Source organism: Zosterops lateralis (genome assembly GCF_965231275.1).
Source record: "Zosterops lateralis genome assembly, chromosome: 15".
NCBI classification, from domain to species: domain Eukaryota; kingdom Metazoa; phylum Chordata; class Aves; order Passeriformes; family Zosteropidae; genus Zosterops; species Zosterops lateralis.
This window is the reverse complement of record NC_139775.1, coordinates 3,170,509-3,747,224: the sequence shown is the minus strand read 5'-3', so window position 1 is coordinate 3,747,224 and position 576,716 is coordinate 3,170,509. Positions and strand designations below refer to the sequence as shown.

General features: G+C 45.0%; 7 protein-coding genes and 1 pseudogene across 14 annotated transcripts; 5 read left to right on the top strand and 3 right to left on the bottom strand.

Moving 5' to 3' along the window:
* The first annotated feature begins 109,451 nt into the window (after nucleotides 1–109,451).
* Nucleotides 109,452–112,462, top strand: ELFN1 (extracellular leucine rich repeat and fibronectin type III domain containing 1). Its single transcript, XM_083872839.1, has one exon. The coding sequence runs from the start codon at nucleotides 109,458–109,460 to the stop codon at nucleotides 111,846–111,848; it is 2,391 nt and encodes a 796-aa protein (XP_083728965.1). The 5' UTR covers nucleotides 109,452–109,457; the 3' UTR covers nucleotides 111,849–112,462.
* Nucleotides 112,463–128,833: 16,371 nt separating this feature from the next.
* On the bottom strand, nucleotides 128,834–475,404 carry MAD1L1 (mitotic arrest deficient 1 like 1). Its single transcript, XM_083872211.1, has 18 exons — nucleotides 475,350–475,404; nucleotides 474,118–474,271; nucleotides 472,757–472,897; nucleotides 470,851–471,030; nucleotides 469,589–469,713; nucleotides 468,815–468,896; nucleotides 467,556–467,686; nucleotides 466,295–466,409; nucleotides 465,704–465,765; nucleotides 439,325–439,411; nucleotides 373,242–373,386; nucleotides 333,508–333,648; nucleotides 308,083–308,139; nucleotides 290,779–290,867; nucleotides 281,749–281,839; nucleotides 250,035–250,242; nucleotides 217,730–217,920; nucleotides 128,834–129,814 (listed from the first exon to the last, which is right to left on the bottom strand). The coding sequence occupies exons 2-18, from the start codon at nucleotides 474,265–474,267 to the stop codon at nucleotides 129,656–129,658; spliced, it is 2,154 nt and encodes a 717-aa protein (XP_083728337.1). The 5' UTR covers nucleotides 474,268–474,271; nucleotides 475,350–475,404; the 3' UTR covers nucleotides 128,834–129,655.
* Nucleotides 475,405–476,728: 1,324 nt separating this feature from the next.
* MRM2 (mitochondrial rRNA methyltransferase 2) lies at nucleotides 476,729–479,060 on the bottom strand. 2 transcript variants are annotated; one of them, XM_083872529.1, is made up of 3 exons: nucleotides 478,997–479,060; nucleotides 478,090–478,373; nucleotides 476,729–477,389 (listed from the first exon to the last, which is right to left on the bottom strand). In XM_083872529.1, the coding sequence occupies exons 1-3, from the start codon at nucleotides 479,032–479,034 to the stop codon at nucleotides 476,965–476,967; spliced, it is 747 nt and encodes a 248-aa protein (XP_083728655.1). In that variant the 5' UTR covers nucleotides 479,035–479,060; the 3' UTR covers nucleotides 476,729–476,964. The 2 variants fall into 2 exon arrangements, with proteins under 2 accessions (XP_083728655.1, XP_083728656.1); XM_083872530.1 differs by having other exon boundaries at nucleotides 478,096–478,373.
* A 4-nt stretch (nucleotides 479,061–479,064) lies between these two features.
* NUDT1 (nudix hydrolase 1) lies at nucleotides 479,065–483,832 on the top strand. Of its 5 annotated transcripts, XM_083872534.1 has the most exons (5): nucleotides 479,084–479,206; nucleotides 479,269–479,352; nucleotides 479,991–480,147; nucleotides 482,963–483,108; nucleotides 483,320–483,832. In XM_083872534.1, the coding sequence occupies exons 3-5, from the start codon at nucleotides 479,996–479,998 to the stop codon at nucleotides 483,490–483,492; spliced, it is 471 nt and encodes a 156-aa protein (XP_083728660.1). In that variant the 5' UTR covers nucleotides 479,084–479,206; nucleotides 479,269–479,352; nucleotides 479,991–479,995; the 3' UTR covers nucleotides 483,493–483,832. The 5 variants fall into 5 exon arrangements, with proteins under 5 accessions (XP_083728661.1, XP_083728659.1, XP_083728660.1 ...); XM_083872535.1 differs by lacking the exon at nucleotides 479,269–479,352 and having other exon boundaries at nucleotides 479,065–479,145; nucleotides 483,320–483,830; XM_083872533.1 differs by lacking the exon at nucleotides 479,269–479,352 and having other exon boundaries at nucleotides 479,078–479,186; nucleotides 483,320–483,826.
* Nucleotides 483,833–486,135: 2,303 nt separating this feature from the next.
* Nucleotides 486,136–505,296, bottom strand: SNX8 (sorting nexin 8). Of its 2 annotated transcripts, XM_083872527.1 has the most exons (12): nucleotides 505,226–505,277; nucleotides 504,177–504,250; nucleotides 497,345–497,535; nucleotides 496,779–496,896; nucleotides 494,212–494,333; nucleotides 493,761–493,841; nucleotides 492,668–492,828; nucleotides 492,132–492,264; nucleotides 490,951–491,019; nucleotides 490,022–490,171; nucleotides 489,491–489,640; nucleotides 486,136–488,771 (listed from the first exon to the last, which is right to left on the bottom strand). In XM_083872527.1, the coding sequence occupies exons 2-12, from the start codon at nucleotides 504,208–504,210 to the stop codon at nucleotides 488,658–488,660; spliced, it is 1,323 nt and encodes a 440-aa protein (XP_083728653.1). In that variant the 5' UTR covers nucleotides 504,211–504,250; nucleotides 505,226–505,277; the 3' UTR covers nucleotides 486,136–488,657. The 2 variants fall into 2 exon arrangements, with proteins under 2 accessions (XP_083728653.1, XP_083728654.1); XM_083872528.1 differs by lacking the exon at nucleotides 504,177–504,250 and having other exon boundaries at nucleotides 505,226–505,296.
* Nucleotides 505,297–510,339: 5,043 nt separating this feature from the next.
* Nucleotides 510,340–524,677, top strand: EIF3B (eukaryotic translation initiation factor 3 subunit B; the record flags this gene model as incomplete). Its single annotated transcript, XM_083872879.1, has 19 exons — nucleotides 510,340–510,808; nucleotides 513,935–514,127; nucleotides 515,149–515,268; nucleotides 515,361–515,418; nucleotides 516,037–516,165; nucleotides 517,208–517,365; nucleotides 517,959–518,090; nucleotides 518,189–518,255; nucleotides 518,356–518,402; nucleotides 519,162–519,372; nucleotides 519,930–520,002; nucleotides 520,462–520,584; nucleotides 520,760–520,838; nucleotides 521,682–521,820; nucleotides 522,012–522,137; nucleotides 522,603–522,680; nucleotides 523,317–523,425; nucleotides 524,104–524,221; nucleotides 524,438–524,677. 18 exons carry the CDS (start codon nucleotides 510,340–510,342, stop codon nucleotides 524,205–524,207), a joined length of 2,415 nt encoding a protein of 804 aa, XP_083729005.1. The 3' UTR covers nucleotides 524,208–524,221; nucleotides 524,438–524,677.
* An 11,732-nt stretch (nucleotides 524,678–536,409) lies between these two features.
* On the top strand, nucleotides 536,410–542,317 carry LOC310915419 (kinesin-like protein KIF19; annotated as a pseudogene). The gene is made up of 6 exons: nucleotides 536,410–536,543; nucleotides 537,576–537,759; nucleotides 538,412–538,674; nucleotides 538,845–538,964; nucleotides 539,642–539,784; nucleotides 542,245–542,317. The product of its transcript is annotated as a kinesin-like protein KIF19 (transcript).
* Nucleotides 542,318–544,661: 2,344 nt separating this feature from the next.
* Nucleotides 544,662–551,854, top strand: CHST12 (carbohydrate sulfotransferase 12). Its single transcript, XM_083872378.1, has 2 exons — nucleotides 544,662–544,773; nucleotides 550,009–551,854. Exon 2 carries the CDS (start codon nucleotides 550,104–550,106, stop codon nucleotides 551,352–551,354), a length of 1,251 nt encoding a protein of 416 aa, XP_083728504.1. The 5' UTR covers nucleotides 544,662–544,773; nucleotides 550,009–550,103; the 3' UTR covers nucleotides 551,355–551,854.
* Nucleotides 551,855–576,716: the final 24,862 nt, after the last annotated feature.

The following is a 576,716-nucleotide window of genomic DNA, read 5'->3' as shown; positions in this document are numbered from 1 at the left end:
TGCCTGTGCGTTGCAGCCTTCCAGATAACGCATTGCTTTGCATAATTTATTCCAGCCAGCACAGCAATAATTTTCATAGCCTGTGATCTTCAAGTATACGATTATCAATCTGCAACCCGGCTCCATGTGACCCAGTCATTGGATTATCCCCAGATAAAGGAGATGGAGGACATTTGGTGCTCCATCACTTCTGGCCAAATGGTTGTATGGGATAAGATCAAGCCTTGTGTTGTTAGGTCCCACCATGCTGGAGCAGTGGATCTTCTCAGGTATTCATCACTGTCAGCTATTTTGAGAGAGGATGGTCTTTGCCAATGATGCTATTCAATTTCCTGATTGTTCAGCTCATATCAGTTTAGCTTGAAAGATAATAAGATAGAAACCAGAGACTTCCCAGTCAATAAAAGGAAACCTCAGAGGCTTTTTCAGTCTTGCATCTGTCATACTTTGTTGATATTTTAGCTGCCGAGCATTTGACAGCTGGTTGTAAAACTCTTATTTCCTCCTTTGAGAGAATTAAATGAAGAACATTTAATTTATTCCATGGAGGCTTCCCCAAGTGACCCATGGAACAGGTCTCTTTCTGGCAGCTGGACCAAATCTGGAGGGATTTGGAGCTTTCTTCACCCATGCAAGGAAAAAACTGTTTTCATTACCTTTTCCCTTCCTTTTTTATCATCAAACCAGTTCTGTGTTTTCCAGCATTGGTCCTATTTCTCATGAGTACCACAAACCATCACTGGCATCTGTGGTGTCAACCTGGCCCTGCCAGTGGCAACCAGCATCTCCTGGGTGGAGATCTTGATGCAGGATTGCACTGGGGTCCAACCTCCAGGCACTGGTGCAACTGGGAATGACAACTAGGAGCATTTCTCCTGCAACAGGCACAGGGTGCTCCTGCATCAGCATGGGCAGGCACACAGGTAGGCACCCAGCATCATCACTAGGACATCCCAGCCCCTTCAGCAGGTCAGCACTTTAATGGGCTCATGGTTAATGTCACTAATCAGTATCAGGGGAAAGCTCCCTCAACTGTGCCAAGGGCAGGCAGCTGCTCAAAGCAGCACAATAATTATGTATAGCCCAAGTAATTATTTTTGTCACATCTTCCTGGCAGGAGAAGACCATTTGTGGGCTGGGTTTAGCTACCTTCCACAACACGCCTGTGTCTTATTTATCCAGAACAATACGCTCAGTGTGATTTTTCTGCCGTCTTTTTCCTTTTAACGTCGTTTCCAGCCCACACTGCTTTTAATTTGGTGAGGTAAATTGAGACTGGGAGGGGAAGCTGCAGAAAACCTCCAAACTCCCATTCTCTGAGCAAAACATTCCCCTGGGATCTGACGGCACTGCTGAATAGCGGGTCCTTCCCTTCCCAAGGGGCTTGTGAGTCTCAGTGGAGACAAATGCTATTTTGGATGGCTGTAGTCACTGCACGGCCGGGGCTTGTTGTGGGATCTGCTCACAGCTTTGGAGCCTTCCCAGCAGCTCCTTCCTTACCTGGGGCCCTCTGAGTCAGCAGCCCCAGCTGCCCTATTTTGAATGTCATGTCAATAAAAAGGACATTACCGGAGCATTGCCTTTAGAGTCGTGGTGCTGGGTTGGTGTGGATGGAGGAGAATTGCTCCCCACACTCTTATTTCAAGGATGCACTCAGCCTGCTTGGGCCCAGCTAAAGAAGGTGATGGATCTGAAGGTCTCAGCTCCTGGAATCCTGGGGAAAGGAGATGCACCACATGACTCATTCTGGGCCCATTTCCATTCCCCTCCTGAAATCGCTCATGTTCTCCTGGATCTCCAGTCAGCCTTAAAATAGGAGAAGAAACTGAGAAGGTGTCATTAATCCCACATTTGGTGGATTGAATAGCTGGATTCCCACCTGAATTTCTAATTTGTCCACTGCTTTCAGCCATCTTAATATTTTTTGCCTTTCACAGCCAAAGAGTTTAAATGTCCACAGCTGAACCATAAACAGTCCTGTCTTGTAGCTTCACCTACACATCTCAGCTATTCTCTCCTTTCTTCTCATCTCGGTTTGGCCCAAAATACAAATGACCCTTAAACAGCCTTAAATAGTGCAGGTGACCATGCACAGAAACCAGTAGCCAGACTCCATGTAGTCAGACATGGTACTGCCTTTTCCCCTTGTCATGGGCATCTTGAAAATGCAGCTTGAAGGTCCTGATGAGGTTTTCCTGTCTGGATTTTGCATTCCTCACTGTCAGAGTTACACAGTTTTGAAAGGCAAATTCTGTTTTGCATGGGGACAAACTCCAAGTCTGCTTAATACATGAGTGCTCACTCGGAGGTGTCCTTTCATTTACTGCTTTCACCATCAGCAATCTGTAGAAGTTTAGGGTGCCTTAGGGAATTCCTGGCTTTAGCATCTTTTCCTTGGTAACAGTGCAGCTGCTCCTGGTGCAAATGGGCTTCTCCTGGCCCCCTCCCCACCACAGTGCAGCACCACCCATCCTCTCTTTCTTGGGTTTCTCCCTCCTCCTTCCTCTTCCTCTGGGTGTGCTTGCAAAGTGTTTGCTATAACTATTGAAATGGATATAGTGGCAATTTTGGGAGAAGATGCTGTTTAAAGCTCTTTAATTTAAAGGATGCTAATTCACTCCACTCCATCCTCGGGTGAGTTATCCAGCTACGTGCAAGCCTCCTTTTCTCCAGGTGTCAAATAGGAGGATGATTTTCTTCAGTCTATATTTAGAGACTTTGCTGAGCCCATGGCCCACAGGGCATCCCACAAGGACAGCTGGGGGAGCAGGGAGCTTGCAGAAGGCAGAGATGCTTTGGGACACCATCCCCATGGAGCTGGGATGCTGCTGGGATGCTGTAGCCCGTGCTGGGGCTCCCTGGGGCCAGCCCCTTCTGAAACTCTGCTTTGTCTCTCCTGCTTGGGACCACAGAAAGGGGGGAGCCTGAGGCAGGGTATGTTTGGCAGCCAGGGATCAAGGGTGAAGGCAGTTGCTGGGAATAATAATAAGAAACTTGGCTACAGATCTCCATCCCAGGTCAGGCGCTCCAAGGGCTGTGATTAACCCATGTGAAAAATTGGCTGGAGACCTTCCTGCAAACCAGGTTCTGCCTCCAAGGCAAGCTGGATAAATAGCTCTTCAAGCCAAGGGGGCAGGTCTAGAGAGAAACCACAGGGCAATTCCCTGTGTTTAAAAGGTCCCTGCAGTTACCGTCCCAAATGATTCCTGTCCTGGGCCCGTGTGTGCTCCATTGTCTCCCAGGCTGATCCACGTGTCCCCACACAAGTGCTCTGCAATCTCCCCCCGTGTGATATTGCAGGATATTTCACTGCATTAGCAAGTGGAACATGTTTTTACTGCCCACTGTCTCTCCATGCAATATTTCACTGTCTCCCTGGCTATTATCCTGGCGGCACAAAGTCCCATTGAAATTCATGGTGCAAGTCGCCCATTTGTTTCCTTTGAGCTTTGCAGGGTTGTTCTATGCAGCTTTATGCATATCATTTTTTGCTATGCAAAGTGAGGGTAATGACTTTACCTGCTCTCTTTCAAAGCACTGAACAAAGCCTGTCCCCATGCCATAGACTGATTTTGGAATATTTGTTCTAGGGTTTGAGAGGGATGAATCAGAGCTCTTAGGGAATGTGCAATCTGATGCTCTGTAAATAAAAAGAAAGTCATGCTGCATCTACATGTCTCCAAGGCAGGCGTGTGCTCCCTGTCAACCTTTCTTGCTGGAATCAGCTTCAGGGATGGCTTTGGCAAAACTGAATAGCTTCATTTTAATGACAGCCCTGGAATAGCATCACTTGGTTTGGCCAATGCCACTGACAAGCCTTGAGCTGGCTCTGCCTTTTGAGGAACAGATGATTCCCCTCATATATGACAAGGTGAGATTCCTCAAGCAAAGGGTCACTGGAGATATCCTCATGGACATCCAGGAGTGTGGGAGAACCAAATGCACATCAACAAAGGAAAGCTTTTACTGTGAAGATCCTCAGACTTCGGCTGACTTTCCTCGCTGACTTTCCTCCACCACCACCCCAAAGGAGACTCAACCTTGGGTACCCACGGCACAGCTTTGATGTCTTGAATGAAGCCTCCAAATCAGTGACCACTTGTAAAAATGGGGTTCACCAGGTCTGTGCTTGGATCTGTCCAGGGCCAGGAGGGCGGAGACAAGACTTCCCTCTCCACACAGTGGTGTTTGGACATGGCTAAGCATGCAGGGTGGATGTTGGACATTGCCCTGGCATACATGGTTTGAAGTGTTTGTTTTGCTGGGCCATGACCCAAATTGCAACTTGAAGATTTGGTGACAGACTCCCTGGTTTGAAAGCACCCCCAAGTTGAGAGTTATTCTCTGAGTGAGCACTCACGTATTAAGCAGACTTGGAGGTTGTTCCCATGCAAAGCAGAATGTGCCTTTCAAAGCTGTGTAACTCCACAGGAGATACAACAGTGAGGAGTACAAAATCCAGATACAGAAACCTCATCATGACCTTGTGAGTGGCACCTAAGAAATGCACTGGACAATTTCTCATTTTCTTCATGGACAATGTGTGTATGACAGAGAAAAAAACCCAACAAACCAAACCAAGAAAACAAAACCCAACAACAACAACAACAACAACAACAACAACAACAAAAAAAAAAAAAAAAAAAAAAAGACAAAATATCTTTAAAGAATTTGCTCATTTTGAATTATTTACTCTGTCTACTTTCTTGGAGTCCCCAAGAGGAAGATACTGTGCAATCTGCATTACAGTAGCATGTCAAGGTATCCAGAAGGTCTGAAAGAAACCATCAACAGTGGAACAAGTCCCCTGGGGCCTTGGTGAAGGACATCCAACCGTGCTGCACTGAATCCAGAGTTGCAGATGTAGGCTCCACAGGGATGCAAGGGAGACAGTGATCAGCATCAACAAGGATGAAGAGGACCAAATGAAACCCATTTTCAGACTTAGTGGTCAATAGAAGCAGCACACAGGATAGGGAAGTGTCTCTGCTTTGGGAGGGGGGTGAGAAGAAATGTCTCCATGGGAACTGCACTGTCCTCATGGACATCCCCTGAGCTGCCAGGCCCAGCAAGTAAAGGTAGAACTAGAGACCAAGCCAGTCCTGGATGTCCCCACCAGCTCCAGGTGGTGAGCAGAGCAAGTCCTGATGCACAATCACTCTGCACCTGGGCTGTGGGCTGGCAGGAGTCCCCTGTTCCTACTGCTGTCACCTCTCACTGACTTTCATTGACTTCTTGAGAGTTTCAAAGTCAAAACTGAGAGAGAAACTCAGGACAAATGGGGACCTATAAAAACACATCCAAGCTGCCAAGTCTACAGCAGATGTGATTTGCAATGGATGAGGTATTAATGCCCTGAAAAATTGGAGTAATGATGTGCAGTAATATTTGTCATCACCAAGGCTGACTATGTTAAACAAAAATGTTTTGAAATGCAGCTTCTGCCTGGGCCTGGTAACTTTCCCAGATGTAAATATTGCAGTTGTTTTCCAAACACTCTCTAAATACCATAAGGCCTTAGTCCACTTACAGCACTAACAGCCCATAAAATGTCATTTTTTGTTTTCTAATTAATCTGATGATTTTTAGATAGAATTTGACAACAACAGTGAAAAAGCATTCCAGGCTGACAAAAATTATCCCTTGGATGTCAAGTCACCCACAGCCAAGCTGGTGCATCGCTGGGAACTGCAGAGCAGCATCCCCTCACCCTACTGGATAGTGACTCATGGTTGGGCAGATCTACTCACCCTCCAAGCCAGGGGACACCAGCCAGTCTTGTAGGGATGCAAAGGGGGAGATCACACCCTTCCTGCAAGCATCATCCTCCCTTTTTTCTGGTAAGAGATCCTCATTGTGGTGCATTTTTCAGATGTCCGTGGCAGAGGCCTTGTGGAGGTCCCAGGTGGAGTGAGGGTGGTTGGGTTTTCACCCTCTGTGTAAGGTGGGTCGTTGCTGTTAAGGGTCTCACTGTGGGGCTTTGGGTGCTTGGGATTTTTAAGACAGTTGAAGGCACTGCTTTTGGGGGGAGATGAACAGTATAACCAAGCAAAGTACACCAGACCTCCATCCCTTGCCCACATGGGGTCCCATGCAGGTGTGGTGAGGACTTCTGTCTCTCCCCCAGGCTCTGCACAGGGGCAGTCACACGGCTGTCACATCACCACCTTTCCCTCCAGACCCCCTACAAGGACACCAGGTGGTCACACTCACTGTGACACAAGGAGAATCCAGAGTCAAGCCCTGCTGCTGTGGGCACTGCAGGGGAACAACTCAGTCCCTGCCCTGCGCAAGGACAGAAGAGATATCTCCTACCCAAGGTCACACTTTGTTTCCTTATCTTACTCAACACCTCCCCGTTCTGCATGGGCAAATGGAGCAGTGCCCAGCCAACGCTCTGTCCCTTGGCCAGCATTTCTTTCCAGGTGATTCTCAAAAAGGCAGCAGAAGAGCTCTCACTCCCATACCCCCTCCACATCCTTGTGGGAAGCAGCCAGTGTTTCATTAACCACCTCTCCCTCTTGTACCTCTTGTTAAACTGGGTTAGGACTGCTTGAGCCTGCTGTGTTAGACATCTTCTGCTGGTGGAGGGGAAGGACTCACAGAAGCTCTCCTGACCCCAGACACCTTTCTCACAGCACTCCTCCCGCCATCTCGCATAAATAGATCAGTCATCCCAGCACGGCTACGTCTTCTTTTACTCCTTCCTGTCTTTAATAATATTATCAATGTCTGGTTTAGATTTTTACTAAATATAGGGACCAGAGTCTGGACTGGCGTCACTTCCTCCCAGAAGAACTGGAACAGCTTGCTCAGAAGTACTTACTCCTTTTATTAATTTATCTTGGTTTGCAAAGTTGTTTGATTGCCACAAAGTCTTTCCACCCCCTGTTGACCTGGCAGCTGGAAGAAATGATGCTGCTTAAAGCCTGTCCTTGATCCATGGGTAAGGCTTGAGGTTTTTGGGGCTGCCTCTCCCAAAGCAGCCCTGAGGAGCAGGGACAATGTGTACCAGCAGGCAGCAAATTTGCAGAGAGCCTTTGGCAAACCTTCCCTCTCCTCACTGCTGATCTCCACGGGTGAAGATCTCCAATGGAGTGCCAGTGACATCCCTGTCCCCTCTGGGTGATTCTTCCTCCAGCTGCCAGGTGTCAGTTGCATCTCCAGGGCTGGCATGAACCCTCAGTGTTTGTGGCTGGCCCAGGGTTTTTGTGGCACAGATGTGGGGGCTGAACCCTAGAACACCCTGCTCCTGGCACCAGGAGGGACCTGGCAGTGTCTGTTCCTTCTCCAGCAAAGGCAGAGGAGGGGTGGGACCTCTTATCTGTCATCTCCCCAGGAAGACATTTGACCCCAGGGCCACCCTCATGGTGGCCTCTGCTATTTCATGTCATTGCCTATGGATTTATTAGTCCAAAGCAATTCCAATGGGAATTCTTTGCCTTTAGGGCATCCCACGGGACATGGGAGAATGGGATATCCCTGCTCCAGGGAGGAAGGGTCTTCCATGCTTCAAGGGCATGAGCACAGATGGTGATGATGAAGGGGAATGAAAGAACCTCAGATCAACCTCCTTACCCAGAGACCAAGATCCTGGGGACTGGGTCACAGCTGTGGAGGAGAGGATGCTGGATCCATTCTCCATGCCCAACTTCTCCATCATGCAGGGTATCTCCTGCATTCCCACGGGCACTTTTCCTGGGATGTGTGTCTAATGCAGCTGAGTGCTGTGCCAGGTTTCCAGCTGCCACTTGGAGAGGGGCCATTGCTTGCCTGTTCCCAGGCTGTCTCCCAGCTCTATTACTCCACGCTTCAGGTTTTTTGGCTGTGGTGGTGTTGGTGTTGTTGCTATTAAATTGAAAGGAGTAAAATGTCTCTCCTGCACCCATCCTTTTCTCTCTCCCCTGCCACCTTCTTGCAGAGCTGCAAAAGAAAATCACTGGCTTGGAGGTGATTTTGGAGATGGTTTGAAACATCTCGAACCATAAAAAAAAAAAAAAAAAAAAAAAAAAAAAAAAAAAATACACGGGCCAGTCCTTACCTCAAATGACAGTGCCTGGGGAGAGAGAAGAGCACTTCTGTTCCAAGGGCCGGCTCGGTGCCAGCCACACTTTAATCATTCTGATTAAAGGTGTGTTGTGTTGCTAAAACAGCATTAAAAAACCTGCCCAAAATGGGGAGGCAGGATGGCAGTCTCCGGGACAGGTGAAGGGAGGTCTGAGGCAGGAGGATGCCTGGGGAGGGCTGAGCACAGGGGCTGGGGGCCCCTGGGAGCTGTGGGTGGGGGTTGTGGTCCAGCCCCATCACTGTCATGGCTAGTCCCAGTCCCTGTGCTCCCAGCATCACCTGGCACTGCCCAGCTGGGGCCAGTTTGGCCCACAGAGGTTCAGATTTGGTGTGAGAGGTGGAGTGGCTGTCATGCACACACGGGGACACACAGAGATGTTCACACAGGCTCACAGAGACACAGCCCCGTGTGTGGAAATACAGACACACAGACACACAGACACACAGACACACCCCGGACTCTGCACCCTCCCACTGCACAGATACCCCCCCAACATTCAGACACACAGCCCAACACCAGCATCCCTGCACCCCCTCAGGGTGTCACCACACACACACACACAAACACAGCGGCACACCCACGCACAAAGGCAGATGTCCCCGACACGGACACTCACACCTTCACGAGCCCTGCACACTCACAGCCCCACTCTGCCAAGGTGTCACACACGCAGGCAGTGTCACACACATGCCAGTGTCACAAACACAGTGTGGTGTACACACGGTGTCACACACCCGGTGTCACAGTGTCACACACCCCGTGTCACACTCAGTGTCACCCACACACATCCCCCCGGTGCCGGCTCCACTCTGCCGGCCAAGCCCTTTATCGCTCCGGGCCGTCACCGTGCCCCGGAGAGCTCAACCGAGCCGTGCCGTGCCGAGCCGTGCCGTGCCGTACCGAGCCGAACCGGCCGTGCCGAGCCGTGCCGGACCGTGCTAGGCCGTACCGAGCCGAGCCGTGCCCCCTCGCCCCCTCCACCCGGCCCGCGGCGAGCAGAACCGCGCCGTGCCCATCCCATCCCAGCCGAGCCGAGCCGTGCCGTGCCGTGCCGGCGGAGCCCCCCGGGCCTGGCAGCGCTGCCCGGCGCCGCCTGCACGGGCAGGGCTCTCCGCCTGACGCAGTGAGGAGCTGCAGCCCTTCTCTTCTCGGAGGCCGGGCTCCAGCGCTGGGATTTGCTCGGCTCCGGCTGCGTTTCCCTGCCCGCCTCCTGCCCCCGGCCCGCCCGCTCGGAAGGGCGCGGGGAGCCGCAGCCGCGGGCGCGTCCGCCGCCCATCACCGCGCTCCGGGGCCGGGCGCGCCGCCGAGCGCCGGGAGCCGCCTCCGGAGCAGGTAGGTGCGCCCGCATCCCCCGCCGCAGCCTGCCCGGGTCCCCCCCGCCGCCCCCGAGCCCGAGCGGAGCCCCCCGCCCCGCTCCGCGCCCGGTGTCGCCCCGCGGCGGCGCCCCGCGCTGCCCGCCGGCCCCGCGCGGCCCCCGCCGGCCGTTCCGTGTCGCCAAACTTTTGGCGGCTGCAGCCCAGGCTGGAGCTCCGGCGGGAGGGGACCGCGGGGCCGGCGGCCGGGGGAGCGGGGCGCCCTCCCCTCCGCGGGCGGGGAGTCCCCAGCCTCGGCCGGGGCTGCTCCCGCTGTCCTCGCCCCCCGTGCGAGCGGGAGATCGGGGTCGGAGCGGCTCCCCACGGCCGGGCCGGGGCCACGGAGCCGAGAACCCCTCCGGCCGCTCGGGCCGTGTTCCCTCCCCCGCCCGTGGGGGATCCCCACTCCGGGGTCTCCCTCCGCCGGCGGGTGCGCCCCAGCCGAGCATCCCCCGCGGGAGCCCCTGCAACTGTTGCCTGCGGGGAGCTCCGGCGCTCCGGGGGAAGGGCCGGGGCCGCGGGCAGAAGCATCGCCCCGGGGGCAGGGGTCTTCCGTCCGGGTCGCCACCGCGCCGCTCGGAGCGCTCGGACAGGGGGGACCTCACCCCGAATAACCCTGGAGGCTGCGAGCCCTGGGGTGGGAGCTGTGGCAGAGCCGCTCTCCGGCTCCGCTCCCCCCGCCCCCCCAATCCCTTCTGCATTCCCACGCCGGCAGTTGGGACCTGCCTCCCCCCACACGCTCCTTCAGCGGCTATTTCTGTCCTCGCCAAACGCGCCGCACATAGAGCTTTAATTAAAGAAAATTAGTGGAGGAGGGCGGGGGGGGTGTCCGTGCTCTGGGGAGGGGGACGGTCCCCGGGACCTCGGCGGGCGCCGTCGGTGATGCTCGGGGGAGGCGGGGGACAGGTGCCCGCCTGAGAGTTTCAGCCGCTCTCGCTTGCTTGGTTTGTTTTTTGGTTTTGTTTTGCTTTTTTTTTTTTTTTTAGAAAAGGGCGGCGGTGGGGGGGTGGTACGGACACACGACGACGCGGGAACGTGTTCCTTCCCGGAGGGTGTGTTGCAGTTTTAATTATAATGACAGATGTTGCCGTAAAGTTCCGCCTCGGTTCCCGAACACAGGCAGAGCGCGGAGCGCCGCCAGACTCGCCCGTCGGACCGGGCCACTCGCACTCGCCCGTCGGCGCGGCGGAGTTGCCAAAGAATTTTCTTGGTTGCGTTTGAAATGAGGCTCGGCCGGGTCGGGGGGTCCTCGGGGCGGTGCGTGGAAGCCGGGGATGCCAGGGAGGTGGGGGCAGCCCCCGCTCAAAGCAGCCCAAAGCCCCGGCCGTTCCCAGTCCTGTCCCGCTCCATGTGGAGGCGACTACTCGTCCCGTGGCCGCGGGACCCGACGGGCAGCCCCGCCCGGTGCCGGGAGATGCCGGGTGCTCCCCCCGCAGCCCTTTCCTCCCCCAGCTCTCCCCGGACAGACTCCTCCGCTCATCCCTGCCTTTCCGGCTCGGGCAGCCGGGGCCCGGCGGTGCTGCCCACGTCTGGGCTGTGATTTGCAGCCCCGGGAAAGCCCCGCGGAGGGAGGGGACGGGGGGACTGCCATCATCACCGGGCTCCCCCGGGCCACAGCCGCCGCTCCCGCCTCCCGGGCCGGGGATTCGCCTCCTCCCGCCCGCTTCGCGCCTTCCGCCGCCGCTTCGCGCTGGATTAAATATTTAGAAGTTTGCAGCGGTGAATAAAGCGATCGTTAATAGAAATTGATGGCACCGATGGAAAGGGGGTGGCACCGGCGGCAGGGACGGCGCGGCTCAGCGGGAGCGGGCGGGGCGCTCCTGGGAGGCTTTTTAAGGGCTTTCGCCCCAAGTGAAGGGTTTATCGCTCCGAGTGCTGTGGCAGCGCCAGAGCCCTGGAGCTGCTCTTCACATTTCCGACGATGTCTTTAAAAAAAATATGTTTTTATCCGCCCTGGCTGCCTGGAAAGAATAACCCGGTGCCTTGGCGGAGCCGAGGCAATCCGCTCGAATATAACACCTAAAATCCCCCGGCAGCACCTCCCGCCGTGCTGCCTGACACCGTGCGGGGCTCACACTCCCCCAGACCCCCCGGCTGTGCCGGGGCAGCGGGGGGCAGTGGCCGGAGCTGTCGGTAGGGACGGGAGCGTGTCCCCAGCCCCCCGAAGTGCAGCTCTGGGCAGTGGGGGGACCCCAGTCCTGGGAAAGCTGGAGCACAGATGAAGTTTGCCCGATGACCTGGAGGAGCGAGCGGCCCCCGGGGTGGGGAAGGTGGGGTGGGAAGGCCTCGGGACTGGCCGGGGAGCCCTGGCCCCTCACGCCGCCCCGCTCCGAGCTTGAGTCAGCGCTTCTGCCAGCGGCGGGGATGGGGCAGCGCCCGGCGGGGCGGGATGCGGTCCTGGCGCGGTGCGGAGGCAGCGGGAGAGGGGGAGGAAAGACGAGCAGGAATAGGATGGAGAGGCGAGCAGAGAGGGAAAAAAAGGGGCGAGGGTTGCCCGGGGAGCGGCCGGAGGTGCGGGCCCACCCGTGCCCTGTCCGCAGAGCCGCCGCTCGGTGGGAGCCAGCGGCGATGGGCAGCGCCTTGGCGAGGGGATGGGGAGAGCGGAGAGCCCTGGGGCCGAGCCGACCCCCCTGCTGTGGGTGCCAGGGACGGTCTGTAGCCCCGGGGCGGGTCGGGGCCGTGCCCACGCCCCTCGCCCCGCGCTGGGGCCGCTCCCCCGGGCCGGCGCTGCCCACGCGGGTCCCGGCCCGGCCGCCGCTCCGGGCTGGGCCAGCGCCGCTCTGTGACAACAGAAAGTGGCTGGAAAGGGGCGAGGCGTCACACGCTCTGCCTCCGGGAGGCAGGGAAAGGCTGAGGGACCGATGGGAAGGCATGAATGAATGAATCTCCATAAAGAGCCCCAAGCAGCAGGGAGAGGGAGAGAGGAGGAGGAAGGAGAGGAGGAGGAAGAGCCGGAGCAGGGCAGGCAGCAGCAGACGTGAGGCCGGCAGGTAAGGAAGGAGGTGCCGTGCCCGGGATGGCAGGTTGGGGGGCACAGCCCAAGGGGGACCGGAGCTACCGGGACCCTGCACGGCTTTGGAGGATTTTTTTAGGAAGCATGTTTTCTTCCCGACTCCTTGCAAAATGTGGAGTCCCTAAACTTCCCAGGACTGCTTTCCTCCCCCGGTGCTGCTGCCCCAAGCTCCGCCGGGTTTGAAGGGTTCCGGGCTGAGCCCGGCGGGGACCGGAGGCTGCACCTGCTCCGCACCGGGGCAGCCCCGAGCCGGGCCAGCCTGCCCGGGGCAGCGCCACTCGGCCGGCCGTCTGGAGTTACAGGGGGGATCCAGCTTCTGCCGCGGCCCCTTGGCTTTCGGGGCTCAGTGGGGAGCTCCTCTCCTCCCGCTCTCCAGCCCTCTTCGGCGCTCCGTGCCCGCCGTGGTTACATAAGGCACAGGAGCCCGTAGCCAGCGCTGACGCGGGCCGGATCATCGGGATCGCACTGGGGGATGCCCAGGGCTGAGCTCAGCCTTGTCCGGCTGCTCCCCATCCTCGGTCGCCCCTGCCCCGCTGAGCCACCCGCTGCTTGTCCCTGCTTGCTGCGGGCACTGTACGGCACAGGTACCCCCGCACACACGGACACCCTGCCCTGCCCCTGCCCTCGGCTCTCCCGCAGAGCTGCCCGCACCAACAGCTGCCGCTGGAACGCGCGTAGCCCTTGGAGCGCACAGCCGCACGCCCATCCCGTCCCGGGGAGCAGCAGCCTGGCCCCCAGACGGGCCCACGCCGAGACCGTGGACACTGGAAGTGTTTGCACACAAACACAGCGCTGCAGGCAGCACACGGGTCACTCTCGCACACACGTGGGCTGGTGCTGGCCAGGGGCTGGTGCTGGTCAGTGGCTGGTGCTGGCCAGGGGCTGGTGCCGGTCAGGGGCTGGTGCTGACCAGGGGCTGGTGCTGGCCGGGGGCTGGTGATGGCCAGGGGCTGGGGCTGGTGCTGGCCAGGGGCTGGTGCTGGCCAGGGAGTGGTGATGGCCAGGGACTGCTGCTGGCCAGGGGCTGGGGCTGGTGCTGGCCAGGGGCTGGTGATGGCCAGGGACTGCTGCTGACCAGGGACTGGTGATGGCCAGGGGCTGGTGATGGCCAGGGACTGGTGCTGGCCGGGGGCTGGTGCTCGCCACTGGCGGCACGGGGTGCTGGATGCTCTGCTCGTGCCGGACGGGGCCGGCTCTCAGCCCGGGCGGGCTCTGGGAGCTCTGCTGGGGACGCTGCAGGCCTGGCAGGGCAGTCCTGGCTGGCTGCGGTGGGCAGCTCTGCGGCTGCCCGCAGGTTCCCCCTCCCTGGCCGAGGTGCTCCGAGCAGGGATCAATAATGCCTTTCTGATTGGCTTCAGTTCCCCATTCAAAGTAGTCACTGCATTAGGACTTGATTTTTCTCCCCTTTGACTCCTGGCCAGATTAGATTGTGAATTTGGCTGATTTCAAGCTACTGGGGGAGGGAAGAATCATACAGCGAGCGAGAGAGAACTGAAATATCCTACAGGATCCCCTGGAGGGGAGAGAAATCAGGTCTAGATAAGAGCTTGTTCTCCCTGTCTGGCTAATGCTTCCCTGTTTGATGATCAGAAAACACAAGATCTAACCTCTCAGCAGGATGCTTAACTCTGAAAGGTCAGCCTTTTGGCTTGTTCTAGGTGCAAGGTTTGTTACTGAGAGCCGAGGATTATGTATTCCAGTTCTCCCGTCGTATGCCAAACACAGGAGTGCTCGATGCATGCAAACAGAAGGACGTGGTCAGTGCTTCTGAGGTTTATGAGCTGAGCTCTGGATGTAATGCTGAGGTTGGAGGAACTGTGATGGGGACAGGACACAAGGTCCATGCCCTGGAGAGCCCAGAGATACCCTATCTGTTTGTCAAGTCTCAGCCCCATCCTTGGGCAATTTTTTCCAATACTTATTTCTCCCTGTATGTGCCAGGGGTAAGTGAGTGGGTTATGTCAGTGAAGCCCTGTGTTCCAGAGGGACATGAAAAGCAGCACCAGGAGCATCCCAGCCATGCTGCTCAGGGTGCTCTTCCCTGCTGGCTGCTCCAGGGCCAGGATGTCATGCTGAGAAAAGCTACAGCAGCACAGCATCGCCTGCAGCATCCTAGCTGCCAGCACTTGCTGTGAATTGGTGTTAGCTCCAGGTGAAGCAAAAGCCTGGGCTTATGTGGTTTTTCAGCAAAGGGCACTGGGAAGTCTGGCGGAGAGGAGGGACTTGTGGAGGAGCTGCTGCAGGGCAGTGAGGAGCCTGAGGAGGAGAGGATGTGGAGCTGGGGGCTTGCTGCAGGTAAGCTGTGCTGTTCTGGGTGGTGGGGAGGCAGCTGTGGAGTCACCAACAAGGCTGTGAGGTGCAGGGCTGAGGAGATGGGAAGCTGCTGTAAAGGGGGTTTGAGCAAGGAGCGCACCCTGGAGCAGTGTTTGGCATGATTTTTTGGAGCTGCTGAATTTTCTCGGTGTTGCAAACCCAGGGCTTGGGGAGGGTTGGAGGGAGCCTGATGTCAGGACAGCACTGAGGTGGAGTATCTGGGGGTGGGGAGATGGAGATCTGATGGCCAGCAGTGAACTGGGCCCAGAGGAGGCTGGTGGGGAGGAGAGGAGCTGTGTGGAGCTCAGTGGGACAGCTGTGGAGTCATACACTGCCCAAACTGTGGGTGAGGAGGGAGGCAGAGCTGTGAAAGCAGTAGGTCTATGAGGACCTTGGGGTGAAGGGACTGGAGATCCCGAGCCTTGGTCCCATGTCTGTTAAACCCCCAGCAGAACAGTGCCAGAGGCTCACTGGGGAAAAAGAGGACAAAGAGCATGAAATGATTTGTGTGGTGTTATTTGACTGCTGGAGTGGGGAGTGTATGTACACAGCACAAGGGTTAGCTCAGTTCCTGAGACATTCCTGTAACAGGAGCAAATAATAATAAATATCAAAGAAAGGAGTTGTGAGAGGTAGCTCCAGGTGAGGGGGGCCTGGAGCCTCCATGCACCCTGAGGAGCTGAGGCAGGAGGGTCTGGGGGAGGTGGCACTGAGGGTGCAGGGGGTTTATGAGCCTGGGTAAGGAAGCTGTGGGGACACAGCAGGAAGCTGGGGACATGGAGATGGGAGTTGGTGTGGTTATGGCAGCAGTCCCTGAGAAAGCTGCTTGTGTTTAAAAAAGGCACCTCAACAAACAAACCCATAATGCCTATCAGTCAGAGCAGGCTTAAATCTGTTGTTTAGGCTTGGCCTCTGCCTGGTCTGGTCCCTGAGCAATGTGTGGTTCAAGGTATGGTTAAGGATGGCCCAGTGGCTGTAGAACCACTGCTCACGAGGAAAGCCCTCTGCTAATGGAAGTGTGGACAGCTCCCTCAGGGAGCAGAGCATCTCACATCTGTGTCCTGAGAGCTCCTTGTCCTCTCTGGGGACTGATGAGGGAGAAGTGGGGTCCCAGAGCTGTGATCTCCACCTGCTGGGTGGGGTCCTGCCCCATTTGGGCACCAAACCATCAGGAGTTTTTTTCTAACTCACACATCGTATGTGCTCAGGGCTCTCAGAAAAGCCAAATGACCGCAACTCTGCTGGCTTCCCCTACTCCTCTCTCCTTTGTGCTTAGAGGAAACCAGTAGGAAAATCTCCAGAATCTGGGGTTTTTTTCTTTCCTATTCCAGCATTTCTTTATGAGCTGGACAAGGGCAATCTCTGAAGCTCATTCGTATTTTTAAATCTGCAGGAATAAGTGTATGGAAATGTATGTGTTCTACTGTATCAGCTCCTATCAGCTTTTAACTTTATTACAGTAAGTGCAGAGTTTTCGTGGGCCAAACTCATTCATTGGATTTAATGGAGTTAAACTGCAGGCAGATTTGGCTACTTGTTTGTGTATATCTTTATGAAATGGACAGGCAGAGATCATAAAATTTTATACTCTCTATGGCATCTTTCAGGGAAAAGTCTTCCAATATGTTTTATAAACAGCATGCATATTTTGCTACAGTGTATGCTCATATCTAACACAAGGCACTTTAGTGCTGCTTCTTTTTTCCCTTTCCCAGAGCTAGATGTATGTGGCTTGGATTTGCCTGCATTATTTTCTCCTGCTGCTTTCCTTAAAAGTGTCTTTAGCAGTTTTAAACAATTTAACTGGATTTCTTTCTTTCTTTTTGATGTATTTGTATCTCTTCTAAAAATGGTAGTAAGAGCCCTCACCGTTGCAGTGAAGGGCTCAAAATGAGGGGAGAATAATGTTTGTAAAGCCTCTTGCTAAATACCCAAAGCACTCCTAAACCATCCCAGCTGCAAATGCACGATCTCAGGACCTTTCACAGGTACAAACATCTGCTGTGATACCTTTGAGGGGCTGACTTTCCTTCCTCCTTTTTCCTGAGATACTGTTTTCTTCTATTTTCACGATGTGATGATATCAGTTTCTTGACCTATTCTGGGCTGGGTTTAGATCCTGCTTGTGCAGGGCCTTTCCCAATGTAACATGGAGCAAACCGACACTTGAAGCTATAGAAAAAAAGTATTTCTAGGAGATGGATTTAATTTCTAATGAGGTATTTGATGTTTTTCCAGGCTCTAAACAAATTAGACCCAGATCTGTGGCTGCAGGGCATTGGGAGGGGAAGTGGTTGATGAGCTGAGCTAATTAATTACACTTACTTATGACTTATCAAATGGTCATCACCACCCCATATGGAGCACTTGAGTGTGTGGAATTGAGGGGAGAGGATATTGATATGTGGGATCAGTGTAAAGCACTGGTCAATGGCAAGGTCATAAATAAATCTGGAGATTCTGGTGACATTAAAATAAATTGCGGGTAGTGAGGTAGGAGAGAGACTTGATGTCAAAGGAACTCTGTAATGTATTTATATTCCCACTCAGGATTTGCTGGGGTTTCTAAATAATGCATTAATTCAATTACACAGTCTTAATTAGTGTTTTCTCAAATTGGAGCAACATCATTAATTTACTGCGTCATATTTTTATTTTGCTAGTGTGGTGAGTTTCATTTTTGACTCTTTCCCCTCTCTGCTTTGTGAGACTCGTAACACTCAGCTGTGATGCTCATGCCACAAGCTGCAGCTTCTTTGGGAATACCAGTTTTCTGTATTATGTTTTTTTTCATTTTTTTTTTTATGCTGACAGGCTGCACAGCACTGACCTGACCCCATAATAGGAGGAAAAGGGAGAAAAAGAGCCCAGATCTGAAGCTACTCCTTTTGAATGCTGAGCAGCATCTGTTCTCTGTAGAGCAGGGCGATCTGCAGCATGCTGGGGCAGGATTAGGCCCTTTGGGCTCCCCCAAATGGGGTTATTTCAATTTTTTTTCTCTCTGGAAACTCATGGTACGTGTAGGGACTGGTGCTCCTTGTCCCTCTGGGGCAAGTGTGACGCAGGGGAGTGACACACGGGGCTGCTCCTCCTGGCACTTGGCTCTGCACAGGGGTGGGAAGGCACAGGGAGCTGTGTGTCACCCCATGGGGCTTGTCTGCTGCTTCTGCATGAGAAAGATTGAGGGACAGCACCTGTGCCCTTCACTGCTCTGTCCACAGGGAAGATGTGTTCCCCAGAGCTGCTCTCGGGCATTTGTTCTTTGGCAGCTCCTGGAAAGCAGAGCTGGGTCAGTGGCACATGTGGCTGCTGGTGCCAGGGCTCTGGTCCTCGCCACAAGCCAGGCTTGGGGTTAGCACTTACTTGAAACAAATGTGTTACCTGGTTTATTCAAGTTATAGGATGGTAACTGATCAGGGAGACCAACGCACTCCAAGATTACTCCCTCCAAGCAACGCCTTCCAGACCAACACTTGTCCCAACTTTGCAGACAGCAGTTTGGGCTTTTCTACCCCCCGCCCCATTTCTTCCTTTTGATTTTTGTTCCTGGCTTTGCTGCTGTTCCCCACCCTCTGCCCACGCTCTGCTGTCGCTCGGAGGCGAGCGGTGCAGCCTCCAAAGCCCCATTCATCACCGCCTGCTCGCCAGGCACCGGCAGCCGCCGCCGCTCCATTGATTGACTGCGGCACGGAGTGAATTTAAAATCATTACGCTCCCGAGACAGCTTTTAAATATGAGGAAAATCAAGTCTGTTAAGGAGCCTTGTGGAAAGGGTGTGGAATTCCAGCCAGGGAATTCCATGTGGCACCGGGTGCTGTTTGGATCCAGAGGTGACTCCACTTCTCTGGATCCCTGTGCGAGCCTGGGCCGCTCCACGCTGGTGTGATGAGAGTGGGCAGGCAGCTGCTGGTGGAGAATTAAGTAGAAATATTTCACTGTAGAAAACACTATTGTGTAAAGCCATCCATCTGCTGCCTGTCTAATGCTTTGCATGAATTAATGAGCTCATTGATTAGGAGAACCTTGCAGCAGCCGGGTGAGGGAAATGATTCTTGTCCTCATGTTACAGGTGGGGGGAACTCAGAGGAGCACAGGTTAAGATAAAGGTTTCCGAGTTGGGTTTTTGCCATTAGTGAAGGCTAGAGTTGAGACATTTGTCTGTCATGTTTTACCGATTGGTCAGTCCGATTTTTTTGATGTGTTTTGCCTTCAAGAGCAGTTGTGAGAGCTTGCTGTGGCTGCCACTCAGCCCTGGAGAGTCTCTCTCAGGATCTGATCTTCCAGAGTGTTTGTGGCAAAACAGCAAAGCCTGCTGCAGCTCTTGGCTGTGGTGTTTGCAACCAACAGTCCCTTTTCTTTCTACTAAGAAAGCCAAACTCTCACCATTTCTTACAATCTTGGCTGTTTAACACACCTTCCTCTCGTTCCACAGCCTTTACCAGTCAAGGCTCAAGGCTTTCTGTAAGTATCCCCCAGTTCCTCACGGTATCTCTCCTGGCCACCTGCAGCTGGCAGAGGCAGGTTACTGATGGCTGATCATGGAGCATCCCTCTCCTCCACGCTACAATGAGTGCAGCTTTTCAGGAATGGTGCATTGAGCAAATGTCACTCCACAGCCCCAAAAATCTATCAAAGGAAATGACAGTGGCTGTGAGCATTAATCATCCTAGATCATCAAAATAAAGTTGTTGCAATGGAGTATTGTCAAAGGATAAATGTCTTCACTTCAGCTCAGTGCTGGTTCCTGTGGTGCTGGTGGTTCACCAAGCAGGGAGTTGTGTGGCCCAGGGGGTCATCTTGTGATTTTATTAATTAACCCTTTCCTCTCCAGGCTAAACAGTTGGTAAGTCTGGTTACCAGAAAAAAGCCTGGGACACTTGAGAAGTTGAAGTAGGGTTTTTTTTCATCATTGTGCTGAAAATTTTGTGCCTGGCCTGGAGTAAAAAGCAGAGGTGTGTGGAGCAGCACTATAGGAGCACTTCCTACTCACCCTTCTGAGCTCTCACTGTTGTCCCCCCCCTAAAAAAAGGGTAGATTTGTTAAAGCAATGCAAAAAAGGCAATGATTAGAAGAAGATATGGGACATCTGCTTTGCAGTGAAAAAATACCTGTTTCAGCTTCACTCCTGCCGAAGGATGGGGCTGGAAAGCAAAGCCTGTAACTTCGTGGTGGTCTGCTCAGGCTGAAGCAGGTACAAAGGCTGATGTGGGCAGATGTCAGGAGTGTGACAGACACGGCGTCCATCGGGAGCAGTGGGATGAGGGGTGGGACTGCTGGTGGCGCCGAGCTGATTGACTCCTGGGGCTGGGGGGAGGCACTGCAGTGATGACACTCAGCCGCCGTCTCCTGGGGAAGGTGGGGCTGAACAATGAATTGCAAAGTCTGGTGTGCGGCCCACGGGGGATAGAGAGCTGCTGGAAATCTCTTTGTGTTTAAAATCTGGGTGTTCAAGCCAGTCTCTTGTGTTTTCTGGCACCATTGAACTTCTACACTGCCTGGGTTTGAGCCTTTGTCCGTGGGGGCTGCAGGGAGCTGGCCCGTGCTGGGAACAGGCTGTGCTTTGCCAGCTGTGCAGCACAGCAGGACACTGAGGGGGGAATGGAGTGGGGCTCTGCCTCTGCCCAGCCCTGCTGAGCAGGCAGGTGGGGCTGGAAGTGAGGGGTGCACATGGGGTGGATGGGCATTCATACCTCTCTGAGCCCCTCTGGTGTTGCTCACCTGCCCTGGCTCCTTTTTTACATTATCCGTGGAAATGCTGAGGCCTGGCCTCAGGAATAATGCAACTGCTTCTGGAGAACATCTGCCACAGAGGAGTAAGGGGAAAACTCCAATAAATCAACATGTTTCACTGTCCAGTTCACAAAGGAGCAGAAATCGGGCTATGGAGTTTGTGTAATTGCTTCATGTATAAAGAAAAAAAGGGAAATAAATCTGTGGGATGAAGTTCTTAAAGCTTTATTAGAAAATATAGTCATTTAGGTTGGAAAATGCCCTAAAAAACAAGGTCCAGCCATAATGCTTGCAAGCAAAGTGAACATCATGGCTCCATCCAAGTTCAGAGAAGTTTGTCTCATTGTTTACTGTGTGGGTCAGTTCATTAATCTTGAGCTTCACTAATGGGCTTGATGATCTTGGAGATATTTTTCAATAGAAATGATTCTATGATTCTCCAGCTGTGTTGCAGTAAAGTCCTCTTCTATACTGAAATACTTTCCATTTGTGAACTAGCTTGTAGATTCTCTAATACCACATTGGTTTTAAGAAAAAGCCCCAAAATTTCTTCATGCCTTTTCCCCCCTCTCTGTCAATAAAGAATGGATGATTCAGGTTATGATTTTTTTTGTCCATTCCAGGCCCAGTCTTAACAAAACAGCCGTGAAACAGCATCAGCTTGTATAGCCCCTAGGACAGCACACTCTCTTTTGCACTGGAACTCTTATTTGTGGGGGTAAACAGAATAACACACTTCGTTTTAATGAGGCTGGCTTGAGATTTAAGTGCGTGTCACTTATTGATCTTGCTTTTTCTGCCTATTTATTTTGAAAAGCTGTTGTCTTTATTTTCAGCAGGTGAAATCTGAAGTGTTATTGCAAATGCTGGCTTACTTCTGTGATTTAGATTGTGAGCAGCTCCTCAGAGCCAGGGCTTGTGGGGTCCTTGGAGGTGCTGAGTTACAGGTAACCTGTTCCACACACAGCAGGTAAAGAGCCAGGCATGGGGACCACATGGGAAATAACCTGCTGAGCTGGTCAGCTTTTCTGTGACCATCTGAGAGCCCTTATCTGTCCTCAGGATGATATCCAGAGAGCTGGCAGCTGCATTCAGGGGGTAAAGCTGGAAGTGAAATGACATGCCCAGGGTTATCTGGGGTGGCAGTACCAGAGCCTTGCTGGGACCAGGTCCTTTGACACCTGCTTCTGCACCACCCACAAGACTTCCTTGCTTTCTTTGTCCTTAGTCTTGCAGTGCAAGGAAATTTTCGTTTAATTTTAAATGTTCTCCTAAATCTTGGTGACGGCAGATTGACGTAAGCGTGTGCTGGATCAGGGCCTGTTCTTTATGCATATGGATGCGGACACAGCTGTAAGCATTCTCCATCTCGAGGCTTCTGCAGGGAAGGGAGGGATCTTCCCTCCCTGCCCATGGGTGTGTCCCCTCTCCCCTTGCAGCAGGGGCAGCAGAGCTGGGTGCCCTGGCCTCCAGCGTGAGGACACGGGGGTGAATTTGGGTGGAATTGCTGGTTGCTTGGTTCAGTCGTTGTCCATCAGGATTCCTGGTGAAGCCTGTGTGTGTCCCAGCCTCCTGGTACACTTGGGAGCTGGGCATGGCAGTGAGGGGAAAGCCTCTGTGTTGTGGTTACATCCTCCTTGGACCACACAAGCTGGGAAGTTCCTTCAAGCCTGATGCTCTCGAAGGTTTTGGGTGTTGTCGGCACATCAGCAGCAGCATTACATGTTGGCTGTGTCTTGTCTGCCAGCTTGCCCAGGATTCTGCTTTTGCTGGTGTTACCAGCAGCCAAAATGTGGCTGCTGCCTTGGGGTGGGAGCAGCAGCTCCTGGAAAGGGTAGCACAAACAGGCTGGGTCAGATGGCAAGACAGGTTCTGTTCATCCCAGCTGGTCAAACAGGCTGCAAAGTCCAGGCTCTGCATCTCTCTTCATGTGTGACATCTCCTCACTCATGCCACAGCCTGTGTGCTTGCTCAAGAGAGCACAAACTGCTTCCTCATCCCTCTGCAATATCTGCAACCTCCAAGGGGTCTCCATCCATTTACCAGCATGGATTGTGCCCATGAAGCTCCTCAATCAACCTGGATGCAGCCTGATGAAACTGCAGGGGGAGAATATTAGAAGAAAAAAAAGGTGGTGGAGAGAGCAAATCAGCCCAAGTCTGTTTATGGTGATTCCATCTTATTTAAAAAGGAGAGCAAAGTATAAACCATTTAAATATTTCATCTGCAGAAGAGCCCTGAATGAGTTTGTACTGCATGTGCATGTGTGATGAATGAGTGGGGATGGCAGCAGGAGCAGCAGTGAGCAGCAGCCTTGCTCAGGCCCATCTGCGTGTGGGGAAAGTGGTTCTGTTGGTTAAAGTGTTTTATTTAAAAAGAGAATTCGTATTTTATTCTTTTGTTGGTGAAAGTTATCGCTGTCTTAACAGGTTGGGTCTGACTATCTGAAGAGAAGGGCCTTATCCTGCTCCTTGGTGCTTTCTGCCTGCTGGGTGCCTGGTGACTCTGGAGGATGCTCAAAATAGCCCCAAATCAGAGCTGTGCCTGCCCAACCTTGTGGAGAGTCACGAGGTCACTGGTGTAACTGGGAGGAGAATTTGTCCTTCTAGCTTTAAAAATAGCTGTATTTTCTTTAATGGCATTTTCCTTGGGGCAGCCAGGAGCTTGCAGGAGTGCACAGCCCAGTTGAGGTGCTGCTGAGCAGGAAGGGGTGCCAGGATGCCCCAGTTAATCCCATTGCTAAACCACATTTGTCTCTAAAAATGAACCGAACCAAGCTGGATTTCTTCTTCTTTACAAGATTTTTTAATTTCCCTGGCTTCCTAGAGCCAGGTTGATGCTGTCTCCTCCATGGAAAATGCTCTCTGGTATAACTAAATAGAATTCTGTAATCTCCAGCAGCTGAAGTGTTTCGTTAGGGTCTAAGGGTGGGGTTTTTTTTATCCCAACTCTGTCTGCCCTTACCAAATTTCGGGGTTTCTAGAGATGAGCGATTTGGGGCTTATCTCTGGGAAGTGCTGTGAATGCCAGACCCATGCTTACACAAGGAGAGAAATGCATGAATTTTTCCACATCAGTAGGAGCTGGAGATTTTGCTAAAGGTGTCTCCAGCTGCAAGGAGCGAGATACGGCTCTGCTGGAGAGCTCTGAAGAGGCAGAACTGAGCAGAAAATTTAAATGTGGATTTAATGCCTCAGAAAGCCATCTGTAAGGGAAGGTGCAAGTGCTGGCCTGCTCTTGGCCCTGCAACAGGTCACTCGGGCTGGCTGATTGTGAGGCTGCTGAAGCACAGGCATGGTGTTTAATCTGACTTGGGAGATGGTCATTAGGGAGCCCTGGGCTGTGGCACAGTGATGTCCCTGCAAGTGCTCTCCATGCACTGCTTGCACAGTGTCTGGCTGGATCAGCTGCTTGTGTTCCCATTTTTAAATGGAAAAGCTGCACTGAAGGTTGTCAAGGCCTGGGATGCAGATGGACAGACTGACCACAGGCAGGGCAGGGTGGCTGGGTGCAGTTGCCTTCCAAATTCCTCAGCCTGTGAGTGCTGAAGGAAAAGGAAAAGCAGTAAGTAAAATCTGTTTGTTGCCCTGTTAGACGGTGAGGCATTGGCTGAACCGCTTAGATGATACTACACAGCACTTTTGCAGTTACAGGGTGACTTGGTTAAACCCCAGCTCTGTATGGACAGGGGGCTGAGAACTACACTCCTCCTGCTGCTGACTCTGTTTTGGCACGGAGGCTGTGCTGGGTATCCTGGTGTCCAGGGCAGGTCTGTGCCTCAGAGAGCTCTGCAGAGCAAACCCACGCTGGGAGGTGGCATCACCTCTGCCCTGCTCAGTCTCTCAGTGCTGAAAACCATCTGTGCTCACCCCACCACAGCAGTGGTCATGGTCAAACATCTGCTGTGCCCCAGGGGTTTGTCGGTCCCTGCAGCCCCTGGGCCCTCAGCCTTGCTCCTGCTGGCTGCTCCCCTGGGCATCTCATCAGCCTTGTCCCTGGTCGTGCCCCCTCCTCACACCCCACCCTGGGGTTTTGTTGCCCAGCACATAGCTGATGTCAATTTGTAAAACAATACTTCAGCATTACCCAGTGAAAACACAGACGGCATTGTACAGCTGGGAGCAACATTGATTGAAGTGATATTTAATCCAAGGAAAATACATGATACATAGTCTAGGATTCCTCGCTTATCCATCATATAATGCAGTTCATGGGGATTAAATATCCCTCCTGTAAAGTTGGTTGAGATCAGTGTTGTTATTTGTTTTGCAAATGATCCTGACAGTGATGCTGAGAGCTATTGATTACCAATGGTTCTTTAAAAATTACTATTATACTGCAAATTACAAACCTTGGGGGTATCCAGTTATATGATAATGGAAAGGCATTGGTGTGTAATGACATATGCATCATAACAAATTTGCTCTGGCTGCATAATGGAGATTGAAAGGGACATGATTTATGACCAACAGGATTAGCTGCCTGCCATGATACATCTAAGGTAACATGACAACTGTCTAGTTGTTTGTTGTGGCAAGAAGTTCTGATGATTAGAACAGTTCAGAAATAAATGAAAGGGGGAAAAAAGAGCAAAATCTTCTCTACCTTTTCATTTAGAATATATAAACCACTCTTCTAATTAATAAATAGCAAAAATCCCTCTGTCTCTTTCCCAGGAGCATCCACCAAGCACTGCACAGGTGCAAACCAAGGCTGCCAGTCCTAGTGGAACTCCTGGGTTTGCCTGGAAAGCTTCAGAGCTTCTGGCCGTGGCTGTGATGGAAGTGCAAACAAGAGCCCTGAATCTGCTGGGAATTTCAATGCATGTGTGCCCTTGAAGCCAGTGGAGGACACTCGTGTTGAGTTGTGTGCTCTCATTCCTGATGATGAATGCCTGATAACACAACTGCTTGTCTTCCAGGCTCTCCTGGTGTTTCCCAGCTCCGTAGCTGAGGACTGAATATTTGATATGTTGGAGTGGAGCCTGAGCGCTGCTTCAGCCTGTGGTGGCTTTTAGCTGTGTCATAGGAGCCTTGCCTCCTTTGGGGGCAGAGCTGGGTGCTGTGACCTTGCCCTGCCATCCTGGGAAGGCACAGAGGGCTGGTAGGAGGATTTTGCATTCAGGAATGTGTGTGGTGTAAAGGTTAACTCCTGCGGCCGTCCTGTGCTCTGGGCATGCTGCAAGTACCAAATGGTATCAATGCAAACAAACCTTTTCCTTGTCACCCAGCTGATCCACAGTGGAGCCCACAGACAGCAGTGCCTGGGTCTGGGCTTCTGTGTTAACATGCTCAGCTGGGCAGGGTGAAATGCATGTCCAGGAGCCAGTGCCAGCAGAACCACTTGTAAAACAAAAGGGAGGGAAAACCAGTTTCCCTTCTTCACCAGCATCTTTTGTCCTGAAGTTGTGTATTGCACTGAGAGTCACCAGGCTGCCAGTGTGAAGAAACACCCAAATACCCATGGACAGGAGTCCACCTCCACAGACACTGATTTACTTTTGCCCTGTGCTCATTTATTCTGTGGTGCTGCAATAGCAGGGACTCTTGCCCAGTGATTTCTTTAAAGAATTTTAGCACTTGCTAGCATGGCACTTCAGATAGGGGAAGAAAGAGGTGTGTGCCTGTTTAGGTGTTATTCTGTAACTGATGATCCAGCTCCAGCCTCCCATGAATCCCACTAGCTCACTTGGAAGTAGAATGGAGGAAGTTTGAAATAATAAATGGTAACTTGGAGCCCACATGCACTAGTGCTTGGTGGGAGGTGAGTGTATCCCTGAGCATGAGCAGCACTATACTGTTACCCACCTTATCCAGAGGAATTATTCCCCCTGCCTCAAGTGTAAGCAGTGTCCTGGGATGAGGCTGCCAGGCTTCCTCGAGAGTGAGGAGAAGCAAGGGCTCCTTGGGACCACACCATAGAAGCAGTTTGTGATACAAAAATCAGTGCAGAGTAAAATTCTCCTCCTTGTAGAAGTGCTGGCTCTTGACTTGCAGTAAAACATTTATTGTGCTGTTTTCTCAGCCCAAGTCCTCTGCAGGTCACCAGGTGCTGTACCCTGTCTCATGGCCTGTTCCTGTGTGTGCTGTGCTTCAGGGGTAAGCAACAGCTGCAGAGATGCTCTTTGTTATCAGGGAAGGGGCATGTTCAGAGGGGGCTTTGTTTTTCCAATACAAGTGAAATCCCAGCATTTTGTCAGTACTTCAGATATGAGAGTTTCTGCTTGTGGAGACAGAGATATTTCCAGAGGAGCTGCAGTTTCAAGATTGTGGAGGAGGGTGAACCAGGAGGAGAGGTCACAAGGTGGGGCTCAGAAATGCTGGCACAAGGGACCTCTGGGACTCTGCAGCTCAGTTTCTTTTTTGAAGCAGGACTTTTGCCAGTGGTGATTCAGGGTGGAGCTGACTTTGTCTAGACAAGTCTTAGAACTCCTCCCAGGGTGGATATAGGTGGTGGGTTGACTGCTCAAATCCCTGCCTTCCAGGGGGAGCAGAGCAGAGATATTTGGGGCTACAGGTCATGGATTTCATCCTGTGACTGTGCAGACCCCGTGTGAGATCTTTTGGCACTTCAGAAAGACAGAGGAGGACCTGAGCTGGAGAAGTTGTAGAGGGCGGAGGAAAAGGCTGGTTTTGGCTGTTTGTTCATCTTCTTTATCACTCCCAGCTGAAGCTGGGTCAGGGTACAGAACTGGACAGGAGGTGCCCTTAGCCAGAGTATGCCTGACCTCTGCACAGATATGCACAGACATGAATATGCTTGGGAATTATGTTTTTCCCACCATTACCTTTGTAGATGACCTGACCTGATGTCTCTGATCCAGGCCCTCCCAGGTGAGAAAGCTCTCTTGCAGGAACTCTTTGACTAGCAAACATTTCACAGTGGCTCAGGGGAGGCTGGAGTGGGAGGAAGAGAGCCCTTGTTCCTCTCAGCTGCTCTGGGTTGGGTGGAGCTAAAAGTAGCAGGTATGAATGCACCTGTCATTACCTTAATGCTTTGTGTCACAGCTGGAGTGGGACATTGCCACATGTATGGATTCTGGAAAGTCTTTTGATCCAGCATTGTATCACATTTTATGACAAAAATCAATGTAAAACGGTCATGGTTGGAGCTGTGTCCTTCAGCCCAGTAACTGGCTGCACAAATCAGTGTGCACAGCAGCAAAGCAATGCATAATTCAGGAGGGATCTCTGAGTGACACAGGGGACAGAGGGGCCACAGAGCTGTCGCTGCACTGTGTGAATCAAGCTGGTTTGGGTGCAGGTGGGGAGTCCCCCCTGTCCCCAGAACCCTCTGGGCAGAACCTGCTGTCCTTAGACCAGCATCACCAGGGTTGTGTTGTGTGAGACACACATTGGGGCAGGATTTGCCTCTCCTAGGAAGAGTTCATCTGGAAAATGTGGGTATACAAGCATTTCAAGGATACCCCACCCTGGACCATTGCCTGTCCTCATGTATGTGTCAGGCAGCCCCTTCCTGCTCTGACAGCACCTCCCTTGCTGGGACAGAGTGGGGCAAAGGGGGCCTCAGAGATGATGTAGTCGTGGTTTAGGGAATTTTGTGAGGAATTTGATCACAGCTTAGAAAAACTTCCTACCTCTCCTCTGTGCTAGTGATAACCTTCCATTTATTTCTCTCTTCTGCCATTGTAATGGAAGTCCAAGTGCTATGCAACTGCAGAGATCCTGACACTGGAGCAGCCAGCATGCACCATTTCTCTGGGAAAAAGGATCCATCCAAATGGTTCCTTTATGTCATGCTCTAATTTTGCCGCTGTTGGTTTATTTTTGTTTTTTGGCTCCTTTTATTCACGGTATTCTTAAAACTTCCCTTTCAGGGCTTAACAGCTTAACCATTTCAAAATCATGCCAAGCGGAAATGTGGCATACGATTTTCTCACTAAACATTGTGCTGATCACTCAAATGTATTCTGGATTTGTGGAAAAGCTGTGAAAAACTGGGATGAGAGTGAGAATTAGCGCTCAAATGAAGAGCCAGGTCTTTGCATAATTGGGAAAGGTCTGTGGAAGCAAACAGAGTGCTCTTTGTCACCTTCTTGCTCTGCAGCATCCCACACTGGCATGGCTCACAGTGGGGTTGGTGGGCAGGCAGGTGGTGAAGCACTGATTTCAGTCCTGAGGCTACTACAGTCTTTAAACTTGGGTCTTAGTCCGGGGTGTTGGCCCCTGATATTTGAATTATGCCCTGGGCTCTGCTACCAGATTCCTCTCTGGGTTTCAGCAGCTCCTTCAGTCTCTTGGGCCTCCCTCTCTTCTTCACAGGAAAGGGATTATAGTGCCAAAAATAGCCTATTTTCCTAGGTGGGCCTCTTTGTGACTCTCTTCTGTGAAATACGTCTTTCTCCCTGTTTCTCCAAGTGAAATACAAAGGAGATGTGATTCACCACCAGTGCTGATGTGCCAAGGCAGCAGGAAAGCTTCTGGTGTGCAAAGGATGCTTTGTACCTGCACATGTGCCCTTGTGACACACAGATTCCTTGCTGGGGCTGGTGGCTTCCTGCTCTGCTTGTCCTCCTGAGGAGCTGGAGGATTCAGGGCAGAAATAGCCCTGCTCCTGGTGCTGATGGAGCACCTCTGATGGGACCAAATGCCACTTTTGGGAGGTGGGGTGGGTGTTATGTGACCATAAAGGACAGTCCTGTCCCATGAGAACTGATTTGGGATGAGTCTGTTGTGACTTTTTTTGGCTCTTGCTCCTGCAAGGAGCTGCATATTCCCAAGGAGGAGGAGGGCAAGGAACACATTTGGGAATGCAGACTTTCTCATGGAACTAAAATGGGTTATCAGCATCTAATGACTGCTGCAACTGCTGCTGAGCAAACCTGGGCTCCTGGGATGATCATGGAGGTGCAGACTGGCACAAGAGAAGTCAGATTAGTGTTGCAGAGCTGGGAGGCTTGTTTTACTCCTGCCTTTCAAAGACGAGGATAGCAGAGTTATTTTTTTGCTATTTTTGCCTTTTTATGGTTACTCACATTAGAAGATCTTTGAGGGTCCTCACTACTTGCAGAAAATGCCTGTGGGACCTTGAGCTGCAGAGCTGGGCTGCAGATCACAGCTTACAGATGCTCTGAGCTGGAATTTGCTCTTTCATTACAGCTCTCAATCTTGTGAGGTGAAGTGAGAGGCAGCTGATGATTATTAGTAGCTTTTAAATTAATATTGCTCTTTAGAACATTTAATCTTTCATTAACAGTGAATACAATACACGCTGGGGTGCATGTAGCCCAAGAAATGGCCAGGTTCCTGCAGGGCTACAGCTCGGGCAGCTGTGAGTTCTGTGAGCCAGAGATTCTCCAAATCAGCAGAGGATATGGGGAAGGGCTCAGTTTGATTTCCAGAAGTCTCATCTGTGTAAATCCTAGACAGGGGACAGGCAAAACCCTGTGCCCTGCCAGTGCCATTTGTCTTTGAAGCAGTTCCACATCCCAGCTTGCGTCCAAGACCAAGAGCTGAACATGGCCCCTGATTTATTTATAATATCCCTGGGAGAAGGGGGGGCATGTGGAGGTCTCTGGACTGCAAGCAGAGGTGAAGAGCATGGCCTAGGCACAAACCACACTGAGGGTGCAGGTTGTGGACATGAAGTGAGAAGGCTGAGTGAGCCAGCCTGCTGTTTGAAAAACCTCGGGATGAAGGAGAAGGGAGCAGAGGGATTCCTCAATTTGTCTCCTTGCCTCTCCCAAGTAAACCCTTTCTGGCTGATGAGGTTGGCATGTGCCGAGCATTTGGCTCGGTGCTTCAGCGGATGGTCTCCAGTTGGGGTGATCACTCAGAGCTGGGAGAGGGGAAGCATTAGGGAGCCCAGGGGGCAAAATGTCTTGCCATGATCTTCAAAGAACAGGAAGGAAGAGCATTTTTTTCGGTTATTGTTCATATTACAGGAATTTCCCACTCTCTTTTCAGTTAATGACCACTGGGGCAAGAGACTTTCCTAGCTCATAGGGGAGCAAATCTGAATAAACCAGCAACAGTCATGTTGTTGGAGAGTGGCTCCACTCGAGTTGTTTTTCCCCTGTTTGGATAAATAAGACAGTAAGAAGAGCTGCTGAGATATTTGGCAGAGAAGTGAATCCCCCAGGAGATCGGGGCAATGTTGTTTATTTGTGGGAGCTGCCTGTGCATGAGGGGTCAGTCCTGCAGCTCTGTAGAGAGAAGGGAAACAAACGTTCTCTGTTCCAGCACTGAATTCATTGTAAGGAGGTATGCCAGAGATCATTAGTGCCACAGCCACCATGATCTTTTGCTCAGATTAGTTTTCTCTTTTTAAGGAAAAAAAAAATAAAATAATGGCAGGTTCCCGTTAGATCAGATATGGACAAAGTAATAGCGGTATCAGAGAGATTGAGGTCTGCAAGATTAAAATGTGAAAGGGAGGAGAAATGATAGCTTTGGCCCTGCTTGCTGTTACAGCAGCCGTGTGAATAAATGACTCTATGCAGATAAGCAGGGCAAAAATAAAAGGGATGCTTAGGACGAGATGGCAAAAAAAAAAAAGGAACTAATCAGCAGATTCAACCACTGTAATAATGCAGTAAACATGGAAAATTGCATTATATTAACTCCTCTGCTTCCCCTTGTGTACATTAGCCACAAAGTCATGGATAGGTGATTCCCTGTGAAGGTGCAGTGCTGCAGAATCCAGAGCTCCCTGCTCCTGGGGGAAGGTGTGAGTGATGCTAAAGGGGAAAGTTGACTTTTGAACTGCCTGAGGAAGCAGTGGCTCAAGAGGAGCTGTGGAAAAGCTGGCAGCTCACCGAGTTAAAAATCTGCTCCCAGGAAAAGGACGGCTGGTGTGCTTGTCCTCAGTGCTCAGGCAGCAGTAGGGTTCGTGCTGAACCACAGCTTAATTGCAGTCCTGGGATGTTCCCCTGATGCGGGAGAAATTGGTCTGCTGCAGCTTTTATGTGTGTATATATATATATATATATATATATATATATATATATATTTCTTTTTTAACTAGTGAACTGATTTCCATTTTGTTCAATTTCTCACAAAGAATGACAAGTAGCCACTGCAGCTTTTCCCTGAGTTCAAGCAAAACCAGCATGTAACATTATTTGCAAATTAGCTTCATCCCTCTGGCTCCCAGTTAAAGCAGGAACTGCTTGGTCCAGAGTTGCTCCCAAAATATCCATTTAAACCATGTAATGATTCTGACTCTCTCATGCATAGTAGATGAAAGACGATCCGCGATTTATTTTTAAAGCTTTGAACCCCAAACATGGTCAATCATAGAAAAAAAGATTAAAAAAGGAGGAAGTCATGATAATGCAAAGCTGTGAGAAAAGCAGCCCTACACTTCACAGTAAAATCCGTTTTCTTTGCACTTTTTTATTAACAGCTTCAACTATGATCAGTGCATAAATCTACCTGCAACACAGGATGTTGGAAAATTACCGAGAGACAGCAACGTCCTCCCTGCTGCTTGGTGAGAAAAGAAGGATGCACCTTCAGGTATGGGCTGGAAAATTGTTTCATCCTCTGTTCTCTATTTGTGTTGCACTAAGCTTGCTCATTGCATTGATTAGAGGGGGGAAATAAGGTGTTTGCAAGAGGGAAACTTCAGAAGGGAATTCTCTAAACTTGTCTCAAGCCACAGATAAGTGTCTGCCTGGGACCTGCTCTGCACCCAAGCTCTTTGGGCTGTACTGGGGGTTAATGGTGGTGTTTTTTCCTGTGTTTGCTGTTGTTCTTTCCCTGCTCCTGTGGAGGCTTTTGCTCCTGCTCCTCTTGGTGAGCACCAGATCAGCTCCTCTCTGGGTGCTCCTGCAGTCTCCCAGGAGGAGCAGCTCTGCTCTGGGTGCTCCCACAGCATCGGGAAGCAGAGCACGGGCCCTGCCATTCTCTGTTCCCAGTTCAGGGAGGATCAGCTCCCCTCTGGGTGCTCCTGCAGCGTTGGGAAGCTGATCACATTCCCTGACATTCCCTGCTCCCGGATCACGTCCGGAACCGCGCATACAAAATCACCACTTGCCCAGCACTTGGAGGGGATCACATGAAGAGCTGAGCAGGATGAAGCTGCGTTGGCTGCTGCTGCTGAGCAGCCTTTTTAGAGCAGGAGCAGAGCTAAGCACTCCTCCTGGGTTTTCTTAATCCAGCCTCAATCCATGCACTTCAAACAGGAGCCTTGTTTTAGGGCTGTGCTGAGCACTCGAGTCTCCCGGCAAGCTGCTCTCGTGCCTGGAAGGGGCAGCCAGAAGCCAAAAAGCCGGTTTTACTCTCTTATGAAGAGGATGGAAATTGCTCCCCCTGAGCAGGGGAGTATAGAGGGGAGTCGTGGTTACCAGGACAAGAAAAGGGAGGGTTGGTGACTTCCTGAACGTGGATTTTTCTGACAGTTGTCTGATGCTTTGGGCTCAACATGGACAAGCCACTGTCCCTGAAATCCAGCATAGCAACTGGATTATAGCTGTCACATCCATCTCCCTAGGGAGAAAAAAGGGGTTTCCAGCCACAGAGGCCAGTTTAAAACATGCCAGCCTTCTCCAGCATGCTTTCCTAAGTATATGTTTTGTAGCAAACAAGAACCTAAGGGCTACTTAAATCTTGGCAACTGGTCAGTACTGTCATGTTGCAGGTTGGGGCTTTTCATTTATCTGAGTGGGTTGGTTGCTTGTTTTACCACCTGTGCAAGTGGTTTGAGGAAATAATGGGCATTAGCTCATCTGTCATCTCAGTGTTTATAGATGCCTGTCCAGTGTAAGCCGTTGCTTCTAGTAAAGCTCTTTCTCTTAATCATGTCCATCACTCCTGTTTGCATTTCTCTTATTGCCACGTTTGCCCCCTGCAGTGACCACTGGGGACTTGAAGTGGACAAATTGCTGTTGCTGCCTTTCACCTGGGGCCTCTTGGAAGGTGGCAGTATTGTGAGCATTGGAGTCCCCAGCATGTGACAGGGGCTGCAAAGGAAGCCCGTGGTGGGACCTGATGTCCTGACATTTCTGTTGGAGTGTGTCTGTGCTGGTGCGTACATGGGGTGGAGAGAGATGTGCTGGGGTCAGAAAGGAGCTGCAGATTTCGAGACTTGAGTAGGTCTTTGTTTCACTGATGTGTTTCATGGATGTGTTGGCCAGCACCAAGGCTTCCTCATCTGTGGGAAATACTGGCAGTCTTAAAGTGGCAGCTTAGGTTGAATTGTGACTGCTGAGGGCTCTTGGAATGGTGCTGGGTCCTGTCTGGATCTGCATTAGTTAAACAGGTAGTTCTGTATGTATTTTCCAAAAAGGAGGATAGGTGTTAGAAGGGAGGTGGGAGAGAGCTGCTCTCCTGGTGCAGGGTGACCATTGTGCTGAGCTTTCAGCTGGATTTCCAGCTTTCTTCCACTTCTGCCTTGGCTGTGGTGCTCTGTCAGTACTTTGCACCACACTGATCTCTCCCCAGTTTTTCCTTTAGCCTCCCCTGCATACACACGATGCACTAAGGCCTAACACCAGGTGCCAGGAGACACCATGAAGGTGGGGTTTGCTCCCTGCAATCCTCTGTTCCCATCATGCATTTCTTGGGAGAACTCTGGCATCCTGTCAGGCCGTGGGCAAGATGTTTTCCACCCCTTCCCACATCCATGCATGCCTTCCTCCCTGCAGGGAAACCCACGTTGGCACAGGACAATGTTGGATGACGCTGCACATTCAATATAAGGATGCTCCTCTAAAGCAGGATGGAGGCTGAGAGTAACGCCTTTTAATGTTCCTTCTCATAATTATCCTCTTAATTACTCAATGAAATGCCCAATAAAACAAATCACTATAATTTCTATTTTATTCCCTGCCTTTTGCGGGTTATTTAAGAGCTCAGGATACATTAAGGAGGCTCTTTGTCACAAGGGAATGCTTTCCAATACATGATACTTGCAAAATGGTTTTATGTCCCTATCCTGTGTGTTTCATCCTCATTTTCCATGCCAGTTTGCTAATTATCAGAGGCACTGGTGGCTGGGAAGCACTGCCTCCCTTGCTGCCCATCTCTGCTGCGATGAAGTCACAGCTCTGAGTTTGTGACATCCCCATGGCAACAGCCTGTGATGTCACTAGCGGGGATTACAACTTTGCAAAGCATCCAGGCACAGCCAGCCGGGCTGGAACTCTTGGGCTCTCACATGTCTTTAAATAGCAAGGAACTAAAATGCAGGGAAGTCTTTAAGAAGGCTTTAGATTTCCCTTTTTTTTTTACCCTGAAGGAGGGGAGGCTGTTGACTGCAGGGCTGCCATCAGCAGTCCCATCCTCTTGTCCTGCAGGAAGCCCAGCTCCCTCATGCAAAATTGGGGTTTGCTTGGGGGGGCTGAGCACTTCAGTGACCCTGGTGCAGGATTCTGTCAAGGGTTGATGTGTTGGGCATCTCTCCAATGTCATTGGGGGCTGCAGGTGTCCCCAGCCCCATGCAACCCCTTTTTGCTCTGTGCTTCTTGCTGATAAAGTGAGCATAAAGCAAACCTGGGCACCATTGATCCCCACAGCCTCCCCCTGCCCATGCTTCACTCCATCTAAACTGCTGGCTCCACTGGTTTTCTTCCGTGCTTTTTGTCTAATACTCAAAATATTTGCATAATAAGACATTGTTTGTGCACAGGCAGTGAGAGAGGAAGATTCATGTGTGTGTGTCTCTAGCAACAAGAAAATCATGTAATAACCACACTTTGTTTTGCACCTGGGGAGGAAATACAGCTCCTGTGTCTGGACCACGAACTGTGCAGGGTGTTTAAACACACAGCCCCAAAACTTACGCAGGGCATCCACCTGACTGATATTTATGTACCCTATTTAATCAGCAGAAGCAAATCAAGCAGATGGAAGAGTCAATCTCTTTATTTTAGTTTTTCTAAGGTAGGAATAAAACTGATATTTCAAAGGCCAGCATGCCTCAGCTGAGCGGTGGTGGGGAAAAGCCGGTGCCGCAGAACATACTGTCCTGTCTCCTGCTTCCTCAGATCATAACTTCTAAGCTGGATTCAATAGGAATAAATGTTCAGTAGTTCCGGTGGTGGCCTTTGGAAATGGAGCTAATGGAACAAGACAAAAAAATAGTTACAACATTTTGACAAGCGCCTGGATGTTTAATGCTATGCACGGCAGCAGCCCAACTGTGGGGAGGTGGTGGGTGCACCTGCAGGGAGCTGTGCCCCTCGTTAGCACGACAACGAGTCCTCCCACAGACACAGGAAATTAAGCAAATGCTGTCTGAGCTGTGTGGTAGTAAACAGGCCAAGGGCAGCCGTGGCTTTGGCAGCCCAGCACCGTGCAGCAGGTGAAGGGCTTGGTGGCCTCATGCTGGGGATCCCCAGAGGGAAAGGAGGGTGGCCAGTTCTTGGAGAAAACCGGTGGAGGAGAATGCATAACATTACCCTGAGCTGAGACAGGGGAGATGAAGAGGCTGCAGTGATTAAATTGGATCTGCTGCAATCCTTCCAAAGCAGGCTTAGGAATTAAGAGCCATCAATGTCACATTGAGGGTCACTCGCTGCAGGACATCTCCGGCCGGTGCCCGGCCTCCCCCCTGTGCCTCTGTTTAGCCCCATCTGAGCCTGAGGAAACTCATCCTTTGTTTCAGAGCCCAGCTGGACATTCCTCTCTGCTGCAGAACAGTGAATATCAGTGAGGAGGGCCTCTAAGAAGCCAGTTTGTCTGGAGAAGAAGGATTAGATTGTGTGTGTCCAGATTTGCTTTGAATTCAGGTGTCATCAGGGATTTAATGAACTGGGGAAGGTGGTGGGGTCAGAAGGCCTTGAACGGGCTGGGCTAACATTGTCTTTGTGCAGAGATCTGCTGGCTGGTCCCCTGGCAGCAGCAGTGATGGAGACCAAGCTCAGGAGGTGTCAGCTGGTGTCCCCTGTGCATCAGGGACAGCGTGGTTTGCTCACTGAGACGATTCTTACCCATGCTCGTGGGACTCAACTGAAGCCACTGTGCTGTGCTGCAGGCTGATCATGCCTGCCTGCTCCTGGGGCTGGATCCAGCTCACCACAGTCTCATCCAGAGGAGTCAAAGCCTCGAACAATGCTCCAGCAGCACAGCTGTGCCGTGGCAGCCTGCATACACCAGCAGCACCTCAGTCTCAGATAATACCCCCCCAATGCCAGCACTGGAATATTGGTGAGACCAGCCAGAGCCAGGATGGAGCCCACCCATGAAACTGGCAGGCATTCCTTGCCTGGGAGTGAGCTTCCAGCATGGCTCAGATGCTTTGGTCATGCTGACCTGTGCTAGACCAGATGCCCAGTTCATCTGCTGCCACCGGTGCCACATTTACACACCATCAGTTCTGTGAAGCAGGGCCACTTCTCCCAGCCACATCCAGGCACTGAGCAGAGCCCCAGAGGGACTGTCCTGAGTGACAAACCTCTGTCTGATCTGGGACTCCCACTGAAGGGGTTTTTTAATGCCCCTCCTCCGCCTTTCTCCTTATTTTCCACAGCTGGAGCGACGGGTCACAGCAGGGAGATTTTCACACATCATTAGAGCCAAGTGTCCAATTCCACACAGCCGTCAACTCCAATCAGAGCGATTTAAAAGGCAGCACTTCCTTTAATCATCCGGGGACGCTCAGATCTGTTAGTGTGAACCGAGTGCTCCCAGAAGCACGGGAGAAGCAGGGGGATGGAGCAATGGGGAAATGATGCTGGGATGGGACTTGTGGTACTCAAAAGCAGCGGCTCCTCACATGTAGCTCAGCCCCAGGGCAGAGCTGGAGGGTGAGGTCCATCCTCCCTGTCTGTCTCTTCTTGTTTTCCACCATGGGTGATTGAGGTGGCCATGGGTCTGTGTGTGCATGAGCAGGGCCCATGGAAGGGCTGCAGTCTGCACCTGAGACCTGAGCCAGGGGTGATGTTCCGAAGCAGGAGAGAGCCTCAGCACCAGCATTTCTGACTCACGAGGTGGAAGCATCCTGCTGTGTGAGGCCCTGGGCACTGGAGATGTCCTGGAGACCTGTGGGCACTGTGACAACCTGTGGCTCCACAAATTCCCACCGAGTAACCCGAAATCTCATAGCTGTGCTTCACCTCTCGCTGTCCCAGCCAGCATCCTTGCCCCTGGGCCACTGTAAAAATGTGTGCTGGGCTCTGGGAAATGGTGCAGCTCCATGTCTGTGCCAGCAGCAGGAGACACACAGGCACAAAGTCCCTCCTTTCCAAGCAGCACCTGGAGCGCACAGAGCAGTGCGTGCGCAGCCCTGCCAGGGGCACGCTGCATTTCCCTGTGTGCAGCCACACGACCTTCTCTTGGCCTTCTCACAGTGCTGCCACAGCCCCCATGCAATGCAGATTGCACGTGGATATGGGAAGGACAAACACATGAGAAACATCACAGAATTACCAACACACCTGACTGCAGGAAGATGAATGTCCTTCCCAAACGCTCTGGCATGCGCAGAGTCACTTTCCACAGTGTCCCTGTCTCAGAGATTTCAGTGCTCATGATTTGTCCAAGGGCAACTTTGCAAAATGTCAACGTTTTAATCAAAATTCCCTGTGACAGGCTTCAAATTTTAATTAAAGGAACTTGGGGGTGTATGTTTGTTTGTTTGTTTGTTTGTTTCCATGCAATTAGTGTGTTTTTTGTTTGTTTTTTTTTTCCTAAGAAAGCAAATGTTTTTCCAAGGAAAAAATGACAGCCCCTGTTTTTTGCTACTCTGCCATGTCTTTCTGGCTAACCTGCTTTCTAAAACAACCTATGAGCCTCTCCAGCAGGAAGCTCAGCAACCTGGTGGTCCTGTGTCACAGGTTCCTCTGAGAGAGTAGCACTGCCAGGACTGCCCAAGGCAGCATGTCCACACCACTGGCCAGATCCACACGTGCCAGGACACCTACAGCCCTGAAAACACAACCAACCTGATGCTGTAGATAAAATCAGCAACTTGCAGACAGAGTTCTGCCTTAAAATCCCCAAGACCAGCAGCAAACACAGGCAAAGAGAAATTTTGCCGTTAGCCTCTGAAAATCCGAGAATTTCTGCTAAAGAAGCAATCAGGTTGGTGTTTGTTCTGCCATTGCTGCTGCAAATTGATTGGATTGATAAAAATGAGGGCAGTGGTGTAAGAAGGAGTTAGAGCAGCCTTCTGGACTTTGATTTGATCTCTGCCTTTCATGGTCTTCCCTTTTGTACTTGCTCATCACTTTTAAAGGCAACTCTTTGATGAGAGGTGGCAAAATCTCACTTAGGCAGAGCTTTTTTGGCAACAAACATTTGACTCTTGGAGCTGCCCTCATCTGTTGGGTAAACATGAAATGATCATCTTTGACTGGAACTGATCCTCTAGAGCCATGTCATTCCACTGGGGAGAGGTATTTTCACCGATTTTCAATGTGGATTATTTTTGTAACTGACTGTAATAGTTTCTTTGGCGGTATTAGGGCTTATTATGTCAGGATTTATTTCGGCGTGAGGTGATTCGACATGCTGTAGTCCTGTAATTTCCCTTTGCCTGCTGAAATCCAGGGGCCCATCTCCTGCTCCCACCACAGACACACTGGGGGCAGCTCTTTGCAGCTGGACCTGTCTCCCAAGGTCAGCTTTCCCCCAGTTGCTTCGTAAATGCTGAAGGAGCAACTTTAAGAGAACAAATTCCCCTGTGAAGGACAGGTAAAAACTCACCTAGATGAAACATCTATATAGAAAAGCCTCCTAGAAAGAGGAGGAGAGGGCAGCAGGGAAGGGATTGCAGCTTTAGAGGAACAGTGCAGGCACTGGGAGCTCCCTGGCATTAGCAGAGGGGTTAGCAGCAGAAAACACAATTGAGGATTAAATGTGGATTATGCTGCAGCGATCCTGAAACATCGGCAGTGCTGAGGCAACTAACAAAGGACTTTATTTCCTTAGGAGAAGAACTGCTGGGCCCAAAGTAGTTGTAGATAAAACTCTTCAGGAGCTGCTCGTGATGAAATGGTGAGGCAGGGAGCCAAGGCAGCATGTGTTGGTAGCTGGTACCTCCTGGAGAATATGGCAGTGCAAACTGGTGGATCTGCTCCTCAAAGCCCTATGTAATACGGGACTTTGGACATCACTTCACCATCATACACTGCCCAGGCTCCACCAAGCATCAGAAGAAAAGGTTCACGTAAACTCCTTCAGTGCTGTTCAGTAGAAATGAATGAGTAAGACTGGCTGCCATTCTCCTTCTGTCAGCATCATTAAAATCATTCAGGACCTTGGGTTTATGGTGCACCTCTCTTGCTGGGGTTGGGAAAGGACTGGGCTCTGTATTTTTGGTCTCCCCTCAGCCAAAACAAAGGCTTATGTGTAGGAACTCTGGGCTGTGCAGTCAACCAGGCTTGAGGCTTCCTTGGTTTGGTGATCCCAGCTGAACCATCAGCTCGGTGGAACTCTGAGATGTAGAGATGGATGACTAGGGTGGATGGACTAGATCATGTTGAGGTGGCAGAGGTCAGGAAATTGGGACTTCACTTGCCTGCAAACCCTGCCATGCTCAGCAAATGACATTGGTCAACACTGACCTCCTCAAGCTGGAGTTTGGATCATGCTGTGCTTGGGCAAAAGGAGGCACTTTCAGCCTGCTGAGCAAACCCCTCAGGCTCCATAAGCTGAGGCCCAGCAGGGCTGTGTGCAGGAAGGGGGATGACCCTCTGCTCCATAACACAATGAGCATCTGCAGCAACAGGGCATTTGTAGGTTCCCTGGCATGACCTCGGGGCGGGGAGGAGCAGGGGGCTGTCCGTCTGTCCATCCTCTCCCACCACAGGAGCCACAGCCACAGCTGTTAGCCACAGCTCCTTTTGGCAGCCCCATTCCCTGCTCCAGCAAATGCTGGGCTAATGGGGAGGCGGCCGCAAGAGGAACACTCTGTTCAGCAGCTGCACATTCCATTAATTTAATGAGGATTTTTTTTTTCTTTTCTCTTTTTTTTTTTTTTTTTTTTTACGAGGCAGATGGCAAAATAGCTATTTTCTGTTGTCTAATAAATACCATCAGCAAGGCAGAAAATGTGCAATCTCGCCAAGTCCTCTCCGATTCCTCGCCCTCCTGTTCCGATGCGTTTCCCCGTTCTCTGCTGGCAGCTGGTGGGGCTGGGAGGTGGGATGGGAGGGAGAGGTGGGACACCAAAGGCAAGTCCAAAATTGCTGGTGGGACCTGCACGTTGAGACAGCAGCTTCCCCTGATTGGGCAGAGCCTCGGTGTCCTGCTGGGAGAGCTGTGCTCTGGCAGCCTCCGCCGATCCAATTCTCACTTCATCTGATTGCAGTAATAACAACTCACACAAATTTCCTGCCTCAACCTGAAATCTTCCAGCTCTGCAATGCAAATAATATAATGTGTGATGAGGAGCCCAGTGACGGGGATAATAATAATAATAGTGATGAAGCCTTTATTCAATGAATGAGTGAATCAAGAAAGCAAAAATAAATGGTATTCAGGGCTTGGAAATCAATAGGAAGAGAAATCAGGAGGAAATGCAGGGAGACTTGCATCTCTGGGGGAGCACTGTCCTTAGGAATGCGTGAAGGAGAGAGGAGCAAAGCCCTCTGAGCTGGGCACTCCTTGTCTGCCCGTGTTGCTCCCGGGCTCGCTCCTCTCCTGTGGTTATATTTCCTCTGCTGAGCTCACTGCTGTGCCTGGTCCCAGCCTCCTTTGATCTCCTTGGCCCCCTTGATTTACAGCTCTCCTGGGCTCTCTGAATATGTCTAGGCAGCTGGCAGGCTACAGACCTGACCTGGGGTTGGGTAATAACTTGTCTTTTGTCCCATGCCCAGGAGGTTGGCCATAAAAAAGCTCCAGACATCAATTTTCCTCTCCACCGGGGTGGAATTGCAAAATGATGAGTTGGTCTTTGCCCTCATTTATCTCCTTTTTCCTTCCTCCTCCTCTTTTTATCTTTCTCTATTCTTCCAACACTACTGCTCATTGCTCTCTTCTTCATCCCCTTTCCACTATCTCCTCCATCATTTACCAGCCTCCCTCCCCTCTGCACATCACTGCTTCTCCTCTCTCCCCCTTTTGCCCTCTTCTGCCTCATTTTTTTCCGTGTGTTTCCTTCGCATCTCAAAACTTTCATGATTTTTCTTGCTGTGCATAGCAGTTTGATATCTATACTGGTAATAGCCTGCTAATACAGTAATTCCACAAGAGACCCTTTAAAAACCCAAAGCCTTGGCAGGTAGTAAAACTCACCTTTTAACTTGGCTTCCTCTTTATCAGGGATTCATTTCAGACAGGATTTCTGTGTGCACAGCTCTGCCACTCTCTGTTAGTAAAAAAAAAAAAGAAAAAAAAAGGATTAATTCCTGCAACAGGTGAATATGTTTCACAGCTCTGGTGAGCAGGATATATTCTCCACTTCCTGCAGGTACATGGTGGATTTAATCATCTAACATGGTGCTTCTCTTTGTCCAGTGGATGTTTAAACTGTGCCTTACCTGTGCAGAGACCTCCTGGGGAATGCACCAGTGGGGGTTCCCATGAAACCTTTGCAGTATCCAAGGGATTTTCCCACTTTCTGGAGAGATGCCATGTAGCAAATTCCCAGCTGACATCCTGCTGTCTCAGATGACACTGGCAAGGGTTGAGGTTGCTGAATGCTCTGTCCCAGCACCAGCAGTGCCAAGCCATGCCCTGAACTCACCTGTTGAAGTCTCCCATGGCTCCTGCCTGTCTCTCCAAGCAGTCCTTGCTCAGGTGAGGGACTGGCACAGCTCCAGCCTGGCAATGCCCCTTCCCCGACCTCTGAGAACAGATTCTTCCATAAGCCTAAAGAAAAAAGAAAAGCTTCTCCTACCCTTTCTTCTCTTGCCTCTTTTGATGGTGTCTGCAGCTTTGTATTGTATTTAAATTTATGCAAATATGTTAGTGGATAAAATATGCAGAAGACAAACCTGGGAAATTTAATCTGACTTGCAAATGTGCTAGGAAGAGGCACTTGGTGAATTGAAACCAGACTTTTACTCCTTTTGCCCCAACACCTCCAGCAGGACTTGTCCTAGGACAGTAGTGTCCTAACATCCTCTCCATCTCCACTGCTATATGGGCTTGGGAGTAATGAAGAAACCAGGGTGTTCTCCTGTATTGTAAATATTGCAGCAGGACTGACCTCTCTTGGGCTCCCCAGTGTCATCCAGTTTCCCTGCTGGTCCCTAAGTGTGGGTGGAAAGGGCAGCATTTGGTTTCTCTGCATAGTGGCTGAGGTGGTGGTGTCTTGGTGGGAACATTAAGAGTGATGGGAACAGGCAGTTAGCAGCCCTTGGAGCTGGCAGCAGGCAGTGAGAACTGCCTGCCAGTTCCTGCTTTGGGACTGCCAGCCCTCTCCCAGGGTGGAGAGCCCAAATTTCATCATCTCCAGTGGGTTCCTGAGCAATGGGGCAGGAGATGGCACTGAGCAGGGAGATGTGACTTGCAAATCTTCCTGTCAGGATGTTTTCTGGACAGCACAAATCTGGAATAATTCCCCTGACCAGGCTGCCAGCTTTATACACAGGAGATGAGGTAGGAGATAATACAGCATGTCTTGTGCCAGATATTCAAGAATTTCTAAGTACATTGCAAACAGGGAGCTACAGAGCAGCATTGCTCTTTCCATTTCACAGGCAGGAAGGCCCTTGAAAATGGTGAAGTTTCCTGCCAAGTCACCCCAGGGACCATAATCTCTGTTTTATATTTACAAAACTTTGGAACAGTGGCTCTCTGTGCTTCCCTGACAAGACAGGAGAAAGTATTCATCTTTTCTAAGATAAAAGAACCTGATCTAACAGAGGTTCTGCTCTGGACTAGTCAAACATGGTATTTTTCAATAGCAAAAGCTGCCTAGCTCCAAGCAAAATGGGATTTTCAGCAAGCAAGGTGACCAGAGTTTGGAGAGAGGGCCTGCAGGTAGAAAGACAGATGCCAACAAACTGTGGCGAGTCATATTTCCTTGATAACAGAGCTGTGAGATGCCCCTCATGCATTGCTGAGCAGAGCAGTGGTTGCCATCAGGTCCTCCTTCCTCATCTTACTCATCACCAAAACAGTTGTGAGGGGCCCAGGAAGCCTGTTTAGAGTCACAAGTGCCTGGGTGGAGCTGACCCAAGGAAGTCTGTGGCTTACTTGATATTTTTTTGATGTGAACTGCTGGTTCCCTTCACCAGCACTGTCAGACCAACATTTCAGGGCATCCAAAGACTCCACATCCTGCCAGACAGCAGGACCCAGGTTGGAAAGGCAGCATTAAATAACTACAGCTGCTTGGACAGAGGTGATAGAGCCAAACTCCTCCCAAGAGCAGAGGCAGCCTCACAGGGGCAGAGGGCACACGGGCAGCTTGGGAGGCTCAGGCTGGGCACTTGGAAGGAGATGTGCACTAAGAGTGTGGCACAGCCCACAACAGATGGCCAGAAAAGGCCATGAGATCTCCATCCTCGGAGGTCTCCAGGACTCAGCCACATCAAGCCGTGGCTGGTCCAGCATTGAAGGTAATTTTGGAGATAACTCAGGAGGGAGCTCACTCCTGCATCCAAAGGACAGCAGACTGTCACCTGCCCTTCTCCTCAGGGAGATGCCTGGAAGAGACTTGCCACCCCAAACTGTTGTGTACTTGTGTGCTGAGAGAAGAGCCAGGCTTGAAATGTCACCTCATTAGAGCTGATAGGTGAGATTTGTTACAGAAAAGGAGAGCTATCAGTCTTCTGGCTCCCGAGGGGATGAGCTCTTCAGCCAGAATGACTGGGGGATTGTAATGGAGTTAAATGAGTTAACTGAGTTAACTCCACCAGGAAGCTCAGATGTTGGCATTTAGCTGAAGAGAAGAAAACATCTAGATTTCTTTGTGGAGAAAACCCCAAGAAAACAGCATTTTCTCAATGCAGAAGGAGGGAGCTCCTGCCACGTTGGATTCCTGCCTGGAGGCTGCATGTTTGGGGCAGTGAGTGTGGTCAGTTGAGGTTACAGCAGGTGCATCAGCCTTTTCCTTTTGTGGAGAGTGGTCCAGTTGTCCAAGGTACTCTGGGTCTGCCCAGGAGAGCTAATGAGTTTCCATGGAGCCAGGACTGGCATGCAGCTATCAGTCTTCCCCTTCTCTCACCCAGGTGTGAAACCCTTCTCCCCAGTCAGCCTCCGTCATCTTGGCTGCAGTGGGAAGCTGATGGAGAGAAATCCTTTCCTGGGGGCAGATTCAGGTGCAGGGGAGATTTCAGCAAACAGCTCTGAAGTTCTGTGTTAAACAGCCTCACCCAAAGGGGGTGGTTTTGCTGCAGATGCTGCTGCAGAGGTGCCCACCTGAGCCCCGACCCAGCCCTGGCCTGGCAGCTGCTCTGCTCTGAGGGTCCCCTTTCCAGGGGCTTTGCCTCATTAACTTCCTGATAAGTTGAGAGTTCAGTGCTGAGTCTTAAGAAATTGGCAATAACGCCAAGCCTTCATACAAGGGTAAAAATAGCCCTAATAATTTAGGCAATTAGTTAATTAGCCTCATTTACTTGAAAGCACAGAGTGGCGTGGGAAGATTTTTCTGCTGGGTTTGTTATGCTTTTCTCATTCACTTTGTTTGCTTTTCCCTTGCCATTTTCTCTGCTCCCTGACATAGATACAGGGACCCAAAGCATTCCAAAGCAGTAGAATGCCAGCAGGAGAGTGAATGCCAGCCAGTAAAGGATGCAGGGCAGTGCTGCAGGGAAGCAGGACTGGTTTTGGTACCCAGGCTTTATGGGGAAGTGACAGCTTTGTGATAGGGCCTAGTGGTCATGGTGGTCTTTTCCAGCCTCAGTGATCCTTGGATTTTTTCCGTGCTGTTCCTTCCTCATCCCACCTCTGACCTTTCATTGCAGGTAGAGGCTGTGGCACATTCAGGGTGTCTCACAGCTCTTTGTCAAATCCCTGAGGGGCAATACCCCACTGTTCATAGCATTGCTTGTTTGTTCCCAACTAGAGAATTCCTGTCTAGTCCTTAGACTAGAACTGACTGACAGGTGAAAGGAGGCAAGATAAAACACTTATGTGAATTTATCAGGCATTTACTGGGGGGAAGTGGAGTGCTGGAGTAGCACAAAGGCTCAAGGCTATGTTGGTCTTTACTATGCTGGCAGAGCAGCCTTCTGCTGTTGTACCTGTCAGCCCCAGGGCTGCTGCACCCCTTGGTCCTCACTGCTCCCACCCAGCCCCTCTGGAGCAGTTGTGGCCTCCAGTTCCAGCTGCTCAAAGCCTTCAGTCCCCTTGCATGGCTGCACAAACTCACCTGATTTTGGAGAGCTGCTGGTCAGGTCCCCTCTTGTCCTCCTCTGACTCACACGAGTCCCATTCATTACTGACCTGGGGACCTGAATGAATCCTGTCTTCCTGAATTATTTCTGAAGACATTAGATCTTCTCAAATTGTTCATCTTCCCCAGAAATGACAGCTTGCAGGCACCTGGGAATAAATGGTGCCTTGGAACAATTTCATTGTTTCTATTCCAGGCAACAGGAATTCCTCAGATCTCAACATCAGTCCCCAAACCCCGGTGTGTTAGCATAACCTCCAGACAGCTACGAGTTTCTTGACCCAGAAAAAGGATAGGATTTATTATGAACCCTGGGAGACCAGTGTCCTTGCAGCTTGTGTACCCTAATGGTGTGCAGCATATTGTATGCTCCTCTGGCTGGAATTTTCTTGTCGAAACAGCTCTCTGTCAGCAATGCCACTTCCACAAAATAGGCTTATGTGTGTGAAATCAAATCAATGTTGATTAATTTTCAGTTTGGAAAAGAGGGGGGGGAAAAAGCCCCGTTAAAAATGTCAAGATGCCTTCTCCTTTCATTCTTGCAAGAAGAGCTTCAATTCTTTATCTCTTAATGACCTTTTGTTTAAAGCCTTTGTGCTCTGTAAGAAGTATTCCAAAAAGGACGAAGCAAAATGAAGTGTTAAATATCTTTTGAAGGAAAATGTGTCCGTTTCCATGAGCTCTTTTTTGTAATTATTATTGAAAGGGAGGCAGGAATCACACTTTTTTTCTCTCTGATTTTTTGCCATTTTGTCCTAAACGAAGTATAGTTCCCAAGGCTCCCTGCCCTGCCCTGGCTGACAGGTGCCCCCTGTGCTGCACACTGTGTCACCACAAACAAATGTTTTAGCAGAGGCAGTAGTGATAGGACCAGGGGTGATGGTTTTAAACTAACAGAGGGTCAATTTGGATTAGATAAAGGGAAATTTTTTAGAATGAGTGTGGTGAAACACTGGCACAGGTTGCCCAGAGAAGCTGTGGCTGCCCCATTGTTGGAAGTGTTCAAAGCTGGGTTGGATGGGGCATAGAGCAAACTGGGATAGTGGAAGGTGTCCCTGCCCACGACAGGGAGTTTGAACTAGGTGAAATTTAAAGGTTCTTTCCGACCCAAACTCTTCTATGATTTTATAATTCTGTGATTTTTTTGCACAGGCAGTTGTGACAAAGCTTTTATATAGAGCTGGTCCACATTGTTTCACCTACAATAAGGGTTTTTGTTTAGGCTTTTTTTTTTTTTTTTTAAATCCTGGGAAGAAGTTTTTTTGACCTACATAAAAAAGTTTGCTTAAAGCTCTTGCATCCTTCAAAATCACTCATGAAGCTTAAAATTTTTTTTTCAAGTTATTTGAAACTCATGTAGAAAATTTCATTCTGGTTCTGTTAGTTTTCCTTTCCTCATCTCCCTTTTTTTTAAACTCCCAAGTAAAAAGCAGAATAGTGGGGGAGAAAGGAGTCATTAAAGAAAACTGAACATTTCTACTTGAAAGAACAAGAGTTGAACTGGAAAATGTTCTTTCAACTTAAAGAAAAAAAATCAGGAAAAAGTTTTTTTCTGAAGGGTAAATATAAACGTTTCCAGTGAAAATGTTCTGAGGGAAGAAGGGTTATTTTGGAGCATTTCTCTTCCCCAGCCCCATGGGATGCCCTTACTTGTACACTTAAAAATCTGAGCTGCACAGATCAGAGGCAGTGAATGCCTGGGCTCCTCCTTGGGACTGTGACTTTTCTGCTGTTACTTGGGGGGGACAAACTGCCTGGGTGGGGGGGTCAGAGTGAGCAGGGGTTTGCTCCCAGACTAAGGGACAGATTTAACCTCTGGAGCTGGGATTTCACCCTTGAACAGGGCACGAGCACTCACTCTTATGGTTGATGAACCCTCCACTCTTCACTGATGCTGAGAGGGGCAGTTTCAAAGTCATGGAGCCTTTTATTCCATCTGCATCTCTTCCTGTTGCACAGAGCTGAGCTCTCCGTGTGTGCATCACTTTCCTCTTTCCTGGCACCACATCCCTCTCAGCCTCCCGACACATATGTCTCTTGCTGGAATTTTTTTCTCCCAGCCTCCAGCACTCAAGCAGCCGAGCAGCATTTGTGTGTCTCCAACAAGTAGCCACTGAGCCTGAGAAATGCATTAGCTGCCTGACCTGGTTCCATCCAGGTGTGAAAAGATGCAGTGGCTTTGGCTTCACTCCACCTTTTCTGACCATGTGAGGAGAGGCAGAAGGCTTCTCCTCTCTCCACCAGTTTGCATCATTCAAGTCTATTAAAAAAAAAAATCACCAAACCCAGAAATACAGGATAGGAGTGGTGAGTGGATAGACAGAGCCAATCATGGGGAAAGCTGGGCAGATTAAAAGGCATTTAGTGGGTTTTCTGTACTAGAAATGAAAGAAAAACCCTTCAATTAACTGTCTGCTCGAGGAGCTGAGCAGAAAGGGTTGAAAGCTGAGATGCTTTTGCAGGAGCAAAGGGAAATTGCCAGCCAGGAGATGGTCTGTGGGCTCTGAGTCAGGCATCATCATCAGAGGGGTGTTCAGCAAGGTGGGGAGCCTCCCTCCATCCAGCTTTTGTGCCTTGCTCTGCTTTCTTCCACAGCTCTCCTTCTTGGCAGTGTTTCTGCAATCCTCACTTCATGCTCAGAGCATTGGAGCTTCATCTCTTCAAGTGCTGGTGCTCATGTCCAGAGCACTCAGCTTGTCCCTGTGCTCAGGGAGGGTGATGTGGGTGCCGAGCACAGGATTTCAGCTCATGGTCCTCATCCTCCTCACCCAAGGGCCTCCTGCCCCATGTCTGTGTGCTCCCTGTGTCAGCACATCCAGCCCCTCCCTGGCCAGTGCTTTGGGTCACTTGTCACCATTTTGTAAAGCAAACAGGTCACCTGGGAAGGGAAGCAGCAGCTGTTCTGCTTCCTGGGATTTCAGGCATCTGCTCCTTGCACACACACACAGACACACACACACAGGCTGCCTTTACCTAACAAACAATTATTTAACAAAGTATGCAAATAGTATAATTACTGTTATTTGTTTAGCTGTTATAAGTGTTTGAAATGTAAATGTCAACTTTGGGGTTTTTTTTGCAGGCTACGTGTATGTTGTTGGCTTTCTCTCTCTCTTGTGTGTGCTCTCCCTGGATTGCAATTTGATGAATTTCTCCTTGTCCTAGAAAAAAAAAGCTAATGTGATTTCTGTGCGATTACAGCCGAAGACGCCGAAGTGGGGATTACTCACAGTAACTCCTCTTACTTAGCAGATCTGAGTGGGAGGCAGGATTCATTACACCGAGCAGAGAAACAAAGAGGAAATGTCTTTCAGCCGACTGCCTGAGTCTGCCGAGGCAGCATCCTCACCAGAGACAGGGCTTCCCTCCCTGGAAGGCAGAGGTTCAGGCAGGGCAGTGACAGAGATGTCAGGATTTTGGCAACAGGCTCACAGGAACCTGTTCTGGCCTGCCACAGCTCCTCCATGCACAGGATGAGCAGCAAGTCTGAACTCTGCTTTTCTAAGCAATGTTTTTCCTTCTGGAGGACACTGGAGAAATAGAAATGACATTACAACCACCAGCATCGCTCAAAGTGGAGCCCTGGTACTCAGTACAGGGACATTTTCCAAGGGTGTGTTCCACCATCACCATCCTGGCTGGCATTCAGGACAAGAGGAGCTCTGGGGAGGTGGTCATCAGTAGCTCACAGCCTGTAGTTCAGGCAATCAATCCAAGGCTTGTTCCCATTGCCTCAGAGTCAGTCTGCACTGTTGCTCCTGACTGGTTTTGTAGTCCAGTCTCAGCAGCTGGTCCATGCTGGGAAGGCTGAGCAGTGCCTCTGGAGCTGCAGCACCTCTCTGATATTTCACAGCATCCCATACCTGCTGGGCAGAACCTAGCTTTGGCTTTAGAGCATTCTCAGATGCACAGATCCAAGATGAATCCAGTTGGATTCATCAGCTGGCAGCAAGCCTGGCACCAGCTTTTCCTTCATTTGGCTCACAAGCCAGCCCAGGAGATTGGAGTGAAAGTGGAGAGGCTGAAGTGCTGCAATGTCCCACCCTCCATCCTCTCGGTGACCCCTGTTCATGCAGAGTGCTGGGATGAGGAGCTCATGGTTTTTATGGGAACCCCAGGGCTGTGAGAGGGTTAAGAGGTTTTCACCTCCAGCATGAACCAGAGAGACTGGAAAGAACGAGGCAGTAAACACAGTGAACAGCTCAGCTCCTGGAGGAGCAGGGAGAGCTTTATGCCCAGCTCAGCACCAAGGGGTGAGCCCCAGGACATGGTGCACAGCCAGTGCTCTCCTTGCTCGTGGCAGAAGATCAGGATTTCTCCACATGTAGATGCTTCCACTGAACCAGCTGTGTCTGTGCCCAGCAGGGATCCAAGTCTGCTGGGATCAGTGGCTGAGGGTGTGTTGGGACATCAGCCTGCACAGGGTGCTGGTGGAGCACAAGCTGGACTCTGTGGCATGGCAAGAAGATACTGAACCAGGCTTTGCTGCTGCTTCAGGCTTCCCCCTGCTCCCTGGCAGGGCTTGAGTTGCTGGCACAGGAGCACTTTGGCGTCCTGGCAAAGTGCTGGGAGTTGGTGCATGGCTCTGACACGTTCATCTCCTAACTGGGGCTGGCCCTGCTCTCTGCACCAGCTTGTTAGTGCCCTGCAGCCTGTGCAGGTGCCTTCAGCCATCAGCAAGGCTGCTGGCCCCTGGGCACTCCCACCACAGTCGTGCCATGAGGTGGAACCAGCAAAGCCGCTTGGTTTTTAGTTGCAAAGACAGGAATCCAGTGACCTTTGGCAGATTTCATAGCCCAGCAGGCTCGTGTAATTGAAGCTGGTGATGATTTGTCATGGCTCTAAGCTTTCCCTATCTATTTCATTCCTCGCACCCTCAGTCTCTCTTGTTTCCTCTTTCTCTTTCCTTCTTTGTGATCTCATTATCTTCATGCCTTTCTCTTTTTCTCTCTTCAGCCGTAGCATTTCCCAGCATGGAGAGGTACCTCAGGATCTATTCGTCTTCGAGGGATTTAGCTTTTGCCTGTCACAGTATTTTCTCCACTTCACATCCATTATCCAAGAAAACCTCTTTCTATCCATAACCAGGAGACCTGCACCTGCCAGAAAAATCCAGTCCATTCCATCATAAATAATGCATTGCTGTGGTCAGTACCCCCAAGCAGCCATGAGCTCCAAATCCCAACTTTCCTCCCCCTGTCAGGTGAAGGTTGAAGTGACGTTATCACTTTTATTGAAATTCCCTGGTAGAAGGCAGGTTCAATGCTATTAACATATTTCAATTCAAACCATTCTTATTTTAATTAGCCTTAAGTAATTAGTTCTAATTCATTGCCATTTTTTTTGCTCTGCATATTTTGGGTTATTTACTTCCCTTGCTAAGTAACAATTTGATGTAATTATGTGCTACTCATTCTTTCTATTTACATATGCTCACTCACTCAGATTTCCTCGTTGAAATTTCAACAGATCCTTTGAATTCTCTCTTGAATTGTTTTCTGAGTTGTCAGCGGTGTGGAAATTGTGGGGTGGAGAGAGAATTGATCCTATTCTTTGGACATCCCTGGTGGCAAAGGCATGTGAGCACCTGGGCTGGCAACAGGTTTCTCTTGGAAGGGAAGGTCCATCCATTGCCAGGCTTTGTTCCTGGGAGTCTGGATTCCCATATGAAAGGAGTTTGGGGACTGTATCCAACTCTCTCTGTCTTTCTCTTGGGTTGCTTTAGCCCAGGTGCCAAAGGCACCAGTCAGTGTTGCCGCTTCCTTTCATTCTTTTTGTGCAGCCAAAGAAGCTTTGGCTTTCCAGAATGGAAATGCCCTGGCTTTCCAAAAGTGCAATGCCTCTGTTGCTCAAAAATCCTGCGCCCTTTCAAGTCCTGTATTTTTTTAGACATTTTGAGGACTTTGAGCGATTTGTCACATTTACATATGTCAGTTATTTATCTGGAATGTAGCTTTATCTCAGCAACAATTTTTCTAATTTCTCTGAAGGACCATATTGTTGTCTTCTTCTTTCCTCAAGCGTTGCCCTTTTCTTAGCACCTTCTCCATAGCTGAGATTCTCAGAGGGTTGTGGTTCATCCATCTGAGTCTGTTTGCTCTTCAACTGCTCTGAACCCATCCTTTTCATTGCCTCAAATCTTGATTCTGAGCAGTCTTAACATCTGCCTTCCTGCAGATCCTGCAGAAACGTGGATTTCATGCTCACATGGAGTGTGTTTATACCTGCATGTATATGCCTCACAACTTTTAAGTGCATTATCCAACTCCAGCCGAATTTGATAGAGGGTAGCAGTCTCAAAAATAGCAAGTTCCCTCAAGGTTTGAGCAGACAGGCAGAGGTAGAAGAGAGATGCCCTACTTCTACTGAGGAAAAAGCTGCCATGTTGTGCTGAGCCTTTATTTGATGCCGGTGAATCCATTTGGGAGAGAGCACAAATCTCAGCACCCCACCCACAGGAAGGATTTCAATCAGCACATGCCTCTTCTCGGTGCCCAAGTCAATCAAGCTCAAAGAAAGCAGGATATCATAATTCTGGTGCTCATGGAACTACTTGGGAGTTGTTTTTTTTTTTTTCAAGTAGCTTTTTCACTTAAAATCTTATCAGCCGTTTGAATCCATGTTCCATTAGCAAATCTTACTTGCTTCATGAATATGCACGTTCACAATGTGTAGCATTGGCTTAACTGCTCCCATTGAAGTTGGTAATAAAACTCCTGCTGACTTCAAAGAGAATAGAGTCAGGCCGATGCTGAGTGCTTTTGGAAAATCCCACCCCTTGTTGTTATTTTATTCTTAACACATCCACTCAGGAGCTGTGGGATGAGACTAAATACTCCAGAATGAGTAAAGAGGGGAAAAAAAAAATCAGAAAAACAAAAGATCAAAGAGCCAAAACTGAAAATCCACATTCTGAGGTAAATATTTAAGGACCTGTCTTTCAAGAAGAAGTGAGAGCAGTTCTGCTTTTGTTTGGTGGAGGGTCACAAACTGCAGCCTTGAGGCAGGAGAGGCACTTCACGCCTCAGGCTGAGGCCATGGGTGGAAGTTCAGATCTCAGTGACACAAAGTGTGGCACAAGTGTGGTTTTGTGACACAAACCTCCAAACTGTGTCAAGGCTGCACATGACCATGAATTGGAGTAGAATTGATTCCTCAAATTCTGTCCTTACGCTTCAGTTTTCCACGTCCAGGAGGGTCCAGAGAGGTTCTGGTCGCCTCTGCTGGCACCAGGACAAGGCAGAAACCCAAAACATCCCACGGGTTATCAACACCTGCAAGTGAGCAGATCCATCTTAAACAATGTATTCCTCTGCTCCTCTCTTGCTGGGAGATATGCAGGGAAAAGGTGTTGCAGAGCTTTACAGCTCTTCACTTTTTTCCCAGATGAACTGAGTTCTCAGGTCTTTGTTTTCCTGATACTTTATGCCACAGCTCCCAAAGTGCCATGGGAAGGGGAAGGTTCCCTACTACCACCCAATTTAGTGGAGCATTATGCATCCAGCTGACTTCAAGAAGATGTAAACATACTTAAAATTGTCATGCACAAGTGATTTCCACTGGGCAGAACTCCCTTGGCATCAACACATTCTTACCTGTTTTGCTGAATCAGAGCACGTTCTTCTTGCAGGGACTTTGTGTTTTAGTGTGGGCTATTTTGGTATTTTCTTCTCCTAAGATTATTTCCACTGGAAAAAACACAGTATTTTTCATTCCAGCAGTATTTTTGGTAACAGTTACTATTTCCTGACAATATGTCTGTATTTTAGGACAAAACCAAATTACATGTTGGAAGTGCCTTTCCTCACTGCAGTTTCTCCAGCACTACTCACAAGCCAGTTACATCAGGAGCATAATCTGGAAGAGGCACAATAGAGGCTATATTAAGTTTTATACAGACTTGCCATCAAATTACATGCAATAGCTACTTGATCATGTTCTATCAATCCATTTTTGCCTGGCCATTTGGAAAGCAATTGCTTTTATCTTGATGGCTTATTTTTTAATTCAGACCTTGCAAGGATTTTACCAAGAGATTTTGTCTAATGCCTGCAGAATTCTCCTGGCCACATGGTTTAGTACAATATGACTGTTAGTGCACAATTACATGATAAGGGGTATTGGCAAAAAGAAACCCTCTCACTGTAGTTCATTTTCATAGTTTTTCTGAATTTTTTTTGTCTTTTACTATCTGTTCCTTGACGTCAATAAAAATTTTGACAGCTGTTAGAACTTAATGCTGTAAAACAGGCTAGAAACTGTGACAAATATTATTTTTTTGCTCTCCTGCCTGTCACTGTGCTCCAGAACACTGTGAATTTACCATCAAACTTCTGCAGAGTTAGAACCTCTCTTTTAAACTTGGTAATAATAGGTAAAATCCTACTCCCTGGCTGCACCATATAATCATTATTACTTTCAAATACAAAGTGCTTTGTGTAATCTTCAAGGCTGTGTTCCTAGCACTGTGCTTTAGGAGAAAATAGGAGCATCATAATTATGAAAAATTGCATTTTGTTGCATCTTTTGCCAATTCCCCGAGATCAAAAGGGTTAATTTCCCCATGCTCTATGCCTTGTACAAACTTTGTATCAGTACAATTAACTCTGGTGGGCCAGAACAGGGCTGCAGATTTATACTGCAGATTTTTCTTGTTGGTTGGTTCCTTTAGCTTGGTCGTGGAAAGACCTGGAGGGTTTGAAAGAGTCTCCAGTTTGGATTAGATACAAATTACTCCTAATTTATTTCCCAAATATCTGTTGTTCTTCTGGTTAGTACTTTAATTTGAAGCTTAATATGAGTTTTCTCTAAAGAGTTTCGAGGTTGATTTTTGACTCAGTAAGTTTAATTATTAAAAAAAGGCCTATATAGCTGTGGTTGCACTTATTTTTGAAGTGCCAAAGAAATCTTGGATAATTGCAGAAGTTACCCTGAGAATGAGAGGAAGTGATGAAGGAAGAAGTTCATACAAAGGCTGCCTGGTTGGAACCTGTGTGTACTTTGTTCTACATTGCAGTCTCATCTTGAAACTTATGTAAAAAAGCGCCGCATGGGATGAAACTTTTTAGGTGTATTAAACCCATCCCATAATGTTTATTTTTGTACATGGACAGGAGATTACAGCTTTTCCATTGAACTTCCAAAGTCGTCATCAAAAGGGATCGTTATTTTGTGAGCACTTTGTAGTCTGGTGTCTGTCCTACACTAGTTAATTCATGTAAATCTAAAGAAGTGGTTGCAGGCAGGATGGCATCAGAAATATGGAAATAGAGCATCTGGGTAGAAAGGGTAGGTTTTTGCAATGTTTCCACTGAAATTATTTTTTCCTGCCAAGTGAACAGATGCAGTGAAAACAGACAGTCTTATCGGCAGCCTTTCTTTTTGGGGAGAATAAATGAGTGAATGATCTATCAAAATATTTTTTTTTCATTTGATTAAACAGACCCTATTTATAGCATTTCTAAATATAAACCAAACTGAATTGAAAAAGAAGAGGGTTCACAAAGAATGGCCACTCTACAAAGTCAGGTGGTGTTCCTGTACCCAAAAGTATTTTTAAATTCCTGTTTCTTCAGCTAAGCTGAGTGAATGCAGTTCACTGCACTCCAAGGGTGTTTAGCAGACTCAGAGTCCTGATGCTCATATCTTGGTCTGATGCTGTGGGCTGCAGATATGTTTGCTTATAAATTTCCTTTCGTTTCACATTAGAATAACAACAACATACCTAAGGGTTTCAAGTCTGCCTTTTTCTTATGTTACAGTACAGGTTCTGCAATAAATAGCTGGAAAGGCTGAAACTTTAACAATGAGATAATAGAAAAATTTGTACCTTGCAGGAAAATACAAGATTTTGACACTTGGTTGCATTCTGAATAGAATATTAGGTTATTATTAAAATCTACTTCAGGTTAATTTTAATGTCATTTAGATATGAATGTTTAAAGATTTTTCTTATGTGATAAAAATAGAAATGAAAAATTCTCCTGAAGTCTTGCAAATGAAATGTTTGATTTATCAAAACATTCCTAATTCTTTTAAAATGTGATTTTGCCAGAACTAATTCATGTCATGACAAATTTCAGGTTTGTTGAAATGCATCTTTCTGCTGGGAAACTGAACTAACACCTGACCAGGGCTGCCTGGCTCTAGAGCTGCTGGTCACATTTAACTCCTTTGCCAGAAATTACATGGTTATTAACCCTTTGGCCATTGGTATGATACTGTAACGTTGGGCTTTTTTGTTTTTGCCTTTTTCCAAACTGAGCTACATCTTCTTATAAAAATAATTTTGCATTTGTTCTGAAAAATTTCCATATTTTTGTACTTTATATAAACTCCCTTGTAATGAGGCAAGGCAAACCCTTTTATCTCCCTGCCCCTTTCATGGAAGTCTCCTTTGGCCACTCTTATTTGTGATTTTGCCTTTTCCCTTGATTATGTGTGGAGATTTCTGTTAGATTCTTTAGCATTCTGTCCTGCTTTTGGGTTACAGTGTTCATCTTTGTTGTCTCTGTGTTTCTTTATCAAGGGAGGCAGCTTTTTCATAAATGTATTTTCTTTACACTTCTAGCAATCCAAAAATTGTTCTGAAATAAGAGTTTTTGCTGCTTAATGTAAAATTTCATCATGAGCAATCCTGAGTCATTTAATTTCATATCTTAAAATATCTTTCCTAAGATGGTCAAACTGACATTTGTGTTCTCTGTCAACATAGTATTGAGACTAATACTGTGTGTTCCCTTCTTTCCAGTGAACAATCTGAACCCAAAGGATATCATTATTTGAGTGTTTTTGCTCAGATATTTAAATGCTGGTATGTAAGATGATTATTGACTTTCCGCTTAAATGATGTAGTCTTCTGAGAAAATCAATTTTCCTTATATATTCACCAGCTGTATTTAAGGACTAACATTTGGCTAGCACTTTTCACAATTTAAAATAGAAAAATCTCTCATGCGGTGGCTTTCCTTAAGAGATCTCCAACACTTCCCTGTCACATTAATCTCTTTTTAAATAGAGGAAAATTGAGGCAGAGATGTAGAAATCTGTCCCAGGAAACTCAGTGGTAGAAGCAGAAAGGAAAAGAGAAAGAAAGTCAAAAAGGAGAAACCAAGCATTGGTATCTGTTCTGCTGGACTGTGATATTGTTAGGTGAATCTGTTCAATTCACAGGAGGGCAATTTATATCACTTAGGCTCTAAGAATCCTGTGTGTTCCATGTTCCTGGATAGACAGATGGATGCTCCCTTCACATGTCTGTGTTACTTTTGGTATCACACTGTGAACTGAAGGTCTTGCTCTGCCTTGTCTTGAACACGTTCCCATGAGTTGGCACGTTCCATGCCAATAGCCTGTTAAATATGGATGATCCGTCTCGATTTTCCAGATGAGTCGGGTAAAAATACTGGGAATTTTTTTCGACAGGTGTAAGCCAATTGGTGTGGAGAACTGAAGTCTCCAAGGCATTTCCCTGGCCCCCAAGGAACCCTTTGGCTTCCAGCCATGGGCTTTTTGTCATCAGCTGCATCCTGTTCCTGGCAGTAGCACACCCCAGGAAAGAGCACAAATCTCTCTCCTGGTGAATTACTGCTCACAACTCTTTGCCTCATTAATTTATCCCCACTCTTTCTCCACATTTGTTGGCTTTGGAGAAGGGTCCTGACATACTTTTTGCCATTAGTGTGCCCTACTCAGAACCAGTTGCAAACATTCCCTTTGGAAAGCTTTAAATGGATGGCAGCCTGGCCTTCCTCTGGTGGCTTCTCCTGCCATTTAGTTCCCTATTTCACTGTCTCATGTTGATCTTTGACATGGCAATGTCTAGTTTTCCTGTAAAGTTCCCAAATCCTGGGTTTTACACAAGTAACTGTCCCATGTTATATAGCAGGGGTGGAATCTGGAGAGGTTTTTGTCAAGATGGCTCTAAGAGGTGGCTTAGATGGCTCTAAGATCTAAAACCTGAGTTGGCACTAAGAACTTGGTCTTCTGAGAGGACTACAACTGGCTCCCCCTGAAGTCATGGAAGTAATATCTCATTTATTTATGGAAGACTTATAGCAAGATGTTTCCTAGAACACAGTAGGAATCTTTTTGAGTGTGGGTTATTACCATTGACTGTGGACTATGGGAAAAGAGAGACATGAAAGCTTCTGTCTGCAAAATAGCTCTTAAGGATGTAATCAAACCCTTAAAATTACAAGACATGGCTGTTCAAGACTGGGAAGATGGGTGGAAGAATATAGGTGGTGTCTCAGAAATAAATTGGTGGTTTGTAGAAGTTTGGAATTGCTAATCTCAGAAAAACCCAAGCTCTGTAAAAGGCTTGGTCTTTTAGGAAGGCTGCACTCAGTTGAGAGATCAGTCCCTGCTTTCCTCCTAGGACTTCAAAATTACAACTTTCAGGTCACACTTAGAAAGCAATTGGATGTAATCTGTACCTTTTGCATGACATAAAAGAACTAGATGAGATAATCAGGCACCAGCGTGTCCTCCGGTCTTTTTTAAATACTGAGATCACTCCAGGGTGTGCTTATGATGATTTCCCCTCCTCCATCTCCTGTCTGCTGAGGGAACTGCTTCTCTTGTGTCTGTTCCCTCTAGGTGTTGGCCAAGTGCTCCCAACCCACCACCATTACTGGCACAACTTGAGTTGTCTTCTCTGGTGGAGCACTCCCTGTTTCAGCACTGGAAAGGTGAAGTGTCTCAGCCAAGTTCATCATCCAGACTCCACAGCCAGTGGAGAAAGTTGAACACCTCCAGAGAGTAATTCATCCCGTCCAAAAATAGATGTTTAAGACAGGAAGAATGAATCACTCTCTGGGGGTTGGTGCACGTCTCTCTGTTCACTGATGATAAAAGAAGTCTAGACAATTACCTTAACCTAGACATCCAGCTGTAAGACACCTTCAGCTGCGTGAGATCGAGCTGTGCTTTCACGTCCCTAAGGACCCATTTCCACCCCCCTTTTCAAATGGGAAGTAGTTTTCTGATTTCACAGCAGCTTTCAAGCTGAAGTCACTGACAATCAGAATCTCAGTGAGCCACATATGGCAGTTTTACCATAACTGAATAGCTTTTTAATGAAAGGGTTTTTTACCCTCAGTCCCATCTGGGAGTTATCCATGAGAAGTTGATGGTGTTTTGAGGAAAATTTCTTTATTTTACTTGCTGAACCATTGCCACCATTAAATATTGCTGCATAATTTCCTCCCAAGGAGTCTGTTGTGCGGAGATAATATTCAAAATGTGGTCCCCATTGATTACTTTGATTGAACACATGCCACACATGATGTTCTCCATGAGCAGGAGTACAGCTCTTCAGATGGTGCTTGCAGACAGTCTCATTTGTGAGTTCATTTCTTGTGGTCTGAAATTCATCTCTCATCTTCTCTCTTGCCTTTCTATGAGTTCATTTGTTAAAGTATTTGGGGAAAGGCAGACAGGGAAAGGCAATGGATGACTGCAGAAGGCAACAGAACACCAAAATCATAAGGAGCATCCACAGAGCCCTGGAGAAGGAAACCTCAGTGGAGGCAGCTGAGAGGAGGGAAAGTCTCCAGCACTGGACAACCACAGAGCTGGAGTTGCCAGTTCCCAGTCCACCTCTGCAGTTCTTCACTGCCCACCTTGCCCCATGGAGGTGACCAGTGCAGGAGCAAAGCTGGCAGAGCATTCCAGGGTTCTTGGATATTGGCTGCTCCCCTTTCCAGCCCAGCACTTAGAACAAAGCCACCTTTAGATGTTGTTCCCATGAAGAGACCAGGGAGCAGGGGCCAGCACAGCCCAGCTCCAGCCCTACATGGTTGTCCTTGCTGCCAGGACAGTGGTTCCTGTTCCCATTGATTGCAGAGCAGATAGGTGAGGATGATGATGATGATGTCCCCAAGGGGACAAAGGGTTCCCTGGTAGATGTGGGCAGATGTGTTACTCCATGGGCAGGGTGAACTCATGGAGAGGAGACTTCAGGGTGCCAGTCTGTGATCCTAAGGCTTCCATTCCAGACAGGTTGAAAGGTTTAGAATGGAAGATTTAGGATCACCACACAGCTTTGGCGTCTCTGGAGAGAAGAACATCTCAGCATGCCTTGAAATACATGAAGATTTAATTACTTTGATTTTCACTTATAGATTATTTTTTGCCCTTGTTTTAAAAGTTCAATTCAACATGGAAGTGCAGTCTTCAAGGAAAATATTTGGAAAACATATTGACCAATATAGTTAATGGAGAACATTCCTTTTTTCAAGATGTCTTTTGTCTCTCTCTTTTGGAAGATGGCAGGGAGTTTGGATGAAGCCTGAAATGTTTGGAGGTTTTATGTTTGTTTGTTTTGTTTTGTTTGTTTATTTGTTTTGGTTTGGCTTTTTGTTGTTTGCATGTGTATGTGAATTTTCTAGTTGCCAGAAGAAATAATTTGCCCAGTGATGTTACAGGTGCCTCTTTGCTTCCCCTGCCAAGACATCTGCCCACTGCTGCCTGCAGGAGCCCTCAGCAGAGTCCAAGACGAAGGAACGGATGTGTTTCTCTCAGGGAGCTCCCTGCTTCATCCCTCGCTGTGTCAGAGCTGAACACTTCCTGCCAAGATTCAGGCAAAATATCCCAGAAAAAAGGTTGAGATATTCACCGAGCTCAAACTATTGTACAAGAAGTACCCTGGAGCAAAACCAAAGCTGCGAGACACCATCACACCGAGTCGCTTCCCCCACCCCGGCAGGCACCACGCCGTACCAGACAAACTCCTCCAGATAGGATCCAGGCAGGGATGTTTGCTTAACACAGCAGCTCTTTGAAAAGGCAAATAAATGGACAGTGAAGCTACACAGACGTGTCACTGTGCAGCGATTTCCGTTTAGCATTTACGTTTAGTGCCAGGAAACCCTGACTCATGAATATGAAATCAGAAGGAAAGGAAGAAAGCAGTTGTTCATTATTAGAGCTTCGAATTGGGCATGTGGTGGGAATGAGCATTAAAAAACATGCAGGTTAAAGAGAGAGGGGCTGGCTCTGATGGTCCAGGAGGCTTGGAGAGCCTGGCTCTTCAACCAGGGGATGGGCTTTTGTGGGGGCCTCTCTGCTCTCAGGATTTGCCCACAAGAAGTTGCTGCTAGAGAAGAGCCCTGGAGTTCAGGGTTACCATGATGAGGCTCTTGCTCATCTTGAAGTGGCAGAAAGCAGGTCCTGAATATTCTTGGAAATCCTCCAAATTTACCTTGAGGTAATGGTGAGGAAAGATGGGGAAGAAGAGATGCTTAATTACCAGAAATAAGAAAAATAACTGAGAGGAACATCCAAGAAAACCGATCAACCTCAGACAGAAATCCGAGGTCCCTAAAGGAAGCTCACCTTTAATTGAGACTCAGTGGTGTAAAAATGAAGGAACCACAGCCCTGATGCTTCTGCAGGTGGGATGCCTGTCTCTTCCCCTCAGCTGCACTCTAGAGCTGAGAAAAGTCTCTGTGAGCCTGGGTGAACCTGGCTCCCTTCATCACAAGCTATCTTCCTTCCAGCCATGAGCATGGGACACCATCCTTTCTTTCTGCACATATTTCACCTCGAGAGAGCTGAGCTTGTTCTGCCAAGGAGGGATGTGGGTCAGAATCATAGAATATCCTGAGTTGGAAGGGGTCTAGAAGGGTCATTGGGCCCAGCTCCTGGCCCTGCACAAAACAGCCAACCCTAAGAATCACACCAGGCACCTGAGAGTTGTCCAAACTTTTCTTGAACTCTGGTAGGCTTGGTGCTGCAACCACTTCCCTGGGGAGCCTGTTCCAGTTCTGAAACACCCTCTGGGTAAAGAACCTTCCCCTAATGTCTCTAAGAAGAGTGATGCTATTGCAGCAAATATTTTTGATGGTACTAGGAAGGAAGAAGCAAATAAATACATTGCTGCAGGGTGACAAGGGCTTGTTTTCCAAAGCAGCTCCTTGCATCAAACCCTGGGAGCAGCTCAAGGCAGCAAGGAAGTGTGTCATCCCCTCCAGTGCCTTCATCTGAAGCCGCCCAGCTGTGCTGTATAAGTACCCCTCTGTTTCCTTGCATTTTGGTAATTCCAGTGCTCTTAAAATACGACAAGAGCTAATCTGTCAGTGTGGGGCACAGCAGCTCCCAGTTAACAGCAAAGCATTTGGCTGATACCCCTGGCCTGGAGGATGCAAGGTGCCAGGCAGGAGGGTGGACAATGGGCTGGGTGGGCAAGTGCCCATGGGACCGGACAGATCTGCCAGGGTGCTCCTCACCCAAGTGTCTCCGTGCCACCTCTGCCCTCAGTGACAGCACTGGATGGTGGTTGTTTTGCAGAGCCAGGCTCTGCCCCAGGGCCAGGCCATGGGAAGCTGCTGGCAGGGCTCTGCTCCACCCCATGCAGCTCTGACAGCTTCAGAGAGTCGTTAGCAAGCAAGGCGCGCTTGATGTGAATAATTAAAATACCTGCTGTGCTTTTAAATAGTTCAGAGCCAGCCTTGGAGCTGCATGTGTGAGCGATGGCTGCTGTCTTTGGAGGAGGCCAGAGGAAAGAGGAGGGCTGATATCCAGTGGAAAATTCAGGGCTTGATGCTGCATCTGGCAGGAGGAGGGATGATGCTGGCAGCTTCCAGAGGGATGCAGGCAGTCCCTACTCCTGAGGGAGACTGGAGGCTGACACAGCTCTCCTTGCTGATGAACAGACATCACGGCACAGAACTCTCCAAAGTCTCCTCTCTGCCAAAAATTTGAGCAGCAGTGGAGCTCAGCACCCACCCTTCCAGCTGCCCCAGGGCTCTCCTGCTGGTTCAGCTCTCCAAACCTGTGGGATAAGGATGTGGAGCAGGGGAACAAGGACAGCCCCACAGCCTTGGGGCTCCATCAACACTTGATGAGTGTGTTGAGTGTGGGGCCCCTCAACTGAGCACACACAGGTGGGGTCTGGAGAGGATGCACTGTCTTCTGCAAAGATTTCCCCAAGATATCAATTAGAGACTAAAATCAAAACAGTTTCTGCATGAACAACTAACAAAGAGTTCCCTGCAGTCTCTCAGCAGCCAGACTCCCTCTGTTCCTACCCCCAGCTGCCTCAGAGTTTGTTTCAGAATAGCTCTGATGGGCCCCGTGCCCCAGCACGGAGGAGCTTCATGGAACAGGAGGAGATATCAAACAATGTGGCTGTGTCAGTGCTACTGGAGCATGGAGCTGTAAATCATCTCTTCTTGTGAAAAAAAATGGGTTTCTGGGCAGGGGATGGAGGGAAAGAATGACATTCCCCATGAGTTAGTTTCAGATTGAATTAAACTGTTGTTTGACCACAGATATATATCTTTTATATATTTATATATATATTGCTGTGAAGAGCCTGGACAATTCCAATTTGGGGTCACTGTGCTGTGATTTTTATTTTTTTTTTAGTTCAGCCAATGAACCAAAAAAATGGGTTATTTTCACAGCTTTGCCATGGTTACCTCCAGGGCAGGCAAAAGCAAAGTTTTTAGAAGAGACAGGGAAAAAAAGTCTGTTTGGGGGCTGACATGGTGAGGAGAGAGAGAGAGAGAGCTGTGTGTACACTTTGCAACAGTGTATGAACATCATCCTGATGTTTGGTCCATTCCCTGGTCCCACGTGGGGAGTGGCAGCTGCCACCTGCACCCCTTTCCTGTGGCCCTTTGCCCATGGAAGGCCAGGGCTCTTGAGCTGAAGATCAACAAATTAGTCTTCTTCTCCCCCACTGTAGAACATTATCCATCTAAATATTTCCTTTAATTTCGAGCCATGTAGAGTTTGAAAAGCCCTTCAAGTTCACTTGGGCTGATGAATTGGTAATTGAGTGTACCTGGATGTTGGTGCCGGCTCTGCCTCTCTCTGCATTTGTATCAGTCCTTGTTTGTTTTCTCCAGCTGTAAATCACTCAGAACTTGGAGAGGCTTTTATCAAATCCTGCTAGGAGCCAGTCATTTTCCCTTTCACAAACACATTGCTAATGCCACGTGGAACCCACTGGCTTTGCTGTTCACTTAAAGACAATGAGGATGGTATTAAATGGGAGGAAAAAATCCTTAGCAATGAGGGAGAAGGAGGAGGAAAAAAATTGCTCCTGTCTCTCTGGAGTTTGCTCCTTTGGTATAATATCTGTCCCATTGATCTCCTAATCTGCTCTGCTTTGAGAGGCTGATTTACTGCCCCACACTCCCTTATCCCCCTGGATGTTACAGCACATGTTGTTCTCAGCTGCTTCAGCCACCAGCAGGTTGGCTGCCAGCCTTGGTCCCACCTCACCAGTGCTTCCACCTCCTGGGCTGCTCACCTGTGCCCCTTTCTCCACAGTCCTGGCCAGCAATGGGCATGGAGAGTTAAGCAGGTGATTCTAAGAGTTTAACGGAGTCAAGGTAATCATCTTAAGGTCTCCAGGTTCTCCAGTGTGTCCTTGGTGTTGACCTCTCCAGTGGCTTTGACAATACCTGGCCCTCTCCATCAGTTACAGAGGGACCACAGCTGGCTCCCTTCCCACTTTGCCCATATCCCTGGCTCAGTCCAGTCAGTGTGCTCCAGCACTGACTGATTTGACAAAAAGGAATTTCAAACAAGAGAGGTAACAGTCCTGATTCACATTTCTTGGAGCTGCTCTGATCCCTCACCCAACAGAAGAAGTGGAGAAACAGCACCACTGGCATAACCCATCAGTGTCTGGCATAACCCATCCACTCAGCCTGTGCTTAAATGTAGATTTTTCAATGAACTGGTACGTTGCTATTTGCTCAGTGGAAAAAACCAGCAAGTTATATCCATTGACAAAGAAATGTGAGGACTTTGCAATCTGTGTGTGAATGTTTTCGTGAGCATAAAATGAGGTGAAGTTTGCCAAACGATTATTCATTAGGAATTGTTCATTCAGCTCTAATTGCTTGGGTCTAACTGTTCTTAGAAGGGCTGTGTGACATCTTCGTAATATGCAGTTAAGGTCAGAAAAGTGTTGGTAGAAATTACTTCATATTAAGTCAAGATTTTCTTTGGGCGTAATGGGGCTGTTCCTGCTTAGCTTAGAAAGAGCAGTAAATGCTGCCTGGTTTCTTGTTGGGCCTGTGCAGTCCAGTTAGCTAATGGAGGGTGAGTGGTGCCTTATTGACTCCCACTTTCTCTGTGGAAGGAGTAATTAAATTCACCTGCAGAATCCCCATCTTCTCATGCATGGCAGCGTGCAACTTCCCTGCATCTCAGCTAACTAGATTAGAGATTACTCATGCTGATGAGAAAGCACCAGCTAGAAAGGGTCTGGCTTGGCTTTCAGATCCCAGCTGTTATTTGCAGGACTTATGCTTAGGAAAAGCATTGCTTTTTTTGTTTGTTTGTTTGTTTGTTTGTTTGTTTTGTTGTTTTTTTGTTGGTGTTTTTTTTTTTGGTTTTGGTTTTGGTTTTGGTTTTGGTTTGGTTATGTTTTGTTTTGTTTTGCTTCTAACCTGACAGACTTTGTCTGGAAGCCCAGAGGAACAAGCACCAGGGAGCCCCACTGTCTGTCTTCCAGCAGCATTTTCTGAAATGGAGCAACACTTTAAAGTCTCACCAGCTCAGCCTTTCACTTCACAGAATATGTGCCTGTCTCTAAAATACCAGGTTATTTTTCCTTACCTCCATAATATTCCCATCCAACGTTCACTCTCCTGGAAATCACCAATCCAACGTCCACCTACCTGCACTCAAACACCTGTCTTGTGCTACTGCCCTTCTCCTTCCAATTTAGAGATTATATTTCATTACTGACCTCCAACTACCTATTGCCTCCCCGTGACACTTCACCCTTGTCTGCCTGATTGATTAGTCTATTATGCTCTGCAGTCTTCCTGATGACTTACAGATTGCCCGGTATCTGTCACAGGCTTCCTTTTGTTCTCTAATATTCTTGGAGTTTTGGAACACCCTCGGGCTGCCATTCTCTCTCCATATTCCCTGGCCACCACCTGCCTCTCTTATGAATGTCTAGTTTGGAAAAAGGGGAAGAAATCTTTTGCAAAATAAACCCCTACCTGCTGGGAGTTCACAGATATGCTGGTAAAACACACTTCTAAGACACTGTCGTTTTCAATGAGGCTCTTTATTTCCTCTGTACCATTTGGAGGTATAAAAATGTCACTAGATCAGGCTGTGATCAGTGATGTGGCTTGGAAGGCAGCTTTCCCCAGCAAATTTCCTCACCTGCATCAGTCAATGAAGCAGTGACAGAGAGGGAGCAATGTTGTGTTTAAAGATGTGTGTGGGTAGGAGGGCTCTGTGTCTGCTGGGGGACAGGTCTGGGACGTGTCCCAGATCCATCCGTCTCCCTGTGCTTGTCAGAGGTTGTCCAGCTCTCTGATATTGTTCCAGGCTTGTCCCAGCTCTGTCCATCACTCTGACATTTAATTAACTGCCCCATTCTCCTGGATCTTGCATTGGATTTGTGTTGTTCTTTCTGAAATACCTCTTAGGTCATGTCTGAATATTACTAACGGGAGGAGTAACAAAATGGTTGTCACTAATATTGCTATTATTGTTACTGTGTAGATGATAATAAAACAAGACATTGAATATCACAAAGATGAGTACTGTTACACTCAGTCTCACTTCTTCTTGCTGTACTGGTTGTTTGGCATCACAGGTGAGCAGGAACTGACAGCAGTGGGAACCAGAGAGAGCCCTGGCCAGCCAGGCATCCAAAAGTCATAGAAAAACAATGAAGGTGTGGGAACTGACCACTGAGAGCAATAAAATCACACTTAAGATTTAAAAAGACATTTATGGGAACAATTCAGGTGTAACAAGGATTGTTAAACTTATTAAAACCTGCACATGCTGGGTGGCTGGTGCTGGTGGTGGCAGTGGCTCCTCACTCCTCCAGCAGCTCTGCATTGATGTTCTGTACCATCTGCCCTGGGCATGCCCAGAGCAATCCATCTTCCTTGCATCTTTTTCCATCCTTGTCTGGCATTTGTCCCATTCTTTTTACTTCAGTCCCAGGTCCCCTTTCAGCATTCCTCACAGTCCCAAATCCACTGGCAAGTGGATTTCTTTTCCCTTTTAGTTACTCTGTTGAGCAGCTGCTCTCATTTGGACCTCCCTGTGGTCTTCTTTCCCTTCACCTCTGCTCCCTGTGTCTCTGTGTTTGATCTATGGCTTAAGCAGCTGTTCTGTCCCTGGGATGGCTTGGTATTAATCAAGCCATCAATCAGTCTTTTATCCCCTTTGTTGAAACTCCCTCTTATGCTTTCTCTTTTATCCTTGCAGTTTAAATACTGGCCTTGGTGACCACCCCGTGCGATCCCAAATGCCGTGTCCAGTGTGCCTCCCAGCCCCTGAGGACAACAACTAGGAGACCTTCAGGACTGTGCCTGGAGCCAGCAGTGACACACAGGCCCAGAGGTGAGGGGTGGCCTTGGTGGCATCTGTGGAGTGAGAGGAGTGTCTCTGGTGTGAGACAGCTGCCTGTGGGAGAGCCAGCAGGGATGGAGCAAGGCTCTCTGGAGAGGGCTGCAGTGCTGGGAAGTCCTCCCCAGGAGTGGATGCTGGAGGGGAGGCTCCTGACATTGATTCCCAGTAGGGAAGAGTGTGATGCAGACATGGACAGCCAGCCAGGGTTGTGTTTCTCACACTGCTGATCACGGGGTGGTTCCTTGTGGGACTCTTCTCTGAGTGCTGACCTTCCTGGGGAATCCCTGAGTGGCTGAGCTGAGGCTGCTGCACTCCTGAAAGCGTGGCAGCAGTGCGAGCTTTCATGGTTGCATATTTAATTTTTATTTTTTTAAAGATGGTATTCACATTCTTCTTTTGAGATTTAGGGAATAAAGAAAAAGCACATTATTTCTCTGCTGCAGATGAGAAGTGCAGTGCATGCCTCCATCCCATCTTCTACAAAATTCTGTTTTACAAAGCAGAAGAATAACACTGGATTAATGTTGGAGCTGTAGCTCAGTTTTCTAAGACCAGATTTTGCCCCATGTTCCCTCTTCAAATGACTAGCTGTGCTGGGCACTTTGAAATTTTCTCTCTCTTCCTCATCTCCACCTTGACATTATGAAAAAGGTTTTCATCAATCCATTGTAAGAAGGAGATAACTTTTGTATAAAAGTGCATGGTTGACAGGGTTGAGTTTTTTGGGTAGTGTGTAATTTTTTTTTTACACTGTTATTATTTAAAATATGCTTTCTAAGAGGACAAAGGGGAATAGCTTAATGGAAACAAATTTCTGTAGCAAAATGTGCAGCTGGATAAAAAAGATTATTTCTGTTATTGCTTGGTTAGACAGGTGAATTTTGAATTTGAGTACAAAAGGTGCTAAAAAGTGTGCCTTAACTTCTCTTCAGTGTGCTGTTGAGATTGAAAAGAATAATTTTTGGAGAAAAACTTTTCTCTGAGCCTCTATTTCCAGCATTGTGAAATCTTTAGCGGCAGCCTTCTCCCACAGCTATTATCATGTTTTCACCTTTTCTTCTTCCACATCATTTGTCCTTTTTTGAAGAAAACGTAGTGCTGGTGAAAGACAGGCCGGTCTGTGGGCTGGCACTGATCTGGAGGGGAGGGACAGCAGAGCTGGAGGGGCATGGGCATCTCTGGAAGCCAGACCAGACCAGGGATGCAGTCCCAGGGAAAGATGAACAGCCTGGCCTGGGGGAAATAATTTTGAAAGCATCTACAAGCCTACAGCCCTTAAGACCACCTTTCCAAAGTGACTTTTAACCAATTAGGAACCTAAGCATCAATGAAGATAAGCAGAGCTTGGGTGCTCAGGTCCCTTGGGGCAGACACAAATATCTCAGCAATGCAGACAGATAGACAGTTTGCCTGGTCCAGATGGATCCAGAGCCAGAGCCAGGCAATGAATTACAAATATAAGTGCCAAAACAGAAGGCTTGGGACACAAAGGATAGAAGACAGTTGTGTTATTTGAGCTGATAAGCTCTGCATCTCGTCTGGAAGATGCCGGCATCAAAGGCTCCTGCAGGGATTTCACAGTGGAGTGTTACACCATCCAGCACTGAGTTACCTAAGATGTAAAATGGGCCATGCAGAGAAAGCTTCATGCCTGCCACAAAGGAGCAGAATAAGAGTTTGTTTTGAGAACTATTAGGCTGAATAATTTGCAATTGATCTCCATGGACACTGTGAGATATTGCTCCCAACAGAGCAATGATTGCCATTAGTGCCTCAGCTCCCTGCCTTCTTCCTCCTTTTTCTCCCCAGCCTTTGCAAGGGCTGGGTCAAATGCTACCCAGGCAGAATGAACAATATTTCCTCCTTTTTTGGTAATCATTGTCCTTTCTATTCATTCCTCAGAAGCCTTTTCACAAGCAAGAGGTATTTTCAAGGGTTGTAAGCATTCATCTCAATGTACATTTTTATGCCTATTCTCCTTGGAAGAGATGGAGAACTAATTTACTTTATTAGACCAAATGAAAGGAGCTTATGGAGGTAGCCTTGTGCAGAAGGTCAGGGAGCTAGAGAGGGGAGACCTCTTGAGACTGCTATGGAATTTCTTGCAGGAGCTGAAAAGTAGCTTTTGCTGTTTAGATTGATGCTGTTCTCTCTTGCATTGTGCTGGCTCAGTTTCCAGCACTGAGTGCTGAGATCTGCATGGTCCCATCACTGGTCAAAGGCTTAGGAGCAGTAACAACTGTAAGTACCTTGGATTGGCAAGCCTGGAGGTAGCCAGGCTCACAGCACTGGGTTGCTCTGCCAGGGAGGAGGTGCCCAGGGGGTTCTGGTGAAGGTTCCCACCATGGGGAGCCCCAGCCAGCCCATCCCAGGCGACACCCGACTGTGCAAACCCTTCTCCAAGCAGCTTCATGCAGTGAGCAGATGTCTAAAACCCGTCTCCTGGGCAATTCACTTCATTCATCAATTAAATTGTTTGCTGTGAACGGTTTGGCCCCATCCAGCTCCAGGATTTCAGCCTTGTAATTTTGCTGGCAGAGGACAGCGGTGCCATGTCCGTGAAATCTGCCTGCCAACTGCTTCCCCTGCTAAGCATTTTCTAGGCTAACGATCCCGAAAACCTTGCCAGCAGCCCCAGCTCTGTCCCTTTCAGGGCAAGCCACTCATTTAAACGTGAGCACATCTAAATGACTCCATCTGCTAAGTGACGTTGGTAAAGAAAAGATTATAGCAGGAGTTAGTGCTGTGTCCTGGGGTTGTAACCCTGTTATAAAATGGGCTGGGAGAACAAGGGGACTGTGAGGAGCTGAGGCTCAAAACCACCTGGGTGACTGTCAGCTTGATTTATTTTCTTGCTCATTAGATAAATTAGAAAACTGGCAAAAGGAATCATCTCCTGCTTTCAGCTGCTTGATAACCTGCCATGTGGCACGAGATGCCAGCTGCAGGGAGATGCAACTCCTTCCCCACCCTGGCCCCTCTCCCCAGGGACACAGGATGGGACTTGGGTCTGCTGGTGCCACACATCTCGATCATCCTGCCACCCTAAACCACCTCACTGACCCATCTGGTTGATTGCTGGCAACCACTAGTTTCACTTTTCTCTAATACCGTTGACTTTTGAATAGCAGCTATTTTCTAGGTGAAAACAGCAGCACCAAATATTGTTTTTGGACATTGGATTTGACCTCAGAACTGCTTGTTACCCTCATTTCACAAATCAGACAAGCTAAAGCAGAATAATCTGGTTTGGGCTGTATCATCAAGCAGGACCTGCTGCCCTTCTGAGATGTTGTTCAACACTTGGATCTTGTGGTTTGTGACCAGTCTGCCTTCACAGCTGTACCCCTAGCTTATGAACCAGACTAATTTTTGTCTGTCAGAAGGATGAAGCTTAATGGTCAGACTTGATTTAAATCCCTGGGTAAAATTCACTGTCTAGGAGGTCAGGCTCCATTTACAGCACCTTCTAACCTAAAAACTCACTGCAATATTCAGCCTACATAACCAAATGTTAAATTTGGATCATTTAAGCCATCCTCAGTACCTTTAGCTGTGTCTGATGCACTCCTATAGTGTGAAATGAGGCCACTGTTATACACATTGTATTTACACACGAGGAAAAGCTTCCAGACAGGATGAGCTATTAAGAGACTGCAATGCATTTCTCAGCCAGCGTGGAGGAATCCCCACTGCAAACAGATGCTGAAACCGGGGTAGAACCAGGGCAGGACCTCCTGGGAAGGAAACCTGGGGGTTCCCAGCACTGCTGTGCCAGTGCAAGGAGGTGGAGGGGCAATACCTGCCCTGTGAATGATGGTTGGAGCAGATTTCCTCTGCTGTCCGTGGGACTTGTGCAGTGCCTGCGCAGGATCCTTGTGGCCCTGTCCCTGGCAAGGATGGGGACACACGTGTCCCCTGGCTCAGCCCCCGCCAGGTGTGTGCCCATGTGTACAAACGCTGCCGGGAGGCTCGGGCCGGACAGACGCCGCTAATTCCTTCCTGTCATATGCAAGGAATCGGCTTATGACCCGGAGCTCCGATTACTCTTATCTTAGCCTGCATGATGCTAGCCACATCCTGAAATTACCCGGATTTTTTCAAAATCCAGGGGATGGTTTGAGCTCACCCAACCGACATAAGCAAACTCCAGCCCTGCTTTCTACCCCAGCAGGTTTGATGGGCTGTGAGTCAATGCAGAAGTTGGGACATGTGGTTTGAACTTCCAAATGCACCTGATAGGAAATGCGTGGGTGTGATGTCCAATCCACCTGAAATACCTGATGGAGTCCCCCGTGGAGCAACACCAACAGCCCCTTCCCAGCCTCTGCGCAGAGCTGATTGCTCAGGCAGACTCACCTGCTGGGATCCTGGCAGATAACATGCCTCTGCAGTGGTCAGCCAGGGAGAGATGCTGTCAAGCAAAACATGAAGTGAAATGTTTGGCTGTCAGGATTAAGCTGCCAGTCCCACCTGTCTGCTGTGGGACATGTGGCACTGCACCCTCTGCCTGCCACTGCTCCCCATTCCCATCACTGCCTGCCAAGCCCACCCCACTTGGAAATTAGAGTGAGGAAATCAAAGCCCTTCTCCACCCACTCCTGCTGTGCCTCTCAGCCACTGACATTAACACTGAACTGGCTGATATTAGCTTTGAATGGATTTTAATAACCCCCTTGTGAGCCTGAATTACCCACACAGCGTGAGGGCCACTGAGAGTTTGGAGATCTGGTGATGAGCAGGGCACTGGGGCCAGACCAGCTCCCCAGGCTGTGGACACGGGGCCAGACCCACTCCAGGAGCTGCAGTGGCTTCTGCAGCTGCTGGTGTGCAGCCCTGGCTGTTGCCTGGCCCTGGAGAGCTGCTGCTCTGGCACCTGCTGCCCACGAATGTCCTGCCACCAGCAGCTGTGCAAGGGGCTGATGAGCTTCCCAGCACTGGGGATGCTGGTCCAGATGTCTAGTACCATGGGATGTTCTCCCCTCTGGGGTAAGGTATGGCTGGTAAGGTATTCTCAAGGCTGGTGAGAACTCCCAGTGCCATCAGTGAGAGCATCCCCAGCTCCTACCAGTGCATGACATAAAATAGCAGCCTTGGTTTAGCCACCTCTGTGCATGGGATGCTAAATGAGATCATTGGCCCAGCTGGGAGTCTGGACTAGTGTATGAAAATCTAGCAAGAAGATTAAAAGGTGTCCCCAGGCAGAAGAGGGTATTTATCCCTCTCTTTGTGGCTGAGATGCACATGGTGTGGGAGTCACAGGGACAGTGACCTCCCCTGAGCACCTGCACGTGGGCAGCACCATGTCCCCACACGGACTCATCTTGGGGACAATTCACTGACCAGAAAAGCTCCTCCTGAGATACAGGTGGACACATCCAATATCCTCTCCTGCACCAGGAAAGGGCTTCGTGCCCTGCATCTTCACTGTCAGCCCTGCAGCTCCTCTGCAAAGGGAAAACCCCTAATTTTTCTCTTCTTTTAGAAGAGGGAAAGCTAAAAGAGATGGTCGGGTGGTTCTCACTTCTTCTGCAATATGCAGGGCCTGGAAACATGCTCTGAAGTTACTTTTCCTCAGTTAAAGCTTACAAGATCTGAGCAAGTCATGGCCAGTCACAAAGGCACATCACCATTTGGGTGGAGAGTGATGACTTCCAGCTGCCATTGAAATCCACAGGTGTTTCCAGTATAGAAACAGGAACATCTACAGGGGTAAGGACAGGAGATCCCAACTGGGGTGGGCCAGCAGCTTCTCCAAGTCAGGCTCTACTGGGGCTGTGAAATCATCAGCACTTCAAAGAACTGAGTACTGATAACAGCCCCTGCAAAAACGTCCATGATAATGATTGAGTTATATTTAAGAGGCTCCTTCATACTAAGTAAATGCAAACAGTTTACTAAGAAAATATTTCCCACTAAGGTCTTTTCTACATAAAATGCTAACAGATTGAGATTATGACTCTAATGATTATTTTTATTGCTGGTTTTACATTTAAATGGCATATATTTCCCCCTACTGTTCTCTCTCTTTGGGTTAAATCAATAAAACCTATTAAGAAGATTCTTCTTCCTCTAAGATTCCTCCCTCTCTTCTTTCTGTCTCATCTCCACTGGTGCCCTTTTTATCCACCCACCACCAGAGATTTTTCAGAGCTGCCTCCACAATATTGGTGCCAAGGATTTGAACATCCCCTTTGACAGAGTGGAGTGAATCCGGTCTTTGCTGAGATGAGGGACTGCACAAGAAATTCCAGTGCTGTTCCTTTTCCTCATCTTGGGCTGTATTGCAAGGAGATGAAGTTGGAGCCTCTTCCCACCCCCTTTTAACATAGAAACGATACCTGTCTGTATTCCTGTACCTCCCCAGCTCTGGATGCTCTTGTGCTCCTTCAAACAGTGGCTGTGGCTCACCAAGGAGGTGCAGGATTTCTGTTTGGAGAGGAATTATCCTGGTATATACGCAGCGAAAACCATTAAGAAGCTGACCTTTAAATTGGGCTTCTTCCTGCTCATGTAAGGAGGAGGTGGGTTGAGTGCCCAAATCTTATTCATTTTAATGACAAATCCCTCACACAGAGGCTTTGAAATGCTCAGCATTAATGCAATTCGCCTCCCTCTGCTGCAGCTTGGCTTTGCTGTGCAGGGGATGTCTCTGCTTCCCTCTCACAGTGACAGACCCTATAGATTTGCTCTGTAACTACTGTGCCCAGGTACTATTGTGTATGGATTTGTCAGCTTAAGGCGATGCTAACACAGGGATCTCCATGCTCCTTAATCAGTATCACTGACCTTTCTTTCCTCCATTACTCTCAGCATCACTTTTTTCTTCCTCTAGCTTAATTTGCATAGGTCTCATGTTATCCATGTTTTTGCTTTGTCCCTGTTATCCCATTACCCTGGATAATCAAAGTTGGCTGTAATGGAAACAGCAGAAACAATTTGCTTACCCTTCTATTACAAGATATTCCCTCTACTAAGTCTGAGAATACCTGCAGTTCTGTGGTAATGCTAATTAACTGTGCATGCATATGGAAAGTAAAGCAAACGGCACCAGGATCCTTTGGGATGGTGGGGATTTAAGAAAGATGAGATATTATGCTCCTCTTTTTCTGTGCTTCACTGTCCCTACCCTCAGTGGAAATTGCTTTGTACTTATAGAATAAAATGTAATGCATGGTGGAAGAGTCACTGACTCTGCAGAGAGATGGAGTTAGAAGGAGCAGAGTTCTCTCTGCTAGTAGATCCACTATGGAAACAGTGATCCTCCCTGATGTCTTGCTTCTTGTCTATTCCCTGAGTGGGGTCTTTTCCCCATGCAGGCCCCCCTGCCTTGGAGCCCAGTGCTGATTTCTTGGGGCCACAGCTTTCCCCCAGAGCAGAGCTCCAGCAAAATATGGATGGAAAACCTCCTGCCCAGCCTCAAGGACTGTCTGTAAATGAATGCCCGTGGCAGTGCAGGGTACCTGCTGTTGGAAGTGCTGTTGTGCCCATCAGGATGCTCAGGTATCCTTCACTCATCTTGGGTGGCTGAGGCAGGAGCAGCTTCAGAGCAGGTGAAAGGCCTGGGGAGAATAGGAAAGATGGCAATGAAAAAAGAAAGAGAGACTGTCCCAGGCATCCCTGTTCATTTTGCACTGCACAGTGCCTCAGGTTCTGCCCAGCCATAAAGGCACGTGGGGCAATCTCCCACATCAGTGTGCAGCATCCTCTGAAAGTCTCACATGAGGCTCTCCTGCGTGTCAGCTAAACCAGGAGTGACTGACACAGCCAGGCATGCGTGGAGGACTGCTGAGCTCTCCATGCAGGAGAAACCCCACTCAAGTCCACCCACCAGCTTCTTGCTGATTTCCCTGGCTCCTCTGCCAGCAGCATGGACAGACCACCTCACTGCAGCCCCGTGGAGCATCTCAGACTGGCCCTGACACACCAGACCCCTGGGTATGGACCCTGTGCTCCAGGAGGGTGGATAGACAGCCCCTGCACTACTCCTGCCCCTGAAATTGTGAGGGAGATGTTATTTGTGCTCTGATAACCACAGAACTTTTGATGCAATACTCATGTTTGGGATTTTACCACATCTCTCATCCTCCAGGTCTGTCAAGGAGCTTTACACAGCCGTGACTCAGAGAGAGGCATCAGTGGAGAGAGTCTGTGGATACAGCCAGCAGCTGTCATGTGGAGGGCATTAATAATGTATAGGCAGGTATACATGCATGACCTAGGAGCTCAGGACCCTCCCTGCCTGAATGGTACCAGCTCCTTTAAAAGATCCCTGCACCATGCCCTGGCTCTGGGCGTGCCAGAGGGCTGGGGTTACACAGGCATCACACACATCTCTCTGAGGTAAATGGGCAATAAAAGGGCTGATAGGGGCAAGGGCTTGGTGCTGCATGTCTCTCCAGTTCTGCTTGAGCAATGTAATAACTCCTTCTCTGTCACTGAGATCTTCACTGCTTGCTGCTCACCATCATCCTGTGGGCAGTTTTGGGACTGTGGGTGCAACAGTGCCTTGCTCTGCTCACAAACCTGGTCATGTTTAAGATGTTTTGACACTGCCCCCATGGTATTCATCATTTAAAGCAACCCAGGTGCAGGCTGTTGGTACAAAGGGCTTTTGGGATGCTTGGGTGAGGCCAAAGGGATTTTCAGGAGCAGTCAGGGCTCAACCAGCTGCACACCAAGAGCCTGAACAGAGCCATACTCTGCCTTGCAGGTGCATTATCCCAGCAGAGAGCTCAGTTCTGAAACACTTGAACTTCAGCAGACGTGAGGAGACTCAGATTTGAGTGCTGGCTGAGGTCAGCCCCAAAATCCAGCCCAGCCATCTGAGACATTCTGGTTCTGATCAGGCAGCACAAGCTCTAAGTGTAAGAATGAGTTTAAAAATGAAAATGTGCCTTTGACTTGTAGGAAGGAATGCTTGGGAATGGAGATGGAACCATGTATCACTATGATCAACTGGGAATTTCTTGTTGATTTTACATAGCTGAGTCAAAGGTAAACTTCCTATTAACTTCCCTGAGTGAGTCTATAAGGATTTGACCCTTAAAATGAAAGATTTGCAGTTACCAACTCCAGCACAGCTGTGCTGGTGGAGTTCAAGAGGCACACAGAAACAGCCAGCAGCTCTCCACAGCAATTGCACTCAGCACTGTTCTGTCTCCTCAACTCCTGACATCATTTGGGGAAAAAAAAAGGCAAAGTTTGAATTCAGGGGTTTTGTTTCTCTGCAGTTCAAAGGATACAAGAGCCTGAGTTTTTAATTGGCACTGAGTTTTCCCAGCTGGTACACAGGGCAGTCCTGAGACTGACACCCAGCCAGGCAGGAGGAGCAGCAGCTGAGGGGAAGAGGCTCTTTGAAGTCCTGGTTGCTTGCCACCCATCTGCAGGGACTCAGAACTCTCCTCTAGATCTGGGGGCAGAGGAGCATTGCTTCATTTCTGATCATTAATGCATTGGTCTCTTCTCTGTTTTCTTTCCACTGATCTTCTCTGTGCACAGTCCAGGGAGAGCCACATGTTGAGTGGTTTGTGCTGGAGATCACTGTGCAGAGATAATGAAGCTGTTTGCTTACTCTCTGTGTTTCCTCACAGTGTGGTTCAGCCTGTGTCTGTGCAGATGCCCTGCATGAGTGGGCTGCATGTCCCTGCAGAGAGAAGCAGGAGTATCTCAGACTGTGCATACCCTCACCTTAGCCCCAACACCTCAGCCAAGTGGAATTCAGAGTCTGTGGAATGCAGGAACTGCTGGGATGGAGGGGGTGGAATTCAGCCAGGAATGGAGGGGTTGGCTTTGTTAGGGAAGCCCGGGTGTGCCAGGTCTCAGTGAGAGTCACAAGCCCTCTGACAAGGGTCACAGGGTGTCTGTGGCACATGGAGCACAGATTTACTTCAAGCACAGCTGGTGGGGAGCAGAGTGACCTGCTTCAACAGGCACTGTTATCTTCCACCCCAATGGGACTGAAAGTCTCTCGTTGACTGAGATCTAACCAAAGCATCTTCCAGGCTTTTTTCTCCTCTGTCCAGGAGCAGGAAGGCTCTGTGGCTTCTACAGGCTCTCTGAGCAGTGCAGGTCCCATTGATGATTTCCTTAATGCTTAGAATGGGGCCCCACCTGCTTTTCTCTGCAGGTTCAGCAGCACTTCCACCTTTCTGGTTGCCCGCTTTTCTTGACCTCACCTCTCCTTAGCAAGCTGACTCATGGCTTTGCATCCTGCAGACTTCCTCACCTCTCTGTCTTTTCTGCTCATTTGTGATTTGACCTCAGGAAAGCACCATTACAAGTGCCCTCTGCTCTGTGCTCATTGTGCTCCATGTCCATACCTGCTTTGCCCCAGGTGCTTTTATCATTTCCACCAGCACAGTCTCAGTAAATCCTGTGCAAGACAAAAAACCTCAGCAAAGAATTGTCACTCCACCTGGCCCACGCCAAGCTGGAGCTGTCAGTCCCAAAAGCTCAGTGGGGTGGATATACTTATTGCTAGAAAGCTTTATATTTATCATGGCCTTTCTGACATTACAGTAAATGCATTTCAGAGCCCAAGAAGTATAAAAATAAACTGCAAGAAAATCAAGACAGCTAATTAGCCAAAGGTTACTGCTGGGCTCTGTGACTGTCAGCCCTTTTGAAGTTCTCCTTTACACAGGCAGATGTGTGTGCAATGCTGCTGCTCCTTTGAATAAATGTCTTGGTTTCCAGAGTGGCTTCATATCTGGATGTGACTGAACACATGTGAGGCCTGTCACAGTGAGCCTGGGCAGGATAATCAGAATCCTTTAACCCTGCACTTCTCCAGTATTGAAGAGCACCTTATCTTGTGGAGTGACTAATCAGTGCTTGCTGCCTCCCAGCCCCTCGTGAGCAGGGGTGAGCTGGGAGGTGTGGAGGGGCTAGAGAGCTGCCTGGCTGCTCTGACAAACCTCTGTCCTGGAGATGCTCCTTCCCTTCTGTGTCCCTGCCCTCTGCACTGTGCTCACAGGCTGCTGAGGCTTGCACTGCTCATCCAGGGTTTGGATGGTGCCACTGGGGTGCAGCTCTGTGGAGATGAGGAGCCTGGGAAGTGCTGGAGCACATCCCCAGCATGTCATGGTCTCACCCCACATGTCCATCATTCCTCAGTATCTAATCTTTTCCTGAGGATGAGCATCTTGTATGGAGCTGCAGGTACACCAGAAGGGACAAGAGGAAGGGGAGTGGGGTCCTGGCTGAGCTGAGAGCTGAGGGAGAGATGTGATTGCCACACCAGAGGAGAGGGGCTGAGCTGGTCATGATGGTGGCCCTGGTGGACCTGGATACTGGGTCCAGAGGCATGTTTTGCTCATATTTGGGCAGGAGAGCCTTGCAGGAGTGATGGAGTTTGAGCCATATCCCTTGAGCCCAGCCATCCCCTGGCCACAAGCTGTGTGAGCTTTTTCTCCCTGTGCTCTGAACTGCTCCCCGCAGGGATCAGTGAGAGTTTGGGCACAGTGACCACAGGAACCACCAGCATCAATCTGTGCTGTCCTCTCACTTCTCTCAGGTTTTCCCTTGTGCTGCTTTCTTTGGGCTCCATTTCCCCTAGGAAAATCCTTTTTGCAGCTCCCTCTTCCCTCTCTGCCAGTTTCTCCTGTCTCCTCCTGCTGCCTGGCTGCTGCTCGTGTGAGTGTCATGTGTTTGCTCAGCATCGCTCCTCCTGGAACGTTCATTTGCTGCTCATTTCCTCACAGACTTTACACCACGAGTTGGGGCTTTATGTGCATGTGTGTGTGTGATTCAATTAAACAAAACACAATAAAATCAGGGAAAACAGAGGGAGACACAGACAGATAGCAATTCCCTGCTCTCTGAGGGCCAAGCTTGTCTGCCTGTGAGCTCGGCCCCAGCATGGCTTTCTGATGTTGCCACATGGATTTGCTTGTAGCAGCTCTCTGGAGCTCATGCTTGGGGTTTCCATTCCTCTGCCGGGACCCTGGGACAGCAGCTGCTTCTTCTCTGCTGTCAGAAGTTGGGGCTGCTTTGTCACACGAGGTGAACCTGTAAGGAGCTGAGTGTTAATTTTAAATAAGCCCTGAAATGCTGGGGCATCTCCAAACACTCAGCCTCCTCCATCCTTCCTTTCCCTCTCCACAGCTCAGTCCCAGCAGCCCCTCAAGATCCTCCCCAGCAACTTCCCTACTCCCTATCCTGCTCAGCCCCTCTGGGGTGGCACATTCCCCCTGTGCTGGGATCAAGCTTTCTCTCATATCTCACCTTTCCCTTGCAGTGCAACCTGAAAAGCAGCAGCTGTGCTGTGCAGGGCTGTGCCTGGCTGCTGAGCTTCCCTTCCACTGCTCTGTGCCCCTCTCCGTCATGCCCTTCCCTCTCTCACCTCCTTCCTGCCTGGTTTCCTTTCCCCTTTTCCCCTCTAATCCATTCATACTGTGAACGTATGCTTTCTTAGCATCCTTTGCTCCCAGGCTTTTCTCCCCTGGCAGGTTTCTCGCCTCTCCACGTGCACGGGGGTGTCTGTGTCTCCTGCAGAGCCTGTTCCTGCTCACCCAGCCCTGGCTGGCTCCCGGGCTCTGCAAATTAATTCAGTGAATCCAGCTTCTTCCCCCGGCTGCGCCGCTGGGCTGCAAATCTGACACCTAAAGTGGGTCAGTGCGAGTGGAAGGAGGTGGTCCCGGGAAGGGCAGGGAAGAGAGCAGGCGTCACATTACAGGGCGGGTGGGAGAGGAGCAGGAGCTCTTAAAATGTGAAGATTTCAGGAGTTGTTTTTTTGAAATGCACATAAAATGTGATTAATGAAATCCTGGCACTCAACGCCCTCCCCTTAGGAAAAACCACTGACAGCAGAAGGGACCTCCCTTCTCCTGATAGCGCCCCCCACCACACAGAGCCCTCCTGGGGATGTGAAAGGTCCCACTGTGCCCCTGGGTTTAACACCCCTCTGAAGTGCTGGGAGGGGCCTTGTGCTGAAAGGTAAAGATCCATGATCAATGGATCAATGGATCGATGGATAAAGGAGGTAATCCATGATCAATGCATTAGGGCTTGTGCTTGTAGAACAGAGTAATTGCATCTTGCCAAACACCCACCAGCCACTCTCAGGGTGGGCTCCAGGAGCACTGCAGAGAGATTCTCCATGCTTGGAGCCTCTGCCCTCTGTCCCTTCCATGTCACCTCAGAGCTCTTTTCACAACAGAGGGCTCCTTCTAGCCCCAAAGGGTGATCCTTATCTCTGTTTGATCCATAGCTTCATAGAACAGCAGGAAGAGGTGCTATCCCTTCCTCTGTGTCGTGGCAGTGGTGGTGGCTGTGAGGTGGCACTGTCCCTGACTCCTGTCCCTGGTGACTGCCAGCCCAGCAGAGGCAGGATGGATGTAATGGCACATCTCACTTCAGTTTTGGCTCCTGGCTTCCACAGCCTGAGACTGTCCCATCACTTGGACTGTGTGCACCTTCTTGCTGAGCAAAGTCAAAGGATGGGGCCAATGTTCCTGGTGGGCAAGAGGAGGGAAGGAGCTGCCTTGTGGAGCAGAGAACCAAGTTCTCTCCACCTTCCTCCTGTGTTTGACCAACACCTCCACATGGGGACCCATGGTTCCCAAGCTATTGTCCTCATGGACCACACGTGTCCACAGCACAGGAATAATTTTTAGCTGACAGCAGTACTGCAGCATTTCCTGTGCATGCAGCCAATGCACCTGGAGCCTTTCCCAGATGTCTCTCCTCATTAATGCCCCCTTAGCAATTTTCTGAGGACCAGCATCCATCTCCAGCATTAAAAACAGTTCCTTCCTCTTTGATTTATGGATATTAATCCATGCCAGCAGGCAAGAGGCATGACATGTCTACATAATATATTCATTACTAAATTGTTCCTTTCCTTTCTCCTCCGCCTTCCAAGGCTCCACCTTGCTTATTTCTCTGTAACATTTGAACCTGCATGCTGCACTCAGAGACAACTTCCAACATGGAGCAGTTGGCATTACTTGTTGGATCAGCCTTACAAGTCTGTGCTTCCTCACCAGTGGCCACAGTCAGGCTCCAGCAGAGAGAAAACCCACTGAGCCCCGTCTCCCAGGGCATGGCTGCTCCAGAGCTCTGCTCAGGGTAGCTGCTGCTGTGGGCAGGGCTGTGGAAGGCTCTCAGTCCCACATTACTTGTGCTGATCATTACACAGGACAGGCCAACTGCATGAGCCTGCTGGCAGCTGTGCCTGAAACAGTGCCCAGGCAGGGCTCCAGCCAGGCTGAGCTTCTTCTGCAGTCATTCAGACGCTGGCTCCAGATCAGTGGTGGCTCATGCTGTCCAGCCCTCTGATTCAGGGACCAAAACCCAGATGAAAGAGTGTGACCTCCACCAGCTCCACCTGCTCGAGCCCTGCTCCTGGCTCTGGATTGGCAGCCACCTCTGCATCTCGTTCATGACTTCTGTGGTGCCTTGCTGTTCCCAAAGGACAGGACAGATCAGATTTAGCAGCCAGCTTCTAGTGATCTCACTCTACTATGGCCTGGGAAGAGAGGAAAGGAAGCTCTCAGGACCTTGGCATGAGGCTGCTTTAATTTTCCTTTCCCGTGTCTGTGCTGTATGAGAACTCAGCATGCTCTGCACCCTCAGGACAGCCCTGGGGCAGCAATGCCCTTCATCCCACTGAGATGCTCCCTGCTCCCCATGGCAGCTTCTGCAGGCCCATCTCCCTGCCCTGGTGTTCTGGTAAAGAAGTGGAGGACAGGCAAATTTGGGGATCCCATTCCTGCACTTCCCTCAGTGCATTTATTCCCTGTGTCCTGACCTTGCTATCAGCAGTGTGACAGCTGTGATGGGAAAGTGAGGTAGTTATCTCTGTTACCCCCCTTGATAATCCAAATCCAAGAAGTCCCTGCATCTCATACACTTGCCCTGGACCATTCCTTCACCTCCCAGCAGTGCCTTCACAGGAACAGCTGCCCACTGTGTGCTGGTGGGCTCTGTGCACACCATGTCCTCTAATAACAGTTGTGCTTTTCTCTGTTCCTTAAAGGAATGGAAAGACAGGCTTGCCTGAATGGCTGTCCCCCTTGGAACACAGCCTGTCCCATGCCTGCCCCTCATCTCCACTCAGGTTTCTCTACCCACATTTCTCCAGGCCTCCTGCCTCCCTTCAATAAAACAGCAGTTAGAGGAAAAGACTGCAGCTAAAAAAAATCCACTGATGGCATCTCTCTTTGCAGCCTGGCATAGCTGAGCCTGCTCCAAATCCCCTTCCTCTCTCTTGCCCACAGCTGAAAGGATTGCCCCCACTTTGCACTGCCCACACGTTCCTGCTGTGGCTCTGTCACCACTCCCAGGGACCTCTGTCAGGGGAAGCAGCAAGACATTAGCAACTTAGGGAGCTCAAGTGCAGCTTAAAAAATACTTGTGTTCTTTTAGTAAATATGAATTTGTCCCAGTGGTAATAAGGCTGGTTTTGTTCAGCAGGCTCTTAGCAGTGATTATTGCTGTTTTTCAATTTAAAAACCAGACGGTCTATTTATAATGTATAGTGTGTGGACTGAGATTTTCTTTTTCTTCTCTTTAACCCAGTCTTAAAATGTGCTGTCATTTCCACTACTACAATCCAAGGAAGCAGAGGGGTATCTGTCACCTGCAGACCCCATGGGTGGAATGATAAGTAAAACATAATTCACAGAGCAAGGCACCAGCGATGCTGGTGAAAGGTGCCAGGAGGGAAAGGTCTGTGATGTGTTTTTGGTGGGGTTGGAAGGGCTCTGGACACAGGTGCTGAGTATTTGGGCTATCCATGGCCACACTGCTGTCCATCTTCTTCTCTCTTGCCCAGAGCAGGGGGTGATCAGTGCTCATATCAGCACCACCCACAGCACAGAGACAGGGAAAAGCCAAGCTCCAGTCTTGGCCTGGCACTGGCTCCAAGCTGGCAAAGACCCCTGAAAAGTAGGCAATGCCCATGGGTGCTGGGGTGATACTGGGAAGGATGGTGTTCCCAGGGGTGCATTAAGGGATCCAGCAGAGCACTGGGCTGACAACCTCCTGCAGGCATTATATGAACACCTCTATGTGCTTTGGGCATTGGCCCAGCATTGGGCTGGCATGGCCTTTCCAGGCTCACAGCTCTCCAGCCCTGTGTGCTGCTCAGCTGCAGGGCTGGCTTGGATTTGCCAGTGCCAGACATGAGGAGACATTGGGCACTGAGCACAGAGATGCTCTAGGGCAGTTTTGTTGTGGCAGTGTTGAAGGCTCTTTTGGATGCTCCCATGCAGGATATGGGGGCTGCTTTGGCTCCTCTGTGCCTTGCTCTCTGTGCACAGTCCAGCATCACTGAACAGCAGGAAATTTCACACGTGCATGTCAAGGACTGAGTCCTTCATAGCCAACTGCAGCTCACCTGTTGACCCAAGAAGCTTCCTGAGGCAGACTTTGCTGCAGGCCAGGTTACCTTGTGTTTGCAGCCAAGCTCGAGGCCACAGCCCTGCTGCCTCTGCCATGCTGAGGCTGCTGTTTGTTGCCTTTCTTACTGCAGCTTATCTGACAGTGTTCCTCTCTCCATTTCCCCACACAGCCCCTTTTACTGCCACCGTTTAGTTATTTTCTTAATTAAATATAGATTATGGCTCTGGGAATATGGGATTATTACTTATTCATAAGCTACTTAGATTTTAAAGTGTGTGCAGAGTAGGGCTTATCACATGTCTGTGTCTGCATCATTACCATGGCAGGAGCCAAGGTGAGCTCCTGTGGCTGCCAGGGCTTCACCCAAACCTTGCCCCTCTTCTCTCCTCATGACCTCTGCACCCAGAGGAGCTCTGCTATCTCTTCCTTGCTATCCTTTTTCCGCTCGAGGCTTGCCAGCCTTTTCCCAAGGAAACCATTTCCCCTGCCCTCTCCCAAGCTGTTCCAGCCCCTCCATTACGCCTCTGCCTTGCCCCCTCCCCAGGGCTGTTGGCAGCTCTCTCCCGATGCTTTCCCAGCCTTCCCGCTGTGCCAGCAGCTGTTTCACCTGCCCTCCACAGGAGAATGAGGACTTAGCAGGAAGCAGCTCTGCAGGAGGTGCTTTTCTGCAAAGTTTTCTAGGAAATTCCTCCCAGTATGTGGGTAATTGTTGGCTGAACTGCAGCCATCCTGAGGGGCAGGAGGAGGCAGAGGAAGGGGCTGTTGACAAGCTGGTGGGAGAAGCAGAGGGAGGAGAGTGTGGTGGGAAGGTGGATGCTGTTGTATACCCATAATGTTTGTCCAAAGCCTTGTGCTCCTGCAGTGTGCCCAAGCAGAAGGGTTGGGAGCTGCTCCTTCCCCCCCAGGACAAGCAGCAGCTTCCCAAGACTCTTTCTCTGCCTTAAAGAGTGGAGGACTCCAACCTCTGAGTAATAATAATAATAATAATAATAATTATTATTATTATTGCAACAATAAAACCATCTGACCTGGTTTTTGCACACCAGGGTGGACTTCTGTCTCCACCTTACTCCAGTTTTTCTGTCCCCAAATAGTGCCATTAATGCCTGGTGCTGCAGGGCTTCTCCCAGTCTGCTGGCAAGCCCTCAGGTGGGAACAGGGCAGCTCATCACTCTCTGACCTGAAAGGAAAGAGAGACCATTAAACCCCAGTGCTCATCTCCCCTCCATCCTCCTGCTCCAGGGCTGTCCCCAGGGCTGCAGCAGTGCCCAGCATCTCTCAGCAGGTATCCCTGCTCTCACCCTTGGGGACCCATTAGCATTTCCATCTTGTTCCTTCTGTCTCCTCCTCTTGCTTCTGCTCCTTGCCTGGCTGAGATGGCAGCGTGGGGCTGTGTCTGTATGAGCCAGTCTGTCACTTCCACCTGCCACTGTCTCCATGCCTCCCATGTGCTTCCTTCTGACTGTTTTCAGGACTAATGCAAAGCTCTGGCTTGATAGCCCTGAGGTCTAAAGACCTTTTGTCAACAGAGCAGATATAAGACAAGCTGCTGCCAGATTCCTCAGAGCAAAATGATCTTGATAAATTGGAGAAATGGCCTGAAAATCAATACACTGAAATTCAATAAAGTCGAGTGCAAAGTGTTGCACTTAGGAAGGCAATATCAAAATCACAGATATAAGATCTGGAAGGGGGGAAGGACTGGTAAGCCAGCAGGAGAGTGGCTCAAGCAATGGAGTAGCCCTCAAACTGAGCAGCAGACAATAACCTGGTGCTTGAGAAAGGGAGAGCAAAGGCACATCTTGGCCATAGATGTATTAATAGTTTCAGATAGAAGGCAGCGAAGTAATATATTTGGCTCTATTTAGTGCTAGTGATGCATCAGCTGGAGACATATATCTCCAGGCTTTGGCATCACAACTCTAAGAAAGATTCAGACAAATTGAGTGAGTTCACAGAGTTTTGAAAACATGCCCCAGGGAAGATGGACTGAGAGAAGTTGGTTTGTGCTCCAGGACTGAGACAACTGGAGGTAGGATGTGTAACATTCATCAGTGCGGGAAAAAGCAGTTATAAAAATGATGCTGATCAATTGGTCAAGGGTTGGACAAGCTGTAATAGTCTTAAACTGCAGCCAAGAGGTCTTGGGTTAGATGCTCAGGAAAAGCTTCCTAAGGACAAGATTGGCTGAGAGCCTGTGCAGGCTGTAAAGGGGGTGTGTGGGAGTCCTGTCCCCAGGAGAGCTTCAACAACCAACTGAGGAAGCATCTGCATGGAGGTCACCTCCATGGCAGGGATGAAGTTTCATCCCAAGCAGGATTAGCCATGTCCTTGGGATTACCAGGTTGAGACAAGCAATTTGCTTTCTCTTGCCTCATGTCCTCCTAGCAGCCCTACCAGGGGCACCTAGATATATCTACAAACACATTCCGTTTATCCACTTCTCAGTTTGCCTTATGCCACAAACTGGAAGAGCCAATAAAAGAAACCAGAGACTGAGATGGTCAAGCCAAATGTCACTAATGATGCTTTGCTGTCTGGACCAACCCCACTGATTTGGTGTTGAGTAATTTGGTGGCTTGCTGCCACCCTCCTCCAAATCAATCCCTCTCAGTTGCATTTTCTGATCATAATTAATGTTTGCTGTGTAATTACATTGATTTTTTTTTTTAATGTGCTCTGAGAGATGAGGGGAATTCTTAGCCTGAACACAAGAGGGAGGAGGGGACATGATGCTGAGGCTGAAGGGGAGAGCAGCGGGGGCTGCTCCCAGGATGTGACAGGGGGAATCTGCTCAAAAAGCCCGTGTTACACGGGGGTGTTGCCAAGCTGCAGTGACAAGGGGCAGGACACGGAAATGTTTGTGCTGCTGCTCCTTTATTCCCTGCCCAAACCGCTCAGCTGGCCCCTGCTTTCTACCTGCCAGCCCTGGTTGTCTGCTGCCCTGGCAGCCCTGTTGCCATTACCGAGCTCAGCAGGGAACAGGGCTTTATTTATTTACCAAGTCACAGTGGGAAGTGGGATTTCAGGGCAGCCTGAGCTTCCCAGAGCTGTGAGTAGTGGATAAAACCTCCTCCAGCTTTGTACAGGGAGGCTCCTGCAAGGAAGAAAGCTCAGGCTGTGCACAGCCAGAGCTGCGTCCCTGCTGCTCCTCACTCAGTCATGCTACCAAGCAGCTTTGTCATGAGCATGTAGAAATGTAAGAGGCACCTGTAAGCCTTCCAGGCTGCTCTGTGCTTCCTGAACAGACAAACTGTTACAGCCAGCACCTGCACAGCAAGCCCTGGGAGATGCTGCAAGGAGGCAGCTTTCAGTAGGCAGCACTCAAGGCTGTCAGAATCGTGAGGATTTGGGTGGCAACACCACCAGTGAGCTTCAGGATCTTTTTACTTGTGATAAAAACTATCTGGGCGGTGTTGGGCTTCCAGACCTAACCCTGAAGAAGAATAATTCTGGGCTTTCAGCCATCTGGGGGTGTCTGCTGCCTTCTGGGTTCCCTGTCCACAGCTGGCAAGGCTGGGCTGAAGGAGCCTTGTGCCACAGCACGGGTGATGGCATTTCCCAGCCTCATCTGGGGTGCTGCAAATGTGCAAATGTTTGTCAGAGCAGGAATGAGCAGGGCAGGCCCCCACAGCAGCTGTGTAAATGGCAGAAGGGCAGTTTGTGTTCCTGCTGCCAACAGCCCCCTTGGGCTCAGCAAATCCCAGAGCAGTGGTCACTGCTGGGGCACACACTGCTGCTGTAAAGGGCCGCTGCAAGAGGAGGACCAGCCTTGCCTGTGCCCCCCTCAGGGAACAGGCAGCTCCTGGGCTAGAGCTGGGGGCAATCACAAGGTGGATGCCCAGCAAGAACTGTGGTGAAAACACTGCCCAAAATGCTGATGGAAAGGCCAAATCCCCTCTGCCACCTCCTCTTACCCTAACACCAGACTGGGTTGGCAGCCCAGCTCTCCATCTGAGTGCCAGCAGCATTTGTGCAGGTGAACCATTGCAAACACCACCTGGTGAGTGGTGACTTTGCAATGATTCACCTGAACAAATGCTTTCCCCTTTTAAAAGGGACATATTTTATATTTTTTCCTCAGCACCTTGTTTTCCATCACATGTTAATTATGTGCCCTCCAAAGATCATTCTTGCCTGAGCGGTTCACAGGAGGCCACACAGCACTGATTCAGCATTGCCCAGATGAGAATGCTGTGACAATCACTGCTGAAAATCAGCCTTGTCACACACAGGTGTTATGAAGCAGCCACAGATGTTACACAATTTTTTCAATTAAAGCCCCATAAATTAAAAAAAAATAATGAGGCAGGCGCTGTGCTCAGCAGAGACAAAGGAACAAGCTGTCAGTGGCATTGTGCTGGGCACACTCACCACTCTGGGCAAAGAATGCTTAGCTGGTGACACAGTGCAGTGGCCAAACACCTGTGGGGACTTTGTGTTACAGAGGTGGTGTGAGGAACATTTGATTTCTCCGCTGGCAAAGGCTGTCCAGCCCTGCTGCTCCTCCCTCATCCTGGCTGGAGTTGTGGAGAGGCAGGACCAGTCCCGTAGTTGCAGTCATTGGTGACCACTCATAGCTTTGAGTGGATATGGCAGGAATTGGGAATTAGCCCTTTAAGTAGGCTGAGAGCCCGTTGGTACAACAAAAGTTTTCTCTTTGGGGTTTGAGAGTGGTGGTGAATGGAGGTGGCTCTCCCTTTTGTGTTGTGTGCGTGCCCTAAATGCAATTATTTGGCTCCTACCATGTCTGATATTATTGTTCTTGCTATCTTTGGTACTTTTATGGCCCCATCACCATAGTAACTGAGCATCTCAAAACCCTGTGAGGAGGGAATAATATTATTCCCCTTGTAGAGCTGAAGGAAGAGAACAACAGCAAGGCTCAGAACTGGAGGCACAGGAGGACTTGAGGCCATCCATGGCTGGGGACTTTGGTGTCATACTCCTGCTTTACTCCTTAAAACTTCCAGTTTAAAGCAGTCACACTAAGTTTTCCTAGTCACCTTCAGGGCCACATTTCCATCCCACTTCTCTTCCTCCTTCCTTGAGCTAGTCCAATATTAACCAATATTAACTTCTCACCTGGAGCTCCCTCCTGCTGTCCCCTTGCCCTGTGCACCACCAGCTGTGGGCACTGCCCGAGACAGGGGAAGTGTTGGTTTGCTCTGCTGAGGACCTTTCCTTTGCACAGACTTTTTCAATGCATTTCAGGCCAACCCCTGCTCAAACCCATCTTTAAATATTGAATGAAAACCAGAGTAATGTGAGAGCCAGACATGTCAGATTTTCTTCATTTCTGACCTATCCCAGAGTAATTCCCGCCCTGGGGGTTTAGCTGTTTCTCTTGAGAGATGACAGAGAGTCAGAAAGAAGGATTTGAAACCAAGTTCTCAGCAGCACAAACTAAAGATTCAACAGGTAAGGCCAGGCCAATGTGGTGACCAAAAGATTGATGTGGATTTCCACCTACCTGCCTGTGGCTGTTCTCCCCTTCCCTGGGCACTTTCTCCCAGTGTGATGAGACTGCTCCCTCCCTGCCTTCCTCTGCCACCAGTTCATGGCTTGTGGTGCTGCCATCACACTCCCCAACATGTCCTCTCTTTACTGCCTCCCCTGCCTCAGGTTGTTCTTGAATAAAACAATCTTCAATTATTTCTCTCCTTTTTTCCCCCCCTTTTGTGCAATATATCATTTTTTAATTAAAAAAATGCCTTGTGGAAGTGAAACAGGCTATTAAATGTTTTGGTCCATAATTAACATCAAACCCTTGACTTAAAATCTTTATGGGTTGAGTGATCTTCATTAGCTGTTGCACGGATAACACTGCACAACTCTTGGTGGCCCAGGGGCTTCAATCACCCGTGTTCCCCTTCAAAGGGAAAAACCCAGGAACTCCTTACCAGGGACTCTGTTCCACTCTCAGCATTGTGACCCAGCCCCTGCTTCCAGCAATTCCCTGGGGGCAGGATATCAAAAGTGGCAGTGGCAGTCCCAGTCCTTTGCCCAGGGGAAGGCAGGATGTGATCCTGGCTCCTGGAGGGAAGTTATCTCCCTGCACAAATCACTGCCTGGCAAATCCGGCAGCGGAGGTGCAGATAACACCGCGCTCACTCCCCGGGCTTGTCACGGCGGTGGCAAACCCCATCGTGGTGACAGGCAGCTCAGAGGGAGCAGACAGGAGTGGGCATGAGTTACTGGGGACTTGCAGCACGTTTCTCACCTTCCTTCCCAGCTCCCAGGGGAAAGGGTGTCAGCTGGCAGGCTGCCCTGGGGCTTTGTGCTCCTGTCGCAGCTTGGAGACAAACAGTCACCAGGAGGGGACAGCAGGGTCCTGTGTCCCTGACAGCAGGGACATTTCAGCTTGTGCTGGAGGTGTCTCCGAATCTCTGTCCAGGGCAGGCTGCTCCCACCTCTAGCCCAGGGGTTGGGTGCTCAGCTTCAGCAGGCCATTGATGCACATCCCGGGCACACGCTCACTACCTTCTCCAAAGGACTTGGGGGTTGAGTTTTGAATCCCCTGGTGATTCTCAGCATTTGCTGTAATAAATTAATAGCATTTTGTAGCCTGGATCACCATCAAGCATTGGCTCTCAGCAGAAGTGACACATCTGTTGGGGCTGCTGGCAAATTTCAAGCATATTTCTACCCACGCTCTAAAGGTGGAAATAACATTGGAGTTGAAGAACTGGTCTTTGATCCTGCCGGATTTTATGGATGACCAGCTCTTGTTTGAGCTGATGAATGCAGCTGCCAGCTTGCCAATTTATGGTATTATTCTTTCTGGGCACCTCCACTGGCACATTCGTTATGGCCATTGGACACAAAGTGACAACTTCCATATTCTTGGCTTTCTGAATGGAGCTGGAGTTAGGAGATACTGGTGTTCTCATTAGGTCTCTGCTGTGTACTTAGCTATTAGCCTGCTCTTGCTAAGTAGCTCTGGACTGTCTTTCAGGCTTTGCTTGTACACGGAATGAGCTGTCAATTCAAAAACCCTTGGCTGTATTTCATAGCCTGGCTGTCACTCAGGCACCTCATAACAGTGAGGACATCAGAAGCAAGCACTCTCCAAGGTATGAGAAGATGGTCAACTTTAAGCACTTTTATATTTTTCTCTTGAGCCTAAAATGAGTTTTTCCTTGAAGGAATCTTGGTTCACCTGGGACGGGATCCAATTGCAGTCCCCAGTGCTTCACTGGCATGGCAGCTTGGCCATCCTCTGTAATCCATCTTCTCTTTCCAGCTCTTGAATGAGGAGAACCTGAGAAAAAGGCCAGGCTGTGGAGGGGACATCATCTCCCAAGCAAGACCTGCTTGGGACAACACTGCCCCACCAACATCAACAAGCAAGGTGTGCTGCCATTGTGTCCAGAAGTCAGACTGTGCCACAGGCACAAGTAAGGATTAACAACGTGGGAAAAGGAAGGCAGAAGCAGGCTTGGCTCCATGGGCTATGTTAAAATGACTCCAAGTCCCAGTTTGCCTCTGTTGTAGTGTGGAAAAGAACTGACACCATGTTCCCCATGCAGGGTTTGCCTATACCAGAGCATCCTGGGGGGATCTTGAGAGGTATTTTAATAATATAAGTATTGGTTGCATCCCCAGTCCCCTCCTTGAGACTGATGCTGGGTAGTGAGGCTGAAAATTAATTGCTTACGGGGTTTTAATTTTTTAAATTATTTCTTCCTTCTTCTTCTTTTTATTTGATTCTCATCTCAACTATATTAAACTTTAAATCAATAGAATATGGGATATACAACAGGGATTCTGTCAGATCTCTCCTGCTCTCCTCCACTTCAGTCCCAGGCCTGTGGGTCAGCAACAACAATTTCTGCACACAGCCAAGAGCCTGTGGAGAAAACAAAGCTGGGAAGAGTCCATTTTCTGCTGCTTTGTTTCCAATCCTGCCCAGGAATGGAATAAACTCAAACGGGCACTGTTTCAATCAAGTTAGCTTCTGCTGAGTCAGCTCCATTTTAAAACTTGGCCTTTCCAAAAACCTGCAACTCTGAGGAACCCTGGCCAAGATTCTATGGGTAAATATAAAATGAATTAGGAGGCAGGTTTTTAAAATAAAGGATTGCTTTTGGAAGCCAGGGGTGATAATAATTCCTCAGGAGAACACAGAATCTCTTAATCAGTAGCCCCAAGGTGCATGCTCAGCAGCACAGTGGAGGTGCTACTGGGTGGATGTGGATGGAGCTGCTCTTGGACACCGTGGTGGATCCCCTGTCCTGGCCACTGGCACAGTGGGGGCACAGCTGGGTTGGAAGGGGCCCTGGTTTTGTATTCTTTTTTATCTCTCTGGTAGCAACAATCTTGTGAGCTGGCTGAAAAACATCTCCAGGCAAGTCTGTGCACTCGGAACTGGTGATTCAACCCCACCCCGCTGTCTGGAGGAGAGAGATTGGTTTCATTGTTGTTTTCAGTGAGGACATTATCAAACAGGTTTCATTTGGATGGTGTCATTTCAGCTTGACTGTGCGGCAGGGCTGGGCTGCTCTGCTTCGTTTGTGTCACAATCGAGTGACTGAAAGAGATGAGAGGGGGAAGAGGAAAATCAATTTTGAAGTATTTCTTTACTGCAAGAAAAATAACCCAAAACGTTGACTTGTGCCCCCAGTCTGCTACCAGATCAAGTTTTGCTATCTTGAATCTTCTCACAAGCCAAAATGTCTGGGATTTGTCCAGGCAGCTGAAGGGATTGCTGCAGGATGATCTCACTTTGGACAATGCAGGAGCTCCAGGCTCATGCTGAAGGCACCACAGGGGCATGGAGGGGGTACAGCCCTGCCCCAGCACAGCCCCCTCTCCCCATGGATGTTTGCCAGTCTGTCTCCAAACAGCATTTTGTGTTTGTAGTGACAGAGCCCCTCCACCTCCCAGGTAACCACTGCCTTGCTCCTCGAGCCTTTTTTGTCCCCAAGTCTAACCTGATTTCTCTTGCTGTAATTTAAGCTGATTATTTCTTGTCCTGTCCACCGTGGTCATAAAGAACAGATTATTCTCTTCCCCTTAGAAGCAGCCTTCTAAGCACTTGAAAACTGTTATCACATCTCTTCTTCCATCATCTCTTTTAGGCAAAATAACCCAGTTCTTTCAATCTTTCTTTGTAGGTCATGTCTCACAGACCTCTGATCATCCTGTTTGCTCTGTGCTGCCTACAGCAGCGCCACCTCCTTTCTGATATGAGCTGCCAATACCAGAATCTACTCCAGGGTAGATCTCAGCAGCCCTGGACAGATGAGAAAGATGATTTTGTGATACTCCTGGGCCACTCTGCAGCTCGTATATCCCAGGGCTCTGTCTGCCTCTTGATGCGACACAGATACTTTGTGTTCAGCTTGTGACCCACGATAATTCCTGGACCTTTTTCTGGGGAGTTATTGCTTGTGGGCTTGGTGTTTCCCATGAGGGTTTGAGGTGAATGACAAAAGGGAGGAATGAAGTGTCTCGAATGAATGTTGTGTTCTCTTGTGTTTGTCAGTCTCTTGCAGGTGCTGATTTTGGTGTGTTCATGCATTCAAAGCACACTTTTGGTCAGGCTTTGACTAGGCTGTGTGTTACCTGGGTTAGATGTAACTCTGTCCATGCTGAAGAAGCTTTATTGATGATCTTTTCAGTTGCTGACTTTCATTACCTCATCATTTCTAGTGTTTTATCTCTTTTGTGCATGTCCTTTTACTGTCTAAGACACGCTTGTGTTTAGCACTGGTTAATCAGCATTTTATGCAAAAAATATGAGATTTTCAATTTTCTGTAGCCAACAGAGCATTGAAAATCCTGTCTCCATCCCTCAGGAGCTGTTTTTAGAGTGAGCTGAGCCTTTTTCCATGGCTTGACTTTTTTTCCTTGGGAACTGGAGGTTTCTGTTCAGAAGGACTGCATAGTGGGAAGCTGAAGGCTGGTCCCTGGGGCTCAAACCTAAAGGGACTCAGTGCAAGGACTCCAGACGATCCCAGGAGAAGCACTTCCACCACCCAGCCACGGAGTCAGTCTCTGATGAATATTTAAATCGTTTATACCATGTGAAAAAGCCCCAGAGGTGGGGCAGCAGTGATGCTGCTGCTCAGTGAGGCGAGGGGGGAAGGAAGGGATGGAACCCCCCGTGCTGCAGGTGAGCCTGGGCCAGAGCCAAGCTGCCAGCAGAGCTGCCTGGTGGCCTGTCCTCCTCCCCGGGGGCTGTCCCAGCAGGCAGCAGCTTTGTTCTCCCGCAGGCGGCAGCGCTGGAAATCCCAGTCATGCGAAAGGTCCCGAGGGGAGGGAAATGCAGGTCACTGCTGGGACAGCCCGGGGAGCCGTGCCAAGGTACTTGGGTTATGATAGTAATTAATGTGGACACTGCTGGAAATGGCAGAGCTGGTGCTTCAAGTAAGTGCACAGAGGCAGGAAATGAACCCCATCGTTTTTTTAAGGTGTCAGCTGTTTCATGGGGCAGCTGCAGAGACTGGAACGACTGGACCTCGTTCTTTAGGCAGGTCCTGCCCACAGCTGGCAGCTGGATGCAAACACACTCCTCCCTTATGCCATGGGGTGGGCCTGCCTTGCTGCCTGCAGGGACATGGCCCTGGGGAGCTGGAGGTGGTCCCAGTTCAGTGAGTGTGTTAGCAAGACTGTGGGGTGACAGTGGATATTCAAGCATTCAACCAAAAGGAGTGTTTGCAGGGTGTTGATTTAGATGAGGGTCTCTCTGTTGCTGTCTGCAGCTATTCAGTCCATGCTTCCAATGGGTCCCAATTCAGCAAAGCATGTTTGACTGCAGGTGAGGGCATTTCCACACCAGACCCCTCTCTTGCAGTGGAGGAACCCCTTTTTGTCCAGGACCTGAGTGGTATTTCTAGCATTTGGGAAACCACCCTGTTCCCACTGAAAACCAGGTGTCTCTTGTCCCCAGTTCCCTCAGAATCAGCGCAGAGATTGTCGCAGAGTGGGTGTTTTATGGACTGGCTGCTCTCTCCCTTCACAGTTCTAATTAAGTTGTATATTTTGGAAGTAAAAATGTCCGTTTTGATGATATTGGTCAGGAAAGCTCTCCAGCATCTCCAAGTACAGAGCAGGGGAGAGGCAAGTGATCCAAGGCAGGCTGTAATGAGCTATCAGAGGCAAGCCCAAGGTCAGTGGGGGCAAAAGGGCCATTGTCACTCTGGCTCGTGATGCTCAGCTGGTTCCCTGCACACTCCCATCCCCATCACTGCAGCTGAGGATTTGGGTCTGCACTCCCTAAACACACTGTGGTGTGGAGAGACAGTCCCTGCCACTTGGGCAACAGGCTTTAAATCCACACAGTGCAGAGGAGAGATGCTCATCTCCCTTTAGGGAGGAGACAGACACATGCCAAGACCAATGCCCTTCTACCCACAGGGAGAAGAGTATCGGGTTGCTCTGGAAGAACTGGAAGCACTGCAGGAGAGGCAGTGCTGGAGAGGCACGGGCTAGGCAGCAGGCAGAGATCTGGGGCACTGATGAGAGGAAATCTAGGGCATCAAAGAGCAGAGATCGGGATAATCAAGGAGAAGAGATGTAGGGCATGGAGGAGCAGAGATGTAGGTAATGAAGGAGCAGAGATCTGGGGCATCAAAGAACAGAGATGTGGATAATCAAGGAGCTGTGATCTAGGGCAGGGAGGAGACAGGGTGTAGGTAATCAAGGAGTAACAACCTAAAGCATCAAGTGGGGTTGCTGTAGGACATGGAGGAGGGGGGATCTGAGGCACTGAGGAGGGCTGTGCAGGAAGGTAGAGACAGGGCTAATGTCCAGCCCTGACCAGCATTTCATAGCCCAGGGTAGAGGGGAACGAAGTTCCCCAATAAACACTGTGTAGCATAGAAATCTCCCAGGAGATTGCTCAGGACAGCTGAGCCTGGCAGCCCCAGGATGCTTCAAGGAGGAGCCCTGGAGTTTCTTCAGTCAGTGGGAGGGAGCCTGCCCCTCCCCATCAGCAGGCAGCAGCAAACATGATCTGTCTGAAAAACAGAGCCATGTTAACAGTTATTGATCTATAACTTTTAACCAATTTCTTTTTTACAGTATTGGATTGCGTGCTAATATTAGCTTTTTATGGTTGGCACTAGGCAAACTCCACTCCATCAGCGAAAAACAGCTCCTGTGGGCCAATCTGCACCTCCCATTGAGCTGAATGATAGAGGACTGGAACAATATTTTTTGACAGATCAGTTCCTGTTCAGGGTAGCGGTGGCCATTATGCAAATTGAGCTATAAGAAGTTTAAAAGTCTGGAACCATTATATTTCTTTATTTCATTAACATCAATGCAAGCAGGCGAGTTAATACAACAGAGTGATCCCATTCCAGGACTTCCACAAAATGGTCCCCCCATCATTTAACAGGACTGGTGATTTCCCCTACAGCTGCTCCCAGCAGCTGTACTGGGGCACAGAGGCGTTTTTTGCATCATGCAGCTGGAGAGGGGTGGGTGACAAATGCCTGTGAGCAGATTAGTGCACAGGAATCCTCTGCCTGAGCTGGCAGATGGCAGGGAGGGCCCTGCTCCGGGCAGCAGGCAGACATCCAGGAGGATGGGGGACAAGTAGAGGATCCATTACAAGGGCCTGATTTCCCACTGGTCCTTGGGATTTGCTTCCCCACCTCGGAGCACCTGCACAAAATCTCCTGTGTGGTTTCTCCACCCCTCATTCTCTGCATGGGCCATGAGAAGCTGCTTGGGCAGAGCTGCCCTGGAGTCACAGAGTGCACAGGGGCATCAGCACTTAGGATTCAGGTTTACAGGGCAAGGCAGCATGAGAGCACAGTGTTAAGCCCATTTCCTGCAGCTCTGGTGCTGGACACACATTTTCCTCATCAGCAATATGAGGAGCTAAGCATTGCTATAATAGAGGCATGATGCTATAAAGAGCAGAGATTTGTGCTCCAGCACATGCCCTGACACACAGGTGGTGACCACCCTCCTCCTCTTCCATCATATCAGCATCATATCAGCCAGCCACCTGCACACTCACACTTACTTATTTGCATAAATCTGGAAAATAGAGATCACGGCGTGCCACACTAATGGATCCCAGCACTACAATAGCTCCATTATAAGTGGCAATGTCTTGGAGAATTACTTCTAAAGACTCTACCTTTTAGTGTTGAAACTTTTAATTGATTTTAAAATACACAATCAATCACAGTTAATCAAGGAATCATGAAGAAGCTATCGTACCCAAATACACAAAGACAGCATATAAACTACAATTAATGACCACTTAAACAAAGGGGGGAATGAAAATAGGGTTATTTATTAGTGTTTATAGACAGTAATGGATAAAGTAATGAAGCAGTACCACACTGGTGTGTTAGAAGCCAAAGTTGGTGATACTTAACACCAAGTGGTCATAAGTGACTTCTCAGTGAATGGGTCAGTGGCACAATTTAGAGCAATCTTTTCCAAGGAAGGAGATGCCTTTTCCCCCTCCTCTGAACACTACCATGGCCCTGCAGCTGCTGGTGGAGGTCATCCATCTTGAAGGAAGGATGTAAAAACATAATTCCTGGGTTCTCACCACAAACCCTATCCCTGTCCTAGGGCCAATCAAACTTGTCAGGTCCAGCTTTGCTCTATGGCAGAGGGACTTGTAGCCCCCCAACAAAAACACCTCTGGGCTGCCTTCAGCCAAATGCTCATCTATCACCTGCCAGGGAGTGGGCTGGCCTTAGTGTTAGGTGGAGTGGTTAAAAACCCAGCTGAGTGCCCTGTCCCATCCTCGGAGAGCCAATTCTTTGTGTCTCAGCATGGCAAGCAGCCTGATGGGCCAGAGAAGGGTGAGCAAAGAAAGGGCTGGGGGTTATTTAAGCCTGAGCCAAGGACAGTGAGCTTGGGCAGGGCAAAGGAGGTAAATTCCATGGAGGCATCTTGAGGCCCCTGAGCTCTGTCCTTGTCCACAGCTCCAGGTGGTCTGTCCAGGATTTAGTACAAAAGACTATTTTGTCTAAGCTGGCTTTATTCCCACCCACGTAGCAGGAGCCTTGCAAGCCCAGAGCCAGGCACTGCTGAGGCACACACTGACACAATCCCACCTGGGCTGCCTGCACACCCAGTTTGCTCTTTGCTGTGCTGGATTAAGACCTTTCTGAGCCTCCAAGTAATGCCTGCAGTCCCCAGGGACAGTCACAGGCAAAGGGGTAATGCATTCACAGGGAGCAGTGGCAAACCCCATAATACAGCCCTTGCCTTCCTGCTGTGCAGTTTTCAGCTTTGCAACCACAGCTATTTAGTTCTCTAAATTAATAAGCAGCACCCAGATCCCCACTCCTCCCTGCCTGGCACATGGTGCAGTGGGGAGGCAGTGATGAAACAGCTCCTGGTAAGGAGAAGGGGACAGTCCAGAGGAAAGTTTGTCCTGTTGCACCATTCCCTGGAAGGCCAGTGCCACCTAACTCCAAAAGACACCACCAGCACAATCCACCTGCTGGTGTCCCTGTAAAAAGGTGGGGACTGTCCCCCCTTCCCTCCTGAGGCAGGGGTGTGGGGATATTCTTGTGCTCAGATCTTTCTGCAGTGAGATGGAGATTCTTGATCAAGGCCCACTTTTAGCACTAGACTTAAACTGCTATTAGTCATCTCAGATCTCTGGAAAGGAGCTGACAGCAGGTCAGCCCCCATAACCACATCTTCCCTGGGGCTTTGGTGGGGGCTGAGGATGCTGCAGCCCCTCTCTTCCAGCCCTGCTTGCCAGCAGCCTCCCTTCCCACAGTGCTTGTGCTCGCTCGCATGGATCAATGTCTTCCTCTCCTCCACCGTCTCTTTTATTGCCTTGCAAGTTGGCCCCAGGATGTTTTATCACACCACAGCACATAATACAAATGAAAAACAAAGGGGAAAAGTTTGAATCATTTTTTTAATATATTCATCCCTGTGCCGGGGAACAATGATCCATCTGATTAAATCCGCATGCTAGAGTTTATTAAACCAGGTTGGCCTCTCGCTTTCTCTCTCCTTTAGGCAGGGACAGGCTCATTAAAATGAACATGCTCTGCTCTCTCCCCAGTGCAATCCTGCTTCACACAGTCCCTGTGCTGCTGCTATCTCGGAGACATCACCAGGAGCTGATGAATAGGGCTCTGCAGCTCAGTTTTCCCTGGCAGCAGCACAGAGCCCAGCCATGGCAAAGGGCAGGAGATGCCTTTAGCCTCACAGCTGATGGGAACAACACATATCCAAGGAAAGGGCCCTTAAAATTGGAGGGAGGTGGGGGGGTAGGATCTGGCCATCTCACTCCAGCCCTTCCCCAGCACCCGATAGGTCATTTACCTCCTCCTGGGCTGTTTCCCATCTGTAAAATGGGTTTCACGGGCACTGCTTCCCCATTAGGATAATTAATGGCTATAAAGCACTTTGGATCCTGCACTAAGAATAAACCCATCAGCAACGACAAGGTGACAAGTGGACATCTAAGACACTCTCTCCCTGGGACCAGGTCCCTGTGCAGGCTCCTAAGTCTGCCAGCAGCTGCTGTCCGTGCAGCTCCAACTCCCCTTGGGCTACCTCAGGAGGGTCCCCAGCCCACCCAGGCACCCTCAGCTGGAGGCATTTCCAGCAGGCTGGAATTTGCTGCAGCTCCTCTTCTTCCTCGGGAGCCCTTCAGAGGCAACCTAAGTCTGATCCACCCTGGCAATAACAGTGGCTTAGGCCCTGTAATCCCTCCTTTACTTGACTTTGGGTTATTTTGAGCAGGAGATTAAAGGAGATTATCTGCATCACCTGAGATGCTGCACTTTCTGTCTCTACCCCCTTTCCTCCATCCCCAGGGGCTCACCCAGGCCCAGGCAAATAAACCCCTCCCTCCTTCTCATATCCTCTGCCACACTCTTGTCTCCAGACAGCTGTCTGTCCACAGGGTGCTGCCATGTGGTGGTCCTTCATCAGCCTTGCTTCCTAGATCCAGCTCTCACCTGGCTGCCCATGTGTCCTGCCTCCTGAGCCAAGTCCAGAGATGTTCCCCAGGAGGGGAACACAAAGGAGGCCATCCCAGCACACTGTAGCACTAATTGGGATTAGTTCTGTAGGCTTCTTGAGGAGAAGGTGGTAGCAGAGAGGATAAAGAAAGTCCTCCTTTGGGCACTAGGAGTTTGGCAGGCTGTGTTGGGTTAAACAGCAGACATTTACTGCCACAGCCAGAGGATGGAGAAGGATTGCCTGTTTGGGACATTCCACACTATTAAAACTAAAACTAAAAATAAATCCAAATAACACAGGAAAAGCACTTAAAAATGTCTGTTTCATGCCCAAGGAGAAATCCCCATCACCTGGCAGCATCCAGCCATGGGCAGGGAGCTCCCTTCCATGTTCTGGGGATCACTGCTGCTCTCCAGCTCACTTCAGCTTGGATTTAGCAAAGCACTTGGTGCTGGTTCGAATTCCTCCTGAACCCTTGCTGAAACCAGCAGCTTTATTAAATAAAGGTCTAAACAGGCAGAGCTACGAGCAGCCACCAGAAATGTTAACTTACCTTCCTTTGTGACTGAGAGATGCTCAAACATCCCAGTGGGGAGGAGCAGGTAGCCAGAAGCAATTGTTCCCCTGGGAAGCAAAGTCCCAACGAGGCATGGCACCAGCCTGTGTGACCTGTGCACATACTCACAGCGAGCTTACACCTTCACAGGCTGTTTTTCCTCATTTCAGACTACACCAGCCTGGAATCCATCTGCCACCCTGGAAATTAATAGCAATCATTAAACAAAAAAGAGCTGGCAAAAAGAAGCCTGAGGTGAAAAGCAGCTATTTCTGCCAGAAAAAAAATTAAAACTATTTAGACATACAGAAAGTCATTTATTACTGTGAAGTCCTCCCTCCACCTGGGGTTTAAATCTCATTACAGTTTGTCCAAAACAGATGTTACCCTTTTAGCAGTAGATTATTAACAATAAACTCCAATCCTCCAAAGAGGGTAGGTGTTTTGGGTTCACTTGCTTTTTCAGCTTGGGTAACCTCCGCAGGAGATGTTTATGAAAAGGATGGGCAATCCAAACATTGGCAAAGCTCCCTGCTTCTGTTGTCTTGGGCTCCAAAGTTTCTTCCCACTCTCCATATCTTCTGGACAAGCAGTGAAACAGAGGCCCAGAGAGTGGCCACAGAGCTGGCTGAGGAGCAGACAGGATGCTGAGGAAGGGCTTTGTGTGCTGCAAGCCCACAGCAGCACACCAATAGTTCCTACTGCTGCTTTTCCACCATCAGTTTGGCTCTGACCATGTGCCCAGACAAAAACCAGTTTCTTCTGGAGTCTAGCATGTGCACAACCCATTTTTTACAAGTTTCTCTGCATCTGGCCATGCACTTTTAGGTAGAGGGCTGTTTGGTTGAGCTTTAGGCATGCTGGCACCAAAAAGGAAAGCCAGTGGTCCCTCATACCTGTAGCTGAGTATCCTCTATGGGCAAAGATGGGCTTTGCTCATTCCCACCAGTGCATGGGCAACTCCAGTGGGAAATCAGGTAGTCTTGAGACTACATTGTCTGGCACCATGTTTAACCAGCCAAGCCCACAGTGGATCTCCATTTCTTTGTTCTCTTCAGATTTAGCATAATAAAGATACCTGCTCAGGAATCTAGGAGCCTTTTAATCATGCTGTAAACATAATCAAATGAGACATTAATATCAGCTCCAAGCACATATGGCCATCTGGCTGCCCAGCCATCTCCCTGACCGTCTCAGGTAGCAGGAAGTACATTCCCAGTGTTCTCCAGAGACGTTGCTAAATAGATGTTCTCACAGTGCCTCTCAGCATGCCTGGGAAGGCACTGAGAACCAGCTATTTTGGGACTGTTGATGGTGGAGCCAGTACCAGCATCTCAGGGCTGCCTCAGAAAACACTTTTTGCTATCAGTACAATTTTTCCTGCACCCTGAGGGAAGCATCAAGAGCTCTCCTGGGCCATGTAGGTCTGTGAGAACTTACTGCTGGGAGAGAATCTTTCCCTCAGCACAGCACATCTCAGGCGTTCAGGCTTTACAGGTTGTACCCAATCCCTTCATGGAGCCCTGAGGGCCCCAAGGGGAGCCCTAAGAAAGCAGTGTACTCACCTCCCTACAGGTGCAGGCTGTTCTTGGGATGAATCTGTTGCGCATCCTTTCATGTTGTGTCAAAGGCATGATGGAGTAACTGCAGGGGCTGTGCTGGTGGGAAGAAAAGGCTGTAATTCGTGGCTGAAATTAGGCTAATAAAGAGCAGCTGAAGTGAATAAATGCACACAACCATCTTGTAGACTCTACCCTATGCCAGAGGGTACAGTCACTGCTGTCTCACATCCCTGTGCCACCTCGTGCTAATCTGCACCAGCCCTTCGTCCTCTCACTTCAATCCCAGACCCAGCTGGAGCACAGACCTGCAACATCCAGGCCACCACCACCACCACCAGGCTGAGACCACTCACCCATCTCCCAAATATCCAAATGAATGGATATTTGTTTGTAGCCTGGGTATCTGACCCATGAGAAGTGTCCTTTAAAAAAAAACACAGGTGAGTGTGTATTTCCACTGCTGAAACGACACACCCACAGCCTGATAAACTGTTTTTCTGTAGAAACACAGCATCTGTTTGAGTTAAGAGGGCAGGGTTGGAAATGTTGATGAGGACCTGAGCTGACCTAGGGAAGGGTCTCCTCCAAGAGTGGGCAAAGGTGAGCTGCTCCAGCAGAGGCACCTGCAGGAGCAGGGCTGTGATGGGTGAGCTGTACGAGGAAGGTGGTCACGCTTGGTTTCCTCTGCAATGCTGTTATCCTGAATAAACATTAGATTGGTTTTGGAGGGCTGCCCAGATGATCATTAACCTTCTCCTGGCCCATGACAAGAAGCCAGCCTGCAGCACTGAGCTAAAATTAGGCTTGTAGGGCACTGGGGCTTGCCAGATATAGCAAGATCTGGGCAGAAACCCCCTTCAGAAAGTGGATATCCAGGGGGTCCAACCTTAAGCTGGGCAGAAACCTCCAGAGAACAAGAGCTACATTATTAAAATCACAAGATAACCTGGATTGGAAGAGACATCTGCAAGTCTCCAATCAGAAAAGCAGGACCAGATTCCAAAGCAAGTCAGTGAGAGGTTAGCAGAGGTATTTGTTTACAGCACAGACATAACAATTCCTGTGTGCATGACACATGCTGATGAAAAGGTGAATTCTGGTCTGCTTACTCAGAGATCACAGATGGTTACCATGAAGTCCTTCATGAGCTGTGTGTTCTCTTGTCCATCTCTCAACACTCAGCATTACAGCCTACCTAGAAACTGTGATGTTGCACTGGCCAGAGACCCCTTCACAGAGGAAGGGTAGGACAGAAGGGGAAGTGTTTTTCTGCAAATACAACCATTTAAAAAAAAAAAATCAGAGCAAAAAAGACACTTGCACCTCTAAAAATAATTTCTAACAACTCACCATTTAACAGATCCATCACTAGATTTTCCCCTGTGTAAAACTGGTTTTTCCCCTCTGGGAGGCAAAGGGTTATGAAGGCTTTCTGCAAAAATAAATTAATGAATGGAAGCAGTAAAGCCCTATTCCAAACAGCAGCAAAGATCTGAGCGAGGATGACAATGCAGGGGAGACAAATCTCAGCTCAGATTGTCACTGCTGAGGAACACCAGCAGCTCCACTTCCCAGTGTGGGGTGGGCTCCCTCCATTGCATCGGTGCTGGAAAAACATCCTTTGATCTTCAGCACTATTTACAGGGGAAAGCAGGACTCTTGCTTCCACACCAGACCTCTGCTTTTCCCCAGCCTGCCATCAGCATAACCATCCCATAATGAAGCTGTGATTCAGAGTGATTATTTCTAAGGAAAAATCCCATCCAGAAAGTATTAGAGAAGCTTTCTCCCATGGAAACACACCTTTCTTATTGCTGGAGTTGTACCTGAATCAGAGCTCTTACTTCTCTACATCCCCTAAAACCTTTTTTCCTCTTCACCTTTCCCTAACTCTGTCCTTCTCATCACATTTCTCATCTCCTTGAGGGTTGAACTGCACTGTCAGGGGCTGGAGCTGATGTTCCACTGCCTCTCATGCCGACGTTTTGGAAGGCTGGTTTAATGCACAGGTACCCCAGCTGGGCTTAAGAGGTTGCTCACTAAGAAGATCATTTATGCATTTACTTAAACTCAGCAGAGGCTTCTGCTCAGCAGCCCACAGCAGCATGAGATAGGGTTGTCATCTCAACAGACCCTGGAAACCAAGCAGCATGAGATAGATGTAAATGACTTCAGACTACAGCTGAGTAACAGCAGAATAGTCTTATTTTCTGAAATCCCAACAGTTTGTCTTAAAAATATTGTCATTTAAAACCGGAATTTATCTTGCCATAGAAAGAAGGGTTCTAAAAACGTTTGTGCAAACAGGTCTGTTGTGACCATTCCCAGGCTGCAGCTCTGGCTTCATCCTGGCTTTTGGAGGCACAGTGGCTTTGAACTAGGGCTCCCCTCAGACACTACAGCACTCAAGTTTACTGCTCAATTAAATGGGATTGAATATCAGCTTCCAGTAAAGATAATAACTTTTTCAAGGTTAAAATAGGAATAAGCCAAGGAGAGATTGTCCCCAGCTCCATACAGAGCCCATGAGTGTTGGTAATATTTGTAATATTGATTGGCATACTGGTAATATTACTGTCCCTATATAGAGACCAAGTGTGCCATTTCTCTTTGTTTCTCCCAGTGTCTCCCAGAAAAGTTATCTCTTTGCCATCCCTCTCCCACCTGGATACTTGTCATACAGTCTGTGACCTCCCAGAGTCCCAGTAACAGCTATCCTGGATGCAATGCTGGGCACTTCTCTCTCAGCCTCCCCTTCACCTCTGCTTCATTCCTTCTTAATCTCTCCTCAAACCTCTGTGTAAAATATATCTCTTCTCTCTTGCCTGTTTTTCTTAAATAATAAATAATAGCAGGAGAGAGAGTAGAATTGACTGGAGAACTCTATTATCTAACACTGTGAGGCGTTTGGGAGTAAAGTTGGGATGCACAAAATGCCTCCTAAACCCTGTCAGTGAAGGATATTAGGACCAGGATGTCTGGATATAAAATGAACTTGAATTTTACAGACCTGAGCATCTTTATTATCCAGAGAGGTTGTGATTCTGACCAACATCACCCAGCAGGAGTCATGGAGCAAAGACCAGGAGTATGAATGAGGGAAAAACCCACCTGACATGTACAGGATGGATATTAGCTATTTACAGGTGATTTCATCACTGCTAAGGTTTTATCTGCCATCCTGGAGCTGCCCCTCCAGATTATCTTACACATAATGGAGAACCAAGGTTTACTTTAAAATCTGGTTCCTGTTAGCCAAATTTTCCCTCTCCTCCTGTTTGAGTGACCAAACACTCACATTTGTAACATACCACTCCCATTTTCCTCTGGCTCTCTTTGTAGTGGGGATAATTTTTTTTTATAAATCAGCCAAAGTGGCTGTGAAAGGGGGTCTAAGAGAAGCTGGAGATGGAGCAGCTAGGGAAAAGGAAGTTATGGAGATGCAGAAATGCCAAGGAGAGGAGCACTGCTGTGTGTGTACACACGCACACCCATGCGTAATCTTGCCTTCCCTCAGTAAATGTAATCCACAGTTTGAAATAACTCATTCAGTAGAATAACAAAATTAGGAACTGAGTGCCAGCTCCCTTCCCAGCCCCCATGGCTCCTTTGTTTGCTTCCTTGCAGCTGCTGCTCTGGTTTAATTTTCCAAGATGCCATTAGTTGGGAAATGGAAGCAAAAACTTCCCAGCCAGCTTGCACTGGTTTTGGAAGCTCCAGCTTTGCCTTTTCTCTTTCCACTTGCTATGGGTTTTCAGCAAGGATAAAGGATGGTGCTGCTCATCCAGTGCAGGCTGCAGCCTTGAAATTCCAGCCATCCCTCTTTGCTGCTGGGTTGTTGACAGGGACCAGGGCTGGAGAAGTAGAGATGGGTAGGAGGGGAGCATATCCCAGTCAGGGCTGAGGATTAACAGGGAGAAGCATGGATCTGGGCTTCAGCAGGGATACTGGACATCAGAGGCAACGTGGAGGAGGAGCAAGGAGTGAGGGAGTTGTCATTGCCCCTTTGCTGGCCTGTTAGCCACAAAAACCCAACATCATCTCAGCTGGTCAAACCATTCTGCCTCCTGAGAGCAGAAGGAAAGGGAATTACAGCAGTGTCTGCAGGGCCCAGGTAACTGTGCAGAAATGGTTATTTCCTGGGTGGCTACCATGACCTTGTTGTGGATGTGGCCTGCTGCCATTGTTACTGTGGTGCCACACTTCAAGATATCTCTGACTGAGATTAAACTCATCATTCCAAAATATTTCTATTGTTATTCCACACTGTCTTCATTCCTACCTTTTGCTTGAGTCTCCAACAGCAGAAGAGACCTCCAAATCGCCACTTTCCTGGTTGTTTTTCATGTGAGAGTTTTGCTGGTTTATTCCCAGGTTTTCTCAGCTCTATGGGGGTTCAGAGGACTGGAAAAAGCAATGTGCAATTGTGTTACAAGGAGAATAAACTCAGGACAACTGGGCAAAGATGAATCAGGCAGGCAGGAGAGTTAAACCACTAGATCCTTGCAGGATGCTCAGCGCTGGTGTTGCTTTGGCACACACCCATACCCACCAGGGCTGGGATGGAGGCTCTCAGAAGCCAACAAGATGAACAATTATGTCTTTTGTGCACAGAAACAAGACCCACTTCTCCACTCACCAGTCATGTCCCAAGAATCTAATAAAAAGGGAGATTAGCCCCTCTTTCCTCTCTCACATCTCCTTAATGCTGTCATTTTATTCACACTTTGTAAAGCAAATAAACCAGCAAATTGGTTGCTTTAATGAGCTGAAATTAAACTCGGGCTGCTGATAAAATGCCATTTCTCCTTTCTGTTGTTAGGAAGGACTTGGCTGATAGACAATGTAAGGGAAAGAAGAGAAAACATACAGTGGGAGCCTTACTGAATGTGTTTGAGTAATTTACTGCTGCTCTTCTTCATCCCCAACACCTCCAGTTAAATAGGGGAAGCACAAGGGTGCTATAGGGGAAGGCTGTAGGGGATCAGCCTGGCAAGATCTGTGGGGAGTCTGTCTCTGCTCTTTGCTCATGGATGGTCCCACTCCACTAATTCCCTCTGCCCACAGCCTTTCCCCAGGGATGAATGACAAGAATATTTCTCTGTGAGGAAAAGGCTGATTTGGCTCTGCAGAGCCTTCCCAAACACAGGCTTGCCCAGACAGGGTGGCTGGGTCACAGTGGCAGATAGAGGAGACAGAATAAATGCTTGCTGAAGAGAACATGCCAAGTGCATCCCTTCCTGCTGCCTGTGCTCAGTTTGGGCTTCCCTTGCCTGCAGGAATCCACAAGTCCATGGAAGAAGACAAGGAGATGCTGGGAGTGCCACCCTGAAGGGACAACTGGGGCAAGCCATTGCTTATGGCTCTGCAGGCCAGGAATACCCTCATCCCACACCCTTAGGGGCAGTACCCATCCCCACAGGATGCAGGAGGAGCTGCACACCAGGCTGCTCCCTGTGACAGAGGAGAGCTGACACACCTAGAGGGGAAGTCTCCACCTGCAACACAATGTGTGTGCTGGGATTTTTTACCCCAACAAGGAGAGCTCAGGGCACTTTGCTTCAGTTTTCCACCACCCTATGAAGTTCTATCATTATCTCACGGTACCAGAGAGGAGGCTGGAGTGCAGAGAGGTTAATTGAGTTGTCTAACACCAGAGGGATGCAGCAGCAGACGTGTGGCAGTCTGGCACTGCAGCCCGTGTCTCACTGTGGGGGTGGCAAGGAGGGACACTCACCTGCAATCTCCCAGGGAGCACAGTCCCCTCTTCCCTTCCTCGCTGGCTCCAAGGGCTCAGCTGTGTTAAAATGGACTCCCAGGTACTGGCAGAGCATCCCAGGGCAGTGACAGCACACGGAGGACAAGGTGGCTGGAAAGTCTCACGTGCAGAGAGCTGATGTGAGAGAAGGTGTTGTTATTGATGTAATGGAAACCTAACTGTCACCAGGGAACAGACTCATTGTTCACCATCCAACCAAATAAACTGTTTTACTGCTTATTATTACTGGCCTGCTTACCAAGGTACAAATTGAATGGTAAACAGGGATCTCTGCAGTGAAATATTGTCTCCTTTCCTGGCTGGAGAGGAACCTGGTTTCTCTGGGACAAGGGTCAGAGTGGCATCTGCCTCTAAACAATCAGCCCCACATGATTTTCAGATATGTAGTACCAAGAACAGTCCAGCCTGGGCACAGTGAAATGGTTTAGAAAACTGTTTCTGGGTTTATACAATTTATCAGACTTAATGCAAGACAGTTTGGGTGTAAGTTGTGACCCTATCTCCTTCCCAACTTCCCAAGAAAGCTCCAGATCTTACCAGCTATGTTTCCAAGGAGTATTGGTGGTGCCTTCCCTGCCTTCTGCAGTCTGCCCTTGGACAAGGGAGACAAACAGTGTTCCCATTCTCTAAAAAATGTTTAAAAAAGGATTTTTCTAGATAGGCCATGATGATTTCTGTCCACTTATGGGCAGCTCCTTCTCTGTCACAACGTCTCACTGCATCCATCCTACCAGCCCAGAGTTCCATTTGGCAGTAGAGGTATCCATCCACAGGTGATGTTTTCAATATCTTGTGGAAAAGCATGATCCAGGAGATGTTAGTGCTCATGCATTTCCCACCTCTCCACTTTTTCTTTCTTGTTTCCCTAAAAAATCAGAAAAAGAAAAGTTGTCCATGGAAATATATGCTTAGTCAAAAATTCAGGGGGGGGGGGGGAAATGGAAAATGTGAGCCAGAAATGAGTTTCTTTGTGGGGAGTGAGGCTGCTGGCAGCCCCACAAGTTTGTGTCTAGTGAAGACTTTTCCTAGTCTTCAAACAACTGTTTCTGGCTGGGGAGGGAAGATCTTGTCCCATCCTCTGCAAATGCTCTTGTTATGCCACTGAATGTTTGCTGGTTTTCCACACCTCTGCATCATTTCACCTGGGAGGGAGAGAGAGGCCTTGGTGAAAGGCATCAAACCTCCAGCAGGGACAAGGACACTGGGTGGTTCACAATCCCACCAGTGGGTTTTGCGAAGAGTGCCCTGAAATGACTGCTCAGGTTCCCAAAAACAGGATAAATGTTTGATACTGGGCTGTATCCCAAATGCCACATGGCAGTGCAAGCAGAGAGACACGGTGTCCTCGACCAGCACCCCTTGTGTTGGCACTGCTGCTGCGCACACCAGCACACGAGACAGTCAGGATTCCCCTCAGCAAAACGCTGCAGCATCAAATCTACATCAGAGCGAGTTGTCTAGACTTCATCTGCTCTCAGCGGAGAGGAACAGACACTTCTGGGGCATCACTCCTCTCCTCCTCAGGTAGACACCTAAATAGGTCAGACAAATGGCGCACTGGGTGTGTGTTGGTCTCTCAACCGCCAAATAAGTGATGCTGGACAAGGGCTCAGAGAGTGACCTAAGTGCTCAGTGACCATCTCCCCTTGTGCTCCCAAATAGTGCTGGTGGCAGCCAAATCAACCAAAAGCTCCTTGAAAGGTGGTTGCCAGAATGAGAAGGCGAGTGCCTAACTAAGAGGGGAGTTGGATGGATATCCAACACCTCTGACTGCTGACTGTCTTTCCTTTGTGCTTAGTTTGTGCTTGTCTTTTGTTTTGAGCAGGTGAGCCAAGGGATCGAGCGGGGACAGCCAAACACATGGAGGCACGGGGAGATGGGGACCAGCACCACCATGTGCAGCAAAAAGAGAACGAGGAGAAGTACTATAAAAAATGAAAGGAAAGCTTGTCTCTAAGCCTGAACAACTCCTCTGCACAGGCGCTTAACTTCATGACTCCCTCCTTGAGATGCCAGGGGCCTGGTGATGTGGGGCCAGCCTCAGCCACCAAGACCTTGGTAGCAGCCCTTGGCTGCTGGCTGCCGAGTACCGTGGGCACCGAGATCCGCTTTCTCCACGGACGCTTCCCTCCCATCTCCGAGCCATGAGGAGAAGGGAGAGGCAAGCAAAGCTGCCGAAGGAGCACTAGCTCACACCTTCCCAGCCCCTGTCCTGTTCCCCGCTTCCAGCAGACCAGGAACCCCTTCTCTGTGCCGCCCTTCCAGATGGCAGGTCGCCGGTGGGCCGCGACGTCAGCCCTCTGCATGTGCGTGGCGGCCGTGTCTCTCCTGCACGCTGGTGGGGTGCGGGCAGACTGCTGGCTCATCGAGGGGGACAAGGGCTTCGTCTGGTTGGCCATCTGCAGCCAAAACCAGCCCCCCTATGAGTCCATCCCCCAGCAGATCAACAGCACCATCGTGGACTTGCGGCTGAACGACAACAAGATCAAGAGCGTGCAGTACGCCTCGCTCAGCCGCTTCGGCAACCTGACATACCTCAACCTGACGAAGAACGAGATCTCCTACATCGAGGACGGTGCCTTTTCAGGACAGTTCAACCTCCAAGTGCTGCAGCTGGGTTACAACCGACTGAGGAACCTCACCGAGGGCATCCTCCGGGGCCTGGGGAAGCTGGAGTACCTCTATCTCCAGGCCAACCTCATTGAGACCGTCACCCCCAATGCCTTCTGGGAGTGCCCCAATATAGTGAACATTGACCTGTCCATGAACAGGATCCAGAGACTGGACAGCAACACTTTTCGGGGCCTAAACAAGCTCTCTGTCTGTGAACTCTACAGTAACCCCTTCTACTGCTCCTGCGAGCTGCTCGGCTTCCTGCAATGGCTGGAGGCTTTTACCAACATGACACGCACCTACGACCGGATGCAGTGCGACTCCCCGCCCGACTACATGGGCTACTACTTGTTAGGCCAAGGCCGGACTGGCTACCGCAATGCTCTGAGCATGCTCTCTTCCCTTTGCACTGGTGGCTCCTACACTGTGATCCCTCGTTTTATCCCTCCCAGGTACCAGGTGACCACGGTGCCCTCCGAAAGCCCCTGCTCCGAGGAGGAGTGCTCCTCCGGTGACGGCACGACACCGCAGTTCTCCCTGTTCACGCCCATCGGTGAGACAGAGGTGCGCCCCAACATCCAGGTGAAGCACCTCAACCACAACTCGGCCGTCCTCACCGTGCAGATCCCCTACCCCTTCAGCAAGATGTACATCCTCTCCCAGTTCGAAAACGGCTTCTCCTCCATGATCACCAAGCTCAGGAAGAAGGAGGAGAACATCACCGTGAGCAACCTAGTAGCACAAAGAGATTACACCTACTGTGTAGTCTCTGTTCACCAGTACTCCAAGTACAACCACACCTGTGTCACCATCACCCCCACCAGACCCAACCGCAAGGAGCCAGTGCCCACCCCTTCCACTGCCACCCATTACATCATGACAATCCTGGGTTGTCTCTTTGGCATGGTGATTGTCCTGGGTGTGGTGTATTACTGCCTCCGGAAGAGGCGCCAGCAGGAGGAGAAGCACAAAAAGGCTGCCGGCAGCATGAAGAAGACCATCATCGAGCTGAAGTATGGGCCAGAAATGGAGACCACCAGCATCACCCAGCTGTCCCAGGGACAGATCCTGGGTGGGGAGACAGTGACCCGCATCCCCTACCTACCTTCTGCTGGTGAGGTCGAGCAATACAAGCTGATTGAGAGCAGTGAGACCCCCAAGGCCACCAAGGGCAACTACATGGAGGTGAGGACGGGTGAGCAGCCTGAGAGGCGAGACTGTGAGCTGTCCCTGCCACCAGACACCCAGGGCTCTGTGGCTGAGATCTCCACCATTGCCAAGGAGGTGGACAAGGTGAACCAGATCATCAACAACTGCATCGATGCCTTGAAATCTGAGTCCACCTCCTTCCAAGGGGTGAAGTCGGGGGCGGTCTCCACGGTAGAGCCTCAGCTGGTGCTCTTATCAGAGCAGATCCCCAGCAAGCATGGATTCCTTTCCCCCGTCTACAAGGAAAGCTACAACCACCCTCTCCAGCGACACCACAGCATGGAGGCGGCCCCCAAACGCTCCAGCACCTCTTCCAGCGGCTCCATACGGAGCCCCAGGTCCTACCGCTCCGAGGGATCGGGCCACAAATCCGAAGCCAAATACATTGAGAAGACATCCCCCACCACTGACACCATCCTCACTGTGACACCGGCCGCGGCCATCCTGCGGGCAGAGGCGGAGAAGATCCGCCAGTACAGCGAACACCGGCACTCCTACCCCAGCTCGCACCCAGGGGAGCAGCACGACAGCATGGGCGGGAGGAAACCCTCCATCCTGGAGCCTCTGACCCGTCCTCGCCCCAGAGACCTGGCCTACTCCCAGCTCTCTCCTCAGTACCACAACCTGAGCTACACCTCCAGCCCGGAGTACACCTGCAAACCGTCGCACAGCATCTGGGAGCGCTTCAAACTGAACCGCAAGCGGCACAAAGACGAGGAGGAGTACATGGCAGCCGGCCACGCCCTACGGAAAAAGGTCCAGTTTGCCAAAGACGAGGATCTCCATGACATCTTAGACTACTGGAAGGGTGTCTCTGCCCAGCAAAAGTCCTGAGTCCTCACACACAACTCGTGACTTAACACACTAACTGGACCAAAAAGAAATCCGCAGCAGCTATTTTTATTCAGACTGTCTTTGAAACAAAATAAAAAAATTTAAAAAAAAGAAAAAAAAAAAGAGAGAGAATCAATTTAAAAAAATAAAAGAGAGAACAAATAATGAAAAAAAATCTATAAATATTCTATATAATATATAAAGTGAGATATTAAAATGTCCTCACATTGGTGAGACATGCACCAAATTTGAACACAAACTTTGCAAAGCAAATGAACTGTGGAGTGGGAAAAAAAAAAAGTTTTGTTTCATTTTGATTTTTTTAAAAAATATAAGAAAAAAGAAAAAATTGAATATAAAATGAAAATGAAAGAGCGGGCAGAGAGGTCTGGCGTTTTCCAATATTGCATTGCATGAGTCCCTATTCCGTGATTTTGTGGATTCTTTGTGAACAGTTTGTGTTCTTCCTTCCTTCCCTTCCAAAATCAACAGCGACAAAAACAGCAACAAAAACCAAAAAGAGACCAGAAGGAGCTCCATCTTTTGGGCTGTTTTTGCAAACGGAGTCTTCCAGTTTAGACTTTTACCCGGTTGAAGGCCCGTTCACATTTTCACTCACTAAGAGGTTTTACCACACATTGCATTGTAAACCGAAGTCGTTAATTGTACAGAGAAAATTTCTATATTTGCAATGTTTGCTGTATAATGAGAAAGAGAGAGGAGAAAAAAACAATACTACATCTACTAAAAAAAATATATCTATATATATCTATATTCACCTGTTTGTACCAGGTTTTAATCATGGATTTTAGAGAAAGAGATGGAGTTTTATTTGAAGGACTTTTTTGTTGATTGGCTGGTTGATGGGATATCTTTTGGAGGGGGGAATGTTTGGATTTCTAAGTGTTTTGTTTCGATTTCTTCCACCAATTGTCTGTATCCAAGTTCTCATCACATCCAAGTGCATTGAAGAAAAAAGGCTCATACCCAGGAAAATAGAATCCCTCACCTTATTCCAGGTGGGAGACCATCACCACCAGGAACTGGGAAGGGGATGAGAAGTGAAGGGCTCTTGGCTGAGCAGGTGCCACCATGCAGTGGGATTTCTGCTGCAAATAAAACAATATTGGTCTCTGCCCCTAAACAGCTGTGTCTGGGCAGTGGTAGCCCTTGGCACCAGCCACTGAGGGGTGGGTTATCCCCCCACTTTCCAGGCGGGGAGCCAGTGATAAGTTAGAGCACAAATCCTCTTGCTGCTCTGCTGAGAAGGAAAGAATGGGGGGTGATTTTGCTTTTGAGGTAAAAGACACACAGCTTTTACAGCTTGCCCTTACTGAGACCCCCTGGGGAGCCCCTGACCAGCCCTTGGCACTCAGAGACTGGAAGGGAAAGTGAAGGTTCTGTGTCCATGGGTCCACCCAGGCAGCCATGTCCCCCCATAACCATTGCTGCCCAACACTGTTCCAAGACTCCACAGCTTTTTGCCCCATCTCTGAAATACTCACATGAGGTGAGAACGGAGGTGTGGAGGCCATGAAGGCACTCCCAGGCCACACTGGTGGCCAAAGGAGACTATTTTGTCCTGATCAGCTCCAGCTGAGTCACAAGCCCCTGTGTCTCACCCACCCCAGGACCAACCCAAAGTGAGGGCTTTGTGAGGGTCTGGGAGCTGCCCTGCTCCCAGGTGAGTGTGTGGGAATGCAGGGAGCCAGCACACTGAGGTGAGGTGCTAAGCTCCCCAAATGCAGCCCTGTGAGGCCCTGCTGCTTTGCCAGAGTTTTTTCCCTTGCATCCTGCTCACAAGTCACTTTGGATGGACATCCTGAGTCCTGATGGATGAGCACTAGGGCCCAGGAGCAAACCATATCCCATCCTGTTATTTCAATATTTCAAAGCGATTTTGACAGGTATTCTTGCGAAAGGTTATGTTTGTTCAGAAAGGAGCTGAGCCAGGAAGACACAGAGCAGGCTGGGAAGTGCACAAGTTCATTCCCCGTGGTTATTTGTGTAGACAACAAACCATTAGCAGAGATTCATAATAAAAGGCAGGTAATTTCTCCAGGAATGCATTCGGTCTGCCTGAGAAAAGGCACATTCCTCCACCTCCTCCAGGTGCCCCAGATCCTGCCCACAGCACACAGCTTTCCCAGGGCTGTGTATTGCTCACCAAGCAGTGAATAGGACCTGAAGGGGGGAGTTGAGGGTCACCCCTCTCTTGTTTAGTGCCATCATGGCAGGTCCCTCCCTAGATTTCAGCTCTAGCCCCTGGACCAAAGCAAACCCTTCAGCTGAAACAGCCTTTCCTCGCAAACCCTGAGTGCCTCCTCATTGTGTTGGAAGGGACCTTAAAAATCATCTAGGATTATAAAATAAAAGGCATCATTATTTAATTCCAGCTCCCCAGCCATGGGTGAGGATGCCACCCACTAAAACATGTTGCTCAAGTTCCCATCCAAGAGAAATAAGACTTGGTCAGCAAGGATGGATGATGGAAACAGTAGTGGGGCCTCCTGACACTGTTTCATGATCTCACAGGATTCCTTAGCAAGATGCTGGAGTGGTCCAAAGTGATGGCAGCTCATGAGTTAATTTGGGCTCAGATGCTCCAGGGTTGATAGTCACTGATAGACACCCAAAGAACTTCCTCAGCTGATCTCTGCCTTGAGACCATTCCCACACCAGTTTGGAAATGGCATCAGGACCATCCATGGAACTGGGAGCAATGGCCCAGCCAGTGCAGTGTGGATCCTCCTTGCTGTGGAGGAGCAGCCAGCTCAGCTCTTTATCTGGGGCCACTCATTTTGCTCCTCTGCCTCTGTTTCCTCTTCTGCAAATGCTTCCTTGTGGCACTGAGGGCACAGGCTGGCTGGGGAGGCTCAATTAATTAATTGGCTGTCTGTGAAGCCCATTTAGCTCCTAGAATAAAAGCTGCTATCGAAATGCAAAGCTGTTAGTGGCGTAAAACAGCAGGGGCAGATGAAATCAAAGCCTGATTCTGTTTTCACACCAGGATTTCACTGGTCATAAACCAACAGAGACTGACACAGGAATGTGATATGGCAGTGCTGGCCTTTCTAAATTAAACACTTCCCACATGCAAGCTGTCTGCAACTGGAAAGAAGGAGAATTAGAAAAAGTCTAGGCCCCTCTATCTCCAAGATATCTCCATGGCATCACCCAGTACCCTATTGTTGGTGGGGCCTCACCACAGGTCTCCAGATGGCTCCTGGGCTGCTGAGCACCTTCCAGCTCCTTGCCCTCCCTCCAAAACAAGGTGCAGTCCTGGCAGCCATGGTCCACATCCCTTGGCAGGAGATGCCATAAAGTTAGCTGTGAAAAAAGCCAGACAAGAAAAGGGAAGATGTCCCATTGTCCCCAAGGCCACCACTCCATGGATGAGCTCCAGGGCTGGCTCTGCACAGGGCCTGGAGAGCTCTGTCCACAGCACCTTCCATCCCTCCAAGGCAGCTGCTTTACAGACCCCTCTGAGGATGGAGTGGGGATTTTATCACCTGTGACCTGCTGGGTGTTTTTGTTCTTTGTTTTGTCTCCTGTTCAACCACCAAAGCTCTCAAGCTGCTTCTGCAACGAGAAGTGATACCTTGTCCAGCCAGGCTGCTCCTGCTGCCCCAAACTCATCCAAAGGAAGAGAGCTCCCCATCAAACTGAAAGGAGAGGCCACAGGAAAGGCATGTGGGAGTGAAGAGGAGGGGAGGCTATGGGGAAAAAAAACCCCACAGTTCCCTGCAGTAGTCATAGCCCTGGGGCCCTGTGGAAATGCATTCTGTTGATGCCCTTTCTGTGTCCACAAAACTGCTGCTGTCTCAACAACCTGTCTCCAAGGGCAAAACCACAGCAGCACTAAAAATCCTTCCTCTGATCCCTCCCCAAACACCCCAGCAAGGACAGCTTCTAGTTGGAGAGTAAATCCAAGCCCACGTTACCCATGGCTCAATCCTCACTCTGGCCCAGAGTCAGCAAAGGACCCTGCCATGTGTTACAAAGCCTGTGTGGCATCTAGAGCCTGGATATTATTTAAAAACCTGTAAATTAGGACAGAAACATCCCTTTATATAGACATGCACCATTTAAGCCCAGGATTCCTGAGGGCACCTGCCAGCCCTGTTGTGCACACCGGGGGTGTCCATCTGTTCCAAAGCATGGCCCGTGGGAAGGGCCACGTTCACAGACAGGAATGTGGAGCAGCACAGGGGGGCAGTGCCTGCCCAGCTGCCTCCCTGGTGCAGCAAAGCACTTAGAGGGGAGCTGGGGGCTGCCTCCTTCAGAGCTGGTGGGTATTGGAGGTGTGAACTGCCACCTTCCCTGCCCAGCATTTGAGCCTCCTGATGGCTTCAGCTGAGTCTGCCATGGAACCAGGTGCAGCTCCCATGGGAAGGGTCTGGGAGGGTACACGGGGGCCCTGAGAAGGGGAGGTACTCCCATGGACCAACCTGACCAGACAACAGCCAGACTTCTGCTCAAATCAGGCTGGTGTCCTGCAGTGCTTCCTGGGTGCTGGCACCTTTCCTGGGACTGCCAGAGAGTTGTCCCTCTCCCAACCCCTTTAGTGCTTATGGATCAGCCCATGCATCAACACCTGGGAGATGTCCAGGGCTGCTGGAGGGCCAGAGCCAGAGCAGAGCCCTGAGCTCCAGCATGTTCCCTCACCCCAGCAACTTCAGCCAAGTGCTCCCCTCTGCCCATTTTTGAGGTCGGTCCTTCCCTGAACCAGAGTCTTGGCGAACCCAGAGCTCCGTTTCCCGAGAGCCCCAAACTCCTCCCGGTGTTGGAAGCGGCTCTGCGGACCCCGGGAACCACCACACAGCCCTGGCTGCCTGACGGGCTGTGGAGCGATAAATCACCCTGCCTGCAGGAGAAGGGGGTCAGCAGGGGTGGAGGACAGTGCGGTGGAGGCGGCTCCATCACAAACCCTCTGGGGGAGGCGGGTCCAGGAGGCAGCGGGGGATGCGCTGCGGCGGCTGGACCGGCCCCAGGAGCGCGGATCGATGGGGTGATAGAAGCCAGCACTGCGATGGGCTATTTTTAGCACAGCCAGCAGAGCAGGAATTTGGGAGCCCAAGTCAGAATTTATTTGCATCTGTGAGTGCTCGTCAGGGGGAGGGCCAACAACAAGACCCAGCGCGGGTGCAGGAGCGCCCTGATGCCAGTTTTGGGACCTGTTCACCTTGGCTTCAGCTCCTCTTCGGTGCCCATCGTGTCCCTGTCCTCTGCAGTGCCCTTCAGGGACAGTGTCACCCCCCCTTGGGGACAGTGTCACCCCCCCTTGGGGACAGCGTCATCCTCCCCGCCCCTTCCCAAAGTTTGGAGCTGTGAGCATGTGGATGCACATGGGCACAGAGCAGAGGAGAGGGGAGAGGATGGATTTCAGGTGATAAAGGGTTTATTTGGGAAAAGCGCTGATCCTGCCTTAAATGCCCTGGGCCTGTGGACAGGTCTCACAGTGTAGCTGCAACACGGCCGTGGCCAGGCAGGTGTGGACCTCAGAGGTGTCCCAGCCTCTCCTCCAGCTCCTCTCTCCCTTTTTCCTCACCAGAGGCTTTCCACCATGGGCCCTGGGTCAATTTTTCTGGGTAGGTGTTCTGAGATTAAATTGCTCTCCAGAGAGAGGAATATAGCACATTTAATTTCCTTCACCTCCAGCCCCCGGTGCAGCAGTGCCCAAGGCACTGAGGGTGGTGAAGGTGCTGGTGGGCATGGCCAGTGCTGCTGGAGAAACCAACCCAACTCCTTGGCTTGGAGCAATGACTTTGGTTTCACCTGGATTTCCTTAGGCTCCAAGTTTTCTTACCTCCTGTGTGTCACAGCTTCTGTTTTACCCCTCTCAGCCAGCTCACCAGCACCACCAGAAGGGTGGTAGAGATTATACAAATGCTGCCTTGAGAGTTTTGCTCAGTCCCACCTTCTCCCTGCCCAGAATTTAAGGGAGGGAAACCATCTGATCCAGAGTGCAGCCAGTTTTCTGGACTCAGTTTCCTTTGTGAAAGGGATGAGAAGACACAGAAGTACCAGGGATGTGGATTTTCATCACGTGGGGAGTAGCCCAGCAGGACAGTTTTTAGTTTATTTTTGCTGCCCTTTCTTTTGGTTCAAATTGGATGTGAGCATGCCTGTATCCATCCCTCTGCAACCTCCCTGTCCCTGCAGAGTAACCAGAGGAGCCTGCCAAGTCTCCAGGTTTGTGTGTGTGCCTTTTCAATAATTCAGTGGGAATGTTAATCACAGGGTTGTGCTGTTGTTCCTGTACGAGCTGGATCGCTTCTCACATCCCACCTACATCTGTTTTTTCACACTCAGCTCAGCTGTCTGGCAATAGCCATTTGCTGCTCACCTTTACTTGCCTTGCCATTAAAGAGCTCATTAATGTACTCCATCCTTGCTCTCTTTGGGATGAGAAGATTTCCATTTCTGTCTTTTATCAGCTTTCACACGGCTTACATCCTGTCCTCCCTTCACCATGCAATGCCCTTTCCTAATGAGCTCTTCTCTCCTGGTCCGTCTCATCCATTAAGATCTGTGAGTGTTGTCCCCTGCATTGTCTTGCTCATCTCCTGGGCTCTGCTCTGGGGCTGTCATACTCCTCAGTGTTTTCAGCTGTGAAAGGAAGCAATCAGCCCCACACACAACATCCACCTCACTTGCTTTCCTAGCAGCTCTCCAGTCTGGCTCATCCCACCACAGCATCCAGCCTTGACAGACTCCTCCATCCTTGCAGAAGCCCCTGGCCAGCTTGACCTGATCTGCAGAAATGTGATGGAATGCCTGTTTGTGTGTGGTGCTTGCAGCTTCTCTCTGCTGGGAGCCTCTTAAATCTGTTCCTCTCTCTCATAAAAGCATTGCTTTTATGCAGCAGAGCTCTCCTTGGGCATCTCCTGCCTTGCAATCAAGAGCTCCCAGCCCATCCAGACACAGGAGGCCTCTCTGGGTATTGCAAAAGCTCCTCTGTGGTCTCACAAGTAAACACTGGCACTCTTCATGTGATGCAGCTAAATTAATTAATCTTGTTCCACCACATTTGGAGCCAAGACACAAAGGTTTCCATTCCCTGAAGGTTTAAGCCTAAAGTCTGCCTGTCCCAAAAGTGCCCTCCTGTCCCACCTGGGATTTGTGTTTCAGTAAGATTTGGAAGAGTGGCAGCAGAGCAGAACACTGGGAGGAGCTCCAAGGGGCTGGCAGAGCACAACCCCCTGGAAAAGTGGCCATGAGCACAAACAATCTGCCACCATCCAGCGGAAACATCCCTGATGTGTCCAGCTCAGCTTAGGCTGACAAAGAGCTTGTGTACACAGCTGTGCTTTGGGTTTTTATCCCCAGCCATCTCAGGTGCTGCAATTTATTACCTCTCCATACAAACCTTATCTCAATTATATCCTCAGATCATTCTGGCTGTAACAACACTCCCACCCACCTCAGGGGTTGCACACACACATCTCTGCCTGGGAAATCCCAGGCAGAAGCACAGCAGTCCCAGGAATGACAAACCCTTCACGAGCTGACAGCTGACAAGCCCCAAGCTGCTCTACAGCTTCCTCCAGCCTTGCAGGGTGATCACAGCTCCTAAAAGACAGATGCAAACACCAGGGTATGATATGCCAGGAGGCTGGCAGCAGATGCTGAGGAGGGCAGGTGGCTGGTGTGGCCACTCCAAAAGTATTTCCCTGGCAGAGCTCGTAGCCAGGGAGGACAGTGAGATGAGGGGTGGGCTGGCTTCTGGTCTCCCACCATCTCACACTTGGCTCCTGAAGACCAGATGTGGCCCAGCACAGTTGTCAGGAGTAGAGAAGCAGAGATGGGGATGCTGGAGCAGAGGTGAGGGCTACAGAAACAACCTGAGATGGTGAAACACTTTTGGGCACTTTTGTGAGGCTCTTCTGGCTGAGGTGACTGAGAAGCCCCTGCCCCAGGGTGGCTCTGCAGAACAGCACACCCAGAAGAGCCCATCTATGGCTGTGAAGGAATGATCCATCTATCACTGCTCTGAAGCTGCCAGGAGATGGATTCACCCACTGGAGTGAAATCTGAGCCAGTCCCACTGTTCTGCAAAGCCACAGAAGTACATGGGTGGGGATCCCAGATCTGGTGGGGGAGATCAGCATTGGAAGCACAGCACAAAGCCCTCACAAAGAAGAAGAATAAACCCAAACATCACAAGATGCCAGCAAGTGGGAGGAGACAGCTTATCCAGGGAGCTAATTTAGCTGGAAGGAAAGGGAAAGGATGCAAGATGTTCCCCTATTAAGAAAGAAAAACAGCATGCAAGAGCAAGGAACCAGAGGTTGCAGTGCCCAACAGAAAGTGATGTGGATGCATTCGAGTTTAAGAAGCCAAAGCAGAGCTGGGGCAGATTCTGGAACCAGAACAAAGTTTCTACCCAAGCTTGAGAGGCAAAGGTTAGGATGAGACTTGCAGAGACCTGGAAACCACTGAGGTGGGTGAATTGTAAGTGGCACCGTGTTTAATCTGGGCAGAATGCATGAAACCAGATAATGTAATTGAAAGGGTTATTTAAACTGAGTATTCAGAGGGAAAAATAAAGCATAGGAGGGAAAATAATAATACTTAGCACTTGTAATGTGCTTAGCATCTTCAAAAACTGGTCAGCCATTAACTGATTGCTCCTCTGCTCAGTCCAAAGGCTAATAAAAAGGGATGGTTCATTTAGTTATTTCACAGCTGAGCTTCTCGATAAGGCATGAGGAAGTGATTGCTGCTCTCCAGCATGTTGGTAAATAAACAGTTGGAAGTAGGAAAATACAAAATCCTCTCAGCCCTTGGTCACAGCTTCATGCTCAGCTCCCTCCTTCCTCACCTTGAGTTTGTCCAGACCAGACCTGTGACATGGAGTTTGTCTGGAGGGCTGGCAGGGGAGCGTGCCAGGGATGGGTGCCAGGCTTCCAACAGTTCCAGCTCTTGGTGTCTCCTGCCCAGGAACTGCCCCTGTGCTCGTGTCCACATGAGCAGGGATATGTAATCTGCAGGGCCCTTGTCTGTGGGTGGGTGAGATTGGGGCTCAGAGAGTCCCCACCTGTGAAGCCTGGTGGCCTTGGCAAGCACAGAGGCTGAGGGAACCAGGCAGCCTTTTGGAGGAGGAAAGCATTTTATATTTGTTTTACTTAAAAAGCAAACTGTTCCTTTTGTGTTCGATGAGCAAGCGATTTCATAAACTCGGCAGGGGAAACATGACACACTTGGTGATTTCCAGCCTCTGTTCTTGGCAGCAGCACTGGAGGAGCAGAGAAGTGCCCAAGCAGCTGCCCCACACACACTCCCCCAGCTGTCTGGGGGTGGCCAGGGGTCTGGAGGCTGCTCCTGGTCAGGCCTAAAGGGAAGCAGCCAAGAAGAGGAAGTGCTTGTCAGGATGAAGCCATTCAGCTTGACTCCCGTTCAGTCCCAGGATGGGTGAACAACAAACCAGATGCTGGTACCAGGCAGGTCAGGTACTGCCAAAGGCTCCACATTGTGCCCCAGGTACAGTCGCTCACTCAAAACAAGCAGCCACTAGTTTTGCCACCCACTTTGTGATGGTTTCTGGCATTATCACTACAACACTGGTCTCATCACATCAGGGAAATGGAGCTGCACAGATGCTCAGCTGCCCCCATACAAGTGCCCTGGTTTTGGTGCAGTTATGCTCCAGACCCTGCTTTGCAGGGTCTCTCAGAGACCCTGCTCCAGGTGTCCCAGGCCTATGCCAGAGGGATGTCTCCATAGGGTCCCACTGGACTGTGCAAGGTCTCCAGCTCACTCTGGGCTGCTGGGACAGCAACCAGGAGAAGCAATGGTTCACCCATGACCTGCCCAATCCCAGTCCCAGCAGCAGAGAAAAACTCCTAGAAGATGATAGGGAGCTATTTTTCCACCTCGCTGTTGGGTGATCCAAGAGGGGTCCTGCTTCACAGAGATGCACAAGAATTCAACTCTGAAATCATTTCTTGGGAAAAAAATACATCCCTCAGGATATAGGGCTGAACTTGGCTTTTCTGGGACACGTCCAGCAGCAGAAGGGCCATCATCATAAGCCTTTGGTGGAGACAGGGGTTGAGGGCTCTTACATTCCTCTGCCTTTTTGCCCCATGCACTGCCTCCTGCTCCCTTGGCTGTGGTTCTGGGTTTTGTGCTTTCTTTCTTTCTTTAGGTTTTTTCCTCTTAAATGAAACATTCCCCAACTCTGCTGTGAGCACAGCTCTGTGGATCCCGTGCTGAGAGGATGAGCCAGGTGGGAGCAGGAGGGAGGTGAGTAGGGACACCTCACCCCAGAGTTATCCCTAAGTGCCTCTGCCCTGAGGCAGATTTAGCCTGAGGGAGGCATTTGGGTCAGGACCTCAATGATTTACAGTGCAGGACGTGTCCTTCTCATCATCTGGGGGACCCAGGGAAAGCACTGAGAGACAGCAGCAGCCTTGATGGGTTGTTTAAACACCTTTCTGACGGGAGGGAGTTTGGGATGCGCTGAAGACGCCTTGTTGACTCCTGTGAAACGCTCACGTAGAGCCGGGCAGCAGCAACACGGTCTGTGCAGCCTCCCCTGCCTGCTCCCGGCATAACGAGGCCCGATGGGTGTGTGTAAACAAAGCAAGCCTCTCCCTCGCTGGACCTCATGCATCATTTATAGGCAGCTTTTCCGTGGCACAAGGAACATTTACATATGCCAGCATTAATTCCGAACGCCACTTCAAAGCCATCTCTGTCTAATGAACCCCGCGCGCCGCGCACGGCAAATTCCACCCCAAAAATAATTAGCAACACACGCCACCAAAGCGTTACAAGGGGAACGCAGCACACCACCTGCTGAAGCAAAATGAATGCCTGATTTATTTATTTTTTTTGCCACTTTTTTAGCAATATTCAGGCACTGACTCAAAGCTGTGCTCTGTTCTTTGTAGGGAAGCGTAACGTTCCCACTCTGCTTTCCATTCTTAGAAGAGATTGATTTGGGAGGGTTATATAGAACCATAGAAAGGTTTGGGTTTAAGAAACCTCAAATATCATCTAGTTCCAACCCCCCCACCATGGACATGGGCAGGGCTTATGTTTTCCTTACATTGCAACTGGACAGAGCTGTGCAAGACCCTGCTGATTTCTCCACAGCAGGGGTGCCAGGTGGGAGTTAGGGTGCAGGCAGCTCTATGGCCCTTTCTCTGAAGCTGCACAAGTCCCAGAGTTTTGGGATGCTGTCACCAGCTGGCCAGTCACAGGCTGCTGCTGGGAGCAGGACAGGACTCACTGAATCTCCCCCTGGTCAGACATTCCCACAGAGCCTTTAACCCCTGAGTGGGATCAGTCTCACTGAGAAAAAAGGAAATGAGATCAGGAGTCGAAGGTTTTGGTGCCCCTACCAGCTGTGGTGCTCCCAACCTGTACTGGCTGCAGGCAGCCTTGCTGTGAACAGCTCAGGGGACAGAGCTGGCTGCACTGAAATTATTTCTTTAATCTCTGTCAGAGCTGCTTATCCCAGCTCACAACAGGAGGAGCAGCATGTTTAGCTCAAAGCCTGATGTGGTGGCATTGCCATGGGAGACCCAGGTCACAAACCACCATGGCAGAGAGATGGAGACCAAACCTGGAGGTGGCTGTGGGCACAGGGGGACCGGCTGTGCCAGGATGGTGCTGGGATCCTATATTCTGTCCTCCTGGAGTGGAAGGAAAGTGCTTTGCAGGGCACAGCTCTCAGCCTGTGTGTCTCTCCAGCATCAAACCATGGAATTCAAATTGTCAGTCTCTGCCTTGTTAGGATTCAAGGGGTTAAACTGTTCTTCCTATGCAAATTAAGCTTAATTAATCCTTTTCATCAGTTGCAAATATACCTTCTGAACCCTATTAAAAACATGAATATGCAAATTCAGACCTTTTTTAATACTCATTTTCAAGGACTTGGAGTCAGGCTTGATTATTCGATTCCCGTTAACAGCCTGTAAAACCTGGTGCAAAATTTAATTTCCATTTTAAGTTACAAAAAAAAAAAAAAAGAATCTGTTGGTAATTAAGCTAATTACAGTGTTACACTAAAGAGGAGACAAACAAGGAGGACAAGATCATTCATTACATTTAACACTGCTTATAGGACCTGAGGACTGTCCTGAGATAACTGTGAAGCCAGGAAACAGCAGTGATATAAACAGGCTGTGTGTGAGGAGGCTGTAGCTATTGGGGGCCTGGTGCTTTCCTTACCTGGGGAACAAACCTGCTTCAGTCCCATGAGCCATTCTCCTCTTTCTGTTTAGGACAGGAGCAAGGAAGAGGAGGTGCAGCGAGGCTGGAGGTGTCCTGTCCATGTCGTGGCACTGACACTGTGGGGCCTCTGCCTGGATCAGGAACATGCTTGAGGTTGGACTTTCAAAGCAACCTTATCTGCCAGAGCTGAGCATCCTGTGCAGGTGAGATTTCCATCTTGCCCGAGCACTTTCTCTGTGTGCAGAGTGCAGAGGGGAGGTTTGCTGACAACTCCCCTTGCACTGGCAAAGCCATCAGGGAAGAGACATGACAAGACTCTGCAGAGATATCTACAAACTGCTGCTCCACAGCCACACTGGGGAGCAAATGATGACCAGGATGTGGGCTCCTGTTTCTCATGCCCTTGGCCAGCCCATGTTGGGAGATGCCAACCAAACCAGCTCAGCCCACACCACCCAAACCTCCCTTGTGGTCACCCATCAGAGCTGGGCAGTCAGTGCTGGTAGCTCTCAGCTTGCGCATCAACCATCCTGTGCCTCCAGGCTCTGCCTGCACGTAATTTTAAAAAAAAGCAATGCTATTAAACTCTTAATTATATTTTAACACCACAATGATCTCTTAAAATCAATCCTCAGAAAACCCAGCATCTATTCTGCACTTGGTGCTTTCTAGTCAGTTTGTGAAGTTAATTTGTGCCTTCCCAGAGCTGTAACCCTCACCTCAGGACAGCAGCACAGCCTGGTGGGCCCGGGTGGGGACTCCCACGGCTGGGGTGGCCACACATCACACAGGGGGTCAGGGCTAGTGCCAGGATACCAGTGCAGGACACTCCAACACTGAACCACAATGCTGGGATTACCTACAGACACCCAAAGACATCTGACACCGGCCAGGGCATCCGTGCTGTCTGGGGAGCTTTTCTCTCTCCTCTTAGCGCAGCCACCAGGAAGGGCAGCTCTGCTCCCCGTGGATTGGTTCATTCCTCGCCATTGCCTCCTCTCCAGGGCTGTTCCTTCCCCTGGCAGGACTCAGGCAAGAGGAGCTGTCACTTCAGAGCTGCCACTCTTGGGCTCTGCCTCCAACAGCGGCATCAGAGCAGGAGCGCATCATGTACATCATCACACCCAGGGGCTGCAGTGTGACTCCAACACTGAGCTGGGGAAAGGCTCAGGGACATGGAGGAGCCAGGGGAACCCAAAACGAGCTGAGGAAAGGCTGGAATAGCCCAAAATTGAGCTGAAGAAAGGCTCAGGCACGGAGGAGCCAGGAGAGCCGTGCTGTGGACAAGGGTGAAGGAGGGACAGTTTGATTCCCCATCACCCTGTTGTGTAAAAGGCTGTGCACGGTCAGTGGGGAGTGGGAGGCATGTCCAGAATGCAGGACCCAAGTGACATCCATGGTCTCATTTCTTTTAGGAAGGCCACTCTCTGAAGTGGCCCAGTAGTTACGGAGCAGCCCAGCAGATGAACCAGTCACTCCCAGCAATGTGAAGTATCTGCCATCATACAGCACAAATGTCACTCAGAAGTTGCTCCTTCAGGGGAAAGGTTCATCTGCCAAACTGCAGAGCCCCTCATCTGCCTGGAGAGCATTTCCCACCACACTAATAGCAGAAGTTTCTGACCACACCAGTGAAGTGTGATAAGAGAGATGATAAGGGAAATTCTCTCACCCTCTAGGCAAGCCCTTCGACCTGCCTGGTGCATCTTGTCAACTGTATCATATTTTGGGGAGAGTCAAGGATGCAGAATTACCTTCTCAGTCCCTGCAGGCAATCAACTTGCTCCCCGAACCATGAGATATGATTGCCCTTATTACTTTGGCTTGCATAGCAGTGAGCCTTGTTAATGGTCATAAAATTATCCAGCCCTTATTTAAATCCTACAGCCGTCTGTGTTTCAATGACCTCCCGATGGTCTCTGGCTTTGCTCCAGGCTGAAGAAGCATTAGAAGGACCAGGGAGGAAAAAGAGACAGTGGGAGGATTAAAGTAAAAAACCCAGAACCACAACAAGCAACAGTCAACAAAGAGAATTCAAAGTGAAAGAGGGAATATTAAAGAGAGCTCAATCAATCAGCTGGAGAGTTCAAAAAACATAACCTGTCATGAAGAAAAGGAAGCAGCTTCAGGTAAAATTAGCAACACTAATAAACTCATCAGCACTGGAGCCTGGGCCAGGAAACAGCATAGGGAAGATGAAGGGGTTGGTAGAGGCTTGATCCCATGTTGGGGAAGCAGAAGAAAACTGACACAACCTAAGGGAATGTGCTTTGGTGGAGGAATGTGGTTTGGGTGGAGACCAAAGACATGGGCTGCTTCTGAGACCTCCAGCAGCAAGAAGCTGCCTTTGTGCTCCTTAAATTACATGGCATTATTCTCTTTTTCTTCTATTTTTCTTGTTTTGTTCGCTGTACTTGCTCTGAGGGAAAACACGCACAGAAGGAAGACACCGTGGGTGGAAAAACAGGAGGGGCCACTGGGATGGCCTGTCCAGGGCTGGGCTTTGGCCAGTGATCTTTCTGGAGCAAAATTCTCCTCTTCCTTTTGGATAAAAGACTGTTCTCCTGTCTTTTCAAATAACATCTGTCAACCCCCAGAGTACCAAAAGATTTTACAATAATAATCCCCCAGAAGAGAAACAGGAACTGGAAAACCCCCAAGCAGCCAAGAATTGTTTTAATGTAACCAAGCTCCAACACAGATTCCCATCAATTTTGCAGCAAACCTGAGTCATGAAATTAAAAGTAGCATCAGCATATTTCCTATTAGTTATGGTTCCTTTTTCAGAACAGATCATACATTCCTACCCTATTTTTCTAGACACTTGTGTCAATGCGATATCATCAGATGCCGTTCAGTCTTTCCTCTTAGCCTGAAAAAAGCTTTCCTGTTGGGAAGGATGGGATTTTAATATTTAAAAAAGACTTCGTGAAAAAGCTTTGCTGATTTTTTATTTATTTATTTATTTATTTAATATCCCTCCCCTGATCAGAGTGGGTGCATTTTGTAGCTTTTAAATATCATGCAAGTTTTAGCAACGCTGCTATTAAATCTGAATCTGCTGTCACAGCAGGCAGCAGGAATGTGATTCACACCAGCACAGAGCCTGTTCCATCCTCCCCTGCTCCTGTCCTTAGCTACAGTCACCTGGCATCACACACCACCATTGTTTTCCCAACACCTCTCAACAGCTAAAAGCTGACAGAACCAATCCTGCCCTGGCTGTGCCCTCTCCCACCTGCAGCAGCAGAGCTCTACAGGATCTGATATCAGCTCAGTGATGACTGAGGAAGGCTCTTGCCTGTCACCCCTGGGGTTTATTTTGACATGTCTGCCCATCAGCCCAACTCACACTACTCTCAGCTGCCTCTGAGCCCACTGCTGGGTTAGGAAATGAAAAGGGTGCTGCACTGTTTGTTTGGAGTGAGCAGAGGGGAGCAGTGGAAAGCCAACAGCAAGGCTGGTACTGCAGCTGTTCAGAAATGGAGGTGGCTTCTCCTTCCATCCATGCCCCATTTCTTTCATCCATCCCCTGCTCTGCTCCTGCCCTTCACTCTTCTAGGTTCCCACCTCCATCATGAAGTCCCAGTTTTATGTGAGCCCTGTGAGCTCACCGTGCAGCAGCATAATGCCACGAGCAGGGCAGGGATCCTGCTGGCCAAAGCAGGAGAGTCACCCAGCAGCTCCCCAAGCCACGGACAGATGCTGCACCACACCAGCACGTCCAGCCAAACACCCAATCCTCACCACAAACCTCTTCCCAGCCATGCTGCTGTATTAAACTTAGTTGAACAAATCAGTCTTGCTGGGAGAACAGGGAGCAGAGCAGTAATTCACGTCTCCTCCCCACTGGAGGCATCTCGGAAGCCTACTGTGTGTTCTCTCCCAACTTATTATCCCTTCCCTCTCGGGAGGCAACTTTCCAACAGGCAGAACGTGCTTTTCCCTTGTCGCTCTCCAGCATCGCTTCTCGCCTCACCTGTGTTTTGCTAAGATAGAGGGTTTATTGTAAACTTATTAATTACTTCATTTCTCCTGCAAGGAGGCAGAGGAAGAATTTTCCGCGGCAGCCGGGATCCGCTATTGTGTCGGTGGCGGAGCTGAGTGCGGCTGACGTCATGATTCATTTTCCCCATGACTGGGGAAGGCGACTCTCTGTGCCACGCCGTGCATATGAATCAGGCAGCCTTCCCCTGGCACAGCGTGCCCAGCAATTCATCTTCCACTGGGACTTCTTCAAGCAGAAGAGAAAATGACAAACTTTTGCTATTGAGCTTCCCTGCGGAGAGGGGAGTTGGGGAGATGGGGGCTGCAGCCTCCCTAGATCTCATGCTGGTCCCTCCAGCTCTGATCAAGAGCAGGTGGGGGTCAACAGCAGATGTTTTCCATGCCTGTAGATGCATCAACAGGTCTCTAAGTGACTCCAGCAAGCCTGGCCTACCGTGCAGTCACTGCAAGTATCTCAGCTAATTTTCTAGCCTGCTCACTGCTATCTTTTCTCCAAGCCTAGGGAGTGTGTTCCTGCTGAAATCAGAGGGAAATCAATATACAGAGAAGTCTAAAGCAAACTGATTTGGTTCAAGGCAGCAGGGGTTGAGAGTAGGTGATCTCTAAGGTCCCTTCCAACCCAAACCATTGATGATTCTATAACTCTATGAATGAGACTTGCTGAGAAAAACAGAGATAATGATGTCCTCCCTTTCAAAGCACATCAGACCACTGATGTGCTCATCCTCTACAAGTGGGAGAGCACAGCGAGGCACAGAGTGCATCCCAAATAAGAGTCATACACCCAGTTTGGGAAAGTGACACTTTATTGTTATGACAGAAGAGCTACATCCATTATAACACAAAATGTTATAACACCAGCAGTGAACACAGCCCAGAATGCTCCTTTTCACTTTCTACAGTCCTGAGATAACCAAGAGCCATAAAGTCTTGGTGAGGAACCAAAAGCACAGCAGTGACTGAGCCACAGAGGTGTCAGCACAGGTACAGGGGATTCAAATGGCCATTTATGCTTGTGCTTGTCTGCTGAATGATGGCAGACTCAGGTCACTGATATCTTAAAAATAGTTTCAGCCTTGCTGAGTGATGGGATGTTTGCAAGAGCAAGAGACTTTCCTTGGGTCTCTGTCCTCAGGGACCCAGCCCTTGGCTCCCATTAGAAGAGGACAACCATGCAGCAGGAAGTACCTGTCTCATGCAGTTTGTCTCTTCATTAGGGCCCAGATTTAGGGAATCCTTTTGGGAAAAGCTGTAAATGGTGATGCTGGGGCTCCTCAAACCAGCAGTTCCCACTGTATTCCCAGACAGATCCTGAGAATCTGGATAGTGATGAACATATGGCCCAGTTCAAAGGCAGAGATTGGATCCTTAGCACAGGAGAGCCCTGGGATGGAGCTAGACTTGCCCTCCCACAGGAGGAAAATTACACTTTTCAGAAGAATTGGTGGGATTTGTGACTCAGCATGAAAAAAGGGGGAAGAAGGAGTTCCCTGCAAAACAGAAGCAACCCAATACCACAAATTAAGGGTGGTGGACATGAGAATTTTTCCTCACTACCTCAAGTGTCTGCCCAGGGGGGCAAGCCCTGGCTGGCAGGTGTCAGTGGGACACTAAGCAATGGTCTGGCGGCTGAAGAGGTCGAGGGTGAGGGCGCTGAGGAACGCTGGGATGCTGTCCTGGCGCAGCAGGTGCAGCTCGATCAGCTCCCGGATGGTGCGCGAGAACTCTGTTTCCAGAAGCTGCATTTTTCCACCCGAGGAGCTGGAGGCCTAATGGGGAAGAAGAACAAGCCCATTAATACCAGAGGGTTTCAATTCAGCTCCCGTGACACAGCAGCAGTGTCACCCTGAAGCCTCCTTTGGCACGGATCTGCCTGTCACCAAGGACGGGCCATCTGTTTGGCACATGGCATTCCTGAGTCCTGCATCCCCATGTCCCCATGCAGGAGCTCTGTGAGCCTTCCCTGGTGACAAATGTGGTGTTGGTGATGGTCTTTCCAGAGCATTCTGGAAAGAGCCTGCATTGCCAGCACAGAACAGGGATGGTCACCAACACTACCCAGGGTGGCAGGAGCTCTACACAGGGGTTTTCTCTCCATGAAAACACTTATTCCTGAAGTCACACCACTTCTGTAGGAGGGAGCAGACCTGTTCCTAATTAACATAACTCCTTCCCAATGAGTACTTATCCACCCTGCATCCCTAAAGTGTTTAAATCAGCCTGGCAGCACACACACAGCCAAAACCTCCAGAGGAATTATTCCACAGATGCTCTCAAGAAAATAAGGAAACTCAACATGTGGGAAGACATTACAAATCTCCTGTAACATATAAAACAAGAGAAAAAAAAGCTAAATGCAAGAGAAATATGGAATGCTTGAAGCCTCTCCTGCCCCTGGAGGCACAAAAGCGGCTTGTTTATTAATAAACAGCGAAAACATCACAGTGCAAATGCTAATTTTTTTCCCCTGCCATTTTCCTCTTAAAAATACTCCCATTTCTAATTGCTTTGCAGCTCTGCTTCCTGTTGGAGCTGAGGTGGGACAGCATGGGTGGTGCCAGGCATGGCTGGCAGCCCCCTCCTCAATCCGAGGATGCCAAGGTCCAAAGTGGAGGATTGCCCTGTGAGGGGAAAACATGGCTTTACCTGCTGAGAGCCCCAGGGAACCTGCTTCCTTCAGATTTCCTGTTCTCAGGAGCCTGGACACATTTGATTATGAGCTTTCCATGTTTGAGTCACTTTGGATTGTGAGGAGTGCAAGGCACAGAGGATGCCCCTGTCATCCCCAAGCCAGGCAGGGAATCAAAACAAGGTTTCCATGTGGAAAAGTGAATTAGCTTTTATTCAGGACTTTGTTTTGGCTGGGTTGTTTTCCAGCAAACCCCATGCTTTGATCTGCTGCTTACTGGAGCTACCTGATGCCTCCTGAGCACGTCAGGTAGCCCTGGACCAGATCAAAGAGGGAAGCAGATGAAGGAGCCAGTTGGAGGCATCAGGAAGGATGTAAATTCCCAGCCCACGTAAAGCCAGAGGTGTCAGAGCAGAGCAGCAAGCACAGGAGCTGGGTGCTGTGGCAGCAGCACAGGTTTTATTTTCCAAATCCCCCCTGGATTCAGCTTATGAGCAGTGCCAGGTTTGGAGGAAGGTCCGAGTATTATGAATGCATCACTTGTGTCTCCAACTCTCTCAGTGCTGAGTTGGATTCATCTGAAATGGGAATTCAAGCTCCATATGAAATACACAGCCTCCCTCGCAGATTTAAAACACTCTTTGGGCACAGAATTAATTTTCTAAGAATTTACAAGCAAATCCATTAATTGGTTTACTAGTTTAATTAATTAAAGTAAATTCCTTATAAAATTTAGCATCCAGTGCCAGACTATTTGTTTGTGTTTTATGACCTCAGAAACAGAGCAACATAAATGTTTTAAATTTCCTCTACTCTGAGCTCACTGGTGTCATGGGTGAAGGCTACATTTGAATATCTTCTATTTTTTTATGAGATTAATGGTAGTTTCTCTCCACTATTCTTCATAAACAAAGTTTCCTCCAGCAGCAGAGGCAGAAGAATAATGTTCAGAGAAAGTTATGTGGACAAATGCATGCTTCTGAGAAGATTGCTATTTCCCATTGAGTTTTCTCAGCTGTCAAGGGAGGCACCATCCTCCCTCTCACCCCCATGGCCTCTGTCTCCCCAGGAACTCAAAAAAATCAAAGAAAACCCCCAAATGCTTCCAAACCCCAGACATCTCACCCAGGTTTCTTATGATTGCTTCTGTAGCAGGCACAAGGCAAGAAGGCAGCCACTTGGAAAAAAAACAATTCTTCCTCTGCCGGGAGATGTTTACATGTGAACTTAGAGGATGGATGCACTTGCAGTGCAGCTCATTCAATCTCACACTGCTTTAAAAAAAATGGAGAAACTTTTTTTTTTTTTCTTTTTCCCTAGGAGTGTTTTAAAATTGCTATCATTGTTACTTTTCTTATTATTTGTTTTTATTGCTTTATTTCTTCACCCATCTGTTCATAATGTAGTATAGACTGGTATATATAGATAGATTTGCTGCTTTGGGTTCAACAGCGGGAGTACCTCTGCAGCCTGTGCTTTACAAATAAAGTGATTATATGAAATAATAGCAATATGTTCCCATTAGTTCACAGGATTTCTTTTCAAAAGCCAGCCTGCACCCTGCCTGGTGCACTTGCTGGCAGAGAGGGAAGAGCCCGAGGCAGGAACAGGAGAGAGCAGAGGATCAGAGCAAGGCAGGGGGAGGCACAGGGGTGTGCAGGAACTGAGGGGGAGGACATGGGGGGGATGCTCTGCTGAGTGAACGCTGCAGGGTCTGGTGTTCCACACCATTCTGGATCAATGCAGAGCATGAATGTGGTTCCAGCTCTAAAAATGTATTTCTGAAAAAAAGCAATATTAAAATAAGAAATTTCCAGCAGGTCAAAGCTGCAAGGGCACGAGTCCTCCTCTTCACTGTTCATAGCAAGGATTCCCTCCATCCACTTTTAATCAACTTTTTTTTTTTTTTTTTTTTTTTTAAAAAATAAAAAAGTCTCAACCCTCAAAGGCAAACTCCTGGACACAACTCCTGCTGACAAGAACTTGCAGATGCCAGCACAGGTCAGCTGTTCACAGCACACTCCATGTAATGCAATCACCACTCACTCTGCTGATGCATTCCCTAAAATTCTAAGTTTAGATGAAACCAAAAGCCACCCCAGCCCATCAAGGAATAAAATGCAAAGCTAAGAGGAGCATAAACAAGTGTCACTGATCCATGGGGACAGTCCATGAGTGGGAATGGGGTGAGAGAGACCAGAGCATGTTCAAATCCAGCTCTAACTGCTCTGTGCCCAACACTACTGGCATCACTGCTATAGTATGTTGTTGCTCTTAAAGAGAAGGGTAAAAAAAAGAAAGAAAAAAGAAAGGAAAAAGAAAGAAAAAAAAAATCAACATTTAGAGTCAAACTGAATACACAGGATCAAAGGAAAAGCTGGATCTGTGAGTATCCCCAACTACTCCAGAGTCAATGCAGGAAGACACTTTGGGGACCCCCATCATGCTTCACTCTCCCTTTCCCCTCTGTGCTGGCCCACACAAGTGCAGTGCTTACTAGAAAAGCAAATATTCCCTCCTAAACCTCCATTTCCCTGAGCACAGAGCAGCAGCTAATCACTATGAGAACACCATCTCTCAGGTACTCTGTACATAGCCCCATATTGGTTTCTTCTAATTCATGGGAAAAGTCTGTCTGGCTCACTAAACTACCAAGATTCAGGTCTCTGTTATGTTTTATTCAGATCTCAAATACTTGCAAAAGGAAAGATTTCAGCTTTCGCTAAGCTCTGTTGCCAGTTTAGTCTGATTTAGGGACTATGGGGACCTTTTCTAGAAAAGCAAAGGAAATCACTCTTTGCCCAGTGTTACTGCACACCCAGCTCTGTTGGGGTGGATGGGATGTGACTCTGCTTGTAGGTCTGAAGGGTGGCAACCTGTTTATCACCTCACAGGCTGTGCCACCCCACAGCAACCAGATCAGGGGGCAGACCTCTCTATATATGTTGTAAACCACAACATCACTGGTCTATTTAGCACAGAATAACACAAATTTGGAGTGGCTGCTCCGAGAAAGGAGCTGTTAGCACAACTGTTTCTTCAGGGGAATCAAGATCAGCAGCCACCTGCCAGAAGGAAACATCATAAATCTTCCTCTTAATCCTGGAAACTAGTAAATGATTCAAGGCTTTATAGTTCAGATATACATGTAAAAATCTCTCCCATAACCATCAACATGGTAGAGAAGTGGGTTTTTCTCTCCATCTCAGTAAGGAGCAGACAGTACAGATGATGTGGAGGAGCAACAGGCACTCCCAAATATCCCTGCTGGGGGATGGATCTGCAGCTGGATGGACTGGGCTCATAAAACTGCAACATATGGACTGTAAGAAGCTCTCTTAACTACTGCCCTTTCAATGTAACATGGACAAGACTTCTGTCTGTACTGGTCCTGCTGAGATGGCTCTTTGCACCCATGCTGCTGTTGCACACAAGCCTTCCCCAAAAGCCAAGACCAAGCATTTCCTTCTCTGCTTCTTCCAGCAGCTGAGAGCAACCTATGTGAAAAGTGTGACAGTGTCTCCTTTAGTCACTAACAAGCTACCACTTGGTTCAGAAGTGCACTCTCACCCAGATACATTCAGGTTTTACTTTCTTGTACACCCATTTCCTCTTTTCTTTGACATATTTTAGTAGCTAAAAAAAAATGGCTCCAAAAGTGTCATTGACTATTAACCAGCATGCAGCATGACTTTAATTACAAGAATGCCTCTTGAAAAATATGGGTAGAGTGTAAGACCCAAGGTCATATAGACCTTCAGACCCTCAAGTAAGAATGAAAAGAGTGTGGCTGCACACCTCAAGAGAGAACTGACATGGGGACTTGGTATCATGAAACTACGGAGTAGAAATGCAGAAACAGGGAAGGGAGGGCTTCACATTCTATACAGCTTGAGATTTCAAAATGAAGTGAGAGTTTCCTACCTCTGATTTCCACACTGAGAAAGCACAACTGCCTTTGGGGAGGCAATCCACGCAGGACATGTGTTCCTGCAACTTCAAACACACACCTCCAGTGTCGCAGGTGGAGTTCCTGAATGGGTTTTGGCAAGCTGACAGCAGGGATGGTGGAGCTTTGTGCCAGGCACAGCAGGCAAGACAGCTGTGTCTCAGCTTGGGAACAAAGGAGGTTCAAACACCTCCACAGCGTGCAGAAGGATGAAGTCCAGAGCTTTGGCAGGGCTGCCAGAGCCAGCCCTTGGCGTGGGGACAAACTCCTGCTTTGCAGATGCCACTTGGCCACGCTCTGTGGTAGACGGTGCTTTCCAGGGCTGAGATGTATTACGGGTCAAGAGGAGCGAGTGAATCATTACCTGGTGACATTCACCCAGTGAATGTATCTCAAAGGCCCCATCTCATCTGCTCTGCTCCTTCCATAAATCACTGTCTCTGCTGTGTCCCCATGGACTCTGAGCACACACAGCTCCCATGAGAGCTGAGGGAAGGGGCACCATGGCTTCACACCCAACACTTCACTGCTTCTCCCTGCTCTGTGCAGCTCCACAGGCTGCTCCAGCACTGTGGGTCATGCTGTGGCCTCTGGGTCTGAGTTCTCACTGCCCCTTTCCCTTCTCCTTGTGGTGTTCCCCACCCTCCCCTGAAGAGTGCTGTGCTGTCCACACCAATGTGGGTTGTGCACATCTCCCCACCAGATCCATCTGCCCTTTGGCAATTTGCCTTCATCACATGAATCCCTCAGGCCTCCTCTTCATGTGGGGCAGTCACTCCCTTTTCCCAAAGCCTTCACAGGTCAGCAGAAGCCCTCAGGGCTGGCTGTTCCACCTGATCACCTCCCAAGGTCTCCACAGCTCTGTGGCTGTGTGTGCCTCAGAGCCTTGGGCACACTGCTGGTCCTGAAACCCCCTCAACTCTCTGACACCTTCCCCATGGCACCCACAGCATCCCTCAGTACCCACTAACACACACAAACCCTGCCACAGTTCCAACAAACCTATCTGAAAATTTCCTTTAAGAAGCTGCTGGCTCTGACCTTTAAATGAGAAAATCCTTTTGTTTCTGCCTCTTGCTTCAGATGCCAAGATTTTTCTAAATGTCAAAGGCCGCCTTGTCCACGTGCACATGTTGAGGAGGGAAGCAGTGATGCTGAGTGGGCTGGCACCCTCTCTCTGGGTCTGCACACCTGATAAATCACCACTTCACATCACCCCAGACAGACAGATGCAGGGCAGCCAAAAAACTGGAGTGCCCAGAAAAAAACCTAAGGAAAATGTGTGTGTGTGTGTGTTTGTGTGTGTGCACATGCAGAAGCTGCCTGCTGAAGTTATAACAACCCAAACACGAGGTTTTGAGATTTAATTGCTTCAACTTGGCTCTCTCGGGTGATGATATCATTATCAAAATACCCCAATTTGAGTTATGCCTCACCAATCAATCTCTCCTAAGCATCATGCACTGCTCAAATACCAGGTCCCCAGGTAGCCTCTAAATCACTTTAATTACAGGCCGTTCATTTAAAATTAGGGAAATATTATGGAAAGAAAAAAAAAAAAAGACCACAAAATTGAACCACAAGATGTGCTTATGGCTGGAAATATTTATGAGGTTATTTAGCAAACTGTTTACTGGTTTCCTTCTTTTTTTCATGGTAACTGGCAGGTTCCAGCTGGCCTGACAGGACGCCTGTCTGTGGTGGCTCCCACAGGATGTGCAGCACTTTATCAATCAGGTCATCTCCTTTTCACAAATGACCATTCCTTGTCTGCAGCAAAATTTCTTCCCCCCACTTTAATATCCTCATTGTAACCCAAAGAAGAAGAGCACTTCTTTATAATAATTGTTTCTTGCCAAGACCTCTGACCTCTGTGTCACCAGCTTGGTATATAAAGTGAATTTATGAGGCAGACAGGGATGGATGCCTGTAAAAAGCCTTCCAGGAAATGTAATGAAAAAGCTGCTTTTAGCTGCTGAGCAAAGAAAAGCAAATGCCTGGCAATGCCAAGAAGAAAATTGAATGCTGGGATGGGGAAAGTGAGAAACAGCCCTGTATGCAGTGAGATTTATAGCAAACATTTCCTTTCTCTTTCTTATTATTCAACACTGAGATGAACCACAACCCCAGAATGTCTTTGGAACAAGAGGTCAGCTCATATACTTCCATCTTAATCAGAAACACGGCCCAGGCACTGTGTACATGAGTGGCAGCAGTGATGGGGTCCTGGATGCTGCTCCAGCTCAGCAGCAAAGGAACGTGGAGCGGGGTGTGCTGCACCAGCCTCTCCCCACGGCTCCCTGTTTTGATCTAGGCAAAGCTCTCCTGCATCTCATGTCAGAAATGAAACATAAAAAAGAGCAAGGACATGTGTGAAGGGCTGCACCCCTCTCCACGGGGGAAACCTGCTGGTGTTAATCCTGGGGGACAGTGCTCTGTGCAGCAGAGGGCGAGTCAGTACCTTCTTTCAAAAGGTTTCTCCTACAGGTTAATGCCCTTTAGACTGTCAAATGCGATGCCATAAAAATAAGATCAAAGGCTTTAAAATAAGGGAAGCGTATTTTTTGATTCATACTATTACTATTTTATATCTGAATATTCCTATAGAGCTTTTCATCCTGGAAGACAGGTCTTTGAACTGCTGTGATTTCACCTATCACTGAGGAACAACCCCCGGGGTAAAATGTGACAGCTATTATCAGGGTGCATTAATGTTACTGAACAGTTCAGGACAGACAGAGACAAATATATCCAATTTAAATCATAGGATTGAAGAACTACTGCTCAGTGTGGATTAATACCCATGCATTTTCCAAAAGTGCTTTGAGAGTTTTTAGAGAACAAGTGCTGAAACTAAAATTCCCTGTCTCATCTGTAGGATTCATTCAAGCTCCTGTCATTATGCTGCAAATTGAACATTGTCAAAGAGGGAAGATGGCAATGTAAATGATTCACCCACAGCATTTACTTTTGCATCCACAGATTCTGATGGGATGTCCACACCAGCCACCAAGGAGACTCACCCTGTGGAGATTTGCTGAGGTGATACCTAAAAATGGTTCCACTGAACACATGGCTGGTGAGAGTAAATCACAGTAGACTATTCACATCACAGAGAATGGGAAATCACATGGGATGTCACTCTAATACTGGCAGCCGGCCGTAGTCAGAGCTTGAGTGCATAAAGTATAAGTTTTTAACAGACTTCAGATCTGCTAAATAGTGTTCACCAGCCAAATATGCTTACAAACATCAAGCATTAAGGTGTAGAGATGAAAACAATTTACAGAGCTCACAGAATTTTTTCAACCCCATTCCATATAAAAACCCAAACTACGGCATTAAGCCTTCAAAGCCAAAACCTCCATAAAATCTCAGGATCTTTACAAATCAGAGTCTCTCCTCGATACACAGGGAAGCTGTGCTGATCCCACAGCCATGGCTATCTCTGACCTACAACAAATCCCTTTGGAAAGAGCAGCCAAATGTGTGTTATCCCAACTGCTGTCACACCACGCACGGCGGGGCTGGACCGCTCCAGCCATCTGCGAGGTGACTGTGCTGGACTGGTCAAGCTGCAGAGTGAGTAGCTAACAAGCATTAACAACATCTAGCCCATGTGTTCTGTCTAGTAAAATGCCAACCCATCTGTCTGTAACATCAGCGACTCCGTAGAAGCCATATGCAGGAGAGACATAAATTAGGGAGAGAAAAATCTCCTGTTACTTCCCCTGCAGTGACTCTGCAGTTGTCGCTGGGAATGCAAGGGACTGGGTGTTTTTTAAGTTCTGTTTTTCCAGCCAAATCTCAAGCTCACGTAGCTCTCCAGCTCTGCCATCCAGAGGCAGTTTCTGGTCTGCACCTGACCCTGGTGTACATGGCTTGGGACAAAGTAAAAACCAGCCTCAACTCAAACCATGTTCCAAACTGCTCCCCAAGGAGAGCCAGAAGAAGGCAGAGAAGTTGAGGGAGATACCAGGGGCTGGTGAGTGAGCCCAGCACACAAGAATCCCTCAGTTAGACAGGGAGCTCATTAACCAGCCAAGCTGCTTAGCACATTCCTCTCCATCTCCCTTGCTGGAAGCTCTCCGAGCTGGAAGGAACAGAGGAGCAGTAAACCAAGAACACAGAGTTTCTGGAACATAAGAAGGAAGCACCTATGGGAGAAATGCAAAAAAAAATCATCTGTGTGGGCTGTAATTAAGACTGCCTGTTCCCAAGGCAGGGAAATACTCCACTTGCGAACTGCAGCTGGGGGCATGAGGTCTGTAAGAGAACACAAGCAGCAAAGTTTGCCAAACTCTGCAACAGTGAGAGATGTCTGGAACCACGGAGAATTTTGACAGCAACTTTTGTGCCTGGGAGACAGGCAGCCTATCTCCAAAGCAAACCACTGCTCCCTGAGAGGCAGAGCTTGCTGGAGCCTTCATCCCTCACTGAGTCACACCAGACATACACTGTTCTGCTGCTTGGCTGCCCATGCATCATGGTCCTGCTCAGAAGCCTCTGCTCTCCTGTCTCTGGATTAGAGCAAATCAGCAGGAAAACCCAAGACTCCCCTCTGAAGTGCCTGCACATGACACAGAGTGAAAATAGGTCATACAGACTTCAGGACTCACCAGCTGCCAACTGGAAATGAACCCCTGGGTTTGGGAGCTGGGCATCTCACCTTGCATGAGATGGAGGGAGAGTGCCTGGGGCTGGGAATGGTTAAATGAGCAGAGGACACGTGCCTGGAAGGCACATCTGGAGTGACTGCTACTCTGCCACATTGCAGATGCCATCATGTGTTTAACATATTTATCCTCATCATCTTTGTGGTATCCTTCTGGAAGTCTTGCCATAAGCACGGTGGATGGAAGGCTAGAGAACTGAATAAGATCCTGTGACCAGTAATGGCTCAAGGGGCTGTAAGTGATAAACTTAATGACAAGCAGACAATTAGACCTCAGCTCTGTGGCTGAGGGATGGGACGGTATATGGAGCATGCCCGTTCCCGGCTCATTGAGTTTGCAAGGCTTGTGGGGGAAGGAGTAACAGATGGACCTGATGGCAGATTACAGCTGAAATTCTCACCATGTTTATTCATTACCCTCTTCTAGCTCTTGTTTGTCATAGTCTGGCACCCTGGGCTAAAATGCAGGTTCAAGCCTCATATCAAGGAAATCGGTGACACATATTAGTCCCCAGCACTGCGCAGACCAAAGCCACCACTCATCTAAGAGCAAGAAGAATTGGTCAGTGATTACCCCTTTCTGTGGCACTGTGTGACTTGCTTACAGTTAGGACCTACCAAAGTGGAATTTAAGTGTTGGCTCTGGGAATACCATTAGTTGCCATTGCAACATCAATAACCAAATGTCATGATGTTAGCATGAATTGGGGAAGGTGCTTTTGCTGCTCTGGCTTTTTTGCTGGCTCACATTTTCTTAGTTTTTCTTCATCTGAAATGGCTGTCATCAGCACGACTGTCAGCAGGACCAAAGTAAGCCTGAGTTGACAGTACCCAGCAAGTCAAAGAAGGAAGCTGATTCTGAACGTGCAAAATGATTTTCTTGTGTCCTCAAGAATGAGTTTTAACCCTTAACAGCTCACAACTCCGCTCTGGGGAAGCACATTTCTCAGACTGCATCTATAGCCACAAGTGGAAGTTTATACTGAGAAGGAGATGTTATTATTTTTATCATGGAGCTGATCGATAGCAGTAATTCTATTTGTGGAGTTACTCATCCAGACTTGTAGTCCACAGGCAGGAAACCCTGAAGAACAAGATAGTAGGGAAATAGCCAGTCAATTGGCTTGTGCAGGTTGGGTATATCCAGCTTTCTTGAAATGGGCTTTTAATGGTAAAACACAACGTGAAACAAAGACACACAGGACTCCTCCCTCCTTGAGCAAGTCTGACCTCACCGTAAGAAGAAAGCCCACAGCTCAAGAGACAGGTGAGGAGTGAATAAATAGGAAGATTTCAGTATTCACTGAAACAGTAGGAGAAATTGTACTGTATCCCTTGAGGGAACACTCAGCCCTTGGGGCTACGACGCATTTCCTGAAAGCTCCTGCTGTTGCTGCCTGTGCTGTCATTTGGCACTAACCTCCTGAAGAACGTGGCAAGACAGCACTGCTGGTTCTCATGTCTGGATGAACATGCTGCTCTCCCCGAAGGGAAAAGGAGAGGTTTTGTGTTTAGTGAGTGCACCATGTTCCAGCAACCTCCAAGGAATCTGCCTGGGGCCCCAGGCCTCCCCATCTGACACACATCTGACTGGTTGTCTCTTCCTGCTGGTGTTCCTGCACTGATGTGCTGCCATCCACCCGTCAGCTCCTTTTGCTGCAAGTGCAGGGGGGGAAAGAGATTTATGCAGACACCATGTATGCAATTATGAAAACAGAAGACAAGACACCCGGATATCACACAAACTGATGCATTTTTGCTGGCAGGCTTTTTGCATGATCCGGTAACAGCTGTCATGCTCCAGCTTCTCTCATCTGAGCTCTGCTACCACTTCAGCATCCTTCCACATCCTCTAAGAGGGCTTCCTTCCCTTCCTGGTGCAGCCTGCTGCAGATGCCACAGCAAAGTGGACAATATTGTGGGATGCAAAGGGGAGACAGCATGGCTGCTTTTCATAGCAGCACTAAAGTGAAATGTTCACTTCTTTAGGCAAGATACTGCTCATTAGCAACGACCTCGAGGCATGCAAGCTGCTCAACCAGCAATCTCTCCCACTCCAGAGCTCTTTAAAATTTGCCCTTTTCCTGTGCCAAGTCTTTTGGTGAGCTTCCCTAAAGCCCAGTAGTGACAACACACATTGTCCAGTGCTTTCTGGAGAAAAGTGGTGATGGGGAGCTGCTATGGAGCTTGGACTTCATACCTTGTCCCCTACAAAGCACAGCATTAAGGGAAGGAAAGGACAAGCCTACAAGTTTCCCTGCCAAGTCAGCTCCTGCTGTGAACTCTAAAGCCTGGGAGCCTGTTAGTGCCCACATCCTCCTGGTTTTCAGCACTCCATGCTATGTTTGCTTTTGTAAATAGATTTAACCTTTCTAAAATTAAGAACAGAAAAGAACTTCTCTTGGCAGAACACCAGTTTGAGAAAGATGGAGCAACACAACATTTTCCAAACACTTCAAAACTGCAGACTAAAGATATGTGTTAGTCTCTGCAGTGCATGCTGGTTTTGCTCATTATTCTGAATGTTAATACATTAATAGATCCTCTCCTGATTAACGGCTGCACTAGGCTCTCTTTCTAGGAACACATATGGCTCCTTCTTGCCACAATATTGGAATAGAGAGCCAAAATATTTAAACACTGACACTAATAAAAGATTTTATCACCCCCATCCTGATGTAAATAACTCAGGCTGGAGCCAGCTCTTAGCTCTACATGCCTATCTTTCAAAAAGTCCTTAATCAAATATGAATGAACTGGCTGAGGCCCATTTTAAGTTATTGGGCTGTTTGTGGTTACAATGCTGCAGCAACAAAGCCACTGTGAGATCTCATCCCACAGAATGCTGTGGGTCTGGGTGAAAGGAGCACATACTAGTTGGGGTTTTAGAGCCAGGTGTGTGTGCAGGGGCTGGTTCTGACTGCAAGAAAAAGAAACACATTTTTTCTTTTCCCACACCTGCAAGGTTAAAATATTGTCCTGAATTAAGATGACTTTCAGGGGACTCCAAATGCTTCTTTCCCAGATGTCTACACTCAGCAGCATTTATCCAGCTTGCTGAAGGACAAGGGAATTACCCAGCACACAGAGGGAATGGTAAAAATTCTGGTAGTGTATGTCGGGCTTGTTTGGAGTTGTAGGTCAATTGCCAATACAGAACTGCCTAAAAGATCTGTTCCTCCCTCATTTTTTCCCATGCTATGCCATTAGCTTTCCTCTCTGCCAAATGTCCAGCACTAATCCTACCTGTCTAGTGCCATCAGATGCTAAAATAAACAGCAGTTCCCACTTTGTGCTACTTGCCATGCTGCTGATCAGACTGTCACTGGCTAAGTGACACAACATGATGCCTAAGAAAACCCTGAAATTAAAAAAACCTCTTTCTACATTTCAATGAGTGAGACCTGCAAAGGGAGGGACTTCAGGTTTGTACTCCAGAAAACATTTATCACTACAGAGCTGAAGCATGGTGTGAAAATAAAAGCCTTCCAAACCTGCTTTCACACATTCCCCAGCGAGCCCAGAGGTGTTCCTGCTTTGACCCACCTAACAATGCTCTTGAGAGTTGTTTTCACAAGCAAAAAATACAAACGTAACAGCAAAAGAGTCAAGAAGTATTTCTTCAAATGCCTCAGATCTAGGCTGTGCTCTAAATACATTGTACAAAAGCATTAATATATATTCAGATGTTACAGAAGGCCACAGGAAAAGACCTCAGCAAACACTGAACTGTAATACAGAGCAGGTCCTGGCTAAGGTGTTGGGATTATTTGAGATCACTGACCTTGTCCTGCTCAACCAGACTATTTTACAACTCAATTACATTTATTTCTGTATATATAGATGTACATGAGATACTTAACATTCTTTCTTGTGCAAGAACCAGACAGAAAGCAGAAGCTGCAGATGAGAAAATGAGCAGATGAGCTCCCTTGGAGGTTTCATGGACAAAGATGTTTAAACGAAGTAATTTAAAACCAGAAAGAACCTCACAAACACAGTGCTTCTAAGCATCTCATTTCACTTGCTTGTTTTCATTTGAAAAAAAAACCTCAGAGGGAACCAAACCACTTTAGCTGCTGCTTCCTCATTCCTGATGTCCTCTGGAGAACATCCCCAACCTTTTTCTCCTACCAGTTACACATCAAAATTTCTAGAACGAGTAACTCTACAGCAGTGAGGAGAATTGAAAAACATTATGTAGTCATTGCTTGTCACACCTCTGAAGGGCAGGGAAGCACCAGCATGGCCTGAGACTGACAGACTAGAAGAAATGGGCTTCCTACACCAGCAGGGCAACACAGGCCACACAAAGGACTTGGTGCTCAGCACGGGGTTGAAGGGAACGTGTGAGATGTGGGATTCAATCCTGCAATAATCAATCCCAAACTCAGTGGCACGGTGTGGGGAGGGAATGCCCACAAATAAAGCCAGCAGTGATGCCCAGGCACCTGCAGCATCCCCTGGGCACAATCCCAGCCAGGGCTCAGCCTGCCTCGGGAAGGGCCCTTCAGTGTGCACAGGGCTGCTCCAGCCCAACAACCAACCCATTCATCCCCATGACTGCTCCTTTCAGGACAAGCTGACACATCATTCCCACAACAGAACCCTGCAAATGACTTTATTTAACCAGGAAAACAGATTTGTGTTGTTTCTAAAGACAAATGAATCTAGTTTTGGGTGCAGAGGGCCGAGCTGGCCTCATCTCTGTGCCAGTAAAAGCATTGGGATTGTGGAGGAGACTTAAGAGACTGTGTTTACTTTCAGTCTCCCATGGATCATAACTGAACAGGAAAAAAGGGTCACACAGCACAACAGATCAGGCTGTAACTGTAAAGGAGTTCAACACTTTGGAGGCTCTTTCTCTCAAGCTTTCAATGAATTTTTTTGAATTTAGTGAATGACTTCCCACAGTTTACTGGTCTGCAGTGAGAGTGGGGCCTTTTGGGGAGAAGCAGAAGATTTCATAGAATCACAGAGTAGTTTGGGCTGGAAGGGACCTTGAAGATCATCTAGCTCCAACTCAAGTGGGATGCTGCCCACTAGATCAGGCTGGTGAAGGAAGATGCTTTTCTTTATTATTCTATCACTTTTCAGTCCATACATAGTCCCAAATGTGGCTGAGCTCTGCCCAAAGATGCAAATATTTCTGTGCTGGAGGTTCCTTCCTGTGTGCTCCAGACAAAAGGGGAATGGGGAAAGGAGTCCCCAGAGAAGCAATGAGAAGTGCCCAGGGTCACAAAGCAGGTCAGCAGCAGAGGCAGGAGCCACGGACAGATCCTGCAAGTCCCCACAAAACACCAAGGCTGTGGGGAAATCTCTGCTCTCTCTGGTGCAAAGGCAGAGGCAGACGTAATGACATGGATTTATCCTTAAGATGCTATGCAGGGAGGCACAATTCTTTACTTCCTAGTCCCCTGTTATTTAACCTTAATGCTCCACTGACATTATTTTTTGTATGGAATGTTATATATGTGTCTGTGTACAAATCTGCAATGTATAAATAGCACAGATCAGAGGTGACCTTTTAAGTTTGTGCATGTGGAGATTCAGGCAGCATGAGGGCTAGCTGGGAGGATGAAGTCATTAAGATGTGTTCTCATCTAAAGTTACTTATGAATTATTTGTAAGATATTTTCTCACTTATTTTGTTATAATACCCCCACATACTCACTCACCAACCAGTAAAAATAGCTTACCAGTGAATACATATTTCGGAAGTCTGTTTGCCTATTTTCCCTTTGTGCTGCAGCTGCTGTTGCCATGCTGTCGTTGCTATGTTTTCCTTTTTCTTTCTTTTTTCTTAAGAAGGAAAAAGGAAGAAAAAAAAAAATCTATTCCCTAAACATGCTAGACTCAGTTTATGGAACAAAATACCTGAGGTAGTGCCTAGAGGAATATAACATAATATGGCTGAAAGAGCATCATAGTGTAGAAGAAAGCCTTTTTGACATTAATGTACAGATTCTTCTCTGAAAGAGTTAATGAAACTACAAATATCATTTACATCAGGTAAAAATCACAAAAAAGGAGTATTAATATAGAAAATGGTCAGGGAATGGTAAAACTCCATGCTGGATAGGTTGATAAGAAGGTAGAGGAAAAAATAGATTAAAAAGAGTAGATGTGGCCAAGTTTCATCTGGAAGAGATGACAATGAAGTTGCTCAATAAGCTTCTTAAAACAGTTCCTAAAGCTTGAAACTCAAGTTTGTCTCTGTGGGACAGCCCTGAGAAATACAAATGCTCTTTCCAAAGGCTGCAAGTCCAAGGTGGAAAATTTGGTTCCGGGTTATGGGTCCCAAGCTGTCGCCTTCTGCCTCTGGTCATTGTATGAAGAGCAGGCAGAGCTTGCCAGACTGGGGCTGGGGCTCAGCAATTAAGTTCTGAAAAGACAATCTGGGTTGCCCATCCCTTCTCTGTCTCTCAGCCCCAGAGGAATTTGGACCATTAGTCCATCCTCAGTCCCCTGTCAGTCTCTGTGGAGCAGAATTGGCAACATGATCACAAGAATTGATAGTTTCAACCCAGTGACTGATGATTTAGAGCACAAAAAACCCCTGTGAGATGGCAAAGTGACTTGGGTGACTTAGGAGTGTGGAGAACTGTGAGGGACCACAAGGACCTGTGAAATTTGGGTCACTGGGCAATGCTACAGCAGAAGAAATTCAATACAGACAAGTGCAGTGTAGTGCATGTTGTTCTGCCAATTTAAAGGACTCTTAACATGCTGATGTGTTGGAAATGATGTAACCTCTCAGAAAAATAAAAAGCCAAGTGCCAGCGTGGCCAACTTCTAGACAATTTCTCAGTGTACAGTGTCACTCAAAACATCAAGTAAAATGTTAGAATAAAACGTGTTTGAAAATACAGCTGGGAATACCATGTCATGGCTTTATACAAGTTGAGAACATGTCCTGAGCAGTGAGTCAGCCTTGGTGAGTACACTACAACATGAGGACAAAAAGATAAATTAGGTTTTCCTTGTTTGAGGCACGTGCTGTTTAACCTGCCTTTCTTCTCATCACTGACTTGCATCCTGGGGACACTGAGAGAAACATTAAGGGCTGCAACAATTTACTGCAGAATTAAGACGGGCAACAGTAAACAGAGGATGGGCAGGGTGATGAATGCTGGGTCAGATGCTACACTAGAAAAGAGACTTCCAGTATTCAGGTACTCTTCAGCCATTACCCTCCTTGACTGTGGTGGGTGAGAGTTACAAAGTGCAGCTGGCTTCAAGATGTCCCTTTTCTCTTCAAGGAGTTTGGCTGCATTAGCTGCCATTTTTCTTCATGGAAAAATATGTTTCCACAGGTCAAAAACCCTCCAGTCCTGACCTGTGTGGGGCAGGGGTGCTAATCCTGACTGTCAGCTTAAAGCACAGCTCGATCAAGACCAGTTCTGCCATCCACTGTATATTGATTTTTCCTGCCTTTACCCACGGCCCATCAGCCCCAGACTTTGGGGTCTGACAGAAACCTCTTTCCATGAGGATTGCCACTTCCAGCCAAGCCAAAGATATCACACAGAGCTACGTAGTCCCATGATTAAGAGCTGTGAGTCAGGAGCTTCCAAGTTTATTTCTCGCTTTGGATCCCAGCATGAACTACACAAGTAGCAGCATTTCTCTGCATCTCAATATCCTCACCCTCCACTAAAACTAATAACAACTCCTCCACTGAGCAGGCCTGCTGTGAGAATCAATTGGTATTTGTAAAGGCCTTTGAGAAATGTAAGGCACAGTCTGTATGTGAAAATTATTGATATGATTCATTACCAGGCATTCATACTCTATTTATGCAACTCCCAGTCTATTACTAAATATATTGTCCATTTGAATATTGAAATCACTGCTGCTAGTAATTTCTGCTAATGTTACACTGGTCTTTCAGAGGTAGCTTTTTTGACTTGAATGGGAGAATTGTGGAGGCAGTGAAAAGGGGAACAAATGCCAGAAGAGAAATTTAAAAGAGGACAACAGCTCTGTGCAGATTTCATGGGAAACAATAAAAAATCCATTTAACAAATGACTTTGTGCTAACACACTTTCTTGATTCCTCTTCCTGTTCTCTTTTTTCCTCAGCTGAATTTGTGTGTAAATCTGATCTCCATTAGCCTTTTTCTGCAAGATGAAAATGCGCAAACCTGAGTGCACTGTGTCTCTCCAGACAGACCACTTGCTCCTCACACACTGTCTTGGGTGGTGCCTGAGACCCTTTTCGTGACCAGTCTCCTTTTCAGAAAGTGAAGATGCTCCATGCAAACCATCATCCTACAACCCTCAACCACCAGCTCCAACTTTCCCCTGCCTTTTTACTTTGCCATGCTACTGAAAGCAGCAAAATCTGGGACTACTTGGAGAGTTTCTGAGAAGAGAGAGCATATGTCTATACATTATATATTTATTCACACACTGAGACATGTTCTCACTCCCAAGACACACACGGTATGTTCCGACTTTCTCACTCCAGCATGTTTTGCAAATTTCTTCTCCACCCCCTCTATTCCCTTGTTTCACTTTATCAGTATCTTGTTTAAGGGAAATGCTGCTTACTGTAAACTGGAAACGTTAACATCAGGTCAGCAGATCATTTATTTAGACACAGCTGTGGGACAGGGAGTGATGGGGCACAGCTGTTTTCATGGCTCAGCTCCTTTTCCTTCCAGTTGGAAATTTTGTTTTCTTGCCATGATACTTCTACTCACTCTTGGTGCAGACAAAATGTTGCCAATATCCATGCTGTGGGAACTCAAGGACAATTGATATTTCGTTTCAATCAAATGCAATGATTTTTGTTTGTTTTGTTTTCAAAGCTCAATGTTTTGCAATTAAACATGTCAAGACATGGGGAAAGTTGAGGTGGGAGCTCTTTTGTGAAAGGCAGGAGAGAGAAGCACAGAAGTAGAAACCAGAGCAAACCAGCAGCAAAGCCAATAGAAATCTGCTGCATTATTTCTCCTTCTTCTTAATACATTTTTTACAAGAAGTGAGATCTTTGATTACATTTTTGATTGGGAGAGACAGGCATTGCCCTGCCCAGTGCACAGTTAGAAGGAAAGGAGCCTTTCATGTTCACAGATATCAGACATCAAAACAGCCATTCCCAACTCTTAAAAGGATCAGACAAAACTGCAGCTCAAACTGCGCCAGGGTACTTTGGTGCAGGCAGGTTCCCGGTGGAAGGCATTCTCAGAGCTGTAAGAAATCCTGTGGATGCTGACACTCCTGTTGAGTGTGGGGAGAAATATGGGAAATTTCTTCCAGAGAAGTCCAGGACCATTGTAAGGGCTTTTCAGAACGAGCAGACAGAGAGCCATGACAGCCAGGCTGCAAAGAGAGCTGCCAAAAAGGAGCTCCTGGTTGTAAAGAATGGGCATGTGCCCCATCAGGGGGGGCAGGCAGGACAGCTCAGTGGGGAAAGCAGCCAGCAGAGCACAGCCAAGAGCAGGATTGTGCAGATCAATTACATCTCTCCTTCCTGAAACTCCCAAATATGCTGAGGCCCAGTTGCAGGACAAGAGCACTGACAACCAGCTCCACCATGCAACACAACTGGTCTCTGTCTTCAGAGCTGCAGAGCCCCACTGGCCTCCCTGGTTTAGAGGTCACCTTGATGCCCTGACAACCTACAAGAGCTGAATTGTGTGAACAAGAGATCAGAGCTCTGATCCTGCATGACTCCAGTTGAATACTAACAAAGACTACATGGTGCCCTGGCTTATCCCTCACCACCACTGCAAATGGCCCATCACCTGGCTGTGGGATCTGCAAAAACTCAAAGGCTGAAATGAGACAGGATAGCAAATCAAAACATGGATTCATCCAGAGTTCAGTTCAGCCTGGATTCAAGCACCTTCTCCTGCCACAACTTGCCAGCATGCATTACAGAAGAAAAAACAACAAATCCTTGACATTTTTTCAAGGTCCAAAGCAGGGTTTGTCTGGGTTGGTGGCAAACATAATGCCCATCTTCCCAGAATTTGGTTCAGCTGCACAAACAGATGTCCTGAAAGCATTGGCTGCACCTGAAACTAACTTGGAAGCTAATTCAGACATCTGAACCTTCTCCATGTGTCCCCAGTGCTGAATACTGACCCTCAGCCACTAAATGGACTTGCTGGTGCAGAAGTAGTCCTCCAGCCTGTTTCTAATCCTTCTTTACAGAGAAGAGTCTTTTAAAGCCTTGCAGCATCACCTCACCTCCATCATTTTCTGTGTTCCCTCTAAGTCAGGATATCATATAGAGAGAGCACTGGGACTGCACAGCCACCAACACCAGGACACCATCCAGTCCAGCCTGTCTCTGTCTGTGGCCTCCCTGTGCCATCTCTGACAGCAATGATCCAAATGGCATTAAGCTGACTCCAGGCCCAGACTGATAAACATGTTGCAATGGACAATTCCTTCTACCAAGGCTGCCACAGATTTTTACCCTGTTTTTCCCTTCTAATACAGCAATAATGTCAGACCAAGGGAGTCTGGAGATTCCCACAACTCACCCTCAATGGAGCACTGACACCCAGCCCTACATCTACATTAAGGATGAGCAGAGCCATCAGTCAAACTCTGAGCACTGGGGTAAGGTGAACGTGGATGACAAAGAGCTGCCTCCAGCTCATGACAGACACTGCAGAGGTGCTGCTGGGAAAATCACCCCTATCTTCATTGAAGTGCCATATCTATCTGGGAGATAAATAGCCTTTATTTCCTTCTGTACACACATCTGCTACCGATACACACCAGCAGTGGCTTTGCACATCCCTTCTGCTGCTCGACTTGCAGCTGCTCTGAGGTCACAGGCCTGGGCCTTTTCACTCTGATGCAGGCTTAGCTCATGGGATCCCAGCCTCTCTTGCAGAGGGTGTAATTCACAAGCACACTTCCCAGCTGGATCAGCTCTCAGCAGCTTGTCCACTTAGCACAGAGGCAGGTGAGAACACGCTGTACTCCAGTGCTGCCTCGTATCGGCTTGTCATTAAACAGCAGATACGCTGCTATTGATTTCAGTTAGATTCCTGTTCCCAGCAAACTCTCTAGAAACACTTATCCCAAAGCCTGAAGTGCTCCTGAACACACGCCCTCCTTGTTTGCTACTGTTTATTGATGCACTCAGGATCTCTCAGTGTGGAAGGCAGACTGGAGGAATGCTGCAATCTGACTTCCTCCCCAACATCAGCATTGGGATCAAAGCAGCAGTGGCAGCACAGGCATTCTGTTGCTCTTGTGACTTTTTGCTCTGTGAGACATGTAGACCTTTGATGGTGTTTGAAGCTTTGATTTCACTGGCTGCACTGATTTGATGACACCACCAATTGTTATTTTTTAATCTTTACCGAACAACAGTGAGCTGCTGAAGCTTGAGCACAGCCCCATGCAGTGATTAGCTGCACGGTGGAAGAAAAGCAAGATTCCCCCAACACTGAGGCCTGAATAACAATGAGGTAGATTAATTTTTCCAGGAATGCTTTCCTGCAAAGCAGCCTTCAGAAAAATCCATGGGATATTTGGTCCTGTGGATGATGAGAAGAAACCACGAAATATTTCATCCTGCAACCTGAAGAAACATTCCTGTGTATGATCTCAGAATCAGAGGATGAACTCGAGGTATGGAAACAAACAACATGTGCCATGGACTTGTGCAGGTCTCCTCCCAAGTACAGCTGCCTCCTGTTGATGTCACCCTAGATCCTGCTCACCCACCTGCCATCAGAGCACACTAAAGACAAGACCCCAAGCTCTGTGCACAGCACACCTGTCCAAGCAGGCTGCTCTGTATTCTCGTGCTACAAAGAGAGGAGAGTGAGGAAAAACCAGGAGCAAGTGCACGTGTCTAGATACCCATGATATCTAAAGGGAACCTGTGTTGATGAACAAAAGAGAGAGGCAGGAATGGATGCAGAACCAGGGAGTTAACAGGCACTGGCTGGGCATGTTCAGCTCAAGCAAGCATTATCCCAACCAATTCATATGTAACTACCTTAGCTGAAATGCCACTTAATTTAAAACATCCAGGAAACAAAATGTTCGTCAGGGTCAGGTGAAGCCAGCTTGTTAAGGGCAGGACAATTTTATTTCCTGCTGACTTGCCACCCATACTAATGGCCCCACCACAAGAGCACTGTCAAGGTGAAAGGAGCAGTCCACAATTCCAGACTTGAAACAGCCCGTGATGTGCAACCAGACCATTGGCAGTTCCCTCTTGTGGCTGGTACAGCCAAACAGCCCAGCTCCCAGTCCCAAATGCCCACCTGCTTGCTGGGGCTTCTGTTGAGTTGGAAATGAGAACAGAAACCTTAGAGAAGCACTTCAAAAGGTGAGCCTGTGGTTCCCCATGTGGTGGGCACCAGAGGAAGGGACATCCCTTGACAGCACAATGACACTCTGAATACAGGAGTTTACAAACCACATTGGATGCAAATGGTTAGGAGCCCCTCTGCTCTGGGTTCCTGAGGTCCTGGTGGACCTCACTCAAACACTAAGGAGGCTGCGGGCAATAAAAATCCACTGGTGTCAAGGGATACCTGGGATCTCAGAGCAGCATGAGCCACCAATGGCTGTATGGCCACCTTCTAGTGCTCTCCTTCCCTGCTCACAAATGACCATTTCCATAAAGACTGAGGGATCACAGAAAGGGAAGGTGCCAAATGAAAAACTCCACAGCGTCATCAGGAGACAGGTTCTGGACTGCCACAAGACTGCACCTGGTGAGCAAGCAAAGCCCTGAGGCATTGCCCAACCCGATTAAAATAAAGACATACTCCTCCACATGCTGTGCTGCTTTGTACTCATGCTGTTCCTCAGTTTTTCAGTTTGCAAAATAGAGGAATATTTGCTGTACCTCACAACAGTCCTGGAAGGCTTATTTCATGTTTGTGAAGTGCTTTCAGATCTTAAATTGGAAGGCATGAGAAAGCACAAGTTGTTATTATAATTGCATTATTAAGTGCTGTTAAAAAAAAAATCAGCTTATGTTTCGTAGAATTCAGGTCCTTCTTCAGACTAGCTTTATGTCCCTTGACACATGTATTTGACAATAACCCAAATAGCCTTGATCTTTTATTCCCAGCAGGGTTTTCTTTATACCTTAATGAGGTCTCTTTTTAATCTTTTTTTTCCAAAGGATAAACACCTCATCTCAGTATAACCAAACTCTCTGAGCTGCTGTGTGTGAGCCTGGTTTCCCTCTGCCAGGCTGGATCTGCTTTTCTAACACCAATCCAGAGAGGAGTCCAGACTGGTCAGGAGGAACATGGGTGGGATGTCACATACCCCTCACAAGATGCCATGATACACTTACAGATTTGCATAAGGTATCTCTAATTTTTCTGCCACTTATGATATTCCTGCAATACTCAACTGCTCCTGAGAGCCATGCCAGGTTTAGTCCCAAACACAGCAGTATTTTTAGACCTCTTGTCCACAGTGCCTCATATTCAACCTTATTTCTGTTGTGTAGCAGAAGAGGCTTCCAGGATATATTCCTGACAATATTTCTGTCTTGAGACTCCAGTATTTCACTTCCCTTACCCTTACCATTACCAAATCATTCAGAGATCTACAGCCTTGTTGATATTGACTTTCTTCTCTCCTCAATCCTTCTCTCAGGTTTCCTTTTTTTCCTCTCCTATCATCTGCAAATTGCATCATTTTTATCTTTCGCTATGCTGGAAATCTTATCATGAAAGAGAGACTTTTCTTTTTTCTTTTTTTAATTAGTACTTGGTAATATTACCAAGCTGTGAGTTTATGGCTTTGTAGATCTTATATTTTTGACACTAATTACTCACAAAGGCTTTTAAAGCAGCATTTCAACATAGCAACTGGCAGGACTGTAATTAAGTAAGAAGCAGCAATTTTTTTTTTACATTTCAGAGAAAGTCTCTAGCACTCCTGCCCTGTATCACAGATCAGCCCCTGGTATTGCTCCAATGAACGAGACCAGATGTTGAAAATATATTACTCCCAATGCACACACAGCTCTCCCCACCCTCACCCAAGCCCTTGGCCGATGTATTAATAGTGCTGTCAGCACAGAGCATCCACAGGGATCCACCACTTGCCTATTGCCAATCTGAAGGGCTTGGCTAATTTTAGATTTGTGGTTTCTGCTACTTGTGGGAGAGTGGTTTTTCCCTCTGTTCAAACCTCAAAGACTCATGTTGTGCTGACCACATGACTACCCCTGATTTATTTCCTCCCCACCAGATCCTCACTAGGACCCAGAAGGAACATGGAGGGATGTACTGGTTCCCATACTGATGCTGGATGTGCTGCCTGAAAGGGCAGGGCAGCAAGTGCTCTCATGATGTGTTTGTAAACTAGCTGTTATGGAGATGATCAATTAAAGGCATCTCAGAGGGGAGAGTTTCATTCCACTGGCCTAATTCATTTTCAAATTACTCCAGGATGCTGCCTTTTACTATTACATTATTTGTTCTGAAACTCCAAATTAAGATTTTATAGTGCCATTAATTTTTATGCAGAAATTACCATTAAAATCAATGTTTTCTGCTTGAAAGTTGACAGTTGGAGATGACTGATTGCCCAGCCTGTTTTCTGCTGCTTTACTGCCTTGGAAGTGGATGGGTCCACTTTCTGTGCTGCTAACTCTGAGCAATGCTAACCCTTCTCTGGGCAACCTGTGCCAGGGCCTCCCCACCCTCACTGGGAAGAATTTCTTCCCTATATCCCATCTAACCCTGCCCTCTGTCAGTTTGAAGCCATTCCCCCTTGTCCTATCACCCCATGCCCTTGTAAGTGCCTCTCCTGCTCTCCTGAAATTCCCTGTTAGGGACTGGAAGTCTGCTATAATGTCTCCCTAGAGCCTTCTCTTCTCCAGACATTTTATTTATTTCAAGACATCTTTTGAAATAAATAAAAAATATTTGCCCATCCTGTGGCAGCCAGAGGGAAACAAAAGAATAAAACAGAAGGGAAAAAAGTTTGATTCTCTAAACACGAGGCATATTAAGCAAAACTGAATGTGATATGTAGTGAGTATCTGTGACAAGAGCAAACCGATCCTGCTGTTGGAATATTCATGCAAATAGGAGCAATTTCACTATGATTAAAAAGGCAATTAAGTGAAAAAAACGCCAGCAATTTCAGAAGCAGCCTGTGTGTCAGTGAGGCCTCCACGCAGTGCTGAACTGACATTTTGCTCACTTTCATATTCCATCAACGAGATACTCACTACTACAGCTTGAGAGTACTGATTACCCCAACTGGAGGCAGATGCTCTTAGAAAGACTCCAACAAAGTCTCCACGAGGCCCTTCACAGGCCGTGCACAGAGAGGGGGCTGTGCCAGCATCCTGCCTGTCCCACCCCCGCTCGCTCCAGCTCGGATGAAAGGCACTGGCACAAAGAGCATCCACAGAAAGAACGGCCCCAACCTGAACATTTGCAGCCTGTAACACAAAAGCGTGTTCAGGGAATGGAGCACAGGCAGAATTGGAGCTGCTGCCTTCTCTGCTGTCTGCTGGTGGGATTGAGAGCATTTTCACCACCGCGGTCAGATCCAGAATAGGGAGATACTGATGAAAAATCTTCAGTTACCCACATGATAATTGATGCATAGGATGAGTGCAATAGCAAATAATCCCCCACAAGGCAGAGGGATTTAGAAGTAGCATCTGCTGTTGACACCTGAATGCCCAAACAACTTGCTTTCCCTTCAGAAGAAAGCTGAGACCAGTGCACTGGGCAAAGCACAGAACTGCCCATGTTCAGAGCTCTTCAAATCCCAGAGCACCAAAGATCTCCGTGTGATGACCACGTACCCCAAGCAGCTGTGAACTAAGTGTTCAGTGGGCTGGCTGTCACCGTCCAGAACCAGGCAATCCATCCCCACCAGCACAGCCTGCACACACCAAGAGCCATCACCAAATTCTCCCACAGCAGCTGCTGCTCCATCAGTGCTCCAGCACCCGTACAGGCAGAGCCACTGCAATATGCATGAGGTGGCTTCAGACTTGATCCCTGTGCAAGCTGAGTGTCCTCTGCTTGTCTTTGATGATTAACTGAACACCAGGCTCACCCTCTGCTCAGGACTTTCTGTGGCTGAGGTATTTTGCAGCAAGTCAGAAACTCAAACATATTTCCTGTCCAGCAGATACTGTCTACTCTTGAGAGCAAATTTTATTGGATTTGTAATCCCCTTTTCAGTTTTTTCTCTCCCCTTTTAATATTGTCTTTTAAGCCCTTTACCAGGAGTTCACTTTCTAAAGGCCAGTAAGGAACAATGGACAGAACTTTGGGTTTAAAAAGGAATATGCACAGAATGTTAATGCAAGAGAAATATGCAGCCCTCTGACCCCTTTCAATTAAGGTGTCATCTCCATCACCTTTAGCTGTCCTCAAAACTTGGATGTGCCCTGAAACAAACAAAGAAAAGACCCAAGAAATCAGTGCTATGAGCTGAACTTGAGACATTTAACCATTCATCTCCCCAAATGACATGTAGTGTGACTGCCTTTACTTATACAACCTCTCTAGACCAAAGCCAGTGCCAAGTGCTGATCAAGGGCAAGCAAAAAATGAAACTGGAACTGTTAAACAGAAGACAAAAGGTGCTTAGGCAGGGATATCACCACAGAAAACTGCAGCCACTGGTAGCTGGAGAAGTACTGGCACTTCCAGCTGAAATGTGGCACTGAATGAGGATGATTGACTGGATATACATGAAAGGCAAATCTCAACCATCCAAGGAAATTTGGCATATGCCCACACCTCTCCTCCTCAGACCATGAATCCAAGCTGCAGAGAAGATGGGTAGGGAAAGAAAATGTTCCTTTTAATCCACCAAAGAGTAGACTGAGAGGTCATGTAGACACAGGAGGGTAAGAGCAAAGCCCTCACTTTTCTCCAAAGGAGATGAGGCCCCTGCAGAGAGGAGGATTGCAGATGCCTTTGACAGGTTCTCCAGCCACGTGGGACTTCATGAAAACCAGGAGAGGCAGCAGGGACCAGCAACACATGCCCAAGGCAAAAGGCAAAGGAGCAGACTTGGTGTGGAGGTCTTGGGAAGCATCCCTGTGGTCCCCTACTACACCATGTCCTCTTTGGGTTCAGCTGAACATGACAAGACTTGAGGTTCACTAGAAGCAAAAGAAAAGTCATTTTTAGATGACTAGCAGGTGAAAATACAGGATTACAAGTCCTTTGTACCTCCAGAGTTTGGATGAACCAGTCTTCTCTCCTGTAATCAAGGGTTTTGTGGACCTCTGGGGCTCCTGGTGAAACTTGTCTCCAGCTCTGCAGCTCATTTCAGTGCTGCAAAGCCCTCTGCAAATTGAGAGGTACCTGAGGTTTACCAGGGTGCCTCAGCCCTGCCTTAATTAACAGCAACGACAAAGGGAACAGTATTTCCCTGGCTTGTCAGTCTCTGGAGAAAAGTAACCGAATGAAGTGATGTGTGAAAATCAGTTTTTGTCAAAAAACTAAATGGAAGAAACTCTTTTCTCTTAATTAGCACCACTGGAGCTTGGGCTGGTGAGGTCTTTGTGGCTGCACTGCTGATTGTGGCTCTGTGGCCTGAAGCCTGCCCTGGGTGCAGCAAAATAACCCAGCATGGACAACACGAACTCCATTCATTCACACACATTCTCTTTCCACCTCTCCTTTGATGACCATTCCAGCATGATCTCCTTTACAGGTCAACAAAAGCTCCTTACATTTATTTTTCATGCTGTCCTCCTAATTCCTCATTTTGGCACCATCTCCCTGTACAGAGCAGTGAGCAGGATGCTGTAGCCTCCCTGCATCATTTTGCTTTATGTCTGCAAACATCTGTACATGCAATTAGAGGGCCAACTCCTTTTATGTCCCTAAATGAGTAGTCTTAATCACCGCCATAAGGAATTAAACCCTGGCTGGGCAGCATAACTCAGCAATGCAATCCTGAGCCGGGCTGGCACTACCTGCCTGCAGGATCAGCCCTTGGGAGAAATCTCCCACCCAGGAGCAAGCTCTTCAGGCTTTTCTCCTCCATGGAGGCATTTTCACAAGTCTAATTACAGGGAGGCAGTTGAGACGCCTCCCTGCTGTGCCCAATGCTTTTCAGAGGCTTTCCAGGGTGCTGAGGGACCGAGCTCCAGGCGCTGGTGCTGCCTCACAGAGATGTTGGTTGGGAGCAAATGGCTGCGAGCTGGGGTTTGGCTGTCACTCTGCAGCTTCCTCTGGCACGGCTGAGGGAGTTGTAAAGGGAATTGTGTGATGATATCATAGAAGATGGTATAAGCAATGGATGCCTGCATTCCTCCAGAAACACATCTCTTTTCTCTCCTCTCTTCACCTTTGGCCTCTCCACCAGCCTTTGATGTGTTGCCCACTTTTTTCTCCACCTTTCTCTGTCATTTTCCCATCAGCACAATCACAGAGCAGACGCTCACAACAAGCCCACTTCCCCCCAGTGAAACCATCCATGTTCCACAGATCCCACCAAAAGAAACAGGCCCTCAGAGACTTGCTGGCACCTCCCTCTGCTGAGGAATCATAGAATATCCTGAATGGACCCTCTGGGATCACTGAGTCCAGCTCCTGGCCCTGCACAGAACAACCCTGAGAATTCCACCTGAGAGCAATGTCCAAACTCTTCTTGAACTCTGGCAGCCTTGGGGCAGTGACCATTGCCCTGTGGAGGAGAGCTGGTCCCATGTCCAACCCAGCTCTGGTGCTGCACCATCACTGGCTTTCCAGCACCTCCTCTTCCCACCTGTGCCTGCTTCTGCCTTTCTTCCACCCTTCCCAAAGTGATCTCTTGCTTCCACATCCACTTTCCAAGCAAGATTCCTCCCTGAGCAACCTTTGAAGTCCATAAGGCCAGAAGAAGTTATGGCAATATAGTGCATCTAGACCAACAGTAGGAAGCATTTTGTCCCCTGGAAAGGAGCACAGTTGGTTTGATTTGTGTATGTGCAAAATATTAACTCAATTTTCCACTTCATCGGCCCCGGTGCCTGTGTGAAGCCTCTGCCTGTTCTCAGCACTTGGGTCTCGAGGAGTATTTTGTTCACCTTGCCATTAGATTTTATGGCATGCATTCCAGTGACCATTTTGGATTCCAAAGGAGTGCTCAAAATACACAGAGTCCTGATTTTTCTCCTTTAGATTTATGGTCTGTTCTTCCGCTATATAGCTTTAAGTCATTTTACTTCAAGCAGGAATATTTTAAAAGAGTAATCTGCATGTGCATGTCAGGGAGAAGAATTAATTATTGTTCTAATTAAAAGGGCACTGTTGAAAATAATCCCTCTCTTTTCCTGCTAATTTTGCCCTTTTTCTGTAAGCTTTACATTTCTGTATGTATATGTTTCTCAAGTAGTTTAAAATTAACAGGGCTTATTTTATTTATGCAACAGGATCAACCAGGAGTTGTGCATCAGCAAAATGCACATTAAGCTGATGGCAAAGGCAAACATCAATGATTTTGTGTAGGTCCTAGCTAAGTAGTTGTTGTTATTATTATTGTTGTTACTATTACATAAAATCCTGGATCCTTTAAAGAAGCCTAAAAGGCATTCCCTCTTCCCGAGGCGGCACTTCAGGTTTAAGACTCTGAAATGTGTCAATTAAATTTTGTGACTGCAATGTGCTTTAAGAGGCACGTCCCTGGAGAACCTTCTGCTCCCCGAGCAGCACAGCCTGGCCATCAGGGCTGGATGGATGGACCCAACCGTGGCTCAGTTCCCAGCCTGGGGACACCACTGGCTCGGGGTCCTCCTGTTCTGCCTGTTTTCCTCCCCATGTGGCTGGAGAGGTGGCTGTCATCCTTGACCCCAGCCCGCCCCACGTCACGGGGTCCCCAGGCAGGGCTGCTCAGCCATATGGGAATGTTGGCTCCATGGAGCGCTGCTTCCACTGGGGATGGGGACAGCTGCATGGAGCCACCTGGCCCTGGGAGCTGCCAAGCTCGAGCACAGCTATCAAAGATAATGTCAGCACAGCCTACATGCATCTCCTCCTGTTTTGCCTTAAGGGAGAAAAGGTTTCTTTAAGCACAGCTTTATGGTAGTGATAGACAGGGAGAGATGGGAACTGCACAAACCAGCACACTAGTCCCAGACATAGCCCAGACATTTCCTCCATAAATTAAGGCGGAAAAAAACCAGATTAATCCCTGGGAAGGTGTCATTACACAAAAGTATCTGGCCATCAGAAAGCCATCATAAGGCAGTCATTTGAAACTAGAAAGACTTGGGAACACAAAGTGGGGAACAAGCAGGATTTCACGGCTGGATGTGTGGAGTGATCCACAGAAACCCTGGATTACGTCACAGAATGGGTAAGGTTGGAAAGGACCACGGTGGGTCACCATTTGGTCCAACCTCCCTGCTCAAGCAGGTTCCCTAGAGCACCATACTCTGGACTGTGTAACCAGACAGCTTTCAAATGTCTCCAGAGAAGGAGACTCCACAATGCTCCATACCAACACTGTGGAAAGCCTCAACACACTGAAAGACTTGCCAAGGCTTCCATTTTAAATCATACAAAATCCAAAATGTTCCACCCAATCTGAAAGGAAAACCTGGCCTCCCAATCGATCACTGCAACTCTTCTTCCAGCAACACTTAAAGGAGGAAGAGAGAGAAGAAAAGGAATACTGGACCACTGCATAATTCAGCGTGTTTTGACAGTCACCTTCGGGGCATGTCACACTCGACTGCTCATCATTCTCAAAGATGGATATGAAAGAGGCTGGAGAAAGGGACGCTGGATGACATAATGAAGAGGCAATTAAAGAGCACAGAAAACGAAAAGACAAACCAGCTGCATCCTTCTCTAATTTACAGCACACGGAGCAGGCAGTATGACTGATTCATACATTTCTCATCCTGCGGGAGGAGAGTATGTACGGGTAAGAAATGATGTGCAGTGTGAGGAGCACAAACTATATGGCCTCTGTTGACATGTCACTTTGTGACACCTCTCCTTCTTCCCGGGCAGATGCTTGTGGAAAACCCATTAGGGTTTAGCACTTTCTCCAAGCACTGATGGTTTAATGAGACACCACGACACTTGCTGTAAATGCAGACTCAATTTTTGCACAGAGCTCGCAGCACCAGGGGAATGCCTGCACTAAAGGGTGGAGGGACTTTAGCACAATGACCTCCACATGTAGGTTCAAACTTAAACAAAAGTAATTTAAGCTCAGAACTGGTAAAATACTGCCTGCTGGTAATTTGCAGTAGATCCTCCTCAGGTGACGCCTTGGAAGAACAGAGCTTTCTCTCATTTTCTCTTTTCTAAATGTTCTTCAGGCAACTGTTCCTTATCTTATCCACTATCACCCCCTAGATGCTGACAGTTCACAGTCAAGTATGTCAAATACATCTGTCTTTCCAGGGTATTGTAGCTGTATCCTGACTGGCTTGATCTTCTGTAAAAATGTTAAAAATATCATAAACACACTGTTTTACTTAACAAGGAAACAGAAAACATGGGGAAAGCCAAGGATCGGTGTGAAATAACTTGTACTCGGATATCTTTAGAGTCTTGTCTGCAAAAATACAGATGATGGAGAAAAGAAACCATGCTGGAGAGATCTGGGTGGCTGCCCATAAATCCAGAAGAAAATTAAGTCCCTAAAGCTCTGAAAGTTGCCATTCCTCTCCCTGAAATGAGCAATTGGGTAATCAGCGTTAATACTAAACAGCTTGTTATAAAAAAAAAAAAAAAAAAGAGAGAGATGGTTTGAGAGATGTTGCCTTCCAGCACCAAGAGACAGAAAGAACTAAGAAATGGGACATTTTGCTTGTTCCTGAGCTCACATATGTAGCTATGTTAACAGTGATAATGAAATACCAAAAAATGGGGGTCATGCCAGCACTGCCTGCCCCCTTGCCTGGCAATGTCTCAGCTCTGTACTGGGTGGGGAAGCAAAGGGCTGGGTGACCCATGGCAGCACTGCCTCCTGCCTGATGCCATCTGCTTGCACAGCAAGTCCACCTTGAGCCAGCCTCCCTCCTTCTCTGAGTGTGAAACATCAATATGAGATTGGATATGCCAAAACCTGAGCTTACAAATCCTACTGACATTGGACAATTTTTGTTCCACAGCCATATATACATATATGCTTGCTGTGTCAAGTTTTCCTTGCTAACTTTAGAGACCACCACAAGTAGAGTTTGTTTAGATAAACATGTCACTAAACTGCAGTGCATTAAGTTGAGGATTTTCTGGGCTAAATGCAAGTTCTGTGGCCTCTGGAAAGCAATGCATCTTTTCCCAGCAAGATGAATATTTGTTTCCCGACCACTTGACACTAAAGGGAAGATTTAAAATCAGTCTGAAACAGTAAGATTGTCTATTTTGAGACTTACACAGTCAAAATTATTTTGGGGGGCAAAGCTGGAGGCATAGATGAAGCAGAATACGTTAAGAAGAGCAATTTTTCTTTTTAAAGTGGCATCTGTATGCCATGGCTGGAGCAGTCAGGGTATTGGCATGAGGCCCTGGGGAAAATCATCAGGTAGGGCCACTGTGTCTCTCAACAGACACAACACTCATTCCTACATCCCCATGGATGCTCAGGCATGGTTCAGCTTTCTCTGGCAAAACCAGGTGTTTCAATGTATTTACCCTCAGATGGGTGTGACTCTGTCATGGGGGAAAGCACCATCACACACAGTTCCCACTGCACTTGTGTGGAGTTCACACAACTGGCAAACATGGAGATGGATTCATTCCCTGCCTTTCCAATGGTTTCCTGCTGGAAGTAGTTAAGGGCAGAGACACGGATCCTGGTGAAATACCATTTTGTGCCATTGGATTTATAGGAAACCTGGAACTAAACTAGCCCTTTATCAGCAGATTACAGCCTTTATCAGCAGATTATGGCTTCAGGGCTGGACACTCCTGAGTGTGAAATAAAAATATACTGACTTCTCTGTCTCTTCCTTGCTCCAGTGGCCTTACAGTAGGTGCACTTATCCCACTCAGCCTTCTTGGAGGCCATTAATTTTTGGCTGCATGCACGGGTCTATCAGAGGCCCATTCATAACCAGCCTGCAGAGCACTTGTGACACCACCAGCCACATCCTTGAAAACGAAGGTCAGCAGCATCAGGACCTCTGAGCTCCCTGTGCACCACCATAATATGGCATAACACCGTGCCAGGGGCAAACAGCACTGCTCCACAGGCCCCTGGTCCATCTGCCTGATAGAAGCAAAGGAGAAAATGCTCCCTTCCCTCTCTCCCTCTTGCTCAGGGTCCTGCTCCCTCCCTGCAGCCCTGAGCTCTGGAACAAGCGCATGTGCAGGCCGGTTCCCAGTTTCACATTCACAGGCGCATGTCTGCCGCTCCTGAGGAGCCACAGCTCCTGCAAACGCAGCACTACCTGCCTGGAATTGAAAAGCTGGACATTACCACCCCGTCCAGCTCTGCTGACTTATCATTTTGCTATCACCTGTGCCTCATTATCATGCAGTTTCTCGCCGGGTCTTGGCTTTCCTAATACATTCCCCCGCTTCCTGGCTCTGCACCTCTCTCTCCCCTTCTTATTAAACATGGGTTAGATGCTATCTCTCCTCCCTGCTTGCTCATCCTCATCTTCCCTCTATTGATTATTTCCTGGGAGCTCCTGCCGGCTGCTCCCCCAGCACCACATTTGACCTTCCCCGGGAGGAAACAAAGCCCCAATGTCAGGCGATATGAAACAGCCACTTCAGCTCACTCCCATTTCACAGACAGACAGAAAAAAGATGGAAAACTTGGTCAGAAAAGCTGCAGAGGGAAGAGATCAAAATACAGCATCCGAACTTAACAGCTCCTCCCTTGCTCAGAGCTGCCCGTGCATCACTGAAGCACAGCTCACTCCAAGTGTTTGCCATGCCCCAGCCCACCTCCTTCCCTATTTTATGGAAATGGTGGAGCTCTTTAACTTGCACATTGACTGGCAGAGAGAAATCCTGGCAGCTTAATGGCATCCTGCAAATTCATCATCACTTGAGCTGCCAAGGGCCTTGTAATGACCATCCCACATACTCCTGCAAGGATGAGCTTGGCACTACACACTAATGGTCTCAGGAATCTTTGACTCGCATTAATGTAGCCTCCCCATTTTTAATGCATTCAGAGCAGAGCACAGGAACAAAAAGAAAAAAAAAAATTCACCAAACGCAAAAAAAAGCTTAAGAATCACTTGGGTTTCTGCAAATCAGATGAGCTGGAGGGAAATATCCGGGACGTGGCATCAAAGGAGGGGCAGGAGCACAGCGGGAAGGTAGAGAGCTGACGGCAGCCCAGCTCACTCACACTGCTGAGCTTGTGCAGAGAGCTCTCACACAAAAGGAGGAACTTTAAATACAGATGAAGCGGATGCAGTGACATTGTTGTACGGCCAACCAATTCCACCTCCACCTCAGGGGTCACCTGACAGACAGAGACCTTTCTAGCGGCCTTTTCCAACCCTTCCATTTCTCACTAGCAGGTCTTTTCATACTCTTATCTGGTCTATTAACCCTTAAAGCTTCCCATTGCTCTTCTCCCATTTGTTATGTCCATACACTCCTTTAACTAAATGCTGACCTCTCTGTTTCTTGCTCCACAAACCCTCTTGGTCACATCTACGCTGAGGACAGTCCTTGCTCTTCTCTTCTTTCAGTGATTTCCCCCTTTCTTACACTCAGCCATTATAATTTCTATGTAATTAATTGCTAGGTTTACTTGTCAACTCATCTGTTTTATTTCTTGGCTCTCTTGCTTATACATCTCAAAGGCATCTCTCAACCATTTTCTTAAATGTGGACTCTACTTAGTGCTTTTGGGGTAGTTTGAGCTTAGAAGTGCTCAGAAAATCCCAGCACCCTTCATCTTTTTGCTTCCTAATCACTCTGTGTTCCTCTTCTTCATCAGTACTAAAAACTTCATTATTTGGTTTGAGTTTTTTTCTCCTGGAATAATGAACATCCTAATGGATTAGTCTTAACAGTTAATTAATAACTCCTCTGAGATTCAGCATCCTGTGCACAGGATTGTCTAAGCTCGGTGCAAACAGCTTGGCTGTGAGACACAGACCCCATGGATTGCTCCCTCCTTTAGGCTGAGGAAGGAACCAGACAATCCTATGTTTTAGCTCTTTCCCCTGTCATTCTGCTCTAAATGCCTACAAAATGATGGATGGATAGATGGATGGATGGATGGATGGATGGATGGATGGATGGATGGATGGATGGACGGATGGACGGATGGATGGAAGGAAGGAACCATAAGCATTTACTGGGTTCTGACACTGGGAAAATGCACAGCTGGCACCTTCTAAGGGTACGAGAATCAACAGTACAAAGGCAACATATCAGAAAAGAGCAAAAATTATTAATAAAGACTTCTCTGCCAAGCAGCTTTAAGCCCTATGGGACACATTTTGTCTCTTCCTAATGCATTCCTCTGTCTGTCACTTGCTGGGTAAGACCATCTCATGACCAAGAGCATGAACTGCTCTGTGGATACAGAGCCTGTGAAATCATCTGTGTAAAGTTATTCTGGACACCAGAGAGCTGCTTCACTGACCCAAACTCACAAAGATATCACCCAACATTAACTCAACAGCACGTATTTTCAAGCCCTTAAGCTACAAGTCACTTGGCTCCAGCCTACGCTCTTTGAAGGAGAGAACATCTGTAAGGGAGGAGAGGGCAGAGGGGAACCCTGCAACCTCCAGAAGGTGATTTTATCAAAGGTGGGAATGGAATAGAACTGCAGCTACTACTGTCTCATGGGCTTGTAGAATTTAGAAAGATATCCAGGTGACATCATATGATTTAAAAGTTAATTAAACTGAGTGATATAGTATAAGAGCCCCAGGTGTTTATTTCAAAAGCTGCCTGTTTCTGCAGCACTTAGAAGGAATAAATGGGGCAGGGGGAAATCTAATAAAAAAACCTTCTGTGTGTTGCATTAAGAAGTAATCACACCGTTAAATCATTCTGGTTCTGGAGCACTTCAGATACCTTAAAATCCTGGCAATTCTCTCCAGCTTAGGCCTGTTTCCATCGTTGTGCTGTCCTCCTTCCCAGAGCTGGCACGTTTTTCCTTTTAAGAACCCCAGGAGAGAGCTGCACAACCCAGCAGCCAGGGCCTCGTGCAAGGGCTGTGCCGGCGGCTGCACCTTGGCTGGAAGGCACATCAGATCCCTTCTGAGCACTAATGGACTGCCTGGGCTGGCACCATCCCTCTCATCACTGCTGGGATGGAAGGGAAACAGCCTGGGCACAGCACTGGGCATGTGGTAAATGCTGACAAACCTTAGGAAAATCAGGGGAGTGGCTGGAATGTGAGGTGTGAGTAGGGAGGAGCAGAAGGATCCACAGGAAAAGACCTTTCATAAATTGAATGTTTGGGAGAGACTGCTTTGCTCCCTCAAAGATATTTTATATGGAAAATGTAATTGTAAGAAATTGCCCTGGGAAGACTGAGGTACAATAGCTTCTGTTGCTTCTTGGGAAGTCTTGAGCATGGGCATTTCTCCTTCACAGGCAGAGATCTTTCTCCAAGACCACGCTGATGGAGAATCCTGTTTTGCAGGACATTTGTCCCACATGCCTCATAATCATCTGAAACCAACAGCTGACTCTCTTCCGAGTTCATCACCTTTTCTTCTATGGGGTCAAAAGTCCTTTAAAACTTTTGAACTTCAGACTTCAAGATCTATGAATTCCTGGCCAAGCAGCATCTCTATGAAGTGTTAATCCAAATGACACAGTATTTGAGCAAGAGCAGGGAGATGGAAGTCTCAGGAGTCTGAGGTGAAGTAAAAAGAAAGAAAATAGATTTCAGTATCATTGGTGTCACCAAAGGCCCTGAGTTATCTCAAAGGCATCGTGTCTAGGAAAGTTCCTGTGCATTCTGAGGGAAAGTCCACTTTTCCATAATTCGTCAGGTTAATAAATGGCTCCCTCTTCTCCCTACAGCCTCTCTTGCTACCAGTTCTCATGCAGCATTGCCAGAGCCTCCTTTCACTATTAATACCACTCACTGTGAAATGTAATTACCAGCTCTATCACAAAGCGTCAGGCACATTTATCCACTGTACACCCTCGCTGACTCCAGATCACATCAGTCACTGGTTGGCTTGTTCTGACAATGCTGTCCAAAGGAAAAAGTGTCTGCACAGGCTCCCAGCTAACTTGGGCCGCTTAAGTGGAGCATGAAACTTGTTCTGGGGGCCCAAAGTGGGTTCAATAGGCAAACACAAAAACAAGAAGCAGAAAGAGATACTTAAATTAATACAGACTCATGATTTAAATCCAAAAGAATGAACGATGATAGGCGGAGGGAAGTGTTTGGCTGGAGAAGATGGATTAGGAGGCGCTCTAGAAAGCAATTCAAAATGATAGAGTGAAATTAACGGCTCCCTCCTCTAGGCTGACACAAGCAAAATCCCTCCTTTGCTTTATGCTTCAGCTCTCCTCATTATGTTTTGATTAAAACCGATACAAAAGAGCTCACTTACTGTCCCTTGCTCATGGCTCTCTTCTCCTGCCTCTCTCTTTACACCTCCTTGCATCTGTTCCCACCAAGCACACAGGATACCCAGAATTCACACTGCTCAGCCCTTTCTCATTTGGTGAAGCTGCAACTCTCACAAAGGCCAGGGACTCAGCCAGACGTATCAGCTTTAGCTTTACTTAAAAATCCTATTAGTTAGAAGAGAAAATAACATAAATTCTTACTGATATCCAACTGACTCTTCTAGTAAGTGCTTCTAATTCCGTGGGGCTAGAGGCAGCTTTTCCTGTCCTGTCTGAATATCAAGTATATGCTTTGAAGGTGGTACCTTCACTGCACTCAGTATTCCTGGAACTGTTTAAAAGCACACAGCCTGTGCCAATAACGGGGAACTGATAAAAGGTGAATTTTATTTACTGGTCAAGTGTTACCATGGGGCAATGAATACTGAAAGAGAGCCCGAGAAATGCAACTCAAAGTACTGCTGACAAAATAAAGTAAGAATTATCAGCATACTCGAAGGGGAAAGAAGTGGAACTGAAAGAGGATTAGTTATGTTAACTGCTTATCTGTCCCTGAGTCTCCAGTGTTTAGACTGTGTTGTCCAAAGCCAGCTAATGATCTGCACACCTAGGCAGAGACAGGAAAGACATGTCTGCGAGAAACCAAAGTATTTTAGAGTTTTCTTTGTGAGGAAAAAAAAAAAAAAAAGAAAACAGGAAAGGAGAGCTTGCAAAAACTTTCTGTTTCTAAAAAACCTGAGGATTAAACTGCTGCAGATGAGGAAGGAAATGAGGTAGGCGTCTTTCAATTAAAATAAAGCACAACAGTGTGACCTGCTACGGTGTGTTTGTGCTAGGTGCACATCCCAGCAACACCCCCAGCAAATCTCCGTGCTCCTAGGACCATCGCAGAGCTTCCTGGAGCCTGGCTGAATCCAAGGTGCCTCTTTCCACCTGAATGGGCTCCTCAATTTCAACCAAATGCAACTGGTGGGGGAGAGGAGAAGGAAACAGCTGAACTTCAGACCTTTCCCATGCTCTCACCATTCCGGTGTTGCTTTCAATAATGATGAATTTGTGGATCATCTTCTTCTAATCTCACACAATAATGATGCTTCCTGCTTTGATTCAAGTCCTTTTAAGTGTGATGGTGGCAGATGGTAGGCTATTACACAGCATGGCCACACACCAATGGGAGCAGGAAGGATTATCCACCAAAATAGTGACTCTTCAAAATCAAAAAGGTGAGGGCCCATGGAAGAGCTGTGGTTTTATTTTTACACCCCAAATCAGTTATTTGAATGCATTATGAATGCTGTAAATACACCCAATGGATATAATGAAAATACATTATTAATTGACACTCATTATTAATGAAGTTATAAATTCACAAGTGATGGAGCCATGACGGTGTGAGGGAAAGGTCATGAATAATAACTGGAGATGAATAATATATGCACAGTTAGCTCACAGGATACTATGTTCATATGACTGTAGTGCCTCATGTTTATTTAACTCAGCACTGCATTGACTTTTTATTCTTTGCTACATAATAAGAGAAAGAATTACAGGGACTATAATCTCTATTAATTCAACATAACAGATCACAATGGACAGCTGATACTTCTGCAGGGATGCTCCTGCATCTTAACTATACTAAAATCCTGGAATCCTCCTCTTCTCCATTGTGCTCTTCCTCTATGACATCATGCTTTGCCTCTTTCATCCACTGCTGGCACATGGAGAATGTCACATCTACAAAGTCACAGCAGACCCAGAGATAAACCCCTGACCAGCCCAAGTGGAACGTGAGGGTAACTATCAGTGGAGAAATGCCAAAATCTCTGGGTCACGTCCCAGTGTGACAAACAGCGGAAGGCAAGCCGTGTGCTGTGTGCACATACAGACAAATTTGTTTTGGTTCCATCTGTTAGGACTAATTTGTTAATTATTAAATAGATAATTTATCATCTCTGCCTGCTTGATCGGTGTTTATTACCCACGGTCTGAGGCAGAGAGTGCTGTGTGAATAAAGATGGAATTAATTAATTACGAAAAGTTCAGGCGACTGCAAACTTGCAGTGACTGCTTCCAGTCCCTGTCTACTCCTGAACAGAAAGGAGACTGGGGAATGGAAAAAGCATCAGGAATTCAAGCCTTTGAATGTCAAATTTCCTCCTTTCCTCACAAATTAACCACTGCTGGATGATGGAAAGCAAACTCTATCTCTTAAGACTTCACCTCGGCACTTTCCAACCAAATTCTCTTGAAAATCTCTGGATCAAGCTACTCTGTGAATGAACAAGTGGTTCTCCAGGTCAGCATCACTGGATCATCCCTGTCTCCACACAGAACAGTGTCACTGTCCCCTGGCCACTGCCATCCAGGATGTCTGGTATAAACCACAGCCAAAGCAAAGCAGGTCACCCACCTGGGGCTTGGGGACCCTGCTCTGCCTTTCCTCTCTCAGCTGTTTGATCCACTGGTGCCCATCCTCCTCTCCAGATCCTCCCATACTGTAAAACTCATGGTTTGAGAGGTTCCTTCAGCAGTCACTCCCTCCTCACTGCTTTAGCACTAGAAATCTGCGCTTGTCATTCCTTGAACAGAGTCTCAAGACTGGCAGAAGAACCGAAGCCATACTAAGAGGTCAAAACACGTAGGAAGCAAGAAACTTTCAAGAACATCCTGATACATTGAACCTTGCAACCCTCAGCTCATATGGCAGAATGTAAAAGGAAAGACACACCTAAAATCCACCTACTCTCACTACTGAAAAGTTCATCAAGGTTCAAACAACATTTCATGAGGAATGTCAAGACAGAAAAAAAAATCTTCCAAAATATGCCAGCCTAAGCAACAGGCTACAGGTGAAATAAACACCAACCCACCTAAAGATAAAGGAAAGATCCTGAAATTCAGGGATGCTGAGCTGCAGGAAACAAGAGAGCATAATTCACGTGCTATCAAGTGATGCTACAAACACACAAGTAAGGGATAACTTCCAAGGAGCCCAGCACTCAACTCGCCAGCTATTCAGTCTTCTGAAGGGAGACATCAAGGGAAATCAAAGGCAAGAGATGGTAAGTTATTTGATCAAAGACATTTTAAGGTTAATGGACAGGCCAGAAACAGCAATCATGCCTCCAGTCATGCAGTCAGAAAAATAGATACATCATGTTTGGTTCATGGTAGGAAAAGATCTTCCACATGGAACTCAGTCAGCCAGTTCTTCAGGGATTTTCAGGTGAGTTTTTGGATGACTGTCGCCATGCTATGCCTCTTTCTTGCTGTATATTTGTTCCCTCAGTGCTCATGACCAATTTAACAAGTATTTTGTACCACCTAAAGTTTTCTTGCTAAATAAATTAATTATGACAGAGTAAACAAAAACTTTTTTTAAAATGCATGTTTTGACGTGATTACATCTTTAATTGGCTGGTTTAACATTTGAAATTTGATTTAATTTTAAACTTGATTATCCTCACGGCAGGGTCAGGCTGCCAGAGACACAAATGAGTACTGAAGCCTTTGGCACTCCCAGTCCAGCTCCCAATGGAGCCCACTGTGTACTGCAGCATTCCTCCAGCCCCTTCCCTCTTTCATTATTCTTATTTAAGAAAGGAAAATCAAATTCAGGCCAACAGCACACATACGTTTCCTAGCACTCCATTAGTAATTTTAAAATGAGATGGTGGCTCTGGAGCCCCAATTATTAATCCCAGCTCTGACAGCTCCTTTCCTTAAATGTCTGAATTAAATCTCTACCCCACCCCAACTGTCCTTACCCATAAAACAAGCAAGGATAATGAGAAGCCAGAAAGGTATGCCAGGGAGTGGATAAATTATGTTTGGGAATTACTTGAAGGATGGATGGTATGAGCTGGGACAAAGAAAGCCACTGCACTGTCAGCCCTGTGACAGAACCCACGTGGCATGATGAGTCTGATGAGATGACAACATCCCCAGCCTCTGGAAAAACCAGCCTAAGGAGGGTTTGCATCCTGATCCCTACTGAGACACAGGAAAGCCATTTTCTTTCCAGCAGAAATTACTGACTTGTTAGTTAGTAAATGTTGCCACAGTTTTCTCTTTCCTGCTTCAAAAGAGCCTTTTGCACTATTCTGCTACTTCCCAGTACCAGTATTTGTACTCTCAGGTGCTCTGCTCATCAGCACTATCCCTGATTTCTCATAGGTTCCCAGATTGTAGAGCTCAAAAGAACCGTAAGAATCAGCCAATCTGAAAACTGATGAAAGGCACAAGCTGGTGAATTAAGCAAAGCAGTTCCTGCATCAGGCTCATAATTACCAGCTGACTTAGAACATTTCTTGTACGAGAATATCCCGTCTTCATTTAGACACTTCAAAGTGATGGCAAATCCCCTACGTACTGAGATAAATAGTTCCAATGGCTAATTACCCCTGTTGCAACAAAAGCATTTCCTTATTTCTAATCTTTTCTGGTTTCTACTTCCAGCATTGATCTTGTTATGTTTTTGTCTGATAGATTTAAGAGCTCTTTGCTGGCCACAATCTCCTTCCCATATAGGAACTCAGACTATGATCAAGCTGCTTATTAACCTAGCCTTTGTTAAGTTAATTAGAGGGAAATTCTCCAGCCTCTCACTGGTTTTAGATCTTGAGGTGAGGCAGAAGAAATAGAGACTGCTCACCAAGGATTTCCCCTGGTTTTGGAGAGAACAGGTTGAGATAATATCTTGATAAAATAGAGGCCTATGTACCATGAGCTTTATGCTGTCCATTCCATTTTTAAGTCACCTTTCCTGCCTCCTCTTGTACTGGTATAGGCTGATGCAGGAAGTGATGCTGGAAGCTGATTTCAAGCTGAATTTGCACATTGAAGTCACTGACTCCACCACACCCCACCCTCCTGTTCTGTCTCCACAAAGGAGGCAGAACAGGAGGGAAGCAAAGACTGAGATTCCAGGAGATTCTGCTGGAAGACCCAAAGGAAACACTCTGCTTTTTTGTCAAGAGGTGCTGCTTGCTAAGATGGCCCCTGTTGCCTTTGAAGGCCCTTTACCAGCTTTTCTCTCATCCCAAGGCTGCTTTGCTCTCCCCTGCCTGTGTGGCAAACAACCTACACAGTCATCCCTTCCCCTAATGCCAATGGGAACTCTTGGACTACTCCCCTCTCCTCCCACTTCTCTCACACACGTTGTCTTCTCTTCACTGTCTTCTTTGCCAAACTGCCTCAAAGAGTGCTTTCTCCCTTCCCTTCCTCCTTTTGCTTCACATCTTCTCTGTGGGAGGACTCACAGGGCTGGTGCTCTCCTCTGCATCCATACAATCCTTCTTTTCAAATCCTGCTCTGAACAGGAGCTGTTTTTGTGCTCCCTCAATGAAACTTTTTGGTTCCCAGCACTGGGAGCTTACAGGAGCACAGCTCCTGTGTGAAATACTCCAAACCCAGACACACCCACCACACCCTCTTCTCCTTTCCAGCCCTTTGCAACACTCCTGTCCAACTGCTCAGCCCTGCTCTGCTTCTTGCTGCCCTCCAAGCAGCACTGTAAGCACCAACACTCCAGGGCAAAACTGCTTTGCTACCAGTAGGATCTCCAAACAACATCATCTTTCTGTGACTCACTTGCTGGGAAAGGAAGATGGGAACAGCTGTGCTGTTGCCTCGAGACAGATTCCTCCATCCCCACGCTGCTTCACAGTCACAGAAATATTCCTCCTCAATAAGTATTTCATTCTGACTTATGCTAACCACTGGCTGACTTCATTCATCATTGATTGTCTCCTCTCTGAGAACCAGAGTGCTGCTGCAGATGCATTTTGATTTGCTTTAAATTGAGTGGTGATGGGGGCTTCATTATGCTCGTGTTAGTGCTGAACATCAGTGTGCCAGTGGTGAGGGAGCACAGTGCCATGGAGGAGATCTGGTGGGAGAACAGTGAGCACTGTTGTGGATATCTGGGGGCAAGCAGGGATGGAAATCCACTAATTAATCTAAAACTGGAACTACAAACCAACAGGTTTTGGGTCATTAAACAGCGCTGTACCCCCATGAATGAGATCAAAGTGGAGAGAAGGGGGATCCAGAGAGATCCAGAGAGAAAACAGGAGAGAGACAGCAATTAAACTGAGGGAGTTGTAAGGAGCTCACACTATTCCCATTATCCCACTCTGATTCGTGGGAACAAGGCAGACTTGGGAGAAAAGGTTGGGGCCATCTTGGTGTAAAGAAAAGCAGGGGGAAAATTGAGGAAAAATTGTCAGTAGACAATAAAGGATGAATGCAGAAAACATAATTCCTGCCCTTCATTTTCTCTACTGTCTTTAGCACCTTCTACTGCAAAACAGTACCTCAAGGCAACAGTCAGGAAATTGTGGCATTCAAACACTGCTCAGATCACCTGTGGGGCAGGATCCAAGAGTACTCTCCATGGCTTTCTCTCCCTATGAGCTGTACCAACCCCAACACACTGCTTCCTCCTGATCTACTCAAGTGCCTTAATTAGAAGTTAATCTAGTGAGGTAGGAAGGAACTAATGGTAAGCAGCAAGAATGAAATGAGCCATCTCAGGAGTAGGGTGGTGAGACAGGAGAGCTGGGCTCAGCCATACCATGAGGGGGGTGACATGACCCAGTGTCCCCTAGACAGGGAAGACTCAAGTCCTCTCGTCTAAGAACAAAGATTGGCATGGTGTATCTTGGGCTGCTGGCAGCAGGACACAAAGCTGGGATGGTTTCTGTGTTGTTCATGTATCTGCTCTTTAATGGGAATTAGATAAAGGGATAAAACCCTTCCTGTTGAGAAAAACTACTGCTCAGTATCAATGATTTTCTGTCACTTCTTGCCAGAACTCTGGGTGACGAAGTCTGGCCTGGGGACCTCTGGGTGAAAAAGTCAGGTCTCAATTGACTTGTATTCTGGCAGTGCATGCTGTCTAGTGGTCTTCTGCCCACTGGCAAAAGACAACTTTTCCCATCAGTTGAGGCTGTGATTTATTAGTACAGGGGTTGAAATTCAATAAAATGAGCTCCCCCATCATCACCTCCCAGCAACTGTCTTGCTGCTCTGCTAATTTCACCAAGACAACCTGAGAAGACACCCAAAGCCCAACCCCAGTGAGGCAGAAGGGTCTCAGATACATGTGTCTGTGTCACCACAGGTTGTAACTGGCTGCTGTGGCACTTGGAAAGGTGGTTGAAGACACAGAGACTGTCCCAGGTGCAGAACAAACTTGAAATCTGTGCTGGTGACACAGCCAAGGCTCCACTGTGTCAGAAACTCCTGGATCCAGAGTAAATGCAGGAGGCTATTCCAAGAGTCTGCCAATCTCCCACTGAGGCCTTTAGGCAATAGCAGCATGGGGAAAAGAGAGAAATCAGCTCCTAAGAGTTGGTTTGGATCAGTTGTGAGGGTACCCTGGGCATAAATTTTGATATATTAATGAGTCACAGTGGTCACATAACCAGCCGTTCCATCATTTCTTCCTCTCTAACAGCCCCTTCTGGAGATCTAATCTCAGTAAAATGCTGGAGAAGCCTCTCAAAAGGCCATGTTTTACTGCTGTCAGTCTATCACTGCTTCCTCACGACAAAGGGCCACAGGGGAATAACCTCTTATCTCAGAGATCAAAGTCCTGTGTTAATGACCGGGAGCTGCCACTCATCCAGTGCTCAGACCACCCGAGGAAGCTGCTGCTCTCCCCAGCTCAAAGCCTGGTTTGTTTATAGCAGCAGCATTAATCTGGAGGAAGGCTTTTCAGTACAGGCGACTTTTATTATTTATTTAGTACCCAATATTTATTATTTATTTAGTGCCCAAAACGCAACAGGTCTTTGTGGCAACATGAGAGAGCCCATTCCTTGAAAAGCCTTCAGGCTGATAAAGAGAAAAACCCTAAAAGAAGATGAATGGGGCTAAATGGACGAGAATGGGCTTGAAGAGATAAAGTACTCACATTGCTCCTCACTACTCACTCACAATGCTATTTTGTACAGCTTTCTATAAGCATGGAACACATGCAAGGGGATGGCTCCTTTATTTGGATGCAGAACGGGGAATTGAAGGGAAAAAGGAACAAGTGGCTGTATGGACTCCATAGAGAACAAACAGATGGAGAGATGGGAAGGGATAAGGAACTTGAAGTCTCTTCCAGGCTGTCCTTGAGGCACTTGGCCTTATTAACAATGTCCAATCTTCCTCTGGATCTAAGGCTCCTCATGCAAAGCCCATCCTGCTGCTGCACTTCATGTTGGACTGGTTGACACAAACATTTGCCAGCTCTTATCCACCTTCTGTGGAGCCATGTTATCTTTCTCTTTCCCATATCTCAAAGATAAAATACCAGCTAGAGAACTACTGGTCTGGCACATCCTTCCCCAGAGAGCAATTTTTGGACTCCATGAAAAGAGGGACTTGGTCTGAAGCTCTCAAGACTTTTACATTAATGTGCTGAAAAGAAGAAGTTCCTGAAGTATCTTTCTCTATTTAACATGGGGTGACTGTCTTCAATCTGTAGATAAACAGACAATGTACAAAGATTTAAGGTAAGGAGCAAGAGGAAACATCATTAGGATGTAACGTGGCATGTTAGCAAAGGCTAGAAAATAGAGGTAGGTAAACCTGAAGGTTTTTGACTTGACAATGATCAGAATTATTTTTGCTTTTTTTGCCAAGGAAATCTCATCTTCGCAACGTTAACTTGGTCCTCCCATATATCACTTCCCAGCAGGATTCCCATCACAGATGCATCTTCCAGATGAGAACCCGGGGGGAATGAGATGCTTTTGACATCAGGAGAAGCTGCTCAGTGAAGCTTGCTCTGCCTCTGCTCCAGGTGTGTGCCAGTGCACTGCCTCCCCACAAAGCACAAATTCAGCATGAAGAGAGGCTGCTGTACACGAGCAGGAGCATGAGCTCATCCAGAGAAGGTGTTACTTCTGCTGGCATTAGGAATGGTGCATGGAAAGCCATCTGCTGGGAAGGAGCACGTTCCTGGCTTGGTGAGGATGCTCCCTTCTCTTTGCCACTGCTCTCAGCACTGCTGGGTGGGTTTCAGGCAAGTGCCTGGTACTGGCTGCTGCTCTGCAGGAGCATCAACACCCCATCACTGCCAGTCCCTCTCCCAGTGATGCTTCATTTCTTCAGGTTGCCAAATGTTTACTGACTGTGCTGTCCTTCACCCCGTGTACAGCTGCCTCCCACCCTGCCCTCTCCAGCCTGTTCTGACTCAGGGGACAAGCCCAAGATCAATGATGTAAAGAGATCTGTGACCATGCTGTCACTGCCACCTCTCTGCCTCTCAGCTTGCAGATGGAAAGAGGCGGAGGAGGAAGAATAATGAAATAGAAAAGAGAGGCATTGCTTGCAGAAATTGTATTGCTTCTCTTCCAAACATTAAATACAACAGCCTACAGCACTCCTCTGGGGACCTAATCCAAATCCATGCACACAGACTTGGACATTTCCTGGATAAAAGCTTCCCTGCCTGGGTTCATTTCAACTCTAACAAGTCCATTTCTTAAGAGAGAGACTGAGCTAACAGAAGGCAAGGTTGGATTGGCCTTAATGGATTTGGGAAGAGCTGGGGGATTGCCAGTCCCCCTGGTCCTCTCTACCAGCACAGCACCCTCTGCTCCCACACAACAGCCAGTCTGTGCTTTGAAAGGCCTTCTCCAGCATGAGAGAAGGGAAGCTGCGGCTGGGCATACACCTCTCAACCCTACAGGAGAGGGAGCAGAACCAGCATCGATGGTAGCACTTAATTGAGGACACCACAATGCCAGGCAAAACTGAGCATTTAGCTCTCCGAGAGAGCTGCATGACCTTTCCTGTGTGCCTGGAGATATTTAGCACTGCACAGTTTGGGTGAAGGAGGGTTTGTAAAAAGGGAAAACAACAACAGAAATCCCCGTTGTCTACACTGACAAAAACACACACAGAAGGCAGAAGAGCAGCAGAAGATTTTCATGCCTTGATGGAAAGACTGCATTTAAATAACACAGAGCACCACGTTTCCTCCTGGCTCCACAATGTTGCTTGTTGAAGGAAATCCGTGTGGTTAGCGTTACAGGGAGAACACATCCCTGTGATTTTCACCGAGCTAATGGGAGCCAACACCATTACCTGTAACTTGGAGGACAGCATTCCCACCCATCCCAATATTTACCTAATAAAAGGTCAGCCCATTCTACGGCACCTATTTGCAAAATTAAGAGCCTCTCTCCAGCAGCTAAATGCTTGCTTTAGATTTGGAATTACTGTAATTAAAGTTACATTGTGCTCGGATTGGTGCCAATCACTGGGGAGCTCCAGGCGTGACCCGCCGTTCCTGGCTCCATGCGCCTGGGCGTCCCACTCCATTAGCTCCAGGGAATTAGCTGTCATTAACCAAGAGATGCACACTCCTTCGTGTTGTCAAACCGCAATCAAGCGGGTCACAGGTGAAGAATAAATACTTTCAGAACAAGCCCAATTACACCATTTACATTTCATTACAGAACCTGTTTAATCCACTGATGGGCTCCCAAAGTTCTTCTGCCTAATAAACAGCATTTCAGAGGAATTAATAGGCCCTGCAAAACATGCTAATTACACTCTTTTGCATTGCATTTGCAATATTGATTTAAAAGTTGCCACTTCCCCCTCCTCCACTCTCCTTTCCCAGCCCCAAAGCCTTAACTTTCAGCAAAGTACACTCAAACCAACCTAATTACTTGTGAGTTTGCAAGCTAATGCATCTCTCTTGTCAAAGCTCGGTTCCAGCAAAGGCCAACATACAGGGAGGGGATTTTCATGTCCATAACTTGTGCAAGTTCCTCCAGACAACCACTGGAAACAGCTGCTGAATAGCAATTACAGGCAGAGAGCAGGCATCAGCAGAGACTTTGCCATAGCAACGAGCCTGGCTGGGCCCGCTCCCCAAAGACGCCTCCTCCTCCTCCTCCCAAAGACCAGAGCAGCGGAACAGGTACAATGACAACACAACCACCACAATCTCATTTTGATTTGAAACCCAAGCTCTTTGATGCTCTCTTAGGCACTGAACTGTTTAAAAAACAAAAGGAAAGTTTATTTTCAAATTGCGGGTTTCAGCTAAACCGTTTGGAAGAGAGGAACAAATCAGCCGTGCTGGTGGAACGCGCCGGCTGGTTGTTTATTCACCCTGGCTCTTCTGCCCAGCTCCTGCCATGGGCTTGCAGTTTTCTTCCTCCTCTATGTGCTCACTCTGCCTTCTTCTCCACTTCTCTGAAATCCACTTTCTTTAATCAGTGGGTTTACTTCCCAACCTCTGACTTTTTGCACTAGCTTGGTGGCTGTCACTTACACTTGGGGTTTTATCCCAAGCTTACTGACAGCTAAAAGCTTTTGGAAGAGGAGAAGGGAGAGGGACAGAGTGCTTGTGGTGTTTCTCTGCAGCACCTGCAGGTTGGAGCCAGCAAAAAAGCACAGTAGCCTGCTGTGTTTGGTTCCTTTCCTAACAAAGCAAGAAAGGAAAGCCAAAGGAAGGTCTATCAGAAGATGGTGAGATACAGAGCAGCCATTCTACCATAAGGGCTGACACCTACTCCTGCTCCTCAGAAACTGTCACCCATAGTAGCTTTGAAAGGGAAGGGATATAGTAGCAGATACTGCAAAAATGGACATAAGGAACAGTCAGAGTTTAATGAAGACAACACATGCTGCTCAGCCCTACTGTCCCCTCACTAGGAATTTGGCATGTCCCCAGCTGCACTGAGGAACAACACAAAGACAACCCATGTCCAAGGATTTCATCTCCTGGGTATCCAGTCTGTGTGAATGTTCATGCAGGAGCAAGTCCCTGCACGAGTCAGAACCATTTGTGTTTGCCCAGCCATCCATGTAACCCTCTTTGTGAAGTGAGGACCAGGTGCTGCTCAGTGCCCCAGGTGCTGCAGGGAGTGCTGTGTCCTCCCACCGTCTGGCCAAAGCACGGCCCAGGAGCTGCTCCCTGCACAGCAGGAGGAGCCTCCACCCCTGCATGGCCACAGTCCTCTCCTCTAATGAGAACATCTGCCCCACAGAAGGCCATCCAGGCCACGTGGGAAGGCTGGCTGTAATCCTGGACCATTTTATACCATTTATTTATCGCAAGTATGGAATTTCTTTTTGCCTCTCAGAGATTCTGTAGGGATTTACAAACAGGAAATGCTACAAACAATACCTTGGGATCTCTTCCCCCTCACAGGCACCAAACTGGATTAGTTAGTTATTGTCTGGAAAACACTTTGAAGTATCACTTAATGCTACTAATCACACAGCACCTCCTTAACAGCATCTACCAATGTTAGCACAGGCTGGAAAGGAGATATAAATACCAGCCAAGCTTTGTAATTACACTGCAAATACATCAATATTTGTCAAGAACTACTCTTAATCTCATAAAAGTGCCACAAGAAATCAAGACCTATGAGCAGTTCTGTATCTCTTCTGCAGGGCAGACCCCTAGGCAATGCAACATCTCTTGATTGCATGCTGTGCCCATGGCTGCCTCAGACAAGGGGTTTTTTTTTACTGCAAAGCCTTCTGACAAACCTTTACTGCAGGTATTGCACAGCAGGGCTAACCCAGACCAGCCCTGCACAGTTTGCAACAGCAAAGATCACAGGACAAGGAGAGTTTGCAACAGAATGGCTAAGACCATCTCTAATTTAAGCTGACAGAAAAGCAAATTGAGAAAAAGATATAGTCAACTATTTAAAGCTTGGCCCTTCTTAATCATCCACAGAAAGCAAGAGCTCAGTTGCCATTTCATTGCACAGGTAAGATTAAAGACAGGCAGAAGATTTTTACCCCATAGTTACAATGATTAATGTTCCTAAACAGACATATAGTTTGAAAGCACTATTACTGGAGAAAGAAAAGTTGTTGCCTCATATTCTCAACCCACTATTTCCCCTGGGCAGTGAGCCAGCGGCTGAAGAATAAGGAAAGTTTCTATTTTAAGAGTTTTCTTGAATTGCAAGGTTTGGTAATGAACACAACTTGTTACTGTCCCCTTTGCTGAAATCAGGGACAAATGAAAAAGGTGTGGATGAGCACTCTGTCCTCAGTCAGACTTGAAGGAGGGAGACTGGTGACATCTTTCCCTCCACCCCAGCTGCCCTGGTGGCATCAGAGCCAACTTCACTCCCTCACTGTCTGCAAAGTACCAGGAGCTGCCCCACACAAGTTTGTCTGCTGCTGTCAAGAAAGATGCAAGAAAATTATTCATAGAGTCCCAGAATGGTTTGGGTTGGAAGGAACCTTAAAGATCATCTAGTTCCAACCCCCCTGCTATGGGACACTGAATTCAAAGAGCAAGACACAGCAGCTTTGACTTTTTATACAAGATAGGACACTATATAAAGCTACCGATCTCATAATGGTGACATAATACACATTCTACAGGTGATCATGCTGGGAAAAGAGAAGGTATGAGCTTCCATGAAGCCAGTGTTCCTCATTAGTTGCTGCAATACTTCTGAGAACAACTCCTGCCAGATCTGGGATGCAACATGTGTGCTGGCACCTTGCTAGGAGACACAGGAAATAAGTTGGAATAAGTTCCTGCAAACCCAGCTTGTGGTCTGGCTGGGCATGGTGTGCTGCTCTCAGTTCCTATTGTACCTCATCATGCCCCAATGTAATTTAAATAGTTCACTGTGGGAAGTGAGAGGAGAATATATTCCATAGGTTTTGTTTCCTTAGTCTCAGGAACACTGATGTTGTGAGTTGTTGCTCTAAAACCTCTGCAAAGAAAAAGCCCAACATGACCTCCTGCATCCAGGGCTTCCTGCTATTATAAACTCAGCAAAACAGCATGCTGTGTCCTGCCCATGAGGCAGACAGACAACAGACTGTGGTCTAATTAGAAAAGACATCCTTCCCACATTATCCATAAAGCTGCCTCAGCCTACAAGTAAGGACAAATAAATAACTGTCAGGGCTAATAAGCCCAGAATCATAAGAGGAGGGAAAAAACTGAAATTGGACCTACTCAGATCTCAGTTATGTGTTCACAAAAAACGTGTGGTAACAACTGTGAAGACAAACAAAACCAGCTATGGTTGAGCCAGCTCCTCTTCAGCAGACTCAGACATGCTCCACCTCAACAGATTGTGCCAACCCCCCGGCATTTCTCTGAATTTCCAAACTAATAAGAGACACAAACTGCCACAGCTGATTAATTGGAGCACTTGAGCATCACAAGAAGACCTTCTCCATTTCATCATGCTAGGACACAACAGGAGGGAGGACATGAGGAGATATCCAGTGTGGGGAACTGGAGAGAACAGCCCTGAATGATGAAGATTGTGAGGATGGCACAAGCTCTGAGGGGTGGCTATATCAGGAAGCTGTTTAGGACATTCTCAGGATCAAAGATGTCAAAGGGATGGTGTCTAGAAGCTTTGTGTGCATTACCCATTTGGATCACAGCCTGTCATTACACAAGTCCTGAATCTAGAGCCCTTCAATTTTGCATTCCCTCTCCTCACATCTCCACAGGAAGGGACAGACCAACTCCAGGCACTCTTCTGGGAGCTTCCCTGGGAGCCAATTGTGTCATTGTTACCCTACACCTACAATTTTACGAAGCAAGCTTCTCTACTTGTTGCTGTGGTTGAAAAAAATTTAAGAATCTATAGAAAGGATTAACTCCAAGGGACAGTTTCCAACAGAACACATGAAGAATAAGTTGGAGTTACCCAAATTGCTTCAGTTTAGTCTCTCCATTCCTTCCTCAGCCACTGAATGACAGCTCAGGAATCTGTTCCGAATTAATTTTCATCCATCTGTTTCACCTTTATGCTCACAGATCTGAGGCAGGGCACGGGCCCTGGACATCTGCAGGGTGTTGGAGCAGTTCCCACTGGGAGCCTGTCCCTGCCAAGTGACAGAGGAGCATCCACTGGGACGAGGCAGTGCCAGCTCCCAGCTATCAGTGCCACTGTGAGCCAAACGTCACCGCTCGGGTGCAACCATGCTTGACACAAACACTGGTGCTTCCAGTGCTCTCTCCTGTTTGGTGAGGGGAAAACAGGGGCTGGACTGGAGACCAGAAGCCTGCTCAGCGCTTTTCCCACAAGAGCAGTGACAGCAGGAGCCACCATATGGGATGAGACAGGGAGCAACTTTGCCTTGGCCTTGTTGATTGAACAGCACTAATCAGGCTGAACTTGGGGCCCATCTGCTGACCACTGATCACAGGCTACAGAACCAGGACACTGCCCGTGAGCTGGCAGGACTACAGGCATGGACAGTGGGGAGGGAGCAGCATCCACACACTTGCCTGCTCCTCAGTTCTCTCAACTCTGCTCTTTAGCTCTGTCCTGGAGGGATCTGTCCCTGGAAACAGAAAGGCAGTGCCATGTGCTGCTGCTACCTCAGATCACTGATCAGCCTGGAACATCCATCTTTTGAATCAGAGGGCTGCTTCTTCTAAAAGAAACATCTCCATGCTGCAGAGACTTGATCCTCATGAGGTATTTTTCAGCACTTGGAGGCCAACAGACTTCTGCTCTCATGGCTGCAGTGTTTGACAGAAGCAAACACCTCATGAGGCTCTGGAGCCCTGGCTGAGCAGAGGTCAAGGAGAGAGCTCCAGCTGATGGAGCTTCTGCCCTGCCTCAGCTTCTTCTGCCCTTGAGAAAGGTCTGAGCTGGGCCCAGAGCCATTCTGGGGGAGTACAAGGAGGCAGCCCTGGGGCAGTAAGGGGGCACGATCTCAGGAGACACAATCCCTGTTAACATGCACTTCACTTCACCACAAAGGCAAGCTCAGCATGACACCAAGGACTCAAAACCCTCCAGCTTTTGTCCCTTCTGATTTGTGGGTGCATCAAAGCACCAGCGAGAAGTTTGGGAGCCGATAAGGTGGACATCCATAATGGAGAAGGTGCAAGATGCACCAAGGTAGCAGATTACAGCAGAAGCCCTAAGCCAGCCAGACTTGGTGTAAGTGCATCTTGGCCTCCAGGACACATTTGCATCCTTGGCCCATGCTGAGGTGGCTGGTTGGGCTGTCTGTCCATGCCAGATACATTGATTGTTTTCTGCAAACAGCTGATCCGCAGAGGACTGGACTAAACCCAAACTCATTTCACACAGGTCACTGACCAAGAGGGCAGCATGTAATGACTTCTCATCTCTATCTGCACGGACTGGATCTGAACCACTGATCTCTAGCACCATTGAAACTCCCCAGTTTCACCCCATCCCCTGAGTTAAAGGATGTCTCCTTCCTGCCACTACTCCCCTGGCACCTGTCAGAGCCAGCAGACTGTCCCTCTGCAATGCCTAAAGGAAAATTCCCCTTTCATAGGCTCAGTTACAAAGGAAAATCTCAACATCTGCCCATGTGAGTCAGCTATTTCTCTGAATCCCAACAACCTTGGCTGTAGGAGATGGCTGGGAAAGGCAAAACCAGAAAGACAAAAAGGGTTATGTCCTAAATAAAAACAAGTCCAAACACTTGGGGAAAAAAAAAAAAAAAAAAAAAAAAAAAAAAAAAAAAAAAAAGAAAAGGAAAAACCCATTTAGTTTGGTAATGCAATAACAAGCAGAGAAATATGTAGCTTCAAGGCTACATAGCCAGGTCAGAAAACCCTCCAGAGAGAAAGAAGTAGGCCACAAAACTCTGATATTACTTGCTAAATCTGCTGCATTACCCAAAATTTGTGGGGGAGGCCCCTCTGATGGCTGAGCCAGCTGGCAGCTCTCCTTGGACAGGTATTTATTCACATGCTGATGGGCTGTGGAAACAGCTCTGAACTCTCCAACAGAAGATGAGATGTGACCAGGATGCCAAGAGCTGCAGGGGAAGCCTCCACCTTCCCAGAACTCATAGATCACAGTGGGTCTGTGACAGAGGCACCCACTGCTCCAAAAACCAACATCTGGCTGCCACTCCTCCACTAATGTGTGCAACATCTGTAAATCTGGAGAACAGCAACCCCCACTCTGCTCCCTCTTGGATCCACTGTTGTCCATGGTGCAGGATCTTAAAGACCATTTAGTTTCAATCCCCCTGCCATGAGCAGGGACACCTTCCACTATCCCAAGCCCTGTCCAACCTGACCTTGGACACTTTCAGGGATGGAGCAGCCACAGCTTCTCTGGGCACCCTGTGCCAGTCTCTCACCACCCTTACATTAAAGACAAAAATTTACCTCTGCCTGTAAAACCTGCACTTACAAATCTGGTGTAATGAGAGATGGCTTTTGCAGATGATTTTATGAGGTTATTCATCCCTATCCTGCTCAAGGGAAATCATTTCAATATTATGAGCAACAGCACTGCTGAAGAGAACATGCAAAAAACCTGGAAAATGCCTCATTTTATCAACAGAAGCAAGGTCATCCAAACCCAGAGATGACGACATTCAATATTAGCATCTCCAAGCAGGGTTTGAATCTCTTGGTAACTATCCATTCCCCAGAGAAATGTCTTCCAGTAACTTTGATGTGAATTAATTAGGCTTGCACAGCTGGGAAGTGCCATCTGCCCGCCACGACAGTGCTGGAGAGTCCATGGGATGGCAGAGGATGGGCTGTCTCATCCCACAGCACCTGCTGTTCCAGCACCCCTTCCTGCATCCCCCTGTGCTTCACAAGCCCAAGGCAGTCCCAGCATTCAGCAAAAGGAACAAATCAACAGGCACCATGCAAAAACCAAAGCTGACTCCTCTCTGACACATGCAACTTTCTCATTCAAGCCCTGGTTTATTCTCATTTCCAAGAACTCCACATGTTTCTGCTGCTCCAGCCCTAAACAGTTGTGTACAATGTTCTAATGAGGTCCATTCCACTGATATAAAGGGCACATCCACCACGCTGCTCAATTTATTCCTGCTTGGAGCATCCAAGAGCTGCCTCTCAAGGAGTTTGAGAAGATCTATTAAGAGTCCAGCCCCGACTGGTAAACAATGTCCATTTCTAGACTGGCACCATCAATCCAATCAGCAAAGGCATTTAAGGACAGGATGTACAATATTGGAAAATGAAATTACTTTGAAAAGATTCCTTCTTGCTTATTTGCCAGCTAATGACAGAACCAATGCCAAGCACAGCCAATCTGTGCTAGGGTGTTCAGAGAGACAGTCCTTATGCCGAGACATCTTTTTTTGCCTTCTCATCCACCTAAACACATCCCACACATTGGTCTTCCCCCTCACTTGAGCCTGGGAACACCTCCAGAGGCTTCTCCAGCAGTACAGAGGCAGCAAAAATCCCAATGCTGCATGATCAGGTGTCTTGTTTTGTCTCTTTTTATAAAATGTCATGAATTTTGCACTTTTGGAAAAGATGCTATCTTGCCCTTGTAAGTATTTGCTGTTGAGAACCATTTGCAATGTAAAACTTCCCTAAGGAAGGGGAGAAAGGCTGATGCTCTGATGTATTTGATACTATTCCTTATGTCATCCGTGGTGTTTCCCTGCTACTTTTACAGGTATTTTCAACAAAGACTGGATGATATTCAGCATGCAGAAATACAAAAATAAAAAAGAAGAAAGGCAAGACAACTCAGCGAGCTAAACTCAGAGAGTTAAACCTCAGTTTGGGAGATCCAGGCTCAGTTCCTTGCTGTGCCAGACTCCCTACAGGACCCTCCTGCCCATCCTACAAAGAGATTAACAACATGCCTTGACAAAGGTACAGCCCCACAGTCCTCCTGACAGACCTGAGAAAAGCTTCCAGAGGGTTTGTCCCCAGCAAAGTCCAAAGGAGCACCATCAGCCACAGCCTTTGGCTGCTCCAGCTGTGTTCCACAGCATCATCCAATCACACCTTGCACTCTGCCCCATCCCTTCCTCCTGTGAACCTCCATGTAATAACTGAAAAATGTGACAAGCCTAACTTTAATCATGTTTTAACTCGGGTTGGTATCATTAATCTTGCAGCCACTGATGGGTAATTTAATTAGGGTGCATTTGTAATGAATTACAATCATCATTTAGCGCTATTGTTCCTCACACGAGCAGAGGGGAGTCAGAAAACTGGCACAGTTGATCTTCTTAATTACACTCACACACTATGCAAGGCACCACCGGCCCCAGCCTTTCACTGTTGGCTTTACAGATAAAGGAACATCAGCACCAGGGACCCTCCATGGTGAGCCTGGCAAACATCTCCAGGAGTGCTCCCCACCAGCAACTGGTGACTGCCAGGCCTGGGAGATGGAGCCTTGGATGGAGGAGGTGTCAAACCCTAAGCAAGGAGCTCAGGGCTGAATCAGAGAGAAAAGTACACAGGCAGAACAGAAACTGGGCTTCGCTCTCTCTCACCACCTGTGAACATCTGACAGGCGTTCAGGTGTGGCAAGACACAAAAGATGAGTCAATGGATGTACTGTAATTCCAGAAGCATCCCAACTTAAGGACTGGATTTATTAAAATATGCTCACTTGATGGTGTTGTATAGTCACACCAAAGCTGCAGGAAAGTCTGTAGGCACTAACGATGCACTGATGGAAGGAGAATATTTACCCCAGAGCTTTAAATTCACCTCTACATCACAATATAAGAAAATTTCCAGCCAAAACCGCTCATTTCTGCTCAGCTCCTCCACTGCTCCGTGCAGGATGCACAGCAGTGAGTGCATGTATTTATTTCAGACATGACTTCAGTCTGCAAAAGTGGAGCAATCTGTTGCTGTGGCTGAGAGCCAGCCCACTTCCTCCTCGCTATCTCTGTGCAGAACAGACAGACTCCACCATGGACGCCGTGTGGTGCCATCCCCCTTTGGCAGCCAGGCTAACCTGCCTCTGAAAGCTGCTCAACTTTTGTTGCTCTCAGTGAGGCGTTTCATACAAATTTATATTTGTTTTTATATACATATGATGTGTTTTACACAACAGTTATTATGCACAAGACAAAAGGAAAGCAAGCCCTTTGTATCTCCTCCAACAGGGTGGTCAGGATCCCTCTCTTGGTCTTCACTCAGAAGAAATCTGGATTTCCAGACCTCAGAGCAAGCAGGAGGAACAGCTGTTCCCAACATTCCCCAGCTGGGACCCCCCAATTCTGGCACATTCCTGTGGGGAAGCAGAAGCTGGGTCAGATTTTTAAGAGAGAAAAGAAACATCAGACTCTGGGTTCCATGGTCTGGGACAGCATCCTAAGAGAAACATGACTTTGTCTCTCCCCTCCTCAAACTTATTCACTGAGGTTCCACAGAAACTCCATCTGAATTGATTAAAAGTGTCCCGAGGTGCTTTTTTTCTCCAATTAATTTTGGTATCATGAAGGTTATTATTTCAGGTATTAATTATTAATTCAGGTATCATGAAGGACTCCTTCCTAGATGTGTGGAATTTGCCTGGAAACCAAAGAATTCTTGGGCAAGGCAAAACACTGGGCTCTTGCCAAATCTAGTTTTCAAATAAAGGCTTGGGAAGGAGCTTACCAATTTGGACTGGCAAACCATGATTCCATGCCAGCAAAATGAGCAAAGAAAACTATTAAAAACATGTGCAAATCCTTTGTGATAGTATAATATGGGAAGAGAAATAATTTGATGCGGCTCAGGGCAGAGGACAACCAGGCCTCTGTTTTGGTAGTGCTTTTTCCAAGAGTTAGCAAAACTTGGATAAATTCTGGACAGTAATGAACAGAAAATAGGGAACAGTCTGGATTACACAGTAATGCAACTTTTTAATTGGTGGCTTATACTTCTCTGAAACATTGGGCACATTCTTTAAGATGGGCCCAGGAGAGTACTGAAATGCACTAGAGAAACTGAAGAAAGGTTTTTATAAATCCCTTAGAAATTCTGGGGAAACTGTACGAAGGGGCAAAAAACAAGAGGCTCACAAAAGAGGCCTATAAAATACCAAGATTATAGTAAGGGAAGAAAAAGCACTGCTCTTTGTTCTGAAGAGAAGAACAGGAGAGAACTCAGCTGAAAAAAATACAATGTAAGGACTTTAATTTTTATACAACATGTGTTAATTAACCTGGGCAACCATGGTTGTAGGGGAGCAGAAGCACAGAATTTAATGAAAATTGGAACAGACATAAACATCCCACTTTCTAAATGGTATTTCTGCCATTTCCATTTTGCTTTTGAGAATGGGATATGGTCAAGAGGAACTTCCTTTTAATCACGTTATTAACAATGCAGTCACTGAGCAGCATTTAATTATATTTTCCTAAGTCACGAGGAGCTTCTGCGGCACGCTCACAGCTGGGAGCTCAGATGGCAAAACCCTTCTGAGTGACTCTTCCTGGAAAAGGTCCTGCCTGCTCTGCCCCTGCTCTGCTTTAGGGACAGGTGAAGAGCAGGATGGGTGTCCTGTCCCCACTGCCAAGCACAAAGTGGGGATGGAGCACAGCTGGAAATGTGTAGCTGTGCTCCCCATTCAACTTCAGCATCAAACCCTTGCCATCATGTCCCAGCCTGGGACACTGCCAAGCCAGAGACATGCTGCAACTCCACACAAAGTTTCAGGCAGATGCCTTACCTGCTCCCATCCCCTGCCATTAGAAAAGCTGAAAAATACAAGGGGAAAAAAATTCTTTTTATCGTTGGGTTGCTCGCCAAATGCAGAGTCGGCGTTTTCGATCCGTTACCATCAGCATTTCTTTGTCAGTCGCTTTTCTCCACTTGCTTTCACGTAGTGAGTGAAAAGGATAAAATACCTTTTCTAGCAAAATGATTGTGAAGCCACTTCAAATTAGGGGAGGGATGCAGGCACAGGTGCAGCCCTCAGCTGCTGCACTTGAAGATGATGGGGCTACAGGCTGGCAGCGTTGCTCTTGGGCTGCAGAACCTCCCCTGCAGCAGCTCTCAGCCCTACCACTCTCAGCCCTATGAAATCCTGACTTCTGAGAGCTGACATCACTCAATTATTTTCTCTGCTGGAACTGATTTTTTTTTCAGGGATGCACTGGTAAAAAGCACACAGTGCTCATGAGATGTGCTACCCCAAGTGTAATTTTCCGTTTGTAAATAAATTTTGGCCACCACCCAGTCTGGGTGGGATGACTTGGAAGCAGCTGATATTTGAAATCTCAACCATAGCATGAAAATAGTCTTTAATGAACTGTGCATCAGAGGGAAAAAAAGAATTGGCTGCAAAATAACAAATGATAACCATTGGAAAAGAAGGCGAAGCATATGCGGGAGGAAACTCCATTAAAGCAGCAGCCATGCAATTAAAGATGGATGTGGGAAATGTGTGTGTGAGCAGTTCACGGTGCTGCTGTGACCCACAGGCCCATTAGCTCTGGAGCACTGGTAAGCTGATTAGCTCTGGAGAAGGATGATGGCAGAACTCATCAGCTAAGCTTGTTAGCTGCCACAAAAAGTTGGTGTACCTTGGAAGCTTTGCAAAGCAATTAGCTTGGGGTGGGAGGAGGCAGCAGAGCCTGCTACAGGAGATGAATAACCCAAAGCAGTCACTGCGTGGGCACGAGCTCCACATACAGATCGGCTGCCTGGCAGAGCTGGCTGTGGGATCTGCCTCTGCTGGGCTGTGGGGGAAAAGACCCCCATTTTAGGGCTCAGCAGCCTGCAGCCTGCCAGAGCAGTGCCTCAGTCACAGCTCAGGTCTGCAGCCTCCTTGCACAACACAGGACAGCCCCCATGGTTGGGAAGTCCCTCCAAAATCCCTGCCTGCCATGGCTGAGTGCACCCAGATCCTCACCATGGAAGGCTGGGAGGTGGATGCTGCCCTTGTGCCAGCCCAGCCCAGCTGAGTGTCTGCAACTCTCCCCAAAATACCTCTTGACCAAGTTTACTTCAAGTAAAACCGAGGAGCAGAGTAACTCAGCTCAATGAAAAATGACAATTTCCTTCCATCTGCCTTCAGTCTGCACAGTGAAGCCCTGAAGCCATTCAAGAACAATAACTCCTGTCTTATCTGGGAAACAATTTCAAAGAGGTTCAGCTCTAAACACTTCTCCTCCTTCTGTGGTGGGACCCCACTTCAGCCACAGAATAACAAAATCATTTTGGTTGGAAAAGACCTTCAGGATCATTTGGGCCCAACCACTAAGCTAGAAGTGCCAAGTCCACCACTAAACCATGTTCCCCAGGTGCCACATCTGCCTAGTGGGGAATGTGACCTGCACTCCAAACATTTTCATACAACAAGATAACCATTTTATCCCAACTTAAAATGGTTCATACAGCTGCTTCACATCTCCAAAAACTGCACAAATCTACTTCCACTGCACGTCCACAAGCTGAATTAAAAAAAAAGGAGCTTTGGTCTCTCTGCCAGTTCACAATGGCAGCAGTCTTGTACATATCAGCTTCTGTTTGCCTTCTTTTTTATTTTTCTTTTTTCCATAAAAACAAAACAGAGACAAGAATATCAAATATTAAATCCCCAAGGAATTTAAATATTAAAAAGCTTTAATCACAAACACACAGATTATTTAGGCTATATGTGGCTGTAAGAGTGTAGCAAATTCCTATAAGGGTGTGGAAAGTTAATTCTTTAGGGCACAACCATAGAGGGAAAATACGTGTTTTTAACTTAATGCTTTCTAATTTCCAAATGCCTACCTGCAAACATTCATTGTGAATGCATGGAGATGTCTGATGCATTCATTATGTCTGTTTGGTTAATCTGCTTTTACACAAAACTAAAAGAGATTAATAAACTTCTCTAAATGCCCTACCATTGCCAGCATTCTTCCCTTTCTGAAAAGCTTTGCAAGACTTGATTTGATTAAAAACTTTTCTTCAATTTCGATATCCTGAAGTCAAAGTACTAGATGGCAATCTTTGTTTTTGTTTAAAAATAAAGAAACTTTGCAGTTGCAGAGAAAACATGATGCAAGTATAACTGACAGCTCAAAACCAGATGGCAAATAAAATTATCTCAAAGCATATTGTTATTTTTTACCTTGCATTTACAATTTCCAACACTCGTATTTGGCAACACTGCTGTCCCTCATTTTATGTAGGTTAAAATTGAGAAGCAGCCGTCTGCTCACTTCAAAGTCAAGTATTTACCCCCAGGTAGGATCTATTTATGTGCATTTAACCAACTATTTATAGTCATTTGAAAACAGAAGGTTTTCATGAAAAGTGCTGGCATAGCCTTCCCTATAACAGCGTTGATAACATGTTCTCTCTGTTCCCACTGGACCTTCTAACTTGATAACTCCTTTGGTAAAGATGAACTGGAATGTGGGGACCTGTGATATTAAAATTTCTTTGAGCAACCAACCCCTCTGCTTCCCCAGATGCTTTTCTGCTGCTTGTAGCAATAAATCTTCCAGTCATGCAGCAAGGCACCAAGGCACTCATGGCTTTTATTAGATAGGCTTCTAGGGCTTTGGGAAGTATTAATAGTCCATCAGAGGAGGCACTGACACTGATCTCCAGGTAGCCAAGGCAGAACATCTCAGTGTGATGGGGCTGGTGACGAGCACAGGACAAAAGCACAACCAGAATGTCACCCACGGACATCATCCCCCTTCATGCCATGGATTTATTCTCCCTATTGTCCTTTCTAAGAAACACAACAGTCACATGGCGAGATTTCTAAAATGAGATCTATGCCCCAGTCCCTCAGCAAAGCAGCAGCAGGAGCAAGAAAAACAATTTGTTTCCAGAAGCTGATATTCAGCAGCAAACCCCACCTCTCTGCTCTGTTCACTGCTTCACCACAGCAAACAGGGCCCTTCTCACTCCCGAGCCCGACTGCACAAAGATCCATTAGATAAAAAACCATATCTAAATGAGAAATGCAGCAAAAAGAAATTAGTTTAGACAGCTCCTCCTCTCTGATCTGGGCTCCAATAATTATGGCCACGTCATGTGAATTCATGGCTGTGCATCCTCAGCATAGCTCATTTTACCCAAAAACTTCAAGATCCTCTTCCAGAGGCTCCCCTTTCTCCTCACCCACCTTTCCAGTGTCCAACTCACCCATTTCTCTTCACCTTCACAGCTTTCCATTGCATGGCCCTTCCCCAAGGCAGGTGCTCCTTGGCAGCCATGCACACACCTTGCTCTGCCAAGGAAGGTTTGCAGCTTTGGAGCCCAGAGTTTTACCCATGTGTCCTCCCATGCTTTTCTCCATGCTAAAAAAGAGCCTGGAAGAGACTTTTGGGAGCAATCCATGCAGACATGAACACATTCTTCTTGCAAATTTTTCCAGACATCCTCCTGCAGAGAGAGCTCCAGAACTCTGGCAGTGGATCAGGACAGGCAGGTGACACTCTGCCTCTGTCCCTCTTCCCCTCTCTGGCTGCCAGGTTCCTGCTGTGCCCTTCGACCTACCTCTATTCCAAGTAACAAACCAAATGAACCAACAGCCACAAGTGTAAACTTGTGACACTGTGCCAGCCACCACCAGTTCATTTGCTTATGGGCTGCTCCTTCCTTTGATATTCCTCCAGATTTGGCTTTTAGGCTGTGAGCTTTCTGGAGAAAGCATCTATCTCCACTTATCTTTCCTATATGAGGCAGTACTAATGTGGTTAATAATAGCAGCTAACCTTTGGCTGCTAAAGTATTAGCAATGCCACCCATAAAGCTGTGTCATATTTAGTGAGCTGTCAGAGCAGCAGCATCATTAAAAAGCCCAAGCACATAACTAATGTATGTAAAGCACCGCAAGAGATAATCATTTGGTTGGTTGGTGATTTATTCCAAAACTGGTAGAAGTGAAGGGCTTGGCAGTGAGAATTGCTGAAGGGAGGGAAGCAGGGCAGGCTCACACACTGGAACACTCCTACCACCTGGCTTGCAGTAGCAAGTTCTGGTGAAAGCAGTACATGTGTTTTTTGAAACTCAAATGACCCTTCATGGTCTGTGGACTCACTCTCCTAATGATTTCTGCCTGGATTTGCAAGCTCTTTTTTCCCATCTCTTCTAGTTTCACATCAGAGGGATGTCAAGACTTTTGCTGCCTAGTGTTAACTTTGTGTCTGTACATGATGTTCTCACTGCGCTCAGTGGGACTCGCAGGCTTCATAATTAGGGCCAGATTCAAGCAGCAACACTTGCAAAGATTTTCTTCAAACCCAAACTTCCCCACTCCTTCCCAGTGCTGTCCCTCCCACCACAGCTCTGCAGGCTAAAGGAGATAACTGAAGAACAAAGAGACACCTTCCCCTCCTCAGCACAGGGAACCTGGCTGCCTCTCCCTGGGCAGTAGCACCAGGCTGCAGCTCCTGAGCTCTCCTGGTCCTGCATTACCCAGTCTCTTTGTAGCCTCTCTCCCCATGGAGCTGAGACCCTCAGTCCTTCCTGAGGACACCAATTCCCTCTTGCACAGCCACATCAGCCTCTCTGCCCACCCCACCTGAGCCACAGAACCCCAAACCTGAGCCTCACAGGGCCCAGCCAGTTCAGCAGTTCCCATGGTGGGAAGACGAGACCTGTTGACTTCTGTGGTTTCATATAAGTGTGAATTGATGAGCTACTTCAGGAGGCTAATATTAATTCCTGGAATAACGTGCAAGGGCTGCCTGGCTGATTACCCCTCATTCCTGTCTGCTTACAAACAATGATTACAGGCTAATATCAGCACTCTTGGAGGAGCTGCGGAGAGTACCCTTCATCTACTGTAATTATGTTCCAGCTCCCTTGGAGCTGGAGCTCTTATTCACTCCTAGTGTTATCTGTAGTCTAATCTAGTTGGCTGGAATGGAGGTGAAAATTACTCTAAAGAGCTGTAGTAAGCTCTTGCTGTAGCTCCAAAACCAAGCTAAAGAAACCAAATTGTTTTGTGATGGTCAGACAAAGGCACAGGATGAAGGAGAGATGGATCCAGCACATGGCAAAAGCAAATGTTGCTGGCACTGCCAACAGTTGACATTAATACAACTCAATCCTGTTTTTTGCAGAGATGTTCACCCTGCTGTATTTCCTTCAGCCTCTCAGTAGGATGGAGACACAGCAGACATCTCTGCAAGCTCTTTTAAAGGAAAGCCTTTCCCCAGAGGGACCTGGTCATACAGTCTCCTCAAGCTGCTCCTCCACACTTCAGTGAGGCCTCACAAGGTGCTACAAGGCAGTAAGTGTCAAAACATCACCAGCCTTTCAGATGTGATGGGAAGGCTTATCTGCTTCCAGAAGTTTTGTTCTAAATATCAAAAGTCAAAGAGAGTATATGCCTGATTTAATCCTGCAAAGGCTTCCAGGCAACTTCACTTGGCCTAAAAAACAATTCTAGGTAACTGTGCAGGTCAACAACTTCTAAATCCATTTTTTGATCACGTTATTTTCTCTGCTATCTATAGATTAGATATAAGGATGAAATTCTTTCCTGTGAGAGTGGTGGGGTACTGGCACAGGCTGCCCAAAGAAGCTGTGGCTGCCCCAGCCCTGGAAGTGTCTAAGGCCAGGTTGGATGAGGCTTGGAAGAACCTGGTCTAGTGGAAGATGTCCCTGCCCATGGCAGGAGGGTGGAACTGGATGGTCTGTAAGGTCCCTTCCAACCCAAACCATTCTGTGACTCTATGAAATTATATTTAACTGTTTCCCTGCAACATAACTACACTCTAGAACATCAACGTTGCCTGCTGCTCTTGTTAAAAACCCACAAGGTTTTACACCACCTCCTTGTGCAGACACAGCTGAGACCCTCTGCCCAGGCACAGAAAAGACCTCTCCCTCCAAGGCTGTGAACAGGATCCTGTGCTGCCTTCCCTTGCTGTGGGGATGATTCAGGATGATGGTAACATGTACTAGCAACCACAGCAAGGGCTGTCCAGGAACCACAGCCTGCACTGGGGCTGTCAGCACAGGCTGAAATCCTGACCACTGTTTCTTACTCATTGCTGCTACAGGAACCTGTGAGATTGAACATGAAAGAAGCTGCACGTTGCCTTTTAGGTGGACAGGAAGCCACCCCTGTGAACAAAGCAAGGGCATGTGCCCCAGTGATGCCTGAAGCACACAAGGTTTAACTGCAGCAGTCTGGGAAATGAGACATCTCTCCCCCCTGATCTCCCAGAAGGCAACCTGATACCTGGGCTGCCAAAGGTCCTGTGTTCTAATTAAGTGTTAAATCTAGTTGGTTTTGTTTTAGTTTTTTTTTAAATCTAGTAAGATGTTTCTCCGTCCTACGGTGCCGTCACTCTTTGCTGTGCTGTAATTCAGTAAGGAGAACAGTTAATTAAGTTTGAACAACAGTGTCTAATGACTTCTATTTAAAGCTGTTCATAAAAAAAATATTAGAAGCCCTTAGAAACTACCCAACTTTGGAAGCCAACATGGAACCTTAAGAGAATAAAACATTATAAATCTGCCCACTTGCACTTCGAAGGCTTTATCTTCTACCCCAAGCAGAGCAGTGGAGCAAGGCATCCCCTCCTGCCCTAAACTGCTTATTTTAGATTTAAGTCATGATGAGAACACCATGAAAATAACAAAATGTCCCTGGATGCAGGGATCAAAATGAGTGCTGGCAGCATCACTGTTAAGTGCAGTTCCACTTAAATTACTCTCAGATGCTGGAGCAATGCAGCTGCTTTGTGGAAACCTGTGGAACCTGGTGGGGGAAGTAGATGGAGAAGCAAACAGGTCCTGAAGAGACGGGAGATACTGAAGGGACAACCAAGTGAGACAGCCCAGAAAACCAGACAGCAGTCCAAACAAAGCAGCATCATCCAAGATCTCAACAGGAGAAGGCAACCTCACTACAAATGGCTTGGGAAAGGAACTGAGGATAAGAGAGGGGGAACAGAGGATTACCTATTCTGTTTAACCTCTCGAGATCTTAATCCTTATGTTCATCTCTAGAATGCAACAACATGCACAGAGGTTATGCTGAGACACAGGATGGCACAGGAACATTGCCAGCCCCTGCACCAGAGAAACTCCAAGAATAAAACACACAGACATTTAGACACATCACTGGTAGATGATAAACACTGGAATGATCAGAGAAATTAATAAGAAGATTGTTTAAATATTAGCCTAATTTAGCACAAAAGAGAAGATCTAGTGCAGCATTAACCTTAGACTGACCCTTTGAAAACACATCCTGGGAGTTGTGTGCTCACTACACCCACTCACCAAAATATCTCTAATGAATTTCCTCCAGCTTGGTGTGTCAGATCAGGAGGGAACCCCTCGAGGTAACTTCCTTCCTACCCTTGCCCTCTGCTTAATGCTCAGACTGGCAGTTGTTTGGATGGCAAAAGGGAAGCCTTATGTTTCTTATTCCTCTTGGCAGAGATGAAGTGACAAAGACACCTATCCATCACTGCTCTTGGTGAGCATCACTGAGCCATAATGCAAGGACTGCTCCTGATTTATCTTCTATGCAGTCCAAATAAAAACAGACCTTTGGTCTGCCTCTACTCAAACTGCATCTTGCCAACATAATAAATTGAAATATTAAAATGAAGCCTAGTTTCATCCTCCTTTTTGAAGTCAGCAAAGGGACATGCTGAAGGGAGTTCAGTCTTTCCCTGATAGATTCCACAGGTGCCCCATGATGGGGATACAGATTTACCTGCTGGCTCTCAAAGCCATGCTGGTTGTCATTTCTGCATATGGTTCTCCCTGTGACTTGGAAAATTCACAAAATTATCTGCAAGCTCCCATACCACATCTCTTATCCTCGGTGGATCATGAATCACCAAGGCAAGATAATATTTGAGGACTTAAAAGTATTGAAATTGTTAAAAAATAAATTAGCTTTAAAATCAGATGCATATAGCAGCAGGCAAGAAAGGAGCAATATTGTAGCTTGACTCCAGGTTTTCAAAAATGATCCAGAGAATATGAGGCCTTAAAATTTATTTCTGTATCAAATAAAACTAAACAAGAAATAATAAACCCCTAGGCAGAAATTATGCTAATAAATAAATAAAAACATTCCCTTCCTATCTAGGAGAATTCCCTAAAATTCTTTAGAAGGAAAAAAAAAAAAAAAAAAAAAAAAAAAAAAGAAAGAAACCCTGAGGATTAAGTTTAATTATTTGGATTTTCAAAGCCTCTGTGACAAAGTACCACCAAGAAGGCTACAAGAAAACTCTCTGAGCAATGAAGCAAAGGATAAAGTGCTATTACAAATCCAGAAACTAACTGAACTAAATTAAAAAAGGAGGTATAACACACGATCAATATTCAACATAGTGAAAGATTACAGTGGCTGCTCCCTGAGGACCGGTTTTGTCTAACATATTCTTCAGCTATTTGCATAGGAGAGTGAGCTGGGATGTGGAGAGACTGCATATGACACGATTGGTTTGGGGGGCATTGAGCTGACCTTGGCTGCTCTGCCTCTTAGGAGCACTGAAACACTTCATCTTCACTGTGGGTTGTCTTGGGAGACGTTCACTCGCTTTAGTTACAGAAAATATAAAAACACAGCTGTTTAGCAGTTAAGGAGAAACCTGAGAAAGCACAGAATAATGAAGATATTTACTCTTTTCTTGCAAGGTGCCTGGGAAATGATACCCAGAGGAACAGAATGGCAATTTTAAACAGATATAAAAAACCCCCTTTTCTCAAGTCCTGCATTGACCTCTGGAGCTCACTGTCACAGGCTCGCTCGCAGATCAAGAGTTCAGAAAGTCCAAAACTGAATTAGATACATTCAGAGCAATAGTGGTGAAACACATTTACCAAAGCTTATGAAAAACATCCTTTATAAAGACACCACAAGTTTCTTGGGCAGGTTTACAGCACTATGTGTTTTGAAATCTGAAAACAAACTATCTCTCTGTTTGAATGAGGCTGAAAAACCTCCCTCTCCCTTGCAAACTATAAAAATTAACACTTCACTAGGAACTTGCACACCAGAACTAGAACACCTGGACAGACTGGCAGAGCCGTTACTGCTCCCAAGTCACAGATGGGGAAGGGGACAGAGTGAGGCACTCAGTGGCAGTGCTGGATTACAGCCAGGGGATCCCTGGATTTTTTGGCTGTGTGCTTGCCAACAAGGTGCTATCTCTGCTGACCTAACAAGCACAGAGAACCTCACTGGGGAAGGAGAGGAGCTTCCTCAGCTGTTCTCAGCCCTTCTCCCATCCCATCCCACCCCAGATCCGCAGTGCAGAGGAGAACTCCCCAGGGAGCTGCTGCTTCATCAGCACCAACGCTGGGTATGGATGGGATAGCTGTGGACACTGTGTACAAACCCCATTCTCTCAGTTCCCTCAGCTCCCTGCAGGGTGATTTCCATGCAGATCTCTCTGGCAGTGGAGCACTGGCAGGCTCTGGAGGAGCAGCAGAGCTCTCATCCAGTTTGGCCAGCAAATGCCCCCTCTCATTCTCACGGCAGGCTGCATACCCAGGTGCATCACTGAGGCTGAGGCTGCTGTCAGCTGGGAAGGAACTGTGCAGAGCAGGAGGTGAGGAGCTGAGGAAAGCCTGCCCTTCATGGTTTCCTCTTTGGTGTCAAGCCAAGCCTGTGGTCAGCCACCAGCTCCATCCACAATCCAACCCCTTGCTTCCCTCCAGATGACCATATTTGCTTTCCAAATGTTCCTTTGACAGACACACATCTTTCCCCTGAGCTGTGCACTCCAATATCTGCACATATTCACTTATAATTAAAAAAAAAAAAAAATTAAAAAAATTAGAAATTACTTTAAAACCTGTAATGGCTTGAGGAGTCTCTAGAGTGAAAGGGAGGAGGGAAGGGGGAACCTGGGTTAATAAAAGCTGTTAATTAGAGTCAAATTTGCTGCTTAATGTGTCAAGAACTAGTGAGTTACGAGTTAATCAACTGTCTCAGTTCCTTGGGAGAGCAATAAAGCTGAAGCCTGAAAATGGAAGGACAAGGTCAGAGCCTTCAAAGGAGGTGTCTTTAAAATTGCTTAATCCTAACGTCCAAGCTGTGACACACCAGGACTCGCCCTATCCTGAACATCCTGTTCTATCACTAATCATCAGCATTTCAAGCCTTTCACAGCACAGTCATCCTTCCTTTTTACCTTTTTATCTGCTTTACTTGGTACTTTATCATGTGGGACAAAAGGTACAGAAAAGATTGGTAACTCTTCCAACCCTTCATTTTTTGTTTCTGCTGTTCCCTTTCAAAGGATATTGCAAAAGCCCAAAGCAAAAGGCAGAAAAAGAAACATGGAGGAGTTGTAGAACATCCATCAAACCCTGAGTTCAGAATCCAGTGTTCCTTGTGCAAGACCATCAGCATCTCCCTACACCATGCAGTCAAAGGAGTTGGCACAGCAGGAACTGCCTTAGAGAATAAATTAGTAAAAAACATCAGAGAGGAAAGAATGAATAAAGCTTGTCAAGAAATGAAGGGTTCAGAGATGGAGCATTTCCCACATTTTAATGCATCTGGGAGATAGAAGGCAAATGATGGGTGATTTACTTTTGCCATTGAACTATGGAAATATTTAATCTATTTTCACTCCAATTTACTCTTTGCAAGTCTAGCCTAGATGGAGTACATCCTTCTTCCCTGCAACATGCCAGCCATCCCTACTGTGCCACTGTCATTGCTGGGAGAAGAAAAGCTGCAGTCACTGTAGGACCTCTCCCATCACCCAAGAGCTTTTCCAATGAGGGGGGTGCAAAGGGAACTAGGAGATCAATATTTACAGCAGAGGATTCCACCAGACTTACAAACTTCTGCTAAAACAGAAGGCATGAAAAACTTTTTTACTTTTTTTGATTGAAACAGAGTTATGCACCTCCCAGCCAGGCATACACATAAGTCCAATGAAGCTGTTAATTCATGAATATCATTCATGACTGGGCATTGCTCAGTGTGGGCACCACAGTGGATCTCAATTTCCTGCTCTTGCCACCACATCTCCCTTTCTCTTGCCTTCCCTGCACAGCTGCCACTGGAAGTTTTAAAAGAAAAGTGCTTTTCCTGAGAGGTTTCTTCTCCTGCCTTGCAACCTCTGCTTAGTTTAGGGGGCAAATGTGCTATCTAACTGTTGTAGAGACAACATGATTCCCAAATGCTGGGACTTGGCACAGAAAGGGAGAAGAACAGATGTTCATAGATTTCATTGCAAAATATAATTATCCATGATTTTGAGCACTACATACAACATATTCTAGTAAATGTAAAGCAACAGGAAGTGCCCTCTGTGTCCTTGTGGGCATCTTGGGTGCTCCTCCACATCTTACCTGTATTGTCCATACTACAACATCTCAGCACAGCAAGCAGCAGCCTTCTGAAATGTGAGGAGCAGGGAGGATCACTTCACATACAGCTAAATAATCTTTTTAGCACTAATTTTCTTGTTCTCTACAACATCCAGGTCCTGAGGGAAAGCAGAGCCCAAAGCTAGCACTGGATGAAAAGATTAGTTGCTTCTGCATTAAGATGCTTGTAATGATTCAGCAACTTCAAGCTCTTTCTACCAACAAGGAGTCTTTGTGCTTCTTCTATAATCTGATAATTCAAAGTGACAAATAAAAGAATTTGACAGAAGTCATTACCACCTACAAAGCTGTTGTACATTTGCGAGTACAAATGGGTCAATTGTGCCCCAAACTTGCAGCTTTATTCAGCTGGGGGAATAATCCCATCCTTCTCTCCAAAAAGAAATCTACAGTTTTGCCTTTCCCAACAAGCAATTCACCTGAAGCATCAGCAGCAGAGCAAAGGCAGTGTCACACACAGTTCTAGGTATGATGGCTGCTTTCCAAAGAGCAGGTGAAGTGCACTGAGGACATGGTCATTGTGAGAGTGACCAGCTATCTCCCATCTGACACCCCTTTCAGCCTCCTTTAAAAGCAGGCACAATAAACTCCAGGAGCAATCAATCCTCTGCTTTTGTTGAAAACTGTTGCTGCACAGAGCAAAACAAACTACAGAAAATCTCAGCAAACAATTCAGGGTCTGAAATTTTTCTTTTCTAACAATCAGTAGAGAGCCTATGTGTATCTCCTTCCACAGCTGCCTAGTGCAGAGGGAAGTGAAGAGGGTCACAACCTTAATTCTGGACACAAATTGGCTGCTGGTTCTTCACTGCTGAAGCAGGGAGAGGAGGTTATGGTCACAGAGTAATGAGCGAGATTACACTGCAATCAGGGAGCAGAGACAGGAGCTGGAGAGACGTGCTGAAAGCGGGGAAAACATCCCCTAAATTAAATCCCTATTGTTCACCTCATCTCTGCCTTGGTGAATAACCCACAAAACTCTGAGCTCCTGCCAGGAGCCTGTGTGAATAAATCCAGAGCATTTTTCCTACCTGTTGCTAACGTAACTATGAGCTTTACACTTCTTTAACCCATACATATGGGAAGGTAAATTTTCAGCAATCTCGGAGAATATCCTCTTCTTTTCCCTTTTCCCAGTAAAAATCTACACTGCTGTTTTTCAGGATGGAGGGGTGCAGGCTGCACTGCAGAAAAATCACTAGTGCTGTACATGACTCCTCAGCACTCTGTACATCATTAGAGTGAGGTTATTAACAGGATTATGGGGGGGCTGAGGGCAACGAGCTCTCACCCCTCTGGAGGATGATGTGTGAAAGCAAGGAAGGCAAATGCAAATCTGCAGAAGAACCATGCTTCATTCCAGAGGTGAATTAGTGTTTCCTTCCCCTGAGACACTGTGGAGACTCTCACACCTGAAGATAACCCCATGGTAGCAAAACCATTTCCCTGAAGAACAAGAATTCCACAAAGATGGCAAGACTGGAATCATCAGTGGACATCTGACTCAAATTCCACATTGGCACCTGCTGTACAAAAATATGAACACAGACACAGCAACAACTGGCAACTGTAGCTCTCAACATTTTGGGAAACAGAATTTGGGAAATATTGCGTAGGGACTGATGCAATGTGCTTTGAGATCTTCCTTCAGAAGCCTTGGTGTAAGACTGTGGTGGTATCCTGTATCCAGTGTGCTGGGATGCTAAATATAGCCATGCCCACTGAGAACAGCTTCAAGTCCTGTCTTTGAAACTGCTATGGATATCAGCTCTTCCTTCATCTCATTAACACTGCTGTAAAGTGCCTGGCACAAATCTACATCAAATGAATATAATTACAGGGGAAAATACATTGCATTAACTTGTATGTCTGGCCTTCCCTTGCTTTTTCTGTCTTACTGCTGTACACAATTTTGTTTCTATTTTTCTTCACAATTCATCTTCTTTGTCCTTCTTTTCTTTCAGCCTCTCACCTACTCCTTATTTCAAGCCCAAAGTTGATTGCTTTCCTTTTTTTTTTCAAGTTTGATTGATTTATTTTGCACTTACGTAAATTATTTTATACAAGGCATATAAACTGTAGAACTCCCTGCAGAACAACACAAGCACTGCTACCCATGTAGGTAAGGAGGAAAAAAAAGTAAAGTTAACAAAATGCTAAATTAAGTAAGAACCTCTTACATCACACTTTAAAGCCTGCCAAATCTGACTCTTCAGATGTACTGCAACAGCAATTTTCTAAAACACAGGTCCTTTGCAGGTAAAAAATCTTTAGTGTCAGACAGAAAAAGAAATAGAGGTTCTTCCAGCTGCTCCAGCAGGGACTAAGGAATGATGTAACCTTTCAAACAACCAGGCTGCAAGTTGTCAGCAGGTCACTACTGCATGGCCCCAAAACAAGCCATTCTCCTTTGCCTACTATAAAAAAGAAAGAGAAGGAAGATAAGGGGAGGTATTTACTTTTCATATCTCGTCTGAAACACCTGCAGGACTTCAGGCAAGTGATCTCTGCTGAAATTCATTGTATTGCTCAGTCCATCCTTGCTTAATTCATCTCATGAAACTCTTAAATGGTACCCAGGCTTCAGGCTGGCTCTCTACAGAGATGGGAATTACATCCCTAATTACAAGATATGGTACTGCCCTAATAATAACTACTGTGCTCAAGAAGTCCCCACCCAGGGGAATGAGCCTTGACCTCTTTTAACAAAGACTGCAAAACAGTTGATAAGAACATTAAAGCAAGTCCCTGCTCCAGAATCCAGGCGTTTGCTTCCTCCAAACCTCCAGGGCTGGCTGCAGGAATTAGCTTTGAGCACTTCCCTCTAGTGTGAGCTGGTGATGGTTGTCTGTCCCCCAGCTCAAACACAGACTTGGCAACAAGCATGCAGAGGTGTAGAAGAGGAACTAGAAAGGCAGAGCTTTACCTCCACAGTATTCACTTGTTTCACCCCACAATGCCCAAAGCACCAGGACAAGCTCAGCTTGACAGGTCCATCCCAGGCACTGCTGGAGGAATTAATCTGAATTTTCATGCATCTTCAGGATGAACCTTCATAACCCCTGGAGATGATGGGCTCCTCTAAAAAACGTCCAGAAGAGCTGGGCCTTGCTAACCTATCATTACTGCTCCCTGCATTTCTTTACAAACAGCACCTCTTGCCCTAAGAGCTTTCCCACCTCACACTGCAGCAATCTCAAACTGGGGCCAAGTTTTCTTCTACAGCACAGATTTGTAGCATTTAACAGCAAACCTTCAATTACCACAGTGCATGACCATAAAACCTGCTCAACTGGAAATGTTCACTTATTTCTAACCTTGCCTCCAGTTGTCTTCTTTCTTTTGCCCCCGAAGCCATCTCAAACAGTATTCTCCTGGAACCTCTGTGCAGCCTGCCTAGCACAAACCTAAACCATAAGTCACAATGATTTAAATTATATGGAAATATATATCTCTCCTTCAACACCAAACTGGGAATGTGGCTCCTAATGGGACATCACTACACATTACTCATAAGGCCAAGACATGTGGCATTTCCCAGGGAACATGCATATTCTCCTTTTTATGCTGGATGACTTACAAGCAGCCATCAGTCTTTTCCTTTTGGGGCTGTGCCTTCCGTATGCATAATTTGAATCCTTAAAGTGAACCCCTTGTTGTAGATTCCACCTGCCTCAGAGAAGAAAAAAAAAAAAAAAAAAAAAAAAAAAAAAAAAAAAAAAAAAAAAAGTCTTGGAAATATATAGCAACAAGAAACTGGCAGGACAAACTCACACTCCCACTGTGCCAAATTGCAAGTTTAGTAATTCTGTTTTCTTCCCGCTGAGTGGAAGGTGTCATTAGCTGCTGTATTTAGAGCCACAGAAAAGGTTCTTGGAGCAATCCCCAGCCTTCCTCTGAACCAGGTGGCTGCTGACCACAGGAGCTCTCTGCAGCTGGGGACCTTCACCTTCATCTGCCTGCAGTCACCACTTCCATTTGAATGGAAAGGAAATAAACAGGGCAAGCGGCACTGTAGGAAGAGAAGCCCTGAGGCTGTGTTTTCCTCCTCGGGGCTGGAATCCATCCCTGCACCACTACAGCCACTTTAAAGCCCCTGTTCTGCATAAAACACTCCGGGGTGCTTTTAACTCAAGAATAGCTTTCCTTCTGGGAGAGGATTTCTCCTCTAGGCCAGTCCCTGTGGAGCACCCATTGAACCTAATCCTCATTTCTGAAGATTACTACAACAATTCAAAGAGTTGTCCTCTTACTGTGAGAGCCTTGGAAAGGGAGCACAAAGGCTTTGAAAATGCCCTGCAATCATGAAATGTGCTCTTGGGCTGGGGTCTTGTCTGCTGGCAACATTCCTACAAGGCTTTTGGGACCAAGAGGAGGAATGTGCCCATCCACTGCTGAGGAGGAATGACAGAGTGTGGATGTGATGGCTCGATGGGATTTCAGATAAATAAAAATACAAATCCATCACCAGAGGGTGTCTTCATGATGCCTGCAAGGAGGAGGGAGGGGAATTGTGAGGAATTGCCCCTTTGGTGTGGTAACCAAGGCTGGGAGCACCCTGTGGTTCCCAGAGCTGTTTGGGATGGTGGAAGTGAAGACCACCTGCGCTGACAGAGAATTGGGAGAATCTGTGCAAACATTCATTATTTATAAGATAGCTGTCCAGAGGCAAATTGCCTGGAATCCATTAAAGGGAGAAATCCCAGCTCCCTCTGGCAGTTGCCTGACACAGGCCTTTTCCACTGGCAGAAAGGGGAAGGGAAAAAAAATCACTTTCATTTCTAATTAATCTTCTGGTATATAATACTTTTAATTAGAAGGGGGAAAAAAATCCTGTGTGCTCTTTGAGAGAGGAAGGAAGGAGCCAAAAGCGAAGCAGAAAGCTCTGGCATCTTGGCTGTAGTTCAGACCTTGTCTTCTTTAAACCTGAGGAGCAGGTGAGCCCCAGCTCCTTCTCTCCTCATGATGTGACCAGAGCCCCCCAAAGCTTGAGGGGCTGCTCTGGAGATGACGAGTGGGACCCTGTGTATATAGAGTTGGCTGTTTACCCCAGAAAAGAAAATCCAGGTGAAAGAGAAGCAGGAAGGAAAAGTACTGGAAAAATGCCTTGGATAGAAATGAATCAGACTCTGTTGGACACAGCATGGGCAAGACAGGAAAAAGGCCCAGGGAGAAAGAAATACTACACAAAAATTCTCTCTTCAAATTAATAACCCCCAAAAATCATTCCTTCCCTAACCCCAAATTTCCTATCCCTTCTTTTTCCTAATGTCTCTCTTCCCTGCATTCATTATTAATGCCACTGGGGGTACAGATTTGCACTTTGGTTTCTGAAAAATTAATTCAATGATTAAAATTTCAGTCTCTGAGTAATGAAAGCAGCTCAGGCAAGCTGGAGATGCCCCTTTGCAGTCTGAAGGCCTTTGGTGTGCTGCCCACTTACCCCCTGCATGAGAAGGCTCCCTGCAGACCTGGCTCAAGGGGGGAAATATGGTAGGAAAATGTGGTTTTAAGTTGATTAAATTCTGGTTTTGTGGAGAAGCCATTTCAGTTTAATACCCTACCAATTCTGTATTCACTGCAGAGTGTGAACCCCAGGTTCTTCTAAAGCTCAAGTACTCATGGCTATCCACATGACCTCTTGGGTAAGGGAAAATCTCCAAAGAATGTAAATATTAATCAATGCTGTACATCTATCACTCACTGACAGGCTGATTGCAGGCTCAGAGACTTTTGGTGTGGCTAATGCAATTTTCTGTGACACTGTGCTTAAAATGAAAGAACAGCAGAGAAAGGTTCTTGGAGAAAGACATCATCTCAACTCACCAAATATATCTATTTTCTCATCTGTACCCACGCTATCAGCAGAGAGAGCAAGACTCAAGGAACCTGTTAACTGGTGAGGAAAGGGCAGGTGACACAGCACCCACCCTTGGATGGCAATTTCACCTCATTCCAGAATAACAGACTCCCACAGCAAACTCAGTATCAGCTCAAGGAAGGTCCTTTCCCAGCCTGCAGCAGAGCTACCCTTCCCACCAGCTCCATGTCAAAGCAAAAAGTGGGCAAAAGACCTGCATAATTCTCCACCCTCAACTCCCAGCACTGTTATTTTTATTTATTTTAAAATAAATGTGAGAGGGATGTCAGAGCTCTGAGTGGCACAGGGAGCCGAGAAGCTCAGAACCTTCTCCAGACTGAGATTAGAGAAGGACAGGGAAAGGCTGGATTTAATCTTACACATTCCAATTTCATTCCTAAGGTGCTAAAAATAGCAAAATAGAACAAATATACACAAACCCCCCTTGCCTTTTCAATGGCATTTTGCTTCAAGGTTTAGTTGGATTTTTACTCAGCGGAATAAAGACAGCTAAAGTGAACAGAGTCCTTGGGAAGCAACATCTTGGGAATATGGTGGAATCCCAGGGCAGCACTGGCAGGACATTCCCCACCAGCCAAAGCAGCACTGCTTGTGCTGCCATCATGGGGAAAAGAAATGGACAAAGAGGAATAGGAAGCTCTGCCAAAATCCTCCACGGGCAGGAAAATAGCAAAGCTGTGAAGCTGAGATCTAATTTTTTCTGAAGCAACAGGATTAGTGACAGCCCACACTGCACTTCACTGGGGTCATGATAACTGAAGGAACACTCAGCACTGACTCAAAGCCAACTCCTGGATTCAGACGCTGTGTGGCTGCTCCTGAAATATTTTATCAAAGTTTCTAAAACTCTACTGAACTGTGAATTTTGGGGGGAAAACCAAACATCTTTGGTAGGCCCAGAAGAACACATGCTGTGTGTATCACCTGCACAGTGCTACCAGGAACAAAAAGCAACTCACAGACACCTATTTTTCACCACATCTGCTGAAACTTCACCCTGTGAATGTGCAGAGCTCTGACTGCTTGGAAAACTCGCTGCTTCTCTTCCTCAAGATGCAGCTTTGTGGAGATTTCTGAATATATGGGCTTTTATGTGCTGTTCAACTCTTGAAGTTATTCTGAGCTGAGCCCTCAGCACTCAGCCCTGTATCTACAGGGCAGACAGAGCATCAGGACACGCAGGATGAGCTCCCTCACAGGCTTTCATGTGCCAGCCTTCCCACCTCAGGACAGGTTCATTCATCTTGCTCTTAAGAGTCCAGGTGGTTTTACTGAACCTGCAGCTATGAAATTTTCCCTTTTGAAGAGGCTCCTGGGCAGGATCCATCCCAACCCCAGCGTTGACGTGCTGGGGGCACAGCCCCGACTCTGCGCAGAGCGAAGAGGAAATGGAAATGCTGGAACAAGCACTTTGGCACAGCTTCTTGGCTGGGCTAAAGGTTTATTCCTGGGATGCTGCTTTCCTGCAGACTAAGGAAAATTAAATTTAGCACTTTGCAAATAAATAGGTTAGGGCTGAAAGGACACTATTTAGGAATTTACTGCACACAGCAGCCTCAGAGATTATAGATCCATCACCGTCTATTACCTTGCTAGTTACTGCTTCCACTCTGTCTATCTTCCCTACTTACAGAGTGGTCCTTTCATCAGGTCTTTTTCTGTTCCAACTTGAAACTGTCATCACTCTAATGGAATTATATGAAGAAAAACAACTTTAGGCTGCAGTGACTGCCAAAAAGCCAAGGACAGCTCCTGTGCTTCTCCAGGACGGTGCAGTGAGATTCCTGCCTGACAGAGACATGCACAGATGTCTGACACCCTCCTGAGCAGCACAGCAAGAGGCAGCTGTTTACACACATGTCCAAAACCTCTGGGCCTCCCTGAAACTGTCAGCTGGGCCTTTTAAACACCCACACTCAGAGGAGGCTTCATGGGGACCAGCAAACTGACAGCTGATGGCAACCCTTGGTGCAGAGTCATCATAGCTACATGGCATGTGGCAGTCACCAAAGGCACTGACACAATTATAAACCCCACCTTGTGCTGCTCTCCACTCTCTACTTCAGAGAAAAATCATCTGCAGACAGTTCCCTCTCCAGGGTCAGATACGTCCCGGAAATACAAAGTGACAGCCAGCACATGGAACACTCCCCAGAGCCTTCCATTAGGACAGACAAACCCTTCACTTAAACCTTTAAATTTATGACAGCTCCCCAGAACAAGGCTGAGATAGATCTACTGTTATCAGCTACCTGCTTTAGCTGAAACAGATTAGGGACAAATTAAAAATTTGAAGCCACGGTTTGATATATTTCCTCCAAGATACAGGCAGACTGGTTTGTTTTCTTCTGGAAGAGAAAGATGCCATCAAAAGATAATCTTGGGAGTTACCAAAGCTGGAGGTCAACCTCAGCTCTCAAATTCCCTGCTTCCCCCACAATGTGATTTAGCTACAAATCCTTATAAGACAGATTTGACATAAAATACTTTTCAGAATTTCTTCCTCAAAGGACATTCTCAAGCAATTGGCAAAATAGAAAACACATTGGATTTAAAGGCCTGAAACGGCACTAAGTTACCTGTTCATAGCACTAACACTCACATGGGGCAGCAGGAATGGTTTTTGTGTGGAGTTACAATGATTCACGGATTTCCCTGTTTGAAGCAAATGTGAGAACAGAAGTTTTCCGACCATTTTCATGAATGCAAATGAAGACAGCTGATATATTATCAAATCCTTAATATTATCCTTAATATTAAGTTATTAGAGCTGTATCCATGTGAAGCATTAATTCCTTAAGTATAACAGAACATAAAGAGCTGAGCTGTAAGCACTGCTGTTCTGTAGTGTCAGGTAGAAATCCACCAGAATCCCAGCAGTCAGTCCTTGCACAAGGCTCTCCAGGAGGATTTCCAGGGCACTGCTGCATTCTGTCAGTGCTCCATGGACACAGCAACATGAATGGATTGACACTGCACCACTGATGGGACATGTTATGATCTGGAGAGCCTGTGTGGCACACTGTGCTGAAGACTCCCCGATGCTGTAAAGTGCATCAAACTCCCAGGAAATGCCACAAGTGGATACCTGATGTGCTTCCAACCCTGTCCAGCAGTAACTGCCCCCAAAACAGTGGGAGGATGCCTTGAAGCAAAGTAGAAGCTACACTCACATTAGTCATTATTTTTGTTTTTCTACAAGTGGTTTCATAAACAGAAGATCTCTGTTTAGATATGGGTCTTGGGGAAAACCCAAACATGGTACAGACAGGGATCCCATGAAGGAGAGCTGCCTACAAGCTCTTATCTTAAGCTGGCAAGCCAGTTTGAGAGAAAGCACATTAACTGGTTTATGCTGTGCCAACTTCATGGTTAAGAACCATGTAAGAATTGAGCTTTTAGACTGTGAAGTGTGGAAGAAATACAAGGATGATAGAGGAATTTTATGGCTGTGAGATGCTGGCTCCTGTCTCACTCCTGGTGAGTAAGACAGTCCCTTTGGCTGCCAAAGGGGACCTGTGACCCAACACCCCATTCTCTGCTACTCACTGGTCCCTCACTCCATCATTCCCTCTCACCTGCCAAACATGCTGAGAAGACACAACCACCTCATCACCCAAACTGAATTTGGGCTGAAATCTTTAAACTGAAATCCTACATTAAGGCACAACACAAGCATTTATATTCACAACAAATAAAAGCCTTTATATTAGCCCAGACAAACCTTTCAGATGAAGGCAACAGATGTTCCAGGGCCACATCAACGTGGGAATCTTTTGCTGTGTTTGCATACTTGTGAACAATTTTTATACACACAAACACACATCCTCTCCCCTCCCTGAGGGTCAGAAAATCTCCTGCCCCAGTCAAGCATGAGTAGTAGCTATAACTCCCAAAAGAAGAGATAAGTCCTAATTATATTTGTATTTAAACAATGTGCAGCTTATTCAAGATGGAAGAGAGGCAATGACTGCCACCCACTCCCACTGGTGCCTTTGTGCAGGCTGAGCTGTGCTGCCATGACCTGGGGACACTCACAGCACTTTGCTGGATGCTACCAGCTGCACCTCAGAGCTGTTTCCTGGAAATACTTGCTTTTCCTAGAGGTCTTCTCACAAACCTGTTCCTGGAAAATACAGGGAAAAGGTGAAGGAGTGGTACAAAAGCCATCTTGAAGTTCCTTGGCAATGCTCTCACTGCATGCCCTCTGCAACACCAACCACTCCTCACAGCCACCTCAAGAGAGGCTTTGGGGTGTTCATGTGGAATCACAAGTGGAGGAAAGGTCCACAGGGATTGCCAAAGTCCCTGACAGCATTTGTCACACAGGGATGGCACAGAAGATGATACTGTGACAGTCTTGCTCTGCCTTGGAGCAGATCAACACCTGCACAGAGGCCCAGAACCTGCCCAAGGCACAGGAACTGACCTGTCCCCTGCTTGTGTCCAAGGAGAGCAAACAACAGAGACTGTGGAGCAGCCAGGGAAGACAGCTGAGATGCAGGGTGCCCAGAAACTCCAGGCTTTTCCCCTGAAAGAGGATAAAATCCTCCAGCAACTTCTGCTCCTTTTCATGCACAGCTTTGAACAGAACCATATGCAAGTGACCAGCGGGTTGTGGCTTGCTGACACGGCTCTGCATGTTCTGCAAAAATCACAAGAGAGCAGCAGGGACAGTAACAAGCGTGCATCAAAAGCTTCTTTGCAAAACACCCATTTCATGTGTGCTGCAGTGGTGATTGGTATTTCCCCATCGCCCAGGCTCCAAGGCACTGCCTTTTCCTTAAAGAGTGCTGATCACACAAACTCTGAGTAAAACATCTTTTGAAACGACCAGAGACTCAATTAGATAGATAGATAAATAAAATTGAAGATATTTAATGCCAGCTGGAGGTGGTGGGCACCCACAGAAAAGGAAAAGAGAACCAGTGGTGCCCCAAGCCCCCTCAGGATGCACCTTGGATCCAAGAGACCATTTCCTGCATCCATTGCTGTGCAAGAAAAAGCTGTCTGCCCTGGTTACATCTGCAACCCATCCACATGCAGCTTCCCCACCAAAGGACATTTTGAAAAGCTTCTCAAACCCCCGTGAGTCCACGAACTGTAATGTCCTGAACCAGGTGAGAGGGACAGAGACCAGGAACCTGACTGACCTAGAGCAGAGCCACGGGGCGATTTAGTGGCAGAGATGGGAACGGGAATCCAGGAGGGGTTTTGCGCATGTCCCCTCTGCTTTATCCCTTTTTTAACTCTGTCTTCGTCTCACATTGTGCAAACACATTCCCGCCAGCCCACACAGCCCTTTGTAAGCCGTTCAAGCACAGCAGCAGGCGGGCACAGACATCCTCCTCTGCCCAGAACTCCCACAGGGACACCGGGCACAGCCGGCGACCGAACGACTCTTCTTCAGCAAACTGCAATCACACGGGCTCTGGGGACGTGGTGGGGGGCAGAGAGGAGGGAGAGGGTTTTATTAGAGCAGGTAAGGCAAGGCAGGACCTGCTCTGCCTCCTCTGTGCTGTGCAGGGCTGCCCAGCTCTGCCCCATGGCACAGGGATGGAGTCACAGGCTCCTGTTTGGGGCATGGGCACGACCTGCCCCATGTCTACCCCATATCCAACCCCATGTCCCTCCAGGGCCACACATGTTGCCACACCAGCCTGGATGCTCTGCTTAATTAAATTCTTATCAGTGACCTGTGCTCCTTGATGGTGCACCATCACCCCAGAAAGCACAGGCTGTAACTCCTGTTTCATTAAATAGGAGATATTTCAATGAAGGATATTTGGAGGGAGATAAATTGCAAACTTATTACAAAAATAATATTTTTGTTACTTATTGTTATTGCAGAATCATAGAATCCTTTAAGTTGGAAAAGGCCTTTATGCTCATTGAGTCCAGCTGTAAATGCAATGCTGCCAAGGCCACCAGAAGCCCAGGAAAGATGGTGAGGTCCTTCAGCTGGGATGGCTGATGCCTGTCACAGCCTGGATGAGGCTATCAGCATTTCTGACAGTGAGGGGGGATGAAGTCAGGTGAAGAATTTGTGTGGATAACTCAAAAGCTGCCTTTTTTCAGTGCCCTCCTCCTTTGCCAAAGGAAGTGCAGACAGGGAGGCAGAGCTCATGCCAGCACAAGGAGGATGCTGTGGAGAGGGAAACCTGGGAATACCACAGTGGCACTGCCATGTCCCTGGGGAATGAGGGAGCAAAGGGAAGGGAAAGTGAAAAGCAACTTGGTGCTCAACAGCTGCTGATTGCAAACCAAATGGAATTACAGAGAGACAGCCTGAAGCTCAGATGGCATCCAGAGCCCAGCCTCTTCAGGCCTTTGCTCAGAAATTCTGCAGTCGAAAGGAAAACCTTCCATTAGATTTTTCCAGTATACTTGAGATGACTGGCTTCATTAAAAATAAAAAAAAGGAAAAGCCCTAATGTGCACTAGGGAATAGGCAGTTGTTCAGGGAAGCATTTGCAGTAAGAGAGAAACTGTGTAAAGAAGGGGAAAAAAGCATGAAGAAGAGCAATTTGAAGATAGCAGCAAGAATTAAAGTTAGGTCCTAACAAAACCAGTGTTAGGACCTAACTTTATATAACTACAATATCTGAAAGAAAATGACATGTGGGAAGTTTAAACACAGGATTTGATGGTGTAACACCACAGATTGCTCAGCAGCTCCTTTTAGAGGCTGCTGATTAGTGCAAGATGGGATGGGTCCTTGCTGACCCTTGCAGGAATCCCAGCAATCATCCATCCGGCAGGAAGGCACCGTGCTCACACAGCTCAGCTGAAATCAATCCTCCAGCAACCACACGGGCAAACTGAAAACAAAATATGAAGACGAAATAACTTGCAATTAACAAGAATGAGGAGTTAAGAGAGGCCTACAGTCCCTAATCAATCTCTTGCTGCCTGGCCTGCTCCACCGATGAGCCCCATTGTTAGTTTTGATTGTGTGTGCAGGAGTGTGAGGCGGCGGCTGGAAGAATAGCTCTCCATCAAAACTGTGATTTCCTTCTCCCCTCGAGACTCATCAAGGGTGAAGAGGAGGAGAGGGGAGAAGATAGAGATAAAAAGAAACAAACAGCTAGAACAGGCTTCTCCAAGACACTCTGCTAGGTTTGAGGAATAACTGAAACTGCAGGTATGCCAAGAATGTGGATTCAAGAATCACAGCTCCCATCAGTGCTGACAGCTTCAAAATGAAACAAGAGCACTCAGGAGAATAAAAGTAATCCCTGCATTAACCATCCTGCTTATTCTGAGCTGTACATCATTCACCAGCGTGCCCTGGCCAGACTGGTACTCAGACTGTGCTGGAATCTCAGCAGACCAGACTCTCTCTGCATGTTTAACCACACAAGTTTTGCCTCTCCCTTTCAGCCAGCAGTTTGTCAGCATCACTTTGTGTTTGAAAAACAGCCTCCAGGTTCTTTCTTATTCAATCCAGCCTCATTTCCCTCCTGAAGAAAATAGAATTAAACTGTTCTATCTTGTGCAGACTGCTGTCCTATTGTGTTTTACACACCTGGTCAACACAGAAGCAAGAGGACAGCGAGGTACCCAAACCATGGACGCCAAGGCTAAGGAAGACTGGGCAGTTTAAGGTGGCCTGTCCTTCCACCACACCCTTCTTCCATTCAAAGGAAAGAAATATCCCATATCCTTTTCACACCCTTATGCTCAGCCTCTTCACCTACAGTGATCTGCATCAGAACCAAGTGTTCACTTTTCAAGTGGCCCTGAAGTTTGATAGTTACAGATCCCCTTACAGACCTGCAAACTAATTCTATATTTAACTCCTTAAAATACAGCATGTGCACAGCAGCTTTGTATAGCTTTTTCATTTATCAGGTTGTAGAAAAGCTGTTGATTTTACTTTATGACTGCATTACCAATCCAACAGGACACCAGTAAAGGTTTTATTTTGCAGCAAGAAGTGCCAGCCCTGGAGCAGGCCACATTCTCAAGCTGTGTCAAGATGCTTCTGGTTTTGTTTGCTGTCTGGAATCTTGGGTATTTTCTCTCAAGGAATACAGCATATCAACCTGGGGATGCTCTTCAATGAATTACTGCTGGTGTTTGGGTTTTCATTTGATAATTTTGACAGAAAATAACAACACAGGTGAGACCTGGAAGCAGAGAGAATTCTGTGCTCTGCAAGACTAAGCTCTGAGGATATAGAAAATATCTGTCTAAAGACAGTCTTTTGGCCAGGATTATTTATGAGCTCAGACACATAAAACCACTGTGACACTGGAAAGAGTTTGTCTGGTTTAACTTCCTTCCAACCAATTTAGACCCAAATAACTGAGGCACGAATTACCAAGAAATCTGAGCACACCTTTCTAAGGAAGGAGAGGAATCTGACACCAGAAAGATTGCAAACATTGACAATTGCACAGGACCAGATTGATGACCTGTTCAGCTCAGGATCTTTTCAAACTGAAGAGCTCCACATTCATGCTGCAACACTGGAAACAGTTTACCTGAAGCACTGAGAATAATCAAGAACAGATTGCTCCCTCTTCTTCACTCAAATTTTTATTCCCATTTCCAGAGGATGGACTTGAATGTTGCCAAGTACAGAAGCAGCAAAATCATTTGTATACCCAAGCCAAAAAATAAGTAGCATGAAGGGGAATTCTTTTCCTTACCTCTGTAGTAAGGAGTTGCCTTTACATCTCCAAGCAGAGAGCTCTGAATGTCCCTACTTTGAGTAAATGTACATATTTAAAGTAAAACTAGATGCTATTATTTGTCCAAGATATCTTAACTCTAGAAAATGCAGTGGCCTTCTGCTCTCAGTAGTTCCTTGAAGCCATAGGGTCTATCAAATAAAAGAATTTCTACTCTTTTTCTTTTAAATTGATTGACTTCAAATGCTTTGGCAGAGACTGGGTCCTTAGGCACACAGAAAAAAAAAAAGCCTGTGATTTAATTTCTTTCCACTGTTTGTTCATTTGTACAAGTGTCTCCAAATCATCTCCTCTTCAAATTTGACCAGCCTTTCTGTTTACTGAAGGACTTTCTTTGTCTGAAACAATTGTCATTGCCTTTCTAAAGACCTCATTTCCTTACTCCCATTCAGAGCCAGGCAGAGACAAGGATAAACAGCACAATGTACAAGTGGCCAGGCAATGACAGCCTGATTTGCCATCTCCTCATTCTGAGCCAGATAAGCTGATTCAGAGGCTCCCCAGCAATGTTTGTTTGTTTTAACAGGTATCTTTAATGGCTTGTTCCAAAGGGAGGTGAGGCAGTTCGGGTGGGCTGGTGTAGACACACCAGTGAAGCATCACACGGAACACAAAGTCTGTGCCATGGCCGGACACATCTAATGGAGCAGCAACAGGAATGGAATACGAAACTGTCAAGTGCCCCAGGAGCTACAATGCATTACAGCCCACAAAAACATCATCAGAATCTAAACTCCTGGTGAGGAGTCTGTAACAGCCTTTCCACAGCGTTTAATTGAAGCAATAAAAAGGAGCAAACAAACGGGAGCGAGCTGTGAAGCCTGAGATGTGCCTTCCTGCCCACGCACTCACAGAGGGGCTGAAAATCACTGGGACATCCCTCAGGCTGATGAGCTCATCTGTTGCACCGATAGAGATCACCAATAAATACTGGGATGGTTTCATTGGAATTCAGTGCTCATTTATAGATGCAGCCATTGACATTCCCAGCACAGCATTGTGATTAACCCTTTCACTGGGGCTGTAATCCCAATTAATGCAAACTGGCTGGACACATACAGCAGGTAGATAATAAGCTCCACTATAGTAACAGCACAACTTGGCCAGGAAAACCAAGCATATCTTTTATTTTCATTTAGCTTTGAAGGGGTTACATTATAGGAGCTCCTATTGCATCCCTCACTTAAAATTAAATGCCACCAGCAGTGCTACTGAAATATGCTTTTAAAGTTTACAGCTGAACTACAGAGGCTTGTAAAGTGCCAAGGGACTTCTCTGGTTTAATTATATAGACCCTGTTCCATAAACTGCTCGAATAGAATAAATACAAATAGCATCCATGCTTTGTGACCTCTCTGGGTTAATGAAATGCACACAAACACCCACAGTCTGCTACGGCTCAGAAATTCCACAGCATAAACACACAACCCTGCTGGAAGCTGTAGTCAGGATTCAAGCCTTCATACATACATGAGAACCAGCTGCCTGGACTCAGCAAGGAAATAATTTGTTGTTTATATTCTACTACTGTTCAAAGCTGCAGTCAGTGGGAATTGCCTGCGATTTACTGAACAGGGAGAAAGAGTCTGAATTTTTTTTTGTCCATGTTGTAATTAGCAAATCTGCTCCTCTTGTCCAGAGAGGTGGTGAAGTAAGAGAGGCTGAAGAATTCAAAGAATCAATAAATGACCCACTCTTGGCTCTAAGAAATGTAAGATCTCTACCTGGTGACACTCACCTCAATCTTTGGGACATACTTGGGAATAAACACTCAAGTGAAGAAAAGAAAGCAAGAAGAATGTGTAGAGAGAGAAATCTGTACTTCAGTATCCCCTCTCCTGCATATAAATTATTTATACTGCCATTTCACCAAGGAGAGTTTCCTTCTACCAGAGACAAGCCCCTGAGCTGCCAGCGAGTTCTCATTCATGTGGCCAGCATACAATTTTCTCACATTTTTCTTAACTTTCTCCACGCATGCCATCTCTCCTGAGATGCAGAAAAAAATGCAACTTGTACTCTCTAGCCATGGCATCCAACAGACATCTCCAGGAGTCTGCTGGAGTTTCATTCATTGAATATTTAACACTACAGGTGTGAGCACAGATCTCTGGAGGTGTTAGAGCAGCACTGCACTATCTCAACAGAGAACTGTTTTCTGGATTCAACGGCAGCGCCTTAAAACCAACAGAATTATTCTCTTCCCTGGGCACTGAGCTTTCTTTTGTTGCTGCCATGTCACTCAGGTCATCCAGAACCCTAAGGCCAATCAGTATGACTGTTTTGGGGATATTTCCTAGTTTTACTAAAGATCCTAGGTGCTGTCTTATACACACCCTCACTTGCTTTATTTGTTTAATTTTTTTTTCCTGAGGCACTAAAGTCGCAGAACAGGAAAACATTTGTCCTGTTACGTAGAGAAACAATATTGCAGCCATCCCATCCACATGTGGCACAGAGCTGTAGGTCTGCAGAAACAGAACTTTCCCACTTCCTGCTTGCAGAGTTCCTTCTGGTACTGAACACCTCCAAGCCCCCTCATAAAGGGGATTTGTCCTAGGGAGGATCAGTGGGAGGCAGGTAGAATTTTAACTGCTGTTCTGTTTGCCATGGAGAGGAAGAAAGTCCTCCCACTGACCTGCAAACTTGGGTTGTTAGCACTTGAACCAATCTAAAAACAGGATTTAACATCTTGGTGACTTCTAATGTCACATTTCAGCTCTCTAATGCTTTCCCAGCTGGAATAAAACACAGCAGAAAAACAGCCCCTCTATCAAGGCACAGGCTCACAGCCCACCCAGCCAGACCAGTAACAGCACCCGACAGACAGAAGACAGACTGTTATTGCTACTCATCTGTGCCGTTCACATAAATGGCACTTCACACACCCCAGGATGAGTTGCTGCTCAAAAGGGATTCCAATTTACATAAAGACAAGATGATGACACGTAGACAAGCTAGAGGATGGTAAAAACGTAGGGGCATATATCTCATAGTGAAGTAATGATGAGCCTTGATGGTTACATAAGGTTTTATTACTGCGGCATATAACTGATAATATAAAAGGTGAAGTGCCAGGCCAGATGCCTGAGGTATTATGCATATATAGTCTCCTCTCTTTACTCCAGACTTTGATATATAAGTGGAAGACCAGATGTCAACCCTCCTACTTTTTAACAGAGGAAAGGATCTTTACTTCCCTCACGAGGAACACTCTGCCATGTACCAGGGGGCAGTGATTTTTCCAGTCTAATCACCGAGAAAGAGCAAATACACCCTGGCAGACTGAAAACCACGAACCCAAAGGAGCAGGTGCAGCTGGGGGTGCACAGACCTACCTTGAAAAGGAGACAGTCCCCCTGGTGCTCAGCGTAGATGGAGCTGAGCCTGTACTGGTTCTCCGTGGTGATGTCGATCTGGTAGCCCGTGAGGGTGTAACACACCTTGCGGAACTCCTGGATCTTGGTCTGGAAAACTTCCTTCAGGCGTTGGTTTTTCAGTTCTGCACTTTCCACTTGCTTCTTCAGCTCTGAGTTAAGGGAAGAAAACAGGCACTTTCTTATATGTCACCGTCACAGAGCCCCCCTTGTGCTGTACTTACAGTGCTGCCCAAACTGAGTGAATTTAAAAGGTTAATTAAAAAGTGAATTAAGCAGGCAGAGTGAAGGAACAAGCAAGCTGGATGTCTCTCCTCCTGGCCCCAGCAGACTAAAAGATAGTAAACTGGGGAATAAGAAAAACAGACTTGTCTTGGTAGGATGGATTTTTCTTTTGCTCAGCCAGTCTTTCAACAACAAGTCACAAAAATTCAGAGTATAGCATCCATTTCCCCACATGCACACATCTTGTTTTCTACATGGAAACCAAGAGAAGGATGTTCCTCTACACAAAGCATCAAAGTGGAAAAATGGCCCAAAATACACCCCTGTATGGCTGCATGAGGAGGAAGCTGCCTGCAAGGGAAACCTCCTCCAGTGGGGGAGATTTGAGGTAAGTGCTGTGATCTCAAATTGACACACTGCTTAGGAATCCCTCAAGGTTTGGGAAGGGGCTTTTATTGTGATAAAAAGCCTGGAAAGCACCTCTGCCTCTTTGCATTTGCTACTTTAAGTGGACTAGTCCCTATCAGAGAGGTCCTGGGAGACTGCCTGCCACTCACCCTGTGTTTTACTGCTACAAAGGGAGCTGCCAGTACTGTGAATCCTTCAAGAGGATACACAACAATTACCATGAATCTTTCACCCAAGGTGCCTTCTGAGTAATTAAACCTCGATTTATCATCCCATTAATTACAGAGATTGGCTTTACTTTAATATACACTAGAGATGTTTCCTAAGTCAGCCTGTTTTATCAACACTGCAGTCCAGGGTTAGGAAAAATCCTGACTCTTTCTAACAGCAAACAAATAGACTTCCTCAGTCGAAAACCTCTTTGTCATTCTGAGGTTTAAAGCTTTGTGCTGTGATCAGAGACATAATTGCAGCATTTGTAGCCCATATGTCTTCAGCTTAGCTAGTTCAGGTCCAGCAGCAGGACAGCAGGAACTTCAGAGCAAGGTGACTGCTGGAATATGAGGAATGTTTTTGGCTGGGTGTATAGAGCCCATACTAAAACATTATCGCTTCCCAAGTGAGCTGGAAATTTTTTTGCTTGAGTACTTGCTGGAAAGTGTTTCCATTGGCCTCCCGGGCACAGTGCAGGGAGGATGTAGGATGGAAACTGCAAGGCCATGGACTTGCCAGTGACATTCACCTCTGAGCAGCTGCAGGCACACCAGGAGAATGCCAGTCACCTCTCATCTCCTGTACTGCTTTGCTTAGGCACTGTGGGTGGAACAAAAGGATAATTCAATGTGTTAAGTCAAAGTGCCTTAAATGTCACTGAGGATGCCCCTGCTCAGAAGTACTTTGGCCTTAATCCAACTCCGTTTAATCCCCAGGTAAGGACAGGAACTCTTTAATGGTTAAAGAGAACTACATGTCCCTTTACTTCTGAGTGAGAGCATCCACCTAGGGAGAGTTAACACTGGCCAGCTGCTTGCTTCAGCTAATCCAGATCCACCTTCCTGAGCAGCTTCTGCTGCTGATGTACAAGCAATGACTGCCTTTACTCTGGGCATCCCCCAGCTGCATCTTGCTTTATGAAGGGGAGCAAACCAGCCCTGGGGAGCATCACCAGTTGGTTCATTAAAACCCTGCTATACAGGGAACCCCCCAATTGCAGGGGGTTGTAAAGTAAGTACAGAATATCCAAACCACCCTTCATGGCCCAAAGGGTTGTGTCTTACACACAGTCCCTTCTCATGAGCTCAAAAAGGCTCTTTTCTGACCACCCACCTTCCCACTCACAGCAACTCATCAGTGTGTGATTAACTCAACCCTTCTCTGGATTATTACAACCCTTTCCCCATCATCTCAGCTGGGACTGGTCTTTGATTAATCAAGTAATCAGCCTCTGAAATTGGGAGGTTAATGGTTGGCTCTGACCTGGATATTCTCAGTTTTCATTCAGCTCTGCAACTGTTAAGGATAAAATCCTATATATGAAAGTAAAAATTCAGTGACCACACTGCAGTGGTAAATAACATTTCGTCACTGTCAGAGACAGCCCTGCCTTTAATATATTGCCCATGTCCAACAGCAATATTTTTTTCCCTAATAAATGCAGCCTAGCCTTGGAAAAGTAAATCTGCCTCTTCCTACTGCATCTCAGAGGTTGCCTTTCCCAACTTTTATAACCTTGGAGGTGGATGGCACCCTAATTCATTAACTCCTTGAACAGCTTTCGTTATTCATGAAGAGTTAGTGCCTTTCCCACTGTTTTGTCTCTCAGACTTGGTCCTGCCAGTGGCCACCAGGAGCATCCTCACCCCCACTGGCCTGGTTAAACCAGCCTCTGACTCTGCAACAGCAACTAAGTGATGGCAGCTGCTTCCCTCCACTACCCTCAGGGTGAGAAAGGGAAAACTTTGACTACAATCAGTCTTTTATGCAAGAACTCTGGGGCTTTCCAGTGTAACTGAAGTACCAAGGAGCCTTCACCCCCGGCTGCGTGCCCTTGCCGCCTCCCGCTGCTCCTCCTGGCCCTCTTTCCAGAGCCTGCGGCAGTGCTGGTGTCCTGGCTGGAGGAATTCATCTGCATGAGAAACTTCAGCTCGTTAGAGATGCCTTGTGTCAGCCCCTGGCACAAGGTGCTGGACTCGGGAGCTGCTGCTGTCGATGCAGCTGAATGTGCCGGTGCTGGCCAGGGCTGGGATAGAGCCTTGTCATCCCTCTGTGACTCCACCAGCAATTGCCCTACAGGGCTTCCTGAGCTTAGGGACAGAGCAGGAAAACACCCAGGCAGGCACAGGGACACAATAGGAATGCACTGAGTTGCCCCAGTGAAAGTCCATTGAACCCTGACTGTAAAACAGAGATTGCTCTTCCTTTATGCCCAGTTAAGCCGCAGTCCTTGGCTACAGCCCTGCTGGTGCCTCCCTCCCGCAGGGTTTATCCCCTGGGAATAATTCAACCCGGGGCTGCTCCTGGTTTAACTCAGGACAGCACTCAGCACTGTGACTGCTCCCCTGCTTCCCACTCGGGGATGTGCTGACACAGCCAAGAAAGCACACCATGAGCAAGATCCATGGAGGGGTGACTTCAGGGGAAGGTAAAGTGAGACTTGAGAGACGTGAGATGAGATCCCACTGCTGAAACAAAGCCATTTGAGATGTCCATCTTTCATACCTTTCCACCATACTTCTGCAGGAAAGAAGCATCCTGCAGGTTCTGTGTGATACCAGCCAGCCCCAGGCCAAGGTCCCAGACACCTTGGGGTGTCTAAAATGGCAAAGAATGTCTATTTTTAAGGTACCTATGGAGCATCTCTGCACCACGGGTCTGTCCAAGCACAGGCCTGGCACCACAGATTCCCTGCACCCAGGCAGCAGGACAGCAGCATATGCACAGACCTGGGGACAGTAATTAATCTTTCTAATATGTCCCCCATCAAGTGAAGATGTTAAGCTAAAAGGCAGCTCATTGTTTGCTCTGCAGCTGAATTCAAGGATGTGAAAACGCTAATTCTTAAGCCTCACCTAATACCGCTAATTCCCGCCAAATTTCCAGCACAGTCAGGAAAAACTGATTTAAAAGTCATCACCTGCACAGAGTGCGGCTCAGCTGTTCCAGAGCAGGGTTTAAGGCACAGCCACAGAGGCCATGGAACAGAGGGAGATCCTTTTGGGATGGGTCAGGGGCAGTAGCAGGGCAGGGCTCCAGTGACAGCACTGATGTGTCCACCCCTTTTATCCGCCACCCACAGAAAACTGAACATCCTGATCCATTCAGATTTTTCCCAATGTTTGGAGAATTAGGTTTAATTACAGCTTTAAAAGATAGTATTTGAAAACTAGAATCCCTGTATTTAGAGAACCTGTTTGAGTTCCTGTATTTAACCTTGTTCCACTTGTACAACGCAGGTGAGAGAAGTTGCAGAGGCCATGGGTGGAGAAAGTGATACCACAGACACTCTTCATCCCAAAGAAAGGAAGCCAAAGCATCTCCAAGTTTATGAAACAAATAAGAACTGAGAAAATAAGCATACGGTTACACAGGCCATGTCTTGGTTGGGGGTAATGACTGGCCTGACAGAAAAAAAAAAAAAAAAAGGACAGAGAGGACAGGAAAATATACAGAAATATTGTCTCATCTCCTTTGTATTCAGACTAAGAGTATGTATAAAAAGTTGCCTGTCCTGAAGAGTTTGATGTGGAAAAAATATCCTCACTGAAAAAAAAAATCATTAATCTGTTAGAAAATTAATATTGCCAAATGATTAATTCCTCCTAATGATACTGCTTCTTGAAACACCTTGTATTTTCACACACTTACATTGACTTTAATGAATAATTCAAACTATTTTGGATAAATAAATAAAATATGAGTTGGGCTTTTTTGGTCTCATATTGGAAATGTCACTGCTTTTTATTCCATTGCTTTGACACTCCTTACATCTGAAACTGTTCAGAGCAGCCTGGAAATACCACAGCTTTGCCTCTTGCTCCGAGTTCAGCCAGGTCAATCAATAACAATATCAGTCTCTACACCAAAGAAAACCAAATTCACGCTTAGCCTTTTCCCCAGGGAAAGAGGAGGAAACAATGTGACTCTGAGCATGCCGAAAGTGGCATGAAATTAAATGTATCACTAGTCTTTTCCAGGAAAATACGAATTTGTTCTGCCCATCCTCAAAGACGCCACAAGCCATGTAGCTGCATTAATTCAGCTGCAATCCCAGCTCATATATATCTCTCTCCAAAAGGCCTGCAGTCCTTTCTAACTCTCCATTAAAGGTTACTTTCCCTCAGTGACATGTTTGGGGGTCACTCACTCCAACACACAGAGGATAAAGTATTTACACATCAATTCCTGTCCCTGCTGACCCTGCCAGGGTCCCTCATCACAGATGCCACCCAACTGTGCTATGGAGGATGCTGCATTTTCACCAGCCCTGGCTTAAATTTTGTCTCCAGCTTACAGGAGGGATGCCAGAACCACTTCGTCCACACAAGGTTCATAATGGGAAGAGGAAACACTGTTCTCTCAGTTCCAAGCACAATTACCTTTACTCTCCCCCACCTACAGGAGCTGCTGCCATGCAGTGGGCACTCCTTAATCACCCTCCTGTACTCCCAAACTGATACTGAATCACTCCATCCACAGCAGGTCTGTCCTTCCCACCTGACCCCCTGCCCCTGGGACCCCTCCAGTCATTCCCCTGCCCAAACCCCGAGCTGAAATTTTCTTTGCCAACCTCACTTTATGAGGAGCAGTGTCTGAAAAAAGAGTTCTGTGATATTCTGTGAAGGGCACAACATAAAAATAAATTGTATCGTGTTAAATAAAGGCTAATAGGAGAAGAGCTGAACATTTTCTGATGTAGGCAAGTTTACGACCATTGCTTTTGAGAAATAAAATTCGCTTTGCTAGATTTTATAGGCGTGTTTTATGCCCTGGGGGAGTGGGACCACACAGCCCCACACCACCCCTGCTCGACCTTACAGTCTGGCAGCCTCACACTGCTCCCTGCAAAACTTGAAATTTGTGACATTACAGCCATGAATTATAACTTTTCTTGAAGGTAAAAACAGTTTTATATTCAACAGACTGCGCTGGCTGTTCAATTTGAAACCTAAGTGGTATTTATTTGATCAGTCAACATTGGTTTATTTTTAAACCGTGTATGTACCATATGGTTCAATGCACCTCCCAGCCCCCTCCTCCAGCCACCAGCTTGCCCTTCCAGCAGCTCTGGGGAGAGTTTTCAAAGGCAGCACAGCCCAAGGAAAGGTCTCCACCACCATGACCAGCTGCAGCTCTTGCACTGCCCGAGAACTCTCCACTAAAAAAAAAATTTCCCAGATGTTTCTCTTTACTGAGGATGGTTGGCTGAAGGCCCCATTTCAGACAACCCATGTACCTTTACAAAGGTTCCCTTTCTTGGAAAGAAGTGCATAATTAATTATCCTCTGGTAACTTGCAGAAAGTAGCAGAGGACACTGGAAGGGCAAGGTGAGAGCAGCAGGACACTGAGGACCAAAGAGAGGAAGCTGTGGAAAAGCATGAACTCTCTCTTGCAGTACCTACACACACACAGAGAAGATGGGTCAAGATCAAGTAAAGGGTGATTTTCTTTTCTCCCTGTTGCTGAGATTACAACACCAAACTGCAAAACTCACAAGCACACCTGATTTTGGCCAATGAACCATCACTGAGCAAAAGGTTCTCTCAGGGCATCTCAGTCTGGGCACTGCTTGGAGCTTTCTCTGTCCTTCTCCTTGGCAGAGCTGCTTTGGAGTGGGGCAGGCAGAAATCAAGGAGGCTTTTGGAAGCTCAGCTCAGCTCCTCAGCCACCCCTGCAGTTCTCCGTGTTGTGTGAAGAGACCCTGGGTACCACTAAAATCTGTGGCTGTAATGATGTGAGCAGCCTGCTTGCAGCAATACAGAACTCATGGGGATGGCAACACACCCCCCAGACACAGCAGAAATGAACCTCAGGAGAACTATTTATTGCCCAAGATGGATCTCATCAATTAGCATGATATGGCACAAACAGTTTGGAAATTAGGGCGGTCGCACTGGCCATAAATTGTGACCCAAGCAAAAAGACATCTCCCTCCACCTCCAAATAATGATTAAATTCTGCCAGGCACATTTCCCTTCCATATGGCAATTACAGCCCAACAGCACTTCTCAGAACAAAGTGACGCCAGCCAGAGCTGCAGCTTCGGATTAACTTTGGATGCAAAAAATAGCCTCACCTTAAAAACACAAATATACTGTGTCACTTCAGTTTACAGGAAAGTATTTAACTTCTGCTTCTAGAACCAGCCAGCAAATCTCAGGCATAAGTCTTCCAGCCTATATGTTTTCCAGGTAATCTATTGTGGGGTCCAAAAAGAAGTCAGTGGGACTTTTCATGGGCTGCAGCTCAGGGAAGTCAGATAGCAAAAAACAGGGACATAACTTGTATCACTTGTCAGATGGAGAATCACTTCTTCACAAGTTGTTTCCAAGAAAAAGAGTGCTTTGAAACCACTCAAGTATCTAATGAAAAGATTACTCCTAAGAACGATATAATTAACATATATAATATGCACCGTTAATTAGACAGGGTGGTCTGCAAAAGCATCTAATAGATTAATTTATCCCCTGCCTACCACGTCCCCTGCACTCTGCCCATTATTTTGTTTCCATTGGCACATCACTACTGTCAGTTCTACCCCAAAACACTGGATGCATTTAAACCTCTGAAAGAGCACCCAACATCTGCTATTAAACCAAATGAGAAAAACAACTCCAGAAATAGCTATTTGTTCTCTCTCACAGTGAAGACTTTTTGCAGGAGTTTTAGTAATTCACAGCACAGGGTGGACAATATTCAATCATGCATTAGAGAGTGCTTCACAGTTTATTAGCTGATGATGCTCACCGAAGCTGTGAACGGGAGAGATTCCCACCGCTGGCAAGAGATGATTTCAAGCCTTCCCAGGAGCAAAGCCATTCTGCTCTTACTCATGGAACTTTTTATAGTCAAATTCAGATGCTGAGGCTCATGGAAATGCTATTTTGACTCAGTGGTAGTGTCCAAGATTATGTTACTTACAGTTTCTTGTCTCCCTCTGTTCCCTGCACTGCAAAGTCTGTGCTCACAACACAAAAAATCTGTAGCTTTGCAGGCAGACAGTCAAAATACAGAACTAACAAACGCCTCATGAGGTTCCTTCCATGTCTAAAGCCCCTGTCAAATAACTCTGTGGTGTAAGACAGATGCTCAGATGGGGAAGGGCATTATACAGGTACCCTACAGGTCTAATTTGGGATGCACAGACCAAACTCTAAACCCTGCAGACTGTTTGGGAGTATGGCTGTCAGCAAGCCCTTCTGCCCATATAATGACTTCCTCACAGTCATTATAACCCCATTCCCAGCTCCAGAACTCCCTATTTTGTGACACTGTGCCCTGCCCCGAGGCGGGGTGGCTCAGAAAGGTCAGCCAATGGCCCCGGGGGCGCTGAGTACAGCCTGCAGGGCACAGCCAGGAAAATGCACAGCCTTCAGCCAGCTGGGAGGAGAACACAGTGGCACTGCAACAGAGAAAGGCAAGGCTCTGCAGCATGCCACCTCACTTGTGTTTTTAATGGCAAAAGATTGTGGAGTTTGTTTTAGGGCTTTTGTTCCAAAGGAAATTAAGCTCTAAAAAGCCTCCACTCGCTCCTTCTATTCAATCCTTTTTTCCTCCCTTGTTTATCCCCTTAATAGTGTTTTGAAGTGTTGGCTCTGGAAAGTATTGCTCTTGGCTTGAAAGCTCTCTGGATGCCAACTAGTCAAACCTTTCCCAAAGCCTTCTCCCTGCTCTTTGTGCTCCTGCAGCAGGACCCAAAGGCACTCTGCTCAAGAATCACATCAGATGTTTCCTCTGAGCACTCTTCTGAGTGCCCCAGACCTCCTCTCACGGGATAGCAGGTTCTGCCCTGTTTTTATTGGCATATTTTTCATGTTTTACTTCATTGTCTGGTGTCCACTTTATGAAAACAATCCTTTAAAGAGTCCTTTAATCCTTAAAGACGCTGGAGTGGAAGGGAGCACTGGTTCAGCGTGGAGCAGCAGCAGCAGAGCAAGAGGGGGAAAAGGACTTTAGAACAACAGAACCGCAGGATTGTGACACAGATGTAAAGACAAGCAAACTTATTTCCCTGGAGCATGAAAGATGTTTGGAAACAGAGCCATCTCCTGGATAACCAGGCTTTCAATCATGTCATTCCAGCCTCTGGAGCTTTTATTTCCATTGCAGGGGTCTGAGATGGTTGTATGAACAAGGGAGGGTTATTTCCCTTAACCTTGTGCTGGGACTCCTGGCCAAGAGGCAAAGGTTTGGTATCTCCTAGCACAGGTGTCACCAAGGCTGAAGGACACCAAAATCATCTCTGGGCAGGGAGACAGGAAAGGTAACATCTGTCTCAGCCCAAATGCCAAGTCTCCTCTCCTGATCCTGAATTATTCATCACGTGCTAACTTCCAAGCCAGTTCAGTTTTCAATTTTTAAATATTTAATAATTGGGTATTAAATATTCATGCAATTTTATTAGAAATTTTGGAAGATGGGCACTAAGGCTCTAATTGTAAAGTTCATCATTGGCACTGACTGCCTACTCAGGGAGACCTTCTGGCTACCTAGAAAGAGAGAAGGAAGAACAGAAAAGCTAAAACAAGTATTTATGGACCTCTCTGACTCTAGATCACAGGAGAACAGAAACACCTATGGCATTTGTTTTCAAAAATACATCACCTCTTTATGAAAAAACTGAGAAACCTGCACTGGGAACATACTAGTCAGCTGCAGTCTAAAGAGTTTTTAAGACTTTAAGTGCCCCAGAGAAAGACGTCCACCACAGACAGCTGCAGTGGATCTGGCTGGTAAAAGGAGCCTCTGATTACAAGAAAAATATGCAGTAAGTCTTGGTTGAGATGGGAGGCAGATGCAGGGACAGTTAGCTCAATATACCCCCAGAAGAACACAGATTCCTCCCTTTTTCTGATGCCTACTCAGAGGGGACATCAGGAGGCATGGTCTCCCCTGAGCTGGTCTAATAACTTGGATTCATTAATTTTCCATGGCTGTTTCCCTCCATGCAGTTCCTGCAGACCATGTTTTCCTCCTTTTTAGTAGATGACATGTCTTTAACCCTGATTGCTGCTGAGAGCGAGCCCATGTTCCTGTCCCTCTGTATTATGAGCACATATTCCCCACTGGGATGGAAATTGTATGGTTTACACAAAAGATGACACAAAAGGCCTGGAATTATATGCAAATGAATGGATCCATTCCTCACTTCTTACCATCAAAAGTCTGACTTTCTAACAACTGCATGGGGTAATTTCTGCACCAGCTTTCAAACAAAGGGCATCTCTGTGTTATTAACATCTCACTGTGGCGAGCAGTTTGTCACCTTTCACAAGAATTATCTGAAAAGACACCAGCAATTATTCCCAAGGAGATTATTGGGTGGCTATGTCCCAGCAAAGCAGCTGGAAGCTCAAGAGACATAATAAACACCAGGAAAACTACTTTCCCAAGTCAGGAGAACATGGACGAGATTCAAAAGTGCACTAATTGGAAACAAACACAAAACTAGAGGTAAAGTCATGCTTGTTACCTTCAGTTTTGTTCATCCCTATACCAACATTAGGAGCACATCTTCAAAAGAAAACTAAAAGCTCTTGATTACGCCATGAGATAACAGGACAATAACTCTGGAGACTTATCCTGGAAAGAAGCTTGGTATTTATAACAAAACACCCAGAGAAGAAATGACTCCAGCACCAGTTCCAGCTGCAGAAATCCAGCTGATTTCTAGGTCTTGTATATTTGGGGTTTCCAAGAATTTTAAACACCAAGGACTGGACAAATGCAAGACAGCTAAGTGTTCTCTTCCTGGGATTGTTGTTTAACTCCTGGTTATATCTTAAAATACAACCCAAGAATCAGCATTTGCTTGGCTATTGTTCATGAATGAAATGGGTCAAAGAGCAGAAGTCCTGTAGAATTCCAAGGAAGCAATTACTCATGGCTCTTGACAGAAATTACTAAGTAGGGTCCCTGCCTGTGCAAGAAAGACCAAGAGATTCAGTCACACAAATTTCTTCATGGAAATCAGTATTGGAGAAGGTGATATCCTACTGGATGTCCTTTGAGGACAGGCCATTTCCAGTTACCCAGAATCACAGAATAGTTGGGATTGTAAGGAACATTAAAGATCATCCTGTTCCACACAGGGAGGCCACTCACTGATCAGGTTGCTCAGAAGCCCATCCAGCCTGGCCTAGGGGAGTTAGGGGGGAATTAAATCCCATCAAGTGATGCTCCAGCAGCTGCTAATTCCACATTCTGACCAGAAAACATACCCAAGAAACCAGGGATGTAACCCTGGGATCATAACCTTGAGATGTCAAATTTATATTCAAAAACAAAAAAAACCACCACCACCAACAAAAAAAGCAAGTCTGACCTCTGAGATAAAAGTGGAAATCTCTTACCCAGCATAATACTTTTGCTACGGCCGAACCACCTCATTACCTTCGGCTCTGTGAGAAATATCTCTTGTTACTTTGATGGGAATTCTTCTAAACACCAACACCCATAATTAGAGATCTCTCTGGAGCCAGAGAAGCACAAGAAAATCTGAGCAAGGCTCCTGTTTGATGGTGGGAAAGAAGAACACACTATTGCTGCACTTTTGGGTGCATACTGTCGACAACTCGAAGCTCAGACTTCTCATAGAACCTATAAACATATTGAAAAAATTATGAGCTCTGCTTGTTTCAACAAGCTAGCAACATCCATAGAGCACATAATGGTCCAAAATGGAGCACTTTAGTGTGATTCATGTCTTCACTGATGTTTTTAAAAGTCTCTCTGCATTATCTAGGAGATATTGTCCAGAGTCAGGCTTCATGTTGCTGCAACACATCCACACAGGACATTCCACAAGCCCACAAGCAATAATACAGCTGAAGACAGAATAGATCCATGAGGAGATAAGGACACGCAGTGACTTCACAAAGTTAGCTTAAAGGGTAATTCATAATAATAAATTTAAAAAAACCCAACGAAGTAGAGGAAAACTTTTCTGTGGAAAAGGTTTTAAGAATGAGTCAACAACTCTGATATCTAAAAAATTAATTAAAATAATTCAATTATTCTTGGAAGAACAAGAAAACAGAGATGGACAAATGTAGTCAGCCCACAGCCGTCCAGAAGGCTGTATGGACCTACCTGCTCAAGACATCTTCTGTAGTTTCAACAAGGCCAGTTTGAATAAAGAATCAAGCCAAATCATCCAGGAGGATAAAATTAATATAATTTTTAATTCTTATCAGCTGAGGGAGTGTGATGGAAGAATAAACAGTGGTGGTGAGTGATTTTGCACCTGCACATTTGAGTTACCTTAAGCAAGGTGAGGAGGACCATGTGGGAAGAACTCAAATCACAAAAGATACTTGTGGATAGATCTAATAAGATAGAAGCCCTGTCTTTTTTCCTAAGAAAGACATCTTTCATTGGCCTATAAGTCTTTTTCTGGCAGCAGAAAAACCCGACACCCAAATCAAAGATTCTGCAGAAAGTTCAGCATCTTTCTTCAAAGGAAGGCTACTGAAAGAGTCAAGCAAAGAGACTTGATAGTTTGAGAGTTTAAACCAGCTTTTGGCATAGTTTTGACTATGCCAAAATAATAATAAAACACTCTGACAGCAGGGGTTTGGGTGGAGAAAAAGGGTGAGGGAAGTAGAAACATATTCTTAATTAAAATCTCATTTGGCAATTTTTTTTTTTTAATGTGCTTAAAAATTCCACTGAGGTCACCATTCTGGAGAGATGACAAACTCCTGGGATAAAGGCTGGAAAATCCTGGTAGTCGTGTCACATTTAGCAAGTCAAAGATATGTTTGTATAAGGCTGTAGAGGGCTAAATCCATTTTACATGCCGTATGTATTATTAATTTCTGACAGTGGGCTTAGAAAAACCTAATTCTCTGGAATACGAGCTCCCTTTGAGCAGAGGGAAGCCTTTTCAAAACTCATCTTTTATTGACTGAATCATTTTTGAGTCAATCTGTCTGCTTTCGGCAAGACAAGAGTTTTAAATCTTCTCTCTTTTTTTCCTCCTTTTTGAGTCGTGGCAAGTCTATTAAAACCTGCTAATGTATGCAGCAAGGCCTCTGATTTGAAATGTAATGAATTCTTCAGATAGTGGCAGATTAGGGGGAGAAGATGATAGAAACAGCCAGAGCTGCCAAAAAAAGAACTCTCCAGAAAAAGAGGAGGAGAAGGGTGAGTGGGAACGAGAAAGATTAACCCTTTTTATCCAGAAGAAGAAAATACTTAAGCTCCATTAATAGAATCAGTTAAAAAGGCAGAACTGCAAGAGGCAGAGCATCTTCAGGCTTGCCTGCGGCTGAATGAGACAGAGAATAAATGAATCTTTCCTCCTAGAGTGTCTTGTAAGATTAGGTAATTCCCTTAGTGAAAAATGAATAACTTAGAGAAAATTAGCTCCATCCATATAAATAAGCCTTCATATTCCAAACTCGTCACCCAGAGCTTCCCAGGCGAATGCCCTGAAACATTTCTGCTGTTGTGTAACAGATGGTTTCCTCCTCCCCCTTTCCTTGGGTTGCTTCCAACCGCAGTATCTTTCAGGTGATCTTGTTTTAGCACAAAAATGAGCATTTTGGGTGTAAATCATCAATCCTGTTAGTGAAAGGAGGCTTGGCAGTTTTATTGTCTTTGGCATCTTTGAAGTGCTGGACAAACCTTATGGAGTCACACAAATGAAGATTAGCACTGTCTCCATTTTACAGATAGAGGAGCTAAGGGAAAGAAAGTCAAGGATACTACTTAATTCAACAGCACAGATCTGGTGACAGCCCTGAGAACACAGAATCTGCTGAATCACGGCACAGACCTGGAATATCTTCCTGTTTAACAGCAAAATTCATAGCTCAGCCTAGAATTGGATGGCTTTAAAAAATAAAATTAGCTCCATAATAAAGTTCTAATGAAACAAGACCTTAGAGAGAACAGTCTGATGGAGCACAGGTGACCCAGTGGATTACAATGAAAATTAAGCTCAGCAGAACTGATGCAGGTGAGTAAATGTGGGAGATTGAGAAACGGGTTCTGTCTGCCCAATGTCCCTTTGCTAATGACAGGCATTGAAATGTTTTAACAACTGAGAAATCCCAAATAACAGAGGCAAAATCCTTCAATTTAGCATGAAGAAGAGATAGATAAGTCCATGCATGTCCTGAAGGAGAGACTGTCTTTCCCTACAGATGCAAGGCATTCAATCCTCTATGACACAACTCAAACTACCAAAAGGCAAGAAGTTTTAAGAGCAAAGTTAGCTCAAAAGCTGCTGGAGGCAGAGACTGTGGAAACTAAGCATGAACTGGAAAAAACAACAGCACAAAACCTTTGCAGTGGGATACAGGACACAGGTAAAAGTGTTATCTTGGATGCCAGCAAGCCATGGCAGTTAGCTTGGCTTTTCAAATTGCTTCCAGGTACTGCCTGCATTTGCTGGCAGAAACACATTTTCTTCCACTCTGGACACTAACAATGGCTGCTTGCTTGTGCCCACATCTCCTAAACTCCATCAGTCCCTTGATGTGATTATCACCAACTGGGAAACTGCCTTTTCCTACCTGTCTGTTTGCTTCCAAACCTGATGTGAGTGCTGCAGAACTCACAGATGAGAACTTTTACATTTCCACATATTAGTGCTTTTGGGGAGAAGAGGTTGTGCTTGCTTTCATGTACGTAGACACAATCCTGACCTTTATCTGGGTCCCAGCCCTGTGATTCAATAGCTGGCACTCGCTTCCTGAATCAGTAATGAGCTAAAGGTTACGGCAGGAGCACACTGCGCTTTGGATATAACATTTTTCAGAGAAGATAAGAGACTCAGACCTGCAATGTTACAGAAGAGGTAAAACATTTTTCCTGGCAGAGCATTTTTTATTTGAGGCTGAGGGCACAACCCAGGACTGTGGCATCAGTCCTGTACAAATGCCATTGGGTAACCACGTTGTGCCTCCTCCACTTTCAAGTTAAAAAGACACTTCTCACTCTCTGCCATCGGGACGGTCCCTGTGTGGCACTAAGCAGTTGCTGTACTTCACACTAGCCATGGATGCCTGTTGGTGGTGGATGAAGCAATCCTGTGCAGATTTCCTGTTGCTGTGAAGTTTGCAGAGCACTTTGGGAATCCCAAGAGGCCAGCACATTCATTGTAGCAAGCTCCACCACACCACCTGTAGTAGCAGGCTCAAAGAACAGCCTGCTCCAGAATGTCACTGTTTTTCTTTTCTTAACTTCATCTTGAATTCTCCCTGCACAGCCTCTACATCCCTTCTTCCTGCCTTACTTGTTGGGAAGATCCTCTTGGCTTTCAGACATTGCTTGAACTCTTCCATCTCTCTGTCTTCTGAGAACTCTGCACCAAACACTGGCTTAGTGCAGGACTATCCTGTTTGGAATAAGATCAGTCAAAACATCAAGATCTCCCATGCTTAGTCACCAAAGAGATTATTTTGGTACAGAAAAAAAAGCATAGCACTGAGGTAACCTTGACTCTTGGTTTCCAATGATCCACCCCACACCAGGGAGCAAGCGCACAGAGAATCCTGATCTCTTGCACTGCAGCCTCCCACAAGAAGGATTCACTTCAGGTTTAGGTTTAGGTTTTACTGCTGCTGCTGTGGACTCTTCCCACTGAGGTCAGTGACACCAAGTGCCATGGAGACCATGCTGCTGGCATGAGCAGCTCTGCCAAAAGAGGTCAGAGAGTCTTAGAAAAAGTGTATGTTGAGGAAAGGGAAAAAATGTTACACACAAAAGATCTGTGTGCGTGGTATTTGCAAGCAATGAGAAACAGATTTATCCAACTTGGCTAAATCAGTGAATTAGCTCTGTGCTCGAAGAAAAAGTTATCCTGAAAGGCTGTGCTATTCAGTAGCTCACTTTACATCTGAGAAAAGTCTGCAAAAATCCTCCTGCATTATCTCTAGCCTTATAGATTTCTTCTTTTCATCTGAGGCTCAGAGTGGGGATTACCCATTAAGGTGCAGTGGCCAAATCACATTCAATCTATTCTCTGTAAAAAGAAGAAAAAGCTTTGGCCTCTCCTGTCCTCTTCCATCTCATTCACTCCCCTTGTCCACATCCAAAGCATTTACCTCCAACTTTCCATAGGTGAATGCAATAGGTGAATAGGTTCTGAATACCAAAAGAACACAAAGGATACTAAATAACAATTCTCACTTCTCAATCCTACAGGCTGCATCCTGCTCCTCCAGCACCACAGAACAAGGGTTCATTTAAAGCCTTCATGTATTTCTCAACCCAATAACCAGACAGCTGGCAATTTCCAGCCAGCACTGACCAGCTCTGACCTGCAGTTTCCACAGTATCATCCCCCTTGTTGTCATCAGGGGTGTAACAGTGGCAGCAGCACGGGCAGGTTGGTGTCAGACCATCTGGGCTCAGCCACACCAAAACATCTGCAGGGCTTCACATCTGGCCACCCCCACACTTGACCTGGCAGCACCAGCACGAGCAGATGTGTTCAGCAAGGAATGATGTGACCAGGAGATCCAGCCCTGAGCTCTGCCAGCTCTGCCCCTTCCCCTGCTCCTGCAGCCCCAGTGGGACCGTTATCAAGTGAAGTTAAACAAAGGAGTTAATAAGTACAGCTGGAGAGAGGTAATAAAAGCACAAGACAACTAGAAAAATACCTTTGCAAGCAGGTGAGGCATGTAACTACAGACATCTAAAATGCTTTTACCACGTTGAGTTTTTATAGAAATGTGTTTGCTTTTCTTCAACCACAGAAGTCAGAGACTGTAAACATCTGCTTGTTCATGCTGTCTCTCTCCCACAATGTTTTGATTTAGATATTTCCCTGTAATGTCTGCAACTTAAACACATCAGAATTGTGCCAAGGTTTCAGTAACAAACAGTAAAAGGGATGGAAGGTATTAGAAAAGTGAAAAGCTAATAAACCCAAAGCCATTTAAACAAACTGACAAGAGCCCTGGCATCACTCTGAAGCATTCCAAAGCAGAATTTCCTGAGCTGAAATTACCTTGAATGCATCTTTCCAGTAAAACTGAAATTACCTCCCTTTCAGCATGAGACCTATTGAAGTACTTGACCCTTTGGACATTATAATCTTCTTGGCAGCATTATCAACAGTTGCTTGAGAAGCTGGTGAGCTGGAAGCCCAGCATGACTTGTTTGTCATGGTTTAACCCCAGCCAGCCACTCATTCCCTCTCACCATCTACAGGACTCTCACTGAGGTTTATTCTGCTGCTCCATTAATTTTATTTACTTGTATGTGATTCCAAGACAAAAAAAGTCAATTATGGCTTACTAGGAATTATAAAGAACTTGTGCAATTGGGCTTCTGATTTAGTTATCAATCCAAAAAGACATTCTGTACTAAGAAGTAAAAGATAAAACCATAAAGCAAGGTTTGCATGACTTGCAGCTCCTCAGATTAGAAAAAAAAAAAAAAAACAAAAAAAAAACACACCAAAAAACAACAAGCAAACAAAAAAATTATAGAAAACCTAAAGAAATTTTTATTAATGCTTTAGATGATTTAGGAAAAAAGTCACTTAATCATAACATTGTAAACAAGGAAGTTCTACAGCAGTATTTAAAAATATCCAAAATTGTTTCAGGAGCCCCATTGATTTGAATTAGGCAGCTGCATAATCACAGGGGCTGCAATTTTAATGAACATTTCAACAGGAAATGTAGAGCTGATTATATACATCAAAACAGGAAAGATCTGGATGCTGCAGCAACTCTTTTTTTGTTGTTGTTTTGTTTATTACCTCAGTGTGCAGATCCAAACCAACTCCAGAACTAATACAGAACTTACCTGACAGCCCCTCTCTCCCAATGCTTCTGGCTGCAGCTCTGATCTTACTGTCTTGATACGTGTCATTAGGCACAGCATTTCAAAAAATAATTAGTGATTCAATCAGATTTTACACTGGATCAAGTGGCTGGAAACTTCAATGCTGTGCTGCAGTTCTCCCTTAGAATACTTTAGGGCATGTTATATATACTTAATTAGATAATGTTTATACAGTGCTTTGAAGAAATCAGGAACTCTGTAAGGGCTGGGTCACATTTTGAGAAAGGAAAAGAGCAGTGTTGAGACAGCACAGGCAGAGAGGGAGAACAAAGCTCTCAAAAGCTGAACACCACCTTATTTTCAGAAAGGTTTCAGGACATTTGAGAAAAAATATGTCAGCAGCTTCCAACATGCAGGCACTAAAAAAGAAACAGAAGTTGTGAAACAGGGGATGCTGCAGAGGCAGTGCAGTGACAGTGCTGCTGATACCAAAGTGACAACAGTGGCACCAGAGTCACAGGGGCAGCAGCATCTCTCCAGAAGGAAAACTTTGCTTATACCCAATTCCAGGGCATTATTATTACCCTCTTAACAACAATTTACAACATAAGGACTCAGACAGAGTTGCCTTGATAAAACAAAATGCATTCCACTCTTAATTCATAAGAGTGGGAACTAATGGAATAAAAGTATCTGGCTGCTTATTATTTTGAGGTGAGGGAAGCAGGGCTTTTTTGTTAAAGTTAGAGTGCTTTTGGGTTGCATGGTAAAATACTAAAATACACTGCAAAATACAAAAATGTGTCCTCCTAGGAGGAACAGGGCAGCACACGGTCTTTCCCTGAGTGGGCACCCAGAGCAAGCACCAGAGGGGATGCAGAGTACAGAAAGAACCAGGTTCTGCTCTGGATCAGGATGAGGCACCACATAAATCCTTCATCCAAAGCACTATTAAATGAGTTTGGAAAGCAACAAAGCAAGCTGTGGCTAAATCCACTCAGAATGAGCAGGAGATGCTGCATCCAGACATTTGGCTCCCTACAGGGCAAGAGGCACAGAGAGTGCTCCAAAGAGTTTCTAGTGAGCAATGAAAGCAAACAATGTATGCAGGGAGCTTTAAAAATGATTGCAAAGAGAGCCCTGAGCTTCTGTTCTCTGCGTTTTTGGGGTTTTTATTTGCCTATAACTAAATTACATGATTTCTTTGCAAGTCTAATTAAGCAGTTAATTGATGCTGGTGCCCTTTAGCATCTGGCATTTAAGATTAAGTAAATAATGGAGAAAAGTGCATGCAGCACCCAGCAATAATTAAACACAGCAAGGGTTTGTTCCCCCACCCTCCCCCATTCTAACCTGTTACATATAAATCTCCGAGGATAACTGTCTTTAATAGCCTCAAATACACTTACACACCACATAATGGATACTTGACAACAGTATTTTTCCTCCTAGAGATCGTGGATAGTAGGTGTATCTTTGCTCTTAATCAGGAGATTTCATTTTATGCCTTGCAATCAAGGGGAAGGAAAAGCTTCATTGTGACAACTCAGCCCAACTGAAGAGCATGTTATGGATCTTCATGGGAACACACTTTTAAATCCAGGACTGTGACTGTTGTGGCATCATGCTTTAAAGATTTGTGGTTAAATTTTTCCCTTTTTCACATGCTTGGTCCTTCCTGATGGACCATTCAGTGTTACTCATGTATTTCCTGAAGTCTGTGGAAATGCAGGTCATGAAAAAGAAAAACTGAGTTTTCTAAAATAAAGCTCCAGGGAGACCTTAGTGCTGCCTTTTAGTTCTTAAAGGTGGTTTATAAGAAAGACATGGAGAGACCTTTTAGCAGGGTTTCTGCAATAGGTTTTAAACTAAAAGAGGGTTGACTCAGACTAGATATAAGGAAGAAGTTTTTTACAACTGGCAGAGGTTGCTCAAAGAGGTGGTGGCTGGAAGCATTTGAGGTCAGGCTGGACAGGGCTCTGAGCAACCTGACCTACTTGAAGATGACCCTGCTTACTGCAGGGGGTTGGACTAGATGACCTTTAAGGGTCTCTTCCAACCCAAACTAGAATATGATTCCATGATTTTTCTCACGTAGAGTACTGCACTGAGATTTCCACCTGCTCATAAGAGCACAGTTCCCTCAGAAGGCCATATGTGAAGGACTGGACATAAGTTATAACACCTACTCCAAGTCTTAGCCTGCAATAAACTCTGAACCAGTCACAGCAGACTCAGCTTCTGCTGCTCCCCCAACAAGATCACTCAGGAGCATAAGCTCAGTCAATGTCAGCCAGACTGCTTTCCTAATACAGCTTTGATTCAACCTATGAGAGCTTTTCAGTTCTTCCAGAGCTGCTTGATGGAAGGAATTGCTGCCCAAAGATTAGTGCCACAATCTTTTTAGACTCTGCAAGCAAAAAAAGCTTCTGTGGAGACTCCTGCCCACCTCCCATGGGTGCTTAATTAGTATCTCTGGCATACTCAAAGACCTTTGGACAGAGGGTGCTACAGAAGTGGAAAATATTATCATCATTATGGCCTGCTCCCACCAGTGCTGGCATCCAAGGGAGAGCTTGCCCAGCAGATGGTGAAATTGTGAGCACGGCTGGCTTTGGTTATAATTTCCCTCATCACAGACTCTCCTTGTTGGAGCAGCTTCCCTTCTTGATGCCTGAAGAGCAAACCAGAACCTGCAGAACAGGACTGCATCCTGCTGGTCAGTACCACTGACACATTCCAACCAGCCCGCACTCAAATCACTGCAAACTAAATCATCCAAAGGGCTTTCTAATTAAAAAGAGCTTCATGTAGATGGCAGTTCTTTTTCCCACCTGTCACAGTCAGCCCCCCCTGAATTTTGATCATTAAAAGTTAAAAAAAACCCCAAAGCATTAGTCAGCTTTTGTTAAGTGTCAAACATTCCCACTCTAAACAATGAGCAAAACAAGGAGAACTGTTTAATAGCTCTCAGAGCAACTTTATACCTTCCTAAACACTATTTCTGTACCTCTTGCTAATTGCTTATTTGCCCTGGTTGTATGGAAGAGCCTGGCTCACTCCAGCTTTGACAGAGGAGAACAGCAGTGTTCAACATGCTGCAGGAGGTGTGATATGCCTGGTTCTAATTTTTATCCTTATTTATTTCTGTTGGGGTTAGCAGCTGAGGACTCTGAGCTACCTGAGGCATAACTAAGATCCCATTAGCTTTAAATCTGTTCCCAAGTGCTGCAAGCAGCCTCTCCATTTGGCTTAGGACATCACCTTGCAGATGAAACCTTTGCATATGTGGGAACATTCTGCTCAAAAGTTCCCTCTTCACCAAAAAATTTCCTAGAGACTCTGGAATAAAAGCACAGGGTAATGCTCCCCTCCTCTTTCCTGGGGTTTTTTCACTGTAAAACGTGAAGGATCCTGGAGGAGAAAGAAGTGCTTTGAAATGGGAGCGAAGAGTAATCTCTGCTACTCCTTGTAGCACCATGGGAGTCCAAACACGTTCTGCAGGGAGCTTGCAAATGCATCAGCACCCTGCCCACGTAGGGAGGAAGGGACTGATCGTGGAAAGAACCTGACCTGGAGTTCCTCCCCATGGTGGCTGAGGATGGGAACGCCTTTAGCCCACATCTGCTACGCGACTCCAGCATCACCGGCTCTAACTCGGGATTTATTTTTATCGCTCTTCTAAAACGAGACAGAAACTTCCCCTTGCCTGAATCCTGCCTCATTTCAGGGAAGGCATGGCAGCATGGCAGTCTAAAAGGGGAATCACACGCCGGCGTCATTACCAGCCTATTCAGAAAGGCTTTGCTGAATCTCTCAGATCTGCACGGTCGCTTTGATGCCACCAGCGGAGAGATTTCTGATGACACATCCGCAGTCTCCAGCAAAGGTGCTGCTGCTGCTGCTGCCTCCGGCCCTTCCTTACAGAACCCTCTGATCTATTTAATTTAGGTACTTTTGCTGCACACCTATGAGGGTGTCTGATCATGGCAGAAGGTAACTTTACACCATTGCATACCCTCCCAACAACCCACCGTGCCACAGTCCTCCAACAGGACCCATCGAGACTCTTCTATTCAACAGAGACAGAAACACACTCAGAGAGCCAGAGAGTGAAAAGGCAATTTGCGAATCTCATCTCATCTTCAGCTTTTCATCTGTTTGATTTTCATCCATTGAGCTGGAGCTGGTTGTATTGTAAGGATGAATATGCTGTTCCCTAATGGAAGCTGGATTGACTTGCTCTCTAAGTGGAGATGCCAGACAAGCTGGCACTGAAATGGAGAAAACATGGGAACAATTGCAATAGTGAGGGAAGATGCATCAGTGCTGTGACACACAAACCATACCTGGTAGCTTTAGTTTACTGTAAGGAATGGGCTGGCTGCTCCCAGATGCTCAGAAATCCCTGATGGGCAGAAATGAGTTTCCTGCATTTTAGGACTTGCTATGATTTAACAATGCCTTTGCTTCCCTGGAACAAAACCACACCAGCAGCACAGAGAGCACTGCATCTACTTACTGACCTAATACCTGGGTGTTAGCAAGCCAGGTCGATAGGAGTGAAGATGCTAAGACAGGCTTTTCTCCCTTCCTGCTGACATCCTTATGTCAGCACCACACTCTAAATGATATCACAACTCTACCACATCGTGGTACTGATGTCAGTGCCATGATTAAGACAGCAAAGTAATTACAAGTGTCTGCTTTTGTATGTTGATTGCTTTCCAAATAGATGTTCTCCATTCCAAATAAATCCACTATGGATTAACGTTTCTCCTACTTGTTCACTACCTAGAATGTATTTGATTAGAAAAGCGTGATCAAAACTCTGCTTGACCATTTTTCAGCACTTCACCATTTTTCTTTTCCTCATCAGGGAGAAAAATGTATCCATTAGTTAACCTTTTCAAACACATTCTTTTTGTAGGCTAATTCAAAGAAGGATTATAAAAAAAAATCGTCAGACTCGGCATGTGAATAGCTTTTTGTGAGCACAGGGAACAAGCATTCATATATCAGAACATCAGCATGGGGAGATAAGGGAGCTGTATAGTGAGAGCTTATCTGAATGCAAGATCAGCCCTGTGAAACCAGCATAAACATCAAGGACAGAATCCATATATTGATGTAATTCTTAGTGCTACTAGTGCATTTGTGTGAATTTGCAATTAAATAAAGCTTATTCCTTACAAAGAAAACAAGAAGTTAAGGATACAATTCAAGGTCTATTGAGATCAATGAGAATTTTTTTCATTGCATTTGAATATAGCTCCCTCTCCCTCCTTCCCAACATGCCTACTAGAATATTAAGAAAGAAATTACCTGAAATTCGTTTGTACTACTTTTAAACAGACCAAGAATTGAATCCTCAGTTCTCTTAGTCTGCTTTCTAAACCAGCAAATCCAAAGCTCTCCTTTTATCCACAGCTAACATTTAATGTATTTAAATCCACATTGGTTTTGTACCAAATAAAGTCATTGAAAATACCACAAATAGATGTGGGTGACAAATTAACTGATGTAGGCAACATAACTTTGAATTTCCTGACTTTTAGGCAATTAAAATATCAACTTAATTGTTGGATCCGTGTAGCTTCTCTCATTTTAATATGTAAATCAGTCTCTATTACTCTATAGCTCAAAGAATGTGTGACTCTGCTTACTTGATTAGGCTGGGAATTGCTGGTCCTGCTGTCACTGTGTTTACACTCTAGTGACAACTTTGCACATCAAATTCACATAATGCAATGTCATCAACTTACTCATCAAACATAAACTTCTTAAATACTGCCGCTGCTCTAAAATATTGAACCTTATTTTACTTCATTTACAGCTCCTAAATAATCAGCATAAGTGAAAAGACAAACTGGAAATTCAACTGCACAACAGTATTTCTCAGACAAAACAGCTTCTCACAGACAGGGAGATGAGCCAGAAAAACAGTCCATGCCAAAGGTTGTCCTTTGACTTCCAAATTTTATTGCACATTGCCCCTTTAAAATGTGGTACAAGGAGACAAACTTTATTTCTCAGTCTCCACACATTCACCCCACCTCATCTGGGATTCAGGGTTAAGGAGCCCTGATTTATCCTGTGAAGACAGTCAGGTGTCAGCTCCTGGTCACATATAGTTGACTGCAAATTGATATGAGGACTAGAAAGTAAACCAGCAAACTCAGTCATTTTTTTCCTAATATGACCTGATCACAACAGGAAAACCATCTTGGATAGTATGGAGGGAAAGGGTAATTAAGTTCAGTATTTTCCCATTCCTGTAATCTTTCCTGAATCCAATAAACAAACCCAACCAAGGGGACGCTCACCTTGCACAAGGCTTTTTAAGACTTCCCAGTGTCCTTGACACCCCTTGCAAAGTTCTTCCACTGGATTTCTACCAATCTACTGGCTCAGAGAGGCATCAGGCTTTAATTTCCAGGAGAAACAATGCACTGACAAGATGCAGAGCAGAGATCTGAGGCTCGGCGCTGCCGGAGCGCTCCGCTGCGCTGCCAGGCTGGTTTTTCTGATGTCAGGGAAATCGTGTCGGCCTGAATTTGAGACATCAGCACAAGCCTTTCTTCTCAATCCTGCTGATGAATGAAAGAGCATTTTCAATTGTGTACATCCAGAGGCCTTGTGGCACATCAGGCCTAATCAAAAGCTGCTCCATGATGCAAAGTGCTGTCAGAGGCAGCTCCCAGTACAGCTCTGCAGGAGCCAAAGGGCAGCTGCAGATAACACTGCATTTCCTCCCCTTCAGGGCTGGAGAGATCTAGCAGGAGCATCCCAGCCACCAAGGAGGCCACAACCAAGCTCGACTCAAGTATCCCAGGCAGGAAAACACAAATGACAAAGTTTGCCAACAACAAAGCTCAAGAGGCTTGCCTCTGGTTGACAAAGAAACCATCAGCAGAAGAACCTGAGGGATGTAGAAGAACTGTGGCCACAAAGGGTGTTACTATTTATGTGGCAGTTTCTGTACAGGACAAAATTGGTGGTGTTTTACAAGGATTGTGGGGGTGGGAAGGAGTTAAAACACAGAGAGAAGGATTTTGGATCCTTCTGTAGCTCATTGATTTTTCTCCTTGCAAAGGCTCTGAATGTCCCTGAGTAGAAATGAAGGAGCACAGCTACTTATAGGGGTTACTTCTGGTAGTGAGAACAACTCTCCCACATGCTCACTTTGTATTTCACTCAGCTACTGGTGGACTGGGAACTGGAATCCCAAGTAATCAGGCTTAAAAGTGCTGTTTCTATTACCAGTTTTTTCTTCACAGTCGCATACAGAAGGAGACAGAATACTCCTTGTCAGCCCAGGTTTCTCTACACATTTTCTCTTGATTTATCTGCTCTCTGAAGTCACCTCTAACCTTGCTCTCTGCCCATCTGTAATGGCTTTAGCTACCTCTAACCTTCCCACTTACCTCAGCAAAGGCAGCCCCTTCTCCCCAGATGTACCACAGCTTTACTGTGTCAGGACTGAGTAAGGAAAATGCATTTGCCCAGGGAACCAGCAGCCTTCTCCTCAGCTATATTTTCTTGCAGTGCTACTCATTTCCATTACACCCAGACTCAAGTCAGGATCAATAAGCCCAGAGAATCCCCTTGGGAGCCCCTTCCTCATATTGCTACAGAAGCCATTGCAGACGTTGTCACAGTTGTGTTTAAATTTGGTGCTTCTCATCACATACACATTTTTATTTTCTTTTCCATTTCTTTCTGTCTCACAACTTATTTTGCTATTTTTTCTTTCCAGAAATGGTTTTATTTTTTATGGAACAAAGCTTCTATTTCTACTAAATATTTTGTAATCCATTTCTGCACAGTGCCTGGCAGGAGGGTAGAAGATGCTTTAAAAAAAAGCCCTTGTAGGACTTGCTGGAGCTGTATGGAAGTATTATGTAGGTTCACAGGCTGCCTCTTAGAAAAACAGAAATATTGAGTTCTCCAAGAACTTCACATATGAAATTGGTAGAAAAGGAGGGCAGGAAGAAATCTTGCAGCTTTTTTTGCTCTTTGTGAAGGCTAAGTATAGTCTGGATAGTAACCTTTGACTGACACCAAGTTTTACACATTCGCCAGCTACAACAGAACTACTTTACAGAATTTATTACAAACCTCTGGCTCGCTCCCTGGACAGCAGAGAGAGCCTGAAAGTTCCAGCAATGTCTCAGTGGCACCTCCCACCCCAGTTTCACAAGAAGCTGCAGGCTTCAGGCATCCTTGGGGGTTTGTTGGGTCAGCAACCTTTGGCCCTCTCGCAGCACACAGATTACATCAAGCTCAGGGCAAGTCTCTGGTTGTTCAACAGACTCGTGGCAACTTGCCACAGGCAGGGCACACTGTTTGCAATATCCTCAGTGCTGCAGGACTTCCTATCTGTATTATCTCAAAAAAAAACCCCAAAAAAAACCAAACCCAACGAAAAACCTTGGGAATCTTTCTGGATGATGAATACTATATATGATTAAAGCAGGTGGGGTTTTTTTGGGGTTTTTTTGTTTGTTTGGTTGGTTGGTTGGTTGGTTTAGTTTTTTTTGTGGTTTTTTTTTGTTGTTTTTTTTTTTTTTTTTTTTTTTTTTTTTAAAGATCAGAAAACATTTCTTCCAGCTCTCTTGAGATACTGGACTTTCATTCAAGGCAGGACCTTTATAGGTGCCTGCAGTGACTTCAGCAGTGCAGAATGTTTACCATCAAAGGCACTGTTGCTGAATCAGGACACACAAAAGCTTGAAGGTATCTTCCCCTTATGGCTGCACTGCCCAAATCCATTGACACCATTTAGGGACTCTCCCCTGACCACTGTAACCCTGTCAACATGAAATACAGGAGATCACAACTCTGCTGAAGTTTTTTATGAAAATAGGTATATTTAGCAACAGCACCTGGCTATCTCCAGTGCTGGGCTGAGACAAAGGGATATGGATAATAGGATAATAATGAAGGGAATCAAAGGAAGTTCTATTTAAACTATCAGCTTATTCCCAGTCTTAATATACAATTCAGGTCCCAGATTGATCTAAACATCTTGCAGGAGAGAAAATAGCACCATAAAAACAATAATAACAAGAATTAGCTGAGAGCTGGAGAGATTGCCCCACGGAGGCTGTGGAGTCAGCACAGGAGGGCAGGCAGCTCCCAGTGGGTCAAGACTGCTGCTAATAATTCTCATCCCTTGTGCTGCTTTCTGTATCATTTGTGGTTTGCACACCAATACTATGCAACATCTCTGATGCAGGTAGCAGTAGGGGATGATTTCTTCCCCCATGAAGGATATGTGGCCATCTCTGGAGTGAAAGAGGACAGACCTTCATCAGTGCACAGCAAAGCACCGGAGGCAAAGTCAAGCTCTTTATTAACTTCAGATGAAATTGGGATATGCAGAAAGCAATTTACTGAGATACAGGCAGGGCACAAAGGCTAACATCCTGCTTTTAACTGAAGTCCCTTAACATTTGATGGCAGCAAATGTCCTGGACCTTTGTGACTCTTTAGAACAAAGGGAGTTCCTTCAGTACAAGTGAAGGGGAACCAGCAGGTTAAACATAAGTGACAGAAGGGTCACCTAATGAATCCTTGCTGTGCCTCAGGAAGAGACAGGATGAGACTGAAGGAGACTGCCCTCTGTGCACTCACCTGGCCCAAGCCCATTTAACCAGAGGGATGTGGGAGCCACTGGCATGGAGTGAGAAATGGAGGCTGCAATTCCATATGTGCACCCAGCAGCAGCTGAGGTCAGGGAGGAATCCTCCATCAGGTGGACTCGGGTGTCACTCACAGGTGCAGTCCTCATCATGTGTGCATTCCCTACACAGATGGCAGGAAGCACCAAAGCTTCCAAGCACCAACACCTCAGCCAACTGTGGATGGAGAATGGCAACTTCTAAATTCCATCTGCTCCTTTTTTGTCACCTCCTGTACTCAGAAACACATTCATCAGAAGCACAAGCACACTGGGACAGTGACAAATTTTACCGTCTCTGGTGTGTCACTTCAACAAGATTACATTATTTTAATATTAATTCATTACCCAATTTAAATCCAATTAAATACATTTTACAAGGCCCTGGCATGGCTGTGATACTGGGAACAGCCCCTGCTGAATGCCAGGTGTAGCATCTGTGTTAGGGCCAAACACCTGCCTCAGAGTGAGATTCCCCAGTCCTTCATCAAGGACCCCCTTTTCCCACCTTTTTCCTAGCAAGGGGAAAAGGACACTGAAACCATTGAGATGGATCAATAGCTTTTCTTTTTGGTGGGATTATGTGCAGGAAAATAGTTCCAAAGTTCTCCCTAGATGGTTGAAATCAGAGTTGATTTCTCCATCTTCCTTCCTGATAGGGGTGCCAGCCTCTCTCTCACCAGAAAGAATATTAAAAGCACTTTTCCTCTTTCTCACAGGGAGAAGCTGCATGAAGAAGGGAACACTCCGGTGTAGCTACAGGATAGCAATAAATCATGAGAGCTCATGGAAAATTCGCATTACTGCATTCTTTTAGTCAGGAACCAGCTTCCATGGATCATCCATTCCTACCTTCAGAGACGTTACCTTTAAGATAGGAACACAAATGGAGAAAAGAAGCGCTTGAACCATTCTCTCTCATTTCTACCTATGCTTTGTTACAAGTCATTACTTCTCTCAGCTCCCCATTAGCTGCCATCTACAATTTGCTTGCAACTAAGACCCAAATCCATCTCTAGCAGTGCCAGGAATCAAGAGGTCTAGCAGGACCCCACAGGAAAAAATAATAAAAAAAAAGATCTAAACAAATGGCCTGGAGAGAAATGGGGAAAAAATAGGAAAAGCTATGGAGATGGGAAAAAAAAAAAAGTAGAATATGCAGACTGAAATACAGAAGGGGCAGTGGAGGGAAGGTGTGAAGAGCATGGGAAAGGGAAATGCAGAACTGGAACAGATTTCAGATCTGTGCAGCAATGCCCTGTGCCACCTTTCCAAAGCTGTCACAATCTGCATCCCCATTTCTGAGGCAGGAGGACGTGGAGCCTCTCCCCAGATGGCTGTCTGACCTTGGTGCTCCCAGCTCTTACACAGCCCAGCAGGAGAACACAACACTCACAGAGCTCCAGCCCACACCCTGAGTGTGGTGCCACAGCCCTGCCCCCCTTAACACCCCACCAGCCTGCACTGCCAATCTGCATTTTGGAAAAGGACAGGATGTGGTTATAGCTCTCCATAGGTCCCCATCTGAACAGGGACTATTACAGCATAAATGAGAGGAAAGGGCCACTGAACCACGTGGCAAGTTGCCAGGCTGTGCTGCAGCCTCCAGTGGTTATGCTCAAAGAGATTTAAAGTCCAGCATAACCTTGATTTTTAATAGAGTCACATTTAATGAGCTTTAACGTCCACAGTAATAATTTTCTTATTACCTACGCAGGAGTCGGAAATACGATCAGAAGAAATGTGCTGCACTCCAGTCCAATGAAGGGATTTAACAATGGCAAATACATTATTATCAAAACCATCAACATCATTGTCCTTAATGCCTTTTTTTGGTTGGTATAATTATAATTCTGTGAACCATAAGCATAGCTGTTGCATACCACATAAGCTTGCTGAATGCATCAAGCCTGGCTGGCTGGAGGCCACTCAAAATCCCTCACCTCGCCAAGCAGCCAGTCAGGTTATATGGCAAAACAGGACAATAAAATCTCACATTTACCTCTATCTGTCTAAAGGCAAAATGCAAACTTACATATGACCTCTGTTGTCCTCCCAGCTTTTATCCACACTCTTCCTACTCTGTGCTTGCTCTCTTTTCATTCCATTCTACTCTGACACCAGGGACCTCCCACCTCAAAAGCTCAGAGAACTGAATTTGCCTCTTGCATGTGTCACACAAGTGAGCTGGATAAACAGACAGATGGGGACTGCAGCTGACAGAAAGGGGTAAAAGAAAAACACCAATTCTTGTTATTTTGCACAGAAACAGCTTCACAGAACTCACAGAAATCCGCTCCCTTATCATGCACAACCAACCTCCCTCCCTGGGGTAGCCAATTGGACAGTGACAAACAAAGCAGAGGGAGTTTCTGCACACGCTCCCCACTTCACACCTTGAAAATACACTGAAGCAGAAGGCATGTGGCAGCTGTTCCTGTGGGCAGAGCTAAGAAAACAGCACAAGCTGGATCGTCCATGTCTTATCCAGAGGGAGAGTTTTCCAGCCACACGAATCCATGTTGTTGAGCCTCTGCTGAACAGCTGCTGCATCCACACTGCGGATGCAGGATGGAGTCAATGCAGAAATGGATGCAGCTTGCACAGCACACTTGATCAGCTGTCCCCAAACCCACCAGGAGCTCTCCCTGCTCCAGCAAGGAGGCCAAATCTGGCATTCACCTGGCTAATTTAAAGCCAGCTCAGAATAATCCTTGTGGTCAGCACAGTAACACCCTCAGCATCTCTTCACATCCCAACATTTGCAGTCCCCGTTCTCTGACCATGCTGCTGAATGCTCCCACAGCAGAAATGAGAGTTTAGGTGTGTTTATGGCAATGTGCCCTGTGCATGACAGTGATGTACTCAAGCACATGAAATACAAGAAAAAATGGCCAAGATCTTTCCACATAGCCTGGCTTCCTATACCTTCACCCTGTCCTCAAAAGAGAGACATCCACAGGGCTATGCCATTCTTCAACAGCTTTTTCCCATTTTGTTTACAAGAACCAGATCCAGATGCACTTATAGGCACTCTGAGAATCCAAAGAGCCCTCCTGTGACTTTGGTAAATGACACTGAAGTACTTCCCACCCTTCTAAGTTCTGAACCTGATGCTCTCTTTCATCTGAGATGGTCACCAGAAGTCAGAATGATGTAGCTTGAGACTAGGGTAAAAGGAAAAAAAAAAGCATCACATGTGTGAGGCTGGAAATACCCTGAAACCCAGTGAGCTGTTTGTTTTCCTGTTGGAATCAAAGGCAGAAGAGGAAACAGCTTTAAAAATGCATCCCTTCTGAGCTAACAACAAACCTGGTAACATCCCAGCACAGAGGCACCTCACAAACAGCTAAAACCAGCTGTGTGGAGAGGCAGCAGAATAATAATTCTAACACATCACAGGAGGCACACGTGAGGAGCACATTCCCCCAGAAGAGATGGTCTAATTACTGCAGATGATACCCCAGAGGTTCATTCATCAGTGACAGAGACACGGGCTGACCTCCCCTCTCTGCAGCCCCTGCCCTCCCTGGGCACTGTCAGCCCCCTGGACCTGCAGCATCAGATGTGCCTGTACTGGGGGCATAGGGACAGACAAGGGCACTGAGCAGCAGCATCACTGCAATTTAAACCCCTAAAACCCAGAGCATTTCAAATTCAAATTGCAATGCAAGAACTATCCCCAAGAACTGCTCACTGGGGGTCTGAGCCTGGAAGCTCCTACAGACAATGGTTTTTTTTAATGTTTGCCAAGTGTTTCATGCTTATGCATCTGTTAGAGCATCCACTAACAGGAGTGACAAAACTGTCACTTACTTGTAACATGCAGTGAGCTCTTCACTTTATAAACCACCCCATCTGCACATTTCACCATCATATTTTTAAGGCTGTATAGTACCATAATCCACTCTGAGATGATGGAACAAACACATTTGCAGCAGTAATACAGTGCCATTGTTTGAGTGATGGGAAAACAGACAAGCTGCTTTCTGAGAATTTCAGTTTCATAACAGAGAAAGATGTTTTCTTCTGTGCATTTTCTTTAAAGCAGGGCTCTGTCCTTTTGTGGGTCTGAAGTTTTCAGCACTTGTGACCTTTGGGAAAAGCTCTGCTCTCTCAGTCTCATCTGAGGGAGGTGCCTGACCTCCAGACACTGACCATGTACGTGCAGTTGGAACACACAGCTTTGCTCCACACAGACCTTCAGTTCACTTTCATTTTTTTTATTCTCTAACAAATTGTTTTGAGGCTATGAGAGTTACAGCAGCAACTTCTCCTGGGCCCTTCAGCATAACTTGATTCTGCCTGGTCCCTCGCAGTGTTACAGATGCTGGGTTAGGCTTTGATATCCTTACCTTGATTTTCAGAGTCTGAGAGCCATGTCTGGAGGTGTTGATTTTTGGGGTTACTGTACTAAAAAGTCTCACTCAGGTATGTGAAAGGAAGACAGACTGTACTCGAGTGCCACAGATTCTGTGAAACGTATTTAGCTCAGTGAAAGATGTACTTTGCTTTCATGGAGTATTGAATGTAGCTGTGATTAATGGGGCACATATACACTGATAAACAATATTAATTTGTTTTAAGCTAGGTCTGAAAAGATTCCAACCACTTGCTTCCCTGCAGCTATGAAAGTTATTTCCTGCTGTCTGTACTACCTCAAGGGCTAAACCAGCCCTGAAAGGAAGGAAATATTTCCTTTCACTCTGCCAGCAGCACCAGCCTATGAAGGCTGTTGTATTGGTATTTCATTCATCATGAACAAATGATATGAATTATTATTATTTAGCTTTACCACCCACCCTTTACCACACTGCCACCACACATTCACTCTCTCCTGCACCAACCCAGCTGTTTTCATTTTCCATACAACCACTCCATCAAGCACGCTGTCTGCAATGCCTCCATCTGCTGCTGCACTCAGCTCCTCTGGCAGCACGGATGAATAAATGCATCCCCAAGACCAGAAGCCAGCAGCCTACCTGCAACTTCTTGTGGGGACTGAAAACCCCCAATTCCTTCCAGATTCCCAGAGATGGAGCCGCCTTCTTTGAGCACCCTCACGAGTTCCCTCAGCCTTTCACACTCCTCCTGCAGCTGCTGCTGCTCCTCCTTGCGCTGCTGCTTGGCCAAACTCATCGGGTTCATGCTCAAATGGACAACTTTGGTTCTGCTGGGGTCGTAGTCACCCTGGGTGGCAGAAAAAAAAACAAAACAAAAGCACACTGAGTAACCAATCCAACCTCCAAGTCCACCCAGCCTGTACCACTCAGTGAAAAAAAAAAAAAAAAAAAAAAAAGTTACAGCAGAAAATAAGGTGACATTTATGCAGTGACAAGGTTTTTATTCCAACAGCTGAAGGCAGCCAAACCCTGTGTTGTTTCTCCTTGTCTTGCTACTCCATCTTTAAAAAAACCCTGAAACAAGGCAAAGAAACAACAAACAAACAAAAAATAACCAAACCAGAAAAAAACCCACAGGAACACCCCACTTAACAGAACTTGTTCCCTGGCTGATACTTCCACAGTCAAATTTAACTCCAGAAATGAAATTTTATAGCTGTATTTAAAATCTCTTGATAGCAGGAGATTATAATGAACACCCAAACACACCCTTAAACTACAGCAGGACACGCAGTGCCAGCCTGATTTATTGCTCATATGAGCCAGCAACATCCATGGCATCCAAAGGTGGAGTCATTAGCAAGTTCTATCAGCTTGTCCCAAGCAAGGGAACTGATATTCCATTCTTTTTTTCTCAAAGGAGAATTGTATTTACAGCAGTCTAAATAGTCAGTCAAGCCCTAAGATGGCAAATTAATATTCTTTCAAAGCGAGAGGAAAACACTGATGTTTCATTTGTGATTTCAGAGAGACAATTTTCATATAAACTACAGGAAGCCTCACAACCATAAATGTAGTAAAACATGTGCTAATGCTGGCTGCCACGGCACTCTGCCCAGCTGAAACCCTATAGCAGTGCCTGCATAAAAAGCTATTTTATATGGTAATATTTTTCCTTCAATTAAAATCTCAGGACCTAAAGTGATTTCGTAAACATTAATTAACCCTCAAGAGCAGCATGAGGTAGGTATTATCCCAATTTTATCATTTCATTTCCATTTAAGACGTGATAGAACTTTATGTGGGGTTTTTTTCCATGCAAACCAGAGCAGAGACTGAGAGACTTCATCCTGCATTGCTGGTAAGAGACCCCAGAAGATCCCACTCCCAAACACCTTTTATTGAAAATACTCTCTAGTCAAATACTGTGACTAGACTCATCAGGCAGTGAACTGCAGAAACTCACTGCCCCAGAGCCTGAAAACAGACACAAAACAGCATCAAAAATGGGTTTGACAAATTGAAGGACAACAGCTCTGTAACTGGGCCATGCCAGGGCAGGGTGTGAGAACCTTCCAGCATCTCTGGTTGCTGGAAGAGTGCTGGAGAGCATGGACAGATTTGTGGGCCTTCACAAAATAGCAGTTTCTATCACTGTGGTCAAAGATGCTGTTCTGGGATTTTCTTCCCAGAGGAACAAAAAAGAGGGGTGTGGTGATTCCTCATGAGAAACCAGTTTGAGCACAGCTGTGCATGTGGGTAGGAGAGAGTCACTGTCCCACAGTGCAGTTACAAAGAAAGGAGATACATGTGCATGTCCCAGGCCAAGAAGGGGTGGGAGGAACTCCCAGAGGTCTGCCCTGGTCCAAGAGCTCACTTCAGGGAGCTGGGAAGACCCAGGCATGGAAACCTTGGGTACCCTTCCCAGCTGTTTGCACTCCCCACATTCAGGGTAGATGGTCTCCCAACCCTTGGCCACACACTCAACAGGTGACGCACGTTCTCCTACTGCCCAAGCCTCACTTCAGTGACCTCGGGAACACCTGGGAGGTCAGCACTGCCCTGCAGCCCCACAGCAACAGGGATCTGTGACCCCATTTCCACAGCCAGGCTGAGACAAACCTCCCCTAATTGCTGATCAGGTAACTCAGACCAAAAGAAGAAATAATCCCACCATCAGCCTTGATCAAGAGAAATTCAGTTGAGACCTGAAGGACAGAAGCAGCATCTTGGAGATGTCAAGCAGAAGAAGGAAGACAGCTGCAACACCAGCTCATTAGATATATTTTCCCCAACACACACTGGCATTTACAAACCTGCTTTTGCACTCAGCTTGTTACCTTCTCCTGCTATTTGCACTTCAGGACTCCTCCAGACAGGTCAGGGCACTCCTCACTCTCGTGTTTGTCTTTCAAGGGAAGAGATTCAACTCCAAAGTTTGCAACATGGCTTACTCTGGCTGGCAGGAAGATGCTCCAGTGTCAGCTGTGGAGCCCCAGTTCTCCTTGGGCAGCTGCTGGTGCATCTGACCAGCTGGGGAGGGCTCTGGCCCTGTTTCCCTTGTCAAGGTCAGGCAGAACTCACAGCTCCTCATCCTGGCTGCCAGCACCATTCCAGCTCCAGTGCAGGGATCATCACTGCTGCAGACACAGCAGCAGGATCCCTGTGTGAGGAAAGCCTTGCACACCTGGAAACTGCTGCTACCTCCCTGCTAGGGCTGCTGAAACCCACACTGCACCAATCTGTTTATTCTGTGGGTTATTTACCCTTTTCCATCATCTATCTGGCCTTTCCATAAAGCCCTGCCATGAAGCTGCAGTGCTTTGGCTCTTACAGGTCTTTCAGACCATTTTTCCTCTCCTTTCATAATACACCCCCTTGAAAAATCTTGCTCTAAAACTCATCACCAGGGCTCAGCCTTATTTTCAGGGTTCACCAGCTCTCCTCAGCACATCAGTCTGAAGCTTCACTGAGACAAGAGCATCTCTTAAAAGCCCAGAGAGCGACGAAGGCAGTGGCAGAATCCATCTCATTTAACATTTCTGGGAGATCACTAACATATTTGCTATGCTACTCACATTTTTGGGCTAGGGGCAGTAGCTTTCTCTTTCTTCTACACAGCACACATCAAACCAGTACATTTCTCCCTACAGCTAAAATATTAGTGCAGCTGGTTTATATTACAGCAATGCCTAAAAGAAACCAAGTGAGACAGGGATCCCAGCATGCCAAGTCCTGTACAAACCCCACAGGAAACTACCAATTAAAGCCCAAAAAGCAAACAACAAAGCCTGAAGATGCACTGTGTGAGGGGAGTGCAGGTATGGAAAGATGCAGTCTCTGGTTCCAGGTTCCTCAGCAGCATGGCAGAAAAGAAAACACATCCTCAGAGCTGCTCCTCCTCACCACCAGACCATGCTGCCACCTCACAGTCATACCAAGCAGAGCGTCATTGGAGTCTCCAGGAAATTTACTGGCACTCTCTGGAGTTTCAAATAAATGCAGGAAGCTTTCCACGGAAACGGTGCAGACCAGAGGCAGTGTCTGATGAAAGGGATGGGTCTCATGTGTAGGTAAGATAGAAAGTCAAAACAGCATCACAGCTTGGGACGTTTGGAGTGTTTTTCCCAAATTTCTGAAGGTTGAAGATGACTTTGTGTTGTGAAAATGAGTGGTTTAGGGTTGGCTCTATGAAGACCCATGGCTGGAAAACTGTTCCATATTTTTCTGTCTCAAATAAGAGACAGAAAAGCAGCATTAAAATCTCACTAGCATTTGATAGACATGAAACCCTGATGCTGATAGGAAACCAGGGACTGAAGAAAGCAAACAACATCCTCCTGAAATCCCTTTCGTTCTGGAAAATGTAAATTGCTGTTTTTCTCTGTCAACTGCACTTCCACCTACAATAAATTAGTCTTACTGATTATAATTTTGTTCTTTCAGTTATGCAGCAGAAGCCTGGAGAATTGTTTCAGGCACTGGGAGAGAAGACCTAAAACAGATTTTCCCATTTAGAAAATCATTTCTAATCTTGGGTGACTGAAGAGGAAAACCAAACAGTGGCATTTGAAAGGCAGGCACAGAAGAGACAGCCATGTTCCTTGAACAGGAGCTGGGACTCCCCAAACAGCTGCCCAGGCACAGCTCCAGATGCTGCTTCTGTGCTGAGCAAACACATGCAAGGAGGCATTGCTTAGCAGAGTTAAAAAGCATCTTGTAACAAAGGGTAATGTATCCCTGGTTTCTCCAAGAAGCGTGAAAATCGTGCTGCAGGTTTGGAAACTTGGCCTGAATGTGAGGTTTGACCAAATCCACATAAGCTCATGGTGCCTTTATACGGAAATTTGGGACATTTGGGCTCTGTTGGAAAGCCATCCCACCCCAGCTCATTCAGCAGTAACTTGGTACCTTGTTTTGCTCATCAGCACATCATGGCCACTGTCTCAGAGAGCAGCAATAACACATTACTGCCAGTTTCTCAGCAGCATCCCTTCTTTACCCCTGTCTTCCCCAATACCTTAAAAACCAGAAATTGTAGAGATTCTGAAGAGTAAATGACTTGGACTAGAGAGAACTGCTGGCGTCCATTGATTCTTCTCTTCAGGGATAACACTAAACAAGTAATTCAGATTTGTCAGAAAAATGTAGAGAGAGCTTCAATTTAGGAGGAAGCAATAAATACCTTGATTGATTGCAACCAAACCTAGCTGGCACTTAAAAAAGTGAATTACTCATTCCTGGAAAGTGAGATGTTAACTAGTTGATTTGGTGCTTAAGGCAGCAAACCCATATTTTTTTTTGGCTCTCAGAAGGGCACTGGACATTTTATGGAGATGATTTGTTGATTCCATGTGTTAATACGATCCACAATTTGTGAAATAATGTTATTTTGATGCATTATCCTCAGCCTTACAGACATACACCCCAGGGTATCCACAAGGAAAACTCTCTCATGCACCACCCCATTGCTGCTGTCCCAATTGTGGAGTCACTATGTGTGACAAACGCTGCAGATGCCACACACAAATATTGGCTCAAGGCAGTATGTTCCAAGCACACTCTGGCAGAACTATTTAGTAAGACTCTGGCTATCAATAAACTTTCTGACAAAAGACTATGGAAAAAAAGAATTTGCAACAGGGCCAATTTGTCATCTAGAACTGAGGTACAAGCTCAAGTCAGATGCTGCTGCCTCCCCTTTCACTTCCATCTTCCAGCTTGAAGAAAAACCACCCCAGGGAGATAATTTTGCTGATGCTACGTGTCATTTTTTAAAACTATATTATTGTCAAACAGTCAGCACGTTGGTCTACGTGTTGAAATTACAGCTCAAAAACTTCCTAAGTAATCTGCCCATTAGGGAAGAATCAGTCAAGTGCCAAAGCAATGAATGAAGACAGGACTGCTTTAATCTCTGAAAAACAGAAACTTTTCCTTTAGAAGAGGAGTTGTTTAGAAGAACAATGAAAGCTGCCAGTGACAGCACCTTGAAGAGGGATGAACTTATTTTGGCATCTCTCCTCCTGGTTGTTTGAAAACTGCAGTCCCAATTCAGGGATGTCTTTCTCCAGGAGCTATAAAAGCTTTTCTCTCTACTCCACTCAACTTTCACAGATGCACACGTAAGAATAAAGTACATAAAACCATGTGGACCACTTTACATTTAATGAAACGTTCAGTACTTAACAACTCCATTTAAGGTCTATTCATGTGCTGCAGGTATTTCTGATCAGAAGGTAGAGCTGGTAGCAAAGGGAATAGTCTCCATGGGTGTGAATATGTTTATCTAACATCACTAATGAAATTAAAGAAGTCCATACATCCCAAAAAAAGGCAATGACTGTCAGGATACAGTGTGAACAGGCACTGTGAAGAATTTTCAGCTGGCTCCTTCTGTTTAATGCTTTGGCAAGAAAAATCATCAAAACCCGTGGACGGGGGTGACATGCACTTTAGTACCTCATCTTTTCAGTCTTGGTATCTATCAGCCTTAAAAGATTGTGATTTCTGAGCAGCACAATAAATTCTGGTGGAGCATATGGACAGCTGAGCTTAATCACTGCTGGCTGGCAACACAACAGCTTGTGCTTGGCCCTGCTGAGAAAAGGCTGGTGCTTGGAAACTCTTCAAGGAAAGGACCATTTCCTCCTCACAAGGCTCTTGTGCACGGTGAGAGCCACCCAAACACTGCTGCCTCCTGAGCTGAGGAATTTCTTCCCATGCTGGCTTCTTAAGAGAGAAATCTCCAAGGTTTCTGGACTGGGGACACGTTATTCAGTACTGGAGAACTTAAATAGAAACGATTTAAGGAGCTTAGTAGATTATATCAGCTTTAAATGGGTCAGGAGTTACCTTGGAAGAATAGTTGGAATAAAGACTGCATCTAGCTGTAGGAGACAGATGGGAAAGTTTCTTACGTACAGATATAAAACATAAAGCATCAGTTGGGGGGATGGTGGAAGAGACGTGTTTGAAAAGCATCCAACTGGCCAGGGAATGCTCTTGCTTCCATTTACTATCACTTGCAGGCAAAAGAGTAGCTTAGATTGTAAACACTAACACACAGCAGGTAATTGGGTATATGCAGGTTGTCAATGTCCAAAACTGAACTTCTGAACTCTTGAGCAGAAGACAGTACCTCACTGCTGGCTCAGCCTGGTGGTACACTTTGGTAAATCCTGTACTAAAACAGAGATGGCACATCCTGAATCGCCCAAAGATAGGGCCAAATGTGACAAAATGTTACTCAAGGTTTCTGGCTGGTCTTTCACTGTGTCATGCTCAGATACTGGATTCTCACAAAATCCAGGTTCCTGATGCTAGAAGAGCTGACACTGCTTTTGGGGACCTGCAGGTTTATGCTTGGGATTCAGTTCCTCCTCCTAACCATGGATCCTCCAAGCACGCCTTTCCCAAGGCTTGGGGTTTCTGGAATGATGTCTGGCTTCACTGCAAACATGGTATTTGTGGGTAAACACAGGCATGCAGGCTTTGCACACAAAGCTAATGAATACCCCATTGCTTCCACTGAGTTATGAAAGCAGACAAGTCACATATCATTAGAAGTTGTATTTGAACATGTTTATCTTCAGCTTACAGTTAATGGCTCAGCATTTATGTCAAGAATTGTCTGCTGTTAGTCCTGCATCAATACCCATCGGAAATTTCACTCAAAGATGAGAACAAAAAAACAGCAGGAAGGCAAAATTGGAATTTATCACCTGAAAGGCACATGGAAGGTCCCCAACAACTACAGCTCTTGCTGTAGTAGCTTAATAACTAGAGTATGCCTGGCCATTCAGGTGAGCAGCTTCTCCTGATCTACCTAAATTTTATTTTAACAGCTTAAAAAAAAATAAAATTGGTTACTCAACTCTCGTACAAAAGGCTGTTGGAGACATTTCTGTACCCAGCACAGGCAGCCTCAGAAAGCTTAATCCTACCTCAGGAAATGCCATTTTAATGGAAATTCTGTTTCTTGGTTTTGTTCTTTGTTTCTTTGCTCAGGCTTGTTAAAGTGATTAGAGTAATACCCAAAGTAAACTGCATCCCAAAGAATTCCCTCTGTAGCCAGTGCACAAAGCACAGCACGCTCGCCCGCCCCAGCTCCCTCTGTCACACAAGATAACCACACCAAGGGATCTTTAAAGCCTGTGGAACAGGAGCTGCGTGTAACAAAAATGGATTGCAAAGATGAGACAAAGCAAACTAACAAATAAGCAACAACCACCACCTGCTCCTTGTAGCTTTGCCAGTATGTGCATGCTTCACATCAGAAACAGAAGGTGCTGGATGTTGGGAAAAGGCTCATTTGTTCCCACCAGGTCTCATGCCACTTCCCTACCCTTTTTCTCTCTCCAACATTTTTTTTTGTGCACATCTGCACACACACAACACTGAAACCTGGCAGCAGAAATTCACTTGGGCAACTTTTCCCTCCTTATCTTAGCCAGTTCTTAGTACAACACCTGCTACTTCTTCCACAAAACAGGAAGATCTTTCTCCTTGCCCAGGTGACGTGACCCCTTGTTCATACACCTTGATCCAGGCAACCTTTCCCCTCTGGCCCCCTGAACACTCATGTCAGTCATTTCCAGACCAGTGAAGACACTCTGTGCTGGCCTGAGTTATGCCTCTTCATCCCCAGTAACTCCTCCAGCAGCACAACAGATTCCACATCCTTGCCCTCAGGAGCAATGAGCAATCCCACATCACCTTCCCCACTCCATCAGCAATGCCACCTGGAACAGCTGCTCCTCCCACAAAGGCTTCTACAGGGGTTTTTCTCTTCCTTGCTGAGCAGATCTCCCACACTATCCATACTCATTGATATTCCTCCCTATGGCCTCTTTCACCGCAGCATCTACAGCAAATTAGCAATGAGACAGGGAGGAGGTTGGAGTTAGGCTGTATCACAGACAAAAAAAGCTCTAATCACCCCTAATCACACTGCTCTAACACCAGAGCATATCTCTGGGTACAACATGTAACACATTTTGGACACTGCTACACTGGGAGTAATAAAATAGAATGTCTTAGCAGTGGTGTGGAAGCCCTTCAGGTACAGTTTTAAAAGGAGATCTGTTTTCTATATCTCTTTCAAACGTGTTGTTCCCTGGAGGATGCAAGACTATAATTTGCATTGAGTGAGGCATTCAGATGAGGTCTGGGATGCAAACAAACGTGACAGGAAGGTTAAGAGTCAGGACAGAGAGACATGGAATGGCATGAAGCTGGGATAATCTAAAAGAAAAAATGCATCCAAATGTTCACTCTCCTTTTCAATTGCTGCTCTTCCTTATATTGAAATGGAAGAAAATCATAGTCTGCTCCAGGATGGTTTGTTACCACCTAGAGACTTGAATTCCAGGGTTTCTATACTAGTTTTTTCAAGTCAAGGATTCCTGTCTTTCCTGAGAACAAAGTCTGTAAAAAGTTGCTATTATTTACAGTCTAGCAGCGTGCAGAAGAGACCTGTGCTGGTTCAAAAACCTCTGATAAAGACACTGAAAATAAAAAGCACATAGGTTCTGAAAACAGCCCCAAAGAGCTTATAGTATGAGTTATAAAAATTCCTTTTCAGAGATAAGTCTTAACTTTATATGGTGAGAAATGCTGGCTCTCACAGATCTGAATTTCAAAAAAACATTCTATCAACTTTCCCATACAAATGAAGTAACTTTGGTTGAGAATATTGTTGAGAGGTGTCAGAACAAATCTAAGTTTTCGAGAGAAGTACACACAGTTTACCAATAAGTTTAACTCTTTCTTTGCTGCTCTCCTTTTTATTTTGCAACATGCACATAGAGTTACAGTTCAGTAGACCAGAAAGACAGGAGACACTTGAAGTGAGTTTTTTTTTGTAGTATTCACTCCAATCCAGATATTCAGCCACTCGAAGCTTTCCTTCCTGACAATGCTCTATAAATCTTGCTTTAATGCCTCCATAGTTCTGTGTTTCCTGGTAAAGCTCTGCTTTGGAATGAATTCACATGGGACTTCAAGGAGAGATCCTACAGGAGAGAAATAATACAAACTGGCTGTGCTAGACCAGGACCCTCAGTATCCAGACAGGAAGGGAAGAGTCAGAATGAAATATGGCAACAGAGGTCCCACTTTGAAGACTTTATAAAGCAAAGTGAAACTGCAATGTAATAGGATTTTCCAGTTAATGGATCTCATTAGCAAAAAGCAAAACCTCTACGGGTGTTTTTTTAAGATACTATCTGGTATAAAAAGAATGATGCATAATTAAAAATTATGTAAAAGCCTTCATAGAAGCATCAAAGTTCATCTGAGCATATAAAAGCCTGAAAAATAAGTGACAAGAAGTGCTGTCAATCACATTCTGTATTTGTACAGCAAACATATGGCACAGGCTGAATGCTGAGGTCAACCACAACAGCAATGCTGAATCTCCTAAAGGCTTTAAGTGCACCAGGACATTTTGATCCTGTAATTTAAAGCATATAAAAGTACTATTATATGTCCTTGCACATCGAATTCCAACCTGGTAGGGTACAATGCAATTTTGAGTTAATGAATGAGCACCTTCAGCCTCAGCTGCCCCCCCGAGCTAACCCACCACCATTGCCAGGTTCCTGCCTCAAGCTGGAAGCATTTTCACTCCAAGAGCAAGTCGGGTTCCCTTTCCCATCACACAGAAACCGTGACAGACCAAGTGGTTTGGAGGACTCATTTCTGACAGTCTCCTCGAGCAGCTGGGCAGTGTCTGAGGGGGATTTACAGCAAATGTTTTGCAGGTTAAACAAGCTCCAGTGCAGCCTCTCCCTGTGAGGGGTTATCACCTCCCACACGCCTCCTGTTGTGGCCAAGCCACAGAGAAAAGGAGGAAAAGAAAACATGTCCCTGCAACACAGCCAGGGGAAGAGCAGCCACAGCACAAGTGCCAAGTTTTATTCCTTTGGTCACAGTCACTTCACAGTGATGTGGTGGTTGTCTTGCCCCTGGGGAGAGCTTATCTCACCAACATCACCTCAATGTTCAACCAGATACAAGTGGAAATTCCTTCAGTAACGGATAAGTGGGTACAGGGAAAAGTGAGAAAGCTTCCAACAACTCAGAAAGACATGTACCCATGTACATACCATCCTTTTATCCATGCAGTCACCTGCATTATTCACCATGAGGAGTCACTGAAGGTTCCCTCAGTTGGGTTGAGCAGGCAGATCCCTCATCTGTTTGCTCTGCTCTTTCTCAAGTAAGAGACCTGAGTGTCTAAAACATCCAAATATTGATTCAAATGGTACATTCTCTTCTATCCCTTAGGGCAAATAGACAAATGTTTGGTTCTCCCTTCCTTTTCACCATTTGATCAGGTTAATTTGCTTTTAAATTTAAGTGAGTTGTAGGATCCCTGATGAAAAGAGCTCCTTTTCCCTTCTCTAGGAGCATGAGAAAGGTCTCCTCCATCTCCTTTCTTCTCCCCACCTTGTGATGATTACCTTTTTGTCCCAGGTTTCCTCACCTAACTCCTTGGAGAGCTGGACTCTGCTTTCTTGGTCTCTATGCAGAAGGGCATCACTTTGTCTCCTTTTATTCCTTGAATATTAAAAGTTTCCACAGACTGGGGATTAACAAACATTAGAGATGTCCCAGGCAGTGAGAACAGGGCTGTCATGGAAGAGGTTGCTGTGCATACAAAGAAACCCTGAACTAGAAGAGTCAGCAATGCAAGGAGAATTAAAAAGCACAGTTAAATAACCCTAAATCCTCATGCATATTTATAAACTACATCACATCAAAACTAAATCAATACCCTCACTAGTTACATATGGCCTGAGAAAGCAAGAGCTGGTAACTTGGTTTTGCTTTACCCATTGTGCTGGTGAGGCCCAGAAAGTCTCCACTCAGGAGTAAATTCTTGGGCTGTGAAGGGGGAATTTCAAGCTGCAACATCACTGGGAAGATGAAGCAGAGGGGAGAGAAGGAGCAGCCACCCACAGATGGCACAAGGAATTAACCTGGGCCTTGGCAATGGAGCAAAATTTCAGTTTAAACCCTTCTGTTCCTATGACAAAGAGAAAAACACCTCTGGCAAGAGAACAGGTTTCACAATTTCAGCTGCATCTCTGTAGATGACACAAACTACATCCCCCAACATTTCATACCCCACGTGCTGGGTCAGACTGTTCACATGGGGACTTCCATCAGCACAACCATCTGCTTAAACATCCCTTCTTGGCTTTCCCTAGGGGAAAATACTTCTTGGTTGTCTGCAAAGCTTCAATTACTATTCATGTCTTTTCAAGTAAATGCAGTTTGAACCAAAGATATGGGAAAATGCTTTAAAAAGTCACACTGGGATCACCAACCCATTAGCAAAATGTCTCTGTCAAACATGCTAAACCTGACTTACATCACTTTATTCCCAACAACACATTTTCCTTATTCAGGCTTAGACTGCTGCAAAGCTGAGCCAAACCCAAATTGAAGGTACCTTGAAATATATTTGGTAGACACAAAACTGTCCAAACAACAGTGCGTGACTTTAATGGGCTGACATACAACTGTCCTGCCTCCAGTTTGATTTTATTTCACCAGTTTTATGTCACTGTGCTAATGGACTGGAGAGCAACCAGCACATTTTGCACAGAGATGAGAAGGGGCAATGATTTTAAATTTTATTGCCAGGTTTTTCCAGAATTATGACTGCCAAGTCAATCTCTAAACCGTTAAGACCCTACAAAACCTCCTTCAAAACACAATACTTCCTGCTGTATAAAACTCAGGCTTTGATTTTTATCATCACTTTCCTCATTGCCAACATATATCACAGCATTTTTATGGAAGAAAATGGTGGATGAGGAGAAATTCTACTTTTCTGGTGTTTCTCAGTGAGAACCCAGTTCTCCAGCCTTCGTGTAACAATCCAGGGAGGAGTGGACAGCTCAGCCTTGCACTACAGTTGCCACAACATGCTCCTGCACTGCAGTAGTCACTTCTTTCCCATTAAGTTTTAATTAGACAACACATGCATAACTTGGAAACACAGCCTGGCTGCAGTTGAGAAGGGATCTTTTCAACTTCATTTGAGCAAACCTGAAAGAGAGCCTTCCTGTACTTCTCTAACCACAGATTTTCAGATGGCATCTTTGAGAACACAATCATCCTGACTTTCAGGGGTCAGACTACATTTGCTAGGGAGAATGCAATTTTCCTTCCTTGTAGGAACTACCTGGTCCTTTTCCATATTTCAGTTACTGTTTCGTTTTTAATGCAGTTTTAATGCTTTAAAATTACTGCTTCTTCAGCCAGCTGTACTATTTGGCAGTACACAGGGTCTCCAAGGGAGTAAAGGTATTTATTTAGTTACTTTCATCAGCAGAACCCCAAAATTGTCTTTGGTATGGAATACACTGACAGAAACCAGGGGTTTTCTGCCTGAAACTGAGTAGTAGACAGGCACCTTGGAATTCATCTGACTGAACAAGCAAAAAATGGCCTCAAGAACAATGATAAACATCTCAGTTGCATAAATTTAGACATTTTAATCCTCCAGCAGGTCAACAGCAGAGGGAAAAAAGATCAAGAGGGGTGATAAGGGAAAAGCACATTTGAAGTTAGTGATTTCAGAAAAAAATATTATTTTCTGTAATCACTGTGAAAGGAGTACAAATCTCTGCCATCATCTTGCTTAACAGAGCTCAACAATGCTTACATTTCACTTGAGAGGAAATATCCGTTTTCATTATTTCAGCCCACTCAATCACTCCTCCTCCAACTTCAAACCTTGACTCGGATGCATTCACTTACTGGAGTTTGCAAATTGCTAATCACCCATTGGCAGTATTGATCTGCACGTTTTACTGCAGTCAGAATGAGACAGCACTGGCTGGTGAATAGACTGTGAAGACTGAAAAATGAGATTAACCAGCTCGCTTCATACAGATCGAGTTATCTGCTGCCTTGTTCGCTTTTCATGAAGCTTCCAGAATGCAGCAAACTGAATCTCCTTAACTCACAAGGCAGGGCTGATACATAACTCCATTAGAAGAAAAGATCAGAAAAAGCAAGTAACACAATTTCATGGAAAACAGGTCTTGTCGAACAGACTTGAAGAGATTTCAAGTCTAGTTAACTAAGATAACTGTGTTGACATAACAGAATAGGAATTCTGTAATATATTTGCCTCGGTATCAAAATCACATTTTCTTTTAAAAGCAGCGTGATGCAAAAGCAGAGTGTGGCAGTTTTTAAATGGCCCAAAAGCTGATGAACTAATAGTGACATTTCCCTGTTACTTTCCCAACAAGAATTGCTTCTTTGGCCGATGGTATGCAGCACACATTCTCTAAGATACATAAGGAAATAATAAAACCTTTACTAAAATATGCAGATAACACAAAGGCAGAATTGTAGCAAACAATAAAGCCCACAAAGATAGTTCAGAAATCTGATTGTGCCAGGCACAATCATTCCCTATGAATTCAAATGCACCGTGAGAGATCCCAGTGAGCGGAACACAACACAGCAGGTACTTTCTGGAAGACAGTGCCTGTGAGGAGGCCACAGTTAATAACTAAGGGTTACCTCTAATTTAATGCTGTGAGGAGGAAAAAAAACCAAGGAACAACCAGGATCTTTATGTATCATTGAGTAGGAAGGACTAAAGAAACAATACTGTCCCTGAAGGCAGCACTGATGAGACCCCTACAGTGATAACACACCCAGGTGAGGTGTGCGGGCGTGAGGGTGTTATTGAAAACTAAGGGAAGTGGTGAGAAGATTTCCATGAATGATTCATGGTCTGAAAAAAATACATCTTCCACTGAGAAATTAATGGAAATCAAACTATTTCATTTGCTATGGAGAAGGCAGAAGCAATTTGATCTGGGTTTTCGGTGGAAATATGACACTAAATGGTTCTTTAATGTAGCAAACAAAAGCACAGAGAGAACCTGATAGCTTCACTTCATGGTGAAGCCAATGAAATGGAAATAATATATATTTTTAATAGGGATGGCTAACCAGGGAAACCAATACATTGTCTGTTACTTAGTGTCTTTAAATCAATATTTGATATCTTATTAAAAAGAGTCTACGGAGCAACAGCAAGTCACTGGGCAGATTTCTCTTAAAACTATTTTTTGTGTTATATCAGACTAATGGGTATTCTTTTTGGCCCTAAACCTCCTAATTCAACTCATTCGACTTCCTCCAATTCAAAAAAAAGTGTTATCCAATACTTTTATCCATTCTCTCTCATATCATTAATTCCCCCTCTTACTTTATAAGCCTCCAGACAATTCTGTAACTTCAGCATTTATTCCTCTTAGACATAACAAGAACTTAGATGTTATCACTGACAGTTTAATCTTTTTCAAGGAGAGTTTTAATTTGGAGAGAAATTATATTAGAATCAATGCCCCTAAATATAAAAATACTTTCAAATCTATGTTCATTTCAATATTCCAGAGTGACAGGGCTGCTCAAATCCTCAGGTGATGGAAAATCAGAATGACACTTAAGACCCAGCCACTGAGATTGTGCTTTTTTTTTCTCCCTAAAGGAAATGTCTTACAGTCGTAATGACAACTTGAACATGTGGATGCTGATCCATACAGATGTAATCCAGCTCACTGGAAAATTACAAGGGTTATTTGATGATTAAGAGTGCAAAAATCAGAGAAAGGAAACAGATTTGTCACCTGCTATCTTTCTTGCTCCCTAGGCTTTACATTAGGGAGTCTCCATCCTGATTTAAAGGGTGTAAAGTCAATTTAAGAACTACTTTTCTGGGAGACGATAAAGAGAGAAACAAAGATGGACTGAGACGTGAAAGCTCCGCAAGTCACAAAACACAAACACACCTCAACCTACAACACCCCTGTCCATGTGTACACGTTTGTAAAATAACCATTCTGCAATGTGTTCACCTTCACTAAAGCCAAAGCTTTAACAAACTCACATTTCCACCCAACATCCTGCTGCCAGTCTCCCTCTCATCTCCCCCAGCTGCCCTCTGAAGGCAGCACCTGACATCAAGTCTTGAGCACTTTTGGGGAGGCACCTGAAGGATTGCAGAGTGGAAGGGGAGCAGAAAAGTAAACATCTTGAAAAAGCACAATTTCCCCCTGTAATCCCATATTACTTGTGCTCCAATATGCACAAGTCACAGTAACAACAAAATGACTGTTGCTCTTCATATGCTTCAAGCACAGTTTCAGACAGATAAAAATTTTTGGTTCTGTCCTCAGGAAAGAGCTGGAACATCATGAGCTGCCACATTGGGAAAGCCAGCTTCATCAGCTAGCTGCAGACTGGTCTTCTGCAACAGATAAAACCCAGCCCACTACTCCCAGGCTTTGTTCCCCTCAACTACCTCCTTGCCACTGCCAGCAATTCTAACCCACATTACAAATGCCTGACAGGAGACCAGAACATGGTTGCCTCTCTACACTAATAAGAAAAAAAAAATCATAAATATCTCTAGTTCCTCAATATATGCCTGCCTTCTCTGGATCCATAATAAGCTTGTCCACATTCAGCTTGAAAATACTATTCAATTTTATGAATTCTGCCTGGATCCGTACCAACCGCAAACTCTAATTTGTTTTCTGAATGTTATCTCAACTGTAAGAACTGATCAGCGCCTTCACTTCAGCTCTGCAGCCTGTATATTAAGTTAAACCACACACAAATGTGTTTGCCTCTCTCAAAAGCTGTTAAATGAGATAGTCTCCTATGGAAAAAAAAAAATTGAATACTAGCAGGCAAAGAACAAGGAGTGCGGCTCTGCCAGGTGAAATGGTCAGCAAATTTTGGGTTACCAGGCTGGGCAGTCCATGTAACCTCTGTGAGGATCAGCCAGCTGTGCCCAAAGAAGTCCAGAGCTGCTCCAGGCAAACTTAACTGTGCCAGAATCTGACAATGGACCAAACCTGGTAGATTTGGACAGGTGGAACAGATGCTCAAAGGAAATGTGTTACTGCAAAACCTTTCTCTTTCAGAATTGTTTCCCTTCCTCTGTGATCTCCAAACCACACAGTGCCAACAGGGACTGCTGTGGCCAAGGGCTTGAGCATCTCCTTCACAGCAGAAGTGACCACATTTCAGGGATATTTTCTACAGATTCCATGGAAGCCACTTACTCTCAGTCACACCCACGACAAAACTTAAAGTGGCATCTCCTCCTGCCTGCCAGAGCTGTGCACTGTCAATAACTCAGCCACATCCCCAGCTCTGCTTTGGCACCATCTTCCTCTTGCTGCTGCTGAGCTTTCTTCTCCTGCCTCTCTCCCTCTTGATCATCTACATGGAGATTTTCCTTTTCCAGACATAGGCTTAATTGACCAAATATTTATAAATAACTGAAGAAGAGAGCCTGAGTCCTGAGTTTTTTGCTTACAACAACCTTATTGCTAATTTGAGCTTCTGTCAGGGATGAGTTTTGTGCTACCACAGAGACCAGACAACTTTTCCATTCAAGAGATTAAAAACTCGTTCCCATGTTTCTGACACAGGGTTGGGGTGAAGGACTACTCTTATTGTGGGTAAGTCACTGTGCTGCAATGCCAGTTCTCATCTGGGCAGCTGCTGATAGTTCAAAGCATTATCATCACTGAAAGAGTTACGTGTAAATAGAGTGCAATGGGCACCCTCAAAGTACAAGGTACTTGAAGGCAGAAGATGAATTAAAATCCAGGTTTTTGTACATTACTTTCCACAAGTGAACTCTCAAGTAGTCAGTCTCTAAGCTCTTGAGAAAGAACGGTAGCTGAAAAAACACAGGGACACAGGGGAACAACAGGGGAGTGGAGTAATGAGAGATTTGTCTGTTAGTGCCAACATTTCAAAAGACAAATTTTACTTATTTTCAAACCAGACAAATATTTTCCCTTTCTCTCTCAGGAAACGGGAACATGCAGATTGACAGCAGACCCAAGGTTGCTTAAACCCTGATCTATAACCTGGCTGCCAGGGGATGCTGCAAGGGATTTGTAACCTTCAGCCTTGGCTGGTCTCTCAGACATGCAGCAGCCTTTGAGCAGCTGTGACAGGCATCCCAAACACCGCAGCAGAAAGGGAGCTGCTGTGGGGGAGAGGAGCTGGAGGAAGAGGATGCAGGTGGTTCCCATGCAAAGCACAGGCAAAGACAGCTGAGTAGGCCCCTCCACAGGACCACACTGTTCTCCTCAGCCATGAGCAGATCCCTCCTAGCAAAACCAGCATGAGGTAAGGTAAGATATTCCAGACTCGATTTAAATGGCTCCATCCCTTGCAGTCTCATTGACCAGAACCACCTGAAATCTCCATTTATCACCTCCCTATTTTAAAACTAATCAATACCACTGCAGGACAGCAACTTTCTGTATAAGTAGAAAACAAGATGCCCTGGAGCCCTGGGAAATTCTCCCTGCTCCCCACCAGCTCGATAGCAGCTCTGATCCCGTGTCTGCATCACGCACAGCCGGGGCTGTAACATGGCCTTAAACAATGCAGCAGCAGCAACTACTTTGCTTCCAGCAGCTCAACAAGCCTCGAGCTGTGAGTAGAGAAAGAGCCCCCTCTGCTTGCTTCTCCACAGCAGTGTGTGCACGGGACCAGGGGTTTAATCCAAGGGAAGGGGTAGGTGGGATGTAGGAGCTGTAAGCACCCTTATAAACCTGTGTGTGCACTAGGAGAGTTTTGAAGGGGAGAGGGAATACCTGAGAATAGAAAAAGGTGCAGTCCACAGGCATATGCAGCACCCCAGCTGTAATTTGTGGTGTCCAGGAGGCTAAAAGCTTGTGAGAATGAGAGACTGAGTTGAGCTCTACTCTGTAGGCACAGGCAGCAAAATACCACCAATTACATGGAAGTTTTTAAGTGTTTGTCAAGAAAAGCTGGGAAGGAAGTTAGCTAACCAAGAAAGGTCCCCAAGAGAGAGAAAGAGAGTGGCAAAAGTGCAACAGTAAAAGGAAAAGATGGGAAAGAATTTGTGTGCCCCCTTGACCCTCTTGGTTTTTCTCAAATGCATAATTCCTATGGTTGATGACCTGGTGGTTTGAGTGTCAGAGCCCATCTGAATGCTGTCACCACAACAGCCTATACTGATGTTACTTCCAGAGGAGATACGCCCACTGGGAATAAAGTATCCTGGCACAGAAAGGTTTTTAAATAACTCTGCTCTTCTCTTCATTCTGTACTCTTGCTAGTAACACACGCATTAAAAATAACTGAGGAACCACGCACCCTAATAACACAAACCACAAGTGTTTGCATTAAGTTTTACCGACCTCATATGTAAATCAGCCTGTAAAGCCTGGTAGCCCGTTATATACTATTCAATTACTACAGCAAGCATCCATCCTGTGCCTTTCACAGTGATCTGTAGCCTGGAACAGGTTCATAAACAGCTCAGAAAGGCAGCTGCTGTAGATTTCACTTAACTCCTTATCTATCTGCTTTAAACGGATTAAATGACTATGTCATTAAAATGCTCGAAGTAAGCCTTTGATCATAAACTTCTCATCATTTTGCAGTTATTGAATCTGATCCCTAATGAATCTTATTCTGCCATATTTCTGTCTCTGCTCCCGGCCTTGCTCCCCATTAGTCCTGGTTGCTCAGTCTGCTTTGTATGCCCAAGCACTGCCCCCTCACAGCCCTTGATCGGAGCTGCTGATTGCCCAGCCCAGAGGAAGGATGAAGTGCAGGAATTTCATTTGAGGCAGGGTCAGAAGGAGCGAGAAAATAATCCACAAAATACAAACCACACCAAACACCCTCTCCATATTCACTGCACAGCTGCGTGACTGCAATTGCACCGAGCAGAGAGGGGGGCTCGGGCACTGTGTTCTCCACCATCTTACAGGGGAAAAAAAGATGTTTTATTTACATAGTAGAGGGGTACAAGAAAAAAGAAAAGCGCTACTGAGATCAAGGGATTTTCTGCCACAGCACACCAGCAGGTTTTATCAGCTGCAATGAAGGATGTGCCTGGTCTCAGTATGTGCAGAGGTGGGGGAAAGCTGGTGGTGCCCAGAGTGGCCCAGCACAAACACCAGACACCAGCCCATGTCTAAGCACAGCAAGCAGAAAGCCACTGCACATCCTGGGAAAATGGAGGGAGGCAAAACACCCAATGCCCTGCTCCAGACATGAGGCAGTAGGATTGGTGGTAATCAAAGGAGAACAAATGTTTACTGGTCTGCAATGATTGGTAGAGATGGGGACCACTGAGGTCATTCTGCATTTCAAGTTTTGCTCCAGACTCAATCAGGCTACAAAACCACCTATTAAATGCGGTGCTAAATCTCATTTTTTGCACCAGTTTAGTCTTGGCAAATCCAAGGGCCCACACACAAGGGCTAGCAGGAGGAATCTACAAACATTAAAGATGATAAACAGAGAGGGTTTTCTGACCCTACTATAAAATAGACTTCATAAAATTATTGGGTTTTAATATCAGTATACAATATCTTGAGTCCCTGTATTTTCTCCTTGAGAAGAAGACAACCATGTTCTGAAATTTCAGAGGCTTTTTTCCTAGGGAAGTTCATTTCCATCAGGCACAACAGGAATTCATGTCTAGCTGTCATTCAAAACAATGTAGAACTCCATTGTGAGAGTGGCTTTTATCCTTCAGTATCAGTAGGCGCAAAAGGGAAAAAACACAGGTCTTTCTAGTAGCCACAGGAGAGGAAAGGTACAGTGCAACATTACATGAGCACCAAATGCTTGTTTCAGCTGTGAGCTCCATTAAAGTCACAAGAAAGTGTTAAACTGAATGCTGAAAAACTGCATGTTTGATATGGAAGAGGCCCATTATGCCAACTTGCACAGTCCTTGCCAATGCAACACACTAATGTTAATCATTCCACATTCTAATTATCTTACCATTATAGCAATTTCCCTGATGATCATCCCTTTTTTTTTTTTTTTTTTTTTGCTGTTGTTCAGTGGTTTTCAATGATGCAGGCTGTAAGGCTTGGACCACCTCTTGGCCATCCCAGTGTTTCCAAAGAATACACCAAAGGGTGTGTTATTATCTCCCTCCATCATTCCCTTGGCTTTCCAGGACATACTCCGTACTTTTAAACAAAAGGATGGGAAAGAGGCGGATGCCGCTTTGCTTCTGTCCCCTCACATGCTGTGCACTGAAGCAGATTGGCTGTGGAACCCTCCCAGTTTGCCCCAGTGCTAACCTCTGCTAGCACTGGTCCTCTGGCAGAGTGTGCCAGTGTTGGCTACGATGGGACAGCAGGAACCATCGTCTTTGCTATCGCCCAGCTGGAGTGAGACTGCCTTAGTAATTGCAGCAGAGCAAGAATAGATTTATTTTATTTTCTGCTTTACTCCAGTGAGAGAGAGGCCAGATTTACCCAGTGGCCTCATTCCTACCCCCAGAGCATGAATTACTTGCAGATTTCACAGTGAGTAGATAGAAGCAGGGACACAGACAAATTCCTAGAACCAAGGAAGTGATTGTGACATTTTAATTAGCTTCCCCATGTCTGACAGGCATTCCTGTGTTATGCAGAGAAATCATGGTTTACTTCCTATCTTCACAAAATTTGGGAGCTTTAAAAAAATCCACCAAACACCAAAAACCCCCAACCCAATCCCCTCTCCCTTCATATCCAAGTAATTCAATTACTTGCCAGACAGCACTAAGAATCCATTAGAGAAGAATATATTCTGCATTTGCTGTGGAAATCTCCTGGTGATCTTATCTGTCTCTCAGTTCAAGCTCAAAGCTCAATTGTTTTTTCTGCCAGTACAAGGAGACTTCAAGCAGCACTGAAATCTTTTCAGATGGGGACAGTCATCTCATCTTCATTTCAATTCTACAGGAGTAAGAGAGATTTGTGGATAAACTGAAACAATAAGAGGAATGGCTATGGGGCAATGTATTGGATTCTGAACAGCTTTGAGTTAACTGTTCCAACCAGCAAATTCAACATTATCCTGAGCTGCCTGCCTGAAGAAATAAATACTTCAGAAGCAGCCTTGCCCAGATACAAGTTTCCAAGTTATCATTGAGTAAATTGGTAGAAGGGCATCATCTCTAACTTTCACACATATCTAAAGGACTCACACTATCTTTTTGATCCCCTGGAAGCAGGAAACATCAGTAAAGAGCATTAAGTTGAATGAAATAGCCAAGGAACTAAAATGGGAAGGATGAAAGGGTAGGCTTAGGAGGGATACACTTGCTGAATTGACCGACAGGTCTGCTTTGCAGCATGTCCAGTGGTTTTCTTTCCCTAGGATACTTGAGAGAATGAACCACACAAAAATCTCCAGATACAGACATAGATCTGTCTTCTAAGCAGTGTCAACAGAAGCATCACACTCAGAAGATGTCAGAGATCTTGACAAAGCAGGAAGGTCAAAAGACACTGACATTCAATCCTCAAACTGCTTGGCTGTAGAAGTTACTGCCTGTGTGGCACCATGGCACAGCCACTTGGCAGCACTTTCATGTCATACAATCACTATTCCTTCCCCCCATCACCTCAAGAGGATCCTAAGGAATGTCTCCAGTACTGCACCCTCCTTCATTTCAGCTTCTGTGAGCCAGGAGGGCACAGTCTGACACGCTGGTTGTAGCATGTGCAAGGAAGAAGCCCCAGCCCACACCCACTGTTTGTTCTCCCTCCTGAGCAGGCAGTTCACTCCCTGTCTGGCCACCTTTGCCATCCCTCTGACCACACTCCAGCTGGATTCTGTCAAGGCAATGTAGGTGATATTCCTATTTTACACCCATCTGTATCAAGTCAGGTCTACATTTAAATACATTGACATGCATTCTAATAATCACCTGCAAACACACACACACAGATATACAAAATTAAATTCCCCAGCGTTGTATTTAAATGTTCAAGCAGCTCCACCATGTTAATATTAATCATAAGAGCTCACACATATCTAATCACCCTTTTCCTTGCACACTGAACAGACTGACCCTTGAGCAAGCCCTGACTCCTTGGGAAATAACCTTAAGGTCAGCAGCTCTGGCTGTGATGGATCTAGAGGGAAAGCAGCTCCACAGCTGAGCTCCCTTGCAAACCGCTGTCAACAGCTTTTCACATCCCTCTACTCATAAAAATGAGAACATTTCTGTAATTACTACTGATTGGAACTGTGGTAGCACTGCACAGAGGGAAAGAATGTATCCACTGGAAGACAACCAAAAATACACAAGAGGACCTCTGGAGAGCTCATCCCTTGCTGCACAGCCTTCATGTTACTGGTTTTTCAAGTTTTTCATCTTACTAGAGCCAGAAGCACAATGAACCCCCTTTTCAAAAGCAGTGTCTTTGTTCTGAAAGGTCACAATCTCAACTGAACATCTTCTGTCATGTCCAACATGCACAACAGCTTTCAGGGAATTTTTATTTAGCTTTAAATGTCCTGCCAAAAATGCAAAGAACAGGCAGAGAGCTGCTGCATCATTTAGGGAACGTGGGGTTTAAATGCCGACCAGAGGAAGCAGCAGAGCTCCTGATGGAGCTGAGCCCTGTGTTGGGGTGAGCAGGGCTGTGATGGATCACCTGGGAGCCCTCCCATCTGCATGGAACACAGCTGGGATTTTCCAGAGCTCTCCTCCTGAACACAGAACCCCCTCATGGGACACTGCACACATTTTAAAAAAGATACAAAGGGGATGCTCTTCCCACAACACTTCACTTACCCTGTCACTCTAACTGTCCCTCCTCATTTAAACAGAACAGCCTTTCTACCTAAATTAGGCATCATCTTCCACTCTTACCTGTCTTTCAAACCTAGCTAGGAAAGCTGTCAAAAACAATTATTTTTTTTCTGACTTGTCTGGATCCATGTCTCTTTAAAGTCTTATCAAACAACAGCAAATGGAAATTGAGCCAAATCTGGGCTAGGAAGGGCCTGTATCATGACTTATGTTCAGGGTGTGCTGACAGAAATGCCCTGTTATTGGGGTGTTACTTCTCCCCACTGATCCCCTGGGCACACCATGAGCCTGCACTGCTGGATGAGTGCTCAGTGCCACACATCTGAGTGACAGAGGCATGTCGAGTTTCCTTCCTACTATCCGAAGAAATTCTTCAGAGAAAACCCTTTTTTTTTTAATGTAAATCTCTGCCTCCAAGTGTCACAGAGGTGGTAGGTCAGTCTGATCAAAGGGAAGAGTACTGGGATATGTCTCACATGCTTGAATCCCCCTGGCAGAGGTCACAGAAAAATGTGTTTCTCTGATGCACAATGCCACCCCCACCAGTGCCCCAGCTCAGAGCACCTCCCCATTTCCTCATGTATATTTTAACATCATTATGAACACTGCCCACTCTTGACTGTGACATGAAACAGGCAGATTTTTCCTCTTCCCCTCAACATACACTTAGAGAAAACATTATTAAATTCTGACTTAAATCTTTTCCATAATCTGGGTGACACATCCTGGCCTTTTGTCTCCCAGAGATCATGTCAAGTTTTACATATACTAAGTAGTAAAGGAAAAATATGGCACCATAACCAGAGTAACTTTATCAGAAGAATAAAACTGCTGAAGAACATCACTGAAAACTTGGACTTTACAAAGCCAGACCACAAAGGAAATGGAAAAGACAGGAGCAGCATGAAACTGTGACCTATTACTTTGTTTTAATCAAAAACTCAGAAATAATTGGGTCATCAACCAAAGGTTGAAATGGTAATGAGTAATGAAAAGCTAAAAGCTTATGGTGGAGAAAGCTGCCACTTATGGACATGGTACTCATAAAAGTCTGAGAGAAGGCAAAAGCTTCAGTAAACAAACCTTGCGAAGCGTTATTTGCGTTATAAAGGTCTAAATGACATTTTTGTTTTGTTTCTGTGACATGGAAGCAGAATTCAAAGCAGCAGAAAAATAATAGAAAATGAAGAAAAAACAATTGAAAACTAATTTGTGCCACTGAATGACTACAGAGAAAAACAAGAAAACTATAAAGGGACAGTCACTCTTATCGCTTCCTGAAAACTTTGCTTTTTCTTTGTGTGATAAGTAAGATAAAAGGAGTTTGAAAGTGAAGTCTCATTTTAAAATGGTTGTTTCTGTCTCATCAGTCTTGGCTTTCACCCACAGGGTGATTCTGGGGATCAGTGAAACACACAGAAGCCTTCTGGAGTTGCTACTTACTACTGCTTCACTGGCACACCTTGTAAGTTTTTGGGTGGGAATTTAAATACACGATTGAGAGTTTGAATGCACAGTTGTAGCTGAAATTACCCATTTTTGTACACTGTTTCTCTTTTTACCACACAAGAGCACCAAAACAAGAGTGGTGTCTCTGTCCCCATACTGCCATGAAGGCAGTGCACACACCCCAGATTCAGTGGACTGGTGTCATGCAACCAAGCCTAGAACGACTTTTTAAAACATCACCATTTATTCTGTAACACCTGTTCAGAAAACCAAGGTTTGTTCTGAGCCAGCTTTCCTATACCACAGAAGGACTGGAACAATTTCCTGCTGCTTGCCCCTGCAGAACACAAGTGCTGCAGGAGCAGCCTCCTCATCTGCATTTTATGCTCGGTTTTTCTACTCCAGCACGGATGGCACCTCCTAAAGTTCATGTTTCCTGTGCAGTGGTACAGAGACCTTTTTCCAGCAGGACATTCCCCATGGCCCAGCTCTCCCTGCCTACTCTGAGCTCCCCGTGCTGCTGCTCAAGTGGTGACACAGTGCACTGACCTTTCCTGTTTCAGAGCTGTTCAGGAAATCCAGTGCTCACCCTTCCTCCCCCTCTGCTCGTCTAATGAGCTTTGTGATGCCACACAGCCACTGATATTTTCAAGGGTAGTGGCAGGATAACATTAATGAATTTATTCTGGATTTTCGTGTTAAATGTATTATGCAAATGTTAATCAGTTTCTGAAGAACTTTGAGAAAGGTGCTGCATGAAATAAACAATACGGTGGCAGCTCTGGCAGTAGAATTTATAGAGCTTCAGGTGTTTAATATTCAATGTGCAAATACCTTTAAAAAAATTTTTTTAAAGGGCATGTTGGTAAAACTTTCCTGCACAAATGTGAATCTATGCACTCGTGGTCCCTGATGTTAACAAACATTAGCAAGTCTGTTCTGTGCATGTCCTTGTTCCATTTGACATCCACTTTGCACATCACATTTACTGAGGCCACCAAGGCCATCAAGCAGCTCCTCCTTGAACCACCTAACAACAAACCTACAAGTAACTGACGTGTTTATGCTTCTCCTCTCTGCTCCCCTGGAATGTTTCTAATTTCTGTTAATTCTAATAACAGCAATGTATTCAGAATTAACATGTACAAATATTTGCATAGCCCCAGCTAATTCAGTGTCACATAATCCCCAGGGGCTGGATCACAGCTGGAGGTTCTGCACTCCTTCCATTTTACACCAGTTCTAGGATTTCCTGCAGTGCCTAATCCACGTGGCACAAGGTACACAATGTTTTTTCCCCAATAACACGTATAATCCTTTCAGCACAATTTATGGGCACGTTACAGGGGAAGCTCTTTTCCCCCCCATTCATTTGGGTGCCACTTCAGCACATCCCCTTAGCAGATCCCTGTGAACGCAGGGACACCCACACAGCAAAGCAGCTCACACTTCGTTTCTCTTACCCAGCTGAAGAGATAACTGAAGGTGGTGTAGCAGCACAGGTGTGGCTCAGGCCAACCTCCAGGACATGCTGGGTGACTCCATGGTCACCTCTGCCCCTGGCACGTGACATCCCATCTCCACTGCTGTTGTCATCCCCAGAACCAGACTCGCTCGCCCCTTCTTCAATCAAAGCCAGCTTCCTGTGTGAATATTCTGCCCTGTTTCATGCAAGCACTACACACCTCTGATCTGTCATAAATTAATACCCATGATGTCTGTTTATCACAGTTTTTTCATTGCTGTTTTGGGTAAAACTGTGGAGTGACCCTCCGAGTGGTCTCTGACTATAAACACTTTAGCAGATACACTTCCTCAGGTCAGTGCAGATCTGCTGCTGCCTGTGAAATTTAGAAGATAAGCTTTGCCTGCAAAAGATGAGCTTATTGCTGATCAAATCCAGGAACCTGTGGAACTGATCACAAATCTCTCTGTTCCCCATCCACTCCCACACACTCCCATGAAATGGATGAGTGGGGCAGCACAGTATGATCCCACCTTCTGCAGTCCTGGACCTGCACTTCTCTTCATCTTCTCTTTACTGGGTCTCCTGCTGTATGCTCTCAGTTATTCCATCTCATAATTAAGTCCCTCTGGAGTACACGCAAATTTGTTCCTACACCTTGCCAAAAGCAGTACCTGACTGAAGAGATGCCAAGTGATTTGCCCAGAACCATCTAAAGAAGCTTTCTAGAAAAAATAAATGAAAGGCTGAGCTTAGATAGGTGAGGTTTTCAACAGGGCCCAGCTGTGCCACAGAGCCTAACACAGACCTCAGCAAGCACAGATGAAGAAAAAAGGACAGGAAGTTTGTGAAAAGGGAGAGCATGCAGATAATCCAGGAAGAAGACTTGTGAGCATTTGAGAGGCCAATTAGAGAACTTTGAAAGGTTGACTATGTCCTTTTAAGTTTTATAACAGTGTAAATGATTCATTCATCATTCTTCACTGGTCACAAAATGAACAGTTAGACTGTTAAATGACCTCAGCTTTGCCTTGGGTTCTTAACTCCAAGCTAGTCACTGCCTGGCTGCCAAAGCCCTAACCATAAAATGAGTCATTAATGCATAAAGAGGAGAAACATTCTCTGTCCACCTTCCCCTGGGGTACAGCTCCCAGATGTTTTGTTATTCTCTCAAAATACAGGACTAGAAGAAGGAAAAGGCCAGCCCAACCACAAAAGTTGTACAGATAAGGGGAAAGAGAAACATGTGAATGCTCTGGATGTCTAGCACTTCTGTTATTCATGGACATCTCACTCCTGGAGAACTAAACCCAGCAGGCACTTCCCTCAAGGACACTGTAATAGGTAATTCAGTCCCTTCTATTCTAACAGCAAAGCTTAACATAAATTCCAGCTTCTGTCTGGGGTAATCTTCCTGATGACTGTCCCCACACTATGCAGTTAGTCAGCTCTTTCTGAGCTTTGAAATAATAGGCAAAAAATCAATCATTTCAATATGTATGAATAATATTGCATTTTTGAGAGCGTTGTTGTCTTATTACTGACTAGCAGAGAGGCTAAACACAGCCAGTTACTACTGTGAGCAGGGACATGGCAATCAAAGTTGGACATCCAGAGTTTGTGCCAAGTCATGACCCTTTCCCACAGACAAACTGCCCTTGTTGTGTTTTGTCTACTCCTGAGATCATCTCCCAGTTTTCTATCAGGTTTTCTTGACTGCCAGCATCCACAGGTGATTCTTGTTACTCAGAAAAAAGCCAGAAAATACAGACTCTTTCCCTTTAGCCTTTAAAATACACATGCACACACTCAAAGGGATTAGGCTGCCAGCTTGGCTATGGGACTAGAGGTGATTTTCAAGCCCAAACACATCTCAGTGTAAAAAAAACCCACTCCCTCTACTTGTCTTTTATCTATACAGATCCACTCATCTGAACTCTAACTGGAGTTTCATTCTCACCAACCAGCTGTGAACTAATTACGAGGGCTTTAACTAGTCCTGCTCCCTCTCCAAGCATATGGATCCAATTAAGTCAAACTGCAGCTGATTTTAATCAATCTTCCTTGAAGCAGCCAACCTTGAAGAATCTCTTCTTCAGCTGGAAGAGTAGAGGAGAGCAGGAAAAGCAGGAGAGTAGTATTTGCATAAGGAACACTTCACATCCGCTTGGTTGCCTGTAAACACAGGGCTCCTGGCAGTAAGAAATGCTAATTGAACACTCCTCACAACTCTTTCCTCCCACTTTATCCAAAAAGCACTGATTTGATCAGTCTCTTTTGTTCCTGGAATCAAGCTGCACTTTTCCACCAGCACCTCTGGAAGATGGTCCAGATCATTTCAGATAACTAAACAAACAAAGCCTTTCTTTGAAATCCCAGCCTGCCCACCATGGGCCAGCAGCAGCAGCTCAAGTTTCCTGGAAATGTTTTTTTGCTTCATGGAAAAGAAGAAGGGTAGAGGAGGTGAGATAAAATTGTGTGTTTAAACCCACTCTTTTCATATTATTTGAATCTCTCTCCTGAGCCATAGTTTCAAATGTTTTCCTTAAGATAATATCCTGGGCACCAGGGAGGCAGTCTCAGCCGGGTGTCATTTCTCTACAGCTCTACATCTCCTGTGTTTTTGTAATCTGAGGTTTTCATTAGCAGTAAAGACCTGGCCAGTGAGTGATATCCATGCTAAAGTCTTTATACCAGTGAAGGAAAATCAATGCATCCTGCAGCTAGGTGTCAAGAGGCAAGGGGTTTGGTAGATAGGGTGTGTGGAGGTGGAAAACACCTTCAGGCATAATTCAAGCTGTCCCCACACAAGCACAGAATACAAAAAGATGTCAGATGTGATAGACCCGGCTGTGGAGAGCTATCAGCACCTCAGTTCATTTGCTAATACTGAGCTCAAGGACTGTGAGTCACACACCAAGAGCACCTTTCCAGGTGCTCCTTTGCCCTCTGCCCAGTCCATCAGGGTTCCCATGCTCACAAAGTGGGCTTTTGTGCAGAAATCAGCAAAATTCCTCTGCCAATATTCAGATACAAAAGGATGTGAGAATTTCTCCACAGAAATGGAGATCAGAATTGGAATGGGCTGCCCAGGGAAGTGCTGGATTTGCCATTCCTGGAGGTGTTTAAGGGAAGACTGGACATGGCACTCACTGCCGTGGTCTGGTTGACAGACTTGTTCTGGTGGTGTTGGGTCATAGGCTGGATTCAATGATCTGAGGTCTTCTTCAACCTAAATGATTCCGTGATTTGGAGACAAACACTTCTGAAACTCTACTCCTTTCCACATCTCAATACATTCAAACTGACATTTTTAATTACAAATTATCAGCTGTATCTCCCTAGATTTCATGCACCAACCACAACTTTGTGAACACAACAGATTCAGTTCTGTGTAAAGCACTCAGAGCCTCAATTCTACAACTTGTGTCTTCCAAATTCCCACCTCTAACATCTCCCTTCTACATATCTTTCCTGTAGTAGATACAAGTCCAGGAGTCAGAGGTTTTATTTTACAAGAAGGAACTGCAGATAAAGATTTGTCAGAAATCACCTTCATTCTACCTGGGTTAATGTCAGCCCCTTCTCTTACACCTTTATTTGATTTGAAGCCACGCTTCTCCCATATTTGTGGTTTTAGTCACCTTCCTATTCAGTAAACCTTCCTTGTGACTTCTGTATGTAGTGTTGCTTTTTTCCCCTTCATGATACAGGCTTTATTTTAACCCATCATTTCCCAATGATTTCTTTCAGAGGTGGGAATAAATAACATGTCAAACTAGCAGCACTTCAGTGACCTTATCTGAGTGTATAATGACATTTTCAGCGTATTTGCTCAGCACTGATAGAAGAGGTAAATTTCTAAGCTTATCCTTAACTTAGTGGGTTCTCGCTGTAACAAACCTTCTTTCAATGTGTTTATAAAAAGAGTCATTTTAAGCTTGGCCTGTCAAGGTATTTGATTCACAAGGTGAATAAAAATTGGGAAGGCTGATGTTTTTCCCTCTGAGGAGTTTCTTGGCCATGCAGGTGGGCACACACTGATCAATACTGACACTTTAGCATTCAGCTGACATATTCCTGTACTTGTGCTTTCCTCTCCACTCCTTCTCTTTCAAAAAAACTACTTTAGGCATCTAGTCCTCAAAGACACAAGTAAAGTGAGACTTTAGGGATAGGGAGAGCTACCTCCTGTTAAGTAAGGAGTTAAAGCCATGTCCTCAGCCTTAGCAAGGGAGATGGAAGAGCATCATTACCTGAATTCAGCTCACCAACTTGAAGATTTCTTTACTAGACCTGCTACTCAAGACTTGGCATCTCAAATCACTTGGTTCATCTTAGCAAGAACAAACAAAGCAGATCTGTGCGATAGTTTGAGATACCACAAATAAAATAGGGAATTCCTCTGGTCAGGCCTTCTTGGAAAGCCAGCAACCACTGTAAGACCATGTAGGTAGATTAACCATGACCTGAGCTGTAATCTGCTCTGACACCAAAGCTGCTTGTGTGTTTGTTGGAGACCTAAGCATCCAAACACCAGCCCAAAGCTTTCATCTCCTTCTGATGACTGAAACCCAATTAAAGGAAAGCGAGGTGACAGGTTTCACACTAAACATGGCTCAGCAGAGATGCTCAGCAGCTCTCAGCTCCCTGCTTTATCAAAGCTGTCACTTCCCCTGTCTTCAGGAATGGGTTATAGAAATAATAAAAAAAAATTTTGATTCACATCTAAGAGGTGTCAGGATAAAATCAATGGTCTGGCTGAAATCTGGGTAATTTCAAACTTGCAGGTTTTCTACCATGACACAATTTGCAAAAAAAAAAAAAAAAAAAAAGGGGGGGGAATAGATAAAAATAATAGATAAAATAATAATATTAAATAATAATAAATAATATAAAAATAATAGATAAAAATATAAAAAGAAAGAAAAATTAAAATAATAGAATGCTATGATGACAAATGGTTCAGCACATCAGAGAGAAAAGAAGGAAGAGATAACACTCTTCATAGAAGGGTGGGCTCTGATTGAACCACCAGGCTCAGGTTCTTGTTTGCTCCAGCATCTTTCAAACAGGAAGCACTACAAAAGCTTGAAGCAACTTCCTTGCCCTTCCTCTGCACAGGAAAGCTGTTCCTAGGGTGACAACAAGCAGAGCAGCCAGTCCACTTATCTTGTGTGAGATCTCACAGATCTCTCCAGAGTGAAAAGCTGAACACCTTCTGCTGTAGAGGACAGCACCAGGAAAAGCAAAACACACAGAGTAGCACAGCAAAGAGAACACACCTCCCTGACTCCACACCTTCTGCTCTCCACATCTGTGGATGCTGCCAGCTCATCCTCTCAACAGCACTGATGGTTCCTGGCTTGGAAAACTCCAGGAACTGAGACTTCAATATGAACAAAACTCAAAATTTCCCATCCACTCCAGGCTGTTCAGCCCTGTCTATGCTCCCACTTTGCCAGGAACGAATTTGGGGACAGACAACTTCTAGTGCCAGAGCTACTTAACACGGACCAATTTTTAAGGCTCCAAGAAGAGAAGCCCTAGAGAGAGTCACCCAACAAGACAAGTGAATCTATGTGACATCAAACCTCTCTGATGGCACAGTCAGGAATACAGGTGTGACAGTGCAGTCAGCACAGGCTGCCCAAAGGTGCCTTGCCCAGATGGAGGGGAGGGAAGCTCCGTGCTGGGAGCACTCAGGCACATCTGTTAGAACATCCACGGCACACACCAGGCTCTGCAGCTGCTCTGCACCTCCACACTCCTACCTGCAGAGTGAACTTCTCCAGCTTCATTTCCAGAGATCTGTTCTCCTCTGCCAGCTTGCTGCGTTCAGCTTCCAGCTCCTCGATTTTCAACCTGCAGAAAAAGGGAATATTAATAGACTTTGTGTGTCCCTGCACAGTCCCACCACAAATAATCAAGTAAAGCATGAAACCAGAAATAGTGTCAGATTATTCCTGCATTCAGTACCACAAAACTGCATTACTGAGGGAGCTAAAACATATGGTTGAAAGTGACATGTTTATGTGATGAGAATATAATTTGTAAAAGTATATTAAAAATAGACAATTTGAATATAAAGCAAGTTCAGCTTGGATATCTTCTGAACCACAGACTGAGTCCAGACCATCATGTTTAATAACCACCAGCAGCTAAAACCTCTATGAGGCATCAAATCTCTTTTTGATCTGATTTATACTTTTGGCCTTCACAACACTCCTTGGCAGTAAGTTCCACAATTTAATTATGTACTGTATGAAAAATTAGTTCAGTTTGTTTTATACTTCACATGTGATTATTTCACTGAGTGCCCGTTAGTTCTGCTATGAAAAGCCATGAATAATTGTAGCACACTCCCCTCTCCACACCACAGTACAGGCCTCCTCTATTATTTCCTGAAGAATCTCAGTTTCGTCTTCCTTCACACCAAGGATTTTCCATATTTTTATTGTTCTTCCTTGTTCCATCAAGTTTTATATAGACTTTTTGACATTAAATAAGCTGGAACTACAAAGAGCACTCAGATATATTCAGTGGTACAATGAGGATTTCTTCTTTATTCTCAATTTCCTTTCCAACAGCTTCTAGTATTCTACTTGTATTTCTAACTATGGAGCACCTACCTAATATTTTCAGAAAGCTGTTCACAATAATGTCAGATCTCTTTCTTGAGTGACAACAGCTCATTTAGAGCTCTCTGTTGTGGGAGTAAAAGGAAGGGTGTTTTTTCTATTGTGCATGGGTTTGGCAATTATTGACATGCAACTTCATCTCCCATCTCCAGCAGCATCCTGAGATTTCTTCTGAAATTCTGAATGCTCTGATAAGCTGAGTAATTTCATATTATCTCAAACTCTGCCACCTCACTACTCACAAACTCCTTTTTTGTGTTGGACAAGCTCCCAATTCCCAATCAAAACCATTCTAGGACTAGTGGAAAAAACCCTGGCATTGTGAAAACATTTATTCTTCGATTTGCCATATTTTAACTTTGTGTTACATAAGCAAATTAAGGGGAGAAAAATGCATGAAGTTTTACAAAGTAGAAATATTTTGTACTATCTCTGGCTCAGGAAATTCTGGAGACAAGGCACAGAGAAGCCAGGAGAGCTCCTGGCAAGGTACTCAGATGTTCTGTCCTGTTCACATGGGCACCCACAGTACACTGGGTTCATATATTCTTATCAATCCAACAAAGAATCTCCTTTTTTAACTCCATCCAAGTTTCCTAATAACCTTTGGCTCAAATTTGAAAGGTCAAATACATTAGATCAACTATACCAGCCTTAGACAAATGACTGGTGAATCCTTCAGAGAACTCTATCAAACTTGTTAGGTAGGAGATATATTTATAAAAGATTGGATACAAATTTTTTTCTTGCATTTAATACAGAGTACAAAACCCTGATGCTCCTTTAAGACCCTCCCCTTCCACACGTTAACTTCTTGGGATTAATTGTACAACTAATTCAGAATAACGCTGATTTTTGGATTCAATTTTCTCAGGATATTCTTTAAAAATTAATTATCTTGCTTATAATATTTAAAATTATCTAAATTAAGCTGAAAATCCTTGCATCATACAATAAAGAATACATCCATTTGCCAATATCCAAAATTATGCAACAGCAATTTCAGGTACAAGGAAGAAGTCATCTCTGATTCATTCAGCAACAGTTCCAAACTTTTCCACAGAAGCAGGTTGATCCACATCAGGTTCAGCACAGAAATGTCTCCTTTATAAATATGCGGCTTGGATTGCTTAAATTATTTGTAAGCCTGACCCCTGCTGGCAATTTTCAAATATTATGAAGTCTCATCTTTTTCTGCTCTTGTGGAAGGCTTTGAAATGCCGAGGAACACTTTTAGCACTGTCCAAGCCATTAAAAAATACTATCAATAACTTTCAGAAGAGACACAAAGCTAGTGGAGATGGAGGATGCTGAAGCAGGAGACTGAAAAGGTCAGGAAAAATGGAAATTCAAAGTGGAATTAATGCTTTTAACGGTGCATTTCTAAACAGATTGCAGAACAGGCCATGAGGAGAGCAACACTTCTCTGAGAAACAACAGCAGAACAGCTCCTGAAAGGTCACAGCCAGACACAGGACCTCTCATCAGTACTTTCTCCATCCTTGACACGCTGAATTTTAATTGGGAACAAATTTTTCCCCACCCAGCCTCACAAATAACCTGACACTGCTGTTATCTGCCTGCAAGACTTTTCTCCGTGGGGAGGCTTAAGATCAGGCCTCCCGGTTACCCTCTGAAAACCACTCATAGCAGCGGCCAGAAAACACTTCCCAAAGACCTGAGACGCAGCTGTAATGAGGGTAGATTCAAGCCGTTACATTTTTGTGCTATTTCACCTGCAATTTCAGGATTCAATAATCTGTTTGTGCCCTTTGTGCCTCGCTGCTGAGCAAGCGGTGATTTAAAGCCCGGGGCGCTCCCAGTCAGGCAGCAGATACCACAGAGTCCTGAAACAGTTTGTGGTGGGAGGGACAGAAAAATCATTTATTTCCCCTCTCTGCCATGGGCAGGGACACCTTCCCCTATCCTAGGTTGCTCCAACCCCCATCCAACCTGGCCTTGGACACTGCCAGGGATTCAGGGGCAGCCACAGCTGTTCTGGGCACCCTGTGCCAGGCCCTCCCCACCCTCACAGGGAACAATTTCTTCCCAATATCCCATCAAACCCTGGCCTGTGCCAGTTAAAAGCCACTGCCCTTTGAGCTACCACTCTGTGCCATGGTCAAAAGTCCCTCTTCAATTCTCTTGTCTCCCCTTTAGGGACTGAAAAGCCACATCCTGGAGCCTTCTCCAGAACCACCAACTCTGTGACCAGAAACAGGCACAGGAGTTGAAGGTCATGGCCTCTCCCCCCTGAGCATGGCCTTGGGTTCATTCTCCATGTGGCTGCTCCATCCCAGAGTCCCATCTCTGGGGACATCCTCCTCTCCTGGCACAGTGTAGGGCTGTAGGGCTCCCTGCCCTGCCCTGGGCAAGGTCAGCCCATCGAGTCACAGTCACAGGGCACTCCCTGCTCCTCCTTCAGACACAAACCCCACTGCTTTCTCTGCACTGAGGAACAGGAACACTGCTGTAAGCTTTGTGCCAAGAGGATTTTGAGACTGACTAGTGCTTTTACCATTTATCCCTCTCCTATCTTATTTTTAACACCGTTAAGTGTCCTGGATCTCCAGTGGGAAAGCGTTCAGAACCACTGGCAAACAGTTTGTGCTATTCCAGCTTTGCTTCCCAGCCCCCTGGGGAAGGCTTCCCAATGGCAAAGAGAGAGAAGCAAGGGAAATCCTAGCTATATATAAACACAGCAAAGCATTTGCAGCTGGTGGTTAAAATATGGAAGTCAAATATTGAAAAATATTTACTGGCTTGGCACTTGGATTTTTTTCATTTACGTATCTTTCTCATTAAGTTCATGTATAGGGACAATTGTGGACTGCTTTGGGATGCACTACCACCCACAAAGGCACATTCCTTGTGCCTTTTCTCTCCAGGGACACCTGCACAAGAGAGGTGATGCTATTTTATCACCAGTTTGCAATCCTCCACCTGTAACATACCGGAGTTACCTTCAGGTAGGGAGAACAACCCCAGACAAATCCATGTGTACACCACAAAAAGCAGGGTACAGAAACACCTGGGTACAGCACAATCATCTACCAGCTCAATTTTTGGCCCAGAATGGTCTGGTTTAAAAGGGACCTTAAAGATAATTCAGTTCCAGCCCCCCCACAACCACCATGGGCAGGGACACCTTTCACTAAACCAGATTCCTCCAAGCCCCTTCCAACCTGGCCTTAAAAGCTGGTGTCTATTCTAAAAACAGCCTTGTGCCACAAGGAAGAAAGAAACACCAGTTACTTTCTGAAATATCAAGACCATTGTCAAGTTTTGTGATACAGGAAGAAACCGTTCAAATTAATTTCTGGAGAATTCATGAACTTTTCCATACAGGGGTTTGAAAACATGAAAATATTTAATCTCTGGCAAAGATCTCTTCACCTGTCTAAAAGATTTTCCTGTCTCAGACAGCTCAACCAAGAGTTGAAGGCTCCACAGGCATAAGGTAAATTGATGCCACCTCCACAACCTTTCACAAGATCAAATTTAGTGCAATTCATTGGCAGATTCATTGGCATTTGCTCAGCCTCATGGATTTTCCCTCTTTTATAAACTGAGCTTCATATTGCCTCTACTGCATGTTTCATTATCTCAAATCAGAAGAGGGAATGAGGGAAAAAAAAAACCCACCTACAGCCTCAGGTCTCCTGAAATGACAGTTGTGAGAATCAGGAGACATCCCACTGTGTGTGTTCAGTCTGTCTGAAAACCTCAGATCGTGAGACAAGGCTGCTCCTCCTTCAGAAAGGAAAAAAAGGGGGCAATCTGTTGGATTTTCAACAGCATCCAGGCACTCCAAAAGTCTCTCTGAATCCAGAGCTTTTCAGTGGAATTAACCACTGAAAACTCCCCCCACCATCACCCTTTTATCTTTGTTTTATTGGTTTTTAATGTTCTCAGCTGTGCTCTGTGGTTGCCTGTGGACATCACCAATGAGGACATGTCTCACAGAGGCCCCATCTGTGAGGGGGGCATGGCCATGTGGAAAAGCTATTGCTGAACAGGAAAATACTGAATGGAGCAGAAAATGCATGTGTTGGGAAGATGCTATTAAGGGATCCAGATGGCATTGAGATGGTGTTAGGAGCAGAGCAGACAGAATTCCAGCAAGTGTGACTAATGGGCATTGGCAAGGACATGAATTTCTTTTGAATTACTGTAACTCTACCCAGTCACTAAATCCACAGAAAACATTTAGGATTTACTGGGGTTGCAGTTTGACAGCAGAAAGAAAAAGTTCAGATTTGTTCCAGCTGAAAAGGTCCTTCAGCTGTTGTCACTTAAGTCTTCAGTGAAGTTCTTTTTAAATATATTCCTTTTATTTATAGATTCTTAAGTACCAGTTTCTTCACAGTTACCACCTTCCCTGTAAAAGGTGCTAATGCCCAAATGCTGTACCCTACAGTGCAGGAACTCAATGGGTCAACCACAGTTTCTCTTCATAGGATCTGCAGAATATAACCAAATATTATTTCAGAGGGAGCAGCAAAAAGTGTGAGAAATGACAGCATTAGCACTGCTTTTATTGTCTCTCCAGAAACGATGATGCTGGGAGAGAGTTTCACATTTAAATTTATAAAAGGTCTGACGAAATAGCACTTTGTTCTCAAGAGAAGGAGGAAAAACTGATAAAGTCTTTCAAGTTTCTGGCTGAAAATTTACTTTCCATACTAAAGAAAAATGAGACAAAAGGTATTTTTCTTAAAAGCTCTCGTTCACTTACAAGAGGTGAATACAGATTCAAAGGATTAATGTGGATTTTTTTTTTTCTCCTTTATGTCTCCCCTGCTTTTGTTTTCAGAAGTGAGCTCCTACCAACGGGGTCGATATGGAAATGTCTGGAGGCTCAACAGTCCATTCCTGTTCTGCACACTCCTCTTGCTGCCTTCAGTGGTTCCTCCTATTTTTCCTCCATCAGCTAACAGGAGAGTTGGGCTCAGCCCAGAGGAGCAGACACATCATCCCATAGGTTACAGGATTTCAAAGACAACGATTAACTACAGAAATGGAAATAACTCCCTCATAAACTGTAGCGTTTCTTTCCCCACTTTCCAATTTGGAAGTTTGCATTCTTCTCCCTGCTTTCTCCCAGAATTAGTTTCTGGCAGTGATGTGCAGAAGGAAGCAGTGGAGTTTGTGTTGCTCTCCTTAGCAGATACATAAAATTGAGTAAACTGGTGCTGTTGAGGCCCACAGGAGGAGGATGAGCACAGCAGATCTAAATCCCTTCCCATTCTGATCCCTGTTCTCATCCAACCCCTTCTGTTCTTTAATCACACCCACCCAGTTCATTGCTGATGTATGGAGAGGACACATCCAGCTGAGCCATGAGGAGTGTTTGATGTGGATCACAGCACACTCTTCCCAAGCCCCAGAGGACTGGGAGAATATAGTGATTTATTCTGTGCTCCTTTGAGAAGGAGCCTCTTCTGTGAAGAACTTGGCCCAGTTTCTTGAACAATGCACAGAAAATGCAAAATAAAGTCCAACCCATATCCATTGACTGCTTAAGTCTGGAAACATAAGAAATAAATCTTTACGGAGTCAATTCTAAAACTTCTCCACTCAGATGTGGAATGCCTGAGAGTGCAAGGAGATGCTTGAAGCAGTAATAGAAGCCAACTGTAAGGAAAAAGGAGCAGGGACTGGCTTACAGTGCTCCAGCAAAGAAAGCTCCAGCAGAAAGAGAACACCTTGAACCAAGTCATTTACTGTTAGAGCTGAGCAATGAAAAGGGTGATCAAAATCAAACAAATCCATGCTTTGTGGAACAGCTCTGTAACTAAATAACCAGCATCAGGGCCGGGGACAAGCATTTAAACCAGCCATGACAACAAAAAGTGGTTCAGTAAAAAATTACAGGAAAAAAAAGCCAGTCAGGAATTAGAATGTGGAACTGTGGCTGCTATGCACTCACAGCTTATCACAGGAGCAAGAGAGAAGAAAAACCAAAATATCAACGTGAAACAACTGCAGAAGTGTGGCCTCTGCTGAAACAGCCTTCAGGGTATGGCCCATCACTGGAAAACAGCTCTGCACCATCAACCACTGCACAGGGAATTGGCCTGGGTTTGGGACATACTTTGTGTGAAAGGTTTGACACTATCCAGGGAAGGAGGAGAGAGTGAGATTAATAGTCAAAGAAATTCCTTAAGAACAAAGAGGGGAAAAACATTATCTAGGAGCTTTAGGGCTATGGTTGAGCTGAATCAAACACCACAACCCCATAACAAGCAGATATTTGTGAGCTCCACTCATCCCTGCCTGGGAAATAGATTTTTATTTAGGGCAGAGGCAGACATCTCCATCCCCACTGGCAAGAGCCTGTCGCACTATGGAGTGGTCTGGACTGTGTGGCAATCCAGCTGCTTCCCCTGAAGCTGCTTCCCCCTGAAGCTGCTCAGGCAACAGAGAGCAAATGCTGCTCACAGAAGCTAAACACCAAATAATGAGTCTTGGAGGGGAAAATAGAGAGCCTGAACATCTTCCAGATGAAAGGGTGCTGCAACAACACCAGCCAGGGAGGGAGAGACCAGAGAGACACTGTAGAAAAATTCTGCAAACCTGCAGGGCCCAGAAGACAGCAAACAGGCTGCTGGATTTACTGATACACAGGCACATTATTAATCAGGAGTGACAGGTTTAATGTTGCCAAGGAGGTGCTGAATGCTCCTGCAGCAGTGTAAACCTCAGGTTTCAGAGGGTCCAGTGTGCCTTAGCAAAGGAAAAGCCTGAACAACCTAAAAAAAACCCACAAAAGGCAAAAGTTGATGGAGACAGGTTTATCTCCCTGAAAAAGAGAAGTCATAGCATTCTCTCCTTTAGCAGAACTCAAACACATGATAGAATAAAAAAAGGAGATGTATGCCTTGAGCCTCCAGAACTATTACAGCACCTTGAGGGAACTACAGGAGCAGGTCCCCAAGATTAGGTGTACAGCTCTAAAATGTATTGGAATAGCTTAGCTGAGCATGTGTTATTTTCAAACACCTCCCTCCTGCTATGGAACTGGGCTTTCAAAGCCGTAAAACAAGCTCCAGAGGCAAAGCACAAGAGTAAAGCCATAACATACAGGACAGTAATTTCTGCTTTCTGCAGGATTCTGCTTGCTACAAAACCTTGCTTTCAGTCCTATGAGGTAGTCACACTTTATTGTGATGGAGCTGAAAATATAAAAGAATTAAGAAGTGAAAGTCTAGCCAAAGTCTTACATCAGCTGAGAATAAAATACTCTGCCTGTGAGGACCCGACTCACCCAACTTAAATAAAAGGAACTTTATTAAACATTCAGAAACAGATGAATTTTTCTGTGCTTGGTATTTATTGTGTCACCTGCTTTGCAATGGAAGCTATAAATGCTTTAATAAATACATGGAAAGGTTGTTTAGATTCACTGTAGCTTTTGTAAATGCTCATGTATCCTCTGCTGAAATGCTGTTTTGTAACTTCTCTTTCACTGAATCACCACAGGTACCCCTCTGCCATCTCCAGCAATGCACAAGGGGAAACATCCCCCTTTTATCTCCAGTGCTACACATGCATCAGCAATACAAAAGCTGGATTCTAAACCTCTTCACACACATGCCAACAGATCCTGTATTTACAGTCAAGATTTGGTCAAAATAACAAATAAACAGCAATGCTGTTTCCACAGGAAAGGAAGTCAACAGGGGGAATAGTGATGCAGGAGCCAGGCTTATGAATTAACTGACAGCAAAAGACCCCAAACATCAAAAGAAAAGAGCCTGAAGCCTCTGAAAAGAAAGCAAAGCTTATAAAGTATCTAAACACAGGACAGATCATGGTCTGAGTGTTTCTGCTAATGCTTCATGGGGTTCTCACATCCTTAAAAGCTGGTGAGAAAGTAAAATGTGCACAGAAAAAGAACATCCTACTTCAGGAATACAAGGAAAAATGTGTTCTGATTATCAATCACCCCACTGCCTGAACAGCAGGCAGCCTATGGACACAGGCAGCCTACACTCAAACTTCTTTATGCCCTACAGCACAGTGAGCTCCTGTACCTGCTGCTCCACCAGGAGATGACAATAACCACAGCAGGCAGTGACACTTCCCCAGGCATTTCCCTTCTCATTAGCTCCTCCAAAAAGAGCAGAATCTGCTCATCCCTCCCCTTGCTTTGCCTACCTGAGCGCGTCCACCTCCTCCTTGGTGACAACGGTGCCCTGCTCGGCTGTGCACTGCTGAGACCTCAGCACCTTCATCTCCACCTCCAGCTGCAGGAGACAAAAGGTGTTAGTTGTTCCTGCAGCACTGCTAAGGGCACACATGAACAGCAAAGGGAGGAGGAAATCATGAGGTTCTGCACAGGTCGGACTTTTCATGACACAGATGTGAAGCACAACTTCTCCCGTGTTGAATGTCAAAACCTCACTTAACCCTCTTTCCCCTTGCAATTCCTTCTGCCTTTCCCAACATTTTCTCCACTGTAGATGAGGCACAGAAAGTTGAACGTTACTAGCAAAGCTTCTGCTTCTCTTTCAGATATTTTCCCCCATGGATAATGGGATGCAGAAGACTCTGTGTGGCATTAGGAGCTCGCTGGGACTTGAGGTTTAGTGTTGATAATTCAACCTCACTCAATTCTTCCCCCAGAAGAAATGAACCCCAGAAGAAATGAAGGATTACACTGTCTTGTCCACAACAGCTGAGACACATACATTGAATCCAAAAGACTGGGGAATATTTCCAGCACTTTCCAATATTCTAGGTCTAGCTGCTCAGGTAGCTCTGGCTGAACAAACAAACAAACAAGAATATTTTCTGCCTCTGGCTTTGCTTGGGTAGAAACTCACAAGAAAGTATTTCAAAACTCTACAGACATGAGAACTTCTTACCCAGAATCTACAATTCCCAGGCTCTGTGACTTGTAGCAGTCTGGATCCCTAAATCAGAGATTAAGACAATGCACAGATTGATAAACTCCGTATGTTACTTTTTTCTAAACCTCTGAAAAAATGATTTATTATGAAGTATAAGCAGAGACAAACTACCTAGAGGATACTCAAACTTCTGTTCCAACACCTTCTCTCACCTTAGACCTTCTTCACACACTCATCCTTGAGATTCTGGACTTCCTTTTGTCATCTATCTTTTTACCACCTGTTGACTAATTCCCCTAATAAATCTGTTGAAGGAAACGATATTTCTTTCACCCAGGAGAAATATAATAAGCAATCCAGCCTTAATTATAGATGCAAAACTTATGACCACAGAGAGTTCAACGCTCAGCATTAGGGAAATAATCCATCAATACACCATTCCCTGCAACAGCATAGATTAGACTTGTAGAGCAAAATCACATTGCAATGGCAAACTTCTGCAAGCTTTTTGCAGAAACTCTCCAATTTTACAAGAAAAAGGAGCATCTTGTCACAGTCAGTCATACAGCTCAGACAGAACTGAAGTTCTGACACGCTGCCTCTTCACCCTTCCATGCTTACCAGAAAAGACAGGCAGAGCATGGCAGTGCTGTTGGCAGGAAAGGGCAGAAAATGGATGGTTGGATTTTGCTCCCACCCTTTTCTGACACCAGAGGAACAGAGCAGAAGAGAGCGAGCACAAAAAAATGTTTCAACCTAATTCCCCCTGACACCCCAAAAAAGCCCTGCATTCTCCCCCTGCCTGTCAAAAAAACATCCAGGAATAAAAAATAAGCAAAGGCCCACCTGCATCATCAGGCTGTACAAATGTTAATGCATATTAGCTGCCTGATAAGATTATCACAGCCAGAAATGCTTCCCTCAATTTTCTGATTACTGAGCTTATCTCTCCCAGCTCAGCCCATCACAGATGGCTGGGGATAAAGCAAGCACACCAGATAATTCCAGGAATGTGAATAAAAGGTACCGGGATGAGGAGTAGGCTTCAATTCCAACCTACTTCTAGCAGGAAAACACTCATTATGCCTCCGGTTTCCCGTGTCTGCTGAAGCCTGGAAGTGTTTGCTGTTAGGAGTTTGAGGATGCTTTCTGGGATAAGTGAGAGCAGCATTTGAAGATGGAAGGGCTGGTGAGTTATTTATCCCTGGCTAAGAGGGCTCAGCCTCAAGCCCATGTGCACCCTCTACCTGCTCACCCACACAGATAAATCACGGTCACCTTCTTGGGGGACAAGAGGGACACAGACAGGTGAGGAATTTGGGGTCTCTTGTGGTGGCTGTACAAAGAAGGGAATAAACAGAGTGTGTAACAGGAAAAGGAAATGGGAGAGTCAATGTAAATGAGCTCGAGGGAGCTTGTGAGAAGCATCTCACTTGATCCACAGCAGTGACAAATTAGTGCCAGGTACGCTCAGCAGCAGCAGGGTGAGGATCTGCTGGGTTTCTAAGAATAAGCTGCTGAAGGAGAATGAGGAGGGAAGGGCACATGGGCTGTAAGGGCATTTCATCTCATTCTTATGTCCTCCCAATTTGCAAGCACCAAGACTCCCTGGACTGAAAATTTGATGTGCCTGAGGTGAGAAGGGAGAGGAGGACACTGATATCACTACAGATGAAACTGGCTCAAGGAGTGAGATGTTAACACAGACCTGATTCCCAGAACTAGGATTGAAACTACTGGAGAGTTTAAAGTTCAGGCCAAGACACAATCTTGTGCCACAGGAAATTATTGCCATTCAGAGCTCACTAACTGTTCATGAAATAAGAAAGTAAAACAATTAAGCTATTAAATACTTCATTCAAAATGTGTTGTTTCCAGATTTAATCCCTAGCAACTGATAGGAAAACATTTCTTACTGCCAATTTCATTGAAGATATTAAAATATTCAGATATTAAAAATGCTATTTATTCTTATGTTATTAATGTCTTTTCCAGGACAAAAACAGTTAGTTGAGATGAGATGGAGTGACTCACTCTTGGGACCCAACTCTGCTTTTCTGAAGGCAATACAGTGCAAGCAGCAAGACACAAAACAAGAATGAAAAGAATGGCTAAAAATAAGGAACCTGTTGATAAAGCCCAAGAGGTGAGGAGCTTTCCAAGACCATTCCCTTTGACACAGCCTCAGGACAACTCTGGGAAATGGGTGATGAGCATGAAATAATTCACCACAGCGGTGCTTTGTCCCTTCCTGTCCACTTCTCCTCTCAGTACCTGTGCCAAAGAACAGACTCAAGAAGAGATAAGGAAAGGAAGAGACAACTCCCTACTGCTGCTTTCTCTGCCTAATTCCTATCACATCCCTCTTCCTAAATTAATTTCCAGTCCTGGTCTCTCTTGTTCACCAGATGCCACTTTCAGCAGGCATTTTTATGCTTTTTGAACCAACTCACTATTCCAGGCTAAACTCTTCCAATTTTTATCAATAATTTTATGTGACTGGCTGAGTTAAACTTTTATTGCTTTGAATACATTAAACTAGTAGAAGTCATTACCAAGCAGAGAGAGGAAAAGGGCTGCTCAAATTACAGCTCACTGCTGTATTCCCCCACTCCATACCAAACGACCCAGGTCAGCCTTCATCTTTTAAGTGGCATTAAGAGCAGACAGGGAACATTGTTGTGAAATACAGCAGCATCTCTTGTCCTGGAAGCTGCACAAGAGGGACTTAAGGACCTACATCACCTGCAGGAGATTCAGGCATTACATCACCCAGGATCTGACCCCCAGTGATATTCCCACCTTGCAGAACACTTGAGCAACTCAGAAAGAAACCAAGCTGTTATTTTAATGGTTTTTAAAGTTATCTACGGTTTTTATATAAGGCAGAATAATGAGTAATATCAGAGCCCATGAATGAATAAAACACATGAACAGGTCCTTAATAGTTTGAGGATGTGTTGTTTTCTTCTCAAAATATCCTGGGGCCTCTTGTTCTCAAACTGAAGTGATCCGATTTATCCTGAACTCTCTTTATCTCTTTCAATTCTTAAGCATGAATTCCAGAACAACTTTATTACTCTCAATAAAAAGTGATCAGGACACATACAGGATATAGACTTATTTTAGAATGTTCATTGTCAAAAAAATGCAGGTGCCCCAAAAGATGAAATGCAAATAATTTCTCCAAAATAAGTACTGCCATTGTTATTTACCAAAGGAGAAAGAGAGGAAGGAAGAACATGGATGAATTTTCATCTAGTATTTAATTATATGAAATATCATTCTTCTCTCAGCCTTGCTTTTAAACCTGTCTGGACAAGATTCCAAGAAGGTGGTTCTCCTCCAAGTGTTAATGGCATAGCAAACACCCACAGCAGGGTTAGAAATATGTTCCTCACTGCTTCTGTCTTCTGTGGCAATTATTTAAAGACATATGACATGACAGGAGAAACAAAATTATAAATTCATCTCCTGACAGCTAGAAGAAACAGAACTTCAGAGAGTTGATTTTCTTGGTGTATTTCTGGCATTGTCATTTCTGACCTATGGTCCCCTCCAAGCAAGCACCTCAAATCTCTGCAACGCCATGGGCCTCTTGTTCCTCACACTCAGCTCCAGCAGGTTTCAGCATTAATGGAGAAAAGCTTTCCCAGAGCCTCCCACTGCTGTCCACACTCCATCTTCAGAGTGAGGCTTATCACAGGTCAGTTCAGTCAGCCTTGAAAAGCACATTTACAAACTTCTGAAAATGTTAACACACTGCCCAAATCAACGAGCAAATCTCTGTTCAGGTGACTCATTTTGGGTAATAAAGAACTCAAAATCTACAGTATTTCAACTCACTGCCAATGCAGGATTTGCATGTTGAAAAAGAAAAAGGGGGGCTGGTTTACTCGCCCACATCATGTACACACATTTCACAGAACACATGCTGGAGACATACAGTTATTATTTGAATAATGAGTGCATTTTAGAGAGGGGCTGATACAGCAATCTTACCCTGATGAAGTGTGTCTGCATGTCATTCAGCATTTTTGGAACTGTAAAAAGCAGGAAATGCTGAATCCATTATAAATGTCTAAAGGTTTATTTAACAATGGGCTGATGCAACATCCTTTGAAAGGCCTTCCTCAGCAAAAGAGCTGATTTTGAACGGCAGCAGTAAATGGGAACTGAATTGCATGGAGCCGGCACAGAAAGGTGAACTGAGAGGTTGTGTTGGGCTACAAGCCTCAACACAATTCAAGGAGCTATTTCAGTACATAAATATTTAAAATGTAGGAACACCAAGCAGAGTTGGAAAGGAAGAGTGTATGCTAAAATAGACAAGAACAGAGAAACGGGACCCTGAGCATGACCCCATGCACTGAGGGCTGAAAACAGGCAAACCAGGACCTCGATATGACAGTGGTGCCATTTGTGCTTCTCTCCACTGGATATAGCAGAGGCTAAGGAGCTTCTCTGCCTCTTCCCACAAGGCAGCACAGCAAGCTTGGTGTTGTCTATGAGCTTAGAAATCTGGCATCAAAAATCCAATATACATGAAACATCAGTGAGTTTAACTGGGGTGTCCAGCAATACCACAGTGTAGTAAGACACCATGCTGAGCACTTCAGGGATCATTCTGCTCAGCAAAAGCACTGCCACCTCTTCCATAAGCCCATCCCACTGGCATTCTGAAGGGCTGCTCCCCCAAAATACCTGCAGAGAAGCACACAGAGGGAGAACTAAGCCTCACCACATTTCCTAGTGAACTTTACTCTTCTTCAAAAAGTAGGAGAGTACTTGTAAAACAAAATATTGCCTGCCATTTAGAAACAGGCTAAGCAGCCCAGGATTAGTCGGTACATTTTTCTTGGGAAAATTAATCCTCGATGCCACTGTGAAACAAAAGCAATAAAGGCAAAGAAAATCAGATATTCAACAAAAAGTGGTTTGGAACTAACCATCTCCCACTTGGCTGAAGCAAAAAAATATGTATTTTTTTCTCTTGGAAGATGAAGGCTGGCTGGATCAGAGTCACCGGTCTCTAGGGGTTCCACCATCTGTAACAAACTTGCTGTGCTTTTATCACTGAGAAGTCAGGGCTAGGAGCAACCTCTCAGCAAACACTTTCCTAAAAATGTACTCATGCATATATATTATTGTTGATACACACACACTGGGAAACGGACATATGCTGACTTCTGCTTCTCTCCAATACAGGCTGGATTGTGGCTTTTCTCCTCCCGTCGCAGTAAAAAGAGAGCAATTTTTCAAGTTTATACCAAATGTCATTCTATTTCATTTCCAAATATAATCTCCCAGAGAGAAGGTTCACTTGCCCTATTTCCAATCTCTAAAGTTAATACACAAATTTATATTCCTTTCTCCCACTCGCTCTCCTAAATTAAGAGGTGTAATTACTAGGAACGCTTGCTACAAACGAATGGAGTGCCAAGGGAGAAGGAGCTGTCAGGGCTGGACGTCTGCAGCAGCCACCCTCCCCTCTCCCCCATCCCTGGAGGACCCTGCTTATGAGGCAGTTTCTATCTTTCCCATTAGCAGGGGTAGCTCACACACAGGAGCAGATGACAGCCTCTCCCTTTCCAGGCAGGGCAATCATAAGGGACAAAATTACAAAATTATCTTCACCCTGCCGAGGCCCACTGGTGCTTGCCAGGATGGTTTCTCCCAAACCCACCTTTTGCCCCTCCTCAGCTCTGCTGACCTCTCAGACAGCATCAGGTTCCTTAACAACAGCAGAGAAATGCAGATCTGTGATCTAAAAATTCAGCCCCAGTCTCATCACTCTCCCCCTTCCTCATACCCAGCACCCTCTCCAAAGGAAGATTGATTATTATAATCAGACTTAGCTCTGACACAGCATTTGCATTTTCAAAGCACAGCAAAGTCATTAACTAATTCATCTACCCCAAGGGAGCCTTAACGAGCATTCACCTCTCTCCCTTCTGATTCCCAATCCACAGGCAGCCTGCAGCTCTCCTCCCAACACCTCCCCTCCACATTGTGTGCCACCAGCACAACTTGGGGAAACTCCAGACAGCCTCAGTGAGCCAAACTCAGCTCTGCTGCAAAGGAACAAGAGGACAAATGCACAGACACCCTATTTAAACCAGCCACTCTGTGGTTTCCATACCTAATGACAGTGGGACAGGGTATGGCAGGAAACAGTTTGTTCTGCACAATAAGGCCAATGCCACATGGGTGTCAAAGTGGCCCAAGCCTGAGCTGCCTGCCCAGCATGTGAAGAAGGAATCACAAACGTGAAGAAGGAACCACCATCATACCACACCCCCAAACTTCTCCTGGCACAGCCCATCCAACAAGCTCTTCCCAAAGTCACCTTTGCTTCATGACTTGGCCTCCTGCCCGTCTCAAAGTTTCTTCTCACATCCCAACACCACCAGATACCAACCATCCCCACCCACCCACCTTCCTTGGTGCTGGATTTATTTCATTTTAGTAATCTGGGAAGGGTGCAGGACGTGACTTGGGAAACAAGCACTACGAGACACTTCAGATGGATGGAAGCTGGCTCAGAGCTCAAAATTAACAAACCTGGAAGGCTCATGGGGAAGAAGAGCAAACATCCTGTACAAGAGACACGCCGAGCAAGGGAACTGAAGATGTTAATTTAAACCCATGAGTTTATTCAAGTATAATTACACATTTCAGCCCTCACTCCACGAAAGGAGCAGACAAGGAATCTCTTCCTCTCAGCCTGCCCTGCCCACGCTCGCAGGGACTGCAATGAGACCTCACAGCCACTGCTTGACAGCAAAACACCTTGACAGCCCCACGTCCAAACCCCTCTCTTTGCTCTAACAGCTCATTCTGAAGAAGGATCACCTAATTTCCATGTTCATTCAGCTCAGAGCTCTCGGCTGTTATCAGCCTCGCTCCACCACTTCCACCAGGCGTGTAGATGACTGTTCCCTTTAATTACTACCGAAAGCTCCTCCCAGCCAGGGAGAACAAAACAGCTGGTGTCCACCGAGAGAAGGCAACTCTGGAGTAATTAGCCTTAACTGCCTGACACCTCCTACCCATTACTCCCGGTTAGAACAGCAAAACACAGAGTAAGAGCCTGTTCAGGGAACCCGTCAAGGTGCCAGCCTGGATGTGCCTCATCCCTGGCCAGTGTAGCCACGGTGCTGGCACAATGGAATTGTCTGCTCTTGAGAAGTGCATCACACAGATCACTTCTTTCACACAGGAATAGGCATATTTTGCTAGAATCAAGTCTTCTAGCAGCTGCAATTTACAGGCAAAGCAATGAATAAATCTGCAAAGATGTCATACCTCCTCCGTATAGAGTTTGAATACAGTTTGTTTCCTGAAAATATCGCCTCGAGGAGTTTCCGGAGCATTCAGTCAACAATTCTCATCAAACAGGAGCTTGTAATCCCACCTCTCACTCCCCCATCAGTTTTCCCATTGAAAAATCATCACATAATAAACAGTCAGAGAAGAATCTATGCAGTTCCCAAGCACCCAGGAAGATCAAAGGGGAAAGAGGAATCCAACATCCATTTTCGTTTCTTTGTTTCCTAACATAAGTACTGTGGAATCAATCCTGCTTAATAAAGTAAAGAGAGCAAAGGAGCCTTCACTGAGTGCTTGAACTTAATCTTCTTTCTCTTGCTCACATGGAACAACACACAGCCTGTGCTTTTAGGAACAGCTCCCTCGCTCCTGCTGCAGCTCCAGACCAATTTTGCAGTTCACTACAGCTGGGAGCACTGTTTGCTGGCATATCTTGGCAGGAGCCAGCAGAGCTGCCTGCTAAAGCTGCTCTCTGAACTCCCAGAGTTGGGAAATGTGAGGATGGGGCAAGGGGCCCAGCTATGGGGAAGCAGCTGCTCTCCTGACAGGACCTCCCAGCTGCTTTCAAGGAAGCTGCAGAGCCTTGAAGGAGCCTTGTTCCCCAAATCCTGCCCAAAGAACAGGTCAAGTAGAGCAGGATGAATATTTTCTAGCTAAATGACCCATTCGGAGATTAGCCTGTGACAAAAAGCAGTGGGTTTTTAATGTATAAAAAGTGAGAAATCTCTCTCCTGGTGCCAAAACCCAAAGGCCACAGGGCCCTGCCAGGACTGCTCTGCCCATTTCAGCCTCTCAGGGCAATGCCTGCAGGGCCCTTCAGTTGCCAGCAGCAGTCACAGAGTGAAAGGCAAACAGCAATTCCCTCTCAAATACCATATGTTCAACTCTGGTGCCAAAGCACAAACCTGGCATTTTAACCTTTGGTGAACACGTTCTTGCTGCCACCAACAATAAACTGTGAGGCCCAGCTCAGAGGAAAGGTGTTCTGGGTGTGCAGTGATGACATTAGCACTGAACACAGCATCAACAGGACAGGGCCTGGCACGAGCTCTATTTTATACAGCCAGTCTTTAGAGGTTAATGAAATATTCATAAATAAGTTAAAATTCTCCTGACAAGCCAGATCCTGTAATACAACAGAGTTGTCAGCCTCAATTAAGCAATTCCAAAGAGGCAGGGCTCTGCCATTCATTATTTACCAAGAGGTCATAGGAGAAATTCTGCTCTATGATCTCCTCCTCTCTGTGGATAAATTGGGTTTTCCAACTCCTGCTGGAGGACTCTGCTGCCCTGACAGACCCCAGCCTGCCACAGCTACTACCTACCCCCAGCATCCATCAGCCAAAGGCAAGAAACACTGGGAACGAGCTCTCCTAAGGACACTGAGACACAAAAAGACTGAAAACAAATGATGTAACCAGCAGATTAGGCTGTCAGTCTAAGGACTAAGTCTTGAAACTTCAATTTTTTTTACACCTTATCTCCCTTTTTGTATACACAAAGCCAGCCCCAGGCAAGAAGAGAAGTATCCAGCAACCTTTGATCTGCAGGCACATCCTGTGAACATGCCCTCCCCAGATCCCAGAGCTGGAGACCTTCACATCCCCCTGCATGTTCAGGACAAGCTGTGCTTACAGAATTGTATCTCTTGCATCAGATCTCTCAGGATGATCCTCTTCTGAGGCAGGCACAGCTTCCCAGAGCTGTGAAAGCAGGAGGAGACTGGGCTCCATCCTTCTCACAAGGAAGCTGTAAATCAGTTTTTATTTTGTCCCAGGCTAACACGACTGTTCAACAACCCCAAGCCTTCCTTTCCCTCTCTAGACAAGCACTGGAACTTCATGTTCCTTCTACAGCTTCTCCAACCTGCCTTTTAGAAAGGCAGAATAAAGGAGCAGAAAGACAGATTCCTAGAGATATCCCAGACTTCTCACCTGGTTTTCTCAAAGTGCTGAACATAATGTAGAGCTCCTGCATTCTCCAGGAAATTCTAGTTCAGCTAAATCAAACCAATTGAGTCTGAGGTAGCCCCTAAACTTCTTACAGGCTCTGTAGAGATTAATGAAGCCTGGAAAAGCACCGATTTTTGCATGTCTATTAAATAGGCCTTTTGTGTCTCCAGGCTGTGCCTACTATAATAAAGCCTCTGATAATATCTGTATCCTGTTCTCATTTCACCAAGTAACTCAGTGTAAGTCAGATTTTAGTGACAACAGTGACACTGACAAGGACCACTGCAGCTGCAGCATCTTCTAAACAGGACAACTACTCACTTTTCTCCTCTTCTCAACAACTGAAGAGAAAAAACCCTCCCCATGTCTCCCTCTCCAGTCCTTGTTCCTGTTACCATCATGCCTGAGAGTACAGCTCAGGGTTTAGGGGCACACCTGTGGCATGGAGGCCACCCCAAATGATGGGCTGGGAATGAGGACAAGGCCCCTGAGTCCCATCTGAGCTGGAATTACTCTTCAGGTCTGGGTCAGACAGTTTCCCCCAGTCTGGCAGCACCTGTCCCACAGGGAAGGCCAGCAGGAAGGCAGCTCTCACTTCAGGCAGCCACATTTCTTCCTCCTGACAGCCTGAACCCCATGTCAGCCCTTACTGCCTTGGAAGAGCAAATGAAAACAGTCCTGCTGAAACCAAACGGTGCTGCCGTGTCCCATAAAACTTCCACGTTAATGGATCCAACAGCAGGTTCATTTGTGTAATGGGACTTTTAAACAGACCATTTATTTCTTTTTAATTTGAAGGGAATGTGCTGTTTGATCCCATGTGCCCGGCTAGATTTTTAAAACAGAGATAAACCATGAGAATTGACTCACTGAGTCTCTCCTTCTCACCTAATTAAAACAGCATTGAGATAGTAACGTGCAGAGGTGGGATGTGCAGAGCACCTCTCCAGCCCACAGGCAGTTTTTGTCAGCACTCATCCACCAGCATCCCAAGGCTTCCTCCACACTCCCTGCTTTGCCCACAGTCACCTGCAACAGATGCTTCTGATGGTGCCATGGTTTTGTGTGTTGAAACACGAATTTTCCAAGAGGGAACACGCAGCAGGTGCAACACACCAGCTGAGGCTGTTCATCATTCCCCAGGCTAAGAGAGGGAGAAAAAAATAACCTTGTCTGTGTACCTGAGAGCTCACTATATTCCTAACCCGTGGGGAATAGCAAGGACAAGTTTTAATGTAGTTGTTTACAATGGGCACTGAGAGCTCCCTGCCAGGGAAAGGGAAAGGACAAGTGCAGTCCCATCCCTCTATTCTACACTTCACTCCACCTTCAGACCCAAAACTCCACAGTTAAAACAGGAAGGAGACCCAAAATAGGGTATCAATGACTCCTGCACAATCATCCCCCTCTTCTAACAACTCATAATTCAGAATTTACAGGATCACAATAGTAAGAGAAGAATGATATAAACACTGTGAAGTAAACAAGCAACAAATGGCTCTGCTGAAGTAAAACTAAAACAACCTGATAGAGAAAAAGATGATTCAGACACATTCAAAACAAACAAAATCCAATGAAGACCTTGGGTCTAAAAATACAAATGCACAAACACAATTACTGATAGCACAGAAGCTTTACCACAGAGGAACATAAACTGATCAGAAAGAGGAAGCTACGTGAAAACTGAAAGAACAGCACAGAATTGAAATGTCAGAGTGCAAGTCCCAAACTAGCTGGAATCCCTCCTACAAACTGAGCCTTCCTCAGCCAGAAATCCGAGATGCGGACAGAGTGGGGCAGATAAACTGACCCCAGGATGAGCATCAGCACTGAGTGTGGCACTGGAAATGGCTGATGGCCTGGACACAGCTCAGCTCTTCCACCACACAAGTGGAAGAGGTTCCTGTCTGTACCCCACGATCCTGTGGAAGCACTTGTGCAAAAGCTACTGCTGGAACATCACCTGGAATGATGTGACCACTCTGATTACTCATCTTCAAAGGAGAGACAGAAAGAGGAAGAGATTTAAAGAAAGCTGCATGATTCATGAGGAAACTGAAAAGCCTGTTTTAAGAGAAGGCTGCAAGAGCTTGATTTGTTTAACCTAGACAAATGAAAGGCTGGGAGAGAACAATTGTTCTCTATAAATATGTCATGGCATAAATATGAGGGAGGAAGAACAGTCACTGTAGTTTAAGGAGAATATTAGCACAAGAAAAAAATGGATATTAACTGCACATATATTTTCAGTTGGCACTGGGAAGATTTCAGCTATCAGAGCAGTCTTTCCATGACAGTAATGGTACAAACAACCAAAGCAGTTTCAAGACAAGCTTGATAAATTTATGAACTGAGATATATGCTGCATTTGCCTCAGCTACTGAAGGACTGGACTTTATGATCTAAAAGTCCTCTTCCAGTCTTCTGTTACTATATCATTTCATTCTGGATTAGCTTCTTTTGCTGTCTCTTTATAACCAGGTTCATGCTTTTCAATCTGATTTGAGAAGTGGATATTTCTCTAAGATTGCCTTACTAAAACTATTCACCCTGCTGCTCAGTTGAGTGCCACGATGCTCATCTGTCTTGGCTTTGCTGGCCTCATATAAAGTGTTAGGATAAAATCTGTCCCACGGGAAGGAGATTTGCTGTCACCTGCTAAATCAATTCAGAAATTATGTAATACACTTTTGATAGATGGAGACTTCCTGCTCCAGTCAGTTGTCTCCTGCCCCTCCCAACCTGTTGGTCCTAAAGATGTTCCAGCAAAGCTTCATTTTTATTTATAACTCCTGTGGTTCAGCTCTCTAATCCCACATTTAATTGCCTTCCTATTACAGAAAATACAGAGAATTTACATTTCCACTAATGAACACCACTTTTGTTCTTGTTCTTGGTCTGTTGTATTTCTTGCTTTCTGTTCAGTAACTCTTAAACAAGAATTAAATGAGCTCTAGTGGCCAGTAATCCAGGGCAGGTCTTTCTATACTAAAGTTCATATTTTTTTCCTACTATCACTGGTGTTACCTGTAAATTAAAAAAAATAGGTAATAACCCTTCCATTTTGCCTTCCAGTTAACAGCTAGTTCCCAACTACATCACGCTCAGAGTTCCCTGAGTTTATTTCCTTCATGTTCCTTCTCCTTTCTGTCTCCATTTCTACTCCTGATAACCATCAGTGTAGGCAGTCACTGACATTTAAGTTAATCCTAAACATTATGATTTCATCAGACTGAACATATGATTGGCTCTTTAACTATTGCTGACCTGCTGCTCTTAAATAAAGGTCTCCCCTTCTCTGCAAAGGGTTAACCAACACTTTTCCTCAAGGCAAGGGGCATTGATTATATTAATTTTAAGGTGTCTTTATTGCCTCTGTAAGGACACTCAATTTAAGCCATTCATTTAGTGACGGCTGCATTCTTGGACTTCAAATCTTCTTTACCTCCCACCCTGCTAAGCAATTCTTGTGATTCTTATATCCAGCCTTTTTAATCTGCTGGAGGGTGAAATTTAATTTGTTCCAAAGAGCAGTCTATAGATTTCAGAGCCCACATGGGCCAAGCTGTCTTTTGAAGATGAAAGCCAAAAGATACCCAGAGCACCTCAGGGTAATGAAAACACAGGTGATGCTTTTTTAATACCAAGCCAACTTCCCTCAGGGATTAATGATGGAGAACAAAAAATCTTGACATGAATGCCCCCTGCTACAGCACCAGTCTGGAAGAAAGTGTAAGATCAGAGATCAGAGCTGTTGCTTGGATGGCAAGCTTGAGCCAAACAATCTCCTCGTGTCTATAAAGGGATATGAAAAAGGCAAACGAAAATTACAAAAACGAACATGTCTTCTGTTTCCCTCCCTCAGGGAGGGAAAGAAAAACAATGGAACAAACAAGAAGGCATTTCCCACAAACAATATTTTGGTGTGAGTGAAGCTCTCTCTCAGCTTTAGGCCTGTAGAGCACTAAACTAACATGCCATGAGAAATAAGGTCCTGGGACCACAGATCAGGGAGCTGTGTGAACTCTGAGCAACCTCCTTGCACATCCTGCAAATAAAGACACTGTAGCACCAGCTAATTGTCAGAAGAGCACATATTCATACAAAAAATTGAAAACAACAAACATTTAGCAAATAAAAGACAGAAAACCCCCATGGATCTGTGGGGCAGCTCAGTGACCTGAGCCCTATCAAGAGTGGTGACTCTTATGTGTCTTATGGGCAGACACTGTTCCCTTACAGTATGAACATGCTTAAACTGTGCATAAAGAAAAATAAATAAGTGAAGGGTTACAGGGAGAGGAAAATCAAAGTTTCATTGTTAATTACACAGCACAATGATAAGGGTAATTTTTCTTAAATCAAAAAATAAGTTCTAGGTTCAAGTTCCCTGAAGGATATAAAATATTAGAGGGTTTTTTATGGTTGTAATCACAAACTCATTTCTCCAGCCACTACTGGCCGTGTCTAATTAGGGCAAAGTATGTTAATGATACAGAGGCACAGCCCAGAGATTTCTTCAGTTGCAATATTAATTGCATTTAGGGAAAGAGGCATGAATTGTGCTTATACAAGCTAATTAGTATGGGTTTGCTAATTAATACTGGAAAGTCAAACCGCCTTTGTCTTGTCAACTGCAATTAACTGAAGACATTTAAATTTCTTTTTTTGTTGTTCCTTCAGCAGCACGCTCACTTCTAGTTGACAAGCAACGAATCCCTGCACTGGAGCAGCAAAACCAGCCCCTCCATTCCACTGGCATTCCATTTTCCTCTAGCAGGACCATGTGCCCTGCCTCAGCACAGGGTTCCCCATCACACACACCACCCTTCATCTGCCATTGTCCCTGGGGACACAATTCCCTGAGCTCAGCCTGGGAGGAGAGAGCCCTGAATGTGCAGATGCTGTTGTATTGAGGCCACCATCCCATCAGACTCGTCCCACAAATATTATACTTTTAAATATTGCTGTGTAAAGAATGACTCATTTACCAGGGCACCAGGGATGCCCCCACTGATAGAAAGAAGTCCTTGGTTCTCCTCAGTGAGGTGCCATCAGCCAGAGCCCAACTCTTCATTCCCAGTGCCCCAGGGAGGGTGGCAGAGCCATCAAAGCTCTGCAGGGTGGCAGCAGAGATGTCACCTGCACAGAGGTTTGTCCCAAAGGTCTCATCAGACTTCACAAGAGCACCTGAGAAGTGTTTGTTCCATTTCACTCAGAGCCATAGGCCTGTTTGCAGAAGAGCTGATGGAAAGCAATATCCACATCTGTCAGCACCCAGAGCAGGACAATCCCTTCAGCATTCCTGAACATCTAGCTGAGACAGGAGGCCCACAGGTGAAAGGGATGGAAAGGAAGGTGAGAAGTCACAATCCAAACCAGGCAAATAATTTTGCTGAAGTGGCAAATTTAAAGGAGTCTGAAAATCACGTCACCCAGGTGAGACATTGCTCTGGAGAGGAGGGAGGGGAAACTCACTTAAAGAGCATTTTGCTGGATGGAAGGGAGAGGAGTGGGGCTGGTGGCACATCCCCAGGAGCCCATGGCAGGCAGCTGTGGAACAGCCCCATCCAAAGGGGACAGACCTCAGTCACCATCAACACTGCAGAGGACACAAAGTGACAACTTTCCCTACCAGGGAGATTTGGACTGGGGATGCAGAAGAACCATCCACCAGTGAAAAGAAGGAGCTATACTATCAGGTTTTCCCTCAAAAGGGGAAAAGATGGAAAAAAAAAAATCTCTTTTGCTCGGTGTGAATCAATTTTCCTGTATTTACGGAATAAATTCAAGCTGCTGAATAAAGCCCAAACCTTACAATCTGCAATCCCTGGTCTAAAGCAGCACAGAAAACAGCCTGTTCATGGGAGCTTGATGTAAGAGTTACTGGAAGATCACAAGACTAGCAGTTTTCCACTGAGAAACCCTTGGGAATAGGCACTGAACACTGACTGTTGTTTTATCCTCTGCTGATGGCTGATGCAAAACACCAATTAATGCTTTAACACTGGAAGTTCCAGTTTCTCCAGCCCTCTGCTAGCCCACTTAATACAACAAATTTTTGAAGGCGAACAACTCAAAAACCAGGCTTAATGAGCCTAAAAGAAAAACTTTGAAATGTTTAAAAAAACTCTCAAGAACATCAGAACATTTAAAACATAACAGCGAGTTTTTCCTCTGATACATCCAGCGAGCACAACGCAAAAATTGATTGCTTAGAATTTGAAACTGTTACAAGGCAGCACTTAATGAGATCAGATGGTAAATAGGATTAATTCAGTTTTCTTTGGAAAGTATCAGTTGTGGCCTGTGTCACCACAGAAAGCAGCTGGGCATACAAAAATGTTTGCCCACAACGTGAGACCACCGCAGAACCGGAATCAATTAACGCTCTCGTGATGGAAAATCTGATGCTGAAACAGCAAGAGACACAAATTAAAAAAAAAGATCCTAACAGACGTATGGCAACCCATTAATAGCACAGTAGGGGCATCTCATCCTGCCCTTCAGTGCCCTACTAGAGCTCAGCACAAGTCTAAAAAGACCCGTGTTGGCACTCTAGTTTATGATTAGGATTTTAGAGCAGATGTCTGTTTAGCACCTACTTAATAGCCAGTGCTGCAGGCCTGTTTTTATATTAGTAATAAAATTAATCACATCTACAGAAGGTCTGCATCTTGGATACTGTTCAGGTTTTCCTTGTGACTAGAAAAAGTTGCAAGAATCCCACAGTTCATCCATTAGCAAAAATATCAGTTCACGAAACGGCTTAACACTGACACCTCATTTATTCCCGAGTATAAAAACTCATATCCAAGTCATGAAACTGCACATAAACCTCCCTGCTACCTGGTTTTGTGTCCTTTTATTATTTTTGGTCCTTGAGGGAAGTGCCAATAAAATAGAGGAACCCAGCAGAAAATTAACAGATATTATAAAAAAATAGTTTGTGGTAATTCTCTTGTATCTCATCTGCCTGTCCTTTGAACACTTGAGACTGAATCAAAGGCCCCCAAAGAAAGGAGTTAATTCAGTATGAAATTAAATGCATGCTTCTGATCTAGAACTGCTAAGGAGAAAAGGAATTGCCAAAAAAAAAAAAAGGAAGACAGGCCACCAGATCTCATCCAACACTTTTTCCAGGTGAGGAGTATGGAGACAGGGAGTGCCAAGACTGGCAGCAGCAACACAACTTTTGCAATGTTTATTTGCTATTCATTTCTGAATATCTGGAACTGATCCACTGTTTAAATGAACTGAACTTTGCATATTACTGCTCTGTAAAACAACCAAAGGGAAAAAAAAAGCAGAAATTGAACACTTACCATCTCTGCCCTTTGCTTGTGGTTTCCCACTTCTTCCAGAACCTGATTCAGCTGAGCCTTCAAGACACAGGGAAAAAAAAATAGGAAATTAAGTCTAGGATTAATTTTGGAAGTTTAATAAGACTTTTGTTCCCTTCCCTGACCTTGCCCCCCAAAAAAAAAAAATCACATGTGGCACCATGATTTTCATGGCTCTGAGAAGGAATTACCAGTGTTTGGTCTTATTCTGTCCTGTCAGCACCCCATGCCATGAGACAGTCCTGTCCCAAAGAGCCTGGAGTCTACATGCACAACAAAAACCAGGTTTATTGCAGAGAATGCCACCAGCCCAAATTTCAATCCCATGCTCCAGCCAGAACTGTGCCTCCACTCCATTTCTGTGAAACTGCAGAAAGAGTGGTCTAAAACTCACGCAGTTTTGCCTAGCTCAACTTTGAAGAGGAGGAGGTTTAGCTCCTGAAAGGAGTGTGTGTTTCAAGCTAACTTAATAGAAATTGTTCTGTTGGACTTCTGGAGTCTGGGGTTGGGTTTGAAAGCCTTCCAAAATGCTAAGGTAAAACATCAAGAAAATCTGCCCTGTAACATAGACTTCCTCAATTTCCATGAGAAAAGATCTCAGTGCAGCATTTCTACATTTTTTAAAGGGAAATTTGAAATGTAAAGAATCTCAAACCAGAGTAGAAATACCTTTGGTTATCCTGGCATAATCTGAGGGGAAACAGGAACTTGATTCAGGAAAGGATCTTTTACAGAGTATTGTTTATGAAAAAGAATTTTAATCCAATTGGGTATTGAGGAGATGGTTAAGAGAAGCCACACATAATACATGAGTGCTATTACTTCCCACATCCTTGATTTTCTAACACTACTAGGCTGCAATCAGCCTTTCTCTTAGCAGAAAGCCCAAAAAATAGTCACTGATGACAGCTAAGATAATTTAAACAGTGTAAACAAATAAAAGAAATAAACTCAACTTTCCTACAAACTGATTCGTGTCATTTCAAGCAAATATTCATGAAAAGCCTCCAGAGTCTCTCAACTTCCCACCACATATGAAATGAGTCTTTTGAGTGCCACATCCAACCCAGAGACACAGAGCAAGCAGTTTATTACAATGAAAAGCAAAACATTCTTAGCTTTGGAGGCTAACTGCACTGAACTGCAAGCAAATAAATAAACAAATACAGTCTAAGTGTTCAGCACAACAGAAGTTCCATTTTGCAAACAAACAAGCAAACAGTCCAAAATTTCCCTGGCCCCAGAGCTCAGCGAAAACTGAAAAAGTTTCAGCTTCTTGCTGTGCAGGGCTGGGGATGATGTGACATTATTTAAGGAAGAGACACTGAAACAAGATGAAAAGGGTTTTAATACAAGCCTGGGACCTGGCACAGGAGAATGAGACACACTCATTAAACACTGCAGGAGACACCAGCCCCAACCAAAACTGCAGTGCCTGGACAAGCAAGTGGAGAGGAAAAATAAATGATCACCAAGTTTGATGTGGAAACATCAGGAAACTGTAAATTCACAGACACCTGGGAAAGACTTTTCCCTTCTGCTATTGAAGCAGGTACAATGACAGCAGCAGGCTGGAGCCAGGAGTTGCTTGGGGAAGAATTAGAAAACATGACCTCAGAGAGCTTATTTAGGAGAGGTGTTGGCATAAACTCTGCAAAAAACACCCCAAGACTGACTGAATGTTTTTGCTAACAAACCACCCCAACAGTTCTGTGTATTTATCAGCTTTCTCTATACGAAGGTGACCTTTAGATGGGAACAACAAGCCTATTCTAAACCAGATATAAGAATTACTTAATTAGAAATTACATTAAAAATCATGTATTTTCTTACACTAGCTATCAGTCCTGAATTTGAGGGTCAAGTCTCTGTTCAGCTTCCTCTTCACACAGACTCCTATGGAATCACAGAGTAACCCACACTGAAAGAGTGAGAATTCCCTCAAAGGTCAGTCCCCTGTGGTTTTGGTGGGCACCTGGCACCCAGCCTGGATCAACCCATCACACTGTGCCAAGCTCTGGTCACCCTCACAGTGTAAATACTTTTATTTATAACACCAAAGCAACAGGACTCTAGGAGCCTGTTTAACTAGATGGGCGTATGAGCATTTTAAAGTATAATATCCCCATAAAACTCAGAAGAAAAGGATAGCAAAGACTCCAACACATTTTACTTCAGCCAAAGGCTGGAAAAACCTTTCAGGCAAGAGAGAAATAATACAAAGGGATGGGAAAAATTGAAAATACAAGCAGGAAATATGCCATAATTTATCTTAAATACAATATGGCTTGGGGAAAAATAACCATTTCAAGGTGCTGTGCCAACAGAGACACACAGAGAAACCTGGACAGCAAGTCCAAGCCAGCAGCATAACAACAGCAGATCAATATGATTTGGAGAAGCAATCAGATAAGAACTAAATCACAAAGTAGGTTTTCTTCATTGCATTTATTTCTGGGCAGCTCATCTCAAAGGGAAAGAGTCAGTAACTAGTGGGAATTCAGAGAGCAGCTACAAAACTTACTAGACTGCTGGAAGAAATGATTTATGAAGATTAAAAGATTTTTAAACATATGGTTTGACTGCAACTCTCAGAGAAGAGCAAAAGGGACATATTTAATGCACTGAGAGCTGTTACAAGACAAAGCTGGAAACCAGGAGGCTTCCCCAGCTCACTGATGCTGTTGGATGCACTCACAGCCCAGAGTGGGGACCCTCCCACTCCCTGTTCCTGCCCACCTACTCTGACAGCTGGGGGAGCACCAGAAAAAGCCCAAATTTTCAGCAGGGTCCCCAGTGCCTGCACTTGCCAGGCTGTGATAGAGCTGATCTGGATGCTTTATCACGTCCAGTTTGTAAACACCAGCCCTATCCCAGACTTTTTATTAGCTTAAATCAAATATTGAACCTCCCTCAGCTGTTGGAGGACAGCTGCTGGCAAAGTGATTCACTGCCATATTCCTTCTAGGCCACAAGAAAATACAGAGTAATCACCAGCAGCATGACAGATGCACACATTTTTAATTATGAAGGAGAAATTAGGCTCTGAACTTATCCCCACAACTGGGTTAATCAGAGTGCTGGGGAGGAGCTGCCAGCCCCCAGAGCCAAGGAGCTGCAGAGGGCCCTGGATGGAGCCTGGCAGCCTGCTCAGCCCCTGCTGCCATTCATTCCCCAGGCTGTGGATGGAAAAGACCAGGAAAAAACAGTGTTATTTTGTTTCTTGGAACGTATCTTCTGAGGAATGAGCTGTTGGGTTTCTCAGCACAGCCACACGAAGACAAGGAACACACTGAGTGTTGGACAGGAGCCTTTCAGGGGTGCTGGGAAGGCACGGGGGGTCCAGCAGATGCTGGAGCAGTTTGCCAGTCCCATCTCAAAGCTCTGCTCTGGGAAAACCCATTTAGGCAGGGACAGAACAAGGGGGAATGGCTTCAAACTGGAAAAGAGTAGGTTTAGGTTAGACATTAGGAAAACAATCTTCACTGTGAGGGAGGTGAGGCCCTGGCACAGATTACCCAGAGAAGCTGTGGCTGCCCCAGCCCTGGAAGTGTCCAAGGCCAGGCTGGATGGATCTCTGAGCAACCTCATCCAAGAAAGTATCTCTACCCACAGAAAGATGATTTTTAAGGTTCCTTCCAACCCAAACCTCTCCGTGATTCTCCAAGTGGCTCAGCTCTGTGTTAGGAACTTTTCAATTGATGTATCCCCCTTGGTACCTCAGGAATCTGTAGGACAGACTTCTGTGTTGAATTTTCAGGCTGTGCATAAAAGTTGACTTAAAGCTGCAAGGAAATTCTCTTCACTTAAGACACATGTTAAATTCCCACAGATCACTGAGCTCAGGGGTTAAGGAAGCTGATGTGCAAACAGGTATTATGAATCAGATATACAAATACAGTGCAATTCACCCACTGAAGGTGGCACAACCAGGTAAGGGAAAATCAAGTAGCAAAGCAGGGAAAAAAATCCTCTCAAGTACTCAGTCAATTACTTTAAGCTTTAAAAAAAGGTTTGTCAATTCAAAATATTCATCTTACATGACAACATAGTCTAATCTACTGTCAGTGGATTGTCATCCTCAAAAGAGAGTGGCAGGAAGAGAAGAACCTGTGCTCCAGCCTCACTGGGGATCTGCAGCTTGGGCTGAAAGAGGAGCAGGAACGGTTTCCAAGGAGAGGAACCAACTCAGCTCCAAGCAGACATTTCTGAATTGTTTAACTTGCTTCCCTGCATCAATAATTTGTCTTCTGTACCTTCCAAAAGTCAGCCTTCATTGACAGCACTGGAGGAGGCTGGTCAGGGAGGGTTTAATGAATGAAACCAAGGCAATCTGGTGGTGACAATGCAGCTGTTAAAGTGATTGCATCCAGAGCCCCCCAGTCCCCTCCCGGGCTGGTGGTGAGCTGGCTGCCCTGAACGATGGGCAAGCAGCTCAAATGTGAGCCCCATTCGTAGGGAAAAATTAACTACTCAGTCTCTAATGAACAGTCTTTCTCTACACAACAATACCCTCTGCTCTACAAGCAATTAGCAAATCGAAGCGCTCTCTTTGTGGACCTGCATTAATTTACTCCTCGATGTGGCACATTAAATAGCTCACAGGTACAGCACAGCAGTGGCAACAGCCAGAGCCATAAAATAAAAGCTTGCTTCAAAGAGTTTGGGAAGCAAAATTAGGCGTGCTGCATACAGGGGATAAATCAAAACAACCTTCATTTGGAAACATCATTTTAGTCTTATGCTTTCATCAAAAAACATGATTATCTTAACAGTCATGTTAGTACAGCCCTGGTACTCTACGAGGGAGAGAAACAAGCAGCACATTCACTGCCTCAAATTAGAAAGAGCAATTTTTATTCTTCCTCGTCAGGGGGAAATACCTGAGGACATACACAGCTGCCTGCTCTGGGGTTGTGTTTTCACAGCTAGGAATCCCAAGTGTGAGTCCCCAGAAGGAAGGCCACTTGTTGGAAGGGCAGCATCTCTCCAGGGAAGGGGAGAAGGAAGAGGTTTTCCCCAGCAGAGCTGGAACACAGCTGCAAAAAATGGCATTTTTTTACAGCTCACTGAAGCCAAAGATACCCTTAGAAGTATTTGATATGCAACAGTTGTATGCAAATCCAAGTCAAGTGTGATAATTGGCAAATTTAGGTATAATGTTAATTAATAGCTATTTCAAATTAATTAACTTCTAGATAAATTCTTGCTTCTCCTCTTTGAGAAAGTTAACACACGATTTAAATTTACAAGGATATATCTGCTGCCGATCACAGAAATAGGGAATCCTGTATGTTCTAACATGCCAAATCACTCCAGTTTCCTTGTGCTGCCTGCTCCCCATTCCCTGGGTAATTTCACAGTTACTTATTTCTCTGATCACTCAAAAAAAGACAAAAGCTGGAGCCTCTTGGCTCAAGCTGGATGGTTTGAGTGTGTGGCTGAAGTGTGATGTGACCTCCACCCTGTCCAAGTCAGAACATCTGATCTGCTGCCATAAGCTGGGGAAGAAGGAAGAAAAGACAAAAAGCACAGTATTTTCTTTTCTTATCAGATTCAGGAGACACAAAGCAAAGAAAGTGCATTGAAGCTGCAGCTGAAATACAGAAGGAAACTTGAAAACATGGCAGCACTCCCAGGACAGTTCTGATAAGAAAAGCACTGACTGCAACAATTAGAATTCAATCCAATGTAGAAACATAAGCACCACGCTGATGAGTTACATGGAACAACACAGGAATAGGATGAGAACAATTTGAAGAGAACTTTGCAGTCACTAATTACCTCTCAGCAAAGAATGAGGCTCTGGCTTGTGGGGAAAACAGAAGGAAACTTTGATTTCACAAAAGCCACAGACAGATTACTTCTGGGGGTGGCAGAGACTGAGCAAAGTAACTCATCAGCCACTTGCAGTCAGACTTCACTTTATTTGCATATTGTGATCCTGCATATTAAAATACTGTGAGAACTGAAATTAAATTTTCATTAGTGTTCAATCTGGAATCTCACCCGTGGGATTCAGCTTTGAATAGTTCATGCAAGCATTTCCCTGTTTACTTTACAGTCAGAGATCCATTTATCCCATGCCAGCCAACACTTGTGGCCTTCAACCCATTGCACACCATTATAGCCCAAGGGCAGCAGTGCAGGATTGTTTCTGCACCTCTGAACTCCACTACAGAATTACTCTGAACTAACTGGTCATTTCTAATTTAATGTATTTTGATGCTTTGTAATTGAAATTGCCAATCTTTCACAAAATTGCATCAGTTGAGATCACAGTCAGGAAGACACTTTAGTACCAGCCATTGCTAAATAATTTCCTTGCTGCTTTACAGGGTCCTTTTTTGCTGTTCTCAAGAAAAGTTCTCCTGATTATAAAATCAAATGCACATCCTTTATAAAGTGGGAAAGAACAGCTACAAATAAACTCTGCTGCTGTCTCAAAAGCATCCAGAACACCGTGTTATCTCCCAGGAGCTGCATTGGAGGTAGCAGGGGGCTCAGTCTGATGTGAAAGTGAAGAGGAAAATTCCCCAACAACTTTTGAACGTGTTTCAGAAATTTACATTCAGTGAAACCACACTGGCTCTGACTTGCAGAAAAGCTGCAATAGGCAAAGCAGAGACCATTACTTACTGACATAATTTATGAGGATAGGCTTGCAGCTCAATGAAAAGCATGTGTCTCAGGCCACAGCTTATGTAGTTTTCCATGTAATTTAGTCCTTAATGTTACCCCAAGCAAGGACAGGAAACACAGGAAAGGAGAATGCCTGTGAGCCAGATGTCCCACATCTCCAGGGACTTGTGCTCCTGGGCATCACAGCAAACCACAACACCCAGGGACTGAAGGCTACTGCTTTGTGCAGAGCAGCCAGAGTGTTTTCCACCAAAAAAACAAGAGCTGCCCCTGCTCTGAAAACCAGTTTTGTACTGGATTTGTGCAGGGAAATGCCGCCCCCCAGTGAGAGACAAAAAGCAGCGGGTTACCAAAATCAGGGAGGAATAATGCAGAGCTCTCAGGGCACTAAACAAAAAAATGAAGCTGCAAATTGAAAAATCGCCAAAGTCATTGCTATAATCACTGAAGACACAGGGAAAGCATCTCTCCTAGCAAAGATATGGGCTCCTGTCAACACTCTATCAAGATTTACTGGACAAGGGGATAATGACCACACCTTTTTCTAGCTCTTGAATCTCAAGGACAGACCAATCTCTCTCCTTCTCTTTAAGAGACACAGTCACTTGTAACGTCAAGAACTCTTGACAGTAAGCTTATTATAATGAAATAACCCCAAACTCTGCCTGGTTAGACTATGAGAAAAGGGTGTTAACAAAGTGACTGTGGAACAACTGATATGAGATGAAGACAGGATTCCAAGCAGAAATTGCCCACATCCTTATTCCTGACAAACTACCTGACCTAGCTTAAAGCAAGCTGCACAGTCCTGCAGCAGAAACCTGGCTCTTGTTCCCACTCTGCCGAACAACTGAGACCTGGGGGGAAGCACTAAACTCTGAAACTCTTCTTTTTCTCTCCCCCTGTAACCTAAAGAAAATACTGACTCTGTAAAACCCTTCCAAAACTTTTGAAAAAGGGTAATCTCTGAGCACAAGGTGCCACTGTCGACACAAACCTGAAGGGCCACAGCACTAAAAGGATTAAGCGCCATAATAAGTGCAGAAGTCCAGCAGCAACATGTTCAGAGGTGGCAGAAACCTCATCTCCCTGATCCCCAAGGCAAAGGTGACCTTCACAGCTGCAATAAAATGTAAAACTTGGGAGAAAGAGCTTGAACTTCTCTAAATCTACTCCATCAACACTGTTCACATAATCTCCCAGGCAGAGGCTGTGGGGGAAGGAAGAGAAGCAAACTGGGAGATGGAAAATAGCAGAACCTTCTATCCAGAAAAGGATGAGTCCCTAGAGGTTGGACAGCACTGCGTCAGGCTGAAATAGTTAACAATGAGGCAGGTAGGCAGGAAAATAGTGGGCTCAGGTAACAAAACCATCTTAGTTCTGCAAAAACGTCTCAAAACAAGAACATTCATTTGCTGTTTTAGTCTCTGAGCTGCAGCTGAGGGTGAGGCTGAGGGGCAACACCCCAGAGACTTCTCTCTCCCCTCGTTTTCTCTTGATGTTTTAATTCAGCACCTTGCTAAGAAGGAGCACAGAGACCAAAAGATTAGCACAGCTCTGCTGGGAACAATCTACTTTTGTAATAGGTCTCCTTCCCCCCATCCTAATCAAATGGTGCTGCAGTCCCCTGGGGAGAGAATACAGTGCCAAACAAAAAATGTGAGTTTGCAGCTGCTTCCTCAACAGCAAAGGGCAGCCTGACTGATGAAACTCTGCCAAGCCAATTGCTCCCAGCACGATGCAGTTGGCCAGCACAGCTTCTCCAGGACACACACGAGTGACTGTGGGAGGCTGATGGACTCTCCAAAGGAGTCATTCCCCATCACTGGGACACCCATCAGAGAAGCCTCTGCCACTAAAATTCTCTTTGTGGCCTCAGAAATAGTCCTGCCTCAGAGAAGCAGCTGAGTGTGAAGATGTAGCAGAAGGGCCCTTCTCTTTTGCTGCTCCCCAGCAAAAGCTTTAACCCAAGATAAAATCTACGTATTGAGGGTTAGCTGCAAATCTCTTGCAGGAGTAAACCAGATTATTATTATTATATCAGTGCAACTCAAAACCATTAGAAGAGCACCAGCCCACTGCACAGGGAAATAGCCAATAGGTAAAGAAATACAAAGTATGTGGAGGACACTAAAGAGAATTTCACTGTGCTGTGGTCAAATCTCTAAAGGTGAAATGAAGGGATCCCAGCACCTGATCCTGAAACAGATGAAGCACATCTGGGAATCTGGTAATTCATCACTGTTTAGATGATCTGAAAACAGGTACTGTAAGTAATTCTGGGATCTGGTGAGCATGATGTTTTCCTCAGGTTGTATTAACACTTGGAGTTGTGAAGCAGAGCTAGAGACAAACAGGAGACACGGCAGCTAATGGGAACAGAATCTTTTGCCATTAGATGTAATAAAAGAAGCTGGTTGAAGGAGGGGTGAACAAATGTTTGTGCATTTGTTTAATTTTGTGACAAAATTTTAAGCCCAGCTCATTTATTTACTTTCTTTTTTTCATCCTTTAGTTTATCAGCAGAATGAATTCAGGCTCCAAAGCCTTCTCTTGATGAAAGCAAACATCAGTACTCAACAAATCCAGAAAAAGGAAATCTCAAGCACCTACCAAATTGTCAACTCCTTCCTGTGCATTTTTGCCAGGACAACCTCCCTGGACCTAAGTTCTCCCCATCAAGTTACCTCCAACTAGGTTTGATAGCTGGAGGGAAAGAAACAGCATTTAATTCATGAAATCTGTAAACTGGCCATCAAAAATGTTCACTCTTATCCATTCATCAGAAAAAAATGGTGGAATTACATCTCTACCTAAAAAAGCCCTTCTAATTTCAGCCCGATGAGTCAGCACTGCTGCATCTCATCACTGGGAGTGATTCATTGTCACTGCACTTCTCAAAGTCAAGAATAAGAGTATTCACCCCAATTCACTGTCATCTCAGAGCTCCTCTGGACCCAGGCACTGTGTTTGCACACTGCACTGTTATAATGATTTATGTGAGTGTGTCACTTTTAATTTAAAGGGATAAAGAGTTATTGTCAGTCTACCAACCATAAAGCAACATTTTCTTTCCACTGAGGTGACAGTTGAATACCTGGAAAATGTTCCTGTTTGCCAAGAAAGGAGAGGGCTCTGCAGCCCACAGCCTTAGAGTGTCTGTGCTCCTGAAGGGAGGAGTGGATGGCCAGTGTCCTTGGAGAGGAACACTGGTACTTGGGAGAGTTTAAAAAAAAACAAAAGGCTTACAATAGGGTTAGAATCTGAATAAAAATTCTGACAAAAGCAGTCTGGATGGAAAGGCTCTGCCCCAAGTGAGGGTGAGGAAGAGGATGCGGGGTATGGATGAGAGCCCAGAAGGATGATCTGTGGTCATAGCTGGATGAAACAAAGACTATCATAAGTTAATCAGTGGCACAGCTATAGTTTTCTTATTCAAGTCCCCTAATACCACAGTCACTTTTGATAACCTTTTATCAGCTAAAACAAGGCTGCTGAACAACTCACACTGACCTTACACCCCTGAGTGGGCCAGTGCCTTCCTTCAAGCTGCCCAAGGCTGTTGGCAGCTGGTGATAGCTCAGAAAAGATGTCTTTATTGGTGCTGTGAGCTCTGTCCTTAATGATATCTGTTATTTCCACAAACACACTCCCAACAGGAGCCTTCAGGCATGTGGGAACACCTCCTTGTGCAACTGTTGTGAGCCAGCCAGAAAACAACATTGGGAAGAGAAAATCTGTGTTTAAATCAAACTTTTTTTGTTAACTCAAATCAAGTTTGATTTCTGTTCCAATTCTCAGCACTACTGCATAGGATGTCCCAGCTCTAATAAAGGTCAAGGAGGGGTTTCAGCCAACACTATCCTTGGCTTGGGAAATTATAGCCAGTGTGGTTTTGGCATCCAGCAGAAGAGTGGGGAGAGAGCATAAGCCTCAGAGGGTCTCCAACAAATTTCAAACGCTCTTGGAAGTTGCTAGGTAACAGCATCCACCCCCAGGATGAGACTGTGCAATGTTTGCTCTGACAGAGCAATGCTTGCCTTGCCCTTGCCTCCTCCCTGGGAATGTGTGTGTTGAGGACCTGTCTCCTCTGCTGCCAGAGCATTTCCAGCCTCTAGTCTGGGTGCATAGTTGGGTTTTGCTGAATAAAGCAAACATCCCATTTTAAACATAGCTATTATAATTAGCAGAAGCTCATTGCTCAATTCCTCTTCCAGACAGGAATTTCCAAATGTCAGTGTGCTTAGCACAGCTGATCTGTGCTGGCTGCTCTAAACACAACTGACCTGGGAGGGTCCAGAACACAGAATCAAATCCTATCTGGGCAGTGAGATGGAAAAACAAACAGGATAATTGTCCTTCTTCAGCCTGTACCTTCATTTTCCTGCACCTTCTGCACCAAGGCCAAGGTTAGCAGAGACTCTTTGACACAGAAGGTATATTCATGTTTGAGGCCAAATTCTTTGGGAATTTCATACCTGTTTTCAGCCCTCCAGATGACTCTGCCTCATCCTGCTTGTCCTGCCAGGGTACCGTGGCATGAAATCAAAGGCATTAAGGGTAGAACAAAAAAGGGGGGAAAACCCCAAACTAGTACAGCTAATGCTGCTAAAATCTGTTTGCAGAGGCTCTGGCAAATGCAGAGATCAGTTTCAAACAGTATTTTCTTTCTAAATCTGTTTTGGGAAAGCAAAAAACAACCTTCATCAGAGTAACACCTCAGAGTATCCCATGGAGCCAGCAGAAGTCTGGCTGAGTTTAATTTATTAATTTATTGATTTATTTAATTATTAACTTATTAATGTGGGTCTCGTGCAACATCTCACTTCTGTGATGGGTACAAGTGTCTCACCCACAGCTCCTGCCTCGTTTTTTTGGGATACACCAGTGTAAACCCCAGGAGGGGCTGAAGGAGATTAGCACTGTGCTGCTCAATAAAAGAAGAAAACCAAAGCTCAAAGATCACATGGACTTTGCAAGGCCACATGGACAGTCACAATTTTCAGTTATAATATTTTAACCCATCTAATTTTATACTAATTAGATTAGTACAAAATCTAATCATTTTGTACTACAAACAGATTAGAGGCAGAATTTGCCTGAAGTTTAAGGGAAAAAAAGACTGGAAGGGAAAAAAACGCAGATGTTAACAGCCTCTCTATCCAAAGACATTCCTTACACTGAAAAAGTAAAAAATCCTCCAAGATTCCAAGTGGAAGAAAGAAAAAAAAAAGGTGCAAAATACCCTCAAATAAAATCAAACATCCCTGCACACCATAGTCATGCTCCTGTAACTTCTAAGAAAAGGAACAAAATTCTTTTACTTTTAACTGGGAATTTATTCAAAATAAATAAATCCCAGTGGAATTTAGGCACACTGTAGAGGCTCCAGCAAAAATCATAAATAAAGCAAGCAAACGAAAAAGATCCCTTCTTGGCATGCTCTTGAAAGAAGGATTCACCACATTTCTGATTGACTGCCACTGTGGTTTAAATGAATCAGCTATAAATAGGCAGCAAATGCAAGGCAAGCACTTGAAGGGAACAGCAAGGGTTTTGTTTTTTTTCGTTTTCTCTTGTTATTGCTTAATGGTCTGTTGGAAAGGAGGTGGCTGACGAGGTAGAAGAAATGTGGTAAAAATCTAAAGAAACAGAAAAGAGATGGGATGTGGGAAGGAGGGATAAGGAGACATGAAGACATTCGAATGTATGAAATGTGCAAATACCTTTTTGCCTCTGGTTTTCCAGAGTGAAGGATCAGGGATGGGAACAGGCACACAGACTTGGAGCTGGGGATGCCCTGAAAGTCCCCTCACACACACAACTTGAAGAAGGCTTTTATGTCATCAGTAAGCGCAAAGCCACTGTGGGCCACCTTGGACTAATTTCTAGTCCTTCCTACATATCACATTGAACATATGAAGTGCCACAGTTAAAGAAAAGCATTGGAAGTGTTTCTGCAGCCCTCTTGTGCCAAGAGCCATCCAAAACAGGAGTGGCCTCAAAACTATTAAAGTTAAGCAGCAAAAATGAAAATAGTCATGTCAATGAACACCAGAGCTGGAGGAATCTGAGTCAAACCCAGAGAGGATCCAGTTTCTGAAAAGCATTTTCAGGGAAATTTCTAATAAACTACTTCTTAAATATTGAATAGTCACTTCTCAAAATAGCTGGGGCTTATTTCACAGCTCTTGTTCCAACTGTCTGCTCACTCTCCTTCTCTCTCCCACAGCCAGTCTGACTGCCCACAACATACCCAGTCTCCAGCTTTTGGCACCCTTTTTAATTACTCCTCTTAATCTTATGCTCTTTCTTTCAAGCCTGAAGGAGGCTCTCACACAATCCAAGGAGCAGAAAACCTTCTGGTTTCCTTCCCAAGGAGTCTGACTAGCTTTAAAGACCTTCTTTACTCCTGCAAAGCATTTCCTTGTGACTCCATGGCAGATCTTGCCAGTGAGCAGCCCAGGATCTCCTCAGAGCCTCCTCCTCAGTGGGGATGGAGGCTGATCCCATGTCAGCTCTGCACAGATTTACACCTTTCTCAAAATTAATTGTTTCCTCCTGTAGGAAGGAGGAGAAAGCTACCAAAATGGCCTGAAATCCAAATTTTTAAACTTCAGCAGTTAATAACTTGCTCTACTTAAAAAATAAAAGAAAATTTTGGAAAAGGGTATGCAAGGGGTACAAGCCAAACCCCTGCAGAGACAGGATCAGAGCAAGTAAAAAACATCCTTGCACTGCACAAGCCTGGTACATATTCTGTGTTTGCTAACCCTCAGTTTAATTCTCATTGTAAGATCCTGCAGGAGAGGACAAAGTGCAGGGTTAATAAAGCCAGAGCTGAAGCCCTTTGTTTATCCATAGAACTGAGCAGCAGGAACAAAAGGGAACATTTCCATATGTTGCCCCATCAGTGCTGCTCAGTTTTGGGCTGAAAGAATTAACTCCAGAGGGAGCAGTGCAATTTTCCCTTACACCTGGTCCATTTATTTCCCTTGGCCCCTCTGCTGAGGCTGCCAAAGATGCCAGACAGGATGGTATTTCTGAGATGTGGGTGTTTATCTTCTCTGAATGAACCAAATAGCAACTCATTTCAGGAAAGCAATCCAGCAACTCACAATTGCTTCTTGCTCCAGCAAATGCAGCCTGACAAGGCAAAAGGTGAAAGTGCCTGCTGGCCCCATTAGAAACCTTTGAGTTTCTCTGCTCCTGAATGGCTGCTGAGCAAAACTGCTATAGAAATATGAGAGATCTCCATTTGGCAGGGCAAGGGAAGAAGTCAGGACATATGCCAGGACAATCTCAGTTATTAGCCCCTGCCACAGAGGTGCAAGCTGTGCAGAACTGCTCCTCCAGGGCACAGTGGGATGCTCAGGGCTGGGAGCTCTGCTCCAGAGGCTCCTGGTGGCAAAGCTCTGGCATGGAGCACGACAGAGAGCTCCCTCACATAAATATTTACAAGTAAGAATTGTCAGCACTTGTTTCTTTTAAGCTTCTTTTCGTGCTTCAGTTTTCTTTCTTCTTAACCTAGCAGATAAACAGCTACACAGATTTACCTGTGCCTAAAAGTGCCTGACCCCAGGGCAATGCCAACTCATTTGTCCCAGGCTGATGCATGCCAAAATAGTGACTGACTCTTGGTGCAAGAAGGCTACAAAGGAAGGGTATATAAATGCACATTTGCTGTAGGAGTGATTTGTGCCATGCAGCAGCCTCCAGATATTCATGAAGACTTGAGTGTGACCTTTCCTTTCCTCAGTCCCATTTGCTGGTCAGAAAAAAAAAGCATAATCCAAAGAGCAAGTGGAAGGTAACAGAAAATAATATCCACAATAATTGCAGTAATGTGTACAGTGTCAATGGGCTGTACGAATTGGATACAAGGACTGTGGATCTCGCCTGGCCTAAATAAAAAGGCGCTCATTATCCTGAAAGGAAATGCCACTTATGAACAATAAGGTCACACTGCAGTGGGAAGATAAATGTCATTTCTCTATACAGCTGTGATGGCCTCACCTACTGTCTTCAAAAATGGACCTAAACAGCAAAGCAATAAAAAGCCTGTAGAATTAGCCTGGGACATTATTGTTTTGAGAGCATAAAATCACTCATCTAGAGCTCTTTAGACATGCTTTCCTAGGAACACTTATAGATGTGTACATGAGTAGTTACATTGTGCCTTTTGGGAGTAATAATACCTGAAAATAATTAACTGACACTTTCAAACATGCTTGGATGTGTTTGACACCACAAATGTCGAAAGAATTTGAGCCTCACCATGTATTTTATACAGCTGTACACATTCCCAGGAATTAAATCCATCTGCATAGGTAGTTTTGCACTGATCAGCCCCCCCCAGGCAGCCTCTGCCAAGCACAATGCACAGCTCTAAATAAATACCATCCGTAACGCCAACAACTCCTCTCCTTTCAGCAGCTCTGCGGGCTGCCCTGCTGCAGCTGAGAGACAATTCAGTGCACTCAGATGCTCTTTAGGCACAAGGTACAGAGCAAATTTCTTGGAGAAGCAAGGATAGCATCCATCCCTTGGAGCAGGAGCAGCCTTGGGGACCTCCAGCCCAGGCTCTTTGAAGAAGAGGTGTCTCATTTCTGCAAGTGGGGGGGGCTCCTGCCCCTTCACACCCACAGGTGAATGTTGGTCACTGCTGGTGTGTTCCCACCCAGAGGGACAGGGCTTGTCACTGCATATGTCACTCCTGCTGTCCCCATCACCTTCCTTCATGCAAAAGGTCACAGAACGCTGCAGAAACCAGCACCTGGTTTTGCCCATGGAGTCAAAGAAGCACAAATTTTACCTGAGTATTTGAGATACCAAGGGGCTGACCTATCCTAAGGTTGCATTTTCACTCATAAAATGACTTCTTGTCAAAGGGAATAAATCAGAAAGTGAAGAACTCTGCCTCCATATTTTAATAAAATTGAGAGTACTCAGAATAGAGTTGCCAAAGGTAGGGCTGGCTTAGCAATAATATCTGCCACAAAGATCACTGGTTTATGGTCCCTACCATCAGGTCACTTCCCAACTGCACTGCACAGCCCAGATTTTATGAAAAATTCAGAGTTTGTGGGCTCTCAGGAAATACTTCAATAATTAATACAGATACAGACACTCATCATTTCTTTGTGTATATAAATTATGTACAGTGGTAACCTTTATACAAAGAAGCCTCAAACCCTCTCCCATTACACATGATATTCTACTTAAAATAACCTTTGCAAAGTAATTACTCTGTTCACATTCATGGTTTCTGAATATCTCATTGGGCTTTTATACACCGTTAATACCAAAACATATAATCTTTCAAGCCTCTTGTTGATTTCCTTTAAAAATCAAAAATATTTAGGTTTAGCAACTCTTGCAAGAATCAGCTTTGCAATGAAAATGAATTGTCTCCACAATTTTCTGAAGAGAAGTGAAGTCGATGCCACAAAAACTCACATTTGGGAGTCTGACGTGTGGAACACAGGCACAGGAACACAGAACAGATAAAAATCAATGTCTTAAGCCAGGAATCAGTTGTGTTTTTAATGTGGGCTTGAACAGAACTAGAAATCTGAGTGTACATCTGTCAAAGCTGAAGCCATTAGAGCCATTTAAACAAAATGAAAACATAAATCACATCAATATGTCAAATCGATGTGCCATGCATTTCACAGCCATGATACTGTCACCACAGCTGGATTCATGGCACGTGTGTTCCACAGCACTGCCTGTTTTATTAAACAGCATAAATAAAATTCAAAAGAAAAATGTTACAACTTGCATTACGGGGAGATCGCGGCTTTCTCCACAACTCTGGGCTTTCAGTTTGTTTTGCTGAAAAGCTTTTAGCAACATAAAAGCACATTTGACATTAACACTGATTAAAGCAAATAGATAAATTGCAAAGCCTCTGAGAAAGCAGAACTGTTCCTTACAATTTACCTGGACCACCCCTGGACAGAGGAGATCTATATCAACAGCTTAGTTTTTATTCACAGCATGGTGAGAACTGCTATCAGCTGGGTTTTTCACTTTGCTCCCAGCCTTATCCAAATATTAGTAGGCTGCTCACACTGAAATGAGAAAGAAAAAGAGAAAAATAAAGAGAGAAATCCAGGCCCCTTCCTTTGAATTCTGTTCAAGTTTGACTAGCAATGGTGCTGTGCTCAAATTCACCACCTTACCACAAACCAGGCTGAGGAAATGGAGGTGCTGCAGCCTCTGGCCATGGATGAACAGATGGGAGCAAACACAACTCATAACGTGGAGAGGTACTGAGGGTGAACAATTATGGATGTTCTGAAACAAAACAACTGCAATTGGCACTTGCATTTAGGCCCCATTCGACAAACTGCTCTGCACTAGCTGAACCAGGCTTTTTAGACTAATTAGTTCCCTGAAGAAACACCTCTTCTACTACTTGTAATTAAGGCCAAAATAAAGAATCAATGGGCTTCAAAAAGAAAAGCAAGACAGCAACTACTGTTGTTCTAACTGCCACAATAACCAAAGTATTAAGCACATTAAAGTGGATCTTATAATCCTTGCAAACTGCGAAGAGCAGGAGTGTTGGGATCTACAAGAGCATGGGAATAAGCTCGTGTTGGTGCTGTTTTCTCCAAGTATTTCTTCTGTTTATATGTTATAACTATTTGGTAACAGGATTTCAACAAAACTCTGTAGCTGGACCCTACAGAAATGCAGTGGGCACAGCTGTGCTGAGCCTGTGTGGAGGCCCTTCAGGAAACCCTTGGAATCTTTACAGGATGTTTTTAAACAGAAAATAATATTTAAAATATAACTCACTCTTACAGGTCACCATCGTCATGAATTAAAAGATGACACAAAAACATTTACAACTACATACTTTAAGTCTTAAATGACACAGTGATTATGCAATTATTCTCAAATGAAGCACTACAAATCACAGAATTCAAATCCAGTGATTATGAAAATCAACAAATCTCAACAAGTTCAGAGCATCTCAAGACTCCCAGAAAAGAGCTGATAATCTCATTAATACAGCTCAAAGCTAGGGAACAGGTAAAATTTCAGTGTAAAACATTATCCTGATGTGTAATCTTAGCTTTTACTTTTTTTCAGGAGATATTTATTTCCTTTCTCCCCAAAACTGCTTGGTTTCCATGGGCTGTTAAAGCTTCCATTGATGTGAGAAGGTGCCTAAGTAGCAGTTCTAAGAAACAGGAGCCATTATTGCTCTGAGCCTAATTGATTCACCAGTAGAGTTCAAAACAGATGAGAAGCAATGACCTGAGAGCCCCTCTGGGAAACATAATCCAGACAAGCCCAGCTTCTAGTTTGGAGAAAAACTGGCCAGTCCTGGCCAATTCTCCCTTTCCTAAAGAGTCAGGCACCAAAAGATTTATCTGGTGGTTGAGCTAGATGAGCATGTACCACCTGCTTCAGGAAACTCTGGGCTGGAAGTGCTCTGGAGGTTGTGGCACTGCCTCCCAGGAGATCCCATCGCCTCATTCCAGAAAGGGACCACGTCCCTTGGAGCTGTTAGGAGCCTTTACCCATTCCTGCCCAAGGCAAACCAGATGTGTGGCACAGCAGTGACACGGGCTGTAGCTGCACAAGGCACGTGGACCAGACCAGTGCTATCTCCAATCACCACGTGTCCCAGCTTGGAAAAGATTCACAGAGTTTATATCTCCAAATAAAACACAGAAAGCAGTAGTCCCAATGTCAAATGCTTCTCTAACAATTCTGCAATTGTTTAAAGCAACACTGGAAAATGGTGCAAGTTCTAGAACAATTTGCCCAGCAGCCTCTCTACTGCCTCCCATTCATCCCTCCACACTGCCTGCAGCAGCAAGTGATGGATGAAGACCAACAGAAGAATGTGCTTCTACTCTTTCAAAGCCTTCCCTCTGAAAAGCTGGAAGCTATCTGTTGCTAATCCATTCCCCAAAGACACTTAATTTGCCTTTTTCTATCTTCTGCCTCAGAGGGAAGAGACATGTCATCACTGCTCTGCCCGTGCCCCGATTCAGCCCCTGGTCCCCAGGTGCACCTGGCAGCAGGAGAGGATTTGCACCACATTGCACAGAAGGAGCTCTTTGATTCCACGCCTTTGCTGTGGATGGGGCCACTGCTCCCACTTCAAATGCATTCCTGCTTCTTCCTCCTCCTCCACCTAAAGACATCTAATTGCAGAGCCTGTATCTCTCGGCACAGGCATGCAGGCTCTCCAGTGTAAAGCATTTTAAAGCTCTCAGCATCCCATGAAACGCTCTCCCCTGTTCTATTGTGGTAAATGTGACTCATAAGTGCACCTCAGTTATCGGTTCTTTCCAATACCTCACTAAGAAAGAACCCAATTTTAAATCTTCTGTAGGAATTTAGACACAGTTCATCTGTTTCTCATGTTTCCTATAGCCAGGGACATCTGAAGCTAATCCAAATTCCTTATGTCAAGCCTCTTTTGTGCTTGGTTATTCATAACATCCCCAGAAGAGGCTACGGGAGGATTTGTTCATACCAAGAGCATTTTAAGTGGAGCATTGTTGGTAAGAAGGGAAGATCTTTCTGTTGCTGGCATCTATCAATCTGCCAGGGCTGAAGTGAGTACTTAGAGCCTGAGTACAGGAGCATTTCCACATCCTCTGAGCATCAAACCAGGACAGCAGCACGATGATATCAGCAGTCTCACCTGGGCTGGGTGTGCTTCCTGCAGGCTTGAAGCACTCAGCCAGAGTCCACCCTGAACTCCCTGCACTGCTGACACAAGTGATTGGTCATAATTGTCATTACTGCACATCTCCACATGACAGTGTCAAGATGTGACCCAGCAAGAGAGCAGGGGGCAGAGTGTCACTGCCTGCATCTGCACCAGGAGCGTGACTTTCAGCAGGAGGTGACAGCAATGACAATTGTCTGTCCCTGTCCTTCCTGCACTTGAAGCACACAAGAGCTGCAGAGCTGGAAAAGGCTTTTCTGTCCCCTGCACTTCAATGCACAGCCAAGAGCTGAAAGTGTCCCTGAGGCTGCTGGTGTGTTTGCAGCTGGGGGTATTTTTCTGAGAGCTTGTCTACAAGGCAGCCTTTCACAGGCTGGAGTTGTCTTAGTTAATGATTCACCCTATGCAAGTTGGTGACAGGATATTCTCATTCCTGAGAATGATGGAGGTTGCTTCCACTTAGCTGTGGTCCCTGGAAACTGCTGACTTAAAGCCATTCTTAAACTGTCAGAGCATCCACACACTAAAAATAGCTGTGAAAATCTCCCTGTAGTGAAAACAATGCTGGCTTGTGCAGAATATCTCCAGTGTAAGGAAGTGCCACAGACTGCTTCTCTTGATCAATTACTGCCTTTCAGGACAGATCCAAAATGCAGAATCTCCTCAAAAAAATTAAGAGCAACTGAGTTTTAAAATCAAGTTTGACCAAACAAAGTCTCAGATACGCAGAGACAGGATCTGCTCCAGCATCAATTAATTTTAAGGGCAGGGACTGTCACCTTTAACAAATCATTAAACCTCTTGGTGACTTGACTTCCTCATTTATATGATGATTATTTGCCAGGTGTTCTGCCAAAACACAGCCACTGGCAGGTGTAAAAGGGAGGGGAGGACACTAATGACTCACTGACTCCATAAGGTCACTGAGGTCTGAAGGAAGATGAAACACGTGAAATAACAGAGAACACAAGACACTCCATTCTGCAGGGCTGCCAGAGAACACGGGCCTGACCTGCTCTCCTTTAGCAAAGTAAAACAAATGCAGAGGACCTCAGTGCTTCCTGGGAATTCTTAAAGTCTGCCAAGAGATGCCAAAGCATTTGGGTTCAAAGAGCTGTTTCGACAAGGTGTTTGACGATGAAGTTCAGCCCCGTGACTGCTTCAGCAATCAGTGGGAACTGATGCGTGGAGCATCTCAGCACCATCTCTAGAGAGAGCCTGTTTTCTCCCACGAGCCACAGACAAGATGCTGCAGTGACAGCAGAAGTCTGGGCAAGTGAAACATATGCCATTCTGGAGTGGCAGGAAAGCTCCAGTGATTCCCATTTGCTCCTTATGGACGTCCAAAGTGAGCAGAGTAATCATCTCACTGCATCTTAAAAGTTGTCACTGAGCAAAAAAAAAAGCTTGGATGGCAGCAGAGAGGTAGAGAAAGTAGGCAGGGGAAACCTGAAAATTAAAACAAACTCCTCTGTGCCTGGCACAGATGGGAGGAAACGTCTCTGTAAAGTTCCCACCACCACAGAAGCCCCTTCTGCTGTGTAAAGGAGCAATCTACCTTTGAGGGGGAGAGGAAATGTGGCAAAGGAGCAACATAAACACAAAGTGTGGATCAAAGGGAAGGAAAAAAAAAAAAAAAAAAGTGGAAAAGTGCTGATGGGGGAAACTGAGTGAAAGACAAGGAAGAACTGTTAGCTGCTCAAATTAACGCTTTAATGCATTCACCGTAAAATTTAAGCACTTTAAGCACCGGGGTGGCTGCTGAGTAAACCCCCTTCCAAAGGAGCAGACTGGTGACTTTACACCACAAAATCAGCAAGGTCCAGGTTTTACCATCAGCAGATGCATTGCAGTTATCAGGGGCAGATAATGTGACAATATTTGGTAAGTGAGTTTTGAGGTCAGCAGTAATGCCCGTGATGGAACAAAAACACAGAACATATGGCATCTCATGTGCTGAAACTGTCAGACTCACAATTAACTGATTAGAGTGCATATGGTGCTCACAGACAGGGGAAATCTCTCAATGTAAAAGATGCTGGAGACCATTGAAGGTGTCAGCATGAGTCTTCCTTGCAAATCTCTCTTCATTAAAGTTTCGCATGGAGCCAGGAGTGTTGTAATAAAATCACTATTAATGCAGTTATATTTATGATTATCTCTTTTTGTGTACCTGGATTTAACTTTTCAAACACTAAACTCCACATCAAAGCTTTTTCACAGTAGCTGCTGCATGCACAGAAGCTTTTTGTTTTGTCATATTTAGCTTGAAATTAAGAGTAAACAGAGCTAAGGCGGTAAAAGTTAACCAGGATTGGCTAGAAGACTATTAATATGACCAGTATCAAAACAAAAATTCATTCTGCCATAGAAATACAGTAACATTCCTGTTAAAGCATTTATAACAGGCTGGCCAGAGACAAACTCATTCCCTTTCCAGTTCCAAAACACACTTTTAAAAAGATGGTGAGTGACACTTCATTAACCACGTGAAATGGGCTGACACAGCCTGCTTGCTTTTCCAGCCACCATTTCAGATGACATTTTTCTTTGCAGCTCCCCATGCTTTACATTCAACACTCTGTAAAATGCTTCCTTGAACCCCTCCAGCCACATCATCCCTGTGGAGCAGGAGGTTGGGCTGGGGACAGGCAGTTCTGGGGAGGAGAAAGAACTGCTTGTCCATGTGTTTGCATGTCCATACATTACAGACCCAGCTTCTCTCATCCATCATCAGTGAAGGGGATTTAAAAAGTTCCCCAACAGCTTTTCTTTGCCTTTCAGTCCTCTGCCCCACCAGGCTCTGACACGAGTGGTTCTTCTGCAGCATCACCTCTGAAATGATTTGGGACCAAGGCATCCACTTTCTGGAAGGTGCCAGTAATGCAGGTGATGTCTGATGCAGGCAGTGCAGTGCTCCCAGCAAGGGCTGGGGCACAGTCCCTGTGTGTCCCAACTCCATCCTCCCAGCAGACATCAACCCTCACACAGCCCCCTCCAGAGCTTGCACACTCCTCTCATATTCCCTCTGCTCTTTTAAGCAGCTTCCCACTTCCATATGCACACCCAGCAAAGGACCTACCAGAGACCTCATCTCCTTAATGAGCTAAAAGCTGTTGCCTCACCCCAAAATCTTCCCAGGCCCTCACGGCTTTCTCCTATCTCTAACTGGATTATCTCCATCACTCCATCTTCACCAGAGCTTCCTGACTGCTGCTGAAATGGGTGGGGAAATCTCCCTTTCCAGAGTAAGGAAAAAACCCTGTTAAGAACATCCCTTTTTCCTCCTCTGTTTTGACAGAAGTGGTAACAGATTTGGGCAAGCAAAATAAACAAGAAAAAATAAACTATTAACAGGTTCTCTTCTAGGAAGCACAGAAAGAGATTTTATTAAATTAAGTACTTAGTAGCCAAATTTAAAAAAAAAGAAAAAAGGGGGAAACACTGTGATAAAAAGCCAGAGAGGACAGACATGGCTTGTAGTGCAAATATTAAGATTTATGAACAAAGCTGAAGGGCAGAACCCACAAGATGTAATGCAGGAGGGGAGGCATTTACCTCAGAGTCATCAAGGGTTAAACTTTGTTAAACTCCAGAAGCTCCTGGACCACAGTGATACCCTGAGCCTCCCCAGCAGAGCTGGAGCACACAGGGACTGTGTCCCACTGTCTGCTGGGTGCCAGAGACCCTCTGTGGGCATCCACAGCAGCACATCCCCTGCTAACTGCTGATCTTGATTGTTTTCCACACTGCAACCATGCCAGCCTCCCAAAAAGTGTCAGCCAGGCCTTTTCAGCTCAGATCCATCACTGTTCCTCTCTGCAGTCACCCCTGGATCTGTCTGGAGTGCACTGGTTGCCCTGCTGGCACGTGTGTGATGCTCCCAGGTGAGCACTGCTGGTTCTCCCGTGCCCCTCCCCAGCTCTGTGTGCTGCCCTCCCCAGCCCATCTACACCAGAGGCTCCCAGGATGTCCAACCCTTCTGCCACACTGATTTAAACATGCTCAAGTTTGCTTTTCCTCCCCTCCTCACCCCCCTAGAGAGGCTGTTTCTCCCACATCTCCAACACCTGAGGCTCCAAGGTGCCTCATCCCAGCAGCCTGCTCTGTTTGTGAGCTGAGTCATGCAGGTGTCAACATTTCCAAACCTCGTGGGGAGGCTCAGCAGAGCTGGGAGGGTGCAGAGCATCAAGGCAGGAGTTATTAATAGCTGCCATCGACCATCTCAGCAGCTTTGATCTACTGGCAGCTGATTACAGCTGCTGTTCCTGATGATGAAGCACCAGGGGTCCTGCCTGTACCTCAATTTCCCTTTCCAGTTCTCTGATTTTTACTGGAACAAAACACTTTCCCCCAAAATTTCAAAACAGATGGGATTCAGCAGCCAACACTGCAGTCAGAAAAGCAAACAAAATCAAGCTGAAGTGTAAAATTTTACTTTGGGAGGAAAATATCAGGTCTTTGAATCCTTCTTCTAGCAAAGTCTTTGAAAGGCTTAGAGGTTGACATCACACACAACAAACCTCCAGAGAACACAGCTCCTTTCTGAAATTTTCCATGTACCCCTTAATCCATATCTATGGAAATAAACTTAGAATTTGTTCCTTATAAATAATTAAAGGGGTAGAACCAAATGGTTCCCACACTGTTCCATGCTTTCATCTGAAGAAGAAAAGATAATTTGCTATTGCCTGAAGACAACACAGCACACCTGACACATTCAAGGAAACAATTCAGAAAATCCTCCTGCAACAACCCAGAGCTACTGTTGGGAACAACTAAGGAAGCAGGATAAAATAGCCACCTATCCCTTTATGTCAGCATCATTGAATCCTGCTCTGTCTGCTGGAAAGCAATAAAGTGTTCAAAAGACAAAATAGAGAAACATTCTGAGGCAGATCAATTCAGGAAAATTTCTATTTTATCTGGTGTTACCAGCTAATTTCTCTATCAGCTTGCCCTAAACTTTGCAGAATTTGTTTTCAGAGAAACAGCAAAGAAGTGGATCTATCCCAGGACACTGATCTACACCACATTGTGCTGTTCTAAGGATTTAAAGATCACTGGAGCCAGTACCGCCTGAAACAAGTCCCCATCTCCCAACACAAGGAAAGAGCATTTTTAAAGATGCCAGAAACAACAGAGTTTTGTGCAGAGTGAGACAGTTCACTCTGTGTCATGAGCATGAACCCAAGCAGCAATTTCTACCAGTCTACTCTATTTGAGTTATAGCATCTGAATCTGTATGATGATGGAATTAAACATGAAGAAAAACCTCACATACTTATGACTATTGTAAAGCCTGATGTAATAAAACTGCCAAGCTTTAAGATTACAGATATACTCCAAATATTTCAACTCATGAGCACAAAGCCCATTCCACTAAGCACAACAGAAGAGAGGAATAATTCGGCCAATGTAGGTTAACTTTTAGCTCACTACAGTCACATTGCAGATTCCAAATTTTCATAAAGAGAATTAAGGAGAAAATGAGAATTCCTTTAAGAAATACTTCTATCTTTGGACAGAATGTTTTCTTCCTTAGAGAAAACCTAATGAAAAGAACATTTAATAGTGACCAGTGTTCTGAGGTTTTTCAGGCCCAATGCCAAGAAATGAAGAATTTACAGCAGACACATGCTTTACTTCTTCAACCCTTAAATAAAGCTGTTGTAAACACAAGTTGCTCACACTGTGTACAGTAGAGCTTTGATTACACGTGTGATCAAATGAATCTCTTTGACTACACCACAGAGAAGGCCCCACACCTGCACAACCCCTTCACCATGGAGTGGCTGCCCCTCCAGCCATGCAGTGCAGCACAGCACACTCAGCACACCCCAAGATGATTATTCTTGGCTTCTGCCACCTTCAGCTGCAGAGCAATAACTTGTGGCTCTGACTGATCCCGGAATTTAGGAGCGCGAACACCGCAAATCCGGCTCCTTGCGAGAGCAGATCCCGTCACCAGGCAACTCAGTCTGAGAGGTCTCCACTGCTCCATCCCCGGGGTTAGAGCACAGCCTGGGTTACAGCAGCACAGGATGCAGGTTTGTTACCTCCAGCTCGGTGTTGTGAGCATGCAGCTTCTGCACCATGTCCTCGGCCTCGCGCATGCGGCGGCTCAGCTGCGGCGAGTGCTCGGCCGGGGTCAGCTCGCTGTCGTACGACTCCAGGATCGCCCGCATCCCATCGCGCTCCTGCCGGGAACAACAGAAAACCTTTTAAGGATAGAGCTACTTACTGCACCCCTGCCGGGAACAACAGCAAAACATTCAGGGGTACAGCCCCAGACTGCACATCCTGCTGGGAACAACAGCAAAACCTTTTAGGGATACAGCCCCAGACTGCATCCCTGCCAGGAACAACAGCAAAACATTCAGGGATACAGCCCCAGACTGCATCCCTGCCGGGAACAACAGCAAAACATTCAGGGATACAACCCCTGACTGCATCCCTGCTGGGAACAGCAAAACCTTTTAGGGATAAAGCCCCAGACGACACTCCAAGAGCCTTCTACATCTTTACCCACCATTCTACTCAACTCTGATTGATGGATGGATTACATTCATTGTCTTCATATCAGCATCAAGGCACAGATGAACACACAGTTCTAATAAAATAAATGTTGCTGTTGTGAGAACAGAAAAATTAGACTGTCTTGTGTCTATAAAACCCCACATCCTTTGCAGGAAAGCAATATGCAGGCACTCTAGAAAGCAGATGGCAACTGAAAACAGAGCCTGCCTTCTTCCTGGAGACACTCTTCTAATTCAACATGGCTGAATGAGTTTCCTCAGCAAAATATTTAGTGTTGTACTTGACATTTTTCCTGCCAGAGCCTCAGCAAAGAAAGAACAGAATTGTCACAACAGAAATGAAACAGATTTGACATCGAACAAAGTGGCTGAGAGCAAATATCCTCAAAATGGTATGTGACTTATCACTTGTTAGATGCTGCAACACTATGCTTGTAACAAACATTTTTTCAGAGGTTAATGTCTGGCAGACAGTGTGTGGCTCACTTCTCTATCTACTGGCAATTAGAACCAGGCATTTGCAGAGAAAGACAAACAGAAGGATCCTTCTCTCCTCTCTCTGAGCAGCTTCCCAACTGTAAGGCTCAGGCTAAGAGCTAAACATAAAACTTTTTGTGTGAGCTCCTGGCTGAAATATTTCTAATGCATTCCCAGCTTCAAAAGCACCTAATGCCTCCCTCCAAAGCACTGACGGAGAAGAAGAATGGGGACAAAAGGAAAAATTGAAGAAGCCAGGTCTGTTTAAGGAGGTGACTAGTCACACTGCAATGTGCACACAGGGATTAAGCAGCTGATGAAGAGTTCTATCTTTTGACTGCATGGAAGAACCTTGATGCTTATGAAGCTACAGAACAGGGTCAAAGCAGCACAAGCCCTTGGCATAAACCCAAAGAGCCAAAACTCTGAGGAAACCTGAGCAGTGCTGCCCTCCTTTCACTTCTGGAGTTCGCTACCTCCTCTGCTACAGAAATGCTGGGGCACTCTGGACAAACCAGCTCCTTGCTGGGAACTCTGCCATCACAGACAAAGTAATACCAGGAGCTCACTGGGCTGTACAGCTGTGCAGGTCACATCCAGCCCAGGCCAGTGCAGCACTTCATAAACCCAGCTCAGCTGCACTGAAAGTTTCACTTGGGGAAATCAGGAATTGTTGGGACAGGAAAAAAGATCTTTTCCCCACATCCCTAAATGCAAAAGGCTGTATTTCAGATAGTGAAGGTGACCACTAACCACCCAGCTGAGCCTGGATACAAAGGTTATCTCCTCCTTCCAAATCTAAAGGTCAAAGACTGAACGTGGATAGCAAATGTCCATGTGGGAAGGGAAGGAACATTCAAATTCAAGGTGTGACAACAAGACTGGGGGCACTGCCAGAGATACAGTGTGTTCAGAGCACATCATGGACTGAAAGGTCAGCCAAGATGGGTGGGTTGGTCAGCAGGTAAAAGGACCCCAAGACTGAAGGACAGCCTGGGGCTACAGGAACTGAGTTATTAAAATTATAAACAAAAACAGGTTTTAACACAAATAGTACAGGTAGCTATCACCAGCTCCTAGCCCAGATTTGACTGAAGAGAATTTTTCCAGAGAAACAGTTTTGCCACAGTTTAGAATTGTTCATCAGACAGACATGTGAAAGGAAATACTTCCACACTGCTGAAAAAGAAGAAAACACAAATTCAGCCAAACCTGCCTGGTAATTAACTTATTGAGCAGAGAGGCAGCAGGACAGGATCTCTCCATCCTCCTTTTCCCCCTCCAGTACTCACAGACATCACCCAGTGCATTCTCCATAAGGCAAACTGCTTTTGCTGGGGAGATAAATGCCATTCCCCATTTACAGCCAAATCACTTTCTAGAGCACAGAAGAGACCATAATGACAGCATTTAGTGAAGGTATTGGTTTGAGCTTTGCATGTTGTTGCAATTAGATTTGCAATTACAGCATCCTCACTCCTTCTCTGCACTCTGGAGCTGCTCTGCTGTCCTAATTTTCTCCTAAGCATCTTTCATCCATGTGATAATTTACCACTGCTGTGTTCTCTCCATTGAAGCAGGGGCAAGCCCAAAATCCTTGGTGTTCTTTCAAAAGCAAACAGGACCCCTGGCAACTCCCATCACACTCGGCTTCCAATTAACTGCTGAATATGAGGTCATTTGAGTCATCCCCATCAAGATCCCAGCAGCTCCCTGGGCTGTGAGTTACAAGGAGGACAAACTCCAGCTTTCATGTGAGCATGGGAAAACTGCATGGCAGCATGAGCACAACCCTACAGGCTGTCTCTCCCCTAAAATCAACTCTCCCCTTGCCCTTCAAGCATCTCTCTAAAACGAAGAGTAAACTTCTCAAGAAAATATCACACATGGTAAACATAGCAGAAGCTGTATTGGGGGAAAAAATAACAAAAAAAGTTCTGAAAAGCTGAACTAAAGGGCGACACAATTAAACACTTGATCCTGGAGTTTACTTATCTTCCTTAATTATTTCTAAATATTAATACTGTTAGTGAAATCAATTCTTAGCTTCCAACAAGTGGTCCCCAGCTCCATTTTTTAAATTTCTTCCCATCAAGAGCACTTATTGAAAGCTTTTCCCTCCCTCCTAAAGATCTTGTTAGTTTGGCAGGAAACACAAGTTCTTGTTGAGAAGTCTTCCGTCTAAAAAGATTCTCTAAAATGTAATCCTAATTTAGTAATTGCTGCAGTATTTCCTCATTCTTCACGTCCCATCAAAACCCTCCCCAGGCACTTTCAGATGCCCTTTCTAACCTTATTCTAATAGAGCTGCTTTGCTGCTTCCTATCTGGAGAGTATTCATCAGAATTACTAAAAAGCAGTTCCTCTGGGAATTTCCAAAATTTACCCAGCACAGGGTAAATCTCTGCTAACTCATCATGGCCCTACCCTGGCACAATTCCAGGTGATCTTTACCTTAACCAGTTTTAAATCAACACCCCAACAGAAATGCAGCTCATTCCAAACACGCCCTAAATGCAGAATAATAATTTTGATGTTCATTATAAACCTAGGAAATTGATGCCCTAGAGCAAACCCTGGTGCTGCAGCTTGCAGCTGTGTTTGAGGAGATGTAAGTTTGAAAAAGAGGAAGGATAGTGATTTTTTTGAAAGGTTGAACAGTTTCTCTTCCTTCTGCCAGCACCAGCCCATTCATCAAATAAATATTCCTCCCACTATTGCATAAGTGACTAAGAAGAAAACACATTTTATCATTTTTAACCAGAAACTAGAGCTAATCCCTTGAAAATGTGCTATGGGAAAGAACAGGATGGCACCTCTGCAAAATGCCACCCCTGAGATGAAGCTTCTCCCCAGTCCTCCCACCAGCTGCTCTACTCTCTCTGTGTAAAACCAAAATTTGACCTGTCTGACAAGTAGCTTGAAGCTCAAAGAAAATCCCTCTCTGCAGCATTCACACCCCAGAGTGGTTTAGAAACAGCAGGAATAGAAGTGGGGTCCTCCAGGACTTTTAGGTTAATTTTAGGGAAAAGACTTGAGAAGGGTTCACATAAGCACCATCATCATCGTCGTCATCACTGCAACCCTCCAAGTCACTGCAGCACTGCACATCTCAAGGGCAGCCCACAGACACCTGCAGCCTGAGCAGCATCAGAGCCACTCCAGCCTGGGTGTGGGAAGCAATTGAAGAGTAAAACACAGCCAAAAAACCATAAAAAGGTGTCTGACCTTATATACAAACATATAAGTTCAGGCCCTTCTGCTGCTGCTGGTTTAGCCCCTCTTCAAACACACACACCCCCCATTCAACACAGACTTTCTAATTAGTTGAAGAAAAGAAAAAAAAATCAATAAGAAAGAAATTAAAGTTACAAATCTAACTGAAGTCAGTCACACACCCAGGGAAAATGTGTTCCTGGGGTAAAGTTTATCTAGTGTCATAATTTTATTGAAATCCTATATCTTCCTATTGACTTTTATCGTTTCAAGCTGGATGCCAGAGTTATCATTATTAGAGTCTCAGCGTTGCTTGCAGGCCTGAGGTTTGAGGTGGCTTCTTTTATTTTTTTCCCCTTTATAAACAAGCTGTAATTGTCTGGTTTATTGATCAATAAATCTTTCAACTGCCTCTCCTCACCCCGCTTCTGTTCTGGTGAGTCTCCCGCACGGTTCTCGGCGAGAAAATATGGGGTTGTTGTTTTTTAAAGAACAGATTGCTTTGTCATTAGCAATGAGAGAGCAGGAATTGCGCCGGTCAGTTCCAATAATGGCTTTTTAATGACAGATTCTAGTCACAGTAAAATCTGCTTTATTTCCACACGAGTGAACTCTGACTATTAATCCACAACCCAACGGCACAGCTCGCTCGCTCTCCCTCGCTCGTGCACGGGGTTAGAGCCTGGCAGAGGAGACAGACTCTGTGCAGTGGAATCAGAATGATATTTCCCACTTGGTGCCTTTTTTTGATGGCACAGAAATATTCCAAGGATTACATCAGCTTTTTGTTTAATTAATGATAATTTCTGGGGAATGTTAACAGGCTGCTTCATTATCAGAAATCAGTGGCAGAAATTTCTTCCCCCCTCCTCTTCATCTTCAGACTTCTAAATCCAAATTACTTGTAATAAGGGAAAATTTCAAGACTGAAGAAAGATATGGAGCTGCAACATCAAACAGATGCTATTTGCAATCAGGTATAATTTAGCTAACTATTTCTCATAAAAACACAAATAAAAGAGAGAGGTGACTGTGTAACAGAGGTCTGGGCTTTCTTGCTTGAAACTTATATATAGAAGAAGGGAGATGGTAAGTGAGGCTTGACCAGTTGTTAACATCAGTAAAATTAGTAGTGTAAGTCAGAGGAATATAAGCCAAAATATGGTTAGAAATAACTGAAGAATACTGATTGTGTCAGGACCTACTTACAAAATATATTCTTAGGTTGCTTGATAAAATTAACCATATTAATCTCTGAGTGGGAAGAGAGCAACTGAAAACAGGACAGAAGAACAGACCCAACCTTTTAAGAGAAGGATGGATGAGAAAATACAGATTCTGGCAATCATAAATCACTTCAATATTTTGGTATCTCATAAAATACTTGAAAAAAAAATTAACAATCAAATTGCAAGCAGCCAGAGAAGAATTAGGGACAAGAAACAATCAACTGAGCCTTAATATGAATAATATGAAAACAGTCTAATTTCCTTCTTTGACAGGTAAATTGTTTACCGAATAAAGCCAAATAATAAATGTGATAAATCTTAACTGTAGTGATGTTTTTATCAAAGAGGAGAATTACAATTCACCAGGATCTCTGTAATTTGGAGGAATGAGTTTGTATGAAGGTGATGAAACTCATGGGAACAAAGCACAGAGCCCTGAGTGCTGTGTGGCAGCAGAACCACCGTGAACAGGCTGCAGCACCAGAGGGAATCTGCCCCTTGCCAGAGCTGCCTGTTGGCACCTTCCTTATGGGAAACACCTGCAGGTCCTCCAGGATACAGGAGATACCCTGCACCCCACAGAAAGCATTAAGCAGGGAATGGGAACAGGGATGCTGACAATTATCAGGTTGTGCCCCAGTCTGAGGGTTGCTAAGCCTTATTTTGGAAGTAAAGCTATGCACAGATCCCTCTGCCTTATGGAAAGTGTAGGGGGAAAGCAACAGCAAGACCCAGGAAGCAGCTCTGTCCTGCAGGGACAGCTGGGGCTAAAGCACGTTGGGTCAGGCTTTGCTCTTATGGGAGCCACATCCCTCAGCTCCCTCTTGGAGCACTGTTAATTAGCACAGGAGCTAATGGACTCTCCCAGAAAAAAAACCCCAAGGGCTCTCAGCCAAACAAACCCAGCAAAAGTTAAATTACCAGAAACCTGTCAACCCCTCCTTGCCTCCAGCAGCATCTATGATCACCACATCCCCTTCCTCTTACCACTCTCATCTGCTGTACAAATCATCTTTAAGTCAAAATTTTCTACTCCCAAGCCTACAAACAGCTTCCTTCTCAGCTGCAGCCATTTCCCAACACTTCTCTCCGTGGCTGACCTATTTTCACATTACTTTGCAAATCAGAACTGACTGCAGACACGTATGTATACACACACCATTGACTTTCTACTCAAGACCTCAATTAAAACACCATTTACAAAAAAAAAGCCCGTTAACTTCATAAAAATAAAAACATCCAGCAGATTTCACTAGCCTTGCAGTGACAGGACCATTAGGAAACATTTTTAAAAATATCCTTAATTCTCAAATATGACTGTGTATATATCAACCCTCTGCTTGTGTTTTTGCCCCTCAAGCCAATATAAAGCTACTGCAGGAATCTGAAGATGGATTTAACCTATAAAGGAGCCTTTCAGATGTGCTATGCCCTACAACTAAGGCTTCTCCAAGAAAAATAAAATATTCCTTCTTTTAAAGTCCAAGTACCTCCATCCAGGCCTAACAGGAACAGGTGGAGAGAGGTGAGGAAAGCTGATGTACATAACCACAGGCACCCAGCAAACCAGGAATTCCTGCCTGTCCCATCATCTCTCTGCAAGGGATGGTTCTCATCTGATTTCTAACATTTTTATAACAGAGCCACTTTCTTGCTAGCAAAGTCAGGTTATCATTCAGGCTGACAAGTAACTTTCCTCCCAAGGCTGGAAGTCTGGAGAAAGCAACCACCCAGGGATGCTGTGGTGGGAAGAGGACACAATCAGGCAGAGAGCACGAGAGAGACCATCAAAGACTCATTTTAAGTGCCAGAACAAGGCATTCAGAGACACTCCCAGCTTCTCAACCACTCATTCTTAAATTTTGGAGAAACTCTGCAATCCCATTGCTCTTCTGGCCAACGTTCAGCTGGCAGCATTTAACATACTCCTACAAATACCTGTGTGTATCTCACATGCTCTTGTGTTCAGTAGGTTTTTCTCCTGATTTACAGCCCTCCCTTTCTAGCTCTTGTCCCTCTCCTCCAACACTTCTCTGCAGAGAGCTCAGCTTGCCTTCCACCCTGGCAATGGACCAGAGCAAATAAATCCACTGTGACTCTTTTAATCCGTCTCTGATAAATCTGCTTTACTATCTTGTGGAAAATCGTGCATGGTCCCTGAAAGCCCCATTTTGCTTACAGCACATCCATATGCCAGCTGACAAGCAATCATACAACTGACACTGCAGCAAATTAAATATTATCTGACTAAAATACCCCTGGGGTCCTCTTGCTTCACAGTGAGTTTAACATGTTTAGTTATGTTTCTTAGCCTCCTGCTGCTGTGAAATAATTGTATGATTTTTTATTCTTCGTTCAGCTCCCCTCTACCGGAATGCTCACCGCTGCTGATCTCCAGAGTGAGCCTGCTTTTCTGTCTCAGTGTGTTTGGCATCTCTTCAGGCCAAAAACCGCTCTTTTTCCTATCATTTCTCACTGCTCAGGCAGTGGCAATATTGTTGTGTGAAGCTGTCTTATTCACTTGCCTCAGCAAAGGGTCACTCCCCATCTGAGACAGTATCTGACACCCTGTGCTCAGTTCAGATGTGAAAAACAGTAATTTGTTTTTAAAAAAACAACACCAAAAATACCCAAAAAACCCTCAGCACACCTTCTTCAATCTAGCCACGAGATTACCATCACTGCCAGGGGGAAAACATACAGCTGACAAGGGAATGGATTCATCCTTGCTGGCAATGCAAAACTAATATGTTACTCACCTATTAAAAAAACAAAACAAAACAAAACAAAAACAAAAACAAAAAACAAAAAACAAAAAACAAAAAAAAAAAAAAAAAAAAAAAAAAAAACCCACAAAACAAAACCAAACCAAAGAGAGCTAAAAATAAGAAAAAAAGAAAGTTTTTATGACAGCACGTGAGATTTTTATGCTGCCAGTGTCTACAGTGTATAAAAATTCACCCCTATGTTCATTCCTTATGCTCAGACTTTTTTCCCTCCAGTCTGTCTACTAAGTAACCCAGATACTGGCCTCTAAACCTCTTAACAGCCAGTTTCCTGCACTTTTAACCACTTAAATATCAGTAACTTGGGAGAAAAGTAAACTGAACTGTCCTCAAAGCCAGTGCAAGAATGAAGGAGGAGGAATGGCCCCACCACCTGGTCTCTGCTCCTGGGGTGTTCAGGCTGAGGCAGAACTGAAGCAGGAGGGCAAAGATCTCACATCACATTTTGAGGGGATAAAAAAAAAAATCAGCCATGAGTTCATCCAATCCAACACAGCACATTCCATCGAAGTCAAAAGTAATTCCTTGATCCCCTCATGATGTGTCAACAACTCCAGAAATATGCCAGGCATGGGTTTTTGAAGAAGGCAAAGAAAAAGGGATTTTAGGTGATTCTTCAGAATATGCATCACCTGACTGCTTTATTAGAAGATATTAATAATTTCCCATACTTTACTTAATTCATAAAACATTCCCTCTACTGCCTCCAGGGTATAAAAGATCAGTGATTCCAATAAAAGTTCCACAAATTATACATCAGGTTATTTCCCAGGTCACTCATAGCACATCTGCATTATCTTAAGAAAGGATTCTCAGGGCAGAGGGGACACAGCTCTTGGCCCTTGCAGCCCAGCAGTTTCTCCTTTAGAAAGGACACCAGGGAGAGAAGACTGAACTGAGACTGAAATCTAGCCCAGGGTGCACTGTCCATACTACATAAACCACCTATAAAGCAAAAGAATAGCCAAGTATATTCTTCTTGAAATAATAATAACCACAGAGAGTCAATTCACACCCAAACCATGCTCCCAACAAGAAGATGGGCCAGATTATTTAATCACATCCAGTGATTTATCCAGGGCAAAGCAATGATAAGCCTTTACTTTGAACTAAAATTCCATGCTTTCCTTGCATGAGGTCAAAATACTAATTTTACATCATATATGTTTCAACATCACCTACATGATGAGGGTTCCATGTTTTAACTTGTGCCCTTTGAAAATATGAAAGATCACTTTAACACTTCTGTCTTATAAAAGATGGAAACTGCACCAAGCAACACCTCCTTGGCTGTTTTTAGGCTCAGTTTATTCTCTCACCCAGAGCACAGCTCAGCCAACACCCACAGAATGTGCCTCATTGGCTTAACCAGGAGTCACCCCCAGAGTTTGCTCTGGGGCAGTAAGTGAGCACCATGAAGCTGGGCTGATATTTAACCTTGTGTCCTGCACTTTTGAAAGAGTTTTCTGCATTTGAAAAGGAAAATGTGCCACCTCAGTGCTCGGGAGTGCAGCTCCTGCACAGAGGTTTGCCTTGTGCTGGCTCTCGAATCCCATATAAACCTCAGGGCAGGCTGGCACATAACCCACCCCTCTTTGCCTGGAGTCCTGCTCCTCTTGAGACTCTGACATGGTGAAGAATAAAACTGGATATTTAACAAACAGCTACAAAGACCACTTCAGGCAGGTACTTTACCAAAATTCCAGTTGCACCTTCACCTTGGGCTTCCCAGCTCCAAAAAAATGACATTGAATAAAAACATTTGAAAAATAACCCCTCATTGGCAACTCCTCTGGATACTTTTATTGGCCATATAAATATCCAGCCTTTCTGAACACTGAGAAACTCCTGACTTTGCCAGTTTTCTGGTGGAAATTAATCCCATTACTTTTTCTCACTGCTTGAAAATGTATTTTCTTTTATCTGGTTTTAATTTGCCACCTTTCAGCTCCATTGAACATCTTTGTTGTTGCCTTGCACAGACAGGGAAAACAACTCCCAAACAACTCCTCTAAACCATTCATTCATTCATTAGATTCTGTGCTTTCAAATTGTCAACTCTTCTTCAACTGCTTTTTAAGGTCAACGAGTCCAATCATCAGTTTTGCAGCATAACTGCTTCCCCAGCCTTTCACACTCTCATCACCCATGTCTGACTGCTGCTCTCATTCTGCAGCATCTTTGCCTGAACTGGGTTGATGAGGAATAAGTGAAGAGAAACAGTGAAGACACAAAGTCCTGGGTGCCTTCCCCATCTCTCTGTGAGTAACAGGTACATCCTCACCCACTCCTGGCATGCTCAGAGCAACAGAACAAGACGTTCCCCTAAAAGTTGCTGACAAAAAACCAGCAGGTTTTCCTCAGTAACACCCCCTCAACCACAGAGAGCACCAGAGAAGAGGATGTACCTCTACACCTGAATCTCCAGTTCTTGTGCTAACAGCCCACATGTACAAATTTCCTCAAGTTTAAGCATTTCAGAGCTGAAATTTTTAGTTTAAAAGAGCCTACTAGTTAGTAAAGCTAATTTTAACACTGGCTGCCACTCAGTGAACACCTTCCCTTTAGTATCACTAGACACTGCAAAATTAATTCACAGACAAAATGACATTGCTTTCTTTTCTCTCTCTCCACTGTCTCTGCAATATTAAGTCAACAAAATCTTTCCTCAAAACTGCACTGACATCAAGAATGTTATGCTCACACCATTAGACAAAATGTGAAGCACTGAAGTTGTGGTTCATTAAAAACGAGTAGGAAAATCAGTTTACTGGAAGAAAAACCTTATTTAGGAAAGATATTCATTATACACATCTGAAAAACAATTATGATTAAATGTATGAGAAAGAAACATTCATCATCCTTTTTAATTAATATTTGACCACAATATTTGCATTTTCAACAAAACCACATTTCAGTGAAGAACAGAAACACGATATCAAAAAAATCTTCTAACTCCTCCTGCAAACTAAACTCTTTGGTTTGTTTTTATAGTAACAAACTGCCACATTTTGGAGAATGAAACAGACCATCAGCTTTTCTACTTCTGGGCACAACTTCAAAGTGTACAGAATATGGTACAATCACAGAAATAATTGGCAAACAAAAGACAGAGGGGGAAAAAGTCCCTCCCTGCCATGTAACACCATGGAAAAAGCTGGTCAATAGTGAACAGTTAATGATGATTATCCTACTTCCATACTGCAGCACATTCACACAGAACTTTCTGAACAATTTTAAGGGATTTAAGTTGAATTTTCACCTTTGCTGTGTTCCACCTACCAGAAAACAATCCAAAGGACACATAACCCACCACAGGCAGAATGAAAGAGTTTTGAGTTTGCAATCAAGTCTTCAAGAAAACAAAAAAGTGAGAAGAGACCCTCCTGCACTGCAATATTTAAGCCCACAACAGTTGTTGCTAAATTTGTCCCATCTCTGGAAAAAAGTCCATTGTGATGTGTCAGGAAATACTATCAGAACAATTTTTCTTATTGTGAAGTAAGTTAAAAGTTTAAAATAAAGTCACGTATCTGTTTTTATATTTGGTTCTTCTGCTTCCATTTGGAAAATACCATTATATTATTTAATAAAGTGCCTTTCAATAAACCTGGCACACTCCTGACTTTGTACAATCTTTCTCAAATACACCTTTATCTTACCAGCCAGTGCTGTAGGAGATGATGCCATTTTCAATGGAGTCTATTATCAGCACGAGGCAGACTCAGACTTGCACAACAGTTGAGGTTTGAAAGCTGCTCAAGATATTGTCCTCCTCAGCCTTCCCAGCTCTCCTGGTTTCCCCTTCTTTCCAGGAGCATATCCCATGGAATTCTTCCAGGAAGGTTCATGAACAGATCACACTCCCCTTTCCAGAAGACCAGGGCTGTGATCCTGCCATTGGCCTTGTTTTCCTCTCTCAGGAGCCATTTTCAATTATTTAACAGCATCCTTAACATCCACCTCAGGCTGTTTAAAAACCCTCCACAATCAACATAAAATCACTTGAATCCACAAGCACAAAGGGTTGGTTTGGTGATGAAGGGAAGGCAAAAAGTAACAGGAGCAAATCACACAGAGGGAACTTCTGACCACCTGACAATCCCTCTCTCTCCACTTGTTCCAAAAAGCTGCTCCTATTTCACTTGCAACTATTACTTTTTAGACTTGTCTTTATTATTTCACCTCCAATAACAACATTTGTGATCTTTACCATGTTCAAAGACAGCAGGACAACTGCATTGTTTTTGTCAGTGCAGTCCCAGAGATGCTGCCCATGGTCATTAATTCTCTTCAGCTTGTTGAGGTAAGGAAGCACCCAAAAAGCAGCAAGTGATAAGTTTCTGCCTGTCTCCCTGTGCACATCAAGGATTCTCAATGCACACACAAACAAAATCAACAGGGTTATGCAGAAGAATCTTTGTGCCAAATACCTGCCTCAAGTCCATGGAAGAAGTGGTACAAATTTTACAGCAGATGTCGAATCTTCTCAACTTTTTTCTCTGAATCAAATTAGTCACTAATGAAACAGTTTATGATTAATACTCACTTAAGTCAAGGAGAAAATGAGGGGAAAAGTTATCAGTTCAGAACACGAGCAAATCACACCAGCTCCAGATATACATAATGAAAGGAGTATACACGAAGAAAATACTGCTGCTGCAGCTTTACAAGTCTTCAACTTCTGAACAGGCTGTTCAAACAGTGTGATCATCACTTAAGATCCTCTAGTGGCATTTTTGTGACACGAGGAAGCAGGTACAAGCAGCTGATGTACCTGTGCAGTACAGATGTACCTTCTGATGATGGATCTCCTGATGGGCTCAGCACCTGAAGCCTCACAAAGGTTTGTACCTCACTGAGCACCTCCACAGAGGGAATTATTGATCCCATCCACCCCGGGCTGCTTGACAAGACCAGGCTGGCTCTCAGGCTGTGCCACTTGGATTCCCCTCAGCCCAGGGAGCAGGACACTGAGGTCAGGGAGGGAGGAGAGGGCAAAGCACACTCCATCCATCCTGTCTATGCTCAGAGCTGCTGGGGCAGTGCCTTGGAAGCACAAACAGAACACAAAATACCTGCCAGAAATGATCTCTATGCCTGTGAGCACAATTCTTGGCAAAAATTTATCACTTCTTCCTCCAGAGCAGTCTAGTATATATTTGAAGATATGCTTCTCTGCAGTATTCACCAGTGTAATTCTTCACTTTTTCCTCTTGCTTTTTTACCATTTCAGTAGATGGTTAATAAATATCAATTCCTCTCCAACAACTGAGAAGAACCATTCTAGCATATCTCTCAGTTATCCAGAGCTGACTGGAAGGAGAGCCAGGAATAAATGAGATGGGGAGAAAGGACAAGAAATCACTTTGTAATTGAAAACTCAGGACTAGCCAACAGGCAAAATGCAGAATACTCTCAGAGCCACGCTAAAAATCAAAGCAGAGAAGAAATGTCTGTGGTCTTTGATTAATATTCTGTATTTGCACATCCAACAGGTTATCCCATATACCTAATTTTAACACAAATCTCTAAAAGCTTTGAATTTAAAAACAAATGTGGTACTAATCGAAAACACTTCCTCACCAAGGCTGTGGCACAGCTTGTACAAAGACCTGTTCCTCCAGAGGGCACAGAATGGAAACTGTAATTGTTTTTACGTTTTGGATGTGTGAGAAAGGAAGGAAAAAATACTGTCAGTTCAATGTGTACGAAGAAGGATGACATGAAAAGAATAAATAGGTTGAAAACTAGAGAGCTCTGAAGTTTTCACCTCAAAAGAAAAAACAACTTTACACAAAATTTTAAGAACTTCTGAGGAACACAAGCAAATGAAGGAATTAATCTCCAGCTGAAGTCTGGGTGCTTCTAAAAGAAGGTACCTATTCAATCATCTTTTTCTTAATCAACAGTTTAATACTATAAACAGCAAAGCAGCAGCATGACAAATGAAGTTTTCAGGGAGAGATTCTCCCTGCCTCCTCCCGTGGCACCAAAAGGCAAACAGCTGCTCACTCTGCCTCACACACCCCGTCCTCACACTGGCACACTAATGGCTTTTCTGACAAGGCAAACTCTAATATTAGACACTGCTCTTATTAGCTCAGATCAGAGGGTGCTGTTAAACCCTGCAGGTACCACACTCTGCCAAGGTTGCTCTTTATTTCACAAATCATGTGTAATTGCCTCTTTAATATCACCCACTGAATTGAGCTGAACACAATCATTCTCCTCTAAATTCAACATTCATGCACTTCAAACATATATATTTCATTCTTAAAGAATACTTTCTTACAATAAAAATACTTCAAAAGCTTAGAATTGAAGTCATTACACAATTTACCCCACTGACACCAACAGCAAAGAGACACACTCCTCCCATGCTCCAAACAGCAATTGCTTTTTCCCTTGCCATGTGAAGAAACAGGGGGTCTCTGAAGTGGTTTTAAGCCCTGGTGTTTCGATGAGCACTGTGTGATGGATATGGCTGTTATTTGCAGCGCCATAGGAGTGTGTTAGAAATAAGCCAGCGTTATTTATAAGCAGCGTGTTGTTCCACACACCAGAGCAGCCCCAGAGGCACAGCATCCCACGGCAGGCTGGCTGTGAGGAAAGGCTGCATGGAAGGTTTGCACAGGCTCAGGCACAGGAAGAAAGGCTGGATAGAAGGTTTGCACAGGCTGGGGCACACGGATGAGCTCTGCCAGGAGCCTGGCAAGAACCTGCAGGTGCCTGGGAGGGCATCGTACAGTGAGACCCTCACAGGGGCAGGAAAGAGATGGGAAACAAGTAAGGAGCTGGGCTGAATTCTGCACTCAGCATTAAGGAAATGTCTGTGGTGTCTGCTGTGGTGTCTGAGAGCAGAGCATTTTGAACAGACCCAGAGATGACAGCCTGTCTGTGCTGGGGGTGGTTTAACACCAGCATGAGGCGCTTGCTCAGTGTGGACTGAAAGGGGAGGGCAGTTACTCATCACTAATACTTACTTACACACCACTCTCCCACAAGCTTGCTAACAGTCTGGCATGCTAATGGATAGTATGGAATTTTTTTTTTCCTCCCCTCTTCTCATCTTCAGTCTTACCTGCTATGTTGGAACCAATTTAATTACTGCTAAATCATCTCCAACAACGCACGCCAAGCCTGGCCCTGTATTTCTTCAAGAGGTGTGATTTTATCCCTTAGTTTCTCCTGCTTTTTCACTTATTTGCTTTTTAAACAGAAGAGATTACTGTCAAGATGTGTGAGTTTCATATTTCCCTGCCATTTACAGATGACATTAGCCTCTTCCTTGTTCATTCCTATTGAAACAATGCTGTCTCCTGGCACATCAACTTTAAAAAGCAAATGCAATTGAAGTTATCACCATGCAGCTCACAAAGAGAGATACCTGCATGATATAATTGATTCCTCTTCTGATCTCGCTGGTTAACAAAAATAATTGAATTTGGTACCCTTTTTAACACACTCACATATTCTTTTACAGCTCCGAGTTGAACATCCTTCCTGCTTTTGTCCTTGGTCTCATTTTCAAAAACTTTTATCTTTAGTTCACCAATCTAGCACAAGCAAGAGACTCTCCAGTCTGGGGAAAACTGGAGCACAGACAATTAAGGCAGGAGAGAAGCAGGAGGAAAAATGCAGTATAATATATGCAAATGCAGATGCCTTATGAGGACACTGTTATAAGTAACTTGTTCATGAAACTCTTCCACTTAGCAGTGCACAATGCAGGGCTACCTTTAGGTTTTTATGCTGCCCTTTTTAGCAGTTAATCCTAAAGCAGCCTCTTAGGGGAGTTCAGCATCTCCATCTCCTAAGGCGGAGAAACTCGTGCCCCCAAGATGAAGAGGTTGTGGTCATTCAGTTTAGAACTGGGCTAAAACACAGACCTCTGAGGTCTCTCTGGGGATCTTCTCAGTGATCAGGTCATTCTTACCAAAACAAAACACAAAATGTGCACCAGCTCTGTGTAAGAAAGGGTCACTGGCCCTGGGCAGCCACTTCTGAGGTGCTGCCTCTCCTGAAGTCACATGGAGAAGGGCAAAAGCAGAAGGAAGCAGTAAAAAGAAGTAGCGATAGTAACAAGTATGAACATTCCCAAAGCATTCCCATTGCATGTGCTCCAAATTCTTGACATTCAAAAGTCAGGAAAGACATCAGGAGTTTTAATTCCTTTCTGTTTTTGCAGAAGAAATGATCAGAACCTACCAGAATCAACCAAAATGTGGCTTTGAATTCTAGGAGTAAAAGGGGAGATCCAAAGGTTCTGCTTTGTCCCACTACAAGGAGATCATCTCATCATCTCCATCCCTCTGGGGATGAAAATTAACAGTTCTACCTGTAGCCACTGACACTTCATCCTATCCCTCATGTGAGCAAAGGAACTCAGAAGAAAAGCTTCTCATTTTCTTCCCAAGTCAGCTTTCTGCTGATGGAGCTTCAGAAACATTTTCAAACTAGTTTTGAGCAAAGGACCAGAGCATTTAGATTGGGAAGGGGAAAAGCTCAAGTTTTAGGTCACAAACCCCACTATGACTTCCAGCAGCACAAAGCCAAAAGCTCCCCTTTATCTCCATTTCACACTCAGGTGAGGAGAGAAGCCACTCCTGATGCCAGAGCCACCAAAAGCCCCAAAAGTCCTTCAGCAAAACCAGTTATCCATTCACAGGATAACTCAGTGAGCTGAATTAATATGCAGCAACAGAACCATGTAAGGATCAAATAAAATTAATTCTGTCTAATAACAAATTAATTGTCCATGCCAACCTCTAATGTCTCCATCATCAAATGAATTTCCATGTTATTTACCCACCAAAACTTCCCATGGGGAAGGAGAAAGACAGCTGCTTAGATTAAACAGTGAAACAGAAGAGCCTCCTAGACAAAGAATCTTTTCATTTTCTAAATGATTGCTCTACTCCAAAACGTCTTCAGAGAAATAATGTTATTTTTTTTATTCTTTTCACAAAACCAAGATGCAAACTGCCTGATTTGATGCTGCTATTTCATTGTCTCAGAACTGCATGCACCAGCTTCTAGTGGCAAGGAGAGAGAGGCTCATGCAGAAATAATGTTCCCATTACAAGAAAAATAAATTGTCAATAGACCTAAGGAAGTTATTTTTCTCATTTTATATGATTTGAGGCATGGATCACTGTAGCCCTCACCTTTTATTTATCGACAACAGGAACATCTTTAAAAGGCAACAAACAAAACCCACTTTATGGGTAAAACTAGGCTATAAATTCCTCCAAAAGACCAAAAATGTGACATATGCTGTTAGATTCCCCACTGCTCTTATTTTACAATCTAATTTTAATGCCTCTAAAATGTCAAAAATTTTCTAGTTTGACCACACCACAGAGTACCCCTCAAAATCATCATCTAATGAACAGGTTTTTCTGGGAAATAACAGCAAGCTTTCCCTAACAGCAATATCAATGTTCCACCCACTTAAACAATCCACTGTGATGCCTGAGGACTGCCCAAGCTTAGGAAACCAGCTCTTAACAAAAAGCTGATCCATTTAATCCTGGAGAAGTCCTGGGAAGAGAGAGGCAAAAGAGGAGATTACGGATTTGGAGTAACTTGAGTTTTTGACCTGATCAGTTCAACAATTCACTATTTTTGATCAGATAACCAGTGGCAAAAAACACAAAAGACCTTTTAGACAGCAGCTGAAGTGCTTTTGTCACCCAACACAATTCTTATTTGGATGAGGGTCTAAAAGGTTATTACTCACAGGATTGTCATAGGAAAACCACCCAGTAACATTTTTGTTATTGTATATTTATATTGTACTGGGAAATCTTTGCTAGAAGCCAACAGTAGGACTGTGATCAGACTTAAAAGAGTTCCCAAGACCACAGAGTGGCCCTACCAAAATTCTGCCCTGACTGTCCATGCAGCCACAGAGGAAAGCAAAAATCTGAACACAGCAAAACTACAGGGCACGACCTGCAAGAAATCTTTCAAAAGCGAGCACGGTCTATCAAACTCATGTAATTTATCCCAGCTGCAATGGTTTTTCTACACAGAGAAGATTAGGAGCAACAGAGTCACTCTTCCAAAGCAGAAACAAAACAACTTCTAGTTAAGAAACGAAGCAGATGGCCTGTGTAGATTAAAGAGAAGGTACAGAGCAATGCACGAGCAAACCGCTGTGCCCAAATCCCACAGTAATTACCGTGGCGGCGGCAGCTCACTAATGATGCTGTGCCTCTGAACTGGGACAAATTAACACAAAGACACACATGCTGGTGACTTGCAGCCCAAGGGAAGGTGAATATTGTGAAGACTCAGAGGTTTAAGGCAATCACGACAGATTAAATGCTGCAAGGTAGAGGCAGGTGACATGCAGTCCCGAGAGGAAAGGGACACAGGAAAGAATGTGTTCCTCTTCTGTCCCAAAAAACAAAATGAAAATGAAAACTGATGTTCTACACACATCCATTGTACAGACTCTTTCTCATCCCACTTGTTTTGCAGCATCTTTACCACTACTCCATTTCCCTCAAACTCCTGTAAAGGCTGGAGAGCAGACTCCCTGTCACTGGGATCGATCCTCAGGCACGATAAACCACCACTCCCTGGCCCAGGGGTTGTGCTGGTTCAAGTGTGAGCATCCATGAAGCAAAACTGTTTGAAACTACATCCCCCTGCATTGACTTCTCACTCCCAAACATCGTGAGCTGCCAGAGAGCTCCAGAGCATCTGCAGTGGATGCCTAATGAACACTACATTTTCCCCACTGAGAGGAATGGCAGCTAACATCCCATTCCAATAAGTTCAGGCTGTTTAGCCTGTGGTAGCAGCTCATTTGCTTGGACCTCTGGGAATAGAGGTGCAGTTTCCAGTGTGGCTTTTTTGGGTATTATTGATGCTGACTTTTCTGGGCTTCAAGATGTGGCAGGCAGTAAGAGTCTGCCTGGTCTGGGCCAGCAGAGAGCAATTCAATATTATTTTGTACTTCGGATGATTTTAGGCTAATGAAGGTCCTATTCTTTTTTATAACTCCCCATGCAAATGTTAATTTTTAATAAACTTTGCCCAAGTAGGATTTAAAGCTTATCTCACAAGACATATTTAGAGCAGTGCCATGGTGAAGTAATTCTGGGGAAAAAAAAATATGTACAGCTGAAAATAGGATATTTCTGCATGCTTGCTTCAAAGGCTACCAAGAGTTTTTTTGCAGAGACTTGTCATCAGACTAGTCATTGTGCAGGACTGGAATTATTAATTAACAACCCAAACCTGTGCATCTCACATGCTACAGAAGAACATCATCATCACCATGAGCTCTGTGCTGCACACCAGTGACAAAGACACCCCCAGTGACATCCCTGGAAGTGCTCAAGGCCAGGTTGGATGGGGCATTGAGCACCCTGGTCTAGTGGAAGGTGTCCCTGCCCACGGAAGGGAGTTTTATGGAGTTTGAAGGTTTCTTCCAACCCAAACCATTCTGTGGTTCTGTGCTGTGGGAAGGCTGGTGGCAATGGAGAGGGTGGGAAGAGCAGGCAGATTTTGTTTAAACTCCCCAGGGCTGGAAAGGTTGAGCTGATGTTGACAGCAGCATGTAGACTGAGCAAGAGGCTTGAGTGTCACCAGACTCCTCTGCTGATAGGATGGAGCTGCCCAGATGGAAACCTTGCTTAGCACAAGGCAGGCTGGCAAACCAGCAGGAAAGAGGAACACTGTGCTTGGCTGGCATCTGACTGAAGAGGGTTTTAAAAAAGGTGCTGTTGCCGAGGGACAACAAACAGCTCGTTACATATCCGTGCTTAAGACCCTGTAATCAATTCAAAATAATTAAGTTTAATCATATGAATGGCAGAAGAACCTCTATTGCACAGTTTTCAAAACCTGTTAAACGTTCTCTCTTCAAATCTCTAATCCCCACGGCCTTGTTTCTGTCCATCAGAAGTTAATTACGGGAGAGAGTTTCCGAATGCGTTAAGAGCTATCACATACCCGGGGTCATTTGCACCGAAGACAGGGAAATGCATTAATGGAAATATGCTGTGAGCATCTGAGCTCCTCTGCAGCGTTCACAGACTCAAGGACACAACTTGTGGCCTCTCTTTTCCATCATCAGAACCATTCAAAAAGCTGAAGCTCAAAAACCACAGCATTAACAAGCCAGACTTCTTTAGTTCTTTCATTTGCTAATTTTTATTTATGTGTATACAAGACTAAGTACTGTGCAGCATTTCCTCCCCCACAAGACTACTCTTGTCAGCACCTGCATTCAGCCAGTCCATTGAAGTTTCCAAGAGGGAAGAAAAATAATTCTGGGGAGCTCTCTCAACCATCAGAATTTACCTTGTATTTCACAGCTTTCTTGGGACATCTCATTGAGAAATTCAACCTTTGACTTTGGGAAATGAATTCTTTCCTACGCATAGGTCATCAACAGATGGCAGCATATAGAAAAGATGCTGCTTCTGAAATATTCATGTTGTTTGCTGCTCTAAGTTGCTACTTTACTTTGGATCTTCAGGGATGACACCCAAAAATTGAAGCCAAAATCTAATCTTGGTTTTAGGATCCTGGCTGTGCTCTATTTAAGCTCCAGAAATCAAAATAACATAAAATTTTGATTAAAAAAAAAGCCACTGCACTGACATCAAATTCTTTCCTCATTATTTGAAACTCTTTTCATCTATATCTTTAAAATTACCTTCTGATCCCAATACTCACATCCAACACCAAGAATCACAAAGTCTGAAGGTGAGGATGGAGAATGAAGGGCCTGTGACCCACAAATCAGACACACATGGGCAGTGGAATTTTAGTTCCCAAAAAAGATTCATGTTCTCTTCCCAGCAACAAGGAAAGGTTGCATTGAGCTAAATACCTTAGAAATCCATATATTTACAGGTCCCAGAAAAGGGACATGGCATAAAGTAGCAAAATCCACATGTAATACCTGAAAAAGACTTTTTTCCTCTCAATTCTTTTCTAGTAAAACACAAAAATGTGGGGGGAAAAAAAGAAAAAAGAAAATTTCAGCCTTAATTCTCACCACAGAAAATATTCATATTCTCAGTGCATGGAACCTATTAAACAAATGCCCTTTATGGCTGAAGTTCCCCTGCATGATGTGGCTCCACTGTAGTCTCAAAACAGACTAACTATTCTGACTGAATAGATCATTTCTTAGACAGCAAAAGAAGTGTAGATCTCTTTCTAAAACAATGTAACAGAAATAAAAACTTCTTTTGAGCATGTGACAAGATAAAATTGAAGATTCCACTTCACTTGATATACAAAATAGAAATCTCCCTCACACAAAGTATAACATAGATGAATAGCAAAAAAAAAGTGCACACATGTATCACTGATAGGAAAAGCTTGACAGTAGTTCTCTCTTTTTCTTAAATGTTTTTGTAATTGCCCAAAACCAATATGGAACACATCTAAATCAGGAGTCATATGGAACACATATAAATCAGGAGTCTTACCATTTGTGTAACAGAGATGAGTATCACAAATTAAAATATTATGTTTTAACCACTGGTTGTCATTTCCATTTGTGAGAACTCCTGCAAACAATGTTGTGTTGGCCCTGCCAGGGACAGGCAGCCCAGTAAGGGACAAGGCTCCATGTGTGCCCCGCCTTCAGTAAATTCTGGGTGCTCACTGTCTGTTCTGAGCACCCATCTCAAATCCTCCCAACCACACCGCAGAGATGCTGAAACAACACTGGTCTCCTCTGGTATGGGGAGTCAAGAACAAGTTATTCTCTGAATTACTCTGACCTGCACAGGCCTGGGTAAACAAGCCTTTAGCAGCATCTCCCCAGACACCAGGGACAGCTTTTCCCTGGTGGAGTTCATATGACATTCACAGAGCCAACAACAGGGAGAAATTCAGCCTGAGGCTGACAGCAGTTTTTCATCTTGGTCAGCCCACCAGCCTGGCTAAAGAGAGGATTTGGGATATCAAATACGAGAGAAAACCTCAAACACCCAAATCCCAGAGTATCTCTGGCCTGACATCCCTTTCAGGGCATCTTTTAAGGAAGCTGTGTTACCAAGGCAGGAGCAAGCAGGGGATCAGTCGTGACTTTTCAGTGTGGGTGACCTCCCCCTGCCTGCCCCCAAATCAGTCTCCAAAAAAGGGGGTTTTTTTCCCTTTCCCTCATCTTTTAACTCTTTCACAAAATGTCACACAGATTTTCAAGGCCAAAGAACAGCCAGCTGACATCTGACAGTAAGACCATCATGTTTTCCACTAGGAAAACCACAAAAGGATAAAATGAAGAGAAAGGCTAATGCCAGAGAGCTGTTTCACAAAGGTCACACAGAACACAGGGACTCCAGCCTGTGGTAAGGGGCACTTTGGGTTTGCTGAGCCACTCACTTTGTATGTCACCTGCACATTGGGGAACAAAGAACGACAGAAAACAAATCTGTCTTTAACTGCCTTTTGTCCTTAGAAACTTAATTACCTTCAGCACCCTCAAACTATCTGGACTACCCTCAGCAGCTGACAAAACTCTTTACCTGTGCTCAACAATACAGATGGTTTTGATAGTTTTGTTTAAAAATGCAGACAGTGAGGTTTCTCATTTTCCTAAAGCATTAAACTCCCTCTTGAAGTGTAACCTGAGATCAATTACATTTCATCTGTTATGCAGCAGTTTTAATAAAGTGTTAAAATGAAAAATATTGAAAAATTACAGGAGAAAATAATCCTCTGAAATAATGTGAAAATGGAATGGGGAAATAATAATGCAGCTGGAGCTGAAAACTATTACATCCACTCTCAATTTGCCTCCATGCTGAGCATCTCCTCTGCTTAATCTTTCTAAGAGGAGAAAACAGTATATCCCAGTCCCCACCAAAGTCTCTGCTCTCAAATTTGTAGTCCTAGTAAAACTACTCACTACTTCTGCAGGGAAGAACTTTCCTCTTTAGAACAAGCCAGAAAAAAAAAACCACCCCAAACCGTTAAATCTGCCTGTTTATAAAACTTCTTATGTAAAGATACTATAGTGAATGAAGTATTAAATTATGCAGTGTGAGATGTAATGGAGTGAATTATATTCAGTAAGATCACACATTACTGAAAATATGAAGAAGCTCTGCTGCTGGCTTTCAGTTGTCAAGCTACACATACATACATATTTTATATATATATATATTTTTTTTTTTTTCTTATCTCATTATTTTCTACTGTTTCCATGTGTGATAACATGCCCAATGCTGACACTTGTCCTGTTCTCCCTGGAAGACCCTACATTAGCATGTAAATAGCTGGCAGACACGAGGAAATGAAAGCAAGGAATAGCTCTTTAATTAACTTTAATCCTCTGAAAATCCATACAGCAATCTGTTCTGACAGTTTTCTACACAAGATCTTCTTAGGAGGTCCCTAAGTGCTGCCTGAGGATCACTGCCAGGCTGGAAGGAGGAGAAAGAACGAACAAACCAGTTTTGGAGACAATATTTAGGCATTTTTTCTGCTATTAAATGATGACTGGTGACTGCCATCTGGCATTATCAGAGCTGTCATTAGCCTGACTCTGGATGGGGAACAAAGGGATGCCATAAGCAAGGCTCAGCACACATCCCACCCGTCTGACAGCAGGCAGGGAGCAGCCTCCTGCAGCTCCTCACAGCACAGCCCAGCCCTCTGGGGCACCTTCTCTCAGCCCACACTCAACACAACACCCTCAAGGGTTGAAGGGCAAAGGAGTTTTCTTGTTGGAAGACTTGATGGCAGTACCCAGCCCTTCAATCCTGAATGGCAAAAAGGCTGGCAAGGCTGTAAAGGAGTGAGCTGAAATCGTTCCTCAGTGGCTTGCAGCTTCCAAATGTGACAAGTGTTATTCATAATCCTCTATTATAAGGAAATTTTGAACAAATTTTGGTGTGTGGGGGAGGGAAAAAAAAATCTAAGGCTAAATGGAAGGAGATGCAGTGGCACAGCTTTTGGCAACAGGAGATTGCCAAAGAACTCCCACCTGCAGGTTAGATTTAGCTTTAAAGTGGTCTATTAGTCCCATTCCTATAAATCCATATTCTGCCAGTTGAACCATGCTAAGTAAAAAGACTGCATGTCACCACAATTCCCCTCTCAATATTATTAATGCTGTAATATCATGAGCAGACATCTCACTTAATTCATCACATCAGATTCCAGGGCTAAAACTTACAGAAAAGATCCAGCATGGCAACTTCAAAAACTTGGTGACTGATAATGCTCAGAAGAATGTATCCTTTTATGAATATGTGAGCATGAATTTCAATAAAATGACCTTTAACATGACAGATTCCAGCTGAAAAAAAAGGAAATCTCTACTGACACATAAATTACTTCAGATGAAGGTGCTCCTTCTAAGATTTACCTTACAGAGACTAGTCCTTATATACACTGATCAGTAATCCTCTTTAAACTATGCCCTACTTCCTGCAGCTCTGAGATGTTCTAATCTGATCTAAATCTTCCACACTACAGAAATACCATAAAAAGTGCCCTTAACAGCTGTGAAGACAAATAAAAGGTGAAATTGGAATAAGTTCATAAAAACATCATAATCACATCCAGGGCTAGTTAGAAGATTTCTCTTTGGCCATCTGGCAACAGTACCTGGCACAGATAATGCCTAAACTGTGGCCCTTCAGCTTATCTGGCAGATGATTGCCTCCGTTTAAATAAATATGCAGCCACCAACCAGATTGTTTCATCAAATGAAATAATAAAATTAAATAACTCAAATAAATAAAATTTAATTATAAATTTTAAAGGGGCAAGAAAGAGGGGGGAAAATCCACAAAGTAATACCTCAAATGAGCTATAACAGATTTGAAATCTCCATCTGATCCTAGAGAACAGGACCACCCAGCTCCATGTACTGCCCACAGCTGCACGTTTCAGAGGCTGATTCATCTTGCAGACAGACAGGAGTGACAGCAGCTGTGATCCAGTCACACTTTTCTGGGAATACAGTGGCTTCTTTACTCACTGCAACACTGTTAAACCTCACAGGATATTCAGACACTTGTACGGGGAGAAGAGAATGAGCAGCTCAGAAATTGCTTCTTGCAATACGTGAACTTGCAAGAGTATCTCATATCTTTAGGAAAATTTTGAAATAAAATAGAGGGTTTTTTTAACATCACCAGTTTCATAAAGATGAAAACAAATACAAATATCAAAACACCGAGAGATGAAAACAAATAGAAATATCAAAACACTGATGAAAGCATCGTGCTTGCATGATGCAAGAAAAGGTCATGTAAATGTAAAACATAATGGAGAACATCAAGTCTATAAAAGCCACGGCAGTAATGTTAATTTGTATTTTAAAGGCAAACAAATTTCAACACCATGAAAACATAAAGCCCCAAACAAAGCGGAAATGGGCAGCTCCACATACAGGACAATCCCTTGAGTCTACCAGAGGCACAAGTGGCTGGAGCTGCACTCTCTGACCCAGCAAAGATCCAGGCTCCAAAAAGAATCATCACAGCTCCTCTGCTCCATTTTATCCAGAGACCTGTGATAAAGGCAGCTAAATGCTTCAAGAAATTAAACTGCACTAAGAAGATATAATAATAATCTCAAAGCTGGATATTCACTCAAGACCAAAAAATAACAACGGTGTTAACAGACAAAAGGAATAAAATGATTTATCATTAAAAATGGCTATCCTGCTGGAGATACCAGACTGCAGACATCCTCCTCTGTTTTGAAAGCAGAGATAAGGTTGTTCTGGGAAATTAGAGTCATTGGCAAGGAAGTTTCACCTGAACATTAGGCAAATTAGTTAAGAAGGTTCAGAATTCAAAGCATCTCTTTGAGTTGAGTGTAACAAGATAAAACAGAGATAGATAAGCACGAGCTTTTGTGAAAGTAATTTAAACTGAACCAGTTGACAATTCTTTGAGAGAACTCACAGGAGAATGAACCAGTGAACACAGGGTTTGAAAGTCTGTTTAAATGACTGAGCATCCCTGGGTTTTAATCATTATGTGAGAGCCAAATTCCTGCTGGTGTGAGCTGGCTGGTGGAGGAGCACACCTCCCCTCCCTGCCATGGAAAACAATTAGCAGGAGGCTGCACTGAGGATTAGAGCCAGAAGTTTCCTTCGGGATCGCTATTAGCGTGGTGGAACAGGGGCAAGCAGCAAGATGTGAGCTGACAACATAAAATATTAATGTCAGCAGAGTCTAGAGACAAGGGTGAGGCATTCTGGAGCACCTAAAAATATCAATAATGACAGATGAGCTTAGGCTGATAAACAGACTGAGCAAAATCATACATGAATGCAACTTAATGCAGAGGGGAAGGAAAAAACTTTAGATTTCACATAGTGTGCACACAAGCAGCTTTTACACCACAACCTCCTGGGGATTTGATTTTGACACCCTTGGAAGAGATGACACCCCCAAGGACATGGCAGCCAGACAGAGCCTGCAGAGAGGAGGGAAAGGACTTCAGCCACAACCTCCACAAACAAAACCACTTCAGCAACACAGCTCCAGGAAAAAATCGGATCCTTGTACTAACACAGGTTCACCACAATGATACCAGGCGCTTCCAGGATATGACAAGACTCAAAAAGCAGTAGAAAATCAGTGAAATGTTGATACTAACACAGCACAGCAGGCAGTGCCAGGGAATGCACACACACGTGCTGCAGCAGAGCATTTGCCACCTGAAGGAAGGTCACTGTCACATAGGTAGGGCACAGTCTGTGCTGGGGAACTTCATAAAAAACCAAACATTCTCAGAAGGAGATGCAATAAAGATTTCACAGCTCTTCCACTGCACCCCTGTTTGAGTTGGGCTCAGGCCTTCAGCTGTTTCACCCAAGAATCTCTGCTCCTCTTGCTCTCTAACTGAGATAACAGTGCTTCCCCACCTCACAGGAATGACAGAAGGAAAAAAGCAGCTGTAGACCTTGAGTACTGCTTAAATGTGAGTGGCAGTGTCATTCAGGTTCCCAAAATAGACAGCATTTAACCTTGATTAGCTGCTAAGAGCTCTCATAAGTCTACCAAGCATTGATATTTATAACACATTTAACTCCAGACCAAGTCCCAGGAAAAAAAGAGAAAGGACAGGCAATGTATCAAGAAGGTTTTCCCCCCACCTCTCAGAGTTTCTTATCAGTACTTCTTGGGGGAAAAAATTGCCGGGAAAAAGAATTCATTGGTCTGCATGAATAAACCCTGTAAGTCCCCAAGCTGCCCCTGGGGAGAGCAGCAATTGTGCTCCTTCCATCTGAACAATGCGGCAAAATGAGAAGATACCATTTTTCTGAAGTTGTGTTTGCATGAAGAATGCGAACTCTGTAATTTGCATTTAATGTTATTAGCCATCCTTTTAGCGTATTGAAAGTTAATTACAAATGAAAACTTTTGATGCAGATCGTTAGGCGCCCATTCATCCGCGTGGAGACAGAGCCACGATCCCAGCTCAGAGCAGCAGCTGAGGAGGAACAGCTTGGAGGTCCTGGCAGCTGAAGAACATCCAAAACACAGGGAATTCTCCATAAAGCCAAAGTATGACCCCCTGCCCACCAGTCAGGCTTGGCAGGAAGTTCTCTATCTGTTTTTATAACTAATTCAACTGGATACTTTTACTTGGATGTTCTGGCTGCAGTCAAGACATCCAGTTCCTCCAGTGGAGCAGTTTGGCACTAAAACTAAGCCTGTGTAACTACTGGCTGATGAGGAGCAACAATTCCACATCCCTGCTCCTTCTTTAAGGAAAACTAGGCAGGAAAAAAACTACCTGTGCAGAGGGCAAAGTAGTGAGAACATAAATACTGACAAAAGAGCAGCCCAACTCAGCCTAGCCAGGTGAAGTTTAACAAGAACTCACAAAGTCACAGCATTTTGGTAGGAGACATTTAGATGAGTCAGATTGAGCTGGTGGCTTGGAGGGATCAAAAAATTCCTTATGTTAGGGAGTGAACCCCAATAGAGGGCACAGCTCTATGCAGAAAATGCACCAATAGCTGCAGCAGAAGGAGCTTCAGAACCTCAGAGCTCACAAATCCATGTGCAGGCAGAGAGGAAAGCAAGGCAGGGAAGGTGTGCACATTTCATGACTTCTGCATTTCTGATTTCTTTGTGTTACCTGAAGAAAAGCATCAGATCCAGAACAACTGTTTCACACCCTTCAGCTTGCACATGCCCCTAGAGAGTTAAATCACAAACCTGGCTATTATTTACATCTTCTCAGTACCCCATTTAGGATGTTTTCAAGGAATTCAGCAGGGCTTTTTCCTTCTCTTTTATGCAAGTAAAAAGCCAATATTGGAAGGCAAGGGCTACAAACATAGCCTGAGGTTAACACCACACATGACAAATTCATGTGCATAGATATTACATAAGAAACATTGCCTCACACAGAAGGAGGGGGTGGGTTAAATAGCTTTCTGGGGCTTTTTTTTACAACTCTTCAGTGGAAAAGATTTCATTTAAAGCTTTTAAAGTGTGATGACCATGCTCCATTCTGAAGCAGTCACTGAGCTGCCCGTGACCTGCGCCTCTGTCACAATTCCAGCACAGGGATGAGCAGAATGAGACACTCAGCATGTCCTGCTGCACCCCATGTACAAAGATGAAATGGCCACTAAGGTACTTCCCTGCATAGAATTGTTTAGAGGCACATGAAAGCTCCTTGGGGAAGGCTTTCAGCAGAGCTATGCCTGGATGGGACACTGAGGCAGAGTAGAAATATGCAGCTGTTACTGTTCCCCAGTGTTCAGGGAGAACAAGGGATGGCTCTGAGAAAACTAACATCTCTGTAGGTTTAAATTGGGAGGGAAAGCAGAAAACAAACAGATTATTTGCTTGGCATTTTGCTAGAAGCAAACAGAAGAGCTGAGATTTATTTAAAGGACTGGTGAAGTGAACCAGAGATGGGAAAGAAAATTATTCCAGGGTGAGTTCTCCAGGCACTGAGGTGGCAAAGGATACCCCCAGCCCAGCCCCAGGGTGGGGGCTTTGGTCCATGCAGGCTGAGCCCCTTTAACATCATGTGCAGAATGAACAAGAGGGGAAAAGGATAATGAACAGAAATATGCAGTGAAAACAGAGAGTGGGAGAGATGTCACTGGAGTAAGCACTGCCTCTTGCTCATGTTCACTTCATGCAAAAGGTCAAGAATTCTCTTGTATGGTGATTTTCATTTTTAAAAAACAACCCCGAATGGTTCACAAGCACTTTTTTCCCCCAGCACCAAACCCTTACATACACTATCTTAATAAACATCTCCACGTTGGAGAGGGATAAAAGGCATTTTGTTTTGATTTCATTATATCTCCTGAAATTGCTTTTTTCTTTCTGCGTTTTTTTTTCTTGTCATTCAGTTGTGGTGGCCCTCACTGAGGGATAATGCAATAACACTTCTGACAAGGTCAGCTTTCCAATAACTTTGCAAATGGCATTTCCCAATGACAAAACAAGCACAGCTTCTCCTCTCTTTGTAATTAATATAATAGAAATGTCAACCTGAAAAGTTGGTCTCCAAAGGTAGTATGTTATCAACAGAAAATTAATTTATTAAAGCCAGAAAGTGTTTCCTTATCTGCAAAGCTGAAAATACTATTTACAGAGCAGAATTCCTGTTACAAGCATAAAACATAAAACTTCTGCAGCTTATATATGTGTCTGAAAAAAACAGCAACTGAGGAGAGGAGTTAAATTGCTTAAATTTCTAATTCAGACACTAGATCATTTTGGGAGCTGCACATTCCTTTTGTAAATGCCCTGTAGAATCACACAGCTCTATGCTGTGTGCACCTCCTGGAAGAAACATTACCCCACATCTATGTTTATCTTCAATTTAATCACAAGCTCAATGCACAGAATGAGCCTTCCCAGCTCCTCTCCCATCCACGTAGCAATAACAAACTGTTGGTCTTGGACCTGTAACCCATCTAGCACCTAAGGCAGGGAAAAATGGGTGTAGGAGCAGGGACTCTTCCAGCTTCTTCCACTGGAAAGACCTTCCACTTGATGTTGGACTTTCTTCCACTGGAAAGGAAGTCCAACATCATCTTGATGTGTGAAAAGCATATCCTCTATTCCTGTCTCATGCTCACACTTCATCTGTTGATCTCTTTTGAAATTCCTGACTTCCAAAAGGCAGTGATCTTTCTAGGGAAATCCTGAAGCTCTGCATTCATGCAGACAGAACACAAAGCCTCAGCTTCCCCACTGTCCCAAACTGGTTCCACCTGAACAGGCCAGTTTACAGTTAATGATTCTTCATCTGCCCCACACAACACTAAAAAAATCTAGCAGCTGTTCTGTCTAGTGAGAAACTTGTAAAATAATAATCTCATGACACCAATCAAAATTAATTAACTGAAACTGCACCAACTCTTCAAATTTTCTATAGCTTCTATTAAACAGTTGACTCTATCTGAAATACCACCTAAACAAATGTGCTCATACAAGAGGGAACAGTACATTTCTCCTCAATGCAACAAATCATGGGTCAGAGACCATTTCCAAGATGCTTTGTAAAACCTCATTTGACTTCTAATATATTCATCAATTTAAGCAATGCTTGACCTGAGATGTTGTGAACACCCATTGAACAAAACAGTCAGTACTGCATGATACTGTGCCAGGAGCAATCCAAAACTCCTCAGTTCTCCAGACAGTCCTTCAGTTTTATAAAGATTTTGGGTCTTCATTTGAAAGGACGCTCTGACTGGTGTCTGAGTAGTGCAGCTGTTCTTACCAGAGGCTCCCATCACAAGTTGAAATAAGCTACTGTGCAATTACTTAATTATCTCTCTCTCCTATCCTTAAAAAAAAAAAAAATCCACTGCAATTCAACTTGAAGCAAGCCCAGTTAATCCAGTTTTATGGCTGAGAATTAAAACAGAGAGAAGTCAGAGATTCAAAGCTGCAGCTCCTGTGGCAATACCACCACTCTAAGAGGCAGTGAGATTAATGCCTTCAAACCATAAGTATGTGAGGAACAAAGAATTGCAAAAAAAACCCCCAAAAACCCTTTTTGTGCAGCTTAGCCTTGCTGGTATTCCAGAGCCTGCTGTTCAGAAATCCTAAGCCCCTTCTCTATCCCTGGATGCTGCCCAAGCCCCTGCCCAGCAGTCAGGTTTGTTCTGCCCGACTTCTCCCAACAATCACTCCCTCCTTCCACCCATCCATCTTCCCCCTGCTTCCCTGCCAGAGCTGCTCAACCATCCTTCATAATTCAGAGCTGAGGAGCCAAGGAATAAATGTTACAGCACACGCATCAAGGGAACTATAACTTTGAATTACCTGACCTGGGTGAGTTTAAATTCTCAGCCATAACATTGGATTAACCTAATTTCTTTTTATTGAATATTTTACCTTTAGAAGTCCTACAGCCCTTTCTCTCAGAGAAATATGAGAACTGAAGGTCATATAAATTCTTTTATGGGTGTATTTCTAATTTTCATAATCTAACCTCTTAGCAGTGAGCATTAATATCTAGTGGGGGCAGAACAAAGCAGAATCCAGTCAGTATTCTGGGAAAAAAAAAGATCACATTTCTATTGTTCTTCACAAATACCTCATAAAATAACATATAACTTTTAACTTTGCTGCATAGCCTGAATTGTTATAAAATTTTTAAAAACCCTCTAAACTTGCTGCTTAAATAGAAGTTATGCCAGAGATAACATCAATAAGAATACAGAGGCTGTCCTTGTGCCTCCGCCTCAAAAACATCAGATATAAAGATAATAACAAACTCCGTATTTTTATCATTGCAAGGTTTACTAGATACAAAATAAGGCAAGAGAAAGAATTACACAGAACTGATTCCCAGAAAACTGCTAAGATATTTTTTTATGAGCTCTTTTATGCTTCTAAAAGGGAAAGGGAAGCAAGGCCCGGGAGCCAATTCATCTTCTGCCTCCAGGCTGGCCATTTGAACTCACCCTCACCATGCCCATGTGCAGAGCCCTCGGGTGATAAAGCTCAACTCTAACAAAGCCCATCACCTTCTTGCCTCCCCGGGACAAATTCCTCCAGGTACCACACGGGTACACAAAGTACAATACCCAAAGTCAGGCACATTTATCCATTAGCTGTGAGGAATTGGGACAACAGATCAAGAGCAAAAGGTCTCACTGCAGAGGAGGCAGTGGAAAGCAAGAAGGGCAGGCTCAATCCCAAACATGTGCAGTGCCCACATCTCAGAGCCAGAGACACCTCTGACAAATCAGGCTGACAAGGCAAACTAAGGTGCTCTTGGGCTTTGAAAAGTCGTTTTGGAGCAGGATAAGGAAGTGAGAACTCAACAGCTCTGCTGCTTTCTTCACGGAGTCAAAAGTGAGTAGTAAACTTATGACCAAGTCAGGCAAAGGAAGGAACAATGGCAAAAAAAGGAAATGAAGTGAAAGAAAAGCAGGCACTGCTCTGGAGCCCACACCAGTGAAAAAAACATTCTTCTGACTTTCCCAAATTTAAAAATCTCACTTGAGAAAGTGTAACATTTTCTTGTTTAATTTAAAGATACTTCCTCCTCCCAAATGATCTTTGTGCACTGCTTCAACACTGCTGCAGCCAGGCCCTTCTACAAACACATCGATCTCAGCGTTCCTTATTCATTCTTTAGAGAGACATTCTGCAATTGTATCAGTAAGGGATATTAGCAGGCCTCGTGAAACAACCTGTGTTTCAAAGGAAAACGGCTTGTACTCATTTTATTCTGGAAGACAATTGCCATTTGCTTAATATAGCCATGATATTTTACTGAGGTAATTATACTCTTAGCTATCAGTAACAATTAAACTCTTAGATTGAGGTTGCTTAATAAAGGTCTCAAAATAAATAACACATTCCAAACACAGTATTTTAAAATGTCAAGCATGCAAATAGGATCTTGTAATGAATATAACGAAGCATCAAGTATAAATCAGCACAGAGTTAGTTTGTCACTGTACAAGTGTCTGCAGAAATTGCTGTTGGAGTATTGTGGGATTGTGCTCAGGAAGCCACAGAAAGGGCAGTGCTGCAGACGAATCCATTTCAATAAATACTATGGCTGGTTCATGGCAAGGCCAGGGTGAAGCCATCAGCACTGCTCTGCTTCTCCAGGGGCAGGGCTGAGTGACTTGGGGAACAGTTGAGGCTGATAAAATCTGTATTTGTTCTTTTGTATTCCCTGTAGCAACTTCCTTGAAAACCCGAGTGAGACCATTCCATTAAAAGCTAAATAAAACTCAGAAGCAGACAAATTAGAGGGTACAGACAGAGGGAAAAAGAAAAAAATCACTCTCAGACTCTGAGATCTAGAGATACTTGAAATCAGGTCAACAGATCCTGTCAGGCTGTTAGGTATGGAAGGTGAGAGCGTGGTTTAAAAGGTCCTCACAGTGCAGACTGCAGGATGATTAAGAAAGGGAAAAGAGACCAGTGATACACATGAAAAAAATAAAAATTAAACAGGAAACGTGTTGTCAGGACACACATTTGTGGAGTTATCTTGCAGGGCATCTATTGCAGGCAAAGAGTGGTACAGCAAGTTACCTCCATCACTGCTACATTTGGAGACAGCTGCCTGAGCTCCAGGAGGTGGTTAAATGGATCAGGACTAAAACATGACACAGCAAATAACTGCAAGAAGTTACTCAAAAAAAACCCCAACCCCCCCCCCCCCCCCCCCCCCCCCGCCAAAAGTCGCAACAAATTTGGATTATACAGGGGAAAAAACCCCAAACAAACCAACCAACCAAAAAACTGTGTTAAAATAACTCATCACAGAACTCCATTTCCCTGGAGCAGTTTCCACCTCATAGACAGAAGGCAGTCAGAGGCCAACAAAAGCAAAGTGTGATATTTCCTTAATTCCAATAAACAATGTTTATGCATGCAGTCATCAAACTCCCAGATCCTGCTTTCTCCTCACAAAACTCAGCACCCTTTATCCAGTACCCCAGACACTCCTGTGGAAATCACAAACATGGAGCCCAGTAACCACCCTGCATCACACTGAACTCAGGAGAGTTTTAACACCAGTTCACAGGGCAGTGAATTATTCATAAGAGCACCTACCTCATCTCTGACCCACTGGTCTTCATTCTTTAAAAAAGACACCTTACAAGAAGGGTCTGGGAATTAAAATTGATGATGGTACTGGGTATTAAAAATTAAAATTCAGCAGTGACCTGTTCCAAACCCCTGCACTCCACAGACAGCAATCTTCTTTGCCTCTTTCCCACACCTCTTAATGATCTTTTATCTCCTTCTGCTATTATCCTCCTTCACCTCCAACTACCAACCACCTTTTCTCTGAAATTATTTAACTGATTAATATAATCAAATTGAAATTAGAGAGACCTCTGCTCAATCTAGAAGGCTGCTCAGTTTCCCTCAAGCACAGAGTGTCTTGTCTCTCTCTTCTCAAGGAGGCAGGATGGTCTAAGGAAGCACTCACAAAACCTGCCATGCTTAAATGCTGAAGAGGGAGATGTGGAATCACCTTAAAATGTATTTATTTGCCAGTCACAAAAAGGTAACTTCCCTGAGATTATAAAAGCCTACAAAGTGATCAGAGGGAAAGGTTTGGCCAGGGTCAGGCTGACAGCAGTTAACAACCACGAGTGGAGCAGCAGCAGCACAGCTTAAATGACATCCACAGAACCATGACATGGATTGAAGGGAGGAAGGAAGGAGAGTCACAACAGGCAGAGAAAGCACTGGATACTGCTCACAGCCCTGAGGAGCAGCTCAGACCTGCCCCAAGGCTGACTGTGTGCCTGGATGCAGAGCACAGCTCAGGTGTGATGCCCAAAAGCTCTGTCACAAGGATCTGCTTGCCAAAGTGCCTCTTTTCAGCGCTGCTGAGTGCAAGACTGACTGCTGGAGTTACAGCTAATTTTTCACATATCCAGGAAAGGGGTTAATTCACCTTCTTTGCTGCACATCCAGAACTTTAAGATCCTTCCTTATGCTTTAAAATCATCTACCTACCTCCTCAGAAAAAACATCATGCAGGACCCAATATGACAGAGAAGCTATCAGCATTATTTTAAATCTTTACTGATTACAAAACAAAGCAGATGGCAAATCAAGTCATGAACTCTGCATCTGCCATGCTTAATGAACAGTTTAATTACCTAGTCCCATTTCTGATGCATTTTTGCCATTCTCAGCTCTGGGAGTCACTAATACACTTCACACTGACTGATATCTCCAGGAACATGTGGGATCAGCAGTCAGCTGGAGTTGGTTAATCAATACTTGTTTCATCTCTAACTTTTATGGTGATGGCCTAAATTATGTCTCAATAGAAACAGATTTCTTATCATATCACATCACACGATCTGGTTGGGAGCCCAGGACACAAAAGGGGATTTTTCAGTCTCTTCCCTGGGCAGCAGAGTACCCAAAGGCAGACAAGTGCACAGACAGGAAACAAACACAGTGAAACAACAACATCCAACACAAGCAGATTAGTTCAGTCGTTGTGTTATGCCTTATAGGAGAGCAAGGGCTGCAATTATGGCACTGTGCATTCATAAAGCCTACAATTTCAGGAACAAATTGGACTCCTTTGGAATAAGTTACAAAAAGTAACTGAAATTAGGCTTCCCATTTTGAGTTTTGAGCTTCCTGCAAAGGATCATGTCCTAGCTGCAAAAAGCAGGGCATTTTGCCTCAGGTGAAACCTGCAGTGGGATGGGCTGATCCCACACACTCTACAGGTACTTGCAGGAATTGCTCCTGGGCACACACTGCTTTCAGGAGTCACTGAACTCAACACGGGCAGGGGATGAGGCTGGCAGGTCTGAACCCTGGCAACAGCTGAGTAAGAAACACAGTAAGGGCTGATCACAACCACGTAAAATCACTGGAGGAGAGGAGGAGATGATAGCCAGCCTTTGGCCCTCCACATCAGAGGGCTTTGGGAGTTTTTTAGTGTGCCTTTATTGCTGTTCTCCAGCAACATTTCTGCTGCACAAGGCCCACTTGTGCCCTCTGGAAGCTGCCCTGAAATAAATAAGTCAGAACTGGCTTTCCATGAAATAGTGACTCAATCAGCTGCTTACACTCAAATAAGGATTTTCAGAATGGGTTTTTCATTTTGGGAGGTCTCTATGTCATATAAAATTTCCTAAGATATTCTAAATTTAGCCATTCCATACAGAATTGACTGTTTTCAACAAGCCCACTTCATAAAGAAAGACCAGGAGTTGTGTGCAAAGCTCTCATCAAAAGAGAAACACTCAAAAGCTTAAGGACAACACAAAAGTCAAATACTAAACTGTGTGAGTAAACATGGCATTCAAAGCAAATACAGCAGTAAATCAAACAGGCAAAAGGGCAGAGGTGGACTATGTTTCCCCAGCATTTCAGGCATCTCCCAGTACTGCTGAATCACAGCTACCTCAGGTACTAAAGTAAAGATGAGTTTCCCAAAACTCTGAGCTAAGGGAAAGCAAAGAGCATGACAGACAGCAAACCCAGCCAGGCAGATCTCTGAGAGAGTGAATCCATCCCTTCAAACATCAATTTCTGTTTCATCACCTTAAGTGAAGGGAGTGACACTCCAGGAGAAACCTGCCAGCCATCAATGTCTGAAAGCCTCAGTGGTGTCCTAATCTATTCTTATGTTTCATGGAAAACATGTAAATCAGAAAGCTTCACTCCTGCCCTGATTTACAAGGACATATGGAACAAATGATCAACCAATACGTTCTAAAGAGCAGTTTGTGTGCAGGAACAATCAGGATGCAGCTCCTACACCAGCCCAGACTCAGCAGTGGAATGGATGGGCTGGACCACTGCAGTAACATCCAGAGACTGGAGAATGCTGTTTCAAGTCTGCCAGGGAAGAGAGATTTCATGCACTGGAGTATCCCAGACTGACAACTGTGTCACTTCCAAGCAGTAAACCAATGGGAAAGGCCCAAGTAAGATCAAGAAAGCCCAAAAGAAGCAAATGAGGTGAGGAAGGAAGCAATGGACAGAGAGGTGAAATGCACTGAAATGGAAACATGAGAGCAACCAAGACAGAGACTGTGACAAGCAGCAACTGAGCACGACTGACAAGTGAGACAGGCAGTCTGTAAGAGTCACAAAATATTGCTTCAGTCTGGTAGGGAAAAAACCCAGTAGCCACAGAAGTGTGAAGGAATCAGACTGGCAAAGCAAGTACCCCCTGAGGAGAGTTCATTTACTACTGAAATATTTGGTACTGCTGTTACCAAACAAAAAAAACCAGCTTGCTGTTTTCTATTCATATTTTAAAACATATTCTAGGAATGAGACTTCCAGGTTCTAACCTGAGCCCAAAGAAAGGCAAACTGTTACAGCATTAAACGTGCACTGCTGAACACTTCTGATGCCTTTCAGGCCTTGTTTGCTCAGGGCACAGGAACTGATTCCCTGCCCTAGCAGACTCAAACATACACAAATGCAGAAGTCATACTACCAAAAGCAATAGCATTTCAATCATATATATAATACTCTCCTCCAAATTAGATTTTCACAGTCCTATTTAACAAGACAAAGATTGAATAGAGAGAACTCATCTTTTCCATTCTCAAATTACATAAAAGCACGCTACAGTACTGATGCCACTAATTAGATAATTAAATACCATTCTAGGTGATATGCTTTCAATGTAAAATAATTCTTTCTGACAGGAAATGTATTTGCTCAATCTCATTTTAAATCACAATATCATACTTTTTTTTAATTAAATTGAATTCTTTCTTCTGATTTTGCATGAGAAGAGCAACCAGCAGGAGAAACAGTGCTGAGGATAGATTGTCCAAGTATCATAATACATGTACTTCTTCACAAAGGACCCCAGCATTCTCTGCATGGAATATAAATTTTCAGAGAACAGCAAAGTCTTTATTCCTTCAAAACAGGTCAGTTGATGAATCACTGAGCACACTGAAAACTCCCCTGTCAAAACACAAGTTTATTTGCCATGGTCTGATGAAGAAGACTTCCAACTTTTCCTGTGCTCCTCTTCAGGGGGAGCACAGCAAACAAAGCAAAGGTTTGTCTTTCCATATAAATGAGGGTACAATCCATCACAGGACAAAGTAGTGTTGTGGTTTTGCCCCATACTTAAAGAATAGTGATGATATTTTTGTGTCCTATGACAAAAAGTGTTTCTGCTGAGCACTGGAAGTAAGTTAACAAAGGGAATATTTTAGAAACCATCTGAGAAACTTCCTTCATGGCTGAGCAGTCCAGCACAATGTCAGACAGCTGAAAAGGTTATAAAGACAGGATTTTATTGGCCTCAGTATGCACCTGTGTCTTATGCAGCCACAGCAGTCCCAAACTAGAACACTACAGAGAGCTGCTGCTGCTGGGGGCAGGAGAAGGGCTGGGAGTTGCCTCTTCTGTTTCCATGGAGAGTTTGGTCCATCCACCCTGTCTCAGTGTGAGGCTGAAAGAGCCACTGTCCTTTTTTTCTTTGCACTACTGTGATTCTCCATGGCATCAAACTCTGCAGTCAGAAGATCTGATGGAATATCCTCTTGTAAAGTGGCTGCTTCATGCTTCAAGAGCCCTGCTTACTGCACCATACATCACAGCTTCTTTGGCTCAACAATGACATGGGAATTACACCAAATTGGGTGCAGCACAATTAAAATCGATCAAAACGCTTTAGTTGACACTGAAAATCAAAGCCTAAAGCTCAGGCACCACAGCAGCTCCTTCCCCTCCTGCCTCCCCACGTGGTGATGTGCCTGGCTCCCTCTCATGAGCTCTGACTACTGGAGTCTGACCTTCTGCACACACATAAGCTCATTTACGTGAGCAGCTTTATAACACCAGGGAGATTGCTCAGATGAGGGAAGTTTTGCAAGGAGTATTCTTGGAAAGTGAAGTAACTCTCATTCTGGCTACAGCAAATTATTATTCCCTTTGTGGAAAGAGAGCTCTCAGAATTTAATATAAAATTTTCAATGCTCTGCAGACTTCAGAATTATTGTATAGAATTTCATCATGAGAGCACACCTGATATAGGATGATGCAGACCCCTTTGATATATTCTATAGAAAGAATCTTAAAACGTATTTTCAATTTACTGGTCTAGTGCTTGCCATTACATTTGAACAGACTTCCAGCGTAAGAGGAAGGCAAATCTCTTACTCTCGGTAAATTGTTTTTCCACAGGAACAGTTGACAAGGTGCTGCCACTTCGTTCTCTTTAGGAAAGGAGGCAATGCAGCCAAAGCCATTATAAATTCCCTTCAGTGGCTCAAAACATTCCAGCAACAACATGATTCAATTCTCTGCCCTCACAGCAATGCCAAGGCTCAGACAAAGTCATGTATCCCCAGCACAGTATGAGCCCAGCTGGGGGGAACACGAGCACAGTTTTAGGAGGCACTTTAGGAGGTACTTTAGGAGGTACTTCCATCCCAATGAAGCCCCAAAGACAGGTTTCATGGCTCCCATAGCACCCTTTATGCAAAGACCCCAGAACAGTTTCGTAGCACCAGTTACAGAGGTGAACAAAGAAGAAATAGGAAGGACTGCACCTGGCAGAAAGAAATAAGGACATGGGCTTTTCCAAACGTGGTCTGGGAACTCACCTTGGTGAGGAGCATCACACGTTTCTGCAGCCGCCTGACCAGCGCTTCCTGGTGCTCCCGTTTCTTCTTCTCATCCAACAGCTGGCTCTGCACACCCAGGATTTCCTCCTGGAGCTGCTGCCGGGCCTTCTCCAGCATCCGGGCACTAAGACAGATAAGACAGACCTGTGAGATCCTGAGAGCTGCCTCTCCATCATCATAGAGATCAGGGAAGCCCCAGAGGAGAAGCATGACCACGACCGTGTCACTCTCATCTTACAGCTGCACCACTGGAAACTGGGTGGCTGCAGTCTCATTATCAGCTGTTGTCAGAAAGAGATATGAGAGAAGAACCACCCCAGGGACAGCCCTCTTGTGCAGCACAAGACAATTACTGGAACCTCACACGTATGAAGCATTGAAGTAATGCACATCTGTTTCAAAATCAATCTGTCTTTGAGAATGTGCCTTGTTTTCAACAAACAACACACGATCTTGGGTTCTACTGGATCTTTTCATTTTTTTTCTAACAAAGTAGAAGAAAAAGTAGTTTGATATTATCTGCTTTGGCTGAGAGATAGCACTCAGCAAGTAATTACAGCCACTACCTGCACATTGCTCTTGCCAGCAACCTATGTTGGAAGAGAAATGTCTTCTGAGGGCAGGTGATTAGCACTTGTTTTGAGATGTGGACATGATTCTCAATTAAGCCAGAACAGCCTGAGCCCTCTTGTTCTCAGTTCTCCATGCAGCACACTGTGGTGATGCACAATTATCCATGGGCTCCTGGAGAGGCTCTCCATGTGTGCCCTTCAGCCCCACAGTGCTGCTGGGACACTGAGGGGCAGCTGCTCCAAGGCTCACACCAAACAGCTCATCACACATCAACTGCTGGCAAAGCACTTGATCAATAACAAAATAAAAGTGGAATCACTCCTGTGATCGAGTTCACAATTTAAATATGATGAGCTTATCCAAGACTGCACTAAGTATTTAATGAGTGAGCAGGACATGAAATAAAAGTATTGCACACAGGAAAAAGACCCTCAAGCAAGCAAGAAAGATCAAACTCAACATCTCCAGCTTCGTCAGGAACAGAAGCACTTTGTTTCTCTAATGCTAGAAACAACACTGGAAAATTTATGAGTGCTTCTGAGGGGCCTTATTCATCATTATATTTGAAAGAAAATAAATTAAAATGCTTTTAAATAAAACAGCACTATTGCAAAGGTACTGTTTAGATAGATCCAAAAGGGAATACTTAAAGAACACTTCCAGCATAAATCAAGTACAACCTGCGCTGCCAGGTCACCAAATTGTATTTCTTGGGAAATGTATGTAGGAATTCACAAGAATTCCAAAGCAGCTTTCTCCCTACCTCAAAATCCTTATCTTTGAAAGAAGTATTTGTTTTAAAGCACTGGATGAATTAGAAACCTGTTTGAAGCTCCAGTTCAATTTGGAACCATTCACAGACCAATTTAATAATTGGGAACTGTGAAATAGTCTCTTCATTGCTGTATTCAGGTGGGAAGGCTCATCAAGAGGGTTTCACATCTGCATTTGAAACTGGATAATTGCATTACCAGGGCACCATCACTTCCTTGGACCTGTTTTAATTAATCAGTTAAGAAGGGCACCTGTGCCAAGAGTAACATCTCTGGTGATGGAACCTGCCTGTGGCTCAGCCTATCAAGTTTGCAGCAGGTCAGTCCTCAAAACAGGGCAGAAAGGATGGGTAATTCCTGGCAACCTCAATTTCTGCCTTAAGATTTATTACAGCTTGTTCAACAATATTCCTTTTTATGCATAGGGTAAATATAAGTGCAAAACCCTCATTAACTCTGATATATGTGTTATAATAATTAAAATCACACTACAGAAACCTTACTGCAAATACCTTTTTCTTTATCAAAGAACCTTTGTCCTAATTAGAGTCAGAACAAAAGAAAAATATGCAAACATAACATTAATTACCCTGAAACAGCGAAAATCTCACATTTGATTATTACAAAACATTTTGATAAGGCAATGGAGCAATCTTTTTTTTTAATCTCCCAATATCGTGACTTATTTCTATAAATGTTGAGTGGACCGACAAATGATGATTGATTTGACATTCACCAAGAAAAATGAGATATGTGCAAGGTTTCCTTCCCAAAATAATGAAAAATATTTGAGATTCACGTCTCATGGAGAGCACAGACATTCAGCCACACACAAAACTCTCAAGCTAGGCTGGAAAAGAACTGTTTTAAAACATGAGAGAAGTTGAGCAAAGAGAGACAAATGGGCAATTTCCTTAGCCACTGCATGGAAATAACATCTTCATCTGTTTATATTTCAGCCTCAATACAAATGTGATGTTAATGTACCTAAAATTCAAATGCCAGAGATGTCTCTGAAAGCTAGGACAATCCTCAAAATCCCTGAAATGGCACCATAGGTTTCCTTGCTATGGGAGGCGTGAAATTCAACTTCCTCACAACTCTCCACACCATGCCAAAGTACATTATTGAGATCCTTTCTTCCTCTCTTTGGGCAGATTGATAATTCTTCCAGAAACTGCACCAAATACAATATGAGCTGCTTCTATAAGGAAAAATCCAAAAGGAAAGTTCTATTTCTTATTGACACAAGACAGGATTTGCAAGTAGGTGCTCAGAAGCAAAAGCCTTTAAAGCCAGACTTGTGCACTCTTCTTCCACCCTGATGACACCTATGGCTTTTCAGAAGTAATTGCTCACTCAATATGAGCATTAAAAACTAAAATAAAAGAGGCACAAAGTTCTCCATTCAACATAAACTTGGGGAAGTGGCATTTTAAAAAATCTTTGCAAGTTCAAAGTAAACCTTTTAAGCCTTAAAGAGAAAAAGTCATTTCTGTTTATCAGCCTATTAATGTTCCTTGTTCCACATCTCAGTGAATGAGATGCCAACATCTTTCTGTTCTGAGCTGTTTGAGACTCTTCATATTTTGCTCTTCCCTTCTGTAATCCACTTTAATGCAATCTTAATGATAAAACTTCATTTTCCAGAATATTCTTTGAAAGACTGAGAACAATGAGGGCACGCAGTGAATACTGAAGCCATAAGATACATTTTAATAATCTCCTTCAAAAATGACAAAAGCAGCCCGACAGCTTCCCCCCACCCCCCCAGTGATCCATAAAACATTATTTTAATCATTCCATCCTTTCAGTAGCCAAGTTACCACCTCAGAGTTACTAACAAATAAGAAAAAAAACTAACAGGGAAAGGAAACAGGATGCCAGAAGCAGTCTGTGTATGAACCTGGGAGGAAAACAAGGGGTCCACAGCGACAATTAGAGGAGCAGCACTGTCTGGGTCATGTTGTAGCTCAGGAAAGGATGAGACACGTGTACCTACCAGGGCCAGCTGTCAGGAGGGAGAGCACATCAAAGACAAGAGCAGAGTGTGATGGGAAAGGAACAGGGAGGGAGCACAGGGGGAGAACACGGTGACAGCACCGTGGCACACGAGGAGCTGAGAGGAGAAACGCGCCGCAGCCATCAACATCTTCGTGTCAGAGTCCCCAAAAAAAAAAGGGTTAATGCAGAAGCTAATGAGGCAAAAAGGAGCAGGGGAAATTGTTTTGTAGCAAGACATTTGGATGAAGGAACACCCGTTCCTGGAACTTGACAACTCGCAGGCATCTCAATGAATCCACACGTACACGCATAAACCACGCTGCAAACTGATAAACAGAGGGCTGAACAAAAATGTTATTTTTCATTCCAGTTCCTCCCCCACAGGTTTTCTGAGCAAACACGAAGGCATAAGCAAAAACAGGGTAACTCCAGCATGTCTTTTATTTTCCAGTGGATAGCAGCAGGACATCCCTGCCTGTGCTCTCCCCCAAGGATTCTTCCAACCTCCAGTTTCTGACACAGACAACTTCCCCCCCTCACCCTCTGCCAAACCTGCCTCAGCACCATCCAGGATGGGAATTAAAAAAGAAAAACAAAAGGGAGAAGATGAAAACAGATTTATCTGACTTAAATAGGGACAGGACACAGGAAAGAAAAGGTGAGGCTGGGCAAAACAGAAAAATATCCATTGGATGTTAAAAAGGGAAAAATCTGATCCATTACAAAATGCTGCTGAAAAGACTGATTGGAGCTCTGAGAACACAGCTACAGATGGAGCTGCCCAAACTAGTTTAGTACTTAAGGCAGGTAAACTAGAAAAAACACCATCAAGGAGAAGACTTCAGTGCTACAAGTATTTCAGCTCAAAATTCAGAGGTTTGGGTGCTAACTTTTACTACAATAAGATTGACATCACTTTCTGCTTCCTCTTCTTCACAGACAGAATTGTCACCCTCCCCTGCCCTCAAATCCTTCCCTACCACTGGGACTGTGGGGGCTGTGGGGACCAACAGGTCTGTGTTATCTATTAGCTCACTGCATTCAGAAAGAGAAATGATACAAAATATGAACATCTTTAGTAGAAGTTATCACAGAGGCTGTATTTTATTTAAAGCTTTAAGTGTGCCTCACAGAGAGCCATGTGAAATACTGCTACACAAAATACTACATGAAATGGTCTACAGAGAGTTGGTGGGAAAACACACTTTCTTCTTGTTATTTATCTCTCCCAAGTCTTCAGCAAATATCTGCAAACTTTCTCTTGGTTCACACCTTGTATTTTCTCAAAGATCTTTTGTATAATTCACCAGCATCAGGCTTCCATAAATCACAAATCATTCAAAGGTAAACAGATCATATATCATCTTGCCGCTAGTCATACAAGGAAGATTCAAATCATATTGAATTTATAATGAGGGAAGAACATAAAGAGAATTATTTTGCTAGTGCGGCCAGATGAAATGAGTAAGAAGCAGACAGACATTTGGAGCTTTATTGGTACACTGGCAATGCTTTATCTGTGAGACAGTATTTAATTTTACTCCCTAACCAACAGCGTAACTATCAGGCTCGGAAACGCAGTTCCATCAAAGTGAGCAGTTAGAGAAAAGAAATAACACACATTTTCTGCCCCAGCCCCAGGACAATGGCCATAATTGACTGGCAGGAGTTACGATACACTAAAATAAATTCACATCAGGCACCCTGTGCTTCCTTCCATTACAGGGTCAACACACTACAGCACTCGGGGCTGTGCTGACAGCAGTGACCCAAAGGAGCCCAGCCCAGGAACATTGCCAAAATGCACAGGCCAAAATGCAGACTCCACCTGAACACATACTTAATCAGCCACTCGAGGTGAGAATCACTGTCACAGTTCTAAACATGCCTTCCACATCACCATCAAGAGGAGAATGAAAGCAGTGTCTTAACAAATGAGGAATGTCTATGGTTTGTTTTTGTTTTATGTGGAAACATCAGTAGTTTCAACATCTATCACTGAATTATGGGACAAAAAATATTTCAAGGGGGAGATAACTACAAGCATAAATGTCCTTTTTCTAAGCTTCTAAACCTGAAGTGTTCATGAGGCCAAAGCTTCTCCTAAAGGCATTTATTTGGCAAATAAAACATTTACTGGTATTTAAAAACCACTGAGCCCACACTGCTGGCTGTGCACTTACTACACTTGAAAATGCTGCTGCCTTCAGTGCAACTGGCTGCAGGAGAAATTATTCTGATATCTGAATACACAAAGTGATTAATATTAGCTTATGCAGGCAGATCTTTAAGGGCTTTTGGTATGTGCAGATGCTCATGGCTCTCGTTCTGAATCAACAACAGGTCAGACATCAGTTACACCCTGAGCAAACAGATTCCCTTTGCAGGGTTGGAGAGAAGCAAATACTAAATGCTCTTTAAAAAAATGCAAGTAATTAAAAAGCAGGAATTAAAACCAAGAGTCCTCTGTGATGATTAACACAGCATATAGCCAGTACAGCATGTGTCATCTCCCCCTGCATCAGCAGTTGCATGTGGCATTTGGCAATTATGGAGGATGGACTATTTTAAAAGGGCATTCACTGAAAAGGATTTTCCACTCCCACTCTAAGATAAGAACAAGTTTAAGGTGTCTTTCCTACACTGCAGAGAACAGAATACCCACAGATGCCCCTGAGTACAGACTGACCCACCACACCAAGCCAAGATGTTCACAAACTGTTCAAAACACTTTACAGGGAGTTGGGAAGGGAGAATCTCCACTCTCATTATTTCATCAGGAGTTGTGTTCATTTGGTCCCCTTTGCAGCTCCTAATTTTGGCTCTCCTAACAACCCTGGCTAGTAAGGAAGGTCAGCCTGTGGCTGATGCTGTCAGTAAGGGAACATGTGGAGCTTCAGCACCAGAAGATGCCAAATGTCTCACCCCTCACCCAGATTTCAGCATCCAGCACAAGGGAATAAAATACCGGAGAAAGGGAACTGCCAAAGGAGAGAGGAAAACAAACAAGCCCCCAAAGAACAACCCCAAGGAAGAATTTTGAAAGGAAACCTTTTCTCCAGACAGGATCCAAGCACCCTCTCTGCAGCTGGCTTAATTTAAATCATCTAATTCAAATTCTAAATGCTTCAGAGTGTTATTACACTTTTTTCTTTGAAAACAAAAATGACAACAACTGAAACAAAACTCTGAATGAGAAAACCCAAAGACTGAAATAATTACTAATCAAAACAGAGGCCTGTACATGGGCTGGTGAAGTCACTGGCCAGCTCTACCCAGTAATTTCTCTTCGTGCCGGCTCTGATGAGTTTTATATTTCTAACATTTCATCAATTTGAATCACTAAATTCAATTTGCATTCACAGATAAACAGAGAAGGAATAATAAATACTCTCATCTGACCTTGAAGTGTGACAGAGAAAATTGCCCTCGATGATTTCATTTCAGACTGAACCAGAATGAATAATGCAGTTGGCCCCACCAGCTACCAATCTATAATCACACTTCTGGGCTGGAGGAACTCATGGCTGTGCCTAAATATGATGAAGAAAGTCAAAACTTCTCACTCTTTTTCATACTAGTATTTTCTGCTGCTCCCTCACTACAAGGATTAAGTCCCTACCTCTGTCCTCCTCCACCACTCAGCCCCAAATACACACCCCAAGGATTTCAGTTTGTTGAACAGTCACAAGTGAAGGCATTGCACACTTTCCTCAACCCAATCCAGTGTTATCTCTTTTATAAAGTGCACATAATAACTCTTCTCTCTCCCACTAAGCTGTCAGGTCACTGGGACAACTCTCTGGCACAGCCACACCACACAGGCAACTGGTAACATGAACACCACCAGCGACTAAGAATATTTCCAATTTCTGTTATACATTCCAACCAACACTTATCAAGAGTGTGGGAAAGTCTTCTGGGAATAGCATGAGAGCTGAGGAGCTCTAAAGAATAAAGAACTGATAAAGAGGAGTGAAAAAAGAGGAAAATTTGCTTGAAGTGGTGAAAGAAATGAGTAGGAGAATGGTCGCGCTGAACCAACTTGTCAGCAAACAAATCTGCTGAAATTCTAGGCTCTTGACAGTTAGATAATGGCTTATCTTAATAAAATAAGAAGGGTCAGAGTGTTTAGATGAGAAAAACAAAACATTAAACCCTCCACTGCAATATAGCAAGTGAGTCCTCACAGACTGGTGACTCATTACAGCTTTGTGAAGGTTCTGCGGATCTGTTTCAAATTACCTTTTCCAATGAGACCTCATTTCCAGTGTGCATTACAGTACTCCACAGTGAAATGAGGATTGAAATGAGGATTGTATATTACTGCTCAGTCACTTTTTAAAAAAATTTTAATATCTGAACCTAAGATTACCTGAACAAATTTACAGAAACACAATTGTCTAAGGTATTTTTTTGCAGAACAATTCAGTGATGGACCCTCACCATAACTCTGACTAAAATCCAAAGCTGTGGCTCAGCATTTCAGCATCAGGCTTTTGTCAGTGAAAACCCCTCCAGGTTATGATGAAAACTTCTCTCAGTTTTCACTAGGGACTCAGAAGACAATTCGTGGTGTTACTTGTTGACAACAAATAAACCCAAACAATTAAGTGCTACCCCCTCAGCATTTACCCATGGGACACCGACAGAGGAAAAAGCAAAGGAATTACTGCAAAGTCACTCAGCTATCTGTGACAAGCACTCTGCCAGACTGCTGCTCTTGGCTTTTCTTTCTCACAAGCACCAATTTAACTCCATCTCATATCTGCCTCCCACCTGCTTTGACTCAGCTCATGTCAAAGCAGTCTACCAGGACCCAAGCCATATTAAGCACAGCGCTGAAACAGACCTGCTAATCCTTAAATCCTCAATATTGATGCATTTTAAGTCTGCAAAGATCTTAATATCTCCATGACCAAATAACCTGACCTGTATTCATGGATTTTCCAAGTGCCCCCACGTCTTTGGGCACAAACAACATGCCATGGTGGTGTAGGATCCTTTCTACCATGCTCTAACAGCAAGTCAGGATTCACTGCTAAACTGCATCTGTTTTCTGCAGGATCTCTGTCTCATTTGCTTCAGAATTTGGAAGATTAATGAAGCACAGAAATTGCTTGAAGAGAATGGTCTCACATTAAGGCAATTGAAAGTCTCCCAAAAAAATCTGGTTCCAGTTCTTGCCTCTGCCAGAGCTCCTGGTGATACCACGACCTTTTCTAAGCAGTCCTTGGTGCTAAGTCACTGGGCAGCCCTTGGTGCTGAGCTCCAGTGCTGGGCACTGACACTGCTGCTGAAATCAATAGCAGCTACTCAGGCCATATGAAGCCTTGGGTCAGTGTTTTGAAAGAACACGTTCTAAATATTCCATATTGGCATTTCCAAAAATAAGGCTACACTTTCTCCTCAATTTACATCTGATATAACAGAACTAGCATAAGAAATAACTAATAAATTATTAAAAATCTCTTTAGAAAAGCATTAATAGCTGCTCATTAAGTCAACATAGTCCACCATCTCTGCCAAGTGAAACAAGAATGCCGCATGCTATAGGAAAACAGACTAAGGAGGTGTCCCATGACTTGAATTTGGGATTTTCTACTCCCTGAGAGCTTCACCTTGTAACCCTGATCTTGGCTTTCGAGTACCTACTTTCCTCAAGGGGAAAATAGTACTTAAAATATTTTAAAAAACCCCAAAACCCAAAACATAAAAGCAAAACCATATTGCTAAGAACAAGAATGAGGCAAAACAGCAGTGTTAGCTGAAGCTTCCCCAAAAACATTCACTGTGGGGTAAGCTTCATCCCAATTACATTATTTTACATTCTCACACACATCCATTTTGGGCATGTACATAAGCACAGGCAGACCCACAAAGCAGAGAAGAGCTGGTCTCCAGCCATCTGGTGTCACATAATGAGACTAAAGAAACTGGGATCTTTCCAAGCTTGACTGTCACACCAGGAATATCTGCCACTCCTCCTGCAGTGGCTGTGCAGCCTCTCTCTTTGCAAACCCAGGGAATATGTAGAGCTGCTGTGTCTGGGCAGCTGAGCAGAGGCAAAAGCTTCCTCAGACCCCATTCCCAAGCTGTAGTTTTTTCCCCATGAAGAGGTTATGCCCAAATCATGACTTACAATGATGTCCTGCTAACCCCATTCCTAAAACATCCTGTGGATGCTTGTTTTCCCCATTCCACTGAGAAATCCAGAGCACTATTTCAATCTTCTACTGGACCGTTGACATTATTAAGATTTACATGCAGGGCACAGAGACCTATCTTCCTCTAATTTTAATCCCCCAAATTAGGTCAAAGAACCCATAAACCAAGACAAGGGAAGGGGAATAAAGCTGTCACCATGGAAGAACTGCCAGAAACAACTGCATTTATAGCCTTGTTACATCAATTCTTCTGTATCAATATTTTTAAGTGTTTAATAAAATGATACTACATTCAAGGCAATCTTTTTGTCATGAATACTTATAGAGAAACCAGTTAGGTGGACATGTAAATATCCTTTATAGAGCAGTTTCAGGTTTCAAAATCACTACATCCACACACAAATCAGATCCTTTTTTTTGTGGTGAAGCTGTGACAAGGAAATGAATTTAAAAATGTGGGAACCAAGTAGTTTTGTCTCTGCATCACTCATAAAAGAAATGCTCTGTTCAATGTAATTTGATATCAGCCAGTTGGCACCACAAATCCTGCATCAACCAGCTCCATGTTGGAGGGGCAGGATGAGAGTCCAGCATGGATTCAACAGGTGTAGGGAAAAGTTTGTGTCTTCAGCACAGTGGCACCTCAATTCATGCAGAGCATGACATCTAATGGTCTCGAATACCACAGAATCATGGGATGGTTTGGGTTGGAAGGGACCTTAAAGATCATATCATTCCAACCTTCCTGCCATCAGCAGGGACACTCTCCACTAGCCCAGGCTGTCAGAACCCTGTCCAGCCTGGCTTGAACACTTCCAGGGACAGGGTAACCACGCACAGATACTTGGCAAGGCTGATTTATCTGCCACTTTCAAGAACTGTTCTTACCATGACACTTTATTTAAAGCAAAGTGTGACAAGACAATGCCACTAAAGCATTTATTTCTGCAAACTCCTTTAGGAAGGAAAGAAGAAAACCTTCAATAGGAATTTAGGTGGGCCAGCAAAACAAATTGACAAGACAAAGTTGCCAAGACCAAGGCAGTAACTGGGAGACACAGCTGGCTCTCTCTGGAGATGCCCACCAGCACTATTAGAGCTGGTCCCCCCCAGCCCAGGTCCCCCACGCTCAATAGAGGCACTTTGGCTGCCAATTGATGGGCTGTGCTCAGCACATCCTTCGATTGCCACCTGTCTTCCCTCATCATCTCCCCTGCTGCCTCCATTGTACCTGATTAATGCAGCCCATTCCTCCTGGTTATTTCCTTATCGATCCACCATCCCCTGCAAGGGAAAAGGCGTCAATGCAGTTAAGGGCAGGCACCTGCTTGGAGACTTCAGCCTTCTCTGCTTTCTGAGAGAGAGTTTTGTTCCCACTAGATAATAAGAATTCTCTGGTTAAAGGAGCTTTTTGGTATTGGCAATGTCATAAAATGTTCCTTGTGTCCTACTTCAGTGGAGCTGACAAACTCTCCAGTCGCTGTCACCGGACTAATGAGAAAAGAAGCACTTCTAAAGAGCTCTGGGTACTTTTGCATTGTAAAGGGAAAAGGAGAAAGTAAGATATTTCAATGATGTTCCTTCCAAAGCCCCATAAAGAGGAAAGAAAAAAGGGAATGTTTCTGCACAATCACTGTATCAAGCAAGCAGCTCACTTATTAATCTCTCCTTCCTCCAGTATTCACTGGCTCGGGGGCTTGAAAAGTTGACACTTGACTTGAAAAATGCCAACTCTAAGCAGTTTATTTCCTCTTGAACTTTAAGAGCTGACTGAGACAGAAATGACCTTTAAAAAGGCAGGGTTAGTTCTTGTATGAATTGATAGAAGGACTCTTTGCTTACACAGCACAGCAAGGTACTGAGCAAATCTCCTATACAAACTCCCCTCTCCCACCAGGGGCAAGAACAACACCATGTTCCACCAGCCACAGGATCCACGGAGCTGGAGGATGTGGGACCTAGTGACCCAGCTTGTCTACAACAAGAGGGGAAGAGCCTCATAGAACCATAAATCAATGACCTTATACATGCCCAGGACAGGAACTACACCAATATTGATACCCTGGAGACAATCCATCTTCCATCATAAGGAAGCAGAGCAGGCACAACCAAAATTAAACAGAGCCACCACCATTTAGCTTGCACCTAAATCCCACCACCAGCCCTGACCACAGACCAGCCACAGAGTCCTGCTGCCAGTGGGATACACAGCAAGATACCAGGGCTGCTATTTTGGGACATCTCCCTGGTGGTTGTGAGTTTGCCTGCATCAATCTCTACTGAAGCTGCTGAAAAAGAAACCAATCACTATGTGGCTCATTAATGGTCTTCGATGAGAGGCAGCTGGAAAACGCAAATCAATACCCAACAATAACGACTAATAATACTTGCTGCTACACCAGTAGCCAGACATGTAACTGGGCAGAATACTCTTGTCTGAGGTCCACCACACAATTAATACCACCAGATGTCCAAAGAAAGGCAATTGAAGGATTTTGTGGCAGCAGAGGACAGCCTAGGAGTTTTGATAAAGGTTATTCACAAAGCAAATATCTGGGATGTTAACAGGGATGGGAATACACTGGGGACAAATAAGTTTAGTCTGCCTGTGTGCAAATAACAACACTTACTGGTACAGTATTTGAAGATACAAAGTGCCCAGCTGATGGACATGACACCTGCACATTAAACTAAGATATCCAACTGATAAGTTGTTTATCCAGATAGCGTAAGAGTATTCACCCGTTTCTCACTCTGTAAGAAAGGCAGATGTAGCCATTTTGGTAACAGGAAAACATTAATGCATAAGCTGAGCAACCTTTTCACTGCCAGGCAGAGAAACTCCTCAGAGGCAGGGTTGAAATTCTGGCTCTTTTTTTTTTTTTTTTTTCTAATTTATTTTATTTCTAGCCCTAATTTTCAGCTGTTAAGCCATGCTGACTGCAAGCAGTAAAGGACTGATGGAGTTCAGAAATCTCCAGTCAAGTATGAAGTATTACTTTGCCATCAGCAGCAATGAAATGCTTCCAATCTACCATCAGCCCACTTAGGCAGAAGGAAACGTAAAGACAACCCCATGGCTATTCTGTGCAGGATTTTCTTTTTCTCTGGAAGGGAAATACACATCAAACTCAGCAAAGCAGACAGAAGAAGTCAAGCCTTAGAGAGTCTAGGTTAACTTATTAATAATGAATCATTTTTGTCATTATTCCTAAGGTTTAGTGAGGGGAGAGGAGAGGGAGGGGGGTGTTTTGCTCTCCAGTGCAGCTGGAGGCATGACAGGGAACCACAGCCTCAGTGGGATATTGAGTGGAAACTCTCAGATCAGAGCTTAGCATCTCCCTGCTGGTAGATTTAGAAAATTCCTGCACCTGAAATATATCTACAGTTATATGTGCAGTGTATAAATATATATATATACACAGAGAGAGAGAGAGACATAAGAACACAGTACTTATCAATGCATATTAAATAATATCTGTACTGTTTTATCCTCTGTAGCACTGCAAGAGTTGCAAGCACTTCATATTTTTAAATGCTGTCTGATTTCTCTGATGGGGCTTTTCCTGTGTGTATAATCACAGGAGGTCTTGAAGAAACCTGTTTACTTCTGCAATCCATTAGAGAGACTCCCACTTCCAAAGTTACAGCACAATCACTTCTTTTAACAGTCAATTTAACAGTGTTTAGCCTCCAACTGTTGCTCTCACACGCAGAATGCTACTTTTGGGGCTCTAACTCCTCTGTATAAAAAGGCTTCTTAACATCTTTAGGGCAATATGAAAATATAGATTTATACTGTAAGGTGTATAACTGCTGCAAAACAGATTTGCTCAACTGTAATACACATCAAACAACATTAAAAACCAGTAAGGAACTGCCATCTGATTTACATGAGATGTACTTTGAGACTTGTAACTTTTGCCTGAAGGTTTTAATTAAAGCAATTCATGTCCCAGGGCACTTTTCTCGTAGTAAAGTGTCTTCCCCATTCAGCTGCTTCAAGGACTCTGCTCTCTGTGCTTTGGCACCATCTAATCACTCCCATGGGAGCAAACGGAAACACGAATGCAGATCAGAAAAACAGCTTTAAATGAAGCAAGAAAGATGAAGAACTAAATGTAAAAGAAGAAACAATTTTGTACCCTTTATTCAAGAGCCTGTTAGATCTCTGGAATGACAACAAAGGGGGCAGAAGGCGTTGGTCTGAGTAAAATCTAAGACTCCTGAGTTCTGTCACTGCTTGCTGAAACACTCCCAGAACACTTGTGTTCCCAGATCTAACTTCCTGCAGTGATCATCTTCAGTTAGGGAATTTCTCTGTCCAAGACACTCTTTTGAAAGAAGAAAGCAGTGATCAAGAATCCATGTCTGGCAGCTCTTTCCTTTGTCATTTAATTCACTCTGAGACAGGAGAATTTACAAGTCACAGAGCTGCTCTGGTTACTCCAGGTATTTCAGCAGAAATGCACCCAGTGGCCCAGAAGAAAGGGTGCATTTTCCCCAGATTTCATTCAACAGTACAGAAAACAAAGTTTATTGAAGGATGAAGAAACATCAAGAGACAAGACACAATAAATTAGTTTACTACCAGGTTGTATAAACCAGCTTTTAGCAGCAAAAGGCAAAGCAAAGCAAGGTTTTTGCTGAAAATGAGGAATCCATTGTTACCATAAGGACTTTGACTCAAATACTGCAATAACACACCACTAATACTCATTAGTCTAGGTGGATTCATTAACAAAAAGCAATGTCAAAACTATTTTGCAGTTGTTAAAAAATTCTAGTCAATTTTGCACAAATAGCTTAAGCAAAACCTTCTCACCAAATTCATCAATACAGCAAGAGGGGAAAAAAAGTCTTTTCCTAAAAACTTTAAAGTGGACCTCAAGCAGAAAACTGATAATTTTATTGGAAATTCACAAGAAGCTTGTAAGAATACAGAAAATATCTCTTTCCCTCAACAGCAAGAGTGTCACCCTTGAATGCCAGCAGAGTTCCTTGTGGGCTGACTGATTTGGTGATGCTTTGCACAGAGCAGCTGTACCAGCAACAGCTGATGTTCCAAACCAAAGAATATTTGCAGAGGCTCCTTTGTATGCAGGTGTCAGCCAGGAACAGCCAGCAAGTGCTTCCCAGGCTTTCTAAATTGCTACAGATACACTAGGTTGTATAAAAAAGATAACTAGCACAGCAAATCTATATGGCCTTCATTCTTTATTCTTTTAATCAATGAAAAAAAAAAAAAAAAACAACCAATAAAATAGAAATAATAATTAAAAACACCCAAGCAAGTAAGCCAGACAAGAAAAAACAACAGGAGAGTACAGCTAAGACACACACAGAATCACCAGGATTTTACAGAAGTTATTTTGTGCATGTACACTGGCTGAACCGACAGGCTGCTAACCTGGGAGAGGATTTTCTTTGATGTTGTGGCTGTTCAAAGTTATTCTCAAATTGAATAAAAGCAGTAAATAGCAAACCTTGAAACCTGTTAAAGTACCCAAATACTCTGTAGTGTAGAGGATCATGCTTTAATGGCATGCATGCCCAAATGAGTAAATATTTTCTGGTCTTTAGCTAATTTTATTATATTCTTAGTATCTGAAAATGAGTATATATTGACAAGTCTACTTGGAATCACTTAAATCAATTGAACAGTAAATCAATTTTAGTTGAATTCATTAATCTATTTAGAGAAAACGGATTCCATAGCTCCAACTATTAGATACTGATAGCATTTATACATTTAACAACCTGAGAATGATGTGAAAATCCATAAGCCTGTAATTACTCATGACAAACTTCATCCAGGAGTATTTTAAAACTCTAATCTAGCTGATCTCATCGGTATTTTTCTGATCCTTCTCTAGCTCTAGACAACAATAACCAATTCATTCCAAGGCTGTTCATGCTCTCATTTTCAGGACCTTGGTGTTCCGATATTTGTGCTTCTATTAAGGCAGGACAGTCTAGGGAAATGACTATTTTAATAGTTTTATAAAAAATGTACAGAGACATTTCTATCGATTAAAGAATCCTTGTAAGAAGAATTAATGTTTGTATTTTAGCAGTAGTGTTTACAGAATAAAACCAGTTTCACGAGTTCATCTTTCTTTTTTTTAATTGGATTTGTGAAATAGTTCATCCATTTGTGGTGCAGTACATGGGATAAAAGCATTGGGACTAAAGAGAATGCAGGCACAATCCAACATTTACATTGCACTGAACTTTCAAACCAGCACTGTTAACTGTAGCAGAGAGAACATTTACAAAGATTATGTGGGCAAGTGGATATTTCTAAACCAGAGGAGAAACTTATATTTGATTTTCTAACACCACCATCCACAGAACAAAGGCTGAGCAAAAAGATCTTGTCTGTCAAGTCCTCAGAGTGTGTTTTTTAAGGTTGAATTAAAGTATTAAACTGAAATATAAGACTGCATATGAAATTAAAACATATCCTTTCCCAAGGTAACCACAAGACAAGCAGAATTCCAGTGAAACTGTCAGAGAGAAGCAATAACAGCCATGACTGAATGCACAGAGTAATGCCTGGCTTTCAGATACAATGAAAGAATAATGTCTTGTGGCATACCAGTAATTCAGGAAACGTTTGTACAATACCAAAGTATGGAATTTTCCTTTGGTTATGAGGCACCTCACCCCTCTGAGCCTGCTTCAGCACATGGACCTACTACCAGCTTATTTTGGTACCCAGTGTTTATTTACTCCAGAGCTGTAACAGAAGATACAACTGCTTTAACCTAAGGCACAGAAAAGAAATAACTTCAGTTTTGCTCACAGCTGAGGACTAAATTTATCCAGGTCCACAGCACAGATTTTAAATGAGGGGCAGGGTTGCAGCCTGCATGGCCTAGATTGGCACATTGCTGGATTTTAATTTTCATATTGGTGGGGCTTTTTTTCTAATTCCTTTTAATTCCCTAAGAAAACTGCTGGCAATTTGGTTTCAACAAGCAAATATAAGCTTCCTATGAGGTCTTACACCAGGCTGTTAAGTAGAAAATCCTGCATTTAGCAGTTGGCAGGTTTGAGCTGGTGCAGAGCAGGGCAGTGACACCAGCAGAGACACTGGGTTTACTCTATGAAAAATACCAAAAGGCAGAGTACCAATATTTGAATATTCAAACAACTTTCAGTACTTATTCCCCTTTTTCTTCAAGCTTCTATAGAAACATCATAAGCAATCGTGTTCAATAACATCGAATTTATTTATATTAAGCTAATTGCAGTGCCTGTCTCCACTGACATCCCAAGACAAATCTTAGAGGCAGGAGAGAGCCCTGAAGAGGGGAAAAACTAATCCATACAGATGCCTCAACAATCTTTGCTTGCCTTCATGAGATTCCCTGCTGAATCCTGAAAACCTAGATCAATTTGACATCAACTAATTGTGGTTTTTCTTACCATCTTTCCAAGTGAGGGCCAGAGAGAAATCTTAGGCACCACAAGTTATCAGTACTGTGTGCAAGAGTTCTGCCTCCAAAAGGTAAAATCTGGATTGCTGAGAAGATTACAGGTGTCAGCCTTACAGTTTCATTAGAAGAAATTAGTGTGGTTTTACACAAGATTTAACCAGCATTGATTTTTAAAAAAACCATCAGATATTGAGTGTCATCAAATACGAGGTTCTGCTGGTAGCCTTGCATTTAAAAAAAATCAATCTGAAAACCCAGTGCTCCCAAAAACAGGCAAAACCACCTAATATCACATTTAATAGCATAGTAGCAGATCTAAATGCAAGTGCAAGGAAAATGAGCCTGCAAATAAATATGAGACTATAATAGCTGTAAATGTCTTGCCTTTAGGAACATCTAATTTACTGTTTTAAAGGTAGGCTCTCAGTCTCCTGTTTGCTTTCCTCTGTGTCCCATCAGCTGTGACTGCATTAACACAAAGCTTAGTCTGCTCTTAAGGAACAGCTGAGCAGATGAGTTTTTATTCTAATTTTCAAGCAAAGGTTGTATCTCAAACAGGGTTTTTCCACTCTTTTTGTGTTGTGTACAGGAGACGTGTTGGGGTGGGTTTCCTTTCCTCAGAACAATCCAGATGAAGATCCAGCCCAAACTGGTTTGCAGGAGACACTGACATTTCTCATCCAGGCACATTTCTTCTTGAAGTGTTTTAAAATCCATTAAATTCAGAGCTCATATGCTTGGGAGGGTCCCCTGGCACACACACGTGGTCTGTGCAGTTTTACACTGCCTGCAGACACGGCTCAGAAACAAGAGTGAAAATTTCCCATTCGCTTCATGCTTTTGCTGTGGATAGTAGTGCTAATTAACCAGAGAGATGTAAATCCATTTCATAATGGATAATTTCAGTGGAAACTTCCAGCTGTCCTAAAACTGGTTTGTGCCTGGAATTGTGACTAGAACCTGGCATTTTCTCTCCATTCTGAATGCTCCCCAAATGTATTCATTCCCTAACCCCTGTGCAGTGAGGAGTTTGATTGGTGAGAAAAACTACTACAAAAATTGTAGTAGCCATCCCATCTGCTGACCTGTCCAACTTAGAAATACACCCATAACCAGAAGGCTGTTGACTGAGTAGCTTAAACATTGAATGTTAGTTTAATTATACATTTTACTCTCTAATCTCAAGTCTGCATGTGTAACATATGCACATAAAGTCATATTTTAAAGTATTACATCTATGGCTAACAGTGCAGCTTAGGAAAGAGGAAATTGAAGTTTTCAATCAACTGCAAGCTTGCAGTAACACTCAGTTAAACAAAACCACTCCACACACGGAGCCCCACTGACAGCGTTCAGCCTCATCCATTTGTGAGCAAACACCAAAGACAACATTATTTGTGTCTACACACAAAGAAATAATCTTTGTTTTGCTTCCACATTAAGCCTGAAAAGCAAAGGCAGGCACTGCAGTGTGCTGACTAGAGAAGACATCTCCAAAACTGCCTCTGAATCCCAGAAATTAAGGGAATTAGATGGTGACCCTTTGAATCCAATCCAGGACATTGCTCAGACGTGGGGAAAATAGTGTAAAAGAGGAAATGTACTTTGTGTGACATCACAGCCCACCAGACCTCTCCTGGCCTGGCTGGTGGTTGGGCTGTTCCCATCATTTTGGGTTATCTCTGCCTGTGCTCTGTGGCAGTTTCTCCCTGCCAGTGCCTTTCCTGGACAAGAAACCCAGCAGGATTCAGATTTTGTAGCACAATTTTTAGGGATTCATTTCAAAGCTCTGTGGCTCCTGACCAAGGAGCTTTACCTGAGCTGGCAAGAACAGAGCTAATCCCCTGTATTTCTGTATCAATCCAGGAAACTGAAAAAGGAGCTTTTTGGGGAAAAAAGGTGTGAAGTGATGTTCTCCCATGAGCAACCTGCTCTCAGCTGTCAGCAGCCACAGCCACAACATGCAGCTTGCAGGGCACATAACTCTGCATGGAAGGACCAGGACAGTAAGAACAAGATCCACGACCCTCAGTTAGTTCTATCCTAATGATTTACTCATACAACTTGATGGTTCCCTCCCTTTTTTCTTATTTTATTTTCCCTCAAATTGCTTTTCTCTACATGAAAAAAATTATGAAGTAATTGAAAATGAAGGTAAAAAACCTCCAAATTTGACAGGTTCTTGCCATGTTGTAAGAAACAGACCAGATCCAATATTCTAACTTTCCAAATGAACACAGAACCAAGTTTGAATTAAAACTTTATAATATACAGATTCAGGAGTTCTCTTTTTGACATTTCCCATGGTCAGACAGTGCAGTGTAGCCCCCCCTAAAATGAGACAAAAAGCCATTCTATGCTGAAATGCTAAGAGCCCTTCATATTCACAAATTCCTCATCTCATTTTTCAAGGAGAATCTCTTGCAGAAACATTACAAAACCATTTTCTTCCCCTTTCATCTTTGTGAAACAGCACATTATTTCCATGCAGGGAGCTGAGGTGCAAGGGCATTAAAATCCAAACAGAGTCATTATGGTGACTGAGCAACTAGGAGTCATTTCTAACTAAACCCAGCTGCAAATCTCTTGCTTCAGACCATGACACCTTGGAAGCTCCATGGACTGAACAAAGGCAGAAGAATTTCATCCTCTACCCAAATAAAGTAATAAAGGACATAATCCCATTGCAAGGAAAATGAGGCTGAAATGGCAGACTTTGATATCGAGAGAACAGAAATGCTGGGCCAAGCTAAATTACCTCTATAGTTTTTATACCACGTATGACAGCTGCTAGCAATGCTCATTCAAATGGGAAAAAGGTCTTTGATACTCTATTTCCGGTAATATATTTTTGACACACAGACAGTAATTATAAGAATAAGTAGATGCATAAGGACAATTAAGAAATTTAAGCCTCCAGCATCTATTACACAATTTCATTCTGAGCAGTGAAAACTCAGTACCAAAACTCCCAATATTCCAAAATACGGTGAATTCTTCTATAGTATTTGAAGGCAGACATACAGACATTTCCCTGCAGACTGAGCTGAAAATTTCCTCAGTGACTGTTACCATACTGAATCTAGGGGTTCATGTTCTTCTGAAAAACGAAGTGTGTTAAGGAATTAATCTCCCTGCAGTACTAAATGGGCTCTGGACACCTTGAAGCCCAGGTAAAAGCTTGGTTTCCCTAAAAAATACCACAAATATATGCAACTGTTTCCTGTTCAAATGTCCTAAATCCCAAATACCAGCAGAGGTGACTTGCTTTAAAAAAAAATCATTTTTAAAATGCAATCTATGAGAAGCCACTTCAGAACACACTGAGCTGTGGGCTGCCACAGTCAAGTCTCAGCGACCTGTTGAAGCTCCAGGAGATAAGCAATTAACACCAAAGTTACACCGTGGAAACAAAGAAATTTATTCTTTAAAAACGAAGAAACAAACAAAAAAAATTCAAAGGGAAAATCACTTTGGAAAACTAAAGTGTTGAACAACAGTGCCAGCAGTTTAGTCCATTTTAGGAAGACCTATTTTTATTTTGATCAAACAATCCAGTGGATCATGGAATCATGGAACAGTTTGGGTTGGAAGGGACCTTAAAGCTCATCCAGTGCCACCTCCTGCCATGGCAGGGACACCTTCCACTGTCCCAGGCTGCTCCGAGCCCTGTCCAGCCTGGCCTTGGGCACTGCCAGGGATCCAGGGGCAGCCACAGCTTCTCTGGGCACCCTGTGCCAGGGCCTCAGCCCCTCAAAGGGAGGAATTCCTTCCCAATAACCAGTCAAGACCTGCTGTCCTTCAGTTCAAAGCCATCCTGCCCTGTCCTACCACTGCATGTCCTTGTCCAAAGGAGAGAACACGCTTTCACCACAGTCACCATGGGAGGGAGGCTTCTGCCAACTGGTCACCTGCAACCTCAGGAAATCAAAACAGGATATAAAACCTCCAGGGAACTGGGTGTGCACAGTCAGAATCAGGGGTATCTTTAGCCTGAAGACAGACTTAAGATTTAAAAGCAATGTATTTTCCACTTTCTATAACACTTTGAAAATATTTATTAGTGGTTGTCCAGTTCTGAAAAGTAAATTCCATCTAAAAATTGATTAAACAACTCTTTTATGTTTAGCCATTGAAATATTTTGCATATGATGATACAGTTATAAATTAATTGCAGCAGGAACAGATCTAAGAAGAAAAATTAACAGGTTAGAGCTCTTATCTGGGATTCAGCAGATCCAAGTTCAAAGCCACACTGAGCCTCAGGCTTTCAGCTTAACCTCAGGCAATTCATTTAACCTCCTCTGTACCTCTATTACTCATCTGTACAACACTGTATTTAACAATAATGGCAAAATCCTTCTTATGTACACTATTTATATGATAAACATGCAACAAAATCTGGCACCAGGACCTATATGGGCTCCTATAGACACAGACAAGACTGAAAACCCAGACATTTCTCAACAGAACTTTCAGGCACAAACAGTATTTCCTCTCAAAAAGAGGGTAAAAACGAACCACATCTCCCAAAAGCCCGAGAATTGTCATAAAAGAACTGTCAGAAAGGAGACAGAGCAAACTTTTCTTTCAGTATCAGTAGCCTCAGTGCAAGAGTACAATAAATGAGAGATATAGGTCTGCAGAAAAGCCAGCTCAGAGGGAAAAATCACCTTAATTTCAGACAACAAAAGAGAAATGAGAGAAGACAAAACCAATTGGTTCTGCTCCTGCGTTATGGATGGGGAAATCAGTTATTCCCAGCCTTGAGAGAAGAAGCAATGCTGGAGACAACAGACAGTGCCTGTTGTTTCCAAAGGGAAGCCCAGGTGGCAGAGCTTCAGGAGAAGCTTTTTCTATTTTCCACCCATCCTAGTGCACCTTTGCAAAGGGAAATCTGGACAGAAGTCCTGGCAGAGGAGTCCAGGACACAGAGGAGGGAGAGGATTTTGAATCCAGGTGAGAAAGCCAAAAATAACAATCAGCAGTTTTCTGATAACCTTAGCACTTCCAGTAACCTGTGGTCAAGGTTGGCAGGTAGTAACACACAGTATATTTTATCAGATAAAACAGATTAACCTTATGTGGCTGAGCCATATATTAGATTTCCCAATAAATGGCTGTGATTTACCAATCTAGTAGGGATGAGGAGGGAATGCAGAGCAAAGAACTGCACTTCTACTTCCTTACAGCCCTGCCACAAAGCAACTTCTGCACAGAGCTAAGGAGGAAAGGCAGCCAAGATCTGATCAAACAAACCCACAGAAGATGCTCAGACAGGACACTGGAAATAAACCACTTCACTTAACTGAGCTGAATTTCTTAAAGAGAGAAATCTGAAGAAATACAAAGGCATTTCAAAAGAAGATACTCCTAACAGATACCATGCATAAGCAAGCTGGCTGAGAAAGCAGATTCAGCTACTAAAGCAAAATGGAATTCACATTTAGTTAGTGGAAATCTACTGGATACCCGAGGGTGATGAACATTAAACAGTGTGAAATTTTATTGCATTTTTCTGCTCCCCTCCTGGGATTTTTATGACGATAACCATTTTTTGCATATGAACAGTGTGAGCTCCAGAAGCTCCATTTTAATCGAAGATGTTCCATTAAAATTTAACATGCGCCAAAGGTTTGAGTGCTGAGGCTGCCTCGTGAAGAATGTCATATTTAAACAGTTGGTGAATTAAACCCACGTTATGTTGTGCATGGTAAGGTGACTTACCCAGCAGGTTCTGAAACACAGTGAATTTGCTCTGGCGATAATTTGCAACGTATTTGAATATTCCTGGTGCACAGAAACTTTAACTGCCTTGTCATGTAGAAGATGGATTTCCTGCACATCCACCTACATTGTTAACATTTGTACATCGCCACACTTTGCACTGAGTACACAAATATTCCATTTTATAAAGACTGTTGCTATTCCTCAAAAAAAGCCATTTTCTCAGCAGTCAGTGTGGGTCAGACGAAATCTAATCTAGCCCAGCACTCCATCTTCAACAGCAGCCAAGGCAGATGTCTTTGGAAAACACAAGAGCAGGACAAAGGCATAGCAAAACTTTTGCAGGATATTCTCCATCTTTCCAGCAACTTCTATCTCAGACTCTTTTTGAATCAAATGTGGTACCTCTGTAAAAATAAACCAAAATGTATTTTTCTTCCTTTATTGTTTTCACCTCCTTTTTGAACTTTGATACCATCCTACTGTGCAGTATCCCAAAATTTAATCCTACTCGTCATAATGTGCTGTTTAACACCTGCAGATTTTATTTGCTGCTCTCCAATTCCTGTAGCACAGACAAGACCCTCAGCTTTAGAAAACACTGTGTTTTCCTGAACACAAAAAGACAGCAATAAGAAAACAGGCAAAGGAAGTTGAAGTGATAAAAATGCACATCCACACTGTGAAGAGACAGGCAATTCTTCACTAAGCAGACATCTTACCTGGCTGCAGGAACTACTGCAGAGAAATGAACAAAAATTCACAATAAATTAAATTATTTTAACACATTTTTTACGGGTAGCACACAGATAACAAATCTCTAAAGAAAATCCCAAACCAGATTACAACTAGGTTTTTATAGCCCCAAGTATCTGAGAAGTTTTATGAGACAGAGGAGAGAGTCAGCAGCTGCACAGAACACCTTTCATTTAAAAGACAGGATAATAAATGAATATAAACACAATGGAAGGAACAAGGAAAATAAATACTGTCTTGTTGTCCTTAGTCATGCTTACAGCTTAAAAGGCAGGCTGGAGGCTGCAGCTATAATGCATCCAAAAACTAACCAGCACTTGGATTTTAAGCAAGGAAGACAAATAGCAAACAGAAGGGACTACATGAATAAAATGTCTGTGTGTAAAAGGATGGGAAAAACAGAAGGAAAGAAGGAAATAGCTCAGCACTGTGGGCAGCTCAGACTTTAGGCCAAATGAAAAGGTGATGATAAAAAGGGGACTAGCCACCACGCAAAACATGAGCCACAGTTGGTAGTGAAATTTGAGCACCAGTCAAGAATTGCTGCTGTCAAGAAGCTACAAAAGTTTCTCTAGATAATGAAGTCACTCTGAACTTACAAGATTTAGAGGGATGTGCTCTCAGGGTGACCACAAAGAGATGGAAAAGCTTACCTGGTACTTCCTGCTTCCTAAAAACATTGCCCCAGAGGAAGGTAGTACTGAAAAAAGAGGAATAGAGTTTCCTCTGCAACATTAGGAAAGGAAACTTGTGAATATACAACAGGGAATGACCTTGCATGGACAGAATGTGCTGGCACTTGGTATTGAAGCCCCAGCCCAAACTTTGTGCACTGAGAATTAACAGGAGTTGTGAGAGAAGCAGCACAGGAAACCCTCACCCCAAACTGAATGCACACCCTCTCATTTGTTTAGATAACAATCCAAATAAAAGACACAAAGGAGGATTTAACCCCCATTTAGATTCCTTTATTCAAAAGGAAGTGTCTTCTACTGCCTTCCATCTCTGAATGCAGGAAGGAAAAAACACAAATCATCTCTGTCTGAGAAAACTCAGAGCAAGTGATCAGAAGCAGACGGAACCAGAAAGTTTCTGTACCAAAACAATTTCCTCTACCCCAAAATTTCTCCCCCTGCTTTGTTTTTGTTTTGTTTTTTTGGAACATCTATTGATTTTCCTCCTCCTCCTTGAGGGAATATTCACAGATGTGCAAAGCCACCTCTAACAGCAACATTAGCTGAAGCAAAAAATGAAATTTACACTTGACTGCCTTCTTCAACAATGTGCAATCACCATTTAATAGGAAAATGGAGCAGAGTGCAAACAGGAAAAGGAAAGGCCTGATTAAAACCCACCCAGCCCCGAGCTGGCGATCCCCCACTACGGAAACAAGGCACAGGCTGAGCTGGGAGGAGCAGGAGCTCTGCACAGCCCCTGACAAACCCACACAGGGCTGGAGAGGGGCCAAGGGAGGGTTTTTCATTGAGGAGTGGGCTGCTGGCTACCACAATACATCACCTTGCTAAGGAAAATAAAGCAGATTCTGAAGATCCACATCCATGAATCCTTTTTTTGCTCACTAACAAAAGCCAAAGCCACCAGGAAAAGCCAAGGGAGAAGTGCTGAGCTCTGAGCAGGGTCCAGCAGTGATGAGGTCCATCCTTTTCTACTCAAAGACAACAGAATTGGGCACAGCTCCACTGCCCAAAGAGTGAGACATCTCATGCAGGAGGAGCTGCTGTCTCAGTGGTGGGACTCCAGTGACATGTCCAGCCCTGCCACTGCCCCAGTGCCCTTCAAGCCAGGACATCTCAGAGTACTCAACTCACAGCACTGATAAAATAGTCTACCTTCACACTCAGACCATACCTGACAGGCTGATTTTTTTTCATTGTTATTGTTGTTGTTTTCATTTTTATCATTTATATTACAGGTCTCTTAGTAATGGATTCTCACTTACACGTGTCAGAAAACGAAAGAAATCACCTAATTACCTGCTTTTCCCATCAGTTATGGAACAGGGCTAACAATTTACTTTCCACTCTTTTCTCTTTTCTTTTTATATATGTGATTTAGCATCTCCTGTCAGCTGCAAGCTGGAAGAATCATTTTCTAATTATCAAGATTTCTCACACACCAACTCTGAATTATTTGGCTTTTTTTCCTCTTAAATTAGAAAAATATTCCTTTGAAACAATGTTTCATTTTCAATTGGCTCTGAGAAAAGTCTGAATTTCTGCTCAGCTTTTAATTGATATTCACAATACATTATTAATGACAAAACCAAAAGAATATGATTAGAGCAAACAAGTAAACAACCACATTTTTGTTATGTTCTGGCAATGTGAATAAAATTATAAGAAAAAGCGTTTAATTTTCTTAAGCTAGGCAGAAACTTTACCTTTTTATTTTGCCAAGTATAGTTTTATTTGTAAGATGAGGGAACTTTAAAAGCTGCATTTTGTTGTCAGCTTCCTGTCTCTGAGTGTTAAATTATACATTTACAAGCAGGTTGGTGCTGTGATTCTACACAACCAGATTGCAGCAAGATAACACCACTGGGGAATGAATGTCCCCCACAAGCCTCTACTGCTCCAACCAGAACAGAAGTTAACACCAAATATTCCAGTCACTGTGGAATATCCTTAGCCCTGCTGCAGGTATTTAGTACTTTCAGAACACCTGATTTTTATAAATCTGTTCATCCAAGGGGTTTTGCACCTCACCTCCCTTATGGAGTTATTCTGCTGAGTTGAAGGCAACTAACCCTCCCCAGACTGAACAAATCGAGCCATGTCCTGGGTAAAACCAGCTGTAATTCCACATTCTAGCAGAGCTCATACCTACAACGGGCTCCTTAAGCAGCTGTCTGGATGTCAATGATTGGTAAAAGAAACCTGCTACCCCAATGGGCTTCCAGTGCCTCTGAGAATGAGAAATTCCACTGTGCTCAGGAGAAATGATGCCAAGAGGCAAGGGCACTGCTGACTCCAATTTCACTGCTGCTTTTCCTCACAAACTGAAAATACTGACAGCACCTCACTCACACACATCGGGAAGGTGCAGCAGCTGCAGCTGCAGGATTCATCTGAACTGAAATTACAGATCCCTTCTAGATCCCTGCACTGATACCACACAAGATTAAGAAACCACTACAGACAATCTTCAGAGCAAAGCCTTCCAAGAGAAGTATCACAGGGAAAGGAGCACGCTGCTAACATCTAGAAAACTAAAAGATAAAGATAGGAATTTATCTAATCAGCTGCCTGGGGCAAAACATCAGCGCTCAGATAAGTAATGATCAGAGTTTCACTTCCCAACTGCATGACAGGCAGAATCTGTTATTACAGGCACTGAGGCCTATTACAGGAAAGCTGTATTGAACACATATGGATCATCCCCCATTTGAAGGGAACGTGGGAAGAACACCAAAAAAAATAACAGAGTCTGAGCACTCCAGAGCTCAGTGATTTAACCCAGCCCAGCAGTGCCAGGTTCCAGCCCTGCATGGGAATTCTACGTCTGATGTACGAGAGAAACAAGCAAATCCTGGAAAGATTCCACATGCCAAAAAATACCAGTCATTTTCCTCATCTGTTGAAAAAAAACAAAACAGCAAGATTTACCTCAAAGCCCTGCACGGAAAAGTGAGCAGAGAGGAAGAAGAGGAGTAACACAAGGCTGGGGAGAATGGCCCAGGTGTGAGCAGCCAAACAAACACAGACACAAAGTCAAGTTGCAGCCCTTACTGAGAGATGTTTATCCAGAGGACAGGACAATCCCAACAGTTACAGTGGCATTCAGAATCATTTCGGCCATAATTTATCTCTTGAAAAAAAGCTTTATAATAAATAATTAAATACCTGTCAGGAATAAAGCTCCAGTTGTGTATTTTATATTCAGTTCTGTTAAGCCAACTGTTAATTCACTTCCTACCTGGGTAAGTTCTCAACTTTAAAATGTCATTACTTTATTCTTATACATCTAATTCCAGCATTCCCAAATACATCTAACATAAGAGACAAGTTCCAGATCTCAGAAACCAGGTGGATCCAAATCTGGATGGCTACTTCGAAGCAGCAAAACCTGACAGGAACCAGCAGCGGGTTTTTTTGTTGTTGTTGTTTTAGGGGGTTCTGGGTTGTTTGGGAGGTTTCTTGTTTGGTCAGTTTGGTTTGGTTTTGCTTTAAAATGTGATGTGGATGCTGAAAGGTTCCAGCTTTTGGAGCATTACAGAGAATCATTATCCCAGAACTGGGGCTCCTCCCTTATGCCACTCACAGGCACCAGCAGAAGCCACGGGCTGCAACACTTCGATGCTTTTCTACCACAGGGTAAAAGATTTAACCTAATCTGTAAGAAATGAAGTCAAAACATCAGCGTTGTGTGAGTGAAAAGATTAATCCTGCTTTGAATTAGATCCAGCACAACAACACACGGGCCAGCAAATCTTGCAGCAGTGCATGGAGTTTTGAGTAACAGAGATGATTTCTCCCTCTACAACATACTCCACTTGGGTTCTCACACCATCACCACGGCACCAAGTGTGTGCCTGTGCAGGAGCAGCTCTGACATATGGCTCAGTTTCTGGGTCTTCCCTTCTTCCCATCCCCAAAGCAGCAACCAGTTCTAATCATTCATCACCTATTTCTTAAACTGTTAGAAACAAGATTGGTGAAGTTATTTTTACTATGGAGGGTAATATCAAAATAGATGCTCAGCTGAGAAAGGGGGAGTTGGGTTTATATCCAGAGGGAGACTTTTTTTAACAACCCGAAGAAAATTTAAGAAAATTCTGTTCTGTGTGGAGAGCTGACATGTCATTACAAGCAGTCTTTTTAATATCCCAGTCAATGACAATTACAGCAGTGTAGAAAAACCATGGAGACTTTGAGTTATCTGGGAGGTGAGCACAAAAATTTATCAGTAGATTTGATCTCTGTGCCACAGACCATGCTGAGGAGCCTGGATCTGCTGTGGTTTGTAATCCCAGGGCAGACCAACACTTCAGGACATTGCTGCATATTCCAGCCCAGAATAGGAATTACAGAGGTATATATGAATGAGGACAGGCTGGCATCCAGCTGGTCACAACACAGAGCAGGACAAAACTACCAAGGATCTGACAAGGATTTGGCTTCAGAATCAGAGCAGGAGAATTGCTGTAGGTGTAAAGCAGCCCTGACATGCACAGGAAGCTGTAGTGTAGCTCCAGACTCCTCTCAAACACTTTAGTCTGCAAGCCAGAAGTATCTCCAGCAATATTAATAATTCATTTTAACACTAGCTGTTAACCTGAGAGTTGCTTTGAGGCAAATATCGAGACAGGCTGAATACAAATGGTGCTACCAAAAGGCAACAGATACAGCAAAAGAAAAACACACTTAATGAAGATAACCCATTCTCTGGGGGGCTCAATCCACTACTAAAAGACAGTCTTTTGATTAATTCTAGCAGTTACTTTTCTGCATATAGCTGTTCTGATTGAGAGGCCAGCTCATCAAAAGGTGACAAGACAGGATAATAGTTTAACATTTCAAAAACTCTATTTAAAAAACTATGAACACTCTCAAAAAGACAACAATTATACTTGTTTAAACAACTGGACTCCCTGCCACAAAGAGGACTCAAGAGTTTAATACATTTTTTAATATAGGACAAATAAAAAAGCCCCAAGGGCTTCCATCTATGAGTAATACAAGAACAAATTAAATTGTACAGGAAAAATAGAAAGGAATTTTCTCCTTTCTTTTCTAGTAGGTCTCTGAACCTTCCCTTTATAAAACTACCCTGGATGACTGACATTGTGCTAAGTCCTCACACAGACAAAAAATTTATACTTGTGTGACAGACAAAATCAATCAGACATTGGGTTGGACACACCACTGGCAAACTGAAAAGACCAGGCAATGGCTTTTCATCCTGAGCCTCAGCACACACCAAGGACCCCTGTGCAGCCTTTTAGGGGAGCTTCGCCAGTGTCTTAATTAGGATTTAAATTGACTTGAAGTGCTCTGACTCAAAGTGTCTCTGATCCAGAGCCTGGCTAAGAAGCTGCCTGTCCTCCACACACCTGTGGAAAGGAGTTCTTCTCATCTAATGGAAACTCAAGAATCAATCACAGGTATTGATGTGGCATTTCATCTTAAATCTGATCTGAACCTGAAAGGAAGGTTTGATCGTGCTCCTTAAGCCAGATTGATCTGCACTAAGATCCATCTGAAACAGAATCCTTTGCCTTGAGATGTTCTGGTAGATAAACTACTGAGTTTTCTAGGAAATGGAATTATGTCTTCACAACCATGAAAAGTTTGGATTACACATCTTTTGTCATTTTGGGTTCTTTTTAATGCAGCTGATTAAAAGAAGATCACCTTCTATTTCTAAATATAGTTGTATTTCTTCATTCATAGGTACAGCTTACCAACCTAGCAACTACAAGAGAGAGGAATCTATACCTTATCTCCTGTTGTGGAGTTACACTCTGTCGTGCACAAAATATCCAGCAATCATCCACCCTCCTGCCAACACACTGCTTTGGATGACCATGCCAAAAACATAATTTAAAAATGATAGTATAAGATGGTAGAATCAATCTTTACAAGGAGAAAGCAGCCACTTGCATTGGCTTGTGTTTTACTGTTTGTTGGTCTGGTTCCTTTTTTAAAAACATTGAATTATATAATGAAATAATATACTGTTTATTTTATATGTAAATGCATTTACATGTATACACACATGTATATTTACATCATGAATCCCAGTTCTTGATTTCACAAGCCTGGGGGATCTGTAGTAAAGTACTATTTACGCACTGTGGAACTCCATGACACACACATGGAATGAATGAGCAAGAGAACTCTGCTGACAAACATCAAACACTTCCAAAGTTTTCTTTCAATCTGACACGAGCAAGGACAATAGAACCAAGACTACCAAGCTCAGACCCCATGCCAGCTTCTTTAACCTTTTCCCCAAACTGAACATGTTTGGAAATTTTTTTTGTTTGCTTTTATTCTGTGCCTGGAAATTTTAATAGAAATCTTATTGTACATTTGAAAACAGCACAAACTTGAGGGATTATATCAAATAAATTCCGCTGGGATTTGTGTCCGCTCTAATCCCCTATTCAGTCTCAATCTCATTAACATACCAGGCTTAATTGGCATTTCATCCCTGCATTGTGTCTCCAAAATGAACAAGGTGTAATTATGTTAAAAAGAGCACTTCAACGGTTTTAGTTTAATTCATGTCATTCATCCGCGTCAGAATGAACGCAGATGTTCCATTGCGGGACACGGCAAGAGATGAGCAGCTTTGAAACCACACTTCTGAGTTGAAAACTTTATGGTAAAAAAGTTATTTAAGTGAAACGTAAAACACAGTATTTTCTCCCTTTGTTTCCGTGGCTATACAACATTAACTTTCAAAAGCTGGTTCTGCTTAATTTGATTTTTCATTTTCAAATGAACAGCTGTGTTTAAGTCTAAAAGCCCTTTGTTTAAGCATACAGAGCCCCAGAAAAGGCTTGAACAAAGCATCTTTCTGTAAACACTTGATTACCAGGAAAGGCCTGGCTTCCAAAGTGGTTTTTGCTCTAGGTTCTCTTTTAAAGGAAAAAAAATTGCATCACTTCTCAGATGTCAAACAACAAAAGCAACAAATGTCTTACTAATTGCATGGGCTTCTTGTAGTCAAGGTAAATAAGGGAAGACAGAAGAGGATTTTCCAAATGGCCATTTTCCATCTTTTTTTCCCCCTCCTTCCCCAGTTGAAGACACAAACCCACCTTGATTAGAACTACAACTAATGGGCATCGTATTTAAATTGTTCAGAGAATCAACCACTATAGTTTTGTGGGCAGACAGGTCCTCTTAATACTGATAGTTCCCAGACAAAGGGAATATTTGCATAAGATATGCCATTTTAATGAATATATAGGCTGTCAGGTAAGTCATTTAATACGAATTCTTAACCAAATATTATTGAACTTTAAGAAAAAGGCTCAGTGGGAAAGCTGAAGAATTTGCCCAAACTTCCAATTTCAACATTTATTTTGTTAGTGCTGTGCTCCCCATTTCATGGTTCTTGTGTGGAAGCAAATGCTTAAGTATAAATCTCTTTATTAAGATTCGTAAGCTTCCTTAAGTGATTACAGCTGGAAGTACTTTGGATATTTAAACATATCTCCCAATTCATTTCCTATTGTATTCTTCCAACTATGAAACATGAAAAATACATCATCTATTGTATAAATTCTGTAATTACCTAATTACATGGCATCAGGTAAATATGGGACAATTTAGAACGGTAGGTAAACGAGTAATTAGGGAATTAAGATTTATTATTCAGAATGCATAATAATAATGACTGAATCAAAGGTGCATCCAATCAAAGCAGCAGCAGAAGCACCTCAGTGGTGGCTCTTAATTCACACATAACAGCTGACTGGAGTGAGATAGCCAAATGCACCCTGAGTAATTCATTCACAAACTGGTTTTTTAAAAATCACACAAAGGTTCTGGACAAAATTAGTGTGATGGAAAATCGTTAAGAAGAGCACTGACAGCATACATAAGAAATATTGATGTGACTTTAATAGAGTAATAGCAGTTAATGCTGCTTTATCAAAATACGACGTGGATTTGGAAATCTCAATGGAAATTCCTCCTAGCAGGTACTAACACACAACACTGCGCCTTTATCATCTTAAAGGAAAAGAATATTAAATGCTGTTGTATCATTTTGTATGCAAAGAGTTCTAAGTCACTCTAATGTAAAAAAACTAAAATAACTACACTCATCTCTGGGCACAAAATCCATACTTTTAGGATTTTTTAATCATTATTACTGAAAGTCAAGATTAAACATTCTGTGCATTTTTTTCCTCCCCTACAACACAAATTTACAAAAGTCATCTCCATAGGATTGAGAGCAGACATCTCAAGGATAACTTTCTTCCTACAAGTTTTGTGAAAATAAGCAGCTGGTGAGGAGACAATTTGGTATTCACAAATTCACCCTTAATTTCTCTAGTCCCTGATCTAATTGGTGGTGTTGAATACAGCAGCACACATGCTGCTATCCAAAATACTCTGTAGGAAAAGAGCAACAGGGAGAAAAGGATGGTTGTTTTTCAGGCTAATGAAGAATCAACAGAAAAATTAAGCCCGGTTTAGAGAAAGCTAATTAACCAAGACAGAGAAATCCACAGGAAATTAAAGCTGTTTCATTGCTCATGAAAATGTTTGTTTGGTCATTCTGGTAAGAGCTGCTAAAAGGTCTGTTCAATATTAGAAATACTGGAAATGCTTTTCCCAGAGAAGTGGGACACCTCAGGCCCCCAGCTCAGAGACATTCAGGCTCCATCACCTGTGCAGTGTAAACCCAAACTCAGGTGTGGTCCAGCTCTTCTCTGGACTGAGGCCACACTGCTGGAGAGTGTTACCCATCACTGGTCATGGAATCACAGAATGGTTTGGGCTGGACAGGACCTTAAAGATCATCTCCTTCCACCCCTGCCATGGGCAGGGGCACCTTCCCCTATCCCAGGTTGCTCCAAGCCCCGTCCAGGCTGGCCTTGGACGCTTCCAGGGATGGGAAGTCCACAGCCTCTCTGAGCAGTTTTCTTTCTTTCTCTACTGATGTACACAAAAAAGCATAAAAGCAGGAGAAGCTGATCAAGGAAAAAAAAATCAAGTTTACCTTCAATGCAGCCAGATTTAATACAAACCAAAATGTACTCACTGATTGCCAGTAATAAAAGTCTGTTTATTCCATGCTACTGTAACTTGGGAGCTAGAAATTATCTCCAGCAATACCATTATGTTTAGTATTCAAAACTTACAAACAGCATACGACCCTCTGGGCTTGGAAACAAGTCCAAAATCTGATCTGTGTTTTTACTACAATATTGCATTTATGACCATACAGTACAGTTTGAATATGAGCAGTTTTAAAGCCACCTGCTGTTGCAAAAGTTATTTTCCATAATTAAATATCTTCCTATCAAAGTCGTGCAGGTCATCGAAAAACATGTGATTTTCTCTCACACACATAATCAAAGTCAGCATATGCTATGAAATAAAACCATAACTATAAGAAAACCGGCAACATAATGTCATGAAAATGATTATTGCAAATCTCAGATCTCAGAAAAAGCAATACCTTATCTTACATCACTGTCTTCATTCAAATAACAGCTGCCATAAACTTGAAATGATCCTCAATGCCAATTGCATATTTTATTATCTTCTGTGACTGTGCTTTTTAGCAGGGTCTAGCATCACAGTCCTGGGAATGTTCAAGACCAGGCTGGATGGGGCTTGGAGCAAACTGGTCAAGTGGAAGGTGTGCCTGCCCAGGGCAGGGGGTTGGAACAAGACGATTTTAAGCTCCCTTCCAGCCCAAATTATTCTGTGATTCTGTGATTTATCCTGTTAAACCACATGAGGTTCTCTGAACAAAATCCCACGTGGCTCATCACACACCAGGGAAGGGCCACAGGACTGTGCCCTCAGTGTCTCTGGATGCCACCCCAGAAGAGGTGTTCTGGGAGGTTCTGAGCTCTGTCCCACAGGTTCTGTTCTGACCTCCTTGAGCAGCCCTAGCCATGGTGCTGCAGTAGAACTGCACAGCCCCTTGCTGAGCACAGCCTCCCAAACCTGACACAGACACTGAAGGCAGCAAATTAAATGTGTGTGGTGTCTGCTCAGGAGATGGGAGTGATCACATCTCATCACAGGAGGTACAAACATCTCCCTCTGCAGCACTTCCCATCAGGTGAGGGGATGTGGGACAATCAGTGACAATCACAAACCTCTGTGAAACCCAGGGAAAAAGCTGCAGTGGTTCAAAGAAACCACTGAAAAAGTTCATATGGTCTGCAATTCACACCTGCCATTGTCTGCAAGTTCATGAAGAAGCAAAAAGCATCAGCTAAATATCCCAAATGCCACATACAGGTCCCAAGTGCCAAGTGAACCATCCATTTTAAAGAAAGCTGACTGCTGTGAAAATCAAAAGCCACGCAGCTCAGCTGCTGAAAAATTAATGAACTTGCTATTATGATTTAGGTAAGAGAATACACAGGTATGCACAGAAAATTTACAGACATGCAAATGTGGGTTTCAAATAAGAATTCTGAGCTTGCTCTTTAAATCTCTAACTCTTAAAAGTCAACTCATCTAGGATTCAGGGCAATGTAAATGTGAGTGCACAAAAAGTTTCTAACATACAGCTGGGAAGGCTCCAAAGCAGTTTGCTTCCCTGTAAAATCAAACATGCTAAACTGACACCATAAATCAATGAAGAGAGGGAGGCAGGTAAGGAACAGTCGTACCTGAAAGCTTGCTTAACACGGAGCAAATGGAAATGCTCTGGGAACACCAGTGAGTGCAGTCAAAGAAGGAAAAAAGATCAACAGTTATCTTCAGAAAGCACTGAAAGCATGCAGAGACAGGAGAAAATAAACAGTTGTGTATAAAATGATAATTTTACCAAAGATGAGAAAAATGCTGCTTTATCATCAAGGCACAGAGTACTCTCCTTGTCTCTGAGGAAGATAAACTAGAATACCACTGGTGTGAGCAATAAATTTTCCAACAACATCAGGAGGTGGAGGTGGGTATTGAATTAGGCAACAGAAAAGATATGGGGCAAATCAGGTGGACTGAAAGCAGAGAAGCACATCTCAGTCATTTCCAACTGCTGCTATTAACAGCAATCCCACTGCAGCCCCTTAGACAGGACAGGAGCTGGAACAAGTATTTCCTAAAATTTCCAAAAAGCTCCAAAATTCAGCTCAGTTTCAGGTACTGCAGCAGAAAATATGAGAAGCAGGAAAAAAAAAAAACAACAACCAACTAAGGCATCATTAAATTATAAAGCAAAATATTTTGGCATCAGATATTTTTAGCAGAAGTTGGCAGGAGATGACATTGAAGTAAATCATAAGTAGCAGAACTGAGAGAAAATTCTACAACTAAACAGAATTTGTGTTAATACTTCCTAGGATAAAAATTCAAGGAACTGGCAGAAGCCATTCTGTAAGTCAGTACTTGGCTACAATTCTGTGTTTGTAACTTCTAAATATTTTACTGAAGCTTTCATTATAGGTAACCAAATTAAATCAACAATAGACCAACTGTTCTGCTCTGGAAAAAATGTACCTGGACTCACTTGGGGATATATCAAAAGTTAAATATGTCATCAATTGTGACACAGCCATATTGGTCTTTCCCTCACCTACAGATCAGAGCATGAAATGCAGCATTCAAAACCTCAATAAATCAATTAAAAGGATATGGAATGATCCCTACAGACCTGGGGTCTGGTCTAGAATGCAAGAGGTCCTTGCCAGGCCTTTCATTTCCATGACAGTCATGGAAAACAGCAAAACCCCATCTGCTGAAAGGAAAAGTATTATCCCAGGAAATGGAAAATGCTGGTGAGAAGACAATGTGCAGAGTGTATCCACATGAGAATCCCTTGGGAATGCTTGGTCAGGCCTCCCCTGGTGCCTTGTGCAGTTCCTGCTGAGAAGAGCAGCAGGCTGGTGATTTTTAAACTTTTTATTTTTTTTTAATGCCATCTGTACTATGCCAGAAAATATTTAAGGAATCTTTTTTAGAAATGCCACAGAGAATTGAATATAATATTTCTTTAAATTTTAATGGAACATCAAAATGTTTGGGATTCCCCCCCCTTCTCATATGGAAATCACAGTACATTGTTGGGAAGCAGGCTTTCATGGTAGTTCTATTATTAAGCCATCATGAAAAATGTATCAAAGACAGTTCCACAAAACTAGTATTTATTTTCTCAAGTGAAAATACAACACTAAAAAAATATCCCAACCTATCAGTGTAAAACCATGCAAAAACACAATCTAACAGAACATTAACAAATAAAACCCAAACTGGAAATGCTGTAGAAACAGAAAATCTGACAAGCTTCAATAGATACATTCTCAGAATATAAAAAATTGCACACATCTTAGCCCAGCTGTTACACCATCCATTGACTCCCTGCCTGGCCTTCTTCCAGGCAACTCAACAGCTGGAGTGCCATGAAGGAATGTCCTCACTTCTATATTAGAGTTAAAATATTAATTTCCAGAAGCCACTTTTGCTGTCTGGTGTTGAGGTGTCTGGGGAGAACCAGTTTCCAGGTGACATCTTCTCCTCACAGGGATCACCTCAGTGTTCTCTGGACTGTCCTTGTGAAAGATGTTCCTCACTTGTAGTAACCTTGAGCCAAGTCCTGTGCCTAAAACAGCTCTTGGAGTAAGCCCTGCTGTGGGGTATTTTCCTCAAAAGCTTTGAGGTCTTCACCAGTGCCAGAACCTTTCCAGGGCTCTCTGTGAAGCCTTCCAGAACACTCACTTTTCATCCAGAGTCACAGGATCTCTGATGCTCCCAGGGTGTGATGTCATGATGCTTCACCTCTGACAATGCTAAAATTTTCAGGACCTCAGAGCAGAAATCATTTAATTTTAAACCAAGATGGGGCAGAGCCTGGTTAATCCTTGTGAGATACAAATCACAATCAACCCAGTGGGGAGGAGAGCTGCATCCACTGGTCTCCACTGCCAAGTGTGAATAAAGTCATGTTCTTTGATACTTGTGTGAAATGCACATTTTCAGGGCATACGTTCCAAGGAATTGCAACTAGGTCATGGAAGTTTATACCTCCACATTCCCCATCCCTGTGCTAGCAGCCCCTTGGGAGATATTAAATCTGCCCAGACAAATCCTGCATCACCCCATGTCTCCTGTGATGGAGCTTGGGCTGGATGAGGTCTGACAGCAGCAGATACTCCCTGAGTGTGCCCATTTCCTACACAGGCTGCTCCACCTTCATCTAACAGAATCAAGACACATTCCAGGAAAAAACCACAAACTCCTGGGAAGGAAGGCTGGAAAGCAAGATGCCACATCTGCAACAATTTGTCCAGCTCATTGCCTGCATCCAAAGCAGCCCTTTGGGGAAAGTGAGACAGGACCAGGCTGCCATGCTGGCTCTGAGGAGCTGCAGAACACAGCACTTTTATTTCAGAAACACCTCCCACATTCTCCCACATTTGGTTTATTAATAAGTCAATGAGACTTATTTACAGAATATATTGATGACACCAGAGTTCCCAAATCTCCCGACACCCTCTGATCAGCAAGAGCTTTTATACCTTGCATGTTATAAATACAGCATCTTAAAAATTAAATAACAAGAGGCCCTTGAAAATTTTAGTGTGCCAGAAAAAGATATTTCAAGAATACACCATCAAGTCCCAGCTTTGTGGATGCTGTTAAGAAAACAGTTTTCATTCCTTTAAGGTTTTTTTCCTTTTTTTCCATCAGCATTTCTGTCGCCCTCCTTTTGCCTGGGACAAAGTACCAAACTGGATTTGCCAGCACAATGCACACCCATTCCTCAGCTTGGCTGTTCTCCTTAGGCACAAACAGCCTATAATCAAAAAGAAATAATAATCATAATACAAACAGCTGGATTCATATTCCCCTCTGCAGATTGCAAACCCATATATCTTTTGTACAAAGAGATGAACTCTGTATTTCTTACGGCTAAATGGTATTTGTGTAAAGAAGGATTGCTCCATGCTGGGCTGATGGTTTCACTTCTGTAGGGTATTATTTTGTAGTAACTCTTCTCTTACCAAACCATCTCTTTTTCCTTCAGATGAGGAGAGGAAAGCACAATAACAAGGTAAACACAAATATTTCAGACTCAAAGACTGAGGGGTTAAATACAACACCTATTTGTGCTTGTAAGATTAGGAAGTGCTGACTTGCTACAGTGGTCCTTTCAGTTTATATTAGAAATGCTCAGTGTCTGTTAATGCTGTCATGACTTTGCTTCCTGAAATATCCATCCTGCATTGTAGCCTCAGTTTGTAAATGACATTTGATTTTTAATTCTGCAAATTATAAAAGCAGTGACTTTCACCCTATTTTCCCCAATAATGAGCAGTGACTTAAGACCAAAAAGCCATCCACACCAATGGATGGCAGCTTGCAGTCATCAGTTCGTATTTCCTGGGTCAGACAGAGCACAGCCAGTCAGGCCACAGCACTAAATCCCTGCACAAACCCTTAAAGACAAGTCTGCAGCCACTGGGAGTTTGGATAAACTCAGTACAAATGATTTCTTCCTCTTCTGACAGCAAGTTGTTCCTTGCTTCAACATGAGAGAAGGTACATGAACAGCCTTGCTCCGCAACACAACTCGTGCACCAACCAAATTAATCCTGTTTATTGTCTGACTTCTGAGATTTTCTCTTCCTCCCTACACCTTATCCCAATTAGCCTTTTCAGTTGTCAGAGTCCTGGGTGCCAAACAGAGAACTCAGAATACTGAGGCATCACCAAAATGCTCTGCCAGAGCAGCAGCAGGCTGGCTGAAAACTCAAGCTGCTTGTAGGGAATGTTGGCGGTCTTTGCAGCCCCAAAAAAGACAAGGCAGCCCACATGTCCTTTCAGATAAACTTGAGCTGGTAAATTAGAGCCAAGGAATCAAGGAACTGATTTTAAAGTGCAACAAAATACTTGAGAGGAGCAGATAAACACGAGCACAAACACTCCTGGGGTGATGTAAACAGTGTTACTTTAACTTCTTTTATTTGCTTTCTTTACACAACAACTAAAATACACGACTATCAACAAAGAAACCCCTGACTTTTCAGCTCAACACGTCTCCCTGTCTATTTACAAGCACTGAATTATTCATGTTGTTTAAGATATATACAGGAAGAGATCCATGTATGTAGGAAAACAGAGAATGTCAACTCCCAAGCATCAGAGACTTTTCTTAGAAAACTATGAGAGAGAGCCACAAACTGTTTAAGCATCACAGAATTTCTGTAAAACTTCAGTCTGTAAATTACTTTGATAGTTAAAAATTTACCTTATGTTCACAATCTGCTCTAATGCAAATCACATTACTCTGGGCTATAGCTCAATTTCATTTTTCTAAGCGAGAAGCTTTTATTGGCAGTGAAGCCTCAGAGAATAAAACTTGGCCTAATTAGATTGTTCACAGTGCCTTTCCTCCAGGAGCAGCACGTGCCATACCCCACAGCCATGGGACCTTGGTGGATTTGTTGGCACTCCAAGGGAAGTTTCACTTACATCACAGTGGATCATCACCACATTCCTGTACACAGAGCATTTCTTAGCACATGGGCTCAGCAATTTTTAATGGCAAAAGCACCAAAGGCAAGAGCCCCAAGTCCTTGGGTTTTCCTCACAGACCCTTGACAATGTTTGTAACTCTAACTCTGCTGCACCTGAGCTGTGAGATGGTCAGCAGAACCCCCTCAGCTCTCTGCAAAGAGCTCCAACCAATGCCAAGGGTTTTATGAGGATTTTTGAGGGTGGTGATAGGGAAAAAATCGGAAGTTGTTTTCTTAGAGATTGGACTACACGATCATTCTAGGCCACTTCCAATTGAACTACTCCATTTGATTATTCTTACAACTTTCAGGACTGTTTTCTTGTAATGTACCTCTTAACAAACCCTTGCCCCTTTCCAAAACTATCCCACTACAAAGGCTTTTCAACATCTCTCCTCTTAAAATTAGTCACCCAACAGTTACCCCCCCACTTTATTAAATTCCCTCTGCTCCGCAGTCAACTGCATCACAGCTGCATAGTCAGAATGATAAATGCCCCAGAAAAGCACAGAAGAATCCAAGATACAATGCTTAATTTTGTTTGCTCCTTCGCCCAGAGCCACTTCCTCCTCTGACACAATATTTGATATTGGCTCAGAAACCTCGGATTTCTCCAGGCCATTGCAGGGAGGCTCATTCGTGCACAGCCCTGACAGGGAACTGTAGAGAGCAAGTGAGGACTGTAAACAAACCACATCCTGTTTATGACAGTCGGCACAGAAAGAGCCATTTCCCTCCTGCTTGGCACTTCCCAACGTGTCACTTGGCATCTCCTCGCTGCTTTGGAAGGAAAGCTCATTAGAAAATTCATTTACTGCTAAGAAATCCTTGTCCTGGAGGACTGCATTTCAAGTGGGAAGCATCGGGAAGGGACTGCAGCACATCCAGGGGGTCGGGATGCTGGTGGAAATTGTCAATTTTCCAGGTAAAAGGAATCAGATGTTTCCAAATCGCTGCATTTCCACATGAAAATAAATGGGTGAGGAGCTGCAGCTCTTCACTGGCTCCTGCCACAGTCTCCATGGCAGATGCTGTGTGCTCCAGAGGCCATTTCTAACTAATGGATCTTTCTAAGATGCATTTTAGTCCTATGACTATTCAATCCTGTCCTTCCCTACTAAAATATAGATGGCATAACACAAATTCACCTCCTACAGAACCGACTATTGTTAGAATGCCCTTCTACAAACCTCAGCAGAAGCCTCTCAGAGAGAGAGGGAAAAAACCCAGCACACATCTTCCTTGTTTTCAAACTATTTTATCCAAAATGCCCAAGGCTGGGTTGAGTTTGGCAGGTAAAAAGTTGGAATTTTCTCTAACAAACTATTTTATTCTTTCCATCAGCTAGCTCTAGCACAAAGGATGCAGACACTCAAGAATGTGATAATACAGCCCTGGATCACATTGGACCTGGGGGTAGGAGAAAGCAGCAGCAGCCCATAGTCCCAATCAATCACAACAGTCCCCTCTGTACTTGTCTAAAGGTGCCTTGAAAATGGGAAATAATACCAGGAGAATGCTGCAAAAAAAAGAGAAAAACTTACAGCTGACAATAGCAGTTTTCAAGACTGTTAAAAAAACCTGTGAATTTGGATGGGGTTAGTTTTTTTAATATACCTTAGAAGCAGATCTTTGTTACCAGGGTAGCAAGTAGTGAAATTCTGATATGGCATAATAGAAATTGAGGCCACAGCCCTGAAGTCAGGGCCAGCCCCACAGGAATAGGATCACCATGACCATCCCATAGGATGGCACCATGCCAGAGGTGAGGCAGCAACTCCGCTGACTCCACAAGGCACTGAACAAGTCATTAGACTCCACAGGGCTTTAAGCAATTTCTCTGAACAGTCATCTCTTAATAACATTTTTAAATTATCAGATGACTGTGTTGAGTCACTACAAGTTTATCATACAGTTCCTGTGCTAATTATTTCACTCTGGCACAAAGCAGACATGCAAAACAATGCTCTTAGTTTTGGTAAACATTCAATATTCCTTCAGACTTATTTATCACACTGAAGTTCTTCTTCACAAAACCCAGAAAAAGTATGTTTAAATTTAGGGTAAACTGGGGGGTGAGGGCTGTCTGTGAAGCAGCTGGAAAGTTGCCATTCTTTGGACTTTATTGACACACCTTTCACAAGGTATGCACAATGTATAGAAATATATTTATTTACAGTCTTTCCAGTTCATCATTAAGCAAAATCCTAGGACTGGGAAAATGAAGATCAAAGCCTACATACAACGAGTGCTTACATAAATTAGGCCCAATGAGTTTCCATAGGAGGTACCTTGAATCTCCATAATGCCAGGAAAGAAGAAAGAATCGCAAACATCACCAACAACACTGGAGAAAATGGAGAGTGCAAATCTGGCACTTTGGCAAAAGCAGCTTGATAGAAACAGTGAAATCGGTAGCAGATGTGTCTACACAGACACACCACACACCCAAAAAATTATATCAAAGACAGAGAACAAACAGCAGCTCAGTCAGAAGGTGTCAGAGCAGGAGAAATGGTGCAGTTCAGGAGGAAATGCCAGTCTGGGATCTAAAGACAGGAATATCAGATGGATAGATTAATGACATGAAGACCCAGCACATCATCAGTACCCATTTTCCTCTATGAAAGAGTTAAAAATAGCAGTAAGTATGCCACAATACCCACATCTAAAGCACTGCTGCAAACTCAGAACATTCTTTCTGAAGTTATCCTGGGCAAAGAGAAGTCTGTGAAAGAGCAATTAAGTATATTCCAGACTGAGTTCAGCTGCCTGCAGGGAGCCGACAGATCCCCCTGCTCCTGTGTCGCTGCAAGTAACAAATCAAGCAAGTGCCTGGCTCTACTCCCACACAGGAAGCAAATCTGTTTACAATCCTGGAATAAATAAATAAATGAAACTCAACACTGGTTAACACCCAAAGTTTTCCTCAGTGCACGGAATGAAAAGCAGAGGAGTGAAATGCCAATTGCAGCAGTCGCTCCCCATTAAAAGAAGAAACCGAGGGAGAGTCTGAGGTCTGTGTGCAGCAGCAATGTGCCAGCAATGCACAAACAAGGAAACATCTGATGTAAACAGGCTTTTCTCAAAGGCAAGAGAGACACAGGCAGAGCAATAATGTGCATCTGACATGAGCAAGGTTTGACTGAAATTAGTTCATCACTGTAAAAAAGCTAACTAGCATCAAGCTGTTCCAGGCACTGAACAACAGATGAACTGGAGACCTGATCTGTCTGTATGAAACATAATGTATTTAAAGATAGTTACAATCTGGATCTTCAGAAAAAAATGTAATTTAATTGTTATGGAGGGAGAAATATATTTATATCCAACTCCACTGACTTCAATTCTGCACTGCATTGATCCAATCCACTGTGGACTTGGTCTGCTAAATGCCAGCTTTTGATGCAGCTGAGCTACTGCAATCGCCCAGGGAATACACAAAGCCATTAAGTACATACCTCCTGTATTGTTATTTTTACCCAAAAATGGAAACAGAGGTTTAATTTTGTACAAGGCCTTCACATCTGGCAAGGAAAGGTACAACCTTTGAAGGGAAAATAAAGGAGAAATATCAAATGGCTCTTTTTATCATAAACAACCTTTGGAATCATTTGGCAAGGAGTCAGTTCTGGACTTCTTCAATCCTGTGAGAGAGATTAAAAAGGAATAAAAATAACCTGAATTAACTATATAGAATTAGTGAAATCCAACAATCTCTTGGGAGTCGAGCTTTGGGCTCAGAAGAGGTGCAAACAAACTCAGGCCCAAACACCAGCATAAGAAAAAGTCTCTTACAAAGCAAAAGATATAAAGCAACAACTCTCCAGAGAAGAACAACTGAGTCTGAATTTAGCCAGTGCTACTATTACTATCCATCACCCTCTCAGCCTAAGGGAAACAGAGAGCAATACAATAAATACATGAATGTTTACCCAACCCTTGGAGAACTGTATGATCTTGTGATGCAAATCAATCTCTACTGCTTGGTCAGCTCATTTAACCCATTTAAACTCTGCCTCAGCTGCCTCATTTATAAAAAAACTTTTGCCAGATATGGGATTTCAACACTCCAAATAGTTAAACAACTAACAACCATCAAACTACACTTACCAGAGTCCACTCAGCAAGGCTTATAATTTCTTTCTGTTTTCCCCTATTACCTGCTTTTTTTGTACCTACTTGTTTGTTACAGCTTGAATGAAATTACATTTCCAACTAATTAAGATAATAACTCCTTTGTGGATTTGTTTTGCAACTGAAACAACACCATAGCTCTTGTCTCTGATGGACTCAGGGTAATAAGGAGCCAAAGAGTAACAAAACTACCCCAGAGATAAAATGTAACGTCTTTAGATCTATAACACAATATTAAGGAGAACTAGTACAGAAGAGAGGCAGTAGCTTTGTGAGGTACAGGGCTCTCCCTCATTTTTGTGGGAACAATTCTTTTTTCCAGTGAAATTGCAGGGAGATCAAGGCAGACACAAGTCTTCCAAGACATATGATGCACCCATTATCACCTCAGGAAGTTCTCAAGCAGAAAACCAGAAATGCCTCATGTTCATTATCTTTCATGGGTCTTCAGCACTAAACACAACCACAGTATTGAGGCACCAGCAGCTTTGAGGAGGAACAGACAAGTACTTGACTCCTTTGGTTAAACAGCTTGAGCAAAACACACTCATTCTACTCCCACTTTTCTGAAACAAATTAGATGTGAATAATTAGATGAGGGCAAAGGAAATCCAGCTCAGTAGTGAGAGCACTGTTTGAATGTCCATCTTACAGCACTCCCACTGCAGTGACTCAACAGGGGAACATCTTCACACAAAACATGCTTTCATAGGTCTGCCTTCCAAAAAAAAGTCTATTTAATTAGAAAACCTCTCCTCTTAGATCCATGTGAGAAAGGTCTGCACACATAGACCTGAGCATCTTCCACTAAATAAAGAGCACATCTGCACAGAACACGTTTTACTTGCTGGTTCCCCAAGGATCCTGTGTTTGCCCTAGGCACCACTTCAAGAAATACATCTTATTGTTTTGGAGATTCATCTAATTTAATTGCTTATTACATTTCACAAATTGCTTTTCTGGGTAGAAGCGATTAATAGATACACTTGTAGGTCTCCTCCTCCAGAAGTTCTCCGACAGAACATTTAGAATAAACAGAACAGCACTTTCATGGCTTCCCAAATTAGTGTTTCTCCCCCGCTATAAAACAGTAAAAGTTCACTTCAAAGGTAACATTTCAATCTCCAATAGGTGAGCACACATTCCAAGTGCCATTGCAAGAGCTCTATAGCCTTCTTCTTTTTAAAACAACGGAATTGTATCTGACATTAACAAAGCCATATATGTTGTGGCAATACTTGGCAGTATTCAGCACATATTTAAGGGAACAGACTGATTTTTTAAAAGTCAACAGTGAAAAGTGGAGGTTATTTTTGGTTGCTGGCACTTAGCTCAGCTCTAGCTTCTTGTCACTTTAGCTCCCCATTCTGCCACATGAAGCAGGTGGATCCCAGTGGCAGAGGCAGCTCTGAGGCCACCAGGGAAGAAACCAGAAAGTCTGGGATTGCCCCAGAGAAGTGAGACAAGCACAAGGGTGGCAGAAGGGAAGAAGGCCACAGAAGTGGAAATATGTACCATAAATTATAAATGAGCAAGAGGCACTGAAAGATTTTAGTGGTTAATTTGAAATCAAATTCAGTCAATCCCAATCATAGGGGTCTCTGAAGGATAAAACCTTTCTTTTTCCAATGCCTGAACTTCTCCTTTCTTGATTCTGTCCATGTATCAGTCCCTTGGTGACAATTCTAATGTTCTCAGGAATAGAAAGCAGATGTCAAAATCCCTGCTGCAACCACAACCCTGATGTGGTGAAGGAGGCCATGCAGACATGGATGAAATGGCCATTTAGAGCCAAAGAAAAAGGAACATTAAAAAAACAAGTTAAAGCCAAAGGAATTCAGTTCAAAAATCCAGAGTAAATCGAGTCCATCCACTGCAATAGTCTTTTGCAATTTTCTGCTGCAAAGTTCTTTATAATTAGCACAACACCAAGCATGTTAATCCTCAGAAAAATCAATGGATTCAACTTTGGAAGACACAAAGTGAAATTCTCCATACTGAAATGTCTCTTTAGCTCCATAGTCATTAAGAAAAAAAGGGTTTAAAAAAATCAATTATGGTCTTAACCTGCTCAGTCACAGAATGCATGTCAGGAGAAAAATACAAGTCTTCTTAAACAGCTGTTATTGAGCAGGTCCCCTTCCAGACAGCCTTCTCTGACCATGTTAAACTACCTTATGCACACACACACAACATCAGATACTTCTGTAATCCACAAAACCACCTAACTAGCAAAGCTCAATTTCCTTTGGACTGTGGTTGTACATCTAATTCCTACTATACAGTAATAAATCAAATGTCCTCCCACATCACCCTCATCAGCCCTACATTGTCCACACTTCCTCTCCCCTCTCCTCCCCACACTTTCTCTCCACATTCTGTTCCTCATGAACGTGTGGGCTACAGAACACACCCTCCTTCTCTTTGCCACTGTCAAACTAAATAGAGCAAACCAGCTGTCTCTGCTTTTGGCTGGAGTGAAAGCCATATCCTGCTCCTTCCTTTCCACAAAACTCCCTGGCTTTAAAAGAGCTGCCCCCTCTCTGGTGTGGCCAAGGCAGCCAAAGGCTGAGCAGGGAGGGCCAGAGGCCAATGAACATCCAAACTCAAAGCCTAATGAAACTACTACAAAAATATTTTTTTCTTCTATTCTTAGACAAAGAAGTTGGTCTGATACCATAGGAAAAATCTGCAACAATTCAATCCATTCAATGCAAATGCCTCAACACCTCTGCATCTGTTTGCAAAAATGGTATTAAAACTAAAGTCTAGGACAAAAAAGTTCAATCATCCACTCTAAACAGAGGTTAAAATCCCTGTCATCTACAAAGAAACCTGGGCTAGTGGAAGGTGTCCCTGCCCATGGCAGGGGATTGGAACAAGATGATCTTTGAGGTCCCTTCCAACCCAAACCTTTCTAGGATTTTCTGCTTTACTAAAATTTCCTATTATCTGGAAACAAAGGTACTGATCTCAGCATGACAGTCCCAAACCAGATGGAGACTGTCCATGCAAATGAACATGTACTATGTCTTCTCTTGGAAGACACTGGTAGATGGATGGATGGATAATCCAGTTAATTAACAAAAGGACAGAAAAGCTTTGCACAGTTAAATGCCCCAATCAAATCCCATCATGATTAACAGCTCAACTGTCAGAGTATCCAACAGGAAAATGTCACTTCCAGCATCTTTTTGGGGCAGACTTAAAAATCAAGTATCTGTGTGGTCCCAGTCAATGGATTGAGTTATGATTATATGAGAAGCTCACACACGTCCCCCTGTGTCTGAACTTGTTCACACCCCAAAAACTGATAACAGCCTTGAAAATAAACCTGATCAAAACACTCTTCCTCGAGAAGGTATTTTAGAGGAATAGTAGCTGTTTGGTCATGATCAATGATTTCAATAGAAATCATTAATGTTGATGGGGTTTTGTTCCTAAAGAACTAACTTCTTCCAGCTCTCCTGACCAAACTGTGGTTATCAACCAATCTGCACCTTGCCATGTAACATCTGGTAAAGATAAGAAACCAGAACTAAGTATTCATAACATTCTTATTCATAATACACATCTGAAATGTGACTGTCTGTGCAAACTCCAGCCCAAGCTGCAAATCCTCAGTTCTGAATTCACCATTTCTGCTCACCCCAAAGGCCAGTACAGCCTCAGTCTGCCTGCAAAAACTTCCTGCTGCCACATTGTGTGTTGTACCTCACTGGAACAACAGGCTGCAGCTTTCTACTGCCTCTCTAACTATGCCCTTCACCAATGGATTTTGTATTTCCAGAAACCCAGGCAGGAACATATTTATTGCATGTTTCGATATAAAGATTTTAAGCCACAAAAAAAAAAAAAAAAAAAAAAAAAAAAAAAAAAAAAAAAGACATTTGAAGCTGGAAGAGAAAGAAGTTGCCTTTGTTTCCTTTCTCCTAAGAAGGTCACAAAGGAAAGGTTATTTCTAGGGAACTCTTCAGCTTATGCCATTATTTGTCTCTAGCATGGGTTTAATATTTTGGCCTGCAGTACACTAAATTATGCTTTTTCTTCTTCTAGTTCTACCCAAGTCCAGTACAAAAGAACTTCATGAGCCAAACCAGGCAGAACCCCTTTAGAAATGCATGCAGATGCCCATTTTAAAAGAACATTAAAATGCCACAAACATTAATCAGATGAAAATTACTGAACATCCTTCTCACTAAAAAGAGCTCTGAAACAAAAAGCGAACTGAAAACTTGGCCCAGTAAATACCCCTTGCCATTTTCCCTCCATACCTACAGCACATATCCATGCATAATTAACTTGGTCTAAGAACACTCATTCATTTCTAGCTTTCCAATATTTAACTAAACTACTCATTTTTCAATTGTCAACCCATCTAAATAACTTTGCCAGCAGCACAGCTCATCTCTTTCATAATTATAAGAGATACCAAGAGTTTCCTTTCATCTTCCAGTGAACATGTATTTAGCTGGTTTCCAAATACCTGCTGCAATTTGTTATCCAGGGCTGCTTCTTGCCCCTGGCAGTCTCTTTTCTGTAATTCAGCAACATTCTAAGGATCCAGCAATGCCCTGTTCAGTGGTAGCACAGAACTTATTTTAAGATGTTCAACTTTTTTCCTGGTACCAATGAAAGTGTTTTTTCAGCCTTTCAAACTACTGCTACGTATCAGCAGAGTTTTTTTGAACCACTGAAAGTAAGAACACATAAAATGTTTTTTCTTCATCTGGATGTACAGCCAGAGCATCCTTCTGGTGGGCTCCTTACTAACAGCTGGTTTAAAATTCTAGAAGACACACTCCATTTATTAAGTAGCTTAAATGATCTACAGCCTTTTGATGCTGGGAGAACTATCATTGCTCAGTCAGAACTTGTTCTGCCTTCCATTTCCAATCACCTTCAAGCTTAAATTTCATTCAGCACACTCATTTCCACTTTTAATATGGCCAAATCAAGGGAGCATATGGATGTAGTAGTATTAATAAAAATGGAGGCACTCTCCTCTAATGGTGTGATCAACTAATCAAACCAGAACTCGTAAAGCCAGCATAATGAAACATTATAACAGCATTATAAAAGACAACAACTCATCTTTCAGCATTTGACAGCGCTGAGAAAAACTAATTACTAATAACACATCACACCAAACAAGAAAACATATTCTCACTGAAAAAGAGTTTATGGCTCCTGGTCAGTGTCTTTCTCCTGTCAACACATTGAGTCGTTTGTTAGCTATTAACTCTCCTGTGTGTTCACCCTTAATGCTGTATTTCTTATCTTACAAATCCTATTGACATAAAATCTCTCTCCACTTTGTACCGAGTCTGTCTTCCACTTCTGCCCTATTAACTCGTGTCAATACAGAAAAGGGAGCAAAAGAAAGCAGCAAAGTCAATAGCCATCCATCACATTTTTGTGCAGCTGCTGCAGTGAAGAGGAACACACGACAAAGGAAGTGGCTGCACAGGTCAGAAATTCAGCTGCCCAATAAATATGGAGCACCCCAAATACTCAGAGCAAAGACCAGATGCTGAAGCAGAAGCTGCTCCATCTCCACTGTGCTTTTGCAAATGAGAGTCTCTCATAAGACACACTGTCCTTGTTTTAGGGAAATTACAAGCTGCGGTGGGATTTGCCAGATAGTCTCACTCCTTTCCTATGCTTTTTCTGCCCTTCTTGCAATTGCATTTCTCTTAGTAAATCACAAAGTACCTCAGGGAATAAAGGAAGGCATCATCACTGAACACTTAACTGGACAGGATGATCTCTCTTCTCCGCCAATCCCTGCAACAATAGGAACACTAGAGATCTGAATTCAGAACAAAGAAGAAAGCATTTATCAGACAGAATAGCAGAGATTAAAGCATTTCTCCCTCTGATTGAATGACCACAGTATCACATTCCCTCTGCTCCTGCTGCTGCAGAGGAAGTGATTGAGCTCTGGCACAGGGGCCTTGCTGAGTGAGGAAGGGGGCAAATCCTCTCACCAGAATTTTAATTTCCTGCTCCTGGAACCAGGAAATCATTACCCAGTGCAGCAGAGAAATGAATGCTACATCACGTCCAATGGTCTCCCTGCTGGCAATTTCTACGTGAGAGAGTTTATTTCAAAGAGACTGGATAAGGTATTGCAGACCTTTAAGTTACATGGGACCCATGAAGGGCTGAAAGAACTAAGAGACAAAAAGAAAGAAATGAAAAACAGAAAAAAATGAAATTGTGAACACAATTTAAAGACAGATGGAAAGAGCCTGAGTGAAATCTGTGACTTCCACTGTGGAGCAGTAAAACACATTAACTCATCTTTCCAAAACACATGCTGCAAAAGATATTATTCTAGTACCTTTTACACACTCCTGGGCTGCACTCAATTGAGGTCTCTTAATTTCCAAGCCTTATTTCTCCTTTCCAGTGGACAATGTTGGGGGTGCCAGGAACAGAAGAAGGTAAGATTCCGAATGCTGGATTGATTCCCATATGAAGAGCCTTGTGCCTCCTCTCTAATTCATGCTGTTCTGTGCTGAGCAGAGCCCACCTTGCACAGGGAGGACAGGCTAGAGGCACAGGTTTTTAATTTTCTTTTTGATTTCTTTTTTTTCCTGCTATAGAAATCAAGAAGCAGTTGGAAAGTAATGCAGATTTAAAATAAAAAAAAGAAAAACTTAGCTATCCAGATATTTGTTTGGATGCAGACAAAGCTGAATGAGTGATGGGATACCTGTTTTGAACACTCCAAAATAAATCTGTGCTGGCTCCCAGAATGATTAAATGGATGCTGTAAAGGAATTATTAAAATAAATTTATTTAATGTGGTTCTGTGTCCAAGTTCTCCGACCATTAGACCAGTTGCACAAACAAAAATCAAACTGATTTTTCACAGCCATTGCTGCCAGCCTGTAAAGTGATTCAAGTTTACATTGAGGTTTCAGGTTAGTGGGCAGAAGACTCCAAAGTGCCAGCTGTGCCTCAGATGGACACCCTGTTCCACCCAGTTCTGCTTTTGTGACATCTTAGACAAACAGGTCTAATCATTCTGATGCATTAAGGGGCTTTTTCTTTGGTTCTTTTAAATGGAAGCAGCAAAAAAATTGCTCCTGTTGTTACATGGGACAAAGGATCCAAGCAAGGGTGCTCAGCCTCTGGCCCCTCTGAGCTCCCAGTCTGTTCTGAACTGAAGGCTGGTGTAAAGCAGCTGCTGAGATACAAGTTTAGGATGTGGGAACTGAAGCTGTCACTTGGAGAAACCATCATAAACATTTTACAGGAACATTTACCAACTGTTAAGCCATGATGAAATCAGAACAGACAAAACCACAGGCATCAGTTCTCAAACAGTGTTAATGTCAAAAGGTATTAAATGAAGCTGTGACCCATGTGGAGATCAGACACCAGCCCTGCCACTCTCTGAAGAAGTTTCAAAGCCAAATGCTCAACAGTTAAGAAATGTCAAACACATCCATGGAACCATCCCCCAGTAACTGCCTACCTTCCCATGCTATTTTAGCTTTTAATGCAGCAGGAGTAATTAACCTCCTGGAAGCAGATGTATGAAATCATAAAGACTTATGGGTTGCAGGTAGAATAATTGCAATTAACAGATAAACTAGAGCTGCTCCTCAGCAGCCAGCTAGGAAGTTTCCCAGCCACACCATATTGTATATATATTTATATATATATGTACAGCTATACAGTGTACAGAACTTGCTGAACCTTTCCATGAAAAGGAAAGTAACAGCCTCCCTCCTCTCCTCACATTTGGATCGATGCCTCAAAGCATAAACCAGCTCCTCAGATGAAAGGAAAAGGAGGCATTTTTTTTAACAATGAAATTCATTCTCAGCTGTGACAGGTTGGGGTTTTTTATTTCTGCACTGGCTTCACTAAGCAGATGATTCTGGAGTTGCAGTTTAAGCCTTTCAGTGACTTGCAAGCATCCTCCCTGAACTAAATGCATCACTGCAATGGACACTACCACTCCTTTCTTAATTTTTATGACCTACTATATTAAAACTAGTTTAAATGTAATAAAGTATGCAACATTTACAGCTACAAAATATGGGAGGGCCATAAAATTAGCCAAGCATAAAGGTAAGGGAGTCTTAAGCATTCTCTGCTCACTATCCCAGCAACAATATACACAGAATTGGCATGGACTACAAAATCAAAAGAAATTTGTATTCAGATTAGAATTCTAACAACCTTCTCTCCTGCCTGCTAGGGGCTCACGGGACATTAACACACACAGACTCACTCTTCTGCATTGTTTCCTCAGGTTTTCATTCTCACTTTCCAAAATTTGTTTATCAAAGCGGTGATCTGAAATATTGATGATCTACTCTCATACATGGCTGTGCTCAGCTGCAGCTGCTTTGGCAGTAATGACACACTTTTTCTCTTCACACTCCACCCCTTTTCTGCAGAAGCTGGAGTTGGAATGTGTGATTTTTAGAAACACAGAACATCCTGAGTTGGAAGGGATGATTGAGTCCAGCCCCTGGCCCTGCACAGACAACAATCCCACCCTGTGCATCCCTGAGAGGGTTGTCCATACATTCCTTGAGCTCTGGCAGCCTTGGGGCTGTGACCATTTCCTGGGGAGCCTGGGCAGTGTCCCAGCACCCTCTGGGAGAAGAATCTTTTCCTGATATCTACCCTAAAGCTCCCTTGACAAAGCTCCAGCCATTCCCTGGGTCCTGTCCCTGCTCACAGAGATTGGAGCTGCCCCTGAGCTGCCCCTGAGGAGGAGCTGCAGCCTCAATGAGTCTCCCCTCAGTCTCCCCTTCTCCAGCTGAATAAACCATGAGGCCTCAGCCACTCCTCGCATGGCTTCTCCTCCAGACCTACCACCATCTTCACTGGTTGCTCTCTGTTTTTTCCTCACTACATACCTGTAAAATGTGTAAGACAAACCAGCAAATCCACACTGAAGAAAAACTTTTAAGTGTCATAATAAATCCCTGTTGTGGTGCCAAAACAAAGCTGTTCTCACAACTCTCCCTGTCTCTCTGTCACTCCAACAGCACAAGCATGGACTGTACCGGGGACTGAGGCAGCATCTCTTTGCATAGTGGTCTATTCCGGGACCATGGAATATTGCCAGCTTCTTCTCTTCCTTAGGAGGGTTCCCAATGTTTTCTTAATAGGATGCTATTTGATGAATGGGATACAAAGCTGACTGAAGCAAAACAAAATCTACCTGCTTTCTCTCATGTTTATTTTTGGAAGAATTTAAAAAAAAAACTGTTTGGGGCATAGGCAAAAGCTTTAGGATTTGCAAGTGGCACAAATTGCTCTTGGAGAAAGCCCTGCACAAGCAGGGACAAAGACATGCTCTGGTAAATTCTGTCACAAGGTTTGTTAACTCCCACCAGCCAGAGGACAGATTGTGCTGACTTGCTTAACATTACACACAAGTCCTGGGTCAAAATCAGGGCCCAGAACAAAATTGCTTCCGAAGGTCCACTGAGTTTTGAATGTTTCTGCAGTCCTGTCTCTCAGTTGCAGAGGTCTCTCAATTTCCACCCAGCCTCTCCCTCTTTACCTGAAGCAGCTTTAACACATTAAAAAGTACCACACCATTGACCACAAGCAGCAACACATATCCTTGTGCACACTTGGGGAGAACATAAATAACATTTACTGTACTTCAGAGAGGCTCCAGGCTGGGTCATGTGTAAAAACACAGCAGACACACATTGCTTACACCATCAGCCTCCTTATAAGAAAAGCATTTTTACAAGGCCCTGGTTCATCTCTGCTGCAGGACTTCCATTGGTCCCAAATTGTCTACACTTCACCTGACCTCCACATCAACCTCTCCTGACACAGTGATGAGTACTCAGTGCATAAATCCCAGTATGGGAATATGTACATGGTTCTGTTTTGGTAACAATCAGCCAAGTCTCGTGGATTTTACATGTCCAGTTCTCCCATGTTTCAAGAATGTGCTTCAATATCTTGCAGCAGATACAATGATGGTGGGCTACTGCTTTGAAGTAAGGTAACTAGAGAGGAGACTTATTCTTTGAAAGTGCTGTGAAAGAAAATGAACTAAAAATTAGCTTGACTGATCAAACATGGTACCATCTACACCGAGTCCTTGGCTTGATTCACTTTTTTTAAGGACAAGAGGAACTTCTTCAAAGTCTGTACACATTAACAAAAGATGCCACTCACTTTATTTTTAAAACATCAAAACAATGAAGTCTGAGGCTGTCTGACCAGGACTGCTGGGTTTGCAAGGAGAAGGACACAGTACCTTCTGTCAGCCTCAATGACAGCTACATTATCCAGGGGAGCTGCAACAAATCTGCTCTCTCTTGCTCAGTTCTCATTCTGGAATTAGATACCTGTCTCCAGAGGACTGGAAAGGAGAAAGTACTAAAACTTCATCCAGTCTCACTCTTCTGTGTTCAGTTCAAGACCTTCAGCATTCATTCAGGGAAGATGTGAACTAATTACTTCAACACAACATTAAAAAATCCAAATTAAAAGCTTGCAGAAACTGAGGAATGTCTGCCTTGTATGTGGCTCATAAGTTTGAAACAAGGCCCACAGTTCATCATTCATAAGTTTGCCACTGAGCCACAAATCTCCCAAGGGAGTCAGAATGAACCTCAGGTCTCCTCTGCCTTTAAGTATTAATGAATACTTCTGTAAGTTCCAGAATGTCCCCCATCCTTGTTTATACACAGAGCCCTCACCTTCAAGCAGCAGCTTGGTGAGATGACACAGCCTGGGTGCTCATCTTCTCCAGCAGGAAAAGCTCTCCCTGCAGTTCAGAACAAGCCTGTTAAGAAGTCCTCCTGAGAAAGGGCACATTCTACAGACAGCAGACCTGCATTCTGCTTTGAGGAGATGACTGGAATGCATTTTCTCTCTGCATAAAGGCATTTCCTTGGAGGCATCAGCAATCCATGTAAATGAAAGGTTTCCAAAAGGTCACTGGCAATATAAAATGTAATTAGCTTAAAAACAACAAGTATTTTTAGGCACTACTCTGCCCCAGGTTATCTTACTGTTACTTGGGTTTTTATAATCACAGTTATTATCAGCATTTTCCCCCCCTTTTGGATGTAATCAGGAAAGAAAAAGTCTGACAAATACACTGTTAAAAGACATCACGTTACTCTCAAATAGGCGAGCCAGAGACTTACCACTCATGGCTGTGCACAAACTGCACATCATGATTCAAGGTAACACAGCAGCAGGCGCACTTGTATTAACAGGACACAATTTAAAAAAAAAAAAGTTAATTACGGTGCTGTTAAGTCCAAAATTGACAACAGATTTTGCCATGAGCACCAACATCCCACTTGGTATCTGCAGCTGGCCTTTCCCAGAGCCAGCAGAGCCCACAGTACTCAAAGAAGGGCTCAGGGAACAATTACTTGATCCTAGAAAGTGTTGGGACAAACAAAGCAAAACTCATTCAGCAGTCACTGTATTGGCAGTTCAGATTTGCTGCTGCACCTGAGTGCCCAGAGGAGATAAGTCAAACAATAGAGCAAAATTATTTTATTGACAGTTTAGAAAATAGTATTTTCAGCTAATATAAAATTGAAGTTCGAGTCCCTTAACTGCAAGGTTGACAACCCAGTGCTGAGTCAGTGAAGCACAGGATTTACTGGGATGTGGCTCCAACAAAAACATGACACACACTATTTGCTTTCAAGTTCCTTCTATAAGGAGAAAGTTCATTCTACTGATTGTTTGTCTTCTCCAAGTACCCAAACCCTGCTATCAGAACAAATTGGACAATCTCTTTCTCATGGGTGCTAATAGCCCTTCCATCTCCTCTGATTCCCCGTCCCAAGTGTGCCCACCACCTTCCCTCTCAAATTGTCCAATTGATTAATCAAGTTAAACCCAGAGCAATTGTTCTCAACCTGCATTTAGCTCGAAGATTTCTCCCTCTCCATCAGATGTGAGCATTGGCTGTGTGCCCACACTCGTGTCTGTCTGCTAATCCTATCACTGGGGCTAATAAAAGGAATCACTTCTCCTTACAAACCTGGCTCTGCTCATTCTTCTGTGAATCATCAAAATGCACTCTGACTCCAACAAGCTCCAATTCTCACACCGGAGCAAGATTTGCAGGATGAAAAGCAAGGCATAAGACCCAGATGAGCAAGTTCAACTCGGTAAATTGGGAGTGTGACACAGCCAGACAACCCGTGCTGCAATTCTAGCCCTGGTGGCACAGCATTCAACAGCAGGAGATGGGAGCAGCCCTGCTCCACACTCTCAGCTACCACAGGAAGAGCTACAAAGTGACTTCAGTCTTGCCATTTAAGTAGATAAAGATGCATCAACATAAATGATACTTTTGGTTTTAAAAAGTCAATTAATGTATTGTCTCGGTAACAATTTTTACCTCCAATGCAAGGTGCACAAAGAGAGACTTTTTCATTAGGATAATCCATGGAAATCTGCTTTGTCAGTAGAGTCCCATTAAAAAAACTTCACAGCTTTTTTAAAAGCATATGCTCTACTTTATTAGTTGTAGATGCTTTGGATTGTATGTACTGCAACTGCCATAGGCTAGATCTGATAATCTCTTATTTGTACAGTCAGAAAGGACACATTTTGGTTTATTTCCATAAATATTTCAAAAGCTTTCTCTGGCTGAGAAACAGAGAGCCTCTTCAGTAGTTATTCCCGTCCTAAGAATTTGATTGTTGTTGCTTGAATAAAAGGAAAGCTTGGGGGGTTTGTTGTGGGGGTTTTGATGGGATTTTTTTGCGGTTTTTTGTTACTGATTTCCATCTCTTAACAGGGAGAACATATTTTAAAAGTTATGAATATGGACATTGTTTTAAATATTGAAAATATGCAAAAACAGCCCATACATAAAATATGACAAGGAAATTACATTTTGCTGGAACACAGTTCTGAACTCTAACAGAGCACCATGCCCCAGCCTTCTCTCTGACCACACATCCAGCCCCAATAGCCCCTCTGAATGTTACATCCCACTACAGGTTAAGGGAAAAACAAACCAAAACCAAGTCACCAGCAACAAAATAACTGGACCATTAGGATGCATCCTTTCTAGAACCATCTCCTTCCTAAGAAAGGACACATTCCTGCAACAAAATGACTGCACTGAGAAATTGTCAGCATTTCTCCTGAACAGGTAATGGCTGAGCCACTACTGCCTGAAAACCAAATACTGTTTCAAAGAGAGACAGAGAGAGAACTTACTAAAAACACATTTCCCTTTCTGTGATGCCCATGCAGGAACTAAGCAATTGCTCTGACTTTGAGAATTTAACCACCAACAAGAATTTTTTTTTCAATACATTTCCTTCAACAAGAAATCTTATGGAAAAGGGCTGGAGAAAGGAGGAAGCACCAGCAAGGCATGATCACAGCCAAAATCTTTCCAATACCTACCATAAGACTTTATCAGCACAATTTCCTAAGGCCTTGCCTTGACTCCTCCAAACCAACTTGTCCTTCTTTAACCAGATGCTCAAATGTATCTGATGTTTCACCAAAAGCTGCACCAGAGCTGCAGCAAAAGGCACAGCTGGGCCAGGATGATGCCCCAAGGGCTGGAGCACCTCTCCTACAAATAGAGGCTGAGAGCTGGGGTTGTTCAGCCTGGAGAAGAGAAGGCTCTGGGGAGACCTTATTGTGATCTCCAGGTGCCCAAAGGGGGCTTATGGAAAGGAGGAGAGGGGCCTTTTACATAGGTAGAAAGTGATAAGACCTGGGGCAATGGTTTTAAACTGACAGAGGGAAGGTGTAGATCAAATGTTAGGAAGAAATTCTTTACTCAGAGAGTGGTAAAGCACTAGAACAGGAAATTGCCCAGAGAAGAAGTGGGTGTCTCATCCCTGGAAGTATTCAAGGCCAGGCTGGATGGGGCCCTGAGCAACCTGGTCTAGTGAGTGGCATCCCTGCCCATGGCAGTGGGTTGGAAACATGATTTTTATGGTCCCTTCCAACCCAAACCATTCTGTGATTCTGTGATTCAAGCTCTCCACAGGAAGAGTTTCTGAACCAGGCATATTCACATCAAGATGTTCTACAGCTTCTTCTCTTTCCTTTCACTTGTAACATTTTTTAGCTAATTGGCTCCAGAATTTATAATGCTGGTGACAGCAGCCTGGCTGTGCAAGGCAGAGGAGGTGGAGGAGGAGGGGAGGGGAAGGCAGAGCAGCTGCCAAGGCTGCCGGCACCATCTCCTGTCCTCAGCCAGTTACTGCAGAGCCCCAGCCCCAGCTCGGGATGCTGATGCTCAGCCAGGCAAGCTCAGGGTATCTTACGCTTAGAAATATCACAAGATAACTTTGGAGGTTTTATGCAGACTCCAGAAAAAGCAGGAATCCAAATATGAAGTGCAGCTAAAACCACTGAATTTTGAAAAGGAGCAAATTAAGCAGCCGAAGGGGGGAGAAATGCAATTACAGCAGAAAAAACTCTGTTTCACCATTAGCATTGCACAATAAGAAGGTTTGTCAGGCACCGGTTTAGCCTACACATGTTCACATCCGTCAGCATTTCCATGATAAATCCTAATTTTCGCCATTGTTGATCACATTGAACTAAAACTTGGTATGCAAGTTTTTAGCACAGATGCTCAAATAAATTATGCACATTAGTCATTTAACTTTCAGAGCAGCAAGAGAAAGCTGCTTTTTGGGAGGGGGGTTGACTGCAATTTATGACAAGTTTTTTTTTGCCTTACACAGCTAAAAAAGACAAGCAGCTCACTTCTTGAATAAACTTTCCAAGCAGTATGCCTTTTGTATAGATGATAAAACTTTGACAGTAGGAGAGTATTTATGACTGATTAAAAATGCCTTCCCACCACCACCAGTGATATACCTTCAGTATTTTGCTCTATACATTCACATGTGCATACAAGCAGCCACAAAGAATATTAAACACATAATGAAAATACCAATAACAGCAGCCTGAAGGCAGCAGGCAGTAGAGAGGATGTGATCCAGATGAGAAATTGTTCAAGAAGCAGTTAGTTATGGAGCTGAACAAAGTGTACATGCAGATATGATCAACTGATTGAGACATCCCAGGCCAAACAATCTATTTTTCAGACATAACCATATTCTGTGCAGTATTTGAACTGACACCACTTTACAGCAAGTTAAAAAATCCTATAGAATTCACATTTACCTTGGTAAAATGTCTCAGTGTATTCTGGCTGTCCTCATCAATCTGCTCAAAATAAACAATATCAACAGTACCATAAAGTACTTTAGAAAAATCCATAGTCTTCGAAACTCCTGTTATTACAGCAGCTACAGTAGGTGTTCGAATGAAGGGAGTATAAAAAGACAGAAAATTCATTCTGCATTCAGCCACCAATCTTCCTCTGGCTTCCCATGACTGCTCAGGAAAGCTGTATTGCAGTTCTAGCATTACAGATTAAGAGACAAAACTGTTAAACACAGACCTGTTTATGTCTTCTCATGAAACACACAGCTCAGGAGCCATGGTCACTACTGTCAATTAAAAATACTGCAAAATACTGGAAAAAACGTGTATTTGGGGGAGAAAGGAATAAAAAATTCTTAACAGGATAGGAATTAATGTGTTTTATTTACCTTAAAAATAGTGAGATGCAGAGTAGCAGGATGTAATGTTTGTTTTCATTCATGAGGTGAGAATGTGAGAAACTCGTGTCACTGGATAAAGTGACTCAACACCCAGGAAAACACTCCTCAAACTGAGTCCAGACTTCTTGGGCTCCATTCATCTTCCCATTTGTGGAACCACCCTGGTGACTTCAACACTGATTCCAGAGATATTACCAAACTGACAGCCCCTACTCTTTCCAACTCACTTTTAATTTTTCAAGGCATGCTGCCATGTTGCAGAGGCAATAAAAGACAAATCCCCAAGAACTGGAAATCTTCAAGCACTACCATTCCCAGAGCTCTACACAAAGCTTGGCAGCAGGCTGAATATATGGTTTTACATAATACCACTGGTTTCAAAGTAGAATATTTCTGTACTGCTGCCTACTGCACAGCTGAGATTACAATTCCTCCCTTTGTATTCATATCACAAATATAACATGGATGTGGGGCACTCTCCTTTGCCCATCAGCCTCCTGTAAATCATTAATTTGATCAGAGCATCCCTCTGCTAAGAATAATGAAAATAGATAATAAGTTTTGACTTCTAATTACTTCAATATCTAAATATTCACTCTGGTTTCTGAGAACTCTGGGCCAGTATTAAGATACATCTATTTCATCGAGAATTTTTAGGAATTTTAATCTCGCAGAAGTGAAAGATTTATAGTGTAGATGTGAGTCATGCCCAGAAGAGATGCAAGGCAGATTTCTCCTTCCCTAACTTTTACAGTGCAGCTCCAAACACTGTGTCTGCTGTACCACACACTACTAAGAACAGCCTGTGCTTCCTACCAAATTAGCTGGTTATTTTTACACGTTTTTCTGATCAATAATGCCCACTGCTACCAAGGGAAAGCTGAATCAGCATCTCAAGATGAGCACTAACAAATGAAAGCTATCGTTCATTCCAGTAATAAAGACATGCACAGACAGCAGGGATGTTGGTAGGAACACTCAGGGTCAATCACGAGCCTGGAACAAGAAGACCTATTAAGAACAAAGTTAAATAGCTTCTAATTTTTTTTTATCAATAGAAGTGATCAGAGCACTGAACAGAGTGCTCTCACAGATTATTCCTGAATGTTCTCCCAGAAGCACAGTCAAATAAAAGGTAAGAAACCAAGCACTAATATTTGTACTGGTTTTGCACTCTCCAGTCTCCTCAGAGCCCCAGGCTGAGACGATGGTACCATTATAGCTTTGTCTATGCCCTCTAGGCTGCTTGCTTTGGCTTCTTCTACATATTTTCTTTTTAAATACAGAGAGGATGTTCCATGAGCTCCAGAACCAAAGTTGCCTAGTTTCCTATGGATCTCTATCTCAAAAGGTGACTTCTAACTCAAGCAGACTTCTTTCTCTCATACCAAAATGACATGGAACATGAAAAGCATGAAAACAATGCCAACAACATCACCATGGTACTCTCAAATGGCATAAACATTTGGAAAGCATGAAATAGCTAAAATGATGGACAAAAATGATGATGTGAGGGCAGAGCTCCCTCAGTGCTGCCTGATCTCCAGAGGAGCCTTCCTGACAATGGGACATTCCCAAGGGTCTGTTCACTTGCAGGGCTCTGATCCCTGACATGAGCTCAGGGCATGGCCTCAGGATGGAGATCTCCTCCTGGAGAAGGAGATCTGACTGCCTTAAACTTGCTGGAATTTGTTCTTTTTGAGAGCTCCACCATCTGCCAAGCTTGACAGAACACAACTTGCAAGTTCAAAAGTGTAGGGTAGGCACAGACAAATCTCATCTCCATACACACACAAAGCACAGTAATAAGCCTCACTTCCTCAGGAAATCAGACTAAAAATGGCACAATCATGAAAAGCAAAGGTCTGGGCAAAATCCCATGTTTTTCAAATTGGAAGCATAAGTCAATGTCTTGGCTAAATTATTTTTTGCCTTCCTATTTTCTGCTAACTACATGATAGAAAAAAAAATAGAGAAGCTTTGTATCTACCTAATTAGAGTCATGAATAACCAGATGTTGCTCTAGAAGCTTACTATATGAATATGTAGATTGGTCACTTAATGAGACACTATCAGCACCTTCTGGTATAGAAGTGCAGGAAAGATGCATTTTGGAGAAAAAGAAAAACAGCATCTACAGTCATTTCTTCATCATCTCACTCTGTAAAATGAATACAGAACCTGCCAGCAGTTAATATTGCCCTGAAGCACTGTGAATAAACATTTGTCTGGTATTAGATACACAGACACTTCCATGTATAAATCAAGGTGCAATGTGCCATATAGATGAACAAAGGAAGAAAAAAAATCACTACCTAGCCCTATATTAGACATTAAGTGCTTCTTTTGATCACAAAATAACTCATAAAGCCTATTAAAAAGCTAGCACTTCTCTGTCAGATAAAAGACACTTCACTGTAATTAAACTCCTGTCCAACTTTCCAGAAGATTAGGGGAAGAAGTCTGACAGGCTCTATTTGTTTTTGTGACTGACATTCATTGGGACATCCAAGGAAAAGAGAGGTTGGGCAATAGATTTACAACACTTCTGAGCTAACAGCACTCATGAAGATGGACAGCTCTGGGCTTATCATCACTCATTCTTTTTTTATTTAAAAAAAAACCCCTGCTGCCCAAGTCAAAAGCATTTTCTGTTCAGTTTGCAATCTACATTCCCTGGTCTTCAATGGTTTGGGGTTTTATTTCATTTTAAGTAACAACACAAACAGCAGGTTGTTTGGGTAAATCAGTTTTACATGATTAATATGAATAAAGGTGGTAAACAACCATGTCTCTTAACAGAACTCTGTGAGCACTTGCAGTAGGAAAATCCTTTTTCAAACACATTCCCTGTGTCCCTTTTCTCATATGAAACAATACATCAAAACACATGACTGGGTTTCTGACACGAGATGATGGGAATAAGCCATCAGCTCCAGGATCTCAACACCACAACCAAGGATTTACTGCTCTTCCATTTTCCCTTGTGTCCTTCATCCTGCCCAGAACCAACTTCACCTATGTGTTTCCTTGTATTTGACTTTCCACAAGACATCTCAAGGTCCAAAGTTGATACTGCACTTAAACCACAAGAGCAAAAGTAGAAATGATCACTTTGGGAGGAGCCACAAGTAACCATTTTCATAGCCTGTCTTTCAGAAATACAGCAAAGCTCAAGCCAAAAAGCAGCATCATTCCTTCACATGAGCCATCTCATAGGACAATACTTCAAATTCTAGAATACTTTGCCAGGATTGCTTGAGGAAACCTCTCCAAATATGCAGATAAGAAGCAAGCACAATAAATATGCAGCTTTTCTCATTTTAAAAAATAGTATAACTGCTCTGTCATAAGAGAAAAGCTTATGAACCACTTGGCTGACTTTCCATATTCCCAACTATATTTCAGTGTACCACACCTACAGCAGTCACAGCTGGGGGGAAAATGGGCTTTAACTAACAGTGGCTGCATGGTTAAACTGACCCACTAATTAAATACCTTCCTTCCATCACCTTTTTCCTAAATAGCAGAGCAGGTACAATTCTTGCTATCAAAGTGGCCCTGAGCCAATCTTTGAGCTTTTGAACCTTTGGATTGTTATCTTTGCTCTGCAGTTAAAAAGCTCCACGACACTTCCTGCTGCTGCTGCTGAAAGTGTAATTTACTCTATTTATACGACTTCTAGCAACACACTCCAAAGCAGCACTGAGAGTCCATCACACACGATTAATGGCACTTTCAGCTACATTACTCAGCCATCCTGAAGTTGCCAAGAGAAGTGAGTTGCTGCCCATGAGTTCAGTGCTAAAGTGACCCTCTCCTCTTGCCCCATGCTGGCACCACAGGAAGGTTTTCTCCCCTTCACAAAAATAGCAAGCTCTGAGGGAGCTCAGAGGTGTAAACAATCACTGTTAAAAGAAATTGATTTAAACCCACTGCTCAGGAAATTCAGCCCTGTGGTTCTGTGTCTAAAAGCGTCCTGTGTGAGTGATGGAGCAAATAGGATATGCATCATCATTTGATCTCTGGGAGGCCTGGAGACACTGGCAATTGCACAGGCTACACAAAACACAGATTGCAGTGCAGATCCCCAAGCAGGGAAATATCACTGCAAAGGTGGGTTTGTAGTGATGATGTCTCTTTGTAGTGGAATCATCTCTATTGCCTTTTTAATTACACAAACACTGGCTCTAAAAAATGCACAGTAATAAATGGAGAGCAGGTCAAGAACACAAAAATGAGAAAAAAAAAATTCTCTTTAGTGAAGCCATTCAGAAAAGGTGTTTGTCAACCATAACTCCCCATTCTAGATCAACTACAGGACACTGGAAGCAGAAATAGCAGCTGGCAAGTGTCTACCCCAGTCACTGAACAGTGTGGGAAAGCATCACTGGGACTACAAACCAAGATGATTGCAGTGTAAAGACAGAGAGAGAATAATCAGCTCGCAACCCCCCCACTTTCCAGGCACTCTCCTGCTTGTGTTTAAAAGCTTGGTGATGAGCACACACACATCCACTGCACAAAGACTCAACATCTGCCAGGCAGGGAAGGGCACCATATAATGCTCTTTACCATGACACAAAAATCTCTTCTACTAAACAGAGTTTTGCACTGTAGCAACAGGTGAGCCAGGACTATCTGTGATTGTCTCCTTCTCTGCCATAAAAATAAATTCAGATGCCAACTTGTGATGATAGTTTCCTAAGCATCTGACAATTCATTAATTTTAATGGAGGAAACGTAAAGTGCTTAGGGTAGACACAAATTCTGTGGTGTTTGTACTGCACAGTGCTCTGTACACACATAACCACTGACTTTATAAATCAAAAACTGCACTATCAGCACCAAAGACAACGTATTTCAACCAAGGGCAAAAGAACCTGTGGCTGAAAAAAAAACCAAAAAAAAACAATAGGAAGCTGAATAAGTGCTGGGCTCCATCACTAGAGGGAGGCATGACCACATATTAAGTTACTCTAATACACAGACAATTCTGAACACAATTATGAAACAAATAAAAGAGAAGACCATCAGTTAAATCTGAAGATTTATGGAAAGGAGAAAATGAGGTTTGCTTCCTCAACAAAGTTTTATTTCCAAAAACTCAAAACCTTCTGCCGGGAACTTTCAAATCACCTGTAATGAAAGGTTGTTAAAAATTTATCTTATTGACTTCTTTATAAGACAGAATAAGGTATGTGAGAGAAGAAAGTCAAAATTATCAGCTGCAGAAATGACACACAGCATTGCATCAGGAAAATGTTAGAATTTTAATTTGAGCAGCTTTACAGCCCATTTAACTTGAAATCAAAAAGTAATTTTAATCATGTTTTTATTTTTAAACTAAATTGGCACAATTATATCTAGATGAACAGGCACTACCAAAAAGCTGCTTTTTCAACAGACGATTCCCCTTGGCCATTAATAAATTAAAAAAAAAAATAGATCAGTAACTCAAACATTACCATCATTCTATTCTTTGATCATTTAATCATTTGTGGGTTTGAGGGTTTGCTGGGTTTATTTTTAATATACAGAATGTCTTTTTTATATTGGTGAGATTTTTTTTTTTTTCTCCCCTGTAAACTTCACAGCAAAAACCACACAACAATTTGGCTGGCTCACTCCTGGGCATTTACACTTAGCTAACCATTTTACAAGTGGCTAAACCATTTCATTAACAGCAGCAGCATAGCCAAAGTTTTTAACACCCTGCTTGAATCCTGCCCATCATTAAGAAGGTGGAGCCCAAAACATGATCATCTCTTGAACCAAAATGCAGCTCCTACCTTAGGAGACACATCAGGAAATGCTGCCCCAGACAAGTAAGTGTGCCCACCCAGAGCCTAACATGGTATTGACTGCTTTACATTCAGCATTTTTACACCAAAGGCTGAAATTCTCCACACTCCTGTTACTCAGCCAAGGCAGCTACAACCCTGCAATGCAAACAGTCCAGGGTCTTTTTGAAAGACAGAGGTTTTTAACAGAGGGTCTCTAGTGTGTGGAATTAAACAGGGAGAGAAGCAAGAAGATGTGCACTGAGGGTGAGAAGCACTGTCTGCCATGTGCTGTCTGTGAAACTGTGCTCAGAAAGGCTGTGGAACCAGCACAGTCTGGAAAGTTTAGCTCTGGCAAATTCATTTCCCCATTACATATTCACTCCCACAGGAGGGCAATGGTTTAAACACCCTCATGTTTCAAACACTCCATAAACAGACTGCTCCTCTCAAAGCCTGGCAGTACTTGGCGACCAAAACTGCAAACATCCTTTTCCTTCACCATCTCTACAACCTGGTCCTTTCAGCAGTCAAATCACAGTCCTCAGAGCTCCTATTCCCTTTCCTACACCCAGATGGGTACTTGGCACATTTTGCTCTGTGACATTTCCTTTCCAGATGAAATGGTCTGGGGAAAGCAACTCTCTTCCTCTTGCAAACACTGCAGCTCATAACATAAAGCTTGATTTACTCCTCACTGCATCACCTACAGTTATTCTTCTTTTTCTTCCTGCAAGGATTTCAGAAAGCAGAAAGCCCTTTATCAACATGGGAAAGAATAGAAGATGACACAGAAGGCTCCATGGAACATCAAGGAAACATAAAGAACTGGTCTCTCAGTTTGCAGTTCTCGTTTCTTTTCTCTTGCTTTAACATAGCAGGGTCTTGCTACCAGGGTCCCCTCCTGGAGTCACTCACCTGCTCATGAAGGTGGAATTCTGCTCTTTCAGGGCAAGCTCTCGCTGCTGCAGGGCCACAATTTGCCTTGAGAGATCATCAGGTGTCCTACACAATCAAAACAAAATAAAAACATTTAACAAATCATTGTTTGCAAATGTATATTCCATATACAGACACAAGACAGGTCTCACCAAAAGCAGCCAAGGAGATTTCCTGGGGCCAAACCTGTTGCAGTCCCTCAGAACAACACAAAGCTGCAGCCTGTCCAGCTCACATAAAATCTAAAGCCATCACAGTATGAGCACAGCATTAGCAGTAAGAGGGCAAGAAAAGGAGGAAATAAATCTAAATGCAGACTGTACCATTCAACAACCCTGGCTACTGCTGAACACCCTCTGAGAGTGTAGATGTTCAGGTACATCACAGGTGACTCCAAGCAGTGTTCCCACAGAGCTACCAGAGGGCTGACTTCAGAGTCCTTCACACACACCATGACTCCAGAGCCACAAGAGAAAAAAACAGAATACTTCAGCTCTGGGAAACGCTTCAGATGTCACCGATAACCTTTTCTTGTCAAACAGATCAGAGATTTCTACAGACCCGCTAGCAATGACTCCGCAGTTGTCAGAAATAGGTTTATTTTTTCATCAAATCCAATGACAACTCCTTAAAGGTAATGGAATGGGATCAAGATAACTCCACGCTGGCAGTTCCAGAGACCACAACAGCCTCTGCAGGAGGAAACTATTCTTTTGGAGGCCTCTCTTTTAAGTCGTAAAAATAAAAATTTGTCTTGAGCCATCAGAAAGTTCTTCCTACCCTAAAATAGAAGCATTTCTATCACACTTCCCAAAGGAAGGGAAGCTGGAAAGGACATCCCTGTATGAACTGGGTACATACATCCCTTTGCTCCACTAATATGCACCACCCACAAATGGGAAGAGTAACCCAGACCTCGAAAGGGCTTTTCCTAGGGAGCAATTGGGAAGTCAGTTCTGCAGCAGTGAAATCTGCAGAAACACAATCTGTCATGTCCCCCAAACAGCAAATCAAGGTTCCACTGCTGCTGGCAGATGAAACAAGGCCTAGTCAGAGTCTACAGTATTGAAATACAGCATTGGAATGAAGCTGCTGCCACTCCAAAAACTGAACAGGGACAAGTGCCTCGAGCTTGATCGTTGGATTCTGACTGGATCTAGGACTAGAGAAGCCCCTTCTCTGATGAAAATACTTTTCAGGCAACTACCCACATCAAAGAAAAGGACCTAGCTTTTCCTCTTTAATCATCTGTCACTTCCAGTTGAGTGGAAATTAGTTAAATGCTGAGTTGGTGCAGATAGGATTCAATTTTGGCAATCCCAGCTGAAAGATTCCTGCGTTTCACTTCCAGAATTACAAACCTTTATCCTTCCTCAGCAGAAAATTTTGAGGCCTCTAATATCACTTGTGTTACATCCGAGTCTTAATAGTCAATATAAAATTAACAGATGGAAATGTTCTCCCATCAGACAATGGACTGCAGCAAGAAATCAGGACAGGACATCACACTCACTAGCCAAGGGAATTATGAGAAGAAACCAAGACACAACCTGGAGATGGCTTGGCTAAAACATCTGAAAATAAAATCCTGTTAGCAGAGACAAGTCAATTTTAAGCCAAGATGCACCTGGATTTTCAAATGTGTTGCAGCATTAAATAACATTTCAAAGTTTTGTAGCTGAGTCTGAAGAGATCCTTAACTTGAGCAGTTCACCAGCTCTTTACTGAGGGCTACCAGTGGTTGGGGATCAGAGGGAACACCAGGGAAATGGACTAGGCACACTCAGTCTGTCTGGCAAAAAGAAACTCTAACCAGACACAATAATTTCCACAGGAAAAATCCTTGTACAATGTAATAGCAAGTCAACAAGGCTCTGAAAAATGCAGTTCTAAGCTTCTAATAAATCACCCAAATATAGCAGATTTATCATAAGAATCGTTAGTATCAAGCAGCTCTCTGGTCATGTGGAGTGCCAACTCCCAACACCAGTGTTTGGTCCCTGTATCAACAAAATAATTTCACAGATTCTTTTTTTAATGTACAAAAAAAAAGTGTACCTGCCTTGATTTTTTCCTCTTTTTTTTTCAAAAATTCATACCATAATCTATTAGGAACTGAAATTAATGCAGTAGTAAAATGAAAGAGTACTATAAAAACCACAGATTTCTAGTAATGACAGCTCCTGACCGATTTCCAATAAAAAACAATCATTCTCATCTGTTCAGCCATTCAAACCAACAATCAGCTTCCAATCTCAGTTCCAGCAATTGGCAGCTTTAGGTTTACACTTCGTTCTGGACAATGTTTTATTGGCAATAAATAGCTTTTATTATTTTATTTCTTTCTAAGTGGAGGAGCATAGAGATACAACAGAAAATGAAGTCCATGGGTATTAATCTCCTGTAAAGAAAAGTTCACTTTCTGTAATACTAAATCATGCCAGGTTAATCAGAGCCAAAGACACCTTTGCATGCACTCTGCAGTCCAACACCCTAATTGAGAGGTTTCAAAGCCTGGTTCCCAGGTCTATACCCTATCCTGAGCACCAGCAGTTTGGCAAAAGCCAAATTTCCACAGATCCAAGCAGAGGAACGATGCTGCATGCACAATAAAATTAAATCAAAGCTTTCAATTTGAAGAGAATTGGTCAAGTCCCAAAGCACTGCAAACAGCAACCAGCTGTAACCAGCCCTCTCTTTGCACGAGTTTCTGCAAATAATGCCATTGAAAGAGAGAAATTTGTCAGCATCCCAACACACAGCAACATGTTCTGGCCTTGAGAGCCTTGGCTGAATTTTTGCTAAGCTCTGTCCATTCCCTATGGAACAGCTGATATCAAAACCAGTATTGGAAAGCCAAGGAATCTGCTTTAAGAGGATCTTTGTGACAATACATCTTTCCAACAGTACTGGAATCACCATGGCTTGTTGAGGGAAGTTTGAAGTGCTGTCCTGACCCAAACAGAGCCAGAACTCCCTTTCTGAAAAGCTGAGCACTGCCACTATGTTTGCCCTGCAAACCTACAGGCAGGTTCCTTCCCCACGGAGGCACAGAGCCCATGGAGCCACCAAAAACCCCAGAACTCGTGTGCACCAGCCAGGCAAAAACCTGCAAAGGGACCCAGAACAGTCCAGTTAGGGCACTGTGTTATCAAAACTGATCCATGTGCTTTGTAACCATAAAGCTCACATGAACAAATGAAAAAGGGGCTTCCTAAATGCAGGAGCAAATCACTGCCTTCAGGTCCCTTTTCCTGGCTAAGGCACAAGGAGGCAAGACCTGGAATGTTCTTCTTCTGTCCCACCCTCCCATCCTGAGACCCTCCTTCCTTAAGCAAAATTCATAGAAACAAACTACTGAATTTAAGCCTATTTTGGATGAGGTTTACTTTTGCCCTAAAGAAGCAAATTAGTCCAGCAATTTACAGCACAGTAAGGGGACAAAAACTGCTGGCAACCAAAGCTCTTTGCCTTCCTTTGAAGCACAGATAATTTGAAAAGGAGCAACTTAAGAATGATGAAAACATAAAACCATTCAAATGAAGTGAAAAATTAAATTAATGAGATGTCCAATCAAGTTGTACAATGACTTTTAGTGCCCAATGTCACACTTTTTAAATTTTTGAGGAAAAGAGCTTATGCTATTTTGTATGTCTTTTCTTTAATGCACACAACTGACATTTCCCAGCATTTGGAGGAACACTCTGTTCTTAGTTAAGGATCTATTACCATTTCAGTATAAACTGTGACAGTTACACACTGAGAATTAGCTGTCGAAGTAACATTAAACCAAGACTCTCTAAGTAGAGGAAAATGTTAAAGAAAAAGATTTTTAATTTATAATTTATCAGAATGTCAACTTCTTATTGCTTCTATAAAATGTTTCAAAATGCACAGCAAAGGAAGAGTTTTGATTGTAGCTAGAGAGCAGACATTAAATTTTAAGTATGGAAGTGCAAGACAGAAGTAAAACCAAAGAGAAAAACAGGCACTTCATCAACTATGTTTGGAGGACTGAGTCCTTCACTGCTTTTTGTTTAATTACATTTGATTTAAACTACCAAACTAATACCACATTTATAACACTAAATACTCAGAATTACTTATTTTTGGAAGTCTGCTCAATTAACATTTCTCTTTACAGATTTAGCTCAGTATGACTATACAATGACAGGTTTGGTCACCTCAGCTAATCATATTACATTGGATTGGAACATTACCAAATTTTGGCACAGTATTTTCAGTTTTACACTTTAACATAATTAACTGACAAAGACCAGAGACCAATGTTCTTATTAAAGTATTTGTCAAGAAAATAAGGCACAGAAAGGGAGTTAACATCTGCTTAATTCTCTTCTATGAAAAACAATTTCCAGGTGGTTTTTGTGGGTTTAGTGGTTTGGTTTGTTGGTTTTTTGTTGTTTTTTTTTTTTTTTTTTTTTTTTTTTAAGGTAATCTCCCAGAAGTATAAAATATTTGTTTTGTTCCTTATCTTTTTTTTGTATTATGTACAAGAAAATGTAATAAGATTCTGAAATTCTCCTCTCCACAAGAAGAACCTTTTCTACTTTTATAAAAATAATTTAATCTTCTTTCTAGGCAGGAAAACAACAGCATCTGAAGAACAAACAGAACAATAACATGACAACAAGAGAAGATTTCTGAAAGGCAGTTTAGTTGTTTTAAATATTTCTGTATGATTAGAAAGGCCATGGAATGTCTGTAACAGTATTTTCCTGTATGTTTGAAGTGAGTCTCAAACATTCTCTTTGTCTATTTGATCTCCTCAACTGCTTTAACTCCTCTATCTCTGGTTTACAGGACTCCTGTCTATCTCTGAAGATTCACCAAGTCCAAAAGCAGCTCAGCTCCTGGAAGGACTCACCCTGCAAGAAAGTTCAGCAAATAATCACAAAAGCCCATACAGGCTTCTAGGCTACAGCACAGAGCCCTTAAGTTTAATTTGGTTGTATTAACTCCATGCTTGTTACAAGAAAGCTACAAATTGTTTAATACTCCTTTCTCCTCAATATGTGCATCACCTCCTTGGGAGGACTCCTCAGCTCCCCGATGTCACTGTTAGGGACACGAAAGAACCATGCACTCACTGGTCAGGCTGAAGTGAGCAAAGAAGGGCAGTTCATTATGATTTAGGGTTTAAATAAGATTTGGAATTTGGTCAAGGATTGGTAGATGAGAGGAACACCTCTCTGACCCCAATGGTCGATTCAGAAGTCCATCACAGAGAAATATGAAAACAATCTACTTTGTTTTGAGAAACTCCAGAAGAAATATGTAAACAATTATCAGAAGGCTAAAGAATCAGGGCAACACCTCTTCACCAGACTAGAGGAAAATATTGCCACTAAAATCTGGTGTCCAGAGCTGGAAGTTCTGAGAGTTAACTTTCACAACAGCACTTCTGCAGCAAAGTCCCTTCAAGCTCCAGTCCAGGTAGTTACCCCTGTCCATATCTCCATGCCTACATCATCCTCCCTTCCTATTCCTGACTACATTAACTAATTCACATGGAATTTCCTACACACATTAGTCACAGAAACAAATCCTCAATGTTTCCAGGCAATTAGGACACATTTAGTGCTTTGCAGCACTTCGATTAAAATGTTTTGAAAAGCAGTCACAAACCTTTACTCACTCAAATGAAGGTGTTAAGAGCTGTCAAACCCACAAAACTAAGATATACCTGAGACTCTTTCTCCAACAAAGTGGCTGCTTAATATTTTATGTAGAAAGTAAATGGAGGAAATCTGAAGTGCAAGTGAAAGCAATAAGCAATCTCAGCCTCCGAGGTTCCTCTCATTTAGAGAACTCTTATTTGTGTACAGATAGAATCAACAAATCCAATTGCTCTTTACCAAAGCAAATGTCCCCATTAACCACTTGAAGCAGAAGAACAACTTATTTGTAAGAAAACATTTAAAGTGTTTATAAGTGTCTTGACAATTCTAAAGACAATTGATACATCTCCTTTGAAGCAACTGCAAAATTAGCAATTAATCCAATCAAGCCATAATTTGATGAGGGGAAAAAAAAAGGAAGAAAACTATATTAGATTCCAGTTAATAACTTCTTTGGATTTTAACGAAGAAAGATTTTTTCCCTCCCAAAGTTATGGCATTATAACAATGCATTGCTCAAGTTTCATTTCTACTTTAAAGATATAGGTAAGGGCTCAACAAGATAATTTTACTTTGGAAAAAAAATTAACCATTGGCCAGACATTTCAACAGTCCAAACTTCTTTTCCATCCCTACCACTGCTCTAAGAGCAAGCACAGAACAATCCACAGAAACGTGGTGAGTAACACACACATTGCAGTGGAATGGAACCTCACCAGAAAGGCTTTCAGAGACCTCAAGCAGAGGGAATGGACACACAGCAGTACCCAGACTGCTGGTCTGGAAGATAAAAATACTCAGCTTTGGGATTTGCCACTGCATTGCTCAATAACATTACAAAATTCAAAGCTTTTAGTGGTCATGGTGAAACAAAAATTTCACAGAGTCATCAAGAGACCTTTATAAAATGAAGCCACTTATAAGGCAGCAATAAGGCATTTAAAATACACCTCAAGACACAGGGAGTGTATCTGCAAAGCTATGCAAATTCTTTGTCCTATGTTTTTCCTGTACAAGAAAATAAAGAGTTCTTAAGGTCTTAAACCCAATAGATTAGACAATGAAGAGAAAGAAAAAAATCACACAAACTTCTAAAGCACCTTTCAGGTATTCACCAGCAGTAGCACAGAAGTAGTGAAGTTGGAAATGATCAAAAGGGATTTTAAAAATGGCTGTTACTGCTCTTATGCTAACAGAGATATCAGCACAATCTTCACTATTAGAGAAGCAAATGTATTTTCTCAATTCACAATTTAATGAATGTAATTATATATTAATGACTATGTTGAAAGGAAATTATTGTAGAACACAATTTTGTACCTACTGCCCTTAAGACTTCAAGCACAAAAAGTAAACACACTTAATAATGTAATGTTTCATTTTACTGCAGCAGCAGCAAAGGACATTTTAAGTATTTTTCCTAATCACAAACTTAATTTGAGAAAAAAGCAAAAAGCTAAAGGGAAAAATAATGCCATCAAATGAATAAAAACTCCTTTTAGGGAGTCATAAGTAGGGTTGTTTTTCCTATAGTTTCTATTTGTCACTGGAGTTGGAACAATCATTTTGGCAATCTGAGGCTGGGCTGAGAGGACGGTGTGAACAGGGGAGCCAAGAGGAAGGTGGGGCAAATCAAACTAATCTAAAGAACAGAATGACAGCAGAATACCAATTACCAACCCCTGTGGGTTAGAATCCTTAGACTTTCAAGGCATTTGGATAGTTGCAAACAGCAATATACAAAAAATATCTGAAAAACAGACTGAAATACAAAGATATGTTCATTGGAAACAAACTCCAAACAGACAGATGTTGTATCTTTCAGAGATATCATTGAACAGTGGCCATTAGAAACCCTGAAAACCATTCCAGGCCAATTACCAGCATTATACAAAACTGGGAATGAAACCTGACAGCTAAAAAATCAAGGCAATAAATGAAACTTCCAGAAGATTAGGCAGAAGCTTCTCTTTCTAAATTCCATGTCAATGAATAAAAGCTCATTCATTGCTCCTCACCAAGCTGAGGGCTGGCAGGGAGGGCTAGTTACAACAGAAGGACCTGAAATAAAAATATTTAACTCCTTAGCTTTCAAATCAGGCAAGAATATCTATGCAAATAAACAGACAATTTTACCAAACCTCTGCTGGTTCCATTCTGCAAGGTCACTCTCAAGACATTTGAGGAGCCTAGAAATAGACATCATCAGCTTCTTCTCAAGGAAAGAGGAGTGGGACACAGGGACAAGGCACAGAAATCCTTCAAAACCTAAAACCAAATATAATTTGCATGTATCCAACGTGCCCTTCTGGCGTAACTTCTATCCCCATGGAAATTACCAACACAGAGCCATCATTTTTCCAGATAGCCAGGGCTCCTGTCTGACAGAAGACTCCTGCTGCAGCCAAGGCTGGCTACTGACAATTTATGTACATTTGACTATTTTACAGATTGCACTGAATTGATGGCCTTGTTCTCTTGACACCTGTCTTGAGATAATCCTTGCAGAATATTAATTTACCTAAGTCCTTGTATTGTTTTCAACATCTTTATTGATCCCGTTGTTTACCCAGACTCTTATCAGCTGAAAATATTAGCCAGCAGTAACACAAAACCTCTAACCTTGAGCAAAAGGAAATAATAACAATAATGGCTGGAGACAGGTCCTTGGGAGAGTCTAAACCATATTTTCAGTTGCTTTTATATAAAGTGATTTGACATCTCATATATTATTCTTATTTACTTCTGATTACAATCACATACCTATTCAATCTCATGGCAGGAATGGCCACTTTAAACTGCAACTTTAAGCTACAGTAAAAGTTATTTTAACTGGTTTTTAATATCAATACCATAACAGTCACAGGTAAATTTATGGCAACAATTTTAGAAAGAATGAAAAGCATACTGCTTGTATGTTCAGCTGGAATTCTGATAGAAAATTGAGGTTAAGCCTGTTGCTTTGATTAATTAAAAACTACCCAAATTCAGTAGTAGATTATGTCTCACCTCTGCCAGAAGCAGAACATAAAACATCCAAGCTTCAGCAAATGTGAGAGGTTAAAAGCCTTACTGAAGTACAGAAAACACAGCTGATAAATTATTATATTTATCATGAAAATCAATAGCAGAACAACAAAATTAGGCAATGCCTAAGGAAAACATTTGTGCTGTCAGCAGTTAGAGGGCATTTGTATTAAGATGACAAAAAGGCATCAGCTGCCACTAAAGATCTGCTTGTGATAGTTACACCAAGTGCATGAAACATCTGAGGTAGGACTAGATATCCCTGGAAACCAGACCAAAGCAAAGCCTGAATTTTAGAAAGTGAGGCACAAAGACTAAGCAATATCATTAGGGACACCAAAAAATCCCTAGTTCAATGTAGAAAAATGAAACTCCACACTGATTTAAAAGATGATTAAAGCTATCAGTCATAAGCACTGTCTCCTAAATCTTTTGTTTCCTAACTGGTAGAAGTCGAATATCAGTATGCAACTCCATTTCTGCGAGCCAGACTAATCAGTTAATCCTAAAACATGAGTTTAAATCCCAGCTTTTTGCTCAGCCTAGCCTCATGTTTAGCTACCACATTCCCACCGAGTTCATTTCCCATTCAGAGCCTGTTGCTCAGTCCCTGGTTTTAACAAATCCGGGAGAACGTGAGCTCAGTGTGCAGAGCCCCCACCTTTGGCTCAGGCCTCCCCACTGAAGGAAGCACATTCCCCACTCAGCTGTCCACGGGCTTCATCCAGGAAAACGAATTACACACGTCCCCAGACACATGTAAATAAACCAAAGAAATTTCAGATTTACAGCGCTGTCTTCAAACCCTCTCCCCCAGCTCAGGGAGGATTAAAAAGGACTTCAAAGAAGCCTGAGTTCCAATTAAAACACTGTGACCACCCCGGGGACACAAAAATATTCCTCTGATTAGTGAGATGCGCTCTTTGAACTGTTTAGCTAAAAAAAGCTTTCAGAACTTTAAACAAATGCAGTAATTCTCTCTCATACTTTTTTTTTCTTTTGAAAGTTTCTGAAAATTTAATATTCAAAGTGAAGGACAAATAACATTTAAAATAGAAAGTTTTATGGAAGCCCATTAGCACATCAGCTCTAGGCATCACTAACATGAGACACACCAAGACCTGAGTGCTGCAGTCCCAGAACAAAGCAGACAACACAAGTTGCCAGAACAGAAGAAGCCAGAGTGTCACTGTTGCTGCAGAGGTGATGGCACCCCTTTGTTCTGAAACCTCAACCTCACCAGCCCTCAGAACCACTCTCCCTGAAGGGCACAGCACATCAATCCCACCTCGTTTTGAAATTCTGCTTTATTTCCTTAACATCCAAAACTCCCAAGCCACACATCCAAGTTCTTTGACACATGGTGATAATACAGCAGTTACCCTCAGACTTGGCAATTAGCACAGATTTAAATAAAAAGCTCTCCCTATGCTTGCTGCAAAGAAAATCAAAAGAAAGAAACCAACACTCTCCATCCCCTCAGACTCATTCCCAAAACCAGAGCTGAATTACATAGTCCAAAAGTTTTAACATCAAGAACAATGAATGCTAAGAACAAACGCTGGGAAAATAACTGAGGCTTGGAGCATGCCAAAGCAGTTGGAGCTAAGTGGGCATAATAAACCTGCCTGTGAAAGCCAAACCCCAATCACCCTCATCCATAAGGAATGAATAATTCATGGCAGAAGGAGACAGAAGCAGACTTTAGGACTTGTTCACAGAAAGTGGAATTGCTCAAGTGTAATTGAATTACAGATGTAAACAGTGCATTTCAACAATTACTCTTCTTTAGCCAGCTTGCTCTCAAAAACCCTCACTCAGCTCAGGTACCTGCATCCAGCACAGGGTTCAGAGCAGCCAAAAGCAATTGTGGCTTCCCTGTGTCTGCCACAGCTCCTGGGACTGGGATTTGGACAAGGACTGCACTGGTGTCACAAGCACTTGGACATCAGCTTGGCTTGCTGCTATCATGGAGCTTTGAACACTTTCAGTGCCTGAAGCTGCTGGGGGAGGTACTAATAAGATTAGATGATAAACACTGACAAAGTTTGAAATGTGTCCACAGAAGAGAAAGCTCCTCTTCTGTCTGCTAAAAGAAACAAACACCATTTTCACACCCTTCCTTTTATTCACATTTACCTTCAAGATCTTGCTTCATCTTGCTGTATGATACAGGACTACCCACAAACCAGTTATTTTTCCTGTTTTAGCAAATGGATGCTACAGAACCAACCAGGCAAGAATAAAATAATTAAACAGCCTTCCCAAAGTCTACAAAACATCCACCCTCCTGGAGATCTCCTCTTGGCTTCTCTGGGTTCTTCAGCTTCCACATTCTGCTCACAGCTGGTGTGACTGCAGCTTTGTACAACAGCTCCACAACTGAGGAAAAGGTCTATCAGATATTCCCAACTCCTTGGATTTCACTGGGACTTGATTGGGAAGACACTGCAAGGGAGTCCTATTTATACAGTAAATATTATGTACATGAGATGCTAAACCTGTCTCTGGACAACAGTTTCAGACAGCACAAATGAAAGCTGCAGCCATTAAACCACAAAATAATTTTAAGTCGTGGGTGCAGAGCTCCCTCAGTCAGCTGCTTTCCTCCAAAGCTTGTCTGAATTCTCAAGTCTTCCTGTTACATCACCAAGAAAATTTTTAATTTAATTCAACCATCCTGGTTTATAACCTGAGCACATGCCAGCTAAAAAATATTCTCAGATCTCAGCTCAACTCTTCTTCCTCTGCTGAGCCACAGTTTCTCTCACAGAACTCCCCACTTCAGAAGCACCCTGAAGAAATAGTGCCAGAAATCCACATTTCTTTCAGGACTTGATACCACCACTACGTTTAGCACTAAACCTATGCTAAGACAAGATTAAAATGAAAGCACAAGGCATATGGAAAAAAAGTCCCCCTGTACTTGAAAGCAACTTTGCAAATGCAAATGCTTACAGAACACTTGGCCACATGCTGAGCATTTACTCTTTGCAGAGTCATGTATCAAGACCAGGATTTCTGAACTGCCAAAACACCTTTTTTCCACCACATTTACTATACTTTCTAACAAGAGAAAAAAATCTGCGCACAGCCCATGACAGAGAGAAGACACTGTTAAATATTCTGTAACTAATGCCTAAACAGGCAAAGAGCTTTTTGTAAGTCTAGGTTAAGAGGATGACTGGCTGACAAATAAAAAAGTCACACCTTTCATGTAAGGAGATGAACTCTTCAATCAGTGCAAGAAACACACAGAAAGGTTCAACAAGTAAGGAGCCTCCACATGAAAGCAACACCTCCCTGCACAGGCACCTGCTGCCCTCTGCACCAGGTCAGACAAGCAGACATGTCCTTCACTGGCACATCTTTTCCACGAGAGAACTGGAAAAATCCTGAAGGGATGGGCACAATTACTGTACTGAGAGATTCAAATATATCCTGTAAAGAAATTTTTTCCTGCAAACCCAGGGAACTACATAAACAATCCCAATTTCCATGTGCACATTCACCAGAGTCTGTCAAACTATTCAATTTTTCAGCAGGCTTAAAACGAAAGGCTCCAGTATAAAGCTCCTCAGAAAGGAGGAACGAGAGATGCCTATTGATTAGGTGTCAGGGCTACCTCAGGAAAGAGAGAAAGAACATAATAGTGGAAACAAAAGTTGCCCACTACATCCTCCCTTCAGAAAGCACAAAGGCTTTAAATACATGAAACCAGCTCGACTGTGTAGTTACCCTCTGAAAGGCCGTCAATTACCTAAATTGGGCTGTGTGGCAGGGAGGAACAAAAATGAGATGGGGTCAAAACAGCTCTGGAATTAATTGCGAGGGGAGAGGGTTTATTTCAAAAGAGGGGGAGTTTTCATTCTCGACTGCCTTCCTTCTCCCTCACTCTCCAGCAATCGCCATGGCCCAAAGAGACAGCAGAGGAAGATTTCATTAATAAATTTATTTCAACTTTCTTTTCAATGGTGCTAAGAATGTATGCAAATCCATTCATAATTAGGTTTAAAAATTCCATTTCATGGGATAATCAGACTTCAAAAAACTCAATTTTAGTTTTAATCAGATTTTAACAAGGATATTAAGTCCATTTCGTTCAGAAGAGGGAGAAACGGTGAATTTAACACAAAATGTATTCAAGCTTAGCCCTGGGAGATAATTAAATAAAATTAATTTGGCAAGGGTTGTCTGTAAATGGAAACGCTCCAGACAGCAGAGCAGGTTCCTGAAGGAAACAAAAGCAGTTCATTACTGTACAAACAGATACAAAGCTTATTGTTCAGACAGAAGAGAATTGCAGTTCCTCCACAACAGCAGGACAACCTGAGCCCTTGAGCTGCCTCTGACAAATGCAGCAGCATGTGGAGGAGGAGAAGGTGGTTATTTCCTTCTTGTTTCAGCCAAGTTCCCGCTCCCCTGGCACAGCAAGGAGGGAAAATGCAGGGGACAGCATATACAAACCTAACAATTCCAAATTACTAAGCACAGAAAATTATAAGAAACAACCGAGTGAGAGACAGCTCCTTTAAACTATTAAAACCCACGTACAAACTTGAGGCTGTCAGCAAGATTCTTGCCAGATATGGTTCCATCAAATTCCATGCAATGATTTAGTCACACCATAGAACTGAATCCCAACTTATACCAAAAGCATCCCCTTCTCCCTGACAAAAGCCACGGACTGACACAGATGCTAAAACTTTGGTAACTGTCCTTCTGATGCTTGAATTCTGAAGGGCCAAATATTCATTTTGTAGCCCTTACAACCTTAAACACAAAAATATAATTCTTTTAACATTTTGTATCAGATGTCTCTGACAATTATTAGCATCTCATGGGTACCAGAGTATGAAAGTCAATTCTGGTAAACACTCAATTGTGCTGTAGATTCACACATCCTGGTTTAGGTTTTCATGGTGTATATTGGTTAAGGGTTTACCTAAACTTTCCTCCAGTACTGGGTACTTTTAAGGTTCAGCTGGACCCAATGTTGGGCCATCTTGTCCAGACCAGGCTTTCGTCATGAAAGGCTGAACCTCGAGGTCCTTTCCAACCTGGTATTCTACAAATCTGCTGACCTGGACACACCACCAATGAAAAGAACAGAATACAAAAACCAGACAGATGTTTCTGGAAAAGAAAAAGCTATTTTAACTATCTAACTCTAATCAAATGACATTGAGAAAGAGCATGTTTATCTTTAGCAGCTGTCACAAGCCATCCAGGCAGGAGCATGTGCATTTCCAAGACCTGTGTCTACTCAATTAGAAAAAAAAATAATTCAGAGCAATTTTTTTCACTCTTCCTCTCCACCAGCCTTGCAAATATATTACTTATTATAAAGTGCCAATTGCATTTCCCCTTGCCAGGTACTTGCAGACAGGTGAGCCAAAAGGTGTTGTGTGACCTTGACAAGTGGGCCAGCTCTCCAGAAGGCAGGTGACGCCTTTGCCAAAGTCACACTGGAAACCATCAAGCCTAAATGAAAGGCTTGTCACAAAATAGGCTTGATGCCATCAACCTTGGCTGCTGCATTTGCAGAAAACCACCTGAAGCCACAAAAGCCTTATCTCTGGGATTACAAAGAGCACTGAGTCAAATGTCATTTGCAAACACAGTAGCAAAAGTGAGTGAGTACAAAAAACTCATAACTAGGTTAAAGCATCATCCTCTAATGGAGCCAAGAGCAGAGCTGTGAAGTATTCCCAAAAGCTGTCCCAGTTCACTGGATGAACAGCTGACTTCTCTAACTGAAGATGCAGACACTGAACATATTTTCAGTCAAAGCCTCATTTCTGCCCTCCTTAGAAAAGTTAGCAGGATTTCAAGCCACCACTGAAGAGCTTGATGTGTATCACAGCAAGAGGATGACTGTTTCATTAAAACAGAAAATAAATCAACTTGGTCAGCAGGGAATAACTCAAATAAATCCAGAATTTCATATTTCTTCCTACTCAAAAGATTTATCTTCCCTTTTACTACACTGCTCATATCAGAGTATCTCTGGAAGACAGTTTAAACAAGTAATAAGAATTCAAAAGCAATTACAACAAGAACAACTTGTGCCAGAAAATGGTTCTTGCAATAGCTGCCCATTACTCCCTGCAGAGACACAGAAATTGTTAACTCTGCTGACAAGAGAGTTGAGAATAATGCAGAGAAAGGGAGTGAGTAAGGATCGAGTCCAAGGGGTACTAAAAAAGCAGAGAAGAGATGCTCAAAATCTGAATGAATACATTTCTAGAAAAGCCAAAACTCTGCCTGTGTTGGAAGGTTAGGCTCTCTGACAGATCTGCTCCTGCTTACAGCAAGGGGCAACAGAAGTTGAGAGCAGCTTCACTGCTGCAGAGGTTTCTACCACACTGTTCAAAATAGATCATGATCTTGCAAGAGCATCATTCTGGAGGAGGTGACTTCATTAGAAAGAAACATTTTGCTGCAAGGTGACGACCAAAATATGTGCAGAACATCAAGCTGATAAAATAAGCTTTGCCAATGAACTCCTAGAACTGTACATCAGTGGAAGGGAGGGAGACAAGGTCCCAGGCACCTCCACCTCTTACCTGCCTTGGCTAAGAGGGAGAGTTGGCATCTTTTATCTCCTTTCTGCTGAGCAGGCCTGGCCCCATTCCCTACAAGCTGCTCTAACCCCACTGAGAACTGCATTTGAAAGCAGAGCCCTGAGCTCTTATTTCAGGTATGCAGGTCAGCACTTTGAAAACAACCCCCAGACACTGATTCTGAGTGTTCACTAAACACAGGGACACACTCAGCCCCCAACACCTCCCATCTTTGCTTCTACAATGGGAATCTTTCCAATTATTCCAGCCCCAGTGCTCTTGCCAGCCCAGTGCAGTGTTTGCTCTCATTCAGGCAGCTCACTTCAGGCTGTGGGTTTTGTAGGTTAAGACAAAAAACACTTTTCATTTTGTCTCAAACAGAAAAAAGCATTATTTATAGAAAAGGCACGAACAATTTAGGAAGCTCACTTCTAATACCTGACAATTTTGTTGAATATTGTTTCAAATAAGAAACATTACAGGTGAAAGCAAAACATTTTTCTATTTACTCTATGCACATAATACATAATGGCTCCAGACTGCAAGAGTCTTTACTTTTTAAAAGGGATGGAGGGCACCAACTAAAAACCTTATTTAAAATTCATACTGATGAAAGTTAACAAACTTTTGTTCTAAAAAAAAATCTGCTTCAGGTCTTGCATGTTTCTCTGGATTTTTCTATCTAGCCAAGACAACATTGACACTGACCAGAAATGGATGAGTAAATAATCCAATCCACCATGCTAATTTCCATGCTATGAGTTATTTTAAAATAACAAACAACACTTACATAATCACAGCTAGTTCAAGAGAACCTTGAGGCACTTATCACATTAATCTTTTAACTCACTAACATTTCAAGTTCACCGTGCCCTTTAAGAAATGTTTGAAAATATTGTGCTGTGCTTTTGCTACATGAATTTTTCTCTCTCCAAGCAATGCTTGGACAAAAGTATGTTTGCAAGAATATTCCCATTAATAAAGCAGCTGGTGAGGAAAGACAATATAAAATATAACCCAGGTAAAGATAAGCTTTCATCAAAAATATTCACTGGGAAAGCAGTCCCAAGGGAGGACAGATTGGAGCTTCAGGACAAAGCTTACATAATATCTTCACAGGGCATGTAAGCAAGTTTGTCAGAGCAGGTGCACTTTAACAATGCTAAAAAACTGAAGTACTGTAATGCTCATTCATTTCCAATTTCCTCCTGCCCCACGCTGGTGTTGCTATGCTGCCTGTTAGGTACAACTAAAACTGAAAATTAGACCTCTCCTGGCCCATCCAGCCCAGAACTCCTCACTGCACTGATGACAAACTAAAGGCAGATGATTAAAGCAGCCCCTTCCCAGCCACCCTCAGAAGCAGGAATCCCTGCTCTAGGCACTGATGAGGTTAGGCACTACCCAGGAGTGAGTCATTCTCAAAACACCATCAAGCTAACCTGCACCAAACACACTCAGAAAAGCTTCTCCGATGATACAAATCATATTTTGGTCTTATCAGCACTGACAGATAAGCTCTTCTTAATAGTTCAGTGCATTTTTCAGCAAACTGCTTATTTCTCAACATGATCAAAGGTCAGCTGCTCTCACACTTCATGTCCCTGTCCACAGGTTTTGTTCTGCATGGGCAGAAAAATGGACATGATCTGGTTTTATTCACTAACTCCCACTCTCTCTTCCTCACCTCCAGTTTTCAGAACCCTGGTATTAAATAAAGCCTGCAATTTCAAACTAAAATGTACTGTCCCCTCTTCCTATTCCTCAGTACATCTCCTTGTTTACAGATTGGCACATACAAATTCAAATTAAAGTGGGATTAAAAAGAACTTTCCAGTTTAGATCCTGTCTAGTCCTTCACTACCATGAACTCATCTCTTCCATAACCCCGTGGAGCAGTAATTTGGACACCTTTGACACCACTGGAAGCTGCATTCAGAACTTTGGTCTTTCTAAAAGTAACAACTTCCTTGTCACTGCATTCATGGCAGGGTTACAGCAATTTGATTTAAATGCCATTGCAAGTCTTAAGGATAACTGGCTCCTTTTCTCACCAGCACGGATCCCCCTTCCTTCTATCCATGAATTTCCTGGCAGGAATTACATCTCCCACCAGACTCTGCCAGAGGCTGTTCCATTCCACACTCAGTGGGCTCCCAGGCTCCTTCCAGCAGCCACTTTCTGCATCCCACACTATCTTCCTCCACACTGGGGGACCAGAACTCTGAGGAGATCTCCCAGGCCAGTCGAACACTTTCACCTCCATGGCAGTTTTTCTGGGGGTGCATCCCCTGTGTGAGAATGAACAGTCATTGTAACAATCACAGAGCCCTTCTGGTCCTTTCCACTGCATGTGCTACATTTTCCAAAAGAAGTTTGCATTCAGCTCCCAATTCCATGGAGCATTGTGCTTTGTTTCATTGAATTTTGTCCCATTTCTGCACTCTAATCCTCAGGGTCATTCAGTTCCGCATATCCAGCTTTTGTGTATTTATGAATCCTCTGAACTTGGCATCATTAGCCAAGTTTTATCAGCACACACCAAATTTTTGCACCAAAACCATTAATAGAAATACTAAATAAAGCAGATCCTAAGGCTAATCTTTGAGGAATTCTACTTATCCTTGCATTTTCCTTTCAATATCGAATCTATCCCTGCTTAAACAATTCTTATACATCCTACAATTCTTCTATTAATTTCCATCTTCTCCCCCATGGTTTATGCCTTCCCAAGCAGTTCTTGTTCCAGTGAAGTTTAAAGAAATAAGATTTATTGTGATTTATTTGGTAAGATAATCGATTCTCTAGACAAAGAAAGCTGCTACATCAGTCAGGCACAATCCATCTTGGTATTCCTTGATCCAATAAAGAAGGGAGATTCCTTGCCCCTGTAGCTAAAGGCCATGCCCAGGAGTGCAGGGGAGCAGCAGGTAAGAGTTTGAATCCTTACTGAAGCATTTTGTTTTGCTTCTGCTCAAAAAAGGCCTCTGCATTTAGAGAGGAGTTTTGAAAAAGACATTGCTATGCTAAAACAAAACCATCCAATATGAATGCATGGGATGTGCATTTTTGTTTAAAAGTTTCCCTGCAAAAGCAAAACTTTGGGGTAAGTGGAGGATAATGCACTGCACATCTGAGGGAGAGGGGAGGCAGAGCACGTCGACAGCCCCAGCTTAAAATTTAGAGCTGAAATACTGAAAGATGCTAAAATGGAAATGGAAAGGTAAAATTAAAACTGAGCTGGAGATTATAGTGGTTATTGGGTTTTTGGAAACGATCAAATGATAGGCTGAATAAAAATCAAGCACAAGCATTTGAGCTGTCTGACAGGAGCAAACCATCCCCTTGCTGATTAGTCTCTGCTATTTAAATGATAATTTCACTTTAAGGCAAACAGGGCTGCGTAATGCAATGAAAGTGGCTCTTTATAAGTGTCTGTATTTTTGAAAGCTTCTCCTTCACAGTAGAGTGAGCAGCAGAGTTCAAGCCATTTACACATAACATGGGTCACTACATGCTGCAAGGAGTCAAGCAACTTCTACCCAACTGTTTTCCAACAGTGTCAAACAATACTGGCAAGAAATACAGCAGCAGCTCAAAATGAAGTGTCTGACTGCTGAGCCCCCCATGGCAAATGAAACACCTGCTATGGAGCAGACAACACCAGCACACAGTTCTTGTACTCAAACTACTGAAGTTCCTCAAATCCTCCTTCACCAAAGATGGACAGTGAGCTAAGCTATTGCTTAGCAGCTTCTTCTGTCTCCAGAATGCCAGATCTGCGATCCTGGGAAGACACTCTCTTGAACTGTTCCCAGAGCTTTGAAATGCAAAGCAAGGACAGATATATTTTTGATCTGAGCTTGCTTACTTCTCACTCTGATTATCTGATTATACATTACAGTCTTGCTCTGCCTCAATGTCAGGTGCTCATCTGTTTTATTTTATATTCTTCCTATCTCTCCTTTAGCCTCCAGAGTTATTACTGTGATATATTCAAATGGAAATAAAAGCTTTAATGGCAAAGGAGAAAGAACACTAATATTTTTGAACATCAGAGATAAGTACAGCATTCTTTGGAGAAAATTAGTATCAGATAGGAAAGTCTGGCAGGAAGTTTTGCCCAGAATTTCAGTGCAAAAACTGTAAAATACAGACTTACAACACTTAAAGGTATCTATGAAATATGGTTGCTTTATTAAAACTAAGTGGATAAACCCCAAGAGAATGAGAGAAAACTAAACCCTGTTAAAGCACAGGTTTGACATTGCACTTCCAAGCATTACATTTAAATGCATTACTCCCAACACCTAAACATGGACTGAAATCTCCCACAACTGCATCTGACTGCTCTGAAGCCTCAAGCTTCAGAATTTGAGATTACAAAGGAGCATTTTCTCCCCATGAGGCACAATAAGTGTTCTGTCATGGAAAGCTAAAACCTAAGGCAGCATGGAAAGTGAAGAATAATGTACATTTTAAAACAAGAGAACAGAATAATGATGAACAAAAGAGCTTAGAGCAATACTCCAGCATATACTGCATGTCACATTCAACAGGTGGCAGCTTCCTCCAAGACTTCTCTATGGAAAAACTGGTGCCTTCAGCATATGCATAATTAGTGTAAGACAACCACAAACAGTTTTCTCCTTAAACTTTTGCCTTGCTCTAAAACCAAAGATGCCCTTTGGAACTGTTCAGGCACTTCCCCCTCCAGAAGCTGTTAAACCCTGCTGAGGCAGTGCTTCCATCTTTCACACATGCCAAGTCCTACAAATACTGAGCACATAACTTTTATTTCTATATAAACACAATGATTACCCTCATCATCCCTTCCAACCCTGGCTGCTCACTGCCACATCCCCTGCCCTGCTTGGAACAGCACAACTGTTTATGCACCAACACAGGAGACCTGATGAGGGAACAGATCAGGAATGGGATTGCTGTTTCCCATTCTAGATTGCTTTTTTTGCTCTGCAGGGACACCTCTTTCAGCTGCAGAATTCACAGAACCAGAAGGTACCAGGTAGGAACAGAATATTTTAAGACAGACACAGGAGTCAGAAGCCCCAGGTGAGACAGGAATGGCAGAGCTGCTCTAAACTGGCACTATCTCATCCTGGCAGAACAATGCAAGGGAAATTCACTCAGTATCAATCCCTGTGCAGAAGCCAGGAAAAAGTCCTATTCTGAGGGATTTGGGGGAGCATTAGCAACCTGCATACATTGGCCCCCTTCAGAGAGTGAATTCTTTAGCATTTCCCCAACCTTCATCTTCACTAGAAGGCAAAAAATTAGCAGTAAAATGCAGTACTGTGCCTGTACAGGACAACAGCAGACAATCCATCCATGAGGTAAGCTGAGACCTCATAACTATAGAAGTTTCTCTAACAAGCACAGTGGTTTTTGGTTGCTGTTTTGGTTTTTGGTGCTTGTTTGTGGTGGTTTTTAATTACTTGTTCCCCCTACGCAGCATTTATCTCCCTACTGGTGCCCTGGGAATCCCCACTGTGAGGAGACAGTTTGTTTTACACTGGGAATCTTGTAAACAGCACTCATGCAAATTTCAGTCTGTTCACAGATCATAAATTACAACTATTTATGAAAAAATGAAGACATAGAACATGAAGATTCAATATCCTCATACTGTGCTAATCCAAATTTTCTCCTCCAATTAGGGACAAAGCTCTAAAGCTGGGGGACACCAGTGGCCAACCCAGACAAACCAAACTCCTCACCTTCCAACAAAGAAATCAGCACTGTAGTTCAGGGCAGTAGTGCAGTTACAGAGGGCAGCCAGCACCAAATGCTTTTAATTAGACTGATTTCTTGCTTGGTGACAAAAGACCACAGAGCTGCAATAGACTATCCCATAAAATATTTGTTCCACCATGGAATGATCATGCCAGAATTATGGCATTACTGGAACCAGCAACAATAACCCTCAGTCTTGTCTTGATTGGTTGCAGTTAATTAAGTATCCAGAGTAACGTGAGTAATTCAAATTATTTCAACATGCACTACTTTGTATATCTGTCAACAGAATTTTTTTTTTAAACCAGTAACCACTTACTCATAACGGACATTCAGAGAAAGACAAATTACTAACTTGTGAGAAAGGAAAAGATTATGAGCTTCATTCACTACTGCAAAGATATTCAATGCCTTGGATGGAAGAGAGTAGCTAAGCATAGTTAATCAAGATTCAAAAAGGAAAGTAGAGAACTCAAATATTCTCCTTTTTCTTCTATTCACTGAAAAAAAAGAGCACTAATCCACCACTAAATGCAGAATCAAGAAATCCGATTCCCCTTTTCCTCCCTCTCCCTTCCCCCAGCTCCAAAAGCAGAATGTGCATAGAAGGACTTCCCGTACTGAGTGTAGCACCTGGGTAATTATGAATTACAACTGTGCAAACCACTGTACTAAATAGAGATGCTTGCCACTTAATTAAACCCTTTCTTAGAGAGGAAATGCATACACATTCACACTATCTCCTCTTCTTAATTGGTCTCAGACACTGCAGGAAGTTAGTCCCCAAGATTTGTCAGCCCGCCAGCACACAGATGTTTCAGAAAGAAAACCAGGTCAGCATTCCCAGGTTTACTTCTTTGGCTCGAGGCGACAGGTCAGCAGATCAGTGTCTGCTGTCTGCAGCTCCACCAAGGGAAAATGGTCCCTCAGCCCTGGCCCAAATTCCTGCCCAACGTGCCCTTCCCTCAGCAGGCCTGGCCTGGCCAGAGAGCTCCCCAGCCAGCCAGAGCAGCTCCAGGAGATCTCCCTGCTGCAGCCACCTGCATTCCCCCTGAAGGGCTCTGTGGGCACTCCCCAAACCCAGACCAGTGAACCCCAAGTCTCTCTGGGCCAGCCTCACACCATCAGCACAGACCTACCTCACACCAGAACCACAGTGGGACACAACTCACAACACCCACGACCAGAGTCTCTGAGCTCCACACAAGAGTCCAAGCACAATTCTCTCTGACACATCAGCCTCATCTCTAATCTCCACACTGTATTCCATGGCCCTTCAGAAAAAGACAGCTGAGATCCCCGCTGTGGAAAAAACTGAAAAGTTGAATGAACAAAATCTTTCGTTTCTTCCCCATGCACAAACACCAAGCCTGAGCTGGCAGCACCATTGGCAACAGAAAACAGTGCTCCAAAAAGGAAAGACTGACTTAAATAGACCATGATCAATATATTTGATCACCAATAGAAAACAATTCTGCTGTGTACACAAAGATCTTTGAGCCTAGCAGGTGAACCTGTAAAAACTTTATACTCATTGCTTCCATTAAAAAAAAAACACCAAACAAAATAAGAAACAAATAAAAACAAGGCCTATATCACACATTACTATTTATTACCTCAAAAAAGAAAAAAAGCTTGGACTAAAACTCCTCTGAAGCTGTTGTTTGTGGCCCACCTGGCAGCCTTCATCCACTTGTATAACTCTTCAGCCAAACTCCAACCTTTCAAAACTTGGAATTTTCTGCCACTTATGGAATAACACAAAGACAAATTTAGCATTAAACCTTGTCAGCTGCTATGAATGGCTAACAATACCTTCAGTATCTGAGTTACTGCCTCACCTTTAACAAATACCTGATGCACATCTTTTTGCATCACTCAGTACTCCAGGGTTTATCTATTTACAGGCAGCAAATCACTTGCCTAATTCATTAGAGGACAAAAACAACATCAACCAAACACAGACAAACAGCAGCAAAACAGGCTTATTTAGATTAATGGCTCACACTACAAGCACCCTCATTTTTTATTTGGGCATCTTCTACATGCTGCAGAAGGGAAAGGCAGAACAACGACAGCACTGCTCTGAGAATGCAATTCTAAGCCTCGGGGTGGGGAGAACAGAACCAGGCTGTGAAGAACCCCTATCAAACAAGACAAAATTAAGAATACTTGGTGTAAACACGAAGTTTACAAAGTCAGTTAGAAAAACACTATTTCACATTCCATTAGAGAAATTTGCATAAATCATTTTCACACCAAGATACAGCCCGGAGTACTGGGCAAGGAGACAGTGACTGCGTGCAGGCAGCATTGAATAGAGTTTAAAAGTTCTGCAGGCAGCAGTGACGAGATTTCCTGAGAGTGGCTGCCCCTTGCCGAGGCTGATGGATCCACTCCGGGCTGAACCCCGGGCGGGAGCGATCCCCTTCCTTCCCCGCCAGGAGAGCGGGCGCCATCTCGTGGCAGTTCTGGGCTTTGTCACCCAAAACTTCCCCCAAGTATTCATTCTTCTGTTAAAATAGATTAATTCTTTAATGGCAGTAGAGGAACTGCCTGGAAAACATCTCTAAGCTAAAAGTCCAGTGCTGAAAAAGCAATCGAGTGTGTCACAAATAACATGGTTTGTCAGTGAAGATGGTCAACAACTCAATGACTCAAATACTGGATTTTGAAGAAATAGAAACTACATCAGCACATCCTGGAGAGACAGTACAAGAAGCTTGTTTTCTCAACACAACCCTTTCCTAATAACAGTTCTAAAAAAGCTGTGTATAAATATCCTATAGGACAATGCACGCCAAAATAAATAAGACTTCTCACAGAGCAAGAATTTAACATTTTGTGGATTTTCCCCTTTACAGCTGAAACCAATTCTACAGCAGAAATATCAAGTCAGAGCAACACATGACAAATGTGTGAAAACCCCTGGAAGCATAACAGTAATACACACAAAAAACATACCTAGATCCACAGTAAAAACCAGAGTCAACTATACTGCAAGATAGGCAGTAAGAAGCTCAAGAAATCCAAAGGACATATAATGGAACATAAGAAAGATGACATAGATTTGGTGAGGTTCCATTCTGCTGCGCAATGTGTGTGTTACTTACCACGTTCCTGTATATAACACATATGATGAGTCCTATTTTATTATCTAGGTCCTGTACAGCACAGGAATATTTTGCTATAGAGCTACAACTGTCTTTGTTTCCACTGTTTATGAAGAGAGAAAAGCCCAGGAGCTTACAACTGCAATCCAGAACAAGCAAACATAAGATTAGCCAGAGTCAACTGTTAATGAACTTGTTTTCCCCCCACAAGGTGAAGCATTATAAACACTCTTCCATTGTCAGCAAAAAGAGACCAGTACTAAAAACAGTTGGATTACCACCACACTCCTGAAAGCTGCACCTCCTTCCCAAGTATTATTACATAAAATTACACTGCAAGGGTTGATCATAAGCCAATCTGACAAAAAGCCTGCTGGGAGCAGGCAATCAGTGAACAGAAACCACTGAGAGCAGACACTGAACAAGCCCTGTGGAAGTGCTGGAGGAAATGAAAAATCATCCTCTCCTAAAACGCCACACGCTGAATGCACTTCCTTTACATCCTCTGTACCAATAAAGAACCTGATAAGAAAAGATGAGAAATCCTAATTTATTCCCTTTTCCCTTTCTTATCTAGTTATTAGCAAACAGAATATTGCTCTGGCTCTTTGGGACAGTTTCTTTTCTACTATGTTTCTTTTCTACTATGAGACGGGCAATTAACTCTTCTGAAACTTTCACCAACAGCATTCTGTAGGATCCAACCAGGACAATGATCTCTTACCATCTCCATCATCCTCACCAAAAATTAATGTAATTCATGCTGTAAGAAGTCAGAGCAAGAAAAAAAAAAAGAAAAATAACAATAAGAGAGGGAGGGGGAAATCATCCAGTCCCACTTGCTCCAATTGCATGAAAAGATGATCTTTCTCAAGAGCAATTCCCCTTTCTGTAGAAGGTGCCATTAATAGCACTAAACAATATGGCCCAATCACAAAACCAGCACTTCAAAGTGAATATTCTGATTTTAAATGAAGGAGTTATTAGACTTCAACAGGCAGAATCACTTGGTTCCATTTCTCTCCCACTGTGAAATTACCTCGTTAAACCTTTAACAGCTTGAGGTAAGTAAAAAGCTTTTACTCCAAAAGGTTTTGTGAAAAGGATTCCTATGATTTCTGTCCATACCTTACCATAGGAGACTTAGCATAATTCCATCTCCATCTAAATGTATGGATCCTCAGCAGATGCAGGAGAGAACCTCAAGCATGCAATCTACCAGCAGCCTCTGGAAAAGGTTCATTATTCTCATTAAACAGAAAACACTGAGAAAATTAAGGGAGGTTTCCCAAGTTGGAACACAAGTGTCTTTTACATGAAGCAGTGATGTGTCCAAACCATAAGTGCACTTCCAAACAATCTCAGCATGTCCAGACACAGCTCTGTGGCTGGGTATGTGGAATGAATGGAATGGAGAAACAACTGGCAAGATGAGGTTCTGCTGTTCATGTTTCAGCTTTGACCCAGTGTGAAAGGTCACCAGTGCTCACATCAATTATTTACAATGAAGCATCTCCTTTTTCTTGTGTAATAACATTGTAAATATTTAGAGAAAATAAAATGGTGTTGAAACATGGCACACAAAAGATTCATATAGACACAGAACACGTTCTGCAGCAGAAGAAAATGATCAGAAATTTCACTATTTCCAGCTCCTTTTATACCACATACACAGGGACCTTAAAAAATCTGATTCACTGCTCCAGATGTCAGGAGGAGCTGTTGAGTACCAGCACACAGACCAGCTGGTGTTACAAAACTGGGGAGTGGGTTTGACAAAATAACTAAAATAACAACATTTCAGCTGCTTTAGGGAAAAAAGTCACAACGTGATCTAGCAGCTAATTTTGATATCCAGATTTCATATGAAATATGATTACAACAGTTTGCCACAAGTAGCACACATTCTCTTATCTGGACATCTAAAATTCCCAGAAATTCACTTATCAAGCAAGTGGAATCTCTAACTAAACAAAAATGCAACTATACAGAAAAAGTTTCAAGAATTCAAAACTGATCCCCAGCCTCAAAGACATTACTCAAGGTGACTGGGTGAAGAACACTTCTTGGTTCCCAAAGTTACTTTAAAAAAATGTGTATCTTATTTTCTTCTCATATATAATAAAATGTACTAGAAGAGTTTCCACATGAAGAAGGGACAGAAATGACAACATGACCAACACACTTAAGAGATCAGTCAGAAGATTAAGAGGAAAGGGCTTTAAAGTCTTACTTCCCTCCAGAGCTGTGAGCACATACCTGATATTTAAGCCAGTGCTCTGATCCAGTTTCTCCCAGCTTTGTAATTTTCCCAGAAGTTTCTAAAGTAAAGATTAAAACAGAGTTAGACATAGACACATGTTCTAACAGCTCACTTTCCAGTTTTCTCATAATCCTCCATGCAAAGTCAGTGTCATTCTTTCTCCTCCTGTGGATTTGCTGATCTTATCCAGCACTTTTGGTTTGTCATTCTGCAGCCCTGGCTATCAAGATTCTTACCACACACCTGTTCAATACCACCATGTCTGGACAGAGCTTGATGCCAGAAAAAGCCTTTCCAGCAAAAGAAAGGTAAAAGAGAAACATCAAGGCTAAAACAGACACTATGATGAGATTATTCTTTGCACAAAATCTCCAGCTGAACAGCAGCTATCTTTTTGCCTTTTACACCTTCCTTGCCACAACTCCCCTCACACTGACTTTCCAGTTTGGGACTGTCTGGTTCAAGTCCTTTAATTAAAGGAGGCATCCTATCTTAAGTAACACAATACAGGAAGAGCCTAAAAGTCAGGACAGGCAATAAAGGAAACTCCTGATCTGCTCATCCACCAGATGTTCTCAGCTCCTCACCTCATTTTCCAATTCCACAGTCACTAGCTGTGCTTGGACTTTCTCATAGCGTTCCAGTTTTCTTTGGAGACCTTCCACTTCCTCTTTAAGCAAACCATTGTTTTCTTTCATTTCCCTGTGGTGAAGAGAGAGACAATCACTACAGATTACTACAGCTTCATGCAATTCAACTCCCCTTCACAAACTTTCAGATAAACAGGAATCCCAAGGGAATCATGACATTCAACTGACTCACTTCTATAACCTTCACTGCAAAGCCACTGCTACAAAAAACGTTTTATTGAAATTATTTTATTCTACTCTAAATACCATCCTAATTATACTCAAACAAGCCAAAGCTTTGTGTCTGCTTTACTGTTTGTCAAAACCAGGGTAACAAAAGACTCCAAAATCTGCTTTTTGGTCTGGCTGGAATGCAGCAAGCAGTACAGACCCAGGCTTAGGAGCACTGCTTGGTTTTACTTCAATAAAGATGTACAAGGGCAAAATAAAACTGTACAAAACAAATTATCCTTATTCTGTTGGTATGTTTCAATGTAGAAAAACAAGCATGAGAAAAAATTCCAAGATAAACAATTTAAAATTATAATGAAATAATTGCAAGACCAAAACCTAGGAAAATTACCTAATTAAAAAAAAAAAAGAAAAAGCTAGCAAGAATGACTCATGTAATTTTAAAAAAAGGACAAACAACAACAACAAAAAAACATCCAACACCTTAAGGCAATTTATTTCACATTACATTTAATTTAGTTTTCCAAATTGATTGCCACTTTGACAACCCAGAAAGCCTACTCTACCAATGGCTATATCAGAGTGTTTTAGAAATTTAAACAAGACACTTTCTAAACATTATGCTGGAACAACAGGCCTTTAAAACAGTGGTAACAACAGCTAAGCAAAACCAGTTATTAAAGAAATGTTCAGCTGCCTCTTTTCCCTACAGGAAATTCTTTCCCCAAGCTGTATGGAGTTAATCACCATCTTTAAACATTTAATTCTGTTCTAACAAACCAAAATCACCACCCAGAACAATGAATGCACATTCTGTGAGGCTCCTGTGTTTGAGAAGACTCCTCAGATCTTGTCAGATCCTCTCATCCAGTAGGCACCACGACACTGCTCAATTCATAAGCTGTATTTATATGAAATACTTCCTTCTGAGCTTTCCCATGTGGAAATCCTAAAGAGGGATGTAAAAGTGCAGACAGTGCAGCTGCAGCATGCACAGAAGAACACAACCCTCAACAACTTCCTTCACCTGAAGTAGGCATTTTCCTCCCTGAGCTGGCGCAATTCGCGCTCCATTTTTGGGAAACGAGCCAGTTCTGCCTTCATGTTCTTGACAATTAGAGCATCATGTTCCTGCTGGGACAACTTCTGCTCCAGATCCTGGAAAACATGGGAGGAGAACAGGACAGCAGTGAATAAATTGGAATCTGTAAGAGCTATTTCTGCATTGTACCTATTAAGCTCAAGGGCTTGAATGAAGCTGGAAGGGAACTCAGGAGCTCATGTGGTCCAATCCATGCTCAAAGCAGGGATGACTCTTGTTGCACTTTTAACACCTGGGCTGGTCTCTCTACACCTGCTTAGTCCAAGTTCATAACAGAAAACCCCTCAGTTACTCACTAAGATGACCCTCTTCTATCTACTGAACCAGATCTGTGATTTTTTTGTCCTCTGTCCCTCTATCAATGAAGTGCAGAGGGAAGCATTTGAATGGCCTGCAAGAACTAGGTACAGAAAGAAACACAAATGTGCATTTCAACATTACAATAAATGTTGGGGGGTTTTCCATTAAAAACTCAAATTATTTAGGGCTGTGTTGCAGACTTCCATCCTGTTTTCCATCCTTTCATTTCACTGGAAAACATCTCCTCTTGCTGGCAATCAGGTTGGTTTTACAGCCAGGCAATGCCCTGCTCAAACCAAAATAACTCTCCCCATCTGCCCCTGCCAGGAAGACAAGAAAAATGAAAAAGATACACTCCCAGCAACACATGTGCTCTTTTGGAAGCACAAAAGGCATCTCCATACTGACATTTAAGTTAGTATAGTTTTGAAAGCTTTACAAGTAATTGCACTTTCTAAACACAACTGCAGAGGAAGGATTTTCTGGGAAGCAGAAAATAACTGTAGCTGCTGGCCTCATCACACACCATTTGAAGAAAAAAATCACTCTAGAAGCAGTCTTTTAAGAGCAAATTTGTGCTGTGGCACAAGACCAAAAAGAGCATTCTTCCAGAGGACTGCATAAGGATATAAATCACCTTTCTATAGAGAGAGCATGGGATTTTTTCAATCAATTAATACAACAAAGACAAAGTGTCATGTTACAGCTAATTGTAGATAGCCTTGTCCACCCAAGCTCAACTCTTGCCAGGAACCAACTCAGGTATTTATATGACAAACTAACCTTTTACTTCTGCAACAGCCACGTTTTTAAAAAGCAGTGTTCTCTTCTTGCTCTGAAGGAATTAAAATCTAAAGCTTTACATAGGTCACAAAGTTTCTTACCTTAATCCTCTGTTCATATTCTGCCAGTAAGGACTGGCTTGCTTGCAGTGTCTGGATTTGCTGACTTGCCTCCTGCCATTTCCTGTTAGATGAAGACACATGAGGCACTTGAGCACCCAGAAATCAGGTATCAGAAACAATCCACCTTCAGAAGTCTGACCAAGAGAGTCAAACAGCACTAACAAAGTAAATGTTACTCTTATGCAACATTTCCTTTTTCAGTCCCACACATCAGCTCCCTCTAATTTAGAAACAAAAATATCCATTCATTTTAATAAAAAGAAGCATATTGAGAAAAATACAAAAAATATCAAGCCACTTTAATTCTGAGAACAACAAATATACACTCAGAGTAAACAGAACTTCACAACTTTGAAATTGAAGAGCTCAAGTTAGTAAGCAGGGAAAAACATACTCGTTACTTTCAAAGACCCCTCCACTATGATTTAAGGCTTGGTATTTTTGTTCTGCTCAGTCTATAAAGTTCAGATCAGCCTTTCCCACCCATGTGCCTTCTGTTAACTCTCCACCAAGAACAAGAAACATCACTGAGATTTAAAGCTCAAGTTGGTGGGGCTTTTTCCTCAAGGTACAATTAAAATTGCACCTCAGAGTTGGTTTCAAACAACGGTTATAACCTGCACACCCAGATCAAAGAACCCCTTTGAAGAGCAGAAATCAAACGCTGCTGAAAGTTTTCTGAATGATGACAGCTGCACAAGACTGAAGTTTTGTTTGCCTTTTTCTCCCTACAGTCATTCATCCCTTGCTTACTTTTTTTCAACATCCAGCTGCTCCATCAGTTCCTGCTTCTGAGAGTCTTGGCTTGTCATCTGCATCTCTTGGTTCATTATATTCCATTGCAGCTCTGATATTTTTCCTTTTAATACAGTGATTGTCTGAATTAATGGAGGAAAAAAAAAAAAAGGCATTAACACATTAACACACAAGGCTGTGACTCTCCAAGCCAGATATTATGGATGGTGATAGAAATAATTTCCAACTAAAAAGTACTGACACAATCTTAGAAACAATTCCACACTCCTGCAAACCTTCAGACCTGCAAACCTACCTCAAACAAATGCAAGAGAAAATAATTTTGCACTTTCATTTGCCATCCAAATTGTCATTTACATTATCTCTTAAATGGGTGACCTCAAACTGGCATGAAAAATATCAAACTTAAAATTAGATGATTTTTTTTCCTAAATATATTAACTCTAAAGAAAAGCTCACAGGTTTGTTTCCAATAGCCATTACTCAGCTCCCTGTAACAGCACAGACACAGAACTGCAGCACACATCTTTTAAGTAGGTTTAGTTTCTCTTATGTACCATCACTGTCCCCCTGGTTTTAATCACTGATAACTGGAACATTAAATCTGTTTACCTGTTTTATCACATTGCTACATTTCCAGTGACACCTAAAGGGCTCAAGGACTTAAGTGACTGCTGATCCACAACTGGTGCAAGAAACCAAATTAAACAGGAAAGTTAAAAATTAAATAGCTGAACTTAACTATAATGATATCTGAGAAGGTTGAGGGTTGAGAAGATGGTCCGGGCATCCAAATATACCAAAACTACCAAGCATCCATTTTGCAGTAGAATGCACAGGCATTTAAGACATTTCAGGAAGACACACTTGGCTCATAATGCTGCCTTCATCCACTCTACCATTCTCCTGACTTCCCTGAACACTTTCCCATATTATGTCCTCCATTACTGTCTCTTTCTTCACACTTCTGAACCCAGATGCTGGATGTTGTCTCACACTTTTTTCTCCTTCTCCATATCAGCTTGTCTAAGAAATCTCACCTCCTTCTGACCTGCTCACTTGTGTCTGGGTTTGGTTTGGTTCTAAACTTTGACAGAAAAGATATACACCACCAGGGTTTATTCATTTCCAGGTGATGAGCACCATGTACCAGTTATTTTGTTTAAGGGTTTTTTTAAATTGAGAAGGTCATTTTCAAGTCACAAGAACTGCAAAGTCACCTGAAGCTATAGATGGATTAAAAATTACTCTGTTCCTACCTCATTAGCTTCGGCTAATTTGCTCTCCTTCTCTTGCAGCTTCTTACTCATTGTCTCCATGCTCTTCTTGTAAGATTTGTTCATCTCCATTTGTTCTTTCAGTTTATTTTCAGCCTCTGTTTCCCTCTCCTGGTACTGCTTGATGCGCGTGAGCAGCTCCTGGTTACGGTCAGCCTCTCGCTGTCCAAGGGATAAAACACAAAGAGACTTAAGAAGAAAGCAGCAGAAAGGTGAAGCCATTTTTCCTTCTTTTCTCCTCATTCCTCATTACCATGGTCACCAATGGTAATTGCTTCATCATGAAGCTTCTGGTTACTCAGACCACAGCTTTAACCTAGCAAGGACAAAAATCTTATCAGCAGCAACTCAATGGAATTACCCAAGGAGTTACCCAGGGAAATGGAGCTGGAAAATTAATAGACCATGTCTTCCAAATTTCTCACATTAAGACATGACTATGAGAATACAGATGTGGCTTCACAGACTCCACTGCACACCCTCTAGCAGATCAAAGATGAAAACATTCAAACTCCAATTTTAAGTTGACCCATGAACAGCAAATTGACTTCCAGAAACTCAGACACCAACATCTGGATTAATAAGACAAACTTCCCTTTACAACTTCTGGAATTGAGGCCATTTTAAAGAAAATATTATCAACTAATACAATAAATATTTTTGCAGTCTGACAACCTTTCATACACCACTTCAGTTTATTCCTACCACAAATTGATACTTATTGAAAAAATGCACAGTAAATTGCTTTGCTAATCGAAGCAACTGGAGACAGGGATTTGCACAGTAAGCAAGGATTATGCAAAGCAATGTGAGGTTCCTAAAATCTTTATCCACATGCCTCGGAAAAACACAGAATCTGAGCAGGGTAATTACCACAGTGCTGGATTAATGCTGCTCCCTTTTTTTGTACCAGTATTTCAAGGGTTTCTGTGACTGACTCAGCTACATTCCCATTTGAACTCTTCCTGGCTTAATCCCACATCACCTGACTTCAGAGGAAGGGGGAATTTAGTCACTGACTCCCTATTTCACAACCACACACTAAATCTGCCACCCTCATAAAATACAACAAAACACACTTATTATTTTTTATAGATTTCTTTTTCAATAATCGCCCACATAGAAGACTTTTATTATGCTACAAAAGCCACTGATCCACAGCTTATTTCAGTAACATCGTTAAGCAAACATGTGTGGGAAGAAAAGCAGAACCCAATAAAAGCCATTAGTCCCTGAGTGAGGCTCACTGTTTTATCAATGCAGGCTCTCTTGCGTGACACTGCATGGCTGGCACTGCTGCCATTCCAATTAATTACAGTCACACAAACCAAATGCTTGCAACTGTGCCAGCAGAAGTTTAAAATCCTCTAGGAGAAAAATTATTAAATACTTGTGAGAGAAACTAATAACAAATCCCTTTTGTTACTGCTATCCCTGACAACTTCAGTGCTAAGCTAACAGAATGCAGTGATCAGATCATCAGTCTGTGAACCTAACGAGGCTTCAAGCTCACACTCCTGTGCACATCAGCAGGTTAGTGCAGGGCACTGAGAGAGGACCTGCAGAGCAGTTCTGTAAATGTGCTGGTGCTGGCAACTCTACACCCACACCTGCAGTAAATGCAAACACAGTAAATGCATTCCACATTCACTGAAGTCCTGCTCTGAAGACAGTGTCCATCAGCAGGTGAAGAACACCAGGCTTGTTCCTGGAGTGCACCTTTCAGTTTAGTTTCACCCCCAAAAAAAGAGTAACTATACACATTCTGGGACAGACCACTGCAAACCAAAGCACATCCCTGAACCAAACCAAACCACTGCTGTAAATGCTCTCCACGTGTTCTGGCACAGGCCAGTGCTCCCAGGCCATGTGCAGACATCCCACTCACCTCATAGTTCCTGGCATTGGTGTTGGCTGCCTTCTCCAGCTCGATACGAGCCCGCTTGTGGCTCAGCTCCATCTGCATCTTCTCCCGTTCCACCTGCAGCAGCTGGGATTTGGAGTGGATCTGGCCAGCCTGTTCCTCCAGCTGCCCAGTTCATGTGTGAGAAGGGACATTGCACACCATTAACAGCACAACAGTGTCATCGTGCCCTGCACTGCTCAGCTGACCTTAACTTGCCTTTTTATAGACTATCAGCAAATTTGTGGTACCTCTCACACCAGCTGCAGATGGGGAAACCAAGAGTTCAACACCAGGCTCAGAAACCCACATCAAACCAAGGTGAACTGGAAAGAAACTAATTCCCAGTTCTTAAGTCAGATTTTCTCAATCTCTAGATGTAGTCTGACAAAAAAAAGCTCCCAATAAAATGCAACTGCTGAGCAAAATAACACATTTTTCTATGACCTCTGCAACATTACAGTTCATTTTTTCATTCAAATTACCTGAGAGCACAGACAACACTAACAGAATTGCTCACATCCCAGTGATGCACATCCAACACAGTCAATGGAGATTCTAACCACAGAGAGCCTGCTGCAACTACTGCTGCCACCAGAGATGTAACACAGACAGAAAAAGCTTAAATTTTTGTCAACATTCCAAATGCAAAGCAGATTTACATGAAAAAAAAAGCAAACTTATTTTGTACTTAGAGGCTGAAATAGAAATTATATTAAGGTACAGAATAGAGAAATTTCATTCCAGCCTAATAAACAGTCCCTGGGATCTAAGATGTTAATTTACTTTATACTTTATGAGCCTGAAGCAGCTAGCAGAAAAAAAAAAAAAAGTAAATAACCCAGGTGGATAGAAACAGAGGTGGATAAGAAAGCACAACTGGTTTGCATATCAAAGCCACAGCTCAGTGCAAGTCTCCTGGATGTGTCCAGGCAAAGAAGCCTCTAAATTCTGAAAAAAGGTAACAAAGTGTCTTACTAGAAAAATGTTAAGGTATAAAACTCCTTTGTTCAGCAATATGAAGACAACTCACAATTTAATTTCCTGAGCTGGTACACAGATATAACTGTGTACACAGATATAAGCAGGGAATAAATTCAAAGGACCTTTCTTAAACTTTTACAAAACAGAAATAAATCTGTTCAACACTGTAAAAAAAAATAAATATATTCTGGAAAAGATAATACAGTGGTGATAGCAAGCTTCCTTTATGGAGTTTGTGTCAATTTCAGAATGTCAGTTTCAGAATCAATGGTCAGAACTGAATGAAATTCCCAACTCCTGGAATCAAAAGGAGCACAGGACCAGACTGAACTGCAAGAATGACCAAGATGAGGACTCCTGACCTGCATCCTCTGCTGGTACTGCATCTGTAAGGAGCTGTGAGATGATCCTGGTGTAGCCAGCCCAGACACCCCCTCCATTCGCTGTGAAATGAAGTTGTTGAGGGATCTCAGGGTGGAGAAGACAGTAGTATTATTTTCCAAGTCCTCCATGGTTCTGGAAATAGACAGAAAATCATCAGCAAAACCCTCAGAGCACTCTGCTCTGCTAAATAGGCATCCATCACTGCCCTGAGGAAACACTAAACACGAGGTATTCCAATTTACAGAGTAAAATCAACCTGCCAATCACTGCTGGGATCCACAGAAAACATGACCCCACCCAGGCTGAAGTTGTACTTTTCTCTGAAATGACAAGAAGATGCAAGACAGCTGTTTCTTCTCTGACAAACCAAACTCATTTTTCTTCCCCCTAACTTTTGAAGCTGATGGGAGCAGAACTAACTCCACAGTAGAAGCAAACCCTTCCTGCTACACAACCTATTTCTGATCTCCCAGAAGCACTTTGGACTCTAATTTCCATCAAGAAGTCTTCCCAAGTCCACTGATCACTGGTATAAGTGAAACTGCATCTCATTATTCATATAATACGGGATGCAGCTCTTCCTTCCAATTCACGCCGAAGAGAAATCAAGGCTGCAACCCAGAAAAGCCTGCAAGGTTTCCCAGGAGATTTCAGGAAGCCTTGGTGAGTCCCTCCAGTGACCGCACGCTCCATAAATCCCCAGAAACATCGGAAAAGGTCCGGGACCAGGAAAGGCAGCCACAACACCCACACGAATGTTCCACAGACAGAGATTTGGGGTTCTGCACTCCCGGGGTCACACAGCAATTATTGTTTGGATTTACAGCATCACGACAAGGAGGCGTGAGAGCGGCGCAGAAGCAACAGATCTGCCAAAAGCCAAAACTGAGCACTGGAGCGCCAAATGCACCTGCCCACAGGTAGCTCCAGCAAGCCGGCTCTCAAACCTACTAACAATTCTGACAACACTGAGGTGTGTGACCGGCCCGGCTCACAAACCCCCGTGGCCGAGGCTCCCTCGGGGCGGGCAGCGAACACCGAGAGCGGCCGCGGCGGGCACGGGGCAGCTCCGGGCAGTGAGGGGCTCGCCCGCACGACTGTCCCGGGGGAAGAGCGGGGCGGGCTGGACGCGGTCGGAGCCCCCTTTCCCTCCCCTCCCCTTCCCTTCTCCCCCGTCCTCGCCCCTGTCCCCGGCTCGTCCCTCCCTCACCGCTCGGCGCCGCGCGCCCCGCTTGGATCTCCCTCCTCGCCCCGGCCACGGGATCTCGCGGGAACTCGCGAGAGCGGCACGGCACTAACGGCGTCACTGCGCGCGCCGCCGGAAAGCCCCGAACGGCGGGACGGAGCCCCGAGCTCGGGCCGCGCCCCCAAAAACCGCCCCGCGCCCCCAAAAACCGCCCCGCGCCCCCCAAAAACCGCCCCGCGCCCCCCCCCGCTCCGCCAGGGATCCAGTCGGCAGCCCCAAATGAGCTGTGGATGATGAGAAGGGCCTGGGAGTTTTAAAAACAGCCTCTCGTAAAACTCATGCCACGGTCAGCCTGATAAAAGCACTATTTAATATAAAATTTGTCACTTTCAGGTAAGGCAGCAGCTAAATTTATTTGTGCAAAGAGATTTCCGGCAATTCAGTCATTCTCCCTGCTGGGATCTTAGGAACATCTTGTCTTTTAGCCCGAGAAACAGCATTGGTCACACCTAAAAAGCACTGGGGAGATGATCTGCACAGCCATGACCCTGCCCCGCTGCCATGGACTGGATTTATGAGTGCCAGGGAGCAGCCATTCCTAAATATAACCTGTGTCTGTAGGAGAGGCAGCAGAGTCATAGGGCTGAACATTCCCCATGTGCCTCTCACGTGGCTGTGTTATACATCCCTCATGAGGATGCAGATCCTGATGTGCACAGACACATTTTGTATTTTTACCTGCGCTAATAAATCACAGAATCACAGGATGTGTAGGTTGGAAGAGACCTTAGAGATCATCGAGTCCAACCCAGCCCTAACACCTCAACTGGATCATGGTATCGAGTGCCACATCCAGTTTTCTTTTTAACACATCCAGGGGTGGTGACTCCACCACCTCCCCAGGCAGACTATTCCAGTATTTAATCACTCTTTCAGTGAAAAACTTCTTCCTAATATCCAACCTATATTTCCCTTGACACAGCTTCAGATTGTGTCCTGTCGTTCTGTCAGTTGCTGCGTGGAGAAAGAGACCAACCCCCAGCTGTCTACAACTACCCTTCAGGAAGTTGTAGAGAGTGATAAGGTCACCTCTGAGTCTCCTTTTGTCCAGGCTAAACAACCCCAGCTCCCTCAGTCGTTCTTCATATGGCTTGTTTTCCAATCCCTTCACCAGCTTTGTTGCCCTTCTCTGGACACGTTCAAGCATCTCAACGTCCTTCCTAAACTGAGGGGCGCAGAACTGGACACAGCACTCAAGGTGTGGCCTCACCAGTGCACCAGCTTCTAAAAGGCACTGAATTGGCTCAAACTCCCCTTTGCTGTTCCCTCACGTTCTAACAACCACCTTTATGGTCAGTCTCACGTATGACAGCATTAACAGTGAAACTATTTTCAGGCACGCATTAAAAACTCATACAATCAGCATTTTATTTTCATTCCCATTACTCCAGCCCCAGAGGTTGCTTTTCAGATTATTCCTCTCCATTCCCAACCATTTTGTCCACAAGTATCTGAAAAGCCTGATGGACTTAGAGAAGAGTAGCAAATTTTCCCAGGGTCTTAATGGTGGGATTTTCCTTTAAATACCCACTGAGTTGAGATTTCCAATCAGTGTCAGAGAATCTGCAGTTCTTGACTTTCATTTCCCTCTGTACAGCCTTGCCAAGTAATAAGATTCTGAAGAGTCCTTCCGGCTAGCCTGAGGCTTTATAGTTCTCACATCCTGGAACTGCTCCTTCAGTCTGTTCTGCAGAAGACGGGCCTCGGATCCATCCCAGAATTTACAGAGCATTGTTCCTTTTGGCTTTAAAATGCTTTGGGATATGTCCAGAAGGCCTAAACACAGACTGACCAGCTTCTGGTGGTCCAGCTCTTTAATGCCCGTGGCGTTGGGTGCCATGTCACTGAGGATGACATCTGCCTTCCCTGAGGGAAGCAGGCTCTGGATGGCCCTCAGCATGCTGGGGTCTGTGCTGTCAGTCTCCGACAGGAAAACTGCTCCTTCCACTGGAGAAATCCGCAGCAGGTCAATGCCAAGCACAAAACCCCTAGGGACAGCAGGATCTGTAAGGATGAATGACACAGGGAACACTCAGAGTGGCTGCAAAAACCTGCACAGGCACCAGCTCTGTGCCAGTCAACAGATAAAACCCACCACCTGCCACAGCTGCCTCAGCATCCCCTGGCAGTTTGCTGGGTGCATCTGCATGGAGGGTTTGCCATCACTTCATCCCTTCAAGACATAAAAACTCAGCTACTTTGGATAGACAAGAAGGATTTTTCTTGGTTTTCTGCTGCTCTTTCAAGGCTGACAGTCCAGAAATCCTGGATAATGGTGCAGATGATAACACCACATTTTGTAAATATCAGTGGCTTCACCCACATAAACCGTGCACAGCAGTTGCTTCTATTTTTCAAGAAGGGTAATAATATTTCAAATAAGCCAAGGTAATTGCTGGACATCACACCAATTTCAGAACTGGATGAAGGGATCATCCCCACAACAGTTAATCAGATCACTAGCACCACATGGTATGTTTTATTCCATAAACACAATTTTTCTATATGAAGATTTACTAGGCTCACCCCTTCATGTTTTTATCAGTGACTCTGGCACTTGCCAGTACCCATGTCCCCTCCCCATACTGCTACCATCATATTTTCTTGATTTCACAGTATTTTAGATTCCATAGTTTTCACAGATCTCTCACAACACTTCAAGAGGGGTATCATCCCCATCTTGCTGCCAAAAAATTGCACTTACCAATACCTAAGGCATTGACTCTCTCTACAGCAACCTGGCTCCAAGCGCCAGGTGCTGCTCCACAGTCAAGAACAGAAAGCCCTGGACGAAGAACACAGAGTTTGTCATCAATTTCCAGCAACTTGAAGGCACTTCGGCAGCGGTAATGCTGCTGCTTCGATGCCTTGACAAAGGGATCCTTCAGGTGCCGCTCCAGCCACCTCTGCTCGGTTCCCGTTTTCCTCAGACACTTCACCGTGGTGTGCAGGCATCTGCTCCTCCAAGGCCAGCAGCTGCCAGGAAGACTGAGGCAAGTCAACTGGTTAGTACATAACCACTCTGTGTTTCCAAAGTCTCTACAGTAGTTCGTTCCAGGCACTACAGTGACAGTGTGGAGTCTCCTTGCTGGGAGACATTTGAAATAAAGCTGGATATTTTCCTATGTCTGCTGCTCCAGGTGACCCTGCCTTGGGAGGTTCATTGGGCTGCATGGTCTCCAGAGATCTCTTCCAACCCAAACAATTCTGTGATTCTAAAAAGCCCCCAAATTTGAGATTAACTTAACTTGTCAGGTCCTATCACAAACAGCAGGGCCAGGTTTTGGATGAGGCCTTATTCGTTATCCTGAGCTAAGGGGGGAAAGAGATCCCACTGCAGCTTCAGCTCTGCTGTTTTAAGACACGACACGGCAGAGTGACCCCAGCACGATCCTGCGCTGCCTCAGCGGGGCCGGCGGCCCCCGTGAGCCCCTCGGAGCGATGCCCGAGCTCCTGCGAGCTCCCGGCACGGCTGCTAAGAGCCACGGCCCCTGCTCGGGCGGAACCGCCGCACGGCATTAACCTCAATCCCAAACGCACATTAGCCCGTTCCCGAAGGAAACTCCGGCACTAAGGCCACCCCACCATCCCTCAGCCGCCCCGGCACGCACCGGGCCCCCGCAATGGCAGCTCCGCCCGCGCCCGCCATGGCCGCCTCGGCCCGCCCCGGCCCGCCCCCCTGACGGCGGCGGCGCGGGAAGAGCGGGGCGGGCTGAGGTGACACCGGGACCGGCGGGAGAGCCGCGAGTGTGGGGCTGAGGTACCGGGAACCGGCGGGAGAGCTCCGAGTGTGGGGCTGAGGTACCCGGGGACGGGCTGAGGTACCCAGGGACGGGCGGGAAAGCTCCGAGTGTGGGGCTGAGGTACGAGGAGACGGGCTGAGGTGACACCGGGACCGGCGGGAAAGCCGCGAGTGTGGGGCTGAGATACCGGGGACCGGCGGGAGAGCTCCGAATGTGGGGCTGAGGTACCCGGGGACGGGCCGAGGGTGACACCGGGGCGGGCGGGAAGGCTCCCAGTGTGGGGCTGAGGTACCGGGGACAGCGATGGGTGTGCAGGGGGGTCAGGGATTGGGGTGGGGGATGGACGATTTGGGGAAGGGCCGCCGGGAGTCAGGGATTCGGGGCGGGGATGTTGAGGGTGATAAGGGATTCGGGGGGGAGTTTAGGAGGAGCAGGGATTTAGGGAGAGCGGATCGGAGATTTGGGAAGGGGTTTCTGGGGGTCAGAACCCCTTGTGGGGCGTGTTGAGGGTGGTCGGAGAATCTGCGGGGACAGGGATTTACGGAGGGGATCAAAGATTTGGGGAAGGGGTGTTGGGAGATTCCGGGAAAGGGTGTTAAGGGAGGTTAGGATTTGGGGAGGGGGTTTTGGGGAAACAAGGATTTGGGAAGGGCGGATCAAACTTTGGGAAGGGGGTGCTGAGGTAGCAGGAGAGCGAGGGTCAGCGTTAGGGAAGGAGGTGTTGGGAGAGGTACGGGGGGACCCGGGTTTGGGGACCGGGCACTGGGGAGGGCTGCTGGGGTTTTGGGGTGAGGGGCTCTGTGCACCCCCCGAAGGTGCCGGGAGCCCTTCGCACAGCGCGCCCGCCTCGTCCCTCGCCCAGGAGCCATGCACACCTCCAGACTCTTCACCCTGGTCCTGGTGGTGCAGCCGTCCCGCGTCCTCCTGGGCATGAAGAAGCGCGGGTTCGGCGCCGGGCTGTGGAACGGCTTCGGGGGGAAGGTGCAGCCCGGGGAGAGCATCGAGCAGGCTGCCCGCAGGTGAGGGCTGGGCCAGCGCCACGGGACGGGTGTGGGGGCACAGGTAGAGCTGTCGGACCATGGGCAGTGCTGCAGGTGGAGGTGCCATGGCCCATCTGGTCAGTGACACCTTCGTGTTACCCACCAGTGCAGTGGTGACCCACCTGTGAACACCTGCTCCACAGGTGATGGGGGATCATCCACATGTACAGAGGATTGCTCCCCCTTTGTCATCTGCAAATCTTATACTGTCACCCAGTCTGTGAGCAACTGGAGCTTCTTGTGTCCTCCCTCCCATCTCCTGGACTCTGATCTAAACTGAGAATGAGTGGTGGGTGGAGGTTCTTGCACTCTTCAGAGGTGCAGGGTTTAATTTTGGCTATATAGAAGAATTACAACTAATTTAATTTAAATAATTAGCTAAACTGCTTGTTATTTGATTTTATGGTGACATTTTTAAGTGCTAATGCTGAGTTGCAGAATTGAATTTCATCAGTAAAAAGGCACAGTGTCATTTTTGAACATTTTAGTACTGACTTCATGTAGTTCTTTCATCTGTCTAGTCATTAAAATGAAGTAGCAGATCACAGCTAAATTGCTAAACTCCTCTTAAAATTAGGTACCTTGTTCTTTACATGAATGTTGCTGATACAAAGCCACACTTTGCCATCTCCTGTTTCTGATGCATGCCCAAAGCTGCCCTTGCACCTGCAGGAAGATCAGTCATGGTGTGTTCAGTTGGTTCCCAACAGCTTCTGCCCTCAACAGCCTCCTCAGCTGCGCCAGCACAACGGTCTGGGCTCTGTGGTGAGCTGGGCCCGAGGACAGAAGGGTCTGTGTGCAGATGTGCTCCCAACAGCACATGCTTTAATGTACCTGACATTTCATCATGGCTTTTTGTGTAATTTATCATCTCTGAATGGAGGGGGGGACATAAGTGACAAAACTTAACATTTGCTAGACTTACCTGCCACTGACTGTGGGGTAAATCTAATGGTTAAATGTAGCATTTGATTTCCTTGGTGTGTTTATCTGTGCTGGCCCCGAGTTTGACACCAGAACTCCTGTCACACAAGATGTCAAGTGCTGAAATTTTCCTCAATTCAAATGCAATGTGCCACAGCACAGCCAGCACCTGCTGCTGGGGACTGTCCCCATCCCTTCACCTGCAGTTTACTCCACAATGACACAGCCAATTCCTGCTGAGGTCAGCTGGGCAGGAAGCTGTCCCAGAGCCAAGAGCAGCTGGACACACTGGCCACCTTGCTGCCTGGAGCACCACTGGTGCAGTGCTGCCTCAGGGCACAGCTCTGGTGCAGGAAGCATCACACAGCCCAGATCAAACTCCCCTTCTACCATCTCCACTCTGCACTGAGGTCTGAGGTTGTGGTTCCACATGGCTCTGTCTCAGTTGGGTTGGCAGAGGCAGCAGGTGTGAAATGTCCTGTCAGCACAGGTAGTTAAATATTAAGCCAAAACATGAACAAAAGTTCCCAGTGCCAGTGAGATTTCCATCTTCTACTGGGTACAGCACATTCCCACGAGCACCTGGGCAGCTCCTCAGTGGCACATCTTGTAAAGGGAGCATTTTAGTGAATGAATTATTTCCAGTTTGCCGCCTGTAATGTTTCCACTTGCTACAGACAGAGCCAAGCAGCTGATGGATAAATTGCCTGGAGAACTGTAGCAGTGTTGTACAATTACCACTGCCTGTAAAAGGAGGCTTTTAGAGTCATTGCTGGAAAACTGCCTCTATTATAGACATAGATAGCTTCTCAGAAGATAAACTAAAATTAGCCAAGACATTAAGTTGAAGTATAATTTTGAAAGATGGGATCTATGAAATCAATGCCAAAGAAAGCTGGAGCCTTAGAATCATTTCCATTACACTTTAAAATTGTTGTTACTGCCAAATAGGCAACTACATTAATTATTAACTATAACTAAAGATACACAGTTTCAGAGTATTCCTTATTTTTGTACATTAGAAAAACCATTACTAACTTCAAGCTATGCTGCTTCCATTAAAAGGAGGTAGAGTAAAAAACCCTGAGTGCAGAGCATAAAGAGAGGAAATAATTGAATGTATTCTTCAAGTAGCTGTGCATGGTGGTACGTGGAAAAGAGCTGGCACAGCTCTCCAAGTGCTCTTAAAAGTCTTGCCTTCTGGCCTCCCATTATGCTCAATGTGTGTCCAAGGAGCGGAAAGGCAAAGTTTGCACAATTGCTTTGTGTTTTTTCCAAATGGGAATCAGAATTCTCAACCTTCTGTATACAAATGGTGTTATGGAGTGTGTAATTTAAGTAAGCTTCAGTTTGTCTCAGAAGTAGCTGGTTGTGTATCAGGTATAGATGTTCTTTCTGGTGTTCACAACCTGCTTCTCCACCATTTTAAAAGATTTAGCTTGAAGTTGGCAAAGCCTTTTGCCTGTCTCAGTGAAGTGCATCTTGGAGCTCTGAAGCCACACCCAGCTACAATCACAGGACTTCACACATCCACTTGTAGCTTACCTCAGAGAAGATCTGCATGTTGCAAGGACTAAATTATGTACTAAATGATCAATTTTCTTGATTCTTCCCCTTCAAACATAGACTGTTTTCCTGCCAGGCTCAGGGGCCTGAAATAACACACAATCCCACCACCCACCTGACCTGGCTCCACTGTGGTGTTGTAGCCTCTTGTGGCTTGGTGCAGGTAAGACCCCTGCTCTGTTGTACTGTAAGAGCTTTAACCTTTGGTTCACTTAAAGGGTTGTGAATGTGTGAGTAAAGCTAATGACTGCATTTCTGCCCTCCCAATGCTCACTTTCATGTAAGAAGTCTTTTTCTTGTGCAGGGAGCTCCTGGAGGAGAGTGGACTGACTGTGGACACCTTGCAGAAGATGGGTCAGATCACATTTGAATTTGTAGGCAACTCTGAACTGATGGACGTTCACATTTTCCGGGCAGATCACTTCCATGGAGAGCCAACAGAAAGCGAGGGTAGGTGGCTGGTGTGGGGAAAGGAAGGATGTGCATGCTCTTCTGAGATAGCATTGCCCTTATGAAATGCAGAACTATTCCTGCTAAAAGGCCTCCCAGAAGGAAGGCAGCTGGGCTGTAGAGGGAAGCTGTTTGCTGACCAATATTCACAATGTAGGCAGCAAAAATCCATGAGAAAGTCCCATGCAAAGTTCTTGTTTTCTGCCCCCAGAAATGCGGCCCCAGTGGTTTCAGCTAGACGAGGTGCCATTCCATCGCATGTGGCCAGATGACAGCTACTGGTTTCCCCTGGTGCTTCAGAGAAAGTTGTTTCGTGGTTATTTTAAGTTCCAGGGACAAGACACCATCCTGGAGCACAGCCTGAAAGAAGTGGAGGAAGTTTAAGAAAGCAGAAGCATTCAGCCCACGTGCTACTGCCCACATTGGGCTACAGCAGCCTCAGTGTGACTTATGAGGGTCTCCTTGCTCAGCTCTCCAGAAAACAAGACTTATTTTCCAGGTCGCTGCAAAGTAAGGAAAGTAAGGGGGTTTCTTGGAGCAGAAATAAAAGTAACAAGATTTTCCATGCTGTGAAGTCCCTGGCTGTGGTAGGCTTGAGTGGTTATGTGATCACAACTATTAAAAACATAAGTGCTAACCCTTTTTAGTGGCTTAGGCTTTTCCCTCATGGGTGGATTTTTTTTTAACTATTAAAAATACTTTTTTAGTAAAAGCATGTGTTGTTTTGTTGTAATGATGCTGTGAAAGCCTTTTGAAAAGTTCAAACCAGAGATTCCTTCAGGATCCTCCAGCTGAAAGCAGTGTGAGATTATGGGAGTTAAGAAAACACAAGCCAGAGGTAGATGTATAGTCCTGTCCCAGCTTTCACTCTTGTAGCTCCTGTTGTGAAGTCAAACTACTTGAGCATTTCAGGTAAAAATATGCTGAACTAATTCAACTTCCAGCAAGTTCCTGTTGCCAAGTGCCATCCCTTAGGGGTGCAGGCTTTGTCCCAGGGCAGGAGCAGGTGACTGCTCAGCACTGATGTCAGCCCAACCCAGCACAGTGGGCAGCACTTGTTTAATCCAACCATGGCAGAAATAACACAGCACAGATATAACTTCTTACATAAGGTTGTTTTTTTTTTTCTTTTTTCAAACATTTTTACAGACATATAACACTTACAGATAGAATCTTGGAATGTACTGTAGGATCTGTAAACATTTCCAGTCTACCAGCTGTAGTAATAGTTCTTTAATTCCTGCATTTGGATAAAGTGCTTCATACATAAGGCTATTTGAGCAAAGCAAAGATACAGGATATTCCAGGCAGGCAAAATTCACACCCTCTGAACTATGTTTGTTTCTTGTCTCCTTCCAGCAGTTTTGAAAAATTTATACCACTCAAAAACATCCTTCTTCATCTACTCAGCAAGCCACAGCTCAGACTTAGAAGGATAAATCAACACCTTAAAACTTTACTTTTCCTTTTGTGCTGCACACTTCTTTACAGAGGTTTTGATACCCACCTCTGCTTCTGACCTGGCAGTGAAGGTTCCTGGCTGCTCTAAGAGAGAGAATGGCTTAGGGCAAATAGAATAAGCACAAAAGGACAGGCAGCTTTTAGAGAGTGTAGGACCCTACTGCATGGTAGGAAAGGGAATGACTGGCAGCCAATACCTGTTAAATACCTTGGTTTATCTCCTGGTGGAAACTGTAAATTTTGGGGTGAGAGACAGCATGTGACAATCACACAGAATTACTTTCTGTTCCTCCAGGAGTTTGGGGAGGAGAAGAACAAGCATGGCTGAGCCTTGCACTTCTCTGTCACCCCCTGTGTGCAGTCAGGTGAGTCCTTTCAGGAAGGTGCTTTCCCCAAGCCTGAAAAGAGCTGGGATGTTACTGCTACTGACATGGTTTAAGTAAGTTCTGTCCCCAACTGGTGATGTTTTAGTAAACAGCACAAACTGAAGAGTGTAAATTAGCCTGTAACAAATTCCAGGAATTACAGACTTGCGTGGTTAAAGGATAGTTGAAAGCACTGAAATGTAGCAAGGCACCATTGAACATGTTATGACTTAGGAGGAGCAACTTGCCAGGAAGATGGAAGGAGAGGGAAAGAAGGATCAAAGATTGAAGGTATTGTAAATAGAGTTTTGAGCCTTTCAACATGATACTGACACAAAGCCTGTATAGTCCCACTTCACAGCTGGAAGTGGAGAAGCCCTCAGGAGTGACAAAACATAGAGCCCTTTGCAGAGAACAGTTTTCAGGCACCTTTCAGGGTCTCAGGTGTTGACTACCCTGGTACCTCCAGGACTGCTCTGACAGACACTAAAGGCTCTTCTACCATCACTCCTTTGAACACACAGAAGTCCTGACCTCAAGCACACACAGAAAAGCTTCCATTGACAAAAGCACATTAACACTTTGGCACTGCATCTTACAGAAGCATCAGATCTCAGATAGGTACCACACACCCCTCGATTATTCTGGCTTGGCTAGTGTTTACTGCAGAAGGCAAGAGCATGGAGGTAACTACAACTGTCTTCCCCACATTGGCTAGGACAGACAGACAGCTGAAATCAGCTTGATGGATCCTTGGAGTCCCTGCTGCTTCCCTCTGGAGGAAGGAAGCTGTGCTTGATGCTGCCCTCCAAGTCTGACAGATCCATAAACTGAACACAACAAAGACAGGAAGGAAATCCCTCACACATTGAGGTAAACAAACAGTGCTATTTGCACGACCAGCCTCCCAGGAGAAAGGTTTGCAAACTAAGGGTTGTATGAAATAGTGTCTGCATGTGTTTAGGAGTGAGACAGAAGTTTGACAGTCCAGTATGAAATAAACTCTGAAAGTACCAGCAGCTGGATCAGATTTGAGAATACTGGGCCTCAGTTCTGAAATACCTGGTGAACAGAGTAAAACCAAAACAAGAAAAGCCCACTCCCAAATCTCTCCTCAAAGACACAAGGGCTGACAATGGAGGAATGGGGTGTTTCTCAAAACGTTAATTTCCGTTTCTTTACAGGTCCTGTGGTGTGTCTCTATCATTGTTACAGTCTCTGCACTAGGACTGTACAATTTGTGCTTGAAGGTGAACAGGAAAGAGGAGTTAGTCTAAAGCCCTAATGTCATTTTGATGTTTGCATTTGCGGGGGGGGGGGGGGTTGTTTTTTTTAAATATTAAATCAAATTCAAATTTGGGGTTTTTTTCCTAAGTGAGAAGTGCAAAGTTCCATTCAGGCTAGTTCTTTGCAAGCACTCCTATAGAACACTGCCCAGTTAACAAGTAACATATGAGACCCATCATAAGTTATTAGATCTTGCCCCAAAACATACAGTATTTTCTCAATTTCACTGTTCACCACATCAGGCAAACAAAGATAAATGAGGGAGGATGGGTGTTGAGACTAAGCCAGCCATAACCAGGCAGCACCTGCTGATAATGCAGGAGTGAAGTGCACGGAAAAGTCTGGTAACACACTTTCCACACCTGAACCACAAACTATCTTCCTAATCAAGACAAGGTCAAGCAGAAAAACCTGTTGTGCCATGCCTGAGATGATATCTTCTCTGTAACTGGACTGTAGAAACATTTCCTTCCCCTGACAGTTTGCTCCAGCTTGTGAGCAGAATTTCTTCTGCATCACTTAGGAAATCTCCAGGAGAGAATCAAATCTGTCACAGCCATTTGCAGTTCATCTGTCTCACTGGACAAGGCCCATGTGCAGGAGGAAAGTCAGTTAACATTTGAATTGTTGGAAAAAGCTCTTAATGCATTCTGTGCAAGGTTGGCTACACACTGCTTAAGGCCCAGCACTCAAGGAACTCACCCATAGCAATGTATTTACTCCATTTTGAGGACTGTGAGTAATGGTTATTCAGTCTCCTGAAACTGGGCAAATAACTTATCTTGCTCCTAGCTGAAGAAACTAATCCAGAATTTCCACCTGGGCTAGGAAGAGTTTCATGTTGCATTGAAATTACTAAATTAAGGAAAAAAAACACCAAAAACAACCAAAAAGGCTTTTGTGATTTGAGGATTTAAATATACTTCCTGATAATGGGGAAGTTCCCTACTGGGAAGATACTGTAATGGTTCCAATTTACCAGCAAGCACTCATCCTTGTTAACATGCTTCCTTTTTTTACCCATTCGAGGAAAATGCTAAGAAGCCAAGTCACAAATTCCCCTTTGGAAGCTATTTTGGCCTCACAGAAGTCAAGTTCAGGGAGTCCTGTTCACACAGAGTTTTGCTGCAGACGTTTGCAGTTTGATTATCAGTTTCTCTGGAGGATGTGCACCATTTCCCCTGAGGTAACACAACACGCACGTTCTCCTCCTTTGCCTCCCGAGGGAAAGCCACTGGAGATACAAAGTGGAAAATGTTTAGTCCCTTTATCACAACCACAAACCATTCTGAAACTCCGTTACCAAGGGCTGTGGCATTTTTAGAGATGAGAACTTTCACTTAATTTGTCTACTCTCCTTCACAAGCAAAGACACTGCAATGCTACCTGCAGCCAGGAAGAATGACAGTAACATCCTGATAATACTGAACTTTTGCTAATGAACTTTATCAGCACTGTGTTCCAGCCTGCTGGTGCAACAGGGTACTTCTGATATGACACCAAAGAAAACACCAGCCTTTTGGTCAGCAGCTCTCCAACAGATCTGAACAGCTCACCAGATGGAGGTCAAAACCCCTAGAAGAAACAAACAAGCTACCTTGTAGCTGTTCGGCTCCTGTAGTAGGAGTGGCATACAATTAAGGAGTGTTTTAGTCAATTACTTTCTCATTTATGCCAGGCAAACTCCTTTGAGTTCCTGAACCCAGCTGTCTTTGGCCCCAAACTGAAAAATATGAGCAAGTCCCCAGGCTGCCCTGCAACCGTGAAGGGAAACACACTGACAATACAGTCCATCCAGCACCATCAGGAAAATCCCTGCCACACAGCAGCACTGACCCCTGCCCAGCTGGGTTACAAAATCCAACCACTTCATCCATTTTGTGCTAAGGTCTAGCAGTAAGAAATCAAACCCAGACACCTACAGTGGGATAGAGGATGGCTTTCAGCTTTCCTTATGCACACACGTCCCTAACACAGGCCCTCCAAGGCATAAAAAGCAATTTATCTCCACTAAAAGCAAGTGCTTCGGCTATCCTGTTCATCTCAGTACTTCAGAGACGTGCAAAGATGTGTCAGCACAGCTGCAGATAAATGTGATTGGAGGACTGTTAGTACAAGATGTAGAGGCCTCAGCAACAACACTGCAAGACTCGCTGTGCCAGGCCATATCCCAACCCCATGAGGAGTGTCTGCAGGATAATGAACATCAGCTCTGCCCCAGGGCATTGCAAAATTACAAAATTGTCTCTATATCCATATGTTCTGCCCCACATCCAGTCTGTCTAAATCAGAGAGCAGCTGAAAGCAGCAATATTAAAAAAAAAAAAAAAAAAAAAAAAAAAAAAAAAAAAAAAGCTGTTTGGAGGATTCATTGGAGGTAGAGGTCCCACCCCTTCGTTGATTGCCCTTCTTGATCCATGTGGGATGCTCGGAACATTAACTGGAAAAGAAGTTTCCCTCTGGAGGTGACAGTGGTGGAGTTGGCATACTGCTGGATCCCACAAAAAGGCAGCTCAACTTCGGCTTCAATTCATTCCAAACTTTACTCATCTGGGAGTGGAGAAGGAGAGAAAGCAAACATGACCACACAGCAGGTAACAATCTCACCACAAAGAATTTTAGCAGCAGTCTTGGGAAGCACAACACCAATTTGCTGAAGTATTTTCAGGACATTCAATGGACCCAGACTGTTCCTGTTAGATCATTGCTATGTGCAGCTCCATGAACATTTTCCTGAGCCTGTATGGAAGGGAGATCTCCCTTCATTAAATTCCTTCACTGAAGGGATGGAAGGGAGCTGAAGGAAAAGAGACTTTTCTAATATAACCAAGCAAGAAAGTCTGTATATGGGGAATATTAAAGCTCTTACTTAGTGTTTAACAAAAGGGAGCTGCTAAGTTTTAGAGCAAAACCTGGAAAGTTTTCTTGTCACACAATTTCTGTGTAGCTCAAGAAAAAAACAGATTAATCTAGCAAACAAACATCATTCATTACAGAGTAGAGATTTAATGGTTGGGTCTTTTTCAACTACTCACAGGATAGAGGCAGCTACAGATGGGAGAAGAAAAGAAAAAAGCTTGCTGCAAGAAGATACCATCTTTTAGAGGGCTTAGAGCCAATCTTGATCCTCACCCCAAACTGAAAAAACCTCAAGTAACTTCCTAAGTTATGAGAGAGCCCAACTGCACGGATGAAGGCCAACGGATGAAAACAAATCCATTCAAATTCTCATTCGTATTTTGGGAAAAAGGACACAGTCTAGAACTCACCTCTTTGTGACCCTGAATCTGGGAGTTGACAAAGGCCCCCAAAATGTGAGATGTGAGAGGCAGGTAGATGTGGATGAGCTGTGTCTCCTGATGCAGGCAATACAGAGAGAAGTAATTCCGCAGCTCCATGGTTATGATCGCGTTTTCTTGCTGAAAGAAGAGGAACTCAGTAACCAGGAAGAGGGTGGGAGAAAGGAGAAACAGGAGAAAACAGCATTCCTCCCCATACCAGCAATTCAAACACACACCAAAAAACCTAAAAAAGGCAGTTCCTTTCCCATCTGATACAACAGGAATTGCCCTTTCCATCATGCAGTGTGCTGCTTCCCACAGCTCCTGCAAATGACATGCCAGTAACAAGTGCTGAGGAAAACTAACACGTTTTCCACGTGGCACAGCAGGTAGCACAGATTTCCCAAAGTACTGGCTACCCTTTCAGTCCAAAAACTTTCTACAAACGTGACTGAGTTACAGAGCAGCACCATTACAGAGCCCAGTCCCACCCTTTGCTCTCCCAGGTGCCTGCCCTACCTCCACAATCCGAGACTCCAGTTGCTCCACCGATTCTGGCTCTTTGTTCTGCACAGTGGCACTCATCATCTGCTTCTTCATCATGCTGTACTTGTGCAAGGCTCGCTGGTGCTTGTGCAATACCCCCTTCTCGTGCCTTTCACACAGGTCCTGTATGGGCAAAGAAAACAGCAGGTCTGTAGTGGGAGCCAAGAGTCAGCAAACACACAGCCAAGTACATCAGGAACACACACATTGTGGTCACACTTTGTGTCATTTCTACGCTGCAGATTTTTGCTCCTTGGCTTTCAAGAGGGTCAAAAAATGCCTAAGAGGGTCAAAAAGTGGCTAAGAATTTAAGAAACGAAATTTGAAGTCAGACCAGTGAGTTTGAGAGGCAACCCAGAGCATCACTTGCCAACATTCTAGATCTTATCAGGCCTCTTATCTTTTCTGACCTTCCCAGTATTAAGTGCTGGCAATTAATTAAAGTGCTGGCTCAAGTCCTTCAAATTCAGTCCTGGCCTGGGAATGTCAGGAGAGGCTGCCACATACAGCTGACCAGAAGATTAGTATTAACAAAATCCTTTCATTCATAACTGAACTCGTGTCTTCATGAACAAATCAGTAGCAATCTATCTCACTGCTTTGACTCAAAAGCAGCCAAATCTAAAAAAACAAAAAGGCAGCTGACACATATAGTTTAACCAATCTTATTTTTAAATTCCTTGCAGAGTTTGCTCTTTGGCAAGTTCCCATCATCAGACGAGCTGATCAGGAAGGCTACAGAGCTCCTTATGGCCAAGAGCCACTCCCCTCCCTCTGCCAGATGCCCAGTTTGCCTCTGAACTGGCCTCACAGACAGTTTTCCATCCAGTTAGCGTTACACCCTCTAAAGAGCACAAGCTTGCTCTAAACAACTTTCTTGTTGGCAGAACAGCAGAGCTCACTTTATAGGACTGGAGTAAATCCAGGAAAAGGTTCAACTTCTCCACCACATCATTCTCTTCCTGTTTACCCTAGAAAACAAGGAAAAAGTACATTTTACGTAAGCCTGGCATCACAGCCCTTCACCCCCCAACACCCCACGGGCTCTCACTGCTCTCTCCAGGGCACACCAGCGCTTACACAACTGCATCAAAAATCTCTCTGATGGCACTGGACTGTTTAGTCTTCAGTGTGCAGAACAAAGACCTGACTGAGGCAGGAACAGCTTTTCCAACTGACTGATCATTAGAACAAGAGGAGTTGGTTTCACAGGCCTGCGTGTCAGTCCTTTCAGCACACTCTTCCTGGAATTCCTTGCTCTTGCAGATTCCTCCAATCTTTCATCTTCCCTTCCTACAAGATAACTAATCCATTAAAACTCTGAATACCTGCACATTGCCCATAATAGTTCATGCATCAGAAGACAGAGATGAGACACCAAGACAAATTTCACTACCAGTTTTTTTTATTTTACAGAATACTCTTTTCTTCCTGTATCAATAGAGCTCTCTGGAGCGTAAACTCCAGAGAAAGAGACCTGGCCTGACTGATCTACAAAAGCACACTGAGTGTTTTAACACAATGAGATGAAGAGCAGTGAAGACAAAACTATTACTTTTCCTTCCCAGCCTGTCGTGTTCTCACATCATTCTGACAGTCATTACCACACTGCACACTCAGACCGGAATGTGGTGCTTCTGACTGAATGATTCTCATGTAATGTTTAAGTACATGAATGTGAAAATTTGATTCAGAAGGAAGTTATTCTGGGTTCTCTGTAGCAGATTAATAAAATGGAACACAGCACTTTTGGACAGCTCACCCTAGCAGTGAACTTAATGTGTGCAGTAACCATTTAAAATTAAGAAAGAAAGCAGCATTCCCTTGCCTGTTACATTTTTTCCCCATTCAAACACAGTCCAGGTATTTCACACAAGCTTGAACAAGCAGACTGTTAGTTAAGGATGTGAGTTTGGTCTGCAATCTCCCTCTTAATTCTTGAAGGGCTCATGGTTCAAGATGAAATTTAGGGCAACAGTGTACCTCATTCATGTTACAGAAAGAAAAAAAAAAAAAAAAAAAAAAAAAAAAAAAAAAAAAAAAAAAAAAAAAAAAAAAAAAGAGGCAGAAGTAAAGGACTCACCTGCTGCACAGCCTTATCTGCCAGAAGTGCAAATTCAACAGACAGACCCTTCAAGGCTTGTTTCAGAGTCCCCCATGTGTTGTTATTCAAAGCAGCCCAGGAAGGAAGTGGGGTAGTGTCTGAGCCCAAAGCACTGCAAGGAGACAAGCAATGGTCACATCTAGGTGACAAATTCCACTGAGTAGATAAAGTTATTTGCAGAGAGCAGTTTCAAATCTGTCTAAATAGCTCACAGTGCTGAGCTACTACTGTCCCATCACAAATGCAGAGTTAACTGTGTACATGCTGGGGAGAGAGACAGTAACAGAAGGACCTGAATATGGAGGTATTTCTGTTTTCTTTCCTCACACTCAGGGGAATGCAGCCTTAGTGGAAAGCATGCATTTCCTTCTTTAATAGAAGGAAAATTGATTATATCCTACAGCATGAACTGAAACACCCATTTTTACCAGACCATTTGCAGGTAAACTTTACAACAGTTTTGAGTTCTAAACCAACAGTAGAACCATCAGCAAACCCTGTTCCTCCAAACCTACCTGAGCTCCTTCCCAAATATGAGGAGGTCGGAGGCGTTATCGATGGCTCGGGATGCGATCCTCTCCGCACGGTCCCGGAGCTTATAAAAGCTGTTATAAATATTTCTGATCAGCTCCCTGCTGGCAGCAAACTGGGCCTGAATGTCAGCTGGGAGGTAGTCCTGAAGGAGTACAGAGGGATTACTGGGGGATAAATCAGAGGCACACCACAGTCTGCAGAGAGGGACAGGCTTCCCTCCTGTGCTCGCTCTCTCCCACTTGTGCTCTAATAACTCTGCAGAGACCAGTTTCCCATTTAGGTCCCAAGTCACACAAACAGCCCTAATTTCCAGAGGCACAAAGAGGTTCAAATAGCCAGTGTAAATAGGGTTGGCAAAATCTGCAATTCTTCTATGTAGTTAAAAGAAGGTTGTGAGGTTTCAAGCTCCCAAGTTCTGATCTGATCCTACTGGTAACTCCCAGCCCAGTAAAGTCAAGCATGAACTGAAAGTTCAGCTTTTTTTTGACCAGTTTATCACTGGTAAAATCCTGAATTAAGCTCCAGTTGCAAAACCCTCTCCAAACATTGCAGGAACCTGAACAACAACTTGCTTTGAAATTGCTCAATGAACACAGTGGATGTGTACTTAAAACTTGTCATAGCACTAATCACTGGGATAAACAGATATGTAGAACTTATAACTATCTTTTCCATAACAGTCAAGATTGCTCTCCCACAGGGAGAGGACAACAGACAGAATGAGGGCATGAGCACAAGAGAAAGACACCAATCCAGACATTAACTTATAAATTGTGCAATTTGTGCATTTGTTTGTTATGCAAGTACAAGTAATTACAGAGAAACATGTTCTGAGCAGGATTCATTATTTCATCTATATCATTTTCATGAGCCAGAATTTAGCTAGAAATACCAGGCCCTTAGGAGTTAAAAGTTTATTTGATCTTTTCAATAAAATTACAAGTCCTTCAGACTCTGGAAACAACTGTCTCCTACCTAAGGTCTCCATCACTTCACAAATGTCATAACTGAAGCACTTGGACAAGAAAGCAATTTAAACCAGAAAAACATGTTGCAAGAAATTCATATACATACCTTGGCCTGGGTAGCTAATCTGCAAGTCACAAATTCATCTCCTACTCCCTGGACCAACTCCCTTAGCTTATTCTGTACATCCTGGAGAAAATATAGAATCAAATGAGCATGAAAGAACTATGAAAAAACACAGGAAGTTCATGCAGGTCTCAGACAAATTGCAGCAGCAAAGCACAACTCAGCAGATACAGATTTACCCAGGCTAGGTTTAATTTAAGAAAAAGCATAATCTCTGTTCCCCTATGAACAGCTATAATTTTCAAAATGCTACACTCCTGGCATTGAGTGAAATTACCTTCCACTTTCCACTGTGGAAACACCTACTGAGAGAAAATTCCCTTCATCCCAGGGAGCAAACCCATGTAGGTTAACAGCAATTCTGAACACTGTGCCCAGCCAGGCACTTACAGCAAGACATGCAAGCTCAGGACTATTGCTAACAAACACTCACTGAGCCACTGAAGGACAGGAAGAGTTTCAGGAGCACATCTTCTGAGAAAGGGGGGTGTCGAGCCACCAGGTTTATAAACCTCTTCAGTGCCCTCCTCCTGGATTCGATGAACTCGCGATCGGCTGCAGGAAGAAACATGAAACTGCAATTAATGCCCCTCATGTTACATCTCAGAAAGGAAACAGAAAGCACTGCAACAAAAAACAAAGAATAGTTACCTACAACCTGTCAGCTCCCCAAAGCAGACCTTTCAGACTGACCACCTGAACAAATATTCCATCAAGTGTTAAAGAACACTTTTCTTTAACTCTTAGCAAAATCCAGCACACACAGCTACACATGGTTATTTCCACAGGGGAGGTCAGGGAGGAAGGACAAACAACCAAGCCTAAGGCCTGAAACCTCCACTTACAAACTGTGGGCCTACAGAGATTCTTCTTCCTCTGAATCAATTCCACAGAGGATATCCCAGCCTGTTTGGGACTCCTGGGATCAGCATCCACCCTTTTCATGCAAGATGTCAAAAAGTACTTTGGAAGACTTGCAGAGCAATCTGCAGTACATCCATCCAGAGTCTTTACTTGTCAAACTAAAAAAATTCTGCTCGTCTTGCTGAAACAGGAAGATTTTCAATCTGGCAATAACTGCAGTAAGGAAGTAAATCAAAGTTCATGGAGTTTTTCAGGAACAATAGAAAATAAAATCAAAGACTGAAGGAAAAGAAAGCAGCATAGAAAGAAATTAAAGGAATGCTCTTAAACATGACAGTACTCCCATATCATGAAGGATTTCTACTCTTTTGCCCCAGTTTTAAGCTGGCAGTTTGCTGGCTCTGAGGACTCTCACAGGTGATCCTCAGGACAGCACTGCCCACAATTCATTTTTCTGCCATTGGGGTTGCAGATCTTGGTTTTGCTTTGCTCATACTTAACCCACACGGACATTTCTGAAGTTTTGTACACCCTTCCCACAGGATCTGCCTCAGATGGCTGATGTCTTCCAAACCAGCAGAGAGAGCAGGTCATCCATCTCCATCTGACAGATGGAGGGGAGCAGACACCCACTGGGATCCATGTTACTCAGCAGAGGGGCACAGCAAGGAGAAAGCACAGAGCTTTGTCCATCCAGCTTTGGGACTTGGAGGCTCCAAGAGTCCCACATCTACACTAATCCATCAAATCCTGTGTCCTGCAACACCATTTGTCAGCCCATTAATCTACTCAGAAACAAGAACTACCTGTTCCCTTTCCTTTTTCCTGTTTGCAGTTTCCATTAAACCCACTTCCACAGCTCTTCTATATGCAGTCACTGGGCTAAAGGCAATCAGCACTCTCTGCCTTATCACAGCTTTGCACTGTACTAGAACTGTTCTCCTAGCACAGTTTGGAAACTAATCCTATCAGTTTTTTTTTTCCTAAAGTTGTGATATGTGTGGGAAGAAATGCACCAGTGAATGCAGGGAAATATCAACATACCAGCAATGCAAGGAAATAATAGTCTCTGACAAGTGACAGATACTGGAAGCTTCTTCATAAGCATCCTCTGTCCACTGAGATTAATCAGAAAAAGTCTCTCTGCTCACAGGTGTTGCATGAAGTGGAAATTCTGGCTGAGAACACTGAATCAGGTTAACTTCACACATGGGTTTCACAGCCCCTCAAAAAAAGTCTTCACAATTCACAGTCCATCATAAAAATATATGACCATTGAAGATTTTCAGGGGTGTGATTTTGCTTTGCTCCAGTTCACTATACACCCTGCTCTGCCCACTGTTTACCAATTCTGCTTTACTGGAGCAATACATGGACTCCTCAATTGAAATTATTTATTGAAACAGTGATCTGAGCACCATGGGCAGGAGAGAAGACACTGAAAAGTTTGTTCTTCTACAGATAAAGTAATAATCAAGACAGGATTTTATGAAGTTATACAACTTTTGAAATAATAAATGCTTAAAACCAGTTTCAATGTTTGAGATGAATGAAAAAATGTTCCTGAAGGAGCTTTGATATGCCTTTTGTCTCAGGATACTTCTTGGTTTCTAGTCTAACTGCTGAAGTATACTTGAATGAACTGACACTGATTTCATTTAGGTTGGAAAAGAACTTTTAAGATCACTGAATCCAGCTGTTAAACTAATACTGCCAAGTCCACCACTAAACAGTGATCACCACAACCTGTTTTTCTAAGAAGCAATACCTGCAGCTCTGCCATGCTCTTGTGTAGAGTTACACCTAAAATCTTATTAGGAAAAATCACTAGCTACTGAAATTCTGCAGGAAGAAACCCCACTGATACTTTGCCTTCATATCTCACCTACAGGAATCCCTGGCATGGCAGTAATTCACACCTCTAAAGTGTGTATTATAACCTCAGAGTAGTCTGAGCAGGCAGAAGCCAAGACTTTCAATCTTTTAAACGTTTCTTGCTAATAGTATCACCTCTATGGCACTTGCAGGAGCCAAGATCTTCCATCTTTTGAACATTCCTTTCCAACAGTATCACCTGGATTGCGCCTGCACCGCGAAGCAAAACCCCTCCAGCCCAAAATGAAGATGCAGCTTTACCTCCCAGCATCCTCTTAGGGGGCAGGGCTGGCACCATGCGATAGGGGAACTTCTGCAGCAGCATCTCGTGGAACACCACAAAGTCGTTGTATCGTCTGTACACCGAGCACTTGAACCGCTGCAGGTGACACAGGGAGGTAAATCAATGCACAGCTCACACAGCAGCACCTCCACTATTTTTTTTTTTTTTTGCACTGTCAGTATAATTTCTTCACTAGCTCAAAACCAGACTGCAAACTAGTTTGAACTATCCAGCTACTTACACCAATTTTTGTTATAAACCCATTCTGTTTTCATTGTCATACAACTGCTTTTGTACAGAGCTCAGGTTTTAAGCAAGTGAACTTGCAGATCATCCTTCAGACCTCTGTTAGATGTTCCATGCTGCACAGGCACAAGCCAGGAAGGCCCAGTGCTACTGCACTAAAAGTCAACTCACATAACTGGTCTGCTTAAAGCCAGCATCACCCAGCACATCTAAATCACTCGGGACTTTGCCATCAGAAGCTGCACAGACATTCTTAGGAGGACACATTCTCACCAAGCCCAAAGCTTGTTCACATTACCTTGCTGGAAACCTCATATTCCACATGTTTCAGAAAAAGGCCCTTCTTCTCAGGTATAAGCTCCACCTGCACACTATCCTTGCTCAATAGCTCTTGTAGGGTGTGGGAAAGCAGCAGTGGATTTCCCTGGGGCGTCTGCATCAGAAACTGTTCCGGCTCCCTTGGTTCATTTACCGGCGGCTTTGCCAAATCTAGAAGACAAAAAGGGAAAAAACACTAGACCTGATAAGATGTAGTAAAAGAAGTAGCCTTAAAATACTCTGCTCCTTTGCTTGGTGCTTCCCAGAGTGGTGCAACACAAGCAGAAGCCCAGCCAGGCCACTCCCCTGGGAGGTTTTGCTGCTCCACACACGTTCACATCGCCGGTGCCTCCCTGCTCACAACACCCAGCAGCACCACCAATTATATCGAGTCACAGACACATCTCCACTAAGCAAAGAATCATCACGGGCCAAATTTGTTCTGTGAATCAGCTGAGAGGCCTGCATTTCCTGTCTGTCCAGCTCCCACCACAGCAGGATCTGCCAAAATGAATGAAACCCTTGCTCAGCACTTTTGGATCCTGCCTAGAACAACTCATGGAAGGAAAGAAAAATTGTCATTTTACCACGCTGCAGAAATTTAATCCATTAATTTTGCACACCATTACAAAGGAAGGAGACACTTCATTTGACATAATTTTATTAAACTCTGTGACAGTGTGCTACAGTGAGTGTGAATTAAAATAATTTACTGTGTCAACATAGTTAAGTTCCAAAGCAGAGAGAAAAGATTCCTACAACTTGACAATTCCTCAATCATAGCAAGCTGTGGCAAAATCTTTCAAACTTGTCTATTCTCTTCCACTGCTTGTAGCTAGAAAACAAACAGCTTTTGACAGTGAATTTGACCTGAACTGGGCAACTTTGGACAGTAACTGATTCTCAGACAGATGCAGAAGTGAAAAAAGATGGGTCTTATGAATGTGGCCCCAGGGGACAAATGACATCAAAGCAGTGGCAAAGCTGATGACTCAGAGTGTTCTCTTATCAAGTGCCTGACTGCAGCCTGTTATCTCAAACCGACTTCATAACTACATCTATTATGTGACTGCAAACTAAGCTTACATTGTTTTTCAAAGCCATTCTTTCTTTTCTACCCATTCCACACACAGGAAACAGTGTGAAAAATGAGGGTGCAACCCTGGACTCTGTGCACCCCATACCTGAGCTCTGCTCTCCAGTCTGGAGCAGGTGCATTGCTTCCTCTCTGCAAGAGGCACGCTGTGAACAAGCTCTTTTATAAAGCAAGTCAAATCCACTGATGGAAAGTGGGCAGAAAAGGCAGGTAGGGTTCATTATCCTTCCTTGCCATTGTGCAGAAGTTCTTAAATATATCTGCAATTTTAATAACACAGTAACACTACAGAAGCAAGAAGCATTTCTTTAAGTTTTGATACATAGTTCAAAAAGTTGTTAAGTGGGTAACAGATTAACTAAAGGAAGATAAGAAGTCAAATCCTTAACTTGAAAGTCCTGACCTCCACCTGATAAGGATTCCCACCTGCTCCTTCATGTGCCCTAGGTACTCATAAATGGGGAAAACAAGCATTCTTTAATTGCCCAGATTTATGGCTTCGTAACAGACACTTTGCTATTTGTTCCATAAAATGGCTTAATGAAACCAAACCAAATCCAGGACAAATGACCTTATCCCACATGTCTCATCAGGCTTCAGATTCCTGCTAATGTGACTCAGAGAAGCAAGTCTTAACACCTCTGCTTTAACAGACACATCACCTGCTAACCCCACCTATGGAGCAGCTCCTAAAAATTTCCAGCTACCTGCCAGAAATTTGCAGTAAAATAATACGAGGCAATTCAGTGTTGACATGGGATACTGCTGGATGGAGTGACAACGTCTGTAGAGCACAATGCATCCTGGATATCCAGAGCAGCAGCTCTCTGGGTGTCCACCCTTGTAATTTTTGGGTTTAACTGCTCAAGACACACCAATGAAATGAGACATGAGACAGCAGATGATGTTACTTTTCCAATGCACACACAGACATCCTTCCAGAGAATTCCAGAGCCTTCTGTGCTGCTCAGCCACTGGCTGGTGTTGCAGAGGCCTCCCCCAAAGGAGCCTACTCAAAATGCACCCCAATTAATTCCCCAAGCAGTGCCAATCTGTACTAACACAGCATCTCCTCCTGCCTATTGAGTCACTGTCTCTGCTTCCCATCTTTCTGCTGGACAACCAACAGCACAAACCAGCCCCTGAGCTGGGGCTCAGCATTGTCTGTAAACTCCTGAAACTCCAAAGGCAAGAGATAGGAAGGAGTAGAAAAGATGTATAGGGTGAACCATGAATCCCTCAGTGTTTCATCTGTAAGTGCCAGAACCAAACTGATGCTGAGGACTCTAAAGTTCATTACAGGTCTGCACCCCATTACCCAGTAAGACATCGACAGAGTGTTGCCCTACAAGGCAAGACTCCTTTGACAATTCATCCAATATTGGTCTTCTCCTGGTAATTCCTTCCCAGTTTGTATCGAGTTCTTCTCTAAATCTGCTTTCTAAAAATCACTTACAGGACATGCCTGCAGTTTATCAGCAGTTCACACTCCTGGCTGTCCCTGAAATATTCTGTAGCTTCTTTACATCTCAACCTTGTCTAAATGTGTGAAATCACACAAACCAGACAACCAGGCAAACAAGTTTGAATAATTACTCTTTAATTAATAATCTCACTGTGTCTGGTATCAAGAAGACAGTTACTCAGAGTGAATCTACACCCACAAACACTGGTCTGAGAACACAATAAAACGACTTGGGAACAGCTGTTAACCTGCTTTAGGAAACGCTTATCATGGCATTTACATTAACCCTACAGAGCAATATCTACTGGAGCTGTTCTTCAGCCCATTTTTCATTCAACTTCCTAAAGAGCCTATTTGGGAACAGCCTCAAGAGCCCTGGCCAGGAATGGTGGATAATAATGGGAACTCATTGGTATGAGCTCCTGTGTTCAGCCAGTAAAAGGATTTACATGCATTGTAACAGAACACTTAAGGCTCCCCATCACGCACTCTCTGCTGGAGAACAGCTAATTTTGAAAACATTCCCTTTGGTTTCCGCAGATCATTATCTAGTAAAGTTTACATGGAGAGAGCAGCAAGTGGATACAGAAATGAGGTATGGAATGGTCCCCTGGAACACTGGGAAGCAGACAAAATAAAAATCAGCTTTTTCCTACAAGCCAGGCTTTTGCTATAGCAGCTTCTCAATCTGTTGTCAATAAGATATCAGGAAGTGGCCTGATACAACTGAAAACAAGTTGATACAAAAGTTAAAAATAATACATATAAACATACATAACAAGCAAACAAGAAGACAACAGGATGACAAGAACTAAAAGTTTGAAGAAGCATTCAAAGCATGGCCTAGTTTTTGTTTGGTTGTAAAAGAAAACAGCTATGAAAACACTGCGTAATACTTTTCTTTTTTTTTTTTTGGTAACAAGTCAGGTAGCCTTTGGACTGAAGGGAATTGAGAAACTTACCCAGAGAACAACTGCAACAGAAAATTTCTCTACTTCATACCCTGTGTTTCATGCTTTAGTTACTGTCCAACATTCATTACTCCACTGATACAACTGGGCAGCAATCTGCCCTCCATGGAGTTCCCAGTTTCCTCCATCCAAATTCCCAAAATCACGCATTTAGGAAAGCCAGAGCAAAACTCCAAGTACCTGGATAACTGCACAGAGTTTTCACAAGTGAGTAAGCACAGACAGCAGAGCGATGCCAGGGCTGGAAGCACAGGTGGTAAATCACAACATTGATCTCCCTTCCCTGATTAAGCTCTGTCAATCAAATTTGGAGGCCTTATCTCCATTTTACAGATGGCTGATGCTACCAACTCTTTATTACACCAGGTGCTAATCAGATAAATTTATTAGACATGCTTAAGTAGATGGTGCCACAGAATTACTTGTTATATTGGTAGCATATTTACTAGAAGGAGAAAGGAGATTGTAAGGAAGCAAAACCTTCAGGAAAAACAGCTCAGATCTCTCCTCCACCATCACAGGCCACAGCTGTGCAGAGCAGAGGGGATCCAACCCACAGGAAATGCAAGGGAATATGAAAACTGACTGGTTTTGCACAGAGATACCTCAGATTTCTCCCTGGAAAAAAAAAATAAATGAGGGCTCCACTACCAACTCCTGAGCCAGGAATACTAAAGCAGCAATTTAAATATCATTCACCAGCATTTCCCTTTCCTTTCTGTCTTCTCATGAGAAGCCCCAGGAATTATGGAAATGCCTTTCCCCTTTATTGTGTCAAACACATTCCTCCATAATTCCAGAATCCAGTGTCCACAACAGCCTCCCTGAAAGCTGGCGCAGATTTCAACTACAAATTCAAACAGATTCCCATCTTAGTTTTCATTTTTTTAAATATTACATAATTTGAAATCCCCTAAAAAAAAGAGGACAGACAGAAGTCCCACAAAAAAAAAAAAAAAAAAAAAAAAAAAGGCAAACAAAACTTTTTTCCTATTAAAGGCATTACGTATTTTTTGAGACAACTGCACACAACTTGTTGGGGTTGTTGTGAAGAATTTAAAACCACACAATTCTTAATCCAAAAGGAGAAAAGCAAAAGAATCATTTTAACAAAGCTAATTTCTACAGAGCTGTGTGTTCAACATGGAGGGCAGGTCTGTATTTCTTACTGGGTACGAGAGAAGTTATCATATTTAGTTCCACTGTAATTAACAGTCTCCTTCCCAACAGCTCCCTCGTAAATACAAGCTACCCAATGCCAAAACAAGATAAAATAGCACACACTATCATAAAATTAGATGTTGGAAACAGGCTCCAACATTTTTTCTCCTTAAAAAAAGACAAAAAACAACAAAAACACCACCACCACAGATGGCAAGTATTTACCCTGCACTAGTTAGTCTGGGTTTTCTGGGGATTTTTCCTTTGGTTAGGTTTTTATATTTCCCCTTGTGTTTTTTTTTGGTGTTGCGGGTAGTTTGGTTTTGGTTTGGGGAGGGGTTTTTTGGTGGTTGTTTGGGGGTTTTTTCCAAGTTAGTTTAAGATAGTTATTCAGCACTTGGTGCTCCTAAAGATGAAAAGAGAAGTTATGCCACAACTCAGAAATAGATGAGACTATTTAAGCTTTATTTAGTAATATTTAAAAAGCACCTGAATTTTTGCAGTCCCCTGCAGCTTTCGGCCTCTTGTTGCTTCTCAAACTACCACAATCCCACACCCCAGCAGAAAAAAACCCAACACCAACCTGTCACACAGATTTAGTGTGTGTAAAGAACTAACCTTAAGCTTATTGCCCTGTTCTTTTAACTCTGCTGTGGGATCACCAACTGATTCATCTGATTTCCCAAGTCTGGCAATACCAGGGACACATTCCATTCAGGAGTCAGCCATGAGGCACAAGCCCCAGCTGGAGCAAACACAATAAAGTGAGATGCAGCTACTTTGAAGAAATAACAGGATTAGCAGAGAAAAATCCATCGAGGAATGTGCCCTAAGATTACAGAGACAAGAAGTCAAATACTCACTGGGGCTGGTTCCCAGCGCTCAGTGGATGACTCTAAGATATAATTCTTCACAAAGAGGTTGGAAGTGTAAAAATTCACACCCAAAAATGCAACCCAGCAAGCAATAACCCAAACAACTACTCCAGGAAACTTTCACAAGGACATTTTAGCCTGACTACAAAACTGGCAAATTTCCACAACCATCTGTCCTTATAGAGTCAAGAATATCCCATGAAAATAAATAGTTTATCTTTGTTTTGCTTCTCATCTCCCTTGCATGTTTCTCACCCTTCTGATTACACTGGGGGAAAACTTGTCAGCATCTAAGCATTAAAAAATGGCATTCCCACCCCAGTCACTACAGCCTCCCAACTGTCTTTTCACACATTTTATAGTCAGAACAAGCTCATTCTTATCCCAAATCCAGTTGAAAAGCAATAATTAAAGCTCTCCTCCTTTTGTACCAATTCCACATGTCTGGATCTGGTAATTTTTTCTCCCTCAAGCTGCACCAACCCCTAAAACTTGAAGACTGAGGGGGAAATCAGTGGCCATGTGCAAATTATGCTGTCTGTGACATGTACAGCCCTCCCACAGGCTGAACACACAGTTCAAGATTTACCATCAGAATGAAAAAGAAACACCTCACTCCCCACACAGCCAACACACCTGGATCTGCTCCCTGCAACTGCAGCAAAACAGACTCACATGGAAGCAAAAGGAAAAAAATATCAATAAAAGCCACTCAGCAAAACTGATTTCTATATGCTGGACATTATTCTTTCTTTCTTTTCTCTTTGATTGCATTAAAAGTACTTTGAACTCTGCTAAGTCAAAAATATGGCATTTTTATGCACTCTCATAGGGGGCATCAATGATACCTGCCAGGACTCTCATTACTCTGGATATTTCAATCTTCCCAAAACACTCACTGACAAGCTGCTGGTCTCCAAAAAAAAAAAAAAAGACATATGGGTATGAAACTTCAGAGATCTCTGAGCCTGCATCATGATGCTAGAAATAGAAAACATTGTTGCATTCACAGCATTATTTTTCTCTAGCCAAAATCATTATACACCCTCTCTCAGTGGTCATCATAAAATCTTTGCCAAAGAAAACCAAGTTTTCCAAAGAAGGCTGAGCAGATCAGAAAGGAACAGAAGCACCATCACCAGAAGCTGATCAGTTCAAGATTACTCTTGATTACTCTGCTTGGGGACAACTGGTTTATCTCTATAAGGCTCCTGAAGCAGATGGTAAACCCATAACAGACATACCTGAGCAAGCTCTCTCTTTGGTACAGTAGGACATTTTTTCCACAAAGGCTGCTGTTCAATATGTTACACCAGTCCTGGACAGAAATATTCCAAAATAATTTATTTATAAGCATTATCTGCATCAGGAGCATCACAGGCCTACCAAGAGCAAACTCACAGTGGATCCCTAAATATAATCACCCAAACCATTTTTCCATGTATTAAGCTTACCTACTCATTTTTCTCTCCAAACTGAGGAGAAAAAAAAAAAAAACAACAAAACAAAACAAACAAACAAAAAAAAAAAACTGGTATGCACAGAGCAGGTACAAAACTTCAGCCACTTCGAAGAGAACTTTAGAGAGCCCTCTAAAGTTCCCTTCAGTTTAACTGCTAAAGGAGTGGAACACGTTATTCCCTCAATCCACCCAGGAGCTCCCTCCATCTCTCATTTCGCAACAGGCGCTGGCAGTGCTTGCCCGAGTTTCCTCCCCGGACCGAGCCGCGCTCCCGCGGCCGCAGCGCTGGGGCCGGGCTGTCCCCGCTGTCCCCGCTGTCCCCGCTGTCCCCGCTGTCCCCGCGGCCGGGACCGCCCTGCGCTGCCCCGGGGAACCAGCGCGCCCGGCGGGCGGGGAGCGGGGACCGAATAAATAATAATGAGATAAAGTCAGCCCCGCACTGCGAGCGCTCGGGCCGTCACTCCCCACGGGAGAAGTGCAGGACCGCGCCCCGTGCCCGCGGAAAGGCTGCGGGGAGGTGACCGCCTGCGGCCACCGGAGCCACCACCGGGGCCACCACCGGGGCCACCACCGGGGCCGCCCCGGCGGGCAGGTGGCCCCGGCGCCGCCGCTCCCCTCCCGGGAGAGGGATCCCCGTCAGCCCGAAGGGCAGCGCTCCGCGGGCACGCACCGGGCGGGTCGGGGCCGGCGGGGTCCCGCTGCCCCCGGGGGAAGAGGGGAAGGCGGCGGCGCTTCCCCGCGGGTTCTGCGGGCGGGGAGCGCGGCCCCGAGCCCGGCGCGGAGCCCCGTCCGCTCCCCGGGCCGGCAGCCGCATCCCGCATCCCCCCGTACCTGCGGCCGTGCCCGCGGGCGGCTCGCCGTCCATCGCGGCCGCGGTCATGTGAGGCCGGCCCGGCCGCCTCCCCTTCCTCCGCAGCGCCCGCCTGTCAGCGCGGGCGGGGCGGGCGGGCAGAGCCGCCTCCCGCGGGGCCGGGGCCGAGGGGCGCGGGGGGCGCGGTGCCCGCGGAAAGGCTGCGGCTCCGCCCGGGCCCGGCTCCGGCTGCGGCTCCGGCTCCGCGGGGACGTGTCGAATTGCAGGGCTGCGCGATGGTGGCCCCGCTCGGGCAGCGCGCCCGGCCCCGGGCGGCTCGGACAGGCTCCGGCAGGGACAGAGAGCCGGCCCCGCGCCTCGGCACCGCGGCGGGAGAATAACGCATCTCCCGGGTGTCTTAGAGCGTGTAAGGGCTGATCGGCTCACGGGCTCAATGCAGGATTATTCCGAAGTATAACTACTTTATTTTTTGAACTCTGAAAAGGACGGTTGTTGCGAACTTCAGGGAGGCTTTCTCGTGCGCCGGGAAAAGTGGATAAACTGTTGAGGTTGTACTTTGGGTTTCCAGTCACACAACCACAGGATCAGTTGGGTCGGGAAAGAATTTGACATCACCGAGTCCAATCTGTGGCCGAACAGCACCTCGTCACCCAGCCCACGGCACTGAGTGCCACGTCCACTCTGTCCTGACAGACCTCCAGGATCGGGACTCCCCCACCTCCCCGGGCAGCCCATTCCGATGTCTAAGCACCTTTCTGGGAAGAAATCCCTCCTGATGTCCAACCCAAACCTCCCCTGGCACGGCTTGAGACCGTGCCCTCTCATCTGATGAATTACTCCAAGTCAATTTTGGTATATTTTATTTAACTGAGTTCCTTTTCCCATGGCATTTCTGCTGCCATCTAAGCAATTAATCAAGTTTCCTACGCTCAGTATTTTTTTATATTTTGCACGCCTCTGGATTTTTGGTAAATTTGGTAGAAATGAACACTAAGCTATTCAGAAAAGCACATAAATGTGAACATTGTATGAACACCTCTCATTTTATTAGTGATTTTTTTCCCAGTTCCTGTACTTTATTAGGAATTATATGGTTGACAGCGGTGGAAAAAAAAAGGCACATTTTGTACAGTGATTTTCCTGAAAACACCATCAGACATGAAAAAAATCCTTACAGATTCTGGACCTCTAGATTGAGACGTTACAATCCATAATAATGCTGTATGTTTTTAATGTCCAAAGGATTGGATGCACTCCCTAATTAATGTCCCTGATATTTCTTAATCACGGGGAGTTAAATAGTCATCCCCACTGTACGCAGGGAGAACTAAAGCAGCAAATTATGAAGTGAGATTTCACTTCTATGTGAAATAAAATTTTGTGTAAAAATTTTTTGTAAATATTTATGTGACCACAATGCTCCCCTTTGAAAGTTTTTTGTGCTGCTACAAAGATGTGAATGAGTCGAGCGACTCTCCTTTTCCTCCTCCCTCAGTGCTATTTCAGCCCAGTCCCCATGAGCGTGGGTGCAGACGAAAGCCGTGTATGAAATTAAAAAAGCATGGCATTATTTAAGCTGAGAGGCCCTTCACATCATGTTTGTGCAGCAGCCGAGCAGAGTTCTGCCTGCTCAGCACTTCTCAGCACCACAGGATTTTTTCGCCTATATAGCAATTTTGGAGAAAATGAATGGAGGAATCAACATGTTCTCATTTAGCTATAGATTTTTGATTGGTCTGTACTTAAGCTAATAGCATAACTATTTATTTGGTATAAATAAGATATTCTCAACAGAAGATTGCTTCAGTCTTGAAGAAAAATGCCATGAAAAATAATTCAATTGCGGAAATAATTTTTCAGCGGGGCTGGAAAGAGTCTGCCTGACATAAGTTATTGAACAGTTATGTATTTGCTGTGACTGCAGCAAAAACTTCTGGAAAACCTTGAGCATAAAGAAACAATAAACACTAAAGGGAAAAAAAAGGGACACATGTCAGAGAATCATAGAATGGTTTGGTTTGGAAGGGACATTAAAGATCATCTTGTTCTGTGGGCAGGGACACCTTCCACTATCCCAGGTGGCTCCAAGCCCTGTCCAACCTGGCCTTGGACACTTCAGGGATGGGACAGCCACAGCTTCTCTGAGCAACCTCTGCTTGGGCCTCACCCCCTCACAGGGAGGAGTTTTTTTCCTAATATCTAATCAAAACCTACCCTCTTTTCAATTTTCAATTCCCCTTTGTAAATAACCTCTCTCCATCTTTCTTGCAGGCCCCTTCAGGTATTTAAAGCCCAGAGTCAGGTCACCCCAAAATCATCTCTTCTCCAGGCTGAACAATCCCAATTCTGTCCTTCAGGAGCTGCTCCATCCCTCTGCTCATCTCACTGGCCTCCTCTGGACTTGTTCCAAGAGATCCATGTCCTTCCTGTGCTGGGCCCCCGGGGCTGGATGCAGGACTCCAGCTGGGTCTCACCAGAGTGGAGCAGAGGGGCTGAACCAGCAGGTTCCAGGTGACAAAAGCAATGCAGAAATAGGTCCCTACCCGAGGCCCTCCCTCACTCACAGTGTGTCATTCCGGGCACGTCCTGTCAGGATTAGATGAAATTTCACACAAGAACTTGCTTACTCCTTCAGAATTCAGTTTAGGAAACAGAGCTGTCAGCTCCACTATTCTCAGATCACCTGCACACAATAAAATTCATGAGGCACTGCTGGTTGGAGTGCTGTGTTATAAAAAGCCATTCCTGCAACATTTCCCCCCCCAAATTTCCCATTGATTAGGAGTTTTGCATGTGGACTACTTAAAGGAACAGCCTTCAGCTGCCAGTGTCAAAATCTCTGGTTTTAAGTTGTTCTGTTCTCCCTCAGACTGCTGAGTAAGGGCAGGAAGAAAAAAAGAATAGCAGGGAGATAGGACAGGGACTGAGGGGAAATTTCAACAGAGAAAGGAAAGGGAGAAGGAAGGAAGAGCAGATAAATTAAAAGTTGCTGAAAAGTACAGGAAAGTGCAAAGGGCAGCCTGTGCAATGTCAGGGAAAGGAGAATTCAATGCTTAGATCCACTGTTTAACCAGAGTGACTGGAAAAGTGCAAACAGGAAGAAGGGCAATTGCAGAAATTGCACATTCCAGCAACACAGACAACTGTGGGAGCGGTGAAACAAAAGCAACACAGACCCCATACACACCCCATGGAATATTGAGGACCCAGCTGGGACCATGGATTGAACAGCAGCCATGTCCTGCCTCACATTTGGAAAATTAGGTTGTGATGTCAGGAAACAGCACTTTCTGTTCACTTCAGAGTCAGTGCTGGAGCTGACTGGGAAGTCAGGGTCTGGTCAGCCACCACGATATAATGAGGGGGAAAAAGCTGCTGTACAAAGTGCCAGTCATCATTTCCATTCATTGGAGCTGCCTTCGATGGGGATGGACACGGGCAGGGGAACTGGAGTGGAGTTCGGATGCCATCGTGTGACTCCCTGAAAAATTACACAACAACTTAGTGTCTGCCTCGGCTTCTTCAACATCTGCCCTCGAGAGTCTATCAAAACATGGAAGACGCTGCAATATGAGACAAGTTCTAATTTTAAAATGCCATGTACAGTACCTGTTGTTTTTTTGTTTGTTTGGGGTTTTTTTTGTTTGTTTGTGGTTTTTTTTGGCTTTTTTTTTTTTTTTTTTAATGCTGGTATTGTCCGTTTTGATGATTGATTGAATGCATTGGTATAAAAAAAAAAGAAATCCTACTCAAAATGCAAGTGTTCATCTCTAAGTTTGAACAAACTCGACAATTTTTTCCTCTGCAATTGTCACCTCAAGACGGTATCCGAGGCAAACTCCAAGTTCTCTGAGCCACTCCGAATATACTTTCTCTCTCTTTTTATATATATTGACATACAGGGTGACAAAAGTCACACTTCACGTATTCTTCACCAGCCTGAGGTGCCCGGGACAGAATGTGCTGCTTTAATTGATAACCGGGGGTCACGTCTCCCAGGTCAGTCACGCTGGCAGCCAACGAGGAGAGAGGGGAGGAGCTTTACCAGTTCAGAAACCATTTAAAAACCACGCTGAGAGGCCAGGACTGTGCCCGGTGACCCCTCAGAGCACTCTCCTGTGCGCCCGCCTCCACCGGGAGCTCACCGGGCCTTTAAGCCTTCTGGCGGGGCAGGCAGAGATGCCGCGGCACGGCCACTGTCATCTTGCACCTCAGGAAAAAACGTTATTTAAATCCCACAAAGGTCACGGTGGGGCTGAAGCAGCGCTCGGCAGCCGCCCGGTCACCCTCCGAGCGCCACCATCCCGCCCGTCCCCACTGCCGGGGCCGCCGTCCCGCCCGGCTGATGTGGCGCTGCCGCCGGGCCGTACCACACGGCCCCGCCGCCGCGGGGGGTGCGCTGACCCTCCGCCCTCGCCACAACCGCGTCGATGTCGGCGAAGCACCACGCGCCTCCCCCTCTACAGCAGCTTGGTATCGCCCGCGCCGGCTGGCTCCGGGCGAAGCCATGGTGGAAGATCGTAGTGGGGCTGTAGGGAGAGTTTGGTGCTAGTGCCTTGTCCTGTCCCCGTGGCATTGTCCTGTCCCCGCTGCCCAGCGCTGAGCAGTGACAGCTGCTGAGCGGCCGCACACGCAGGGAGGTTTCACGGGGCGTCAGCGCAGTTAAATGTAACGGTGCCCCCTAAAAAATAGTTCGGCCGGACCCCACCTCAGTAGAATGGAAGGCGGCGCCATCTTGGGCGCAGCCATAGCAGTCACCAAATAGGGGTGCGAGGGGTGCAGCGGGGTGAGGAGGTGACGAAGCCGCCGCCGGCTGAGCCAGACGCAGGTGGCAAAGGCGGCGGAATCGCCCGTGCCCGGAGGGGAGAGGAGGCGTTGGCGGGCGGGAGCGGCGGCGGGGCCGGGGCTCTCCCTCCCGCGCCGGGTGCGGTGGTAGGTGCCGGCGCGCGGGCCGCTGGGCCTGGCGCACATGGCCCGGCCGTAGGAGCCGCCCCGCCCCTCCCCCGCTCTCCGCGCCGCGCTCCGGACGGGACCCGCACCGACACCGGCACCGAGAGAGAGCCCGCGGCCGGCACCGGCACCGCACCGACACCCGGCACCGACACCGGGCCCCGCACCCGGCCCCGCCCGCCCCATGCAGGACACCGAGGAGAGCCCCGCGGCCGCCGCGCCGCCCGGCGCGCAGGGCCCCGCCGAGGAGCCCGAGCACACGGACGCGCCCGCGCCGCCCGCTGAGCCGCCGCCGCAGCAGCAGGAGGAGAAGGAGCGAGAGGAGGACGAGAAGGAAGATGAGGAGGAGGAAGGAGGAGGCGAGTCCGAGGCGCCGCAGGGGCCCCCCGAGCCGCCGCCCGCCGCCGCCGAGGAGCCCGAGCAGCCGCCCGAGCCGCGGCCGCCCTCCGGCCGCCAGAGCCCCGCCAGGGCCGAGCCCGAGCCCGAGACCGGCCCTGAGGCTGAGGCCGAGCCCAAGGCCGAGCCCACGGCCGAGGCCGAGCCCGGCGCGGCGCAGGAGAACGGGGAGGCCGCGCCCGCCGCCCCGGCCGAGCCCGAGGATGAGATTTCCTTCAGCGACCCCGAGGACTTCGTGGACGACATCAGCGACGAAGGTGCGGGACGGGAGGAGCCGCCGGGGCTCCGGGGGAGCCCGTGGGGAGCCGGGGAACGCTGTGCCCCGGGCCCGGCTGTGCCCCCGCCCTGGCGCTGGGCAGCTCGGCATCCTGCCTGCCTGTCTGCACCCCAGCTCTGCTGCTCAAATGATGGGGGTTTTATGAGTTACCTCTACACCGCACAACGCTGCTAAAAGCTCTAAAAGCTCCTGTTGAAGTGGTTCTAAAATCGCTGTTACACCTCAAGCGTGGGCTGCCCTCTGGGTGGAATCATCAGCTTCTCTCCCTTCCTTTTGCCTCCATTAGTAAAACACAGCTGTAGAAACAGGAGTTTTAAATGGTTGATGTGCTCGTTACAGACTTTATTTCATCGTTCTTGTTTTTTCCATGCACCCAGAATAAGATCCGTAGGTGAACGGGGTTTGAGGAGAGTTACTGCTCGTGAAGATGGGATGTAGGTACTTTGTGACAAGAACATAGGGAAAAATCGTTTTTGGCAGCTAAAAATGTCAGCCCAGGCTCTTTTAAATGTAGTGGATATTGACTGCCTTAAAATGGCAAAGCTGTTGTGTAACTGCACAGACAATAAATGTTTATACATGGGCTTGCCATATAGAGGTTAGAACTCTAGTGTTTTTCAGATGGGTCTTTTCAGATTAATTTTCTTAGTTTTAGAACAGCAAAAGTACTTGTTTCCCCATTATTTGTTCAGCATTTGTGCTGTTTTAGGGCCTGGTGTCAGTGTATTCTGCATGTTGTAGGGTCTGTTACACGTATCAAAAGGGGAAAGATGTTTCTAAAGCACAGAATTGTAAATCAGCCAGTTATTTCAACTGGCAGTGGAGTACAGGTGACACAGGTGCATTCCTGTGTTCCAGTCCTGTGTTCAGTTTGATAAAACAGCAGCCAAATATCCCAGATTAAGGAAGTGTTTGCTGTTCTCGGTTTAGCAGTCCCTATAACAGCTCTTTGAACTTTTACATTTGTTTCTTAAAGAGACTTTGGCAAAATTGCCTTGGAGTTGGATTCTTTTTGTTAAGTTCCTGCTTAATACACTTTGTTTACATCTAGGATTGTTTTGTTCAGTTCCTTCTTAGAAACTGGGCATATTTTCTGTTCCCACCTATTTTGTTGTTAGTTAATTTGGTCAACTTCTCAGCTGTATGAAATCCAGTGTTAGTGGCTGAATTACAGCATTTAAGTTTAGTCACTCTGACTGGTCTGGCTTTCCATCTGTGTGGATTGCTTCTGGAGCTTCCTTACTCCTTTCCCTTCATTCTGTTCCTCCCCAAGGAGAAAAGCAGCTCAGTGTGACCAAGCCAAGGCTCTCCCAGTGCTCAGGTCCTCAGGAGCACCTGTGAGATGGACCAGCTGTAGGACTGGAGCATCTCAGATCTTTTGGTGCCTCTTCTTCCGAGTGGTGTTGGCAGGGAGGAACAGCCGATCCCAGTTACAGCAGGAGGGATTGTTGGACAACCACTTAGTGAAGCTTTAGTTCAGATAATGACAGTGGTCCTTAAAATACTGCCAGCTGAAGATAGCCCTGTACCCACCACACCCATCACTGCTTCCTTCTGGCTGCAACAGGAGCTGGCTGAACCAGCTTCTTGCTCTTTGAAGATTTCTTTGCTCACAATTTTGAATTTAAGGGCACAGTGTGGGGATTTGTCTCCCGTCTGTTACACTTTTGACTCAATACAGGGTGTTGCATTCCTGCTCAGGAATCTAAACATGCATTCCTTGGCCTACAAAGTCTTTTGTGAGACGTGGCTATGAAAGAAATAACTAAAGGAGCCTTAAAAATTACCCTTTTGTGTTTTACTTTGGTTTTCCCCTTTTGCTTGTAGACCCCTGTGGAAATGTCCTCTCATTTTATATATTTCATGTTGTTCTTTGTAGTTCCTACATGCAGATGGAGATGATATTTTTGAGTGATAAATATTACAAACACCAACATTCCATGGATGCGCCATAATCTTGGTGGTAATGGGCTAAATATTTGTGATTCATGTTGCCCCACATCCATTGGAAGCTTCATGTGTAATAACCTGTTGAAGCTTAAAGTTGTCAAAAGCAACTTTTTTAGTAGTTTGAAATTCAGAGTAACATGTTTCTCATAACTTTTCATTGCTGGGGATATTTCCAGTGATGTTTCTGGGCAGCAAAAATTCTTGGATTAACAAAACCATCAAAAATCTAATGTCTTCAAAACACCACCATATTTTTTTATGCTTTTTACATAACACCTTTTTTAGTTTGTTCTCACATTTTAAGTCTTTCTACATGTGTTTGGATATTTTTTTTGTAGTCTATGCATCCTACAGATAGTCTGACTCTTCAGATTTTATCTAATTCAAAAGTATGGTGGTGTGAAATTATTTTCTTTGTAGTCTTGTATTTTATAGTGATCTTCACATAATCTTAAAACTTACTGCAGATATTCAGGAATTAATATGTTTGAAGAATATCCAGTGTGAGAAGATGTCTGCTTGTCTTAAATACGGCTTTCAGTGTCTTGCCTTAGACCTTCATTTTTGTGCTTAATTAAAGGTTTAGATGGAGTGTAAGTTCTTAATTATAGTGATGCTGAGACATGCAGAGCTTCCAGTATGGTGGATAATTTTGAATTATGCTAAAACTTGTGTAATTTGGGAGGGAGGTACAGGTTACATTTTTTTTATCAAAGCAATCTGGTTATAATTTGGGCAAGAGGACTGGTCAGAGGTCAGGTAGCAAATCATGCATTTGTCTGTGCTGTTGTCAGTTTTGAGGACTTTGTGAGCCAGTTCCATCTCCATGAAAAAAACTGATAGTGCAAGTGTTGACAGCCTCAGTGTGTAAGGTGTGTTTTTGAGAAAGGCTTCAAGAGTTGGGTGCTTAAAGTTTGCCATGAAACCACATAATCCTGTCACTTAGTCAGGATGTGCTCCTGGGGTGTTGTGCATTCATTTCAGTTGTTTTTCTGACAGAACATGCATTCACTACCAAATTTGTTAAATGATTCTTGAAATTTCTTGAAATTTGAAGTCTCTCTATTTTCTTACTCTCACTGTTCTTTTCATCTTTGTCTTCCCTCCTTCATAATGTGAGCAGTGCCTTAGTTTCCTGTCTGTGCTGTCTTTGCAGAACTGCTTGGTGACATCCTGAAAGATCAGCCACAGGAGGCAGATGGAATAGACTCGGTGATTGTTGTGGATAACGTGCCCCAGGTTGGGCCAGACCGACTGGAGAAACTGAAGAATGTCATCCACAAAATATTTTCCAAGTTTGGCAAAATTATCAATGAATTTTATCCAGAAGCAGATGGAAAAACAAAGGGGTAAGTCATGAATACTCCAACTGGAAAGAGGACTGAAACACAGCTCTGGCTTATCTTTGGTTGTTAATGTTAATACTTCATGGGTGACCTCATAGTTGTTATTATCCATCACCTTCTTCTGCCTCAGCCTGTGCAGTCCTGACTTCAGTCTCAGTGACAAACAAGTTCCTGAGGGAACTGAGAAGCTTAATAGCTCATTATGCTCCATAGTGGAGGGTGGTGGGGATTAATTGTGGAAACAGTTTAGCTGGGTTTGGAGACAAATTTTACTGCTACATGAGGAGTTTTTCTTAATTTTCTGCTATGGCAGAAATTAAAGGTCCTCTTGAGCTAAAAACTTAGTAGCAATGGCTGGACTGTTTGTTACAAAATAGATTGTCAATATCTGTAGTGTATATTCTGAGTATTGGAGGAATCCATACTCTAGAAGGCATAAAAAGAGTTTTCTGGAGTGGAGGGATTGTTGCTTCTATAAGATCAGCATGAAAATTACTCTGTCTCTCTGTATTCGTACCTCTGTTTGAGACACTGGTGGTGTTCAGGATAACATTAGTTTGGAGTCTGCTGGGCTCAAAGCTGGATGTGTTGAGTGGCCAGAAGGAAGCTGAGTTCTGTAATTGAAAAACAATAGAGATGCTTTGAGATGTGAGTGACAGCAAGTTACAATTCCTAAACATGACCTATTACTCAGCTGGGAAGAGCTGGGGATGTAACCTGCATGTTCCTGTCTCTCACTGTTGTCCTGGTTGTGTTGAGCTTGGATTCACTGCTGTGTCTGGCCCATTTCAGAAAGGATATCAGAGTAATTGAGGTCAGGCCTAGAGAGCTAAAAAATGTTTGTGAGCCTGTGGCCAGAATGGAAATGAATTTGCTGTTGACCCTAACAGGTTAGAAACAAAACAAGAAGTTATCTTGTAGATACTCTGTGCTGAATTCTTAATTCATCCCCATTGTTTCTTCTTTATTTTGAGCCTGTTGTGTAGTGAACAATGTCCTGTACCTTGGTTTTCCTTACTTGCAGGTACATTTTCCTGGAGTACATGTCTCCCTCCCACGCTGTGGATGCTGTGAAGAATGCAGATGGATACAAGCTGGATAAGCAGCACACCTTCAGAGTCAACCTCTTCACAGACTTTGATAAGTGAGTGCAGCAATTGTGTGTTATCTGTAGATTTAGGGATTCTAATCCTGAGTGCCTGCATGGAGTGTAACCAAGCAAATTGCTCTTTGCAGGTACATGACAATCAGTGATGAGTGGGAAATCCCTGAGAAACAGCCATTTAAGGATTTGGTAAGGAATATTTTGGAAAAGTGAAAGGAATATTCAGTTTAATATTAAATGGTTACTTCATTGCTGAAATGTCCATATGAAAATAGAAAGGATGTGTTAATGGTGGTGTAAATAGCAGTGCTGGTCACATGCTCCTATTCCTTCATCCAAATGGGAGGAACTCAGTGCTTCTGCTTAATTTACTCCTATTATTTAACGTTGAATAATATTTTTTCAGAATGATTTAAAAATAGACTTTCAAAAGTATTTTTTTAATATTTTTAATTGTGTGAGGCAAACTTTGTTGTTTGTTACCGAGTGCTTTGTAAATAGTCTGTTGGAAGAAAGAAGTTTGCTTTTTCTTTAAAAACCAAATATCAAATGACTTCTTGTTTAAAATAAGTATCAAACATCATCAAAACACCTTGAAGATCCACTTGTTTATGGTGTGCTCTCAGCCTGCAGCATCCAGTAATTGGAATTGTTTAATTTCACTTGAAAAACTTGTTTGCAGTGGTAAGACCCCAAAGTTGCATTCTCTGGTAGGACCAGCTTCCACCTGCCAGGTAGATGCTATTTTGTGGAACTTGTTGACTTAGCCTTTGACTCACTGATGGTGTTTTACTCTGTTTTCCTCAGGGGAATCTGCGATACTGGTTGGAAGACCCTGACTGTAGGGATCAGTACAGTGTCATCTTTGAGTCAGGAGACCGGACATCCATTTTTTGGAATGACATCAAGGAACCTGTTCAAATTGAGGACAGAGCAGTGAGTGTCCTGGAAGTGCTGGAGATTGCAGATACACTGTCAATCTCCTTCATTTTATGACATTGCAGCTTTTTAATGAAAAAAAAAAAGGCTTTTTCCCATTGCTGAAATATTTTTTTCTTCCTTGTGAAGAGTTGTGAAATCACATCCTTTAGAATTAGACTTAGCTCCTTAGGTAAGAGAACTGTGAAGTGAACTTCTTAAGAGTTTGCAGTGGTGTTTGGTTGTTTTTTTGTTGTTTTTTTTTTTTAAACTGGTTTATGATGCCCATTAGTTTCCTTCATGTCTCTGTTATAGGTGATTCAGAAAGACCTGAGAATGCAAAGTCAGAGTTTGAGGAGCACTATTCATTCGAGCTGAATATGTGCTTATGTTTGCTGCTTCAGATGACTCCTTGCTTTTGTGCTGACCACAGAGGTGTTAAAGAGGAATAGCTGGTTTGGTAATGGCATAAAAAAAGGGAGAGTTAGTCTGCCTGTCTGCTGCAGGCACTGGACTTGCTGGGAACTGTTAGGAGCCAGGAGCATTTTCCATAATAACCACTGTGCATTACAATAGGAGGAAGTTGGCTCTGGGATGGTGAGAATATTTGCTCATCACCATGGTCTCTGGCTGTGGTCTGTATTGCTGAGATCTCTTTAACTTAGCTGAAGGTCCAGAGCTGTGTTGTTCAGAAATTTGAAATACCTACCCTTCTGAGAACAGTATGTTTTTACCAAGGCTGAAAGAAGGAAATCCAGGGTGTTAGGTGGGTTTAGTTGTTATTACATAAAAGATGTCACTGTACCTGAAAAACATCTTTGATGATCTGTAAGTTGAAAAGGTCTCAATTGACAATTTTCAGCTTGAAGAATAGGTACTGTACATTATGTGCGTGAAAGAAAACTCCACAATTATCACAGATCCTGAGATCTTCACTTAATAAAGGATTTTACAAAATGTGCTTCTACCAGCCATGCATTAATTCTTTCTCTTTTAGGGACACAGCATGAAGTTAAAGTTTTGCGTGTGCTTTTTTTGTTTTGTTTTGTTTTAAATCCAGAGGTGGACAGAGACCTATGTCCGTTGGTCTCCCAAGGGCACCTACCTGGCCACATTCCACCAGAGGGGCATTGCTCTGTGGGGTGGAGAGAAGTTCAAGCAGATTCAGAGGTTTAGTCACCAAGGAGTGCAGCTTATTGACTTCTCACCCTGTGAAAGGTACAGAGCATCACATTGGTTTGGGCTCAGGGGTCAAAAGCATGAGGCATGAGCAGCAGCCTTCAAATCTGGAGTGCTGAAATTAATTTCTTAAGATTTTTTTAAACATTAAAGAGCTCAAGAGAGGATAAAATGATTTCAGGACTGAGATGCATTTTCATTTGAGTTTTCAAGTAACATATTTGGAAGCAGTTGGATTTTATTTTTTTGTATTAAAGAGATTATTTACCTTTCAATGGAGAAGCCCAGCATCCCTCTAATTTGGGTTGGGTAAGGTCAGTGATTTATGTTTGGTTTGAAACCAGTGTTACTCTCATGTCAAAACTATATAATAGGTTACAGTGTACTTCGTGAGTTCCTCTCCCTTGTAACATCAATGTCAAAGACTTGTACATAAATCTAGAACTTTTTCAGCCAGAGGGATGCCAGGAAAACTTTTTCCTCCTTTATTATCCTGTTCTTATTATTCCCTCCCCTGAAAAATCCCATTAGAGAAACTGCTCTTTAAAAGTCCCTGATATTTAAATACTACTTGGATTAAAGCCTGACATACTAGATGAAGTTTCACTGATGAATTCTATTATTTTTTGTAGGTATTTAGTGACTTTCAGCCCTTTGATGGACACACAGGATGACCCTCAGGCTATCATCATCTGGGATATTCTGACTGGCCAAAAGAAGAGAGGATTCCACTGTGAAAACTCAGCTCACTGGCCTATTTTTAAGTAGGTTGAGAAACAGAATTAGAATAGAGAGTTGTGGTCCCAGACTTCATTTAATAAAAAGGCAGTTCCAATCTAATATTTTTTATTTCCTTGCTTAGATGGAGTCATGATGGTAAATTCTTTGCTCGAATGACTTCAGATACCCTCAGCATCTATGAAACACCTGTAAGTTCTTGCCTTTTTGCATAATAATGAGAATAGAAAGTATGTGTGTAAATGTAAGAATGTAACTAACTTGAAAATTCATCCTTTTCTCATCTTTCAGTCTATGGGTTTGTTGGACAAAAAGAGCTTGAAAATCAATGGGATAAGGTGAGTCTATTCCCTTGTAATCATAACTGTGCTCTTTAGCTGGAATCTTCTAGTCTGGAGATTTTTTATGGCAGGAAGAATCTTTTAGACTGTTGCCTGGAGCAAAGAACTTTACATGTTGAGGTGGTCAAATTAGACAAAGTGGCAAAAAGAAATGGAAAACTCTTCACTTGTTGATGAACACTTTTGGTAGATTCTGTGCTTTGAAATCCTCTTTGTGGTACTGCTTAATCCAGAGTCTAGCTTGGGAGTTCTGTTCCTTGTCTACAAAACCAGACTGGAATGCAGTTTGTTAGGGAATATCTCCCTAACAAGGTGGTTGTGCTGGCTTAGAGCAGTGTGCTGTGTCTGCAAAGCACACATTGACTCCTGTGAGAGTTTTTAAAGTACATCTCTGTAAAGCAACAGGAAAATTGAGTGTACCCTGGTGCAAGAAGATGGTCTCCGTGGTAATTTAATGGGGTGGTTTTTTGGCTCATTTGTTCCTAGATCCTTGGCAGTTACTCTGTGTGTAACCCTTCCTTTTTTGTGAGATGTACTGATGAGTCAACACTGGTGATGTAGCAAATTTAAATAGCTGCTTAAAAATCTGTTTTGGTATCGTTACTAAACGTCCCTCAGTTATGTATCTGTGCCTGTCTTTATTATTGAGAATTGATCTTTGTCTGCAACATTCAGATGCTGTAAGGAGAGTGGTTTCTGCTTGTAGTATCTCTAACTGAAAATTAAAATGTCCTGTTTTTAACTTTGTTCCTGTAGAGACTTCTCATGGTCTCCAGGTGGTAACATAATTGCTTTCTGGGTGCCTGAGGACAAAGACATCCCAGCAAGAGTGACTTTGATGCAGCTGCCTTCTCGACAAGAAATTCGTGTGCGGAATTTGTTCAACGTAGTAGATTGTAAACTGCACTGGCAGAAGAATGGGGACTACCTGTGTGTGAAGGTAGACAGGACTCCCAAAGGCACACAGGTATGTGATTCTGATTTTATTGGGGAATTTTGGTTCTGTCTCATGCTTCCTTTTCTTACGGTACTGTCTTTAAATAAAAGCAGTGTAAATTTTATCATGTCAAAGCTATTTTAATTTTTTTCCATGTGAATTTGAAGCATGTGGAAAGCAAAATGTATGTAATGTTTGCATCCAGGATTTGCTTTGACTTTAGTGACCTCTTGGTTTCTGAGAGGTCTGTGCCTCACCTCTTCTCCTGCTCACAACTGAGCAGCTGTTGAACATCATGTAGATCAAGCTGCATAATGTGCCACATGTTCATCTGTCTTAATTAAATTCTATAACAGCCTGAAAAAAATAATTTTCTACAATTCTGAAGTTACTCTTTATCAGAACAAATTTGGAATGTTTTTGGAGGCATATTATATTTATCTGTTATCATTAAAGGAATAAACCTTGACTCACTCTCAACCTGTGTCCAAACAGGCTAATTGTATAATTGTCCTTCTATGCCTAGTGATAAAATTATTTATCTGCTGTTTTTGTGCTGGGTAATGAGCTGATTTTGGCCTTTACAGGGAGTAGTGACCAACTTTGAAATATTCCGCATGAGAGAGAAACAGGTGCCAGTGGATGTGGTGGAAATGAAAGGTAATGCCAAGTATTTCCTTACTTTTGAGCTTGACCTTTTCTGTAGAGATGCTTGTGTCTTTCTTAAAAATTCTTGTCAACACATGACATAATTAGGAATTTAACCCTTTGGAAAAGAGCTGGATTTTAATGTTACCAAATGTCTCATGTAAAAATGAGAAATCAAAATTTCTGTTGCTGTTTGTGCATGTGACTGACTTGAAAAGTGACAGAACTGAAAATGTGCTATTAATTAAAATGCTAGGGCTGATAATATGAATGTGTTTTGTAGATGATGGAAGACTTAGAGCTATAGTTAGAAACACTTCCCCTGCAAATTGCCTCATCAACCTATGTTTTAACAGAAAGTCTGTGAACTGATGCGTTCCCTCTCTTCAATATCTTGGTTTTCTTTGGCAACTACTTGAAATCAGAGGTTTGTATTGTCCTTTAACAGAGTTTTGGCTCCTCTTGTTACAGAAAGCATCATAGCCTTTGCTTGGGAACCAAATGGAAGCAAGTTTGCTGTGCTGCATGGAGAAACTCCCCGAATTTCAGTTTCCTTTTACCATGTTAAAAACAACGGGAAAATAGAACTCATAAGTAAGTGAAAAACAAGTGAGAAGTACAGATACAAAATATTTTGCATGGTAATAGATGCACTAAATTCAAAATTGCACCTGTTTGTGATGCTTTCTGAGAAATTAGTGAGATTGATGCTTGTAATTGATGGCATTGGATTGAGATCTTTTTCTGAATTTGCCTTGTTTTTTTTCAGAAACATTTGACAAACAGCAGGCAAACACGATATTCTGGAGTCCCCAGGGGCAGTTTGTGGTGTTGGCTGGCCTCAGAAGGTGAGTGTTGCACAGGTTGCTGAACACCACCACATTGATTGAAAGAGGAAAAGAACTACAGCATCTCACCCAGAAATGTTTGGTGTTCCTGTCAATGTTGATTACTGTAATTCTGGTAGAGCTGTGCAAAAGCAAAGGCAGTGCAGAGATGCAACTTCATGATGTATCTTAGTCCTTTGCAGCTTTCACTTCCCATTTTTACCACATCCAATGAAGAATACATTTTTCAACAGAAAAGTCCATATTTAGAAACACCTTCCAGCTGTTTAAGTTAAATACTGACTCTGAGCCAATCCAGTTTGGACATGCTTGTGGCTCTTGCGGTGCATTTGTTGTCACTGCCTTGTGCCCTTTTACGGGCAATACCTGTTCATTACAGTGCTGCTTTGTGAAAGAATTATCAAGAAAGTTTCACTTTAGAGAAAGTGAAAATTATTATTGTTAACCAGTCAGGTAATAATTTGCTGTCATGTGCTTTCAAACAAGCACTGCTGTTCATCTTAGAAATCTTTTCTTTAATCTGTTCTTCACTGCTATGTCTAAACATATGATTGTTAAACTTTGGCTGTAACTTGCCCAGAGTATGTTTTCACTGTGACTTTAACCCATTTTATTTATATTCTTAAAGGTCACTGAACATAGAAACAGAAGTGTCATTCTTATGTGGTGTTTTGTTTTTATCCACCACGTTCCTTTCCAGCCACAGAGACTGGCACAAACGTGTCTCTTGGCTGCTGTGAGAATTTGTTTGTAAGGAGGAGTTGTAGAGATGCAGCTTGTGAAATGTTTTTACAAGCCCAGGCTGAGCTGGTGTGTAAAGCAGTGGGTTTTTTGCCTGTGCAGCATGAATGGTGCCTTAGCATTTGTTGACACATCTGACTGCACCATGATGAACATCGCAGAGCACTACACGGCCTCGGATGTGGAGTGGGACCCCACGGGCAGATACATTGTCACCTCTGTGTCTTGGTGGAGCCACAAGGTACTGGTGCATTTCTCTTCCCCACCCCTGCCTGCTCTTCCAGTGCTATTGGAAAGGGCTGTTGATTGGGAAGAGAACCTGAACAGCTGTCACTGGTTGAATGATTTCCCACAGTTTTAAACATTGATTTCTGAGCACTCCAGTGTTGAGTTAAAGTTTATTTTGGCTGAGCTGGTGCACTGCTCTTCCAGGTGGACAATGCATATTGGTTGTGGACCTTCCAAGGCCGTCTGCTCCAGAAGAACAACAAGGACAGGTTCTGTCAGCTGCTCTGGAGACCACGACCAGCTACCCTGCTCAGCGAGGATCAGATAAAGGTGGCTATTCCAGGGGCTTTGTGCTGACATGGATTTGGTCTATAAAGCACTTGGTGTACTCTCTCTTCTTTAGGATGAGGTTTGTTACACAACTGCCTTTTGCCCTGAATGTGTGAATAAACACATTGCTGTGTGGGACCTCACTTCTGGGAATGTCTGCAGATATTAACTGTATTGTAAGTCAAAATAGAAGTGGTAACCAGTTGTTCTTACAATTAGGGTATGATGAAAGGGTATAAAGAGTAAGTTGAATTTTGTTCTTCAGACTTTGCTAGTTGTATATGTACAGAAACACTTACATGACCTACAAGGCACAAAATTATAGTGAAGGGAAATTGCCTAGCAGAGAGATTTTTTCAGAAGGGCATAGCCTGCTTAGGCCTACTAAAGGAGTTCTTAGAGAAGATGATGGTTGTAATTGCTATTCTGATACTCCAGTTGAAATAAAATTTCCTGTTTCCACAGCAAATTAAGAAGGATCTGAAGAAATACTCCAAGATATTTGAGCAGAAGGATCGCCTGAGCCAGTCCAAAGCTTCAAAGGCAAGACACTTTTGAAATATATTCTAGATTAAACTCTTGTAACCTATCTTTAGTTTGTACTGATGATATGTAAGCTACATTTCCCGTATCACAAGTGTTCATTTGATCCACATGGTTAGAATTAGTCCAATTAGTTCAGAGAGGTGCTACTGTAAAGAGTTTTGAGTGGAACTGGTGTTATGTTGTTAAGCAAAGGTGGTAAAATTTTGGAGTTCTTGGCATGTTGCTGCATTAGCCAGTGTTGAAATTAAGAAAAGCTCTTTTGGTTAGAAAAAAGGACCCCTCACCAAAACAGCATTCTGATTAGGGAAGAGACTCTTTAAAGTAGAAGGTGTCTTTGAGAAGGAAGTTTGACTCTGAGGAGTGCTGGGTGTGGGTTTGTTTGGGGGAGCTCACCAGGCTGTGGGTTTGTTCAGGGGAGCTCACCAGGCTGTGGGTTTGTTTAGGGGGAGCTCACCAGGCTGTGGGTTTGTTTAGGGGGAGCTCACCAGGCTGTGGGTTTGTTTGGGGGGAGCTCACCAGGCTGTGGGTTTGTTTAGGGGGAGCTCACCAGGCTGTGGGTTTGTTTGGGGGGAGCTCACCAGGCTGTGGGTGTGGGTTTATTTGGGGGAGCTCACCAGGCTGTGTGCCCTGCAGGAGCTGGTGGAGCGGCGGCGCACGATGATGGAGGAGTTCAGGAAGTACCGCAAGATGGCGCAGGAGCTGTACATGGAGCAGCGCAACGAGCGCCTGGAGCTGCGCGGGGGTGAGCCCTGGGCTGGGATAGAACACACACAAACTGCTCCTCCGGGGCCTCAGCCCTTCCCCTCCCTCTGCTTCCTGCTTTCCTGCTCTCTGCAGGGCTTTTATACCTTTTTATATTTTTTTTGTCCTGAATCGTGGCACGATTTAAGGGGAGGGAAAAGGCATTGGCTTGCCCTTGGGATAAAAGTGTGGTAGGAGACAGCAATGCCTTGGTTATCACTGAATAAAACTCACATGTACTTGTTAGGAATTGTCACTCTAGGACACAAAACAAACGATACACATGCAGTCAGGTCATCAGGGCAAAAAGAGGAAAGTTTATTTTCCTACTTCAGTTTATATAGATTTTGGACAATGACCATGGATTGGAGGATGAGGTTGACACCTCTCCAACCATACTGGTCAAACTAGAAGTCCATCAATTGTCCCTCCTCAAGAGAGGAATGAAAACAAGAACAGTTTACAATAACATCAGTTTGTTTACATGAAAATCTGTGAGAAACTCCACTACAAAAATGCAAACATAAGAAGGCTGAAAAAGATCAAGATGACAATGAATTTAAGCACCAAATACCTCTTGTTTCACTGCTGGTCTAAGGGCTGTTTCTGCCAAGAGCATCAAATCATTCCATTGCTGCCTTGTTTGTGGTGTTCAGTGTTGATGTTTTCTCCATTGCAGGGGTAGACACAGACGAGCTGGACAGCAATGTCGATGACTGGGAGGAGGAGACTGTGGAATTTTTTATCAATGAAGAAATTATTACCCTTGCAGAACCAGAGTAATTAATAAAACTGTGGTAAGACAACCTTCAGCTTATGTGTTCCATACATGGGAGATCTTCTTATGGAAGGAAGGGGGAGAGAAGCCACTTAGTGTATGGATTTAAACCACAAGAGTTTAGGAAGAGGTGAAACACAAGCTGGTGTAGCCTTTCACCAGCTCAGCTTCTGAGGTTGAGCTGCTTGTATAAAAGCACAGTAATTAACTCACCTCTTCTTTTCTTTTTCTGCAGCTCCACCAGATCTTGTGCTGAAAAGAAGTTTGTTTGTTTTCCGAAAGCCTATATCAACTTTGGAATTCTTAATCCATATTCTTGCACTCTGGAAGGGTGGATGCACCAGATTTTCTCCATTCTGACACATTGTAGTGCCTTTAAGTCTTGCTGCCTGCTGCAGTGAGATACTGGAAAGGCGCTGCTTTTAAATTTATATTATTTTTTTTTCTAGGGTTTGATTATTATTTTTTTTTTCTTTTTAAATCCACTACTTACCAGTATTTACTTCCCGACTCCTCTGCAGTCCTTGCCAGCTGGCAGTTTTTGCCTCTTGCCAGTGAGGTGAGATTCACCAGTGCACCCCTGTGTCACACACACAATGTTTGGGTTCCAGGACTCCGTCTGTGTCCCCAGGACATGGACAGGTGTTCCTTTGGGTTGGGGAAAAGTCACCAGAACCATTTTCTGTATGATGTGTTTTAGTGTGCTGAAGCAGCACTACAGCGGGCTATACCCTCCTCCTTTCAGATTGTGAAAGGTTATCTCCCTCAAAGAGCTGAATATGGAAATAAAAGCAGACCTATACTAAAACCAGGCTGGCTGTGTGTTGTTTGTAGGGAATCTTTCCCTGAATGATCAAAGTCAAACATCACCCAGTAAATACGAGTGTGTTTGCTGTATTGGCTAATGGTTCCTTTGGATTTTTTTCAAATTTTGGCTCCTCATGGCCCTTCTGGCTTTGTGTTGTGGTTGCTTGGTTTTTTACAATATGGTACAGCTCAGTAATCTGTCACATTGACCTGTTCATAGTGGTGGAGTGCCTAGAAAATGACTGGATTCTTAAACCATTTGCAAACTGATAAAAGCCCTAGGAATTACTGGGTTAGTTTATCTTACCAGTGAAAACTGCAGAGTTCCAGAGCACTGCTCTGTGCACATGCTTTGTGTTCCCTCCTACAGTACCTGGTTCCATTTCCAAAGCCCTGCAAGCTCAGGATGGAGAACTGTACTCAGAGCTGGTGCAGCAGCTTCTCTGTGTTTATATTTGTAAGTAGAACTGGGTCTTGTCAGAGCAGCGAGAGGCTGGCCTGTTCCTTGCCCTTGGAGAATGAGGATGTTCCTGTCTCCTCTCCTGGAGTGGGCAGGGAAATTGCCAAGGTGAGCACTCGTGGCTTGGCTTTCCTAAAGCCTAGGGCTCACTTGTGTCCTCTGGGCACAGGACAGCCCCACTCAGCTGCAGGTGGCCAAGGGACAGGGATGTTTTCAGCACTTACTTTGTCATCAGGTAAATTTGCTGTGATGGCCAATGCACAAATGTCTCAACTCCCACATCCTCTTCACCAGTTTTCAAAATTATTTTCCCATTAATGCTACTGACTTAGTTTAAACAATTTACTCATTAACCAGCAGCTGTTGTTTTTTCAAAAGTCTGTATTAATTTCCAGTTTTCTGCATTTGTTCATTCATAATCCATATAGACAGGTACAGTTGATTAAAGTTTACTCCACAGTGTTTCCCATCCTCATTGCTCAACTAGACTGGAAAGAAATACATAGTTCCTAGAAAAACAGTGCAGAAGAACATAGAGCACAACTAAGTTCTCCAGTGGTCATGAAATGGTTTGAGTTGGAAAGGATGTTAAAGCTCACCCAGTTCCAACCCCCTGCCATGGCAGGGACACCTTCCTCTGTCCCAGGTTGTTCCCAGCCCTGTCCAACCTGGCCTTGGGCACTGCCAGGGTTGGGGCAGCCACAGCTGCTCTGGGCAGCCTGTGCCAGGGCCTGTCACCCTCATGGTGAAGAATGATGGCTCGAACTTATATAGCAGGAATCACTTTTATGACACTTTTGTTGAGAAGAGCCAACTTGTCTGCCGTTTTTTGAATCACAAACGGAGCTGGAAGGTTTTTTCCCTCTCTTCATGCAATGAAGGTTTAATAGGCTGCTGTGTTTTATTCCTGGCTGTTTTCTAAGTAATTAAATGTAATGGCAGTGTTGAATGAATTGAGTTCCCTTCTAACATGCTTCTCTGAAGTGTGTATCATCAGTGGAAGAAAAAAACAACAAAAATTGCATCTAAAACTGTTCCTGCAACAGCTTTGGAAGTCTTGTACTGATCAGCAGTTCAGGCCTTTTCTCACCTAACACTGGCATTTCATCACTCCCTTCAATTACTTTATCTTTCCTCTTGTGTTTCTTACTTCACGTGCTTTTTGCAAATTATGTGCTACTGAAATTGTTTTATGGGAATGGATTTGGTCAATTATCCTCCTTGCCATATCTTGGAATAGCACTAGGAGCTGGAGTAGAGAGGAGGGTCCTGTGGGATTGGAATCCATCTGTGCAGCTTTGAGTTCCCTGTCACTGCTCCTCAGCCTGTGCCTTTGGAAAGGCTTCAGGAGGATGGCCAAAGCAGGAGCAGGTTTGTAAGTACTGTCGAAAGCTGTGTATGGTGGGGAAAAAGGCTTCTCACAGCACTGGTACCTCCACTGAGTGCCCTTAAGGGTCCAGAATTTGGGTGGGAAAGGAAAGAAACCTTAAGCATTAAGATAGTATCTCTCTTTGGTTTTGTTTAAGTATTGTATTAAGTACTTTTAATGATTGGTCTTAAAGAGCAGGATTAACTGGACCAATTCATATAATCCTGGGCTAGTCTTCACTCTGTCTTTGTTTTGAATTGGTAATAAATATTCTCATGACCTTTTAACCATCTACAGCCCTTAATGCAACTTCACAGAACAAATTTTGGTCACTTGCTATACTAAGTTTTAACTTCTTAAATTCTAATATTTTTTCATTAAGCCTTGCTGTAACTTTTATGAGCTTTGACTCCTTTACTGTCAATAAATAATGAATACAAAGGGTGATCTTGTGTGGGTGTTCTTTTTTTTTAATGGGTTGTTGTAATGCATGGACTCCTGGTGTTCCTGGGCTCCCTGGTCCAGTCAGGGGGAAAAAAAAAACCCAGATTTGTGCTATGTGTGCATGATTTAAAGCAAAAGTCGTGTATAAGTCATCTGCAGGGAAAAATGTGCAGTGGGGTGAGCAAGGCTGGGTCACCTGGCTGCTGGTGGTGGTGTCACAGTGATTGATCCTCATTGTCCCCATCTCATTGGGACCTGAGTGACAGATTCACAATAAGCAGCCAAAAGCAGCTGGGATTAAAGTCCTGCCGGAGTCCTCACAACTCCTGCAGGGCCTCAGCATCTCTGTGTTGATCCCAGCAAGAGGAATGCTTTGAAAATGTAATCCTCTCCCAAGTTTTAACCTTCAACCCCATGCCTCTCAGTTAAACTGAAGCACTGCTCTCACAGTGTGCTGAAACAGGACTGGGGCAGACACAGAAACCTCTGCTCTAACTGGAATCGCTTAAAATAAAGTCAATAACATGAGGAATACCTTGCATTCCTCTCTAATGCAAGGAAAAGCCTTAGTACTCAGTGTGACCTGGCTCCACATGCTGCTCATTTGGGTTTGTTTTCTTACCCTCAGTGCCTGGGCTCCCAGATGCAGTGATGAACTGGACCATTCTGCAGTTTAAGGCTGTCCAAGAGACTTGCATGATTCCCTCCACCTCCTGTAGAATTTGGGATTGTGGTATACAGGATAATATTTTTAGATGCTTTTAAGAGATGTGGGAATGAGCTGCTCACAGCAGTGTCCCTCAGCCCTGCTTACAGAGCTGATGAAACTGTAATTAACTTATTCTTGTGAATATTAAAAGCTGCCCAAAGCTAGGGAGCTCACCTGGTACCCTGAGATGTTCACAGTGAAGAAATATTCCTTTACTGCTGCTGGAACTACTCAGAATTGTCTATTACACTGCTTGAGACTGGGAGCTGTTGGTGAAACTCTCATTTAATTGGTACATGCCTCGTTATTGTGGAGATAAATCTAGTTCCTATAGAAACTAGTTGCTTGTGAGTGGTGGGGCTGTAGAACAAGTCTGTTTTGATAACTGCTCACTGGGTACAGCATCATTCCTGTGCACTATGAAATGCTTCAGCAGCATCAGCTCTTCTGCCAGGAGCTGCAAAGGGAATGTCACTGAGTTTTATGAGAGTGAAAACAACCATGGAAAGGTGAAAACAGAATTTTTCAAATCTCTGTTACTACCGGAGACCTCAAAGGCAGTCATTAGGTGGAATTTCAAACCCCCTCTGCCATAACTTTGAGACTGTGCCAATCACCCACAGTGAGTGAGGGCCAGAGCAGGATCCCGGCTCCAGGGGGGCCCATTAACCCCACAGCAGCATTTCCTCTGAGGCTTCCCCTGTGCATGAACAAGGCTCAAACACACATGCTCTTGTCTGTTATTAATGCTGACAAATAGGTTGTGCCATTGTGTTTCAAACCTTGGAGTCGAATTATGTCTGTATTTCAAACCGAGCAGAGGTTTCTGACTGATTGACTCGTGGCACGAGGCACTGGCACTTAATTGCTACTTTATAATCGCTCCAGTGCTGCGATGAATTCCAGATGAATTCCAGCTCCCGAGGAGCCCTGCGGGACCCGCACAGATCAGGGCCAACTTGCTCTGATCAGGCTGAACAGGCTCATAATGATTGTTACCTGGGATTAAACAAAATGGGTACTTAGTGAAATGCAATTCCCTTTCTTTGTCATGGATAACTTTAATCGGTGTTTCGGGAACACCAGGGGAGTCTGTAATTGTGCTCAGCTCTACAGTTGTGGGTCCCAGACCACGGTCCCAGACCTCCGAGGGTTCCTGCTGGCTGCAGCAATGACACCATTGAGCTCACTCTGCCACCTTCCCCGTCAATCAGCCGGAGTCCTGCTGTGTTACAGACAGAAACAGAGGCAGAGGGAGGAAGAATTTGTCAAGATAAAAGTACAAATCAGGGGAGAATGAACTGGTTTGAACTTTATGAACTTCATTAAACTCTCTAGGCTTTAAAACTCTAATGTTTCGGGTTGGATCAGCAGAAGAGATGCAGGAAGAAGCTGTGACTGTGGCTGATGCTGAGCCCTGCTGCGGGGAGCTCTGGGTGGCCTCGGCACACTAAAGCCACCTGTGCCTGTGCAGGTGTTCCTTTGGCCTCAGGGATGCTGAGCTGGAGGAGGGAGCTGCACTCACTGCCTCACTCCCACTCACTGCAGAGTGGGACAGCAGGGCACAGGTGAGCTCTGGGCTGTGTCTGGGCACAGGTGAGCTCTGGGCTGTGTCTGGGCACAGGTGAGCTCTGGGCTTTACCTGGATATAGGTGAGCTCTGGGCTGTGCTGGGCACAGGTGAGCTCTGGGCCAGGTACAGGTGAGCTCTGGGCTGTACCCAGGCACAGGTGAGCTCTGGGGCTGTATTTGGGCACAGGTGAGCTCTGGGCTGTGCCCGGGCACAGGTGAGCTCTGGGGCTGTATTTGGGCACAGGTGAGCTCTGGGCTGTGCCTGGGCACAGGTGAGCTCTGGGGCTGTACCCAGGTACAAGTGAGCTCTGGGCTGTACCCAGGTACAAGTGAGCTCTGGGGATGTATTTGGGCACAGGTGAGCTCTGGGCTGTACCCAGGCACAGGTGAGCTCTGGGGCTGTATTTGGGCACAGGTGAGCTCTGGGCTGTACCCAGGCACAGGTGAGCTCTGGGGCTGTATTTGGGCACAGGTGAGCTCTGGGCTGTACCCAGGCACAGGTGAGCTCTGGGGCTGTATTTGGGCACAGGTGAGCTCTGGGCTGTACCCAGGCACAGGTGAGCTCTGGGGCTGTATTTGGGCACAGGTGAGCTCTGGGCTGTACCCAGGCACAGGTGAGCTCTGGGGCTGTATTTGGGCACAGGTGAGCTCTGGGCTGTGCCTGGCTCTGAATGTACCCGAGCCCTTATGACGGGCACCAAGGGACTCTGCTGGGTACCCCATGGTCACCACGAGTCTCTGGCTCTTCTGGTTCACTGGTTCTCTTCTGGTACCAGCTCTTGCTTTCAAGCCCTGCAGAGCTCCTGTCTTTCCTGTGACACAGCAGGGATGCAGCTTCCCATGCAGTGGCACTTCTTTTTTACCAGTTCTGCATCTTCCACCTCTTGCTCACCTCTGTAAGCAGCAGGAATTGCAGAAGGGTCCCACTTACCTCTTCTACATTGCTACATCTCTTTACATATTTTTATTGTGCCCTTGTTATTTACCTTCATTTTTGATGTAAATCCCATTATTTTTTATTGTGCTTCAGCTGATCTTTCTCTGAGCCCTTCCTGAACACACACTAATTCTGTAATACAGCTTGTCTCCACAAAATAATGACATGGTAGCAGCCCTCAGAAGCAAAGAGAGCATGAATCTCTTTTTCCCCTTTATGGATTACAAATGCAATTTTTGTTTAGCACCTTACTTGTGAAATACCTTTTTTTTTTTTCCTTTTCTATTTTAAAGCAGCCATTAATCTCACAAGGATATCAGCTTTATTTTTATACAGCTTATTCAGACTTGCATCATCTTCCCCAAGATCTATTTTCTCTAATGGAAATCTGGGAAGGAAATGTGCATGACATTAGTCTGAGTAACTTCTGTCTATGAGAATGCTTTTCTCTTAATAATGCAAATAACTGCAATTATGGAAGCAAATTAATTGACTGGGCAGTCGAAGTACTTAAATTTCCTGGTGTGTTTTGATTTGCATTCATGTTCCCTGCTATTTTTATTCCCAGCTGAACTCATTTAGAACTGCTCCTGTCTGCTTATTAATCCTAACTCAAAATTGACTCTGCTTGTGGCTTGTTATATTTTAATGCCTCCATGAAACAGCAGAAGATTTGTGCTTTTGGAATACTTCTAGTTAGACAAGGCATTAATTCCAGATTGGGAAAAGAGGACTCTTGGACACATAAATACACTGTGTGAGCAAAATCTGGCTGTTACATGAGCTCAGTGAAAGGGGCCTGAAAATGTTACAGGACAAACTTCTCCAGGAGAGAGGCTGACCTCATTCTCCAGGCTCTGCTCCTGCCTGTCACACTCTCCTGTGCACACAGTTACATGTCAGTCTGTCTTATACAGGCAAATGCTGCCACCAAGGACAAATCAGGAGTTCCCTTCACAGTTTGTTCTTGTGTTGCTTCAGTTTTTAAAGCCTGAGCTGGACCAGTGAAAATGAAGGAATTAAAAAAAAAAAAAAAACAAGCCCAACAACGAAGTAAATTCTAGTAATTGAAAACTTGCAGATCAAAGAGATACTCATTAGAGACTTGTAATTTAGTAGGAAATGCAAAAGAATAAGAAATCCTGAAGTTTCCTGAATCCCATGGGCACCTGTCCTGGACACTTGTCTCTCTCCTGGGGCACCAAGGGGGTTGTTCTGTTGGTCTATGCTCTAATTGCTTATCTAACAATTTATTTACCCAAGAGAGCATTAAAGCTGCTCTGGAGAAGGAGGCACAGGGCCCTCTGTCCTTCCCTTGAGCATCTCCTTGTGAGCCCTCTCGTGGAGGAGGAATAACCCCAATCTCCACAGTAACTACACACTGTGATAATCATGTACTGAAATAAGTCCTAAGGGACTGAGAAGAACCAGAATCGTTCTGCAACCTGCTGCAGCTCCTTTCTCAACTTTGCTTTTTTTACTTAATAAAAAACAGACACAGAATGAAATTTCTGTCCTTGAGCAATGCAGATTTTTCCCTCAGTCCTTCTGCACAAATGCTTTCGGGCAATTATGCTTCTGAGGAACCTGACTATTTTCTTTCACAGCTCCTCTGTCTGAGTCTTAACTAAAAATCGAGGTAAGAGGTGCTGTCCCTCCCTGCTGCCTGCCCGGGGTCTGTTGTGTCCCTCAGGCTCAGCTCTTACCCAACACCAGCGGCCGTTTCGCTGCTCAACGGCCCCTCGAGGATTTTGCAGCTCTCCAAATTGCAGAAGTTGCTACATCAGTTGCAAAACCCAGTCTGCCGGCTCAGCCCTGCGTGTGTGAGCGTTGTCAGGCAAAGCCGTAGTGCAGCATTGCTCTGGCCCAGGGATGGTGCTGTGGGGAATCCCGACGGGCTGTTATCCAAATCCAGACCCAGCGATTCTCCCTCTGGCTTTATCCCATCACAGAGGGTGCTCCAAACCGAGACCCAGGTGGCATCTCAGAGATAACAGATCCTGAGGAAAAACATTTGTATTTGACATGGGTTTTGATCACAACTCAGGTAACAGCCTTGCATTTTTCTAAAGGCTTAACATTAGAATTGTTTCCCCTGCTTAGATAAATGTTTTTGGCAGGTGAATAGAACTGCATAGCCCAGAGGCCACTTGTCACCCAGATAAAAGGTGACAGTGCTGAAGGTGAGAGGGCTGTGAGGGTTTTCCTTTCACCAGAGAAGTGGGGCAGAAGTGTGGTGTTGGCTCTGTCTCTCCCTCCCCCATGGCCCTCCCCAGGTGCAGCTCACCTGAGCAGGGGTGAGGAGCTTTGTGTCCCGAGGTCTCTGGTGAATGAGGTCACTGTCACCTTGTTGGCTCTGTGGTTTTACAGCCTCATCAAGGGAGCTCTGGTGCCTCACTGAGCCGAGTTTTGCAGACTGGGGAAAGGTGAACTGGGAGGATTTAACCACGATCTGCCTGCCCTTGCTTCTCACGGCAGTTCAGTCACCTGTGTTCTCTTTCACATCAAATTTCACCCTTCTATGCTACCTAAGACATTTTTGGAAGCCCAGTGGCACTTCTCAATAAAGGTCAGGGAGTGAATTTACTCCTTTCTTCAGTAGACACAAAACCCTCAAAGCATTTCATGTTCAGAGTTCAACAAAATAATGATATTGAAGGATATTTCTTTCAGTAGGCTTCTGCATCTTGCCTGCCTCTAGAAAATTCAATAAACCTCTGTGCTTTTCTGCCCATTCTTATGATGTATCAGAATTCAAACAGCTTGTGAATCCTTCCAGAGCCCAGGAAATTTCTAAAACACAGTGAGAAAATCACAGGGAATGTAATTAGGTATAGATCATTTGGACAGCTGTTGTGCCTGACCAAAAGTTTTTGCTTTTTTTTTGACTGAATTAGGGGGAAGTATATATAGCCACAACAAAGAGCCTGATAGAAGGAGTCATTTCTGGCTTCAGTGCAATTGTTTTTGCATGCAGTCCAACAGGTAAAGTAGTGCCTGTAGCTGTTCTGCTCCAGAGGAATAAAATATAGCTGTGAAAACCACAAATATAGAGCCAATTAAGTGCTTACTGTGAGGACAAGGGTGAAGAGTTAAAATACCATTCTCACTGGGAAGTGTGAACCTCACTTAAATGCTAAAGTAACAGTGAGGCTGCCATGCTAGAAAAGTCACTTAATTGAGGTAGAATTCAGCAGAGACAAATCTTCCCATTAAAAAGAAGGAGGTGATAAGGGCATCTGTGCAATGCTGGAGGCTGATGTCAGGAGAACTGATGTAGCTGTGGAAAGCATTTATAGACCACAGCTCTAGCTCTGAACGCTGAGGTGAGCAGTTATCTTCCCTGCCTGCCCATCTGCCAGTCCTCTTGTCACCCTTTTTGGATGTCACACACTCTCTCTCTCCTCAGGCAGTGTCACTGTGGGGTGAGACACTGGAGTAACTGGAGGAAATTATGGGGTGAAGGACAAAATTAATAGGAGGCCAAGCATCATTCTTTTGGGAAACTTGCTCACATGGCAGTTGGGCTTTGCTGCTGCTCTCTGTGTCTTGAACAGGAACAGGAAAGACCTGTTGATTTTGCCTCTCAGAGGATTAAGGAAGGAGCTTCTATAGGGTTAAAGAAATTCTGTAGATGTGGGTCATATATCTCTAAGCTCACAGGTGACCAGTGAGTTTTTAAATTAACTTAATGCCATTGAATGTTTCATCCTTTCTATAAGATTTGGCTGAAATTGGACAATAAATTTTTGGGGGCAGGAGGAAGGAGGACTGAGAGTGACTGTGTGCTGTCAGAAGTTGTCTCTCCCTCAGGAAATCAGAAAGGTTGCAGACACGCTCTTTGTCACGCTGGTTATTTTATGGATACTTTACAACCTCATTTATGAACCTGGCCTCAAGCCTCAGTGCTGAGCTCTCACTGCTGCTGCATGACAGATGTGTTTTCTACAGGATGGTGGGGAGGAGGTGACATGGAGAGAAAGGCAGGCTCCCTTTGTGAGCAGAATTGAGACACTGCCAGTGTATTTGTGTAAATTGCGATTTCCTTACAAAATTCTTCTTTTGTAGCAAGTTAATTACTTATTGATTTTACTGTTGATGGAGAGAGGGCCTAATGAATGGTCTTTTATCAGCACTGCCTTCACTCCTAATTGGGATTCTCCACCAGAATCTCAATGAACTGCAGGGCACCCAGCCACGGTGGTTGTCCCTGCACCATAAAACCCTGTCACATCCACATTAACTACATCCCTCCAGGACTCCCTGGGGGGCAACAGCAGGACTGTTATGATGGCACACATCAGCCCAGCCAGTGCATCCTCTGAAGACTCTCAAAGGACCTTGTTCTCTGCCTATTGAGCAAAAAACAGGGAGGCACAGGTACCAGAGCAAACAATTCCCAAGGAGGTGAACCTTAAAGATTTGGAGAGGGTGGGAAGGCCCTGGCACAGGTTGCCCAGAGAAGCTCTGGCTGCCTCATCCCTGGAATTGTCCAAGGCCAGGTTGGACAGGGCTTGGAGCAACCTGGGATAGTGGAAAGTGTCCCTGCCCACAGAACGGGGTTGGAACTGGATGAGCTTTAAGATCCCTTCCAACCCAAACCATTTCATGATTCTATGTCTAAAAGCTTTCAAGTGGAAATAGAAGATGCAATGGATGAAGGAAGAACAAACTTCAGGAGTGGGCAGTGCAGGTTGGTGTAGAGGTGTGAGTGAGAGAAGAAATGCAGATGAAGGGAACAGTGGAAAGCAAACTGTGTGAGTTTTAGATGAAAAGAGAAATATGAAGGTGAAAGAAACAAAGCAGAATAATGAAAAGGCAGAGGATGATGTGGCAGGTATGGATGTGGAGAGATCAAGCACCTGAAGGAGAGGGTTGAGAACCAGGAGAAGCAGAAAAGTGCAGTCAGCCCCAACCTCAGGGCTCTGCAGTGTAGAGCCAGGAGCTAGGATGGCTCTGGGGTTTCTGGAGGGAGGACAGCAGGAGAGGGACTGTGTGTGGGAGTTGTGGTGGTGCCTGGTGGGTCTCTTGTGGCTGAGGAAGCTGCCTCAGGAATGGCTGTAGAGGAGCACAGTGGGGAGCACAGTCCCACGGGCAGAGGAGGCGGGTGAGGGAACTGAAGTTGTTTTTCTGCATGAGCCTCTCTGTGTGACTCTGGCTATCACCCTTCCCAGTGTCTTCCTCAGCCTTAAAATGTGTTAAATTTCACAAACTTGCCCTTGAAAGGAGATTTGCCATCAAATGGTGGCATTTGCTGTGGGGAGTCCTGTCTCTCACAGAGAGGTGACCGAGTTTGTGTCCTGCATCACCGCGGGCTCTGAGGCTGTGTCAGGACACTGAGCTCTGCTCTATGGTCCACTGAATGTAGTTTAAACAAAGAAAAAAATAGAGAGACAGGCAGGGTGAAGATTTTAAAACACTGATTGTTCTGCCCCGGGGATTGTTCCTTTTGTCAGTGAATCTGGCAAGAAATGAAATAAAAATAGTCAAGTTCTCTGACAGACTATACATAAGATATAATAGGCCTCTGTTACCAACAGCCAAGGTTATTTCTAGATAATAAGCACAGAAAACAGATACCTTTTTCCTTTTGGTGTGTGCAAAGGCAAAAGAGATCTCCCTGCAATGCAGTTTCACCTGTATATTCACATAAGCATAACAATGAGCCCTAGTTATTACTAGTAATGCAATCATAAAGCTGTATCAGATTTCTTCAGCACATGATGAACTTGACAATACTACAGAAAGCAGCAGAATCCTGTAAAGGAATGTCTTGCAGCATGTGGCCTGGTCCCAGAGTAGTTTTTGGGGGGGATTTCACAGAATTTCACCTGGCTTAATACCGGACCAGAAATGTCTTCCCCTACAGCAGAGAGGCAGTAAAGCCCTGAGGCACACAGAAGCCAAGTGATGAACACTTTGAGGGCACAGCTGATCGAGGCTCTCAGAGAGCAAATGGAGATGTATCACAGCCTGATGGAGCTGGAAAACACCAACATCCAGCTGCATGTGGATCCCTGCAGGCACCTCCTAACAACTGCTGAGTGAGAACCTCCTTAGTGTCCAACATGATGGATACTTGGACCTCCAAACTCACCAGGAGAAGCTATAGCTCCATAAAGCCACCAGCACACAGAGCATCGAGACTAACGTATAAATGCGAGATGTCCCACCTCTTTTGGTCCTAATTCTGAACTTGTGTTTTGAGGGAAAAACTGGGTGGAAGCACAGCCTGGGTTGATCCTTCCCTGGCCAGCCACTCAGTGTTTTTGAAGTGGTTTCCATTTGGATGCAGTGCCTCTAGGCATGATTCCCTGCCAGAAAAAGGAGCGGCATCCTTTTCTTCTGCATAAACTTATAAGTAGGTGTCAGTTCCCTGTCCTTAGTTAACCACCTAATGCCTCTGTAAATTTTACAGAATCATAGAATGATTTGGGTTGGAAGGTTAAAGACCATCTCATTCCAATCCCCCTGCCATGGGTAGGGACACCTTCCACTGGACCAGATTGCTCTAAGCCCCATCCAACCTGGCCTTGAACACTTCCAGGGATGGGACATCCACAGGTTCTCTGAGCAACCCTCACCAGTACCTCACCACCCTCCCAGTAAGGAATTTCTTCCTAATATCTAATCTAACCTTGCCTCTGTCAGTTTGAAGCCGTTCTCCCTTGACCTGCCACTACGTGCCCTTGTAAAAAGTTTTTTTCCATCTTTCTTGTAGACTCGCTTTGAGTACTGGAAGTTCTGGTTCCTTAGATTTTGGGTCATTTGTGGTTAAAACAATCTTGAGGACATTAAAGATATTCAACAAGTACCTGTGAATAGGCAGGAATTTGTGCTGAGGTGTTCTTTCCACAGAAAGATCACATAGGAGGCAAAGGGAGGAAGATAATTGTGTTTTTTGCGTGGTTTGTCCAGCTCCAGAGCAGCCTGGACTAATTAACTCTCTTGTTGTCATGGAAGAAGAGGCTGTACAGACACAATGAAGGGCTATACATCACTAGAGCTATGTCACTGTGTCCCAGAAGTTCCTCTCTTCTTTTTTTTTCTGTCTTTTTTTTTTTTTTCCCTGGCAGCTGGGAACCAGAGAAGGCTCAGGAAGCACACAAGGATGATATGTCATCAAAGGAGGAGAAAGGAGGAAACACTGAGGAGGAAGACAGGGATGTCATGGATTCACATGAACCTCAGAGGTTACAGCAGCAAGAGAAGAGATCAACCTGCTGCTGGCAGAAGAGCGCAGAAGATGAGGAGGGGAAGGTGCCCTCAGGGTTGCCAGTCTGACCTCTGCCTGGTGGGTCCTTGAGGGCAGGAGGTTCAGAGGTCCATGTGGATTTGTGCTGGCACCATAAAAGCAGTGAGGCACCTGACTCCTAAATACTTCAGACTGCTGAAGGAAACAGCTTAGGATCATCCTGCCTCTGTTCCTATGGGTTTTAGGATGAGGGAAAAGCACCCCTTGAGCTTGTGCACCTGTAAGTGAGCTAATTCACAGAATCACAGAATATTCTTATTTGGGAGGGGTCCATAAGGATCATTAAGTGAATGGCCCATACAGGGATCAAACCCACAACTTTGGCATTATTAGCACCATGCTCTGACCAACTGAGCTAATTCTTCCCATGTCAAGGGTTTGCCCTTCAGTGGTCATTCAATATGTTGCTAATTACTTTTAGTCATGATTTTTTTGGTGGTTAACATTTGGGAGATCCTCTAGGCAAGGACTCTGCATCTATATATATCTGACATGACTGAAATATGGTGCCTGGTAGTAAAACAAGGAAAACACAAAATAGTTTTTCTAGATTTTACTTTAATCTCAGCAGGATGGAGACAGCAAAGGATTGTTCAGATGCCTTTGTTACCCCAAGAAGCTGAGCTGCCTTGGCAAACCCCTACCTATCTTTTTCAGACAGAGCTGGAGCAGCACTTAGCAAATGCCAAGGGAAAAGCTTCTCAGATTTTTCCCTAGACAAATCACTGGTGAGGATCAGCAGGAGGTGCTAAGGTTTCTCTGCAGGGCCCACGAACTTCAGCTTGGCAATACAGAGCTGCAGGTAAATACACTGCACAGGCAGAATCTGTTGTGCCAGAAGGATTTTGTGATCCAGCAACTGCAGCAGCACATGGTAGTCTGCAAAGAAATTATTCAGCAGTAGCAGATGTTGATAAAAGGTAAAGCAACACCTTTGCTCCTGCTCTGTCCTTATCTCCAAGTTTTGTTTTCTGATGGCAAACTGGAGAAAAGCCCATTCAGGAAACACTGTCTTGGATGTCATGACTTAGTTGTTCTCAGATGCTTCTCTAACTAGATTCTTAACTGTTCCTTCCTATCTCTGCTCCAGCCCAGAACATTCCTGTCCCAGAGACACCAGTGAGGCTACACTGTGCACCTCTCTGAGCTGGAGAAGGAGGTGCTGAGCTGCCTGCTGCTGCTAGACTCAGTGATGCTCAGCACGCTCAGGGTAAGGCAGAGCACCCTCTTGTGCTGGAGAATCCACCTGTCCCATGATGTGGTGTCATGGCCAAGGAATCACACACACCCAAAGCCTGGCTGGGTCCTGGTGCCAGTCAGGAGCTGCACAAGGATTTTGTTTTAGGGACGTGTTGTCTCTGGAGTTCCATTCAACAGAAAGGCAAAGGCAAGATGGCCAAACACGCAATACCCCAGGTGACGGCTGGAGGAGACTCTTATCCAGAGGCCTCTGTTCACTCAGGGCACAGATGTTCTGAAGCTTTCAGATCTTTCCCATCAGAAAGGAAAGATGCTGCTGGCTGCTTTGTCTTAGGAAAACTTGTGTGTCTTGAGACAGTAAGGGCTGCCAGGAAATTGCCAGTCTTCAGCAGGGAGTCCAAGCAGCAGCATCTCCTGTTTATTATGATTGCCTAGAATGAACAGGGCACAGAGTCAGGTTTCACCTTGAATAATGCCCTGAATGTTAGTCATGTTGTTATACAAGAAATTAAACTACTCTGAGTGACCCTCTACAGGAGGGGAGCAAATAGCAGGTGGCTTGAACTCTGTAAAAGTACATAAGGTATCAAGAGTGTCTTTGTAACGCTGACTGAGAGCCTGGGCTAGAGAAGGGGCTTTATACTGAGAAGAACCTGCTGAGAATCTCATTCTTCCCTCTTCCTGCAGCCCCACAACAGCCATTCTCTGGATGTCAGTCAGCATCTGGATCCTAATAAAGATGACATCAGAAAGGGTGTGCCTGGGAACACGAAGGATATTCCCTGGGGGGTGAAATTTGACATTTTCTCCATCACCCTTGAGTCAGACAAGTACTCTAAGTTTTTCTTATTGTTACACTTTTTCTCTAGGGCATGGAGACCTGGCACCTCCCAGGTAAGCCCACAAAGCTGGGAGATACCAAACTGGAACAACCTCTAGAAACTGAAATCTCTTTATAGTTTCCTGGTCTATTGCTCTTGGAATTCAGCTGTGTTTTAGCAGGACCCTTCTCTGCAGAGAGGGCTATGGGACATATTTCAATTTGCTTCTGTTGCCAGGCTTTTAAACCAAATAAAGTAGCCAAGATAGTGAGGATCAGGGGACAAAAATGAATTCTGAAGTATTCCTTGCTGTGTGCTTTATCACCATGTTTACCAGCTTTCTAGCTTTCCCCACAGCTTGACAGCTCTCAGCTAGATGTTTCATCTCTCCCTGTCGATAAGGGGTCTGTGCTTTCACCTGTTAACCTCTTGGCATATTCTGTTCACAGTGGCAGTTACAGATCATCTAAAATGACACTCTGTAGGAAATACGGTCTCTGGATACCCATTGCAGCCCAACATTCTCTGATTTGCCAGAAAGCTCAGTTCAGCATGGCAGGAACTGAATTCAAGGCACATTTGTTGTGGAAAGCATCCTGCTCTTGTGATGGCAGAACAGCTAAACCTAGTGTATGTGAGGTTTTCCATGGGGAAAAGTGCCTCCTATAGACATTGCTGATGTTCTGTTGAGTCCAGAGACCTTGGAGGAAATTGACAAAAAACCAAAGAACCAAACTTTAACAGAGTGGGAACACAAACTTATCTTAGTGTTTTTTTCTAAAGGGGATGGGCTGAGCAGAAGGCACAGATCCAGGGGAGTGGGTGATTTTTAAATACAGTAAGAGAAACACAGTACAAACTGCATGAGGAAATAAGTTAAATATCTTAATTCTTCTATAGCACCCCTGACCTCCTGCTTAAAGAGCAAGCTGAGCTGGTCAGGTGGGAAGGGCAGGGAATATTTTTGGTGCAATATGGACAACAGTCAGAGGTCAGAGACAAAACCACTGGGTTTAACTCATCTTGATGTTTTTCAGATCTCGAAAGATAAATCCTGGACTCCCTCAAGCCCCAGGACAGACAAAATCTGTGAGAGCCACCTGTACCAAGGCAGCCTCTTCCATCCATCCCAAGCTGCAAGTAGCAGATCCATTGCCACAAAGGTCAGGGCTCTCATCAGCCACCATTCAGGTAGGAGCCAAAGAGATTTCTCTGTGCCTGACATCACATCTGACAAATGGGGACATCCTGCATCAGCTCTGCTGGAGAAGATGGATTGTCAGGTAAGAAATAAGTCAGGGTAAGTGCTAATGATCAGAACTATTAGTAAGACAATCATATTTTTAGATGGTCTAAGTAGCTTTTGATGGGTAAGAAAGCACATCCTTTTAAACAATTGCCTCAGCTATGCCTCTGTAACCTATGGGGAAGCATTAATGTTCAGTTGAGTTCATGTGCAGCAAGTTGTTGATCTCAGTTTAGTCTTTGTTTCATATCCAAGCTAAGCCTCAGCAAGGACACCAGTTAGGCTGCACTGACCATCTGCCAGCTTCAGTTGTTTTGCTTTGTGCAAGCACACAAGACCAGGAGGAGTTATGGGGAGCTGGACATCCAAATCCTACTGAAATGTTGCCAGAATCCTTCACCATTCTGGCAAGGGGTGTTTATTGATCCTCATAAGTCCTTCTTAATTTTTTTAGTAAAAATGGCTAACTTTTGGTTTACAATGCTCTAATTTATTTTGGATAGATATTAGCAACTCATACATTGCAAAATGTTTTTAAACTGTGCTCTGTTCCCACTGATTATAACAAAGCTCTCCCTGCTTCCAACAGAGGTGACTCCATGCAAGGTCCTGCCAAAAGGCAATGCTCCTGCAAGCACCACCCAGCACAGCAATGCTGGTTACATCAAAGAACGGGACCTACAGAAACAAGTGAGTGCATGAAATATCAGACTGGATGGCACAGAAGGAACTGTGACACTGTTCAGCACTTGCTGTGGTGCAATCTGAACTAAAAGAGCTGTAAATGCAACACAAATGGTCCAGTTGTGAAAGCAGTCACATGGGTAGAGGTTTTATAGCCAAGTTTTAAGCCTTTTTTCTTTGCAACAGATGACATGGGCAATGCTCCAGAAGGAGTTACACTCCATCTCCCTCTTAGCCAAAAATAGCCTCTTAGGAAGAGAAAATGACGTTTTCAGAGGTGTTCATAACCCCAGCCTAATCCATATGTGAAGCACGGAATTTAACCTGAGTTAGCCACATGCCAGCATACTGCTGCCACTGAAGGTGTCACCTTGAGATCTTCCTGAGGCAGCGACCTTGCAGTGCAGATCCTTGGCCTTTGCCAAACTCACCCCTCCACAGCCTGTAACAATCTGTCTCTTCCCCGTTTTGATTGGCAACGAGACTCAAATCAAGTTGTGACAAACTTGACTGAATTCTTCCTCTTCCCTCTCTTGCAGGGCCTGCAGATGGTGCCAGCAGTCGGCAAAAGCCACAGGCAGTCGTCTGTCTGGGGAGCCAGCACAGGACTAAACAGAAGTCACCCATGAACAGGACTCTCGTTGGCCCCAAAGGATTGCAATTTAAAGACTGCTGGAAGTTGAGGAAGCAAATTCAGAAGTGTGCCTTTAAAATGTATTTAAGCTTCTGTGTCATGCTGCTGAAGAGCAGAGGAAGGGTGAACAGGGAGGAGTGGAAGCTTTATACACTGTAAATTTCCTGTTCTATATCCCTACTTCAAGTCTTTGCTCTGCACTGTGTGCTCTAACTGTTAGCTTCAGTCTAAATGAAGTAGGGTGTTAACAGAGTCCAAGAGAAGAGGAAAATCTCATTTTCCCAGCAGTGTCTGTCTCCCAGAAGATGTCAGCATGGAGCCCAAGATGCCTTTTATTCCCAAGGCAAAAGTGTGGATGCCATCCATGCATCCAAAAGGCTCCCTGACTATTAAAACCAAATGTAAACGCCTGAGAAATAGTTTCCCTGTTCTTTCCCCGCGTGTTGCTGTGAAGCTGGGAGGTGTACTGCACGTCTGGAATGCTGTTTGGGTGAGCAGATGTTTGGCTGTGAGAGCAGACAGAGATTGCTCTAAGCTCTCTTCTATCTACAGAGCATTTCAGACCTGACTACAGACAGAGAGGCAGCAGTGGTGATAGGTGAAGACCCTGATAATAATGACTAGCCTGGAGGTAAACTGTGGGAATGTGTTTTTCTTTTTGGAACAAATGTCTTCAGCTGGAAGCCTTCTCCATTAAAGGGCTTTTAAAATATGCTGCAAATAAAATGGCTCTGGATAACTGCATGGAATAGTGACTCCTTGCCCCACGCAGAAGTGGCTTCCCTCCTCTAAGGTGACAGTCTCAGGTACGTTTGGGCATTTTTTTCAAATGGTCAAAGAATCTTTTTTACTGCTGCAGCACTGGCAAAGAATTCTCCTGTGTGCTGTTTCTCACTGGGTGACACTGTACACACTCCTATTTCTCTATGCCTCTTGCTTTGCTGTCGGGAAGAGGAGGGATAGTTCACTCCAGGGATGAGGAAGCTTAATTATTTGTCTTTAAAAATGCCTTAAGCCCCTGAAGTGGGGATGCAATCAATGCAAAGGTGTGAGCAGGTGTAGCAAGCAGCCAATTTTCCTTATGAAACAGTAAACAGCAGGAAAAAATGTGACAGGGAAGTGAAAGGTCAGGAATACGTGTCCCCAGAGCTGACTCTTTTAGAGAAACAAAGGCATAAAAAAAGGACACAGGTAAAATAAGCACAGCGTGTGTCTAAGACAAACTCGTGCCAGCAGATCCTGAGCCAGGACTGTATTTACAAGACCTCACTGACCTGCAAACAGTGCGGGACCAAAAGTGAGGTAAAACGAAGCTTTCCAATCATATACATCTTTGCTAAATACCTTTGGGCTGAATCACCGTGAAAAAGTTGCAGTGTTTGGGGCCATTTCAAGTGAGCTGGATTAAGCCAAGCGCCTCAGTCTGAGGCTGCAGCTCCAAAGGGGAAGTTTGTGTGACAGAATTTGATAATTTTCCATGACTGTTGTGAAGAGCACAGAGCCATGTGATGCGAAAACTTCCCTGTTTGTAAAATCTGCATTTTAAGCCTGTTAATCTATGTAAAAATTATGAAATCTTGGAGGCGGGATCTGTGAATTATCACTGTAGGTTTGATTATCGCTGGATGTGAGGCCGCAGCCCATGTCTTGTGCCAAGTGGAACTTTTCAGTGCTGGGCTAATGTTTTTTTGATTCAATTCTTACCAATCACAAACAACTAGAGAAGCAAAAGGAGCTTAATCTGTCCTGGGATTTTTTCAGCAGCATTTTCTAGCCTTACTGTGTCCAGTTATTTAGACTTTGCTCCTTATAATGACTGCTGGCCACCCAAGCCTCGGGGACATTAAATACACATACAGCGTTACGGTATGGTAACCTGTAATTAATTTAGAAGTGAGCTTTACGTTAAATTTTTACAGAACCACAGAAGTTTCAGGGTCGGGAAGGACCTCTGAAGATCACCCAGTCAAACTCTCTGCCATGGAGAGGTCACCTAACACGGGGGACACAGGAGCGCCCAGGTGGCTTTGGGCGATCTCCGGAGAGGGAGACTCTGCACCCGCCCTGGCCGCCCTGTTCAAATGCTCTGCCCATCTCCATGGGAAACAGCTCTTCCCCATGTTGAGGTGAATCTCGCGTTCTAGTTCCTGGCCGTTTGTCCTTATGCCGGGAGGGTTTTCAGCGCCGCGGGCAGCCGCCCCACAGCCGCCTCCCTTCCCTCCCTGAGGCGCGGGCGGGGCCGGGGCCGCCCCCTGGCGGGCGGAGCGGCGCCTGCGCGGCCCCGCGGGGACCCCCGCGCGCGGCGTCTCGCGAGAGGCGGCGCCGGGAGCGCGGCGGGAGGAGGAGGAGGAGGGAAGGGGAAGGGAAGAAGGGGAAGGAGGCGAAGGAGGCGAAGGCTGCGAAGGAGGCGAAGGCTGCGGTGCCCGGGCGGGAGGTGAGCGCGGGGCCGGGCAGGGCTCGGGGGTTGTCCGAGGAGCCGGGCGGGGCCGGCTGAGGCGGTGCCGCCCCGGGGCTGGACCAGCTCCCGGTTATGAGCGCGGCGTGCCCCCGGCTGCCCCTCCGCTCTGCCGGTGCCAGGTGGGCTCGGCTCCGGCGGGGCTGGGGCTGGCCCTGCGGGAGGCTCTGCGGGACAGCTCCCCTTCTCCACACACCCGGCACCTCCCCGGCCGGGCGCTCCCCAGGGAGCCGGGGGTGCAGGATCGGGGGCACCTCATCGCTCTCTGCGCCCACCTGGAAGGAGGTTGGAGATAGGTGGGTGTCGGTCTTTTTTCCCAGGTAGCAAGACATAGGAGAAGAAGAAAAAGCCTCAAGCTGAGCCAGAACCACAAGAGAGAGGTGGCGGTGCCGCCGTCCCCTGGAGGTGGATGTAGATGTGGCACTCGGGGTCACGGTTTGACAGCCTTGGGTTGATCGTGGGGCTCGATCCCAAAGGTCTGTCCCAGCCTGAAGGATTCCGTGCCTCCCTCCAGCCCGGTGCTGGGCCTGGGGCCGGGGCAGCCCTGCCGGGGGGCGGTGAGGGCTGCGGGAGCGGTCCCGGGGCGCTGCTCCGGCCACAAACACTCTTCTCCCAGCCTGAACCTCACCTGCCGAGCTCCACCGCGGGGCCCGGGCTGAGAACTGTGCCCGAGGCAGGTGTCTGTAGCCTGCAGTGTCAGGGTTGTGTCAGGACACAGCGATGTCCCGGGGGTTGCTGGCCCAGCTGCGGCACTGAGGTGCTTCCTGCGATTGTGCAGCCGGGGACGGTGCGTATGGTGGAAGTTTGTGATAAACGTGGTGGATGAACAGGGTGTGCTGTGTTTGGAGGAGTTTCCTCCTGAAATTTAAGAAATTGTGACGGCTTCCAAGTATGGATATTGAAAAAAGAGGTGACAAGTGCTGCCGTGCAAACAAACTTTTTTGGCAGCAATGTCGGGCAAGGTGTTGACAAATTGTAGCTGAAGGTGCTCTTCTGCTGGTCTCTAACGTACATGGGCTAAGTTGTGGTGCAACATGCAAAGCCCCTCTGTTTTTTGCTTATGGCGTACATTTATACTTATATAAGTATTGATGTCACTTGATGGGTTAAAACTTCCTTGCTCTGCAAAGTGTGCTAGACTCTTGGGAGGCTGGGCAGGAACAATGTGTTGAGGGATGGCCAGATGCAGGAAATTTGTTTGTTGGTACTGTCTGCTTTGACTGGTGGGAGCTTTTGCTCCTGCACCTTTAGGAGATTAAATTGGTTCCACTTTTCTAGAGGTTACTAAGATCCCCTAAGCATAACTGGTGTGTACCATGATATGTGAATGTAGAAGGCTGCATGGGTCCAGTGATCCCTGGGGAAGTGCCCCAAGGGAAAGTATCCATTTGAATTTGGTGGGGGTTTTATGTGTTTTTAAAAGTTCTTACTCCACTTCTTTCTGTCTTCCTAAGCAGGCAAAATCCAAGTAAGCTGCCTGAAATCCTGTATCTTGTCATGTTAGATCAAATGGGCACTGGAGGAGTTGAGGTGGTTCTTAGTGCTGGGGAAACCCAAAGCAAGAAAAGAGGGAATCTGCACCCAAGCCTTTGGAGGCACATTTCTTACAAGGCCACTGCTGTTCACAGAGAAGGCTTATTGTCCCCTGTGTCTGGCACATGCCTTTCTGTAAGCTGCTTTATTTTCTGTAGGCCTTACTGCTCCTGCAAGTGAGTTGGAGTTACTTTCTTTTGCAGAGAAGCTGGAGGAGAATGTAGCCAGGAGGAGAGGAATAGAGACACAATTTACTTAAGCTCATATTTTTCCTAAGAATAAACAGTTAGAGTTGGGTTGTGAACTGGAAATAAAGTTTCCAAACCCCCAAGGAGTTGCATCTGCAATAGCTTTTGCAATAAGAGTGCTGGGGACACATCTCTGCTTTCTGGTGTTAAATGAGATTTTGAGAGGTGGATGTCTGACACAGCAGGGGTTTGGCATTGTCATTGGATGAGTGATCTCAGTGTCTTTCTTGGGCCTGGGATGGAATAAAAGTTCTTGGTTCACACCCAGGGCAGGTTCAGGTTGGAGGTGATCGCGGGGTGGCTGCTCAGGGGACTCTAGGATGATTACAGCACTTGGTCCACTTTCCAGTTTGCCAGCACCGTGTCACAGAGGCAGCTTTGTGTGGGTGCTGATGCACGTTCCTGTTGGCTGGTGACTTTGGGTTGAACTTGAATGTGAATTCTTGGCTCTTTCTGGAAGCTTTTCCCTTTGATTCTGGCAAGGGGAGGACAGAGGCACGTTCCCTCTAATGTGCACAGAGACCTCTAATTTATGCTTTCAATCTGGCGTCCTTTATGAAGTGCTCAGGAAGGGGATGGGTCATAATCAATAGAGCAACTCTTGTTTTCTGCAGCATTTTCCTTCTGAGGGGGAATTAAGCTGTCTTACTGCTCTTTTCCAGGGTTCCTCTCTGGCACTGGCAGAGTTAATAGAAGTGGAGTCTTTCTGATTCTGTGCTGCTCACTGCTGTGTGTGTGTCTTGGAAAAGCCAAACTCTCTGGCAGGCCTGCGTGCCGTGTCCTGGAAAGCAGGCTTGGAGCCCTTGGGGTGCACTTGGTAAAGCTGCATTGTGGGGTGGCTTTGGTGAAGATCCCTCTTTCCATTTGCCCCGGGAATGTGAGTGCCACACACAGTGTCCAGTCTGCCCCTGTCACTGCTGCCAGGGGGGTGATCCATCCACGCCTGGCTGGGACAGCTTTGCAGGAATGCTGGGAGGCTGCCGTGCTGCCCAGGGCTGTGGAAGCTGCTGGGGATGGGGACAGCAGGGAAGGATGCTCCGTGGAGCTTTCCAGGCTTGCTGCATTCCAGCCAGCCCAGAGGTCTCAAGCAGCGCTGGCAGCGCAGTGTGCTGGGATTCTGTGCGCAGTGGGCACCCTATTCATCCAGAATAGGAAGCAGTCCCTGCCCTGAGCAGCTAAACGGGATCAAAAGCAAGAGCAGATCTGGGCAAAACTCAAACCCAGGGGTGTGCCAAGCAGGAGGCTTGGCAGTGTCCCTCCATTATCTTCTGCTGCTGGACTCAGATGCTTGGTCTGAGTGCTGACGCACATGTGTAATTTGCCCCTTCTTTAGCTCTCTGCTGATCTCTCTGGGTGTTTCTTCTCAGATCTGCTCCATCTCCGATCTTGACTAGCTAAACACGGAGAATTACTGCTGAGTAATACCTGCTTTTTGCTCTGCAGAGTGTAAAACGTTATGTCTGCAGTTCCTTCCGCTCCTCTGAGCAGACAGAATAAGAACCTGGCTTCAGGAAAGGGCACTTTTTGGTGTTGCAGTGCAAACCCTTGTGTTAGGCTACAGCTCTGCTGAATTTCTGGCTCTCCCTACTTCCAAATTGTAAATAAATACACCAGGGTGGAGAAACCATAAGCCTTTGGATATGTGTTTTCTGTCTTGGGACAAGCTGACCTAATACTTTGACATGTAACAGTATCTGGTAGTGTTCCTCTTTGTTACTAAATTCTTGTCTAATGTTTGAAACCTGGACTTTGGCTTTAAACCCCTGAGACGCAAGCACAGCCATGCAGGGGACTTTACCAATCATTCGCTGCAAGGCTGCAGTGAGCTTCAGAGGTGCTGGGCACCTTCTCCCTGGGAATGACAGAGCTCAGCACTTTTGCATATCTGGACTCGAGTTCTTCTGCATCTCTGTGAAGGGTGGGGTTGGTGCTGTTTAAAGGGTGGTGTGAATTGGCTGGGGAGCAACCTCTGTGTTTTGGGAAGAAGAGACACCCAGCCTTCATTTAGAAAAAACTTTTCAGGGCAGCTTGCCCTGAAGTGGCTTTGTTTTCAAAGCTGGTGTTTGCAGAGTTTGTTCTGAAGTCATTGGAAAGATTTGGGATGTCTGTGGAAAGGACAGCTCTTGTTTTTTATCTGTAGGTGCTGCTCTGTGTTTATACAGAGCCTGGACTGTGCTTGGAGGGGTGGAGAACATTGCAGTAACTACTTGTAGCTCCTCACTTTGCTGTACTGTTCTTCCCTGGCTATAGGCACTGGCTCCTTGCTGGCTGGGGGAGAGATTAAGGCTGGTTTGCCAGCCTGCCTCTGCCTGGAGCCTTGGGCCAGAAAACATGCAGCAGCGTGGGGAGGTGGCTGTTCCCTGAGGATCTTGGGGGAAGAAAGGGGCTGGGAATCATGGAAGACAGACAGCAGTGAAAAGATGGGGCTGGTTGAAGCAAAAACCCAAACCTGCTGCACCCCTCAGAACAGATGATCTGAGCTGCCCCTTTAAAAGTGATTTCTCACCTGTCCTTGGTGATCAAGGGTTGTTAGTATTAAATGTGATAGAAATATAAATTACATTAAAGCAGGGGAAGAAGTCCTGACTCAACAGTGTCTGGGCATGAATACAGATTTACAGAGCATCCTTAATCTCCTAAAACATTCAGTTAAAAGTAATCTCTCCTTTAGATTTTTATTGATGCGTGGCTCTTATCAGGACAATATCCCTTTGTGGGAGTGTTATAGGAGAACTGTTTGTGTAATCTTTGTTCCTGGTAAAATGAAATAAATACCAAGAAAGATCATGGAGATAACACCTACTGGGTGCCTTCACACAGAGTAGATAAGATGGTATGTTCAGGTCAGTGATGTTCTCTCAGCAGGGACTTGCTTTAGCCACTGAAGCAGTGGCACCTTTAGCCCTGTATTCATAACTCCAATAAGGAATTTGTTTTCAGCCCAGAGCACCTTCATGCAGAGATGAGACCACAGTGTGATACCAAAAGCTGAAATCATGGATTGAGCTTCTTTTTCTTGTGCGTTAGTGTAAAAATCAAGGAGATCTTAAAAGTAATTGGCTCTGCATGCTTTCTGTGTATGGTTGCATATTTTAATACTCTCAAACTTGCCTCTGTAAGCTCTGGGCCTGAAATAATTTTTTATTAGTTTTTTAAAATTTAAAAAGAGCTTCTCTTGAAATCACCTAACTCCAGAAACTTGAGATTGATAAAAAGCCATGATTGCTATGAATCTGATAAAATTGTAACACATTATGTCTGCTTTTGGCCAGCCAGCTCTTTTCCACAGAGTCTCTATGGATACCTCTGACTCTCACAGCTCTCCCTCTGTGGATGGTCAGCCCCATGTCAAGTTTTGATTGTGCCAGGTCATTCTCTCCAAACCAGAAGGATTAAGGGTTCAGCTAACTTTCCTTTCTTTGTACCTTTCCAGGCTCCTGCTCTGCAGCACCATGCTGGATCCCAAGCCTCACTCTGCAAGCCAGAGGTGAATCCAGGTGAAAGCCAGCTACCACAGTAGGTGTCAGGATGACCAAAGCACGGCTCCTCCGTCTGTCTGTGGTGCTGGTCTCCATCTTCATGATCCTCCTGATTATTGTATACTGGGACAACGTGGGGACAGCTCACTTCTACCTGCACACATCCTTCTCCAGACCCCGCTCCCCAGGAGCCATCACAGCAGGTGAGGACTGGGAAGCTTTGCCAGATGTCGATGAATTTTTTGCAAAACTGCTTAGTTCGAGCCTGAAACAGAACAGCTCTGTCCCCCGAAAGGCAGAGCAGCTCCTCGTGCAGGGCTCCAACAAGCCCGCGCTGAGTAACTTGGAGGAGAACGTGCGGGGCTATGACTGGTCTACGCACAAGGACAGGAACAGCTTGGACCAAGAGAAGCTGCAGGTGGAGAGGCAGAGAACGCTGCGGGAGTTTTGTGCCAATTCCAGCTTCACCTTCCCCACCAAGGAGCGCTCCTTCGATGACATCCCAAACTACGAGCTCAACCACCTGATTGTGGACGACCGCCACGGCGTCATCTACTGCTACGTGCCCAAGGTGGCCTGCACCAACTGGAAACGGGTGATGATCGTGCTGAGCGAGAGCCTGCTGGACCAGGGGGTGCCCTACCGGAACCCTCTGGATATCCCCCGGGAGCACGTCCACAACACCAGCACCCACCTGACCTTCAACAAGTTCTGGCGCCGCTACGGGAAGTTCTCGCGGCACCTGATGAAGATCAAGCTGAAGAAATACACCAAGTTCCTCTTTGTACGGGACCCCTTCGTCCGCCTCATCTCTGCCTTCCGCAGCAAATTCGAGCTGGAGAACGAGGACTTCTACCGGCGTTTCGCCATCCCCATGCTCAAGCTCTACTCCAACCACACCAACCTTCCCACCTCCGTTAGTGAGGCCTTCGGGGCGGGCCTCAAAGTCTCCTTTTCTGACTTCATCCAGTACTTACTGGATCCCAGGACAGAGAAGATGGCCCCCTTCAATGAGCACTGGAGGCAGATTTACCGTCTATGCCACCCGTGCCAGATAGACTATGATTTCATTGGGAAGCTGGAGACGCTGGATGAGGATGCTGCTTATCTGTTGCAGCTCCTGAAAGTGGACAGGCTGCTCCGCTTCCCACCCAGCTACCGGAACAGGACTGCCAGCAGCTGGGAGGATAACTGGTTTGCCAAAATCCCGCTGGCTTGGAGACAGCAGCTCTACAAGCTTTATGAAGCAGATTTTGTACTCTTTGGCTACCCCAAGCCTGAAAACTTGCTTAAAGACTGAACGTGATTGGGCAGTGGGTGTGGGAGGGAACATCTGAAATACCAAAAATGTTTAAATCCTCCTCATTTTTGCTCTTAACTCCCCAATGCAAGTTGGTACAATGAAATATATTTTTTCTACTGCTTCCCTTTCCATTTTTGCAATAATGCCAGAGTCCAGGGTATTCCAGCCAGCTGAGCATATGCAAAAAATGCCATTTTTTTGGGTTATAATTTGTTTTCTCTTTTTTAAAATGTCCCCATACTTCGCAATGGGTTGCTGCCCTTGGTCACTCTGCCAATCATGTCCTTCAGTAGCTTTTTATTAATACTTTTTAAAAATTAATATATTTAAGATATTTAAAACAAAGCGTGTGTCATGACAAAGGAAGGGAAGGAATAAAAAAAAAAGTAAAAGAAAACCCCAAGAAATTACGAACCTGCCTCTGTGTGTTGTCTCAGGGTGCTGTTTCAGAGGTCCAAGGTTTGCAGAGCACTTGGATCTCTCTGCGGGCTGGGATGTTGATGGTACCAGGTCTGCTGGTGGTCACTCCAAGGCAGTGGGTTGGATCAGTGCCTGGCTCTGCCAAACAGGCCTGGAAGAACACCTGGAAGGACTCTGGTGACTCACAGTGCTCACAGGTGTGGAGTGTGACTCCAGGGTCACAGGAAGGAAACAACATTGGGAGCAGTGACAACAAGTACTGTGGGGTGTTTTGGGGCATGCACATGGCCAACACAGCACCTCTGCATTGCCCGACCTTTTGGCAAAGTACTGTGAGACTGTGCTGTCCACAAAGCTGAGGTTCAGCCCCTATACCTTGCTAGTGTGGAGCATTCCCATGACTTGTCCCATTCCAGGAGGGTGCTGAAGTTCTTAGGGGTTGTGGCCAGGCAGGGTGGGCAGAGTGTGCTCCTGGATGGGTGAGCTGGCCAGGCCCTGGCTGCTCCATGTCCTTGGTCACTGCTGCAGTGCAAGTCCCTTGAGTGCTGTATCCTCATCATCCCTTTAAGGGAGTATCCAAAAGGTTTCTTTCAATAAGCTGATGTCAAGGTGAACTCAAAGTTCTGTTTTCAGCATTCCAGCTACTGCTCGTGACACCACATCCTCATCCACTGCCTTTCTCTTATTCCAAATGGCTGATGCAGATTTCATCATCTGCCTTGCTGGGACCTGCTGCAGGAGTGATGGTTCCCACTGTGCTGGGAGCATGTGGGCTGCTTCCCAAAGGAAATTAAAGCCTTTAGAGACTTTTTGTGTCTCATCAGCTGAATCCGCTTCTCTTTCTCTCTCTGAATTGCTCTGCAAAAACTGTTTGCTTAGCAGATTAGGCAGGCAACTCTTTCAGAGCTGAAATGCTTAATTATTTCCCTGGACTGTGGATGGTATTGGTGATTAAGGTCCAGGGTCAGGCCTTGGGAGACAGCTCTTTGTTTTGGGGAGACTTCTTTGTATTGGTTTTTTACTCAGTTTCTCTCCAAGGCCATCACCAGGCGTGACTTTTCCTCTCTCTCTCTCTCTCCCCCCCTCACTTCCCCAGTTTCTGCACAAGTACATCTAGGCACTCCATGCTTTTCCTAACAAATATGCTGTATCAAGCTTTTTAACCTATAAATGAGAGGTAATTGCTGGTAGTTGGACTCAAAATAAAGGGTTTGTTTCTCCTTGTATTCACACCACTCTCCCGTAATTTCTGCAGTTATTTGCAGTTTAAATGAGCCTGGAGCCGTTGTCAGGGTCTTGGTGCTTTGCTCCTCGTAGCTTGGGGAAAAAGGAAGTGCCTGTTTCTGAGTCATTATTTAAAACTAATAATAGAAAAGTGTTGATCTCTTCAATTTTTTTTTCCTCGTTAACAGTTAATTGCTGCAAAACAGAAAGATGTAGAGTCTTGTCTCCTATAATGAGTAATCCCGGGAGTCTCTTGATTCCTGCTACATTTACATTTCTTCAGGGTGGGTTCATCCCGCTCTTCAAAAAACACAGCGTGGATGTTTTCATCTCTTGTCTTTTCAAAGTGTTTATTTTTTTCCTCTTTTAATTTCCATGTAATTGATGTTTAGTATGTGCAGGCATGGGGGGCTGGGGCCGGAGCACAGATGCCGTGTGAGCTTCCCACCAGCTGCTTCCCCTGCACCTCCTGATCTGGTTCTCTCTCTTCCTGCCCCTCCGAGCAGTGCTTGTATCCCAGTGCCACCCTGCAACCCAGCTGCTGCGTCCCCAGCCACACTTGTCCTGTGATTCATGGCCACAGCCAGTCCCAGGAACATCTTCTCAAGGTCACTGGTTGGCAGTTGTCCAGGGCAGGGGAGGAATGGCTTGCAGACTGTTACTATTTTTGGCAGTGAGGTCCTGGTTGTGCAGTGGGCAGAAAAGGTGCAAAATGGCTGCAAAACCTGCCCGGCAGCTGCTCCATGTGGTGTGAGAGTGTACCCTCTCCATGTGGCTGCCTTGTGATTTAACAGCCATAGAAGAAAAAGGTTTTTCCAAGGCTCCATTCCCTTACCAACACTGACTAGACGGGGAGACTTGGAACATGCTGATTTCTCTTTCCACATCCAAAGCTGGATGAAGTGAGTAAATTCCAGCATTATGTTCTAAAACCATCCTGCATCACACTTGAGGTCCAAAACACCCCATTGTGTGAGGCTGAGCAAGCTGCCTACATCCCAATGGCTTCATCAGCCTCCATAGGAGCTGCAGGCAGAAAAGCGAATGTACAGATGGCATGAGGCCACTGAGGGCCCTGTATTCTCTACTTTCCCTCTTTCACCTCACCAAGTCCAGCCTTTACTGATATCTTAGACATTTTAGTGCTTGCAGAACTGTCCCCAGCTGATGTGCTGGGTGCTGTTGGCTCTCTCCTCATTTTCCATTGCCACGCTTCAAAGCTCTTCCCGGGAGGAGCAGTAAAACTCTGATGGGGAGTGTTCATGTTGCAGAGCTCGGCTTCTGGATTCAAAATAACTTATTCCTTGCTGCTCCTCCCTTTTGAAGCCCTTCTTCCCCACCCTGCCACCATTGTGAATGTATTGTTAAGAAGTCAAAGGGGATCCAGGCTGTGCTGAGCTTTGTGGTAAGACCACTGGGTTGCCAGAACTGGGATGTAGCCTCTGGCTTTGGAAATGTGCATTTTTTGTGGGTTTATTGCTCTGTTCTCATGATGTGAAAGTGTGTATGTAGGGGGGAGAAGAACAAAGAGTTCAACTAGCCATGCTTCCTTCCCCCCTGGTTTCGTAAAGGAGCTGGAATTTGGTATTTGACAAATAATGGCAGGCAGAATGCATCCGTGCTGGCCTGAAGTCAGAAGAGGGCTAAAAATCCTGGAATGTAGAAGGTTATGATGCTAGTATCAGTTTCATGAGGGGTGGAAAATGCTTTGAAGCAGGCTATTTGTGTCTGAATAAACCTGGCTTTGTCATTTCATGCTCAGCCTGCAAAGTTGTGTCCTGTTCCCCTCTTGGCTTTCTTTTCCCTGGGGTTGACCACTTGGCCAAAGACAGCACGGAGTCTAACGAGGCAGAACTGATGTGCAGATGCAAAAATAACCTGGGGTTTGACCAAGATGTTTCCAGCTGGGTAGAACTGAAACCAGCTTTAGTGCTTGCTCAACATCAGAGCCAAAATCTTTACACAACCATTGAAGAGATTTGGTCCCTGACTGTTTGATGCCGCATTCTCTGGTGGAGTGGGATGCAGTGACCTGGCTTTGCAGCCCCTGTGTCCTCCAGGAAAGGGCTGTCAGGTCAGAACTCCATGTTTTTTGAGCAGTGACATGACTTTGTCAGAGTAGGAGTGTTTTTAACACATGGAAACCTTTGCATCTCAGTATTTTTTGCCTTAACTCTTTAATTTGCCTGTGTTTTGGGGGACAAAATGATAGACTCATCACCCACGGGCAACATTCACCCCGGGACAACATGTGAGATGAAGTGTTTTGGCTGTGTGTTTTGCATCCTTCAAGGTGGCACTGGAGGATGAAGGGCAGGGGATGAATGGCAGCATTGAAAGGGTGGTGAAGAAAAGCCAGTTTGTTCCTTCTTACGTAAGCCGGACCTTTGCAGCGCCCGCGGGGGAAAGCCGGTGACTTGGCAGGGTGCTGCGGGGCTGTGGTGCACAGCGGTGCCAGGGAGGGTGTGGGGTGTGGTGGCTCAAAAGAAAGTCGTGTTGCTCGAATTTAAGGCCTTGCCCACTCTGGTCTTGCTCATAAACCCTCTAGTCAAGGGCAAGAGGGATAAATAAAGGAGAATTTAATAAAGCCATTGATTGATACGTGGCTGTTTGGGAAGGAGATGGGGGAGGATGGGTGGCGCTGGCTCTGGAGCTGGCACAGTGCAGCTCTTCTCTATCTTTGATTCAATCAAATTGGGGATCGAGCTCAGACTGTGCAGGCTGAGGTCTGTCCTTGCAGGAATTGGGGAGCATTATGCCCTGAGGGCTGTGGCAGAGTTCATGCCATGCTGGGAGTGGTGTGGAAAAGCCCTGTGCTGGGATGGAGGCGATGCTGAAGAGCCCTGTGCTGGGACAGGAGGGATGCTGGAGAGCCCTGTGCTGGGACAGGAGGGATGCTGGGGAGCCCTGTGCTGGGACAGGAGGGATGCTGAAGAGCCCTGTGTGGGACAGGAGGGATGCTGGGGAGCCCTGTGCTGGGACAGGAGAGCCCTGTGTGGGATAGGAGGGATGCTGAGGAGCCCTGTGCTGGGACAGGAGGGATGCTGGGGAGCCCTGTGCTGGGACAGGAGAGCCCTGTGTGGGACAGGAGGGATGCTGGGGAGCCCTGTGCTGGGACAGGAGAGCCCTGTGCTGGGACAGGAGGGATGCTGGAGAGCCCGTGTCGAGACGTGAGCGATGCTCGGAGCCGGGGCTGGCTGAACCTCTTCCCTCCGCCGTGTCTGTGCGAGGCTCTGCAGGAACCAGGGCGTGCAGCCGCTCCGCAGTGGCCAATTCCAACCCCCGTTTTGTGTTCCTGGGCTCTGACAGACGCCACTCCCCCCGGCCTGGCTCCTGCGGCAACAGGAGTCCGTCTCCTCCAGCCGCTGTCAGCAGCAGTTCCCGTCACGGATGCCCTGCGAGGTGATGAGCAAAGCACAACCCAAACCCACAGTGCGGTTCCTGCCCTCAGCAGGAGCTTTTTGTGTGCAACCTGTGATGCAGGTGAGCCTATGTCTGAGGCCGAAGAATTAATTGCTACCACTGAATACTAAAGGCTCTGGAAAACCTCACGGAAGGAGGTGATTAAAAAAAAACCAAAACAACCAAAAACAGGATCATAGCATCATAGGCTGTCCTGAGGTGGAAGAGACCTGCAAGGATCATCGAGTCCAGCTCAGCCCTGCCCAGAACATCCCCAAGAGTCACACCAGGGGTGCTAATGGAGAGTGCTGCAGTAATTTTTGCAGACTGCCCCAGAGAGGAAGCAGGGCAAGCAAATGCATCTGTCTTTTTTCATAATTTATACATTGCCATTTGAATATGGCTTTTCAGGTATCCATGTCCTTGCCATTAGGGCTGTGAGGTCTGGATCTGGTCCATGGCATTTGGAGAGAGACAGTGACTCCCAGGTTGTGGTGGGATACAGGGCAGCAGGAATTTCCCTTGCAGGGAATGATGCAAACCCAGAGACTTGTGCAATGGACCATGTTTTCCTCCTCAAAACATGCGACAGAGCCAAGGAGCATGTATTCAATTATCAGTGATGCTAATTGTAGCTGTGAGCCCTTTGGTGAGTTCCTCAGGCTGCCTTCTGTTTGTCCTCTATAGAGGGGGAGTGGTAGGCACGAGTATTTTGGAGAACTCCTGTGTGTGAGCTGTGTCCACAGGAGGTCTGGAGCCCTCCAGAAGGAGCATGGCCTGGGTGTTGGGAGAGACTGTTGGCAGTGAAAGCCATGCAAAACTTCCTCAATCCAGGCATGTTTTACCATGGGGTTGATCTGGAAGCTGCTGGCATGAGAACTGCATTGATTCAAGAAGTTCATATGCTTCACACAGGCTCATGTGGGCCCATGAGCAAAACTCTGCCACAGAAATGCAGAGGTCCCAGCTCACCATCCTGCTCTGCCCCTAGCTGGCTTCCAGAGGAAGAGAAGGCACAGAGAGTACCATCAATCTGAACAAAATGTCTTTCTTCATCTGGGGAAATGCTGGGCATTCTTGAGCAGAGTGTGTTCAGCCAGCTGAGATGCCATTAGCAGGGCTGGCACTTCTCACCTAATGCAGGGCTTTGTAATTTTGTCTCAGATTCTCATCCTCAGACTGTGCCAGTGTCAAAATACTCCCAGTCTTGCCCAAACCATGTGTTCAACAAATGAGGGAGACTTTTCCTGACCCACCAAGCAGCGCCTTCATGAATTCCATGTTTTATCCCCCAGGCAGATGGATCACACACAGCTTTGGCAAAGCCACATTTTGTGGCAGAAGAAGCTGCAGTTTCAGTGTTTATTTCTCTGTCATTGTAGGAATGCAAAATGGATGGAACAAAATGCCGTTGGGACTGACTCTTGTTTTGTTTGGACACTACACAGGTCTCTGTGGAAAACATGGGAGGAGTGCAGGAGACAGAGAAGAGCCAAGAAGATGTGTTAAAAAGGCAGTGGCGGCCAAAAGAGTGGTCAGCAGGGAGTGGAGCAGGGCTGGGCATGTGTTTCTGAAGGATAAAAAGGGTGGGGGGAGTGGAGGGCATCTCTAATCAAAATGGGGATTCTGTGGAGTAGGTAAATGCTGAGATGAGTGAGAGGGGCTGCTCAGAAACCAGGTGCCATCTGCTGCAACATGGAGACCTGTCCTGTCTGCTTTTCCAGAGGGGAGCAGGGGCCAAAGTAAGGGAGCAAATAAATAATTGAAAAATCAGGTGGTGAAAGTTTATTATAATGCAGCAAGCAAAATCAAAGGGGTTCTGATATGTGATGTGGGGACAGATTATCTGAATTTCCTGTGTCTTCATGAGTGATGCTGGGCGTTGTGGACATGGACCAAACAGTTATTTAGAGCAAACTAAAAAGAGTGGTGGTCTAAGGTTCTGCTTGCCTGTGCTAGGGAGAGAAGGCTTGCAGCCCTACCAGCTGTCAGTCTCTGCAAGCAGGGCAATATCCACAGGGAGTGGAAGTGCAGGAGAGATGATGCCAGTGACCTTTCACATGTTATTGGACACTTCTGTCTGTTCTCCAGTTTTTCTTTCCCTCAACCTTTGTGTGCTTTATTGATTTCTGACTCTGTATATTTTGTGTCTTGGGTAAATCAGACGTATTTGTCACCTAGAATGATCATGCTGAGAGGATAAAGCTTTTTACAAAGCCTTTGGTGACCTTTAGCTAATGATAAATCAGTGAACTGACTGTATATAAGCATTTCCCAAGTGCTGGATGTTGCTGTGCCCAGTGGGGAATCCACCTTGGCACGACACAGCTACCCAGTAGTAGTCTGGGCATGCAGGTCTTCCGAATAAAGGTTCTTGCTTCAGGTCATGATGACCTAGATTTGTGTTTCTTCATTATCTTCCCTTGTATTTTATGTATTGTGAGTGAATGTAGTGGATGTGAAGTCAGGTGTCAGAACCAATCCACAGTTCTGAGCAGGTGGACATGTGTGAAACATTTAAACAAACACATATTTGATAGAGGGAAATACATGCAAGAGATGGCCTTCTGTTTTCTATCAGCAGAGGGTCACTTTTGTGGCTACAATGACTACCTTGCAAGGGACTGTCCATTCTAGGACATTTCTCTCGATTAACCCAGTTTGTTTGAGCAAATTGTGTCCCAGGGTGGTTTGTGCTGTTTGTGCTGTGGGTGTGGGACAGTCCAGCTCTGCTGGTGGCTATGGATGTCCTTCTGGCTGTCCATCCCTGAGCCTGTTTTCTTTGTCCCTGTTCCAGTTGCACCCAGGACCAAGAGAGTGAGCCCAGGCACGGCTGCATGTGCACCCTCTGCTATCCACTGTACACATCCAGCCCCCAGTTAGTGGGGCTGGGAGTTAATCCCAAAATGATGGAATTTGGATCGTGTTGGTTTTCCCTCTCCTCCTTTAGATGCCTCAAGTCTGAGCTTCCTGGATTTCTTGCATTCTCAAAATAGCATCAGGTTTCCTTCAAAGCCCTGCGAGCTGCAACAGGAGAGGGAGTACAGCCTATGGTGGGCAGTAAAATTTGTGGTGTTATTCCATAGATACTCCCAGACAGAAGCAATTCTTGGACTGATTTTGCATCACACACACAGATTTTCCTGGGGAAAGTGAACGTGCTGGGAGCAGCCTGAAAACAAAAACTCTTTGTAAGACCAAGACAAATTGTATTCCTCTTCCACCACACAGCACCAGGTAGAGGCAGAGCAGCAGGATGAAGGTGGTGAGGGTCCTTCCTGCACCAAAATTGGGTCAGGTTGGGACCAGGCCCTCAGCACAGCCGTGGCTCCAGCCTACAGGGAGATTTTGGGAAGCAAACCTGTTTAAAAGAAGAAGCAAAGCATCCTTCATCAGCAAGTGAGAATGTGAATTCAAGATGTCAGGGCAGGTTCCAGATGCTGTTGCACTTTGCGTTTATTACATTTTTTAGAGCTTAGCAAAAGGTCAGTGTGCTTGGACACAGCTCCTGGCTTTTGGAAAGCTCTGCAGGTTTGGGATCGGTGCTTTTCACTTTACTTTCAAGAAGAAAACTTTGCCTGCTTGCAAAGTTTGCCTTTGGAATTGGGATGTCGGTGAAAATTTAACTTTCATTATTTAAGGCTAAAAAGACAACGAGGGACAAGTTTTTGGGGATGGGGTGGATTTGCATCATTTTTTCCCTCTGTATTTGTTCTTTCCTCCAATATTCAGGAAAAAGCATTCAGTATAGATTAGGCTGCTGCTGTCAGTGTTAGCTGGATTTTTTTTTTTTTTTTTTGGCCATGCCCATTGGAAGGAAATTTCCAATACAGCTGAGTTGCCAGAAGTGGATTCTTTGCTGGAATATTTTTGTTAAAATATTCCGACTTGCTCCTTGCAGGGATGCCACTTAGTGCAGGAACATATAGCAACTGGCTGCCTCCTTCTTCACTCTGAGTTTGATCTTTTTATTATTTTTGTTGGGTTGTTTTTTGGTTTTTTTTGCTGGTATTTGCTTTGGACAGGCCTGTTCCCACACCACGGAGATCGTGATGCCACAAGCAAGGTCTGTCTGTGGGATCCTTCCTCGGCCCTTCTAGAGCTGTATGTTTTACTGGGAATGGAGTGCAAAGGAGGAATTCCATCAGGATGGAGCTAACCAGCTGGTGAACGACCAACATGTGGGCAGGGCCTTGGGGGCAACCTGGGTTTTCTCTCCTCTTCTGATCTTCTTGGATCAAAGCTGGGACTCGCTGACCTTGGAGGTCTTTTCCAACAAAAATGACTCTGTGATTCTCCCTTCTGGGAGTTATTAGACCCCATAGATTTGCCTCCAGGTTCTCATGTGGTGCCTTCCAAGTAAAAACGGGGGAACTCCACGTGTTTGACTTGATCTGCCTGACCCAGGCAAGGCATTTCTGAGGCCATTGTGCTACTGCTGCTCCCTACCCACAGCTGCAAGGCTTGACAGCGTGGAGCTGAGACACAGCTCCCCTCAGACTGCTCAAACAGTCACCCACAGATAGCAGGAGCTGCATTGGGATTTGTTTTTCTTCTTTTCTTGTTTGGTCAAAAGCAACAGGGGATTTTTTATTTTTTTCCCCCTGAAAGAACAGCAGTGTTTGGTTTGAGAAAGGATGAGGTCAAGAAGTGGCAGGAAAAGGCTGTCTCATTGTGTTTTTGGTTTCTTGATTGCTTTTTTGCACCTGCACCAGACTTCCACTGGTGAGAACTGGGGCTTTGCTGGGCTCCCAGATCGGTGCTGTCGCAGAGGAAACATCTTCCTCTCTCCAGTCGCATCCTGTGTTTTCCTTCTCACTCTGTCATCACTTGACAAAGCAAAACCCCGAGCTCACGTTGCACATTTGCACAGCCATCCACCCTTGTGTTCCCGGCTGCTGCCACAATGGGAAAGTGGCAGCAAAGGGATTAACTGGCAGGTGATTTTCAGAGCTCTCTTCCCATTAAGGAGGTACCTCTTGGTTTTCTCCAGTCTGTTCTCTGCAAATAAAGAGAAATACTGCAAAATGAGAAGTTTAAGAATGCAAAAGAAGAATGGAAGAATAAAATAGTTTTGCAAATGAAAGGCTTGAAAAGAAAAAAAAATTCAAGAATTAAAAGGGAAGAAAAAAGGAAACAGAATTCACAAGTCATGTTTCTGTGCTGTTTCAATAGCAGTTTAATTAAAATAAATTCCTCTGTGTGTGTGTGCTGGAACTTCCTTTGCGTTGCCTTCCCCAAGATCAGAGACCACTAGGAATGCAATCGGGATACAAGGCTGAGGGGCAAAGGATTTTCCATCTTAGTTCTGCAAACAGGGTCGTGCTCTGACCTTCGGTGAGTCACTTATCTGCTTGATGCCTCCAGTTTTACCAAGATTACAACTGCCGACTTGCTTCTAAGGATTTGAAAACACTCTTGGGCCAAACAGAATTACAGAGAACTCATTTTAGGTTAATGGCTGCAACAATTAAACACAATCAGTTTTTTCCCACCCTGAGCTGTGGTTACATGTCAAGTTAAGCAAACAGCTCAGCTGCTGCTGCAACACCTGCAGTGAGGGACTGACCCATTAAAAATCTCATTTTGCTGGACACCTTGTTCAGAGGCTTTAGTTCATGCTAGTTACCCTTAATCTGACTCATGTGCAGTTGATAGGCTGGTGTGCTGCCCTTGGAACCTTTCCTGTGGAGCTTTTCAGGGATGTGCAGTGCGTGCCTTGTGTTGGCTCCAGGGCACTGTGCACAACATTTTCTGCATGCAATGGTCTCTGGCTTTGGATAACTTATTGGGCAGGTGGATGGTGAGCTGACATCTCTCCAGTCCTCCATGGTTTTATTTTTGCTTAGGAAATAGCAACGTGAAGCAGGCTTTTTTCCTGCCAATTAATTTTTTTTCTAGGATTTTTTTTTTCCTTTCTGCTCTAATTTTGCCTTCTCTGCCTATTCTAAAGGCCAAAGTAGGTTATCCCCTCTTCTCCTTCCTGCTCCCACACATTTTGAAAAGTACCACAGCCTCAAATTTGCAATCTGTGCAGTTTGAGTGTGTCGGATACTCCAGTTTCTAACACCAGCTATTAGGGCTGTGTTTAGTCTAGCAGTATTTGAAATAAATTTCAGCTGGTGGAATGTGAGAGGACTTTAGAGATTGCTGGAAAAGAAAAGTTATTCCAAGAAAAGCCATATAGTCTCAGGAACCCTAGAGGCAGCAATAGAGAGAAGAGAAATAGGTTATCTATAGTCCAGGCAAATAAAATATTCTTATTATAACTCCATGGGCACTATGCCAGCTCTCTGCAAGCAATATTTCTCTTTGCATCTTGCTTTGCCAGCTAATTGGACATCTATTATTTCATGATTTCAACAGGAAACATAGCCTGAGTGATGACTTTGGTACCCAGCCCAGTGCTACTGTGCACTTTCTGAGCCCTGAATTGTGCAAATGCTTCCAGTCAGTCCCTGCTCCTTCTCCAAGTGTGTGTGAATTGTCAGTGCTGCTTGGTGACATTTGCTAGGGACAGTGGGGCTGTGACATGTTCCTCCAGCACGCAGCTCTTCTCATCATGTTCAGGGCCCTGCAAGGATGGAGGCAGCTCCTCCTTCTCCATCTCCTGCTCCTTTCCTTTCCCTGCCTGGGGACAACTTTGGCTGCTCCCTTGGGGACATGGGGGCAGCTGGAGGACAGAGCCACACACCACAGGCAGGGATGTGGCAGCCCAAGGCTGGTCCCCAATGCCCAGTTCTCTCTGCCAGATTATTTTGGTCAGTTATATCTAGAAACCAGGGTGGAAGCAGCTTATTTTAAGATGATACAATTTCTTTATTTTTTTTTTCCCTGTCAAGATCCTGATTTTGCAAACAAGTTTGTTTACCCTTCCTACCCCAACTCTGGGGTTATCCACCCACAGACCAGAGTCTGAGCGTGGTTACAGCTGCCTGCCCGGATGCACACCATGAATTGTTTGCTGACAAGCTTCAGACTTGCAATTACTCAGAGAAATTATTCAGCAAATAGTTTCGAATAATGAACCCCTTTGAGAAATTTGAGTTGTTTTGCAGGCAGATTCCAGACAGAGAACATGCACAGGAAGTCGTAGCTTTCAGCACATTTTCCCCTCTGTTTGCCAGGCTGTGGAGCTGGCAAAACATCCCTTTCTGATACCTTCACCTGGGATTAAAGTGCTCCACCAGCCCCCCGTGTTGCAGGCTGAGGGAGCCCACTGCTCTGACACAGCTCAGGCACTCTGGGCCCCCAAATCCTCCCACATCTCCTCCTTGCTGGTGGTCTCAGTTGCTTTTTTCTTACACTCCAGCTTCCCTGGAGCAAGGCAGCAGGGATGTCTGCATCCATACATGTTGCCAGCAATGCAAACAGCAGGGTTTGGAGAGCTGGACCCTGCCTAGTGTCACCCATTTTGGTCAGTATTGCCTCTGAGATCTGCAAAATCAGTGCTTTAAATCACTGCAGGGCCTTTGAGCAAAGGGGCTGTGGAAGAGCAGAGTCAGGAGAGGTCCCTGTGAGAATTCAAGTCCTGAGAGCTACAAGAAGAGGAAAAAGCAGCTTTTGAGGTCAGGTATCTGCAGGTTCCTTCCAGATCCCACCACCAGTAGAGCCCAGTGCAGGATGTTTTATAGCTGGGGAAGGAGAGATTTTGGCAGGGAAGGCCAAATGAGTGGCATCACTTTGCAGCTGAGTCTCTTGGTCCCTGAGCCCCATCATGGGGCTGATCACTGTGGAATGAAAAGATGCATTTGCCAGCAGGGAATCAGGAGGGCAAGGAGCTGAGGGTTTGTCTCTTTTCAGGGTGAGTGGCTTTCAGTCCCCTGCTCTGGACTCTGCAACTGGGCAAAGCAGTGAATGATGGAGGGCAGAACCTAGTGAGTAAAGGACACAGCATTCCAGCCCCTCGGGGATTCACCTCAGTGAATGAGACATCTGCATCTTTTCCACCACAAAGGGAGCATGAGAGGAGGAAAGGGGAAAGCCACAGAGGGCATGGAGAGGTGTGGGGGAGCCACGCTGCCAAAATGGTTGGGAGAGGTTGCCCAGAGAGGCTGTGGATGCCCATCCATGGGGATGTTCAAGGACAGATGGGGCCCTGGGCAACATGGTCTAGTGTGTGTCACCTCTCCCCATGGCAGGGGGTTACAACTGATGCCTGAAGTTTTAGCTTTCATGTTTCTCAGATTCTGTGCTGCCCAGGGATGCAGTTCTGAGCCTCATGTTAAGCATAAGTAAACTCTCTTCTCAGAGTAGGGAAACAAATAAAATCCTTTTCCTGCTGGAGAACAAACAACTTCCAGGCCCAAAAGCACAAACAAGGGTGGACTGAAGGGAGGAACAAGAAGGATGAGACCTCACAACCCGAAGCTGTAATTGGACAATTAAACCCCAATATGCAAATGGACCAAAACTTATAAAAATGTCAGATGTGACCAGTTAGCCATTTTTGTGACCATTCTTAGTCCATCTTGGGTGTAGCCCTGGTCAGGCTCCTGTCCTGCCCAAGGTGTACCCTAAAGGCCTTTCAATAAATCCCTACTTTATTCACTAACTCTGTCCAGTGTCTGTTAGTCTCCCCATGGCAGGGGGGTTGGAACTAGATAATATTTAAGATCCTTTCCGACCCAGAGCAGTCTATGATTCTGTGAAATGGCCTTGTTATAAATGTATATTATAAAATTGGCCTTTCACAAGATGTGTGCTATATGATTAATAACATTGTAATAAAGATACAGGATATAAGTTTTTTATTTCTGCTATTAGTAAAGAAACTTAGGCATAGTGGTAGTAGTTGATATAAGTATGCTGAAACTGTCTGTTTGGTTGGGATAACACCCAGTGAACATGTAAAGAAGACTCTGCTATTGATATACAATATTGATATATTGATATACCAACTATCAGCATCTGCCATCTAAAGAAAGTGGAGGCCCAAGCTGGAGGTGATAATGAAGACACAGCCAAGAAACACAAATGCTCTAAAAAAGCAGACCCAAGGAGGGACCATGCAAAACAGTTCCTAAAATATGAAAAGTAGTTTATTTAAAAATATGAATATTCACAAAGTGATGCAATAGACAGGGTATTTAATGAATGTCGCTGATATAGCAGGTGTGGACTGGGCTGAATGCCAAGTCACCCGGCCGGCCGTACTTTGCTTTTTTATCTCCTAATTGTCTTCATTTTTTAATTAAACCTATTTCTTAAAATTTACCAAAAAAGTGAACCTCGTTTTTCAGAGGCCTGTTCTTTGTTTTGGGGCTGCCAGAGGGGGAGGATGAAGCTGAAGGTTTGAGCCACCCGTGTCCCCGCTCTCACGTTCCCCTGGCCCGTGCCTGTCGCAAGGAGCCGGAGCATCTCTGCCCCAGCAGCGGCTCTGCCCTCACCGGGGCCGCCTTTGCATATTTGAAGCTCTTTGGCCACAGTCTGTCAGCGGGAGAGCGGCAGAGGAGGAAACAGCTTCAGACGCTTGTACGCAAATACTTCTGCCCAAAGGTAGGACAGGAATACAAATCACCTCCTCTGCCTCTCTCTGTTGGGCTCTGCGCGCTTACATTTGCAACTTCTGCATATTCAGCTGCGTTTGAGACGCTCCCCAAAGCTCCCGCCAGCCCTTCCCAAAGAGCCGGGGTGGGAAATTCCCTTTCTCGGGAGGTTTTGCCACCTAGTGCCCAGCTGGGAAATCTCATCCGCCTGCACCTTGGGGAGGCAAAAGCACCAGGAATGGCTTTTTTTAATATTTTAATAAATATTTTAGGAGGACAAAGTGATGCAGGAGCCGAGATTTAGGTACTTTGGTGGGTCATTGGGAGGCAACAGCACCGTCATGGTACCGAGCAGCACGGCTGGTTCAGCAGCAAGGACAGGCAATCGTGTCCACATCCCTCTGTCACTTTGCATTTGTGCTGCCAAGTAATCTGGTGTTGCATGCCCTTGATGTGACCAAGCACTCTGAGCTCACAAGGATCACATTTTCAAAGCTATCAGCCTCCTAAATATGCCAATAGGTGACTAATGGCTTCTAAGTGCACTGTGCTCTGAGAACCCTGAGACACACAGAGGGGCTGAGATAAGACAGGAGAGGGAAAGGGCTTTGTATCATTAAAGAAAAAAAGCTGCAACTCTCAAGTGTTTTGAAAAAATGTGTCTTATGTCTGATATGAATTTCTAATGAAAATAAAAACATGAAAGAAATGCCTTAAATATTTCAATGACTTTATCGATTGGTATTATAATGTATGAATTACTAAACCATGTTCTGTCGTGGTTCTGCAGCAACTGATAAACAGCATCTTCTCACAAGCTGGGTTTTAAAAAACCTCCCCTAGTTTGTGAAATGTAGCTCTGTGGAGCTCAGCTCACCCCTATCTATTTATCTTAAGAACAAAGTACCAAAATATCACTGTAGCAGATACACGAATTGTCTCAAATAATATCCTTCTGATGTATAAATCATCACAAAACACAGCCATCATCAATGGCTGGAACAAAAACGGAACCATGCTTTTAAAAAAAATTACTATTCAAGTTTAAAGGTCATCAAAATCCAGTTTTGCTGCTTGCTTTAAAAGCTCAGGTATCAGAGGAGTCTTGGTCAGAGCAGAGATAAGGCCTTTCTCACCATAAATGGGAGTTGATGTGAGTAACAATATCTGTATTTCTGACCTGTGACAGAAACCAAACTGGTGCATGAGGAGGAAACTACAGTTCCAAATCACCATGAAGTCAGCAGAAAATCTTTTCCAGATTGTTTTTATCTCCAGCTGGGAAATGTGGTGAAATTTAGAATTCCCTCATGCCTCACAAAAACTGGTGGTTGAAGTAGCTCGTCTATAAATAAAGTTCCATTTATATGGAATGAAGATTCCAGTATCTCACCAGGTCATCATAAAGACAATCAACAGCTCCTATTCTGTTACATCACAATTCCCTGTGGAAATCCCCTTTTTTTGTCCTTGAGACATGGTGTTGAAATCTTGATGTGAGCAGGCGTGGGATGCAGGGCACTGATTCTGCTGAGCCAACAACCAGGCTTCAAAGCTGCATCCTAAAAAATCCCAAACCTCTCAATTTCCCTGTGTCTGGGATACGTTACAGAAGCAAAGGAATTACATTAAATGTCTTTATAGAGTGGAGAGAGTCAATAATTTTAATGCTGAGTTCTTTTAAAGCCGGTTTTAAATTTGTCATTACTCTTTAAATGGGTTTGCTTATGGAATGGTGCAATTCAGGTAAGGCTTAGGAATCCTGGGCTGTTTCCTACAGAGCTGCAACAAGACAAAATACAATGAACCGGCATTTCAGATATCCCAGAGCCCACTGTCAGGTAACTGGAGTGTCTCTAGTGCACAGTGGCACTCCCAGCTCTCATCAAAACCTGGGGCATGGAAGTACTAACAGCTTTCAGTAGATCTGACAATATATCACACTGCAGCAACAGAAACAGGAAAAAACATGACTTCTATTAATTTTGTGTCATCTTAAGGATCTCTAGGCCAGCTATGTAATGGAGAAGTGTACTATTTTTCCAAGAGCTGCAGAATCTGTGCTGGTGGAATCCAGATAATCCTTTGTTTTGGGCACATATCTGAAAACAGTGTTATGAAAAACTTGGATTAGTGCTAAGCAATTTAACAGAGGGCCATGCCAGATTGGCATCATGACATCAATTGCTCACTTTATCTTACTCAGTGACTAGCACAGCATGTAATTCTCTAGGAGCAAGGTGTGAGTGTTTGGGAAATCTTTAAATGATCAATGAAAATTGGAAGGAAAATATTAAGAACGTGGATTCTTTGTGTGGATGCTGTGAGGTCTGTTCCTGTTAATGGAAGGTGCTCTAAAGAGAGCAGAGGAGAGCTCCATGAGTGCCTGGGAGATCAGGGCTTGGGAGGAGTTTTATTGGAAATGCAAGCTGACCTTGGGGATGTGGGGCAGCAGGGCATGGGAGGCCAACCCCTGGCATGGTGGAGGGGCTGGGTCCTTTCCTGTGTGCCAAAGGGCCACCAAAGAGCACAAGGATGAGTCAGCACCAGCTGAGGGCCAGTCTGACAGAGACTTCTGTGAAGTACCTTCATCCTTTGTGAAGGCATTGTGTAGGCTTGAATTCAAACCTTCCTTCTGAGCTGGCTCCACATCCTGTCCTCTCTGTGGGTTGAAAGAGAGAGAGTTCAGAACCAGTTACTTAACGTTTCTCTTTGGATATTCTCTTAGGTTTATATTTCTTGAATGAGGGAGGAGAAATGTGCACATAGAATTTCCTGGTTGAATCCTGGCATGGGATTCATGTGTTCCCACCAGAATGACAATACAGGTACCCTACTTGGCTATTTTCTGTGAAGACTACAGGAAAAGAGAACCTGTGGAAACCAGCCTCTCACCTGGTAGGGAAGACTCTTGGAGATGGAGCCAGAAGCTCTTCTGGATTTTGCAGGTGCTTTTGCACATCCTCCAGTCCTACGTCACACCCTGACCTTGTTCTGCTCTCTCTCTGTGTCTGCTGGACACAGCAAATGACTCTGACTCCACTTCCTCCGTGTCTCGGCTGTTTCTGTGACACCCAGTAGATGGTGCCACCAAGTAGCACATTTATATCAGCAGTTTCTTGTCGGAGGTGTTTAAAGTTTGCTTCAGTCACTGCACGTGTCTCAGGATCCAGCAGAATTCCTTCCTTCCCCCACTACACTTTTCCCCCCATGCTTTGGACATTGTCACAGAAAACATCTATATTTCAATTTTCCCCTATTTTCATCATGTCATCTAATTAGCATCATTTTTACTCTACAAATATTTAGGGGAAAAAAAAGGCCTAGGCTGGGATCATTCAATTTTGAATTTATATAATTTCCCTGGCTTTTCAAGTTTTTTGAGTAAAATTCAGTGCTCAGATTTTTTATTGGCATAGAATCTATTGTTAGAAAACTCCTGTGAAACAAGTGTTCTGGATAAGAAATGTTAGGAGTGACTGAGTGCTCAGCACCTTCGGTCACATCTTGAGAACCTTTGCTCTTTATTTTCTACCTCCTTAGCAGCACATTTTTAAGTAAGAGATCCACAGATGGTTCTGTCCCTGGCCAGGCTGGAGGTTTTAGAAACTCATTTCTTGTAACCAGAGCTGGCAGCAGAGGAACAAATGGTGAGCTCCATTTCCATCTTAGATGTCTTCTGCTGCACCAGCCCCCAAATGAGAATTCCTCCTGTGTAGCACAAATGCTTTGATAATTCAGGCTGTCAACTTGTCTGCAAAAGCCAGAAAAAGAGATATGAGAGAAGGCTCCCCTGTGGGTAAAACACAATACTTAATTCCTGATCCTTTGCATTTTTCTTGGAAGTTTCACTTGTGGAGCATTTGGTTCCCTGTGCCTCAAAGCATGGCTTTCCTTTTGCAGGCTCTTTAAATATTTACCTTCTCTGCCCTTCTCATCCCACCGCACTTCAAACCAGAGAAGGGAACATTTATCCACACGCAGCCTGGAAGATGTTTTGTCTGAGTAACAAATACTTGCGGTTTAATAGAGACTGGAGTTTTCAGTCTTTGAGAACATGTATTACAGCCTCAATTTGGAATAGGTGATGAGGTGATTACTAAACCCTGGTTGCCATGGGGAAAGGGAGGAGGGTGATTGCTTTTTGATGGAAGAAACTAAGAGGTACCAACAGTAACTTACTGCTAATATACACTCAAGGTGCACTTGGCATCAATGCATCTGGTGGGGAGCAGCAGTCAATCTTACTAATGTCTGAGGAGTCAGCTTTAGCAGCACCAGTTATTGATGCAGAAGGTCAGCTTTTTGTGACTGGTCATTCCTTGCAACCTCCCTCGAGTTTGGTGTCACTGTGGGAGTGATTCCTGCAAGGGCACTTGATTGAATTTGTGAGCGGTTCAGGGGTACTCACAAATCAAGCAGACATTGGCCACCTACAAACGGGAGTAAAGCAGCAGTCCAAAATAGGATCTGGAGGCTGAGAGATTCTTAATAAGGCAGATTATTGTGCTGGTGTGCTGGAGAGCAGCTCCTGCCTTAAAATTCCAGGGGCTCAGAAGGAAAGCTGTGCAGTGTTGGGGCTACTCCTGGGGGTGCAAGGATGCCCCAGCTGAGCAGTGCATGCCCCAGGGGTTGTGTCTGTGCTTTGGGGCTTGGAGCACAAGGAATGGATTGGCTCCTTGATTAGATACACCAGGCTGGACCCTTCCCAACCTGGGATAAAGCTGCAGTCATCCCTCCCCTGGAAAAACAGTCAGGCAAAGGGAATATGGCAGCACCTCACAGCCCTTGGGGAGGCATCCTGACTGTGGCACCTTTCCAGGGCAGAATTTGGTCTGGGAAAGCCACACCAAACTGACTGAGATGGGGCTGAGCATTTCTTTGGGAGCTCAAGGGTGATAGAGGGGCTGGGGCAGGTGGTGGCTGCTCTATCTGCTGGTGCTGAGAAGCTCTGAGCACCTTCATCCTTTCCTACACCCCTCTCCTCTAGAATGTGGTTGAGGGCTGCCCTTGGTGTCTTGTTTCTCTCTAAAATGGGAAGTGTTTTGGATGTAACTGTTGAAAATATGGGCTAAGTCCTGCCTTCTGTACCACTTGTCCCCCAGTATTTCTGGGGGGTTCTTGCACAGGTAACAAACCAGCCCTTTTGCCCTGGGTCACTGTGGGTTTTCCACCTTGTTCTTTTTCTCTTCTTGGTGCTTTTCCTGTTGGAAACAGCTCCCAAATAGCCAGAGTCTTTGGATTGGCACTTCCCTTACTATCATCCTTAATGATCAGACAGTGGTGGAGACACATGACTGTAATTGTGTTTGTCTCCTTCACTGGCTTTTCCTTGTAAATTTGTTCCTTGCATTTGTTTCTGGATGGCAGATGTGTTAATGGCTGGGCAGTTTAATGTGTTTATCTTTTGTGTGCTGTATATTTTGGCTATAGAAACAGTGAGAAGAAATAAGCGTGAAGAAACCACTTCTGCATTAATGCCAGCAATTCCGACATTATAAATATATATGAGAGGGTTTCTGTGATTATATTTTAATGTTTTGTTTAATGCATTGACTCTCTGGGGATGAAACAAGAGAAAACCTCATTTGTATAATTTAAATAGCTAGCAATAAGAATTAGGAGCAAAGAAAGAACCAATTAAATAGCCATACTTTCAAACCCATGCAGATCCCATTTCCTTGGAAGGTCCAGTCCCTGCAATGGAGCCTTTGTGGCTCCAGCCCCTTCTTTCCTGGACAGAATCCATGGGCTGTGGAGCTTGTGGCACCAGACTCCTGGCAGCTCCTCAAGGCTGGCAGGACTGAGGGAGGTCAAGTCAAGCTGAGGCTCATGTGATGCTACAATGGAGGCACGGGGACCATTTTCCATTTGAGAGACAATGGAAAGGACAGCAGGGACTGGCAGGGGCTGTGGTCCTCCCCATCCCCTGTGTGGGTAACAGACCATCCCACAGTAAGAGGTGAGGCATAAAAACCAAAACAAATTTGTGTAGTCCCTGTGTTGGTTGTTTGGTTATTGAGCAGTTCCCCTGAGCATAAATGCTCATCTGTGGTTACTTAGTTTAGGTACCTTCTTGCTACTTCACAATCTGTGTTGTTTTCAATTCTGTGTCCAGCTCTTTGTTCAGGGCTGCACTCCATCATTTCACCCCTTTGTCTGCAGATTTCTCTTATCCAGCACAGCGTGCCAAGGAACAAAAATTACAATTCCTAGCTTTTCTCACAGTTGAGAAAAGGACTTGGGAAAAAAAAAAAGCCCAAACAAACCCCACAACAACAATCTATCAAAACATTTCCCATGGGCAAAGGCTGCTGAACCAAACATGCTGAAGCTTATCAGCTCAAATGAAACACTGCTTTTTTCTTTCCCACTCGTTTTGAGTTCTCTCACCAGCGCTGCACATCTCTGCTCCCACAGAGCAGGACACAGACCTTCATCAGAAAGAGCCATGCCCTGAGAGTTTTCTCCAGTCACTTCTAATTGCCAGCATGAGAGGAGTCCATGGTTTATGGCCCTTATTTCTGTGCTACAAGAGCAGGCAACAAAGATTGCCTCTGGTGTGGCAGCTTCAAGTCTGCAGATAAGAAATTTCAGTTTTTGCTGTTCTGTTGTGTTGTACCTTTGCAGCCAAGCCAGCCTGGAGCCAGGAGCTTTCCACTGTCCTGGCAGTGCCTGTCTTGATCTCCCCTGGCAGTAGGTATGGAGGAAGGGGAGCTGCTCCATTACTGCTTTCAGACCCCCACATCCATCACTGCCCCTGCTGTTTTCCCAAGTTTTGCTTTTTGCTCGATGAAGCAAAAGACTGGGAAAGAGTTGTTTGCTGTTTCTAGGAGTCCTGGCTTCCAGTTCTGGCACTGAGCCTTGCAGAAAAGCTTTGCTGTTTCCATGACAAATTTGGCAGCTTTCTGGCTTCTCGGCTGTCATGCCTGGACTTCAGGAAGAGAATTAAGGAGATGAGATCAAAAAGAGCATTTTGTTATTTGAGAGCAAAGACTTTCCCATCCTACTCAGTCTTCCCACGCTGTGCTTGCAGATGCAGAAACGTGGCTGCTATAGGTGTTTTCCTTCCAGGATGTGTGTCTGTAGGTCCATTTGAATCCACACAGTTGGTCCTGTGTGACATGGTCTTGGTTAAGCCATGAATTTCCATTCACAGCCTGTGATCACACAGTTATTCACCAACTTTTGGAGGGACCACGGTGCTCTAAACTCGATATGCTGAAACCATAATTGGAAATATATTCATATGTATGTATGCCTTATTTCTGAAGTCTACAAGAAAAGCCCATACAGATGGAAAACTATTTATTTTTCATTATCTGAATTTTTGCTGTAAGAAACTGCACATCATCAGGACTGTGTCATTCTCTGCAAAAGGCAGCCTCAAGGAAGGGGCTGAAAACCTGTCACATCAAATTGCTGGAGAACACAATTGCCCGTTTTGGCCCCTGACAGTCTGTGTGGAGGAAGTAGTTGGCCAAAAATTACCCAGGCTCGAGACCTGAGGGTAATGAAAACATTAGGAAGAATTTCACCTTTCCGCAGGGAGAGAAAAGAATGCATTGCAGCTCAGACCTCTTGGAAAGCTCTAATGTGGTATTTATTTCAGATATAAATTTGACTGTATAAAAATGACACCTTTTTTACTCAGCCTGTGGTGCCAGGTCCAGCTCTCACTTGTAAATTAGGAGTAGATCCATTAAGGCTGGGGAATTACAGCAGCTGATGTGACAGCAGCCTCACCTCGGCAATATTTCATTCACTGTGTGCTTCGCTCTAATTTCCTGTGGCTATGAATCAGAAAAAAACTCTGCTGAAGCCAACAGTGGTGGAGAGAGAATGAAAGAGAAGCAGGATCTGCATGTTTTTGGGGAGCAAGGAGCCTGGGCACACTCTCCTGTCACAGAGGAGCAGCATCCCCACTGCCTCGCTGGGCAGTCAGAGCCCTGCTGGAGACGTGACATCAAAAATGCTTTTGCACAAACTCTTGATGACTGTCTCATGTTGCTGCATGAATGCACCTCTGCACCTCCTCCCTGCTGTTCCAGGTCACCACGTGGACCTTGCAGGGCTGGTTGTGCCCCCACAATCTGTTTCCCCTCCCACTCACAGAGGAGCAGACTGCAGCCTTGCCCTTGCTGTGAGGATTTAGGAGGACGACTTTGGATAGTTTTGCCATTTTGTGTCTTTTCCTTGGTGCATTCCTGCCAGGGGCTGTATTGTAGCTCCTGCAGGAGAACTCCCCATCTTTGTGGAGGCTTTATGAGTCAGCCCACTCCAAATACCAGTGTGTACTGAGAGGCAGTGCAGGAACTCATGTCTCCCGTGCTATCAGAGCCCAGAAGAACAACTGACAAAGCAGAAGTTCTGGATGCAGCCTCAGGAATTCCAGGTTCAGTTCTGCACTGAGGGAGGCAATTAGGGAGGTGACTGAGTCACAGTCCCTCAGCAATTATGCTGCACCTCAGGTGCAGCCACCTCTTACCTGCTGCTGGCTGTGCCCAGTCATGCTGGAAAAGGTCTCCCTCCAGGCATGCGACTTTGTGAGATCCTTGGGCTGCCTCTGGTACTGATTACAGCAGATTTAATGGTGTTATTAGTTTAGCCAGTGAGACCTTTATCAGAAGAGATTAGCAGGTGGATGAGAGCTTTAATATCCTTGGCAGATCTGTTTCTCCCCCAGTAATTGCCTTAAGATGGTTTTATTTCACTGTCTGGACTTTTTTTCCTTCTCCTTTTCATCTTTTAGCTTATTTCCTGAATGTTTTGCCACATTTTCCTTCCTCACACTAAGAAATAGCAGCTCATGACTTGTGAGCTCTGGGTAATGGGATACATCTACCTAAAGATTCATTTATAAAGTCCTTTAATTCAGCAGCTCCATTCTTGTGGTGAATGGCTGAGAACAGAGAAGAGGGGATTGACTGAAAACACCTCAAGTGGAAAATTAAGAAAGCCAGAGACTCTGCAGCACCTGGAGCAGCAGCCTGGGATGCTGCTGCTTCTGTTTGGAGGTGCTTGGCCAGCCACAGAGCAGCCACCTCTGGCAGGGGCAGGGGGAGGCCACTGCTCACTGCTCTGCAGATTGGCCTGGCAGAGCGCTTTGGATGGGAAATGCCTGCCAGGTAAAGGAATTATTTAAGTTTGGTGGTTTTATCCTACAGTGCACACAGCATTTTGTGTTCCACAGTGCCATAAAACCTCACAGTGACAAGGGTAAGGCATGTGGGGACAAGCTGTTAATTCCCAGATCTTTCAGGTGCTGAAATACTTCATGTGTATTTTTAAAAATAAATTATCCTGGGATAATTCACCCACCCCCCAGTGTGCAACACAAACCACTTGTCTTAGAGTGCAATGAGTTAAGAAGGAAAAGGTTGAGCATAGAAAATGTTTAAAATCAAAGGTCACATTGCAGCTCCATGAGACTTCCCCTTCTCCCCATGGGGTGAGGATAATCACAAAGTAATCAGTGTCCCTGCTCTGGCAGTCCTGAGCCAGCTCCTCACCAGGACACTCTGGGCATTGATTTATTCTGGGGGTGTCTTGCAATCAGCAAGAGATGCCAAACAGGAACACTCTGATCTGTAGATTCCTCACTTGGGAAAAAAGTTCTCTGCAAGTGCTGCATCTATCTTTTTTGCTGAAATATTTTAAAATATTTCCTGGTTGTTTCAAGCGAAGGAGGAGGAAATCCCTGGATCAGGGCAGCCAGAAGGCTCCTTCAGGGTCTGGCAGAGGAGCCTGGGGGTGGCAGTCACACGAGGCTGAGTTGACTTTGCAGCTGCGTTGTGTCAGTTCTGAGTCTGAGGGCTTTGCCTAAAGATGTTTAGCAGGCAGAGAAAGCAATTACTGCAGTTCCTGTGCCCCTGGGCTGACCTAACCAGCAGTCATTCATCCCCAGAAATTCTGGGAAGAGTCTTATATGATCCCTATACGTGCCAGGCAAGCAGTACTTTCCTGAAGGCTGAGTTTCCCAGAGGGCTCCACCAATCTCTTTGGCTGTACCTGCTGATAGCTGCTCTTTTATTTGCTCTTCTTGCAGCTGCCAGTGATTTATTTTCATGACAAATATAATAAAAAAATGTAAACTGAGGTGCACTGTTTTTTTCCTAGAAGATTCACGGTGATACTTCTCTGATTCTTTGCAAGAGCATCACAACACACTGGAAACCCAGGCAAGTCCTGCAGTCTCCCTGTTTTTTTAGATATTTCACATCAGAAGAGCTCAGGTGTTGCGTGTGGGATGTGCTGTGAGGAAGGGCGTGCAGGAGGATTTATGCTGGGGCTGCTGCTGTTGTGGATATCCTGCCAGCCAGCTTCCATCCTATTTTGAATGCCAGCATCTGTAAGAATGATGTGTACCAGCAGACAGGACTTTCCCTTTGGAGGGCATTCTTCTTGCTGGGATGTTGCAATGCAAGTGCTGATCCCTTGAGAGGGCTGATGAATATTAGAAGAGGGATGGATCTGTTGATTTTGGAGTGGGCACCATGCTCCATCCCCTGAGGTTCCTCAGTTCTCACTCTGGAAGTGCCTGAGTGAGCATTTCTCAGCCTGCTGTGTCAGCATTAACCTGCCCTACCTCCAGGTGACTGTACCTTGCAAAGTTTTACCATTGATTAACTTTTTCCAGGTCTGAAATCATCCTCTGCTCTTGCCTTGCTCTTTAATGTGGAAGGATTCTTCATAGGGGTGTAAAAACAAGGGTACAGAACAGATCAAACCATGCTCAGCCCAGCAGCCAGCTCCCAGTGATGGCTGCTACCACGTCCTGGGAAGGAGCAAGAGTGGAAATTACAGGTTATACACCCAATGTACT

What these genes read in the sequence shown, in the direction of transcription:
- ELFN1 (XM_083872839.1), top strand. Translation starts at nt 109,458, where the DNA reads ATGGCAGGTCGCCGGTGGGCCGCGACGTCAGCCCTCTGCATGTGCGTG.
- NUDT1 (XM_083872534.1), top strand. Translation starts at nt 479,996, where the DNA reads ATGCACACCTCCAGACTCTTCACCCTGGTCCTGGTGGTGCAGCCGTCC. An exon ending in ATCGAGCAGGCTGCCCGCAG is followed by an intron (nt 480,148 to 482,962) that starts GTGAGGGCTGGG and finishes TTTCTTGTGCAG; the next exon opens with GGAGCTCCTGGAGGAGAGTG. An exon ending in AGAGCCAACAGAAAGCGAGG is followed by an intron (nt 483,109 to 483,319) that starts GTAGGTGGCTGG and finishes TTCTGCCCCCAG; the next exon opens with AAATGCGGCCCCAGTGGTTT.
- MRM2 (XM_083872529.1), bottom strand. Translation starts at nt 479,034, where the DNA reads ATGGCGGGCGCGGGCGGAGCTGCCATTGCGGGGGCCCG. An exon ending in GCTGCCATTGCGGGGGCCCG is followed by an intron (nt 478,374 to 478,996) that starts GTGCGTGCCGGG and finishes GACTTGCCTCAG; the next exon opens with TCTTCCTGGCAGCTGCTGGC. An exon ending in AGTCAATGCCTTAGGTATTG is followed by an intron (nt 477,390 to 478,089) that starts GTAAGTGCAATT and finishes TCATCCTTACAG; the next exon opens with ATCCTGCTGTCCCTAGGGGT.
- SNX8 (XM_083872528.1), bottom strand. Translation starts at nt 505,274, where the DNA reads ATGACCGCGGCCGCGATGGACGGCGAGCCGCCCGCGGGCACGGCCGCA. An exon ending in AATATGAGGTTTCCAGCAAG is followed by an intron (nt 496,897 to 497,344) that starts GTAATGTGAACA and finishes TGTCACCTGCAG; the next exon opens with CGGTTCAAGTGCTCGGTGTA. An exon ending in AGATTCAGGGTCACAAAGAG is followed by an intron (nt 488,772 to 489,490) that starts GTGAGTTCTAGA and finishes CTCCACTCCCAG; the next exon opens with ATGAGTAAAGTTTGGAATGA.
- MAD1L1 (XM_083872211.1), bottom strand. Translation starts at nt 474,267, where the DNA reads ATGGAGGACTTGGAAAATAATACTACTGTCTTCTCCACCCTGAGATCC. An exon ending in AATATGAACAGAGGATTAAG is followed by an intron (nt 467,687 to 468,814) that starts GTAAGAAACTTT and finishes CATGTTTTCCAG; the next exon opens with GATCTGGAGCAGAAGTTGTC. An exon ending in AGCACTGGCTTAAATATCAG is followed by an intron (nt 439,412 to 465,703) that starts GTATGTGCTCAC and finishes TTGATTGTGTAG; the next exon opens with GACACCTGATGATCTCTCAA.
- CHST12 (XM_083872378.1), top strand. Translation starts at nt 550,104, where the DNA reads ATGACCAAAGCACGGCTCCTCCGTCTGTCTGTGGTGCTGGTCTCCATC.